The 476,829-nt window shown below is 41.9% G+C and overlaps 71 protein-coding genes and 2 non-coding genes across 95 annotated transcripts; 34 read left to right on the top strand and 39 right to left on the bottom strand.

Moving 5' to 3' along the window:
• Positions 1-1,414: 1,414 nt before the first annotated feature.
• LOC108044044 (octopamine receptor beta-2R) lies at positions 1,415-49,456 on the top strand. The gene is made up of 7 exons (XM_044456837.1): positions 1,415-2,391; positions 34,968-37,815; positions 41,480-41,578; positions 44,225-44,323; positions 44,387-44,745; positions 46,735-46,912; positions 48,379-49,456. The coding sequence occupies exons 2-7, from the start codon at positions 37,253-37,255 to the stop codon at positions 48,698-48,700; spliced, it is 1,620 nt and encodes a 539-aa protein (XP_044312772.1). The 5' UTR covers positions 1,415-2,391; positions 34,968-37,252; the 3' UTR covers positions 48,701-49,456.
• Positions 49,457-53,454: 3,998 nt separating this feature from the next.
• On the top strand, positions 53,455-106,314 carry LOC108044616 (octopamine receptor beta-3R). 4 transcript variants are annotated; one of them, XM_044456844.1, is made up of 9 exons: positions 53,455-54,345; positions 94,336-95,256; positions 96,830-97,030; positions 98,135-98,410; positions 98,486-98,663; positions 99,419-101,258; positions 102,296-102,736; positions 104,934-105,042; positions 105,135-106,314. In XM_044456844.1, exons 2-9 carry the CDS (start codon positions 94,691-94,693, stop codon positions 105,343-105,345), a joined length of 3,822 nt encoding a protein of 1,273 aa, XP_044312779.1. In that variant the 5' UTR covers positions 53,455-54,345; positions 94,336-94,690; the 3' UTR covers positions 105,346-106,314. The 4 variants fall into 4 exon arrangements, with proteins under 4 accessions (XP_044312779.1, XP_044312777.1, XP_044312776.1 ...); XM_044456842.1 differs by lacking the exon at positions 102,296-102,736; XM_044456841.1 differs by lacking the exons at positions 104,934-105,042; positions 105,135-106,314 and having other exon boundaries at positions 102,296-102,948.
• On the bottom strand, positions 77,774-90,570 carry LOC108038697 (protein hugin). 2 transcript variants are annotated; one of them, XM_044456846.1, is made up of 3 exons: positions 90,354-90,570; positions 78,918-79,203; positions 77,774-78,247 (listed from the first exon to the last, which is right to left on the bottom strand). In XM_044456846.1, exons 1-3 carry the CDS (start codon positions 90,438-90,440, stop codon positions 78,036-78,038), a joined length of 585 nt encoding a protein of 194 aa, XP_044312781.1. In that variant the 5' UTR covers positions 90,441-90,570; the 3' UTR covers positions 77,774-78,035. The 2 variants fall into 2 exon arrangements, with proteins under 2 accessions (XP_044312781.1, XP_044312782.1); XM_044456847.1 differs by lacking the exon at positions 90,354-90,570 and adding an exon at positions 81,895-82,004.
• Positions 106,315-107,407: 1,093 nt separating the features above from the next.
• LOC108044620 (major heat shock 70 kDa protein Ba) lies at positions 107,408-109,734 on the bottom strand. The gene has a single exon (XM_044456845.1). The coding sequence runs from the start codon at positions 109,499-109,501 to the stop codon at positions 107,570-107,572; it is 1,932 nt and encodes a 643-aa protein (XP_044312780.1). The 5' UTR covers positions 109,502-109,734; the 3' UTR covers positions 107,408-107,569.
• Positions 109,735-111,417: 1,683 nt separating this feature from the next.
• Positions 111,418-113,753, top strand: LOC108044583 (major heat shock 70 kDa protein Ba). The gene has a single exon (XM_017123636.2). It carries the CDS (start codon positions 111,652-111,654, stop codon positions 113,581-113,583), a length of 1,932 nt encoding a protein of 643 aa, XP_016979125.2. The 5' UTR covers positions 111,418-111,651; the 3' UTR covers positions 113,584-113,753.
• Positions 113,754-114,295: 542 nt separating this feature from the next.
• Positions 114,296-117,354, top strand: LOC108044617 (protein VAC14 homolog). 2 transcript variants are annotated; one of them, XM_017123678.2, is made up of 9 exons: positions 114,296-114,559; positions 114,628-114,778; positions 114,835-115,065; positions 115,306-115,771; positions 115,826-116,152; positions 116,259-116,367; positions 116,424-116,720; positions 116,781-117,023; positions 117,078-117,354. In XM_017123678.2, the coding sequence occupies exons 1-9, from the start codon at positions 114,462-114,464 to the stop codon at positions 117,217-117,219; spliced, it is 2,064 nt and encodes a 687-aa protein (XP_016979167.1). In that variant the 5' UTR covers positions 114,296-114,461; the 3' UTR covers positions 117,220-117,354. The 2 variants fall into 2 exon arrangements, with proteins under 2 accessions (XP_016979167.1, XP_016979168.1); XM_017123679.2 differs by lacking the exon at positions 114,628-114,778 and having other exon boundaries at positions 114,457-114,559.
• Positions 117,355-117,498: 144 nt separating this feature from the next.
• On the bottom strand, positions 117,499-119,958 carry LOC108044584 (DNA-directed RNA polymerase III subunit RPC3). 2 transcript variants are annotated; one of them, XM_017123637.2, is made up of 8 exons: positions 119,883-119,958; positions 119,728-119,825; positions 119,388-119,680; positions 118,542-119,043; positions 118,384-118,489; positions 117,973-118,322; positions 117,743-117,910; positions 117,499-117,685 (listed from the first exon to the last, which is right to left on the bottom strand). In XM_017123637.2, the coding sequence occupies exons 3-8, from the start codon at positions 119,660-119,662 to the stop codon at positions 117,518-117,520; spliced, it is 1,569 nt and encodes a 522-aa protein (XP_016979126.2). In that variant the 5' UTR covers positions 119,663-119,680; positions 119,728-119,825; positions 119,883-119,958; the 3' UTR covers positions 117,499-117,517. The 2 variants fall into 2 exon arrangements, with proteins under 2 accessions (XP_016979126.2, XP_016979127.2); XM_017123638.2 differs by lacking the exon at positions 119,883-119,958 and having other exon boundaries at positions 119,732-119,796.
• Positions 119,959-120,007: 49 nt separating this feature from the next.
• On the top strand, positions 120,008-121,810 carry LOC108044586 (F-box only protein 9). The gene is made up of 3 exons (XM_017123641.2): positions 120,008-120,236; positions 120,300-121,009; positions 121,105-121,810. Exons 2-3 carry the CDS (start codon positions 120,318-120,320, stop codon positions 121,742-121,744), a joined length of 1,332 nt encoding a protein of 443 aa, XP_016979130.1. The 5' UTR covers positions 120,008-120,236; positions 120,300-120,317; the 3' UTR covers positions 121,745-121,810.
• LOC108044585 (programmed cell death protein 2-like) lies at positions 121,799-123,687 on the bottom strand. The gene is made up of 3 exons (XM_017123640.2): positions 123,508-123,687; positions 122,350-123,443; positions 121,799-122,290 (listed from the first exon to the last, which is right to left on the bottom strand). The coding sequence occupies exons 1-3, from the start codon at positions 123,613-123,615 to the stop codon at positions 122,035-122,037; spliced, it is 1,458 nt and encodes a 485-aa protein (XP_016979129.1). The 5' UTR covers positions 123,616-123,687; the 3' UTR covers positions 121,799-122,034.
• Positions 123,688-124,061: 374 nt separating this feature from the next.
• On the bottom strand, positions 124,062-132,691 carry LOC108044604 (UNC93-like protein MFSD11). Its single transcript, XM_017123664.2, has 4 exons — positions 132,285-132,691; positions 126,186-126,355; positions 125,667-126,124; positions 124,062-125,055 (listed from the first exon to the last, which is right to left on the bottom strand). Exons 1-4 carry the CDS (start codon positions 132,369-132,371, stop codon positions 124,460-124,462), a joined length of 1,311 nt encoding a protein of 436 aa, XP_016979153.1. The 5' UTR covers positions 132,372-132,691; the 3' UTR covers positions 124,062-124,459.
• On the bottom strand, positions 128,086-128,755 carry LOC108044605. Its single transcript, XM_044457078.1, has one exon. It carries the CDS (start codon positions 128,587-128,589, stop codon positions 128,152-128,154), a length of 438 nt encoding a protein of 145 aa, XP_044313013.1. The 5' UTR covers positions 128,590-128,755; the 3' UTR covers positions 128,086-128,151.
• A 495-nt stretch (positions 132,692-133,186) lies between the features above and the next one.
• LOC108044587 lies at positions 133,187-135,289 on the bottom strand. 2 transcript variants are annotated; one of them, XM_017123643.2, is made up of 3 exons: positions 135,215-135,289; positions 134,906-135,130; positions 133,187-134,758 (listed from the first exon to the last, which is right to left on the bottom strand). In XM_017123643.2, the coding sequence occupies exons 1-3, from the start codon at positions 135,239-135,241 to the stop codon at positions 133,412-133,414; spliced, it is 1,599 nt and encodes a 532-aa protein (XP_016979132.2). In that variant the 5' UTR covers positions 135,242-135,289; the 3' UTR covers positions 133,187-133,411. The 2 variants fall into 2 exon arrangements, with proteins under 2 accessions (XP_016979132.2, XP_016979131.2); XM_017123642.2 differs by having other exon boundaries at positions 134,906-135,263.
• A 160-nt stretch (positions 135,290-135,449) lies between these two features.
• LOC108044589 (acyl-CoA Delta-9 desaturase-like) lies at positions 135,450-141,597 on the bottom strand. Its single transcript, XM_017123644.2, has 5 exons — positions 141,430-141,597; positions 137,838-138,157; positions 136,658-136,994; positions 136,407-136,592; positions 135,450-136,337 (listed from the first exon to the last, which is right to left on the bottom strand). The coding sequence occupies exons 2-5, from the start codon at positions 138,145-138,147 to the stop codon at positions 136,019-136,021; spliced, it is 1,152 nt and encodes a 383-aa protein (XP_016979133.1). The 5' UTR covers positions 138,148-138,157; positions 141,430-141,597; the 3' UTR covers positions 135,450-136,018.
• Positions 141,598-144,207: 2,610 nt separating this feature from the next.
• On the top strand, positions 144,208-145,358 carry LOC123036935. Its single transcript, XM_044457089.1, has 2 exons — positions 144,208-144,235; positions 144,610-145,358. Exons 1-2 carry the CDS (start codon positions 144,208-144,210, stop codon positions 145,356-145,358), a joined length of 777 nt encoding a protein of 258 aa, XP_044313024.1.
• Positions 145,359-145,391: 33 nt separating this feature from the next.
• LOC108044591 lies at positions 145,392-145,846 on the top strand. Its single transcript, XM_017123647.2, has one exon. The coding sequence runs from the start codon at positions 145,392-145,394 to the stop codon at positions 145,668-145,670; it is 279 nt and encodes a 92-aa protein (XP_016979136.2). The 3' UTR covers positions 145,671-145,846.
• A 990-nt stretch (positions 145,847-146,836) lies between these two features.
• LOC108044590 (probable enoyl-CoA hydratase echA8) lies at positions 146,837-148,676 on the bottom strand. Of its 2 annotated transcripts, XM_044457005.1 has the most exons (5): positions 148,585-148,676; positions 148,424-148,526; positions 147,559-148,347; positions 147,268-147,500; positions 146,837-146,984 (listed from the first exon to the last, which is right to left on the bottom strand). In XM_044457005.1, the coding sequence occupies exons 2-5, from the start codon at positions 148,521-148,523 to the stop codon at positions 146,970-146,972; spliced, it is 1,137 nt and encodes a 378-aa protein (XP_044312940.1). In that variant the 5' UTR covers positions 148,524-148,526; positions 148,585-148,676; the 3' UTR covers positions 146,837-146,969. The 2 variants fall into 2 exon arrangements, with proteins under 2 accessions (XP_044312940.1, XP_016979135.2); XM_017123646.2 differs by lacking the exon at positions 146,837-146,984 and having other exon boundaries at positions 147,120-147,500.
• Positions 148,677-148,972: 296 nt separating this feature from the next.
• On the top strand, positions 148,973-150,390 carry LOC108044607 (SUMO-activating enzyme subunit 1). Its single transcript, XM_017123669.2, has 3 exons — positions 148,973-149,199; positions 149,258-149,686; positions 149,861-150,390. The coding sequence occupies exons 1-3, from the start codon at positions 149,093-149,095 to the stop codon at positions 150,336-150,338; spliced, it is 1,014 nt and encodes a 337-aa protein (XP_016979158.1). The 5' UTR covers positions 148,973-149,092; the 3' UTR covers positions 150,339-150,390.
• Positions 150,374-151,573, bottom strand: LOC108044608 (proteasome subunit alpha type-2). Its single transcript, XM_017123670.1, has 5 exons — positions 151,416-151,573; positions 151,244-151,320; positions 150,929-151,184; positions 150,711-150,866; positions 150,374-150,645 (listed from the first exon to the last, which is right to left on the bottom strand). The coding sequence occupies exons 1-5, from the start codon at positions 151,454-151,456 to the stop codon at positions 150,471-150,473; spliced, it is 705 nt and encodes a 234-aa protein (XP_016979159.1). The 5' UTR covers positions 151,457-151,573; the 3' UTR covers positions 150,374-150,470.
• Positions 151,574-152,018: 445 nt separating this feature from the next.
• LOC108044596 (interleukin enhancer-binding factor 2 homolog) lies at positions 152,019-153,522 on the top strand. Its single transcript, XM_017123654.2, is given in 4 exon segments — positions 152,019-152,224; positions 152,227-152,267; positions 152,326-152,454; positions 152,511-153,522. Coding segments are annotated over 4 exon segments (1,188 nt in total). The 5' UTR covers positions 152,019-152,103; the 3' UTR covers positions 153,408-153,522.
• LOC108044597 (sialic acid synthase) lies at positions 153,418-154,981 on the bottom strand. Its single transcript, XM_017123655.2, has 2 exons — positions 154,583-154,981; positions 153,418-154,261 (listed from the first exon to the last, which is right to left on the bottom strand). The coding sequence occupies exons 1-2, from the start codon at positions 154,916-154,918 to the stop codon at positions 153,479-153,481; spliced, it is 1,119 nt and encodes a 372-aa protein (XP_016979144.2). The 5' UTR covers positions 154,919-154,981; the 3' UTR covers positions 153,418-153,478.
• A 207-nt stretch (positions 154,982-155,188) lies between these two features.
• On the top strand, positions 155,189-157,321 carry LOC108044598 (serine/threonine-protein phosphatase alpha-2 isoform). Its single transcript, XM_017123656.2, has 2 exons — positions 155,189-156,439; positions 156,534-157,321. The coding sequence occupies exon 1, from the start codon at positions 155,385-155,387 to the stop codon at positions 156,291-156,293; it is 909 nt and encodes a 302-aa protein (XP_016979145.1). The 5' UTR covers positions 155,189-155,384; the 3' UTR covers positions 156,294-156,439; positions 156,534-157,321.
• LOC108044599 (c-Myc-binding protein homolog) lies at positions 157,322-158,116 on the bottom strand. The gene is made up of 2 exons (XM_017123657.2): positions 158,020-158,116; positions 157,322-157,960 (listed from the first exon to the last, which is right to left on the bottom strand). The coding sequence occupies exons 1-2, from the start codon at positions 158,029-158,031 to the stop codon at positions 157,448-157,450; spliced, it is 525 nt and encodes a 174-aa protein (XP_016979146.1). The 5' UTR covers positions 158,032-158,116; the 3' UTR covers positions 157,322-157,447.
• A 1,242-nt stretch (positions 158,117-159,358) lies between these two features.
• LOC108044595 lies at positions 159,359-160,573 on the top strand. Its single transcript, XM_017123653.2, has one exon. It carries the CDS (start codon positions 159,371-159,373, stop codon positions 160,568-160,570), a length of 1,200 nt encoding a protein of 399 aa, XP_016979142.1. The 5' UTR covers positions 159,359-159,370; the 3' UTR covers positions 160,571-160,573.
• A 49-nt stretch (positions 160,574-160,622) lies between these two features.
• Positions 160,623-168,083, bottom strand: LOC108044592 (death-inducer obliterator 1). 3 transcript variants are annotated; one of them, XM_017123648.2, is made up of 12 exons: positions 167,597-168,083; positions 167,134-167,538; positions 165,274-167,015; positions 164,745-165,217; positions 164,485-164,659; positions 163,892-164,425; positions 163,687-163,827; positions 161,849-163,636; positions 161,639-161,774; positions 161,384-161,580; positions 161,155-161,317; positions 160,623-161,101 (listed from the first exon to the last, which is right to left on the bottom strand). In XM_017123648.2, exons 1-12 carry the CDS (start codon positions 167,724-167,726, stop codon positions 160,938-160,940), a joined length of 6,048 nt encoding a protein of 2,015 aa, XP_016979137.2. In that variant the 5' UTR covers positions 167,727-168,083; the 3' UTR covers positions 160,623-160,937. The 3 variants fall into 3 exon arrangements, with proteins under 3 accessions (XP_016979137.2, XP_016979139.2, XP_016979138.2); XM_017123650.2 differs by having other exon boundaries at positions 160,623-161,098; XM_017123649.2 differs by having other exon boundaries at positions 161,849-163,633.
• A 280-nt stretch (positions 168,084-168,363) lies between these two features.
• Positions 168,364-170,287, top strand: LOC108044593 (xaa-Pro dipeptidase). The gene is made up of 2 exons (XM_017123651.2): positions 168,364-169,361; positions 169,482-170,287. The coding sequence occupies exons 1-2, from the start codon at positions 168,584-168,586 to the stop codon at positions 170,162-170,164; spliced, it is 1,461 nt and encodes a 486-aa protein (XP_016979140.1). The 5' UTR covers positions 168,364-168,583; the 3' UTR covers positions 170,165-170,287.
• A 158-nt stretch (positions 170,288-170,445) lies between these two features.
• Positions 170,446-173,996, bottom strand: LOC108044594 (palmitoyltransferase ZDHHC6). Its single transcript, XM_017123652.2, has 5 exons — positions 173,835-173,996; positions 172,859-173,043; positions 171,991-172,072; positions 171,063-171,583; positions 170,446-171,008 (listed from the first exon to the last, which is right to left on the bottom strand). Exons 1-5 carry the CDS (start codon positions 173,893-173,895, stop codon positions 170,586-170,588), a joined length of 1,272 nt encoding a protein of 423 aa, XP_016979141.1. The 5' UTR covers positions 173,896-173,996; the 3' UTR covers positions 170,446-170,585.
• An 833-nt stretch (positions 173,997-174,829) lies between these two features.
• LOC108044602 (saccharopine dehydrogenase-like oxidoreductase) lies at positions 174,830-176,594 on the bottom strand. Its single transcript, XM_017123662.2, has one exon. The coding sequence runs from the start codon at positions 176,173-176,175 to the stop codon at positions 174,880-174,882; it is 1,296 nt and encodes a 431-aa protein (XP_016979151.1). The 5' UTR covers positions 176,176-176,594; the 3' UTR covers positions 174,830-174,879.
• Positions 176,595-176,706: 112 nt separating this feature from the next.
• On the bottom strand, positions 176,707-199,541 carry LOC108044603 (suppressor of lurcher protein 1). The gene is made up of 7 exons (XM_044457317.1): positions 199,388-199,541; positions 198,090-198,258; positions 195,166-195,389; positions 194,045-194,632; positions 177,863-178,282; positions 177,243-177,444; positions 176,707-177,177 (listed from the first exon to the last, which is right to left on the bottom strand). The coding sequence occupies exons 1-7, from the start codon at positions 199,539-199,541 to the stop codon at positions 176,853-176,855; spliced, it is 2,082 nt and encodes a 693-aa protein (XP_044313252.1). The 3' UTR covers positions 176,707-176,852.
• On the top strand, positions 178,255-187,988 carry LOC108044581. Its single transcript, XM_017123633.2, has 13 exons — positions 178,255-178,677; positions 178,793-179,585; positions 179,637-180,797; positions 180,857-180,962; positions 181,387-181,637; positions 182,988-183,507; positions 183,589-184,246; positions 184,311-184,422; positions 185,733-185,845; positions 185,914-186,026; positions 186,209-186,719; positions 186,975-187,683; positions 187,742-187,988. The coding sequence occupies exons 1-13, from the start codon at positions 178,326-178,328 to the stop codon at positions 187,830-187,832; spliced, it is 5,490 nt and encodes a 1,829-aa protein (XP_016979122.2). The 5' UTR covers positions 178,255-178,325; the 3' UTR covers positions 187,833-187,988.
• On the top strand, positions 181,397-184,603 carry LOC108044606 (probable cytochrome P450 9f2). The gene is made up of 4 exons (XM_017123668.2): positions 181,397-181,637; positions 182,988-183,507; positions 183,589-184,246; positions 184,311-184,603. Exons 1-4 carry the CDS (start codon positions 181,432-181,434, stop codon positions 184,475-184,477), a joined length of 1,551 nt encoding a protein of 516 aa, XP_016979157.2. The 5' UTR covers positions 181,397-181,431; the 3' UTR covers positions 184,478-184,603.
• Positions 188,824-193,073, top strand: LOC108044580 (fatty acyl-CoA reductase wat). Its single transcript, XM_044457319.1, has 5 exons — positions 188,824-188,996; positions 190,667-190,779; positions 191,271-191,781; positions 191,840-192,548; positions 192,897-193,073. The coding sequence occupies exons 1-5, from the start codon at positions 188,921-188,923 to the stop codon at positions 192,994-192,996; spliced, it is 1,509 nt and encodes a 502-aa protein (XP_044313254.1). The 5' UTR covers positions 188,824-188,920; the 3' UTR covers positions 192,997-193,073.
• On the bottom strand, positions 195,600-197,636 carry LOC108038951 (calmodulin). 3 transcript variants are annotated; one of them, XM_044457322.1, is made up of 6 exons: positions 197,490-197,636; positions 197,154-197,201; positions 197,001-197,099; positions 196,724-196,936; positions 196,411-196,667; positions 195,600-196,346 (listed from the first exon to the last, which is right to left on the bottom strand). In XM_044457322.1, the coding sequence occupies exons 3-6, from the start codon at positions 197,040-197,042 to the stop codon at positions 196,175-196,177; spliced, it is 684 nt and encodes a 227-aa protein (XP_044313257.1). In that variant the 5' UTR covers positions 197,043-197,099; positions 197,154-197,201; positions 197,490-197,636; the 3' UTR covers positions 195,600-196,174. The 3 variants fall into 3 exon arrangements, with proteins under 3 accessions (XP_044313257.1, XP_044313255.1, XP_044313256.1); XM_044457320.1 differs by having other exon boundaries at positions 197,001-197,201; XM_044457321.1 differs by lacking the exon at positions 197,154-197,201.
• Positions 199,542-200,387: 846 nt separating the features above from the next.
• On the bottom strand, positions 200,388-204,041 carry LOC108036996 (glutathione S-transferase D7). 2 transcript variants are annotated; one of them, XM_044456987.1, is made up of 4 exons: positions 203,255-204,041; positions 202,162-202,374; positions 201,971-202,112; positions 200,388-200,729 (listed from the first exon to the last, which is right to left on the bottom strand). In XM_044456987.1, the coding sequence occupies exons 2-4, from the start codon at positions 202,362-202,364 to the stop codon at positions 200,403-200,405; spliced, it is 672 nt and encodes a 223-aa protein (XP_044312922.1). In that variant the 5' UTR covers positions 202,365-202,374; positions 203,255-204,041; the 3' UTR covers positions 200,388-200,402. The 2 variants fall into 2 exon arrangements, with proteins under 2 accessions (XP_044312922.1, XP_044312921.1); XM_044456986.1 differs by lacking the exon at positions 203,255-204,041 and having other exon boundaries at positions 202,162-202,427.
• A 120-nt stretch (positions 204,042-204,161) lies between these two features.
• Positions 204,162-205,458, top strand: LOC108036994. The gene is made up of 2 exons (XM_044456985.1): positions 204,162-204,442; positions 204,741-205,458. The coding sequence occupies exons 1-2, from the start codon at positions 204,206-204,208 to the stop codon at positions 205,368-205,370; spliced, it is 867 nt and encodes a 288-aa protein (XP_044312920.1). The 5' UTR covers positions 204,162-204,205; the 3' UTR covers positions 205,371-205,458.
• Positions 205,459-206,214: 756 nt separating this feature from the next.
• Positions 206,215-207,013, bottom strand: LOC108036995 (glutathione S-transferase 1-1). The gene has a single exon (XM_017113425.2). It carries the CDS (start codon positions 206,994-206,996, stop codon positions 206,352-206,354), a length of 645 nt encoding a protein of 214 aa, XP_016968914.1. The 5' UTR covers positions 206,997-207,013; the 3' UTR covers positions 206,215-206,351.
• A 1,647-nt stretch (positions 207,014-208,660) lies between these two features.
• Positions 208,661-211,258, bottom strand: LOC108044327 (glutathione S-transferase D7-like). Its single transcript, XM_044457012.1, has 2 exons — positions 210,594-211,258; positions 208,661-209,396 (listed from the first exon to the last, which is right to left on the bottom strand). The coding sequence occupies exons 1-2, from the start codon at positions 211,229-211,231 to the stop codon at positions 208,727-208,729; spliced, it is 1,308 nt and encodes a 435-aa protein (XP_044312947.1). The 5' UTR covers positions 211,232-211,258; the 3' UTR covers positions 208,661-208,726.
• Positions 211,259-213,130: 1,872 nt separating this feature from the next.
• LOC108036981 (glutathione S-transferase D6-like) lies at positions 213,131-215,108 on the bottom strand. Its single transcript, XM_044457435.1, has 2 exons — positions 214,466-215,108; positions 213,131-213,807 (listed from the first exon to the last, which is right to left on the bottom strand). Exons 1-2 carry the CDS (start codon positions 215,091-215,093, stop codon positions 213,149-213,151), a joined length of 1,287 nt encoding a protein of 428 aa, XP_044313370.1. The 5' UTR covers positions 215,094-215,108; the 3' UTR covers positions 213,131-213,148.
• A 461-nt stretch (positions 215,109-215,569) lies between these two features.
• Positions 215,570-217,412, bottom strand: LOC108036992. Its single transcript, XM_017113423.2, has 2 exons — positions 216,654-217,412; positions 215,570-216,246 (listed from the first exon to the last, which is right to left on the bottom strand). Exons 1-2 carry the CDS (start codon positions 217,284-217,286, stop codon positions 215,578-215,580), a joined length of 1,302 nt encoding a protein of 433 aa, XP_016968912.2. The 5' UTR covers positions 217,287-217,412; the 3' UTR covers positions 215,570-215,577.
• A 202-nt stretch (positions 217,413-217,614) lies between these two features.
• LOC108036991 lies at positions 217,615-221,801 on the bottom strand. The gene is made up of 2 exons (XM_017113422.2): positions 220,140-221,801; positions 217,615-218,546 (listed from the first exon to the last, which is right to left on the bottom strand). Exons 1-2 carry the CDS (start codon positions 220,765-220,767, stop codon positions 217,891-217,893), a joined length of 1,284 nt encoding a protein of 427 aa, XP_016968911.1. The 5' UTR covers positions 220,768-221,801; the 3' UTR covers positions 217,615-217,890.
• A 1,953-nt stretch (positions 221,802-223,754) lies between these two features.
• On the top strand, positions 223,755-225,178 carry LOC108036990 (glutathione S-transferase 1-1). Its single transcript, XM_017113421.2, has 2 exons — positions 223,755-223,866; positions 224,414-225,178. Exon 2 carries the CDS (start codon positions 224,418-224,420, stop codon positions 225,045-225,047), a length of 630 nt encoding a protein of 209 aa, XP_016968910.1. The 5' UTR covers positions 223,755-223,866; positions 224,414-224,417; the 3' UTR covers positions 225,048-225,178.
• Positions 225,179-225,353: 175 nt separating this feature from the next.
• LOC108036988 (glutathione S-transferase 1) lies at positions 225,354-226,835 on the top strand. Of its 4 annotated transcripts, none has more exons than XM_017113416.1 (2): positions 225,354-225,448; positions 226,060-226,835. In XM_017113416.1, exon 2 carries the CDS (start codon positions 226,074-226,076, stop codon positions 226,728-226,730), a length of 657 nt encoding a protein of 218 aa, XP_016968905.1. In that variant the 5' UTR covers positions 225,354-225,448; positions 226,060-226,073; the 3' UTR covers positions 226,731-226,835. The 4 variants fall into 4 exon arrangements, with proteins under 4 accessions (XP_016968905.1, XP_016968906.1, XP_016968907.1 ...); XM_017113417.2 differs by having other exon boundaries at positions 225,380-225,557; XM_017113418.2 differs by having other exon boundaries at positions 225,388-225,471.
• Positions 226,836-226,926: 91 nt separating this feature from the next.
• On the top strand, positions 226,927-228,315 carry LOC108036989 (glutathione S-transferase 1-1). The gene is made up of 2 exons (XM_017113420.2): positions 226,927-227,373; positions 227,543-228,315. The coding sequence occupies exon 2, from the start codon at positions 227,561-227,563 to the stop codon at positions 228,191-228,193; it is 633 nt and encodes a 210-aa protein (XP_016968909.1). The 5' UTR covers positions 226,927-227,373; positions 227,543-227,560; the 3' UTR covers positions 228,194-228,315.
• A 146-nt stretch (positions 228,316-228,461) lies between these two features.
• Positions 228,462-229,444, top strand: LOC108036987 (probable mitochondrial import inner membrane translocase subunit Tim17 3). Its single transcript, XM_017113414.2, has one exon. The coding sequence runs from the start codon at positions 228,603-228,605 to the stop codon at positions 229,290-229,292; it is 690 nt and encodes a 229-aa protein (XP_016968903.1). The 5' UTR covers positions 228,462-228,602; the 3' UTR covers positions 229,293-229,444.
• Positions 229,445-230,832: 1,388 nt separating this feature from the next.
• LOC123037208 lies at positions 230,833-234,653 on the bottom strand. Its single transcript, XM_044456936.1, has 3 exons — positions 234,396-234,653; positions 234,179-234,332; positions 230,833-231,513 (listed from the first exon to the last, which is right to left on the bottom strand). The coding sequence occupies exons 1-3, from the start codon at positions 234,539-234,541 to the stop codon at positions 231,151-231,153; spliced, it is 663 nt and encodes a 220-aa protein (XP_044312871.1). The 5' UTR covers positions 234,542-234,653; the 3' UTR covers positions 230,833-231,150.
• A 5,022-nt stretch (positions 234,654-239,675) lies between these two features.
• LOC108043004 lies at positions 239,676-244,091 on the top strand. Its single transcript, XM_017121531.2, has 5 exons — positions 239,676-241,043; positions 241,496-242,149; positions 242,223-242,355; positions 242,412-243,757; positions 243,831-244,091. Exons 1-5 carry the CDS (start codon positions 239,810-239,812, stop codon positions 243,998-244,000), a joined length of 3,537 nt encoding a protein of 1,178 aa, XP_016977020.2. The 5' UTR covers positions 239,676-239,809; the 3' UTR covers positions 244,001-244,091.
• A 278-nt stretch (positions 244,092-244,369) lies between these two features.
• LOC108043003 (granzyme M) lies at positions 244,370-245,735 on the top strand. Its single transcript, XM_017121530.2, is given in 3 exon segments — positions 244,370-245,014; positions 245,488-245,512; positions 245,515-245,735. Coding segments are annotated over 3 exon segments (858 nt in total). The 3' UTR covers positions 245,703-245,735.
• Positions 245,736-246,231: 496 nt separating this feature from the next.
• Positions 246,232-248,508, top strand: LOC108043001 (FAM172 family protein homolog CG10038). Of its 2 annotated transcripts, XM_017121529.2 has the most exons (6): positions 246,232-246,320; positions 246,396-246,481; positions 246,551-246,666; positions 247,237-247,424; positions 247,805-248,063; positions 248,125-248,508. In XM_017121529.2, the coding sequence occupies exons 2-6, from the start codon at positions 246,406-246,408 to the stop codon at positions 248,407-248,409; spliced, it is 924 nt and encodes a 307-aa protein (XP_016977018.1). In that variant the 5' UTR covers positions 246,232-246,320; positions 246,396-246,405; the 3' UTR covers positions 248,410-248,508. The 2 variants fall into 2 exon arrangements, with proteins under 2 accessions (XP_016977018.1, XP_016977017.1); XM_017121528.2 differs by lacking the exon at positions 246,232-246,320 and having other exon boundaries at positions 246,358-246,481.
• Positions 248,509-256,562: 8,054 nt separating this feature from the next.
• On the bottom strand, positions 256,563-257,015 carry LOC108043716. Its single transcript, XM_017122525.2, has one exon. It carries the CDS (start codon positions 257,013-257,015, stop codon positions 256,563-256,565), a length of 453 nt encoding a protein of 150 aa, XP_016978014.2.
• A 37,252-nt stretch (positions 257,016-294,267) lies between these two features.
• LOC108044948 lies at positions 294,268-295,742 on the bottom strand. Its single transcript, XM_017124119.2, has one exon. It carries the CDS (start codon positions 295,657-295,659, stop codon positions 294,268-294,270), a length of 1,392 nt encoding a protein of 463 aa, XP_016979608.2. The 5' UTR covers positions 295,660-295,742.
• A 1,037-nt stretch (positions 295,743-296,779) lies between these two features.
• Trnat-ugu lies at positions 296,780-296,851 on the top strand. The gene has a single exon. It is a non-coding gene; the product is annotated as a tRNA-Thr (tRNA).
• Positions 296,852-307,201: 10,350 nt separating this feature from the next.
• Positions 307,202-308,758, bottom strand: LOC108044949 (cell wall protein DAN4). Its single transcript, XM_017124120.2, has one exon. The coding sequence runs from the start codon at positions 308,756-308,758 to the stop codon at positions 307,202-307,204; it is 1,557 nt and encodes a 518-aa protein (XP_016979609.2).
• A 9,183-nt stretch (positions 308,759-317,941) lies between these two features.
• LOC108044955 (probable serine/threonine-protein kinase DDB_G0277071) lies at positions 317,942-319,511 on the bottom strand. Its single transcript, XM_017124127.2, has one exon. It carries the CDS (start codon positions 319,390-319,392, stop codon positions 318,832-318,834), a length of 561 nt encoding a protein of 186 aa, XP_016979616.1. The 5' UTR covers positions 319,393-319,511; the 3' UTR covers positions 317,942-318,831.
• On the bottom strand, positions 319,439-341,323 carry LOC108044954 (steroid receptor seven-up, isoforms B/C). Of its 2 annotated transcripts, XM_017124126.2 has the most exons (5): positions 340,232-341,315; positions 332,210-332,359; positions 327,965-328,516; positions 320,332-320,489; positions 319,439-319,671 (listed from the first exon to the last, which is right to left on the bottom strand). In XM_017124126.2, exons 1-5 carry the CDS (start codon positions 340,875-340,877, stop codon positions 319,555-319,557), a joined length of 1,623 nt encoding a protein of 540 aa, XP_016979615.1. In that variant the 5' UTR covers positions 340,878-341,315; the 3' UTR covers positions 319,439-319,554. The 2 variants fall into 2 exon arrangements, with proteins under 2 accessions (XP_016979615.1, XP_016979613.2); XM_017124124.2 differs by lacking the exons at positions 319,439-319,671; positions 320,332-320,489 and having other exon boundaries at positions 326,360-328,516; positions 340,232-341,323.
• An 11,324-nt stretch (positions 341,324-352,647) lies between these two features.
• LOC108044952 (keratin-associated protein 19-2) lies at positions 352,648-353,115 on the bottom strand. Its single transcript, XM_017124122.2, has one exon. The coding sequence runs from the start codon at positions 353,049-353,051 to the stop codon at positions 352,695-352,697; it is 357 nt and encodes a 118-aa protein (XP_016979611.1). The 5' UTR covers positions 353,052-353,115; the 3' UTR covers positions 352,648-352,694.
• Positions 353,116-362,006: 8,891 nt separating this feature from the next.
• LOC108044953 lies at positions 362,007-362,619 on the bottom strand. Its single transcript, XM_017124123.2, is given in 1 exon segment — positions 362,007-362,619. A coding segment is annotated over 1 exon segment (336 nt). The 5' UTR covers positions 362,371-362,619; the 3' UTR covers positions 362,007-362,034.
• A 1,191-nt stretch (positions 362,620-363,810) lies between these two features.
• Positions 363,811-363,988, bottom strand: LOC123037312. Its single transcript, XM_044457395.1, is given in 3 exon segments — positions 363,811-363,875; positions 363,878-363,914; positions 363,917-363,988. Coding segments are annotated over 3 exon segments (174 nt in total).
• Positions 363,989-369,515: 5,527 nt separating this feature from the next.
• Positions 369,516-371,889, bottom strand: LOC108044950 (glycerophosphocholine phosphodiesterase GPCPD1). Its single transcript, XM_017124121.2, has one exon. It carries the CDS (start codon positions 371,781-371,783, stop codon positions 369,567-369,569), a length of 2,217 nt encoding a protein of 738 aa, XP_016979610.1. The 5' UTR covers positions 371,784-371,889; the 3' UTR covers positions 369,516-369,566.
• A 16,795-nt stretch (positions 371,890-388,684) lies between these two features.
• LOC108048275 (probable cytochrome P450 313a3) lies at positions 388,685-390,554 on the top strand. 2 transcript variants are annotated; one of them, XM_044456934.1, is made up of 7 exons: positions 388,685-388,841; positions 388,903-389,103; positions 389,160-389,345; positions 389,403-389,475; positions 389,536-389,662; positions 389,716-390,289; positions 390,350-390,554. In XM_044456934.1, exons 1-7 carry the CDS (start codon positions 388,685-388,687, stop codon positions 390,508-390,510), a joined length of 1,479 nt encoding a protein of 492 aa, XP_044312869.1. In that variant the 3' UTR covers positions 390,511-390,554. The 2 variants fall into 2 exon arrangements, with proteins under 2 accessions (XP_044312869.1, XP_044312870.1); XM_044456935.1 differs by having other exon boundaries at positions 389,536-389,666; positions 389,720-390,289.
• Positions 390,555-393,018: 2,464 nt separating this feature from the next.
• On the top strand, positions 393,019-394,826 carry LOC108048268 (probable cytochrome P450 313a3). Its single transcript, XM_044457088.1, has 7 exons — positions 393,019-393,088; positions 393,148-393,348; positions 393,432-393,617; positions 393,719-393,791; positions 393,851-393,977; positions 394,034-394,607; positions 394,666-394,826. The coding sequence occupies exons 1-7, from the start codon at positions 393,019-393,021 to the stop codon at positions 394,824-394,826; spliced, it is 1,392 nt and encodes a 463-aa protein (XP_044313023.1).
• A 585-nt stretch (positions 394,827-395,411) lies between these two features.
• Positions 395,412-396,536, top strand: LOC108048274 (phosphoglycerate mutase 2). Its single transcript, XM_017128810.2, has one exon. The coding sequence runs from the start codon at positions 395,496-395,498 to the stop codon at positions 396,378-396,380; it is 885 nt and encodes a 294-aa protein (XP_016984299.2). The 5' UTR covers positions 395,412-395,495; the 3' UTR covers positions 396,381-396,536.
• Positions 396,537-397,691: 1,155 nt separating this feature from the next.
• On the bottom strand, positions 397,692-399,086 carry LOC108048277 (chymotrypsin-1). Its single transcript, XM_017128814.2, has 2 exons — positions 398,451-399,086; positions 397,692-397,957 (listed from the first exon to the last, which is right to left on the bottom strand). Exons 1-2 carry the CDS (start codon positions 399,084-399,086, stop codon positions 397,790-397,792), a joined length of 804 nt encoding a protein of 267 aa, XP_016984303.2. The 3' UTR covers positions 397,692-397,789.
• A 3,662-nt stretch (positions 399,087-402,748) lies between these two features.
• LOC108048271 (chymotrypsin-1) lies at positions 402,749-403,772 on the top strand. Its single transcript, XM_017128807.2, has 3 exons — positions 402,749-402,839; positions 402,902-403,503; positions 403,563-403,772. The coding sequence occupies exons 1-3, from the start codon at positions 402,749-402,751 to the stop codon at positions 403,716-403,718; spliced, it is 849 nt and encodes a 282-aa protein (XP_016984296.2). The 3' UTR covers positions 403,719-403,772.
• A 345-nt stretch (positions 403,773-404,117) lies between these two features.
• Positions 404,118-405,600, top strand: LOC108037858 (chymotrypsin-1). The gene is made up of 3 exons (XM_044457062.1): positions 404,118-404,184; positions 404,244-404,839; positions 405,439-405,600. Exons 1-3 carry the CDS (start codon positions 404,118-404,120, stop codon positions 405,598-405,600), a joined length of 825 nt encoding a protein of 274 aa, XP_044312997.1.
• LOC108048270 (transcriptional regulatory protein AlgP) lies at positions 405,585-408,954 on the bottom strand. The gene is made up of 4 exons (XM_017128806.2): positions 408,675-408,954; positions 406,555-407,033; positions 406,417-406,497; positions 405,585-406,348 (listed from the first exon to the last, which is right to left on the bottom strand). Exons 1-4 carry the CDS (start codon positions 408,856-408,858, stop codon positions 405,701-405,703), a joined length of 1,392 nt encoding a protein of 463 aa, XP_016984295.2. The 5' UTR covers positions 408,859-408,954; the 3' UTR covers positions 405,585-405,700.
• Positions 408,955-411,445: 2,491 nt separating this feature from the next.
• Positions 411,446-413,419, top strand: LOC108048272 (short-chain specific acyl-CoA dehydrogenase, mitochondrial). The gene is made up of 3 exons (XM_017128808.2): positions 411,446-411,559; positions 411,620-411,859; positions 412,225-413,419. The coding sequence occupies exons 1-3, from the start codon at positions 411,526-411,528 to the stop codon at positions 413,196-413,198; spliced, it is 1,248 nt and encodes a 415-aa protein (XP_016984297.2). The 5' UTR covers positions 411,446-411,525; the 3' UTR covers positions 413,199-413,419.
• An 891-nt stretch (positions 413,420-414,310) lies between these two features.
• LOC108048269 lies at positions 414,311-416,693 on the bottom strand. 2 transcript variants are annotated; one of them, XM_017128804.1, is made up of 4 exons: positions 416,606-416,693; positions 415,860-416,086; positions 414,660-415,526; positions 414,311-414,597 (listed from the first exon to the last, which is right to left on the bottom strand). In XM_017128804.1, exons 2-4 carry the CDS (start codon positions 416,071-416,073, stop codon positions 414,401-414,403), a joined length of 1,278 nt encoding a protein of 425 aa, XP_016984293.1. In that variant the 5' UTR covers positions 416,074-416,086; positions 416,606-416,693; the 3' UTR covers positions 414,311-414,400. The 2 variants fall into 2 exon arrangements, with proteins under 2 accessions (XP_016984293.1, XP_016984294.1); XM_017128805.2 differs by lacking the exon at positions 416,606-416,693 and adding an exon at positions 416,220-416,242.
• Positions 416,694-417,906: 1,213 nt separating this feature from the next.
• LOC108048267 (conserved oligomeric Golgi complex subunit 1) lies at positions 417,907-422,704 on the top strand. Of its 2 annotated transcripts, none has more exons than XM_044457021.1 (5): positions 417,907-418,106; positions 418,170-418,852; positions 419,520-420,577; positions 420,634-421,299; positions 422,375-422,704. In XM_044457021.1, the coding sequence occupies exons 1-5, from the start codon at positions 417,973-417,975 to the stop codon at positions 422,492-422,494; spliced, it is 2,661 nt and encodes an 886-aa protein (XP_044312956.1). In that variant the 5' UTR covers positions 417,907-417,972; the 3' UTR covers positions 422,495-422,704. The 2 variants fall into 2 exon arrangements, with proteins under 2 accessions (XP_044312956.1, XP_044312957.1); XM_044457022.1 differs by lacking the exon at positions 422,375-422,704 and adding an exon at positions 421,635-421,684.
• On the bottom strand, positions 422,680-424,991 carry LOC123037225 (rRNA 2'-O-methyltransferase fibrillarin). 2 transcript variants are annotated; one of them, XM_044457023.1, is made up of 2 exons: positions 423,459-424,991; positions 422,680-422,926 (listed from the first exon to the last, which is right to left on the bottom strand). In XM_044457023.1, the coding sequence occupies exons 1-2, from the start codon at positions 423,678-423,680 to the stop codon at positions 422,774-422,776; spliced, it is 375 nt and encodes a 124-aa protein (XP_044312958.1). In that variant the 5' UTR covers positions 423,681-424,991; the 3' UTR covers positions 422,680-422,773. The 2 variants fall into 2 exon arrangements, with proteins under 2 accessions (XP_044312958.1, XP_044312959.1); XM_044457024.1 differs by having other exon boundaries at positions 423,421-424,988.
• Positions 424,992-427,824: 2,833 nt separating this feature from the next.
• On the top strand, positions 427,825-431,846 carry LOC108048273 (4-coumarate--CoA ligase 1). The gene is made up of 5 exons (XM_017128809.2): positions 427,825-428,031; positions 428,092-428,299; positions 428,935-429,121; positions 429,183-429,299; positions 430,709-431,846. Exons 1-5 carry the CDS (start codon positions 427,891-427,893, stop codon positions 431,658-431,660), a joined length of 1,605 nt encoding a protein of 534 aa, XP_016984298.1. The 5' UTR covers positions 427,825-427,890; the 3' UTR covers positions 431,661-431,846.
• Positions 431,847-434,188: 2,342 nt separating this feature from the next.
• Positions 434,189-434,260, bottom strand: Trnat-ugu. The gene has a single exon. It is a non-coding gene; the product is annotated as a tRNA-Thr (tRNA).
• Positions 434,261-441,407: 7,147 nt separating this feature from the next.
• LOC108048276 (adenosine kinase) lies at positions 441,408-443,147 on the bottom strand. Its single transcript, XM_017128813.2, has 2 exons — positions 442,524-443,147; positions 441,408-442,169 (listed from the first exon to the last, which is right to left on the bottom strand). Exons 1-2 carry the CDS (start codon positions 443,023-443,025, stop codon positions 441,484-441,486), a joined length of 1,188 nt encoding a protein of 395 aa, XP_016984302.1. The 5' UTR covers positions 443,026-443,147; the 3' UTR covers positions 441,408-441,483.
• A 4,673-nt stretch (positions 443,148-447,820) lies between these two features.
• Positions 447,821-450,015, top strand: LOC108048593 (eukaryotic translation initiation factor 3 subunit D-2). The gene is made up of 2 exons (XM_044457080.1): positions 447,821-448,902; positions 449,246-450,015. Exons 1-2 carry the CDS (start codon positions 447,916-447,918, stop codon positions 449,906-449,908), a joined length of 1,650 nt encoding a protein of 549 aa, XP_044313015.1. The 5' UTR covers positions 447,821-447,915; the 3' UTR covers positions 449,909-450,015.
• Positions 450,016-452,820: 2,805 nt separating this feature from the next.
• On the top strand, positions 452,821-453,801 carry LOC123037239 (microfibril-associated glycoprotein 4-like). The gene is made up of 3 exons (XM_044457087.1): positions 452,821-452,948; positions 453,009-453,623; positions 453,675-453,801. Exons 1-3 carry the CDS (start codon positions 452,821-452,823, stop codon positions 453,799-453,801), a joined length of 870 nt encoding a protein of 289 aa, XP_044313022.1.
• Positions 453,802-476,829: the final 23,028 nt, after the last annotated feature.

Genomic DNA, 476,829 nt, shown 5'->3' with positions numbered 1-476,829 from the left:
GCGACTGAGCGGCGGCCCACTTTGAGTGCAACATGCGCGCAGCCGACGGCGACTCTCGGCGACGGCGGACGGAAGCAGCGACGCTGGCAGAGGAGCTCCGTTTGCGTACTCGCATTGGGGCACATTCCGAGCTGGGAACGCAGCCTGTAAGTGTGTCAGTGTGGGCTTCCGAGTTTTCGAGTTTTCGAGTTTCCGAGCTTCGTGCGGCGCTCAGGGAAATTCGGGAGTTCATTCGTCTGTCAGCCAGCCGCAGTCGCAGTTCGCAATCGTAGTCGCAGTCGCAGACAGAAGTCCGCAGTTCGCAGTCCGCTCGCCAATTTGGCCGTTCTGAATATTCGTAAGGCCGCTGGCATTCGCAGTCGCAGTCGCATGCTGAGAGGAAATAGGCGCGCTACAGATTCCGGATACAAGTCCCAGAGAAGGGTGCAAAAAAAGAAAAGAATCGGGGGAAGAAGTAGGCAGCAGCGAATTAATGAATATAGCTGGAGATTACAAACGCATTGATTGCGACGGCAACGGTACGGATGAATTTCGCTCAAAGTCGCGCGCGCGTGCCATTGCGTATACGCAGCGGGGGCCGTCGGTCTGGCCGTCTTGCTGCGTGACATTGTGCGCTCGCTTCCGCTGGGCCGCCAAATGCATTTTGCAGTTAATTTAAGAATATCTTGTGCGAAATTCAAATGAAAACAAAAAAAAAGTGAGCAGCCTCGCGGAAAATATATTTTGAAAATATTGCATCTGCTCTTGTCTCTTGCCCTTGTGTTTTGCGCTTTGGTTGTCGTTTAGTTTTTGGTTTCGTTTCTGTGATTATTTTGTGCAATTAATAAAATGTTGTCGCGCAAATGTAAAACAAACAAATGCCACCCGTCGCACGTTCGTTTAGTTTTACATGCCAAACAGCCAAAGGAGAAATATATGCGAAAAAAAACAAGCTAAGCGAAATGCAGTGAAAAATGCACAAACCCTAATCGCAATCACCAGAGTTATTTGTTATGTGCCCTGTGCAAATGCAACAATCGAGCTCAACAACGCTGGCGGGGGAAATATAACTAGAAGCGGTGGCAATGGCGATAGCGATAACATAAATAAGAACTGCCAAAGCGAATCACCGACGGCAGAGCCACTCATCAGGCCCGAGAACGTTGTCTCTGAGCCAAGTCCCACAGCCGAACACACACTGGTAATGCCAAGTGCCCCGGGCACTGCAATCAAAGTTGGTGAAAAAGGGGGTGAGGGGTATAAAATACACATAAAAAAATATCATCATCGATGATCGATGGTCCATTAATATTTTCAAAGAAAACTTGATCTTAGATTTTAATGATTTATATAAATAAAAATATAAATAAAGTTGTTCATTCAAATTCATATTTTTCATATTAATAAACTTGTCCAATCAAATTAATATTTTGCACATTAATACTGTAGTGGTATTCCTGTTTTTACTCTCAATTTTTTATAAATTAAATTTTAGTTCTTCACTTTTGGCTACTTCATATCTTACATCGTTAATGTGTATACATAAATGCTCAATTTAAAAATATTTGCCCCCAGGAAATTACAATTTGAACCGCTAAATATTAATTAAAAAGTCATTTAAATGCGTCTACCGGAACATACCTGTAAAATATGTATAGTTTTGTAATAATTATAATAATGATAATAAGTACTCATAATAACTATGATGTATATCAGGTATTATACGGTGATTTAATGGTATTTTCAATGTTGTCACTAATTTTTTAGACGGAATTAAACATATTAATGCACATATAGCTTGATAAAAAGCCTTAACATTCGGATAATGTGTATTTTTTAGTGTATTTCAAAGGGAAGTGTTGATATTGCCGCTGCTCAGCCGCAGTCGCAGCTCAGTCGCAAGTGAGTCGGTATAGAAATCGTCATCTCATAACGACTTAAGCTGCTCGGCACGCAACATGACCGGGCTGAGCAGCATAGTCAGCATTTCTGCACCTCCCAGAATCCAGAAACCAGCACCCAGCCACCCCCTTTTCCACCCACTGCCAATGCCCCTGGGGTCACACACACTTAAAGCCACAACAAACGCATCCGCAGAATCTTGGGGGGCGACGACGATGATGATGATGACAATGGGCGGATGATGGCAAAGTCATTCCTTTAAAGGCTGCCTCTCAGTCGTTCTGTGTGCTCTGAGTGATTTTGTTTGCCAGTGCCGTCTATTTATTTTCTATTTATTCGATTTGCATTTCCACTCTTCGGAGCCGAAAACTCTCAAGATTTCAAATGCAAATTCAGTTTCCCCTAAGTCATTCCGAATATCTCTGTGTATTTTGTTCGGCTGTTGACTTGGCTTTTTGCCCCTTGACAGCTCTTTGGCAACGAGAATCTGCGACATCCAATCCCTAAATGGTGAGTATCAAACTAAATAATATTTGATATTAATTAACAATGAATTGAGTATTTGTCGTACTTCGAATGTGTACTGTTTGCCCCATTGGTTTGCTATGTGCCAGACAAAACGGGCCCAGTGTTTGCTCAATAATCTCGCAATCAGCTTATACTAAAACCAATCTACAGCCTCCATAAATTAAATACAGTACGCTTCACTGATAAAAGACAGTTTATGTCCAGAGCTCAGCAAACGTAAAGATTTAAGCTGATTCAATAAGGCGGTTTTCCGACTTGAGTTAGTTTAACAGAGGGTTATTATATTCCAATCTGATTGATTGCGGAGTAGAGTCATTAGCGGTATTGAAGGTGATAACCAATCGTTAATTATAGCTTACATGTGGCAATCATCTTTATCTCGAATTAATTACATGATCTAAAGTCCGTTTAAGTACTTTAAATCAAACTTTAACTACTCGAAGTTTTCTCTTTAACAGGAAAACATTAAGATTTTCTAACCAGTTAGCTAAATTTGAAATATGAATAGCGTTATTGAACAATATGAACCATTTAACAATGTTTAGTGCGAACAAGTTCCATAAATCAATATAATTAAAATGTAATTTAACCTTTGTTGGAAATAAAATCAGGTAGTTCTTTAGTACTGTCTTAAAAAATTCAATTTAATATGCGAGACAGTCACTGTACTTCAAATCGAATGCCAATTTCATATTATTTTTGTTTATAATCAGTACTGCTTATCAAAACGAATGTTTCGAATGGCCTTTTATATTGCAGGCAGTCATAATGAACCTCATTCAACAGAAATGCTATCACTGCGAATTAAGACCCAAATTCGCATTCAACTTCAATGGCCAAAAACGGAAGTGCAAAATGGCGGGCTAAAGTGCGTCAAATGCAGGCATTAATGCAATTGTAATTTTGCTGGCGGCCCCGTTGAAAACGCATTTTAAATGAGATTACACATTGGCGAGCGGCCACGCCTAGTTCTGTGGTGCAGGGTGGGCGTTGGTGGGTGGGCTTGGCTCATTAATTATGATACTTTGAGCTTCAAGTGGCGAGGCTGGCTTGCGGCATGTATCGGAAATACACGTTAAATCGGCAAATAACCGCAGGCGGATCGAACATACAGCCGCCCTCACCGCGCATACTTAATGACACGGGGGATGACAGAGAGAGTTGACGACAGGTGTTTAAAACTTTTCCTTAAATCGACTCCTCGGGGGAAAAGCGGAGATGCTTAGCTATGTGTTTGCCCGGCAACGAATCTGAGGCGTTGTCGGCATTTTCCTGCTCAATCAACTTCAATCAAGCAGGAATTTTCAATGTAATTTGTGGTTTCAAAAGCGCTGCCACGCCGAAGATGTTCGTGGCTGTGTCAAAGGCGGCCCTTGAGTGTGTAGAAAAGCAGAAAATTATCGACAAGGCCCACAGCATTCACAATACAAAGACCTACGAACTGGAGAGCTTACAGTCTATCGACTGGGAGATACCTAGTAGCCAATGCACAGAAATTAATTATTACGTTAAGCTTTATACTCAGTTTAATACATATATTAACGGAATGAAAATTCCCTCACAAAATATAGCTAATGATCATTGTATACAATGACATTTTATTCAGGGAAATAACTTTGAATGGTCATAGTTTAATAAAAATACTTTGTACACTTACGAAATCCATCGAAAACACTTTTCTTTTATTTATGGTCTCCAACATCAGCTTCTTAGACACCTTTGGCTATAAAAAGCTCAACTATTTGTACATACACGTTTTATGGATTTCCCAACACGCATATACCCTTAAGTTCTAGGAGTAAGAGGTACACAGAACACCCGCACCAATACGCACACAAAGAGCAATGAAAGTTGGCGCCGTGGAACAAATGAAGCAGTGTGAAAATCTTGTGTTGGGACCGCTCTCCTTCCGCTTGATTTGATGGCCTCTGGGCTGCTTCTCGTTTTCCCAACTTCGAATTACAGCGAAAAGGAACGGCACCCGAGGAGCAGAAGGGCAGAAACAAAGACGGCCGAGAAAGGAAGGAAATGCCCGCCGTCTGTCCGCTTGATTAGAAAAGCTGCAAGCGATAAGGAGGCGCTGAAAGAAAAGCGCAAAAATAAAATAGAATTCTAATTGAATTTTATATACACAGATTCATGTTCTCCCTCGGCCGTTTTCCCTTTTTTAATTCGCACTTGGACTGGACTGGACTGGATTGGACTACTCTCCACTGCACTGCCCGCAGCAAAGTGTCCGTTTGATGTCCTTCCCAAGTCGCCGAGTCCTGATTTATTGGCCTGCACAGGCGAAGGCGCTGCGCTTTTAGGGCTCCGACTTGTCCAGCGTTTTTAATTGCCTGTCAGTCGTCGTCGCCCGTTCTGTTCAGCATATCAGAGAGCAGCAACAGCGGTCCAAGAATTAAAACTCCGTCCAGACAGCGGCTTAAACAGACACTTTGGCACAGTGTGTGGGAAACATGTAAAGCATTTGGTTAGAAAGTGTCCAAACTTGGCAGAGACAGTGGTGTGTTCTCTACAGCCACAGCAGAAAGCAGTCAGCCATTTAAATATATAGCATGGAATTTAAAATAATAGAATCCCAAGCCCAAACTTTGAATCTCCTAGCAGATTTATTATTCCCATTGCAGCTAATATTTTTTAACATATTTGGCCAACGATTTTTCATTTATTTTGGTTTTGTTGAGGCATAATTGCACACTTTTTTATGTCAGAGCAATACAACGATAGTTTTAGCAAGGCTTTAATGTGCACTTTAAGAATTAAAATCAGATTTTGTTTAAACCTCAAGATACATATTGAACACCACAAATGAATGGTATTATTTCCTGAGCAGTATTAAACCCTCGTCTAACTTTTGCCGAAAACTAAATACCCTCTGCAGGGGTGTAAAAATAAATAAATATATTTTTACTTGTGGTGAGAGCATCAAAGTTTGAAGTGTCGAGCACTGAGGCAACCACAACAACCGTATCCGAAACATGCCCCGTAAAACCGAAAGGCAAGAAAGTGGGAAAAACTTGACACAGTTGTCGCTCACCCACACACCACCACCGGCAGTCTTTTCTGAAGAGCAAAAAAAAAGGAAAAATTAACGAGACAAAACAAATCAAATATTTAAAGCTCAGTGAAGCGCAAGCTTTGACACATGTTAATCGCATGACGGGGCTGGAAGGCAGGAAACTTTGATCGCAAGAAGATAAACGGCGAGGGCCCTAGTTGCAGCGACTAACTAACATTATCTGATGACCACATTCAGATCCAGTTACCCACCCGCCGCTGCGGTTGGGGCCCAGTCAAGATAACCCTTTGTTCTGGTCTTGGCCTCGGCTCTGTGGTTTCCCCATTGCGCGACGCAATTAATGGCCCACTGTGGCACCGAACGCAGAGATCTGTCCGGATAGGATAGTGGGCAGAGGGGGGATTGGGGGATTGGGTGGTGGTACTGCCAATATTTCACTCACGCTGTGTGCGCCTGTACTTGAGGGCTGAACTGTCTGCTTAATTCGGGCCAGAACCCTTTTTCGGAGGTGGCTGCCTGGCACTCAGCGGGAGATAAGCGAAGAAAGGAAGCAAATGGAAAATAGTTGAAAAAGTATGCAAATGAGGAGGGGACGGAAGAATAACACGACAGGCTCAACACCTGAGCATTGAGCAGTAAATGCGCTTTGCCTCGCCATTCCTTTTGCCTGCCGTCGGCCTGTCAATAAAAATACACAAAAATACACACGGACTGCCTAAAAGCCAAGTTGAATATGCCCTGGCAGAAAGGATTTGGCAATGAAAAGCAAACAAAAAGCGCACAAGCTGGGAAGTGAACTTTTTCCAAAACCAGCTTACAAACAGATAGAGCGGTAAGGCGGGGTGGTGGGGATTTGGGAAAACAGTGCGTATGCGTGATAGATTTTCAGTTCTGCCTCGCTTGACAAAAAAAATAAACACAGAGAGAAGTAAAGGATAACCGGCTTAGCACACTAAGGCAATCCTCCACAAGGGAAGTCAATTAGAGCAGTCCGACTGTCCGTGTCAAAGGTCCGGCTTAAAAAAGTTCATTTCATAATTTATACAGTCTGCAGATTTCAATTTAAAACTCCGCATTCCGGGCCAAGTGAGTGTTATGCTAATGAAAACGAAAATGAAAGCAAACAAATCGCGCTGGAATGGCGCAAGGAAGTGAATTAAAAATTAAAGCCAAAGCTGCAGCAGAAGTCGCAAATGCAAATAAATGGAAATAAAAATGAAAATCAGAATGAAAATAAAGAAGCGATGGGAAAACAAGCAGGCGCTGTCTGCAACTGAAGAAATCGCTCAAGTTTTAATTAGTTTGCCATGCAACCGCATTACTGGCGAGGGGCGGCAAGGCGGTGGGCGTGGCTGGGCCTGTTATAATTTAAGTTTTCGCTGTTTGCATGGTTACATATTTCGCTTAGACCGCGCTGCGCTGTCAAAGTTCAAAAGGCCAAATGGGAAGCTCCAATAATTTTTCCAGCATTGAGCAAACAAGCGAGCAAACTAATCAACGCGGGGTGTTGGGACTCGCAGGAAGATGGGGCACATTTGAATTGCACTAAATTCTTAATTGACTTTGCACAGCAGCCGAGTCAGCATCTGCAACAGCAATAACGAAATCAAATTAATTGAATATTACGCATTCGCCATGTTTGCACTGTAATAATTTCCATTTGCAGCCGGCCGAGTGCCATATAACCACTCATCATCAAGTGCCCGTGCATATATTCACACTTGACTGGCCGGGTTTGAATGCACTATAAATCGAAAGTATTTGTGCAAAAACACATTTGTGTTCCAGTGTGAGGGACTCCACTTAAGCTTATTTTCAAAAGGATTTGCCAAATAGTATATGCGTAATTAATTCATGACCTAATTTGATGCGCGATTCGGCACTTAAATATGAAATAGTAATAATACTGAACAATAACATCTTATGAAGCTCATAAAATCTGTGCACTATATGTGATTTTTTTTCAAAAATGTAGAATGCTTTATTATAAAATGGACTAATTAGGTATAAGCTTGGCCAATTTAAAAAGAACATATAAATTAAAAAGCTGTAAAAATTATTTAAACGAACTTACATTTTGAACGTTGACTCGTACTCTTTTGCATTTAAGGGGGTATATACCTTTTTTTGTCGAAAAAAATAGGAAAGTTTGGTTTTTTTTTTGTATGTAACAATTTTTTTATTTAATGAATGATTATATTTTCTGAAAGTTTAGATTCTTGACAATATTTATGCAAAAATGTGTGAACAAATATTTAATAGTTTTTAAGGGGTGTCTGTTTTTCTTAAACGCCTTTTTTTGGAAGAGCCTTGCGGTGATAATTCCCCAGGACGAACGGGTCAACTTAAACCGTAAAAATAAAAATATTTCATTAGTTTAGAGTAATATGCTGTACTTGAACGAACGGTTTTAAAAATGTTTTTTTTGTTGTGCTTACGGGAACGTTTTATGCAAAAAATTAAGTTTTTGGACGCTAGAATTCCTACAAAAGTATCTATTTCGGCGAAATAAAAATTTGTACATGAAAAATCGATCGTTCAAGTACTCATAAAATTCATTACAAACATTTAAAAAAAATTTGAAGAAAATCGGTTCAGTAGTTTTTCGCCAATCCATATCACCGCAAAGTCATTTTCAAAAAACATCATTTCAAGATATTTGCGTTTAAAGTGTCAAGTTTGGGTTTGGGCGGGGCCGAGGCGCGCGGCTAGGAGCGCTGTAACTTTCTTTCTACTGCTCAAATCTCTATGAAAATTTGGGGAAATGTTTTCAAGAAGTGGTTCTTTAAGATAAAGCAAAAACAATTTTTTTGATTTTTTGAAAATGAAATAAATATGTTAAAAGGTCATAGATAGAGATAACTACCTAAATATTTGAATAGGCAATTTTTCTGAACTATTTCAGAAGTGTTCAGTGCGAGCACGTACAATGTTATGTTTGCACTTAAACTTGTAATAAAACAAATATCTGACCGCCTTCCTGGATGGCCTGCTTTGTCGGCCACTCACTTAGCCAATCAACGTCGGTTTTTGTCACACCCGCATTTGTGATCCCATTCACTTCAGCATTTAACATTCACTTGATTCAGTGTCTTGGAACTTTTCTGGCTTCACAGCCGCTCATCAATCGTTCATTCATACCCAACGCGTATGGCTAATCGTCTTTATTTGTTTCCATTAAGCTGCAATAGAAGCCAGAGTGCCTGTACACAAATCAATTTTTGTGTTTATTAACCCTGTCCATGCCAAATGTCTCGTACATTAGACAAGAGGGCAAAAATAGCAAAACAGATCCATATACGAAATACGACGGCAAACAATATTTTAGTATGCCTGACCAGCGGCGGACACAGATGAATTTTATGGCCAATTATCTATTCTATGGGCCCCCATTAATGGTTGAATCGAATTTTCAATTGGAACGTAGTGCCACGCGGGGCAAGAGGACAGGGTGTTCGCCGCTTTGTTTGTTTACTGTTGTTTACTGGGTGTGAAGTGTTTTGATTTGCTTGCCAGATTATAATAAAATTGGGCTCTCCACTTTGTAATGCCAAGATTATTCGACGGCACGACGGCAGCTTAGTGGGGTTTTAGTGTTCATGGCGTGCGCCACCGCTGTTATGTGTGTTTAGTTATGGTTTGTAATTGCGATTGCACTTGTTGGGTCTCTTTATGGTTTGATGACCAACGTTTTACGACTACGGCATATTACGTTTAATTGACAGATGCCGTAGCCACACGATTTATGGCCACTGTACAAGTATAAGTGAAAACGAAATCCCCCGGGATGCACGACAAATATTGTGTCTTCTGTGACGCTCAATAATAAACATAAAATTAATCATTAATTTCTGTATGCGTATTTTTGCCAGTTTATTTGCGAAGTGCAAACCGCAAACAGTTTTCAGCCGACCGGCTTCATAAATATTAATGCAGCACATTTACCTTATCCGCACGTATCGGATTCGATATACTCTGGGAACAAAGATATGCTAATTGAGGGAATTCTATTGTGGCGAACCCATATGGGCCTGATATCGGATAAGCGCTGTTCTGATCTCATTTGATGATATCACGGTCGCGCTGGCACGGAAATATTAACTATCCATAGGTAATAATGGGAATTTGCTGCGTTCACAGGCATTCGGTATTTGGACAGGGCGTATGCGTTATTTTCAGTTGGACAGCCTTTTTGTAGGACTTACCCCCGGCTGATATGAATGCGATGGCAATTAAGACGTGATGGAATTTTCATTTTCATCAATTAATTTCATTTCATTTACTGGCCCACATGAGTCAGCTGCACATAGCCATAAAACATTTTTTATCCCATACGCGGCTGCTGTCAAAAAGTTGGCTATTAAAATTAAACTCGTTCACTTTTTATTAGCAATAAAATAACTGAAAAAAAGAGTGCTTCGCGGAAATTGCAAGTGTGCGAGTGTATGAGTTATGGCCTTTTATTGAATTGAATTAGCTTGAAGCGCCCGAGGCATCCATCACCGTTGATTTGCCTTTATGATCCGAGAAGCACTAATCCGGACACTTGAATGGGTCAGTGGCAATACTCCAGTAGCTCATTCACTAATTCCCCAGCTTTGCTCAAAGCGGGGTCAACTCTCGACGACCGGAGCAGCCACTTCTCTATTAATAAGTGCATTTGTAATGGTTACGACTGCGACTGCGACTACGTGAGCGACGCCAAACGCGAGCGCCTCATGAGCACGTATTTTAAATTGAAATTCATATCATAGCTGCCTCTGTTCGTCTCAGTCATCGTGGCTCTATAGGGTCCAAATGTCTAATGTCTATATGTCTGGGTGTACTTGTATTGCCGCAATGCTCGAGTGTGTACTTAGAATATTTCTTTTGTGCCCGCTTCATAAACAATTATGCATTAAGTCGGTGGCGTTCCGGCATGTAAAGTGTGAATAAGTACCGCTGGTTCAGGCAAACATCAGAAACTTACAACACACCGACAAAAATGTAGAGCAAACATTAAACAAATATTTCTAGAGACGCATAAGATTGCCATCATATCATTTTGTTGTGTCTCCATATTAAAGGTTTTCCGAAAAAGAGCTAAGATGATATAATGTTAAAAGTTTAAATGTTATAAGAAACATCTTGTTGTCTAGCACACTAACTAACTATTTTATATCTTCTCGTGTGTGTTATTTTGCTTTAAACATTGTACATTACAAAATATGAATTCCGGCATTATAAAAAACCAAATTTGTAAAGGGTATTTTTAAACCGTTTTTTTAATGCTTATAGAAGAACATATTTTTTAAAGGATAGGCTGAAATTAGAACCAATTCATTTTCAAAATTACAATTTCATGCTTCAAAAATGGAATGTTTCTACATCTAATGACTCTTTTATATTTTCTTAACAGCCGTGCCCAAGAAATATCATAAGGTATTATTGCCCTATTTAATCTTTTTTTTTCTGTGCAGTATTTCGTAATACACTCCTACCTCCAGGTGGTTTTCCAGCGGTTCTCCGTTCCACTTTTGGCACTCGATTGAGTGAGTCAACAAGGCCATGCCCTGCCATCCATCGGCGGATTTTCAATGATTTATTTTCATTCAATTTGAGAACACCAGAAACAATCTCTGGCCGGTGGCGTTGTTCGTTTTAAAAATACTTACACATGCTTATATATACACATTTCGGTATTTTTATTTCGTTTAATTGTTGCTGGCCGCGCTGCTCTTGTTAAATGCTTTTATTTCGAATCGTTCAAGTTCACGGCCCCCGAGAGATGTGTATAAAAAGCAGCTTCCTCACTCTGCCCGACTGCAGTGCTCTTTGATATTGCCACTGCTATTGTTATTGCCCATTTGGCTGTTGTTGTTTTTCAATTAACAAAATTGTATTTTTGTCTGGGTCCCACGTTGCCGCACCAGCTGACGAAAACTAATTCCGCTCTAGCCGAATCATTGGGTTTTGGCCTAATGAAATGGCCCGCCGTTAGCTGACAATTGACGCCCGAATCGATGTTCAATCGATGTCCGGACTCATCCCAGTTGCAAGTGCCCCGCAGGTGTGCTGCCTCTGACATTGATGACGGCCCAGAAATGACTGGAGCTGTGCTTTTGACTGGCGATTGTCCGTCCACCCATGTAAATTTAATGTGAGTCCCCGCCAGACCGCCAGAGTGGGCCAAATGCAATGGGCTCCGGCCCCCGGACACGGTTCAATTCAACGCCCACGTGCCAATTCAAAAGTGCTGCTCACTGCTCAGTGTTCAACGGGCAAGGAGAGTGGGTGCAATTGGGTGAAAGTGGGTGGGACTGGGATGGACTGCAATCAGGGCCTTGTCTGGCCCCATCAGTCGAGCAATCAATTAAGCCACTGCAAACAAGTCAACCCCGGCAACAAACATTCACGGCTGCCAGGGCAGAAGCCCCTATTCCCCATTACCCATTCCCCATTACCCATTACCCATCTCCTATTTCCCATCCCCTATTCCTCACCAGATCTCGTCATGCCGGCATGCGAACCTTTTGGCGGGCAGCGGTTTTTACGTCTCCGGTTCTAATTAGACTTAGTCGCAGGTACTCTGGCATTGAGCGTTGATTTATCTGAAATGAGCTTGGTTTTTGTTTGGATTCCCACAGACAATCGACGACAGAGCTGGTTGTAAATTATGGGGTTCGCTTCTTTACTTTTTTTAAGCTTTTCTTAGATTTTAGCTATTGACTTCACGAGTCGGAGACTTCTAGTTTATAAACAAAAACTAACAATAATATTTTTCAACGTTTTTTTGTACCCTAAATATTCGATGGCAGACGACTTTATCATGAGTTTGTAGCATGAATTCAATTTAATCCAACATTAAAATATAAGTACACTTTAAAAAGCATTAATTATTTGAAGAACGTGAATCATTCCTATACGATTTCACACTTCGAAACAACAAAAGGCAATGTTTTATTGAGCATCAAGATTTCCTAATTTAATACCTGTCGCTGTTGATTTATGAACAATAGCGTGCTGAAACGTTTGGCTCCCCATTATGAGATTGAAATCTTTTTGTGTCCATTCATTTTCCCGTTCCCGATATGTGCAATTTTCTCTGTGTACACTATCATATCAACCCAACCAACCAAACGATTGGCTGGCAATGACTAACAGTTTTACCAATTGTTTGTGGGGCAGCCGGCTTGGCTGAGAAATCTTCCGAACACAGCAATGCAATTAGCATACAAATCACGTAGCGCTCTCAGAGTGCAATAATATTCGTATTAATAATTTTAATGTTAGAGCTGTTAGTTATTGCAGTTTCCAGCATTTGATGGTGCTGTTGCCATTAAGCAGAAGCTCAAGTCGAAGGGGCTCCCATCAAGGCCACTTTCATTCATTAGTCGGAGTTGGGATGCAGGCGTTTCAAATGACTCAGCTGGTTTCATAAGCAAATGGTTACACAAATTGAATGTGGCTAATTACCACAACATTCCAGCACTCTGGGTGCAAAAAAAAACCACATCATTATAATAACAAAGGAAGGTGCTATTTCTCAACCCACTTTAAAAGAACTGTCGTGGGAGTTTACTCTGATAAATGAACATATTACACATCCAAGTTAAATAATAATAAGATTCCATTATACGTTTGTCTGATTATAAATAGTTATCATATGGACTATAAATTCCAAATTGAATATTGAGCCATAGTTTATAATATCTTTGGAAATAATACTGTAAGCTCTGGGTATCATTTGAGTATTTTTAATTAAATAAAAAAATCAAATTTAAACAAAATGATATAGCATTGCGCTACCATTAAGCCAGATGTTCCTCCTGTGACAGGGTAAAGACTTTAATTGCTGGCGGGATTTGTCTGGAGATGACGAGTTGCTCCCTGGAAAATCCGCTCACTTTACGGGTGTTTAGCGAAAGGTTTACACAAATTCCAGGGGTCTAACGAGCTGTGGCTCTTCTTATCAACCCTCGACACGAGAAACTCATTAAGATGCGACCCCCTTAAAGCTGAGAAGATGAATGCGAACGTAAATTTTCAAATTTGTCTAGATGTAACAACTAATAAATGTTTGGCCCTACCGGCTGACGACTTGTGGGTGACGTGGCCACCACCCACCCTATCCCCCCCGCCCAAGCGACCTTGGCAGACGCCCCACAAAACCCACAAGCAGCTGTTTGTGTGTGTGTCGGTAATCAAATTAAAGTTTCGTGTGACCGCATCCGACCCTCGTTGATGCTGCAATTAGTTTGATGGGCAAAGATTGCAGGAGCCATTGGCAAGTGGAAAATTGAAATTGAATTATGCCACGCTCGTGCTGAAACTGATGTGCAAAATGAGTTAAACGAATGGCAACGAGCAGCCAGCATTAATTAGTTGCATTCCAGTTCTAATGGAAAGTTAAACGAATTCCGTAGGGCTTTGAATAAGTGCCATTAGCACACCTCGCATCGGTGACAAGTCTCTCATTTCGATTTTCATCCCGGCATCCAAAGCACTAAATCTGCTAATTGCTGCAAACAAGTCAAACCGCAGAGGTAAACAAAAATAGTGCAAAACGGCAAAGCCTCCGGGTAAAATGCAAACAATTCGGACCGAGAGCAAAGGAATGCTGCAGTTTATGTTGGCCAGCTGAATGTCAACAATGTCTACGCCAGAGACCAAAGCAAATAGGAACCGGGGTCAAAGGAGCTCCGTGGTTTATGTTGGGTGACAAGTTTCCCATGCAGTCGATACGATACACACATCCCTGCACAAACAGAGGAATCAAAAGAGTCCGCCCACACCTGGCGTCCTCTAATCAGAGGAACACATGTTACATGTGTAAGCCGAAAGGCTGAAAGATCAATAAATAAGCCATTCGCCAGAATGAGCCAAAAGTTTTATTTAAAGATAGCTAAAATTAAAACCGCACATAATTTATTGCGATGCCAACCCGTTGATGCCCCGCCTGCGGGTGGCACACAAATATGGGAACGGGAGCTAATTTTTGCAATTACAAATTGAAAATATTATGTATGTCAACAGATAACCAAATGCGCAGGGTGCATTAAACAAAAATGAATAATTTAAACTAGTAGCAAGTCAAAATGTTTTTTTTTAACACACCATACGTATGAGTTGAATATTTTATTATGAATATTCGTAGCGAGCTGCAAATAATTCACACTTAGCATATGTCTTTTGTTATTAAAAATGTATATATATATATATATATAGCTTGTGTTTTATATTTTTGAAATACCTGAAATATAGCTGCATTTAATACCTATATTTATTCTTTGTGGAGAACTTTTTAATTTTAAATCCCAAGCACATTTCCGCATGGACATCCATCACATCCATTTCACCGACCAGGCAAAAGCTAATATATTCGATCATTTTACATTTGGCTTCGGTTATTTGGCTGCCATTTAATTAGTGCCAGCATTTTTTGGACCGTTGCAATTTGGCAGGCGATTTTCACATTTCCCTTGATCGCATCAACAATTTTTTGACATTTTTGTCGGTTGGCTGCCAGTCGGGCGCAACTGCGTGCGAAAATTGTGTCGCGCTGTCAGCATTCATCAGCTTGATATATTGTTTGTTGCTGTGTCCGTCTCTGCCGCCTTTGCCTTGGCTACACAAGAAAATTAATATTTTCCTATTGATTTTAACAGTTTTGTAAACTAAATTTCGTCATACATTTATTTGCCAATTTTCCACTTTGTGATATTGAGAATTATGATCGGCAGTATACGAAAAATGTATATGGATTTGGTGTAAACTATGATGACGAAACCAAAAAATCATTTTGGTTTCTTTTAAGAAATGTATTATTCAGGGGAAACTTATTTAAGTTCTCAATCTTCCAGTCGGCATTTCAGATTTAAAAGTCGCATCGACATCAAAATATCCACATATTTCTGGATCAAACAAGACCAATGCCAACGAAATTATTATTTCAAAGTGCCCTAAATTTTGCCGTGTACAATCGCTTTGGCTCTGCCCCCAACGGTTAGCTGTCTATATGCAATAATTTTAAGCATTCTAGCAGTCTAGCAACTATATAAGTCGAGCCAAGTTGGCAGCGTTATAATCACCTGCCGCCGCCGCACTTAACGCCATAAAGCAAAGCCGGGACGAGTGTCGAGTTGAGTTGCGTTGAGTTTGGATGGCTGTGGTGCGGTGGGGTGGCCAAATCCGAAGAGGAAAAGTCAGGAAGACAAAGGCTGGGGTAGACTGCTCCTTTATGTGCATTATCTGCGGACGGCTCGTCGCTTGTTTATTTTTATCCCCGACACCATCGCACCGCGAAAGTGAGTGCGAGTTAGAGGGTCCTTGCTGGGCCGTTAACTTACTAAATTTCGCGTGGGAAGAATGAACTGCCTGCCACTTGCTACTTGCCACTTGCCAGCGGAGCAACCGAACCACCCCGTTTAAAGGGCTTTTTATTTCAACTTCAACCGAGAGCCGCGGTAGGCTCTCATCTGGAAGCACTTCCGCCCGCAGCCCACGAAAATGTATAAATTTTATATTTGCATGCAAATGACACTCTCGACAAGAGTCTTCCTGATTTGATTGCAGTGCCCGCGGCCCATAAAGTGAGGCTGACCGAAAAGACGACGATGACAGTGGCGACAAAGGGGCGCAATTAAGCTGAAAGCCTGGCCAAGGACCAACGTTTGATTTGTCCGTTTGGCCCCTAAACTGTGGCCAACGCTCTTGCCGGAAATTGATTTCGTATGAAATCTGTTAAAACTAACTTTTTCCTTAGCTATTCGCCTTTGCTTCGGTTGCCAAACCACAGTAATTTAATTTACGGGAATGCCTTTGCCTTGGAGGTCCTTTTTCAAGCAGCTTAAGAGGCATTTTCATGGAAAGTAATTTAATGCCGAGTCAGGAAGAATCCTTTAAATTCAACTGGGGCCAGCCGCAAGCATTCGCCAGCAATCTCAGGTGGCGACGGCATTCTAAAGGCCCTCCCTGAATGGCCGACTCGCAATTCAATGTAAGTACAACGCTTTTCACTGCAAAATGAAAGCCCCACCTGCTGCCATCCTTGTCTAGCTCGCAGCGAAGAGGGCTGGTCGTCGCCCCTTGTTGTGCATAAATTGCAGGACTAACTGCAAAACTGTAAAATATGAACGCACATGAATGTATCTCGTCGCATCTCGGTTCTCGCATCTCGGTTCTCGCATCTCGGTGTGTATCTCGTCGACCAGGTGTTGCTGAATCCAGAGTGTAGCCACTGCCACCCAGTTTTTCACAGCACCTTTTTGTGTGCGACACGCCACGCCCGTGCTCTCGACAGCGTTTTATGCGCTGCACTGCACCCGGCTGCCCCACCTGCCCCACCTGGCCCATCTGCCTAGCCTGACCCACCTGGCTTTCCCCTTTTTCCAGTGCACTCTTCGAAATTGCATCGCCCGAAATGAATTCTGCTTGGTATTACAAAATCGTTAAACGACATAATTGAATTCATGCCAAGAAAAGGTTTAGTTTGTTGCTTGTTATACTATATTCAGATTCCTTTACAGTCCCAAATAATGTAATAAATGTCTTCATTACGAAAGAGTCTATATGGTATTATTATATGTTACTTAAACACCCTTAAATTTCTTATAAAAATATTCAAGCTTAGTGAAGCCACATGTTCGGAATGCCTAACCCAAAATTTCTAGGATAGCAGCAAGCTACATATTTCTATATGAGGAATGTTTTATTGAGCTTTTATTAATAACATTTACCATTCTCCAAAAGTAAGCGATTGTAAGTTAGGCCTTCTCACATAGAAGAGCAACCAGAATATTGTACGTGACCAATTGTGACCAAGGTTTTATAATGGTGCACCTTTTATTAAATAATGATTAATCAAAAATAATATTATGAAATTTTATCGTATTTACATATACCTATAGAATATTATCTGAGGATGTTTTTGTTTAAATTTTGGTATTATTCTACCATTACTAAAATAAACATTCTTTAAAACATTTTTTATCACCACCTAATTATTGAACCTTTTTGAATATTTAAACAGCTTGAAGTAGTTAATATGTTGCATTTAATGTAACTCAAAACAAAAATAATTGTTTTCTTTTTAAAGGTACCGCATCTCTTATTTAAAATAAAAGATTTTAGTTTATGAAAAATAGTAAATCTAGTTTTTTTAAGTTATTATAAAGAGCTAAATTTCTTTCATTTGGTACATAATTAAAAATATAAAAAAAATAGAAGTTGATTTTTAAATTTTTTATAAAATGTATTTTCTGTACACATTGCTACATTTGTGCCACATTTTAGCACCGAAAATGTATTTGAGTGTACGCAGAAAGCCCATCAAAAAGCAGGCAACTCCGCCGAGGGCTCATATTCATAACTATGCGTATGATACTAGGCACACGATGTAGCAGCTATAGCTGCATTGTCGGCACTTTCGCATTGGGTTGAGTCTCGTTAGGGTCTAATTAAAATTAAAATTTGTTGCTTTAATGAAAAACTTTTGTGAGTAGGCCTCGGTTGCTCGTTAAATTAGTCGGACCGCGGCGGCGGTGCTTTGTGGTGTCTGCGCAGGAAGTGCAACTAATGGTCAGCCGGTGGTGCTGCTGGTGTCGGTGGTTCCGGTGGTTCAGGGGGCTAAGGTGGTGCTCGTAACAAAGTCACGTTGTCCCAGTGTGAGATCAACACCCGGGGATTTGAGGATTCAAGCGCCAGCCATTCGTGTCACGTAGCGATGGATCCGATATTCAAATATGTGTATCCATTCAAATTTAGTTGTTTGCGGCAGGAGATTCGCTTTAAGGGCGGCGAATCTGGGGGAAACTTTAATGTTTCCTTCGTGTCACGTGCGGATGCAACAAATACTGTGCAGATAATCTGGCTAGGTATTAAATCACCGTTGCCGTTACGTGCATTCCAAGCCATTTGCCTTTTTGCCTCGCTCCTACTAGTAACCATTTTGTCCCGTCTACGTGTCAAAATGTGGCAATATTTTCTATTTGCCCCCCATCACCTGCGCTGGAAATTAAATTAAGATTCGCCAGCTCGTTGCTGGATTGTCAGCATGTCGTGTCCTTTCCTTCTGCCAAATATGAGCGCAAGGATAGCGGTGAATGGCGAACGGCAAGGGTTTCCTCAATAAATTCAGCGCACAGGCCCAAAAAGCTGGCAGTTGGAGAACCGACAGGCGACAGCCATAACGGTGACAGCGATAAATTAAATGGTAATTTGAATTTACCGTTAAGTGACACGAACAGGCAGCACACACACACATGCACACACATAAACCCCATATAGACACAATGTCCTGACGACTGATGGAACAATAAAAAGTAACAAACAAACTGCCAGAGCCAATGAAACATGTAAAACCAAAAGCGAAACCGAAACTGAAACGGAGGCCTAAACCAAAGCGAAAGTAAAACTTTATGCACGAAAATTGCTGTTAACGTGACAATAAACGGAGAAAATAGAAGCGACAGAAGATACAAAAACAGATATAGAAAGATACTACAAGCACATTCGCCATAAAAACAATCAAAAAAGGCCAGACAAGCGAATTAAAGTTGGTGACTTTAAATTTCTTTGTTAATGCCGGCAGACTTCCGTTTTCCCCAGGGGCCGACCCGCAAACTTTTGTACATATTTCCATGGCGAGACCAACAATTTATTGCCAAAGTTGGGCCCAAGAACATGCTCGGTTTGGTTGGGTTTTTCTCAGGGACCGAGGCCCTTGCAAATGCTAAATGTCTTGTTAGCGTTACACTGACCGCATTCCAATGGCCCAAAAGGCTCCGCATATTTGTCAACGAGGTCTGCCTTTGATAAACCGGAAGTGATACCGCCCTCACACATTAACGAACCAAGTCAAGGCTGGGGGCCGGGGCCCAGGCCCTTTAGCGATCGGATCATAAAACCTGCAGAAGTGCCCCCGATTGCCTTGGCAGCCGAAGGAGAAACTTTTCACTTTTCAGCCCATGTAATAAATGCGAAATGCGAAGGTTCGCCGACAAGAACAACAACCCGTTCGTTCAATGAGCATAAGCTGAAGTTTTGGCCATGTTTGGAGTCGAGTTGGCCCTCTGTGATTTCAGTAGCCTGTTGTAGAGATTGTTTTTTGTTCGCTGCCATTTTGTTTTTTTCCGCTGTAACTTTCCTTGATCCACTTTTCTGCCTTTTGCCGGGCTCGACAGTCGACGTTCCAACTCAGCAGTCAAATGGGCCGTCGACGGGTCGGCCTATATACATACAAATACCATATATCTGGGTATGCGCACACCCACCAAAGTTGATGTGGAATGATGTGAAAATACGGTTTGGCTGCTGCAAAAGTCGAATGGGGAACAGTGGGCCCCACAGAGCGAATGGAATCCGAGGACTCAACCTTTTGATTTATGTAATTGTGGGCAGGTCTGAAATTTATACTCCGCAAAAAGCAATGCGAGATTGGCAAAAGGGGGCTGATCGAATATTCAACGCAATATTCCATTCAGATACCCGGAAAATTCTGCTAACAGTATAGCATTTTCGAAACAACCGCCATCGAAATTTGATATTCCATGTCAGTGTGAAGGCGGCGGAACTAGAACTGGCAGGAGGTTTTGGCAAATGGAATCCCCTTAAAGCTTTAATGTTATGCAAACTGAATTTGGCCAGCGTTGCGGAGGGAGCTCAGTGCTCCAAAGCCCAGAACCGAGCCCGTTGCATATTTGATTGTTGGCTTAAACAATGGGAGCTTTTCGGGATTTCGAGGGCCAGCAAATGGAATTAGTCGAGTGGGATCGCATCTCCCCGAGCTGCCATCAGTCAGGCAAACAAATACGGATAGAAAAGACCGCCCACCAGCGCACCGGTTGAGATTGAGCCATCTGGAGATAGGAGCGTGTCCAACTGTCAGGACCTCCACAGGACCTCCTCCTTCGGTCTGCGCATTTCTGAGTGAGGCATTCAACTTTCCGTCAAGTGGCGTCGCCCCAACTTCAGTTCCAGAAGGGCTCCTAGGCCCGTGTAACGCATGATATATGGTAATGGCCCCGTTCGTGTGCGTATCCTGCGCACTATGTGTGCCACTTGGCACCCATACATATGCAGGAGCAAAGAAGGAGCAGAAGAAGGTGCTGCCGACACTTTAAGTGCCACGTTTAGCTCCCACACGCACACACACAGTTTCCCCAGTAAAAGAGCTGGCATAAATAGGGAACACCACAAGCCATTCTGCAAAAGGACAGAGAGAGAAAACACAGTAAGGAAACTTTTGCAATTCCAAGTATTATTGAGTGATATGACAATCGAAAATTAAAATATGTGTACGCTATTAGAATCTCAGTTTAATACTTTCAAATAAGAGGCACTTAAAATTAGGATATATCTTAACAATAACTTTTACTAGATTACCATAAGAAAGATTATTGTTTAGGCATCTTACATCGTCCGTAAAATAAGTAAACCATTTGTGATTTATTATTATGAATCAAGTATTGTTTTTGATTAATTTTTTTAATTATCATTTAAATACAATTATTAATAAACAAGACAATATTCATTGCTTCATTGACCAATGGAAAATAATAATATAATACTTTCCTTTTATTCAGTTACAGTTAAGTTATGTTATTTGCAATTGCTAACAAAGAACCAAGGCAGCTTTACCTGTTACCTTCAAAGTTTATATATGCAAATACATCGTTTTAAGGTTGCAGGAGTTCTTTCTTTGCTTTTATTGTAAATTTAGCTGAATGGCTTGAATGTTATACTTTAGAATATACTGTTGGAAGCCACACAAAGTTAAATAACCAAGAATAGAAAGTACAATTATTGTTACTAGTTTTTCTGTCTGTGCACTCGTCCACTCTAGGATAGTATTGACATTTTCTTACCGGTTGACCGGAGCCCAGAGCCCCTGGCCATTCATCTGGTGCAAAAACACCTCGGAGACAACTTGGTGCGGCGGCCTGAAGTGTCCATCGTTTGGTGAGCAATTATTTATGTATGAGGGGAGCAGAGGTAATAGTTGGCCAAATTAAATACGACTATTTGCAAATCGCTGACAACCGGTGAGGTCCGTCCGTGTGTGGGTGTCGTAATGAATGCACATATTTAATTGGGAATTAAATAACATTAATTACAGGCAGCTAACGAGCAGGCCAGACACCGGGACTAAGCCGAGCCAGACAGTTAAGCAGTTTTCATAATTAAGCGAGCGTTTATCGCAATGTCCCAGAAGTGGGACCCGGCCACATCGATAGGGCGCACCGCAGCCGTACTTAACATGTGTAAGGACCCCCAGCCTCTTTCCTGCAGTGGGTTCCTGCATGTTCGAGTGTTGTCTTGCGGCTGCACCACCCGTCCTGCAGGTGTTGACTGCCACTGCCATCCTTCCAGCTGGTGGCCACCACCAGCATTCAGCCACAAGACGTCGCCCCGGGCCATGGGGTTTATTGATTATACTACGCCCAATGCGCCCGAAGTGCGCAATTAATGTGCCAGTTTGCCAGCCTCACTTGAGCTTAAATTCAGCTTCATCATGGGCCAAAGGATCTGTTCTCCACACCTACAACAAGGCTTCGAGAAAGGAATTTGCTTATTGCTTTTAGCCAGATGCCAACCGTTTCAACGAATTCATTACTAGGAAAGAAAATTATTAGCGAAATTGGTGTTTTAGGTAGATTTGTTTTTGTGGAAATCAATTAAAACTATTATATTTATGGGTTGAGGAGCAGCAGGTATTATTAATAATTACTCCCACATTTTCTTTTTACCACAAAGTATAAGGAAATGAGCTTTTAAATGAGTTTAAATTATTTGGTCTGAAGCTACCAGACGGCAGTTACAATAGCTTAACTTACTAATCTGCATTTGGTTTTTAACACAGAGTTGGTAAAACAACGCATAAACTTGAGTGGCTTGTTAAAAATCCACTTTTAAATACTATGCGTTTTTAAAGCTAGATGAATTAAGTCGGAAAAAAGGAATAAAATAAAAACATTCATTTTTCCCAGTAGAGTCTTTCTTATCTTCACTTGCCTTTTTCAAGAGTTATTTGTGGCTTTGATAATCTGCCTTTAAAGCCACAGTAAAGTCTTCAATGTGGCTCACTGAAAATCCGTTTTACGACTCCACCACTGACCTCGTGCACTTGCAGCACATTTGTCTGGGCCCTTGTCATGTCGCAACGAAGATGGAAGGCCACCGTCACGGGAAATGCCAACGCCATAGTCACTTCCACGGTTGTCGGAGAAAAGCGCTAAACCAAAACCGGGAAAAGTCCAACGACAACGCAAAAATCTCTCGCGGAAAATGTGCGGAGGGTGGACAAGTGTGTCAGGGCTCCGATGAAGTAGTCGCATAAACATTTATGATCTGCTCCGGCTTTCAGGCGGCGACCACTTTCACTTTATTAGCACACATTTGTGCTGGCCATAAACCGGCTGCCAAGGCATGTTAACAAACATAAAGGGCACGGCTCCTACACTCGCTCACTCTTAATTCGATGCCTTCATTATGCTCAGGCATTCGGCATTCTGATGGGCGGGACAACAATCATATTGAATTTGTGGTTGTGGGTGCTGGCATTGAGGGATAAACAGGGAGCTGGAATTCAGAGTCTGGAGATGCCAAGGACTTCCAAGAATAGGACGTATCTTTAATATTTTTGCGGGCGGAAAGGGAATAATAGGGATAGGAGATTCTAAAAAATATTCCTGGAAAAGTCATTCAAGAAAAATGTATATGTAATTAAGATAACACTGTAAAAGTGCTCAAAAGCTGTTGAAGTATAATCAAATTGTATGTTTTAAAAATCGGAGTTTCGAAAGCCAATTGTTTAAGCAATGATCTTAGAAAAAACATGTTTTGACAATTTATTTTGATTCAAAGTTATGCAAAAATGAGTATAAGAAAATAAGTAGAGGGAAAACACATTAAATACAAATCGTATTTAAAGATATCTTATAGGTAAAACTTTTGCTTAGCAAATAACGATTGCTTAGAAAACTCCAAATAATCTTAGACCATCAAGCCAGCTGCCACATGCTCATTTGTAAAATTCTCCTTTGTAAGCGGTTTTCATCATCCCTGGCCAGGACGAGGTTCATGACTTTTCTCCGCTCCTCAGTCCTCAGTCCTCAGTCCTAGCTCCTTGCCTCTGATCAACTTATCCGCAATGTCCTCATAAAAAACCAGGCACATAGGCCTTCCCAAGTGGACTGCAGGACAGTTGGAAAGGCAGCCAAATTGAATAAACACATAACGAGCCCGGTGCACAAGGAACGAAGCGGTAATAAAACTTTTAGCCAAAGAGCAAACAGAGACCGCCAGGAGTAGAGGAGTTGACCTCAGTTCGTTATTCAGTCGCCCCATCATCGCATATGGATGTGGATAGGGATGTGGATGTGGATGTGGATGTGGATGTGGATGTGGATGTGGATGTGGATGTGGATGTGGATGTGGATGTGGATGTGGATGTGGATGTGGATGTGGATGTGGATGAGGCTGCGGATAAGCATGTGGGCTGGCTCCTGCTGCTGTTCGTGGATTGTCCTGGGTCCTGAGTGGATGTGTTCGCCGCTTCCTGTCCTATTTTGCTGTGCGAGCAATAAACATTATTTTCTTTTTTGGCAAACAACAAGGTAAATTGCGCTCGTAAGTATGCTACAGTTTTTCCGCTCCCCAAAAACTCGTGTGCGTGGCTTATCCATTGTTAGCCGTGCGTTTCCGTTGTTTTTGAAACTGTTTCGGTTCCGCCAAATGAATTTGGAAGTGCTGACATCGCACAGCAGCCCAATTGCGACGGCGACTTTTCAATATAACAGCTCTTTTATTCCGGAGCTCCGTTTCTGATTGCTCCCCCAAGCCAAATTCATTTCTCCCAGCTTCCCGTTCGACTAAATTGCATTGGGATGATTGGAGCTCACCTGATGCCGGCGGTTATGGGTTGGCCTTTATGACCGTTTGTTCGATCGCTCGTTCGGTTGGCACATAAAAATTATGCTGATTATGCAAGTGGCACCAGCCATGACTTTAATGGATTTCCAATGAGCCTCTAATCAGTGCTTTCGTTTTGCTTTCTGCCTCACTACCCCCGGCACTGGCAATTGATGTCAACTAGCGAACAAACGGGTCGAACTTTGAGCCTTGATTGCTTTTCCAGCGTCTGATGTTCCTTCCCCGAGATTCGGCTGCCAATTAGTGAAGTAAGCCGGGCTAAACCGACGACGAAAGGCCACAGGATCCGGCTTTCAATGTGCAACTACTACTCCGTGGCATTGGCTGCTGGCCGTGGCACTTCCTTTTGGCACATATCCAAAAGGATTTTCACCCCATAAGCCGCCATTTCACCGCCATCAACAGCAGAATGAGCCAATGGATTGTTCGGAAAAGAGTTGCATTTTCATTTTCATTCAAATTTCCAAGCGCTGTAATTTGGTGCATTTGTTTCTGGCCTTGTGAGAGTTTTCATTTCATTAATGTGCAACAGGAAAATATCGGAGAATTAATGCTCCAAGAGACTCAACTGTGAGATACCCCTTACTTTGTATTTAATCTACAAGACTAGTTTTAATTGCACTTTCGCATTTTCTAGTTATACCCGTTACTCGTAGAGTAAAAGGGTATATTGTATTCGTGCAAAAGTATGTAACAGCTTGAAGGAAGCGTTTCCGACCCTATAAAGTATATATATTCTTGATCAGGGTCACTAGCCGAGTCGATCTAGCCATGTCCGTCTGTCCGTCTGTCCGTCTGTCCGTCTGTCTGTCCGTCTGTCTGTCTGTCTGTCTGTCCGTATGAACGCTGAGATCTCGGAAACTATAAAAGCTAGAAGATTGGCATTTTGCATGCAGATTCTAGGAGTTCCTACGCAGCGCAAGTTTGTTTCAAAAAGGTGCCACGCCCCCTTTAACGCCCACAATCGCTTAAATACGATTTTAAAAATTTAAATATTTCGGAAAAGTAAAAATGCAGTTTTATTGTGTTTATCAATACCTATCGAAATGTAGAAGAAATTTTTCAAATCGGACCATTCGTTAAAAAGTTATGCGTGATCAAATTTCTATCTCCATCTCCCTCGCACTCCCTTTACTTGAGTAACGGGTATCTGATAGTCGGGGCACCCGACTATAGCGTTCTCTCTTGTTTTATTTTATTTTTCTTAAATTTAATTAATTGTTTTGGTATCCCAGCGCACAAGAACTTACTTATTTTTTTACTGTGCTAGTCACATTAAAACAATAACATCGAGAACAGCAAAAATGTTGTAGTACATTTTTTAACTATAAATAATAACTATAAATTAATATTAATAATTATAATTTAATATTTTAAAAGGTAAATTTGAAACACCTGTTTTTGTATACTCAAAGATGTAATCATATTTTTCTGGCTATTTTAATAACTTGGTCGATTCGTACCGTTCCCAATGCTGTTCGTATACCGATTAAGTCTACAAATGCTGGGTTTATTAAAACAAAATCCTTGGCAAGGAGAAGTACTATGTACACAAAATCACTGTTCGACCATGTTTGTTGCTTTAGAGCAAGCTTTTGGGACACATTATTACAGAAAAATGGGGCACGGCGGAAAAGTTGGGTAACTGTGGAGTAGTACACTCAGAAGTGGAACCTGTTGTTGGGTGAACTGTTAACAAATTTGAGACCATTGGTGCTCCAGTTCCCATTCAATCTTCAACGAGCAGGGCAACAAGCTGCCTGGCTGGATTTCGAGTCGATGAAGTTTTCGTTTCCCAAAGCAAACGAAAAGTTTCCATCTCAAAAGCGCTGCCAGCCATCGGGGCACCGCCCCCCTCTCACATCCCATTGCATTTTGTTGAAATGCTTTTAAAATTATTTGCCTGTCGACAACATCTGGGTGTGGGTGGTGTGTAGTTTTTCTGTAATTGCATTGCCTTTTTGTGTCAGCCGGGTGGACATCCTGCAGGGCTATTGTGTTTCGTGTTTGGCCGCTTGCCCCGAATACGAACCAAACTAATTTTGCGGCATGTCTGTTTAAGTAATTGTTTAAGCTTTTAATTCACCGACCGCCACACAGTCCCTGCTATATACACTCGCCAAGTGGACGCACATGCAACAAGATTTTGAGGCCATTTGTGTGCTAAATTTAATATCCATCAAAGTTCATCTCTGACCCATCGCTCATCGCTCCACTTGGGTTCCAAATTGGTGGGCGGCCTTGGTCGGTCCTGCGGTCTCCTATTTTATGCAGCAGCTTTTGCGGTCTGCTCGACTAACTCGAAAGCCATAATGGTATTTATGTGCAAAAATTAAAATTTTGCCAAGCATAGAAAACGGATTTTCCTAATTGCTCATACGCTTTTGTTCTCTCTGTTTCTGCGTGTGGTTTCCATAAAATCCGCTTTCATTTAACTACATCTGCTCCAGATATACATATGTGTGCTCGCACAGCCCTGAACAGAACTCCCCAAGCCTTGTGCGTTGGCAGCTGGCCCACACATATCGCACCCACAGTCGGTAAGCTGCTTAAAATTCAAAGTTTCCGATGATTTGGATCACTCAACCGAACCGGAGACAGGCACAGGCCATTAGCAGAGGATTTGATTGGACCAGGTCTGATGTAAGAGGCGGCCAAACGCTTTTAAGATCCTGGGTCATAATGCCAACGATTCGGTCTCAACTGGCATTTGCATCTAATTGTCATGCATTTTGAGGGCACCGAACGAAGTACCCAGATTGGCAGTGGTCCGAGTCTTTCATAAATATTTATTCCCATTTCAATGCATAATTGCGAGACTCGTTTTCGCATCGCCAGCGAGCAGAGAGTTAAGTAAACTCGCCTTCTGCCAATGTTTTCATGCCCTTTGCGGTCCAGATCCGCGGTGTTCAGTGGTTTTCATTCTTGTGGCCTGTTAAATTGCCAGTCGAACTGGGCATCTTTTGAAAATTGAATAGGGGTAGAAAGTTAAATTTAAGCCTGGTAGTTCGTAGTGTAAATTGAGCTTCATTATTGCTTATCAGCTACATGTAGTTTAATTATGAAATCCTATTTTTGTTTAACTAAGAATATTAAAATATACAGAGATGAACATTTTGTAAAAACTGTATCTTGATCTTATCATTATTCATAAATTTCCGTTTTCATACCCGTTACTCGTAGAGTAAAAGGGTATATTGTATTCGTGCAAAAGTATGTAACAGGTAGAAGGAAGCGTTTCCGACCCTATAAAGTATATATATTCTTGTTCAGGATCACTAGCCGAGTCGATCTAGCCATGTCCGTCTGTCTGTCCGTATGAACGCTGAGATCTCGGAAACTATAAAAGCTAGAAGATTAGCATTTTGCATGTAGATTTTAGGAGTTCCTACGCAGCGCAAGTTGGTTTCAAAATGGTGCCACGCGCCCTCTGACGCCCACAAGCCACAAGCTGTGGCCACAGTTTTGATGCTATTATGAAAATTTTAATTTATATGTATTTGTTTCGTCAATACCTATCGATTGGCCTAATAAAAGTTGGCCACGCCCACACGCCCAAAAACTCAATAAACGCTTAAGCCTGGGTAGCGCCTACATTTCCGCAATACAATAGCGCCATCTAACGGATGACTTTGGAATAGCTGGCCCAGGTGCTCAACAGAGTCAACGTTAATTCTCAATAAGGATTTCTATTAAAAGAAAATGGTTTTCATTTGTCAATACCGAACTATATCCCAAGAACTATGCAAATCAAATAAAGTTAGCCAAATTGGAGTTCTGAGTCAAACAAAGGCGTATGTGTGTATGCTGGTGCTTTGTCCTGCCTGCGCTAAAGCAGCGTGCTGTATAGCTACCAGCTCTAAGAGATCGCATAATTCAAATTGATAATTTGAACTTTTTGTCCTTTTTTCCCTATGGTCACTCTAATTCACATTATGTTAATGCAAAATCTAAAGTTGTTTAGCTGAGTAACTATCTAATAGTATCTAATAGTCGAGGCACTCGACTACAGCGTTCTCTCTTGTTTTTAAATTTAAATAACCTATTTAGGTGTAATAACATTTAAACGATATTTTCCCACCTTTCACGTTTTAATCTAATTTCACAAAAACTAAATTTGTACGCTGTGCTCAAGTGGAAAAGTTTTGAAGAAATATGCTTATCGTAAAAGTTCACTCTTCCAAAACCCCGATTTTGCAGTTTTATCTCCGAGTAAGCCATAAAAAGACGAAGCCATGGATGAAAGGATTTTAGTCACGGATTTGCTTTGGCAACCAGTTTATTTGAATTTGTCAACACGGCAACGCAGAAGAGCGGACAAGGCTATCCGGATCCGAGTACTTCATTCTTGTTCGAAGCCGGAAAGCTGGAAAGCAAGTGAAAAGCGACTAGCACACGACCCAATGAACGCAATGAAAATGCCGGCGCACACAAATTTTTTAATAATCAAAACGCAGAGTGGCGAAAATCGCTGGCCACGCGTGGAATGTGAAAAGCCAGCGGCAGCGTGGAAATTCGTGTGTGGCTGTGCGACGGCCTTCGTCGACTGTCTCGTAGATTTAGCGGAATACGCGCCATAAATTATAATATAAAGAATATAAATTCATTGCTTTTGATTATTTCGGGCAAACATACAGACGCATTTGACGACTTGTGTGTGCCGCATTTTCTTTATTTCACTGTTTGGCTTTTTATTGCCTGGATTATGCGAGGCTCAAAAGTTGTTTTAGTTTTTTGGGACCTCCGGATGCCGTCGGTAATGGCCGCAGTCGTAAAGTTGAGACGCCCCAGCAGCCGTGGCAGTAGTATTGCCAAAAAAATACTTTGCATACTTCCAGGCGACCCCAATTTCCCAATTTCCCAATTGTACGACATTGGAGCCGCTCCATGTTCATCTGGCACATTCCTCGCATTCGTGGGGCGTCGACCGACGACGGCTGAATTATTTGATAACCTTATTTACCCGGCCTGACTTGGCCCATAACTTGATGCCATCAAGTTCGAGCACTTCATGACGAGCGGCCCCAAGAATGCCAAGAAGCTCGACGATGTTTCATATTTGGGGTTTAATTTCCCATGTAAGTCGAGGCCAGTCCTTCTCCTGTTCACTGTCTGTTAGCCAAATTCCCAAGGATGTTGGGTGGTTGGGCTGCAGGCGCTTGTCATATGCATTTTCACTTTCCGACTGCTTGGCATTTTGCTCAACTAGCAAAACTTTGCAATTCGCATGTGCGAAGCTCGAGAAGTGAATGTGGAATTGGAGCAGACAGCAGGCAGAGGCCTGGGGCTCTTGCCTTGGGTGAGCATCGAGAAATCGAATCGAAATTGTTTCAATTTTCGTTAAATGGCGTTGAACTCGAGCGGTCCATGAGTCATTTATAAAGCCGGTTGCCAGGCACGATTTGCGGTTGTTAGATGGTGGAACGGAAACGGAACTCTCGCCCGCATGAATATGCATGAGCCAGGGATCCTCTGCGAAAATGCCATGGCTGTCTCCTGCAGCTGCAGGTGCCATTAGGCACAGCTGGGGAAATACCCCAGTTTTCCGGGGAAACGAGAGGGCTTTTCCCTGCCAATAAAACACGGCAAGTTTAAGCTGTTTTCGGTTGCCGTCTCCTCGGTCTCTGGCATTCTCCCCCCAAAAGGGTCTATTAATTTGCAGCACATAGCTGGGTTTTTTTTCGACATTTGGTTGCAGCGGAAGCGAACATCATCAATTTGCTGATATCTGCAAGTAAACACTCCCGCTTAAGGACTTTGTCTTCCTTCTTTGCTGGTCCACCTGATGGACTGACAAATGGCCTGGTCAGATTAATGACCAGATTTATGGGTCACTGGCAACGAAACTTTATGCTCTCGTAAACCTGAAACTTTATTTTAGACACCTAGGGTTCATCAACAGTGATTAGAAAATGAAAATGGAGCTTAAGATAAATTAATACTTATTATGCAATGATAAAATGATAACGAAATCAATTTAGTAAGAAAAATTCTATATAGTTAGAAAGCCTTAAAATCATTCACAAATCGATACTAAATTTTGTTTAACTTTGATATAAATTTGTACTCATAATCTAATGATGTAAAAAACAAACTAAAGGACTTGGCGAATAAAGTCTGACTGAAGACCAAGCTGATGGGGCAATAGACAGATTTAGGCCAGCTGCCTGCAACAATATGTATTTGACTGACAAGCGTGAGGCATCAGTTTCGGGATCCATCTAGCAAACGCGAAGCGTATCGAGTGAAGGGGCCGCCAAGGATAAGTCGAGGACTCAAAGCCACTTAGGCAGACTGTCAATGCTAGACAAGCGCTCATTAAGCCCTGACCCCTGGCATTGAAATGATAAGGAGTCAGACACATTGAGTCGTCATCCTAGAAGGACCAGCAGGGAATAGCGAAAGTCGCTGGGTGGGGTGGCAAAAGAGTACTACACACCCGAACGTTCGTCAATCAGCGCAACGCTCGCCGAACTTCTGACAGTTTGCTGTCAGAGGCAGCACAAGCTGGAAATGACAAACGGAAGCGAGGCAAGCGGCAGTCCTTCCTGGAGCAAAAATACATCCTGGCATTGTCAAGACTCTGCCAGCTGCCAGCTGCCAAGGATGGGAATCCGTGGAGCCGGAGAAGCTGTGACGCCTCTTGACTTTAACTGCTTCTGTTTCCCTGTTCTAATCAATTAGTAGTCTTCGGTCAGAGGGGCGAAATGACGGGCAACTCTTTCGAGAACAATGCGACACTCAAATGTTTCTCTAAACAATTTAATGCCAGTGAGACAATAATGCTTATTAAGCAATTTTCATTAATCGCTGCGCCACTCGACGTTCGACGCTATAATCTCAAGAGACTATAAAACCCAGACAGCGAAGGGGAAAGAGAATCTTTAATGCTCTACACGGAGAAAATTTATTCTTAAATTGTTCAAACAATTTTAATCGTTTTTAATTTTTTTTTCGTGAGTTATAAAAGCATAAAAAATATACATAATATAATAAAATTCTAATCATTTTAAGTAAAGAAAAACGCAAATTAATTTTAGTCATTTCTTAACTTTCTGTATAATTTCATTATTCTTTTTCGAGAGAAATTAAATAAATTGTAGAAAATATAAAACGAAGAAATATAATATTTTTCCTGGTATTGTCTACACCCATGGTCAAATTTGCTTGGAAATATTGGGCTGTTCTCCATGGTGACTTCCACACAATTATGTTTCCTTCGATGTTTTCCTTGGTGTAATCTCTTTCCCAATTTCCATCGTGCTAGGAGAATAGAGCACGTTGGAGTTGAAGTGGCCTGCCTGGTCATGAAATATCAAGGCAATCGATCTATATATTCCCACGCACCACACCCCCATTTGCCCCTTTTCATTGTATCGAAGCTGCAGCTTAAGTGTGTGCGAAGGGGAAAATTGGGAGAAGGGAGGCGAAGAAGGGATTCTATTTGTGTTTGCTTTGGTTTGGGTGTTGACTTTGACATTTGTTTTGTGTGGCTTATCCTTCAGATTCGCACAGGGCCCCAGTCCACATGCCCACATCCCCATCCACATCCATTTGTCCCCCCAATCCCGTTCGCTCCTTTCAAGCCACCACAATGGGGCATCAATCGGCGCGCATTTTTTGCCGTCTATTTAGCCAAGTTTCGTTTTTCATTGTGTGGACTTTGTGGATGTAGCTACAATGGCTTTTAAATGGCCGCTCGTGTTTCGCTCAGCGCCCAGCGCTTTGGGCCTGGACCCGGATCCAGGCCCAGATCTCGACTACTCCTATTTCATGGCCGCCTACTTTACGGCCAATAAAATCGCAACGCCTTGGGCGTCCCTCGTTGTGCTTATATCTCCGACTCGGGCCCCATCCTAAATCGCTTACAGTTGGCAGCCTGGCATATTTATCTATGGAACTCGAAATTGAAAAGATTTTCCCTCCGTGCGAGTGTGTGTGTGAGCGTCTGTGTGGCGGATTTGCAGCGGAGAAAGCGAAAATTAAATATGTAAAAGTAGAGCCAATGCACACAACGAGAAATGGGACACAGAACCGGGGACTAGGGGCTTTATTCGTGTGATTTATTTGCAGGCTGCGTGACAAAATTGGACTGGGATTCCATTAACAGTTCAAGTGTGTCACTGCATTGATGGAGATGCTGTTGCGCTGATTATAATGTTCATTATGATGTATCAATCCATCAGGGTAAGTCGTCTTTAATCGGCCCACAATTTGTATGCATTAAAAGAGACTGCGGACAATCCACTCTGGCACTTCAATGTTGATTTCCCCGGTGCTCTGTTGTTTTTCTATGGCGACTTTTGATGGGGTATTTTGTCAGTCAAGCACCTTGTCAACACAAACGAACTCGCCAGATACAAAATTAACATAAAAGGGGCCAGACCCACGGGCGGTATAAAAAATTTTAATAAAATTAAAATTGTTTTCGTTGAGCCAATGAAAAAACAGAAACATCATTGGCGCTTCTCCATATGTGTGTATGTCCAGTGAAGTGACGCAGGCAATTAAATAAAATGGATTTTATTTTCAAATATAAATTCCCTCTATACGATTTCAATGAACGAAAATACTTTTGAATTGTGCGCTGAATTAATTTAAGCATTTTTACAGACATATTGTGACTCGAATTTGGGGTTTTGAATTAGAAGCCTTGACCGATTAAGTACTTTAAACTAAAAACTTTTGAATGCCAGTTAAAATATGTTCACTTTAAAAGAAATAATATTCTTGATTTATAATCGTTTTAATGATTTTAAACATTTTGGTGCTGAAAATAAAATTATTAGTTAGTTTTATAATATGTTTGCCAAAAATGTTTTGCATTGCTTTTCGAATATGGGACCCATTCTTTGATTTGGATTTGTTTGTTTATGTGAGTTAAGAGAACTATTTATTTTTGGATACTAGGATTGTATTTAATAACAAAATATATTAACATTTTTGACAAATATAATACAAGAGATTGTGGTAACAATCCATAAATGTGATTTTTAAATAAAGCCATTTTAAGAAAAAAAATTTTTTTTAATAGTAATAATTTAATTTGATTATAAAAATAATCCTTAGATATTTTATAAATTTTTAAAGCTCTTTATTTAAAGTTTCGCAAATTCCTTAGCCCCGAAAGCATATTACGTTTCATTTGAAGATCTAATATTTAATTTGCATCTTTGTATAATTCTTTATACATATTTTCAAATAAGAAATCTGATGGCATCCTAAAAACTCGTTAAAGTCGGTGAATTTAAAAATTCATTTTTAATTTGTGGGGCCGCAGAAAGTACGAAGTCTTCAGACAGAAAGGAAAAAGAAAACAAACGAAAACCATTCGGTGCAGCTCAGGTGTGTGGTGATGATGGGCAGGTGGGGGAAAGTGGGGCGGGCGGGGCAGGTGTAATTTTGGGGGAGTGGCAAATTGCCAAGAGCAAATAAAAGGCGACACACTCGCCAGGAGGGAGATGGAGAAAAGAGAAATTCGTGACTGCTTGTTAAACGAAAAGTTTTGTTTATTAAATAAAAATAAATGCAAGTTAATTAATTAAAACTTAAAACAAGATAGAGCATGCGCGAAACTTTTACTTCCTCATATGGGCAGAGCAAGTTTTGGAAAGTGTGTTAAGCTTGATTAACAGGGCCCAAAATCCCGAATCTGGAGGAGTATCTTTGAGCACAAGGTATATTGATATTTCCCTACATACACTTACATTGCACACTTTTTTGCCGCGAAATTTGGCAACAATTTGGCCGCACAACCCAGAAACTAAACAGTCGAGGCCGTCCAATGCCAAGAGCAAACACGGCGTAGTCTAGAACAGGCGCAGCTATATGTACAATGTATATTTAAAGAGTACGTAGAGCCAAATTAAATTTAAAAAATGATTTTCATGACATTAACATTGGCATTTGGCTGCCGCTAATGTTCCCGTGTATTGCGTATGTGTCAGGCGTTAACTGCACGTTGGAAACATGGCATAGATGTAGATATAGGGGCGGGCACAGATACAGAGATACAGATACATCTGCAGATACGCGGATACAAGACAGCTGCGTCCGGCGCATTTGGGGGCTCCATAGCTAGTGCTTCCGTTCCCGGGACACTGTCATCGCTTGTCACTCATCCGTTAACCTTCTGCGTTGGCCATAGAGATTCCGTGTTTGCTGACAAATTCGCTGGGGGAATACAAACTTGAATATGTGTCTGATTTTCGAATCTCCGCCCTTCACTCCCGATGCTCGGTACTTGGAGAGTCCATTAATTAAATCAACTTTTAATCTATTTATACATAAAACTGAAGGAAATTCATTTTGCCACAAAATTAATTATACGCCCACGCGCCTTCAAGCCAGAGTGCTGCCGCCGCCCAGTGCAAAATTATAAATTTAAAAATTATTTAAAAAAAAACAACATTCAAAACAACAACGAACGCCTCTGCGGCAGCACTTTGATGAGCTGGGCATTCATAAAAAGAAATTGTTGTATTTTATTTATAAAATAAATATGCCGAGCAAAATGTTTTCCAATGTTTGTTTGTGTTGTTCGCCAATATTTATGTATGCTTAAATAATATTTTACGTATAACGTATTCACTTTTCCCCCTTCTCCCCCTCCGATTCTTTGCAGTTGCTCAACTTGGAAAAGCACCAGGGCGTGGCAGGAAAATCAACAATCCTTCGCCATGTGGCTTGTCTCACTGCGGCAACTTCAGCGTGTGGACAGTTTCATTTCCCTAATTAAACGTCTGCAATACGAGAAACTCAAACCGAAAAATACAAAGCCAAAACGCAAAAATCAACTCGGAAAATTGTCGTAGAAATTGTGCAATAAATAAAAAAAATGGAAACCCCTACGCGAGTGACCAACGTATAATTTAGAGCTCGTGGCCACCACAACTCGAGTGGACAATTTGTTGTACGCCATTCGGCAACAACCACAGCTGCCACCAGCAACATCAAACAGTCGGCCAAGATGCGAGCGTTGAAAGCGTGTGCGAGCATGAAAATAAAACATCATCATCAGGAAATAAATTCGGGAAAAAATAAATATAAATATACATCGAAATGAATAAATATAAATATATAGACTAGCATATAGCCAAAGCCATATTCTATATTCTAAATGAGTGCGCTATATCCCGACGAGGGGCGGCAAAAAATGGCTTAGGACATTTTACCATTTTCCCATTTTTCCACCACTTTGTCGGGGGGCACAGGGCCGTAGACACCGACCACAGCGGAATATACTCATCGAGATATAGATGTAGATATGGCGGCTGTATGCTAAAAGGCATTTGAAGCGAGTGACATTCTTTCGCCCAGCTGTTGTCATATAAATCATTGCTTTTATACAGGGTGTGCTATTGAACTTGGAGCAGTTAAGATTCGAGTTAAAGATAGTTAACTTTTGTGAAGATGACATCATTTAGGAAGTCATTTGATATTTGAATTCGGCGGTGAATACTGTGAGAAAAAATGATTTGTAAAATTTCTTACTTTTAAAAACTCTTAAAAATATACCTATTTAAAATGATACCACTGAAGTTTAAAAACCTCTTAGTTAATTTCTATATTCGGTTAAAACGCTAAGGAAAGAAAAATGTTGAATATCAAATTATTGCATTAAGAAGGTAAAATTTGAAATATTTATTGTTACCATTGTTCTAAAAGTCAAACCAATAAATAAATATTTTTTTTAATTGTCTGAAATAAGTTCCGATAAAATTAATATATAGTTAACTCATGATTATACCTTTAATAAAGGTATTTAATATTTCCCGATCATATTAAAGTATAATTACTCACTTTGGCACTGACTCTTTGTTTTCCGTAATCCTATTAAATTATAATCTGTGATTTATCTTAGAAAAACACACCCTGTCCAATTCGCATAAAAGTCCGCCAGCACGCACAACATCAACAACTCAACTTCTGCGTCAGTAAATAAACAAATATTGACTCGAATCAATACAAATGCCAGCGGCAACAACTAGATAATGTACAAAAGTGATTATAATCGGGGCAACAAAAAGAAAATCGAGCCCATGTTTTTCCATGCTCTTAATATTCGTTTTTTTTATTTTCTTTTTCCGATCCACCATTTATGGCACAGTTCCAGGAGGCATAACATCGAATAACAATATCTGAATTAGTGGGCGCTGAGCTAAAAAACCGACCACTTGGCCGAAACAAACTAAAAATAATTTGAAGCCCAAGAAATGTTAAAAATAAAACCAAAAGAAATCAACGAATTTTCGACGGCTACACAAGACGGCGTCAACCGCAGCAGCCGCGGCAGCAAAAAATATGAACAGAATTAAAAAGCAGCCGCTTGGAGCTAGGGAAAAACCCAATCAGCGAGCCGCAGCCAAAGATTTACAAAAAAATAGAAAAATAGAAGCCGCACACAGTAAATAGCCAGAAATTGTCGTCCAGCGAAAAGGTGGTAGTAGTAGCCTCCATCAGCAGAAGCAGCAGCACAGCAGCAGCACAGCAGCAGCGCAGCAGCAGCAGCAGCAGCGGCGGCGGAAAAGCTACGGAAAATCAACGGGAAAGCGAGGCCATCGAGAGCGTGTGGGCGGCGTTGGCTGGCAAGGACAGCCGCTGGTCGTTGACGTTGGCAGCGGCTGAAACTGAGGCTGAGGCTGAGGCTGAGGCAGCGGCGACGTTGTCGTGGCCACACGGTGCTGGCCACTTTCGCGAATCAATTTCCGTTGCGGTGGCCGTTTCAGTTTTGGTTTCAACGTCGCCGGCGCTACGCGTGTCGTGAATTTCCAATGGCGGTTCTAGTGGGTGTTGTTCCAATTTAGAAGTGCGAAAGTAATACAACAACCAGAAACAGTGTTAAGTAGCGAGCTACCAAAGCCAAAGAAAGAGTATACAAAAATTAAACCAGACCACCACTCACCACTCATGTTGTTGTGCCCCGAACTTGGCCCAGAGCCACCGCGGCAGAGGCATCGCACCAGTGCCGCCAGGATACGCAAAAGACCGAAATGCTGCTGCGGCAGCGAGGAGGAGGAGCAGTCAGGAGTGTTACAGAGACAGACACAGGCACAGGCACAGCCAGCCAGCCCCAGCTATGGCCATCGCCAAAGTCTGACCCTGGCGCGGGTTACCGCGGCCGCCCTGACCGCGGCGGCCATGCTGCACACAACGAGCGCCCTGGCCACCAGTGCATCCTCCTCCGCCGACCCCGCCGCATCCTCCGCCGGATCTGCACTGCCATTGCCGGGCACTGCCACGCCCGCTTCGCACGAACTGAATGCCACGCTGCTGAGCAGCACGGCGGCGGGCCTGATCTTCAACGAGAGTGGACACAAGGAGCCGGGCCTGGGTGGCCTTCATCCCGACGAGGACTGGCTGGACAACATCTTCTGGGTGTTCAAGGCCTTCGTCATGCTGCTCATCATCATTGCGGCCATCTGCGGCAATCTGCTTGTTATTATTTCTGTGATGCGTGTTAGAAAATTAAGGTGCGTATACGTGATATTTAAGCTGCCTCAGCGTTTCTAGCCATAATTAGCTGTGAAAAAGCAATTAGAACTGCTCGCGCTCCGTGTAATTCTTTCGTAATTTCGTAATTTGCATAAAACTGTTTCATGCCAGCGGCATTGTCCTCGGGCTGGCTTGATTGCCAATTTGCAGCGTTACCTCTTGGCGGACTTACGAAAAAATTACAAAGCGCTTCGCTTTCTATGCGCGATTTTCGTCAACTTTGCATAAAATTCATGCACGTCCGCACCTTCATTCCCCTGTCCAAACACCCCTTAAAACGTGCTGCAGGACCTCTTTTTGTGCTCGCTTTGCTCTGTCATTGCTCGTCCTCCGCTCGTATTTTATACAGACTCCTTGTCCCTTATTTACCCAGCTCATAATTGAGCATCTCAGTTCTGTCGTATCCTTCGTTTCGACATGAGACTGCAGTATTTTCTTCCTCCATTTGGCTGAGGAGGCGGCCACAACAAAGGAACGGAGATGCATTATTTTAATGACAAATTAACTTTCATGACTTTATTCATGAATCCAATTTGCATATTAAGAGATTCTTAATTGGACTCTTGGGTAATGATTTAATTTGGCAAAATTCATTGTCCATCAACCTTAGGTCTGAATTTATCTGTAGAATTTAAATGGAAATTTAACTAGCCATAAATTTCTGTTTAGCCAATCAAAACATTTACCAGTGCTTTGGTTTAAGGTCACCAACCAATATCTGGATTTGATGACTAATAAGCAAATTAAATTTTATATTCAAAATTTCATATCCATTTATATCCAAAAACACACACCACAAATTGTCAATATCTCGGGCGACCTCGTTAGCTAATGTTGGGCGAGCCCTTTGGGGCTGCGTCCTTCGACGAAAATCACATTATCATAAAAAAAAACTTTCCTAGTGATAAATGATGAGACGTCAGCTGGCCCGGCTTCGTTAATATTTTAGTTATGCCTTAATAACGGGCAGGCAAATCAATTTAGCGCTTCATAAAGCCGACGCAATCAAAAGTTGTTTTCTGGCTGACAAACGCTCAGTTATTTTTCCTCCATTTTTTCGCTGCTAAGCCCTCTACGCAGAATTTTTTTACCCAGCAAAAGAAAAACTTTAAATGCTCTTAGCCAAAGTTGGCGAAGGGCAATGAAGCCAAAAGGCGAAACAAACAAACTTTGCTAGATGGCACAGAAAAACGAGACTGAAAAAATTATAATGAAAAAAAAAGGGAAAGGCGAAGCATAATTAAGGTTTAACCCCTCTTAATTTCTCTTTTTGCCTTTGCTGCTAATGAGAAGCGCTTTATTTTTTAAGTGACTTGCGTGCTGCTGGATTCAGGTGCTGCAAGACAGGCCCAACTAATGATGACGCCGATGGATGATCATCAAGATACTTTTGTTGCACTGATAATAAAGTTGAAAAAAATAGGGATTCCCGGCCCTCTGGCCAAATGATTAACTTGCTGTTTAAAAAGTTTAAATAGGAAATATCACAGAAAGTTGGTTTGTTGGAATAATTTGTTTGTGCACCAGCACATTGCTTGCAAAAATATATAAACAAATCCCGCATTATATTAAACATATACTCGTGTAAGAATCAATTCCAATCTTATTATAAGGGCTGCTGAGCTAAAACTATTCCAAAAGTTCAAACAAATTCTCTTGTGGTACATTGAAAAAATGATTAAAATAGTTATGGGGTAAATTAATACAACGAAAAACCGAATGTTAAAACTTCTTCTACATGGTCAGCTTACGGCAAAAAATCTATTGTTCTGAGCGGCAAATAATACGCATACGTAGCGTGAAACAAGGCAATGGAAATAAAAACACAAAAAAGGCACACACCCAGCTAGAAAAGAAATGACAATTAAACACTGCGAGCGTGTAGCTCAAAGAGAAATGGAACAAAAACAAAATGCATGCTGAACACGAGAGTGGGAGGTGGTGGGTTGTGGGTTGTGGTAGGGTGAGGAAAGAGGGTAGGGGAGGCCGCGGGAACGAGAACAAGTACAAAAACAACACACAGACAGCGGCTACAACTTTGGCAATTAAGGCAGCTTATGGTTTTTATGACAGCATAAATTTAAAATGTTCTATGCCAAACAATAAAATTCCGCTTTCTTCCCACCGCCAAATTATTTGGCCGAGATGAGCCGCAGCGAAGAGCGTTCTAGCTAGAGAGTGTATAAGCAGATATATCCAGAATCTAGATATATGTGTGTGCTTTAATTTGCCATTACAGCGAGTGGGGGAAAGACGGGGACGAGGCTCATTAACGCAGCGCCTTCACTTGAATGATGCTCGGCAACTGCTTCCGCCTTCACTTTACCCTGCACAAAAAGCGAGCTTCTTTTGCTATTTTTCTTAAATTTAAATGGCAGTCAAATTATCTGCAGTTCAACTCCATGGGAGAGGAGGGGAGGGAAGAGCAGCTAAGTAATGGCGAAACATTTTCAGAATGGCGTCGATTTGCTGCAATTAACGTCTAAGATGCTGAAAGTTATTTAAGTAGTAGCCTGGAGCAAAACAGATTACCATGCCCAGTCTGCCAACTTGAAACTAAGTACAATAGCCTCGGAAGACGAGAATAATGTAACTTAATAGTAATAATGGATGAAATGAATAAGAATTTACAGTCTATCAATCGTAAAGAACAAAACGCTTGTACATATAGCACACAGAAAAAGCAATACAGGGCTCTTAAGGATATTAATAACTTATTTAAACATTTATTTAGCAGACAAAGTTCTTGATTAAAAATTTGCTTTGTTCTTGCTTTCGAAAAACAATTTAATTTAGTAGGATATTGCATTTAATTAAGGTCTAGGGTATAATAAAATCATTATTTTGCGTTTGTTTGGCTTCGTTGGGAATACACCCCTCAAAAGCTTCGTTCCCGTTCGCTTAATAAAAGAATGCCGTGCTTAATAAACAAATAACTAATATTTTAACTATATACCCATTTTTAAATGCCATTCCTAAGGATGTTTGCCATAACCCAAAACGAAAATATATAATTCAATTTTGCGTGCCCGCATATTAACATAATTGACCAAAAGTTTTCGAGTGCAGTAAACGCTCAGTTTTGATTTCAAACTTTGACTTAGTGAGAATGGCAAAATGAAAGGCGGCAGCCTGGAGTTCAATGAGGTAGCTGCACTTATCCGATTAAAGAGTCCTTCGGCCAGCAACTAGTCCAAAACTCTAATTGGCAAAAGCATTTGCCAGCACTCGGCTTTGAATTCAATTTAAATAACAAAATAGGTATAAGCTGGCAAATGTTTGCCCAGTGGATTGCGGTTGCCCCCCTCTGTTTCTCGATTTTTACCCGTATATATCTGATTTTCATTGGGAATCGGCTGGGCCCTGTGGGGGAAATCGTGTTCGACATCATTCTCGATTCTTGGCTGGCTTTTCAATTATACCCCCGCTGTTGCCAAATGCACCCAGCCAATCCGCTCGAGGGGTCCGAGCTGTCATCTCGTACAAAAGAATTCCCGTCCCATCCACCGCACTCACGCATTCACTCATACGATATATCCTGATTAGCCCCCACGGGGGGTACGAAGGACCCCCTTTCTATGTATTGTTGGATATTGTCCCCTGATTACTAACATCTCGTTTTCTCCCTCCTTCTCTTTGCAGAGTTATAACGAATTACTTTGTAGTTTCCTTAGCCATGGCTGATATAATGGTCGCTATTATGGCCATGACATTTAACTTTAGTGTGCAAGTAACTGGGCGGTAAGTACAACAACAAACAGCAAAAAAAAAAGAAATACCCCACACACACACAGCCACACACAAAGCCTAAGCAGAGCAACAAAAGCGGGCAGAACTGTTGCAAAAATTACAGCTGCAACCAAAGGCAAGACCAAACAAAATGCCAGCCCAGTCATCCAAGGTGGGTGGGTGGTTGGGCGGGTGTGGGCGTGGCAGTTGCAGAACAAACAACCAAAAACAAAAATCCCTGAAAAATGAAAGCAACGTTTATTTATGCTCCTGTGAATGTCTCTGTCTGTGTGCATATATAGGTATACACCAACTTTTTCGTATGTATTTACGTGGTTGTGCGAGGGAAATGCAAATGCAGAAAGTCATCTCTCTGTGCTCATGTGCGTGCATTTGTGTTCAAGAATTAAAATGTGAAAAATAGAACAAGCAGAAAGGCATTCGTTTAAGAATACGGTTTCAGGATACCTATTTCACTTTGCGAAATCTGCAGACTCACAGAGTCTAGAGAAATTTAAAAACATGAAGTTACAGCTGATTTAATCTTTAAAACTAGAGTACAAAAATAGAAATTGGAACTCTTAAGGCAGAATTCTGAAATATTAACTTGATTTCAGTTAAGGTCCTAGCTCATGTTAAAATAACTTTAAATAATTACAAATTAAAAGAAAAATAGTTAAATCAAAAAATATGTATGTTAAAAAGTTTCTTATCGGATTATTATTTTTTTAAAATTGTAATAAAACACGATAAATAAAATTAAAAGGCAAGTTACAAATAGAAGATAAAATGTATTCGCCATAGGTTAAGCTTTAGTAGCAGATGGTGGATCGACCTATAGAAGTTCGACTATCTTTCGAAAAACTATATTATGGATTACACACTTTTTAGAAGAAGTAAAATTAAAAACCAGAGCAATTTAATATTTGTAAGGCCTGAAATACCCTATTGAAACACATCCAAGTACGAAGTACCGACTGAGAGGGAAACGACAAGTTTGAAAAGCTATTCCAAAGGACAAAAACCGTCAGAGTGTGACATGGTCACATCCTTCACGCCGAACGTCCGTCGCGACTGTCCGACTCCGTCTTCAGTATGTTGGTAACGCGATATGTGGACGCGGGCGAGTGCCAGGAGCAGTCGACTGAGCCCAGTTAATTATGCACGGCGGAGGCTGGCTTAAAGGCCGCGCTTTAAGCTCGACTTGGGCGTCGAGGGACAGGGACCAATGCAAATGTTTGCAATGCCACTGCCACTGATGGCGATAATGGTGACGATGAAGTGGGATCCTGGGGTAGGCAATTCAAGTCACATAATGTGCACTTACTGCCAGGCCAAAAAACTTCAGCCGCGAGAGTTGCATATAAATTGGCATCGGCTGCCATCGCGTCGTCCTGGTTTTCTGGCAGCAGCCACCTCCACTTGGCATTCATTAGCCATTTCACCTTCACAGTTGCCAGTTGCATAATTGCAGCCAGCAGCAAGTGTTGTCGCCATTTCATGGCCTAGGCTTCAAAGCCGTGGCGCCTCGAAGGAATGGTGTGGTAACCCCAAAAACGCCAACGACCAGCCTCGTTGGATAGTCGAAAAGTTTTTGAAACTGATGCCAAACGGGGGGCCCGATAATAAATTCCACTGCCTCCTGGCCAAAAGGCTGGGGTGCCGCCTCCGACAACGCCTCCGCCAAACGGCCAAAACGGAGTGGCAACCAAGGGCGACGGCGACAGCAACAGCGACGCAAGTTTTAATGAGTTTTTCATGCAGCCCAGTTCCCGCCCCTTTCCTCGTCCTGGCCCTCCCCCTCGTCATCCTCCTTCGCCCCGAGCCTTATGGCCTATTTTCTGGTCTCACAGTGCATCTAAGCTTTTAATTTGGCCCTCTACAGAGGCAGTTCAGGGGCAATGTCACCTGGCAACCGAAACTAAGATGAAATCGATAAACACATAAATCAGGCGGGCTGATAATGAAGTGGGTTAGGGGAGAGTGGATTGTCTGGGCCGCTTGACTTTTTTACTGGCCTACATTTTGGAATTGGCAGTAAAATGCCGTTAAAATGCAGACCTACTTTATTCCATTTATGTTTTGCCTTTTTATGATCCACACTGACTGTGTTTTTAGTTTCAAATTGAAATATGCATTAAAGCTAACTTAAATTCTATTGATTTTTTATTATAGTTTAAAATTGTCATAAACATAAGCATTTGGCTTACATCGTTAAAAGTAAGCACAAAAATGTTTGTTTATAACCTTAGGTATTGCCTTAGAGGTTTTTTATGGCATGCAATTATTTTACTATTTATTTAATAACTAACTTTATTGGCCACTTTTTACCAAACTATAAAAAACGGTAGTTTCCTGGAGCTTTAAGAAATTGTACTTGGCAGTAAATGTCCATTCAAAATATGATAATAAAACTTAATTTTTTCATACCCAAAAAACTGGAAGTCCGTTTTATTGCGATGACTTCATGAATGTATTTAGCGAGCCATTTTAAAAGTCAGGCAAAAACACAGAAATGACTCATCAGAAATATAAACTGCGAACTCATGCATACGATAATCAGATACAATGACTTCAAAAGTTAAAACCCAAAGTTTAGTGCATCGTTATTGGGTAATCATCGCGATATTGATGCCTCCATTGATTGGACTCTTGCAGCTGGCTCTTCAGCCCCTTCCTGTGCGATTTGTGGAACAGCCTCGATGTCTACTTCTCAACAGCGAGTATTTTGCATTTATGCTGCATATCTGTGGATAGGTAAGAGGTATTTTAGAGCCAACATGTGGAGCACCAATAACGTGGCATTTCGCGTTTTTGCAGATACTATGCGATTGTTAAGCCGCTCAAGTATCCGATTAGCATGACGAAACGCGTGGTCGGCATTATGCTGCTGAACACCTGGATATCGCCGGCGCTGCTCTCGTTCTTGCCCATCTTCATCGGCTGGTACACCACCGACGAGCACAAGGTGGACGTCATCGAGCATCCGGACCGGTGCGCCTTCGTGGTGAACAAGTACTACGCCGTCATCTCGAGCTCCATTTCGTTCTGGATCCCATGCACCATCATGATATTCACCTACCTGGCCATCTTCCGCGAGGCCAATCGCCAGGAGAAGCAGCTGATGATGCGCCACGGCAACGCGATGCTCATGCACCGCCCCTCCATGCAGCCCTCAGGTGAGTCTCAGTACAGAGTGGTTGACCCCATTTCGGGATGGAGTGCAATGTGCCTGAGAACTTAGTTAGCCAAGGTGAAAATTATAACTGGGATCAAACACAAGTGCCCTTTAAGATCTTAAATAAAACCTGCTGTAAAATAGGCAAATTAAATTTAATTAAATATTCGCCAGTTTTTTGACAGTTGCGTTGTTATGTAACAACAAACAAGAAAGAAAAGCTAACTTCGGGCGGAGCCGAAGTTGATATACCCTTGCAGAATATTCTGTAAATTATATTCTCCAAAATTATTCATATGATGCAATCTTAATACTCATAAAAAATCCCAACTTCCTAACTTTAAAAACACCAAAGTTATGGCATTTCCAATCGTTCAGTTATATGGCAGCTATAGGATATAGTCGGCCGATCCTTATGAAATTTGATAGGTTGGATTGATTGGTTAAAAATAGAACCCATAGAAAATCCCAACTTCCTAACTTAACAAAAACCAAAGTTGTGGCATTTCCGATCAATCAGTTATATGGTGGCTATAGGATATAGTCGGCCGATCCTTATGAAATTTGGTAGTTCGGATTGATAGGCCAAATATAACACCCATAGAAAATCCCAACTTCCTAACTTCACAAACACCAAAGTTATGGCATTTCCGATCAATCAGTTATATGGCAGCTATAGGATATAGTCGGCCGATCTTTATGAAATTTGGTAGGTCGGATTGATTGGCCAAATATAAAACCCATATAAAATTTCAACTTCCTAACTTAACAAACAGCAGAGTTATGGCATTTCCGATCAATCAGTTATATGGCAGCTATAGGATATAGTCGGCCGATCCCGGCCGTTCCGACTTATATACTGCGTGCAAAGGAAAGAAGGGTGTGTGCAAAGTTTCAATTCGATATCTTTAAAACTGAGAGACTAGTTCGCGTAGAAACAGACAGACGGACAGACAGACGGACAGACGGACAGACGGACAGACGGACATGGCTATATCAACTCAGGAGGTGATCCTGATCAAGAATATATATACTTTATAGGGTCGGAGATGTCTCCTTCACTGCGTTGCACACTTTTGACCAAAATTATAATACCCTCTGCAAGGGTATAAAAATGGGTTTCAGCTTTGATCTCGACAAAGTTTAAGAATTTGTAAGTTAGTGTTATTGATCAGCTAAGTCCACAAATGGAAGTCCTTTATATCTACATATACATACGTTTTTGAAGTTTTTGCTAAAAACCAATTAAATCACATCCAATTTATTAAGTATGAAAACAGTTTAAGACCTTTACCACGAAGTCTAATTGCTGTTGAACTTAACTTCTCCTTCCTTGTTTTTTTTTTTTAAGTGACTTCTCATCCTTTGTTTTGTATAAAAGTGACCAATTAATCACGCGTTTAAGGACTAAAAAAACGGTTTTGAAAGTATGTTTTTTTTTATTAAGGTTATTAAAATATTAAATTTTTAAAATAATACAATTTTATTAAACGTTTTTTGGTATGCCTATAAATAAAATGCAATAAAAATGTTTTTGTTTTATGATTAACAAGCAATTTTGATCCTAATGAGAGCAACATTTCCTTCTTAATATAATTCAGACATAAAGGAATGGAAAAGCTCTATTTAGAAAAAGGTTTCCAAAGTATGTTAAGGTTTATTAAAATATATATAGTATTTGGTACAATACCTAAAGTTTCAAAATATTTGGCGTACCAAAAACCGTAATTTCGCATATATAAAAAAATATATTTAAAAAAAAATAAGATATTACGGAATTTGGTACTCCAAATAATTTGAAACTATAGGAATTGTACAAAATAATTTTTATATTTTTTGTGACCATGTACTTTTGATCCTACTGTTAGGATTGTGAGACTTAGGTGATTGATACGTAGCCCAGCAAGTGATGCAGTGGCAGTGCACAAAGTTCTGTGGCCTATCTCATGGCGGGACATTTATCAAATCTCCACTCTATCTCCTCCGGCAGGCGAGGCGCTGAGCGGCTCCGGCTCGTCGAAAACATTGACGCTGCACGAGGTCGAGCAGGAGCACACCCCCACTAAGGACAAGCACTTAATCAAAATGAAGCGGGAGCACAAGGCCGCACGCACGCTGGGCATCATCATGGGCACCTTCATCCTCTGCTGGCTGCCATTCTTTCTGTGGTGAGTACCGTCGAACGGCTACGCATCCCGCTGGCATGGGATTTGAGGCATAATTTATCTAATGTCACGCATGCATAATTAAATATTACTCATACGGCCCGTGCGCCGTCGTTTCGGCGGTTGTTGTTTTTCGCACCGCCCCAAATATAATCTCATTTATGCAAAGCCCAGACCCACTCATGCATCTGGAAATGATGTGTATACATCCGAAATTGATGCCATACACAGACGAAATCTGATGGCAAGAGATTTTAAACGGTGGTCAAATGACTAATACTTTGTTTGAAAACAACACGAAATCTTAAATCGTTTCGATATGAATTAACACAGAGATATTTTCATATTTATATTTTGCTACTTTAGAAAAACCCCGATTATTTGTCATGCCATTGTTAAAAGAATTAAACGAGTATGGTATATAAATATTTTATAATAGGATCATAAAACAATGTATACAAAAATACAAAAAATTTATTAAGAAACCTATATAAAAATTTAATTATCATCATCAGATGAGTTTGCCGCAGAATATCGCTGTTATTTTTATACCCTTGCAGAGGGTATTATAATTTTGGTCAAAAGTGTGCAACGCAGTGAAGGAGACATCTCCGACCCTATAAAGTATATATATTCTTGATCAGGATCACCTCCTGAGTTGATATAGCCATGTCCGTCTGTCCGTCTGTCCGTCTGTCCGTCTGTCCGTCTGTCCGTCTGTCCGTCTGTCCGTCTGTCCGTCTGTCTGTCCGTCTGTCTGTTTCTACGCGAACTAGTCTCTCAGTTTTAAAGATATCGAATTGAAACTTTGCACACACCCTTCTTTCCTTTGCACGCAGTATATAAGTCGGAACGGCCGGGATCGGCCGACTATATCCTATAGCTGCCATATAACTGATTGATCGGAAATGCCATAACTCTGCTGTTTGTTAAGTTAGGAAGTTGGGATTTTCTATGGGTTATATATTTGACCAATTAATCCGACCTACCAAATTTCATAAGGATCGGACGACTATATCCTATAGCTGCCATATAACTGATTGATCGGAAATGCCATAACTTTGGTGTTTGTAGAGTTAGGAAGCTGGGATTTTCTATGGGTTTTATATTTGGCCAATCAATCCGACCTACCAAATGTCATAAGGATCGGCCGACTATATCCTATAGCCGCCATATAACTGATGAATCGAAAATGCCATAACTTTGGTGTTTGTAAAGTTAGGAAGTTGGGATTTTTTATGAGTATTAAGAATGCATCATATGAATAATTTTGGAGAATATAATGTACATAATATTCTGCAAGGGTATATCAACTTCGGCTCCGCCCGAAGTTAGCTTTCCTTTCTTGTTTCTTTACAGTTTAGGAATGTTATTTTAAACAAACGAAAGGGTTCGAAAATTGAATTTTTAATTAGACAGATTTGATATTTGATGAAGTTAAAGCTAATGATTTGGGTCTTTTTTTCCAGGTACACGCTCTCCATGACCTGCGAGCCGTGCCAAGTGCCGGATATAGTCGTATCGATCCTGTTCTGGATTGGCTACTTCAACTCGACGCTCAACCCGCTGATCTACGCGTACTTCAACCGGGACTTCCGGGAGGCGTTCCGCAACACGCTGCTCTGCCTGTTCTGCAACTGGTGGAAGGACCGTCATCTGCCGCTGGACATCGACATCCGGCGCTCCAGCCTGCGCTACGACCAGCGGGCGAAGAGCGTCTACTCGGAGAGCTACCTCAACTCGACGACGCCCTCGCACCGCCGCCAGTCGCAGATGGTGGACAACTTATAATACAGGGACGAGGCGCTGCTGACCCCTATCGCCCAGCAGCAGCAGCGGCTGGCGGCGGGCGGATCCCGCCTGGGCGGACAACTGGCAGCTGCCGCCGACAGGGACAACAAGGCCAGGTCCCACGCCGACCGCCTGGCGGGCGACGATGTGCAGGAGATCCAGATCGAAATACCCATGGAGTACATCAACAAATGGAACAAGAACAACAATGCCGCCGCCTCGACGGCCTCGAGCCATGTGTAAATGTAGAGTGCTCGCTGGGGCGACGAATCAATCGATGGCAGGATGACAGACTGGCAGAATGGCAGAATGGCAGATTGCCGGCCGGGGAGGAATCAATTTAATGCAATTAAAATGTTCCATTAATTTGTAAAATTAATATGCCGGCTCATGCGTCGGCTGATTTACTCGTAATGTTGACATTAATCAATCATGCTTTGGAGCGTGCCATTTCATTTGCCCGCCACTGTGCACCCGTCGATTGCTTTTTGTTTAAATCTTCTTAATTTTTTCAATTTTCGTTGCCGGGTCCCTTGAAGCACAGATCGGGGCTATCATAGGATAAATTATTTATTTATGTTTTCGTGTCGTTTGAATCTTGTTGTAAATACTGAGTATTTTTGTACGACTAAATTAAGCACAGGTTGTAAACTCATTTCTATATGTACGCCAATCGGAAAACTGTAAGCCCCAAAGCATTTTGCTCACTCAAAAGAAAAACCAAAAATAAATTAATTAACATGGCAATCACTGCAACTCACTGAGCTATGCGTGTACATAGGGATTCGAAAAAACAAAGAGCTAAAGCTAAACTGTGCCAATTAAGAGACCGCAAATTATAGACAACTATGAGAGAAGTCCTGCAAAAAAAAATGAGATTTTCCCCGCGCGAAAAATCAACCACACCCCAACGCAATTAAAATCAAAGAAATTAGGAAGCCCAATAAAGCTACGGAAGCTAAAGCAAAGCTAAATCCAATTGTTATTTGAACGACAATCGCATGAATTGAAAATGCTCAAAACCTAAAGTAAACCTTAAAACGTATATCAAGTAAACATAGCGAGAATATATAGTCACATCAATATAGGATCCAGGTGTTCGGAGAAACCAAAGCTAAAGCCCAAATAAATTAACCAACATATAGTGAATCGATATCAGACTAACCAAATTACGTGTGTGTGTGTAGTGCGGAAAACGAACCGATTCCCAAAAACCGTTTCCGTTTCAAGTGTTTAGTGTCGAATTCCCTGGAATTGTGTGCAGTGCGTCGGAGGAAAGGCAATTGCGTTGCAGTTCCTGGAATTAAGTTGACTGTGTAGCCTGTGAGGGCAAGGCTTGAGTACTGCTTCAGAAGTCAGCAACTTGATTCCAGCAATTGCGGCCCAATATTCCGCAACAAAGAAAGCCCGTTAAAACCCAAGGAAAATCGGGAATTACACTGAATTTCTACTAGGAAAAGCAATGCTAATGCTAATAAGGCGAATAAAGCAAACAAGCAGACAAAGAGTTTTGTGTACTTTGTATAAATAACTAAAGACTCCATAAAATGTTAGCAGCCGTTACCGATTTATGAGTTTCCATTAATCCGCAAGCCAAGCAGAAAGTCAAGAGTATTTGTCAAGTAAATAAAATTATAAAAACATGCGGCAACTTTTATGCTGCTTTCCCAAGCTAGTCTGAAACAAAAATATATAATAGTACCATTGTGTCGAGTGGAAAACAAGGATTAAGAGCCAAAGCTCAGTATGTATCATATAAAGAGTGTAAAAATAGATGTCTAAATAAATGTTATATTTATAGTAAGTATTTATTAAATGACTTTCCTTAAAAAGATTAAATAAATCGTCAGAGAAGACCGCAAACCAAATCTCCAAAGAACTTGTTATATTTTTATAAACAGCAGCCCCCAAACTAATATTGTATGTGTAATTTGTATTTGTATATTGACAAGTCTGTGTAAATGTGCGTGTGAGTTATTTATTATTATTATTACTGACAACTGAACTTTTTCGTTGCATTGTTTTCTGTTTTGCTGTGCAATTTTCCATGCAAAACAAAATAGGATCCTAACATTAAGCCAAGCCGACAAGCAAATTTAGCCTCGAGTGGGGAGACAAGTAAATGGCAAACTAAGCTACTAACTAAGTGAATACGAAATTCAGATGTATTATAAAGCAACATAACAAACTTCGAGTTGGAAAACAAGCAGAAAAGCAAAATAAATTTAAAAACTATAAATATAACAAAACGAACTTGTTTCATTCAACCCAGCTGCTGATTACCAAGGGCAAAGTTGTGGACAAGCTGAAAAGTAAATAAAGTCGGGGACCCAAATTACTCAGTCCGCATCGAAGTACATTAACAGCATATTATCAGGACAAAAGTAAAGCTGATTACTGCCGGCGACAGTTGTAAACTTCTAATAACTGTCATGTCTCGACTTGGGCTGACAAATTACAAATTTGTTGGAAAGCCCCGTGGCAACGTGGGCGCCTTGGCACACGCGTCGAATGAGTGATTTTTATTTGGCAAATGCGTGTGTAATTTAACCGGCGCCATGGCAATGATAGCATACACCTCCATTACTTTGGCAAAGTAATATATCATAGCACCCGCTCCCTAAAAGGACAGATCAGTTGGCACGCTTTAAATACCTGAGCAAACGGTCCCCTGCTCCTGTACGCCAAAGTTTTCACCATTCTGTAGAGCTTTATGTATTAAATTTATTTAGCAAGAGGTGACACACACCGCATCGGAAAGTTGCCCTGCGCAAGTTAAAACTCCACACCTTACTTTATAGCCCAGCAGTAACTTTTTCAGCATTTAAAAACTCATAAGGAAAAAAAGATGCCATCTCTGCGGGACTATGAGTTTGTTTATATGCTGAACATGGTGATACAAATTTGCACACCAAAAAAATTATTATAAATGATGATCGATTCGCTTTTTAATCCATCCAATTAAATAAAATCGCTTTTAATTTGTTTTAAAGAAAAAAAATGAACTTCTACTAGATTAAAAAAAGACATAAGCTTTTTATGACTTTAAGCATGTTTACCCTTTAAAAGGGTATTTTAATTTTTTTTTCAACAAATTTATATAGATTTTGAAAAGTATTATTTAAACAAACTTCACACCTTATCGTTCGAAAAATGTTTATTTGGAAATGGTTGCTCGTTTAATAAACAGTTAATATTTTTAATGTCTACCTTTAAATTACGTTCAAGTGAGTGTATACAAACATTGGTATTCCGAAATAACCCTTCTCGGTCAAATAAAAACTATACCAGCATTTTAATACCATATATTTTAACCAGTTAATTTTTTTCATTTTATTTTTTTTTTATATTCATCAATGGCAAACATAAAGTTCAAATATTTTCTGTGAAATAATAATAAACATTGGCGGGTGAATTAATTCCGCTTTGGTGGCGAGTCAAATTAAATAAATTTACTTAAAATTTTTTTGGTCGATTGCAATGCATCAATCAATTAAAGTGTTGACCGTAGAGATGAAATATTTTGATTACATAATTTCAAGACCTGCAAAAAGACAGAATTTATTTTTTAAATTAGGCTCTTTGAACCGCACTGGGAGGTGCATAATAAATGCGCGTCAAATCAAACTCCATTCATCAAAGTCAGCCATGGCTCCTAGATTGCACCCATACTCCCGTTCTTTCCGGCTGCTAAGTGAGTGATTCACGATGGCATCGGGGCAATCATCGCTCATAAGGCCCGCCAATTTGGCCTCGACAAGTGATAGACACGCGCTTCTTGGCCCGGAGTAGAGGGCACCCAATGATGGGTGCCTTATTGCTCATCAACATTTCAATATTTAAAAGAGACAACAGACCGAGGAACCTGCTCCTTATCAGACAGTCCGTCACTCGGGGCGTCACTTAAACAGCAAACACACAACTGTCAGTGACACAACAAGCGTTAAATCAAATTCCCTCGCCCCTGTATATATATTTTTTATGAAATTTTAATAACTTTGACATGTGCAGAGACAAGCTTCAAGCCGGCATATTGCCATCGTCAGCTGTTGTTGCTGTCGCCTTTCGTCCTGCTATTGATGTTGCTGTTGTGTGCATGTTGTCCTGGCCCGCCTCTTTGTTGTTGTTCTTGTTGTTGTTGTTGCTGTCTGATTTGCACGACATGAACACGCGCTGAAAAAACAAATCTTTTTTAGATTTACGCACGCGTTTTGGCTGGGTGGCATCAAAATATTTTTATTACAAATGCAAATATTGACGCCCTGCAATGGGGTGGTACTATATAGTTGTCCTGACTTGAGCGCCTTGAGCGTTTTTTTTTTATTTTTTGTGCGGCAAATTCGGCACTTGAGGGTGGTTGGGATTTTCAAAGGGGTGTGAGATTAATGGTGTTAAGGGGGCTGCATCAGCTGTTCTGGGGGTGGCTACTCACAGGGTTGCTCAAAAGGTACTATTAGAGGGTAGCTTTTTAATAGGGAAATAACTAACTACGATTTGCCCTTTTAAGTATGCTATAAAATATTAATCTTTACCATTAAGCCTCTGTTATTTGAAATAAATAAGTCTTAAGTTTTTAAGTTTTTTCACACTACCTTTCCTTGCAACTCTGTTGAAGGTTCGAAATGTCCTTTTCCCGCCAAAATGGACTGCGCAGAAGCGCTCTTCCTCGAATTCGCCGCATCCTGTGTTGATTTGCCGCCAAAGGACTTGGCACGCCGTCTTGGCCAAACTCAGTCAGTGGCCAGTTACCAGAGCAGGCGCTCATCGGCACGCATTGCCGCCAAAGGGCTTCAAAAAGGGGCCCAGAAGGCCTGCCAGCCAGCAATAAACACAAAAACCACAACGAAAGCCAATTGAAACCTGTGGCCACTTGTCACACACGTAACCGAAAGTGCCAGTGACAGTTGTTGTTATATTCTTGGCGTCTGTCTCGAGTGGTACAACAAAAAAAAAAAACAAATTAATTTATATACAAGGAAATACCGGCTGGACAGCGGAGTTCGCGTGTGCGTGTTTCGATTTTGCGGCACTACAAAAACCGATACGAAACTCCATTTATGACCGCCGTAAGTCGTAAGCCGTGAGTTGTGGGTCGTCTTGTACGTGTTTACGCTATACTTTATATATATACAAAAAAAAAAGAAGCAAGAAAAAGAATGAGAAACGTGCGGCAAATTGCGGGAAACTTCTTCTTGGAGTGGGTATAGAAATCAAAAAGAAATTCCATTTTAACAAATCGATTTTGGGATGTTTTTTTATATTCGAATGCGGACAGCAATATAAATAGAACCGCGTTCGGGACTAATGACAAATTAAATTGTTGGCACACACCCAAAAAAAAAAGGTAGCCGAAAAAAGAATATCACAACATCGCAGGCATTAAAAAATTACGAACCGCGCGTGTTAAAAGTTTGAGCTGTTATCAACCAAAACAACAACAACAACAAGTTTAAAAGCATTAACAATAAACTGCGATAAAAGCAACAGAAAAACGGGAAAAGTTTCATTATTTTTGTGAGGCAGTGCCGCCAAAGCGTCAGGAGGCAAATCAGGAAGGACAATGAAGGCGTCGCGGCTCGCGGGCTCATCCTGCCGCCATTCCACCGCTCATCATCAACGGCGGACGTTGGGCGCGTGTTGAGCAAGTAAGCAAACAATAAAAACTTCTTCTTCATACCGCTGCACGTGAAATGGTAAAAACGTGAAAAACACATAGAGAGAAACAGGAAAAGCGCACACAAACACAAGTAGGCACACACTCAAACATAAGGAACGGGGAACAGGGAAACAGGGAACACGGCAAACGGAAAACGGAAAGCACATTGAGCGCCATTTTTAGTGGTTACGTAAACTGGAAACTGCTGTCTAGTTAAGCGGCAGGACAGGCTCTGGGGTCACCACCCAATGCCACCGCCGTCTGCTGCCTTTTTAATAAAGTTGAGATCCTTAGTTGGCCGACACTTTAAATACGAACATTTCCCGCCGTCGGCCTGGCCAACAACTCCTCTTCCAGTCCGCCGCCAGCAGCCCACAATGTCCTGGCTTGTCTGGGGCTCCTAATGATACAAATCGCACAATGAACAATGAACAGTGGTTAAAAATTCACTAGGCCATTCTGTATTCTAAGCAATTTATTTTATTAGCTTAAAGTCTGCAGTCTCGGCTCTGGCGATTAAGATAAACGTAAGAGACTTTGGTTTCAACAAAGCCAACTAAGGTAATCTCGTTTTGGGATTAGGTCTGTGAGCCAAGGACGTACTGAAATTTCGTAGACAATCTTGATGTGTGATGATTAGAAATAAAACTAAAATTAATTACATTTTCATTTCATTTTAAATTTATTAGCTTTGAAATGAATGAATAATAACAAAGCCGGAGACTATCTACAAACATTTTATTACTGTTATTGTAAATTAACATTAATATGTTTACTTTTGCTTTTTTTATGTTACAATATTGTCACAATAGACCAACATTTTACCTGGAAGCGCAAAATCATTTTAAATTATTACTAAAATTAGTACAAAATTAATGTTTTATTGTTCAAATAGGAAACGCTCAAATGAAAATCTCTTTAAAAATGAAAGCATTTGTTAGCGAGAACAACATTTTATTTTAATTTATTTGTTGCATCACATTTTTATACCCTTGCAGAGGGTATTATAATTTTGGTCAAAAGTGTGCAACGCAGTGAAGGAGACGTCTCCGACCCTATAAAGTATATATATTCTTGATCAGGATCACCTCCTGAGTTGATATAGCCATGTCCGTCTGTCCGTCTGTCTGTTTCTACGCAAACTAGTCTCTCAGTTTTAAAGCTATCGAGTTGAAACTTTGCACACACCCTTCTTTCCTTTGCACGCAGTATATAAGTCGGAACGGCCGGGATCGGCCGACTATATCCTATAGCTGCCATATAACTGATTGATCGGAAATGCCATAACTCTGCTGTTTGTTAAGTTAGGAAGTTGGGACTTTCTGTGGGTTCTATATTTGGCCAATCAATCCGACGTACCAAATTTCATAAGGATCGGCCGACTATATCCTATAGATGCTATATAACTGATTGATCGGAAATGCCATAACTTTGGTGTTTGTAAAGTTAGGAAGTTGGAATTTTCTATGGGTTTTATATTTGGCCAATCAATCCGACCTACCAAATTTCATAAGGATCGGCCGACTATATCTTATAGCTGCCATATAACTGATTGATCGGAAATGCCATAACTTTGGTGTTTGTAAAGTTAGGAAGTTGGGATTTTCTATGGGTTTTATTTTTGCCCAATCAATTCGACATATTAAATTTCATAAGGATCGGCCGACTATATCCTATAGCTGCCATATAACTGATTGATCGGAAATGAAATAACTTTGGTGTTTTTAAAGTTAGGAACGTGGGATTTTTTATGAGTATTAAAAATGCATCATATGAATAATTTTGGAGAATATAATTTGCAGAATATTCTGCAAGGGTATTTCAACTTCGGCTCCGCCCGAAGTTAGCTTTCCTTTCTTGTTTTTTTATAATATTTTAAGATATTACTTTTCTATACTTTTCTAATTCAATATGTGACAAACGTTTCTCTATTTGATTCAGTTTGGACTTAAATCTATTAAAATACGGTAGAATTCTCAATTAGATATAAATAGTTTATAAAGATTTCCTGATTTTAGATGTGTCATAGAATTCCAATTCTTTTCGCTCCATTTATGTTATTTGAAACCCATTTATTGCTCTAATTTGAAACGTAGGAACACTTTGTTCACGTACACAACATCGTTCTCCCCGACTTGATGCGCTTCATATCAAGTTTTTTCGCAACTGACAAATATCCGTGCCCGTTTCACTGCTTCGCAATAATTTTTCATTGCATTTCTGAAACACAATTTCCTCTCGTTAGTTTTCCCATTCCCGTATCACAGTGCACGCCATTTGCCGCCAGTCGAGTTCATCCACTGACTTGGCTGCTGTTCCAGTTACTGCTCCCACTTTTGCTCATGCTCATGCCGCTGGGTCAGGTCAGGATGCCATTTGGCATTTGCCACTTGATTCGCTATGCCGGCGGCCTGGCCCATTCCCATTCCCCTGCCCCTGGGACTCACCTTTGGCCGCCAGCCTTTGGCCTTTTTCGCATTCGTGAATGGGCTGGCTGACTTGCTGGCTGCCTCTGCCTCTGCGAAGGCGACTAGCAGGCCACCTGAGTCTGGCCATCGATTTTCTCGACTTGCGATTTGCACCTACGGGTGCACATGCATTTAATTGAAATTCGGCCAGGTTGCCGTTCAAATCAAATTTAGCAAAAGCCCCAAGTTCTCAGCCGATTGCTTGAAAACTCGGTTCATTCTGTGAGTTGCAGAAACTTTTTTACTCAGCTTCTAAACTTATTGCAGATGGAAAAACATTTTTTTTAAATGAAGAACAAAAATGTTCATGAATTTGTTGTTGGGTATTCAAAGAAATCTCAAGCGATTGGTTAGAAAAATGTTACAGAAGTCTATCGGCTTCAAAGAATTTAAAGAATTGGTTCGGTATTTTAGAGTACATTCTCTTAAATATTTAATAACACATAATTAAATCTGAGCATTTTTCAACAAAGAAAACTATACATGTGATTTTCCTTGAAAAGCAACTAAATTAAAACATTTTCTTACAATTCTATAAATTATTAGCATATACATCCTAACATAATATACTATTATGTAGATAAAGAGATTATTGATCTTCTTATTATTATTTTTGGTTACTTAAATATGACACGGAATTAAAAAAATATATATTAAGTAAGTGAGATTATTTAAAGAATCAAAGTCAAGAAAATCGTACAGTTAATTTGAAAGTCCTCTCAAACGTCTTAAATGGCTTTCATTCATTTTTGCTAGGGCTTTTCTCCCAGTGCAGCAGTAAACTAAAAAGACATACGGTCCAACCCACACGTACAAGCGCCGACAGATAGACAGTTGGATAGAGACAGAGGACTACTGACAGACCATCAGACAGACGGAGATTGTCATGCACAAATTGAAACTTTTCAAGTTACGCTCGAAAAAGTTTGAATTCAACTAATACAGTCGAGTTTCAGATTGTTTAGTCATACATGCGTTCGTGTATGGATGTTTTATTTGCTGGAAACTTTCGAATGGTTTCGAGTTCAGTGGGATTCTGTGCACAGACCGTTACCCATACCGAATGTAAGACAATATGCCCCGCCCGATACGGCTAATGCCCTTAAAGCCGGCAAATATTTGCGCATAAATGTTTTAAATGTAAATGCCTCCATTTATTCTGGCAATATCTCATCAGTCCCGCCCCGAACCTCGGGCAGCAGCTCGAATGTCTTTCGATAAATGGCTGGATAAATGATAAATAGAATGAATGTCTTTAGGCATTTTCGCATGCCGTTGTTGTTCTTGCTGGCGTTCCGATTATCGTGTCTGTTTGGATTTAGCCATAAGCTAATCAAATTCATAGCCGGCGTAATGATGCGATTTGTACTCGATTTGAATGCTGACGAACACTTTTGTCTGCTGAGATTGAAAATTTAATTAAAGAACGTTGTCAATCTACCAGAAAAAGCACTCGTTGTATTGACAAAAATCATTGCCCGACACTTTCTATTTGAATTCCAATTATCAACATTCTGTTCGAGATTGCTTTTAATGGTTTTTATTAACCGCAAATTGTTCGCACTTTGTTGCAAGTTTTGCTTAACGAATTCGTCTGGGATGACCACAAATCTTGTATTTCATGTTGCACACCATTTGCTGCCCAATCAACGAAAAGTTTAATAAAAACATGTCAATTGCACAAACCATGAGCAGACACAGCATCGGAAAGGATCAGAATGCAAGAATAAAGCAACCACAAAAAGCAATCTGAACAGCAACAAAGACTTAATTCGAAAAAGTGTTTCTCGACTCTCCTCTGTGCAATCAGTTAAGCAAATATTTACAACCGAAGCCGGAAATACGCTTAAGAAAGCATTTAAATCAGTTTCGCATTTTCCCCGAGCACTCGACTGGAAATGGAAATGGAAATTCCTCGTCCTTTTCTGCGTATTTTATTGCCCACTAAATGCCTTTGACTTAACTCTCGCAGTGCCACAACAAAAGTTGCAAATTAATAATATTAGTGCCAGGGATTCCAGCTCCCTCCTCACTTGTGCCTTTTGTGGTTCTTCGTGAGCAAGAAGGACATTGGCGGATTGGCGGCTCAACGCTTTTCTCATTAGGACAACTTCCGCCGGAGCTCCGGCTAAAATGGGCTGGTCCCGAGGTCCTCAAGATGCCCAAGATGCCACAACCCCAGATGCCACAACTCACGGGCCAACGGCCATTGCCAGTGTTTATGTCATTAAGTGGCGCTCGACATCCCGGGACATCTGTGTGAGTCGGAGGAGTGTGTCAAAGTGCCTCGTCGCCCTCCTGGCATCCCAGGAATTGTTCCATTTGTGTTTGGTCCTTTGGAACGGATTATTGTTTATAATATTGTAATGTGGCAAAGCCAAATAAAGTGGTGTGCTGGCAATGGAGAACGGGGGTCAGTGAAAAAGTTCTCTTTGGATTGGGAATACAAGAGTCTAGGATTACTGAAAATTTAATAACATTATTATATACCCATTCCTACCCACTCTAGCATTAAACAAAATAAACCTCACCGTTTTATTTCCAGAAACAACTTATTTTACCAAATTAAAATTTCCGATTTATTTTTAATTTTATCATTATTTAATAATAATGTTCTAATATTTTGGTGTGACAATTTAATATTCACCTTTTTGTCTTGATTGAACACTATGAATCTGAACTACGTTTGATGATAAGGGATGTTGAAAAGTTATTGGAAGGCTAAAATAAATCTTAATAGTATCCATCAACTGAAAACTGTAACGTTAAAATCTTAAGCGAACAAATCAAAATTGTTGCACCTCCTTATCTTTGAAAAACGACCTTCAAGTCAAGAAAGTACTTTTCCGTAAGAGGATTCTGTGCATATTAAGGACTAGGGAAAACAAATCGCTGAAAAATAGCCCACAACCAGTTCAAAGTCACTCTACAAACGAGTACCCTCAGCAGTGAGTCAACTTTTCGGGCGACCCTCTTTCTAGAGCTGCTTAAGTATCCTTCATTCGACATGTTTACTTTGCACTCGCCCTACTCCCCATAAGCTAACCCCTCACAGCATTGCAGGAGCTCTCACTTTACTGTACTCTACACTTAAAGAAGAAACCAATGGAAATAAATCTGGAAGACATAAGGATGATGTACATATTGTAAAAATTTACAACGATTTTAAGCTTATTTGACTTTATTTAAATCTATATGGCATATGTTAGTACATACTTGATCATCTCTTATAGCTAGTTTAAATGTTTTTAATTGTAAATTGCATAAAATCTCGTATTTTGGCACAAAGTTTGATAACACACAAGGATTTGCCATATATTGATAAAAATCTTTAAGGTTTTTACGTCCACACGGTAAGCCAAAAGTAGATTTTAAGCTGAGATAAATTAATTAATTACCCCTAGATAGGCAACAGTTTTAAAAACATTTGTTTATGAAGTGAGAAAAAGATTATTTTCGGTGTACAGGGTTTTTTGTCTTGCCACTGGTTGGCCTGCAACTTTAGAAACCGTTGAGAAAGCCTTTTGTGTGTTAGTTAAAGGTTCAGCGTGGCCCTGTTCATGCTTACCCCCTGCCCTGGATTCTCCCCAATTTTTTTCGGTTTAGCTTTCGTTTTTGTGTTGTGTCAGGCATGTGTTGGGGAGGACTCCCTCTGCCCGGGTCCTTCGACGGCCCATGGGCCTTGCCTTGTCGGCCTAGGCCTTTGTCTCCCAGGCGTTCCTTTTTTCGCCTGCCCCACAAAACTCTACACGTATATTATTTATGCTATTATTGATTTTATATGTGGGTTCAATAGAGTCGACTCTGTGCCCGGGACTCGCCCTTTGGGAGCCAGTCGCTGCAGATTAACGTGTCGCCATTGCCGGGCACAAAATGAAATCATTCTTCAACGAAATTTATGACCAACTTCGCGAGCTCATCAACTTTCCTTTGAGCCGTGCCATTTGTACGTCTCGGCCCAAAAAGAAACGAAAATAATGAAAAACGCTAGACTGAGTGAGAGCGAAAGTTATTGGCTTGCTTTTGTTTCAATTTATATTGTAACACGCGGCGGATACGCAACTTCAACTTAGTTGCGGTCTGCGAGGGAGTCAACACGACAAAAAAAAAACAAGCCTCAATGCGGTCAACACACTTTTTCCTCGACTTTTTGCCTTATTTTAATTTCGACTTTTTAACAAAGTTAACCAAATGTTCGGAATTGAATTTGGGACAAGGCCCAAATCATAAATGGTCACTCAGGCGAGCTGCTCCTAAGTACACAGCATCTCGCGAGGATTGGGGACTCCTCCCGGGCCCCCAGTTTATTTACATTGCTAACGCCTAAATTAAATTTTAAGCTGTTGATTTGCATTTTCAGCCAAGAAGTTCATAGAACCTGGCAACACTCTCAGCGGGGGCTGTGTTTATTGAACCCTGATTATGTTTAACGGCGATGAAGCGACGAAGAGCAGCCGAAGGAATCAACATCAAAATCAGAATCTGAATCAGGCTCAGGCTCATTAGACTGGAGGGGATGGGTGTGGTTGAGTGCTGCCAGTGAAAATGGCTTCTAATTAAGGAGCCCTCACACACACACACTCCGGCGGACCCATAAAAAAGGTTAAAGTTAAATAAAGCGCAGAGAAAGTTAAAAATGAGCCGGGTTGCTACTTGTTTTTCTTTTTTGGCACATTCTTTTGTCTCCGCCAGAAATCTGTTAAACATTTGGTTTTTTCTTTCCCTTTTTGCACCGTTTTTAATGAAATTAGGCCTGCCACATCACTCAGTATTAGAATTTCCGAGAGGCGGTGGAGCGGGTACAAGTGCGAGGTCGAGGTCTGACAAAATGAAATTAGCCGCGTTCAACAAAACCGAAATCAAATTTTGTACTACAAAGAAGATGAAAAATACACATACATTTGCCGCGAACGCGAGTGTTCGTGGTGGAATGTCAACAGGCGGGAAAAAAGGGAGATGGGCCACCTAATTTACGCAGCGAAGTAATTTGAAATGAAGGCAGCCAGGCGGCCAGGATATGCCAGGACATGCCAGCGACAGAAGGAGACGCTGCTGCTGCCAATGCGAAGGACATGGTTCGAAGAATTCAGCTGGTGAAACCAATTTGCAAACAAGTCAACAATGGTTGGAATGGCTGCTAGCTGCGCGTAGGCAATAAGCCGAAGTGCAGTCCCACTTTTCCGCCCTTTTCCCGTTTCGTCCTTGCTCCAGTTATGCAAAGTACTGGGACCCGAACCCGAAGCTAGTTAGCTAACTGGGAACACTCTGCAAATAGACCGTCATAATGAAGCCACTATTGATTGCCAGCAGCGCTGTTGTTTGCCCCGATCTCTGAAGGAGAAAAATAAGCTGAGCTAAGTCCTTGGAGTTGACGCAGCAACCTTAGCTGTCACACTGATGCAGTTTCCCCATAAAGTTTGTAGTATAAAGTGTAAAATCCCTGCTACGACACGGGCACTTTAATTAATCAGCCTAATTAAGTTTTCCCTCAACCAATCGCATTGTCTGCAATACATGCATTTAAACACTGAGTGCGAATTCAAAATGTGCATACCAAATGGAATGCAATTTACGCCAGACGGCAAATAAAGTTTCCCGGAGAACATTCTATTTGAGCACTTCTGGAAATTACATTCAGCGCACTTTCTCAATGATACAATGTTTTCGTGCAAATCTGTGTTACAGTGCTAAGAAAGCTTTTCAAAGCCTTAAAATTGTTTAATTTGATCCCTTCGTTTTAGTAAAATAATATGAAAAAGAATGCCAGGTATATTTCAAACCATATCAGCATAAACAAACACTTTAAAATATAAAAGTATGCCAATAAATGGTGTATATTACTATCCATGTCATACGGATATGGATAAAATATAATTTTGACATTTTTCGACATATCAATTTTATTTTAATGAGATTTTAATCTGTTGCAAATCTACATAGACATTTATTCATCAGATATAAAATGGATACCTTTATTATATTCAGTACTTAGTAGCCAAGTCAAATAGGGTTTGAAATTTGTTAGGGTATGATTCCTTGTAGCAGTTTACGGAGTTCTCTGTACCTCACAGCCAAGCCACTATATCGTTCATACCTGTTTTCCTCAGGCAAATACATTTCATTTCGAAACAAAAAAACTTAATAAAATAAAACAATTTCCTCCCATGTGCTTGAGCCACCGTCGAAAATTGCTTTGCCAAGGCAAGGAATAATAAAGGCAAATCCTTCAGATGGCTGTGAAAACATGCAAAGCCCACAAGTGGTAATCCGCGTATATGTTGCTTCTTGTTAGTGATTGCTGTTACTGCCGCAATTGTTTGCGCAAATCGTTAAAACGTTAATCAAACAGCAAAGAGAGCAAGCGACACGCCGTCTGTGCCCAGCGTGTTTACCCCGGCCTACGCCGCCAAACAATGCGATCCTGCCACGCCCACTACCACCCAGTTCGCCCACCTGGCCAAGAGCACCTGGGCCTGGTTCTGAGCCAATACCGAGTTGTGTGTGCCCCGCTGGTTAAGTGAATCCATCCGGCAGTGGGCACAAAGCCACAACAGCAGGCGGGGCACTGCAAATACAGTAACTCAGTAACTGCGGACGGGCAAAGATGCCAACGACATTTGCGGCGGGATTTCATTCAGTTTTGGCGCGCTTTCCGTCTTTCTGCCCAAGTACTGCCCCGGCGAACAATGTCCCATGGCAACCGATGCCAGTGTGGACAAACCAGCCTTTTTTCAGCCATCAGACATTTCAACAGGCTTATTTTTCTGCTCTTTATTGGGGATACCACACAAATGGGATTGACCGAAGATCATTCATTTCTCTGACTCAAGTTTCGTTTTCTTTGATACAAGTATTCCAAAACCATTGCATTTGTGTACTTTTGTAAGTTTAGATCGTAAACAAAACTTATACTTTAAAATAACTAAACGGTAATAAAAATAATTCTTAATTCTTAAAAATCAAACAGTTTCTAAAAATAATCCAATTAAAAGAAAATGTACACCTGTATGTTAAAGTCTAGTAAAATTCTTTAAATTCTTAAAAATCTTAAAAAATCCATCTCAATAAAGTTGTTTGCTAATTATCTTATGATTGCGAAATTACATGTAAGACAAAATGTGGAAACTGTTTTAAGCGACTTAAGCCAAATTAATAGCCACAAGCAATTTGGAAAATAATTTCGCGAGCTTTTAAGAAAACGGCTATGGTCTATAAAATTCCCCTTTCTCTACTTAACTTAAACCGTAGTTGCTTTTTTACCATTAAAGCTTGGACATTGTTGTATACATTTTTATTTGCCTATCCAATCGTGGTCAGCACTGGCGTTGGCCACTACAACGACCGCAACAGCACTAACAATAGCGAGTGGTCCGCTCGGGGGTAAAGTCGTACATGCAAAGTCACTCAATTGATTTTCAGAAGCTCGTTGTCAATTATCTGCAGTGGCTTGGACTTTTGTCTTCCTCCCCATTCAGCCGGGACATGGGACAAGGGACATGGCTGCGCCCGGGGATGGCGATGGCGATGGGGATGAGGATGGGGATGGAGATGAGGACGTCGTCCGTTCTCTTATGGCCAGGTCCTAATGGCATTGCCTTGCCGCTGCCACTGGCAGTGGCCTTCGCACACACAGAGAAATGCACAATGAGACACTTGGTGCACTTGTCGAGCGTACTTGAACAGTTTCAAGGACACCAATCGCTGCCAACACACACGCACACACTGTTGGCTCACAAATATAAATCAGCTGTTGGCCATGATTCATTGAGTAAAACGCTGCCTCTCTCTCTTCTGGCCCTTTTGGCGTGTGCAGGGAGCTGTGTTAATATGCGTGCAATTCTCTCTCTGTTGGCCATTGTAGTACCCATGTCCGTGCCCGTTGCCGCTATTCAATACCATTAGGCCACGTCACAGACCCACTTTTCCTCCCATGGAACAGGCGGCGGAGCACCTTGGCACGTTGCCAGTTGTTGTAGTTGCAACTTACTTGTTTTTCCTCCCTGTTTTTTTGGCCAGTTGAGTGTGAGCATTCCACATGCGAAATTCCTCTCTATTTCACCGAAAAATTCACTGCGCGCTGAGTTAACTACTATGCATAAATTTGCAAGCGCAAAATTAATTTTAGTCACGGCGATCTAGTAATTAGTGTACGGACCTTACTTTTAAATAAGCCACCCGACACGAATAAATTACTCTTTCAATGGAATGTTGCAAATATTTACTTATTAAAAAATATACAAGTTCAGCAACATTCATGAATAATTTTATTTCAAATGCATATCAGATTTTACTCTAATAGAATAATGATTAAATAGTGTATATATTTTCTTTCTATATCAAACAGTTTATTTATGTTTGGTGTTGGTAATAAACATTTTAGGGAAAAGGCTTTTAATATCTGTTGGAAATAAACTAAACTAAAAAAATATTTAACAAGAAAGGAAAGCTAACTTCGGGCGGAGCCGAAGTTGAAATACCCTTGCAGAATATTCTGCAAATTATATTCTCCAAAATTATTCATATGATGCATTTTTAATACTCATAAAAAATCCCACCTTCCTAACTTTAAAAACACCAAAGTTATTTCATTTCCGATCAATCAGTTATATGGCAGCTATAGGATATAGTCGGCCGATCCTTATGAAATTTAATATGTCGAATTGATTGGGCAAAAATAAAACCCATAGAAAATCCCAACTTCCTAACTTTACAAACACCAAAGTTATGGCATTTCCGATCAATCAGTTATATGGCAGCTATAAGATATAGTCGGCCGATCCTTATGAAATTTGGTAGGTCGGATTGATTGGCCAAATATAAAACCCATAGAAAATTCCAACTTCCTAACTTTACAAACACCAAAGTTATGGCATTTCCGATCAATCAGTTATATAGCATCTATAGGATATAGTCGGCCGATCCTTATGAAATTTGGTACGTCGGATTGATTGGCCAAATATAGAACCCACAGAAAGTCCCAACTTCCTAACTTAACAAACAGCAGAGTTATGGCATTTCCGATCAATCAGTTATATGGCAGCTATAGGATATAGTCGGCCGATCCCGGCCGTTCCGACTTATATACTGCGTGCAAAGGAAAGAAGGGTGTGTGCAAAGTTTCAACTCGATAGCTTTAAAACTGAGAGACTAGTTTGCGTAGAAACAGACAGACGGACAGACGGACAGACGGACAGACGGACATGGCTATATCAACTCAGGAGGTGATCCTGATCAAGAATATATATACTTTATAGGGTCGGAGACGTCTCCTTCACTGCGTTGCACACTTTTGACCAAAATTATAATACCCTCTGCAAGGGTATAAAAAGCATTATCAAAAAGAATAAATAAATCAACTAATAGAAGCAATTTACTTGGTATTTTGGAGGAAATATATTTTCTTAAGCCTGTAAACTGGCCTAACCTTCTAGCACCTGCATAAATCAGCAATCCCAAAATTAATTTCTTTCGTTTTAGCCAAGTAATAAGTGTGCGGATTTAATTTCTAGTGAACTCACGCATTAACATTAAGCCAGAATTACAAACGGGAAAATTAGTTGCCCTCCGGTGATATATTCGAGCATCTTACAAATAGCGACTCGAAGGATACTGGCAGACTGCACATTAAGGCCGACTGGCGATCCAATTAAAGGCCGTTTCGCCGCTCGTCAGCTGACCCACATAAATAATGCATAAGCCATAATCTACGACATAATGCGTTGCCCAATTGCCCCGGGCATCAGCGAGCGGCACTTGGCCGCTCTTGTCTACATTTTTTATAAGCCTCCGTAGAGGCGTTCGCCTGGCAACAACGGCAGGGACTGGAAAAATAAAAATCAGCTCGGAAAAGGAAAACAGATTAAAAAGCAACCAGTCCCAGTAGCCACCGAACAAGTCATTGCCGGATGGCCGAAGGCGGTTGGGTTAGGTGAAATAGATGGCACGGGGGTCAAAGGTTCGCGCAAATTACTTTACAGTCAAAGCTCTCTAGTCCAATTTTCTATGTTTCGCAAAATATTTAATGCCCCAAAAGCAGAGCTTATTATTGGGACAAATTATTATGTTGACTTATTTTGTAATATTGAAAAAGGTTATTTTGTTTTCCTTTTTAAATTTGAAAATTTGTTAATTTTTATTATCAAATGATTATTTTAATTTAACCCTGTTTATGTTAAAAATTGTTATGTGCTTTTTTTAATCCTGAAGGATTTTATAGCCTATACAACTTATAGGCAGTAGTAAGCACTTGCTAAACATAAAATCTGAAATAAAAACTAATCTGGTGAATTGAAATCATCAAAAATATGACAAAGTTTTCAATTCCCTACTTTCCCTTAAGTGAAAGTCGAAGACCAGTTTTGTGCAGCACACTTACAAACTTATTTTGAAGAGCTTTCAAATCACATGAGATCCAATAACTATAAGTGTTTGCGAGGCAGATGGTGGTTTGATTTATGAAATACATCCCGTACGGGAAAGTTTAAAGCCCATTTTTTTCCCGGTCCCGAGCTCTGATTTTGCTACATTGGCCAGGACGTAAAATGTCCGCCTACGCGGTGAGCACGTGACATTTTGTGGCTCAGCCATTTATGGCCTTCATATTTATTGCAATAGTTGTCGGCCAGCGACAATGTGGGGGTGGCAGTGGCTGTGGGCGGGGTCGTGAGTGAAAGTTAAATGAAGCTGGCCAAGGACCCACCCTCGATCTCGAACACGGCCTTGTCTGTCACCGTTAACGCTTCGATGATTCTCCCATATTGACTTTTCCATTTCCCTTGTCCCTTATCCTTTTGGAGTGGCCACTGCCAACACTTTAGCCAAATGGAACTTGAATGAAAACCGAGCTTTTTCAAACCCTTTATAGTGGTCATTGCTGGGCCCATTTTTGGTTAGAACATCTAATTGCTTTCTATTTATAATAATGAGTCAGCCGCGGCCCGCCTTGAATCACAGGACATGGAGTAAAGTTTAAGGTCATAAAAATTAATTAAAAACAAGAAAGGAAAGCTAACTTCGGACGGAGCCGAAGTTGATATACCCTTGCAGAATATTCTGTAAATTATATTCTTCAAAATTATTCATATATTCATATATTCTTAATACTCATAAAAAGTCCTAACTTCCTAACTTTAAAAACACCAAAGTTATGGCATTTCCAATCGTTCAGTTATATGGCAGCTATAGGATATAGTCGGCCGATCCTTATGAAATTTGGTAGGTCGGATTGATTGGCCAAAAATAAAACCCATAGAAAATCCCAACTTGATAACTTTACAAACACCAAAGTTATGGCATTTCCGATCAATTAATTATATGGCGGCTATAGGATATAGTCGTCCGATCCTTATGAAATTCGGTAGGTCGGATTAATTGGCCAAAAATAAAACTCATAGAAAATCCCAACTTCCTAACTTTAAAAACACCAAAGTTATGGCATTTCCGATCGTTCAGTTATATGGCAGCTATATGATATAGTGGCCCGATCCGGCTCGTTCCGACTTATATACTACCTGCAATAGAAAGACAACTTTTGGGAAAGTTTCAAGCAGATAGCTTTAAAACTGAGGGACTAGTTTGCGTAGAAACGGACGGACGGACAGACGGACAGACGGACGGACAGACGGACAGACGGACGGACAGACGGACATGGCTAGATCGACTCTCCTGGTGATGCTGATCAAGAATATATATACTTTATAGGGTCGGAAATGTCTCCTTCACTGCGTTGCAAACTTTTGACTGAAATTATAATACCCTCTGCAAGGGTATAACAATTTGCCGGCTAGGAGCACGTACCAAGCGGCGTATGAGTAATATGCGCTGGCAAACACTACCCCTGCCGCTCGCTTTTCAACATTCCCCTTTGTTTTCATAGTTTTTTGTTTGGTTATTTCTTTTAATTAGCGCGTGCGGTCTTGATGCGTGCCGCCACCGCAGCAATTTCCACACCAAACGCTTCAAACAATTCCCAGAGCACGCTTTTTTGCACAGTGCACGAAATTGCTTCACAAGCGTATTATGCTAATGTTTTTTGTCTTCCCCGTCGCATTACAAACGCAGAAAATGAGAATATATGAACATTATATGCAGAAGGGATCGTTAATATCAAAGGAGCGGCAAGTGAATGGGCGTACGCTGTTTAAATTCGTTGGTCAACATTTTTGTGGCACAAAATGTGAATAACAAAATGGAATAATGAAAAACACCGAGCAAACAGCGACGGCAGAGGAAAAAAACAAACTACAGCAGCCTTGGCTCGGGTGAATGCAAATTTTTGGCGGCGTTTTCAGGGTCTCTCGGTCGCCATTGTTTGTTGATGTTGGGGCCATAAATTCGAGCCATGTAAAAGGAAAAGTTTGCAACAACAAATCAATAAAACAGCCATCAAGTGCCAGCAATGAAAACTAGCCCCAAAGCCACTTTCCCAACTCGGCAGCCAGTTGGTTTTAAGTTCCCCCACTTATCTTCTTTTCACATTGCGTATATTTATGCATATATTTATGTTGTAGGAGGTACGATTACTATATAATAAACTTTAGCTAAAGCCGAATGAAACAAAGCTAAATACAAAACATTTCTCGGAGGTAAAATTTATGTTCCCTCGAAAGGGACAGGAAAATAATTCCATTCGAAAAGTTACATTTAGAGCGTAGTTAAGGCAGTAGTAAATACAAATAAATTACTGAAGATACACAGAGATATTTAAATTCATTTGTTGTGTATCTGTTCAAATAAAGTTTGATACAAACTACGATAACAACTCTATAATAAAGTTAATAAAAATGAAGAATAAACCAATTTACTACAGCTTAAAAAATATATTATTGACATGAATTCTAGTTTCCAAGTTTTACTCGAAAAGTCATTAAAGTTGTAACACAAAGTTAAAACTATCAAAGATCAAACTTCGATGATAACTACTTAAAAGTTCATAAGACAAATGACTCCAAGGCTAAGTTGCAAAATGAAATTAAATTGCTATAGGAATTTGAAAAAAATTTCAGAAATTTAATGAAGTCATCATCTTTGACTTGAGAAATTTTTCATAAATTAACAACAATTCAAAGGCTAATGAAGTAATTATTCTGCAAGACTGTGCAAAATATATGTACATAATCACGCTAATCCAGTTAGCTGTCGTTTTATTTTTCTTTAGAGATTTCGCTCCCTTTTTTCCTTCATTTGCCTCATCAGCGTCGTCTGTGTGTTTGCCCTGGCCTTATAAATAATTTCGGGGCAGCAAAAAAAAAGGAGAGTAGAACATCAGAAACAGTTCATTTAACTTAAATTGCTCGGTAATTGTGCTCAAATGTTTTGTAAATTTGCTCATTAAGTGCAACAAATTTGGTCCGTAGTTTATTCCGGACGTTGAGTGCAATTAGCTGAGCGTTTTAAAGTTGACACTTTAAGCGCTTTCTGTTGGGTGTCGCTCATTTCCCCCCCACTTTGCAGCTGTCAATATTCAACCGAAATGGCCAACCGTAGCGGTCATAATGCTCCGCCTACCGCCCACCGGCCACCGGCCACCGGCCACACCCACATGCAGGTGGGGCGGTCGGAAGTGACCCATCGACTCGCACAAGAGCAATTAAAAGTCACAGAACGACCCCAGGGCCAGGAGGCCAACGCGTCGAATGCTCATTTGCATGTGGCCAACGTCATAATCACGCCATAATTGCCATGCATCACCACGACCTTTGCAAGGGGTGAAGCTTCAAAGGAAGGTATGACAACCAAAAAATTTCAACCAAAACCTGGCCGAAATCAGCTAAAAAGTTAATTACCAACGGGAGCGTGTGTGTTTTCCAAACAACCACTACTGAGCCCACAATCTGCTCCTGTCACTTTTCCCGAGTGGGAATATTCGCTGGCCATTTATTATAATTATTTCTAAACGAGCCTTCAACTGGCGGACTGGTGGACCGGAAACGAGCAATAGGCTGCCAATTATAAATGTCCGTTAACAAAGCCCGCCTGAATGGCAGGGTCATCTATCAATAAATCCATGATCGACCCTCAAAACAGAAGTTCAGTGCCAAGTGCCGAGACGGGGTGGTGCCATGGAATTTAACAATGACACGCAATCCGGTCAAGTGCTCCATGCACTTTTCCATGCAATTTTCATTCACTGAATTTTCCACATCAGCTGCACTTGAATTATATATTTTCAGTCGATTTATTTTTAAATCACTTGTCGATCCAGACTGTTTTGTAACATTTTACTGACATCAATGAGATAACAATGCGGATTTAAATATTGATTTCAAAAATGGTTGAAGTTGCAAGCAGAATACACAGAAACAACTTTCTAGGTAAATTTAAAAGTGATTGACTTACCACTGACTTGATTTTGAGAAGTCTATCTATTTGAACAGTACGCTATAGCCAGTTGAGAATTATAAATGCACAAATTGGAGAACTATAAAGTTAGCAAAACCATAAATATTTAATAAGTTAAAGAAAACATCAACCAAATACAAAGGTAATACTCCAAATTAAATTCAACCGTTAATACCGTACAACATGTGAACAGAATATACACGGTATTATAATTTTACCGTAAACTTACTGTTAAACTTCGTTGATTAAACCATTTAAAAATTTTTTTGTGGACCCTAAAGAAACTATAGTTAGGCTTGAAATTGAAAAAAATGTCAAATTGTTATTTTTATGTTCATATTAATTTTAAAATCAAAAATGTACTTTGTGAATTTAAAACAAGAAAGGAAAGCTAACTTCGGGCGAAGCCGAAGTTGATATACCCTTGCAGAATACTCTGTAAATTATATTCTCCAAAATTATTCATATGATGCATTCTTAATACTCATAAAAAATCACAACTTTCTTACTTTAAAAACACCAAAATTATGGCATTTCCAATCGTTCAGTTATACGGCAGCTATAGGATATAGTCGGCTGATCCTTATGAAATTTGATAGGTCGGATTGATTGGCCAAAAATAAAGCCCATAGAAAATCCCAACTTCCTAACATAACAAACACCAAAGTTATGACATTTCCGATCAATCAGTTATATGGCAGCTAAAGGATATAGTCGGCCGATCCTTATGAAATTTGGTAGGTCGGATTGATTGGTCAAATATAAAACCCATAGGAAGTCCCAGGTTCCTAGCTTTGCAAACACCAAAGTTATGGCATTTCCAATCGTTCAGTTATATGGCAGATATAGGATATAGTCGGCCGATCCTTATGAAATTTTGTAGGTCGGATTGATTGGCCAAATATAAAACCCATAGGAACTGGGACTTCCTATGGGTTTTATATGACATTTCCGATCAATCAGTTATATGGCAGCTAAAGGATATAGTCGGCCGATCCTTATGAAATTTGGTAGGTCGGATTGATTGGTCAAATATAAAACCCATAGGAAGTCCCAGGTTCCTAACTTTACAAACACCAAAGTTATGGCATTTCCGATCAATCAGTTATATGGCAGCTATAGGATATAGTCGGCCGATCCCGTCCGTTCCGTCTTATATACTGCGTGCAAAGGAAAGAAGGGTGTGTGCAAAGTTTCAGTTCGATAGCTTAAGAACTGAGAGACTAGTTTGCGTAGAAACAGACAGACGGACAGACGGACAGACAGACGGACAGACAGACGGACAGACGGACAGACGGACATGGCTATATCAACTCAGGAGGTGATCCTGATCAAGAATATATATACTTTATAGGGTCGGAGATGTCTCCTTCACTGCGTTGCACACTTTTGACCAAAATTATAATACCCTCTGCAAGGGTATAAATATCTTATTTCTAAAGATATATATAGATCCTGTAGGTATCACTTCACTGGATCTGTTTCTCAAACCAACTTGAACTACACACTTGACGGGTTTTTCAAAAATTTATATCTTTAATTCATTAGCCGGACTTTAAGCAAACACACGGCCATGCAGCCGCTTTGCGTGCTGCTTCATTTAATTTTTTCATTACCTGTCACGGGCAAGCAGCCTGGAGCAACAAACTTGGCACGCCACGGGCTCCCAGGGGGAAATGTGGGGCAGGGAAACTCTGCGCGATGCATGAATTCACGATACAATTAATGGTCCTCGGGAGGCCGCATTTGATTTGTATTTATATTAAGCAGGCGGCGCACGAAACAGATTTCCGCCGGGGAACGGGCTGGCTGGCCAAATGAAATCGAACAAACATTTATAGCCCAGCCCGCCTGTCAGTCTGTCACTCCCACGTGGCAGCAGCTCCAAAAGTGGCCGTGGCATTGGCAGTGGCAGTGGCAGTGGCAGTGGCAGGAAAAGTCACGGCAGGATGGCCACCGGGTAAACTGGCGTAATTGAAAGCGACTTCCTTGCGAGCTCTTGCTCCTCAAGGACACCGTCGCATCCTTGTGGCGCCAGTTTATTGGAATCGGTCTGTGGCCGGTCGATTATCTGATTGCTGGCGCGGCACTATGTACATTTAAGTCGGCCAACCGACCATCCTGATGTGGCATGTAATTTGATTATATGCAGGCCTCCGTCCAGTCCATCGCCACAATGTTTGTCTAATTGACAGTAATTAAACGAAAACGAACGTCCCTGCCAACCGAAGGTCAGAGTGGCGGCAAATTTGCCACATCAGCCTGGATGTCATAGGCAAATTGATGGATGATGACTGGGGTTGCAAAGGAGCAACTAAGCAACAGCTCAGTCATGCGTGCCGGCGTGGATTGTTGGGGCTGGTCATGCCAGTAATCCTGCCGAGTCACTCGCATATTAAATAAAAATCAACAGAACAAAGTGTTGCATTCTGACACAGCAACCTGCAGATACAGTCGATCTTCTTTAAGTCAAACTTCCCGTAAGTACAACTAAATTGTATGGAAGTTTAACGGAGAAACTTTGTTGAATACCAACAACTTTGAACTTCCATAACTCAAATGGTTCTAATGCGTAAATGAAGTTTTTAGTGCAAAATGACTTAGCCAGGGATTCAAAAGGAAACTTTACGGAATACATAGTTGCAGATAGTTACGTGTGGAAAATTCAACAAGCTACTTAGTTGTCTAATTGTTAATAATTTCTAATAACAACTCAGAACCATGAGTTTTATTTTAAAGTTATATCAAAAACAAAAACTAAATCATATACATATACATTGTTTCTCACTCAGCTTTTGTTTGGTCTGAATGCCATCTCACATTCGAAATGACACATTCAGTTGCTTTCAGTTACAGTTCTATCCAAGTTTTACAAATGTTTAACTTTCAAAATCAGTTTCTGTTGAAAATATAGGATATGTATGTACTTTGTATGTCTAACTTTTCGAAACAATAATCGATTTTTGAGTCATTTGTAACTGACATATTAAGACACATTTCCATTGAAACTATAGCAATTTTGGCATTTAATTTCGACAATGTTGGAAATAGGTAAATAAAGATTTTGATAAACAACTTCACATGTCACACATCCACAGTGAACTACTACGGCACATTGTAATAGTTTGGATTAGGAAAGACCGACTGCAGAGTAATGCTGGCAGGGATTAGGGCGTGGCAGGGCAGGGGTTTTCAAATGCCAATGTCAGTGCCACCGTCAGCGGCCACGTCAAAGCCACTGCCACTGCCATTGCCAAAGGGACCCTGACGCGTATTGCCAAAACTGGATTTTCGATTGCTTTTCGGTCGCTTTTATGCTCCCTGGGTGACCTCGTCCTCCTCGGAAGGCCTCAATTGCAGCAGCAGGAGCATTGTGTGGAAATTGCTGTTCGGCGCTGGGTGTGCGAGTGTGTGTGTGGTAATGTGGCTGCTGCATTTGCAATTTCTAAATTCCCGATGCCATGCAAGGGCAGCAAAAATTGCAGTGGCAACAAGAACAAGTGCATGGAAATGCCCCAAAAAAGTTGCAGCTTTAGTTTGCTGCAAACTAGCGGAGGCGTCGCCCACCTGTCCGTCACCGGATTTATAGCCAAGAGCTCTTCGTGCCCCCCACTCTGGCATAGCTGCATTTGGGCAGGGGGATTTTGCCCCGATCCATTCGGAACTTTTGGTATTTGGCTGCGGGTCAGAGCCGAGGACTATGTGTACTTTGGAAGTCTAGAAATAGCAAGAACCGTATGAAAAGTTTAGCAGCCCGAAACGAAATAGTTGGCAGTGGACGGAAGACTTCCGAAATCCCATAAATGTTGGACAAATATTTTTAAATTTCCAACTGAGAAAGAACTTAAACAGGAAAATTGTAAGGATTTCTTTGCTAAACAAAGATTATACGAAAAGTTTATAATTACTTTTTGTTGGCTGCGTGGATACTTGACGATAATGATGATATTTTACTTTCACAACTCGTTGCTTTAACTGCAGCCTTGAGAAATTAGATACATTTGAATGGCAGCCTGACTAACTAAGGCTTACAATCAAATGTGGTTTTAACCAATTGCCTGTCAATTTCCGTTGCCAGCTCAAAGTCAGAGTAAGTTCCGTCCAAGCCATAGGTCACTCGAGAAAGCCGATAATCAGGAGTTATCAATCACTTCGACAGGTCGGTAGTCCCCACTAATTAATATTTGATGCCGGAGCTGCGATAGAGTAACTGCCATTATGCAGGTGTGCTCAACATCAAAGTGCCCGCAAACACAATACCAGGCACATAAATAATCTTGCCCACTTTTGTGGTCCAAATTCACACAAAGCCAATTTGAAGGCTTTTTCGGCTTGGCTGAAATTTGATTAAGTGAGTGCCACACCCGCAGAAGGGGCGAATGGGCCATCAATTTAAATCAGTCGGTTGCCTCTCCATAAATAAGGGTTGCAGTCGAAGCTGCGAACTGCGAGACGGCCGCCATATTAGCAGACATTTTTAACAATTCACCTTAATGGCGCAGATCGCTTTTGGCCAAGGTGAGTGAGCCGGGCAGACGGACAGACAGACATCCCGCAGCCAAGCAAACGAATGTTTGAACCGGAATGGCGTCGTTTAATCAGGCAAAGTGATTTCGCCTTGCACGCACACGCGCGTACTTAGCCACAATCAACTTATCATTTTGCACATATGCATACACATATATTTAAACCAGATAGGGCAGGAACTTGGAAGAAGAGGAGGGAGCAGGACCAGGGGAGTGCCACGCCCTCTCAGACAGGAAGCCAGCTGATGTTAAGGTAGTTTAACCTTACGCAACGACCCGACTGTAAATCTACGCCCGCTATCATGCCAAGTTCCTGCCGATTCCCGGTCCTCTACACATTAAAAAAATTAATGAAAATGATGAACCTCTTTTCACTACTTAAATATTCAATTTGCCAGAACTGGATCCAAATAAATTCTCAAAAATTAATGATAATAAACGGATTACAAAAACCATAATTAAATATCACAGGCAAAATTAATAATGATTTTACCACATAAAAATATAATTTTATTTAAACTGTGGAATAAGTTCCATATGGCTACTATAATGTATGTATGTACGTGATCGAGAACAAAAGGATGCATAAATTATGATATCAATAAGTTGAATGAAAAGTTCGTATTCTCTATTCTGTATATAATTGCAATTGTAATTTCAGAATAAAATTACTAAATTTCTTTTTTTGCTTATCAAAATAATAATACTTTATTTTTTAAAGTGCATGCCTTCATGTGCGTGTCTGGCTCGCGACCTCCTGCTCGATGTTCTTTTTTGGTTCATTTTCCCCAAGAGGTGGAGATAAATTTATTACCATTTTGCAGTTATAATATTTCAATATCTCCTTCGGGGAGCGGAGGTCGGAGGCCTGGCCTGTGTGCCCATTATCGCAATTTAAGCACGATTCAGGCAGAAATATATCCACAGTTTAGCTACTCCTTAGATTGCCGGCTACGTGATGTATAATCCATTCCAGAATGCATGCGACCCAAAATCTTTCGGCTTAGGTTAACTTGGGTAACTTCCTCAACCACCTGGGGTCAATTATTGGAGATGGCGGAAACTAGGATTGTGGATCACGGCTACTGGAGCGAATGGACCACGCCTGGTTAAACCATCTAATTGGCATGTGGCAAGTTTCTAATGAGTTGCGGAAACTTCCATCTGCTGAGGCTGTAAAAACAGCTGCGTCACTGCAAGAGTTAGGTATGGAAATTGAATTAAGTGACTTGTCGTTTTAATTTATTATAGGATTTGAGCATTAAACATCTGAAAAGATAAGCGGAAAAAATAAAATAAATCATAAAAATTTGATATTTAATAAAGGCCTTTAAAACAGACTGCATTTGTTTGTAAATTATATTGATTTCCGGGGAACCTTTGTTTTTTGAATCACATTTCAACTGAATTAATTACTACATCAGCAGAAGTATATTTCAGAAATTAATTGAAATTCTCTAGAAAAGTAATAACATTAACCCTAAGAACTTTAAAACGAATAAACACATAAGAACACGCATCGCGAATGTATTAAAATGTCTGATATTCCCATTAAGCGCAGCAGGAAGTAACTTTTTACAAATACAAAGCTTTCAATGGAAATTTTAAATCACTAGTAGGTACTTTAAATTAATGTTTTCAATAGAGAACACATTCATGGAATGGATACCATGTCTGCATTCATTGCAAGCGCCGCAAAATATTTTTATGCTTCATCAGGCCGAATAAAACCAGCAGCTTTTGGCTGGCCAAAAGTGTGGCACCGGATTTTGGGGAAGAGTCGGGAACTGAGATATTTTATCATTCAACACTCACAAACTGCAGTTGCCATGGCCAACGCTCATGGATGATTTTGTGGCAACGGATGCACTACCAGCCGCACTTTTCCAATTTACGCGCCCTATCACTGGTTATGAATTTTTCATTAATTTAGCCAGGGAATGGAAGCACAATATATTGTAAAAATATATACTTGGTAAACGCGAGCGGTCATCAGCGAAGGACTCGTAAATGAAATTACCATGTTTATTTAATTCCCGGCTCATTTGGGATGCAAATTCGTCGCGTTGCGAGTAAACAAAACTTTTGGGGGCTGCACTTTATTCAAATTAATAATAAATAGATAGACTATATATACACATCATTAGTTCCTCTCAAAAACAGGGTTATAGCGCTGGTAACTAGTCATTCACTATGCATATGTGGATTATTTTTGCGTCGCGTCGAATTCAGCTGGCCATTAAGGGGGTTAAGTTAGCTCGAGGGCCAGTCGCCTGGCCTCAACCTTGTCCTGGGATCGTCCTCCGTCCGGTTTCCGTGCCATGTCCTCGCGTCCTTGTCGTGACTCAATCGCCGCCGCACACTTGAGCACGTTTGCCCAGGCGGGGCTTGAACGGCACCGATTTCTTTATCATGCGCTGCATGAACTGCCCGCCAGTGGCCTCCTCGCTGCCCCCCATTCCCGCCGCTCCCTCGGCGTCCAGGAGCCGCTGAAAGTCAATGCTGCGGCCAAGGCGTGGCGTCCGCACGCGATAAGCGGGCTCGCCACTACTCTGCACTGTTGAAACGAAGAGAGGAATTGTAGCAAAACGCGGTCAAAAATTGATTGGTTTTCAATACAAGGTAATTTAGAATTGTACTTTTAAACTTGGAACACCTATTAAAGAGCTACAGTACATAAAATATAACGATGCCATAAACTTCTCAAAGATAGTTTTCAAGTATTTTGTATATTAGAAAAATTTAACTAAAATTTCAAAATTGATTCATTCTTAAAATGCTCATATTGCAACGGTAATGAGTATGTTAGGATAAAACTGAAGTTTAAATTGAAATTTCGGTATAAAACCTTTTTCGGTATAAAACCTACTTTAAACCACCTAAGATTTCTTTGAAAGCTTCTGCGGAAGAACCCATAATATATATGAATAGCTTGATTTTATGTCAAATGAATAATTCAGAATATTTTGATAGAATGAAAAATAATGAGGGCAATTGACATGCATACTAAATGGCAATTGGATTTTCATATTAAGTTTTTCTCTCTGCAAAAAATAAGGAAAGCTTATGGATAAAGTATGCCCAAGTAATGGAGATGGTGACGTGAGTGTGAACGTGCTTCGGGAACCAATTATAAGGGTTCCGGATATTTCGTTTTTCACATTTCAGCACGCGTCCATCTCCAGCTGGCGTTGCGTATACGCGGCGTGTTCCAGGTGTCGACTTACACTGTCGCAGCTTCTGCAGCAGCAGGTAGTAGGTCAGTGGCGGCATGCTATCCAAATCGAACTCCTGGCCCTGCGGCGGCACGGCGGCCACCGGGATTGTGGCACTCGCCTTCTGGGCCAGGCTATTCTCCTCCAGCTCGTCAATGATGTCAGTCAGCTCTTTATACTCGCCCATGGCGCGTTTCTGGCGGGCTTCACTCATGGCCGCCACCGCTGAAGTTGATGATGATGATCCTCTGGCAGAGCCTGCGCTGATGTGATTTGCCAAATCCAGTTTGCTCGTGCCCTGCACAAATAAAGTGCCACAAAGCAGAGCACAAAAAAAAGCACACAAGAGGTATGAAAAAAGGAGCTAAATATTTGAGATATTTCCTTGGAGGCTAGTTTTTTTTAGGGGAGACCCAGGCCACCAAACTGTCGACACGTGTTAAGTTATTTTTATGCCGCCTATTTATGCCCATACTCGTACGTGTGCTGCACACTCAAAGGCGTCTTACCAACCCGCTTTTAGGTGTGTGTGGGTGGGTGCGAATGTGCGAGTCAAGCACTTTATTGTTTCAATTTACAGCCTGGCTGGCAGCGTGTGCCGCTTGATTAGACAACTCAATGTAGATTGAAATGCCAACACCTGAAATCGGCTTGTAAGTCGCACTTCGCCCATAAACGCTCACTCTAAGCGGCTGCGCGTGGGCGTATACTTGATATTAAACCTTCATTTGGCAGAGCGTTTAAGATTACACACAAATAAATTCCATTTGTCGAAATAATTGATTATTATCAATTCATGTGGACTTAAAAGATACAGATTCTTTTAACAATCTCCTCAGATAAGAAATATATTTGTTGTGGTGTCACTTTAAAAGGACTAATATCTATTTGACATTTTCTTCATAAGCCTTTAGTTGGAAAAAATCCTATAGTATCTTTGACTGGATAACACTAATGATTTCTAAAATTATTTTTGACTTCAAAAAAAAATGTCATGTAAAAACATCTTTTAAATTCTAAGTGAGCGGTTGCTTGATAATAATCCTAAATTTTGTCAAGTTATAGCAATACCTCAAACTCCGAATGGCTATAAACTGTGATAGGCATGATGATTAGTGTGTTTTGGATTTTACCTCATTTCCATTGCAAACACATAGACATAGTTATTTTAATTGGTGGTGAGAATGAGCTACGTAATACGTATACGCACTGTGGCTGCCACTGCACACAAAATGTTAATTTGTAACGAACCGCTACACTTATTAATACAAATCAGGCTGGATGTTGTCTCGAGATACCATCGCACGCGAAAAAATATATCCGGCTCTGGCTCTTCGGCTATGGGTGTGATGGTCTTGCTGATACCTCGGAATGCCTTCCCTAATAATAACTAGATACTCGCGTGCATCACCAAACTGAAACCGGGTTAGAGAAACACACACATTAAATCATCACTTTAAATTCCCTACTTTCCCATTTTGGCTGACTTCTCTTTTTCGCCTCCCTGGATGTTGTGGAGGTCCTGGTCTTGCCCACCCTACCAATGGTCGCTCATATCCTCAGCGCTTAACAGCCTGAGCGACCCCTTTAACAAGTGCTAGTCTACATTATAAGACAACGCTAGCTGCGGCCACTTTTCAATTTAGCAAAACATTATATAATTTTATTAATAGCTAGATATATAAACCATTTCTTAAATTAAACCGTAAAAAGACATGCATAAAATAAATAAATAAATATAAACGTTAAATATATATATATATATGTTAAAATATGGCAAATAATGGGTATGTAAGGCAATTAAAAAAACTTGTTGGTTGATGCCAACATGGTTAACTGAGGCATGGGGATCATATCACTCGAGAGAAAAATCTTCATATTTTATTTAATTTGTTTCTAATCCAATTTTGACTTTAACTTTATTTTTACCATTTAAACTGAAGGATGCATCACGATATTCATAATCAGCTTTTAGTTCAATCTGAATTCAATCTAATTTACTTTACTTTTTTTTCTGAGTGTAGCAATTTTTTTTTGTTTCTTTATTTCTCCATATTCGTTTTTTTTTCTTTTAGGTTAGCATTATAGATTTTAAGTTATTTCTTTTGACTTTTCTTATAAGATTTTGTATAGATTTTCTTTTTAAAAACTCACCACACTTATGTCCATCCACCGACGAAAGCGCTTTCCTCGTTGACGATGGCTAAATAAGGTTGAATAAGGGAAACACACTCACAGAGACATATATATTTTTTAAATCAGGAATTAAATAAAAAGCGGAATGTACAGCCCGTGAAGACCTTCTGATGGCATCAGCACTACCTTCTCTGGGATATGAATAGGAATTTATCCCCAAACCACACTTTCACCGAACAAAATAAAATTAAATTTTTTTTCTCTACTTTTGACGAACGAACACTTATTACATGACTTAAACCGAATTTTAAACCTAAACTTCCCGCTTTTCCGTGGCGAGTACTCCGATAACCCTTCCGACCGGGATTTGGCCGAAACGGCGAGGATTTTCTTGGCCTAAATATGGTCTTTCTAACTCCCCGAGAATTACTTTTAAAAGCACAGACCGTAGCCGCGACGTCGCATGCGCACTCCGAGCAAAGAGAAACTGATAAATCGGTTCGATCGAACCTGTGTTTAGTTCGCCTCGATTAAACGGCTCGATGGTCAGACGGCGCCTAGCTCACTTTTCTGGCTTATGAAATTTGGGGCTGACACACCGGATAATGGGGATAATTAAAGATGGAAATATGAATAGACACTTTGTTTCGCCCTTCCTTGTGCGCTGTTGTTCCGAGTTGAATATCTGGCGTGGAGGTTGCTCGCTCGTTATGTGAACTGCGCGGGCGCCCGTTCGTCTCGATCGAACTCGCCTTTATTTTACTTTGCGGCCTTCGAACATCAATCCAACGGTGGCCTATAAAACCCCCAAAAATAATCACCTGCCTATAAACTCGCTTGTTTTTCATCTCACCCTTTTTATGCGGCTCAAAGCCAAGTTGTTTAACTCCTTCCCTTCGGCACTAAAGTGAGATCACTCGCGTGTACTTTCGAATTTTAATTTAGTCACTGCGAACTCTCGACTTCACTCTGCTGCTGCCAAACGGAAAAGAAAGAACACGCCGCCGGAAAAGTGGCGGTAACCCCAGATCGAATTCAGGGTGAAAGCGGAGACAGTTGACACTTGCCACTGTTGCTCTCTCGCGGCTATCCTACCGATATCTACTAGTCTCTTATCAACTCTAGTGGCAACGCAATACCTTCTCTCCAACATCCAACAGATGGCGCTAGAAAAGTATCTTTTTTCCGAGCAAGCGCTACAAAAATACCCCCCCATCAAGATCAGACTTGGGGCAAATACTCCAAGGCTGAGAACACCACAGCTTGCGAGGCTACTGTTTAATATCCTTTGCATGGAACCTGCCCACATCATGTCCCTGTAGGTCCTCGAGATCATAATAAGCTTGCCCAATCCTTTTCTTTACTCTTGCTTTCACGAAAGCTGGACCCAATTTCGCATTATAACCAGCTGCGAAATTGCTCTGTTTGAAGTTTCTTCGATAGACCTCTTGACCTTCCCTAAAAGATACTTCTCTTGACCGCAAATTATACCTATTCTCATTCTTTTCAAACTGTTTTTTCATCACCTCTAACGCTTTACTGCGGACAAGTTCTAGCGAATCTTCCTTTGAGAATGCCAACGATCTATCTTCGAGCAAATTGAGAGCTCTTAGCAACTTATACGTGGCACCAGTTGAAATGAAATTTTGTCCAAAAATCATATAGTAAGGTGAAGTCCCTAAACTCGAGTGAACTGCTGACCTGAGAGCACAGCAAATGCTGCTTAGCTGCTCATCCCAATCCTTTTGGTCGCTACGCACATACGATCGTATGGCAGCAATCACTGATCGATTTACCCGCTCCGATGCATTAGCTTGGGGCGAGTAAACAGCAGTGCGAGTATGAGATATCTGGTACTCTCTTAAGAGTTTCTGGAAGGCCTCCGACTTAAATTGTGACCCATTATCTGAAATTACAGTCTCGGGGACCCCAAAAGTATGGAATAGGTCTTGCTGCATATATTTAACTACTACGTCAGCTGTTAGTTTTTTCACTGCCTTCAGAAACACAAACTTGCTGTAGTGATCTAGCACAATAAATATTCCTATGTTTCCGCTCCTTGATCGGGGATACGGACCCAAAAAGTCGACGTATAATTTCTGAAAAGGCCTTGCAGACTCTGGAGCTTTTCCCATTGGTGGTCTTAATATACGATTTGGAGCCTTAGTCATTTTACATGTCTCGCACGCCTGAATATACTCCTTCACGTCCTTCACCAGTCGTGGCCAATAGTAATACCTTCTTATCCTCTCCAATGTTTTATGAACACCCCCATGTGAAGCTAAAGGATCATCATGTGCATTTTTGAGGACGTCGGGCACCAGTCCCATAGGAATCCACAACTTCCAACAAAAGTTATCGTGAATCGGATCCCCAGACAAGTGTTCCGTTTTTCTATATATAAATCCATCCGCTACTTTTAAATCGGGCAGACTGCTCGCGTTGGCTCCAATTTTCTCAGCTAGATCGATATAGTCGGGATCGCTAAAGTGCTTGGATTCGAGATCAACCAATAATCCATGACTGGCATCTACGGCAGCTATCTCTTCTTCATTGACCCGGGACAAGGCGTCAGGAACTACATTGAGCTTACCGCTTCTATGCTCAATTTTAAAATTGAAACCCTGGAGTTTCAATGCCCACCGAGCAAGCCTAGAATGCAGATCTGTCTGCGACATTAGCCACTTGAGAGACGCGTGGTCCGTGATGACTGTGAAATCATGACCCTCAACATAAGCCCGAAACCGTTTTATGCATATTATTGCAGCCAAACACTCTTTTTCGCTGACCGTGTAAGACTTCTGCGCTTTGTTTAATTTTTTCGAGACAAATGCTATCGGACATTCTTCGCCACTCTCCGATTTCTGCACTAAAACCCCTCCTACTCCGGAATTACTGGCATCGCAATGAATATAAAATGGCTGGCTAAAATCTGGGCTACGCAAAACTGGGGCCGAACACAGCATTTCCTTTAATTTCTTAAATGCTTCCTCACCTTCAGGAGTCATTATAAATTTCTGCCTGGGCTTCAAAAGATCCGTCAAGGGTGCTGACACGGCTGCAAAATTGCTGATGAATTTTCGGTACCACCCGACCATTCCAAGAAATCTTCTCAATGATTTTAGCGTCCTAGGCAATGGAAAATCCGTCATTGCCGATATTTTATCTGGGTCCGTCCGCACTACCCCTTCTCCTACAATGTGGCCCAAATACCTGACGCTTTTAACACAAAATTTGCTTTTCTCCACGTTCAACGTTAACCCAGCAGCCTTTATATGGCTAGCAACGGAACTCAAAACGCTTAAATGACTCTCAAAACTATCTGAGACAATGAGCAAATCATCAAGATATACAAAAACTTCGTTCCTGAGTTCAGCCGGTATCACCTTGTCCATTAATCTAGTCATCGTCTGGGAAGCGTTCGTAAGGCCGAAAGGCATGACTTTAAATTGGTATAGTGGCTTCCCCGGGATTGTAAAGGCAGTTTTATCGCGCGATGACGGATCTAAAGGGATTTGCCAATAGGCATCTTTGAGGTCGAGACTAGAAATGAAGTTAGCTTTGGGAAGACGACTAAGTATTGCATCTATTTGTGGTAAAGGATATGCGTCCCTTTTTGTAACGGCGTTCACTTTTCTACTATCGAGGCAAAGGCGCACCTTTCCTGGCTTCTGCACCAACACAACCGGCGAAGACCAAGGACTATCAGACTCCTCAATCACACCGAGCTTAATCATTCGGTTAACTTCTTCGTAGAGCAACTTCTCCACAGCTGGCGAAACCGGAAAGTGCCTTTGTTTTACGGGCTTGGCGTCTCCGACATCGATAGAGTGAGACAGAATGCTGGTTTTTCCTAATCCCAAATCCGCAAAAGAAGGAAATCTACCAACGACTGCTTGCAAATCGGCTTGTTGAGTACTAGACAGGATATGAGCATCACAGATAAGCTCATCGAAATTCATCTCGGGTGGCAAAAGCTCAAAAACGGTCCAGAAGTCTATTCCTAAATACAAATCCTGGCTCAATGAGGGGATAATATATAATTCTAACTCTTTAACCTTTCCCTCATACTGAACGGGTGTCTTAAAACGTCCTATGACTTTTTGTTTTTGACCGTCGGCTGTATTTGCTGTGGTTGCCACTCTCTTAAACGGTACTCTCTGTCTGAGAATTTGTTGGGCCAAACTCCCTCCCACGGCACTCATTGATGCACCTGTATCTAAAAGACCAAGTACAACTCTATCTAACATCCGAATCTCAGCGTACGGGCGTCTATCCTGATTCTTATATCTAATAGCATTAATAGCTTTAGCCGCTTGCCAAAAATCTCTAATTCTTCTCGCATTCCGAGAGATAGTTCTAAATGGGTTTGCTGTAAAATTTGATGATGATTTATTTTTTATTAGCTGTGGCCAGAAGGTTTGAGATCTCCCCTCTCTGCCTGACTCGGGTGCGCTTAAAGCTACTTCTGATTGACAACGGAATCCGCTGGCCTTTCTCGGAGAACACACGGCTGTTGCCGGGGTCGTGTGTTCAACCTCGGGTTTTTTTGACACCTTTGGCAAGCATCCTTGTAGGTATCAGCAAGGCCGCATCCAAAGCAAAATACCCTTTTTTTCATCTTGCATTGCTGATACCGATGACCCTCTTGCTTACAATTCCAGCACACCAACCCGAAAGCCTCTACTCGTGGTACCTGATTCGCTTCCGAAAATTCCGAAGCGTCCTCACAATCTTGTACTAACTCAGATACTTGCGTCCGATATGGAGCTGGCTTTTGGTAACCATAAGTACGCTTCACGTCCTCAAGAAAACCTTCCCTACGCCGACAAATATCCCTTAGCTTCTGCACAGATTCTATGTTGACATTCAAAAGCTCGTGCCTGATTTCCGGTCGTAAGTTTCTGCGAAGCGTTTCGATTAGATCCTTTTCTGGCATGGGTACTTCCAGGCAGTCCGTGATTTGCACAATGGCATCGTAGAACGAGTCGAAACTTTCCCTATCTTTCTGCTTTCTATCTCGTATTGACTCTCTCAGATCCACATCATTACGCGTATCTCGATACTGTTTGTGTAAAGCTTCAGTAAGCAAATCCCACCTTGAGCTATCCGATGTTTTATGAAAGCGCCAATAAAATTCGCGAGCCTTTCCCTCGAACAGTACACTGGCGTTGCCGCATAGCAAGTCAAACCTTGAATTAAGCGTTTGGCGTGTTAACGCCTCCACCCGATATAGAAACTTATCCACACTTAACCCTTCTTTGTCTCCGTTGAAACGCAACTTCCAACTACTAATGATCTGTCCGACCTTATCGGGACGACTGCTCAAATCAGAGCTTGTAAAAGCTGAAATGGGCCTCTCCGGCATTTCGATCTCCCCCATATCCGACGGTGCTCTGAAATTATGGACTGCTTCTTGTCTTGACGGCTCTTGAATATGGGCAGATAAAGTTGCCTGAATTATTGGTGCCATCCGATCAGTTAATTGGATTAGCAGTTCATTTTGCATCGCTTTCAGCTGCTGCGCCACAATGATACTGATAGCCTCAGAGTCCGCTGCACTGGTTGCTTGTTTACTAGTTGATCCTTTTTGCTTACTGCTTTCTCCTTTGGGATGGCAACCAGGGCAACTGCCCTTAGCCTTTATTTGAATTTCTAAACAATCCTTGTGGAACTCGTGGCCGCATTTGGCACGGGCTATTTGGTCCGCCGACAACAATTTGTCGCAAATCACACATTTTGACGGCCCTGAAGCGTCTAAATCCATTATCTCTTAGCGACCTTTTATTTAAATTACCAAAACGAAGTAAAAATATGGTGAGAGAGCGAGAGTTTAAAACGACTCGAACCAAGATACCAGGAATGAGAAAGATATAAATTCCTAGATATAAATACATGAAAATTTATCCAAGTTCCGATCCACCAGATCTACTTAGTTCGAACAAGTTTGATCAAACCGGTCGCTTGATCATCAAACTTGGACTTAAAAATGTTGATTTTTTCTTTAGGTTGTATGCTTTTTATGTTCAACAGTTTAATAAATAATTTCTGATCTGAAGTTGTTCACTAGATACGATAAATAAAGGTAAAGATAAATATATAAAAACGATAAAACAATAACGAAAATCAATATCAAAACTCTGGCCAGCAAGCATAGCTAGTTGCTTGCAATAATAATGCACTTTTATACAACCAAAAGGTTTCGATCAGCACAAAAAGGAATTGGGAAAAAAAATTTGGCGAGCATTGCTTATCGCTAATCAGCAGCGCGAAGAGTCCGCCGTGGTCAAACAAAATTCTGTCTGCGGTCCATGCGGCTGACACTTCTACTCTTCCGTTTATGTTGGGCATATGTCTTCCGCTATTATCCGTGGCCTGAGTGTCTCTTTTGAAAGATTAAAGCTCAGTGTGTCCTATGCGAATATTAACCGGAAACTATGTCCCATCTATGAAAATGGTCGTGCCCCTTTGTCTATGCATATCATCCGTGGTCAGCTGCTTCGCTTATGAAAGCAAATGCACCTGCTAGTCCTATGCGTTTGATGTGCTTGACTCGGGTTGCACTGTGTAGGGTATACACACGTCTGTATGCTTCCTACCTCGATGTTGTCGTCTGCGGTCGGCTAGGCAATTCAATCTGATCCCTCTTCTTTTCAACTTCTGTTCCGTTTTCCTATGCTTCCGAACAACTCCGAGTGGAAACCAACATATGTTTTTCTAGCAGCTGGGGCAACCTTGGGTAAATGACTGAACGTAAACACTGACTGGTATTAGCCCACCCCCTGACTGATAGAAAATTTTGAACAGCGATTATGTAATATGTGTGTGTGTGAGTCACTTATAATCCTATATGTGGCCAACACGTTAGGGCGCCAATCTTTTTATTATTATTATTTATTTTATAATTCATAACTGTAACGAACCGCTACACTTATTAATACAAATCAGGCTGGATGTTGTCTCGAGATACCATCGCACGCGAAAAAATATATCCGGCTCTGGCTCTTCGGCTATGGGTGTGATGGTCTTGCTGATACCTCGGAATGCCTTCCCTAATAATAACTAGATACTCGCGTGCATCACCAAACTGAAACCGGGTTAGAGAAACACACACATTAAATCATCACTTTAAATTCCCTACTTTCCCATTTTGGCTGACTTCTCTTTTTCGCCTCCCTGGATGTTGTGGAGGTCCTGGTCTTGCCCACCCTACCAATGGTCGCTCATATCCTCAGCGCTTAACAGCCTGAGCGACCCCTTTAACAAGTGCTAGTCTACATTATAAGACAACGCTAGCTGCGGCCACTTTTCAATTTAGCAAAACATTATATAATTTTATTAATAGCTAGATATATAAACCATTTCTTAAATTAAACCGTAAAAAGACATGCATAAAATAAATAAATAAATATAAACGTTAAATATATATATATATATGTTAAAATATGGCAAATAATGGGTATGTAAGGCAATTAAAAAAACTTGTTGGTTGATGCCAACATGGTTAACTGAGGCATGGGGATCATATCACTCGAGAGAAAAATCTTCATATTTTATTTAATTTGTTTCTAATCCAATTTTGACTTTAACTTTATTTTTACCATTTAAACTGAAGGATGCATCACGATATTCATAATCAGCTTTTAGTTCAATCTGAATTCAATCTAATTTACTTTACTTTTTTTTTCTGAGTGTAGCAATTTTTTTTTTTTGTTTCTTTATTTCTCCATATTCGTTTTTTCTCTTTTAGGTTAGCATTATAGATTTTAAGTTATTTCTTTTGACTTTTCTTATAAGATTTTGTATAGATTTTCTTTTTAAAAACTCACCACACTTATGTCCATCCACCGACGAAAGCGCTTTCCTCGTTGACGATGGCTAAATAAGGTTGAATAAGGGAAACACACTCACAGAGACATATATATTTTTTAAATCAGGAATTAAATAAAAAGCGGAATGTACAGCCCGTGAAGACCTTCTGATGGCATCAGCACTACCTTCTCTGGGATATGAATAGGAATTTATCCCCAAACCACACTTTCACCGAACAAAATAAAATTAAATTTTTTTCTCTACTTTTGACGAACGAACACTTATTACATGACTTAAACCGAATTTTAAACCTAAACTTCCCGCTTTTCCGTGGCGAGTACTCCGATAACCCTTCCGACCGGGATTTGGCCGAAACGGCGAGGATTTTCTTGGCCTAAATATGGTCTTTCTAACTCCCCGAGAATTACTTTTAAAAGCACAGACCGTAGCCGCGACGTCGCATGCGCACTCCGAGCAAAGAGAAACTGATAAATCGGTTCGATCGAACCTGTGTTTAGTTCGCCTCGATTAAACGGCTCGATGGTCAGACGGCGCCTAGCTCACTTTTCTGGCTTATGAAATTTGGGGCTGACACACCGGATAATGGGGATAATTAAAGATGGAAATATGAATAGACACTTTGTTTCGCCCTTCCTTGTGCGCTGTTGTTCCGAGTTGAATATCTGGCGTGGAGGTTGCTCGCTCGTTATGTGAACTGCGCGGGCGCCCGTTCGTCTCGATCGAACTCGCCTTTATTTTACTTTGCGGCCTTCGAACATCAATCCAACGGTGGCCTATAAAACCCCCAAAAATAATCACCTGCCTATAAACTCGCTTGTTTTTCATCTCACCCTTTTTATGCGGCTCAAAGCCAAGTTGTTTAACTCCTTCCCTTCGGCACTAAAGTGAGATCACTCGCGTGTACTTTCGAATTTTAATTTAGTCACTGCGAACTCTCGACTTCACTCTGCTGCTGCCAAACGGAAAAGAAAGAACACGCCGCCGGAAAAGTGGCGGTAACCCCAGATCGAATTCAGGGTGAAAGCGGAGACAGTTGACACTTGCCACTGTTGCTCTCTCGCGGCTATCCTACCGATATCTACTAGTCTCTTATCAACTCTAGTGGCAACGCAATACCTTCTCTCCAACATCCAACAGATGGCGCTAGAAAAGTATCTTTTTTCCGAGCAAGCGCTACAAATTGGATGCGAATCGATTTCCTGCTGGCAAAAAACTTGCAGAATCTGCAACCTAATTGGTAGCATCTCAAATGCCGTTGACAGAGTGGAAATGAAGCTGCCACAAAATGGTAGCACAAACACATGGCAAAGGAAAAACTTTTCGCCCGAAATTTCCGTTCATAACATCCAAGAGCGTTAGCGCAGCCGTTAGAAATTATCGCTCTAAGCTGGCGAACTTGTGCCTGGGCAAATAACACTAATTAAGTGGCGCTTGTTTGCCCACCACCCACCAGGATAAACGAGGCGGGACGGGACTCACCTGCAAGGCCTTGGCCTCACTGCAGACCACGAGGACGTAGCAGGAAGCCGCGATTAGCAGCAGAGTGCAATAACTGGGACCACACATAACGAGGGCGTGGGACGATCTGGGCTTGGCCGTTTACGAGCAAGTGGTCTCCCAGGACAGGAAACTCCGGAAGCAGGACACTCTGGACCCTTTAACTGTAGTCGGTGATGGGACCGCGTTGCGCTTTGAGGCTTTCGGGCAACTGATGCCAGCAGCGTGGCGATCGCCAAGTTTTATAGCCAAATGCGAACGGCCCCATGTGAGCTTGATTAGGTCCCTGATGGACGGGCGCTAAGTGATTTGTTATGCACTCTAATGCCGGCAACAGGCTGCCCGCTGGTCAGCGTAAACAAGCGAATCAAGCGGCAAATCCCAAACGGAAGCGTCACCAATTTGTCGCACACAGAGCGAGTGTTAAGCGGGATACAGCGACTGGGATTCAAATTGGGAAGCTAATTGTGGGAGAAGCTTGCAGTGGGAGAAAAAATAGCACAACCATCGACTATCTGCATATATTTTTCTTCATATCATTTTGACATTTTGCCAATATTTAAATACCAGATTTTCAATCAGCTTTCCAATTCGTAATGACTGAAAAAGCGACGATAAACCTTGAAATGTTTTATTATGGTGGCTTTATAAAAAATAGTTAGTGCTTGCATTCTGATAAGTGACATATTGTTTCACAGCCAGAGCTGCAGATTTAAAAAACCATGGTTAAGTTGTCAAAAGTATTGCGCGAATGAATATATTAAAGATCTTTATCGTTACACACAACTGAGTTAATCCGATTATCTTTGAATAGTTAATTTTAAAAATTTTATGGCATTGACGATTGTGGCTTAAAATATTATAAATATTTTAATAGCTTTTCTTATTTTCATGAATGATTAAATAACAACTATAAAAATAGCTCGTTTTATTTTCAGAAAACTTTCTTTAAGGTTAACGTCGATGATTATATAACAAATACAATGTTTAAATGGCACTTAGGTATAAGATAATAATGGAATAACAAATTAAAAGAGATTTCTTTGACAAATAAGTTTCACTTCGATTGAAAATGGCGTAGACAAGCAAAGAGAGTCTACTAATCTTTTTCGCTGTGCACCCCAGCAGAACCGTGGGGCATCCAGTTTAATGGAAATCAAAGAGCGTGTAAAGTCCGACACGCCCCAGAAGGCGAGAGCATTAGGGCCAACGCCCACGACGGGGCAATGTCAATGCCGTTGACGCTGCCAATCGATCAATCTTATTTAAATGTTGACAGTTGTCTTCACAATGTATCCCGGCTTGGGGCCTGTTTGCGGATGGGAAAAGGCTTGGTTTCGTCCCTGCTCCGCAGCTGGCTTATTTAAATGCCATCCGTGAGCCGCATTAGGTTCAATTTGTTGGCCAAACAGCTTGCACACCTGGGTTGACAAGAAGCCTGTCAGCAGGCATTTAAAATCAGATTCATTCGGCTCCGATTGCCGACTGTCAACCAAGAATGGGTCAACAAGGCAGTCAAATCGAATTCCTTATACGCCCCGGAAGATACAAGCTGCGCACACTTGGTCGAGTTTCAATAGCAGCAGGCTGCAAATCACCAGGATTTTCAATTAACTAAACTCGGCCCCTGTTCAGACATCAACCATCCATCAATCGAGTGTTTTTCTGGATGCCAGTCCGTGCATCTGTTGCAGCTGCCGGTCGAGTGTTTATTTGAGCCACTAATTTACACAAACATGACCCGGACACGACCAGAGACGAACTCGACCGGACGACCCCCAGCTGGCATTTATTTATTTAGTAACTCAATGTGGGGCGACCTCTTTTCCAGCCAGAGCTCTGAAGGATTTATCTATTTGCCAACTGCTGAAAATGTATCCTTGAAAAAAAGACACAACCATAAAGTTGCGAAAAATGTAATTTAACACAACCAAAACTGAGGGGATTACCTTACACAGCAGTTTCACTGCAATCTATCAACAGATTATATGGAGTAACTAATTGGACAGTCAGCTGCAAGTCGTTTTGATCTGATATTTCATTTTCACCTGCCAATTTTTTGTTCAAAGCTTAGAGTTTATCTTGCGGTTAGACACAAAAAAAAAAAAACCTAGAAATATAAATTGGCATTTCTCATCACTTTGGCTATTAGTAAACTACTACTCTTCGGAAAAACTAATTGGAATTGTGTTTATCCCCAGTAGATTACAATGTTCTACATTTAATTAATTCGGCACAAAAAACGTACATTAATTTAGAACAGAAATTATTTCGGCATACATGTTATGTAATCCATGTGGTAAATATTTCGTTTGGTTCCAATTTAAGCCCTCAGGGATTAAAAATAAATAATTTCGTATTGAATGAAACTGAGTTCTCGTTCATTTATAATTTTGATATCTCATTTTCATCCATCAATTTCAGCTAATGCCCAGTCTAACCCGATTGTCCAGTTATCAATTTGCCAAGAGGCCAGAGGGACTTTTCATAAGCAGCTGACTTCAGTGTTTGCCTTTCGAATTTGCCAGTGGATCAATTATTTGCTCTTGCTCGCTTTATCAGTTTGCTAATGCTCCGGAGGAGTTAAGCCCTCAAATGGCGCGGCAGCTAATGCCCCTCGACGCCCACCGTATGTCCTTGGGCCAGGCTCAGGCTGGCGAAGGGATTTAATTGAATTAGTCGTGTCCTGGGCGTGCGGCACTTTGAAGTTTGCACTTTGCGCCCCCGCCCACTCGACCTGGCCACGGACGCGGAGGAGTCCTGTGGGCAGGACTCGGCGCACTTGCCGTTGACCCACACGGAGTGGGCTCTGTTGACGTTTGCGCTTAGGCGGAACCCGAGTGCCGGAAGGGCAGCGGCTTTGTAAACTTTACGCGATGGCAATAATTAAGCCAAATAGAGTGTGAGCGGGCGTAAGGGCTTTACCACTCAAGCGACCAATAAATAATGGCTCGCGAAATTTATAAGCCAAAGACGATAGAGAGCACTGATGTGGTTTTTATCCTGCTCGAGCCCGAGCATTAAAGCATTTAGTTGCCAATCTTGAAAGAGGAAATGAATCGATGTTCTGTCTGTGCTTGGACTGGGTAAACAAGTCGAGTCGACAGCCCAAGGACAATGCAAGGAGCTGCGATGCAATCGACTCGGCAAGGTTATGTGTAAATATATAAATCCTTAAAAATATTGAAATCCAAACTACGAGGGATTGGGGAAGCAGCAACTACTCTCTACACAAGTGGGATAAAAACTTGTAGCCAGCAATTTATGTGACTGCCAAGGACGATTCTGCTTCAATTCAATGTGCGGGCTTAAGAGAAAGCTCGTTTTTAGCTCTAACTGATGATGTGCCAGCTTTTTTACGGCCGAATTGAGTAGCAAAAAGCTTGAAACAATATAAACGTACAGATTACCCCGGATTATGGACAATCTTTTGTTTTACTTATAACCAGCGGAAAGCATAGTTTGAGTTTCCATTCTGCGAGGCGTGAGTCACAATAAAAACTTTCCCACTAGCTGCGGAGATAATCTGGCTTTAATCTCGCTTTTAAAGCAACAACTTGTCTATATGGCATTCCCCACAAGTGTCAGCACTTGACAACCCCGCAGTCGTCGTCTGTCGCTGGGGATATAGAAATGCAGATGCATGCCAAGCGCTCGCACTGCGTATACGCAATATATTTCTGTTATTTTAATGTTGTGGAGAAAAGTTGAAGTGCCATCCAACGGACGGACATCTGACAGGGCTCCGGGGGAAGGGGAAAGCGTAGCTTTTGTGTTGCCCCGGCAAATCAATATGTCCTTCAATGGGAAACGGGCCATAGGGTATATGGCCCCTGAATTTTGTATGTGCGCATAAAAACTCCCCGGCGGCAACAGTTCGCATTCTCATTTCGCCAATTTCATGCAGTTTCACAGCCTCACACTGTCCGATTATTTCATAAATTATTTATTTATTCATTTGCAGTTCCCGTGTCGCCGACTGTTGCGCGCTTGAGTGTTGAATCGAAGCACGGTCTCGACTTTTTGCCATTGCCAACAACGACTGCGAGGAGATCCGGAAGGAAAAGCGACCTGCGGAGGATTGGGAAATGGAGTGGAGCCCGGTCGGAGCTTTGAGCAAACACTTGAAACACAGAGCAGCAGAGGCAACCAGGATGACGGCGAACTTCGGCGGCCTTGTTTGCATTGCAGATTGCAATTACTCGCGTTTTAAATTACGCACAGCAACCAGGGCAAAGATAAACCACGAGAACAGCGGAAAACCATTTGGGAAGGAACTTGAATGAGCTGCGTTTCAATCTCCGTGTGAAATCGAAGAGATGTCCGGGGTTAACGTCGCTGACATTTTGGCCACGACAATGACATTGCCCATGACAGCCACATCAGCAACATCCACGGCGGCAACATCCAGTAGGCTGAGCAAATCGATTGCAGAGTTCGTTGCAGGTGGTGCAGCAACAGCAACATCAGCGACAAACAGTAACAGCAGCCACTCGAAACTTGCAACATTATCGAGCCACATTTCCACAACAGCAACGGCTGCAGTGGCAGCAACATCAACAACGACGACGACGACCAGTTTGCCTATAACATCGCAATTTGTGAATGCCTCGTTGACTTCGCTATCATTAACAGCCACATCGTCTGGCTCGTTTTCGTCCTTTCCGTCCTCGGAGTCCCCGTTCGAGTTCCTCGCAACAGTTGGGCCAAACATTACGGCCAATGCCAGCGACATTGTCGTGGAGAGCCAGGAGGAGCTGGAGGAGAGCTGGCTGGATCTATCGCTGCTGCTGCTGAAAGGCTTTATCTTCTCGTCAATTATCCTGGCCGCAGTCCTGGGAAATGCGTTGGTCATCATTTCAGTGCAGCGCAATCGAAAGCTGCGGTAAGTCTTTATATCCAATTACTTTTGTTCCCGCCTCCGTATTTACCTGGGTTTAATTGACGGTCATATTGCCGCAAGGATCGCACGACAATAAAAACGGCAAACATAGAGGGTCGCAGGGCGAAACCTCTTTGCCAGCGTAATAACTGTAATTTAAATGAGCGACAAGTGGAATAATAAAGCACAAAACGAAGTTAAATGCGCGACACAGGCGAATCGCTGCCATGACAGCGACGCGATGACAGGACGCCCTAGAGTGCAGTGCAAATAAGTGTTGCATACCATTGAGCGCAGGGCTTGAATTCCGCCTCCCGTGTCCACGCCCCCTGCTCCACCCACGACACCCATTTTATGTTGCGCAACGTTTATGCCTTCTGCAGCGCGGTTAGATGTTGATTAAAGAGTTTATTATCCTACTAAAGCAGCTTAAAGTGCTCAGATTATCGTTTATTAGCTTATTATAGAACGTAACCGGTTCGCAGTATAGGATCTCGTTAAGATATTAAAAAAAACACATTACTTATAGAAAACAAAGGAAGACATGAGTGGAACTTCAAGAAAATAAACCCATTTTACGTTTATTTTTGCAGCATTCGGCTTTTTTACACTTTTAAGTGCTTTAACGTACTTAATTTTTTATCATTTTCCGCCAATTTACTTCCGAACAAACTTTCACTACATGCAATCATTTCTGAGAAATAATAAAATTGTTTAACTGTGGCTAATGAGGACTATCAGAAATATTACAAATAATCGTGCTCACGCTACTCAGAAAAAATTATCTCTAAATTGAATTAAGATCTTCATTATTTATGGATAAATTTCTTTTCGTTTCTTAAATATATTTTCTATTTACGCTTGAATTAAGAACAACCTCAGAATGCTTGTCATTTTCTAATTGAAATTTAAGCATAGCAGACTATATAAAACAAAAATGATATAAAATTATTTAAATATTATACTTTTATTTATGAGCTGCCCAAAAATGTATTTTTATAACATAGCAAGCAAAGCTAGACTTTCGAGGATTTGAAAAATTGTAAGGTTTTATTTTTTAAATATGTTATATATATTCTTTTCGAAATACAGATTTATTGGCCAGCGAATAATCGAACAATCAATAAGTTAAAAACAAATTAAGAACTTCTTATATTTATATTGCAAAACGATAGGTAAATACACATTAGGGCTGTAACCTTCGCATACACCTTCATTTGCGTTGGAGACAAGATTATAACTTCACATGGCAGTGGCTTCCAGCTGAAGGTGGCAGCTGCCTAGTGAGTCGGATGACTTATGACAGCCAAGGAAATTGCTGCATACCGGTGGCCTGGGGCCTCGGAGGACGGAAACGGAAATGGAAAGCAGTGCAATGTCTAGCCAGCGGAACGGAAGGGCAGCCAAAGCCAAAGTCAAAGTGCTAAGACCACCGGACTCAGCACGTATGATGCATGCCATATGCCATTCGTTTGGCGTGGTTGCTCTGTGATGAGTGGTTAGAAGTCCGGAATCCGGGAAAATCCCACTCACTAGCCAGCACTCACCAATTCCTGAACTTTTGTTTCGTTCACAGGGTGATAACCAATTACTTTGTTGTGTCGCTGGCGATGGCCGACATGTTGGTGGCCCTCTGTGCGATGACATTCAACGCCTCCGTGGAACTGTCCGGCGGAAGGTGGATGTTCGGACCGTTCATGTGCAACGTGTACAACAGCCTGGATGTTTACTTTTCCACGGCGAGCATACTGCATCTCTGCTGCATATCGGTGGACAGGTGAGTGCCCAATTATGTCACTATGTATATTTAACGGCTTAAGCTGAGCCACGGGGAGCGGTTTAAAGCGACCAGATCCATTAATCTCGCCCAGATGCCAGGCGCCCAAATCACTTTCAATACCAAGCCAAGCAAAGCATTGCCGAGGAGAAACAATTAATTACTGTGAAAGGCGCGCACATCAAAAGCAAACATTAGGCCCCGCCCGTATGATGAATGCGGCCCAAATGATTTGCAGCTGGCCGAAGAGGCGTCGGCGTAGGCGTTCTCCATATTCCATATTCCACCCAAAATCCACCTCACCCCCATCCTCGATCCCGCCAAGCCGTTAATTGCCGCCATCCCCACTTGGAAGGCTCCAACAGCTGCGATTCTCGGGCTGACCAGCAACAATGGCCGTGGAGGATGGACAGTGGCATGGGCCCTTTGTCTGTTTTAATTAATTTGTGTTTCGCTCACCTTTCGATGGGCCACAAAACATACCGAATACAAAGGAAGATACAACCAGACCCCAATCGAAATTAGAAAATTAATGATAGCCGCTGTGGGAAATATTGCCTAAATAATAAATCTGTCATATTCACATTCATTTATATAGTATTCATCTTAAATTCAAGTTATTCTCTTATACGTTTCAAGTATTATTAACTATAATTAAAATAATAAAGTAAGTCCAAACTTTTTTGGCTTAAAATTCATAAATGTGTTCTATGTTTTAAGGCTTTAAACCAAAATGAAGTACACAATTTTATTGGCTTACTGTTTTTAAACACTCATATTTTTTAACGAGTCAGTTTTTAGACACAATCTGTAATGTCTGCTTTGGCATGGAATCAAGTGATTAATAATTATAGTAAATAACTAAGAGTAGTTCTGTTAAAAAGCATTTAACCACATATTAAATGCAACGACTTTTTGATTGTTTTATAAATCGATTCCTCAGCATGGCAACCTGAGTACCGAAACACAATTATCCAGCCAGCCAAAGAGCGATAATCAATTATTGTGCTAAAAGGATGGCTGAAAGCCACCTGGCCCCTTTCATCGAGGGGTCCCGTCTGCAATCCATTTCCATTAATAAAGATGACCCCCTCTGTTTAACAGATACTACGCCATAGTGCGTCCGCTGGAGTACCCATTGAATATGACACACAAAACGGTTTGCTTCATGCTCGCCAACGTGTGGATCCTGCCCGCCCTCATATCCTTCACGCCCATCTTCCTGGGCTGGTACACAACGGACGAGCATCTGCGGGAGGTGTCGCTGCATCCGGACCAGTGCTCATTTGTGGTCAACAAGGCCTACGCCCTCATCTCCAGCTCCGTGAGCTTCTGGATACCCGGCATCGTGATGCTGGTGATGTACTGGCGCATCTTTAAGTGAGTTGGCTGGGTTGGTTCCCTGGGAAGTTGATGGGTGGCTAAATTGCTTCTATGTCCTTTGCGGTTTTCCAGGGAGGCGATACGCCAGCGCAAGGCCCTCAGCCGCACCAGCTCCAACATCCTGCTGAACAGCGTCCACATGGGCCACACCCAGCAGCCCACCAACCTGAGCTATCTGCATCCCAGCGACTGCGATCTGAATGTGGCATCTGCTCGTGAGGAGACGCACAGTGCTCTGAGCAACTTGGAGGTGAGTTTAGAAGTGCAAAGGTGGTGTTTATCTTTGGAAATCAGTGTTGCCAGTTTACGACAGCTAATATGTGCTGTGTTTCTATACTAAATTGACATTAAAAAGGTTACAGAAACAACAATAAACAAAATGCTATTTCAGATTGAATTATTAAAATGGGACAATTACACTCGTAATTTAAATGACCTATGATTAGAACTGCTTAGATTTAATTTATGTGGATATTATAATAACATTTTTGAAAGTCCTCATTTTGTTATAGGATTGCATTCAACAGGTCTTAGCAATTTTCAATAAACATTCAAAATTTATAAAGTTTGCTAAAAGCAAAGGAGTAATTTAAACTGACTTAAAATACCAGAAGTAGCATTTATTTTAAAATTGAATTAATTAGAAAATACTTTTTTGCGTCCTTGCTTGCGTTCTAAACCTTGGCATTCAATTAATAATTTTGAAAATTTTGTTGATAAGTGTAAGAAACAAATTATTGCCTATTCCTTTTGAAATTAGGTAACATATAGGTATTTTAGTTAGGGCCAAGCGATACTATAAGCTTTAAGCGACAGCAACATGCAACCCAAGATGGCAGCACTGGCATCCAGCATCAAAGCATTTTTTCCATCCGCAATAGACGAATGAAAAGCTATTAGATTAGATTAGGCGCTAGAGGGGAGCACTCTGCTCGGCAGCTTTCCTTTGTGGTCCTGCGTAATTGATGCGCCAACTGTCGTGTGTGTTGTGTCCCTTGCCCACAGGACATGCTGCAGCCTGCCACCGACGAGGACGACGACAGGGACGAGTGCGATGAACTGCGAGTGCCGTCGCCTCCGCCGCGCCGCCTCAGCCGCAGCAGCATCGACCTGCGCGACCTGGAGCAGGAGCGGTACGAGAAGGTCACCCACACGGACAGCGCCCCCTCGATGATGGCCCTGCAGCAGCAGCAGCCGTCGCACAACCAGCTGCAGCCACCGGCGCCAGTGTTCAACCCGCAGATATGGACGGAGGGCAAGATGCTGCCGTCGAAGGAGCTGGAGAAGGAGCAGCCGCATCCCACCGCTCCGCAGCAGCAGCTCAGCCTGACCAGCGGCAGTGGGAACAGCGAACCGGAGCCGGAGTCCACGGCCTACCGGGTCTTCGGTCTCAACAGCGACGAGAGCGAGGGCAACGACCTGTACGACACCCACCTGCCGCTGGCCGAGGACAACAAGGAGCTGAAGCGCCTGATCGAGGACAACTACCTGTACTTCAAGCGGCAGACGGGCGGCACCATCATCAGCGGTCCGGGGGGCGGCAAGTACGCCGCCCTCAGCGAAACGGACTTCATCCGCCTGAAGGCGGGAGCAGCGGCCTGCGGGCGGAAGGCCATCGCCGCCAGCGATTCCGAGTTCCTGCGCACCATCAGCGAGTCGAGGGCCGCGCCGGAGCAGCCGCTGCCTGGGAAGGAGAAGGGCTTCAACATCCTCTCGCTGCTGGCCAAGACCAAGCGCTCGAGCACCGAGTGCTTCGCGCTGGAGAAGAAGCGCCACCAGGCCAACTCCGAGGGGTCCAGCTTCTTCCGGCGCGCCCGAAACCGGAAGTTGTCGCACAGCTACAACGGATGCGGCGGCGGCAAGGAACGCAAACTTGAGCGACGCCAGCGGCAGCACAGCGATACGGACTCCACGCCCAACAAGCCGGACATCCTGCTGGACATCAATGTACTCAGCGAGCAGACCGGCGCCAGCGTGATCCAGCACTTCAGCGATGGAGTGCAGCTGATTGACTTCAGCGAGATCAAGACTCCGGAGAGGATTCGCAGCGACGACGAGCTGGCCCAGCTGGCCGACTGCTTCGGGGAATCCCCACAGCAGCCGGCCACGCCGCCGCCGTCGTTGTCGCCGCCGGAACTGCCGGAACCGAGTGGCCTGCTGATCGCCAGCAGCTCCGAGCTGGCCGAGATCTTTCGATCGCTGAGCTTTCCGCTGGGCCGCCCGGCCGGAGCTCCCCAGCGCCTGAGCACGCTGAGCGACCAGGTGTGCGCCAACTATCTGATGTCCCCACCGAACACACCGGCTCCACCGGCCATCTCCGTGCCCAACGGAGCTGTCATGGACTCCTCCTCCTCCAACGCGCAGTCGGCGTCCATCAATGTGTACTTCCTGTCGCCGCCGCCGCATGCCGCCGGACCTGGCTACACGCCCAGTGACGCCTCGACCGTGTCCCTGGATGTGGTGACCACCCTGCCAATGCCCGTGCCCGTGCCCAATCCGCAACTGCCCTCGCAGCCCAACATATCGCCCAAGCCGGAGATCATACTCGATTCCACGCTGTCGCCCGTCGAAGGATGTGGCGATGAGCACCGCGATGTCACGTCGCCGCTGTTCAAGCGCAAAGATAGCGCCGGCGATGCGGACGTGAGCGTTTCCGGGGGGCTGGGAGTTGGTGGTGGCCGCCAAGGACGCTGCAGCATCCTGGCCGGCTACGATGGCATCCAGACCGTGCGCAAGCGACAGGCGTCCGTGGTGACCTACGACGTGAATGTCATAAACTTCTCGCAGGATAACAGCGACAGTCGCAGCTACATCCCCATGGGCCGCGTTTCCACCAGTTCAGCAAGTGAGTAGTCCGGTTATTGTGTAGACTGTTGCAGTTCGTGCCTGGATTAAGTGTCTCTTTTAAGACAATTTGTTTCTGCCTTCTTGAAACTCGCTCTGTTTTTGTCAATTTACTGTCAAAAGTAGAAATCTTTGAAGCGTTTAACTTTAACCATTTCTCAATTTGTTTGTGTTTTATAGTAAGCCTAACAATATTACTGAATAATACTTAAAATACTTTCACTTTTTGTCACAACTTGACTAATGGACATAAGATTTTAAGTATATTTACATAATAACTTAGAAATGTTTAAATTTTAAATTATGGTGAAAATTATGTTTTATTCATAAAGCGTTTCTTAAATAAAGTCAATTTCCTTAAAATTTAATTATACCTACATGAGTTGTAAAATAATTGCAGAGTTGTACAAAGTCAATACACGAGTATTGTGCAGAAAAACGATTGGGGGTATATTGGAATTCAATTTTAAGGATTGGTATAAAAAACACCCAAAAAATAGAGCGAATTTCTAAAATACAGACTAGCTATGGAGCTTTAATTGGAGAACTTAATATACAATGCTTCAAAAAGTATGTCTATCTTAGTTGACTAGCTTTATATAGAATAGTGCCAGCTTTTAGTTAGTTGCACCTGCAAACGAAGACAGAAAGGGACCACCTACTTCTAGAGATAGGATCCCAACAACAGTGTTCTGAATCCCCTCCTTTCCGATCCCGATCCTTTGCGTTTGCCGGTGCATGGCACGCACGTGCATGTGATCTGAAGGGCATCCGAGGAGTGTGCCCGAAACTGGTGTCCTGTCCTGTGAATTTCCTATTGTACATTGTCTCTATCTGTCTCTCTTTCTCTCTCTATCTATATCTCTCTTCCACGCCATTTCGTTGTGTGTTGTATGTGTATATATGTAAAATCAAATTCACCAAATTATGTCCAACCAAAAACAAACTTCTACTCCAAAAACCAACTCCAACTAAACCCAAAAATGCGGTGGCCAAATTAAAAACAATACAAAAATAAAACCAACCAACTGCAAGCAGAGCACGAATTTTCCAATAAATCCTCGCTGATCCGACGCGGCGGCATCTGCATCTTTGTGGATGAGGAGGAGGCGGAGACCACTGAGCAGCGGCCCCGCGGCATCACCTTCGCCGCGGTGCCCAGTCCGCTGCCCAAGTGTCCGCTCTGCGGCGCCGACATCAGCAGCACCACCGCGAACGCAAACGCAAACGCCAACGCCGGCACCACAATCGACACCACTGAAACCACCAATGCAAGTGCAAGTGCAACTGCAAGTGCTAGTAGTAAACGTAGTAGTCACGAACCAACCCCCGATCTTGGCCAGGGGCCCAGGTCCAGGTCCGGGGCCAGTTCCACCCGCTTCTGGCACAAGCGAACGGCGGCGGTCACAGCATGTTGGCGGCAGAGCAAGAACCGGAAGCGCCGCTTCAAGACCGGATGCAGTCACTGTGGTGCAACCGGTGAGTCTTGTCGTATCCCCTCCTCTCCTCCCCGCTCTTTCTTCCTCTCTCGCTCTCTCTCTCTCTCTGTCTTATTGCCTGTCTCAGCTTCAGCACCCGTCTCATTCCCTCACGCTTTTACCAACTATTAATGTCAATCACTCGACTTCCCACAGTCCAGTTTTCATGCGAACACTTTTCATAAATCACAGTACTGACATCAGAAACTTTAGTCCTTTTTATACATGGAAACTCCATCCCAGGATCACCTTATTTGAATTCGAATGCATTCTCGTTGTCCACCACAGGATCACTCTAGCTAAGCTCTTTATTCGTTTAATTATAGAACTCACATCGATACCCCATCAATCATTCTACCAGGATTAATTTATTGAATTATATTTTGAGTTTGATTATAATGTCTTAATCAGTTAAATCTATTTAAAATCGAAATTTGTTAATAAATATTTAAGGGGGTGGTAAAAAAAACTTTTTTATCAAATTCGGTTGAAATTTGAATAAACGTACGTTTATTTCAACTAAATTTGGTTGTATGAGCTTTTCTGTTTTCTGTTTTTTTTCTGTTTTAAAAAACCAAGGCTCATAATGACATCTTCAAAGCTCAGTTCAAGTGCAAAAATTTAACTAAAACTTTTTTATACAGATTCAATTAGTATTTATTCCAAAGATAATCTCGTTATTTTTCGGTGTAATATTTTTATATCAATTCAGAATTGAAACCGAGAAGCTAAATCCGTTTTTTTAAACGCTCACCACAAGATCCAGCCTGACTGGCAAATCCCCACAGAAATGCTGGTTTTTGTCACCTTCTTATCTGGATACCCTGCTAACCAGCTTAGGCGCCCAAATCCGAAGGGTCATACGCACCACCCAACAACCAGCACCCACCTGGCTCATGCTTTCTCCTCCCCTCGCTGCCCTCATGCTGTACATAATTGCTTCCGTTTGCACGTGCGTTTGCTTTGCTTTATTGCGTCCCCACACTGCCTTTCGTTTTGCATTATGATTTTACCTGGTCCAGGCCACCTCCATCTGGCGTTCATCATGGGATGGTGACCAAGCGGTTGGGCGAATAGGAGGATGGTCCGCCGCTTCCTGTTGCTCACTGTTGTCTGTCCGATTTGTTTTTCCTCCTGGCCACCGCCCCGCTCTTCCATCTGCCAGTGATGTTTATGTTTGGGCGGGTGGATTGGATGGATGCGGGTGATTGTATGTCTTTGTGATAACAAGTGTCCTGTGTAAATATTTTCAATTGTTTGCCTCGTTTTTATTACATTTCCCGCACACACACACACGCAAGAGCACCATGATACAACACATGTTGGCCTTTCCAGCAGTTTAATGACAGTTACTTGCAAGGTGGGCGAAGGTGGAGGGGCGGGTGGAAAAATGCCATCGATACTCAACAACATACAACAGCAAAAGTATTACTAATGTCAAAGTTAAACATGCCAGGACACGACCCGTCACACAAGGCGTATACGCAACATGCCGGCATCCTCTTTCTCTCACAATAAAACTAACAAAACCGTTTTTTTTCTTAACTTGCACTTAGAAAAAATGCTTTAAAAAAAGACTATTTTCCATCATTTTAACGTTTATTTTGATATTGTGTACTATGTCAAATATTGTATTTTAGTTTAGCTAAGCTTAGAGTAAATTAATATTTGAGCAATATTTTCTGGGTTATCTTTGTGAATTTTATGGCCATCCTCGATAATTTTGCACAATGTCAGTCTAAGCATAGAGCCACTCAATTTTAATTAGCTTACGTTCAAGTTAAAAAAGTATTAATAAAATTTTCATAAAATTAATTAATTAATTATAATATGGAAATATAAAAAAATCACTCATTTTACTACTCAGAAATTAGATAAGATTCTAACTTTAATAAAATATGTTAAAGCATATCAAATAAAAAATTTAGGAACCATCAACAAAATCAAACTTTTAAATTGCTCAAAGAGGAAAATGATTTTTTCTGACTGTACCCACACACACATAGAACTGAACCAGAAAACTGTCAATTGCAATGGCTTAACCAGAACTTGACTCTGGTCAAAGTCCCAAAGACTGGGTCGCACCGAGGCGAATCGAGTCGAAACGATTTAAAACGAATCGAATCGAATCGAATTGAACTTAATCAGCCAATTGCCTTCTTTCATTTCGGTCCTAAACTCTTTATCTGCCCTCACAGGCGGTTCCGTGCGCCCGGCCAAAGGATGGAAGGCCGAACACAAGGCCGCCCGCACTCTGGGCATCATCATGGGCGTCTTTCTGCTCTGCTGGCTGCCCTTCTTTCTGTGGTGAGTAAACTGTAGGCCGTAATCCGTAATCGGTAGGCCGACGTATTCTGGCGGCTCATCCTCATGTGATTCTCACTCTTCTGCCCACCCAGGTATGTCATCACATCGCTCTGCGGACCAGCGTGCCCATGTCCCGATGTGCTCGTCGTCGTGCTTTTCTGGATCGGTTACTTCAACTCCACGCTGAATCCGCTTATATACGCCTACTTTAATCGCGATTTCCGCGAGGCATTCCGCAATACGCTGGAGTGTGTGCTACCCTGTTTGGAGAAACGAAATCCGTACAACGCCTACTACGTCTAGACCGGATAGCGTCTGCACCCCCTTCGATACGGAACAATGCCCCTATAAGTGATATTTAATACTTGAGTGAATTGTTATACCAAAGGAGGAAAAACAAAGGAAGGAAAAACACGAGGAATGGCGAAAACAGAAGCATTCGTGCAAGGATCTGTGTAGTTTGCAAAATCCTTGGAGCTAAGCAATACTCAATGTGTGTTTATGTATACGTGTACATTTTCATTTAAGCAACGATAGGGAATTTAAATTAAAGTTGTGTTCTAAGCCCGCCAAGCAGCGGTTGCAGGGACAATGCTGCCCCGGAACTATACTATCCATATATAAGTGTTGTTGTCCAACTAAACAGGAGATATACGTAAAAAATATACATATGGAAGAGTTAAAACCAATTAGAAAACGCGCGACTATGCATAGAAAAATTCCAATTTCAAATGAAATGTTGTCAAATGAATCGTAAGAAACATGTAAGGTCACTTCGGCTTGTCGGAGATAAGACACTTTTTCCATAGATCGTTTGAGTACTACGCAGTCTAAAATTGGCTAATACATTTTATTGAGAAGGTTACAACACCATCTTAGCTTTTGAATTGCCGACTTTCTTTATATATTTATATTAATATCAGTTAAAAAAGCAATAGTTTTTATTGGTGTACAAATTAGATAAAGATATGTGGAAAAGCTCATGCTGACCAAGTTTATTTGGTAATTTACAATGTAACAATAATTATTTTCAATAGCAAACTGCATTATGTTTAACTCGTTCTTAAAAAACGTTGGCGCTGAAATTCCGAGAGCTTTTCTAAAAACTCAGTATCATGGAAAGAGTGCAATGCCATAATCTTACCTATAACATTAAGTATCATATGTAACCTAGAACATTAGCAAACCAAATCTACATAATCCAGTTAAAAGAAATTAAAAATTATAAATTACGCAATCGAAATTATGTATAGAAAAATATAGAATGAAAGGGAATTGTGTTATGGGACGTTATGAATTTCAAGCAGAAAGACAATCTACAAATGAGTAAAAAAGAATTAACTTGGAGCAACCAAAATTGGCAAGCTGTAGGAAATTTCTATATTCGCTGCAAAATCGATTCACTTATTTCAATTTAGTTAGTTGGATTCCCCTCTCTCCTGAGTTGCGACGACTTTTGTGATAGTAAAAGAAATTGATTGTATTTCTAGTCGAATTGCTTTGCGTTGAATAAGTAATGCATCCCGTCTATGTAACTGTACGACATATGTGTCTAAGTATGTAAGGCCATGAATCGCTATGTATTTCAATGTACTTGCTGAACTAAACTATTGCAAATTAAAGTGTGAAATTAACGTGTTTTAAAAGCAGTTAAAATTATTTGCTATAGACATACCTCGCTTATTGTATGTGTTGATGTCGGGACTGGAAGCTATTGGTAAAGGGGTTTAATATTTTATTTTCTTTACCATTCTCAAATAGCTTCAAACAATTAAATATGAAGAAACTGACATCAACTAAATATTTAAAAAACATAAAGTGAAACCACTAGAGCTTAGGTACCCCTTTCCGGTTTTTATACCCTTGCAGAGGGTATTATAATTTCAGTCAAAAGTTTGCAACGCAGTGAAGGAGACATTTGCGACCCTAAAAAGTATATATATTCTTGATCAGCTTAACCAGAAGAGTTGATCTGGACAACAATATAGAAATCGAAATGTAGTCGTTTTGTAATAACTGCCAGGGTATATAAACTTTGGCTTGCCGAAGTTTGCTTCCTTTCTTGTTAAATTTCTTTCTAAAATGCATTCCAAGTTTGTTTGTTTCGTTTTCTTGATTCCTAAATGCAAATATAATTTATAATTTATAAGAGTTTAAAAAAATTTCCGTCGGTTTAACCACTTATCTATAAATGCTGTAAAATCACTTTTCTACCAGTAACCTCGCATAAAATATCTTGAAATCTTTTGGAAAGAAATTTTTAAGTGCAACACATTTGCAACACATTTATTAAAGTTTAGAGGTGGTCAACAAAGTTCCGAAAGTTCGGAAAATTTATAAACAAATAATACACAAGATTAATAAGTATATTTTTTAAATAATAATTTATTTTATTGTTGCTGCTTAAGGCTAATTGTTTGCTAACTTAATACTGAAGTATTTTATTTAAAACTAAGATTTAAATCGAGTATGGCAGTCATAATTCTTGTATATAACTCTAAATCACGTATACTAAGGTGAAATGGCTTTAGTCGACCTCCTCGACCGTGGGTCCTGAGTAGCCGCCAAATCCTCCGGCCTGCTGGCCGCAGTTGGCTCCTGGACCACCAGCTGCTCCCGCTCCCGCTGCCTGCTGATGCATCTTGGTCATGATGGGTGAGCAGTGGCGGGTTAACTCCTCCAGCTTGTGATCGAATTCCTCCTTCTCAGCGGTGGTGTTGCTGTCCAGCCACCGGATAATTTCGTTGCACTTTTCCAGGACAGAGCTCTTGTCGGCCTCGTCTAGTTTGCCAGCGGCTGCCTGCTCCACCGCCTGCTTTACGTTGAAGACGTAGCTCTCCAGGGCATTTCGAGAGGTTATGCGTTGGCGCTGCTTTTCGTCCTCGTCGGCGTACTTCTCAGCCTCGTTCACCATTCGGTCGATCTCGGCCTGTGATAGGCGTCCTTTGTCATTCTTGATGGTGATATTCTTGGCCTTGCCCGTGCTCATCTCCTTGGCGGTGACGTTCAGAATTCCATTGGCGTCCATGTCGAAGGTGACCTCTATCTGGGGCACACCCCTTGGCGCTGGTGGAATGCCGGACAGATCGAAGGTGCCCAGTGCATTGTTGTCCTTCGTCATCGCCCGTTCGCCCTCATACACCTGTATGGAGACTCCGGGCTGGTTGTCGGAGTACGTGGAGAACGTCTTGGTCTGCTTGCACGGGATACGGCAGTTTCGTTCGATCAGCTTGGTCATCACACCGCCTGCGGTCTCGATTCCGAGCGAAAGGGGAGCCACGTCCACCAGCAGCACGTCTTGGATCTTGCCGCTCTGGTCTCCGCTGAGAATCGCAGCCTGGACCGCCGCTCCGTAGGCCACCGCCTCGTCCGGGTTGATGGAGAGGTTGAGGCTCTTGCCGTGGAAGAACTGCTGCAGCAGGCTCTGCACCTTGGGAATGCGTGTGGATCCGCCGACGAGCACGATGTCGTGGATCTGGCCCTTGTCCATCCTGGCGTCGGTGAGGGCCTTCTCCACGGGTTGCAGGGTGTTGCGGAAGAGGTCCGCGCACAGCTCCTCGAACCTGGCGCGGCTCACTTTGGTATAGAAGTCGTGGCCCTCGAAGAGGGCGTCAATCTCGATGGTTGCTTCCGTGCTGGAGGAGAGCGTGCGCTTGGCTCGCTCGGCCGCTGTCCTTAGGCGTCGTAGGGCGCGCGGGTTGGAACGCAGGTCCTTTTTGAATTTGCGCTTGAACTCCTCAGCCAGGTGGGTGACCAGCCGGTTGTCGAAGTCTTCACCGCCCAGATGGGTGTCTCCGGCAGTAGAACGGACCTCGAATAGCGATCCCTCGTCGATGGTTAGTATGGAGACATCAAAGGTACCGCCTCCCAGGTCGAAGATGAGTACGTTCCGCTCCCCCTTAAGGTTTTTGTCCAAGCCGTAGGCCAATGCCGCCGCCGTGGGCTCGTTGATGATACGGAGCACGTTCAGGCCGGCAATGTGGCCGGCGTCTTTAGTGGCCTGGCGCTGGGAGTCGTTGAAGTAGGCAGGGACTGTGATCACGGCGTCCGTGATGCTCTCGCCAAGATATACCTCCGCTGTCTCTTTCATCTTGGTCAGCACCATCGAGCTGATTTCCTCGGGGGCGAACCGCTTGGCCTCGCCCCTGAATTCAACCCCGATCTTGGGCTTTCCGCCATCGCTCACCACCTTGAATGGCCAGTGCTTCATGTCCTCGACGATCTTAGGGTCATCGTACTTGCGACCGATGAGACGTTTGGCGTCGAACACCGTGTTCCTGGGATTCATGGCCACCTGATTTTTTGCGGGATCGCCGATGAGGCGCTCCGAGTCTGTGAAGGCCACGTAGGACGGGGTGGTGCGGTTGCCTTGGTCGTTGGCGATGATTTCCACCTTGCCATGTTGGTAGACACCCACGCAGGAGTACGTGGTGCCCAAATCGATTCCAATAGCTGGCATTGTGTGTGTTTGATCCTTACTTGGTAATGGGTAAATGGTAACTTGGAGTTTTCAGCTTGTTCCTGTTTTCAGTAATAACAGCTTCGGTAGATACTTGTACTTAATTCACTTTCAATTTGCAATTGGTTGCAGTTAAGTTTAGCTTTATCAGCTGCGTTTGTTTTGGTTTGCTCAGCTTCTGCTTAGCGATGTTTTCACTTTGCTTGTTTGAATTGAATTGGCGTTAAGAGCGGCGACCGGCCCTATTTATACGCCATCGCTCTCTTCGCGAACATTCGATACGTGCTCTCTCGAAGCGTCGAGAACTGAGCGATATGGCATGCTGCTACAAACAGTGTGAGTAGAGCACTGCCGTGCTCCCTGACAGTAATTTAAGAGAGGGTGAGCGGCAATTGTTGTTGCACTCGAAATTTCTCGACTTTTCTTCAAATAAATGACCTACCGCAACTACTGCTTTGCTTTTGGAGTTCTGGAAAATTCACTTTGCTTTGTTTATTTGTTTATATTAATGACTGGGTAAATAACTTGGTTTAAAAATAGCAAGGCTATATTTGGCGTTCGGGACACTTGAATTAAAAAAAAATAAATCTTGGCTGTCCTTATTTATGCATATTTATTATTGAATAATTTGTTTTCAACGTATGAGGGAGCAGTTTAAAAACATATTTTGCCTCTTTTACTTAAATTATTACCAATGTATTTCAACTTATCTAAACATTCAGTCAAAATATTAATATTTGAAGGGGCTTGATACAAAATTGAGCAAGTATTTGTATTTATTATTGAATACTTTGTTTCGAACTTACCTGTTTTATTAGTTACACTCAGATCATGTTTTCACTCAAATACTAGCTCAATTTTGTATCAATCCCCTAATAATATTAATATTTTAACTGAAACTTCAAAAAGGTTAAAGACATTGGTAGATAAGGAAAGAAATGTTTTTAAATTACTCCCTTACACAGATTTTAACGCCCAATTGATGGTACTTATTTATGCATGTTTCTCACTGAATAATTTGTTTCCTTACCTGTTTCATTAGCTACAATTAAGATCATGTTTTAACATATACTAACTCAATTTTGGGTTAAGCCCCTTAAAATATTGATATTCTAACTGAATTTTTAGATAAGTTTAGAAACAATGGTAAAAAATAAATGTTAAAATACTTCCTTATACAAATTTGTAATCCCACATTAATGGTAGGATTAATATTAATATTTTAAAGGGTTTGTTAAATTCAAAATTGAGCTAGTATTTGAGTCAAAACATAATCATACATATCATTCATAAATAAATATGCATAAATATTATCATCAATGTGGGCTTAAAAATCGGTATAAGGGAGTATTTACAAAAAATGTTTTCCCACTTTTACTTAAATTATTACCAATGCATTTAAACTTGTCTGAACTCTAAATTCAAATATTTATATTCGAAGGGATTTGATACAAAATTGAGCTAGTATTTATTTGAGTAAAGACATAATCATAAACAAATTATGCAATAATAAATACATACATATGTATGTGCATACATATGTTAAAAAAAGAAACGAACAAATTAATTCATTCACGTGCCAAAAATAGCGCCGTGCAAATATACCGTTGCTATTTTTAAACCAAGTTATTTACCCAGTCATTAATATAAACAACTAAACAAAGCAAAGTGAATTTTCCAGAACTCCAAAAGCAAAGCAGTAGTTGCGGTAGGTCATTTATTTGAAGAAAAGTCGAGAAATTTCGAGTGCAACAACAATTGCCGCTCACCCTCTCTTAAATTACTGTCAGGGAGCACGGCAGTGCTCTACTCACACTGTTTGTAGCAGCATGCCATATCGCTCAGTTCTCGACGCTTCGAGAGAGCACGTATCGAATGTTCGCGAAGAGAGCGATGGCGTATAAATAGGGCCGGTCGCCGCTCTTAACGCCAATTCAATTCAAACAAGCAAAGTGAAAACATCGCTAAGCAGAAGCTGAGCAAACCAAAACAAACGCAGCTGATAAAGCTAAACTTAACTGCAACCAATTGCAAATTGAAAGTGAATTAAGTACAAGTATCTACCGAAGCTGTTATTACTGAAAACAGGAACAAGCTGAAAACTCCAAGTTACCATTTACCCATTACCAAGTAAGGATCAAACACACACAATGCCAGCTATTGGAATCGATTTGGGCACCACGTACTCCTGCGTGGGTGTCTACCAACATGGCAAGGTGGAAATCATCGCCAACGACCAAGGCAACCGCACCACCCCGTCCTACGTGGCCTTCACAGACTCGGAGCGCCTCATCGGCGATCCCGCAAAAAATCAGGTGGCCATGAATCCCAGGAACACGGTGTTCGACGCCAAACGTCTCATCGGTCGCAAGTACGATGACCCTAAGATCGTCGAGGACATGAAGCACTGGCCATTCAAGGTGGTGAGCGATGGCGGAAAGCCCAAGATCGGGGTTGAATTCAGGGGCGAGGCCAAGCGGTTCGCCCCCGAGGAAATCAGCTCGATGGTGCTGACCAAGATGAAAGAGACAGCGGAGGCATATCTTGGCGAGAGCATCACGGACGCCGTGATCACAGTCCCTGCCTACTTCAACGACTCCCAGCGCCAGGCCACTAAAGACGCCGGCCACATTGCCGGCCTGAACGTGCTCCGTATCATCAACGAGCCCACGGCGGCGGCATTGGCCTACGGCTTGGACAAAAACCTTAAGGGGGAGCGGAACGTACTCATCTTCGACCTGGGAGGCGGTACCTTTGATGTCTCCATACTAACCATCGACGAGGGATCGCTATTCGAGGTCCGTTCTACTGCCGGAGACACCCATCTGGGCGGTGAAGACTTCGACAACCGGCTGGTCACCCACCTGGCTGAGGAGTTCAAGCGCAAGTGCAAAAAGGACCTGCGTTCCAACCCGCGCGCCCTACGACGCCTAAGGACAGCGGCCGAGCGAGCCAAGCGCACGCTCTCCTCCAGCACGGAAGCAACCATCGAGATTGACGCCCTCTTCGAGGGCCACGACTTCTATACCAAAGTGAGCCGCGCCAGGTTCGAGGAGCTGTGCGCGGACCTCTTCCGCAACACCCTGCAACCCGTGGAGAAGGCCCTCACCGACGCCAGGATGGACAAGGGCCAGATCCACGACATCGTGCTCGTCGGCGGATCCACACGCATTCCCAAGGTGCAGAGCCTGCTGCAGCAGTTCTTCCACGGCAAGAGCCTCAACCTCTCCATCAACCCGGACGAGGCGGTGGCCTACGGAGCGGCGGTCCAGGCTGCGATCCTCAGCGGAGACCAGAGCGGCAAGATCCAAGACGTGCTGCTGGTGGACGTGGCTCCCCTTTCGCTCGGAATCGAGACCGCAGGCGGTGTGATGACCAAGCTGATCGAACGAAACTGCCGTATCCCGTGCAAGCAGACCAAGACGTTCTCCACGTACTCCGACAACCAGCCCGGAGTCTCCATACAGGTGTATGAGGGCGAACGGGCGATGACGAAGGACAACAATGCACTGGGCACCTTCGATCTGTCCGGCATTCCACCAGCGCCAAGGGGTGTGCCCCAGATAGAGGTCACCTTCGACATGGACGCCAATGGAATTCTGAACGTCACCGCCAAGGAGATGAGCACGGGCAAGGCCAAGAATATCACCATCAAGAATGACAAAGGACGCCTATCACAGGCCGAGATCGACCGAATGGTGAACGAGGCTGAGAAGTACGCCGACGAGGACGAAAAGCAGCGCCAACGCATAACCTCTCGAAATGCCCTGGAGAGCTACGTCTTCAACGTAAAGCAGGCGGTGGAGCAGGCAGCCGCTGGCAAACTAGACGAGGCCGACAAGAGCTCTGTCCTGGAAAAGTGCAACGAAATTATCCGGTGGCTGGACAGCAACACCACCGCTGAGAAGGAGGAGTTCGATCACAAGCTGGAGGAGCTAACCCGCCACTGCTCACCCATTATGACCAAGATGCATCAGCAGGCAGCGGGAGCGGGAGCAGCTGGTGGTCCAGGAGCCAATTGCGGCCAGCAGGCCGGAGGATTTGGCGGCTACTCAGGACCCAAGGTCGAGGAGGTCGATTAAAGCCAAAGAATCTAATCTATGTGCATCATTCATTCCTATTTTACTTAAGTTTTTAAGACTGAAACGAAATATTTATTTGAATAGTTGTAATTCTTTACAACTTACTATTGTTGTATTATACGCTTAATTAGAAATGAAAAATAAATAGTTTATTTTACTTTTTAAAGATATACTTCTGCCTTTTTATTTCAAAAAGATTATACAAATTTTTAAAAATTTAAAAAAGTTTAATACATTTTATTTTAAATGGTCCCTTTACATAATGTCTTAAAAGCTTAATGTTTAAGACACCATAATAATTCTAGAACATAGACTTACTCTAGAATAGAGGACACCATAATAATTCTTTACATTGAATATAGGTTTAACAAATAGTAGCTGATATAAAGGTATATCATAAATAACTAGAAAGGTTTGAATTCAAAAACAATTATTGGCACTTAAAAAGTTAACAATGATTTTTTGCAACATACTATTGACTTATTCTTCAGTAGAGCTGACATAATTGCGTATGTCCACATTTGTTTTTGTTAAAATGTAGCTTTAAATATGTTTATATATGGGATGTTGAATTAAAGGACTTTTGGTTTTATATTTTTCACGATATATATATACATATACTAACATGGTAAATTACTTAAAATGAGAAATTGACCATTGTTATATATTTTTTTAGAAAATACTTCAGGGTTAATTAAAGTTTTGGTGGAATCCCTTCTATTTAAATGTAACGGAAAATTCTGTTCTCAACAGTACACTTGGCACACTTTGGAGACCGAGTTGGCAGCCCCATCAATCAGCTGTTTGCAGAGAGATGCAGAGCAATCCGTAAACCCGCCTACAAGTATTGTTATTTTGATTAGAACACGGATTACAGAATGGAGCCGCCTTACGCCCCGCTTAGTGAGTCCTGCGCCAAGGCGCTGGGCGACAAGGTTTACGAGAAAAGGAAACTGGCCTCGCAGGAAATCGAGAAGTGAGTACCGAATCCTATGGCACCCAACAGATTCGTCATCCCAATTGGGAAATTCGACTCTCCGCCAGAATGGTCACGGAATTCAACAACAAGAACAACTCGGCCCAGATCCGTAAGCTGATCGAGGTGCTATCCACCGACTATGCAACATCACGAGATGCCAATCGGCGGAAAGGGGCGCTTATCGGTCTCGCAGCCACGGGATTAGGGCTGGGCAAGGTAACCATTAGTCATCGGACTCGTATCCATCTAACTAGCAACTGCTGATTTTCCAGGATTCCGACAAGTATGTGCAGGGCCTTGTGACGCCCATCATGACCTGCCTTTCGGATCCGGATCTGCGAGTGCGCTACTTCGCCTGCGAGTCCTTGTACAACGTCGTCAAGGTGGCTCGATCCGCAATCATTCCCTTCTTCCCGGAACTTTTTGCCGCACTATCACGACTCGTCACCGATTCCGATCAGATGGTGAAGGACGGAAGCGAACTTTTGGATCGCCTACTCAAGGTAGTTCAATTTCATGTTAAGATGCCCAAAAATGTATTCAGGAATAACTTTAACTTAACTTGACTTGATTTAACTTTAACTTTAACTTAAACTTGATTTTAACAATGATTTTTCCTAAATATCTGTTTAAAAACTTTTGTTTACCTTAATAAAATTGAGAGATATAGATCATAATTGTAATTACCAAATGTATCATTTATACTCATAACAATACTTAAATATTACCTGTACTTTTTATAGGACATTGTCACGGAATCATCGCAGACCTTTAATCTACAAGCATTCATTCCATTGCTGAGGGAGCACATCTATGTGAAGGATGCATTTGCCCGTCAGTATGTGATCTCATGGATATCGATTCTAAACGCTGTGCCCGACATCAATATGGTCAACTACTTGACTGAGATTCTGGACGGATTGTTCGTCATGCTCGAGGATAACACGCCCGAGATCCAGCGCATGTGTGAGACGACGATCAGTCAGTTCCTAAAGTCGATAAGGAGCGACTCTTCCTCGGTGCGAATGGAGGACACCATTAATACGTTAATAACCCACGCACAATCACCCAATGAGCTAATCAAATCTATTGCGATCACCTGGATCCGAGAGTTTGTGCAAATTTTTGGCCCTAATGTGCTGCCCTATGCTAGTGGAATATTTACGGCGATATTGCCATGCCTTGAATACAATGTGGAGTCAAAAAGGAGTAAGATAATACCCTACGATACAAATAAGATTATTAATAAATTGAACTTTTTAGGCATTAAAGAGTGCGCCGTGTCCGTTAACAACTCGATGATGACGCTGGTTTCGTCCAAGGAGCAGAAAACGCAGACGGTGGCCAAGATTGATTTGCGTTCAATTATGGACGTTCTTTCGCAGTACCTCACGCAAAACTCTATGCACACAAAGATCGCTGTGCTCAAGTGGATCCACCATCTTTTTACCAATTTTCCATCTGAAATGTCTGTGCACGCCAGTAACTTAAATAATAATCTATTATCCACGCTGGCCGACAACTCGGATGAGGTAGTACTTCAAAGCCTATCGGTTTTGGCGGAAATCGTTAACTCTCAGGATAACAAGGGTAATAAGATTATTTTAATTCAATTCTAAGACCATTGAATCTGGATACCGCTTTAAATTTGATAGTTTAGATTTTCGAACGTTTCTATAGTATTATTTCTTTGCAGAGTTAACCGACTTCAACAAATCGCACTATCGTAAGTTTTTACTTAGCCTGTTGAACCTTTTCAGCGAGGAGAATATGATGTTGGAGAACCGAGCTAGCCTTATTATAAGGTAATTTTATAAACCCTTTGCTTAACAAAAATTCTAACATAATACGATGCTTTTAGAAAACTATGCGTGTTGCTTAATGCTGAATATATTTACCGAACTTTTGCCGAAATAATATCGGAGATGGTGAACAACTTAAAGTTTGCATCAACGGTTGTGCGCCTGCTGAACATCATTCTTCTCACCTCGACGGAGCTTTTCGAGTTGCGTACCAGCCTGCGAAATATTTCCAACGAAAAGTCTGCAGATCTCTTTCAATGCCTTTACAAGAGTTGGGCCCACTGTCCAGTATCCACGCTTTCCTTATGCCTACTGGCGCAGAGCTATCAGCATGTATCGCATTTGGTTACACTATTGTAAGTTATTCAAACAAAAAATATATATATTTTTTTGTTAATCGAGTACATACCCAACAGTGCTGATGTTGAAATCACTTTGGAGCTGCTTACTGAATTGGACAAACTGGTTCAGTTAATAGAGTCTCCCATCTTCGCTCCTTTACGTCTCACGCTTGTCTCCAAAGCGAACAATTGCGCAGATGCTCAGTACTTGGCTCACGCCCTGTTTGGCATCCTGATGTTGCTACCGCAGACAGAGGCCTTTGATACTCTTCGGAATCGTCTGCAATGCGTCCCCAACTACTGGGGCCATGATCCCGTGTAAGAAATTTTTTATTGACTAACGACTTTTCAAATAAAATTTGTAATTTTCAGAGATGAGCGAAACTCGCTGGAGTACAAAAGTGGCATAGATTTCGATGCCCTGGAGCAGCATTTCATGAAATTACAAAAGGCGCACCGCGAGCAGCGAATTGTTCACCGAAAACGGAGTGTAATTACTCCAGAAAGTAACTAACCATATAAAGCATACCTTATTTATATAGCCTGTGATTAAGCGTGCAGTCATTTTATTCGCGTATGTGTGTTTTATTAAACTTGAATCTGATAAATTTTGTTATAATTTGGCAACAATGCTATTATAGCTTAAAAATAATAGTTTTGTATATTAATATTTGAGCTAAATTTTCTAAATAAAAATCAGATGTTGCTGCCACGTACCATTCAAAAACGAACCAAAAATCTCTGTAAAATATTTACAAATATCTGCATCACCTTTGAATAAATAAGACAATCCTTTGCCCTAAAAATAACTTTTATTTAAATTTCCGAATACCCGTTGGCAGCGATGTGCAATGATGCTGATACATTTGCAAAAGGAAGATAGTATCATCCAGGGTCAGCTCAGCCTTCGATAAGGTCTTTATCCGATTTTTTACTTTGTTAAGTATCTCACACTCGGGTGGCGTAAAAGTTTCCACAATCTAAAATGTAATTGGTCGAATAAATATAGTTTTATTTTATACCTAAGTTATTATTACCTCGGCGATATATTCATCGGTTTCGCCGCGTTCCTTCATGGTTTCAACTATACTGTCCAGCCTTTGGGATTTTTCAATGAGCCCCTTGTGCTCATTTTTCTCAAAGTTGGATCGCTCGATGGTGTTATAAAGGGACTTGTAGCTGGCATCCAGCAACATTCTGACCGTCTAAAATAAAAAGATAGATTAGATTGGAAAAATCCAGCGGATTTGTAACCAGCGATACTTACATCCTTTTCCTTGACCTGGAAGAGGTAAAACGCCTTTGCGGGACCATTGCTGCCTCCGCCAGGCTTCTTAATTATCTTCACATGTATAAACTGTTCTTGGAACAAATTATAGGCTAGCGATTTTGCCTCTTTAGAGGGGATCATAGCCTCCTTCTGCAAGTCCTCCTGCTCTATGTATTTCTTGCATCGAATGACTCGAAAAATGCGGGCTGCCTTTGAGCCAAAGCGCTCCGTTATCACAGACTCGACACAAACAAAGGCAAGCGACTCAAAGGCATGTTCCATATCCACAACGTACACTCCGCCACCCATGTCGCCAACTCTCCGGAAAAATCCCAGTGAGTCGTCAGCTTTAAACGTATTAAGAATTAATAAATGGAGTATTTATACTTTTAAGCGGACCTAACTTACTCAACAAACTTATGTACTGGTCCAAGTACTTCATAAGATCCAGGTTGTTTGATTTTCTTTCGATCGCCTGTTTAATTTCCACAAAAGTTATTTGGTTGGAAAGTTTCTGTAAAAAGATAGTGTTTATGCTTTCCTTAGGCTACAAATATGTAACATACTCTCTGCCATGGATCAGTTGTATTGTACATAATTTTTAGAATGAATCGAAAGCACTCAGCAGCATTTTCGCCCAACTTTCGTTCGATGGCGTCTACCATGATGGTGTCCCGAAAGTCCTGATGGAAACGATCGCAGTTCAGGTTCCACACCATAGTGTTGTCCTTGGCATCCGCCAGTGTTGCATCACCCTTTCGAATTTTGGCAACCAGCTGTAGATCAATGTGGGGATGCCTGAAGAAGTCACATTCGTTACTTTCGAATTTTGGCACACTCTCATCTTGGTCGTCGCCCACCAAAAGCTCTGGTCTTTTTATGATATAATGATCCGTAATCATTTGAAGAAAAGTGTTGCGATATGATTCCGGACTTTCCGCCTTATTCTCGCCCTCTGTCAGGCACTTGATCAGAATCCCGCTGGCAGTATCCGATCCAGAATTGATCAGTTCCTCGGCGATGGAAGCACCCACGTTTCCGTATTTTGTTTGCACCAGATGAATGTAGCTGAAATAAGATATTGCATACACCTTATCAGGAGTTAAATAAATCTCTGTGGGTTTTTGGCAAGGTTAGTATGAAAAACACTTGTCTTAAGATTTTATAATTTGAAAAAAACCCTTACCAGATGCAAAGCAATGGAACAATTAAATAAAATTTTTTTATATCTGCCCAGTTTCTAATATCATATACATACATGGTTAAGAAAGCTTAATTGATAAAAACGTTTTTAAGTTCGAATTAAAAATAATAATTCGACTTTCGATTGGACAGATTTCTGTGTCGCAGAATATGAAAGTTAGAACATATTGAGTTGATACTCTACTCGAGGGTATCCCATGCCAACTCACCGTGGGTAACGCAGAAGGCAGAGCACATCCTCGCGCCGGAGGGCGTACTCCGCCAGGAAGGGATTCTGTTTGGAGGCGACGAAGTCCACCAGTCGGTACTTCACTAGCACCGCCAGTGCCAGTGCCACCTCCTTGCGCGAGAACTTGGTGGCACTGGTGATCTGACCCAGGGTCCGCGTGGTGGCCGAGAAAAGGCAGTCAGACACCGCCTGCACCACCTTGCCGAAGCACTGCTCCAGGATGGCGGAACTGAGGTGCGAGTAGTCCGCGGACATGGTTTCTTCCGGTACAAACTGAAATTCTATATTAATATAACTCTTTAATTGTTAGCACTTTTTACCTGCTGATAATGCGGCTCAAACAAACGAGAAACCAAAACAAAACACAACCGCGTTGAAGTCAGCTGTTTGTAAAAACTAATCGATAAGATATCGAGTTCTAAATTGGTGAAATTAATTTATTTAGGCATTGAAGATCCAAAGCAATATTTCTTACATTTTCAGCATAAAACTAGACTTACAATTTCAAATAAAAGATTTAAGTTCCTAAATTTGTTAAAAATAGATGTAGTGTGACCCTCTTTGCTCTTCAGATATTCCTTCAATATCTCTTTGTGCACACTGAAAACTATAACTTTACACAGGTAGAAGTGTTCCCGTTTGCGTATCTGAATAAACTTAATCTTTGGGGTCTTACCAATGGCCACATGTTGCTCCCAGTTGCGTACGACTTCAAAATTCTGGGGTGAAGCCCGCGGCCAAAATCAGCAGTACGCGCGGCCCTTTATTATAAGTTATATTTTGGCTCGAATTTCCCCATCTTCCAACGCCGAATACTAAGACCTTTCAGGTTAGAAATTGCGTCAGATAAAAGCGGGTGAATCTATTTTTACGATTTGTTTGGCATTGGCAGACTAGTTTTACGATAGCCATGTCGGATGTGGACTCGGATGGCGAGGCGCCTGGCCAGGAAACGGGCACCAGTGCACTGGATGAGTTCCGGGAGAGCTGGCAGCGTGAGCTTCAAGGTCATCTAACCACAGAATCCAGAAACCGATCTGAGTCTGGAGATCGCCTCAAGGCGGCCAATTCCAATCTCAGCGAGGCAGATCTCCTTCAGGCCAAGGCGGAGAGTCTCTATCGGACCGCCGTTCAGTTGGAGCAGCGTGGCAAGGTGTACGACGCACTTCCCTTTTACCGGAAGGCCACGCAGATCGTTCCGGATATTGAGTTCAAGTTTTACGAGCAGCAAAAGCTCAGCAGCGATGTCAACAAAAAGTATCACAGTTTGGCCAGCGATCTGGCTAAGCAGCTGGATCTGGGACAGCCCGAGACTTCGGTAGGCGGCGAGGAGGCAGTAGACAACCTGTACGATAAGTTCCAAATGGACCTGCGACAGGACAGCATCTACAATGGCAAGATGATCGCGTCCAGCCGCGATGCCAGTGTCCTGACCACTGGTCTACACTTTTCCGACCTGCCGCCCGAGATTGTGATGCGGATCCTGCGCTGGGTGGTGTCCGCCCAGCTAGACATGCGCTCGCTGGAGCAGTGCGCCGCCGTGTCCAAGGGCTTCTATGTCTACGCCCGGGATGAGGAGCTATGGAGGCTGGCCTGCGTCAAGTAAGGATGATTTTTAAATGGATCTGAATGATCTGCACCACACAACGATCCATTTAGATCAATTATTGTTATTGTTTCTCTTGTTTAATTATTAGAGTATGGGGCCACAACGTTGGCACCTTGGAGGCTCAGGATTCGGACATCAGCAACGTCTATTACTCCTGGCGCGACATGTTCATCCGTCGGGAGCGAGTGCTTTTCAATGGATGCTATATCAGCAAGACCACGTACCTGCGAATGGGCGAGAACAGCTTTCAGGATCAGTTCTACCGGCCAGTGCAGCTGGTGGAGTACTATCGTTACATCCGTTTCATGCCCGATGGCAAGGTGCTGATGATGACAAGCGCCGATGAGCCGGCACAGGGTGTATCCAAGCTGAAGCATCTGCATAACGTACGGCCCGAAATGCTCAGGGGACGCTACCGGCTCTTTGGAAGCACAGTCACCTTGGTGCTGCAGAAGTCGCAGGCACGGGGACCGGGACACATGCGACAGAGGCGAGGCAGTATCATGCCCTTAGAGGAGGACTCGTCGCAGTTCCTGATCGAGCTGCGCATCACAAGCTCAACCAAGCGACGCTGCACCCAGCTGGTTTGGTCACATTACACGCTTGTGCAGAAGCGCAACAAAGTAGACACTAGTTCCGAGTTTGATCTGACGGAGGCCAAATATCCGCCGCTGAGGTTCTCCACCGTGAAGAGCTACCACCTCGATGCCGATGCACCTCTAGCCTAGAAATAAAACACTAAGATTTAAAACACTTTTAGAGAGGGAAATAAAACGCTCTGATTTGAAACCCTATTAAAGGGGGAGTGGAAATAACGAGATATAATTAGCAACTATCCTTTTTGGAGTGTCTAAAAGCTTACAACGTTCTTAACAACTAGAGCATAAAATCTTCCTAGGACAATAGAGAAGCTTAGCTTTCCTCTGCAGTTTGCGTTTAAAATTCGTTGCACCAGTCTGCAACCCTAGCAGCTACAGCGAATGGGTTCTATGGCTTTGGAAAATGGCCGGACGCAGCTCTAAGATTCGGACTGCACCACTATATGCTCGTAGCGCATCAGGTCGGGCGTGTCCCAGCAGCTTTTGAGGCAGGTAAAGACCAGCACATTGCCATACTCTATTGGTGCATTGCAGTCATTCAGCTGAAACCGCAGCTTGGGAATAAGTGTGGGCAGTAACTGCACCTCGCAGATGGTTTCCCCTTTGCAATTGGGACACTTGGGTAAAGGTTCTGTCAGCGGAGCCACCAGCAACGGTAGCGCATCACGGGAATACCTAAAGCGGAACAGTTTAAGTAGAGAGAAAACCGAGGTGGTTAAATAGAAAAAAATTACCGTAACACTTGTCCCGGATTCTGCTGGATAGTAGTGATAAAGTTGTGAAAAACTATGTCGCCATGGGCGGGCAGGGCTTTCTCGTAGGACTCGTGATCTTCACCCGAGTCGCCAGATCCGCAAGCCCCGCCCGTTGGTGAATGGGCCGCATCTTCATCCCGCAGCTTGTACTCCTGGTAAAGATCACGTATGTGGTCCATGGAGAGAGCGCCACCATAGTTTTCGTATTCCTCGACCTGTGTCTTGCTCTCCACATCCACGGCGATGTAGTAGGATTTAAGTGTAAGGTCCTTTATCTGCGACACCGAAAGCGAGGTGTGCTTCAGGAGGGCAATCAGGTCGCGTTCGGGCTTCTTGGGTGTATCAACCAGCACCACATCCGTTTCAGGACCCTCGATCTCGGCGCAAATGGACGCAGAGGCGGCACTCGCTCCGGCCACATCTAAACTGGGAGCAGCGGCTGCTGCACAATTGGCATTTGGATCGTCGTCGGCGTTCTGAGCCGAGATCATATCCATTTGATGAAACCCTGAGATCAGATCGTTCTCCAGCGAAGTGCTCTCATCCTCGTCGTCGTCCTCATCACCACCAATCTTGACCTGCTCGAGCTTTGCTGGTTCCCCCAATTGTACATCACCCTTGGCGTACTGGAGGGCATTGGGTCGCACGTTGCCATTGCGCTCGTTCTGTTCGTCATCAGCTGTTATATCCATGGCCTCGTCCAAAGCCACCGAATTGGTTTTCGCCAGCTCGATGGCTCCTCCTCCGCTGTCACCCCAGTCGTCTGCTCCACTGCACCAGTTGACCGCCTGCAAAGCGCTGGACTTGCCCTTCTTCTTGGAGTGCTGCTTGCCGGTGGCCGCAGCCTTCGGCGACTGCTCGCTGATGACCTCGAACTGGTGGTCCAGGTGCTGGGTGCGCACACAAGTCCAGCTCTTAGAGTTCTGCGAGCAGGCGGGGCTCACGCATCCGAAGACATACAGGCTGCGATGGAACTGGGAGCGGTCTAGCGGAGCGTACATCTGCACGATCAGCGGACGTACTGCACCGCACAGCGGGCACGTCGGAACGGTCACCTCGTGTCTGGGCCAATCCTGTTGGTAAAAATCAATTTCAATTATCAGCTGTCTCTTTCGAAGTCCGTGCAATGTTCCTTACTGGTGTGCCTCCGATTTTGTTGGTGCAGCTGGTCAGGAACTGCTCTTGCTTAGGCGTAATTTCCTCATCCTCGTAGCCCAGGTACACCGTCGACTTATTCTTTGCCATTTTTCATGTTTTCATCCAACTTTTCAGATATTCCGAATGGTTTGTTTTAGTGATGGACGAAATGAGTGCACCTTGTTGGCAAATCGATATTTACTCAAGGCCCTATTGACTTACGTCAATATCGAATGCATTATAATCGAGTATAAATTGTCAACCGCCAAAGTCAAGAATTTCAAAATTTAGAATCCGTTTGAAAAATATATTATGATTTAAGTAAGTTAAATTAATATTGGCAAAAATAGTAGAAAAACTTTATATTTTCTAATAACTGGTGGATAATATTCATGCTTAAGGGAACTCTGAGGACAGGTTCCCAATAAACTAAATAGACGAAAAATTCCCTAAAATAAATTTAAGTGTTTAAGAAGACTTTATTCCATTTTACCATTTTTGAGAAATTCCCACACCTTCATATATTTACCAAAATAATCAACGCCCAAGTCAAATGTTTTCTTAAAATTCGTCATATATTTGCACGGTTGTGCATTTCTTGCACGCCGCCCATTTCTCTTATAATACTTCGAACCTGCTGTTTAATTAATTTACAGTTGCACAAACGCTGCTTAAAATAAATAAACGCACGTATACAATACACACATATAAAAACATAGACAACTAGATTACAATTACGTTTTGGAATGCCAACATTAAAATACGTACATATAGCAACCAACAGTAGCGCGCAAAAACACTTATCAGTTATTGTCTAGGAAGACGACGCAGTCGAACGGATTCAACGCACTCCGAGGAATTCAACAAACGCGGACAAATGGCCATAGCCCTATAGCCCTAACGGTAACCTGCAGCTAATACTCTAGATCCTAGGATTTCAGGCCAGGCGGGTTTACTTCTCCAGGGCCTCCTGCTCGCGGTGATGCCTCTTGAAGCCCCACTCGACAAAGACGAAGGCGATGGTGCCAATGGTTCCCATGACGACCAGGATGCCCAGCTGTACGTACAGCCCGAAGTGCGAGGAGTAGAAGAAGCTGATGGCCGCCGCCACCGACTGGGTGAACTTGAACAGAGCAAAAGCTCCAACGGCATTGTTCACATACTCCCCGCCAAGCATCGAGTAGATCTGGGTGTTGAAGCAGGCATCGCCCAGGCCCAAAAGAAAGGCGCAGATCAGGGCAATGCTGGCTCTGGGCGGATCCAGGTAGGATATATCGGTGGTATCTTTAAACGGTGCGCTATTCGGCAGGTTGATGAAGATCATGAAGAACGCCGCCATGTGCATCAAGTAGCCGACAATCACGATGGGGTCGCGTCCATATCGCGTCGTCTTGTTGCCCAGTATGCCAAAGAGTCCTCCTCCGAAGACCTCGCCGGCTCCAATGCAAATGCCCACCAGGCCAACGATCTCCTTCGGGGTTTCAGCTATTTTCGTGGTGAATCCAATCGCGGAGCCAAAGACGCCACTGAAAAAGGAAAGCTCCAACCCTGCAAAAGTCAAGGCATAGGAATTAAAATCTTAGCAAAATAAAAACAAGAGAGAACGCTATAGTCGGGTGCCCCGACTATCAGATACCCGTTACTCAGGTAAAGGGAGTGCGAGGGAGATGGAGATAGAAACTTTGATCACGCATAACTTTTTAACGAATGGTCCGATTTGAAAAATTTCTTCTGCACTTCAATAGGTATTGAAGTACACAATAAAACTGCATTTTTACTTTTCTAAAATATTTAAATTTTTAAAATCGTATATTAACGATTGTGGGCGTTAAAGAGGGCGTGGCACCTTTTTGAAACAAACTTGCGCTGCGTAGGAACTCCTAGAATCTGCATGCAAAATGCCAATCTTCTAGCTTTTATAGTTTCCGAGATCTCAGCGTTCATACGGACAGACAGACGGACAGACAGACGGACAGACGGACAGACGGACATGGCTATATCGACTCGGCTAGTGACCCTGATCAAGAATATATATACTTTATAGGGTCGGAAACGCTTCCTTCTAGCTGTTACATACTTTTGCACGAATACAATATACCCTTTTACTCTACGAGTAACGGGTATAATGATTTTGCTACCATTTTATACTGCTCACGCACCTGTATAAAAGAAAGCCAAACTAAGGAGCAGCATCTTCTTGGTAAGGAACAATTGTCCAGCCGATTTAAGTGCGTACATGGCCTGTCCGCAGCCCGTGTGCTTTTGCTCCAGTTCATTGTCGTGCTCGGCATTGTCGGCCATGAATCTTAAGGCAGCCAGGAAGACAATGCCCAGTATTGCAATTATTGTGAGCACGCCGATGACCAGGTTCCGTGTCTCCTTGTCGATGCGAGTCTTGTCCTGGAATTGATAGTACACGAACAGATTGCCGATGAACATGCTGCACTGCAGCAGGGCCCAGAAGACGCCCGAGTTGCGGGATATGGTGGTGGATTCACTGCAGCGTGCCAGGTATGTTCCCTGGCCCGTCCAGGTGATCGAGGCACCCAGTCCCAGCACTGCGCTGCCCACGTACAGCAGCACCGTGGATGGGAACATAAACGTGATCATGAAGGCCCTGCAAGTGGGGAAATGTCAGATACCAAACTTTATAAATTATACAAAGGGGATCTACTCACGTATAGGTCAGTGCCCCGACGACCATGGCCACTCGGGGTCCCGTGAACGAAATGAACGACGGTGCCAGCCAGTTGGAGAGCGAGAAGAACAGATAGATGATGGCCAGACTAGTGTAACCCTCGCCTTTGAAACTATCATCCTCCTGGGAAATGCTGTCCAGTATGGTTTTCTGTCGGATAGGTCAGATCGAAAAGTGAAACGATTAGCATTTTGGAAACGTGCCAGACACATTTTGACGGCTGCATGCCAATGAACCGGCAGCAACGCATTTGTTTATTGTTTTTCTTTAAATGTTATACGGTAAACGTGTTCTCGGTTCAAGTACACATCATACAGGTATTTCCTGTCCGGATACGTTTTGGTTTTTGCCCCCAACATCTCCCTAAACCAAATCTCTGAAAACGACAGTATACAATTTAAAAAAAGTTGGTTTGAAATTTTATCACATTCGTTGAGTACAAATATAAAACAGGTTTTGCGGTTTGTAATTTAATACTTTTTCTACAGTTTAAAGCGGATAAACTCTAGTAGTTTTATAATAAGTAAATTACAAATTACAATTACAAATCTGGAATATTAAATTGAAACCGATTTAAAAAATTAAATAATATAGATATAATATATTAAAATTAATATATATTTTTCTTAAAATTCTTTTGTAACTTTAGAAAAAAAGGTAAAATGTATAAGAAAATTGTTATTAATAAGATAACTTTATATTTTTATCTCAAAGTTGCATTTAAATGTCTTAATTTGCATAACATACGGCAGACTTCTTAGTGCGTTAAAATAGCCGCAGCTGTTCCAAACGAATTAATCCGATTCTGGGCGCGCCTTGGATCAGAGCCAAGTGCAACTTTACAATTCTTGCGGCTAGCAATGGAAAATTACAAGCTGCACATATGAAACATGTTTGCGGTTGAGTTTAAAAATTTTCCATTCCAAAGGACGCATCTCGGTAAACGAGCAAGTGATATCGTTATCGCAGCGAAAAATTCTGACTCTGACACGATTTCGATTTCTATTTGCATCAATTACGCTGCGAATCTGGTTCGGTCCTCGTGCCCATTTTTAAGTCCAACTTGAGAGGTTGCAATTACTGATAATGCTTTAAAATCGCTCTACCGAGAGATACAGGGGCTACAGTAAGTGAAAGTCAAGAATTTAATTGTCTGCATACGATAAGCGGAACTGCTTTGTGAGTTTGAAGTAGTTATGTGTCGATTGCCCTTGAGAATGCAGGAACTATTTATAAATCTATCTAGGGAAAGTGGCTAAAGGGGATTTTACAAATGTATTGACTGGCATTTCCACTTCCTACGTACATTAAAATCTTGCCAAATAATGTTTATGGCACACTGTTGTACTGAATAATAAAAAGCTGTGTTATAGTCGACGGTGCTGATAAGAAATCTCGAGTTTCAAGTGCAAGTCAGCGTTATCACTAATCAATGGAGCTCAATGAACATTTGTTTATACTCCATTATTGGATTGACGGACATAAATACCCAACCAGGGATTTGGGTCAAGTTTTGTGCAAGCAACAATCGAAAGAAAGTCGAATGCAATAAAGAAAGTAAAGTGCGTACGCGGAATTGTAGGAGAATGTGCTGAACAACTTATTAATTCGATCGTCACTCTACTTTGTTTATTTATTACGCAAAACAAACTGGCACAACGACTCACGAAAAACTTTAAAAATGCAGAAACGAGTTTGGTTTGTTTTTCCTTGCAGAAGGTATTCAGACTTTTACTTGAAGTTTGCACGCATCAAAAGTAACGCATACTTAATATTTTTTGTGTAAAAGTCGGTTTTTTGAAGTTGTACGTAGCTATTTAATTTTGAATGCAACCCATATAGTTAACATTCTTAATTACCGATTTAAATGGCACACAAAATTAAATCCTGGCGTTTATTATTACCCGCTGCAGTAGACAAAATAAAAAATGAAATTGAAATACAAGTTATTTAGAGAACTTTATGTTCATTTGGCGACAGTATGCCTTTATTTCTTCTAGAGTCTGCTGTGCTGGATCATTTAGGTCCAGATTTATATCTGATTTCACGGGATGATAGATGTCACTGAGTTTCTGGCCCCGAGTAATGGTAAACTCGGCTTTATCAAACAGTTTCCGTTTCATCTCAAAGGTCATCTTATCTACTGGCACCGATTCCAAAAAAAACGATTCTCTTCGGTATCCTTCCTCACTTTCATTAGTAATTGAGATATTTTGGTGCATAGTCTGCAACCTTTCCGAAAGGGTTGAAGCATCGAGTTTCTTTTGGGGCATGGGGATTGGAGTATCCGACCTGAGTGTCTTCATTAAACCATAACTGAGAGTTTGGTTTGGTAGCATCCGATCTTGTTTGATCTCAATATCCTTTTTCAAATATTTTGCCATTTTGTTGTTGTGGAATAAATATATGTATGTTATGAGTTAGATAGTATTTGTTTACTGACTTTATTGTCTTGTTGATGTATGATCTTCAGGCTTTCTAGATCGTATTATTTTTAGCATGGACCTAAAAGGTAAATTTGAATTCACTCAATAAAAAAAAGGAAACGTAAATTAAATACCAGCCGAATCATTTGGAAAACTTAATGTTCATCCTCTGACAGTATGCCTCGATTTCCTTAAGAGTCTGCTTTGCAGGATCATTAAAGCTTATTTTTACTTCTGATTCGCCGGGATGAACTAAATCACTGAGTTTCTGACCTCGTGTTATGGTGAACTCGGCTTCATCAAAAAGCTTCCGTTTCATTTCAAAGGTCATTTCGTTTGATGCTGTGGAAACAGACGGAGTCTGCTCTTCAATTGATAAATCATCGCTTTCACTATTTGTCGTGATATTTCCGTGCATACTGGTCAACCGTTCGATCAGTGATGTGGGAGAGAGATTCTTTTTTGCCAAGGGGATGGGAGTATCCGACCTAATGGTCTTCATAAACCCATAGGTGCGATCACTGAGCAGATCCTCTTGGCGTTCAACATGAAAATCAGTATCCTTTCTCGAATAATTGGCCATTTTTCCGGAGTATAAATATGGGTTATCCTCAAATATATATGCTTGTTTCGTTTCGTTTTGTTCATATATATTTCTAAAGCTTACTAGATTGAACACAACTTTATTAATTTAAATTTCTTCTCTTCATGGGAATCTAAAAGTAGATTTTAAGCTGAGAATTGTGTTTGGTTGGTTTGGTTGTTAACTTGTTAACTTTTTTATTTTGATCAAAAAGCTTTAAAAATGTTTTTTATCTAAAAAAAAGTTTAGACTCACAAAATATGTCTGCTTAATTATATATATAAAAATTTACATGAACGGATTTAAAAAAACCGTAAAAGAATAATTGTCATAGAATAAATATGTTTTATTTGTATATATTATTAACATATAAAATAAAATTATTAATAATACAATGTAGTCCCAATCACAAACTGTAATCATGTTTATTCGATTATTTAACTCAATTTTTGAAAATGTTACAACACCAATGGGGAATTCAGAGACTGGTAAATTTCCATTTTCGTTGGGGCCATGGTGTCTTTATAGGGTGTTCAATACACTCGGTCTGGCCAGGCTAGACTTGATTTTCCGCTCTTTTGGCCAGACATTGCTGCACTCGACTGGTGGTGGATCAGGAGGGTTGGGGGTTCAGATGGTGTTCAGGGGGGTACGGTGGCTCGGGCAGTGAGTGGTGGGCTCGTCGGCGCACACCCACTTTTCGCTTTGTTGTTGTGCAACCGGCTGTTGGCTATGCATTTTAGCTGGGCGCAGGCGCTCCGCCCGTCGCCACCCCCTCCGCCAACAGCCCACCGTCTTGGCCAAATTGATGTGTGCATACATATGTATGTTGGTCAACCTGGCTTACTTTATTTCTGACGTGGCCTTGAGCCTGACGACTGACACCAGTGTGTGTGTGTGCATAGTGTGTTTGTAGCGACAGCGAACTTGCAATTGCAATGACATTGAAAGACCAGCCGTTTGACGCGTTTTGCGTTGGGCGTTTGTTTCTGATTGCGCAATCAGGTGGAAAGGAAAGCGGTCTCTAAAAGTGTTCTGTGCCACTCCAACGATTGCAACATATGAGCCAAGGCCTCGCTTGAAAATTGCTCTCTAATAGCCACGAAATACGGGCCAAATACTGGCCGATCAATCGATTGTTGCTAACTACACTCAAAAAAATCTGGTTCACTGGATATCTGCTGGTGAAATTATACAAAAATAGCCTGCCTTTTTCCTGAAGACAAAGTTTCACTTCGCGAACATCCTTAACTATACTTCTCTTTACAGATGAGATGTACTCGAGTTAACGTCATATCTCTATAAATATTATATTGCCTGAAGAAAAGTTAAGTATTTCCTATAAACAAAATTTAATTAACTAAGTATTGATAACCCCTTAAGATCCTAATTTTTTCCTGTGTGGTATATAAGTTTGGCTAACTACGCCAAAGCACGCCCTGATTGGAATTCCAAGTCACTTTTGCTTTTGCTGCTACTGCCGTTATAAATTGTTTATAAAGAGAAACAATAACTGGAGGGCAGGCACAAAGGCAGATAAAATATATTGCGCATGCGCCGCTTGCCGCGCTGAAAGGCCAAAATAAAAGCATAAAGCAAACCAGAAAAAGTAACATCAAAGGGACAAATTACATAGCTTCACTCGGTTCAAAACAATTTCGCGGTTTTTATCAGAAGGCACTTATACAGTCCATTGAACCATAACAAAATGGTTCAAAAAATGAGCTGTTTGCAAAACAATGACAAAGACCCATTTGATGGTCAGTTTGGGCAGCAAAAACGAGTCGCATACGTAATAAGACGAGATAAATTTGAAAAAGAACGTTTTTTTTCGCATACCCGACAATCCAGTTGCTTAATGAATCCACAACACTCACAATCTGTGTGCGAATTAATATGGTTTGTATATAGTATAAAAATAGGTAAGACTGTTTTCTGGTTTTGTTTTTGCGTGGCCTTGATCTTACGGCTTTTATTACTGACAATAAATAATCAACGATATAAGCCGTTATAAGGCAACTAGTCAATGAACGCGTCCATGGAGTTATCTCTGCCCATCATTACCAATAAGTACATACATAAGTGGTAGTTGTATTCCAATGTGGTTATTTGCAAATATTAATTAGGTAATCGCTATCACTTGATTATAGCGAAAGATTGGAGGTGCTCCCCTAAATTTTCTATGAATGGAATCCTCACCAGCTGGTTCTTGGAAATAATAATAACTGAAAAAAAGCGGAACTTGATTAACTCTGAACTACATACATATATCAGCTAGAGACCACTAGGCATAAATAAATTCACCTTAATGCTTAATTTCATTATCATCTTTGCTAATTCCAGAGTATTTAAATCACATATAACGCTATCGAGTTTTTTTTATTCTGCGGGATGTAAAAATTTGGGTCATCGGAATGAATCTTGAATATATTGTATATATAATATATTATATACTCAACAATTTTGTTAAATTATAACTCTAAATTTCCGATGAGCAATCGTAATTTACAAGTTATACAGCACTTTTAACCCATGAAAGTGTGGGTTTCGGGCAAATAATTGTAAGAATGTTACGAGTGCACCCCTTATTAGGGTCAACTTTTCTGGCTCCAGATGACTTCTACGGCTTTATAAACGATAACTGTTCTTTAAGGCATATGTCTAATTTCCTTATTGGGGTCAACTTTTTATTCTCCATTTGCATTACTAACGATAACTGCTCTATGGCGGCTGATGACGAGTTTTTCAGTGCTTACACTTCTTATCAATTGAAGCCCCCAGATGTGTTTTACACAGCGAACAATGGCTCTGAATGACTGCTGACCTTTGGAGCAGTTCATTAAATCGTTATTACAAGCAACTCCTTGCCACTTTACACCGCCACAAATCACGGGGTAATTTACGACACAGCAATTGCGGGTTGAATGGCGGCAACGTCGCCACATCCTGTGACTGTGTGGGTGGCAAGGGCACTACGTTGTCTATTGGCAAGGACAAGGACGAACGTCCAATGGCAAGGATGTCAACAACAACGCCCACGCATACATACACGTTAAGAGAGAGAACGTACCTCGATGTTGCACATGGTCTGGAATGCCGTGAAGACGAACATGAAGCCGAAGCCCAGAATGAGAATCATCAGGAATTTTCTATCCATCCTGTGGCCGCTAAAGGTATCTTTTCCCGCCGCTAGTCGAGTGTAATCAAATCGAATTCAATTAACTTGCCGCCGCGCACTGCATTTGCATTCAACGACGTCACAAGAGAGGGGCGTGAACTTTGGTTGTCTCTCAATTATTAGTGAAAATCGCACGAAAGGCAGAATAAACTGGCCACATCTACATACATATGCATTTAACACTTCTCGAAAGCAATATAACACAATGCAAATACTTAAAATACAACAAATAAATCACGTGTAAACTCAAAGCAAAACACTGAGCACGAATGTTAAATGCAATGTTTACGCGTCGAGGACCGAGAGTTGAATGAAAAAAGACTTCGGGAGGCAGCGCGCTAATAAAAGAATCTACGAACCTCCAGCACAGCGACTTTTGTATGCACTTACGGTCGCTAATCCTATATACATTGACATTTTGATTTGAATTACTCTAATGACTTATACGAGTAACGGAAGATTGAATAATAGAAGATCGCGCATTGTTTTGCAACAGATTTCAACAACTAAAACATTTGTATTCAATTTCTATTTATTGCTTGTAAACGTAATTTTAGAGACTTAGTAGTTGGGCTTAAAAGGCAATCCTCACTTGAAATGTATGAAAGCGTATTTAATAAAGCTTATATTTAAATAAAACAAATTATTTAAAAAAATAATTTTATTGTTTCAGGTCCATAATTAATTTGGACGTTCCACCTATATGCTGTTTCGAAAACATTTTAAAGTATATCAAATAAAGACATACAACTTGAATTTATAAAAAATACCTTTTGAAGTAAAATGCAAACCAATTTTGAAATAAAAATTTACAATGTTCTTTTATATAATTCAATGGACACTTCATGCGCAAGAGTAAAAGAGTACGAAAAAGGAATTTGAGAGAGTATGAAAGAAAAAACACCCACACACATCCAATTACAAAGTCGTGAGCCAGATGTCAGATAATAATCACGCGAGGCAACTATCGATGACTCGATTTCCACGCGGGTGCTCGATAATTATTTTGAATTTTCAAATCATTTATAAAAGTCAAATTTGGATGCGCTCGAGCGCTGGTTTTGATTTAAAGACGATTGTACTTCTTTGTCGGTAGAAATGTTGTCCTTTGGAAAGGTTAAATCACGGTTTTCTTGGGAAATAGAAGTCAGAATTTCCTGAGAAATGGATCCTATCACTTGCCAAGAGTTTGAAAGCAGTGCATTTTCAGATACTGATCCTTGAACTTCCAAGGATGCCGCAGAAGGTGATCCTTCAGCATCTGAGCTAAGCACATCTTGAGATTTAAGGATTTGTTTTTGAGAAATTGAATTTTGCGCTTTCTCGGGGATCTTATTTGGTTCCTCCTCGGGTAATTGCACTTTTCGGGAATTTAAATATTGGACATCCTGAGGCAATAAGTAACTTGATTCTTGAGAGATTGAATTTACCACCTCAGTGATCTTAATTGATTCCTCCTGGGGTAATACAGATTGCATTTCTCCGGATATGGAATTTTGCACATTTTGAATAATAAAGCCGTGTGATATAGCAGCTCCTTGAGGCAATAAATTATTTGATTCTCGAGAGATGGAATTCACCTCCTCATGAGATATGGCCCTATACTCTGTAAAGATGATGCCCTTTGGTGCTCCTCGAAAAACTAATAATTGAACTTCTTGGCCAACTGAACTATGGGATGAATTCGTATTAATCGTAAGACTCTTGTCGACTATATCCTGATGTGGGAGCTGACGCTCCACCTGCACGAAGAAGGGACTGCCGCAGAGTGCAATCTTTGAAGCATTTTCCACATCGGATTCCCCTCCAGACGTATACCCAGTGGGCCTGATATTCAAGCCGATAGGACTGGCGCAATTAATTGATACTTCTACTACATCCTCATCCTCATCTAGATCCATTATGTTATCCATCACCGTCGTGTTGACGCAGGACGTATGTAATGAGGAAACCGCATGACAGCTATCGTCGCAAACGTCTCCTTGCAAGTTTTGAGGAATCCGCGGTTTCGTAATTTCAGATGGCAATGTCGTACCAGGAATAACAAGGATATTTGTATCGAGATTGGGGTGGGTCCATCCTATAGAGCCGAACGATGGTTGTGGATCCCTGATTGCTTTCTCCGTCGATTCGCTCGCCGACAGGATTCCTAAATCATTCTCAGGCTTGACCTTCCGAACACTTGCAGGCGGTTTTGGTCCCTGATTTGGAAAGGTAATTACTGGTTTCTTCTTCACAATGCGCTTGGTGTTGCTGCGCATCCTCTTTCGCGCCTTGTCCATCTCATTTCCAGATAGGGAGTCTTCACTCAAGACCTTGGTGGCCGGCTTCCATGGATTCAAGTTTCCGAGGCTGCGCTTGCGGCGCTAAAAAATGCAGTTTGATAAGTACATAAATTAGAAAATTACAAAAAACTGGCATTTTTTCCTTAACTATTGAAAAAAGTTTATAACGAAAAAAGGAATTATGCCCAGTATGATCTTTATTACCATAGATAGGACATCCATACTTACAGCATTCTGCACAATGCGTCGTTGTGGTGTAGCGGGAATACCCGGCACATTTGTATTGGGATTGGGCAGAGCCCTTCCCACACGACCGAAAACAGGACTGCTAATCGCATAACTCGTCGATTTGAAACGCGTCAGTAAGCCCAAGTTTGTCAGGTTGCACAGAGACTCTTTGATGACTTCGTCGACGTTGGCGACCGGTTTGGAGTTGCGCATTTGGACCTTTACCTGATGGGTTATATCATCAATGGAGATGTAATCGGTGCGAGACGATTGAAGGATGCCGAGAGCCTTGACAACATTGCGGTTCACCTTTTTGGGAACATTAAAAGCATCCATTTTTAAATAAAAAAACGATAATTTGAATTATGTGTTTGTGGTTCTATTACGTTCCAAACGTCTGATGGAAATAAATGGTATACCCTGGGATGGACTTTTTGACATTTTCAAGTTATGGAAAAGTCTACTGGGATTCGTATCCCAGAGGCGTTTTTCAATTTTATTTGATAACATTTAAAGAAATATCATATGTATAGGTGAAAGAGCCTTTTAGTTTTCTAACATCGATCGTTTATTATATATTTAATATATTAGTTTCTTGATAATTCTTTTTGTGTTTTTGGCTTACGCTAAATACTAAAATCTTTCATTTGCAGGTATTTCTTTTTCTTTGAAACGGAAAGTTTTCCTCCATTATTTGTATAATTTTTTATATCTTTGAACTGAAAATTTCTCTCAAATTACAAAGTGACCTCGAGATAACAGTGAATGAAAAGCTCCAATTGCCGTCTATTGTACATCGATATCCAGGTTTTAAGCAATTATATGCATGTATAAATACAAAGTTAGTTTGCGTCTCTCTTAAAAAGCAATTCCAGAGCGAAATAAAAACATTTCCAGAGCTGGTTTAACACAGACGGTATAAAGTTTTCGAGATACAACAAACAGTTATCATCAACGTTTTATCTTAGAATTAATTAAATGGGCTTCATCTGCTCTTTTAGGAAATTTGTTCCGCGGACATGTGCTAAATGGAAAATTATGTTACTTGGTTTTATTTGGATTTGATTGATTTTCTGGTAAACCCTCCCTTGATAAGCCATAAGCTCAACCTGCCTATTCGCTCTTTTTGTGTGTAATGACGGCATCCTCAATCTCCTCCTTGGGCTGGTCTACGTCGCCCCATCCCCACGTGGCGTGGGTTCCGTCACCGGTGCGCTTCACACGCTTCTTGATGATGTCCGTGGACACGGTCTTGAGGTCGTAGGCCCAGCCGATCTTGGCGAAGAAGTCGATGAAAGCGGTGGTGAAGTTCAGCGAGTATTTGCCGAACTCGGCCGTCTTGTAGTCCCAGGGGAACACGTGATGGTAGTTATGCCATCCTTCGCCGAAGGCCAGGATAGCTACCGAGATGTTCTCCGAGGGGTTGATGAATCTGCAAATAGTTTTTTTTTTTTTAATTGTAAGTACCCATTAAAAATGTTGGCTTATTTTTAACACTCACTTGTCGTAGGGGCGGCCACCGAACTTGTGGGCAGCACTGTTCACCAGCCAGGTTACGTTTAGGATGAAACACCAGCGGAACATGGTGGCCACGAACCAGGCATTCATAAACGATTCACCCCAGAAGTACATAGGCACCGCGGTCGGAATGATGAAGCAGGCAATAGGCATCAACAGCATGTAGTATCTACGCAATAGTTAAAATTATATTAGACTTTTCCTCCATTTAAATGGTTCCAGTTTAAAACATACTTCTTCTGAAACATGAGGATGGGATCGGCACGAAGATCGGATAGATCAACTCCCTTGCCCTTGGCCTTCACCTCCGGGTGCTTCTTGCACAGCAACCAGCCGACGTGCGAGAAAAAGAATCCACGGGTGGCGTTGTGCGGATCGGCGTCGGTCTCAGAGTATTTGTGGTGGACACGATGGTCACGAGCCCAATGGTAGGCGGCATCTTGGAAAGCGACCGTGTTGAAAATGACCAGAAGCAAACGCAGAGGCCACTTGGCCTTGTAGGAGCGATGCGCCCACAAACGATGGGCACCGGCAGTAATGCCCAGACCAGAAACTACATATAGTAGATAGGCTGGAATCATAAAAACGAGTAATTCTAATTAGTAAGTGAAAATATAATCGAAAATGATATGAAAATTAATGCAAGGAATTTTAATTTTATGATTTAATTTAAAGCTTTATCACAATATATCAAAAATTGGGTCCAATTTTTGGTTTAACTATATCTATAAGCTATATCTAAGAGACAGATGTATTAGCATCAGGCATTTAAATTTCCGACGAAAACAAATATCAGCACGTAAAGGTAATCGCGTTTAAGGAAAGCCTGATCAGCAGTCTGTCGCATGATTTGTCCGGAGACCCATAAATACGACTTAGTAAGGGTTATCAGGGCCAAAGCCATAGATAACCCATAAATATTCGCGAGTCCGGCACGCGTCAAGAAGATGACATAGTTGCTAAGTCTTACTCAATTTATTTAGCAAAATGCATTTAACAATTAAGAACGGTTTTTGTAAGAAATAGGCTTGCTTTTGAAAGATCAAACTAGTTTTATATGAGCAATGCTCTTCTAGAAAAATGTTTTTATAATTGAGAAATTAATTTTTTTATTAATTCAACCTTGCCTTTAGCAATTACGTTTTAGTAAAATTTCTTGTTGTCAAAACAAAGTTCATTATAATGACCATTTTTACACTACGCTTTTATTTTTAAATTAGTCTAATCCTAAAAAACCATTTACCATTTTTTTCATAATAATTTTATTTTAAGTTTTACTTTACGGATATGATATCGGCTAATAGGGCTTGTAATTTTACACTAAAACACTCAACTCAATATTTTTTAAATTTAAGTTTTTAAAGTCCGCTAAAAATGTTTTGGATACCCGCGATAAAGATTTAGTTAGACTCACCGAAGACGACGGTTTGCCACTTGGCGGAGGCAACCATTAGGTAGGCGCCGTAGAGGGCCGCGAGATGGAGGTATCCGAAGGCGATGATGTTGCGCCAGACAAGCTTCAGGCGGCGCTTCTCGGCCTTTTTCATCACGGTGATGTCCTTGACAAGGCCACCGTCGGTGGTCTCCACATCGCACTCAAAGAGCACTCCGGTGGAGTCCTCCTGCAGCTTGGTGGGGCTCTGCCCCGAATCGGCGGCGGCACTAGCCGCGGCGAGCAGCGAGTCCGTGATGGACTGGGCACCGGCTTGGGCGTTGGGCGGCATCTTGCATTAACTGTCGGTGGGAAAAAAGAAAAAAAAAAAGTTAGCAACGAAATAAACAAAATAGCAATTAGTGTGTGCCAACTTGGTGGCTTGGGCAATTAGCTTGTTGAACTTGACACGCTTTGGGGAGGTGATTCGAGCAGCTCTTTATGGCCAGACCCCGAGGTGTCGTCGAGTCAAGACGAGTACCCGAACCTTTGATACTAAATTCTTGCCAAATACGAATTTTTAATCGGCTAATGGCTTATGGAGGAAAAAAATCAATAATCGCTGGCCACGTCCTTGTGTCAGGATTCGCACAGCATGAATAATGAAAAAGCCGGTGTGTGGGAAAAAGCACCAGGTGGTGAATATGCGGAACATGTGTTTTGTGGGTCACTAGGAACTAGGAACCTTGGATCAAGGTTATGGGGCAAAACGCTTCGTGGAAAATTCCTTGTTCAATCAACTTTAGCATGCTTTGTTATACAGACACACACATACGCACTTCCAAATTAACAAGAATTGCAAACTATTCAGCAATAAGTGAACCGCAAACACTTGTCCACGTTCGACGAATTGCACTTGAGACACCCATTTTGTTGTACCTGGTTTACACCCAAAAAATATGTTTTATTTCTGCCTCAGCACAAATTAACGACAAGCCGCTTTGGTTAACTTGGGTTTTAAAACTGCTGTGTGGAAGTTTCTGTCGTATGAAGAAGAAAAGTCGCGGCAGCTGCCAAAAAGCTCGCTCCCAAGCTCTAGATTAGTCGCTGGAAAGCTTTTGCAGGTGTGAGTGGTATGCTTCTATTTGAAGATTAGATGTTGGCCGGTGGGTAAATTCGCCTATTGCTAAGGTCAGGGTTATATTTGATATGTCTAGACGCGGCGACTTTGGCCTAATCGGTTGGTGGCCCTTATCAACCTGTCGTGTGATGGCTGCGTGGCTCTATCTATATCTCAATCTTGATTCAAACACCTGTGAATAAGTAGATTTTACAAAACTGGACAGTCAGGTGTACTTCGAACCCTGGACGGAAACACAACCCAATTAAACACGTGAACCTGCGGTCAGGCAAGAGCTTAAAAATCATGCGATGCTTATGGGAATAGACACCAAAAAGGTGATTAGAAGAGAGTGTCGAACAGGGGCGTTACCAGTGGGTTCTAGGCGAATTGGTCCCCGAAAATTAATGATTAGATGACTTTGCTTTCTCTTCGATAGCTTTACGTATGTATTTTTATGGTTATTGTTTAAAATTTTAATTTAATCTAGAAATTTACTTCTGCAATTTTCCATCAGTATTTTAAACAATTGCTTTTGGTATTCTTTTTGAATTTATCTTAACATTTTAAATAGTTGCCTTATTAAAGATTTAAAAATTAGACACTACAAAATTAAATTGCAACTAAAGAAATCTTGATTTTTTCCTGACGTACTTTGTAATCCTTGAAGTAAAATATGTAATTATAAAATATTTAACAAATTTTCGCAAAACGCTTTTCGTCGAAAATAACAGTTTTAAGTGATCTGCTTTCCGTCGTTCTACCTTTTCCTATACCCCTCTGTAAAATGTTTTATCTACTGCCCTGTATATCGAGAGATAGGGTGGAAAGAACAACAATTCCGCATACTTAGGTATGTGCATATATGTATTTGTAATGCAAGAACAGCAGATCACAAGCGAAAGCTTTTAACATAGCAAAAGAAAGGGTACGAGATAGTAAGAGAAGGTGAGAAAAAAGCTAATGCCGTCAGCATGTCAACAAAACAACCGTTTGTCTCTGGAGCCAAGGGAGAGCGATATAAGTACATATGTGAATACATACTTAAATGTGTCCAAAAACCGGCAAAAAGCAGCCGTGGTCAGCAAACATTGTCCATTTATCAAAAACACGCATTGAACTTGAAATTTGCAGCTGCGTGGCCTGTTGCCAATTTCTTGCTTTTTTTTGAAGGGAGCTGAAAACGTGGGAGCTTAAACGAGAGAGTGAGCGAGCAAGAATAAAACAGAATCAGAGAGCAAGATGAGCGAAAGGGGGGAAGAGGGAGAGTAGTTTTCTATTGTTGTTGCTGTGGCGCGTTATCACGTTGCAAGAGCGTGATGATTCACTGCGATATAATACGTAAAAAATGTATTCCAAAATTTCTATCCAAACAAAAAAATTAAATGTTTTAACAAGGAAACTGTCACAAAATATCCTTTTACATCTACAGAATTATTCTTTTCTAGAAGATTATTTACCGAAGTAAGTTTTACAAGCGAAAAAAAGTGACTACCCATTGACCATACTCTTAATGTTCTTCTAAGAACATGTTGGGTTTTTTTTGGAAGGAGGTCAAAGATTGACTATTTATTAGTACATTAAGAAAACTTTACAAATTTGTTTACCAATTTAATTCTTCTCTTTAAAAACAATGTGTATAAACAAGTAATTCTTTAAAGTATTTTTTCAAGTCCATATTTTGTTAAACGTGTTATTTATCTGTTATATCTGACAATTGAATATTAGCTCTTTATCTAATTTGACAAATAGACTTTAACTGTAACACTAGTTTGCCTGACATGCGGACTGCAGTGCGAAAGAGTGACAATTCATTTTTCACAAACTCGAAACAATTTGCAATTTAAGCGGTAAATTACACTTCGTATCCATGTATAATTACAGTCAAAGTTCATTCACCGTAAAAAAAAGAGAAAATGCTCAGCTTAGTTAAAATGCGAAAACGAAAGAATTAATTCATTTCATACGATAAATCGAGTAGAACACGAAAAAGCGAGTGCGTCGGGTACGGAACTTTTGATTGCCCTTGCAAATGTGATTGGATGTTAATTTATCTTTATAGTACAAAAAGCGAATAAATAGTACATTTCTTATGTTTTAGGCGATCCACAAAATTCTAAGCATGTTTGGATTTAGTTTGGGGAATAGCAAGACTTTTTTTTCTACGCTGCTAACTCATGGAATAAATTAACTGACCACAAGGGTATTTAAAGAAACCAAGACCTAACCTTCCGATATGAACAGCTACTGTTCAACTAAAACCTTGACAAATGAAGAGTGAACGCTACATAAACTTGAGCCAAGATCGTAGAGCCAGAGGGCTTCAAAATGAAATTCACAAGTGTATAGAGTTGGTTAGGCAAATTGAAAGCTACGAAAAACTCTTACATGAAGTGGCTTTTCTTGATTTTCTACTATTGGGGCTGGCTTTACGTAAACACTGATCCGGGGAAAATATAAATCCTGTTGCAATGACTCAACAAGTCGCCACTGCAGTCCAGATGGAAAACCAACCTGTTTGCTCCTCCAAAAAAGGCACTCTTAAAACTTCTTAAACTCGCACTTTCCTCTTCGCACAGTCGGTTGTCCAAAAACTGTGGGTCTCTTTGAGATTTCAATCTATTTGCACTATTTCAGTGGAGCAGTGCCAGAGCACACGTCCATTCACTAGACGACTTCGGATTGAACTGACAAACCGTTCGCACACTTGCCAAAACGAAAACAAATCGATTAGGCAAAGCGGTGAGACAACGTCAGAGCTTTTCTCCGCCGTCGTGTGCATTTTGTGGCTATTTCCCCCGAGTTCCCCAGATTAGCGGCATGCACGTAGCCCAATCTCCCGTCCTAATCTCCGCGAAATTGTAAACATCTGCGAAATAACACCCACTATGTGTGTGTGCACCGCCCAGCTCCTAAGTGATTAGTTGAATTTGAAATAAAACGGTGGAGTTTTTGGGCTAGTAAACAATGCAATTATCTTAAGGTAAAAATAGGTCCAGCACATCACCGGAAAGGTTAGCCTTCGCACTTTAGAACCAGCTGCAACTTTTCCAAATCTAATCGATCGGTTTTTGGTTTGCCGGTATTTTGATGATAATGGTTTAGCCGTGAAAACACCATGCCTCTCATAATCTGTTTCTATTTAACTTTACGGTTGTCGTACTTTGGCCGGTCCAAACCTGTTAGTAAGATAAACCTTCTCGAGCTTTAGACCAATAACTTTACATATTTCACTAAAGACAAACATACAAAACAAGGCAGATGCTTTGCATATTTTTTGTTTTTTAAATTTCAGAAGATGAGGTTAAGTGACACGCGAATTTTTTCTACAACTTCCAAACGCTTAGTTTCATACTAATTGAATATTTATTTCATCGTCTAAAATTATGAAATGCACATCTGAATGGCTTGCGCCAAAGGAAAATGTACCGAAGAGCTTAATATTAAGATTAACTACCGCTTACAACCTTGAGTTCTGCTAACAATATTTAAGAATCCGGTATAGAGTTCTATGGGAACTAAATATTTTTATATACAAGGAGGTCATGCATATGTGATATGTGATGTAATATATGCGTATTAATGATCATCCATATATTTATACTTATGTACATACATTTATCGAACCACAATGTGCTGCATAGAGCGCAGTTAAAGCTCCTCATCTTCAAAACCGTACAAAATGTGTGCATTTGCCTCACACTTTCTCATAGTTTCAATTAAATTAATCACGAAGCAATTATAATTTTCTTAACCTGATCACCAGAGGTGCTAGCTTACGTGGTAGTTTTTCAGACGTCCATTGAAAAACAAACTATAGTTTTTATATATTTGTTATACCCTACCAGCGATGTTTTATAAAAAGTTATAAGTACAAATTATTTTAAAGCTAACAGTAAGATCGAAATGACTAACAGAAATTAAAAATGATTAAATCCACAATTTTTGTTTTTTTTACTTTCCAATTTTTTGAAGGAATTCAAAATTTGTTTGAGATTTCAAAATTATTGCACAAGCAATAATATTAATTATATTATCTTTTATTGATAAATACACTGGCCAGTCTATTAAAAACAGGAAATAAGAAAGTTTTTAACTCTCATTTCAAATATCTCAAAAGAATGAGTAATGAGTTTTAATGCTTATTTAAATTTGCAAATTTCAGAAAAAATAAAGCAGCTTCAGCAAGGGTATTAAATAATTTTTTCAAATCAGATTCTGATTGAAGCTGGGAATGCGTAGTTCTGAATGCCTTTGAAAGGGTTATATCAGTTGGGGACTAGGTGCATGAGGAATGACGTCACCGGGGCGTGCGCGCGCTAAGGTCAGATGTAAACAACTTTCGGTGCAATGCACTGCTTACTGAACTATATTCTATTAAATAAATTTCCATTACTTGATAATCGTCGAATTTTCTAATCAGCACCACGCAATTCAATAAAATAGACGCCGGCCAGAAGCCAGATTTGCGATAACGTGTATGTCAACAATCGCTCAATGTAATACTTTATATTAATGGTGCGGTTGGCACTGTGATATTACTTACCCAAATTTTATTTAAGTTCCGAGGATTACTATACTTTTATGATTTTATGGCCAACTTTATTCCAAAAACCTCCTGTTTTAGTGATGACAAAGCAGACCACGTAGTAATGAGCAAGATATGTATCGATAATTTCAATAACGATTTCTTATCGATATTATCTAGCCTTTTAATGGTTGTATTTATGTCTTTTATAACGATCTAAGATAAAGTATATTAATTACAACCAAATTCAATCAACTGGATTTTGTTTGCCATAATTTATTTTGACTGAATTATTTCACACATTATATAGATAATAATTAACATATTATTTATATGTTCTTCTGCGCATTCTTCGAAAAAGAGGGAACTCAGTCATTCTGGTTGGCGTTTATATATGTACCCCCGTATAATTTTGTATTATGTTAGGAGTAATTTTCGACTCTATGTATATGTATATACACATTTTTGAACAGAGTACATATCTCGGTTTTGTAGTTACATATACATATGTATGTGTTTTGAGTAAAACTTTCAACATAAGAATTTCTTTATTTTTTTCTAGGACGTAGGAGAAAATTTTAAATAAGAAATTAAAATGTTATGTTTCGTTAGGGCTCTAAATCAAACAAGTCCCTTAGCTGAATACCATATATTCAAATACACTAAGATAGATCCTAAATAATTTGGTCATTAAAATTGGACACCTCCATTGAGATATCCTCCATGTTCACCACGAGAAAGTAACAAGTGATGCTAGTTCCTTAATGTGCATCGCGCTGATCAGCAATTATCGTACGATATTTGTAAGTCGAGAAACCACTAGGTCCCAATACCAACATACATATGTACATACGTACACCGTATACCGTAAACTGGAATATTTGGAGTCCTTGAAAAAAAAATACTTTTTAATTATATATACATACATACATATATATGTGTATATGAAATTTGTTGTCAAAACTCAGTAGTCGTGGCATTTCTTACTGATTTAAAAATCAGTTTCGTAGCTAGATACCTATTTATCATAAAAAATAATTAATCATTAGATGTTAGCTTTTCTTCCTCTTTTACATAGTTACTTTTCTTAACAAGGTATCCCAGATAAACAGTTTAAAAATTAAGTTAAGTTGCGCATATTAAGTTAATATTATAATCGCAATCAGAATTAGAGATATTATTTGTCAAGTCGCTAAGAACAATGGACCCTCTTATCCTTGAAGTTTACCAGAACCGAGCGATGAAGCTTTTGTTGACCACTTTGGCAAGGTGTCTTATAGTGTCCAACTTCTTGGCAGAAGCCTTGTATATCAGCCAAAATTGGTTCCTGCTGCGGAGTATCCTGAGCATGAGGTGGCACTGTGGCTATTGGGTAGCCGGAGTCTATATCAGCCTCCAGGTGACGACGCAACTTACTGGGTCCCTGCTGCTCGTGGTCCAAAGGGAGAGATTCTGGGCCACGGGAATACTGTGGATGGCGGCCCACATGCGCCTGGCCGCCAATCCGACGCTGTGGAGCCTGACCAGGTACATGGAGCTCTGTGGACCGATCAGCGCCCTCCTCCTAATGATGCTGAATTCCAGAAGACAGGCTGTTGTCTCCTTTCTGCTGATTACCTACCTTAACTTCAAGGATCTGGAGTGCTTGTTGTGGCACATCATCTATAAGTACGTCCTAAAGGTCCTGCTGGCCCTCGTAATGGTGGGCTTCCGGTTGAAGATTTCAGCCGGACTACTGGTCCTTCTAATGGCCATTCACTGCCTGGACACCCATATTTGGTGGGATGCGTCCTTCGAAGGGAACTCATTGGCCACGAGGGATCTGAGGCGCTTCCACTTCTGGAACAAGGTCTCCGTTGCCGGGGGACTGATCCTGACTGCCGTTACTACCCGATATAACTATCACATGTTTTAAGTTGTCAACCCAGCCAACAATCAGACGAAAACAATGTCGCAAGGAACCGAGCCGGACGAAGATCCGGGATTAAAGCCAATGGCTCAGACAACCACTGGTAGTTTTCTTTGCCTCCACACATCGCCGCCGCTGCACATAGCCCTGCATGGAATGTCGGCCCTGATCCACACCCGTTTGTCCAAAACGGCCTTCGACCTTTGCCTTGAGCTCCTGGAGGCGGGGGTCAATGCCCAGGAGCTGGCCAAGGTCGTGCTCCATGTGCTGGACGTCAAGGAGAAATCGCAAGCACCTAAAGAAGTCACGACGTCATAAAATTAAAACTTTCCTACAGACACGCCGATTACTCTTATCGCATCCGACCTCCTCAGCTCGACCCTCAACCCTGGACGTGATCACCACGAAGAAATCCCTTCAGCTATTCGATAAGCAATATCAGTTATAATTGGCACAGACTATAAACACTATCATAAATCGTTGATAATTTGGTAGCTAAACTGTTCTTTTTATACTGGTTAGGTTTTTATCTGGGCGATTTCTAAAAATGTTGGTTTATAAGAAAACTTATTTGTACATATATGCGTAGGTAAATTAAATCGAAATTTTATCAATTCTGAGAATTAAAGAAAAAGGTTGAAATGCTTAAAAAAAATTTGACTAATTCAAATTCTAATTCTATCCTAATCTTTTTTTCAGACTTAAGGGGTTATGCGGGTCTTGACACTTAAAAAAATCATTTTTTTCAAACTTTTTTAAATAATAGTACAAAGTGTCAGGAATGTTGTCCGAAAATTTCAAGTCGAGCGAAGAAAAATGCGTCGAGCAGATGCGTCACTTTAAACGCGTTTTTCTCAAAACCACTTTTTGGAAGTCGCGTTTTCTCAAAAACTATTGCACCGATCGACTTCTGCTTTTGCACACTTCTTTTAGACATGTTTTTAAGGGGTCGTTGATGAAAGGATTTTTTTATCTTCAATTACAACTCATTTTATGAGATAAAATATGGCCAACATTTACTTAAAAATGATATTTTTTATGAAAAGCTGTAAAAAAAAATAATCTTTCGTAAAAGACTAGCCAGACACATACACTATCAGAAAAATCTTGGCTTTTTGATTTCAGATAAAAATTGATGGAGATATTATGCCTACCGCAAGGACACGATTTTTGGTGTGCTCAAGTTCAAGCCTGCCTCAACGGATCAATTTTTAAAATTTTTGGTTTAAATTTTTACACAATGTTGGTCAAACCTTAAACATTAGTGTACAATAAATTAAATTTGTGAAATTGTCGTAAGATCTTTTAAAAAAATTCACGAAAATATGATTTTTTGGTGCTTCAAGACCCAGATCAAGACACCTTAAGGGATCAAAGGAACCCATTAGAATGGAAATATTTCAAAAATAAAAGCTATATCAGCCAATCAAATAGTGACGAATTTAAAGTTAAAATATTATGACCATTAACTCTCAATCAGATGGTTTCGTTTAAGTAATGTATTTGAATAACTTAGCAAAGTCGAATGGAACAGTTTGGAACTGCTGATGAGTGCGTTATATACAAAATTATATTAAATGATTTGGAACAGTTAATTTTTGTTTAGATAAGGCGTCACTACTTTTCATTTGCCTTGTCAAGACACCTTAAGGGATCAAAGGAACCCATTAGAATGGAAATATTTCAAAAATAAAAGCTATATCAGCCAATCAAATAGTGACGAATTTAAAGTTAAAATATTATGACCATTAACTCTCAATCAGATGGTTTCGTTTAAGTAATGTATTTGAATAACTTAGCAAAGTCGAATGGAACAGTTTGGAACTGCTGATGAGTGCGTTATATACAAAATTATATTAAATGATTTGGAACAGTTAATTTTTGTTTAGATAAGGCGTCACTACTTTTCATTTGCCTTGTCTTTCGGATCTTTACTATCTGCGCTTTCAGCAGGCTTTTCTTCAGCTTTCTTTGACTTTTTCTGGGACTTTTCGGCCTGCTTTTGTTTTTCAGCCTCGGCCAGTGCAGCCTCCTGTTCCTTTTTTAGTTTCTCCTTTTGCGCAGCAGCCTCAGCCACTTCCTCATCGTCCCAGTCGGCCATGGAGCGATCCCGCTTTAACCAAGAATGCGTGGTGTCCGGTTTGAAGGCTATAGGAAGTTGCATGTATAAGAATAAGAAAACACCGAATGAACTGAAAGAACTTACTCTGGTTAAACCACTTGATGCCGTTCTGCATGTCCTCGATAATTTCTCGCGAAGTGAACATCACCTCGTTTTGCACCGCTTGATGGAACGTAGATGTTTCAAAAGTGCTCGAGTAGACTGAGTTGCGATCGTGAATAAGGGCACGTTGCGGGAACTTTGCGATGCATGTGGCCAGCTCCAGGGCATTGCCTAGAGCAGTGCCAGTGGGCACTATTCGGTTGACCAGGCCAATATCGTGTGCTTCCTGTGAGCCCACCGGACGTCCTGTGAGTATCAGATCCAAAGCACGGGACAGGCCAATCATGGCAGGCAGACGAATAGTGCCAGCATCGAGCATTGGCACACCGAAACGACGATTGAAGAATCCTAAAACAGCGGACTCCTCCATGACGCGCAGATCACACATCAGGGCAAGTTCCAGGCCATTTGCTATGCAGTACCCATTGATGCCACACACGACTGGTTTCTTGATTTGGCGGCGTGTGGGTCCCACGGAGCCCTCCGGCCGCATCAGAATGTCCACACTGATTTCCTCCTTCTCGTCAGTGCTGATTTCAAGGATGTCGAAGCCGGAGCAGAAGGATCCGCCAACGCCGTACAGCACTGCCACCGGGGAGTTGTCGTCCGCCTCGAAATTGGCGAAGGCGTCACAGAGCTGCGAGGCAGTGAGGGAATCGATGGCATTGCGCTGCTGCGGTCGATTGATTCCGATCAGCGTGATGTTCTTGTCTTTCTCTACCAGAATGTTCTTGGGTGGACCGGACTCCGCTGCCTCCTGGAGCGCTGGATCTGGAATGGTTTAGGTGTCACGGTTAATATATTCCCACATTATGTCACCGGCTTTTCCGCCAACTTATGTACGTACCTTTACGCAGCGCTTTTGTTGAGGAAAATTTTCGGTAGGCTGTGAAACGTGCTTGCTGACCCACCTGCTGGCCCACCAGTCTGCATAAATTTCGCAACATGTTCTTATGCAAAAACAATCAATTATTTTCAATTACAGAGTAAGAAAGCAGAAATGCTTACCGGAAAATTAAATGTTCGTCAAGTATCGTAAAAACAGTTCAGTAGTAAATGTGTTTCATGGTTGCCACCATCCGATTGCTTATGTGTACTATCTATCTCTTTTCCGTCAAATCCAGCTAGTTTACAGATTTGTGTCTGTGAGAAACGCAATTTAATAGCCACATGAGTTTCTATCCTGTTGCTATAAAATTTGCAACAAAAAATTTTTAGACAATCAAACATTTTTCCTGTTAAACTCCATCAATTAGAACATATTTATTACCAAAAAAAAATGGTTATTCACCTACAAATAATTGAGTTCTATTAAAAAATCTGTTTAGCTTGATTTAACAACATTTGTAGCTAGTATATTGTCCCGTAGCTCGTCAATAGTGGCTGCACTGATACCGTGAATGTCATTCTGGTGGTTTGAAAACGCGTTAGTGCTTACAACTGGCGTCCCCGAATTCTAGTTGCGAAAAAATTGGCTTTGAGCAAATAAAAAGAGTTTAACTATTAGAAATCAATTATGGGCGTGGAAATGGACACCAAGGAGGCGGCAGTGGAGCTCACGGAGGCGGAGAACGAGCTGTACGACAGACAAATTCGCCTGTGGGGTCTGGAGTCGCAAAAGCGGTGAGTGTGAGAAAGCCGGCTTTTTGCAATGGCGCTCTAACAAGTTGCGAATTTCCAGCCTGCGCACGGCCAAGATCCTTATCGCCGGACTTTGTGGCCTTGGTGCGGAAATAACCAAGAATATCATTCTGTCTGGAGTTAACTCCGTAAAGCTGTTGGATAATAAACCCGTCACTGAAGCGGACTTTTGCTCGCAATTCCTGGCCGCACGTGAATCCCTGAACACCAACCGCGCCGAGGCCTCCTTGGTGCGGGCACGTGCTCTTAATCCGATGGTGGACATCTCCGCCGACAGAGAACCGCTAAAGGAGAAGACAGCCGAGTTCTTCGACCAGTTTGACGTTGTGGTTGTTAATGGCGAGACAAACGAGGAACTGCTGCGCATCGACACCATTTGCCGGGAGCTGGGAGTCAAGTTCATTGCCACCGACGTCTGGGGCACATTCGGCTTCTACTTTGCCAGTCTTCAAAAGCACAGCTATGTCGAGTATGTTTTTGCATGTTGTATCTTTTAAATGTTTAGATTCTGCCTCTGGTAGACCTTAAAACCCCTGAGAGAAGTCATTAATAGTCTTAGAATATGCTAACCAAGACCTACTTCCATAATGACTTAGTATATTGTGATAAAAAAATCATATTAATGAATGTGTACTTTTCCCAGGGATGTAATCAAACACAAGATCGTATCGAACCCAGATAAGAAAAAGAAGTACGAAACTGTGTCCATTCCAACACAACGCGAAGTGGATTATCCTGCGTATTCGGTCTGGCTAGATTTCGATATAACAGCGCCTAGTTATTTGCGCAAGCTTAAACGTAATGGACCAGGCGTTTTGCTGCTGAGTGTTCTACAAAAGTTCCGGAGCACCCACCAGCGAGATCCCAACTACAAGACCCGAGCGGCGGATCTGAAACTGCTTCGCGGGATTCGCGACGAACTTCTGCCAAATTCAGCCCTGAGTGACGAAGCTTTAGGAACAATCTTTGCCCAGATTTCTCCAGCTGTGGCAGTAGTGGGCGGCGTAGTGGCTCAAGAGGTCATCAAGGTTGTTACCAAAATGGAAGCACCGCACCGTAATCTCTTTGTATTCGACCCCGAGACTTGCGCGGGATATTTTGAGACCATTGAAGCTAAGTGAACCGGTCTACCTACGGCTTCCATTAAAAAACTGTATTTCAAATAACACCAAAGTTAGAAATTTTATATTTTTAATGTCCCGTACTTATCAAAAAAGCTTAGCTTGGGTTAATCTTAGCGGGGCGCTTAACGTTTAGGGGATGCTGGCCAAATAGTCTTTGATGGAGGCGGGGTCCAAACGCTGGAATCCATTCTGATCGCAAATCCCGATCTCAATGTTATCGGCAGTCATTTTTCCCTCAAAGCCTTCTTTCAGAGTAAGGATGGCGGTATGGACAGCGTCGTCAAGCTCCAGATCTTCGCTGTAACTGCATGTGGAAGATTTATTAGGGATTGTGTTTATTTGGAGAGTTTGATTGGTACTAGTACTTACCGCTTCTCCAGGAAGGTTTTGCCGTTGACTGCATTCTTGCCCATGGCAGTGGCCTTCCAGGCGAAGTACGCGCCCGAAGGATCCGATTGGTAAAGATACGGACGGCCGTTGTCCCAGCCGCAGATCAGCAGGGAAACACCGAAAGGACGCACACCACTGGAGAAAGGATTGGGATCTGTTATCAGGGAATACAACTCGGAGAGCTGATTTTGTCTTACCCAGACTGAGTGTACTCCTGCATGAGAGTGGCCACGCGCTGCACCAACTGAGACACTGGAATCGGCTCCTTGTAGGTCAGGTAGTACGTCTGGGCGATCTTGCGGGCCTGCTTGACCAGCAGGCGGTAGTCCGGACCCATTCCCGAGTAGACCATGCCTATGTGCTTGTAGATCATCTCCACGCGGTGCACACTGTGCTCTTCATAGAGCGGAGACTTATGTTTATTCTCTGTGGCAATGACTACGCCGTTGGAAGCTGCATCCAAAGGAGGAGTATATATTAAATGAACAATGCAGATATCTGGGGATACTCACCCATGATTCCCACGGAGGGAGCTCCGCCGGATACGGCCGCCAATGCATACTCCAGTTGGACAAGCTTTCCAGAGGGACTGCAAAATTGCGAGAACTGTAGTTATGCCCAGTCATGGCGGCAGGTTAAGTTCCATTTGGAAATGGGATGCATCGGTTAACCCGGTTTTCTCACCTGAACGTGGTCAACGAAAAGCTGTAGCGCTCAGTAGCCATATTTCCTAGGCTTTAGCAGCAGTAATTTGATGTTTAAAATAAAAAAGCCGACTTACTTCGCACAGAAACAAAAATGACACAGCAATTGGGCGGCAGTGTGACCAAATCCGGAATGCTAGAAAAGGAACACTGCTTCAAAAATAGCACTCTGAATTTTTGGCCACACACTTTAACGTTTTATAAAGTATACCGTCCTTTCTGTGTTATTTTGGACCAAATACAATTATTAAAAAATATATAACTATAAAGTCCTTAATCTTTTATGTTACTAATTTTATTGTTTGGGATATCATCAAATCATTGCAACATTTTTTTACGGTCGTTTTTTTATTTTACAACGTTATCTTTTTACAAATAACGTTATTTTTTTTAAATTTTCAAATTTTGAGAAGGGCACTGTCCTGTTTCTTTTTCCACGGCTTGTATACCATTTCACTTCAACTCCACTCTGTGTGAACGTTTATACATTTATTCTACATCAGCAGCAGAAACTATCTACTTGGTTTATTTTGGTCTTTTGACATACAATTCATAGCACTCATGGTGTTTTTTGCCGGCTTAACTCCGGGCACACTGTTCTCATCCCTCAAGTAAAACAGAACGCTCCGGCGTCGCGAAAATAAGTTAAAATTCATCCTCACAGGAATATGGTTCGCGGAGCTCTCCGAGGTGGGCGCCCCATGCGCGGAGGCATCCGGCCGCCGTTCAAGAAAACCTTTGTGCCCCGCCATCCGTTCGATTTGACCCTGGCGGAGGTCTTTTTCCCAAAGTCCCACTCGCCGGTTCAGTGGACGATTCGGCTCTGACTGCGGTAAATCAATAAACGCACATGCGTGGCGGATTAAATTTAATCATAATATTCTCGGCAGGCTTTGCTGAAGCGCAACCAGGACTTGAGCCCCACGCCCAGCGAGCAGACGGCCATCGGGAACCTGGTGACCAAGGTGCAGGCTGTTCTGGACAATCTGGTAGTGGCTCCCGGCGATCTGACTACTTGTGTGAGTATATTACGATATCTAGCCAGACATAAAATCTCAATGTCATCCATGAACAGCAACTGGAGGAAGTGCGTCAAGTGGGCTCTTTCAAGAAAGGCACCATTCTAACCGGCAACAATGTGGCCGATGTGGTGGTCATCCTGAAGACGTTGCCTACCAAAGAGTCGGTCGATGCCCTGGCCAAGAAGGTGGAGGCCGACCTAAAGGCCAGCATGAAGACTGAGGTTCTGACTAAGGGCGACCAGCATACCGTCCAGATTCACGAGCGCGGCTTTGACATCGCCAACGTCCATGCCAAGGTGCGCATCCTTATCGCAACCTTACCGCAGAACCTGCGCAAGCTAGAGCCGGAGATTCATTTGGATCACAAGCTGATGCAGAGCCATCTAGCCGCTATACGGCACACGCGTTGGTTTGAGGAGAACGCCCACCACTCCTCGATCAAGGTGCTCATTCGCATTCTCAAGGATCTCACCAGGCGCTTCGACGCCTTCGCGCCCTTGTCGGCCTGGATGCTGGACCTGATTGCCCACTTGGCCATCATGAACAACCCTTCGCGCCAGGCGCTGCCTATCAATCTAGCCTTTCGTCGCGTCTTTCAGCTGCTCTCCGCGGGACTCTTTTTGCCCGGCTCGGCCGGCATCACGGATCCCACAGAACCGGGCCACATCCGGGTGCACACTGCCATGACGCTAGAGCAGCAGGACGTGTGCTGCTACACGTCGCAGACGCTGCTCCGCGTCCTGGCCCACGGCGGGTACAAACACATCCTGGGACTGGAGGGCAACACCAGCATCGTGCGCGAAATGTCCGTCTGGAACGGCGTGTGCGTCTCTCCCCTAACCGCTGTCTACGAGAAGCCCACGGACAAGAAGGAGGGCGACCTCGAGGAGGACATCGAAATGATCGAGAATGAGAACGAGGATGACGGCAGCGACGATGGGGCAGAGTAAAACATCTCAGTCTATTTATTTTACAACTGTATTTCATGTTGCACTTCATGTATTTTTCCAAAGCTCTTGACCTAAAGAATTATACTACTCCCAAATATGGGTTCATCCTCACCAAGATTGTCTGTTACTTCCTTGCCGATTATGGTCATGTATGATTCCGCTGTTAGGCCGCTGGGTTCGCTGACTTTGATAGCGATGTCCGTCAACTGCAGTCTGTGCCCTTTATTGATAGTCCTAGCTGCAACGATGGATTTGCCCAGTTTATTTCGACAGAGTAACTCGCAAGGTAAAATTGTTTTGCACTGAGCGTCCTGAAGAGCTTCCTCCAGTTCTTGACCGCCGTTTAGTTTTTGTAAGATTTCTTTAGGAGGCAGCGGAATTGCCGACAGGTTAAAGTTAGTAATAGCTCTGGTTAGGGTTCCCAATTCTTGGGGTTCGAGGGAGCATTGATGGTCGGAGCCCTTCTGACCTTTATCCAGCGTGAAATGGCGCTCCACTATGCGTGCTCCTAGCAAGACAGCTGCTTGACTAATGACCACTCCCAGTTCATGCCCCGAATAACCAATAGGAACATCAGGAAAGCGCCTCTTCAGCATGGAAATCAGTTGCAATTTGGAATCTTTAGGGGCCGTTGGGTAAGATGAAACGCAGTGCATTAGAGCGTAGTCCCGTTTTCCAGCATCCTCCATTGTTTGCACAATCCTCTCGATCGTTTCCATGGTCTGCATTCCGGTGGAGATTACCAAGGGCAAATCCAACCGGGACGCTTTTTTCAGAAGAGGAAAGTTGTTTGCATCTCCGGAGCCAATTTTAATGAACGGCACGTTCAGTTCGACCAGAAAGTCCAGAGAGCACTGTTTATAAATAAATGAGATATCAAAAATCATAAGTATAAGTTATAATGGGATGAGGTTAGAAAATCGAAAAATTCAAACTGATCTCGAAATTAATTAAAATTTTTTTTAATTTATCCAGATTATTTCAGTGGATCAGAATTTGAGTATTCTATGATGTTTTAACTTAAGTTGTAGATGGAAAACCGTAACTTTATTTACTTCTGTAGGTTATCTTTTAATATTTGTATATCAACAGGAATTAATATTGGAGCTTTCAGAAAATAGATTTTGATTGTATTAAAGAAAATATATCAGTCAAGATTAATTACTAGATACTACCTCATCCATTGCGGAAGCTGTAAAGTCTACATTTATTTCCTCGCTGTAGGCCTGCAGTTTGAGGTACTGATCTTTGGAAAACTCTAGGTACTCCTTGTGCTCTCCGTAAGTCCTTCCCCAGGCGTGATCACTGATGTATTCCCGATCCAAAGCGGGTTGCGTGAACTTTGCGGGCAAATTGGATTTCTGGAACTTAACGCAATGGCACCCGGATTTTTTGGCCTCGTAAATCATCTTTTTGGCCGTTTCCAGGCAGCCCTGGTGGTTCTGGCCAATTTCCGCAATAATATATACGGCGTCATCTACTTTTCCGCTAATAATATCGTTCAGAAGCATTTTTTACGGATTTGAACCCGCCTAATTTAACAGTTAATTGGATGATAGACGGGCGTAGACGGATAGCTTATCGAGTGCCCTATCGATAATTAATCGAATAGACAAAATGGCGTCGTTAATTTGGCCAGACAGCGTTTTCCCCGATGTGGCAGCACTACCTAGGTGCACACTTGCCAGCCCGCTCGCACCCGTTACAAGCGTACGACGCAGAAGACCAGCGAGAAAGCGAGAAAGGGACAGCCATGCGCACCTGAGCATGACTAACTGCCTGTTTCATTCCTTCCTGCTGCTCGGGCAATGTGGACACACTGGAGAAATTTTCATACTAGTTAGCTGTGAAAAGTATTTAGCAGAAATAGATTTGGGAAATTACAGATTTCGAGGCTATTTCGGCGCTACCAACCATCGTTCGCGGCATCCTCGACACCAGCAGTAGCAGCAGTGCACCAGAGATCAAGCAGCAAACATGGGCGACGTGATGAATATCGACAGCATAATATCACGACTTCTGGAAGTGCGTGGGGCACGGCCAGGCAAGAACGTACAGCTCTCGGAAAGCGAGATCCGGGGCCTATGCCTCAAGTCGCGCGAGATCTTCCTCTCGCAGCCCATTCTCCTCGAGCTGGAGGCTCCGCTGAAGATCTGCGGCGACATCCACGGCCAGTACTACGACCTGCTGCGCCTGTTCGAGTACGGCGGCTTCCCGCCGGAGTCGAACTACCTGTTCCTGGGCGACTACGTCGATCGCGGCAAGCAGTCGCTGGAGACCATCTGCCTGCTGCTCGCCTACAAGATCAAATACTCGGAGAACTTCTTCCTGCTGCGCGGCAACCACGAGTGCGCCAGCATCAATCGTATCTACGGGTTCTACGACGAGTGCAAGCGTCGCTACAGCATCAAGTTGTGGAAGACCTTCACCGACTGCTTCAACTGCCTGCCGGTGGCGGCCATCGTCGATGAGAAGATCTTCTGCTGCCACGGCGGCCTCAGTCCCGATCTGACCTCCATGGAGCAAATCCGGCGCATCATGCGCCCCACCGATGTGCCCGACCAGGGACTGCTGTGTGATCTGCTCTGGTCCGATCCGGACAAGGACACCATGGGCTGGGGCGAGAACGACCGCGGCGTCAGCTTCACCTTCGGCGCCGAGGTGGTGGCCAAGTTCTTGCAGAAACACGAGTTCGATCTCATCTGCCGAGCCCATCAGGTTGTCGAGGATGGGTACGAGTTCTTTGCCAAGCGTCAGCTGGTCACCCTCTTCTCGGCGCCAAACTACTGCGGCGAGTTCGACAATGCTGGCGCCATGATGTCCGTGGACGACACGCTGATGTGCTCGTTCCAGATCCTCAAGCCGGCTGACAAGCGTAAAAAGTAATATCACACACTCACAGCACCAAGAGCAGTCTTTTTCTATATAAAACAAAAAAACAAGAAAACGAAAACAACCAAGAAACAAACAAAAACACACCAACAACCAGAAATAAAATGCTTCGAAACCACACATCAGATCATGGATGAAACGTAAGTGTGGGCTGCTAAGGCAGAGTAACCTAGTGCCTAGTGAATCACTCACCTCAACCTTATCTCTGTTTTTGGTCAATTTTATCATCGGCAGCCGGGGCGAGTCAAAATCAACAAAAAAAACCCTCAACAACGCGAACAGTCAGCGAATGCATGGAGGAGCAGAACCTCGACCGAAGGACTTCCTGGGTCCTTACCAGAAGATTATAGTTTTTCCCTCATGAGATTTTATTCGCAATTACAAACACATTGACAAATACCATGATTAAAGCCACATATTTATTTTTAAAAGCCCCCGCATATATACATATATCTACCGACCAACACTCCACCCATACACACACCTGCGATTATAGGTTTTGTCCAAATTTTAAACACTAGGTAAACAGGTCCGTACGAGCAGAGCACCCAGCATAATATTGGATTAGACGTACGGAGAGTGACTGGACCTCGTCGGTCACAAAGCATATATAGAAAGGGGGCCCTGTAGCGCTCTTTGGCCTTAAGAGTATAAAGCAAAACAAAAAATCGAAGACGGGAAATCGTTGAACAGAGGAGAACGCTTGCCAAGAAGTGAAATATAAACACTAAGTTTCGACCTTGAATCAGTTTTTGTTCGTCCACATTGCAGTCCGATCAAATGGACCCAGAAATACCTGCACCCAAATCAAAGAAATTTATTATTTTGCATTCAACTCTTTTCCGCCTTTCCGTTCGTCATTAATCAATCGATCCCCAACCCGTCATTTTTAAGATGTGTTTTTTTAAAAATTAACTATTATTAATATGTATTATCAATAATCCTTTGTATTAATAAACAAATGATATAAAAAGTGTATGAATTATGAAACTGATTTCAATAAACATTTGAAAAATCCATAATTCGCAGACCTGCATATTTTGTATTTCGCTTTATTTACATTTACGTTTAGGAAAATACTTTACACTTGTTCTAAATGGATGCGTTCTGATGGGATGTTTTTGGTGTGAGCTGCTGGCTCCTGAGATCTACTCGTTGGCGCTACTGGCCTCGGCTTGGACGGATGGATTGGGATGAACTTGGACGGCAGCCACCTCGTTGGAAGCGACCGCTTTCTCCTCAATCTGGCAGGCCTCCACAGCAGCTGTTACCTCCGCAACTGCTGCTGAACTTTCTCCAGGTTTCTCTGGATTGGCCTCTACGTTCTCCTCCGCAACTGGAGTTGGCTCTGCCACGACATCTTGAATCTCTGGGGCCGCCTCACTGGGGGCCACGGGCTGATGGCCCTGCAGCACATCCGGATTGATGCTGTTGATAATGCCACGCAGCCGCTGGATCTCCTCGTTAGCCAGCTGCAGGTCCTGCTGCAGGCGCTCGTACTTGTCGTGTTGGTGACGCACCACTCCGATGTGGTTACGGATGTACTCCATCGGATTCTCCGGGCGCTCCTTAATTACGCGTATGAAGATCTTGGTCAGTGAGTCCAGGACGCTGCCGCGCTCCAAATAGCGCCGGATCTCGTCACGCTTCGGATCAATTGGCTGTTTATTGTGGGCAGTTGGTGGTTAGTCAGGACTTAAGATTTTGGGCAAAAGCTCACCTTAAAGGACATCTTGAAAAATGGAGACAGGCGGTATGACCGTAACTACAACTTCGAAATACACCAAAGTCAAGCCCTTTTCACATGCCATTTTCTACAGGGCTGCGATATTTTATTTCGGAACTGGTTCCGTTCAAATTGTTTCTTTTATTTTTTTTTCAAACACTGCCTTAAAAAAATTATAGACTAAGAATAAAAAGCGTTTAATATTATTTATATTTTTAAAAAATACCACTTACTTTTAAAATGAATTTAAACGAAACAAACTAGTAAACACTATTGGTAAACTATAAACGATAGCTTCAAATTTGAATTAATCAAATCAAATTAATTTATAATCATGTAATTATAGTCAAAAAACAAGAAAGGAAAGCTAACTTCGGGCGGAGCCGAAGTTGATATACCCTTGCAGAATATTTTATAAATTATATTGTTTAAAATTATTCATATGATGTATTCTTAATACTCATAAAATGTCCCAACTTCCTAACTTTAAAAACACCAAAGTTATGTCATTTCCAATCGTTCAGTTATATGGCAGCTATAGGATATAGTCGGCCGATCCTTATGAAATTTGATATGTCGAATTGATTCGGCAAAAATAAAACCCATAGAAAATCCCAACTTTCTAACTTAACAAACACCAAAGTTATGGCATATCCGATCAATCAGTTATATGGCGGCTATAGGATATAGTCGTCCGATCCTTATGAAATTTGGTAGGTCGGATTAATTGGCCAAAAATAAAACTTATAAAAAATCCCAACTTCCTAACTTTAAAAACACCAACGTTATGGCTTTTCCGATCGTTCAGTTATATGGCAGCTATATGATATAGTGGCCCGATCCGGCTCGTTCCGACTTATACACTACCTGCAATAGAAATACAACTTTTGGGAAAGTTTCAAGCAGATAGCTTTAAAACTGAGGGACTAGTTTGCGTAGAAACGGACGGACAGACGGACATGGCTAGATCGACTCTCCTGGTGATGCTGATCAAGAATATATATACTTTATAGGGTCGGAAATGTCTCCTTCACTGCGTTGCAAACTTTTGACTGAAATTATAATACCCTCTGCAAGGGTATAAAGATACTTCCAAAATGTCACATCCGTTTAGGTTTTGCTTTAACTAAACTAATTTAATTTCTTAAAAGTTATACATCTTAAAAATAGTATTGAGAAGTGTAATTTATAAAACAAATTTGTAAATTAGATATTTAACAAATTATGTGCCATACATTTTTTTTAAATTCTGAAATTTATTTCAAGTTTATACAAATATTAGAAAAATGTATTATGCAAAGATTATTATTTATTTTCTTATTTTTATTTCTAAAAAGTCTCCCGAATGCAGATAGTATTCAAAACTGGCGGATTGAGATATCTGCGCATGTCAGAAAATTGTATTCCTCACATGTACATGCACTATTTTTGTAGCCACTGGATACAGACGGTTTTTCGAGAGAAGCACAGAATATATTCTGAACCAATGATGAACACGTTTGAGAACACCTTTATTAGAGGTCCTTCACCGTCCTACTCCGACGATGCCAACTCGGAGAACGCGCTGTCCGTCACCTTGCCTATCGGAGCAGCGGTGCCGGAACTGGATTTCTGCCGGGACGACTCGAAGACGGATACTGGAGACTACTTCGACGAGAAGTACAACAGCGACAGCTGCTCCCGCCTTCATCCAGGCCATCAAGGACGCAACACTTTTGCCTTCTGGACCATTGTAATTCTCCTTCTGGTCCTAACCGTGGGCAATCTCATCCTGACTCTCACTATTGTGGGAGTGTTGCGTTTGGGAAAGGGAGTCCAGGGGATGGAGGTGATTCCCGAGGAGGATGTGGTCAAGTTCTACGGCTCCACGGACTTGGAGCGGGTGCAGACAAACTCGATTGGCCAGATACACGGCTTCTCGGATGTACCAGTGACCATCAGCAGTGATGCCGGCGACGGAGAGGCCGGCGTCCATGTGCGGGTATTCCGCAATGCCAACGGGGCCAGCAACGAACGCGATAGGATAGTCCTGAACAAGGAGGGCATCCTTATCCAGGCTACTAATCTGTTCGAGGTCAAGGACCCAGTCGACAAGCAGCCCATTTTTACCACCCACCGTCCGCAATACAACATTCCCGGTGGAGTAGAGGCCTTGTACGCCAAGGTGGTGAGCGCTAGCGCCATCGCAAGCCCCATCGACGATTCTCTGGTCATGGAGAGTGATGGACGTATGGCCATTAGGGGCTCCGAGGGCATCTACTTCGATGGAGCCAGCGTGGACATGCAGGCCGAGCACCACGTCTCTATCAACTCCACGCAGGGTGCCACCATTTTGGAGGCTGGCACGGGCATCTTCCTCGACATGAGCCGCATCCCAATTGTCAGCTCGGAGATGGGACTCCGCACCGGCAGTGTCCAGTACAAGATCTGTGCGTGCATGCCACATGGCGCACTATTTCGGATCGCCATTCCAAGGGTGCACAACGGTCCCAAGATCACGTGCGCCCACTTTAGCGGCAAGGACGATCCCTGTGAGGTCAACTAAGTTCTGTCAGAAATAAAGAATCGTTACGATTATCGTATCCCTAAAACAAATGTTACGTAGCACTTTTTATTTTCGAGGAAATGTACAGGATTTAATAGAGTATAATGCGAAAAACCGATTCTTAACTTGCATTGCAACGCGAAAAAAGATCCTGTTAAAGTGCGAGGGCTGGGTTAGGAGGGCTGAAAACTAAATAGTTCCGATTGGCCAGATATAATACAGAGATGGTATTGAATTCGCTGGATGAGAATGTACACAATGAGAGGCGAGGGAGAATTTCAAATCAAGTGTCGTGAATTTCATTCAGAAACTAATAACGATTAAAGGATTAGCGCGCGGGTTAGGCCTACTTCCAGGTGGGCGACCCCTAGACACCCGGAGGTGGTGGCGGTGGCGGAAGCGGCGGCGGAGGTTGCTGGTGGCGGCTTTTCGACGAGGTGGGAATCACGCCAGCCAGATTGTCCGGAACCATGCTAAGAAGCTCAGCTTCACTTAGATGCGCCAAACGACCTTTGCTCTTCGGCTTTGCTGCTGCAAGAGCGCTTTTATAAAATTCGGATTTCAATAGCAATCAGCTGACTCACCAAATGAACTTGACGTGGTGATTGCGTCCTCGGGATTGTATTCGTCAGCCCCGTCGCCGGGATTGGCAGACAGATCCGTCTTGTCCTTGATGCTGGCCAAGATCTTTGAAAGATTTGGCGGAATTGATATGCCGGCTAGAACTTTCGACGAGGACGCGGATCCCTGTTAGAGGCGAGAAGTGGAATGAACAATTGAAAAAAGCCTTGGTATTGAAAATCCAGAACTTACCGTAGGCTCCACTTTAAGAAGACCGGCAATTTCCATCTGTTGCGCGGCAATTTGCTTGTTGATTTCATTAACCTGCCGCTCAAGATCGTTTGGAATTCTTGGTTCAGCCGGTACCAGTTCGTCGTCAGAGCCGCCAGGCGAGTAGGGCTCATCGGCATCGTTATTAACCGGTGGCACGGGCACCGTTTTTGGTAACGCTGAGAGTGGTTAGCATTAAGGAAAGCCATTTTTAAACAAATTATTGCGTATACATACCCTTCTGCAGCTTTGCAATTGGCGCCTTGATGATGGCATCAATATCGAACTCATCATCCTTGGAGCTTGTGGAGTGTGTGCTGGCCTTACGTTTGGGGCTGATTTGCGGTGTCAACAAGTTGGTGCTGCGAGATTTCTGCAAGATGAACAGCATTTCACATTTTAAATTTGTATCATTGCAAATCATTTTAAAAGTTCAAAACTGCTTACCTTTGCCACCTTGCTGCTAGCAGCGGGAACCGGAGAAGGCACTGATGGAGGCGTGGACTGAGCTTCCAGAGGTCGTTTGCTCAGACAGCGCACGATGATCCCCAGCAGGGTGTTCGGTCTCTGGGTGTCCTCGTAAAAGGGCACTCGCTCCGAGGTCTGAAGTGCAGGTGGCAACTCATCGCCGGTACCCAACGGAAATATGTAAAAGTCCCTGATCTGATCCGAATCCACTCCCATGACGCCCAACCGCTCTCGCGAGTCGAGGTAGTCGAAGAAAAGATCGAACTTGAACGTGTCGTTGGGCGATGCAGGGAATATATTTACGATGACAACTTCCTTTGTAGGACTCTTTTTCAGCTTCTTGATGTACTCCCAGACATTTACGCGGGTAATGCGACCGATTACGTCCAGCTGGTTTGGCATTAGCTTGCCCATCTGGTGGCAGTTACCCTGAACAGGGTACATCGTCATCTCGAACTCGGTCACATCAATCATCTTAAGGGGTCCAGACCACAGCGGGCTCGTGGTTTGTCCATGCACATAGCGCGAGTAGTTATCCATCGGCTCGGGGGCTTTTGAGGAACTTGGAAGCGTTGGAAGTGGCTTGGGTGACGGCTTAGCTTGTCCCAGATTCGCTGCCTGCTCAACCGTTTTCTCAGATTCCAGAATTTGATCAATCAGGTTGTAGGCACTCGCCTCTGTTTTTCTTTCTGGAATCTTTTTGGGGAGCGGCGACAGATCATTTTCGTCTCTCATTTTGGGTAAAGGCGACGGAACAGTCTCGTCCTTTTCTCTACTCTGTTTCTCACGGGACCGATGCTCGCGCTCCCCTCCACCGGAACCAGTCCCCGACTCTCCCTCGTTGTGGTGCCTCCGATGGCGCTTCTCGACGTTCCGACCTCGACTATTGGAACGACTGCGACTCCGCTTGCGGTGATGATGTTTGTGGTTCTTGTGACGCTTCTCTTTGGATGTCCCCGACTTGTCCCTGGATATGGAACGTTCAAGTGTGGAGGTATCTGGTTCACTGACCAGCGAGGTCTGTTTTCTATCAACCGTTGACGGTTCGTTGATGTCCTCTTCGGGCAGGGTCACATCCACCTTGGTGGCAATCACCTCCTCCCCCTTGTGGGTTTTCACCACATAGTTTTGGGCACATGACAGCATGTCCAGCTCGGATTTCTTGATCATGTCCAACTGATGTCGGTTCTCTTCCTCTCGCCACTTGGCCAGCTCTTGGCTAGCTAACTGTTCCGGAGTCATCCGCACCAGCTGCTTGGGTTCCACCTGTTTGGCACAAATCTTCTCGAACAGGGTCCGGTTCTTGCGATCCTTGATGTTAAACATAAGCGAGCGATACTTGGCCTTATACTTGGCTCCCACGTCTCTTCCGAACGAGTTAAACATTTCCAATTCCACGCTCTTGACAAACTGGTCCACCTCATTTAATGTCAGCCACTGGCTTGTGGTCTGCTTGGATGCCTGCTCCTCAGCCTGGGCTTCCTTGATGCGCGCCAGCAATTGCTCCCTGAGGGACCGCCGGATGCCGATTCGAACAGGCTCGGGTTTTCCATCGCTTCGACCGGGAGTTGCCACCTGTGCTGGAGGCTTCTCTTTCTCCTTATCCTTCTTGGGCAGGGGACGCGCCGGGGAGATGCCTAGTGTGTTGACTTGAACTCCGATGGGTTGGGAAAGTTTCGTCGCAGCTTCAAGCGGCTTTTTTGGAACTGCAGGGCCTCCCAATTCGTCGGCGGAGGATACTTCTGGTGCCCTTTTTAGCTGACGCTTCTAGCAATACATTTTATGAATTATTTTTCAATTGAACAAAATCGACTTACCTCTGTGTCGGTTGACTGAAGGGTTCCCGAGGGCAGCACCTCGAAAGTGGGATTCTCCTGAAGCCATTTTCGGAATTGATGTGCGGTGGGTGCCAAGTGGCCAGTGATTACTCGTCCACTTCTTCGTTCAAATACATTTATCTAAAACGTATTTTATTAAAAAATAAGTTAAATATCTGAAGTTAAAATACAGTCTTATGCTTACCCGTTCAACTTTCGACACAGAGTCCGCTTGTCGCAACACGTCCTCAAACAGATCCTTCTTCTTGTTTTTCTTGGCCTCCAGGGAGTTGTTTAGTGGCGATTGAGTGCTGACGTTATGTGGCAATGGACTATCTGGACCCTTGGTCGGTGAGTGTGCTTGAAGGGCGCTTTGTGCATACTTGCGTATACACTCCTCACCACAGTAAACGGAATGAGAGCTGGCTGCTCGCTTGCACACCACGCATATCGATTCCGAAACGCGGTTAGCAGGAGATGGACCCAATTTTATGAAGTTTAGCTTCTGCTGTTGGGGAGGGATAGTACCGGATGGGAATTTCTTGAGCGGCTTCATCATGGGAATTCGTATGGGAGAACTGGCCACAGTAACACCAACCGGGAGAGTTCTCCTGGGCGTCAAAGGAGTCGTAACCTGGACCAAATCCGCTGACAACGTTAGTACTTTGGTTTCTTTTGGTTTCTCCTCGGCTTGTGCGGATGTTTTGGTAACCAACATTTCCGTTATCCTTGGTTGGCTCTTTAAAATAAGGCAATCAATCATATTATATTGACTCGAAATCATTTATGTCACATTACCTTTTCCTCCTGCTTTTTAAGGCATTTGGGACACTTCCAGTCGACGCCCTTTTGTTCCATCTCTGTGCCCATTGCTTTGGTCACCCCCACACAAGTTCCATGGAACCAATCGGCACACAAATCGCAGCAGATCATAAAACGATTGTTGTGCGGCTGACGACAAACACACCAGAGCCTAAAAGAAAATTATACAAAATTATAAATTCTCATAGAAATTTGTTATAAAACTAAATTTCTGGGGCTTATAACCGATCGCTTACTTGTTGGGATCATCGTCATCTTCCTGAGATTCTGAAGCATCGGGATCATTGCTCTGACTCGTGTTAGGCTTCTTTGATCTTCTGGGCACCGTTGAACGCCTGGCCAGCGATGGCTCTCTTGGATTTGGTCGTTTAGGCCCAATTCCCGACTGGCTATCATTGCTGAGGCTGCTACTATTGGCTAGCTGATTAACGCTTGTCTCCAGCGTCGTTTCACCAAAAGAAAGGTTGCCCAGATCCCCCGTACTAGTCGTATTCATTCCCGAGTCCGGAGGAAATTGCGCCCGCCGCTTGGCCCGTGTAGTAGGCGCCTCTATAGGAGGAAGGTAAATGACCCGTCCGTTGTTACGCACTACTTTCGCCGAGGTTGAAAGAGGGTTTACCAAACTCCTCGAAGGTGTACTGCAGGCAATGGGCAATGAGGTCATCGCAGGTTCAGCAAGAACTGCCTGAGAGAGCAGATTCAGTTGTTGCTGAAAATATAGTGAGAGTTAAGCTTAAATCAATAAGCTGAAAGCTTTAAACTAACCTGAACAATTGGCGCTTGTGTCAAGGTAGGTAAAGCAGGTAAAGAAACGATGGAATCCAGGGATCCTGGTTCGGTGCTGGCCAGCACTTGCTTCACCACCTCCGCCTCAAACTGTTTGTCCTCCTCGATGAGACCTACCACGTGTTGAAGGAAGTCTGCCGTTATCTCATCCTCGTCAGCCGTCTCCATAATGTCGATGGGATCCACTAAACCAGAATTGTTGACTCCCTGAATCTCTGAATTGTTAAAGTTCTGGGTGGGCATGGACACTGTTGCTTGATCTAGGCCTGCCGCTGTACTCTCCAGCATCTTCACAAGTTTTGGTATATCCTCGTCCGCATTCACTGCCGGCTGGTCTACCAGCGTTGACTTTAACAGCTCATCCTGCACAATCGAGTTGATCAGATCAAGCTGCTTGTCATTTTCCGCCGCCAGTTCGGAGGAACTCTGATGGGTCTCGATCACAATTTGGGCGGGCAGCTTATGCGACTGAGCCGTGTCCACACCGATGGGCATAAACCCCTTAGACGGGTTAGGAGCTTGAGCAGGAACAGGAACCACAATTGGCGCCAGCTGGTGGCTGTAGCTCGATCTTGGGGTGCTGGGCGACATTACGGCCCGATGGCGGAGAGGATCTGGTGAAGATTTGATGGTTGCATTGTTGTTTTCGCCCAGCAGGCTGTTGAGGTTGGTAAACACGCCCTTGGGACTGGCCATGTTCTTGTTTATTATAATCTCCTTGACTCCTTCCGGTGGCGGAGTAGTAAAAACCCCGGGAGTGGCCGAGTTTATTATTCTCCCCAAGTGCACGACAGGCATACGGCGAACTTTGGTATTTGCGGTTGTCGTTGGCAGTGGAGGCTTTTTGACGGGCAGCGTCTGATGTGTGGGTCGGATCTTGAGGAACGATGTGCTCGGAAGACCTCTTCCTAGGGCAATTACTGTGGGCGGCGCCTTTGGAGGTAACTGAATAATTTGGCCGATCTGCGGAGCCTTTTGTTCCACGAGTTCCTTTCGTTTTTTCAGCTCGGGGAAGTGTTGGGGCGTTGGTGGAGGCGCGGGCATCGGCTTCGCAGGCTTAGTTTGCACTGGCCTGACCACCTTTCTCACCCTCTTCCTTTTGTTCGGGTTGCGGCCGCCGCTGCGCCTCATGTTGAAGTCCATGTCGCTGTCTCTGTCGTTGTCAGAGTCCTGGAAGTCTTCGCTATCCTCGCTCATTTCCTCCGTGTCATAGGACTTATCGGCATTTTCCTCGTCAGCGGGATCCGAGCTTTGGGCGTCGTCGTCGTCTTCGATGTAGTCCTGCACAGGAGCAATAACCTTGACGGGAGCGCGGGTTGGTCTCGGCCTGACACTTGCCATGGGACTCACGATAATCTCTGGTTTCTGTCTTGGCAGTGGCTGTTGGATCGTCTTTCGGATCAGCTGCACTTTAGGTTGCAGATGCGGAGGCTGCTGAACAGGGGTGGGCTTCATGGGCAGTCTCTGGACCTTTACCTGCAGCGGACTGAAGGGAATGGTCTGGACCCGCTTTTTGGCATTGATTAACTTCACACTTCCCGGTGCCTGCATAATGATCTTGCGGCTTTGGGCCTGCATTTCCATTGCAATCTTTTCGGCCCGCTTGTGATTCTTCAGTTGCTCCGGAGAGGTAAATGGTGTGTAGTTGTGGTCGTTACGAATCACTTCTAGCAGTGCGTCTGTCTCCGCAGTCCTCTTGTAGATGGAAACTCCGGCCAGCTCTGTAAATTGAATGGAATTATGTTAATAAGATGCCGAAGGGGTTTGCTTATAGTTGTGGTCTGAATAATACGGTTTCTTTGGTCTATCATTTTGACCACAGCTATGTACGTTATTTACTCAGGGCATTTTTCACAACCATATCGGCCGTCCCGTCCGCATAGAATTGCTCCACCCGCAGACCCACGATTTGCGGTCTCTCCTTGGGTTTGCGACGTTTCTTTTTTTTTATGGCCTTGGGCTTACGACCGGCACGCCTACGTGTGCGCGGGGCATCGGTTTCCGTCTCGGTGGAATCACCGTTGTTCTCCTCGCCGGTGTTTTGATTCTCCTCATCCTGGGCGCTTACATCGCTGGCATCTTCGCCGCCACTTTGGCTACCATTGTCACTGTCCATTTCAGAGTCCGTGGCCGCATCTAGGAAGCTTGCCAGCTCCTCCAGCCGCTCGGCCTCCTCCTGATCCACCATGCTGGGCGTGGGCGATGTGAGACGCACTACGCTGATAGTGGAAATCGATTTTTCCTCTACAGAAAAACAAAAATCAGTTAAGGAGCGAAGAAATATTTTAGGCACAATACTTACCCATGATGTTTCCAATGGCGCGCTCGTCGAAGGAGACTCCATTCTTGCTGTAGACCACCACCAGATTTGAATCGCCGTCTGCCGACTCCGGCCGGGCGCTAGGCGCCTCCGTAAACACCGAACTGGACATGGCCCCGACTGGTCCTAATCCCTGCTAGCGGTGCATTGGAGTCCGCAGCCCACACAGCTTGCACTTTATTGGTTCAGAACAATTAGACTCATTTGTTGTTGCATCCGCCGCGTTGTGACGCCGACATTGGATATCGGATGGAAACGGGTCACTGGGATTTGATGGCCGATACGTAATACTGGTGATGCTCCACTATCCGCTCTGACAAGTTGGCTGTTCTGAAGATAATATTAGGGCGCAGAGACCGCCTCTTTTCCGCTTTAAAATGCAAATTCTCCCGAATTATAGAAATAAAATTTGCAATAAAAGTTTTTCATGTGTGACCAGACTCGGAAATGCTGAAGTTGTCGTACCCTATCGATAGTTGTTGTGCGTCGCTGTAAAGAACCAGTTCGGAGTTCAAAACCAATTTATATTTCAAAAACAAAAGGAAGTTAAATGTGACTCTGTTTTTATTAAGTACTTAGTTGAAATTTTTCAATGTTTGTGTTTAAGTAATTAAAACCAATTATTATGTTATTAAATCTCGGGAGAATGAGGAAAGCTGAAAAAGAAGAATACACTTGTATTGGAAATTTTATAAAACAAATTATTTTTTATTAATTTAAAATTTTAGGAATAATTTTTCATTTTTCGAATTCAATTTTTAGAAAAACTAAAAAACTGGATTAAGAGGGTCACCAAACACCGATCATAAAAGTCGTTTTATTTTGGCGTTTGTTACTCGGTCATACTGCAAAAACATAAAAACACTGATAAAAACAAATAATTTACTGCCTTTGTCAGCTAATCTTACTGGGTTGAGTGCTCAGTATTGTCCAGCAGGCCAGTTAAACTTTGCCCTCCATCGATTCACCATGGCAGCCTACCAAATGGGATCGGGTCATGCTGTGCCCATGAGCCTTTTCCGAGGCAACAGGGATCGCGCTGTCAAGGCCATCCTCCAAGAGCTGCTCCCGGGGCTTAAGTTCGATTCGGGAAACCTGCTGGTGCTCCTCGAGGGCGGCAAGGACAAGAGCTTGTACAACACCGACGTGGACTACGTTTTCCGGCAGGAGTCGTACTTTCAGTACCTATTCGGGGTCAAGGAGCCGGGGTGCTACGGCATTCTCACTATCGACGTGAAGACGGGCGACCAAAGGAGCGTTTTATTTGTGCCACGCTTTCCGGACGAGTACGGCACATGGATGGGTGAACTGCTCCTCCCACAGGACTTTAAAGATATGTACGAGGTGGACGAGGCTCTCTATGCCGACGAACTCAACGTCTATCTGGAGGGGGCGTCGCCCAAGTTGATACTCACGCTAAGCGGCACTAATAGTGATAGCGGACTTACCCTTCAGCCGCCTGAGTTCGAAGGCAAGGAGAAGTACGTGACCGACTGCGATTTGCTCTATCCCATCCTGTCTGAGTGCCGGGTGATCAAGTCGCCCGAAGAGATCGAAGTGCTGCGTTACGTGGCTAAGGTCTCGTCCGACGCTCACATTAGGGTGATGAAGTTCATGCGTCCGGGCCGCATGGAGTTTGAGGGCGAGTCCCTGTTCCTGCACCACGCCTACTCTGTCGGTGGCTGTCGTCACGCCTCTTACACCTGCATATGCGGTAGCGGGACGAACTCATCGATCCTGCACTACGGTGAGTTATTTTATACCATTGCAGAAGGTATTGTAATTTCAGTCAAAAGACGAAATTTTTTAAATTCTCCTTGTTTTAACACCTTGTTATTTTATTTTAATGATGGCACGATAAAAATAGGCCACGCCGGAGCTCCCAACAGCCGACCCGTCCAGGATGGCGATCTCTGTCTTTTCGACATGGGAGCCAACTATTGCGGCTACGCAGCAGACATCACCTGTACGTTCCCAGCCAACGGAAAATTCACCGAGGACCAGAAGTTCATCTACAACGCCGTGCTGGATGCACGCAATGCAGTTACAGAGGCGGCAAGAGATGGAGTGTCCTGGGTGGACATGCACAAGCTGGCGGGCCGTGTGATGTTGCAGCGCCTCAAGGAGGGCGGCATGCTCAACGGAGATGTGGAGGAGATGCTTGAGGCAGGTGTTTCCGGCGTGTTCCAGCCCCACGGGCTGGGTCATTTGATTGGTCTAGATGTGCATGACGTGGGTGGCTACCTGCCCGCCGAGCCAAAGCGCCCCAGCGAGCCGTGGCTGAGCAAGTTGCGCTTTGCCCGCATTCTCAGAGCCGGTATGTATGTGACCATTGAGCCGGGCTGCTACTTCATCAATTGGCTGATGGACCGCGCCCTGGCCGATCCAAACATCGCTAAATACATCAATGTGGAGATGTTCAACCGCTTCCGGAGATTTGGAGGCGTGCGCATCGAAGATGATGTACTAATCACTAAAACTGGCGTCGAGAACTTTGCAATTGTGCCACGGACAGTCGAGGAAATCGAGGCAGCCATGAGCTCGGCATAAACATGACCTGCGGCTCACTTCTGAGGTAATATTTTGTACACTTATGCATATGTAATATACTTGTAACATAATCAAATTATGGAATAATCGACAAATAAATGTTTTGAGGTCTGATAAATACTATTTGAATTGAATCTTGTTGCTATCTGGATTTTATTATTATTCCCATTTAATATAAGTGAAGTGAATTATGATGCAACGATTATCTGTAAAAAAGCTAACGATAATGCTGACCATCTGCTGATATACAACTGATTAGCTTCGATCAACAAAAACTGATATCAACTTTCGTGTGATTTTATTGGTCGACAGTGTTAACAGAGTAAACAAGACGGCGGCCTGTATAAGCGTGATCAAGTCAAGTTTTGAAGCGGTATCTTATTCTATTTACAAGCCGGAAGAAGTGGCATAGATTCGCGGGCTACATGTACTTTTTGGCGTGTCCGTTTCGTTGTTGCTGCTTCAGGTGGCTGTGAGAGTTGCCGTTCTGGGTCGGCTGGGGCTCGAGATTTCTGTCGCACTCCTGGACCGCCTCGATGACCTCAACGGCACTGCCCCGCGGAAACCAGCCGCGGATGTGACCTTTCCGCTGGCGCTTCTGGTCTCCGGCCTGCTCCTGCTCGGAGAGCACCCGCTCGCCAAAGAGCCAGTGGTTGCGGAAGCGAGTGACCTTAACCACGTCGTCGGGTCGCAGGCGGATCCGCGGTTCATCGGAGCAGGGAGCGGCTACACAAACCCGCCATCCCTGCGAGAAAATCGGCAGCCAGCGACCCGTGACAGGTCTGATGCACCTGAAGGTTCGGGTTCGAGCCCGTTTCTCCTCCTTTTGCGCCAGCTGCTCTCGCTGAAAAGGGTAAAGGTAATTTTCAAACCCTAAAGTACCATTTCACATGCTCACCGTTAATGTATACTGATCGCAACCCTCCACCACGGGCCACTCGATGCCATCGCCTCTCTTTTGGCACTCGTCATTAAACACTAACCTCAGATTTTGGCGCCAGCCCAAATCGTAGGGGTAGAGGAAGTCGTCGTCGCTGTCGGAATTCCTATAACGACGGTATATGGCCTTCTCCACTATCCAGATCTCTATGCCCGTCTGGTTGGTGACAATCGTCTTCAGCTGAATGAAGAGCAGCATGCTCAAGCCAATAACGACGCCGATGGCCAGTCCCATGCCTAGGATGCACATGATGATGCTGGTCAGTGTGAACTGGACGTTGGCGAGGTACGCCAGTCCATGGGTGAGATAGTAGTACCGGTATATGCCACGCCAAAAGGAGCAGCTTAACACCACGGTGCCATGCAGGCTACCCAGGATGGAGAACAGCAGGAAGTAGGTGAAGTACGCGTGGTTGGCCCAGCCTACGCAGTGATTGATCCACGGGCAGTGGTGGTCCATCTTCTTGACGCAGCGATCACCTGTGTATATAATGTTTAAAAAGTACAAGAGTTGTGAAAAAAAATTTGCAAACCTTCTTATTTACAAGAAATCACACTTTGAATGACATAATTTAGAATAATTAGACTTTTATATGGCAGGCTAAATTGAAACTTTTTTTATTGTGTGTTCTGAACACCTTAATATACAAGTCTTTATATCTTAAATGCTTTTTGTTTTGAAGTCAACCAAAGAGATTATTTATTTTTCTGTACTTTTCAACTATTGACTTCTATAAATTGTCAAAACATAATAATATTGTAAAACTAAATTATACTTAAAATTTGTTGAATTATATATTATAAATCAGGGCTATATGTTACGCAAATTATTTATAGGTGTTTTATAATATGTATATATGTATGTATAAGCGACAATGTGGACTTACACTTGCGACAGTGATGGGAGCGGGGGGCCTTGTACCCCTCGCACTTCTTGCAGTACTGCAGGAACTCTGCGTCCTTGGGCTCCTGCCGAAATTTAAATTCATTAAAATACAGAAAATGGGCATATTATTCGTGATTTATGCGCGCCTCCCGCGAAACCGCCAGGTACAACAAAACCTAACGACGCACAGCTCATTAAGTGACCGGCTCCCATTACCCATGGTCCACCCAACTAACCCATTTAGCCCGCCCCTCTTGCGTCTGGACTCGCCTACAAAACATTTATGCAAATTCGGGTAATTGCATTACGGACTTTGGGGCCCGTAGAATGCGTTCGCGTGCAGGGCTCGGCCGTAATGTGAGGAGTCGCCGCTAATAAATTATATTTGGGTCGCACCACGGCCGTACAAAATGAATTAGACTCTAAAAACGTTACAGGCGGTGGTGACCCTTGCACGGCATCTTTCTGATTCCCCGGAGGCTCCGGATTCTTTAAAATAAATTGCAGCGTTTAATTGGCGCGGATTATGCGATAAGCAGTCACACACGCCAATGGGCCGGGTTGGCCCATTTGTCTGGGCTGAAACTCGGACAAAAAAACCCCCCAGAGGCTCTAAGCCTACAGAGCTCTCACCACTTTCTATTTGGACGCTAAACAATCGCTTCCGCTTTGGAATGACGATGCACAAAGGGATTGAAACCACCCTTGGACAAAGTACTTTGGCAGTTCGTGACGGGTCACCAGTTTTTCGGGCCAATGGAAGGCATTATCAATGTAACAGGTGTCTCTAACGAATGGGGGTGGGCAAGTCATTGTGTCGCAACAATTGCTTCTCCTCCATTCCGCTTCCCATGGCGTTCTCCGGATACCTTCGGCTGCCACTGTTTTGGCATCAGTCCGGGACCTGTCAACGTGGCCATGACGTAATTGAATGTGGCCAGCGTGGAGAGCAGCAGGAACAGGGCCTGGTGGGCGAACCCGGCGAATGATTCATTCGGCGGCCACCACATCGAGTTCATATAGAGGGTCGTCAGTGTTATGCACTTGATGATACCTGAAAGAGAAGAGGTAGATAAACATTAGAGTGATTCATGTCCAAAATTTAATAAACACGGTTTGAGGGAACTGGCCCTCTTTTCGCTTGAATGGGGTGGCTTTGGTGGCCATGCTCGCTTGGCAATTGCGTGCAGAGGAAATAAGGCTCATTTATTTAGTTTATTGTCGCTTTTCGAGTTGATTAGCCGGCACCCCGGTCTAGTAATAAGTCATTTTGGCTTTTCTCTGACTGATTCTGGAATCCTTTTCAGGAGCAGCAACAAGCGGCCGGCGTCCAATAAAGCCATTATGCCAGGAACAATTGTATATCAGTTCAATATCGTGGAGGCCCGGAAGTCTTATGGCGTCTGCCCTGCCAGCGACCAAACGGGCAAATCGCACGCCATGTTCGAGAACTCCGTGAAATTCCCGATAGGCTCCAAGGACCAACGACCAAAGGACTGGGGAAAAGGCAATAAAAGGGCATACGACACACAACTAAAACGCAATTAGCGCGGCACATTAAGCGAATTAAAAGTCCCTGGTGGGTTGACAACCGATTGGGGCTCCGAGCGACGGATGTGTGGCGTGCGGTGGCATATGAAACACGATATGGCGCAGACACAAAACAAGACGGGAATGGGGCGCGGCTGCAGCCAGTACCGCCCACCTAATGGCCCTTGTTATTTGGGCCCATCCTGCGAGCGGTTCATTCACATTCACACGAACTCTACTTTCACTCATTTGCAAATTGGATCCTTTCCAGACTGATACCGCTTATAAGGTCCAATTAGCCCGGTCACTACTTACTCAGGGCTGTAATTGGGCCCCAATGCAGGAACCGTCGAAAACCGGACATTTCAGCACTCATATTAATAAATTATATATTTTCGCGTTGGCGTCCAAAATGGTAATGAGCAAAAGGTAAACAACAAAGAGGTATCCCAAAGGCGATAGTGGTGGCCAAACAAAGCCATTCGCTATCGGTGTGACCGTGCGTTAAAATCCCCTCCAAAACTGAACGGAACTAGTGAAGAACCACTTCTTTCGATTGATATTAGAAGGCAGAGGGATTCTGTAATACCCTTGCAGAGGGTATAATATTTTAGTTCGCGGTAAAGGAGACAATCCCGACCCCATAAAATATTTTCAGAAATATTGATCAGCATAAAAAGGCTCAGTGTAAAAGCTTGGACTTAAATCATTCGTAATTGTCCTTTTGTATGTTTACGCAGATTAAGTTTAAAAACGCCGCTCACTAAACGTCTATATAAACCATCGGAAAAAAATAGTTAAGTTTGCTGTTTTCGAATAAATTTGCTATTTCTTTCTGTTTTTGTTCAGTTTTCGTACCAAAATTTTTTTTTTTATCAAAACTTTATCTCTATCAAGACTTTATTCTATAGCTCTGGAAGTACGGTTTTATGTACATAGTTTATTCGTGCGGTTTAAAAGCTATCAACATATGTATATCTTTTCAAATTGTTGTTTTTTGCTGTCTCTTTTCTGTCACACTTAGTGTATGCAGTATATTTGCGTAAATGATCCTAGGCAAACTTACTGATCAATTTTCGGTAAGATATTACATAACTATTTACTGTTAAGAAAGCCTTCTTATCGGAGTGCTAAATTCGCTATTTCACCCATTTTAAAAAAAGTCTAGTTTTTAAATGACTTAAAAAACGTATTTTCGAAAAATAAGTTCTTATAATTTAAAACACATTAAAATAATACTAAAATTGTTTATAAAAAAAAATTAAAATCGTCATGTTTAAGTTTAGGAAAAACGCTAATCAAAATTTAAATATATGATATAATTTTCTTTTTTATTGGTTTTTGTGTACATTTTTGGGCACTACTTGTTGGCCACGATCTCGAACTTTATGCCGTGCTCGTGCTTCTCCAGTTCGGTAATTAGACTGGTTCCGCGGAAGGCGGCTCCCGGGGACAGGACTCCTCCCGTGCCAGGCATTTTATCGTTTTCGTTAAGGATGGTCTTGGCTGTGGAAAGCAGAGCCACACAGGTGGATCCGTAACCTGGATTGGGACCCGTGATTCTTACTGTCAATGTCTTTGTTGGCGGTGAGCTGTACTGATCTGTGCTTTCGGCCAGCTGCTCAGATTTGGGCCACCCGGTGCCCTTCATGGTCATCCTGAAGAAGGAACGCTCCATTCGGGCCTCGCTGGGACCCTCCCGGGACGCCATGCCACCGGAGAAGACGCCGGGATACTTGATCAGCAGCTGGCGGCCAAAGGAGAACTTGGCCAGAATACCGATTACAGAAGCAAAAAGCACAACAACGCTGGCCGCGAACCAAGAGGGATAAGTCATGTAGGCCTGCATCTGGATGGGACGCTTCTTCTCCTGCTCGTAAAGGAAGCGCTGCGAGCGCATTACCACCGAACGGTCTGTTTCGGGGAACGGCAGGATAACCTTGTTGTCCACCTCGGCGGCACGGGAAAGCGGAGCTCGTGCCTTCAGATCCGGCTGGAACTTGGGCAGGCGCTCGGGAAACAGCTTCCGGCGGATGGCCACCGACTCACTCCGGTTGGCGATGGCGTGAATGGCGCTCTCCCAGGTGCCAGTGTTCAGGGCAGCAGCACCCGTTCCTTTGGTTCCACCCTTGACACCCATGTGGACGAAGTTCTCTACCGAGTTGACCACTCCGTCGAAGTTCTTCTCCAGAAAGGTAACGCCCATGTCGGCGGGAATGGAATCGAATCCGCAGGCGCTTATTACGTACACGCCACGCTCCTTGGCGAGATCATTGTAGCGGAGCTGCATCGTCTCCATGTACTGGGGCTCGCCGCTGACATCGACGTGGTGGGTGCCCGCCTCTAGACAGGCCTTGACCACTTTCTCGCCGAAGAATCTGTACGGTCCCGCCGTATTGACCACAATCCGGCAGCGCTTTGCCATCTCCAGTAGCGACGCCTCATTGTTCACGTCTGCAATGACGATGGGCGTTTGGGAGAGGTCTGTCTTGGACTTTGCACCCATTTCCCGAAGCACCGACTGCAGCTTCTCTTGGTTGCGACCGGCGATGCCCCATTGGAGACCCTTAAGCACGCTCACCGCCTCGAGCACCGTGTACTTTCCGGTAAACCCGGTCGCACCGAAGATGATGGCATCCAGTTTTTTTGTCGCCATTCCAGAGGTCACAATTATGCGCTTATATTTTTTGACTAGAACTGCGTTATCAGCTCCAGAGCCTGAGGTAATTCGGCTGCTTCGGCCGACTGTTAAAATGTTAATAGTGCTAATCGCACAGAATAACAGCTGTATTTATTGCAGATAGTAGCGTCGTGACTCTACAAAACTCAAAAACACAATCTTACAGGTGATGTCCGATTGCAGATAGTAACAAGTGGTTCGTTTACACGTTTGCTATTATTCTAAACTCTTATGAAATTATTGTTCAAAGTAATTATATAGAGGTAGGTTACTCTAAAATTTGATTTTCAAAGGCTTTAAACCCCTATATATTTTCAAATCTTTAAGCTTTTAGTTAATAATAATTCTTTTATTCCGAACTGTCTGGTTTTTAAAGTCTTGCCTACTAACGAATCGATATAATCGATTACTTTTATATCGATTATTTTTGTGTCTTAAGATGTTTATTTGCGCAACTTCAAAATTTTGAATTTTCTAAATTAACTGTGGATGCAATTCTTTCCAAAATAAGATGTAACGATTGGTAACTTTATTTTTAATTCTTATTAAATTAAGCCAGTAATGAAAATATATTCAGTTAAACAGATCTATCGCAAACATCTGAATGTTTTTATGGCAGATATAATACTATGGTTGAGTGTTATTCTTATGTTTTATAAATGCATATACAAAATACAAAAGATAATCTTCGATAAGTTGATAACCGGAAGCGATGGAGCCAGTGAAACGAAGCTTTGCATAGAGGCATTATCTCTCAGATCAACGATGGAGTTATTTACGGGAATGGCTTCGAAAGTGTACAGGGCGCGAAATCCAATAGCTACAAAACGATCATTTGAATGCAAAGTGACGCGAAAAAAACGTCCATCCGAACGCATTTCGAAATCCTGAAGCTTTCCGCAGTATCTGCTGTACTTTCGATCTGTGCTCATGAAATTAGAAAACTCAATGAAGTCGCTGGCGGTCTGGTGGTCACAACTGGATGGTTAATATATAAATACAATAACATAAATATAATAGTGTTGATATACCAAAGATCTTACGTTCCAATGCCTTCGATATCAAAATAGGTGAAGTGCAGTACTACCTTCTCGTCAGTGGCTCCGTAGAAATAATAATTGCACACTACATTTTCCAGATAGTAGCCAGGAAAATTTGGAGAGTGAAAGAGGCCACTTATACGCTCGCTGCTATTGAAGACGAAAGAACAGTCCTCTTGTTGAACGCCGGACATAATTCCATAGTCTTTCAAAATAATATAAATAATATTATATATAAAATCTTTTTTTGCTTTGTTTTGGAGAAAATGAAAATTTATAAAAAAGAATAAAAAATAAATTGTTTAATTATATAGGTCAACTGAAACATTGGTTATAGATAATTACTACTTCTCAATTATAATAGACATTAAAATAAATGTGTTCACTCCTTGATATAGTAAAATAACTTTTTTACAATATATAAACGGGCTTCTAATGCCAGCGGATCTAAGCATATATTTTACAAAAGTAAAAAAGACCTGTCGACGACTATATTTCATTTAATTGCTTTTTTTCTAATACAAATTTCACAAATGTGAAGAAAGTGTAAATTCAGCAAAGCGTGATATGATATATGAGGGTGGAAATAGGATATAACTATAAAAATCAGTGGAAAAACTTACTGGTAAGGAAGCGGTACTCTGCCCGAAATCCGTAGTACTGAACCTTGTTGGTCATGGCGGGTGGATACTTTCCGACAAACTGCAGTTGCAACCGCGGTCCGTTCGACATCAGTGGCTTGGGGAGGAAGGCGCCGCACAGGAGTTCCTGGGTCTCGTAGCGTCCACGCACTTCGGAGACCACATGAAGTGCATCCCCCGGCTGGCACCCCGTAGAATTCTCGTGCTCCGTAGGCACGTTAAAGTCGTGGAATCGAATCTGTACCCGTTCCGGCGGATGGGCTTCGAATTCGTAACGGCATTGGAGGACTCTCGAGCCACCAATTAAAACGCCGCCGAGAGCGTGTTTTGCTAGCAACAGCTGATTCGAGTCGAATGTGCCCGATTTGTTTACTCGTGAGTCAAAGGTCTGCTTGCATTGTTCTGTGAAATAGAAAATGACTTTTAATTCGTAGTGAGTGTGCGTATGTCATTGCCCAAGTTATCGTGGCAGGCCAGATTCCTAACTCGTCTCCTCAGCACAAACATGGTTAGCAAGCGGATGCACAATGAGGACAACAAGTTGGACACCTTCCGTCGGATTTGTGATGAAATAGCCGGCGAGCCAAGCTACCTGAAGAAAGCCGAGAACTTGCAGCGATTCTTCGAACGTGGCAGCAGTGGCAAGGGATTCGAGGGCGACACCCTACTCTGGGTGCAGTTCCTCATCCCGGCGGCCAACCAGCGTGTCTATAATCTGCAAAACAAAGCGCTGATAAAGCTGTTCTCGCGAATTTTCAACGCCAGCCAGCAGCAAATGCATCTGGATTTGGAGCAGGGCAAGTTAGAGTCCTTACCATGTATAATAATTCTTAAACATTGGGGGAATTCGTTCTGTGCCTGTGCCCAAAAAACCATTTTAAAAAACATTAGCTAATTTTTGGTTGCTTGTAGATGGAGACGTTTCGGAAACGCTGCGCAAGCACTTTGCTGCTTCCAGGAAACTGAAGCCCCAAGCGGAAAGCAAACTCTACCTGCAGGAGGTGGAGCAGCTGCTTCTCAAGTTGGTGGAGCGCACCAAGGAGGATGAGCAGATCGAGTTACTGCAAGAGCTATGCACGAAGGCCACCGACCTGGATCTGCGCACATTTATCCGATTGGTGAAGCACGACCTTCGGATCAATGCGCGAGCCAGACACATTCTGGATGCCTTTGGTTCTGAAGCCTATCCCGCTTATCAATCTTCCCGCGATTTGGTGGCAATTGTGCAACAGTTCGCCGGCAAGGAGAACAAAAAGAACGCAATCAGCACGGTTAAGAAGGCTAAGAAAACAAACTTGAGCGGAATTCAGGTAATGACTCCTATATCGCCTATGCTGGCCAGTGCCTGCAAATCCGTTGAAGAAGCCTTTAAGAAGAGCCCCGCCGGACTGTATAGCGAAATCAAATACGACGGAGAGCGAGTTCAAATCCACAAGCAGGGAGACGATTTCAAGTTCTTCAGCCGCAATCTGAAGCCAGTTGTGGAGCATAAGATAAGAGCTCTAAAAGAATACATACCACGAGCCTTTCCAGGAGGCGGGGAAATGATTCTGGACTCGGAGATCATACTGGTCGACACTGACACGGGAGCACTGCTGCCCTTTGGCTCATTGGGTGCCCATAAGAAACAAACTTTTGCCAATGCTGCAGTGTGCCTTTTCGTCTTTGATTGCATTCTATACGATGGCGAGGATTTAACTCAGCTGTGAGTAGTAGCCACATTGCCTGTTTTCTAAAATTATCGTTTATCTTCTAGGCCATTCCGAAAGCGCCGTGAGATCCTCGAGCAGAATATTAAGCCCATTAAGTCGCACGTACAGCTTTCCGAGTCGGAATTTCTCAAGACCAAGAAGGAACTGGCTATGATGACGGCCAAAGTATTGCACGCCAATCTAGAGGGAGTGGTGCTGAAGAGTCCAAGCAGCACCTATCAGCCCGGCAAGCGAAACTGGTTGAAGGTCAAGAAGGATTACCTTTTCGAAGGCAAGATGGCTGATACAGCGGACTTGGTTGTCCTGGGTGCATGGTACGGATCTGGAAAAAAGGGTGGCGTGCTCAGTATTTTTCTCATGGGCTGCTACGATGCAATGGGTCGTATGTGGAAGACAGTGACCAAAGTGCATTCTGGCTTGGACGATGCCACCAACTCGGAAGTACACGAATCCCTTATCAAGCTAACCGAACGTGTCGATGCTAACGATATTCCTAATTGGCTTCTATGCAGTAAGTCCTTAGTGCCAGATGTTTTAGCAAAAGATCCGCTAAAAATGCCTGTGTGGGAGATTACGGGCGCGGAGTTCACCAAGTCCGAGGCTCATTCGGCATCTGGCATCTCGATTCGGTTCCCCAGGATTACCCGTCTGCGCAGCGATAAGACGGCGAAAGAGGCAAATGATCTGGCTCATTTGGAAGATCTGTTTGATGCCTCAAAGAAGAATGTGAACGTCGATCTGCTCTTGGCCAATTGTGGAAATGAAGAAGAAGCGCTGAATGTTGAAAAGACGCCACAAAAAGAGAAAAAATTAAGTGACAGTAGAACAAGTAGCATTAAGAAATTAAAAAGGTCAAAAACAGGTTCGGATGATGAGGCAGTTCCGCCGGTGAGCAAACGCAAGGAGCAAAAAGTGGATCGGAGCTTGTCGCCATCTCAAAAGGGGATGAAGGAGTTTTTCAAGCCCATTAAAGAGCTGAAATCAGAAGTTAAAAAGGAAACCAAAATGGAGGAAAAAATGTTAAATCCATTAAGTTCAAAAATCAAGTTATTCGCAGGGTTAATAGCTCACTTTACAACGGAAAAAGATTTAAGCAAACTAAGGGAACAATTTGCGCAGTATGGAGGAACTTGTACAACGGATACCCGAAAAGCTAATCTGGTGTTTTATAATAATAATGGGGAATTGGACCTGGAGAAGCTTAGGTAAAGTTTAATAATTTTTGAAATTTATATATTTTATTAAATTGCTTTAATTTTTTTAGACCTCTCTATCGACGCGGCGTCCGCCATTTAAATGTTACCTGGCTTCAAACATCTATTGAGACTCAGAGTCTGCAGCCTTTTCCTCTTCATGCCTTGATTTTAAAATGATGAGCCCCTGCCTCAGATATTTATACTCCTAAATGTTTGATTATACTGATTATACATATTCAAATAAAAAACAATTATATTATCATGTGCGGTATACTACGCGGCAAAGCGAATACAAGTTGTTTGTTGATATTTTTTTCAGAGCGCGCTATCTATCCAAACATCTCTCTGAGACCCAGAGTCGGCAGCCTAATCCAATAAATGCCATGATTTTGAAATGCTGCGCTTGTCTAAACCATTTATAGTCAAAAGAACATACTTGATTAAACCGAGTATACATATATATGTATATTATAGACAACAAGTATTTTATCAAATGCCGCTTACATACATCTGTATCTAGCGGCAGAACCTAAAGCTTTAAACGAAAGCTCTGCGTAGTGAAAACAAAACGCTCCCAGTTTATTTTTGGCGTATTTAGTTAACTTCTGGACGCTGGGATCGCCAAACGAATCGCTCCTCCATCATGCTGTGGGAATTTCTGGCACTCTTTGCGATCGGCTTGGTCCTATTCTATCGCTGGGCGACCGCGAACAATGGCTTCTTCAAGGATCGGGACATTCCCTACGAGAAGCCGCTCTTGTATTTTGGCAACATGGTCGATATGTTTTTAAAAAGGAAATCCATGTTTGACATAGTCTGCGGTCTATACGAAAAAGGCGGCAGTAGCAAGTGAGTTGATTTCATTGAAACGAATTAAAAACATTAAGTGCATTAAGTAGTTTACTATTTTAAACTCGTTTCACTATGGAGGTACAACATTCCATTGACAACCGTAGTTGTGAAGGTCACGCAATCGGTGATCTATACATATGTACTTACGTATATGGTGGGTGCGGCTGCGTTTGAGTAATTATTGAATATCAAATTGTCAAACCCTCTCCAACCAATTGTGTAATTGAATATTCATCTCAAACATATGCGAATATTGCTATCATTTTATCCTTTGATTACTGTTGCGAATTGCTTTGTTATGTTTATCTGTAGAGTTTATTTTAATCTTATCGATTATACGACAGCTTTAAATGTTGTTTGTTACGGAGGGCACTCGCTGTGCCCATATTTAGATAGGACAAATACATAATTGATAAGGCGCCACTCTAAACGACTGCTTTGATGATAACGCAATTATCTTTTTACCATTTTTATATAAAAGTTATTATACCCGTTATTCGTAGAGTATTATTATTATTATTATTCGTGCAAAAGTATGTAACAGGTAGAAGGAAGCGTTTCCGACCCTATAAAGTATATATATTCTTGTTCAGGATCACTAGCCGAGTCGATCTAGCCATGTCCGTCTGTCCGTCTGTCTATCTGTCCGTATGAACGCTGAGATCTCGGAAACTATAAAAGCTAGAAGATTGGCATTTTGCACGTAGATTTTCGGAGTTCCTACGCAGCGCAAGTTTGTTTCAAAATGGTGCCACGCCCCCTCTGACGCCCACAAGCCACAAGCTGTGGCCACAGTTTTGATGCTATTATGAAAATTTAAATTGATATGTATATGTCAATACCTATCGATTGGCCTAATAAAAGTTTGCCACGCCCACTCTAACGCCCAAAAACCCATTAAACGCTTAAGCCTGTCTAGCGCCTACATTTCCGCCTTTCATGACCCATGGTACCAATGTCTTGGGGTAGATGGCGCAATACAAAAGCGCCATCAACGGCCTCCACGTGGTGTTCCCTGGGTACCGTTTTAACATAAAAATCGGGAGCTAATTCGAGCGGCGAAAAACATACAAGAAGGCATATTTATATTAAGTTGTTTAGCTGAGTAACGGGTATCTAATAGTCGAGGCACTCGACTATAGCGTTACCTCTTGTTTTTAAAGTTATTTTATGTATTTTATTCAAGGCTTGCTTTACATTGTAAAAACAAATTTATTTTTTCGGCTATCGTTTAATTTGTGTTATCTTTCTCTAATCTTTTTTAATGCAAAAATTCTTTCTAGATTTATAATTCACTGACTCACTAAATGCTTATCGGTCATTAACATATATTTCATTTATTTTTAGATTTTTTGGTATCTTTGAGCAGCGACAACCACTATTGATGGTACGCGACCCAGATCTTATTAAGCAGATAGCCATAAAGGACTTTGACCACTTTATTAATCATCGAAACGTGTTCGCCACCAGCAGCGATGATGATCCGCATGACATGAGCAATCTCTTTGGAAGCTCCTTGTTCTCCATGCGAGATGCCCGGTGGAAGGATATGCGAAGCACTCTCAGCCCGGCCTTTACTGGCAGCAAGATGCGTCAGATGTTCCAGCTGATGAACCAGGTGGCTAAGGAGGCCGTGGACTGTCTTAAGAAAGAGCAGTCGTCTGTTCAGGAGTCAGATCTGGACATGAAGGACTACTGTACACGATTCACGAACGATGTTATCGCCTCGACGGCCTTTGGGTTGAATGTTAATTCTTTCAAGGATCGGGAGAATACCTTTTATCAGATGGGCAAAAAGTTGACAACATTTTCTTTCCTTCAGAACCTAAAGTTCCTGTTGTTTTTCGCATTGAAGAGTTTGAACAAGGTTGGTGAAATGTTTTGATCTATCCGAAGATATTGATCAAAAGGGGGATACATATCTTATTATATGTTTACTTCTATTCAGATCGTGAAAGTTGAAATCTTTGATAAAAAGAGCACTCAATATTTCGTGCGTCTGGTGCTTGATGCCATGAAGTACCGACAGGAGCACAACATCATCCGTCCCGACATGATCAACATGCTGATGGAGGCCCGCGGTCTGCTCCAGACGGAGAAGGCCAAGACGTCAGCCGTTCGCGAGTGGAGCGATCGCGACATTGTCGCCCAGTGCTTTGTGTTTTTCTTTGCTGGATTCGAGACTTCAGCTGTGCTGATGTGCTTCACCGCACACGAATTGATGGAGAACCAGGATGTGCAGCAGAAGCTGTACGAGGAGGTGCAACAAGTGGACTCGGAGTTGGAGGGCAAGGAGCTGACCTATGAGGTCATCATGGGTATGAAGTATCTGGATCAGGTCGTTTCAGAGGTCCTGCGAAAATGGCCGCCAGCAATTGCCGTTGACCGAGAGTGCAACAAGGATATAACTTATGAAGCGGATGGCCAGAAAGTGGAAATTAAAAAGGGAGATGTCCTCTGGCTGCCCACTTGTGGCTTCCATCGTGACCCCAAATATTTTGAGAATCCCAAGAAGTTTGATCCGGAACGTTTCAGCGAAGAGAACAAGGATACAATTCAACCATTTACATATTTTCCCTTTGGACTGGGTCAACGAAACTGCATCGGTAATATGATCTACTGGTTAATATTGCCAAACCTTGCTTGACAATAAAACATCTGTTTTTTTAGCTTCCCGATTCGCTCTTCTCGAGGCAAAAGCTGTCATCTACTATCTTCTGAAGAACTTCCGCTTTGCTCCCGCTCCAAAATCCTGCATTCCACTAGAGCTTGCCAGTTCCGGGTTTCAATTGGCGCCAAAATCAGGATTTTGGATCAAATTCATTCAGCGAAACTAATCTTAAACAGATAAGAAAATGTATTTATTTATTTTGTTAACTGTTTTGTATTACATGATTTGACATTATTATCATTTAAAAATATTTGTAATTGCTTTTCTTAAATTAAAAATCCTTTAGCCTACAGCTTTTTATCGAACTATTAAATGGCTTTAAGGGCCTTGAGTTCATTCAATATTTAATATGAAGAGCTCTTAAAGGCTTAAATATTGTCATCATTATACCCTTGCAGAGGGTATTATAATTTTGGTCAAAAGTGTGCAACGCAGTAATGGAGACATCTCCTACCCTATAAAGTATATATATTCTTGATCAGGATCACGTCCTGAGTTGATATAAGCATGTCCGTCTGTCTGTCCGTCTGTCTGTCCGTCTGTCTGTCCGTCTGCCTGTCCGTCTGTCTGTCCGTCTGTCTGTCCGTCTGTCTGTCCGTCTGTCTGTCCGTCTGTCTGTCCGTCTGTCTGTCCGTCTGTCTGTCCGTCTGTCTGTCCGTCTGTCTGTCCGTCTGTCTGTCCGTCTGTCTGTCCGTCTGTCTGTCCGTCTGCCTGTCCGTCTGTCTGTCCGTCTGTCTGTTTCTACGCAAACTAGTCTCTCAGTTTTAAAGATATCGAATAGAAACTTTGCACACACCCTTCTTTCCTTTGCACGCAGTATATAAGTCGGAACGGACGATGGAATGGAAATTGTCAGGTCATAAATTCATTTTATTTATAATGCCGGAATACATACAACTTATGTTTGACCATTTATTTTGTATCGCAACACTAAAGTTATTATATACTAAAAACATTACTAAGAAAGGCTAAAGGGTTTCTCAAAACCAGGTTTTAAATCATACGATTAAAAAGCTAATAGTTCAGATAATAGCAAAAGTTAAGAAATTTTAAAGGGCTATTACGTGGCGTTTGTTTTAAAAGTTTTGTTTTAATATTACTTAATGGCAAACACAAAAGAAAGTCGTTTAAAAATGCAATTCCCTATGTATGTAATTTTAAATCATTTATTGACACTATAGAACGGGACTTCGGCAAACAAACACTAATTTTAATTGCAAGTTAATTAATTAAAAACAAATACGTGGCTTACGTTTGGCTGCAGTTATCGAGGCTCCCTGTACGTAAAGTATTCAATTTACAAAGAAATTTATTCTATTTTCTGGTCCCTTTGCATATCGTTGCACTGTTACATAATATGTGGGTTGGTATAAAATGGTATAAATACATATGAATGGAAAAGGGCTACTTATTTGAAAAAGTAAGTCCGACGAGCCAGTGTCATTTTCGAAGCACAAAATGGAGAGTGAAATTTTAAGTTTTTATAAGGACAAAACAGTTTTCATAACCGGAGGCACAGGATTTCTAGGCAAAGGTTCGCCACATATCAAAAATCATTGTCAACAAAAGGATAATAGCAATGTTTTGTCCCACAAATTACAGTGATCATAGAAAAGCTATTGCGGGTAACCGATGTGGAACGTATATATTTCCTGGTTAGAACTAAGCGAGGAGAGGGAGTGAAAGAACGATTTGAGACTTGGAAAAAGGATCAGGTGAGTGCAAGTGAAGGCTTTGTTCCATGTCTTATAATATCGAGCTGAAAAATGTAATCTGGAATAAAACTTTTTTTAATCGAGTAAGAAATTCTTAATGAATCTGTCCGAAAATCGTAGAGTTTGGCAGCAACTTGAATTACAGCAACTGAAGGCAACACTACTTAAATTTGTCTGTGCAGATCTTTAAGGTACTGCTCGAGGACAGGCCGCAGGCAATGGAGCATGTTACTCCCATTGCGGGGGACTGCAGTGAGGTGGACTTGGGCATCAGCGAGGGGGATCGGAGGATCCTCACCACGGAGGTTCAGGTGATCATTCATGGAGCCGCTTCAGTTAGATTCATGGAGCCACTGCAGGATGCGTTGAACATCAACACGCGGTCAGTGCGTCTGATGGTCCAGCTGGCAAAGGAAATGCGTCGCCTGGAGGCCTTTCTCCACATTTCCACGGCGTTCTCCAACTGTGTGGTTACCCACACCCAAGAGCGTTTCTATCCGGAGCACTTGACCTGTTCCTCAGACAAGGTTCTCGAGCTGAACGAATCCCTCAGCACCGAGTTGGTCAACAAGATGGCACCAGCCTTACTTGGTCGATTCCCAAACACCTACACCTACACCAAGGCTCTGGGAGAGCAGGTGATTCAGGAGGAGGCGGCTGACCTTCCAGTCGGTATTTTCCGACCAGCCATTAGTACGTACCTATGTCATTGCTTTTGTGAAAACTTACTTATTCTACAGTTGAAATGAATTGTATTTTACGAAGTCTAAATTAGGATATTCAACATGATTGAAGAAATCCGTCTCACCAGTCTTAATCTGAGTATTACCGATCTCAAAAATAACATTCTTTTCGGTATTAAGAACTCCCGTTCATAAACAAATCATTAGTTTTTTAGTCATCATTTTTAGTAGGACATTTTTTAAACCCGACCTTTTTAACTTGCAGTTTTTTCCATCTTCAAGGAGCCATTGCCAGGTTGGGTTGATGGATTGCAGGGGATAGGAGGCATGATTTATGGATCTGCGTACGGAATTCTGCATTTGGTACTTATTAATGGTAAAGCAAACGCTTCAATAGTTCCGGCCGACTACTGCGTCAACGTGGCCATCGCTACACCTGTTCAGATAGCAAAGAAAGCCAGTCAAGCTAAAAAGAGCGTTCCTCCCATTTTCACTTTCGCACCCTGCCAATCGAATGAAATTACCTATAACGAAATTATAGAACAATGCTACATAAATGCAATGCCCGTACCAAATACCAAGATGATTTGGTACCCATTTACCCATAGGACCAATTGTCCCTGGCTCTTTAGCGTTGGGATTTACCTCTACCACATGCTGCCCGCCCTCCTGCTCGATACGGTCCTACGACTGAAAGGTAAAAAACCAGTCATGATAAAAACCTATCACAAGGTCCACGAAGGTGTGAGACTTTTGTATCACTTTAGCAAACAATCCTTTACCATGGAGACGAATAATACCGACCAGCTGTGGCAGTCGATGACGCCAACGGATAAGAAAATCTTTCACTTCGATATGGTCAACCTAAGCTGGGTTGATTATTTCTCGGCCAGCATGTACGGAATGCGACTCTATTTGTTCAAGGATCTCCCGACGCCAGAATCCGTGGCCAAGGGAAAGCGGATTCTCAATAGGTAAGTGGCAATGAATAACCTTCAATATGCTTATTGTAAGACACTTCGGCTTTTGCAGGTATTACCTATGGGACAGAACCATTAAATTCGTACTTTTTGTCCTATTGGGGACCTTTATTTGGTATTTGTTAAAACTAGCATTTAATTAAGGGCTTTACTTTAAATAGAAACGTTGAAAAAGAGATAAATTGTGACCTTTAAACTTTGTAGAAGAAAGTCTTCCTTTAAAAATGAAAAGTGAATATATAAAGTTGTGCTCTAAGTGAATATAAAAAGGAATAAAGCTTACATGTAAAACCAGAAAACCTTTTTTTTTGGGGCCAAGGTTTTGGAAAGGGCAAGTATGCTTAGAAGAAAAGGTTAAAGTCTGCTAATTATGATTAGCGAAATCCTGATTATTTTCGTTTGCTTGTACTGCCGACAATCGCAATATAAATATTCAGGTTTAGGCAACAACAGTGACACTGTTTAATTGTAATCGAAGGGCTTTTTGTTTGTGCATGTATTACGTAATCTTCTACTATATGATTACGTTGTAATGAATATAATTAACTCGTCTGCATTCCGATTTCCTGTATAAATTAGGCAGTCACACGGCCACTCATTATCTGAACACATTCATTAGACTTGGACAGCACTCACTGTCCAAACACTCACCCCATGGGTGCGGACACTCGGTTTAAATTACGTATACCTATTCTGACCAACTACCGAGTTTCACACTTTCCCTGAGTTGCACTTTACCTCTGGCATTCCCGGTAAGAGGCCAAAGCAACAGCGTTTTCCAATTAGCCAAATGGATGGATCACAGGGCGCCACGCCACTTGACACATGGGCAGAAATCCTCTGCACCACAAGGTTCCAATTTCAGTATAGGAAAGGCAGAGCTAATTGTTTACAAAGCAGGTCAGTCACAATGCTCATGCTTTAATGGACCATGCTTAAATCGGCGTATACGTAATACTCGAATGCAGCAACTTGGGGAATACAGCTTTTACGGGAAAGTAAATTTTTACGACGCGAAATTTACGATTCCATCTATCTTCGGATCTGTGCAAATGATTTTTTGCGATTAGTGTTCGGGTATAAATAACGGCTAAAAGCACAGAACAACTCTCGTATTTAATCATCAGTCGCGTCGTCGCCGTTCTACGTCGGTCATCTAATATCGGATAAGTGAACCAGGATTTCCAGTATATATGTGTTCAATAAGATTCGAGACATAAGCCCACCGAAAATGGCAACGGAAGTGCAATCATTTTACAAAGACAAAATAGTCTTTCTAACAGGCGGCAGTGGATTCCTGGGAAAAGGTATTCCGAGTTACATTTGCTGACTATAAATAAAAAGTTTTTCAAGTTTATTCCCAATGCATTATGAACCACGAACCAAAAATAATCGGCATTGGATTTGGATTGGATTGGATTTTGGGGTTTAAAGTGGTTGTTATTTTTAAAGCCAGTGGCGTGCTTGGTTTTATTAAGAGATGTTCAAAATAATTCCATGATTTTTATGTTACTAAGACTTTAGTTATTTCTCTGATCTGTCCGTATGATTCTGTAGTATGGGTCTCTCGCCTGGAGTCCCAATAAGCAATACATATTGACCGCATTGAATCAGTTAAAAACAAGAAAGGAAAGCTAACTTCGGGCGGAGCCGAAGTTGATATACCCTTGCAGAATACTCTGTAAATTATATTCTCCAAAATTATTCATATGATGCATTCTTAATACTCATAAAAAATCCCAACTTTCTAACTTTAAAAACACAAAAGTTATGGCATTTCCGATCAATCAGTTATATGGCAGCTATAGAATATAGTCGGCCGATCCTTATGAAATTCGGTAGGTCGGATTGATTGGCCAAATATAAAACCCATAGGAAATCCCAGCTTCCTAACTTTACAAACACCAAAGTTATGGCATTTCCGATCAATCAGTTATATGGCAGCTATAGAATATAGTCGGCCGATCCTTATGAAATTTGGTAGGTCGGATTGATTGGCCAAATATAAAACTCATAGGAAATCCCAGCTTCCTAACTTTGCAAACACAAAAGTTATGGCATTTCCGATCAATCAGTTATATGGCAGCTATAGGATATAGTCGGCCGATCCTTATGAAATTTGGTAGGTCGGATTGATTGGCCAAATATAAAACCCATAGTAAATCCCAGCTTCCTAACTTTACAAACACCAAAGTAATGGCATTTCCGATTAATCAGTTATATGGCAGCTATAGGATATAGTCGGCCGATCCCGGCCGTTCCGACTTATATACTGCGTGCAAAGGAAAGAAGGGTGTGTGCAAAGTTTCAATTCGATAGCTTTAAAACTGAGAGACTAGTTTGCGTAGAAACAGACAGACGGACAGACGGACAGACGGACAGACAGACGGACAGACGGACAGACGGACAGACGGACAGACGGACAGACGGACATGGCTATATCAACTCAGGAGGTGATCCTGATCAAGAATATATATACTTTATATGGTCGGAGATGTCTCCTTCACTGCGTTGCACACTTTTGACCAAAATTATAATACCCTCTGCAAGGGTATAAAAAAGGCCGATCTCTTTTTTTTTAACGGCACCTAAACTGGGATGCAAGTCTTATCTTACCTTCTTATTCTAATAGAGTAGTGTTAATTAATTTACCCTCCCTAGCCAACCGTAAAACTATGCTTGTTACTTGTTATATTCGTCCAAATTAATTCTTAAAATGACTTGCATGATACTTTCAGAGTATTATTATCTGACTACAATTTATATATTTTCTATAATCTCATATCTCTGCCGCTCTTAAAAAGAATATTAACTACTTATTAGGACTAAATTAGGCCATGCCTTTTTCTCCGGACTTTTACATATATTTTCATATCTCGCGTCTATCTTCATATATAACATGGATTTGCTTAACCGGCTGCCACGGTTATATATTAGTTCAAGTTCGAAATTAAGTTCAAGTTCATTGCCTTTTCAGTGACCATTGAGAAGCTACTCCGCACCACGGAGGTGAGGCGCATCTATGTGCTGCTCCGCTCCAAGCGCGGCCAGGAAATGCAGGAGCGATGCGCCGCCTGGGAAAAAGAGCCTGTGAGTGATTTTTATTTCGCCAAACATAAAGGTTTTAATTCAAGAATTGGCCTTCTTCGAATTTTAAACATTAATTAAAGTTTGTAGAGATTTTTCGGAGCATTGCTTTTAAAAACGGTAAAACAAGTTACATTTTGATTTAGCAGATCAATTTTTATACTCGTTTTACAATTTATGTTCCTTATATCAGTTTCTATTGCTTTCAAATGTTGATTTTATTTAAATTCTTTGACAGCCGTTTTAGAAAAAAATACAAATGTTGTCTAATAAAAGGTATGGGATCTGAGCTATTGGTATTCTTTCTTCTATAACTTCGTTAAATCAAATCTTTAAATTGCTTGGAAACAGAGGCCAAGTAGTTGCACTTTGCCATGTTGATAAAGAATTTTGGAAACTAGAATCCGTTCGCCTGACTTTAAAGTTCAAAAATGATCAAAAATGACATTTTCGCACTTGGAGGTTCCTAATTGATTAAAATTTAACCATGACAGGTCTTTGTTAACCTAATGAAAATAAATCCAGACGCGTTGAAGCGGGTGGTGCCCCTTGGCGGCGACTGTCAGGAACCGGATCTTGGGCTGAGCATTCCCGATCGCCAGGTATTGGTGGATGAGGTGCAGATTGTGCTCCACAGTGCAGCCACGGTGCGGTTTGTGGAGCCGTTGCACATCGCTTTGGACGTCAATACACGGGCCACTCGGCTCATGATTCAACTGGCGAAGGAGATGCCCCGCCTGGAGGCCTTTGTCCATGTGTCCACCGCGTTCTCCAACTGCGTGCTGGAGCACATCAGCGAGCGCTTCTATCCGGAGAACTTGACCTGCCCCGCCAACAAGGTCCTGGAGTTGCACGACAGCATTTCTCCAGAGCTTTTGGACAAAATGACACCGGCATTGCTGGGCAGGTTCCCTAATACCTACACCTACACCAAGGCTCTGGCCGAGCAGCTGGTGCAGCAGGAGTCGGGCGATCTGCCGCTCTGCATCTTTCGTCCTGGCGTCAGTAGGTGAAGGTCGTTTGGGTCGTCGGGGCTCCACTAATCCGTGTGCATATCCCCCAGTAATTGCCAGCTACAGGGAGCCCATGAACGGCTGGATCGACAACCTGTACGGACCCATTGCCGTTCTCTACGGGGCAGCCATCGGCGTACTGCGCATCACGCGGCTGAACTTGAAGGCCGACGCCGGAATCGTTCCGGTGGACTACTGCGTCAACATGTTGATCGCCTGCGCGTGGCACACGGCCCGGGAAAGCAGGATTAAACTGCCCCCGGAGCCACCCATCTACAACTTTACGCCCCCCAAGGACAACTTGATCACCTGGGGCGGATTCCGGGACAAGGCGGCGCTGCTGAGGTACAACTTCCCACTGACCCAGATGATGTGGATTCCCTTCCTGCACTGCACCACCACGCCCTGGGTGTTTCGGTTCCTGGCCTGCTTCTACCACCTGCTGCCCGGCTATGCCATCGACCTGGTGCTCCGTCTGCGAGGTCGCAAGCCGCGGATGATCAAGCTGTACGACAAGATACACAAAAATATCGACATTCTGGTCCCCTTTGTGGACACGTCCTGGCAGTTCGACACGCATAACACCCACCAGCTGTGGAGCCGTATGTCTGCCGAGGATCAGAAGCTCTACGACTTTGACTTGGGCAGTGTCGACTGGGACGATTACTTCCTGCAGGCACTGGGCGGAGTTCGTCTTTACCTCGGCAAGGAGAAACCGGGACCTGAGAGTTTGAAAAGGGGCCGAAAGATCTACAGAAGGTGAGTTGGAGACTTTATAGTTTTCAATATATTTATATCACGTCCTTCTGCTATAAATCTACTTGCTTGAAACCATATTCTTTAGCTTAAAGAGGAACGATAGCTTCGTTCTTTTTGTCACTACTTAAAGAAGCTATTCATTTATTTATAATTAAGTGGTGTGATTATAAACTATACCTTTTTGAGGTATTTTCATTTTTAAAAACTATATATTATATATATAGAAGATAAATAATTTTCATTATTGATTAAACTCGGAAAAAAAAGTATAGTGGCAAAGGGTATACACACTTCGGTTTACTGAAGGCTTATTGTTTCTCGATGGAATTCTATAGTTATATTTCACAGGTTTCAACTTCTCCATCGGATCCTGAAGTTGGCTCTTTGCAGCGGTGCTGCTGCCCTTCTGTGGTCCATATTTAAACGCCTCTTCAGCCTGTTTATATAAGCGAACTCACACGGGCACACACAAGGGAAGTACGTTGATTGTTTGTAGTTTAATAAATATTTTGGCTAATGTGAAAAGCGCTAGACTCACTGGTGGGCAAAGGGGAACAGGATGCCGCCGATTGGTGGACGTAAAGACACCAGAGACTAAGTTTAATGAAGACCGATGCGAAGACCGCCATTTGAACGGGACAACAGTTGGCAGCAGACTGAGCCATACCCGAGGCATTAAACCATTTACATGGCCGAATACTCAGGCCCGGGCCCTGTGAATTGGCCACATCCGTTTCCGCCTCGGAATCCGGACCAAGCGAGACCAAGGCAGACGGAAGCTGTCGAGCGTCGCTCCGCGCGAGAAACTAGTTCTGCTGCCATTTTCCATCGATTAACTTAATTTGATTGGGTCGTGGGCCTTTCAAAAGGGGCAGGATTGAGGGAGGGCACTAACAAAAATTATTATGAATGGTTCATTATGAAGAGCAAAATTGTCGAGTGAAATGTCGATTAAATGTATATATTTTTAATAATTTATATAATAATAAAATGTAGTCTTTTAGTCAAATTCTAGTCTTTTCATAAATTTTCAAAAATGTATAATTATAAATACATATTATTATAAAGATATACATTTAATCGATAATTTACTCCTGAGATGAACAACACTTTGAATTTCATTTGTGGTACCATTTCTTTAAAGTTAAAATTAAGTTTCTTGTGCTCTAGTGAAACAATTTCGGTCATGAAGGGCTTATTTTACTGGTAATGAGGGCTCTTCACCTTTCCCATACATATGGTAAATAAATACATTTTCTTAGTTAGTTTTTGGATTTAAATGATAGATCATAAAATGTTGAGAACGGAGAGGCATTATGTTCAATGACTTTGCAATTGAATACACTGATTTAACATTTTTAACCATATACTTTAGTTAGATAACTAAAGGCTCTGGTATACAAATGTTTAGCCCAATTTCTCTTAGTGCATGGCGAAGAGTGAGCCATGGAATTAAGTCGCTGAATCTAAGGCTAATTTATGGGGCGCCAACTCACCAAATGAACGTGCGGGCTTCGACAGCTCCGCTTCCGTCGGCAGACTGTTGGCCTTGGCGGCGAGGGGCAGCTGCTGCTGGAGCTTCTCCGGCCTAACCGCCACACTGGCTGCCTCCAAAACGGCCGAAGGAGGGGGCGGGGGTGAGGTTTCCGGCAGTACCAGCTCATTCTGCACGAACTTGTACTTGCCCCGGAATCCTTTGGCCGTGCGATTGGAGCTGGCGTTGAACTCGAGCAGCAGATCGGGGCCACTGCTCACCAGCCGGCGGGTGGGACGGGTCGAGCAGAGCACGTCGATGACTGAGCTCATGTGGGCGGACTCGGCGTCGAACAGAGTAAGTGCATCCAACTGGCATCCGCCGCTGGCCACCGGCGGCAGCTCCAGTTCCTCGAACAGGATCTCCACGTGGGTGTCCGGCCGACCGATGAACTTGTAGGCACACTTGATGTGCGCCGGATAGTGGGCGGGGAACTGGGGCGAGTGGAAGTAGCCTTGGCCCACGCTGCCCTCCTCGCCGGACAAACTGGCGAAGAAGTAGAAGTCGCAGAAGCTGTGCGGCACCAAGCGCCCATCGGTGCGAAAGTTTTCTAAGGCGAATTTGATCATTAAATTATTATCATTAAGTCATATGTATTTTATTAAATTAATGCAATATTTGAGTGCTCAGAATGTAAAATGTTTTCTAAAGAAATGAGCGCAAACATAAAGTTATTTCATACATGTCCTTCTTAAAAATGTTTTAATTTTCTAATAAAGCATTTTGAAAACTTTGTAAAGCCGAATTGTATTCCTCTTAAAAAACATTAGAGAGTTATATTCTCTTTAAATGCTGAATTTGGGTTTTGTCTTGACCATAATTAAAAATACAAAACTAAGCTCAACATTTTTTATTAATTATAATTCACACCATGTATATTTAAGTCTCATTTATAAGTTTTATTTTTGGCATATGAATCACTGGCGATTGAAAATACATTTGAGTTTGAATTTAAATTTGGTTTTTTTAATTAATTTAAAATATTGTAATATTAAAAGAACAACTTGAAGACTATTACAAGACTAGTAGGATGGAAAACTTAAAATCTAACGATTTTTTTGTTGTGCAATAAAGTGAACTCACCCCGCTTCAGAAATCGATAGCTGGCGGTTAGGGTCAAGTTCCAGCTGGCCAAGTCGGTGGGCGGCTGCTGGAAGCGGAGGCGCAGCCCGAGCAATCGACCCGCGCTATAAATAGGCGTGGCACTGCGGTTCCGGCTGTGCTGGCAGAAGGTGTCCGCCGCCAGCGTCGCGTTCTCGATGACGGGCTCCCGCAAAAAGGGAAAGACGTCCACGCTGTCCAAGCAGCTGTCACGAAATTGCATTTGATGAGGTAAAAACGGAACAGAGAGAGGAATTTCGCAGGCCGCCTGCATTGGCCAGGCCAGATGCGTAATGATGTCTAAAATTTATTGGCCGATACTTTTGGGGCTGGCTCGTTGGTCAGCCAGCTAGCCGGCCTATAAATATCCGCTCGCCAACCAGCAATTGGCCATTAAGAAATAATTCCCAACGCTCTGTTGGTTCTTCACGATTTATTTTGATAAAAAGTCGAACAAAAGTTGGCGTTAAGGCTAATACAGTTGCCAATAGCTAAGAAGCTTTAAGTAATTTGCAACAAATTAACAAGGAGCCTATCAATTTAAAAACTTAAATACAAATTAATTAAAATAAAATGTACGCCAAAGGTTAGCCTCTGAAATGCAACAAAATAAAAACAATATATATAGCCAATAAACTAAAGTTTGGATACAACTTGAAAAATTTACCCGCAGACTAATTACGTATAAATATACAAATTTCTTTAAATAAATTAAAAAGCCATTTTTTTGTTAAATAACTAAGTAAGAAAGTACTGTGAATTAAGAAACCCCAAAGGAGTATTATTATAACATTTAATGGGATAATAATTTCTACAGGAATAAATAATGTTTTTTTTCGTTTTCAGGGAAACAAGCTTTCAGTTCATTGGCTAAGGGTAGTTAATTTACAAATACCTCATTTAAAGTAAACGCTTTTATAAATTTCAAGTTTTTAAATTTAACGAAAATATATAAAAATTCCTTCAACCAATTTAGTGTACTCCACGTCAGTTATTCCCCTTTTCGCTTGCGCATTCCGCTTAGCATGCGACAGAAGGCCGGATAATCAATCATAGGCGGCTCCTCCAAGGACTTGGGTTTGGCCATCGGCGCATGGCTAAGGGCCTCCTTGGCCTCGTTAAGGGTCATTTTGTCGCCATAGTTGGTCAGCTCTTCATAGATTCTGGGAAGTGTTGGTATAAAGTGGTCAATGGTTGTTCTAGCCATGTTTTTCGAGTGGCACCCACTTGCGTTCTTCGATCATGCCCGTGCCGTGGTCATCCCACTTGCTCCATGCCTCGAGCAGCACATCCTCGGGATCCAGTTCCTGGGTACGTCGGCTCATCAGCCGCACAAAGGCCTCGTAGTCGAGCGGTTCCTTGGCCTCCTGCATCATCTGCTCCATCAGCTGCTCGTTTGGCTCGTTTCCCAAGGCTGTGTATGTGAACCGCAGATCCTCCTTCGAGATCAGTCCATCGCAATCCGTGTCGAAGAGTGAGAAGACCTTCGGATATGCCACGGAGGAATCAATCTCTGCCAGTCAACACTCTATACACTTACTTCTTTCAGCTCCGCCAGTTTGGCAATGTCCAGTTCATGGGGCGCCACATGGTCATCGGCACTCATCTCCTCCGGCAACGTGTAATGGCCACTGGACTCCGGCAGCTTCAGCGTGGGATTGAAAATCTCATTGATCACGGCCATGGCCTCCGAATCCGCCAGGTGCGAAGGTGGTTGTGACTGCTTGCGGGCGGAACTGGTGCGACGTCGACGCTGGATTGGAAATCAGGTTGCTCTCATTTACGGACAGTTTTTCACAAAAACATTTTTCACTCACACGCTCCAGATCCTCTAAGGAAACCGATGGATCCATGGACATTTTGAACGCGTTTTGGTTTAGATTCGTCACAAACCTGCTTTGCAGGCGTTACACCAACTTTGATAAAATTAATTAGTTTTATTAGTTCTCTCTCTCACTCAGAGAAAATACCTTATTTATACTATTTCAAAAATTCACATATTTTAGTTTCTGCGAATCCTTTGCCATCAGAATTTAAAAATTTAAAAAAGGTAATTCTTAGGCTTAAGCTACCCTTAATCCATTTTTTATTTTGGTTTAATAAAATTTTTAATTTAGAAAAGAAAATCTGAGATTTTGCTAGAATTTTGATTTCTCCTTTAAAATAATAAGGTAAAAGTATCTAATTTATTTAAATTTTTTGAATTTATGAAAAAATGGTTATTTTAAGTGATATTTTCTCTGAATTTGATCAAATGTTCTCCGGCGATTTAAGCGCGATTTTCGAGCGGTTGAAGAGCGATTTACCAGCGGTTCAACTGCGGTTTCTTTCCGACTTCGAACACTGACACTTTAAACCACCGACTAGGACGATCGAATTGCGTGCGATTTCCCAACGACTCGTACGCGTTTTCCCAGCGACTGATCCACCCTAAATATTACTCATACGTTCGGCGGCACACTCGGTCCAAGCTCCACTGAAATGTGCTTGGCCAGTGCTCTCCAATTTTATTGACAAATCGATTCCGAAATATTGTGTGCGTTATTTTTATGGCGCAAATGTGGATGCATACAATTTTGCATAAATTGACACAAATTTGCGGGATTTATATAAATAACCAGGCGTGCCGGCGACCACGGCTCCACCAAAACGGACCGCCCACATGGCCTTCGCAAGGTATTTTAATTACATTGCCGTTGCGGTGGGGATTTGGCTTCAGCCCCATTCCCCTTTTGGCCACGGCATTTCCTCGACGGACGCCAGCCTTATCCATCGACGGATTCGATTTTGATGGCTGTCGCAGGCAGCTGTCCGCCGATTCGAGATCCAATCGGCCCCAGTCCCCGTTTCCCGTCCCCCACACCGATCACGGATCCCGGAATTTCGCCGGAAGCATGGCCACTCACCCGGGGCGCAGCTGCAACTGCTCGAGCCGAAAGGCCACCAGCTCGTCATCCATGCCGGCAATGAAGATCATCAGGCAGTTGTTCTTGGCGCCCAGCGCCTGGCTGGCATTAATGGCCAACCTGCCCCATTGAGTGGCATTCCGCTCGTTAAAATGTAGGCAGGAACAATCTGAAAAGAAAGGAATAATTCATGATAAAATAATTTAACCTTTTCAATTTAAATTTATTTAAAATCAAGATGGAAAAAGAGAATGTTCAATACTTATCAATTAGTATAAAAAGAAGTGTATTAAAACTTAAAGAAAATTTACTTGAAAAAAAAGCTGACACTTAAATTAAACAAGTATTTCAATTTTTAAAAGTTTTAACATAAAATGGATTGTAATATTAGATATAAAATAAATATAAATATAATCTTCATAAAATATAAAATAATATTTATTTATTCCAAATAAGTAATACGTTTCTTAATGTATTAAAGAACAAGAAAGGAAAGCTAACTTCGGGCGGAGCCGAAGTTGATATACCCTTGCAGAATATTCTATAAATTATATTCTCCAAAATTATTCATATGATGCATTCTTAATACTTAAAAAAAGTCCCAACTTCCTAACTTTAAAAACAACAAAGTTATGTAATTTCCAATCGTTCAGTTATATGGCAGCTATAAGATATAGTCGGCCGATCCTTATGAAATTTGGTAGGTCGGATTGATTAACCAAATATAAAATCCATAGAAGATCCCAGCCTCCTAACTTTACAAACACCAATGTTATGGCATTTCCGATCAATCAGTTATATGGCAGCTATAAGATATAGTCGGCCGATCCTTATGAAATTTGGTAGGTCGGATTGATTAACCAAATATAAAATCCATAGAAGATCCCAACTTCCTAACTTTAAAAACACCAAAGATATGGCATTTCCGATCGTTCAGTTATATGGCAGCTATATGATATAGTGGCCCGATCCGGCTCGTTCCGACTTATATACTACCTGCAATAGAAAGACAACTTTTGGGAAAGTTTCAAGCAGATAGCTTTAAAACTGAGGGACTAGTTTGCGTAGAAACGGACGGACAGACGGACAGACGGACAGACGGACGGAGAGACGGACATGGCTAGATCGACTCTCCTGGTGATGCTGATCAAGAATATATATACTTTATAGGGTCGGAAATGTCTCCTTCACTGCGTTGCAAACTTTTGACTGAAATTATAATACCCTCTGCAAGGGTATAAAAATAATAATGATATCAAAAAAACTATGTAAATTGCACCGGACTTCTTAAAACTCACCAAGCCAGAGTTGCGACTGCTTGCTGGTGGCCACTTGCTGATGCAGTTGCCCATTTCCGGCAGCCATCAGGGCCACGGACACGGCTAATCCCAAAGCCAAAGTTGCGGCCGCCATTGTGAGCGGCCAAAGTGAGACTGTGAAGCCGGATTCCATTATCCTGCCGTCTAGCTGCGGGCTCCGATGTCCGGTTTAAAAATAGCCCGCTCCTCTCATAGAACTGTGCTCCTCCGCCTTTTTTGCTGTCGGGCCATTAAATTTCAGTTGAGGTTTACAGGTGCCGCCATCAGCATCCGCTAGTTTGCTGCCACCTAGTTCCCGCCCTTTTGACCACGTCCAAACACACAAGTTAATACTGTTATTTGCCTGCAGCCATTTGGAGCAGCGTCCTTTGGACTCTGTTTTTGGGTGGCGGTATTTTTAAAATGTGTGTCATGTCGTCTTTTTGTGGGCGACCGGTCGCCAGTTAACAGCTCATTTCGGCCCACTTGAAACCAGTCAATTCATCTAGATTGTCACACTTCGGGGACTGAAACTCAATTAAGTTAACTGCCAATTCAGATGAAAATTGCATTTGAACATCGTTTTGGCACGGCTGAAGGATACTTATTAATATGATACTATTAACGGCAGTGCGGGGAAGATTGAAGGATACCGTATATAAAACACGATGTATAAAATAATATACGAGTATTTTATCTAGGAATTCAGAGGAAAAAATTTTGGTGGTTTTTTTTACCACTAATGTAAAATTAATGTCCTCCGCAGTGGTCGGAAAAAGAATTCAAACTGTATTAAAACCATTTTTTAATTTAATAAATAACCAAAATGAATTCAACAAATTTGAAAAATAGACAAAGACTGGAAAAGACTTGACTTGTAAAATACGTATCATACTGTTATTTTTGGATTATTTGATGGTCAAGGTCAAGAAATGTGGCGCGACTCACAGAACAACACATTTATTCAATACAACACTTACAAAACTGATTTTTTTTAAGACTGTTTATACGAGACTTATGAGGCGGCAGATTGGTTCATCTTGGCCTTAAACATATCGGCCAGCAGATTGGCCTTGTTGGCATTCAACTCCTCGTAGTCAAACGGCGCCATGTGCTCCTTGCAGCGATCGAGCCACTGGCGAATATGTTTGTAGGGTCTCAGTTCGAATTCGAAGGCCTCCAGCTGGGAAACGGTCACCAAAAGCGTAAGATCTGCAATGGTGAAGTGCTCGGCGGCTGCATACTGTCTTCCCTCCAAAATCGTGTTCAGCCAGCCCACAGCTTCAGCCAGTTTGGCCCGCTTTCCTTCGTCCAACGGGGCTCCAATAAACATTGTGGGGAACTAGAAACAAAAACGTATCCCGGTTAAAAAAAAATGTAAAAAAATTATTTATTTGATCTAATGCTGAAACTAGATAAAACAAGAAAGGAAAGCTAACTTCGGGCGGAGCCGAAGTTGATATACCCTTGCAGAATATTCTATAAATTATATTCTCCAAAATTATTCATATGATGCATTCTTAATACTCATAAAAAGTCCCAACTTCCTAACTTTAAAAACACCAAAGTTATGTCATTTCCAATCGTTCAGTTATATGGCAGATATAAGATATAGTCGGCCGATCCTTATAAAATTTGGTAGGTCGGATTGATTGGCCAAAAATAAAACCCATAGAAAATCCCAACTTCCTAACTTTACAAACACCAAAGCTATGGCATTTCCGATCAATCAGTTATAAGGCGGCTATAGGATATAGTCGTCCGATCCTTATGAAATTTGGCAGGTCGGATTGATTATCCAAAAATAAAACCCATAGCAAATCCCAACTTCCTAACTTTAAAAACACCAAAGTTATGGCTTTTCCGATCGTTCAGTTATATGGCAGCTATATGATATAGTGGCCCGATCCGGCTCGTTCCGACTTATATACTACCTGCAATAGAAAGACAACTTTTGGGAAAGTTTCAAGCAGATAGCTTTAAAACTGAGGGACTAGTTTGCGTAGAAACGGACGGACAGACGGACAGACGGACGGACAGACGGACATGGCTAGATCGACTCTCCTGGTGATGCTGATCAAGAATATATATACTTTATAGGGTCGGAAATGTCTCCTTCACTGCGTTGCAAACTTTTGACTGAAATTATAATACCCTCTGCAAGGGTATAAAAATACGTTACGTTACGTTATTAGGGTGACCCCAAAACAAACTTCTCCTATGGTTTAATGTGGTAGATATTAGTGTGCAGAAAATGTGCTCGAAAATAAAAAAAACTATTTTAAGTTCTAGTTTCCGTATAAATTGTTCATACACCACGTTATGTAAGTTAAAATAAATTTTTAGAAAAGGGCAACGTTACGTGATAAAATTGAGATATAATGCGCAGTTCCTAAAACGCTTTTTATTCAATAAAAGTCTTTCTGGTTTGCCTTAAATGCGCAATACTGATAGTATGTGGGGGTGATAGTGGAAGCTTAAAATATTCATAAGACTTTTCACCGCCCTAATGTACATATCGCGTTTCTAAAGTGTTCCATTAATGTTTTATTTTTGATAAAGGCTATGCCACATTGCACTTACATAGTAGTCCGTGAGTCGCATGTATAGGGTGCCCAGATCGAAGTGGAGCCGCTGGTCAACCAAGGCCCTCACGCGGATGTCCGTGGGATACAGTTCGTCACTCTTGCCGTAGGCTGCCACCAGATAGGAGAGGATCGCTCGACTGCAAGGTAGGGGTGTTGAAGGTGCGTCAGGAAGGGGGCACAACTCACCTCTCCCACAACACCAGGCCCTCGTCGTTCATGGTCGGCACACAGTGCTGCGGGTTCATGGCCACGAAGTCCGGCTTCAGCTGCTCCCCCTCCAGGATGTTGACGATCTTCAGCTCGAAGTCAAGGTCGAGCATCTTGGCCAGCAGGAGGATGCTGCGGCAGGGCGGGCTGGGCGGCAGGTAGTACAGCACGGGCGGAGACATCTTGCCACCTCTGAGGAGCAGGCAATAAACGAATTCGGTTACAATACGCTTCGTGTCGCTCATTGGCCGAAACTGGAATGCCAAGTTGGCCGACACCAGTCGGTCACTTTGGCACACGCAGCCCCGAAAAACTTGGTGGTCAACGAAAAATAATCAATGCATCGATTTTATTTCTCTAGTTAATTAATGCCAATTGTTATTTGCATGGGTCCTAAGCTTTTTTAGAATTCGGGTATGTAAAGTCTGGTTTGCTATTTTTAAACGTTTTCTAAAGAATACTTCTCCCTGTATTCTTTAACTTTTAAAATATGTATACATTTTATATATATATTTTTTTAAAACTGATTGGTACAAAAACGAAGAAATTCTCAATATGCTACTGAATAAAATACAAAAATTAAACAATTGTTTTCGACCATAAATAAAATGAATTGAATTGAATGAATGAAGTGCAGAATAAAAACTATAAGCAAAAAAATTAAGAATTTGGTACCATAAACGTTTAAAAGTCAAATTAAAACATTAATTTATTTTTGGGTTGTGTTCCAAATTTGTGTTTCATTTGACAGTCTGACTGCCTAAAAGTATGCAGTGAGTTTTATTAAAAAAATGCATGTAAAATGATAGCGTGTAAAATCTAATTTTATCGAACAACTGAGATAAAATAGTGTCTAAGCTACTACTAAATAAAATGTTCAATTTATTTTTTTAATTTTGAAAATTCTTTCGTTAAATCTTAGAGGGAATGTGAGCCGTCCAAACACATTCCCAGAGGAATGCCATCTAAAATGGAAATCGCTGTGCTGTGGCCCGCACTTAATTGCACTCACTTATTTATTCATTATGGAATATGCACAGAAGGCGTTGGAACGGACCGGTTGGCTACTCACACAATTCTGTGCACCAGCTTGTGCTGCACCACGGCCACCGAGTCGATGTCTATACAGTTCCCCAGTATGCCGTCGAGTGTCGCCGAGACCGAGTCCGAGTCCGCGTTCGCCGGAGCTGTGGCAAGGACTGTTGGGGACTAACAAGGACTCCTACAACCGGCGCCGATGATGCTGAAGGAGGAGGTGCGTGGGATCCTGTCCTATCCCAGCGATGGAATCTGCCTCGGCTGTCCCAACTTGCCGACGTCGCTGTTCACGGATGTATCCGCTGTCTGACTTCTCCAATTTTCAGAGCATGTTGTCTCGCTGTCTTTGGACGCATTTGTTTTCGTTTAGTTTTCATAACGAACGTTGCCAGGGACGACAGACCGCCCGAGTGTTCACCTGTTTCGACCAAAGGGAGGTGGGGGCGTGGCTGGGGGTGTGGGCGGTCCCGAAACTCGGTCAAAATGCTCGTGTCTAAAATTATATGTCTACATAATATCCCAAGCTATGCCTTTCCTTTTACCTTTTTATTGATTGCTAACAGATTTTCCGATTCAGAGCACCTGATAAAGGTGGTTGGGGGCTTGATTGGCATCACTTGAAACTCAACGTGTTTACATCAAACATTTTTCGACAGTCACGACTTCATCGCGTGCTTGACATTTCTTAGGGTCCCTCAAGGACATGGCCGGTACAGTGGTAATTAGCCGGCACATAAATGTTCCAGGTGACGAGGTCCTACGGTGTCGGCATCTTCTACCTGTTATTTTCCTAGCAGGTAAGATAGGGAAAATGCTTTGTGTGAAGGATTAGGAGAAAGGGACCTTCGACAGGCTAACGATTCCCGGAAAATGTGACATAAATTGCAAAATAATATTGGAAAATGGCCGATCCCAGCGATGCTATAAAAAGAACTGATCGGTCCATAGCCAGGATCAGTTGTTTGTTTATTACCAAGTGAAGAAGATGTTCCTGAAAAAGTGCAGATCGTATTTGCTGTTGCTCCTGGTGTTGATGATCCGCGGATCGCTATGTGTGCCAGCCCTGGATGTCGCTCCTCCGGCTGCCACGCCCAACACCATCGAAGAGTCGGACAAGCTGCTCGAGGGGAGTGGCGAGACGGGTACTGCCCCCCAGGATGGAGCTCCCACAATCAGCAATGAAACGATCCCCCCAGCCACAGAAAACTCGGAGACAGCGGTGGTGAGTACAGCAAAGATTAATGATTAATATTTATTAAAAAAAAATTAAGTTAAATAACTTTTAAAGAACATTCTTAAAGATATGATCAAACTTGTTGTACACTCTTTAAAGAGAATTTTCATTCAGAATCTATTCAAGGTTAATATCCGACTTCAGTTACATTTTTGAGATAAGTCTCAGTAGAATCTTTTAAATATACACAATTTTAAAGTTTTTTGTAAATTTAGATTGTATCTTTAAGTAAAAGGGAAAAACAAAGACTATTAAATTTCTAATATACTTATTTTTCACTCCACAGCCTGACAATGTGGCCAGTGGGAGCAGCATTGATGCCACCACCGTTTACGGCGGCGGAATCCTCACTCCCGAGGCCTTCCAGCACTATCTGAGTCAGTACGCAGCCTATGCTCCGTTGGCGGGCTCTTATCCAGCTCCTGTTGCGGGAGCACCACCTGGCATCTATCCGTTTCCGGGTCCCATTGTGATGCAGTCGGGCTACGAGGGATTTCTGATGCCCGCCAACGTTGCCGGGCAATCGGACGGCACCACTGTGGTGGCTACCCAGCCGAACTCCTCCCCATCCTCCAATCCACTGCTGGCCTTCGCTTCCAATCTGCTGCCCTCGATCCTGATGTCCACTCTCTTCCGCATCGCCGCCGTGGTCCTGTCTGCCGTGGGGGTCATCCTCTTTGGCGGCGCCATCACCAGCGCCTTGTGCCGGATCACCCCCATCTGCGAAATACCCGCCCGGGCTGTGAATATCCTGCGCACCGGTGGAGCCCAGGATGTGGGTCGCATGCTGGCCGAGGAGATGACCCCGGAACGGGTGCGTCGGGCCACGGAGTTCGTGCGGAACGCCATTCGGAAGTACCGCCAGCTACAGAAGCTAGTGGAGGCTTCGGAGGCGGTGACCGAGCTGTCCAACTAGGGATGGCGTAATGGAATTTAGGTTTAGTGCTGGCTCGTAAATTAGGTGGAATGCAAAATATATACTTTTAATGACGCTATAAAAACAATTTCACATGGGTTTCTTTATCGGTTGTAAATATAGAATTTGAATGGGAATATTTGGGTTTCGTCTAAAATCTTATTAATAACCAAAAATATATTATTTCATTGCATAGTGAAATAAAAATTTGTGGTCTGGTGAAAAGTAAATGGTCAACACAAGATAAATTGCTCAATTCTTATTTGTAGACAGAATTTTTTGCTTTATAAAAATGGATTTATTATAGGAATCATTTTACTTGTTAAATCATATATTAAAACAGACCATCAGTGAATAGAAATTTTAGAACTTCTCTGACATCCCTCTCAAGGTTTCTATGGCACAGTGAGCAATGTTAAATATGTGAGCATTTGCATATGTAATTTTTACTTCTTCAATGACTTTAGCAGCACGTTTATTAGGTAACTAATCCCGCGACTATTTTAATGACTATTATAATAGTCTGTCGGTCAATGGCCCCCCTATTCGTAGTTCACTGGGGGGAAATGGGGTCCCAGTGTGCTAATATGCCAGTGAAATCATCGCGTGCATTCAACTGCAGTAAGGGAATGTGTCGTAGAATTTAACACAATCGCATTTTTATGATCCATGACAGAGATTGGAATTTGTAATTACGATAGAGGATGATTTAGGTAACCGATTCATAACTCGATTTGTAATTCTCTACACATTAATTAACGGTCAAGGGAATAAATAAAGTAATAGAACGTTTTTTGACTGAGGGCGGTCTTTATATAACGTATTTAAACAGTAAAGTATACTCTTATTCTCACAGTTAGTTCACAAATCAAGCAAATAAACAATCATTGAATTTATTCGTGTTAATACAGCATAACGATATATGGCAACAATGTGCTGAGGTATAATTTGGTGTAGATATACATATATATATTAATGAAATCAATCTTTCTGGCTGTTTTCCTGGACGAACTTTTTGATCAACTGGACACCCTCCCAGTTCTCTTCCCATCCGGGAGTGACCTCCTTGGCATTCTCGTACCATCTGGCCACGTTCGGGTATTGGCCAATATCGAAGTCGACCACCTCGAAGGTCGAGACTGAGGCCAACAGCGCAATGTCAGCCACGGTGAGGCAGTCGCCAGCCACATAGTCCTGGCCCTCCAGGAAGGTGTCCAGGTGCCCGAAGGCGCTGTCCACCTTCTGCATGGCCTCCGGATCGGCTGGCTTTTTGTTCCTGAACTGCGGGTAGATGGCCTGTATGAAACTGTGGAACAGGGTGCCCATATCGAAGTAGAGCCGCTGATTAACCACTGCCTTCTTCTCGGGATCGCTCGGATATAGAGAGTCATCCTGGCCGTACTTCTCCACCAGGTAAATCAATATAGCGCGGGACTCCCAGATGGAGAATCCATTGTCCACCAGGGTTGGGATGGTGTGCTGCGGATTGAGTTTCACAAACTCCGGCTTCAGTTGCTCCCCGTCCATGACTTTCACTAGCTTCATATTCAGCTCAACACCCAGGGCCTTGGCTGTCATCATAACGGAGCGGCAAGGAGCCGAGCAAGGATGGTAGTAGAAGTCCATGATGAAAGGTTCTGCAGTAGTTGCCCTTAACTGACCGCAGCGAAATAATTCCAACGGCTTTTATAGCCAGAGAAAACGACGCCCGAAATCAAATCGATTTCCATATATAGTCATCCAGTGTCGTGCGACTTTCCCGAGTGGTATTGCTATCGGTGATAACGATTCAGTGTAATTAGAAGTGTTTAGCTAATGGCCAGGCAATGAACAGAAATATACTTTTAGGGGTACAAGGGTACCAAAGTTACGGCTACCAATTTGAATTTACTTTTAAATTTGATTTATTTTTAATGCAGTAATTACAAGTTAATGACAGGTCGTTAGAGTTGTACGACGGAATAGAATGTCACGAAGAGAAAGGTCAATGTTAGAGGGGTCAAGGAAAATGATGTTTAACGATAGTAAAATTACATTAAATAGGCGGACAGAAAAACGGCTTATAAAACTGTACCTTCTATTTTTTTTACCTTTGAGAAGGTATTATAATTTTGGTCACAAGTGAAGGAGGAAAAGAGTACATATCCTGGATCAGTATTGAAATACCCATATCCGTATGCTTATTATATATACCGATTTCGAATTCAGTATAAAAGGTAGATACTTTAAACTTTTTGAATCGTCTTATCTGAATAATCTTTTCTTTTTACTCTAGCCAAGTTCACTCACTCATTTTCGCTATGGCTGCAATGGTATTAAAACTTCAACTTGCATTTTCGTTTTCAAATAAAGAAATCTTTATTGGCAAATAATCCCTGATAAGACCATAATCGGTATGCCAGTCTATTTTTAAATCGACTGATTTTAAGTTTACCAAGAAAGGAAGCAAATTTCGGCAAGCCGAAGTTTTTATACCCTAGCAGTTATTACAAAACGACATTACGATTTATATGCCTATATTACTAAAAACAACAAATCTTTCTCGATTTTGCGCTGCATATAATATATCTCAAAGAAATATTTTGATAAATAGAAAAAAAAGTAAAATAAATCTTTTATTTTCAATTTTTTTTTTTTAATTTTTTGATTTTGTGTGGGAGCCCGATTTTAAGTTTAATTAAACCGTAATTCCATAGTATCTAAATATTTCCAAATACCACAGAACAACAAAAAAATTAAAAACAACAAAGTTTTAATTTTAAAATTTTTTTTCTGATTGTTCCAATGAGAGCTAAATGATATAGTCGCCTGATCCGGTTCGTTCCGACTTATATACTACCTGCAATAGAAAGACATCTTTTGTTAAAGTTGAAAGGACTGAGGGACTAGTTTGCGTAGAAACGGACGGACGGACATGTCTAGATCGACTCTTGTGGTGATGCTGATCAAGAATATATATACTTTATAGGGTCGGAAAAGTCTCCTTCACAGCGTTGCAAACTTTTGACTGAAATTATAATACTTTCTGCAAGGGTAAAAAAATGACTCAAAATACCGGCACAAATAGTGGCTTCCCTGTCCTTGAACAGAAGGTAATGAATTATTCTTATCAGGTACCCGAGGTCTTATGGAAAAATATTGTTTGATTTGCGGTTATCAATTATTTCGAACAATTAAACATCAAACCCTTACCTGATAGGAAATACATCACCCGCGGAGGTGTATTAGAATTCCCATTCTTAAGTCTGATGTGATAGCATGACCTTAAGTCAGCATGAAAAAGCAAAAAATTAAAACCAATAGCTTTTACAAACTACATGCAATCATTACATTTTATTTATACTCATTTATACAGCTTACTTCTTTTCCGCTAATTTCTCCTCCAGGAACTTCTTAGCATTCTTGAGGCTCTCCAAGTTTTCGTCCCAGCCTGGAGCTACTTTTGGGGCATTCTTGTACCACCTCTCCACGTTCGGGAACTTTTGAATGTCAAACGGAATCATTTCGATGGTGGAGACGGTGGCCAGGATAACGAGGTCAGCCACGGTCAGTTCGCTGCCGGTCACGAAATCCTGTCCCTCCAGGAAGGTGTTGAGGAATCCGAAGGCGGTATTAACTTTGTCCAATGCCTCCTGATCTCCAAGTTTGCCAGTGCGGAAGAGCGGGAAGAAGTATTTGGCCTGGGCGTCATAGAGGGTGCCCATGTCGAAGTACAGCCGCTGGTTGATCAGAGCCCGCTTCTTGGGATCCTTGGGATAGAGTGGGGAATCGGCCTTGCCGTACTTCTCCACCAGATAAACAGCGATGGCACGCGACTCCCAGATGGCGAATCCATCGTCGACCAGGGTGGGAATGGTGTGCTGTGGGTTGATTTTCACGAACTCCGGCTTCAGTTGATCTCCCTCCATTGTGTTCATGAACTTGGAGTTCAGTTCGACGCCCACGGCCTTGGCGATCATTTGAATGGCACGGCTGGCCGGAGCACCGGGCATGTTGTAGAAGTCCATGTTGGGCATTGCGAATCTACTGGAGGCGCTGGAGTGGAAAAATAAACTGATTTAGCTCCAGCTGCAAGCCCTCTTATATAGCTACGAAATTATCAGTCATTGCCAAGATTATATTCGAATAGCGTTTGTCATTCTTAGATCACACTTTTAATGTATTTCGTTTGGGCAAACACAAATTAGTTGTGTCGAAATGAGCTACAATTCAATAAGGAAACATTAACGTGGACAAAATCATATGGATAAAATAAAACAAACAAGTATAAGTATTAATAAGTATTAATACATATTGAAGAGACGACTGAACTATGATTTATTTGTATACCCCTGTTTTTCTATATAAAGGGATAAATTAGTAAATAGTAAATATTCATAGTGACTTTTGAAAAAACTTAGAATTTCGGATTGCATTTTATTTATATACGATCGAATAATTTCTTCCTTTCACGTATGTTATAAATAAGCCGGAACGGGCCGGATCGGGCGACTATATTATATAGCTCCCATTGGACGAAAGGAAAATTTATAATTTTGTTGTTTTTCAAAATAAAGAATATACTAATAGTAAAAATATATAGTAACTTTTGAAAAAAATAGAATTTCGGATTGAAGTTTGTAAACATCGGACAACTATATCATATAGCTGCCATAATAACGATCGAACAGGCATAAGCCTGAAATCGAAATATAGAGCAAGGAAGAAAGTAATAATTAACTGTTACGATTATGAGTGGTATAGTTTCATAAAAGAGGTACATGGCTTATTTACTTTAAACTTATTCTAGTTGCATTATGTACATTAAATGTACAGAAATGTGTTATTTTGAATTATTGGGAACTGAATGGGGTTAGCTCAGAAAAAAAATGATTAATGTTCAAAGACTTTAAGTTCTAATTTTTTTCTGCCTGTATGAATTATCAAAACAATAAAATTCCGTGAAATGCTTTAGCTATATAAGCATGAGCTTTATAAATCTCTGTCACTTGACACACTTGTTCAGAATGTAAATCGTGACAAAAAAATATATTTCCAAAATATATTAAAGCAATCTCGCACTCCAAGGTGCTTACTTTTGGTCTAGATATACCTACCCTACAATCTTCTAACTTTGAAAAAAACAAAAATTTTCAAACAATTGAACGACAATAATTTTATTTTACATAGATTTTTATTAATAATTTAAATTAATTAATTTAAATTTACTTCTTTTCCGCCAACTTTGCCAGCTGGCTCTGGAGCTGCTTAATGCTCTCCAAGTTCTCGGCCCAACCAGGAGCGACCTTCTCGGCGTTTTTGTACCACCTCTCCACGTTAGGGAACTTCTGCAAGTCAAACGTGATCATTTCGATGGTGGAGACTGTGGCCAGGATGACGATGTCGGCCACAGAGAATTCACTGCCTGCCAGGTAATCCTGGCCCTCCAGGAAGGTGTTGAGGAGCTCGAAGGCAGCATTGAACTTATCCAAAGCCTCCTGGCCTCCCACCTGGCCCGTGCGGAAGATGGGGAATATGTACTTGGACAGGGCGTCATAGAGGGTTCCCATGTCGAAGTACAGCCGCTGGTTGATCAGAGCTCGCTTCTTGGGATCCTTGGGGAAGAGTGGGGAATCGGTCTTGCCGTACTTCTCCACCAGGTAAACCACGATGGCACGGGACTCCCAGACGACGAATCCGTTGTCCACCAGGGTGGGAATGGTGTGCTGTGGGTTGATTTTCACGAACTCCGGCTTCAGTTGATCTCCCGCCATTGTGTTTATGAACTTGGTGTTCAGTTCAAGGCCCAAGGCCTTGGCAGTCATCTGGATGGCACGGCTGGCCGGAGCACCGGGCATGTTGTAGAGATCCATGTTGGTCATTGCTAATGTATCGTGAATTTCGCTGGAGTGCAAATAGTAAACTAATGTGACGCTATCTGAGGGCCCCGTATATATAGCAGAATAGCAACTGCGTTATCGCTCATTGCCAAGATAATACGAATAGTATTTGTCATTGTGAGAACTCAATTTTTATGTTTATACCCGTTACTCGTAGAGTAAAAGGGTATATTGTATTCGTGCAAAAGTATGTAACAGCTAGAAGGAAGCGTTTCCGACCCTATAAAGTATATATATTCTTGATCAGGGTCACTAGCCGAGTCGATATAGCCATGTCCGTCTGTCCGTCTGTCCGTCTGTCTGTCCGTCTGTCTGTCCGTCTGTCTGTCTGTCTGTCCGTATGAACGCTGAGATCTCGGAAACTATAAAAGCTAGAAGATTGGCATTTTGCATGCAGATTCTAGGAGTTCCTACGCAGCGCAAGTTTGTTTCAAAAAGGTGCCACGCCCCCTTTAACGCCCACAATCGCTTATATACGATTTTAAAAATTTAAATATTTCGGAAAAGTAAAAATGCAGTTTTATTGTGTTTATCAATACCTATCGAAATGTAGAAGAAATTTTTCAAATCGGACCATTAGTTAAAAAGTTATGCGTGATCAAAGTTTCTATCTCCATCTCCCTCGCACTCCCTTTACCTGAGTAACGGGTATCTGATAGTCGGGGCACCCGACTATAACGTTCTCTCTTGTTTTAATTTTTTTTAACTAACAGTAGTAGCTTTGACCAAATGAGCTGGAACTAATTATCGAATAATGATAAGGTTCGAAAGCTTAAGAAAGACATCAACCCATATTAACATATGACTCACAGTCCCATCAACAGATTACTGAAACACAAAGAGCCAATGAAGGTGTCATTTTGATTTCAATGTATATATAGTTTATGCATTCTTATATATAAATTAGCCACTATTGACTTCTATGCTGATAAAATTTTGAGTTAATAATTATAAATGAGAATGTTTTCTAATTTAATAATTCCGGCTGCTAATAAACAAATAATACAACTATCTGTCATGGCAACTAACAAAGCAAAATCTTTCTCAACACCAGTCAGTTTGTCATCATATTTCACCAAACATTTATGCCTTGTCATAGACTATCAAAAATTAGCTTTTATGATAACAATGAACGGGTGCCCTTATCATGCTTCCAAATATTTCCAGAAACATCTGTGTTGACAAAAGGAACTAACAAAACTTTAAGTTTGGTTTGAGCCAGTTTAATCAAACATTACTATAATTTATCCTGTGCAAGGATCCCAAGACACTAGCGTCGGTTCTTCGATGTAGAACCCCTCTATGACTCTATGTCCAGCTGGTACTTCTCCCTCTTCCGCACTGGAAAACTGCAAGCTCCGAAAGCTTTGTATAATAGCAAGGGTATCTTTAAGTTCCTCAATACCTTCCCTGAAAACAGGACGACAGGAAGTTGCCTGACCTTGGCTAATATCGTAATTTTGGCCAATTAGTCCCCGACCGAAATTTCCGATTTTGGAGAGGTGGATCAAGAATTTCCAGAAGTAAACTTCTAGACGGCGCAAAATACATTAAAAAACCCTCTGAAATAATAATAATGTTGCTCCTAAGCTTCTATTGTCTATCATAACAACGATGTCATAAGTCTGTTACAAAACCTTGTCTATTTACCTAGATCCAAGTCAGCAAGAATCAAAACAATGCTATTCAAATACGTTTATTATTTCCATTTGGGCATTATTGACATGCTGTGACGATAACTAATATAATTAGCAGAATAATTTTACTTTTTCAAACTTGTAAGTGTCGTAGAGAATTTTTTCTTTATTTGTATAATTAAAGTTAAAAAAAGCCTTAATATAAAATAAAATGCTTAATAAAATGCCTTTTAGAACAAAAAAAAATTTGTAGTAAAAACCTTTATAACTTTTCTATTAGGTTTTCGGCTAGGAATTTTTTGGCATTTTGAATCCTTTTTATGTTTTCGTCCCAACCGGGAGTAACCTTCTGGGCATTCTTGTACCATCTGTCCACGTTCGGAAATTTATTTAATTCGAAGTCAACCATTTCGATTGTAGAAACGGTGGCCAAGATGACGATATCGGCCACGGACAGTTGGTTTCCGGTCAAGTAATCGTGTCCCTCCAGGAAAGTGTTCAGGAGATCAAAGGCAGCATTGAGTTTCTCCAAGTTCTCCTGGCTTCCTGGTTTGCCAGTACGCAGAAGAGGAAAAAAGTACTTGGCAATGGCTTCGTACAGAGTGCCCATATCAAAGTAGAGCAGCCGGTTGATCAGAGCTTGCTTTTGAGGATCCTTGGGGTACAGAGAATCATCCTTCCCGTACTGCTCCACCAGATAAACAACAATGGCACGGGACTCCCAGATTACGAATCCATGGTCCACCAGGGTGGGAATGGTGTGCTGGGGGTTTATCTTCACAAACTCTGGCTTTAGTTGCTCCCCCACAAAGGTATTGACATTTATCGAGTTCAGCTCGACTCCCACAGCTTTGGCGGTCATTATAATAGCTCGGGTGCTCGGAGAACCGGCCATGTTGTAGAGATCCATGCTAAGAATAGCTTTTATTATGACTGACCCGCTGGAATGGAGAAAACAAACTAATTTGCCTCTCGGCGAAATTACCGCTTATATAGCAAACATGTTATGAGCCGATTAAAATTATCTGTATATATGTATAAAAAACCTTGTCTATTTCTTATGATTGGGAAATAAAAACCTCATGTGATTTGTTTTAACACTCTCACTCGCCGAAAAAGTTTGAAATCGTTTTTAAAAATTATATTAATACTTTTTATTACTGAAATAGAATAAAATGTTTGTTCGAAATCAAAATAATAATAATAATTTTAGACAACAAAACAACTAAACGTAATACAAATCTGATGGTGATATCCATCTCCATTTAGTTTGTTAAATTTGCATCCTCGTTAAGATTATTTTCGGGCGTAATCTAATTATATTCTAATTCTAAACTACTTCCACCAGTATTTATTTATAGCCCGCTTCATTTTGGGGAAACTGTTATCAGTTTTCAGAAAACCCAATTTGAAGCATTAAAGATAAAATTGCGGTATTTGCTTTTCAAGATCTAACGTAACATATAGTATCGAAAGTCGTCAACATATCTAAGCGAATTCTTATTTTATATTTATTATACCAACTTCACATAAGTTAAATTAAAATGTCTCCATATCTTTTACTTAGCTGCCCCATGGCGGGCCTCAAAGACTGCCTTCAGTTCCAGAAGACCACTCCAGTTCTCGTCCCATCCGGGAGTCACCTTCTTCGCATTGGCGTACCACCTGGCCACATTTGGGTACTTGCTGAGGTCGAAATCGAAGATCTCGAAAGTGGAAACTGTGGACACGATGGCAATGTCGGCCACGGTGAACTGGTTAGCGGCCACGTAGTCCTGGCCCTCCAGGAAAGTGTTCAGGTACTCGAAGGAGGTCTCGATCTTCTTGAAGTCCTCGGCAGTGCCGGGCTTGCCAGTTCGGAAAAGAGGATAGTAGTACTTGGCAAAGCTGTCATACAGCGTTCCCATGTCAAAGTAAAGACGCTGATTGACCTCGGCCTGTTTCTGGGGATCCTTCGGGAAGAGGGAATCATCCTTGCCGTATTTCTCTACCAAATAAACGGCGATGGCGCGGGATTCCCAAACAGAGAAGCCATTATCCACCAGGGTGGGAATGGTGTGCTGGGGATTCAGCTTCACGAATTCTGGCTTCAGCTGATCGCCGTCCAAAGTGCTCACTAGCTTCTTGTTTAGCTCCAGTCCAAGAGCCTTCGCCACCATAATGACTGTGCGACATCCACTTCCGCGAGGCGAGTAATAAAAATCCATTTTGTAAAACTTTGTGTTATTCGCTGGAGAGCAAGATCAGAATTAATTGTGACCAGCATTGGCTCTCGTTTTTATAGCAACACGGTTGTGAAATAACATATCTCGCACATACTGATAATAATTGTTTGCTCGACGGTTCTTCAGTGGGGTCTATCATATAAGCCTTAAACGTTTTTATGATTGAATGTGGTTGTGAAATTACCTCTCTGTATTCGCTTATCTTCGATGCGCCCGATTGTCAACAAATTACACTATTAGTATACAAATAAAACCGGTTTTGTATATTATTTTGTATTTATTCTTTCGTTATTAAAGTGACCAAAAACACTTAAAAGTTGTTTTAGTATTGTACATAGCTCAATGAAATTGATAGTACCAATAATTACTGCAAGGAAAGATATTTATCCTTGCTTTCAAAATGCTAATAAATAATCATATAAATTTACAGGTGTTTTTAAATTTTTTTTTTTTTAATTTAAATTATTTAGGATTTATTTGTTGTGCTGCATTTTTTCTTTTCAATTACCTTCTTTAACTCCATGGCACCTTCCCAGTTTTCTTCCCAACCAGGAGTAATCTTTTTTGCATTCGTATACCACTTGGCAACATTGGGATATTTGTTTACGTCGAATTCGAGGGCATCGAAAGTGGAAACACTGCCGAGGATGGCAATATCAGCCACCGTGAGGTGATCACCAGCTACGTAGTCCTGGCACTCTAAAAAGGTATTCAACAACTCGAAGCTGTCTTCCACTTTTTTGAATTGCTCAGCAGTGCCGAAATGGCCGGTGGCAAAAACTTTATAATAATAATCGGCTAAAGCCACGTACAAAGTTCCCATGTCAAAATAAAGACGCTGGTTAATAACAGCTTGTATCTTGGGATCCTTTGGGAAAAGGGTGTCGTCTTTTCCATATTGTTCCACCAAATAGACTGCGACAGCACGAGATTCCCAAAAAGAATATCCATGATCGACTAGTGTGGGAATGGTGTGTTGGGGGTTGATTTTCAGAAACTCAGGCTTAAGGTGTTCCATCTTTGAGGTATCCAAATGCTTCCTATCCAGATCAACTCCTACGGCCTTCGCTACCATAACAACAATGCGACATCCACTGCCTAGAGGCGTATAGTAGAAATCCATATCTGCGTGGTGCTACCCGCTGGAGGGACAAACAAGAACTAAGAAAAAACACTAGAAAAATGATTATTCTTTAGAAATCTTATCACTCTTTATTATTTTGTTTATTTAGCTGATTGTGAGCTGACTGTGTTCATAATAGGGAACAGGTTGTTGCCTTGATGTTTGTTAATTAAACACTTTCATTTCTGTGTATATGAAATACTAAGATTTCTGTGCAACCCAAGAGAATAGTTCTCAATTTCAATGGATTATTACGAAAAAGGGAATACTCTTAGCATTAAATCTATTAATTAAATATTAATAATCATTTTCTCATTAAATAAATATTTATTTATGTGTAAATATACAAGTTTGTCAAGCCTTAAGCTTTAAATAAAATAGTCAAATAAATATTAAACATAGTTTTATTTTGCTGCGGCCTTTCGGTCCTCGAATATTGTCTTCATTGGCAGCATTTTCTCCCAGTTTTCTTCCCATCCGGGAGTGAATTTCTTTGCATTGGCGTACCACCTGGCTACGTTGGGGTACTTGGCAATGTCAAACTCAACGATTTCGAAAGTGGAAACGGTGGCCAGGATGGCAATGTCGGCTACAGTGAACTGGTTGCAAGCCACGTAATCCTGACCCTCGAGAAAAATGTTAAGGAACTCAAAGGCAGCTTCGACCTTCTTGAAGTCTTCGGCAGTTCCATACTGACCATTACGGATGAAGGGGTAATAGTATTTGAAGAAGGAATCGAACAGGGTTCCCAAATCAAAGTACAGGCGCTGATTGATCAAGGCCCGCTTCTGAGGATCCTTGGGATAGAGGGAGTCGTCCTTGCCGTATTTCTCCACCAGATAAACGGCGATGGCGCGCGACTCCCAAATGGAGAATCCGTTGTCCACCAGAGTGGGGACGGTGTGTTGGGGATTGAGCTTCAGGAACTCTGGCTTAAGGTGCTCGCCCTCTGAGAGTCGCAACTGCTTCTTGTTCAGCTCCAAACCGAGAGCTTTGGCCACCATTATAATTGAGCGGCATCCAGACCCACGACCCGAGTAGTAGAAATCCATTTTGGGCGTGCGCTTAGTGTGTGCTATTCGCCGAAGAGCAAAAACGGAACTGATTGCGACCAGCAATGGTTCTCTCTTATATAGAGAAATGGTTATAATTGATTTTGTATATGCTCTCCGATGTGTTTTGGAAATTGCTAGTCATCATTGTTATTGTCAAAATTGGCATACCTACCAATGAGGTAGGCTTAACAAACATATTAAATTTCAAATTATATCAAATTACGCCTTTCAGAGTTTGTGCTCACCAATTTGTGACTATAATCATCACGATGGGTTCACATTTTTTGACTTTATCTATTTTGTAAAAAAAATATGGTAGATTTGCTTATGTTTTATGAGTTGATTATAATTTATTTTTCAGAAATGGGATTCTCATTGATTAAATTTTTTTATATTTAGCTTCTTGAACACTTAGAATAGGAATAGTTTAAAATATTTGCTAATTTAAATATTCATACTTTATTTATATTTTCCAGCAGCTATACAATTATATTCAAACATTTCTAACCACTCAGGCTGGACAGTATTTTATAAAACTGAAAATTTATAGGCAAATAAAAATTGCATAAGAACTTAAAAATATTACACATTTATGTCTAAATTATTTCGCTGCATTCTTTTTCTCATCGACCACTTTCTTTACATCCTGCGCGCCTGCCCAGTTTTCCTCCCAGCCAGGAGTAATCTTCTTGGCATTGGCATACCACTTGGCCACATTCGGGTACTTGCTGAGGTCGAATTCGAGAGCATCGAAGGTGGATACACTGGCGAGGATGGCAATGTCGGCCACGGTGTACTGGTCACCAGCCACGAACTCCTGACCCTCCAGGAAGGTGTTCAGGAAATCAAAGGCGTCTTGGACCTTCTTGAACTCCTCTTCGCTGCCGTACTGTCCGGTGATAAACACCTTGTAATAGTAGTTGGCCAGCGAGGGATACATTGAGCCCATGTCGAAATAAAGGCGCTGATTGATCACGGCTTGTTTCTTAGGATCCTTGGGGTACAGCGAATCGTCCTTGCCGTACTGCTCTATCAAGTACACGGCGACGGCACGCGACTCCCAGATGGTGAATCCATTGTCTACCAGAGTGGGGATGGTGTGCTGGGGATTGATCTTGATGAAATCCGGGTTAAGCTGCTCTCCTTTCAGGGTGTTCAGCAGCTTCTTGTTCAGGTCAAGGTTCAGGGCCTTGGCTACCATGAGAACGGAGCGACATGCGCTGACCAGAGGCAGGTAGTATAGATCCATGTTGGAGACTGCGATCGTTTCGTGCTACTCGTTCGAGTGGAAAAAGAGAACTGTTCGGGACCCCACGGGTTTCTACCTATAAAGCTTTTTTCATATAATTTCATGGCGAAAATAGCTCTCTTTCTCTATGTTATGCCATGTTAATTGATTGTATTCGTGATAGTGTATGTTTCTCATGTATGGGTAGGCAGAAAATTATATCAATTTCTTCGTTATTACGTTCTATGTAAAATCAGCTTCTAGAATTTCTGGAAAACATTGTACATACAAATATATGTTCATATGACCATTTGTCGCCAAATAAATATATAAAAGACTCGTTGGTATTAAATTTTAGTTCGCGGAAAATTGCAATTTAAGTGATAAGTAAATACTCTCTTAGAATTACCCACTTATAAAAGATGTTCGTAAATATAAGAGGATTATTATGTATTTTCTGTTTTAGATGAATTTATAGGCAAGTTAAATCTTATCAATAAGATATGTAAGAAAATAAGATAAGTAATAAAATAAAATATGTAAGAAAATTAAAAAGACAAACAAAAACACATCTCATGGAAGAGACAATGTCTCTAATATACTTTTGATTTAAGATCGGTTGGGCCGTTCTTAAGGGTTGTTGGTTATCGTAAAGGAAATGGAACGATTTAAAGAAATCAGCTTCTATGAATAAAAAAATATGTGAGTTATGTATGTCAGCCGGACACTTTGAAATAATTTTGAAGTAGTTAAGATAACATTATACTAATTTATATATGTATATTTTGCATAAAATATATTTTTAGTATATAAAAATTCCCCTTTTTTTACATTTTGCTGTCCGAATTTCCTACCGACTTGTGCGACAGCAAATTGACGGCATCATAACTTTCCCAGATAACACACCTTAATCATGAATTTAATTGATTACTCGGTAAAAACGTTTATTTTTTTAGATCACAAAAACAAAACTTTGTATTACGAACGAAATATAGTTAGATAGTTAGTATCACGAACGAAATATATATTAGATATTATGTACGAGGGTCTTTTCAATGGGCATCTAAACTAATTTATTTATATTTCGGATATTTTTACTTAAGTATGTATATTAAAGGAGTTAAAAAAAAACTTTACTATAACCGTCTATTAGGGTGGATTTAACGTGCCACAAACTATTTCACGAAGTGTATCAGTACATTTTAAAAAACATCGGTGAACAATTTTGGCTGAAATTATTATACTCTCTGCAGGGGTATAACAATGGTATGCCTAACGGCATTAAAGTTTTATCAAAGGCAACAGTACGTATACCTAATAAACCTTCAAGCCATTATGCAGACCTTGAAAGGCATATGTGTAAAAATTAAAGAAAATTGTGATCAATTGTGTTTATATTCATTTAGCTTAGGGTTATTCCAAAAGCAATGCTCCCAAAAATCTTTCCAGTTTTTAAAGACTCGCTTGTAATTCTAAAATATTAATATTATTATTTTTAAATATGCCCTTAAGTAAAGCGCTGTTTAATATGTATACATTTAAGTCTCTTTTATTTCAATTTATAAGAAGTAACACAAAAATCGTGAATTATCTAAGTATCATTTACTGTGCAAGTGCAGCACGGGACTCGAAGAATTCCTTCATCTGCTGCAGGCCCTCCCAGTTCTCAGCCCATCCGGGAGTCACCTTCTTGGCATTGGCGTACCACCTGACCACATTGGAGTACTTGCTGAAGTCGAACTCAACAACATCATAGGTAGAGACATTGGCCAGGATGGCAAAATCGGCAACAGTGAGCTGGTCTCCGGCCACGTAGTCCTTTCCTTCTAGGAAGGTGTCAAGGAAACCGAAGACGGTTTCGATTTTCTTCAAGTCCTCTTCAGTGCCCAGCTTTCCAGTGCGGAAATAGGGATAGTAGTATTTCGCAAAGGAGTCGCTCAGGCTGCCCATGTCGAAGTACAGGCGCTGGTTGACCACGGCTTGTTTCTTGGGGTCCTTGGGATAGAGGGAGTCGTCCTTGCCGTATTTCTCTACCAGGTAAACGGCGATGGCGCGGGACTCCCAAATGGAGAATCCATTATCCACCAGGGTGGGAATGGTGTGCTGGGGATTGAGCTTCAGGAACTCCGGCTTCAGCTGATCGCCCTCCATTGTGTTTACCAGCTTCTTGTTCAGCTCGAGTCCAAGTGCCTTAGCCACCATAATTACTGTGCGGCATCCAGCGCTACCGGGCATATAGTAGAAATCCATGTTGAACGTTGATGTGTTGTTACCTCCGGGCGAGAATGAGAACTGACTACAACAAGCAATGGCTGGTACTTATATAGCCAAATTTGGTAGCCCAATACTTATGTGTTCTTCGCGTTTTCATATTTTGGGTGCTTATTATCAGGTCTGTTCTGATTTTAGCTTTCAAGACATTTAGACCTTATACTTAAGTTGTGTTTTAAACACTTAGACTTAGGCACAGTACAATACCATTTACAATTATATAAATATGAAAATGAGTTGTTTTTTTTTATGTATTTAAACAGCCTTTTATATTGCAATTCGTGCAAAACGAACAAGTATTAAATGTTGAAAAGGGGAAACCGGAACACTACCGTTTATTCGGTTTGGACACACGTCAATGATAATTTCAGGTGCATACTGGTTGAGCTGTTATGTTATCATATGTACATATATGAATGGGACTGATTTAAAAGGGTTAGCTGTTATGAGTCATCTATTAAGTGAGTGATAACGGGCAGAAGGTGTTGTCTATTTAAAATAGATTAATGTTAGGTGCAGCTGTGATAAAACTTTAAACATTTCTTCGATAATTTGCTTTTCCCTATATGATTCATTATCAAGGGAATATAAACTAAATCAAGACTTTAGCCCAATATTTATGACTAAGCCTTAATATTTATAAATGCAACAGCATACATACGTATGTATGTACATATGTGCATGGCATTGATTAATTCGACTGCTAAATAGTTTGCACCTATGATTGGAGTTGCTTTGGGTTATCTGTACCGTTAATTAAAAAGATAATGTGATTGATGTATGTATGTACAATGCACATACGTGTGGAAACATTGATATTCACATAATTAGGTACATTTTTAATTTAATAAGCAAAAACCAAAACAAAAATTTAAATTTTTAAGCTGTTTGTCTGTGAATAGGAAAACAATACACTTTTTTAATACAAAGCAAAGCAAATAATTTAATACGTAGAGTGACAGAGCTTTTCAATCATTCCATTGAATATAAGCAAACAGTTATTTGTCTTTTCTCGAGCCGAGATCAGTGAAAGACTAAAGCTAAAGTCAACGCAGCTGTACACAAAATAAGAATCGCCGGCAAGTGGAATCCAAAAGTAAATATGTGTACATATATCAGGGAATAGGTATGTTTGTATGGCAGATCGACAGACTTTTCGATGATGTGAAAATAAGAGACCGGCTCTTCGCCCCATCAACTCTCTTTGGCCATCTACACATGAATATCTCTTAGTCTCTGCTCTTTGGCTAGTGTTGTTTTCTGCCTTTTTGTTTGTGACGCATACTTAGCCAATGCCGTCTAACTGGTTCTCTTGATCTGCAGCGGCAAACACAGTGACCTTTCTCTACATTTTGGACCGACTTTTAGAGAATTAACCTAACCAGTTATTGGCGAACTTATTGTGTTTACGATCTCGTGTTTCCCATGATTCAGTGGATTTCGGCATTATGTTCAAATGAGTAATTCTCGAAGTCTGTATTTTGAGCTTTTCTGATTTCACAAGCGAGTTTTGGATTGTTCTGGACTTAAGAGAAAGCAATTTAAACGCGTCAGCCTCAAAAATGCTCTTTCATTATTTTCCAACTTGTTATTGTTATTTAAGTATTTTTTCCTTGTCATGCTGATAGTTGCTATTGTGAAATTGATAAAAATTAATTGTTTTTTTGGGGAAAAAAGCAACCCCACGCGAATTGAGCAGGAATTTCTGAGTGCATTGCTACGATTGTATCGAATACTTCCAAAGAAATAAAATTTAAGTTTGGATCCATTTTCCTTTTCATGTAATGTGGCCATAACAATTATTTCTAACCGCCCAAGACCGTCAAAACGCAAACAATCCATTTCAATAGATTTATTGCTGGTGGTCATAAAGATAATTACATTGGAAATGAGGACTTTTAATGTGAGATGTCCCTTGACGCATAAATTACTAAGGGTTTGGTATTTATCTATGTACATATCATACGGTTAACATCACTCATATTGGGTTTAACCCATATTGAGTCAGAACTTATGGAAATATTTCTGCATTTCCTAGGGCTCATCGCGTGGTTATATTTTTGTGGACTTATTAGTTAGCAAGTACAGTATCTCGCGATTTGTTTATACAAAAGTATGTACAATTCAGTTGGGAATTCTCGCCAACTGTTGCTGTTTGTTTGCCTGATATGAATGTTTGCCGGCCGGCTTGAGTTGTTATCTGGTTTCTGTTTGCCAGCATTTATATTTTTCATTTTTTCCACATTGAAAGAATAATTTATTTTTAAGCTCACACATGTTCATTAGAAATGCAAAAATGTGTATCCGAGCAAATTGAGTGCACCAAATGTGAACGAGCAAAGCAAAGTCGAAGTTGTTTTACTCTCAAAGTTTTAAGGAAAGTCAAACATGTATTTTGTCATGATCGTGCTTTTAGCAGCTATTGGATACACACAGTTATTCGTTAATTAGATTTTGCAAATCTTATATCCGTTCTAAATATTACCTATCGGAGCATAAAAAATACTATTTTAAATGTAGTATTTTGTACCATATTTTACCTTGACGGAATAAATCGCATAGAAAAAGGTGACTCTTTCGGTACGGACTGAAATTTAAATATAATTAAAATGCCCTCTGCATAATCATAACAAATATAAAAAAATAAAAAACATACATATACACAAAAATGTGTTCTAAAGAGAAAAAGGCGGCGTTCCAATGAAGGATTATTAGAAAGTTGCAGCTTTCTTTTGGGGAGTATTGGGGGGCAGTGTGCAACAACCACTAGATCCACATGCTCGTATTAATCACGCTGCTAACGTCACATTTTTGCCTGATATTACTGGTATGTGTGGGCAAGCAAAAAAAGACAAAAACCCAGACACAAAAACAACTAGCGGCCTCTCTTAATGGTGACTCCCCCGTCACGCCCCCTGCCCGCAGCCGCCCCTCGTATCGTCAAACAACAACTTTTGTTTGCCGGCATTATGGCGACCGCCAGCTATTGCTATAAAAGCCGTCCCGCTCTCCGAATTCCGTTCAGTGCTGCTTCTCATTTGGTACAGTGTACATCGCGAGATTTCAACAAACAAAACTGTAAGTTTTCGACCCTTTATAGTTGTGTGATTGTGTTTGTTTCTGGGCAAAAAATAAAGGAAAAATGTGTACAAAAGAAATATGCATGGAAAATTACCAAAACGCAATTGGTTTGATAGAAACAGGCAGAATGATGTCATCCATTCTAGGGGAATCTGTTTGCCAAGTGAATTTTTGTAATGACGGCCCAATTAAAGTCGGCTTTTGTCTCAACTCGTAATTATAGAGCGCGTCTAATTACGGCATATCTTTTCTGAAAAAGTTTAAAACAGAGACACAAAAAGACATGAAGAACAGAAATTAAAAATGTCGGAATGAGGTGCTTTAAGTAATCTGAAAAAGTTTTTTTTAGTTTTAAATACATTTATTTTTGTAAAATCGTTAAAATAAATATAACACACCTCTTAGTCAGCTTTTTCAATGCAATTCAAAATTGCGAATTTATTTTTCAAACTGAATTTTTAAAATGTTCCATTTAATGTGTTTCCAAATTAATTACAGTGATCACTTTATTAACCTGCTATATCTCAATATTTTCTCTCTGCAGTAAAATGGCTGACTTCTACTACCTGCCCGGCTCCGCTCCTTGCCGCTCCGTGATCATGACCGCCAAGGCCGTGGGCGTCGAGCTGAACAAGAAGCTGCTCAACCTGCAGGCCGGTGAGCATCTGAAGCCGGAGTTCCTGAAGCTCAACCCCCAGCACACCATCCCCACCCTGGTGGACAACGGATTCTCCCTGTGGGAGTCGCGTGCCATCCAGGTTTACCTGGTGGAGAAGTACGGCAAGACCGACTCTCTGTACCCCAAGTGCCCCAAGAAGCGCGCCGTGATCAACCAGCGCCTGTACTTCGACATGGGAACCCTGTACCAGAGCTTGTCCAACTACTACTACCCCCAGGTGTTCGCCAAGGCCCCCGCCGATCCCGAGGCCTACAAGAAGATCGAGGCCGCCTTCGAGTTTCTGAACACCTTCCTGGAGGGACAGGAGTTCGCCGCCGGAGACTCCCTCACCGTCGCCGACATCGCCCTGATCGCCTCCGTCTCCACCTTCGAGGTGGCCGGATTCGATTTCAGCAAGTACGCCAACGTCAACAAGTGGTACGAGAACACCAAGAAGGTCGTTCCCGGATGGGAGGATAACTGGGCCGGATGCCTGGAGTTCAAGAAGTACTTCGACTAAGCCTGATATTACCGTATTTAATACCCGTACATTTGAGTAATATTTATATTCACGTTCACACAACAATTCCAAATTAGACCGTCTCCAAAGACAATAAATAAGTGTTCGCTTTTTTGAATGCACAAAATGAATACGTTTTTTAAATATCTATACTATATACCATATAGTGGGTGTGGGCAGCAACAATTGGATAATAGTGCTCTTCTGGCGCGTTTTTCGCTCTTCAGCGAAAATAGGGTGATTCGGAAAGAGTATGCAAAACCGTAAGTTCCCTTAAACTATCTCTTTCGAGACAAAAAGCAATAAAAGCTCCGCTATTTGCCGGCGGTTCGTCAGTTCAAATTGGTGAAGGGAGATTGTCGGAAACCACGACGGAGAAGCACAGAAATCATTTGAAAAGGGTGTAAAACAAACCAAGTTAAATGTATTATATCGGGAACTCAACTTTTTGTCAAATGTGATATCCATTTTTAAACAATATATTTTTTATTAAAGCACCCTTAATTTTCTGTGAGCAAAATATACCTGAACGAACCTTACAATTGAGCGGTTTTTTTTTTTGTATTTAATAAACTAATATTAAATGATGATGTTTCTATAAAAAAGTTTATCGCATTAGATTTATATGATTGCGTCAATGCTTAGAAAATACAATGTAATATTAATCTTATCATGTTGATAGAGTATGTGATTATATATCATTATTTTATCATATACATTACTGAAGCAAAGTAACAATTTCCATTAGCACAAAAACCAATAGGTTGACGACAAGTCCACCAAACATATTACTTGTTTACACTGTATAACTTACGTTTTGTAATACTAATCGTGTTTGCGAACTGATATTGGCATATAAAACCTGTAACTTCTTGGAATCTGTATACGTAAAATACAAATAATTTTAGAGAAAGAAATCTAAAGCAAATCAAGTGTTCGCTGAATTGAGTTTCATTTTTAGTGTTGTCTCTAATGAATTGTATAAAAATATTAACTCAGTTCGATTTTACAGCTTGCTGAAGAATCATGTTGGACTTCTACTATATGCTGTACTCGGCACCCTGCCGTTCAATCTTGATGACTGCCCATGCCTTGGGATTGGAGCTGAACAAGAAGGAGGTCGATCTGGATGCCGGTGATCATCTGAAGCCCGAGTTCGTCAAGATCAACCCCCAGCACTCGATTCCCACTCTGGTGGATGGAGATTTTTCCGTCTGGGAGTCGAGGGCCATTCTAATTTATCTGGCTGAAAAATACGCGAAGGATGACTCACTGTATCCCAAGGATCCCCAGCAGAGGGCCGTGGTTAATCAACGTTTGTTCTTCGATCTGGGCACCCTCTACCAGAGCTATGTCTACTACTACTATCCCCAGTTGTTTGAGGACGTAAAGAAGCCGGCTGATCCCGAGAATCTGAAGAAGATCGATGCAGCCTTCGCTATGTTCAACACCCTTTTGGAAGGTCAGCAGTACGCCGCCCTAAACAAGTTGACTCTAGCCGACTTTAGCCTCCTGGCCACTGTATCCACTTTTGAAATCTCAGAGTACGACTTTGGAAAGTATCCGAATGTGGTCAGGTGGTACGATAATGCCAAGAAAGTCATTCCCGGCTGGGAGGAGAACTGGGAGGGCTGCGAGTACTACAAGAAATTGTATCTGGGCGGCATTTTGAACAAACAATGACTTGGCTCTAATTAACAATCTTCAATGTACATCATGACGAATTTAAAGCACTATTTCAATAAAGAGTGTACTTGGTCGCATTATTAAGAGAATAATGGTCAAAGAGTCGTTGACTTTTGGATTCTGATAAGACAGGGGGGCCAAGCTCTTGTGAAATACGTTGGGGTACGACACCTCAAACATTTTTCAGTGCGATAAGATTATGATACGTGCCAGTTTGCGCTAATATAAGCTGATGAGAGTTTGCTGATAGCAAAAACAATTAAGATATAGCAATTTTAAGAAAACAGCTGAACTTATTACAGGCTTCCATAAAGTAAATTTTACCTGAGACCTAATTAAAATATGTAAAAGGCTAATAACTAATCAAAATAAAATCAAAAACACCCAGCTTTGACTACTTTATCGCTCTTATACTGGCATAGTTCTCTATTTCTAGAAACATCTCACGTATCTACCAAAAAAAATATTTGCCAATTATCACCTGCACTTAATTGATCTATCAGCCCACAAAATATTGTATATGCGGTTATCTTCAGGTTTTTTGGTTGTGTCTATAAAACACGAATAACCTGCAGAGCATTGTTCAGTTGTTTCCCGTGCTTCGACTTCTGCAGAGCAACCGTGTATTTTTACTTATCTCGTAAGTTCGACCACCGCACAAACTTGTATTATTATTTTTGTCGATTTGTTATGGAGATTGCGTACCCAAATTTACTGGGTGCGTTTAATGAAAGTGATTAGCCAGCCATTCGGTGTATTATTCATCTACTGTGACACCTTCTGATCTTGATGAATTGCTGTTTTTGCAGAGATTCCTGAACCGTGAAATGGACTTCTACTACAGACCCGGATCTGCTCCCTGCCGTTCTGTTCTGATGACAGCCAAGGCCCTGGGTGTGGACTTCGATAAGAAGACAATTATAGACACTCGTGCTAGAGAGCAATTCAAGCCGGAATACCTGAAGATCAATCCCCAGCACACGATCCCCACTCTGAACGATAATGGCTTGGCTTTGTGGGAATCGCGTGCAATTATGGTTTATCTGGTGGAGAAGTACGGCAAGGACGACAAGCTTTTTCCCAAGGATATTCAGAAGCAGGCTTTGATAAACCAGCGCTTGTACTTCGATATGGGAACCCTTTATAAAAGCTTCTCCGAGTACTATTATCCCCAGATTTTCCTGAAGTTGCCTGCCAATGAGGAGAACTACAAGAAGATCGAAGTCGCCTTCAACTTCCTGAACACCTTCCTGGAAGGACAGACCTTCACCGCTGGCGAAGACTATAGCCTGGCCGACGTCGCCTTCCTGGCCTCCGTTTCCACCTTCGATGTGGCCGGATTCGATTTCAAGCGGTATGCCAACGTGGCCCGCTGGTATGAGCAGGCCAAGAAACTCACTCCCGGCTGGGAGGAAAACTGGGCTGGTTGCCAGGAGTTCCGGAAATACTTCGACAACTGATCATTTTAATCTCGACTTTTTTCCCTTGGTTCTTATCAATAAACATTTAACCTAAGCTGACTAACTAAAGATTCAACTAAGTTTCTGCCTACACTAAATGTTAATAAGTAAAATTCGATTGTGCTTATTTGTGTTTTAAATAAATAGCTAAAGAAAGAATTAAGTTAGGAAACTCAACCATTTCATGGGTATACATTTGTATTACTATTATCAAGAATGGCTTGATATAAGCAACCCCAAATTAATTCCAATTTATCGAATAGAAATGATTCAAATGTCACACGCCTACACTCTCCACATAATGAATACTCAAAAATCAAATCCAAAATACACATTTTCGATAAGAAGTCAAGAAAATAGCAAGGACCGCACTATCAAGTTTTAGAGTTAGGCACAAGGAACAGTGATCATGGAATACAATCGCCAGCCGTGTCCCATCAGGATTGTGGAGGATTGTGGATGCGCCTTCATGATGGGCACCATTGGAGGATCGCTGTTCGAGTTCATCAAGGGTTTCCGCAATGCTCCTTCCGGCTTAAGGCGCGGACTGTACGGCGGCTTTGATTCGGTGAAGATGAGGACTCCGTCCATTGCCGGCAGCTTTGCCATTTGGGGTGCCACCTTCAGCACGTTCGACTGCGTCATGGTCTCCTATCGCCAGCGGGAGGATGCCTGGAACTCGATTATCAGTGGAGCAGCCACGGGCGGGATTTTGGCTGCCCGCAATGGCATTCGAGCCATGGCCAACAGTGCCTTCGTGGGCTGTCTGGTCTTGGCCATGATTGAAGGAGCCGGAGCAGCAGTGGCCACCATCAATGCAGCCGACGGACAGGCAGTGATAACCTTCGATGTCCAGCATCCACAACGGGCCCAGTGGGAGTCTTCAATGGAGGCTCTGGATCCGAAAGATCCCTCTTTCTCGCAAGACTACGCCGTGGCGGAGTTCGAGCGCGTGCTGGACAAATGTCGGGCATACAGAGCCCGTAATAATATCCTGCAGGACCTTTCTTCGAGTGCAGTCGATGGTCAGGAACGGAACCCAATAGAGAAGCCAGCACACTCTCTTTTGGATCTGGTCAAATTGGCCGGTATTTTCTAAGATCCCCCTATTGTCGTCAAAGAGTTTTTATGTTTATTCAATCATTCGTTTTCGAGGTCGCTCAACCAAATTATTTGCATGTCTTAATATTGTCCCTTGTTTTGTTGATCGTATAAAAATTAAGAAAATCGGCTAAAGTCGAGTATCCCCTGAATTATAAAATAAGGTATTTAATTCGTTAAAATCATTGCATAGTTTTGGGCAACTAAATTTGCAGTATGCCACCTAATAGTTTGCTGCATAGTTACAGGCGATCAGTTAAATTCTACTTCATTTTTCAAACTTCATTCTGGCCTGACAAAAAATCATAATTCTGGCTAGTTAATCGCATGGGCTATGTTCAAAATGTTTTCCTTGACATTTTTAAACCTTCCGTAAAACAAATTTTATTTTAATTAATGTAGTGTTAAACTGTATTCAAACAGAAGCACTGATAAACTCTACAACCAAGACAAGACAACCAGAGGAATGGCATTTTAAATATTGGCTAAGCACTTTTAATCAAACGTTTTTGTAATTTTGAAGATTTAAATTGAAGAGAAGTGAAATTTGTACGTAACGTATTCAGTTTAAAAATTTCAAGTTAGAGAAGCCGAATCCCTTAGTTTCGTTACTCTACTATTCATATTGTACTGTGTCACTGTTATTAAATGCTCTGTCTGATATTTTGTCTGGTCATATAAAAAGAAGGAAGTCTTGCAAGTATAATCGGAAAAAAATTCAAAAAAAATATAACTTTGTTATGGAATTACGGTTTTAATTAAATTAAAATCGGACAAAAATATCATATAGCTGCCATAGAAACGATGGCAAAATGCAGCGCAAAGATGACACAGCTTCATTGTTTTTAGTAATATAGCATATAAATCGAAATGTAGTAGATTTGTAATAACTGCAAGGGTATATAAACTTCGGCTTGCCGAAGTTTGCTTCCTTGTTCATTTTGCTCTCGCCTGATTATTAGAGGGTATTGGGAAACATTTTAGGATAATGCGCAGCCGCTTGCAGTTTCTACTTATAAGTAGTTTATATTAGTGTAAAGTGAAAAAAAATTTATAAAATAGTCTGTTATCATTACTCAAACACTTTTCTAACTATCTTTGCTCCTCTCTTCTCTAATATACTTTCCCAATTCTCAGAATTGACAAATATTCAGCTAACATTTCTCTTATCAGCTAACAAGTAAGGATGGGATTAGCTCTTATTATATAAGGCATAAATAAAATGTCTACAAATTGGTTTATGTTTACGAACCTTCTATTGGTAATACGAAGTGAAACCAACACCACAACGAAAATATCATATTGGACACGCATAGACGTATTTTTTTAGACATCTATTAGAATAGATAATAATCATAAGCGTTTCAAAAGTTTCCAAAAGCTGAGCAGAACCAACATGAATAAAATTGTACTGGCAGAATAGCACGTCTTAGATTTTATTCCATTCGAATCCAAATCTACTACACCTAGAGTTGACTTAACAACTCACTAAACTTTTAATATCATTTGTAAGAATATACAAGCAATAAGACAACAGATTTCTTTTGAAAGTCGTTTCGAATGTTTTATTATAATTAAAGAAATCATAAATTAATACAAAATTAAAAATTAAACTAGTTGATGAGACAGAATAGAGCACAGAGAATTTGAAGGTTGTTACCAGGAAAAGGATCATATGTCATGCAGCAATTTAGCCAGAAAACTGTTCGCTTTTATAGACAATCGGAGGGCAGCTAGCAAACTTCGATCATCGTTCACCGCTGTCGTTTAAGAGAATATCATTTTTGGTTTTAGTTGGCGAGTCGCTGGTCCTTCCGCCAGCCCTCGTCCTCATCCTCATCCTCATCCCAATCCACTTAGATGCGCAGATTGGGGTTCGTGTAGCGCACGTACTTCAGCAGGGCGTCGTTCTCCTCGCAAACAAACGATTTCTTGTGATGGCAGGCAACGTCGTGCCAGTTGACTCCGTCGTTGTAGAACTGGTTCAGCAGGGCCACACAGCTCTCCACCGCACCGTTCTGCTTGAACTCGCGGTTATCCGGCTGGGGCAGGCCGATTCCGCCGGTGGGCGACCAGTCGCCCTGGGAGCGCTCCGTGGTGGGGGCCAGTTTCTGCAGGGTGGCGGTCCAGAACCAGCCGTTAATGTTCGTGGGCTGCAGGTCGGGGCGGTCGCAGCCCTTGAAGTCGCACACGCGGCCGCTGGTCCAGATGTATTTCACCTAAAAAGTTAAGAAGAGGGCTCTGATGTTAAAAGGATTTGAAAATATCAAAATACATTTGAGATTTAATTTGGATTCCGAATTTAATTCATGTGAAAATAGATAGATGATAAAACAAGTTTTGTTCGAGGACCCCAAAAATGTATGCCAACTGCTTTTATTATATTATAACACTTTTTAGGAGCAAGTAATCGTATTTCTGACAATTGCACTAAAACCAAAAAAAAAGTAATTTAAAAATGCAAAGTAAATACATGGGTCAATATTTTAAAAAACTATTTTACTAAATTTTTGGCACCCAGGACCATACTATCATTCCAAAATCCAGTTTTGGTCGTACAGTTTAATTAGTTGTAAAAGCATGTTTGCTAGCATAAAAACTACAATGTGTTGAAAGTGTATTCAGTTTTAAGGAAGCCGAATCAATAAAGTTTCTCATGGTTCATTGCCCCTTGCGGATACCTAAAAAGAAATAGATTTCCCCAATCAATTGCGCCTACGCAAGAAAATGCAGCGCTGTTGGCATCAAAAAAGTGGTAGAAATTTCATGCAGTAACTCTTATGGGCCTGTCACGCCCAAACAACTATTATTATCGCTGAAAGCGAACCCATTCCCAATCCGAGTCCGCGCCCTTTTGGAGCTGGCGCACCCGATACTGTCAACATTTCAGGTGAGCAGAAGCAGCGCAGCGCAGCCGCAGCTTAGCGATCATCAGTCACTTTCACCCGATGGGCCATAAAAATTGTTTTGTAAAAGAGGCCCACGAACAAAGGCCCAGACGGCTCGGTTGGGCTGTCTGCCCTTTTGGAAAACTCCAATGAGCGTAAAGTTGAAACAAATTTATGGACATTGAGTTCGGTTTTGTCGGTGGCGGTTTTGGCGTTTCATTGGCGGTGGAAGTGGGCTTTGTAATTGCTTAAAACTCGGACTATGTATGCATTTGCTCCATGGCGGAAGCCCCAGTGGATTGTGCTTGTGCACCTGTCGGTTACATGCTTTTGGGGGGCGATGTAAAAGTGAACTCCACTTGTTGATAAGGGGCCTTTCATTAGGAAGACGCCTTTAATGGCATGAAAAGTGGAGCGTCATTCCACAATAAAAATAAGTCATAAATCAGCTTACTGGTCAATTCTTAAACTTCAAAATAGAGTTGCCTAAAACTAATCCACTCAAAATAGAATTTATAAAGAAACCACTTTCATATTGGTACTTTAAAATGAAAACATTAAAAAAAAATTGTATTGAGGGATTTCATACCCTTTAAAATAAATAGCAGGTATTATTTTATAAAACTCAAGGTTTTTTCAAAAAACATTTTAAAATGTAATGAAGCCATTTATAAACATCACCTCATCACAATTAAGCCAAATAAGTACAAATTCATAATTTTCTTTTTTCTCTAAGTTTTTGGCTCAAGTTTTTGGTTTGTGTTTAATTTCCTCTTTGATTTTACGCAAAATTCGCTAGCATTAAATCCGTTTGCGTGTTCAGAGTTTGCTAATTTGTTAAGTAATTTTGTTCAGTAGCTTTTCCGGCAAGGCTTTCCCACCACACACATGAACTTTCGATTTCAATTTGGCCAACATCACTTTCTCATGCCACAAAAACAAAGAGGTGAGCAATGAGTTGGAAGATGGCATGCAAGATGCGCCTGCCTGACCACATCTCTAAACTTGACACTTGTCCATCTCAAGAGTGTTGCGTAAGAGCAGCTCCATTCGGCTCCATTTGTGTGCGAAATTACAGAGGCAACAACTTGTATTTTTATGATTCGTATTTTGTCTTTTCATTCAGTTTTTATGTGTAATTTCACATTGAACTTTGTAGAGCGATGTTAATGTCAGGTTTCGCCATTAATTTTGTCTGCCGCAGCATCCTCAAAATTAAGGTCAGTTTTTTGTTGAGCGTCGTCTGAGCTGTCAAACAAAACGCGCTAAATGCTTCACACGCGGCTAAACGGACGTTATTTAACTTACCAAACAAATTAAAAAGGTGACATAATGTCATGCAAAATAGGTGAAAAATAGTAAAGACAAAAATTGATAAATGCAGACATAATAAATTATTGGCAAGCTTTTGTGACTGTCTCCCACTTCTCCATCAAGGTGTAAAAGGAAACTATGATAGGGTCTAAATAAATACATGTGTTTTATTGTGCATTTAAAATAGCTTTCGCCGAAAACATTTATATATAGTCAATGAGTTGCATATTTCGGTGTATTATTGCGATCATTTGTTTGATCTATTTATCAAAGCTTACCTGTTGATCAAACAGGTGCAGTGAACGAAAGCCAAATTTATTTGCTTGGGTTTGGTTTTATTTCCCGACTGAATGGGGCTTATATAAGGCTTTTTTGGGGTGGGGATAATCGATTTATTGACTTAACATTTTTATGAAATACTGTAAACAGTTAAGAAAGCTGACATATGTGGGCCAGATTGGACAAACCTAAAATTTGTTCAGTTCTCAGTTTGTTGCTTAAGTCTTTTGATTTCTTTACTAGATTTTAGCTTATCTTCAAAGCAGGTTTTGTTGTTTTATTTTTCGATTCTAATTTACCTCGAACTCCACTTCATAATTAAAATTATTCCCTCAATATGTTCCAAAAAATGTTAACCAAAGTTCATAATTTTAGATAGCTCTTCATTGGAATTGGTACTTACATTCTCGCGCACGACGAACTGCTTGATCCACTCATTCTCCAGGCTGGTCTCCAGGGAAACGGAGTCCATGCACCGCCTGCGGCAATAGTTCCTGGCCGTCAGCCAATCCTCCTCCACGCCCTTCAGCTGAGGATCGCGCCACGAGAAGAAGTAACTGAGGGGAAAAACAAACAACTGTGAGGAAACCGTATTTTTGTGGCGAATCCTGCAGACTCACCCCTTGCCGTCGGGAGTCTTCTCGTGAATGACACGCTGGGCACAGAGTTGCGGGTTTGGTGGTTCCAGGCGTCCGTTCTGAAACTGAGCAGATCCCAGACTCAGCACGCTCAACACACACACCCCGGCGATAATGAAAGCTTTCATTTTTGTTTTTCTTTACAGTCTATGCACTGGCACACTGGCACTTTCTGTATGTTCGATTTTTTCGGCTCGCGACGCGCTTCTTTTTTTCTACCGACCGATCGGCTGGCACTGATCAACTGGAATGTCAAAAACATTGGGGAACCCCGCCTTATATACGACCACGGAGCCACGCCGATCCACTCAATTCCATGAGAGAGACAGAGGCGAAAGAGAGACCAAGTGGGGAGACTGTTTTTATACCCTTGCAGAGGGTATTATAATTTTGGTCAAAAGTGTGCAACGCAGTGAAGGAGACATCTCCGACCCTATAAAGTATATATATTATTGATCAGGATCACCTCCTGAGTTGATATAAGCATGTCCGTCTGTCCGTCTGTCTGTCCGTCTGTCTGTCCGTCTGTCTGTTTCTACGCGAACTAGTCTCTCAGTTTTAAAGATATCGAATTCAAACTTTACACACACCTTTCTTTCCTTTGCACGCAGTATATAAGTCGGAACGGCCGGGATCGGCCGACTATATCCTATAGCTGCCATATAACTGATTGATCGGAAATGCCATAACTCTGCTGTTTGTTAAGTTAGGAAGTTGGGACTTTCTATGGGTTTTATATTTGGCCAATCAATCCGACGTACCAAATTTCATAAGGATCGGCCGGCTATATCTTATAGCTGCCATATAACTGATTGATCGGAAATGAAATAACTTTGGTGTTTGTAAAGTTAGAAAGTTGGGATTTCCTACGGGTTTTATTTTTGGCCAATTAATCCGACCTACCAAATTTCATATGGATCGGCCGACTATATCCTGTAGCTGCCATATAACTGAACGATTGGAAATGCCATAACTTTGGTGTTTTTAAAGTTAGGAAGGTGGGATTTTTTATGAGTATTAAGACTGCATCATATAAATAATTTTGGAGAATATAGTTTGCAGAATATTCTGCAAGGGTATTTCAACGTCGGCTCCGCCCGAAGTTATCTTTCCTTTCTTGTTTTTGTTTGGTGTCAGTTCTACACTCAAAAAAGGTTTATTCAATAAGCAGTGGTGTTTTAAAAGGGTCTTTCTTTTTAAAATGAAAAACAAATTGTATATATTTTTAAGGAGTCACTATGAGAAGTAGTAAGATGCGAACGGAAGACAATTTTAGAAAGCCGAAAATGGTTTTCCCTATTTAAATTTATTGTTAATAATAATAACAAAGTCAAACGTATCTTTTTAAGATGTTATTATTATAATCTACTATAAAGTGTTGAAATATTTGAAATAATGTAAAAAGTTTTTGTTGGAAAAATTTAGCAAACAGAAACCACCCAAATAGTTATCTGAATTGCTAAGAAAACATTTAAAACTGCGTGACACAAACATGTGAATTTAAAATAAACAAACTTAAAAATAGCTACGACATTATGAGATGACACGATGATGTGAGAATGGGTTCGAGAAGATTTTCTTACTATTTTTGAGAGGAGTTTGAAGCGTAAATTTTAGCACGTGAAAAATGGAGTGTTCGACTGCGCCCTGCTTAACATGCAATCATGAATGTTAAGTGGCCAAAGTGGTGCATGAAAGGGGAGCAGGTGGTGATGGGTGATGCCTCTTAAGCTTGCCCATCATTTTGCACCATTTTTGCGTTGAATGGTCGTCGAATGGATTGGCCTAACTCCCATCTAATTAGCTTCACAAACACGCCGCAACTTGAGCCAAAATCTTTTTGGCACGGAAATTTCGTTTTTTTTGTGGTGCGTCTTCTGTCTCTTTGCATAAATAAATGCATTTTGCGCTATTGTTTGCTTTGTTTCGGAAATATGTATTTGTCAGTGCTTTTGTCGTTTCAGTTATTGCATAATCTAAACTGAATTGTTGACCAACAGTTTATGTCGATTGAATTCCGCAAGTGACATATATATTGGATAATTTTATTTTAGGAAAGTTCTTCGAATATACTTAAAATCTTACGAATGGTTTTGCCTTTGTAATGGGGCGGGAATTTAACAGCTTACAGAGTTGTCAAACATTACGTAATGGCCCATAAATAGCCAGAAGAAATATACAAACACACTTGTCATTGCATAAGCATAAGAAATGATGCGAGCCCATCTGCATTATTTTCTCCACAGCTTGGGACCCAGATCAAGGTCAGCCGCGATGAGTACGAAAATTTCACCAGTTGAAAGTGAAGAGTAAGTCCGTAAACCCCAAAAACCCAAACCCAAACCCAAGCCCAGTTCACGCATTTCAACATGATCGCCTCGATAAGTTTTGTCTCCTCTTCTCCTTTACATCTCCGCCTCACGTGCAGTCGAGCATGTCGACCCTACAAAGCCAAAAAAATCATGGGGAAAAAATAAAGGTTTCTGCCGCCGTTAAATCGTACTTTACGGCAATCGGTAAAACGGCAAAAGTTACACGAAGGCAGGTGCCGCTCATTACCTGACATATGTATCTCGTGGGACACTTCGTGGTTTATGCTGAGAGCTAAGTCATGCCACGCCCATGCAGCGAAATATTTTTTGAGGAATTTCAATTTTTTGTGCACAGCGTTCACAGAAATTGATTTTGGGTGATATTGTTATAACAGTAATCCATCGATTGTGATGTATAATATATTGATTGCAATAGGAAAAATGTAAAACACTGCCTAATATATTTTAACGGAAATGACAGTCTGTCAAGCTATTTTATGTTTACAATTGCAGTCTGGGAAACTCCAAATGTTTTACATTGAGAAATTCCAGATATTAAATTTCAAATTTAAAGTGCGCTGTCTACAATAGCTAGTGACAAAGACCAATAAAAATTATAAAAAATTAGGCAACCCATTTACATGGTCAACACGTATTTATTTTGGCCATGTTTTGGGCAAGCATAATTTATTTAATTTGTATGAGCTTTCTGCGTTACATGATTTCCCGTGGGCACTCTCTGAAAATTATCATCAGCGTTTAATGATCAGTTTTTGGTAATATTTATGTGATAAGGAGCGGGAACTTGGCTCAACTGTCAAGAGTCGCGAGGCCTATTCGCAATTACCGCATCGCATACCCACATATTTACGCAATGAGTTCCCAGACGGGATCGGGGAAGGGGTTCGCGGATGGTACTGGAACCGAGATGAGGCTGGGGCATGGGCCTGGCCAATTTGTCGATGAGTTGGGTAAATATTAAAGGAGAAAGTGCCGCCGTCAGTTGGGCCAAGAGTTTTGTACTGGAGCTGTTTTTTCATTTTTGAAATATTTTTGCACAAGTTACATATTGTTTAATTATTTGCACAAAAAGAGAGTGAGTTCAGGTGCAGTCGTCCCAATTTCCTCAAGTGTCGATAATTTATGCAAATATGTTCACTAATAGTTATGCAAACGGATATTTAGTTGTGTTTACTTATTTGGATTTCCCCTCGAGTGGCCCCTATCAATGTCAGTTTTGGGCTGCCCAAAATTAAAAACTAAATTATTCGGCCTAGCAACGCAATTATTCAAGTTATTTAATATTTATGTCAGCTGCATATGACAATAAAAACATTTTATAATTAAAGTTTGCTTTATGCTCCAACCGTGATTTGATTTCAAATATTAGCATTCCGCTGGATCAAAGTCAACACTATTTGATATTGGCTCCGTGTGAATTTCGCAAACACTTTCAAGATCTAGGTGAACATATTGACCCAGAGACCTTGTTTATAGGACAGAATTTAGAATCAACAGGAAGTAATGTTACCCGCTATTTTATGAGTGATTTGTAATCATTGTTTCCTCATTGAGTTTAAAATTCAAAAAGCTAAAATAAAATGATATAAAGTGAATATAAACAGTATGTTTTTTTTAGACTTAACAAATTTGAAAAATTGGGAAGCCATTTTTAACTTTGAAGGCCAAGGTTCTCCAAACTTTGACCGATTTGTTGGTTTTTTTTTGGCTGATGACCAAGCCGCTGGCGCCACAAATGTTGACTGTGGTATGTTGTTTCTTGCATGCTAATGACTAGGAGACAATTTTTAATTACAAACTACCACAAACGTATATTTCAGCAACTCACATTGAATGCTCCTCCTTAAACTTTGGAAACAAGTGTTGAAACACAGTTCCAGAAGTATTTTCGAATGGGCGATTTCGTATTTCTTTCGGTTATTGGTTTTTTTTGCAAGGTGTCTGCCTTTTGGCGATCGTGGTGACATGTAAGCCCATAGGCGTACATTAATTGCATTTCAAATAGGTTTTCGATGGCCTTGGGAACCTGGCTTACCGGCACGTGATCCTTATTTTGCCGAACTGGTAAATTTATGGGACGCTCACTTTCCTGAGATGCATTAACACACCGATTAATTTAAATAATGCACCGGATATTTTCAAAGTATTACGTTAACAAAAGGATGAAGTCTGGAGATCTCTTTAATGTCAGGTTAAAAGTAAAACAAAAGTAAAATAATTGTAAATGTAAATCTGATTTCTGGACGCCTGTAAATTACTAGAACTAGGAAGAATAAAAAAGTGCTGCCAATCACAAAAACGTGCTATAAAGCGCAAAACATGGTAGCTTTAAATAAATCAGATAAAGAGACTCCTAGTCCTCTTTTTGTTCTGACTTCTAAAAAACTGTCCTTTAATCGCGGATAAAAAGAAGATTGCTGTTTTTACGTGAGCATAGTAAAGTAAAGTAGGTTTTAAATTTCCAAATTTAAAAATTACTTTTAGCTTAACGGCCTAAGCATGGTCTTCGCTGTTAGTGTTAACACTCTCTCAAAGGCTCAAGAAACCATAACAATTGAAACCTTGTCATATGTTGTTGAAAACTATTGCATATTTGACCATCCGAATTGTAGCTACATAAAATATTTATAATTACTGAACTTTCTTAAATAAATTTTTTAACTATTTTTCCGTTCAGTTTTCGTCCTGCTGTTTAAAGGATTCAACTTATTAATTGAAACAGAATATTAAATCTCATCAAGCTGGAGACAGGCTTTTGTACTTACTAATTAACTAAATAAAAGCTAGAACTTATTTTCTATATATTTCCCGTGCAAATTGACTAATCTGGCTACAATATAGCTGAATAATCAACACTTTAAGCGATAGTCGAAATAAAAATATCGATAGCACCATTGGGCAGCATTGCTTGGCTGCTCGAATGGTCACACTTTTTTTATTGTGCTGTGTTTTTGCTGGGCAAATATCGCGTCGGTTTTTATTTCGTCACAGGAAAATAACGAAGAATCCTAATAGGCGATATAACTAAGTTGTATTTTGTGACTAACGGAAGAATATAACGCAATGGGTCGCCGCTGCTGCGTGGCCAACTGTCCGTCGACGTCGCGTCTGCTGGAGCACCACGGCGTGACGTACCACTCCTTTCCCCTGGATCCAATCATCCGGGCCATTTGGATAAAGAACTCTCGCATAAGCCTGGAGCGCCAGATCACCAAGAGTGTCCTCGTCTGCTCGCGCCACTTTCGTCGCCTGGACTTCAACACTATTCGCAATGGCAAGTACCTGCTCAAGCCGCGCGTCTTTCCCACCGTGTTCCCGTGGGGTAAGATGGACTCCACGGAGATCGAGGCGGACCACCGGGCACTGCAGCACGCCAGCGTGGAGGGCACCTCAGGAGCACCGGGAACTGCTCAATCATCAGCCAACGAGGATGTGATCAAGGCTACCGTTGACCAAATAGTGGCACAAATCCTGGCGGAAACGGCGGAACGAAATGCCTCGGATGCCGCGGAGGAGACCAAAACAGACAAGGAGGATGATTCTGCAAAACCAACTCCCGAACCCAGCGAAGATGCAGCCAAGGCAGCTGTGGAGGAATCACCTGCTGCTCCTGGACCCTCAATCAGTGATTCTGCAGCGCCGGCTGTCGAAACTGCCTCCAACTGTAACTCCCCGCTTCCCGGCTCACCGGCCAAGTACAGCAATCCACACAACCTGACCATCGGAGCCCGTCTGGAGGCCCTAAGCGTAGAGGGCAACTGGTTGCCCGCCCGCATCGTCGAAGTCAACGAGACGGAGCAGACTCTCCTCGTGCGTTTTGAGCGCAATCACAAGTTGAAGGTGTCGCCCTCGACAAGCGGCAGCTTTCAGGAGTGGATGGCCATCAAGTCGGAGCGGCTAAGACAGCGCCTCAGCACCCGCGTCCTGCCGGTCTTCGAGCTGGAAGAGAAGTGCATGGCCCGCTGGTCGGGGCCGCGCAAGTTCCCCGGTACCATCCGAAAACTGCTGGGAAACGACACCTACGAGGTACTTTTTGACGACGGGTACATCAAGAACGTGCGCGCCGTGCACATGAACAAGCTGCCCAAGCAGCTGCCAGCTGTCCAAGCACCGGATGGTGGAGCTTCCAAGGTGCCCACTCCTGTTGGAACCCCAGTTGGCGCCGTTTCTCTGGCTCCCAAGAGGGCCAGCACGGGCAGCGGGAGTGGAGGCAGCGGATTCTCGAGCAGCAAGAAGAGCAAGAGCACGCCACAGCGCAGGGATTGGCCGCTGCTGGACATGGCCAGTCTGGATATAGGCAAGTTGGGCAAAGGCAGTAGGGGCGATATAAGCTTGGCGTTTAGATCTTGTAAAGTAGTTTTTTTTGGTCTGAAGCAATCCAGTATTAATTTTTAAAAAATGCAGTTGAATCAAGTAATTGACCTTAAAAAAATAATGATAAGTATATTTAAATAATAATGCAGTATACCAAACTGAAAAGTCAATAAATAAAAAATAGTTTTTATTGACATATTCAGTAGAATTTGCATTTAGCACTTTAGTTTTATGTGTAAAAAATGGAATCAGAGTTTAAAATAGGTAATTAAATATACATTTTAATTAATTTTGATTGTGATAAGGATAGGGTAAATTAAAAATGTATTATAAATCTTTGGCTTCTAAATTAACTTCCGTTATTCTTAAAATCTATAAAAAAAAAGTTTTTTAATTATAAACATTGGTTAACTTCTTGCATTCTATATCCAACAGCATCTCTAGGCCTCCCAGAGATTCCGCACGACGGTGAGTGGACGTGCCACTGGGTGAACGACCAGCCAATTGGGACAGAGGGCTTCCTGATCGTGGGCGAGCACCAGAAGCCGACTGTTATCGTGCAAGACTGGCGCCTGCCGCCGGGCTGGATTAAGCACATGTATCAACGCTCTAATGTGCTCGGAAAGTGGGATGTCATTTTGGTTTCGCCCAGTGGCAAGCGTTTCCGCTCCAAGTCCGACCTGAAATTGTTCCTTGAGTCGCAAGACCTAGTCTACAATCCGGATGTGTATGACTTTAGCATTCACCGTCGCCGGGCCAAGGACATCAACGCCTATGTCTACACCCACGACTACAATCCGCAGCCACCGCCCAAGCCCAAGTCCATGGATGTGTCGTTGGACTCCACGCTGGACCAAAGCAACACAACGCAACCTTCGTTGCCATCTACCCCGATGCCGGTAAAAGAAAGTCAGTACATGGAGGCCCCGGTTGCCTCGCTAATGCCCCCCGCAGAACTAATGTCGCCGCAAGCTCAGCTTACTGATGAGGCAAAGGCCAAGACAAACCCAGAACCAGTAGTTGTGGCCATTGACGGGGGTCACGCTCAGGTTCAGCAAGGAGATCCTCCTCTGGTAGAAAATGGCTTTGGTAAGTAGAAATATAAGAACGTATGCACTTTGTTTAATATTTGTATTATACCAATTATTTTTCTGTCCTTTAGCTTTTATTGGCGGTCTAAAGGTACAAATTCAGGATAATCTGTATGTATGTCCGCGGGAAGGCTGCGGCAAGACATATCGGAAGGAGGACTTTCTGCTTATCCATATACGCCATTACCACAAAGAGTTCGCCGAGTAAGTTCCTTTTATACAAATTAATTGAAAATTTTTAACTTACTTTAACTTCGTAGATACGTGAGCCACTGCCCCAAGATGCAGGAACTGGCAGTCAAGCGTACACATCCCTCATCCATCGAACAGGTAGATCAGGTACCCAAGAACCAAATACCAAACCAGCAATTCTTTGCCAAGTTGCACCAGCAGGATTTACAGCAATCGCGGTCATTTAAACGTCAATCGGTCCCAACTACGGTCACATCCCCCGGAACACCAGGAACCCCACCTGGAATATCGCCTGCTAAAGGACTTTTATCTCCAAAGATGGAGCCACCAGGCACGATGACGCCAACTGTTGAAAGTGGGGTTAATCCGGAAGATGTTTCTCTGGAGGCTGGAGCTACCTTCTCGTTGAATCCCTCACTAAACCGCTCCTGCAAGCGGGCACGCTTATCGCCAACGAAGCGCCCCTCTGGTTCGAGAAAGAGCAACCGCCAGCGCTCTCAACGTCGCGGCAATTTGACTGACAGCCCGGCTAGTCATTCCTTGAACGAACAAGATGCAGAGGAGACGCGCCAATCCTTTAACACGCCCACTCCGGATGTACGCAGCGACTCAAAGAAACGCCGGGTTGGTACGGCAGCCACTCCAATCAGCTCGATTGACTCACCAGCCACAGCTGACTCGATATCCACTCCGTCCTCTAATGACCAGGCGGACATTAATGCCGCTCTGGCGCCTCCACCAGCGGATATTCACAATAAAGCTCCGCAGTACATCAAGGAAAACGGGGAGCTAATTCGAATCGTCCGCATGAGGCAGGAGGAGATCATCAACTGCATCTGCGAGTATGGCGAAGAGGACGGTCTGATGATCCAGTGCGAGTTGTGTCTGTGCTGGCAGCATGGCGCATGCAACGGGATTGTAAAGGAGTCGGATGTGCCGGACAAGTATGTGTGCTACATCTGTCGTAACCCGCAAAGGGGCCGCGATTCCATGAGGTTTAAGCATGACCAGGATTGGCTGTTTGAAGGCAAGTTGCCGGTGGCCGCGTACCACAGCGCAAATCCACAGGCCAGCAAACAATTTGAGTTACTGAAGCGGTCGCACACTCTAACCGGAAACTTACTGGACGCCAAACGATCGATGCACTCGCTGTTGGTAAAGATCAACATCGCACGCAACCGCTGTCATCCTAAGCTGTATCTGTGGGCTAAAAAGTGGGACGAGGACAACGTGGATGCTTCTGCTTTGACGCCGGTGAAGCGTCCAAAGATGGAGACTCCTGACCTTCCAAACGTTCCGCAACCAGAGGCCGCCATCGATCCAGAGGAGTGTCAGTACCGCTTAATAGAGCATGTAAAAGTGCAGCAGGCGTTGGTCACCAGTCGGCTCAACGACATCGAGGCAGAAATGGATGGTTAGTACGATTATTACAGTATTGACAGGCTTACATTGAAAATAAAAATATATTATAATTTAATTTCTTTTAGAACTTGAAAAAGAAGACAGCCTGGAGGATTTAAAAGATGGGGATATCTCCTCCACCAAAGAGGCCCTAGCAACGTTTATTAAGGAGCTTGAGATGATGAAGCGCCTTGCCAAGCTTAACCAGGTGGCCAATCTAAAGCAGAGCCTTAAAGACTCTGCCACTAATCAATAACCTTTTTATTCAAAATATTAAAAAGTAATGAAAGCAAATCCATTACAATTATGGAATTCAAGGAATTAAAATGATAATTAGAATTTTTAAATGATGGTTTTCTTATCGCTTTAATCAAAAGTATATCCATTGCAAAATTATTCGTAAATAAGATAATTCTGAAACAAAATATTACTCTACTCTGTGAAGTCCCAAAATATAATGGAGTTTAAATTTTGAGTGAAAAATACTACTTATTTTCACTTCATCAATGTTAAAACTGGCAGAACCTTTTTAATTTCATGGCTTGTTAGAGTTTTGCTGTTCGTTGGGGGAAGTTGCACCTCAAGATGTAGCCATGTTATTCAAACCGGGACGTGGTCGGCCGATATGTGTCGTTGGAGTTATCTGTGCATGATGGCTCTGTTTATCGTTATGTCAGACGAAGAGGAGACTGCTTCCATCAACCCACAGATAAGCACATCTTCGATAACGAAGAAGCCAATAGTTTACCGCTCCCGATATCCTTATGTTGTCTCTATTGGTGAGAACGTTAAAGGATACTACAAGCACCTCTGTGTGGGTGTGATAATTTCGGAAGAGTTTGTGCTCAGTGCTGCCCACTGCATCAAAACGAAAAAGAACCCCCCGACAAGAATGTATGTTGCTGGTGGTGCCGATATGCTCAATAGCCGGAAGCAGATTCGCTTTTTCGTAGTCGAAGTTAGGTGGCATCCCAAGTTTAAGATGCTCGGTGGTCACGACATTGGGCTGTTGAGGGTCTACCCGAAATTCCAGCTGGACGACATCCGATTCCGGAGTATTAGCTACAAAGACAAGCCGCAAAAGGATAGTGGCGTGAGGACTACTCTAGTTGGCTGGGGACGAGTAAAGACCAGCAAGAAAGTTAAGATTCAGGAGTTGCCTTTCAAGACGATCGAAAATGATATGTGTATGAAGAAGCATCGATTCGTGTTTCTCACTAGAACGGACATTTGTGCAATACACCTGAGAGGACCTAAAGGCCCCTGCGACGTAAGTGGAGCTTATTCAGATATACACAGAAAAAATATTCGTAGATCAATCTGACATATTTAAAGACTTTCGGGGATATTTTAGAAATCACTTCCAAAGAAACTCAACGGTTTTTAAATCTAACCGAATTGTAGATAGCCTAAAACAGCTCGATTACCTTACAAAAAATGTTTAATTCTGTTTTGAATTGAATTTAATTTAATTTTTTAGGGTTCGAATTAGGGTTGTACACTGAAATCTTTGTAGAACTTGGATCGCTGAGGTGTTTGGTTTCAAGCTTAAAAATTATTTAAATTTTAACAATAAAGTTTCTTTAGGACGGGATTTCTGTAATATTGAGCGATACTTAACGTAGTAAAGAAAATATTTCTTGAGATGGTACCACATTCTTTGGTGGATAATAAATAAGATCAGATTGATTATCATCTAGTAATGTTGCCATTTTTGACCTCCAATAAAAATTGGTTCTTTAGGGAGACTCAGGAGCCCCGTTGGTGAGTGATGTAAAAAGAACCTCTATGGTTTACTTTCATACGGAAGAAAAGCGTGCACACCATTGAAGCCCTATGCTTTCACCCGTGTTAGCGTATACTCGACTTGGATAAAGAAAACTATGGATCAAATGAAAGTGCATATCATTAAGGTTAATCGAACTGTATGGAGAGACTGGAAAAACAACGCTCTTTGAAATTGTAAATAAAATAGAGTCTCCTAAAATAAAACAGCTTGACGTATTGTTATTTTTATAGGATCTAAATTGCTTAGATCCGTATGTATTTTACCTAAAAGTAAGATCCTTTAAATACCTGTGCATACTAAAAGAAAACTATAGATTAAACTTTGTTAAATTTTTAATAAAAGAAATCCTTTTTATTTTTTTTATGGTTCATTGTACGCCACAGAAATGATTGCATCAAATATATTGAATCGTTTATTGTTAAATTATTATTGGGAATTATATTTGGAAATTTCTCGGTGGAATGAAGTTTAAGGTTGCCGAAGTTAGCTTGAGTTCTCGTTTTAAATATGATTATTTGTTAGAATATGGAAATATCGGACAGTGGAAACCGGCTATTATAGTAAAACGGGAGGAGTTCATTCGACGATGTTTTGTCGCTGATGCATCTGGGTGTGAGTCGCCTTTAACTCGTGCCGATAAATATCGCCATGTTATCAATGTGAGCTTTTTGGCCTGTAGATGGCGCCGGTATTCCATCCCTAGTTTAGCTTTTATCAAGAAATCAAAACAAAACGCGAGCAACAATTGTGTATAAAATAAACCTTTCTGCATCCGCATTGTTATTCAGTAAGTGACCGTTCGTGTAGACCACCGCCCTATTGAAATGTGGTCAAGGATTTACAAATTATTTCGCCCTCGCAGGAACTTAAAAATGCCAGACTCACCAGTCACCAATTGTGAGCAGGCTCTGATCCAGCTGAAGAACTTTGGGTACGCCTTTGACGAAGGTAAGTGAGATCCCAGATATAGTAGAGATTTCCATCAGGATGATCATAAATTCGCATCTTCTCCTGCAGCCGGAATCCTGCGCAAAATCGATCCCGCCACTGGAGAGCCGGGCACGGAACAATTTTCCTATAACGTCAGCGACGACGGCAACGAAAACGAGAAGCACTACCAGAACCTGGCCAACGTATGTACCGTGTTTTATTAGGGTTAAACTGGAAGATGCTTCCTTCAGATCATTTAGCCTGACGTTTATTAAACACGCGTTTCTTGACACGACTTTTTTGAAACCGGCTCTATCTCAAAAAGTTGTTTACAAATGTTATTCAAATTTGGTCCATACATTTAAGATGACAACATTTACAGATTATGCGAATATGTACATATATAACACATTTTTAAAATTAAGAAATAAACATTTTAATTTTTATTATAAAGTGTGACAAAAGGATAAATCCCTGACTAGTTATGATATCCAGCAGGTGTTTTTTTTTTTTTGCCTAAAAGATCTACGTTAGAGAAATTAAAAAATGTTCAATCATAATTCTGTAAATTCCGAAAATTGTATTTTTTATTTGTGAGGTATAATTGAATATTCACCATCATTATTGTTACAAACATTTAAGGTATTCCGCTATTTATTAGACATTATTTATAAATTTGTTGGTCCACCTTTAAATGTGATCCAATAAGCGAGTCCTACAACATGGTAGATTTATTATTTATTTTTATTGTGTAATATTTTTATTGTTCTTAGCAAATCCCGGAAATTGTCTACGCTCTGCTGGAGAAAAACGGTCTCAGTCGCACCTATATTCCACTTCACAAGGATCCACAGCGATCGTCCTTTATATATTCCCAACCAGCAAAGCTGTCGCAGTCCAAGAAGTTGCTTGTCCTCATTCATGGCAGTGGACTTGTTAAGGCCGGACAATGGGCCAGAAGGTTTGTATGCTACCACATTATGTATTTGGCGCCTTCACGCGAATCAAAACAAAATATCTGATCAAATGGGAAATAGTTAAGTAAATTTCTTCAAATTATTAAAATTGTAAATTATGGTTTTTTTTTTATTAACCATCGGTTTCAGTTTTAGACATTATTCTTAAGAGTTCGTGAGGAAATTGATAACGACACTTGCTAAACTTATAAATGAATAGCTTATCAGATTTGTTTTGGGTGGTTCTTGAAGTCAATTAAAGTCACAATAAGTAAATAGGTCATTTGGGAACAGTTTGCGATTTTTAAATTGCTGTACTTTTTTTTTACATTTATTCCAATTTATAAAAGCTCATATTTATTTATTTATAATTTTGCATTTATAGTTTAATCATTAACAACTCGCTGGACCACGGCTCTCAGCTGCCTTATGTGCGACAAGCCCAGAAGCTGGGATACGATTTGCTTATCACCAATACCAATGATTGTAGCCGATTCTACAATGGAAAGGAAAATATTATCGAGGGCGTTGAAACTCCTCTAAAGCATACCAAGTATGTGTGGAAAAATATCGTGTTGCCTTCGAAACCGGAGAGTGTGGCCATTGTGGCCCACAGCTATGGTGGATGTCTAACATTAGATCTAGTGAGGAATAATGTCAAAAATAAATTTAAATATCGTATTAACATTTTTCATCTCTATGTAGGTGGAACATTTTTTGGATTTTTTCAAAGAATCTGTTTTTGCGATTGCCTTCACCGATTCGGTTATGGGTAGTCCCCAGTCGAAGTACAGGGACTACCTGTGTAATGTGACCTGCGATTGGGTCGCCAGCAATACACCTTTAGACACACCCATCTCGCAGTCAAAGAACAGCATTCGAAGGGTCTCTGCTGGCCACACCAAACATGAGTGGACCTCTTACTCGGCCATAGATTCCATATTCAAGTTTATTGAGGAAAAGTATGAGCAGCGCACGAATAAGAAATGACAGCTCTACATCTACTTTCTTAAGAATTTTTGTACTTCCCATGTATAGAATATATCTTGGAGATGTGAATATAAATTATATTTTTACCGCCTGCACGCATTTGACACTGATCCCTTTTCTCTAAGGACAAACGCAAACTATCGATTTGCAATGCATAAATCAAGCGATGGACACTGTCTGAATGTGTCACTAACACTTACATCAGGGCAATTTAATTTGATTTTCGGCACTTTGGCACATTCCGTGTGAGTTAATCATATTGATGGCTGATGTATTGCCTCCGATAAAACAAAAGTCTCCCGCTCGGCCCATCAGCTCGGTAAAAAAACGGCGTCCGAGACCAAAACAAATCCCTCAACGAAGGGCGGATAAGGAAGGGCTGTCAACTTGGAAGCTGCATCAAATTCCTTGGGGTTGTCTCTGAAGACCACTTTCCATGAGCTTTGGTTACCCCTGCTTTTCCCTGGTCCATATCGCTTAACTAAATGTGTCATAAAAAGTGACCGGTCTGGCTTTTTCCTTGTCTCCATGTCGATAAACATTAAGAAATGCAATGAGCTCAATAATATTATTATTTTTGTTCAAAATGCTTTAAAAGACTTTATTTTGATACTAAAAAGTCAATGTTTTTAAGGGGGAGTATAGTTAATTCGGTGCAAAATCGGTCATTTATTAAGAATTTTTATTGGTCTCAGCTCAATTTTGGATGTGATAGGGCAACATTTAAACAACATGTGTGAATTTTTTCATCCAAAATTATTAAAAATTGAGAGAGATACAGGCAATCTCCGGCGGCTCCTCGAAGAAAACACGTTTTGCGGTGTACACGATAACTGGTTACAGAATCATATGAAATGAAAAAATCAAATTGCATTAGTTAAAGGGCAAGATTCCTCAGGTAACGCTGTCATTATTTTTTTTTTCGATTTTTTAAGGCACTTGAAAGTTAAAAACCTCGATTTTCGCCCAAACCGTCGAGATATTTGTTGCTCTAAAAATAATAAATTAAAAAAAAAGCTTGACAGTGTTACCTGAGGAATTCAGTAGAGAAATACTGTGCAAAATCTCAAAACGATCCGTTTGATAGATTTTGGAGGATCGTGTACACCGACTTTAAAATAGCAACTTTTCAGGAGAGCGTTTTAAAGTTTGGGACACCCAAAAATTGAATATAAAACGCGCTTACTTACCTACGTTCAACTGCCCATAAGTTCAGAAGTTTTACTCGGATCAATCTAAAATTTTAACACAATATTCTCAATAAAAAAAAAAATAAATACTATACTTAGTCGCATTTTAAATACTTACATAAAAGGTATATTGAAACAGATTCCTATTTTTAAAACCAAATATATAATTTGTATGTATTTTGTTATAGTAAAGTATATAGTATAGCCCATTAAAATATTTAACTTTTGAGTTGCCACTTCTTGTGAGATGAGAGTTATATAAAATCTTATTTTAAAGCTAAAAGTTAATGTGGTAATGGCAGAATGCCAGCTGATTAATTATGTGGGAACAATCATAATCCCCTTTGTGCAACTTTAAAGACTTTGCCTCACCTTCAGCCGTACGGGTTTCGTTTGGCAGGCGCACAAAAAGTGCAACCCGGCTATAAGTGAAAGAGATGGAGAAAGTTACGAGGAAAGAGACGGAGACGTTTGTCTTTAGCCTCAAAACGAACTTAATACCCACAAAGTAAACCAGGACCCAAACTCAAATAGCGAGAAGGCCCGAGAACGTTGGAAAGTGGGAGGCCAGTGGGTGGGAAGGGGGAGGCCATGTGGGTGGGATGTGGATGAGTCCTGGCAACCCTACAACTTCGCCGGGACCCTCCACCTCGCCCCCGGGATGCGGATGCGGATCCCGCCCCACTCCCGTATACATTATCGCTGTCATGGCCGCAGTCATGGCTTCTGCTCCACCTTAGACATTTTTATATGTATTCAACATCGTTGTCGTCGTCGTCCTATGGCAGCTTGCTATCTACACTTTGACTCCACGGCACCCTACACACACAGCCGACAAGGATGGCATCATGTGGCTTAGAGCGAGAAGGACGAGGCTCGTGGCGCCGTCGCCAGCAAAAAGCTTTGCACGAGTTCAGGAATGGGTCATGCGCCTGGAGCCCGTATCTAACATATATAACTCGGAGATATACACGCAGATAATACATACGGAGGGCAGTAAATAAGCCGAGGCTGCCTATGTAATCGTGCATTGGTTAAGTAAATAAAAACAAATGCCTCAGCTTTGCTGATATTTTACTTTAAAGTCGAACCCAATTTCCTCACAAACCACCCCATGCCGTAAGGTCCTCCCCGTGTCCTTAACATCCCACTAAACAATGTCTAGCAATTACTTAAAATAATCCTTTTTGCATGTGGTTATTTGATCAAATCTTAAACGGCAACGCATCCCTTACATGCCAAGATTGCCAAGGACTTGAACTCCGTAATCCCAAACCCTTTAACTATCGGGATTCTTGCACATCAATTGCTTGGAATTAAGTTGCTTAAGATTTTCATTTTAGATTGCATCGACATTTATTTAGCATTTCTTTTTTTGCTCGACTTTCCCTTTGTTTTATATGCGTTTATATGTTACAATATTTTTACGTACCTTTCTCTTATATTTCTATCTATTTTAATTATAGTTTTATTTAAATTAATTTATAGCTAAAGCTGAAGTCACAAATAAAAATGTTGATTGTCCAAGAAATACAAAATTCACATTTTTAAGAAAATGGACTTGTTTTAAAATAATATTGAATGTATTTTTTAACTGCTTATCAAAGCATTCATCATATTTTCACAAAATAAAGACAAGCACACTGTTATTAATATTATTCCCCCTGGTTGTAAATCAAGTTAAATATTTTACTCAATTCCGATCAACCAAACTAATGAATATCTTCATAAATCAAAACTCAAAATTGTTCTTTTTTTGAGATATTTTAGAAAAAAATTGCGTTTGCTATTTCCGCTATAAGGAAATATTATTGTTCGTTACTTTATTGCTTGAAAAGTTCAAGCGATGTCATTCAAAAAGCCATAAATAATAATGTTTTCCAATAAATGTTCACATGTGAGTGGGCACAACAGGCGGGTGAGCTGGTGGGTGTGGGTTAAAGCATTCAGGACGAGGACACACACATGCCAGGATCCCAATCCATTCGATGCCTCGCAGGAATGACCGTCCATCGTTAAGCCTTGGGTTCACTTCTCCCAGGATTTTTGTCAGACCAACTGTTAAGTCCGGCCCCCCACAGGTCTCATAACTTACAAGGTCATTTCATTGCACGCAACCATTAAGAATTTTTTCCGTTTTTTTTTTCAGCCGAGATATTCTGGCTTTTTTCGTTGTATAATTTAATTCTCGTGTGTGACGAATTTTTATGGCTGACAAATGATTGATGCGATTCTGCCACTTCCTGTAAATATCATTAAAAGTGCCCTTCAAGGCAAAGGGTCCCGTACAGCTTACGCTGCGGAAGTTTAAAGTTTCGTCTCCTTGTTAAGGACAACAATTGTCTGGCTATTGTAAAATGGGAAAGTGCTGAAATGCAGGTTTAACGCAGAAATAATACCAAATAAGATTAGATAGCATTGTGTCTTCAAGCAATGTCCTTTTAGCGGTGGGGCATTGGTGGGGGAGGCCCAAAAAGAAAAACAAATAATGTTACAAATTGCAGCATTTGCACCCCTTTAGCTAGACAATCTCAAAAAAGCCGTGGTATAATGTTTTTCTGCCTTGAAGAATTCCAATTGGTTTACAATTTTTCCTGTTGTTTTAAGATTTTTTTTTTAATTTGTTTGGTGTCTTAATTTGAATTAACTTTTATTTTGGGATATTACATTTTTATGATTCTATTAAATAAATCCAGACTACACGTAAAAGGATATTTTCACTATATGTATGTATGTATGTTACTTAAAAAATTGATTTTTTTTTCAATCGCCTATTTTTTTAATATGACTTATTGTTTTTTATTCTTCTATTTTTTTCTGTATATGTACGAGCCTAATCATTTAAATTGGTTTGGGGTTAAATTTAATTAATGCTTTTTAACTAGACCTCTTTAAAATGTATTTATTGCTAAAAAATAAAGAATAATATTAATAACAGCGAATCAAATATACTTTAACCTTTTCTCTACGTTTTGCTTCACTGTGCATTGGAGGTGGCGAAAAAATTGTAAAATTCAAACTCTTCCGCCGCCCCGAGAAAACACAAATCACAGGGAAATGCAATAACAAAGGGAACCCTCTGGCCGCAGAGTGTTCAAGTTATTTGCGGTTTATGTCCTTGTTGCTGCTCCTTTATTCATGTCGCTGAGGCGACAAAAAGGACCTTAAAGCCAATAAAACGATTTTTTCGTCTCTATCTATGAATTGTAAATGCCTTGCCGAAAAAGGACAATTGAAGTGGCCGCGTCCGCTGACAGCTTCGCATGGGTCTCAGCTCCTTTCCCTTCGCGATTTAAGATAATAGTATCATCAACACCACTTCAGTACACCCCAACCCAATTTTCAAAGGCGGACACGGAGGGCAGGATTTGTCTGGGTCCGGGGTCCAAGGACTTACTTTGGCGTAGGCGTTGCTTGGGTCCTGGCCAATGGCTTCGGGATTTGGGTTCGGGCTTCGATGATAACAACTTTGGCGGCTAATTTGCATGATACAGTGGCGGGGGTCGCAAAGAAAACTTTAAGCGTTTTCAAGTTCTTTTGCATCGAGTGACAGATTTTTCACGCACATTTAAAAAACATTTAAAAAACCATTAAATGTTTTTGCCACTTTTTTCTGTTTTTTTATTTGTCTGCATCACACCCCCCATTTTTCGGGAATTCCTCCTTTTTATTTTTTATTTGTTTTGTGGGCTTTTCACAGTGTTTCATTGTTGTTGTGGTGCCAGTTGCTGCCTTGGCGGTGCTCTCTAATCTTTGCGCCATTTATTTACACTTGATTAACACGCGACTGACATTTGTTTGACTTTCGCTTCTCCCTGTTGAAATTAAAATGCGAAACCCGCTTCGCACAAAAAATATGAATCGAAGTACGGAGTACCAAACTTTTAAACACCCTTTTTTATTTGAACATTTTTTCAATATAATAATATATAAAATTACTATTAATATTATTATATAAGTTAAGCTAAGATTAGACAGACAACAAATTTTACTTCTTTTTTCTAAATTATTTTTTTAAAATAAGTAAAATATGGGAATAAGTGATACAATTTGGGTCTGAACTTCTATAAATGCAATATGTGTGTGCTAACTCATAGCCCCATTATTAAAATGATATTCCTCGTGTATATTGGCTTACAAAATTCATCTAAAACCTTTAGTACCCAGCTAACTGAGTGTGTATAAAAGTAAGTCCCTTGTGTGACACATTTTCTGTGGGTCTGCCTTTTTGGCTTCTGCCTTACATTTTCTGTTGTACGAAAATTATTCATTTGTGGAAAATTGTGACGTTGGTCGGTCCATGGCCGCAGGCCAAACTGATTAATAAACCAAACGTCAAATGCGCACAATGGCCACGCATCACCGGAGTCAAAGTTTGAGCCGGAGCAAGAGCCACCACTCCGTGGCATCCGGACCAGGAACAGGACCCCATGGCCAGGATAACGGCGACCGCAGCTGTCAACTGTGTGTCACACACAAATGTGGCCGAAAAGGGGACGACTGAGATATTCATAAAACGAGGCGGAACTTTCTTACAAGTGCAAGTAGGCATTCGCATTGTTCTCGACTTGACTTTTTGCAGATCCCGGCGACTCGCATTCCTTCTTGGTTCCGTTCGAGGGCGTTGGCAGTGTCATTGTCATCTGCCGGGTCACAGTTGGTTGCTATTTGGCCAGCAAATTATTTACATATTAAAAAAATCTCTAACAATGGACATTTGATTTTCTTTGTGGGACATTTTAAGAGGGAAATGGGAAAAATATGGCTTGCAGTTCAAGGTCAACACTTGTTTAAAGCAAGCTTTAAAAACGTATATTGAATAATATTGTACATATCATTTTTTAATTTCTTCAATTCATGGTATTTGATTCTTAAAAAGAATTTCAAACACATAGTTATATTAATTTTCTTAAATATACCATTACTGTTCGATAGGGCAGCCCCACCACTTCCTCGAAGGTCCCAAGGGCACGAAAATCGAGTTCTGATTTATAAACATGAAGATTTATACCATTACGCCCACATACTCAAGGCAACCATAAAGATGATAAAAAACAGTGTACTGCGTATTTTGTGTGTGCTTTCTTTTTGATTTTGACTTGGGAAATTCCCTCCACTAATGGGGCCACGTTTAATGGTTTTGTTTATGGAGTGTTTAGTGATTTTCCTCACTCAGAAACAATACAGAAAAAGCTTAAATGACTGCTGAACCGAATTTCCTGCAGGCTAGTTTGCTGGTCAAACATTTCAAAGCCATGACGAATTGACTACTTTCCTGTGATATGATGAGGCAGAACGATTGAAGGATCATTTATCATTTTAATAGCTACATTTTTTGGGAGGGTAAAAAATGGTTCTTAAAGATTACCAAAATAAATATTATTCTTTATTCCTTGCCCAAGTAAAATTATTTAAAAATATTGCTCAATTTTCAAATTCAATTTGTCAATCATAAATTTCACGCTCTCTTAAAATAAATTTGCTGGCAATTGAAAAATTTCAAGTGGCTGTGTCAAACAAGGTTTTCCTCTCAATGTGTTGAAACATTTTGGTTTTTTTGCAACAATTTATGAGCAAACTTTTCGGGGTTTGGTCTGTCAGAGTTAAGCATCGGCCTCTGCTCTGACACATGACTTGAATGTCAATGGGCAAAGGACACACACCCCAGTAGGGTAAAAAATAAGGGGAGGGTCCAAACTGAGAGTCCTGCGTCCCAGACAATGTCGCGTTAAATTTGCACAACTTGACGGAAATTTTGCTACTTTGTCTGCTGCAAATTCTAAACTTCTGTTTCGTTTATTTTAGTTTGCCGAGGGGGCTACGCTTTTCACAACATTTTCCACCCACACACCCTATTCACCACATAAATAACAAAATTTAAGGACAAAATATCAATATCCACTTTGCGGGACGGCAACTGCATGCGAATGAGTTTATTTTTGGCAGTGGGAAAGTGTCTGCATCTGAATCGGACACCGCCTGAGCCAAAATTTCGCATTGCTAATGAAATTCTGTTTCTATTTCTTACTTTTGTTTCCCATTTTTTCTTCTTTGTTATTTTTGCATAATTTGATTTCACTCCTGGCGACAACATATTGCAAAGAACTTGGCATGTTGCAAAATTCGACGCGTTTAAGTTTTCTGAATGCAAAACTTTCGCAGCTAAATTTGAATGAATTGTCAGGAAAAGTTTTAAAAGCTGAACAACGTTCTAAATGTATTTTGATTAACTTTGAATACCTCTAAATTTCTAGTCGTATTGCTGAAACAGAATTTTTATAAACTTAAATTTTTTATAAAAGAAAAACATAAAAATATATATTTTATTTAGGAAAATGTTATAATGCATATTATACATTTTAAATATCTTGTACACTTTTTTTAAGCAACAGTAAAACCTTGCTGATGTCGACATAAAAGCTGAAAACCATAATATTTGAATGCCTTTTATTTTTGGAGCTGCTGGCTAGCCAGGTCCATAAGCCAAATTTAATTTGTTCTTCTATGACATTTACGGCCATATTCAAATAACTTCGTTTGTCATACTTCACTGGCTTTGATGTCCTTTTGAACAGGGGTTGAAGTTTGTAGCAAAATGGAAAAGGTTTCGCTAGATTAATTTGGGGTCATGCATATAATATAATTTTTATGGTGGGAGTGTGGATGGGAAGGGGGGTTCTTCTAAACCGCAATCAAGTGGCATAAAGGAGGTTTTTCATATGAGCAAATTATTTATGGCTAAAAATCTCTTCAATGTGTCTCGAAGCTTTAAATCCCTTGCGGTACGGTGGAAAATGATTTAATTTATTGCCATGTTTCTGGGAACATCTGTTCTAACAAAGTTTTCCTAATTAGGGGTAATAGATCTTAATAACTATGTAAAATTGTTTGATAAGGGTAAAGGAAACATATGTGTAAATGCAAATGCAAAGTAAAAAATAACTAATTAATTTGGCTTTAATTTCACATAATATTATATTGCTCAGGTTCATTTTTCACTACGTGCGTTTCTGTTGGATTACGGTTTTTTTTTAATATGAAAAGGAGTTTCGGTTCACTTTTATGATTATATGAGCTTAGGATATTAAGAAACCGCTTGAAAAATCCTTCCATTCGTTGATTTTCTGGTTCCTGACTTGGCTTTTGCTCAACATTTTTTATATTGATAATCCGCAATAGCCAGTTTTCAGATTTAATTTCATTTTTAATTGGGTTGGGGAGTGGTCTTCTTGGTATTTCGTGGACGTTATAAAAGTTCCTATGCTGATCACTCAAATGTGGCTCCTCGAAAATAGTATCCTTATTCCGCGCTGGACATGAATTATGGTCATGTTGGCTTTCTAAAAGCCTGTAGTTAGAGCTCAAACTCATACTACATAGTAGCAATACGATCCCGAAATGACGACGCGTTGACATTTTCACGTTCGAAAGTGAACTGTTGGAGTTGCATGATTCGATTCAAATATTTATTGCTTAAAATGTTTATTAAGCCCTGAACTTGGAACCGGCTAAACAAACTTCAAGGTAACAGCTGGCCACGCTTAAATGAGTTTCTTGAAAAACATTTACCTTTAATGCAGTATTTACATCAGTACATATATGAAGAAATATTTTTGTATCGTACAGTCTTGTTGTTTTGCCCAATTCTTTCGACCCAGCTTGGAACCAGACCACGTAGCCGCCATTTGTGGTGGATAGGTTGTCTTTCCTTCCTCAACATTTCCCTCGGGAATCCCAATCCCAGTGAATCACTGTAAGTGACACGCGTGCCCCTCCGCACAATCACCCACCGCCAATTTGTGAATTTCGTTACCTCATGAAACCGAAACTGACATGAATTCGAAAAGCGTTTCGGGGCGAACATTAACACATTTATTTTTCATTCCGGAGGTTGTCCCCTGTCGCTGAATAATTTTTTAAGTGACTTCTTTTATTTGCATTTAGAAGCGTTTAAAAAAAGTCAACTGGGATTTGCGGGTGCGTTTATGTGAATACATTAACCAATTTCTGGAAGTTGTGGGGAGCTCTTATGGTGGTGGATATATGGAGTACCTTTTCCAAATAAAAGCTTGGTGAAATTGTGCTACAATCCCTGTTAAGAGTATTATTTTGGCCTAAATTTTTCATATTTCCTCTTTAATTTACTGTAGACGGGTCAATACTGAATATTCGATTTAGTATATCCTTTCCCTGAAATACAAAAAAATCGGTTAATATAAAAGTTTATTGACTGAACATATTTCAAAATAGTTTTGATATTTAAGAATTCACATATACTTAGTTTCTTCCTAATCTTTAGAATTGCTTAGGTAAACTCTTTCATATGTTTCCATTCCCCACTTCTAAGAAACAGCAGCTTCATAAAAAGTATTCGAATCTGCCATTTCAGGAAGAAGGCTACATGAGTCTTTTCCATTACCCACTTAGGTGAAATTGTTTCGTGTGCATTGAACATGATTTATTATGACACATAAACAACAGCTTAACTTCCGGGTAACTTACACATATGTCCGCAGCACTGTGAGGGTGCTAAAAAATGAAGAAAAATTGCGAAATGCCTGAGATATTGACTAAAAGCCCTGGCATCAGTAGTGGCAATAGAGGCAAAAGCAACCACATCAATGGCACTTACCTTTTCCGCTTAAACACCCTCAACCTGGGCATAATGGTGACCTCCCTCCAGCCACATTTTCAGTATCCCCTGCGATGCATTTGAAACAGGTTTGTCCCCGGGTTTCCTGCCCTTCCTCTTTTTATTAGCCAGCAACTTGTTCCTTGGCCGTAACGCTGTTTTTTATGCAATGGAATGGCCCGTGGTCACCCGTGCGTCCAGTGGTCATCATTTCTCTTGTCCCACCCCGCCGGTCACCGCCCCCCGGTGTCCTTACAATGAGTAGTGCCATGTCCGAGTCCTCCTTTTTGCTGGCCCTTTGGCTGCAAAGGGGAAATTTATTGTTTTCGCCAGCAGTTTGAGTCAAACGTCCCGAGTGCCTCAGCCTTCAGGTGCGCCGGACAAAGGCCAAAAAGCTGGGGCGAGGGTGTCACTTTTGACATTTAAGATGCCGCACAATGGCCTCTCGATGGTCTCTAATTTATACGCATCGCCTGCATGTGACACCGCCAACAAGTTTGAGGGCGCATTTGTCGTCCCCAAAAGTTTTAGCCATTTTTTCGCTCTTCATGTCCATGTCCATTTGCAATTCCAATGATTTTTATGGCCATGCGAATGGACTGCCTCCCCCGATTGCCCGGAAAAAAGAGCAGAAAAAACTGTTGCATTGACAAATCTAATAAACAAATGACAGCCAGACAACCGGACAACCGGACAACCTATGTGCAATTGATCGGCTAAGGCTAAATTGCAAGCACATGTTGTGGTGACGAGGCGGTATCTAATTTTGATTTCATTAAATGGATGGGAAATGGCCAGCATCTGGAAGTGGTAAGTAAAAGCGAGAAAATGTGTTAACAAGTAATACCTAATGGCAAGAAAAGATTCGCCACTTGTTCGTTGTTTTTGATTTAATTGAATTAGAAGTTTAATTGAATTAGAAGTTCTAATTAATTATCTAAATTATTTTTAGTTGCGAAAATAGTAAGTTTATGTATCTTAACATTTTTAATCTTATAAATCCACGTTGAATATTAAGATCATAAATATCAACAGCTTTGGTATCCACCTGAATTTAAGTTTTTAATTTAAATTAATTTTTTAAGCCGTATCAATTTCCCATTTTTTCTGGGTTAATAAACGTTTACTATATCAATTACGGAGTCAAGCTCTTGCTTTTCACTCTTTATTCTTTGCATAAGGAAGTCATTTTTCCTTGCCTCGTCTTGCCATCATCTTTTTATGGCCTTTATGGCTTTTATGATGCCTTTGCTGGCTTGGCTGGTTTCTTGGTTAATTGCTTGCTGCACATTGTTCAATTGTTTTATGGTTCATATGCATCTCTCCCACCGACACTCACTTTGTCTAATTGGGTCGCTCATTATATAAAGGGTTTTGGGGAAGGGACTGGGGCTGTCAGCCGAGTTCAGTCTTTGGCAGCACCGTGCAACGCTCCAGTTTCTGAGCTTCCCTTTTTCAGACGACATGCCACTTTTTCGATGAGGTTTGAAACTCATTGAAGAAAATAAAAAAAAGGCTTATTAGCTACCAATTACCTCAGTTAAATTGAAATGGTAATTGAGTTACTAACCTACGAAAAAGAAAGAAACTTAAAAAAGTATTTTATTTTTTCTAACCAACCACAGTTTCCCAATTTGTATATGTTTTGAGGATATTTTGATTACATGGTCTATAAGGGTATTCTAAGCTTCGTTCTCCAAGTACACACTTTTCATCTTGTTCGTTTGGTTGGGGCTGACAAGAAAAGACAACCATTTGACAGCTCCTTCTATGACGCTTAACTGCTTGAGGTTTTTTGGTTAAATGCACCACCTTCCCCGTCTTAGGCATAAGCCATTAGGGCTAAGTGATTTGTTGTTGTTCCCAGGCTGCGCTTAGCACCTTGCAAATTGCCATCGGAAAAGCGGGGGAATGGGTTGAGTCGGCCTGGCATGAAACAAACTAATTGTGCGGAAGCGCAGGACATTTTCCCTCGCCTGAATGAAGAAGTCTGCTCCAGTTTTGGTCCTTTCCGTGCTTTACGAGGGAATATATATGTTAGCACCTTGCCTACATTGTTCGATGTGTTTGACGATGCCCAAGTTTGAGGCTGGAGAAGCCAAAGTGTCAAAGTTTATGAATATTCTGTGCATTCTGCATTGTGGTCGTGGTCGAAAGTTTGCACAAAGTAGGCAAAACTTTGCCTACTCAGATAACAAGTTTTCATTGAAAAGTTTAGTGTCTGCCAAAAGTGAGTGTGTCAGATGGATATATCACATGTAGCATAAATGTATGGACATATCTGACCATTGTTGGCAGTCTGACACACTTGACATTCGTCTGATGAGAGCGAAACCAGAAGGAAAACTGAATGTCGGGAAATTGTGACTCTGATCCGAACACGAACTCGTTTTTTGGTGGTTAATAACTGAAGGGTTGCTCCATTTCACTAAAGAGTTTGCCTTACTTAAAGAACTTTATTACATAATAATATTTAAAATTGATTTATTATTTAATTATATCCAATCGGTATTATTTTTTGTATAATTAGTTAGCACCCAAACGGGTATTTTTGGAAGTGCAGCTTAAAACCATTAGATTATAAGTACTAATTGTATTCCTGTAAAGTATATACTTTACATATGTCAGTGTGGTGTCAAATTAATAATATATATTATAACTAGTTCCGAGTACCATTATACCATAATTTCTATTCCCTTTTTGTGTAAACTTATTAACCTATCAAAGGCCGCACCTCCTTACCCACAAATTTAGCTGAGGTCGCTTCACCCACCATAAAACTAATTGCTAGTTGTGACCTCAACTAGCGGATCATGTTCGCCCATCCACCACCGCAGCCACAAAAGTCAAAATGCAAATACTGAATCTTTTCCAGCTATCCCCCGACAACTTTTCCTAATCATATGCAAACGTAAGAATTAATCAATGATTTACAAGAACAATACGTGAGCACATGTCGCAGAGTGGGCAGAGTGCCGCGGGGCAGGGCGTTCCAGAGTCACTCCCAGTGGAAAAGCAGGACCCAGAAACCCAATCTGAATCCGAATCACAACACCCGCTTGTTAGAGGTTGCCCAATGCTGGGCCACCCACTGCCCAAGGGCCCTGGTTTTTTGGCAGAGACAGGTCAACGGGAGGGCAGGGGATCGGAATGGGAATCGGATTCAGAATCGGAGTCGGGGTCCGGTGCAATGAGCAAGAACACAAATAAGGCGTCGGCACTGATCCTTGTCAACCACCGAACAACAATAATTTCAGAGAACGAGCCAGGGATCCAGACATCCAGACATTCGGGCAGCCCAATATCCCAACTCCGGCTAAGGCCGCTAATAATTCAATTAGTTGCAAACTCTGGTGGTTGCAGCCACAATCCGCACAGAAGTTTTCCCCAGCTTGCAGTGGAATCAGGTCTGCGGTTCGGGTTCGGTTCAATAATCAAAATGCCGCCGGCCAAATATCGCAGCAGTGCATAAATTTGCCAGGCTGCACAAAGTGTAAATGCGCTGGAACTGGTCGGTTTGGGTTTTCGGACCTGGTGGCTGCGCCTGGCATGGGGTCCTCCGATTTGGGACAATGTGTTGTGTGTGCTTTATATAATTGCTCTCGGCTTATTGTGCAGTAAACACAATTGAAATGGGCCACAGAGGGCCAACCAAATGTGCGAATTGAACGAACACGCAAACAGATCGGAAAGAGTTTCATTTAACTGCAATCACAGAGATTGTATGAAAAAGTATTGTATAAATCGTAAACAGTTTGGTCTTTTTTTATAGTTCATTTTCGGAGCCATTAACTTTAATTTATGAATTTTCTTGGTTTTAAGTTTTTAAAATGATCAAAGTTAAACCCATAACTGAGTTCAACAAACTTCAAAATTTTAATTTAAATTGTAATTAAACATATCAAAAGCATTTGTATAATAACCGATTTTGATTAGGAAAAAGTTTGGTTATTTATTATGTTTTTTTTTAATTCTATAAACATATAATTGCAATGGGAAAAGGTCATTCAAATAGAAAATTCTCCATATTAATAAATAATCAATTGTGGTAAGATTCCAGCAATTCCAGTACAAAACTTATATTTTATCTTATTTTTTGCTATTACCTCTGGCAACCCATTGGTAGTGTCAAAAAGCACATAATTTTAAATGCAACCGATTTCCAATCTATCCCATAATCCCAAGCACAAACATCTTCTAAGATAAATTCATGCCTCCACCTTTTAACTTTTGGTAAACAGTTTACCCGCCACTAAACAACACGGCAAATCCTCAAGTTAAAGGCGAGTAATTGTGATATAAATAAAAGTGGAGGAGAGCCGGGAAGAATCAACATATCAAGATACAAGGCGAAGGATGTTGCCGCTTGTACGACATCAGGGGGCGTGGTGAGGGGGAGGAGCCGGGAGTTGGCACATGTAAATTGTGAAATTGTAAATAATCGTAAATAACGCAAATATCGCCCCAGACCATTTCGTCCGAGGCGGCGACAAAAGGTAAGCCAAGTCTTGATGTGATTCGAGGTGGATCGCTTGCGAGCGGTGTGAGTTATTTATCCACTCACACTTGGTGTAATCCCATAAGCCGGCGATGGATTCACTCGCAGGCAGCAAATCAGTAGCTGGGAAATGACTGAGCTGCCGCGGGCTGTATTACCAAGACTTCCCCCGACTTCAGAAGCTTGTAGTCGTTAGACTCTAACAGATTTATAGAGCACAACACCGTTGCCTTCGCAGCCAAGTCAACGTGCTCTCCACTCGACTCTGCAGCATGCAAAGTGAATTTATTGAGTTAAAATGCAAATTTACCAACCATCAGTGGGAAGACAGTGGTAGAAACGGGGGGGAGTGGGCTCAGCGGAAAATAAAAAACGATTTAGCAAAAATTTTCAGAATAACACGATGCGTATTTCAGTTTCGTGCTCTGACAGATTGCCCTCTGAAGCAGATTGAGGCGCGTACTATTTATTTAAGCTGTCTGCACAAGTGTCTCGGCAATTTGTTGAAGATTAAATGCCATCTTATATGTTGACAATTTGTTATTCTTGTGTGCGATGGGGGGATTTTATAATTTGAAAGGTACTCCTGACGTTTCTTCGACAGATAAAGGATAGTGTTAGAACCGAAAGTGTTAATCTAAATTAGGTATTTTATTGAGGCACACTAGTATATTATATTTTTCGAAGTCTAAACAATTTTATCTCTTAATTAAAATATATTTATAACACTTTTCTAATCAAAAATTTGAAATTTGTGACTAGTGCAGGTAAATGTACTGAGAAAAGCTTAATATGTCTGCATGAGTTTAAAGAAGTTAAGCTGGCTTCACCTTCATCTGACCCCGAACCATCGGGAAAAACTGTAGACTTTCCTGGCGGGCAGGAAAACCAACGAAATAATTCAAACCGAGGCGCGCTTATCTCACGCTTTATCCGCAAACAACTGGGAAAACTTTACACTTTCATGGGGCAAACACGAACAAAATAAACAGCAACCAAAAGAGCAGCATGCGAGTTGTTTAGTGGCAAAGTAACCTTTATTTGTTTTGTGGCAAGCAACCTTCCAAGGATATCCGCCGCTGATAAGCCAAGCGCCAAAAAAGCCATTAAAAATCCCCATTGTCTTTAGCTTGATTTCGAGGATCGGGGTGCTGGCTAAAACGATGTAAACAAGTGCCATGAATGCGGCCAAGAAATTAAGCGTGTCAACATTGTGGTCGCGGCTTGCCAAAAACGCCGAACTTTGTTTGGCTGTACAATGTGTGGCGGGTAATAAAGCAGAAGCCGCAAATTATAATTTTAACCTTTTTGGCGCCCGAACAGAGACTTTCGGGAGTGGGTGGTGCTCACACACATGGCGGTGTGCGGTAGCCACGATAAGCGGCCTTGTCTCACGTCCTCGGCCTTCTAATAGAATTAAAATCCGAGAGCGGAAGTGCTCCCAGCCAAAGGTCGTGCTGGCTTTTTAATGGTTACAGCTCAACCCTCGTCCTCTGGCCCCTGGCACTCCCCATATGAGTGAAAATAATAATAACAGTAATTTGAATGCCCAACTAGAGGCGTAAAGGTTGAAAATTCATATGCAAATGATTCGGAAACATTTCCGGATGGGAAAAAGTGGGTGGAAAGGCTTACGAAGAAGGCGGAAAACCCAAGAGCCCTTCTAATTGTTCGCATTGCGAGCTGTTGGCCATAAATTGAAAATAAACCATTAAGCATCTTTACTACTGCCAAAAATAATATTTCAGGATTAGTCGCAACCCGTTCACCCTTCCCCTCGTTTTCACACATTGCACCAAGGTTAATTACGACACTCGACCAGGTCGCTGTAGCCAGGAGATAACGTAACCGTTTCCCCAACAATATTTGGAATTAGTTGGGTTACTGAGATGGGAAAAAGCGAACAATTTGATAGGAAGCTATTTCAGAATTGTATTTCCCAAGGTTTAGAAATGGTGTTTCATATAACTTTATATTAGATGTTGCTCATAAAGATCATAAGATATACATATTTAAAATGAGGTCTAAAAGTATCTATCTTTCTTTGCTTCAATCTATTTTCAGATAGTTCCTTCTTCCTTTTTGAAACGTCTTTCCCGGAGTATTAAGGTATCCAAAAGTTTATTTAATTTTTTCGAAGAGCAAAGTACATTCACTGGAAACTGCTAAAATTTTTTTCAATGAGAAAAAAAATCGTTCCATTTGCAAAAAGAATTTTTGGAATGTTGAATGTTAAACTCCCAAAGCTATTTTTTACCGACTGGCATTCAAATTAGAAGAATTTTTTATTTTTCTTATTTACGTGTGTATATACTTACGCCAAGATTTTATTGAGCTAGTTAATCTTTAGGCTCAGATAAAAATCCAATCTGCTATCGCAGCACTTAAAAAATATAATTGTGCGTTTAAATTAATTTACATTTAGTGTCAGTTGCACTCAGATGCTGTTTTCTGTCTGAATCCGAAAGTAAATTCTTTCTAAATAAAAGTGCCAAGCTTGCTCATATTGGTTGAAAGTGATTTCTGGTACATCTTGGTGTTTGAAGTCACACATTATACAGCCAATATATTATATAAAGATCCAACGCGTTATCTGACGATAAACTTTGACAGTAAGACCCTTATTGTTGAGTCGAAATAAAGCTACACTCATACCAAAATTAACCCTAAAAACAAGAAACTCGCCTTATTATACCCGTTACTCGTAGAGTAAAAGGGTAAATTGTATTCGTGCAAAAGTATGTAACAGGTAGAAGAAGCGTTTCCGACCCTATAAAGTATATATATTCTTGTTCAGGATCACTAGCCGAGTCGATCTAGCCATGTCCGTCTGTCCGTCTGTCTGTCCGTCCGTATGAACGCTGAGATCTCGGAAACTATAAAAGCTAAAAGATTGGCATTTTGCATGTAGATTTTAGGGGTTCCTACGCAGCGCAAGTTTGTTTCAAAATGGTGCCACGCCCCCTCTGACGCCCACAAGCCACAAGCTGTGGCCACAGTTTTGATGAAATTATGAAAATTTTAATTGATATGTATTTGTTTCGTCAATAAATATCGATTGGCCTAATAAAAGTTTGACACGCCCACTCTAACGCCCAAAAACCCATTAAACGCTTAAGCCTGGCTAGCGCCTACATTTCCGCCTTTTATGGCGCCATCTAACGGATGACTTTGGAACAGCTGGCCAAGGTGCTCAACAGAGTCAACGTTAATTCTCGATAAGGATTTCTATTAAAGGAAATTGCGATGGTTTTCATTTGTCAATACCGAACTATATCCCAAGAACTATGCAAATCAAATCTAGTTAGCCAAATTGGAGGTCTGAGTCAAACAATGGCGAATGTGTGTATGTATATAAGCATATACATATGTATGTATTTACAATGTACACAGTCGCAATCGCCCGGCAAAGATAACTCCTTTCAAAGAAAGCTATTCGCTATACCCGTTACTCGTGTTGTGCAAACATTTAGAATTTAATATACATAATACTGTTTAAGAATGTATGTGTTTAGCCCATATAAGTATGTATGTTTAATATTTCTAGTCAATTTATTGCACTTAAAAACATAAACATAAACACAGCTGCTGGTGCAGGACAAAAGCTGCCTGCGCTAAAGCAGCGCTGGTGCTGATGCTCGTGCTGTAAAGCTGCCAGCACTCAGAGATCGCCGAATTCAAATTGATAATTTGAACTTTTTGTCCTGTTTTCCTGTGGGCACTATAATTCACATTATGTTAAAAAAAAATAAACAAAAAAAAAACACAAGAAGGCATATTTATATTAAGTTGTTTAGCTGAGTAACGGGTATCTAATAGTCTAGGCACTCGACTACAGCGTTCTCTCTTGTTTTTGTCTTCAAAGGCATCCCACCCTAAATGTTAGGGTAAATTAAAGTGAGGCGAATATTCACATTCGATTTCCACTGTTAAAAAGTTAACAACATTGTCTGAAAAGCTCTTACAAATCTCTTTTATCTCATAAGCTTCAAACTTGTTATCTGGGTCATAATTATACAAAACATAACCTCTTTTATATATTACGTTGCGTAATTTGATGTGTCCAAAGCATATAATATTTTCTACATTTGTAAAAACTTGTTTTATATCGTTGAAATATATTGAATTTTGTGCAGAGCATTTGGTTTCGCTAAATAGTATTTTTTGTTTTATGGAATTATGGAATTTAATGACTTCCTTTAAAACTTTTAAATTATTATGAGAATATTCGCTTAAAGTAATTACATCTAATAATTTCATTTAATTTTTTACGAATTGCCAAACGTTGTCGTCGGGGAAAACACAATCTCCTATCATTAATAGGAAATATGTAGCAAAAGTAAGGAGTTCCCTTGCAGTTGCTTTAATGTTTAATTTTTTTAAATGGGTAATTTGCTAATTCCGAAAGATATTTTCAAATTTTTGAAACTCCATAAGGAATGTTCAACATTTCCAAATCAAAATTTCCTTTTCTCAAATAATATAGTATAATTTGACATAAGTCATAGTTTAAAATGCCCTCGAAAACGTCATGTAGTAGATCCACAGAGAAATTATTCACCACAGTGAAATGTTTAAGGTGATTGAATATGCAATCTGTAAGCAGTGTATGATGATGAATGATGTGATTAACATGTCTATAGCTATTTCTAAGTTATATCAATTAAGTACCAACATCCACATTTATTTACTAATCCCGCTGTTCCGATTTGATGTAAAACTAAGTTAAACTAATATTGCTAAAGCTAAGGATAAAGTGAAGATCAGAGAACGGTCACATTAAGATGAAAAGAGAAAACATAGAGACATTGTAAAAAGCACGCTGACAAAGAAAATTAAAATAAAGTAAAATAAAACAAGAGTAAAACTACGATAACAAATCTGACATTATTCCACTCGCTGTCGGATCCAATAATTCCAAATCTTTTTTATAATTATATTCATTTCTAAGGGATTCTATGGGAGCTTCATAAGAGTGATAACAATCAACTTTTGTCATTTTACAAAAACGACCGAATATTGTTGCGGAGAAAGAGGTTGTGAACCCTAAAATATGATTTAGTCCCAAATTATCTCCTAATATAAGAGTAAGAACTAAATGAATTCTTTCTTCTTTTCCGTTAATATTTAAAAGGAGTCCGTCATCTTCCAAGACTTTTAATGATTCAACCAATTGAAAAAGACATTTTGAGTTACCAAGTAATTTTATGTCTGCTGATTTCAAGATGGCAGCAGTAAATATATAATTATACTGAACTGGTGATGTCGGAAACGTCCTAGTGGATTATTGACTTCAAAGTCGTCCACATATAAAAAGAAGGGTATTATTGTTTTCATAGAATTTTCGTTCAGCCAACGTAATTTTTTTCCAAAGATTTCCATTCACAAAATTAATTATATTTTCGTGCTCTTCTAACAACTTTAATGTTTGTATAAAACTGGAAAATACATTTGGTAGCTCAAAAAACTTTCACAATTGAAACCCCAAAGGAAAGAAGGACCCTTTACATTTTTTTGAAGCCAATACTATCTTATTAGATTTTCTAACGGTCGAAACAGAGTCGTCAACGCTCTTTATATAAATCAAGAAGTTTTAGTTTTTTAATTAACTTATATTCGTTCGAAAAACCTTTGAATGAGTCTTCACAATAAGTTTTAAGGTTTTTTATGTAATTTTCAACTTCTGAAAATCCTCCTGCATCTTTTAGATTTCAATATATTTTTTCTAGTTTTTTTAAAAGGCTCAGTTATATGGTTCTGTATTGGTTTTGTGATCTTAAATGTCGTTATTCGAAGAAGTTTTAAATCTGACACTATATCTAAATTTAACTTTAGTGATTCGTTTACTGATCTATTGTTTTTTAATTTGTTGTGTTTAGGTATTTCCCTTAAAGTGTTCTCGTTTTCATTACTTAAGTAATTTGTGGAACAATGGTTTTGAGTAGATCCGAATGGACTTTCATCTGCATATACTAAAGCTAAAGAAGATTTTAGGGCTTCTCTTCTCGTGTGCGCAGCCAAACTTTTAAAACTAGAAAAACTTTGAAGACAATTTGGAAAGGAGCAGGGTAAACTTAGACATAGATCACGAGTGTGATTTTTCTTAATATGGAACAGAAAGTTATCAATGTTGTCAAAGAATAAAAAGCAAATTTTATATGAAATCATTTTTTTTTATTACTTTGTAGTTTTTTTTTTAAATTAAGGAAATATACAAAAAAATTAATTTAATTAAGATTAGAAAAAAATGAAAAAGAAATAACCGAAAAAGATAATGTGGAATTCAAATTAAATTTACGCAATATTAAAATGGAAAACAAAAACAAAAATATGTAAAAATGTAAAAAAGTTATGTTTTAAATTAAAATTAATAAGTATTTAATGTGGAAATGTGAAAAATGAAAAAAAATAACAAAAAGAAAAAAATATAAAATTGTAAAAATGTTATGTTTTAAAATGAAATTATGAAGTATTTAACTTTTCAGCTGGCATATTTTTTTTAATCGTTAATCAGCTTGCAAAGTATCCTATTTTATAAATCTGTTTTTCGGAAAATTTAAAAAAAATATTGTTGGATAAATGTCCACACCACCAGGCTACATTCATCTGGGTACTTCAAATTTAAAATATTTTTAGACACACTGATACGCTACTTAACATATCAGGCAATTCGTAAAAAACTCCTGAAACATAAACAAAATGCTTTTGTATGCAAAATGGGCTTGACCCAATACAACAAATTAATGGTTGCAAAGTTTTGTTTGTTTTGTAGCTTTCATCAGTTTTGGTTTTCAAGTACGATTTGAGTTCTCCAACGTTGTTTTTGTAAATAATGAAGCTATCTCGGGAGTCTTGAATGGTAAACTTTACTTTTAAACTACCCGAAGAGCCTCGTTTCCCTCTCCTGGTGGGGTTAAGAATGGCGTGGATAACGTGGAATAGCAATGCGTCCTTTTTATCTGTGGAAAATGCGATAATAACAAATCTGTATTATTTGACATAAAAAATATTGAACATAAGGCACAGTTTGTTCGGATCCAGATTTTCGTCTTAAAGAAGAAATAGTTCGTTAAAGGATACAAAATACCAAAGCGATAGTACCTGCAGAAACATTTTTGTATGGCAGTTGAAAAATTTTAACCGATCATTAAGGATATAAAGAAATAAATTCCAAAATAATTTAAATAATTTAAAGCTTAAATAAAAAATTACATTTAATTAATAAATTTAAAATATTAAATAAATAATAAATAAATAAAATTTTTCATTTGCCAACTTCAAAATTTAAAGAGTTTCTGCAAAAATATCAAATTATTTAATATAATTTCCTTTTACCTGTAAGTATTTTCAATATTTAAAGAGGTGCTCAATTTAGCAGCAGAGATCTTTTTTGCCTTGGCTTTTAAGTTATAGATTTTACTGTAAAGAAGACCTCCAGGCTTCTTGCCAATGTTGTGCATAAAATATGTTTCCTATAAAAATATATTGAATTATTCCCAAATTTAAATTGTTATGTAGATATTTTAATACCTTAATTTCAGATTCAAATAGCATCTGTATATCCTCGGCTATAGAAGACAATACATATTGCTTCGGCTTAATATCATTAAAAATAAAATATTCAGCTATAATGCTACTCAATATTTTGCGAAGCTCGTTAGATAAAGTTTTGGTTTCTCTATAATAGTAAAATATAGGCGCTGCTCGGTTGCTGTGGGCCAAAATTCTTGGTAAATCAATCTAAGAATACAAACAAAAGTTGGACAAACAAGAAAGGAAAGCTAACTTCGGGCGGAGCCGAAGTTGATATACCCTTGCAGAATACTCTGTAAATTATATTCTCCAAAATTATTCATATGATGCATTCTTAATACTCATAAAAAATCCCAACTTCCTAACTTTAAAAACACCAAAGTTATGGCATTTCCAATCGTTCAGTTATATGGCAGCTATAGGATATAGTCGGCCGATCCTTATGAAATTTGGTAGGTCGGATTGGCTGGCCAAATATAATACCCATAGAAAATCCCAACTTCCTAACTTTACAAACACCAAAGTTATGGCATTTCCGATCAATCAGTTATATGGCAGCTATAGGATATAGTCGGCCGATCCTTATGAAATTTGGTATGTCGGATTGATTGGCCAAATATAAAACCCATAGAAAATCCCAACTTCCTAACTTGACAAACACCAAAGTTATGGCATTTCCGATCAATCAGTTATATGGCAGCTATAGGATATAGCAAGCCGATCCCGGCCGTTCCGACTTATATACTGCGTGCAAAGGAAAGAAGGGTGTGTGCAAAGTTTCAATTCGATATCTTTAAAACTGAGAGACTAGTTCGCGTAGAAACAGACAGACGGACAGACGGACAGACAGACGGACAGACGGACAGACGGACATGGCTAAGTTAACAAGTTAACATAAGCTGACAGAAGTCAATGACATAAGCATTGATTTCTGTCCCTTATCCAACTCCGGCCGAAATTGCTGATGTTGCATTTGGGCCGGACGCTCGTGCACAGACGGCAAACACTGCATATTTGCGTGGCCGCTGTGAGTCTTTTGTTAGCTCTAAGTTTCATTCTTAAGTTCAGTTCATAATTGTCATTCAATAAAGCAAGAGCACAAGCTCATATGAATCTCCGACACTTAGTCGTTAAATCACTTATTAATTATTACACTGACTGAGTCCCTAGGCCAGCAGTATTGAAGGGAAGTCAACCTTCCAACCTAACCTTCCTATCTCAGCATTGGAGGTACCAGGCCAACCGGCCGCACACGGAGTAACCAGCTAACATCCATTGGAGACAGCAGCGAGGGAATTCTGATAATTCATCTCCTGCACCCCCTATACTTTCTAATTGGCGCCCAACTTTAAGATACCCACTCGACAGGCCCTCTTGACCCGAACTGGAAATAATTAAATGACAGTAAAAAACATGTAAGTGGACACTGATGGTCAAACTTTTTGTTGGGTCTGTAAATTAAAAAACTTAAATTGAAAAAAATTGCTACCAGCAAAAACTGAATCAAGTGTTAAGTTTGAGTATTCCTTGAGAATTTGAATTTTAGGAATTTGGTTTCAAATAAAAGTGGTACAAAATAAATAAATATTACATATGAATATTAACAACGAATACGTTTTGTGAGAATATTTTTCGTGTGTTAGCTTCGCATCTCTATGACTGCTGTTTAACCCCCCACTCCGCTAAAAAAAATTTTTTTTTTGTTGCGGCGGCACATACATTTGCGACGCAGCGTTATATTACTTGCATCTGTATTTGAACCAGCGGAGAAGCAAGTCTACCCGCAACCCGCCAACCACTGGCCACTACATTCATAGTGTTGTGCCTTTATTCTACTTAACGACAGTGCAGGTCCCCCCCCCACTATCTAATAAATAAATATTATAATATTATCGCACATTATTTTCCCTGCGAAAAATTTGAATTATCATATATAATGATATATGACTTGTGAGGCGCATAAAAAATTCTTTTATCACTCATAATTTCCGCCCTGTGTCACGGCGCATCGTTATTTCGCCAAGCAGCTCAAGTTATTTCTCGCTGTGTACTCAACATACATTTTATGCAGCGGTGCATACATCGCCACCCTGCAGACACCGTTGTTGGTTTTGTTGCTCCGCTTATCGCAAGGAAATACGACCCCCAAGCTTTTTGCCTTCGTCTTTGTTGTGTATAGCTTTTGCTTATGCGCACGAATTTCGGTGCAGTTAAATCCGGGTGCCCATGAGTAATCCGTTTCTCGAATATAGAAAAAATAAGCAATACTCGAGCGACTCAGAGTCTGAGAGTGAGGGACAGCTCCACACCTCAACCCCAACACTCGGGTCCCCAGCCCCCCCTACAGAAATGGATCCCGAGCAGCTCCGAGTCGTTATACAGGCCGCCGTTACTAATGCCCTTGCAGAACAGGCCGCCCAAAACGAACTGAGGGAGCAAGCGCTTAGGCAGCGAATTGAGGAATTGGCCGGGCGGGTAGCGACAGTCGGAATCGCGTCAGCTCCAGCCCAGACCCCCAAATAAATACATATAAAACCATAGAGATAAACGACGCCGTTCCATGCAACGAACCGCTGGACGCGGTAAAGTGCTTGCCAGAATTCGCGGGAGCACAAGAAACATACGTCTCCTGGCGGCAGGCGGCTGTAGCAGCCTATCACATTTTTAAACGATTCGATGGCAGCTCTCGCCACTACCAAGCTGTAATAATCATCAGAAGCAAGGTTAGGGGACCCGCCGACGCAGTACTGTCGTCATTCGGAACAGTACTCAACTTCGATGCGATCATAAGTCGCCTCGATTTTACATATAGCGATAAACGCCCGATGCATGTCATAGAGCAGGAGATGGGCACCCTCAGACAGGGAAATCTCTCCCTGCTGCAGTATTACGATGAGGTCGAAAAAAAACTAACCTTGTTGACAAACAAAGTCAATATGTCACACGAGCCGTCAGAGGCTAAAACCTTGTGCGATAAATTCCGTGAAGACGCCTTGCGCGTATTCATTTCCGGTCTCAAGCGCAGCCTTACGGATGTGCTATTCGCGGCAAAGCCGAGAGACATGCCATCGGCTCTGGCCCTGGCACAAGAAGTGGAATCAAACCACGAAAGGTACATTTTCGCAACTACGTTTGCTAAAAGCCAAGAGGAAAAAGATCGTAGGCAAACTCCAAAGCCACAAGATCGTCAACAAGACAAATCCTCTTCCCAGGCAAATCAGCAGTTCGGTGCCAGTAAAAACCCGCACTTTAGCAAACAGCACAGGGCACAGGTACATCCTGTACCGCAGGGTAATACCCAGGAACCGATGGATGTTGACCCATCCCTTTCCAGGATGAAACAACCTACCCAGGCACAGGCTTACCAAAATGGGAAGCCGGCCACATCCGGTCGTTCAGGCCCTCACAAAAGACAAAGGGTTAATCATATCGCTCAGAGCGTAGATCAGGCCGATGATACATACGCAGCCGCAGCTTCCAGCGCGGCGGCCAAAGTCGACGATGACGCCATCTCCGAATACGATTCGGACATGATTAATTTTTTAGGGAAAATCCCTGCTGCCCGTCATCAGACGAAGAGTAGCGGGGAAAGAAATGAGATTCCTCATCGACACGGGTGCGGCGAAAAATTTTATCCGACCTCACAAAGGCTTAGAAGGCGTTCGCCCCGTCGATTCCCCTTTCACCATTCACTCACTCCATGGCGTTACAACAATCACCAAGAAATGCTTTGTATCATTATTTAATTTGAAGAGCACGTTCTTCCTATTACCGGACTTATCCTCCTTTGATGGAATAATCGGCCTTGACCTATTAAAACAGGCAGGGGCAACACTATGCCTAGCTTCCGGTAGCCTAAATTGGGGCACCGAGGTAGAGCAAATCGATTTCCATACGTGCGCTGATGTAAACTTCACCAACGTGAGTTGCCCAGATGCACCGCCATTGGCAAAAAACGCGTTCCTAAAAATGCTAAAGACCAGGAAAAGGCCTTTGCAAACCCTAATGAGGCGTTACCTTACAACACATCGGTGGTAGCTACCATCAGAACAGTTAGTGAGGAGCCCATATACGCGAAGTTATACCCGTACCCCATGGGGGCAGCGGATTTCGTCAACAAAGAGATTGAAGATCTGCTTAAAAACGGGATAATTCAGAAATCGGTATCCCCTTACAACAACCCGATATGGGTTGTGGATAAAAAAGGGACCGACGAGCTTGGGAACCGAAAAATGCGACTAGTTATTGACTTTCGCAAATTAAACGAAAGAACTGTGTCCGACAAGTATCCTATGCCAAATATAAACATGATATTAGGCAACCTAGGTAATGCTAAATATTTCTCTACGCTAGACCTCAAGTCTGGCTATCACCAAATCATACTCGCAGAACGCGACAGAGAAAAAACTTCCTTCTCAGTAAATGGGGGGAAATACGAATTCCGCAGACTACCGTTTGGCCTCAAAAATGCAGGCAGCATTTTTCAGAGGACCATCGACGACATCCTACGGGAACAAATCGGCAAGTTCTGCTATGTTTACGTTGACGACGTAATCATTTTTCGGAAGACGAAGACTCTCACATCAAGCACGTAGATTGGGTTCTTAAGAGCCTGTACGATGCAAACATGAGAGTATCAATAGAAAAATCCAGCTTTTTTAAGAAAAGTGTGAGCTTCCTTGGGTTTGTAGTCACTTGTAACGGTGCTACAACAGACCCAGACAAGGTAAAGGCCATAAAAGAATTTCCGGAACCCAAAAATGTTTTTGAGGTACGATCATTTCTAGGCCTAGCCAGCTACTATCGATGTTTCATTAAGGACTTCGCAGCAATAGCGAGGCCTATATCGGACATCCTGAAAGGGGAAAACGGAACAGTTAGTAGACACAGGTCACGAAACATTCCGGTTCAGTTCTCTGAGGCGCAGCAACAAGCGTTCCAGAAACTACGAAATATCTTAGCGTCCGACGACGTAATGCTAAGGTACCCCGACTATAAAAAGGCATTTGATCTAACGACAGATGCCTCGGCCTATGGCATCGGCGCAGTATTGTCCCAAGAGGGACGACCAATAACAATGATCTCAAGGACATTGAAAGACAGGGAGGTTAACTATGCCACCAATGAGAGGGAACTCTTAGCCATAATCTGGGCACTGGCTAAGTTACGACATTATTTGTACGCGGTGAAAGATATCAACATCTTTACCGACCACCAGCCGTTAACCTTTGCAGTGTCGGAATCCAATCCGAATGCAAAGATTAAAAGGTGGAAAGCGCGCATTGATGAGTCAGGAGCGCGGATTTTCTACAAACCCGGCAAGGAAAATCTTGTTGCCGATGCACTGTCACGGCAACAACTTAACGTCATGGAGGGACAAGAAGCTGAATCGTGCGCAGCCACCATTCACAGCGAGCTCTCCTTGACACACACAATTGAAACAACGGATAAGCCCTTGAATTGTTTCCAGAACCAGATAACTCTGGAGGAGGCACGCTTTCCGTTAAAACGCAAATTCGTCCTCTTTGGTAACAAAAGGCCAGCTGATGTTGTACAGACGAACTCGGAGGACTTACAAATTAAAATCCGAGAGAAAATAAAAAACGCCCAGGACGCGTTAAGAAGCCGAGAAAACGCATCCCGGCAGAATAGAGTCTTCGAGGTTGGGGAAAAGGTATTGGTAAAATCCAACAGAAGGCTAGGAAATAAACTCACACCCTTATGTGAGGAGAGAGCCGTAGAAGCGGACCTGGGGACCACGGTCCTCATTAAGGGGGGGTGGTCCACAAGGACAATCTTAAATGATACGACCAACGATGTCCTTTAAGTTTTTTACTTACCTTTTATTATTTTTATACTTTTTCTTCTCTTAGCCACTTGGCAAGTTATTTACTTACATAGGCCTCAGTGCCATACCTGGTTTAAGTTAGATTAATTTTGGTGGAGGAAAATTTAAACATCTTCGGAACTATACGTAGACGAGATTCATAGAGATGCAGCTGACTAACGCAAATAATAGACAGGTAGCAATCAACACTAAAGTTCAAGATAAAATTAATGAATTAACCACTACAGTAAATCAAATTCTTAAAACTTCTAAAGACTCACAAGTCGACACTGGCCATCTATATGAAACACTCCTGGCCAGGAATAGAATGTTGATGATGGAATTGCAAAACTTGATGCTTGCCATTACACTTGCTAAAGCTAATATTGTCAGCCCCAATATACTCGATCACACAGACCTGAAGTCAGTTTGGCTTGAGGAACCCACTAATACCCCCATAGGGGACCTTATGTCCGTAGCGTCCGTAAAAATTTTACAATCTACCAATGCCCTTCACTTTATAATTAAATTTCCAAAGATTAAAAACGTTTGCAAAAAGGTCACTATATTCCCTGTCACTCACCGTAATGTTATGCTGCGAATAATGGACAACGTGGTGGCCATGTGTGGTGGAGAAGTCCATACGATTAGGAACTGTGCCGTATCGCCGGGAGCCACGTTCTGTCAAACGTCATCAGACAGTTCATGCGCTAGAGAACTCCATGCAGGCGTACTGGCACACTGCGCAACCCAGCCAAGTGACCTACATCCCGTCACTCGAGTTGATGAAGGAATCCTCATCATCAATGACCAAACAGCTAAGGTCAGAGTAGACAACGGTACTGAAGTCTGGGTACACGGTACGCACCTCGTTACCTTCGAGAGTCATGTCTTCATCAACGAAACCCTCTACGTCAACCACGATAAGGCCCACACGAGAACTCCAGGGGTAGCAAGATCATCATTGCTCAACATCACATTCAATCAAGATGTGCTCAGCCTCCCTTACCTTCAACGATTAAACGAACGTAACGTGGAGCTTATTAAGGAGTTCGACAAAAACATCGACACCAACCGGACGTACCGCATATCACTGATCGTGGGCGTATTCTGTTGTGCGATGATCTGTGTCGGTATGGTCTATCTGCATTTCTTCAAGGCCAGAAGATCGGCAACCCAACTGAAGGAAGTCATTGCCGAGATAGCGCCGGCCGAGGGCGGCCTTAATCCAGAGGGGGAGTAGTTAACAAGTTAACATAAGCTGACAGAAGTCAATGACATAAGCATTGATTTCTGTCCCTTATCCAACTCCGGCCGAAATTGCTGATGTTGCATTTGGGCCGGACGCTCGTGCACAGACGGCAAACACTGCATATTTGCGTGGCCGCTGTGAGTCTTTTGTTAGCTCTAAGTTTCATTCTTAAGTTCAGTTCATAATTGTCATTCAATAAAGCAAGAGCACAAGCTCATATGAATCTCCGACACTTAGTCGTTAAATCACTTATTAATTATTACACTGACTGAGTCCCTAGGCCAGCAGTATTGAAGGGAAGTCAACCTTCCAACCTAACCTTCCTATCTCAGCATTGGAGGTACCAGGCCAACCGGCCGCACACGGAGTAACCAGCTAACATCCATTGGAGACAGCAGCGAGGGAATTCTGATAATTCATCTCCTGCACCCCCTATACTTTCTAATTGCTATATCAACTGAGGAGGTGATCCTGATCAAGAATATATATACTTTATAGGGTCGGAGATGTCTCCTTCACTGCGTTGCACACTTTTGACCAAAATTATAATACCCTCTGCAAGGGTATAAAAAGCTAAGCAGAAATTATAAATAATTCTTACATCACTGCCACTTGTTCCAGGTGCGTTGCTTTCAAAATCGGTGTGATTTTTCTGATTTAAAATAATAAATAATTCATTATATATCAAAAGATTTTAAGAAATATAATAGTCTTTAATTATTTTATTGACTGTATTCATTCAATGTAAGCAAAACAAAAATCGTTAATTTATTTTTGTAGAGATGTTCAGGAAACGATCGATTAAAAAAAAATTAAACAGAAAGTTTCAGAGTTGCTTTTGCGCATTGGTGTATTTATGTATGTATGTATGTATGCACAAAATTTGTTTGTCTTCTGCCACAAGTTGCATTCAATCGATCCATACAAGTTTGTATGTATGTAAAAATGTATGGCTATGACGCAGTAAGAAACTCCCCCAGGCCTTTACAACTGGATGATATGCTTACATTGACATTTTCTACAATAAATTCTTAGCATTTTCAATTTTGGCATTTACTCACTTGGCGTTTCCAAAATTGAAGATTTGAGAAAAAAACTATTCCTTTCCCTACTAGTTCTTTCGGAATTTCCATCCTCAACTGCTCCCACGTTAACGACATTAAGGTTTCTTCTTCAAATTTAAGATCTATCATGCATTCACAATTAAATTTAATTTAATTGTAATTTTTATTGACTTACCAGCAAATATCGAAGAAAATGCTTCTCCGTCTAATTTTTTCAGCAAGGAATCCATTTACACTTGTCAAATCCACTTCAAATATCAAAAACTTCCACAAAAAGAACGTTGGCTCTGCCTTAGAGATGGAAGACGCATATGTTATTGCGATAAACGTTTACTTACGCGTGCAGTTATCGATAACATTAATGACTCTATCCATGTTTTGCTATCGAACCATTTTGGTTTGCAGCCAAAAGTTTTATATCATGTAAAAATAACATTACTTAATCTTTATTTTAAAAAATTATGTTTATAAATATTATTTGCTCCCGACATTTAAATAACTTTCATAAGGCCAACCCTTAATGCGATATATCGATACCAAGACAGCTTTTGGCTTTTTGTTAAAAACAGTTCACGGGTTATAAACAGTGTTGGGAAAGGTACTGTTTTTTTTTTACCTAGGTAAGGTAAAAGGTATTGGACAAAAATAAATACCTAGGTAAGGTAAAGGTACTTCAATTTCCCAGTACCTAGGTAAAGGTAAACGGTAAAAATATTGTTTTCTAAATTTTTATAATTTTTTTGTTTATTTATTTGTTTTTTTTTTTTGTATTATTACATTGGGGAATCAAGAACTTAAATAAAGACTAGGTTTCAATTTTTAGTCATCTTAAAAATATGTAACATTATCTTTTCATTTCATTTCAATCTCAATTTAAATGTTATCTTTTTTTTTTTACATAAGCAATGTTTCAAAAAACTCGTCCCCCAGCCTGTTTCGTTTTGGGGTTAGGATTTGACCTCCACAACTAAACAATCTTTCGACTGGCGCAGAGCTGGGCAGAACTGTATTATATTTTAGGAAAACATCAAAAATGCATTTATATTTATGTAAAGCTGATAAATTTTTGTCATGATCACTTAAGTATGCCAAAACCTCTAATTCGAATTTGCAATGCTCCATATCTTTTTCATCTCTTGACTTTACTTGAATACTGGAATTGTAAAATTCTTCAGAATCGTTAGTGACAATACTTTCATTAATTAAATTTCCTTCGTGTTCTTTACATTCCTCAATAAGCCACCCTTTAAAAAGTTTTAACTTTTTTTTATCACGCAATGGAACCAATTTAAGTTTAAATTTTGGGATTGTCATTGCTGACAATACAAAGGGTTTTGACTCTTCAGCAGTCAAATTATTTATAAAAGCAAATCTTTTATAAATACCCGCTTTTAGGGCATCTGCAAGTGCTTCGCAAAACTCCAATTCATTAAATTGTTCTAGCTTGTGAATGATCCCTTGTAATGTGGGCAACAAATATCCAAGATAACATCTATTTTCACCCTGTAATAGATCTATAGCTTTTGCAAAGATATCAGTAACGGAATTCATTTCCTCCAAAAAATGTAGCTCTGTTACTGTAAAATGTGGCTTTTTTAATGCGGAGCATATATTTTTCAAGTGATTTTTCACTTCTAAAATACGTTCGTGAAACGAGTTCCACCTAGTAGCGCATGGAGCTATAAGCTTGAGATGACAAATTTGTTCTACTTCATCTGCAGCAACCGTTGACCTGCTTACATAGTTCCACAAAGACGTAGCTTTTGCAAGAGATGACTGGTACAACCGTTTAAATTGGATGTCCTCAAGAGCCTTCTCTGCATCTTTAGTAACTACTAAGTTTAGAGTGTGGGAGGCGCATCTAAAATGCTTTGGGAGAACTATTTCACCGGCCTCACATACATAGATCTCTATAGCATCGACCTCTGAATCCTCTAAAAATTCAGGATGGACGGAATTCGATCCCACAAATTTATCAAAACTGTATACTTTGAATGCTTTGCTGAAGTTTGAAGTGTTGTCGGTAACAGTGCCGCATATTTGCGAATCTTTTAACCCATATTGAGAATGTATATCTGCCAATGTTTTTCCAATCAATTCATGTGTATGAGAAAAACGTACTCTTTTACATGCCAGAACAACCGAATGCCTCTCTAAATTCGAATCGATGTAGTGCCCGGTGACACCAAAATAACTTTTGTTGCTGGCGCTCCATATATCAGCTGTTGTACAAACGAAAGGGATATCTTTAAGAATATTATTAATATCTAGTCGATATTCCACTCTGCGTTTATCGAACATCGACTTAATAGTTTTTCGGCACGGTATATTAACAGGACGTCCACCAATTGTAGATAGAAGCTCCTTGAAAGATTTTTTCTCGACGTGAGATATCGGTAGCATCTCCGCCACGATGTAGTCGCACACTTTCTGATTGATCTGCAAATAAATAATAAAAAATAAATAAATAAATGAACACATATTATTATATATTGACTTATTCAATTTTGTCATTAATTTAATTACCTGGGCTGAACTCAGGGAACCAAAAAACGATTTTAAATTATCCTTAGTAACTTCCATATTCGTCTTGGCTTTCTTAGCTTTCATGGCCTCGTAGTCCGTGTAACAGGTTGGATGAACCCTCTAAATTTGTTGAAATTAAATCCAATTATTTAAAAATATAAGCTTAAATAATTTTATGAATATATTTTTAAAACACACGGCATGAATGTGAATAAGGATAAAATCGCAGTTTTATTTTATATAATTTTGTGCCCGTATGTATGCACGTATCACTACATTAATGTATTTATGAAACCCTCATGTACATATTTGGCGCGCAAAATTTTCGTATGTAGAAACTATATATTGTGCATATGTATATGCCGTATGTTTACGTACTTACGGCATTTTTCCGCGCCAAATACACTTTTTTCTCAATATGTACAAGATGAAAGTGTATTTGGCGCGCAAAAATTCCGTATGTAGAAACATTTTACTATATATTGTGCATATGTATATGCCGTTTGTTTACGTACATACATACGGCATTTTTGCGCGCCAAATACACTTGGGTTTCATAAATACATTGATGTAGTGATGCGTACATACATACGGGCACAAAATTATATAAAATACAACTGCGATTTTATCCTTATTCACATTTTCATTCTCAAATATGTACATAAGTAATGTATACATATGTATGTACATATCTTACACATAAAAAAACGCATAGGCTTACCTTGAGGTGTTTGTGCAGATTTCCTGTCGATTTATCATCGAATTTTATTGTTTTATTAACATACAACACGCACTTGCCATCCGGGTTAAAAAATTTGCCATTTAATATTAGTGGCAACACTTTCTCATTTGCATTTTCTTTTTCGGCCATGTCTGTCGCGCAGAGTTAAATTGTTTTGTGCATATGTGAAAATTGCAATGCAAAGGTTACATCACAAAACAAACATGAGAATGGCTAAGTTCCCTTGACTTTTAATACTGCGTTCCGACTATTACAATTTCGAAACGAAATTGACGTGTAGATGTGGTGGATTTTGCTTATTTCAATGTCGCAGTGAGATTTGGCTATTTTAAATCAAAGCATTGTTTAATACCTATACCAGTACCTTAATAATTCGGAAGGTATATCAAAATCTGTAACTAGGTAAGGTAAAAGGTACCCAATTATTTGTATACCTAGGCAAGGTAAAAGGTACCACTAAATTGTACCTATATACGTACCTAGGTAAAAATATCTAGGTATGTCCCAACACTGGTTATAAATGATATTCAAATTTGTATCCTAAATTTCTAGTTTACAGTATTATTACTATGGGCAATCAATTACCTGTACCTCATACAAAAACATTTTTAATTGGTTATTATTTTCATATTTAAACAAAAATTTCTATATTTTAGAAAATATTTCTATATTGTCGGATTAATTTCTATTTTTTAGAAAATATTTCTATACTTAAGAAAATATTTCTATATTTAAGAAAGCGTTTCTATTTTTTAGGGTTATCGAATTTTTAAGGTTAATTTGAAAAAATTTTTCTTTTTTTAGGGTAAATAATTTTTTAGGGCAGAATTTCTAATTTGAAGAAAAAAATTTCTAAAACCAAGTACCATTTTTACTAAAATATAGAAATTTTTCTTGGATTTAGGGTGAGTTTAGTTTATGGCGACAATTTCTATATTTGAGAAACACTTTCTTGATTTAAGAAAAGTTTTCTTGTTTTGAGAAAAAAATTCCTTGAAAATAGAAATCTTTTCTTGGATTTAGAAAAAATAAAGTTTTAAGGCGAATTTCTAAAAATTTAGGGTTAATTTTGCTATGAGTGTAGTTATCTTTTTCGATGGCTTGATTCTATAAAAGACGTGTTTCCCTCTACAATTTAACTCAGTTGAAGTCGTATTTTCTTCCCAAAAATGGCTCATAATGACCCAGAATTTTTCTATAATGGCAATCTTAAAACCTGAAGCGGAGCCCCAATGACGGACTGCTTTCATCCTCAGCTGTCCATTGGTGAGATCATCTTTCACGAGATGCGAAGGCATCCTCCACCCTGAGGGGTGGTTCCACTCCGCGGACCTCGGGTACATGGATAAGGATGGCTTTTTGTACATTGTGGATCGCAAGAACGACATGATAAGGTACCAAAGCATAATGTACTATCCCAGCGAGATTGAGGCTATCATCGCCGAGATGCCAGGCGTGTCTGAGGTCTGTGTATTTGGGGTATATAATCAGATTAATGGGGATGAGGACGCTGTCCAAGATGTGGTGGATTACGTAAAAGAGCGCACCGACTTTAAGTACAATCAGTTAAATGGAGGAGTGCTTATTGTGGCCGACCTAGTGCGTAGTGCCAATGGAAAAACAAATAGGAGGTCGAATAAAGTTCACTTCCTGAAGGTCAATGGTATTAAAAAAAATTATCTTGAAAAGGGTTGTATTGCTAGGTAAATATGTTTTAATAGCTCAAGTATACAATTAAGGAGGCCCCCTCCTAATCTAAAAAATAATAGTAGTGGCAATCTGAGCTGAGAACAACACTGATGTTGAACAACGCCCACAACATCTACCCACTATGTTGTTCACTCATTAGCACCTTCTTTGACTTGTAAACATTTTGGAGCAAGCTCAATCAAATTAAATGCAAATTTTGCAACTTTTAAATTGTACGCAATCAGTTGCGACACCAACGTTGACAAACAAACTCAGCTGCAACAGCAACAGCAACATCTGTTGCAACTGCAGCAGACACATTTACTTTGCCTGGTTGCTGGTGGTTTCATTCGGCCAACAATCAGCGACTGCATTCACACCAGGCCAATAACGAAATTCTGTGCTGGCTAACCGAGATCTATCCAATGTCTAGTCCCATCCCATATAGACATTTCCCTTGTACCGCTTTCTGTTGGTACTTCCAAATGGTTTTTGCTGGCACCGCAAATTATTGTCGGAAGCATTCTTTGAATGAAACCAACAATCCAGCAAAACAACAAACAAACAGACGAAATATGAGGATAGACAATCGCTACCACAAGCGCAAATAAAAAAGTTTCAAGACAGAACCAGAAAAATGAAATGGTCACACGACATAGGTAAAAAACGGTGGCAGTTATGCGGTTGCTACTGTTTTCGTAACTGCTAATGAAATGTGGCGCCAAAGTAATTGGAAATATTTTTTATATTCAGCTTTAATTTTATAAGCATTATTATTTATATTAATAAAATTTATTGATTTTATCAAACAAATCTGAAAGCTGTAAGTACATATTATGTTAGAAATGTTAGACTTTAATAACGAATCACTTCAGAGGAACAGCTAAAAACAAACGGATTTCTTTGGAGTTTCAGTAATATTAATAGAGTTATCCCATACCAATGGCACAAACAAAATGTTCACTAATTAATGCGCGTGGAAAGTGTCTCCCTTGAAACACAAATTTTAAATAATATCAATGACTCGTGAACAGAAACCGCACAAAGAGCAAAAATTATTCACGCTACATAATTAAGACAAGACGCTGCAAAAAGCGAGTCGAGGGTAAAGGGTTGTGTCCTGGCAACCTCAAAGTAACCGCAGACCATCCTCATCCCTCATCCCCCCAAACAACAAACAACCAACACCCTCACCAGAACTCCAGCTCCAGCTGTCTGTCTACAAAGTGTTGTCATTTGTTTTACAGAGTTGGATTTAATTACACACAATTACCGGGTTTCACAGGACGATCCATTTACCCAACAGCGCGCTGCTCGGCGGCTTTGGAATCGATGTAGAAGGCCGGGCAACAGGTAAGCCCCCTTTATTCCCAACTCCTGCCCAATCCACCCACTAAAATTCGACTCCCGCTTATTAACGCCATCTTCTGTGTGGACTTTGCCAACAAATTTTATGCAAATTGTAAGCGGAAACTCTTTCAAAGAGAGCAAAGCCCAAGGTACAAGGGAAATGGCAGCGAGTGCTGCAATCGTAAACCAAAACCGTTCCCCTGGGTGTGAGTCCTCCTATTTGGCAACTCTTCCCTGATGTTCCTTGTTAGTTGAGTTATTATTATTGTAAATTAATTTCTGTTCATTAGATTTTATAATGTCACAAAGTTTTCAGTCGCGCAGCTGGGATGAAGTGCTTTCTTTGGGATACAGATGGGGATATCAAGCGATGTTTAAAGAAATACTCTCGAGAATGAGAAAGGATTTAAAAATGTGTAAATGTAAGGAAAGCAAAAAATGATGTAAATTTAATGTGTCATTAAAACGGTAGTTAGATATGTAATACATTTATAAAGTTCTAAAATATTTAAATTTATAAATTCTGTGCAGCTTAATTTCAGTAAATTACAAAAAACCTGAAAGAGCATGAGCATATATATTTTGTATAATATTTTAATGAAACGACTTATTTGATATTAAATATAAATTCTGTTATTATAATCCAATCGCACGTGACAACTAACTTAGTGAAGCCGAGGCATATCCTTTACATCCCTACATTTACGCACAGGACAGCGGTAAATAATCCTTTCTGAAATGGCGCACAAAACCAAATTAATTAATGTGCCACACAGCCGGAATTTATGGCTTGAATAGACACCGACCCAGCGGCACAGGGCACACAGATGTTACAGGTGATTGTGTCGGGGGTGGGGATGTGGCATCCACTGCAGAGGGGGATGTGGACTCGTTGAGCTCATAATTACAGCCCACAAAGACAGCACACTGCCATATCGCCATACACAAATCGATGAGATTGAAACTTTCAGCATGCGAACAATGTTTTTGCATATTTTAGTTGGTAAGTTACGGCCCGGAGTTGGCTTCTAATTGAAAGTACACACAGATAGATGGAAAATAAATGGGGAGATGGGCCATTATGAACTCGAACTCATTGATTCCGCAGCGATAAAAGTGTGGAAATTTCGAAAATGAAAATGTTTATTATTATCATTGGCGCACACGGGATCCTGTCGACCGAGATGACAAAGCATAATAAATTGCCCGATTTGGCTCCGGTCTGGCCTGGCTTTTGCTCTCTTTCAATTCCCCGGTCCTGGCCCATGGCCACAGTGCAGTGTTTTAATGAATTTTTAATTAGTAGCAATTAATATGGTAATTTGTTCAAGTTCCAATCGCTGAATGTCACGAATACGACTTGGCCATTTCGTTTTTGCGATTTTAATGCGCGCGCTAGCTGTTTTGAGTTTTGGTATAGCCTAGGCATTTTGAAAATTAATTACCATAGTTCTTAATATTTTATAAAGTTGGAGAACAGTGTGCTCATCAATATTGAGATATCTTCATAGTAAAGATGAGATTCAAATATGAAACTATTCTTAAAGATCTTCCATTAATATGTATTATTAACACTTTCAACATTCTTTAACGTTTAATTTTATTTTCCAGTTAAGATTTAGTTGAAATTGTGAAACTACCTATCTAGTTGTTAAACTGTAGATTAAACTTAACCAAGAAACAATATATTATTCATAAGGTTTATAAATATAATTAAAATACTTTTATGCTGAACAGTACATTGCTTATGCTGTAAATAAATATGTTCAATTTACATTCAAGTTGTTCAGATAAAAATACTTTTAAGATACCATTTTTAATTTAGTGCTAATAAAATTCTGACCAAATATGTAATGGTAAACAAACAGTAATATGGATAATTTTTCTTTCGGTGATATACAATAAGCAATTACTTTATCCTCATGCACAAGTACATGGGCGGGCTTGTCTTGTTTCTGTATGTCTTTCTTTATAGGCTTAATGAATTTCTTGATTAGCAATAATCTCAACTTAATCTTAACCATTTATTTACACTCATTCCCCGAACGGGGAATACAAGTGCGCCCCCAAACAACTCCATCAACTGCAGCCAAAGGAGTCAACTGCTGCGTACCGAGTCGGGAATTCAGCCAGCAGATTAATTGCATTAATTAATCGCCTAAAAAGGAACACAAAAAATGGATGGCAAGTACTAAAGTAAACAGATCTCCAGACAGACTCGTCCCAGTACAGATGAAATAACACGCAATGGGACTTGGGCAAAGGAGGGGAGCAGATGAAGTTGGAAGGCAAGTGGATTTCCGGTTTTCATTAAGCTCAGAACTGTCGAAATCATTACGTTCGCAATGCAAAACATTCTTTGATATAGCTGCAGAATGATTTGTTTGCCAGCAACCCAGAGTCCAGCCAGCAATTTCATAATTAACATTGGGCTTCTCTACAATTATAGTGGAACTGGAAACTGACCGAGCTCATTCAGCCGGAATGGCATGAAATTTCGCCGTTTTCCTCGGACTTGATTGATCATTCCCAGCGGGCGAGCCGGTGCCCTGCCACCCGTCGAACTTGTAATGTATCCTGTAATCGAGTGTAATCCTGTAAGACCTGCACAAAAGTCGCCCAGCTGGAGGTCGTTCCTTTGTTCGCGCATCCTTGCTGGACCCCTCTAAAAACGGTCTCATAATCATCGTCGTCTCGGTGAGTGTTCACATTGTGCAGATGGCATTAGCTTTTGACGGTTTTATTGGTCAATTGAAGAATCTTCGTTTATTGACATTGACTTTGACTTTCGTCATAATTCAAGTAATTATTTTCTTTTTGATTGGTACTCTTTGTTTGAACTTTTTAATCAAATTGGATTCATTCATATATCCTTTTTAATTACTCTTTATGTGTTTAGATTGTTAGCCACTAAAGCAATATATTTGTTAGTGCGTATTACTGAATATAAATGCTGAATAGATTTAAAACTTATTCTTAATATTTGTATTAGAGTGTTAGACTGTTTACAGTAAAAGTCTCAATAAAAACTAACAAAATGTATTACATTTGAGTTTATGAAATGAAATAGTTATTCTTAAAAGTTAAATTCTTATAAAATAAGGTATAATAGATTAAAAAAAAATTGATTGGGTAATAACAAGGTTTAATTAACACAACTTATCTATTATTTCCAAATAATGAGTCAATATAAATTCTTAAAAACTACATAAAATCGCAGTTTTTAATTCCGATTACCAATTTTTGACTACTTATCCGTTGACATGAAAAGTCATCAAGTCCTGTAACATTCAACTGTATCTGCCAGTGCTCGTGCACTTTCCTCCCTCTTTCCTCCCCCTTTCCAGCGAAAGTCCTCTGTCCCATGAGTCGAAAAAAATCAAAATCAAATGCCATAGCAAAGTGGATTTTCCACCCCTTTTATTAGCAATTCCTCACCGACCAGGCGCATACGCGTCGGTGGTGCGGCCTCCTGTTCCGGGTTTCCGCAGAGGGAGGAGGTGGGTTGGATGGTGGGTTTACGAGGCTTGGGCTTGGGTTTGGGCTTGGGTTTGGGTTTGGGTTGTGCGGTAATCCCACAATGAGCTACCATAATAGATGGCAAGCAAATTGAAGAGCTTTGTGGCCTGGTTGCGGTTGTCACCGTGGGTTTGGCTTCTGGGTGGGTTGCGGAATTGACTTGTGTGTTGCGTTTAACATTTGCGGTTTCGCACTTTTGCAACAATCCGAACGCGACGACGGGCGGACGGCCGTCGTGTGGCGTCCACATCGGCGGGGGAGATCCATCCGCATCCGTCCGGGTTTTCGGTGTCCTGCCATTGATTGTACGCAACAGGGTGGAAAGTTGAAGTGCATCCGGGAGTGGTCAGCTGCGTCTGTTGTTTGCTCTTCACCGAAGTCTGCCGGCCAAATTACTGGCGGACTGGCAGGGGGACATGGGACGAGAACGAGAACGAGATGTTCTGTCATTATGCGAATTATGAGTGGGATAAAAGGCATTAAACAGTTCATTTTTTCCTCCCATTTTTAGTCACTGGGGTTTTAGGCTAATTGAAAAACGGCTGATGGGGGGTGTTTGTTACCAGGTGTATTTGTAATTTGCAAATGAAGGCTTTTCGGGGTGTTAGTTGAGTGTTTCTGGTTGTCCGGCCCAAAAGTATGCCACACGAATTTCTGATTTTTTACAGCCTCTAGGACATCTAAAACCCACTCTTTTCTATTCAAACCTATTTGTTCCTTATCAGTTCTTCATGCTTGACATATTTCAACATGCATACGCATATGAATTATCGGGAATTCTTTTCTGTACATGTCAAATTTTGTGACATTTTTTGGAATTTCATTTTTGACAGTTGATGAGCCGTTTCACGGGGGAGTGTTCCAGAAAGGGATGGGATTGGGGGAGTCACCTGAATTTATGGGCAGCTTTAAGCTCTGGAACACACATCTGATGGCTCCTCCCAGCTGATGTAATTAAATTTGTGGCTGTGACAATTTCATTTGCCCCCTCTCCGCTCCCTTGAGTCATGACCAACCCTTTTGCTGTTTGAAAAACCCCCACTACCTTTTATATATTCCACTTTTTTTTTTTGCCTTGCCAAGAGGTTGAGTGTTGTTACATTATCATCGACATCGGAAAGGGCGGGCCCAGCTTTCGAGTGCGTGTCCTGCGAATTTCCCGACTCCTGCACATCTCCGCGGCAACTGTTTTGTAGTCATATTATGTGTCATTTGCTCTGGAAGTGGTTTCAAATGTGCTCTTCTCATGGTTTTAAGTGATTTAATGGATTTTGCATACATGAGCAGCCCGGCAAGTTGTTAATTGCTGGAGGCGACTTCAATTAGTGGCGAAGCAATGATAGGGGAAATGTCACATAGCATTTCGAGTGTCCTTAAAAATGCAGTCAGCCGGAAGTGACTTCTTGGCGAGCTGAAAACTTGACAAATGCCTGTTAATGGCAATTCTAAAAACAGATTATGAATAAGGATTTTTTACTATTATTTTCAATGGCTACTAAAAGTATGCTATATGCACTGCATTTGATTCGCCTACATAAAATGAAATTGGAAAATCTTTCGAAGCTCATTCACAGAATTAATCCCTTTTCAGTTGTGCACTTTGTTTTTTTCTCTTGCGGGCAAACCGTTTAATTAAAGAATAACAAAAGTCTGCCAAATCGACAATTGGCAGCCAGGGAATCATTCCATCAAACTGTCAATAAGCAATTCATTTGCAAATGCGTTCGCCGTCAAGGGGAGTTACAAAAGCGAGTTGAGATAAAGAAAAAAGGTAAGCAAAGAAATGTCTCCGCAATTGTAGGTGAGTCGGTCCATGTCATTGTTTGTCAAAAAGCCATTTGCAAGTGTATCGAATTTCGAGAGAAAAAGTTTTGTCAAATGGTCGTAAACTGAAAGATAAAACGAATTGGGAATACTCTATAGATTTTGAATTAAGCTCTAAGCTTTGAAAAACAGTATTTATTACCTGTTTTCTTACAATATTTATAAAGAAAACCTATATTTAGTTTATCATTGTTGTACAATTCAATATAAATATGAAGAAGCTTTATTTTGCATGTTGTATCGCTTACAAAGTCTAAGTTTGAGAAATTATACACCATTTTATAATAACAGTATTTTTATCATATAAACAATATTATATAAAAATAGTGATTAGTCCAATCGAGACAGAAAACTACTAATATTATTTATATAACAAATTTAAGAAATTCAAGAGAAATTTTAAAAATTAACCAATTAAAAAATATTCATTTGGTATGTAAATCCAACAATATTTGGAGTATCTAAGCATTCTGTTAGTAAATTATTAAATAGAAAATATAAATGTAAGTTTTAGTGAATTGTGTAAGCCACATTTCTGTAAACCAATAATTTGCAATTAACATTTTCTAAGATTTTATTAATTTATGTTTTTAATGGCTTAGTTATAGATTTTCCGCGTGGATAGAACTTTGGCCCAAAATAAGAGCATTCGACTTCCGCGTTCTCCTCAACCAGCTCCCGTGGGACTCGGATGTCGATGCGATTTGCCAGGGGGTGAAGGTGGCGCTCCGCCGCTGACTCGACTGGGTTGTATTCCTCGACGGTGGCAATGGCAACCTATCGAGGTATCGTGGCGCCCCCATCTAACCGAAGAGCCCTGACATTTGCGCCTCCTCACTTCATGCACAATCAACGACTCGATTTAATGGAAAAAATGAATTTCACTCTTCTGCGCCGGCTCTCTCTGCGGTTCCGCCATTGTTCCTGGGACAAAAGACCGACGGCGAACGAGTGAAACGAATGTGTTTGAATGCTAACCAAAAAGGGAAAAAGATAGCTCGGTTTGGCCATAAGAAGAGCGTTTAATGAACGCTTCCCTCCTGTTCATTGGCACTGGGTTTCCGAATCCTCTTTCTCGCACAACAAATCGAAAATCGTAATTGAAGCTTTGCACTGCCAATGTGAAACTTTTTCCGAAAAGACTAGAAAAAAAAGTGTCAATGAATTTTTTTGCTGTCAAGAGCGTTTGCCTTGATTAATTGTGGTTTGAGGTTTTGTGTACAACATATGCGGTGAGAGAAAACAGTTTAGATATCCGCTGGGCCAACACTTGATTTAAATTTAAAATTCCGCCGGCATGAGCTTTGCGGAAAATTGTCAACTTTTTTTTTCGTCGAATTTGGAGCACAATGCAACTGCGATAAGCAGAGTGAAGCGTATAGGAAATTAAATTTTTTCCAATCAAAAACATTTCAATGGCAGTTCACACTCCCAGCTCGCAGGGAGGGAGGAAATCTGGAAAAGTGAGGAGGGAGTTGGGATGGGAAACAGAGATGTGCAATCAGCACTCACTGTGGCCCGCAGTCGGGGATTTATTTGCTCGCAATTGTGTCAATAAACTGGCAAAAATGTATGGCCACATATATGTAATGTATAGCTCGATGCTCAAAAATGATAAGCGAAAAAGTTTCCATTGAAAATCAATTTTAATGAATCCTTTCGATTGGAAAATCTAATAGTTTAAAAGTGTAGCAAAGATGTTTTAAAGGTTATATTTAAAGAGCAGCTTGCTAACTGTATCATAAAATTTGAATAAATACAAAATATTTTATACAAAAAATAATCATGTAAAAGAAATGTTCCTTTGTTTTTATTCAATGCTTTCCCTCAAGGGTGCGTGCAGTGAGGGCGGTGGGCAAAACAATAACATTAAATCACTTAAAGTGTCAACATTGCCCTGGTCAATGTACCAAGTGCAAGTCCAGATGGCATCATTCATTATCATAATCTGCAACATCATAAAGCAATTTGGCCCCTCTGGAATGAGTTTGTTTTGCGTCTCGCCACGGATGTGTGCTGGTGGCTCTTGGAAATCTTAATTACTGGCCCCCTCTATTTGGACCAGAACTTGACCCCGTCCAGGACGAGTGTGGAGTGTTAAGAGCTGTCCCTCAGCTGACCATAATGGGGGTTAATTGGTCTGTGGTGCGCGACACGCATACATCTTGGTAATTAACAAGTGGAGCGAGTGAAAGACCAGGTCCGGCCATATGGAATGCCTTTCTAGGGGGACACTCACTTTCACTCTCCCCCACGGACAAATATCCCGGATAGAGATCTGTTAGAGGCTTCTCGAGGCTTCCACTGCATTTCAAAATTAATTTATGGGGCGTTGCGTTAATATTAATTTCGCATGCTTTCTCTAGAAATATTTCTCCCCACTGGCCACCCCAATGTAGGCAATTGTAGAGCAGTGTCATTGGACTTTCTTCAACTAGCGCAATTTATGGCTTCATTATGTTAATTATTGGCAATTGCTGGCTGTGGCGCCCTTAAACGAAAGCAGCGATAACCTCTATGCACTTTCTTAATTTGGAAAGGTTTCTAAGGAGGGAGGTTCGTACTATAGATTCAATCCACAAAAGCATCGCCAACAATGGGGCCCGGACCATTAGGCCTTCTATCCACCTGCCAGCGAATTCTTTCATATCCCAAACTGAAACTCATTGTTGTGGCAGCCAAAATATAAAATACAAAAAATAAACAGCTGAAACCCACTTTGAACAATGCAACAAAGTGCATGTAGGATAATGGACAGGCAATGCATACGTAATGAATAGATTTTTGTTTTCTGCCAGGCAGGACCAACACATCCGAATTAAAGAGAAATTTAAACTGGTGGAAATGAAACTTTAAATCTGTGCCATCGTTAATCAAGTTGCGTCACATCCTCGGACACTTTCACTCCCTCGGATTTTCATTAGCCAACTGTCAGCCGTCAAACTCTGTTAACGATTCCCCTGATCCCGATCCTGATTCCTTTTCCTGCTGGGTGGGCGTTGGAGTGTCCTTTCCTGAGGGTGCTTTACTTGTTGTTTGTTGTTGGCTTGGCCCTAATTGTTATTTGGACAAATTGTTTTTCGTTAACCAGCCAACGATTAATGATGTGGTCAGTCCTATCAAAAGGGGGAGGTAGGCCATAAACCGCATCGGTTGTCGGGAAAATTTATAAGGGTTTCCGCAATTAAATCTGTACTAATTACCAACAATAAGCCAATTAAGAAAATATGCCGTGAATATGACCGCAAGAGTTGAGGAACTTTTAAAAATATCATGGAAAAATCGCAAGAAGGAAAAGGGTTAATGTAAAGTTGGGAAAGAATGTTATGAAATACGAGAGGGTAATTACATAAGGAAATTAAATATTTTGAGAAATGGGAATTATAATTTTTTAATTTTGTGTATAAACTTTAAAACTGTTATGCTTTTTTAGTAACATCTAGTTTAGTAAAAGATTAAAATAACTGACGTTTCTGTTCTTCGAATAAATATTTTTATGTTAAATATTTAATTATTTATAGTTAATACCTAAGTCAAGATACTTTTACTAGTTATAGGTAAGAAATTTATATTGGTTGATATTAATAGCTTTGTCAACATAATAGCTTTTAAGATGGCAAAATAGAATTAAAACAAGAGAGAACGCTATAGTCGGGTGCCCCGACTATCAGATACCCGTTACTCAGGTAAAGGGAGTGCGAGGGAGATGGAGATAGAAACTTTGATCACGCATAACTTTTTAACGAATGGTCCGATTTGAAAAATTTCTTCTACATTTCGATAGGTATTGATAAACACAATAAAACTGCATTTTTACTTTTCCGAAATATTTAAATTTTTAAAATCGTATATAAGCGATTGTGGGCGTTAAAGGGGGCGTGGCACCATTTTGAAACAAACTTGCGCTGCGTAGGAACTCCTAGAATCTGCATGCAAAATGCCAATCCTCTAGCTTTTATAGTTTCCGAGATCTCAGCGTTCATACGGACAGACGGACAGACGGACATGGCTATATCGACTCGGCTAGTGACCCTGATCAAGAATATATATACTTTATAGGGTCGGAAACGCTTCCTTCTAGCTGTTACATACTTTTGCACGAATACAATATACCCTTTTACTCTACGAGTAACGGGTATAAATATCTTTAGAAATTAATCATTTTCGTTCGATATTATGCTTTTTATTTATTGAGTACAGGAAACGCGATTCTTATCCGGCCTGCTTGATGAACTTCTGCTGCCTGGCATAGAACTTCTCGTCTTCCTCGAAGATAATGTAGCTGACACGGGGCTTGTCGAATTTGGAGGGTGGCGGCAGTTTTTCCAGGTTGGCCACCAGGTACTCATTAGCATGCAGCTCGCCGATCAGCTCCGCCATCATCGCGTAGGAGATGCGCAGCTTGCGGCAGCCGTCATCGCGCCACCCCATGATGAACTCGTGGTTTTCGCTCAATTCGTGATCAGTTCCCGAGAAAATATACTTCACGCGGCAGCCGTGAAAACCAGTCAACTGCACATATCGCACGGATTTCGGGGGTATTCCCTCAGTGGTTTTTGGCTTTGGAAGAGAACGATCCATGTCTTCGTCGCCTGATTGTGGATTAGAGTTGCTGCTGCTGGTGTAGTTAAGATGCATCTCGGAGTCACTTTCGCTGCTGGTGTCGGTCTCCATGGGTAGAGCTTGTCCAGACTCCAGTGCTTCGGGAAAGTCCAGCTCGGAGCGCAGAATGTGCAGCTGACGCGTGTCCACGCGCATTTGCAAGAAGTGCATCTGACCATCCGGACGAACGGCCTTGAGGAAGAGGCGCGATTTGTCCGGGCTAATGGGCTCGGCGTCGTGCAGCAGGCGCAGCATCATTTGGGTGGCAGTCACATGGCCGAAGATCTCCTTGAACTCGATCTCGGGGGAGTCCCCGTCCAGCAGCCGCAAGGCATCCGCGTAGAGATGCACGGCCACATCTCTGCCCAAGAACTCGCCCACGCACTGCCTGCAGCGGGAGCACTCCAGTCGACGGCGACCCTGGGTGGTGGCGACCCCGTTGCCCAGCAACTGGGTGCACATCACCAGGTAGTTGAGGCCGAAGAAGAGCTCCTCCTCCCTGGGATACTCCGCGGTCCTGTAGCGGTGGCAGAAGTAGTTCTGCGGCTTCATGGTCGTCAACGGGACCGGCTTGACCTGGAGGAACTGCCTCTGCCCAATAAGCTCATTGGCGCAGTTGCTGCAGTGGAAGGAGTAGGGCGTCAATGGGTCAATACGCAGGGCTAGATTGCCCTGCTGCACGTCAACGGTGAGCTGCTCCAGCACCCGGTGCTTGATGCGCCGGAGTCCAAGGCCGAAGGCCACGTTGTTGTCTTCCACTTCGACAAGGGAATAGGGCGGCTCGCCCTGATCTGTTTTGATTTCAATATCGAAGAACTTGTCCACCATGATGCGGTACTCCAGGTTCTGTTCGGTCCAGCAGATCCCGTTGGGGCTTACCTCGATCCTCTCGCTGCGACTTTCCCCGAGGACCGCCCTATACAGATCCATCGATCTGAGCAGCAGGACATTTATCCAGTTGCGGTTGCGGATGTAGGAAATAACAACTTGGTCCACTGGCATTGTCACGATTTAAGTCTAGCTTTTGAATATTTTAAAGTAGTTTGTTAAATTATTTAATGCTGCGACTGCGTTTTTAAGACTGAATTGATTGCTTGAAATTCCCTTTCTTAAATGCCAAGTAAAAGTCGCTTACTGCAATCGAATTATTAAGAAGTGTTGGAAAGGTTTTATCATAATATCGTTTACCTACTGAAACAGGGTTAAAAAACACATTATATTTTTCGATTCCCTTTCGATTACATTTGAATAAAAGGCCAAAGCTGACCTTCTTTCGATTAAAAGTTAATCCTCTTCTTTCATTCTCTTTAAGGAATTATCCCATAAAATTACCCATTTTATTCGATTGTGCCACATGAACAGATTTGGAGTCCTTTGAAGTTGCGCTAGCTGAGCATTCAGATTACCCAAATTGTTCTGCCCTTGGTCCTGTACAGAGTACACCTTTTAAAGCTCTTTATCGAGCCGGCTTAACTGGGAAAAGTTCCACTTTTGTTTTTTGATTTCCCGTTGAGTGGGTGGTTGGGCGTATGGAGTATCGTTTTTGGCGGATGCCAGTCGAGACCCCTTGGCTCTTTTGGACAGGAGATAAAGCGAACACGTTGCGCTGCGGCCGGGAAAAAGTTTTGCGTCATAATAAATAATTTCAACGCATTCGTCTGGAAGGATTAAGCGGTGCAAAACCTGTTTTGTTTTGCCTAACCATTTTTTCGGCCTTTAAATGGGTGTTTCAGGTTTAATGGAGACACAATTTCAAACTTTCAGTAGTGAAGCTTTTTTTTTTTAAATTTTTTTAAAAATATTTGTTGAAAGAAAAAAATAGAACACAAATTTTAAATAACAATTTTTAGTTTTCATTATTATTTTAAATTATTCAAAAGATACAAATTAACATTTTTTTCAAAACAATCATATTAAGACCAATTACAATAAGTCCATTAAAAAAGTTGTGAAAATTTGATAACACAATACTACTTACTTTTCGACTTGATAAGGTTCGAAAATATTGTTATCTAAACATTGGACCATGCTGTGATAAGATGATAAATTATTAAAAAATGCTGTCTTCAGAAAAGACTTCTGCCATTCACTATTTTGTCATTTTTGTCGACTGTTTATGTGAGCCTCTTTAGCTCAGTGGCAGAGCACTGGTCTTGTAAACCAGGGGTCGTGAGTTCAATCCTCACAGGAGGCAGCGACTGAGTTGTCAATACTTTTTTGTAATAAACAGAGTGATAGAAAAGCTTATTTAATTTTTAGCCAGGAATATTTGCCCCCTTAAAGCGCAAAATCCAAGGGCGAAATGTCAACCACAAATGTGTATTCAATTTAGATATCGCCGACCCGTTGACAAAAGTAAATGTTTTACATTTTTAATTAGAAACTCACACAGACCTAGAGGCAAACCCACCCAGGAGCAATCATGTGTGACATTATCGCCGACAGGACATCGACAATGTTCCTTTGCTACCACCTCTACTGAAAGAGCTTTGCGGTTTGGGTAAACACTGGGAACAAGAGTGGCGCGATACGCCAAGGACTTGCCAAGGAAGCGCCAGCTTAGACTATCAGTTGACATCCTTGTGTCGTGGGTAAATATTGACACAAATGTTTTTGAACAAAAATCGACCCTCTAGTGACTTCACAACTTTGCGTGCTTGTAATTATCTGTTTATGCTAGCTGCGACTTCATTGCCCTCTTATTTGTTTATAATTAAAGCCCTGGCATTTTTCTTTACGCATTTATCTTTGGCATAAATCACTTTAATTTTGATTTTCATTCAACTCCTTAATTAAAAATCAACAAAGCTACCCGCAGCGGCATCACACAATGCGCTTGCCTTGTTGTTAATTAATTTGGCCTTAACTTGTAGGTGGAGGGTATGCAGTGTGTTTTAGCCAATAAATCTCACATAATCTCCACTCACTGCATATTCTTCTTTTATGGCTGACGAGTTGCATTCACATTATCCTTTTATTGTTTGGCTGATTCGAGTTCCGAAACTCTCAGCAGGATAAATTAACAATTGATATTTTAAACGAGAATGAAAGCTAACCATCATTAAAATATATAAAATATATATAATTTTACATGTGTATATATTATTCATAATTATTTGATAAACGGTCAATTCGTTACATTATTTCTTTATTTCTCCATTAAATAAATTATTGTAAAACCATTTTACTATTTATTTTTATGTATACATACGAGTACCAAAATAATATAGTTTGACGGCAATTTTATTGCCATATTCGTAATAACCTTGAAGGCTTTTAAAAATGTCCTGAAACAGATGCCAACTTAATATTTTTCTAGTGGCGAAATCAGAAAATCGCAATGAAATCTAAACATGGGATTACCAATACCTTTTGATCGGACTATTACAGGATATTTTCATTTTTGAGGGTAGTATATATAGACGTAATCTCCTTCATCGCACTCTCGGTGTCCTTTGTCGACGACTAAAGTGATAAAAATGCTGTTCGTATCAAAATCAGACGAAATTGGTCGTAATCAAGTGGCACCCGAAAGTATGCAGCACTTTGCTGACTCAGCCAGAAATTGCGCTAAGAGCCAAGTGATTCTGACCAAGGGGATGACAATTTATCATTTTAGACTGTTGAGCAAGTGTTGACTGATGAGCCCCATGGGCGAAGTGGGTGGTGGGGGCGGAGTGGGTCGGCGTCGCCCCCTTTTAACTTTTGAGCTCAGCGCAACTGACAATTGGCCTTGCTGCTCGGCTGCCTCGCTCCTTTGGTAATTAATTTTGATGGAGGACACATTGCGCTTAGTTGGCTTAGTTCACCCGCAGATGCGACCAGGTAAGGACAACTTTTTTGGGCGACTTTGGGCCGGGAATTAATCTGCATCTGGCCAGCAGCTGCGTCGTCGGAGGACAGCATTTTTGGTGTTTTAATTTTCGCCGGTGTTTACTCGCTGCTGGTCCATCAATGTCTGGCCGAGTCGAGCTGGAAGCCAAAAGCTATTAGGGGAATTAAAAATGCATGAAGCTAAAAATGGGTTTTTGCTCTCAGCTTTTCAGCTGTGACTTCGAGGTGCGTGGCACTTAGTTAATTAGGCAGAGGTGGAAAAGGGGAGGCTGCCACTTGTCTGTGGCATTTTGCTTGACTTAAAATATTTCATAATTCATAGATTCAATTGTTTTCAGCGGAGTTAAATTGCATGTTTCTTTGACTGCAATTACGCGGAGCAGACGATCGCATTTAACTGTTTGTGCACTTTGCCTGCCACGGAGGTGGGCGTGGTCCGACCGGCCACGCCCCCAGTTCAATCTCGCCTCCGCGATCTTCAGCGAGCGGTGCAGCGCCACCCGCACCCTTTTCTAATTTCTTGGGAATTAGAGTTGAGAAATTATGATGAACTGGCAGCCCATGCATTCACCCATTCATTTACTTATTTATTCATCTGGCTTAATTGCCAAAGACAATGATGATCTTGGTGATTATTATGCTGATGATGAAGACGCAAGACAAAACTCTTTTATTTAGCTTCTTTAAAAAGTCAGTTCCGCATGCGCCTGTAGTACCCTTTAGATGATGGTTGTACAATATGTTATAATTTATAAATATTTCCCAAATTCGTAAACCAATTATGAAATCGCAAATAGGAAAGTAACAAAACGACATTATTAAAAGTAGAGTTTTTAATTATTTTGTATAACATTATAACTAACAAATCTTTAAAATTAATTTTTGAACATTTTTAGATTATTTCTTAAATGCCAAATAATTGTTACGGATTTAGTATGTCATGGTTTCTTGACATTCTTGGAATTCAAATTACATCGTTTTATTTTACCGGTTTTCTTATAAAATAGTGCATTCGAAATTCGTATGTCTTATATATAGATTGCCATATTCATCTTCGTCATTTTTTGTTGTCTCCTTCTAAGTTCTCGCTTTGTGGTTGCACTTTGCGGTTTGTGTTTGTTGTGTTCATTAATTGTTCTATTAGTTTTAATTGATGGTGGCACTTGCAAATGTACAAAGTTGAATTGATGTGGGACAGATATGAGATACTTCCCCAAGTTCGAGTGAATAGGAGAAAGGGGCGATTGGTAAAAGGGGAACAGAATTTTTCTTGACAATATTGTTGGTTGTTTTGGTCGCGTCTTGAGGTTTTTCGGTCAACCATCTATAGGTACGACTTATTGATGCTGCTGATCAGATAAGTGTGGCACAGTTGCCGTTGCCGGCTGCTGTGGCTCGTGATTATCGCCTTTGCATGTTGGGTCAGCTGCCGATCCTCCGATGCCTCAGATGCTGAGATGCATCTCGAATGGCTGTGGCTCGCGACAACGATGACGTTGCATGTGGTTGCTTGTGTGACACTTTTGCCGCGACCACGTCGCACTCCTCAAAAGTGCTTCCTCATCCTTGGAATTCCTTGAACTTTCCTGAGTGTTGAGTGGGAATTATGGCGATAAGCGATAAACGATATGCGATAAGCCACCCGCTGGCAGTTCGGCTGTGTCTTCGGCAGGAGAAGAAGTTTTTGCATACTGGTAACTTTCGGCAGCTGGATTGGCCTAAAAACCCACAAATTACGTTTTGACCGGCCAAAACGCCAGCCTGGACAATCCGATTATCCGCTCAGTTGGCTGTCCATTTGAGGTAGAAAGGAAACAGAATCCACCCTCATGTGCCGCAAAACTGTCTGCTAATGTCGCACGCCTCTCAGTTCCAGGTCCTTTGTCCCGGGCGGGGTCATTGTTTCTCTAACAAATTGATTCAGCAAAAACTGGACAAAACGGAACATCTTGCAGCATCTTACAGCCTGCGATCTTGGCTCATAGATTAGCCCGGGTCCAGACGGGTATTGTCATGGAAATGGCGTATTGGTAGCAGCAATTGCAACTGCGGCAGCAGCAACATCAATATCGGAGGCGACTTCGGAGGCCGGGGGCCCAAAACAAACCGAACGCATTGTCCTGTACTGTGTGGCTCGAATTTGTATCGCCTTCTTGAAATCTACTTAGCACACAATGGCGTTGAAATAGTCTTATTGCTTTTTGAGTGCTATTTGCGTAAGATTTATGGTTTGATTCGAGTGCTGGCCATACATATTTTCGGAATCGAACTTTCATAATTCATCCCAGAAGCTCATTATGCGAGAGGTTTCACCGTTGTTTTGCTGGGCTCAATTACCAAGTGCCTGACAGATGGGTTCAACTTCGTGATCTTGCAGATTTTCGAAACTCAATTTAGGCAACAAAACGATATTCAAATGTTGTCAAAGTCGTCGATTATTCCAGGCAGAGCTTAACTACCGTTCCGAGAATGCAGCCGCACAAACAAACACCCACCTTAAGTCAACTCAGCCAACTCAGCCAACTCAGGCAACTCAGCCACCTCGACACCTTGGAAGTTCGGGCCCGGACAGCCACATCCATCCACATCCATCGCACCCACTCCCAACTGGCCCGATAAATTTCACAAATCTCTCAAATCGCCAGCCGCAGTCGCGACTCTTCAAAGCCCCGAACGATGTTTCGCTGGAAAAGCAGAAAGCTGAGAGCTGGAAGCGGGAAACCGAAAACTGAAAACTGAATACTGCAATCTGAAAACAGAAAACTGAAGACAGCGAGGCAGAAATGAAAAGAAAACTGCTCGGCACAGAAGGCGAAGATGCGACCGCTGCCTGTATTTATGGCATTTGCATATATTTTGCATAACGCAATCGATGGCATCGACATGGAAAATATGTTTGGCTCGCCATTGGCCTGGGCCTGGGCCGCGAACTAAGTATTCTCCTATTCTTAATTCGGCTCGGATACAACACACATTTGCATAGAGATGCGCATAGATTTGCTGGAAAATGATTGTGTGTGCAGTTACCACCGTCTAAGCCAAAGATTCGGGCTCAGTTGGCCTGTTTGGCATTTCCCACCGGCGAAAGTTGGCCAAAATGAGCGGCAGCGCGACAGCGGGCCGCCCTCAATAAGCTCGATCCCGAGCTAATGTATTTATGTATTCGCGAAAAATGATAATTAAGTCTACTTGTCGTCTATCTGCAAAATAAAATCTAAACAAGATATTTTTCATGTTCAAAGTAAAACTTTTCCGCTACAACCAAAACGTGCGCGCCCTCAAAAGCAAAGGCAAAACCAAATCCAAATCCAAAGTAAGGCCCAAAGTAAAGTCAAGAGGGGCGGGGCTGTGTCGCCAATTCACCGAGTAACTGGCGGAGATATTAATATTTAAAATTCAGTAGCAAACTTTTGGCACGTTATTGTTCGACTCTGGAGCATTTTTGCTCGAGATTGTTATCAAAACAATTTCTGTTTGCTGTGCTAGCTGCAGATGCAGATAGCGATCCGAAAATAAAATAAAAGATTTTGTTGCCCTCGAATGGGGGATTGGGATTTTCGGTTAAATTCAGTAGCCGGCAGTGGCTTGACCCGGCAACTGAACTCAAATTTATTTTTTTGTTTTTTTTTTCCCCTGGCAAATTGCACTGCAGCCCGGCTGATTGTCTTCAGCAGACTAGCGGCAAAAGGCAATAATCAACGACAGGCGGCTGCGGCAACTGCAACTGCAGCGAGAGCAAATAAAATAAAGTCATGTTGCGGCCGCAACGGCAAGTTTGTTCAATTTGTTAGCCAAACAAAGTAGACATTAATTGAACCCGGAATCTGTGGCCCACAACTAAATGAAGTAATAAAGTGGAGCTGAGGCTGAGGCTTAAGCTTTGAAACAAACGGCAGTTCAGTGCTCCGGAGCGTCTTTATTCCCCCACTTATGTTCTGTTCCTGCCTCACGTTGCAAATGCAATAATTTGCAGCACGTCCAGCTGGCCATCATCCGCGGCAGCGGCATCATCATCTCCTCGGATATCAACATCAAGCCAATGGCAGTGCCAGTGCCAGCGGCAACATGCAAAGGAGGCTGGCGAAGGGGCAGCAATCAACACCTGTCCGCGGTGCAAGCCACCCTTTGCCGTGGCACTCGAACGCATAATTTAAGCCGGCTCTATTACACGTTGGTAATCCGTGACGATCGATTGCCTGGTGATATCCTCGGCCATGCAATTAAGTAATGTGGCTGCTCTGCCAGGCAACGACCACAGAGCTCATCGAGCTCTGCGATGGAGTGGCGAATTCAAATTACATTTATTACGATCTGCTTTAATCTGGTTATTTAGTTCACTTATCGAAATCTGCTGCCAGCAGTCGGGCAAATTTGTTAAAAAGATATTGGCATTTATGTTGTTATTAGGTTTTATTAATGGTTGCGGTTGTGGCGGTGCCAGTTTGCGCTTTTGATAAGCCCTGACACCGCACATCCCCAATCCTGCCAGGGTCATTTTCACGTCGCGCAATCCCAGAATCCCATTTCCAGCTAACAGAGACCCCGGCCCAAGTGCATTTCTGGCTGCAATCAGAGTTAGTGCTGATATCGTGGTTACTACTTATATTTAATATAAGAAGATGTTCAACTTCATTGGCTGAAAAATTCCATACGATTACTCATTTAAAAACCTGATTTAAGCTTATCATAAAGACGAGAAGACGGGACATAGTGTAAAAAGATATATATCATTTCCATCGCTTTGTTATTAAGGGGTATAAAATAAAATATTTAATTTACAATCCTACCATGAAACTTGACAACAAAATGTGTAAGACGTGTAAATTATGCAATTCATCAATTTACAAAAAATGTTGATATTTTGTAAGATACCTTAGACATTTGTATTTAAATGTACTTGAAAATACACTTCATATTAAAAGCACAAAAAATATATTAATGTTAAAATACAAATTATAAATTCATTCTAAATATTTATGTTTTTTAAAGATTTTTTTTTAATTATCTAACATGTCTTCTTCTTTGTAGCAATGCAATTATGGACTTCACAAGCATTTTTAGACACATTGTTGGGTTTACCCACCTAGCATTATCTTAGTGTCTCGTGTCACGACACGCGGCCATATTCGATCGAAAGTTCGGTGGATATCGCTGCGCAGATTTTCTGGGTTCTCGGCTTTCAGCTTTTCAACATTTTCCTTCGGTCTCACACAGCGCGCACAATTGACGCGTGTTGGCGATTGCCATTGCTCGTACCTTTCCATTTAATGGTGTCCATATGATTCACGGCCCTCCGTTCCGGACTCCACTGAAGCCAGCAACAAGAACCACAACAGCAACAACAGCTTCGAAAAATTCGTTAAATACAATTGGATTTTTTTCTGCAGCTTTCCTGCTGCACTGACGACGTGGCTGGGGACGTTGATGATGTGCCTCCACCACCACCTCCTCGGGATTCCTCTGTGGGCCAGGGAATCGTGCAATCGCTGGCACAGGCACTTGGCTTGGGCTTCAGCTTTGGCACTGGGACTGGCACTCCCCCGCGGTGTGGCCTCCTTTCCCTTCCCCTTCCCAGACTGCCCCTCCCTACCCTTTACAAAAACAATTGCAATTTTCAACTAATGCTTATTGCTGGAAATCAGTTTAGGAAAGCCAAAGGAGTCTGCCTCGCCGAATATGTGTGTGCACTCAAAAGAAATTGATCACATTACGGTATTTAAATTCTTGTATTAAGAAAACTTTGAAAAATATTTTAAATTTACAAAAATTGAATTTAAGGTTTCTATAAAAATTTTGCAATTTATTAATATAAATAATTGATTGAAGGAAGTAGTTTAGCAGAAAATATTTAGGGTGCCACAGAAATCACTTGGTTTTTGAAATCTCTTTTAAAAGTGTGCAAAAGTATGCAACAATATATGTTAAGTTCAGGAGTCCGTTAGATTCATTTAGTAACACGACTTTACTTAAGATACATACCTAAGTGATTTTAAAATGCTGGTGATTTCTTTTTTATTGTTTTTGATTATTTGAAATTTATAATTTTATTTTAGAAATTTAAATTTGCATTTAATATTTAAGTAAAGAGAAATCACAGATTTTTAGTTAAAATAGGTATTGATTTATTAGCACAACGTTTTGGTTTAAAATGTATTTATATATCATATTTTTTCCTGAGTGTGCTGCAAGAGGCTGGATTAGGAGTTGGAGCTGGGGTTCGAAGTCATCGACAGAGTCACCGTCACAGTCACCTGGGCTGAACTCTGGGCGAACTCTGTGGCTGCTCGCAGAGCAGAGCACTGTGAAAAGCCGAGTCCAGTCCACTAACAGTCGCCCCTTTGATGAAAACTGTAAATTTACGAACTTTACTTTAATCACCAAACATGAATCGCGCACAGCATGAAGCTGCCGAGGCCCGATTCTGATACCAATCCTGTAGCCCCCAATATCCCCAGCTCTGGGCCACTCTCTTCGGCTTCATAATCATCATCTCCATCGTCTCGGTCTTCTGCCTCCGAGATGTGGTGCTGTTGTGGCTGCGGCTGTTTCTGGTTACTTGGCTTTGGGTGTCGAAATCTCTCGTCAGTCTGTGTGTAAGTTATTTAACTTTTGTTGCTTTATGAAATTTAATAATTTATATTGTGGATTAATTGGGTTTAATTAAGTGGTAACGATGGGGAATCATGAAGTGGGGAAATGAGGCTATTGGCTAAAAGAAACGGGAAAGGGAAATGGACTTTGCATCTAAGACCCAAGGTGGCTGCTTTCTTAATACTAAAGCTCTAGCTCTTGCAAATTCTTAATATTCACTTCCACCAAATCCCCCCTTCAAACTCGTTCACAAACACCAAACACAAGCAGCTCCATAAACTAAGTTGAACAACTTTAGCTGTTTGCATGTTTCAGCTGGCTGAGTGAAAATATTTCTTAGCATTTCGACGCATGTTCAGAGTTTTGTTTGCTGTCGTTGTTACCATGTTTTGATTTGCAACACGCCGGGATCCTTTTGTCCTCTGGCCAGCAGGAGTAGCCGAGGGAAAGGAGCTGGCCAACGCAGCAGCAGCAGGCGATAACAGGGAGCAGGAAGGCGCTCATTGACTTTGCCCTCGAAGTTGTCATTTGGTGCGTCTGCTTCCGATAACCAAGGGCAGAAGGGAGCCACAGACTATACACCTAAAAGAAATATTACCTACTAATGATGGCAAAAAAATCAATGAATTTGGGCCATATTTTAAAACATTTTAGGAGATCATAATATATAATTAGGAATTAGACGTCTTTATTCCCCAGCTAAATATTAATTTACCGAGTATAACTTATAACTAGTTGGCTATAGATCAGAAATATGTAAGAATTCATGATTGGTTGTAATTATTTGTATTTATGTAAACTGGTGTTCAATATATAAATTAATGATAAGATAAGTATCCTCTTGAAGCATTTGCAATGGCTTAATAATATATATAAATATGAATATATTTTAAAAATCTAAATGTAGCATAACATATTTATATGCCTTATTTATCTGATTATGGCCTAAAGGAAAGTGATATTGTTTTGGGTGTAGACCCCATACTCAAGGATCTGGGGCTTCTCTGAGCCATTCCGTGTCGCAGCATGTTGTCAGTGTTTATGTCCATGCTTTTCGGGCATTCTTCTGTTCATGCTGCATTCTGGGCAGCGGCAGGCTCTCGATTTGTTTTGTTTTGCTTCTGATTTTGTTACTGGGCTCGATACTGATTCTGATTCCGATTCTGGTTTTTGTTTTGGTCTTTTGTGTCGTCAATTGGTCGAGTGCGTGCTTTGTTGCCATCTCTGTTGTCCGTCGAGTGTTTATGCCTTTGTTTTGACTTCGGCTTGGACTCGATTTTGTATCTGATAATTTATTGCCCGGCTTGTGCCAAAAAAAGAGGAGAAACAGACAGAAGTTTAACCAAAAGGGAAAAGGATACGTTGTATATGTCGTGTGCCCAGAGAGATGCTCTCGAGCCCGGAGATATGCGGGACTCCCGATTGCGGGTCCTCAGAGGCCAATGGCAACACCTTCGCATCGAGCATCTGTTACTACTTTGGTAGCCTCTGATTTTGGTCACTTTTGCAGCCGATGCTGTTGTTGCTACAACTTTGTTGTGTCCTCTGTTTATGGGCTGCTCCTCTGCCAGAGAACCCCGACTCCCGAATCCCAAGCCCCGTGAGGGTCCAACAATGGCCACAAATGAAAAATCCACTTCGACTCATTGTGTCGCCTGTCACCTGGAATTAGTAACTACAAGTATGTTAAAAGGTTCATTCATGTTGCGCTTGTTTTGACTTTTGTTTCGCGCCATCCTCCCAGCCTTTTGGAAGACATTTGTAGTTCTCGGTTAGGTCTGGGATTCGTTCTGGGGTCCCCGACATCTCGGTATATCGTGGTATCGGTTTCGCTCAGCAGCTTCACGGTGTTCCCTTGTCTGTAAATTGATAGCCAGCCAAAATAGTCCGCATATTTGCCATGCACAATTTGTGCTTGAGAGCATGAAAACCGTAACAGAAAATGTACTTTACCAGTATTGCACTTTAAACTGTTTTTTATTTGAAAGCTAGAGTGGGAGGGTAAATTGATACATTGCCTTAATTCCTTTAACATTTGATAACTACTTTAAGATTATACAATGCATTTAAATTAAATCGGGGTTTATCTGGTTGACATAATTCGAATTTTATATAAACTTTAGTTTATTGGTAATGTCTTATCCTCGTCACTTGAAATCTGATGAGTAATAGGTTCTGAGCCGATACCGACGTTGTAATTATTGTAGTTATCCAAATCACTAGAATAGCTATTAGGATTATAGTCCGAAGATCCGCAGATGGCCAATGCCAAATCGGTACGTTTTTGTGAAATACTTAGAGCCTGAATGAGATCGTTGATTGCGTTGAAGTTAGTGGGGGCCCAGTCTTTAACTGCGGTTTCCAGGGAGTACAAACTACTTTCTTGAGTTTGGTTAAATACAGCTAATTGGTTACTCAAGGATGATAACTTAATAATAGAAGTTTCGGTAAGATTTGTAATTATTGGAAGGTTCTTCAGCTCAACTAGAGAATTGACTTGCGAAGTATTTAAGTTAGCAAACGATTCTTTTAAATTATTTACTTTTGGCTCGATGTATCCCTTTAGTATTTGGCTAACAAAGTTCAGTTTGTTGTCCAATCCCTTCGATTTGAGCAGGATTTGTCCTTGGGTGACGTCAAGTTTATTCCCAAGGTTTTTAACCCGATCTTGGTTCAGCTTTTGAAATCTTAGCAATTGAGATACGGTGTCGATTGATCGGTTGGCAAATAAGTCTATCTTTTGAATGGAATTGACGACTCCTTGAAGAAGATCGACTTCCCAAGATAGAATCGCTTGCGACGTGTTTTGCAGGAGCTCTTCGGTATTTTCTATGAGGGAAAAAGACTCAGACTGATTATCAAGGTCTGTGCTTATGTTCCAGTTTAAAGTGTTGATGGCATTGAGCAAAGAATCGGACTCGATTAGGGCACCGAAATTTTCAGCCAGGAGGGTGAACAAGATTTCTTCTTCGGTTTGCTGTTCAGTGGTTGAGATAGTTATTGAATCTGTGGTGGAAACAGGTGTTGTAACGTTATCTGTTGTGGAATCAGATGTTGAATCTGTGGTGGAAACGGTAGTTGTAGATTTATTTGTTGTGGAATCAGTTGTAGTTGAAGAAAGTGTAGAGGAATCTGTCGTGGTAGACGTTGAAGATTGAACTGTTGTTGGAGAATCTGTGGTGGAAACAGATGATGTAGATTCAACTGTACTGGAATCACTTGTTATAGAATCGGTTGTGGCTGAAGAAGATGTTGTGGACTCTGTTGGTAAGGTTGTAGAAACCGTGGTAGACACAGCTGTTGTAGAAGTTGTGGTTGTTGAAACTGTGGTGAGAGCAATTGTTGTAGAATCATTCGTTGCAGAACCTTTTGTGGTTCGCACAGTTGAGGAATCTTGTGCGGAATGAGATGTGCTAACATTTAATGATCCGGCTGAGGAAGCAGTTTTGGGAACATTTGTGGTAATGTCTGAAGAAATAGTGGTTCCAGTTATAATTGTGGCTTCCGTTAATCCTCTGGATCCACTTGAAGCCTCTGCTACTGTAACAACGTCGGAATCCGGAGTATCGTCAAAGTCCGGAAAGTCCTCGATGCCTGCCGGCTTATTCAAAGAAGGATCTGCTGCAAAGGCAGCCACCATGAAGAGCAACAGGAGAGTTGCAATCGAAAGAGTCATTTTAAGACCACAAAGTATGCTTGTTAGTATAATAGAACTGGGAGTTCAACTGTCATTCGGTGGCCTTCACCCCAGCTTAAATACGATTTACATTGCTGCCCACATTCACGTTCCATTCTGAGGTGCAGGTGTGCTATCGGTTGCCACTTTCTCATTCTCTGCACTTCTTTCTTGCACCATGCACTTTTTTTTATCGGTTTTATGCTGTGCTTTATGGGTCAGCTTGTTCAGCACGAGTTTGATGTTTGAAGAAGCTACCGATTCTGGTTCATTGTACTTGCAAATGCAGACAAAGAAAGTCAATGTAAAGAGACACATGGCTGATTTCCACGAGCGACAATTGCGGAATATTTATCAATAGGAAAGCTAACTATTAACCACATAGAAGTCAACGCCAGCCACATGGGGGTCACACTCAAAGTCAAATTTTAATGAAAAAGTGATTCATCATTTAAGCGGCTGCATCAATTAATGGCCAACGGGGTGAGCGGGGCGCAGAAGGGCGGGCCTCTCAATAAGCGGGTCAAATTAGAATAAATAGTTACACAAACAAGCAGACCCCTTTGCTCTCTCGTTCGGTGAAGCGGGGTGGGGAATTATTGCAACAAATCAAAAAATTAAAAATAAATAAAAATGAATTGAATAATTTAGGTCACCAATATCTAGCTCTCCCTGAAATGCACAAAGTCTATGAATGAGTCGAGTCAAGATGATGGTGGCTGCCATTTGTGGTTGCATGGGGATTGGGTTAGTTCGGGTTGGTTTAGATATTTCTTATTAATTAATTGCCGCATAATTCATGTATTGCATGCTGGATAAATGTAGTCAGGAAAATGGGTTTGAAATCTGAAATCAGTTTATGTTTTGGAAGTATTTCTTACAATTTGATAAATTATTCTTAAAAAATATATGTTTATATAAATAAATACAATACAAACTATGTATTGTATTCAGCATTTCTATGTTTAATATTGTCTCAAAAGAGACCAACACCTATGAAAAAATCCTTTTATTTTAACTTGCTTAAAATGCTAATAAATACGCATATTTTTTAAAAATGCATTTTATTTATCAACTTTATTTTCCGTTATCCAATTATTTTGTCAGTGTAGAGGAAAAACTTTCGATTCCTATTACATTATTCTATTGGAAAACATGAAAATATTTAGAAAATGGGTCTTCTTTCGGGTCCGTTCTTATGCTGGTTGACATTTAAGCCCATTTCGATCGGGGCACAGTGCAGATCTCATCGGTGGATGGGCGGGGGAGTGCTTGGGAGCATGGCATGCAATTATGCATTCATCAAGATTATGACACGACATGCAAGTTCCTCTTGTGTCTTTAGCAGCAAATGAATTTGTACTTTAGCTGTGGGTGTTGTTCTTGTCGCTGGGTTTTTGCTGAGCTGCTGTGTTTTGATAGAACAATTTTGCCGCGGGCTGCAGGCTGTGGTGGCAGCACACGCGATTTGGAAGCGGCGCGTAATTAATCGTCAAATGAGTTTAATTGTTTATGTCTCTCGCTCGCGTCTGTGAACTGAACGCGGTGTCTTTAGATGCCTTCCAGATACGAGAGCAGTAACAACATACTGGAGCACATCAAAATTCGGCTCACAAGCACTTAACTAAGAGTTTAACTAATGGCCTGAACTCAAAACAAACTGTGCAACGTATAAACCTCAATATTTATTTAATTTATTTATGGATGCAAGGCATTTTGATATTTCTCTGGTATTCTTTAATGATATATTAATTTCTCGCAGAACAAAATATTCTCGTTACAAGCTCTATTAGTACGGGGAAATTATAAATTATGAACCAGCGAAAAGAAAATTAGAAAAACATTTAGAAAAAACAATTTCAGCCCTGGGGGCTGGACCCCTGTATCCTGGTTCCTGACATACGCCGGGGTTCAACATTCATCACCACCCAAGTGCAACCACAGTGGCTTCCCGCTGATTAAAACAAAAACAACAAAATTAACAAAAAATTTGCATTTTAATACAAAAATTTGGGCGCTAGCTAAAAAAATGTCCTTCGCCGCAGTTCCGGTTTTGTCACGGGGGCTGAAACAAAAGCGGAGTTAATAATTTTATCAGCGACAAACAGTTGACAAAATCAGCAAAATTCTTTTTCCAGCCAGGTCCTGCATCCGTTATGCCTGGAAACTTAAATTAACTGTGAAAGAGACCACGCAGCCAAGACATTTGTCTTTTCCCACTCCCGACCCAGGATTTCACTGCGGTTAGTGGGGAGTGTTTGGGAGTCAGAGTCTGTCTTGGAGATTATTAATCATCTTTTGTGCGCATCGCGTCTTTCGACTTTTCGTATGCCTCATTGCAGGGTTTTCCTCTTTTTGAACTTTCTGTCTAAGTCTGAGCTCCCGCCCCCATTCTGGTTTTTTGCCTTTTCGGAGGAAATCCTTTTCTAAGGAAATTATTTTGTTTTTTTTCCTTCAGCGATACTTTGTACTTGTTTTAGATTCTGGCTAATGAATTTCTGTTGATAAAGAACTTCATAAATTTTCAACTTAATTAAGCTGCCCGCCTTGTCAGTTGGCAGCTCGGAACGTGAGAGAGACTTCTGCGTGTATTTCTTTGAAAAGTGGGTGAGCCAGGTAGTTATGATGATATGAGAGTGCTCCAGTGGATTGATTTACAGGTGTAGCAGCTAATTAAGATGGTTATGATGGTGCTTAAAACGTCAGTTATCACCAGCCATTAATCTTCTGATTTTATGCGATACCAAGATGAGAAATCATTACGGGAGAACCATTGAGGAATTCAATTTAAACAAATAATACTTTATTTAAAGCTAAATTTCACTGTTACAATAATAATAATGCGATAAAATCACTAAGCTAAGATACACCTATCTTATCACCTATCAATATTTTTCTCTCAAGAGTTTATTTATACTTTTATTTAGCGAGGAAATGTATATACTTAAATTATTTTCTATCCCCAAGCATTCTTATAAGATGCTGTTTTGTGGGCTTTCATCCGTGGTTCACTTTCTAACCCATGCACTGTAAATAAGTTTTTGTTGCAATATTTAAATTAACTACATTTCCCTCTAGGCAGCGATTTTCCGATTGCTTAAACTCTAGGAAGTGTGCCAAGCCAGCAAATCGACCAAAGTAAACCTCTGTCCCTTCAGCTCTCTTCTTACCTTTAAACTTCGCCTGTTTGGGCTTAAAGCGTTAATTCGTAATTTATGTGTCACACGAATCGAAATTGAATGCCAGGCGAAATTATGGAATATTTATCATTTCACACACACAGCCCAGCCGAAGTGAGCCGAACTTAGCCACCAGGTAAGGCCACTGAGAAAAGGCGACTGGGCCAAGAAACGTTTGTCAATTCGAATTACGAATTACGACAAAGTGCGCTTAAGTTATGTGCGTGTTTCGTCTGGGACGGAGAAAGGAATCGGGCCTTGTATTGCCTGGCCATAAAGTTGGGGTCCCTTTTGGCCGTCTCTCAGGGTGTTGTGGCTGCTAACCGTAAACCGCGCACAAAGAGTGAAATATTTATAACGTTTGCATACACAGTCGAGAAGAAATGAATGCAACCGCCACCGGCCGCTGGCCAATGTCCAATGGCCAATGTCCAATTGCCTGGCAGTCCTTGCAGCGGTGGCAAGTGTTAATTGGAATCAATTTGATAATCTCCTCACCCGATCCGGGGATATGGGCATGTGGGTATGTGGGTATGGGTTCGGACTGCTCTGCTGAGTTCATGATAATTTCGCGGATGTGCGATTTTGATTGAAAATTACGCTGTGGGGGGCTGCCTGGTCTGGCCGAGTGTTTCCCTTTTATCGCACAAAGAACATAATTCAAGGTGAATTAATTTAAATGCCAATTTATTGCCAAAATATTGCAGTCCCTTTTACAGAGTGTGTGTGTGTGTTAAATGGACCAAGCAAGAAAGGGTCAAGAATAACTGTATATGGAAGTGACAGATTGATCATAAATACAGCTTTACGGTTCGCGGATCTGTGGCGATATCCGTTCCTTGATAAATTTGTTTTTAAAATGAGTTTTGTGCCTTGGCCATATTGAACAAAACCAGGGTACGATAGGTAAATTTGTTGAATAAGTTAAAACAATAATTGATGATATAAATATTATATGAAATATATTACATTAGGAAAATATTTTAGAAAATATGAAACAATTATTAATAGGAATATATAGAGTTTTATGCATTACACTATTTAAGTCAATATGGTGGGTTTTTTCACTAAGTGCTTGAACTTACAATTAAAGTTTATATTTTGGAAAAAATTTAAACAATAATAATATTATCTTCGAGAAGTGATAAATTACTATTAAAATATTGGGTTATTAGAACTTAAAATTATTATATAATAAAATCAATCCAAAAATTAATAGACTCTTTTTTTACACCTTAGCAATGAAAAGTGTGGTACACTTTGAAAAATCCTTATTAATTTTTAAGTATTCTAAATAAATGGTTTAATAAATAACGATATGATAAATCGTTTAATTAAATTTGTATGGACTTTGTAACATATATTTCCAAATTACAAAAACCATTATTTTTTTAGATTAGTTTTATCCCCAACAAATACTTTGGCTTTATCTGTGATGGGTGCTCATATGAAAATGGTGTTATATATTTATTTACATGCCTAAATACGCCTGTTTAGCCACAGAAGCATCCTTTCTAAATACAGACTCGCTTCCAGACTGACCCCTTCGTTGCTGAACTTCTAATTAAGCCGGTGGCAAGGGTCCCCACATTCCATCCCGAAATGCCACCCATATCGCTGGCCGAAAACCCACCCGCAGGAGGCAAGGCTGACATGTGGCTGATTAACATATTATGCGACAAAGTGCCACTGGACACACCACACAGATGGATGCAACTGAGGCAATTCAACGCCTGTCACTGGCTGTTTGCGCAGATAATTCACGCCAACGCCAAAACAGAGCCAACCCGTGGGGAGGGGGGCGAGTCGAATCCAGATTCAGATTCGGATTCAGATTCAAATCCAGATCGGAGAGACCACAGAGACCACAGCGAGGTTGCGTCGGTTTTCGGGGTAATTGAAAAAGTTAGCTCGGCTCTGGGCCGACTTTTGTCGTTCTGTCTGGCGAACAAGTATCTCTGGGATATGGCGATGGCTATCGATGTCAGTGATAGGTGAGTGAGAGACCGTCGGGCCGCCTTATGGACCAATTAAGGGTTAAACATTTTGCATATGCAGTCTCCGTGTCTTTGTCTGTGATTTGCATAATTTCGGGTTGGTGGGTTGGTGTATCTGTATCTCCGTACGCCGTATCTGGCATATCTCCTGTGGCCCGGCGATGTTGGTGTCCAATTTCATTAGCAACGTCCAGTCCCCAACAAACCTTTCAATTCGCTGCGTGTTTTGAAATGGAACTTTCAGCCTATCTGTCACCGAAATGTGTGTGCCATATCCCAGCCTTTTTGTCACATTACGAGCATTTACATAAAATGAAATTGAATACGTTGAACATTTTTGGACATGTGGCCCGGACAACCCTCTCGCAGTCTCCTTTTGTCATAATTTAATTAGTAAAGGTAACAAATGAATCGTAACCCCTTCCATCCAGGACATTGTTTGACCCCCCGCTCCTTGAGGGACATAATAAATTTGTGGCCATTTCGCACAAGTCATAAATTAGGCAATTGGAATTTGTTTTCCAATTACACATATTTCACACCGCATGCCAAATAATTTAGCTTCACTGTCAGACACTCGCGAAAAAATGGCAGAGGGAGAATCGAAAGCTATTTCTATTTGATAATTTATAACGCACGGCAGTCGGGCCAACAAGTACAAATTGTCAAAAGTATTTTGCATCTTTGAGAGGCGACCAAGGACCACCCATGGCGGGCCTCCCCCTCTTGGCCCCCTCCCCCTTTCCCCTCCTCCGCCTGCTCCCCTGACCCCAAAGACCGCCACGCGTTCGTAACGAGTCACAAATTCGCATTGCAATTGACCAGACTCGGCGCAGTCTCCCATCATAATTTCTCAGCCAACAACACCTTCCTGGCCTCAGTCCGGTTATTCAGCAATCTGCCATGGGGCAGAAGTGGGGGGAGCAGGGGAGCAGGGGGACGGGCGGGAGGAGTCGCTGCCACCCGCTTGGCCGGGCCTTGGCATTTCGTGCCACCCAACTGGCCGCTTATTTTTGCGTATTAACGCGCGAAATAATATTTTATTTTGACCATCGTCAAAGGATTGAAAAATGCCCGCTAATATCTTAGGGTCTTTGTGACGGCTTTGTATGTTCAGCGGATCGAGGACCATTCACCATGGTCCATGGACACCATGCCACATATAGGTGTTCTCCGGACTGGAGGCTTATATAATTATTCTTTCTTTTCATGCGACTTTTGGCATAGGAAAGATGGAGACAAACGTATTGTAACTGGTCAACTGAAAATATTTCATTTAGCTCCTGTTAGGTACTTTCAATTAGTTTGAAATTTTTAACAATTAAATTTACTTTTCTTGTGTGCTTGCTTGAATAATAATATATTTACAGGCTAAATCTTTATTTTATTGACATTTAAACAAAAATAATTTTAAAAACCTTTTAGAACTGTTTCTAAAATATAAAACGCAAATCTAAAGACTATTTTTCGAGTTTAAGGCAACAAAATTATTAATGCTTCGCCTAGTATCCATTCATAATTGACCCCAGTGTCATGCAGACTTAAAAAATAGTTGTACACAATTTAATCACAAAGGCCAATAGATGTTAAAACAATTTCATGTTAAAACGATTATTTAACTTTTTGGTTAGACTAAAGATTTTCAATATAGATTTAGTAACATGTTAGCTAAAACAAAGGATTGCGCAAGAAAACCATTTCGCCGTTAAGCTGCATTATATTATTCTCAGTTTTGTAATAGCTTGTCCAAATAATTTAATAGCTATTTTCCACAATTTTCCGCCTCATTTTCCATAGCTCATTTACGGCATCCTAAAGACAACAATTTGTGGTACGAAATATAGTTCACGGACACACCTCCTCGCGCGGAAAATTGCAATTCTTCAAGCCAAATTCCCACGTTCCACCACCGCAAGTCGAAACGAGCCGAGTGCGAATGCAAATGCAACTGCAGTGGATCAATCATGTGCCTAGAGCCAAGTACTCGGCTCCGATCAGCACCACTCAAGAGCAAATAAGTGCCGTGGACACCGAGTGTGGAGGAGGACGATGCGGAGGAGATAGTGGCAGCAACCGTTACCTTCTTGGCCAATTGGTCACAAAATCTTAACACCTCGGCCAAGGTTGGGGATGAACCAATGATCGGATGATCGGATGATGATGATCGCAGCCCGCTGATCACTCAGTGGCGGCCATTAAAGTCAAATCATTTTTCACATTTAGATGCCGGCCGTTGAGATACAGTGGAGCTTGGTGCAGCACGGCGGCTTCAATTGATGCCAAAATCCATCTGAAATTGCCCCGATCACGATTCGTGGGGGGAGCGAAATATATTCGATGGCCATTGCGATGACTTCGACATCGGCTGCGGCATCGGCATCGGCATCTGACTGGGATTGCAACTTCGACTGGGACTCCAACTTAGACTGCGACTGGGACTGGGCTTACATAAAAGTAATCAAATCAACACCTTCATCAACTCCTTTGGCTACGCTCCAACCGCAAAGTGCCTTCCTTATTTCGGATCTTGGGCCAATTTGAGTTTGGTAATTTTTCTCTCTCGCAACTTTGGAGCCCGGCAGTGGAGCAGTGGCGATCGGCTGTCGATCAAATTGTTATTTTCGATATCTAATTTGTCATTTGGCAGCGGCAATTTGGCCATTGCCTGGGTCTCTGGGTCTGGGCTTGACTTGACTTGACTTGACTCGAGTTGAGTTGAGTTGTGTTGGCTACACGCTGTCTGCAATGCACGATCCTTGGGACTGGGCTTGGGTTTTACCCGGGGCAAACTAGGGAATCCCGGCGATTATCTTGTCGGCGCGTGAAATTCCCCAGCCCCGAGCTGCGGAGGAATTGACCCGCAATTGATACCAATCCACGGCAATCCATTACAGGGGCTAAGCGCACAAGTTGCATGTCTCATTATTGGCAATTTCAGAGCAGTTCGGGTAATTGCCCTGTGCGGCGAGGTGGGTGCTTCGGCATGACTTGGGCATTTATTCCGGCAACACATGGTATTTGGTTGCATCACGTCCCGCTTAATGCCCAGATATACATATGCTCGCTTTGAGGAAGTTGTCCCGGAAAGTTATGAAAGTTTCCCTAGTTCAGCGGTCATCAGATGAGTGTGTGTGGGTTAAAGATCAGTGTGGGGTGTGTAAATGTTTTCGGATTGGAATTTCAATGCGAACTGGCAGCACTAATATAACTGCAGTCTCATTTTTAAGAGGTATTCTGAAGATACTTCGAGATATCGTGATAATTTACACTTAATTAAAATATAGGAACCCAGACAAAAAAAACGATGGAATAGAAAATATAGTTTAGAACTTAAAATGTCTATAGACACATATTCCACATATGAAGTTGCAATTTTGACTGATTTGTTTTAATCAAAAACTTGTAATTGGTTTTTTTATAATAAATAAGATTTTATTTAACACATACATACATCACTTTATTATCGAAATTATCAAAAAACAAATATTCGTGGGATAGTTAATTACTTAAATGCATTTCAATGAACGCAATAATCGTTTTGTGAACTGCTGATGCTGATATAGATGTCTGTCTATTGTGATGGGTCTATAGTCGGTGATAAGGACACATATTCAAAACAATCCCGCCTACTCACACTCTCGCCGACACTTGCTTTTTAATTACAACTGCATTCATTATTTTATTATCAGTAGATTTACATTATTAAAAACATCGAAATCACTCTTAAAACTGTATTTACACGTGTTTACGTGACGCATTCAATAATCAATCGAATTATTTTAATATTTATTTATACTTAATTTGTATGTATTTATTGTTATTTACAAAAGTTTTGCTCAATTTATTTTTCCTTTACTTGAAATGCTTTCTTAATACGCAAATTGGTTTCAAACAAAGGGGAATTGATTTTGAGTATTTTATGTACAGTTTGGCTGCAGTTGCTTCGAATTGGTGCTCTTACCTATGGGAAAAGATACCGAACAGAAAAATTAAAACACAATAAAGGATTCATTATAAACGCAAATTTTTATTATTACAAAATATAGAAAACTTTTCATACTCTATACACATAAATAAGATAATGCTTATGATTACGAAAAAATCGTTTAAGAACTGAAACTTGCACTGAACATTTTGTGTTTTTACTCGTAATGGTTACTAAATAAAAAATTCGCTAAATTTTGCATTCATATTTCAACGAAATGGGCTTTCCACCTAGGGGCATCTTTGAGATGTACCACAGAGAGAAAACCCGTTCGAGAATCGAATTTAATTTTAAATTTTACTTAAAGTAAAAATAAAATTGCTAAAGCACACATAAAAAATTGCCACACATCAAGTAAACATAGCTTAAAATTTTTGGTATATTTCTGCAAACCACTGGGAGTAGAGTTTCATTTATATATTCATATATGTATATAAGTGTATATGCTACATTACATATATAAATATTTCAACTATCTTTATGTTTTGTCTTTTTAAAGGGAGATGTCTCTTTCCAAGTTGTTTTCTTTTTCCTCAATTTTTCATTAATTTTTGTGGCTTAAAAATTAAGTAGAACTCAGTGCCATTTAAATATTATACACATTCATATATAAAGACGTTATTTGCCGCCGTTTTTTTTGGATTTAACTTTTGAAGTTCTCTGGGATATGTCAGCTGAGATTTGTTGCTCGCAGCTGGGGCGGCCTAGAGAAAAATTTGGATTTTTCTGGTAATTATGTACAAAGTTACAACAAAAACTACAAATGGAAAATTAGTCAATTAAGCTAAGCGGCTCTTCCTTTTTTTTTACATTTTTCATAAAACATTTTTTTTTTTGGGTTTTTGGGTTTTGGGGGCGGGGTATCTACAAGGTTGTTTTATAGCCCCATTTCTAGATGCATAAATAATTACACTACTTGACATCCACAATGAGAGGAACTTCGCTGATATCGATTAAATTTGGCGGCGATTGTTGCTGTTGCTGCTGCTGTTGCTGCTGATGTTGCTGCGGGGCCACTGCGGTTGTTGCTATTGCTGTTGCTGTTGCTGTTGGCGTCGATGAGGCAGATGACAGCGAGCCGGCCGAGGACGAAGAGGGAATTGCCGCTGTGCTATTGCTGTTGCTACCGCTGTTGCTGCCCGCCACCCGCAACATGCGCTGGTGATGTTGCTGCAGGCATTGATTTGCATTGACTGCAGCAGCGGCCATCATCATGGTCGCGGCATCGCAGTAATTAGACAGCATCGTCGTGGTGTTCACTGTGGATGTTGCTGCTGTCGCGGGTGTCGCATAAGTGGTAGTCGGCGTGGCCATATAATCGGTATGGCTGGTATTGTTGCTGCCGAAGAAACTGCCTGCACTCATATGATTGCTGCTGCTGCCGTTGTTATTGCTGTAGTTGTTGATCTGCTGATTGCAAATGTTGCCGCCGCTGCCGTTGTTACCGTTGTGGCTGCCGTATGTTGGCTCCATGACAGCAACATTGGCGAGCTGGTCATGACTGGCAGCAACAACGTTGTGGCTGCCACAGCCCGCGACACCTCCGCCGCCTCCGCCGGGATTGATGTTGAGCGTTGCAGCCGCCACAGCTGCGGCCGATGATCAAGTTGTTGTCAATTGGCGCCACATCGTGTGTCACATCGAAGGCAGATAGGGCCAGGAGAAACTGTTGCCGCTCAGGAGCATGTCGCGTATCAGCGTTTCAATTGGCGTTTTTCCGACTAGACGCACAAAAAACAATTGCTCAATGACCTAGGCAAAAAAAAGCAGAAGGAAGAAAAGAAAAGATTCAAATTAGGGGAAGAACTATTAAATTTTTCAGAGATCCTAGTCAATTCCTTAAAAAAATTTTGATTGAAAATAGGTTAAACCAACTTTTAAGGTTTCTTACTACTAAAAAAACAAATTGCCCTGTTTATTTGTCCTTGATTAGGTTTAATCTTTAAACAAAATTATTTAGCTCGTATTATTTTATGTTACATGTATACAATAAAAAAATATTGCAAATGAAAACAAAATTTAGTAAACTAATTTAATGGTTTGTAAGATTTTTAACGCCTCCCGCCATTTTATGAAAGCAGAAACTAATTAAATCTATGTTAGCTTAAGGGGCTAATTGAAAAACCAGTGTCAATCTAGACTTCTTTCAGTACAGGTTTAACATTTTATTATGCAATTTAAATTATTTTTTCCGAATTCATTTTAGTTTTATAAATCTATTTTAAAAAAATGATCAGCTTGGGCTTTTTATATTTTCTGTACAATTTAGTATAATAAACATTTTTTAGTTCTAATTTTTTTTATCTTGAATACTCAGCTTTACTATAACAAATGAAAGGTACCCTTTGTTTCATAATAATTTAAGCCCATAATTTATTTTTAGACTAATGATTAACCTTTAAATAAACTTACTTGTGAGGAGACAGTTCGCAGCGATGGTAATCTGAGCAGCAGCTTGCCGAATCTCGTGGGCTGGTTGGGATACTGGGTCCGGCAGTACTCCTCGAGGGCGCACTGCGACTTCTCTTGCAGGGATTCAATGTGCGTCACGTCGGACAGGCCACAGGCATCTGAAAGACAGGCAAAGCAAGGAAACCATCAGTTGTCTGCGGATTCACAGTTATGGATGCAAATGCTGTACATGGTCGATACTCTTTGGGGCAGTTCACCTGGCGCCGGCAGAAAATTTCCAACTCTCGAGTGCCTGTCACGTCAAACCAATAACCGAACATGAGCCGCTGCCACGCCCACAACGGCTCAGTTCAATTGAGTTGAGCACACTGAACACCAAAACAACACAGCGGCAGCGGATCGATGACGAAACTGGGAGATTACGTCATGTCTACTTGATTTATGTTCAATTGAAGTAGGTCTACTGAGAACCGAACAACGGCGAGTACAACACTTGGGTTAATTAAATTCGGGAAAATGAAGCCGCAAGACAACGCCCTGTCCCCGCGAAAACGATACGGCCAAGCCAATGAGTTTTCCATCTTGTCAACTAGCCGTGGCATTTAATTACAGCAATGCTGGATTGTTAGATTGCGCATACGCAGCGTGTGCCGTCGAGTGTTAATTGCCAGGCACCAAAAGTTTGCTTATCAATTGCCGCTGTAAAAACATCAACACAGCGCTGCGAGCGGTTCTTCTATTTTTTATACTCATATATATTTTTGTGGTTGACTGTTTGAAATTCAAATTAGACATCAGCACTTGTAAATTTGCATAGCTTTAAAGCATTTTAAATTGTTGTTGCTGTTAAGAATGGCGTTTCGAAATTGCATATGAAATTTTGTTTGCTTAATTAGTCACTCCCCAGCCGAGGACTCCATTACGCAAGGCGTAGCGAAAAGACCTGCAGTCGCTGATATATCATTTAGCAGCCGAGCAGGCCGAGCTAATGATTGGGCCATATGCCAGCCGATATCATCATGATTCCAGCTCATATATCCGATTGCCGAACTCTGGGCAGTGTGATTGCATGGCCAGCTGTCTGCTGGGACTGCATGTCGTTAATGGCTCTCTCGGCCGCATTGGTTGCACGCAACTCCGAATCTGAGCTGGCCATAAAAGACGAGTGTCAGTTGAAAGACAAAACCACGGCTTGTTGTGCAGCCAAGATCTGGCGATGATTGGCTCTGGCAAAACATTCGAGCGCAGTTATCATATAAATTTCCTAGGCATTGCCCCCACACAAAGCGCGTAAATCAAGCTAAATGATTTGTCGCCAGAGGCAACAGGAATTCAATTAGCCATTATTAACCATTCGGTTTCATAAACCACGGTGAACAACGAGCCAGGGGTAATCGTAATAATCGTGAAGCTCTGGCGATACAAATTAGACATGGTCAGTCCGGCAAGCTCAGCGAATCACTTCATTGGCCATGGCCATAATTGTCAATTGACTTTCCATTAGCTCGGACGATCCCCGGGAACCAAATGGGAAATCATAAGCGCGGCCGAAGGAGGAGGTAGAAATTGTGCCAGGCACAAAGTTTTGGTTTCATTGAAATGCAGCGGAGATGACGAGGAGCTGGGATGCGATTTCTCGACGCTGCTCCGCGGAGGAGTTGCATGCTTAAAGTGAAAGACATTCCACTTCCAGGTCGGGCAGCACTGGAGAAATGCACTACCCAGATCGGAGCTTTCTCGAGGGGTTAGCCTTAGCCTCGTCTGGGCTTTGATTTTTTGGCTCCGGCTTTGTTAACTGTTTTCGGCTTGTAGTTATGTACCCTACGACGAGCTTGGCTTCGATTTGTATTTGTATTTGGTTTGGGTTTTCGGTTTTCAGTTTTCAGTTTTCGGTTTTGGCTCGTCGCAGTTACTAACTCAGCGAGGGAGAGATCGTGACCGCGTGTTTTAAATGCATAATGACCGTAAAGTAGTTGGTTGCCCAACCAGCAGACATATCGAAAAAGGAGCGCAAGGAGTAGTCCCCGGAACGAAGGGGGCCAAGCTGTTTAACAAAATTATGAATTGCTGCATTATATTTTATTAGATTTGTGTTCTTTATGGCTCCAGTTCTGGCCGCGCAGTTCGTGCCGCGACCGCCACAAACAGTTATAACTTTATTTACTTTTAATAAGGATCGGGTCGTGTGGGGTCAACTGTGGAGACAGGCTAGGCAGGAGTTCCGCTCTATCGACTGCATCTAAATCTTGGGCAAACACAGCCCCGAATTGGGTAGACTGGCAGACAATCCTAACTCTTAGCCCAAACCTAAACCTAATATCGAAACGCGCCCTTAATGATTCTAATCAACGACGTCTGCCCCGGCCCAAAGTTACTGTTAATTGCCAGATTCGGAGTCCCAGGCCTCGAGGCACGTCGCTGGCAATTTTCAGGGGAAAAGTAGCTCAGGCGATCAATGAGCGCCACAAAACGATTTGAGCGGCTTCGAGACTCCGCTCCGAGCCAGCGCAAAACACACACAGAATGTTGGTCAAAAAGTGTGGCCAAGACATGAAAGCTACAACTCTTAACAACTGCAACAAACGACAGCAATCAGAGGGGCGAAGATGCACCGCGGCAAGGTGAGGCCGTGGCAGCCAGAGGAGCAGACATGTCGTCAATGCGCTGCAGAAGATCTAGTAAGTCTATACCCGGTATTTTACTACCGCGATCGTGTCTCGTCTCCCACAATCTTCGAGTTGGGACCATGGGTACTGGGGATCGGGCTCTGGGGATTGGGGATTGGGGATTGGGGATCGGGGACTGGGGACCGCGCAGCGATTGATCGGCTGCAGTTTATGGACTCATGCAGCCAATTCAAATGCAATTGCAGCTTGCAGTCGGTCCAGGGTCTCAGCCAGCGAGACCACGAACTCCACGCCACACACGCCCCCTCAAGAGTCGGGCTTAGCCGATCTCGGCTTACACGGAGAAAAACTAGGAGAGTGGATGTGACAGTTAATAGTTTAAAATAGTTTCATACAAAATTATTAACCGAAAGCAATCCTGATATGCCTTGTCAAGGGAGTCAATTTCGAAGCCAATCCCCTAGCATAAACATTCCTATAAAATAAAGCTTATTGATTTAAACATTAAATAAACCATGAAAGGTTAGTAAGTGTTTGTCATAAGCTTGGTCAAACGAAATAATAATATGAGGAACCCTTCTTCAACACAGTTTTTTATAACAAGGAAAAATAAAGCTTTCATTCTTAAATGTTCTCCAATTCGTATTTTGCAAAAAGTGTTTGCAAAGCTATCCTTTGGATCAATTTTAATTAAGAGAAAAACACGCAATATTTAAATCTGTTTTTTCCGTGTAGCTTGGCCAAGCGACACACACAGCGTTTTGGAAATGGTAAAATTATTTTCATTGCAAGTTTGGCCAAGGCCTGGACTTGGTCCATTGGTCGACTGGAGTCGGGCTTGTAAGTAAGCGACATAAACGAGTGTTGTATTAATGTTCATAATGTGGTATCTCGACGTCAATAAACGTCGCCACAGAGAGCAGGCGGGGAATGGGATATCTCTGAGCCGGGCTCAGTTCAGATCAGCGGAAAAACAATTGCGACGTGAGGCTGGACAGCTGGTTGACACGACACGAGAAAAGGGGGGAGTTACTAAATCAAAATTTCCGTTTTCCCCCTATCCTAGCCGAACTTAAAATCGCTAACTTACACTTAATCGCAAACTTAGCTTAGGCTAAAGTCAAAGAAAACCTCAGTTCACTCTATTTGCATACAAAGCTTCAATGATTTATTTCGCGTGGAGCCTAATTGTCTAAAAATAAGTATGTATAAGGTTTTAAAATTATTTAAATTATTCGCATATAAACTGGTGTGACTTATTTGTGTGCGTGTGCGTGTGAATGTTTTAGACGTGCATGTGTTTCAGTGTGTGTGTAATCCCAAAGTCCAGAGTTTTGTTGCCACGTGCGGATGAGATTAAATTTTGTTTGTTTTTGTGTGAATAGCTTTTGTTAAAAAATGAAATAAAAATGTGAAAAGATTAGTGTTAAATAAATGGGTGTTTTATGAAACCGAAAACTGTTAAATTTGCTGAAATTATGAAGAAATAAATTCAACAAAATTAAACATTTTCACATGAGCTGAAAAATAAAAAAGTTCCATTACCTTGGGTTAGGGATGTGCCTTATATACAGTGACAAACTTAATTATTGGCACAGCAAGCATGTTAAACTTTGAGGCTATTTTTCTTCTTATAATATGCTGATATTAAAATAAAACAAAATATTTTTAGATAGAATCATTAATTTTTTGTTAAATACAAGTGACTTCATTAATTTATCTTTTATAAATAATTTATTAAAAATAAAAAACCAAAGAATGGACCAAATTTGCCTGAACAAAATTATTGGCACACTTGGGTTTTAATTAACTATTTTATTAAAACTTTATCGATTTGCCCACTTTTTTTTTAATTATCACATTTGCCTCTATAATCTTAATGGTATAATGATTAATTTTATAGCAAACATTGTTTTAGTGCCTTAAAATAAAGGAAAAGTTGTTTGACTTTACAAGGTAAAAATAAAATCAACCGCATGTGTCCAAAAATTAAAATTTAATAAGCAGGATCAATGCAAATCGAAAGTAAACATTGGGGAAAGGATGCCCAGAAGCCATTTTTCCCATTCGGAGTCCTTTGCCGCATTTAAAGGACCCACGCAGTTGCAAAATGCAGGGCACACTGGCTAATCCATGGCTTTGAGAGGCCAGGAAAGCGTAAGGATCGTATAAAAGGACAATGTCAACCCCCAGATCTCCTCAACACGTATCGAAGTTGATGATAAGAAGGACTTTGGTAAGGATATTCACCCAACAGCCTTTTTTCAGGCCCTGCATGATGGTTTCTACAAATGAATTGCTCCTAGAAAAAATCCATCGGCTTGAAAAGGGTTCTAACATAAGCTCTTTGCTTGGGGAAAGGATTATTAAATCATACGAGAAGGTTGAAAGGACCCAAAAGTCGATTGGCATACTCAGATATAAATTTCCCTGCACTAAAAGGTTGTTTTTGACTTTTAAAATCTATTGATTTTTTCTAGGTTCAATTCGTTTGTAGAAACCATCATGCAGGGCCTGAAAAAGGCTGTTGGGTGAATATCCTTACCAAAGTCCTTCTTATCATCAACTTCGATACGTGTTGAGGAGATCTGGGGGTTGACATTGTCCTTTTATACGATCCTTACGCTTTCCTGGCCTCTCAAAGCCATGGATTAGCCAGTGTGCCCTGCATTTTGCAACTGCGTGGGTCCTTTAAATGCGGCAAAGGACTCCGAATGGGAAAAATGGCTTCTGGGCATCCTTTCCCCAATGTTTACTTTCGATTTGCATTGATCCTGCTTATTAAATTTTAATTTTTGGACACATGCGGTTGATTTTATTTTTACCTTGTAAAGTCAAACAACTTTTCCTTTATTTTAAGGCACTAAAACAATGTTTGCTATAAAATTAATCATTATACCATTAAGATTATAGAGGCAAATGTGATAATTAAAAAAAAAAGTGGGCAAATCGATAAAGTTTTAATGAAATAGTTAATTAAAACCCAAGTGTGCCAATAATTTTGTTCAGGCAAATTTGGTCCATTCTTTGGTTTTTTATTTTTAATAAATTATTTATAAAAGATAAATTAATGAAGTCACTTGTATTTAACAAAAAATTAATGATTCTATCTAAAAATATTTTGTTTTATTTTAATATCAGCATATTATAAGAAGAAAAATAGCCTCAAAGTTTAACATGCTTGCTGTGCCAATAATTAAGTTTGTCACTGTACTTAATCAGAATTTGTTCATCATTTCAAGATCTAAGGCATTTCGTTATTAGATTTTTCTCCGTTTAAATGGAATTTACAATTTAAAATGATTTTTAAATATTGGAAAGTAAAGTACATTTAAATTTTAAATACATTTTTATTATTGGACTTTATTTTTTGCAGGATTACATGATAAAATGGATTTAATCTCTTTAAAATATTATATAAAGAAATGAAAACTAATTCATCATTATGTTTCTAACGTTCTTGTAATTAAATGAGATAACAATGATGAAATCGATTAAAATACTTAAAAGAAATAAAATCAAGTTCATCATTGTGTAACATTACGACTTCAATGTAATAGAAAAATACAAATCTAATTGAAAATATTTAATAATTAAAAAACGTTGTATACTTATTTCTTTTGTTTCAAAAAGTTCCAATACAATTTTAATCAACAAATGCTAGTAGAATCTCACTTGGAAACAAATGTAATCTTTGCTGTTTAAGTTTTAAGGGTTAGTTTAGTTAAGGGTTAGTATAATTGTTGTTAGTAAACCAAAACAAACAAATAAATAATACACTAAAAATTAGTCAACAAGCGGTGTAAAGCATTAGTAAGCAATAACAAGTAAAAACACAAGCCAGGATTAGATTTTTGTTTAACAGCAACAGCTTTATATATATTCTTTAAATTCTTTTTCTCTCCTCCCTCATCGAATCTTTGTTTTTTCAAATTTTTTGGCAAAGTTCACTAAACGAGTCTAAGTGATTACGGCTAGAATAAATTATACTTAGTGTAAGGCAATAAATAGGTAGAAACTAGCAGTAGGCACTAAACTAAGTACATGTACAGAGATGGGGCTCTCCTAACGCTATAGATACAAGGGTAAATTTACAGTACAGGGTTCGACTTCTGTGAGATCCTACAACTGCCATCTACTACCGGCCAGGCTATAGGGCGAGTACCTGTAAGTGGGACTGCCGAAGGACGCACTGCCGCTGCCGCCCGAGTGGGCGAGGGCGTGGCCCACGCCCACCCCCACCCCGAAGGGCGTGCTGTGGTGGAACATATCGAAGGCCGAACCGAAGGCGGCGCGCGGAGGCGTCTGATAGTGGAACATGGCGGCCGCCGCTGCCGCGGCCGACGGCGTCTGATAGGCTCCACCACCCATCGGAGCGGATGACACTGGAACGGGGGCGGGCACAGGGAGGTGGGCGGCCGAGGAGGTGGGAACAGGAGCGGAAACGGGAGCGGGAGCGGGAGCGTGAGCGGGCGCGGGAGCAGGAGCGGTTGCCAGCGAAGTACTCAGCGGCGAGGCGGTTAGGTTGCGGGAGGACGAACCGCTTTGCGATTGAGTAGGAAGCGAGGCGCCCAGCCCGCTGCTATTGTTGTGCCCGGAGGCGTCCCCGCCGCTGCTCGGGGGCGTGGCCTGAGCCTGGGCATACAGGCTGGCCAGCAGATCCATCTCGGAACCGGCGGACTTGACCGGGCAGCTGCTGAAGGCGCTGCCGGCGGAGGGAAGCAGAGGGGCAGAGGCGGGGGCAGAGGAGGCCGGAGCCTGGGCCTGCTCCGCCTGCTGCACTGCAGCCTCAACGCCGGCCACGCTCTTCATGAAGGCGGCCAGGTGGAGCGGCGCCTGCTGCGGAGCCTGAGACTCCAGCTCCAGGCGGTTCAGCTCGTCCAGGTGCTCGCGCACCACACCCAGGACATCGTCATTGGACGCCGCCGGGGAACCCTTGCCAATCAGTGCTGAAACCTTGGTGAGCAGCGCCGGCACATCCTTGTAGAGGATGTCCAGCAACTTACCGGTGGTGAAGAGCACGATCGCCTTGAGGCAGGAGTACTCCGCGGAGTCGACGTGCAGGGCCTTCAGCTTCTCCACCTGCTCCTGGAAGATGCGGATGTGGTCCATGAAGGCCACCACGCGGTCGGCGGCCATCGGGGAGGCGTGCAGTCCGGCGGCGGCCAGCAGCGGCGCCACGTGGAGCGGCATGGAGCACTGGCTGGCGTTCAGGACGAACAGCTCCGACCAGACGAGCCGCAGCAGGGCCACCTGGTCGGTCACCTGCAGCTCCGGGAAGAAGGGTATGTTCTTGGCCCACTCGACCGCCGAGAAGAGCAGTCGGGCGGCCAGCTCGCAGATGTTGTCGATGCCCATGATGTTGTTGGGCTGCATGCACTGGCCATATCGGGAGGTGGGATACGGCTCCGCCCGCAGCAGCAGCGAGATGTAGGAACTGAGGTACGAGTGCCCGTTGAACCCGGCGATGCCCATGGGGTCGCCATTGGCGATCTGGTACTGCCCGTGCATGCCGGCTAATCCGGGCTGAGTGGGAGGAACGCGGCCACGTTGGACAGCTGGAAAGAAAAGAGGGAGAGATCAGGATTAGTTTGGTTGAATAACATTTAACATGACTATGAAAGATTATATATAAAGTGTTCCAGAAACCCATGTTTAGTATACATCGATTTTTAAAAAACTAGAATACGAATTTCTATATCTTGTGTTAATATAAGAACTCTTCTCTAACAAATATTAAAGTTAAGGCATTCTGAACCACATCCTTGGAAAGATACAGGCACCCTGCAAAGAAGACTCTTGCTTTTGTTGGGCTTATTTTGACCGCCACATCACACGAAGTACAATGCGGGGCATTCTGCTCTGTTGGCAAAGCTGCCACAACTCACAATGCTCGCTATCTGGATATCTGAATATCTGGCCGACTCGATCTACCTATATAGAACTGCGTTGTTGTTGCCCGTCCTTTGTTGCAGGCCAGGACATCGTCATAAGATACTTTCCTGCCACCCCAGATCCTTTCAACCCCTTTCTGTGTTGTCTCGACTGCTTAGATATGCAAATTGAACTAAATACTTTCAACGCATCCTTCGGATACACACATCTTGCAGATACCGCCGCAGCAGATGTGGGGAGAGTCTTGGCAGATTTTGGGCAAGTACGGCAAAGAAAGGAAATAATGTACAGGTTTTTCTCTTCTTTTTTTGCAACCAGTGAGGCTATATATAAACATTATAATTAACAATGTAAACGCTTAACAACTGAGCAGCTAAATGGAAAGTGAAAGGCCTTTTGAACTTTGGCCGGAAACGACATTTCCCCAGACGTTGACATGGATTGGGATTCGAATTCGTATTCGGATGCGGACAGCGACATGACCATGTAGATATGGATACTTAATATCTGCTGAAAGTTAAGCCACTTGGACACGCTCTCGAGTGTTGGCAGCGAGTGACATGTGAGCGGGAACTTGAGCACGTGCTGGCGGAAGATTCATTCATTAAGCAATCAGCTAAAAGGGCAAGTCGGGCCAGGGCCGTTCGCATTATCTCAAGAAACCCATTCCAAGTCCAATCGCAATCCCTTTGCACTGCTTTCTTGGCTGCTGTAATCTCGACCTGATCTGGGAGCGAAACCACAGGCTTAGGCAGATTCTCCTTTCGGCTCTTTCAGCTTGTTCGCCGTTCTTGCGGTCAGGCAATATTTTCCCAGGCGCATAAATAAGGCGCTGGACACTGGCCGCTCGACCGGTTTGCCGTCATAGATCACCAAGTGCATCTTATAGAGTCCTCGTCCTCGTCCTCGCTCACCCCATCGCACAATTACGCAAATGTATTGTGTAAATAAGTGTCGCTGTCTCGCTTTCTCCCCCGGCGGATGGACAGTGGTCAACTGGTTCGGGTGGTGCAACCCCCGGCTTAATTGCTCCGGCAAGGCAATAAACAAACACCTTCGAGGCCGGGACAAAAAGGGATTTCGGGATATATCCATTGTGCGGACTGACCAAAAACGCTTTCGCTTCCTCCGAGTCCGAAAGACGTTACGTTTTGTGGACCCAGCTTGTCCCAGGTAGAGATCTCCGAATCCAGTTCCAGTTCCACTTCCAGCTGCACCACCATGAGCTTCGATCAATAATAACGTTTGTGCATTTTCGCCAATGCTTTGTTTTAGTGCGGATTCGAATTGGCCTGGCCCAAGGCTCCGATTGCGTTGGCCAGATTGCGAGTGAGCTCTAGGTGTGCCTAGGATGTGTGTGCTGGTGCCGGGCTGCCAAGGTGTGGAGTTTCCATCTGGCCGTGGAGGTGTAGGAAACCTTTTGCTGACCCACTTTCCTAACCAGCCAAGTCTCTCCAACTAACTGCCGAACGATCCCCGGCCATTGTCTGCCCAGAAATGCGTTCGACCAAGCCCCGAATCGAGCGAATGCAGGTGTTGATTGCAAACCAGTGGAATTCCAGTGGTGTGGTCAGAGTTCACGAGCAAGAGTTCAGCATTTTCGAATGGCCAGCCAGTTGGCTTTTTCCTGCGCACCCCACCGAAAATCCCTTTAAAATTTTACAATAAATTCAAAATAATTTAGCATAATTTTGCTACCCCTAAAAACTAGTTTTTGTGCAGGAAAACCTAAGCTATTTGCCGACCAGTTCCTGCGCCGCCCCATCCCACTTCCCTTGACCAATTGACACTGCAATTTAATTAGAGCGACCCGGAACACCGATTTGATGTTGTTTTTTCAGGTTTTGCGAGACTTTTTGTGCGCCAAACCCGTACAATTTCTTGACCCAGGGTCGTTCCAGGCACAACCTTTGTCCCGCTTCGCAGCTAAGTACCCTGCCCCCGCCCCGCGCCCATAAAGAGGGTAAATCCTAAGGAAACCTCCTATGCAGAATTGAGATTTTCTCACGATTTCTCAGCGTTGATAGCGAGGGACTAGTTTTACGCAGAACTTGTCATTAAAGAAATGTGACTCAACCCAACGCAACTCATAAAGCAACCCAGCTCCAGAATGTGGCAAAAGGTGTTGAACTCTTTTGCGTTTTTACGAGCTCTGGGGCAAGTACTGGGGTACTGGGTGGGGAAATATCAGATTTAATGGGCCCAACAGGTAGATCGGACTTGGGCTCCGACTGTGTCATTAGCCAAAAACTTGTCTCGACGCGGCCAGCATTGACTTAGGTAAATTTGAAATGCTTTTTTCACAATCCGTCGGCGGCTAAATAAATGTTTATATTCATTTAATTACAAGTGCATTGAGAGGAGGCTGCTGTAGCTGCATTTTAATTGCCCGTAGTCGCCATAAATTAACGTTTTCGTTCTTAACCCAAATCGATGTGTGTACAGTGTACACTGTTCGTTCAGACATCTGTAGTCGTTGCCGTTTGCCGTTTGCCGTTGCTTTTGTGGCTGCTGGCTATTAGCATTTTGCGAAAAACCTGTCAATATTAGTGCAAATAATAACAGCTTAGCGTCCGCTAACTGCAGTCTGTCTCTATCTTTTGTATCTGCGACTCCCTGACGGACGCTAATTGTTAATGCTGACAAGTGTAACTGGCCATTGGCGGACCGGCAGTACGACAGTCAGCCAATTCAATCAGTCAATCAGTCAATCAGTCACCCAGTCGGCCAGCCAGTCAGCTAGTCAATCAGTCGCTGCAGGAAAACGAGTCTCACCCAAGTATGCCAAATATTTGGCTTGGCCGTGCTTACAAATTAGTTACACATTGGGCTGCATTTGATTAGCTGATAAATTGCATCGCGTTTCGCTCAGTGTGCCTTATGGTTGCACTGTAGTTACGAACAAGCGATTGGACAAGTTTGCATTTGATCTCCGGGGTCAATAGGCCGCAATCGCCTGCCTAATTGTTTTCTCTATCGGGGGCTTGCTGCTACGGCAATTTGTGCGTGGTGGAAAATGGGAAAATATGAAAATGAACACTTGGCCCGATCCCCGCTGATCCGAGCTGATCCGCTCTGGTCGGTGGCCACATTCCCTGGCATAGTTCCTGGCACCCAAATAACTCAACTGATCCGCACCGAACCGAGCCCAATTGTTCGCCGCTGTTCAAATTCCTAGCATGTGACATTTAGTCATCGCGCTGCTCTACTTCCGATCTTCTGCCGTTGATTTAATTTATACTGTTTGCCTCTGGGTTTGACTTTTAATTGACCCACAGCACACAGCAGCAATGCCTGAATTTCTTTGTTCTGAATAACACACTTGTTTTTCTGGCTGAGTAGTGAATGATTCTTACCTTCGCGTCGCATGCCCATTTTGAGGCACTTCTTCAATCGGCAATATTGACATTGATTGCGATGGTGCTGGTCAATGGGGCAGTTTCTGCTGCCGCGGCACGAGTATGTGAGGTTGCGTCGCACCGAGCGTTTGAAGAACGATTTGCAGCCTGCAAGAGAGAAGAAATCGGAGGTTAATAAGATGCAAATGAAATATACAAAAGTAAGGGTTAGGCCCACTCTGGGTGTTTTCTGTCCCTACAAATTCCTTGGCACCCCGGCCTGCCCGAGAACAAAAAGAATTGTTGCCACTTGTACGGCAAAGTGGGTTCGGGCTCCAGCTGCACTCCTTGACAAACTCCGCGGCACCAAGTTCCTGATGCCCATGTCAATGGTCATGTTACACGTTTCATGGCTTAACGCCTCCCATAAAATTACCTTTAATGGCTTTCAATTAACAAAGTGTATCTTGGCCACGGCGAAAAGGGGAAAATAAAAGAAAACTGGCAGCAAGTTCAAGTTCGGCTTGCCACGAATTTACTGTTAAGCTAGACGGCCAGATCAGCCATGGCTCGTTGGGCTTCGGTTTTGGTTTTGGTTTTGGATTTGGGTTTCGTTTTGGCCACAACTCCAGCCTTAACTTCAGCTTTAACTTTGGCTAAGTGCTTTGGGCCACAGTTGGGTGTTGTTGTAGGACAAGCTAGCGACACGGCAAGTTAATGTCGCCGACGCGTATCTAAACATGTGTATCACTTGGCTCTGCGCGACTGCATCAGCGTTTTCTGCATAAAGAGCCTCGCCAGATGGCAGGGGGATATGTCTTACATATACATATATATATATACATACATATATATAGGAGGCATTGTCTGGACCTGGTTTTTTTGCCGTAGACCAACAAAATTTCTCACAATAACTCAAAACAATGGCATATGCTCATAAAATTCGTTTTAAGCTGTAAAATCATCATCAAACAAAATATGTAAGCGCTGAGCGTTTATGCAGACTCGATCCTATCCACTCCTCCTCCTCCTCCACCCCCCTCCGCACTCTATATAGCATGCGATCACAGGCTATAAAAGATCTTTCAATGCTTTTTGCCAATGCGATCGTGTGGCTTCAGCCTCCCACCGAAATGGAAACAAAACGTGGCCAGCAAATTGAAATTGATTGAAAGTCGATCGCTTAATGCACTAAGAAGAAGTTATCATAGTTAAGACTTCGGGTGAAGATCAAATAATTAGGAGTATGCTTAGGGCATTTGGAGTATATCTTAACTGTACCAATAGCGACTTCTTTAATGATCAATGCACTGTTAGTCCCGAAGATTGATTTCATTTCCTATACCAAAGGGCATTCAGTATTCCTCACTTTTGGCTCTTCCATACGAAACTGCTCCACAGACCAACCCGAGAGACAACTACGAACACATCTAGAAATACCCACTCACACACTGCCAGCTTTTACACCATATGATCTACGAATAACGATATTGTACCAAGTCACGATTTCTGCCAAAACGTACCGTTGCCTTTTGCCCCATCCTCTGGCTGCCTCCACCAACTCTGGCTGCGCTTCGCCTGTTCCAGGAGGGGGGGTGGACGAACGGACAACTTGGCCAGAAAGCCAGGCGGAGCAGAGGTAAATAAAAGAACTTGCAACAGAGGCAAACTGCCCATATGCGCCTATCGCAACTCTATCTAGAGCTGCAGCTCCGTCCCGAGTATCTGGGTATCTTAACTTTGGGAGGAGCGGGGTCGATCCCCAGTGGACTTTTGCGATGCGAAAGATGCGCGTCGTTATTGATGAAGATACGAGTACATGGGCCAGATACCGTAAACAAAATCTGAGACGGGGCGGAGTGGATATCGTGTTATATCAATAACCGAAAAAGGGTGGATCGCTCTAGCGCTGAGATACGAGTGTGGGAAGTCAGGGAAGCGAAGCCCTAGAATCCTGGCCTGCCACTGCCATGGTCCCTTCTACGGCTTCGGCTTAAACGATTGGCTTTTTGGCTTAGCCAAGAGCCCAAAGCCGAGAGGTTTGGGCCAACTTTGCGGTAGTTTCAATTACCGCTTCACCTAATTGCCAGCGGGTGGCTGAGGAAGCTGAGGAAGCTAGTTCGCGTGCGCTACGCGCCATAAAGCGTTCAATACAGTTAGAAGTTGGAAGAGGTTCCGAGAACTAAGCTTAGCTAAGCTAAGCGTTTTATTAATTGAACTTCCTGAAAGTGAGCAGAGCTATCTATCTGCACCACACGAGATCCCCTTGCCGCTTGGCTGGGCAATTTAAAGCGTTAAATTAGTTGGCTCTAGCCGGCAATCTCTGGGTATCTGTATCTTTTGGCACATGCACTCGGGTGGCAGATGGCCCAATCAATTGCGGTGGACTACACTTTTCCCATTTCCCATTTCCCATTTGCCATTTTCCAGCCGCGGTCAATGATCGCTTGGCCCAGAGGAAGCGGAACGGCGATGCAAAGTCAAAGTCGCCTTGACTTTGGCTCATTTTCTAATTACTAATGCACACAGTGGTCTGGAAGAGGGGGGAGCAGAAGAGGGTGGAGGAGGGCCATCATTAAGGTGCAATAATTAAATGTTAAGCTTACACGGAGCCACCAGCTAGTCAAAGTAATTAGCACACACAGCAGCAACTGCACAACTGCAACTGGAGTCCAGAGGCGGCTAGACAAAATATCTGGAGTACAACCGAAACATAATTACAGCCCCCGCCGACAGACACGAAACTGCGAGTAACTCGGCTCATGCACTCTGAGTATCTACAAAATGCACTGATTATGAACGGGGCCTCAGGCAAAGGCAAAGGCAAAGGCAACAAAAACAGCAAACAAAAAACAAAAAACTAAAAACCTGGAACGGAACAGGTGCCTGTGCCTGTGATATCCCACCGGGTCCCCGTTTTTATGGCCCAATATGGGTCAACTGTAAATCAAATGCCAATCTGGGAAGCTCCCCGTATCCGGAGTCCCGGGCAGAACTTTCGCGATTGTTTCGCTGGAATCGGAGCAGTCTTAACTCGCTTTTCATTTACATCTTGCATATGTCACGTTGCCGCAGGGAAATGCAAAAGAGCGCAAAGAAACCGCCGCCTCAGATAAGCGATTTGGCTTTGATTTAACTGATGCTATGCGGAGTTATGCGGCAAGTCGGGCTCTCTAAGCCGTGCAAATGCCCTGGTCATGTACGACACATGGCGATAAGCGGCCAAGGGGTTATGGCCAAGGCAGCGACTCTGGGCCCGGGTTCTGGCCAAAGTTGCAGCTCGCAAGTGCAGTTTGGCCCTCGAAGAGGCACACAAAAACGTGCCGGAAAGGCTGCATTTCGCCGGGCCTGATCGATTAGCCGAACTTAGTTGAAAACGAAAATTGCGCATGAAGTGGCAACAGAAACAGAAACTGCAACTGCAACTGCAACTGCATCTGCAGCACAAACTGTGGCCCAAAGCAGCCAGTTGGAGAGCCGGGCCTAACATAATTAATTAAACCGTTACATTATAAAGCGGATCAAGTCGGTAGTTCACGATTTCCTTGCCCCAGAGACTCTCTTTTATTTCGGGGGCCTCTTTCGAAATCGCATCGTGTCAGGATGAATTTTTTGCGCCTCATTTTAAGAGACCTCAGTTTGGGGAGACTGGTCTTCCAGACAGGGCTAGCTGGCTGCCGAGCTTTATTGGCTCGAACATTTCTTCTAAGTACAACGATTTGTAGTACAAGCCAGCTTTTAATGATTACAATGTCTGCCTGCAGTTTGCAGCTCGCAGTTTGCAGTTTGCAGTTGTTTTTGCTCTGGCTGTTACTGTTTGTTTGTTTCTTCTGTCTCGGCAATATCTGTACAATTAACTTTTGTTTTTGGTGATTTTCCTTTGGCCGCCTTTAATGAAGGGTTCAGCTCGGGGCTCATTAATGTTGACACAGAGTTGGGCAATGCTCTCCTACAAGTATGATTACTGTGACAGCGTCGTTAACCCGCCAAATGGCCGGGAATCCGGACGAGTATTCGCCAGTGCAAACATACGAATTTGTCAAAATAAATATCGGGGCCATAAGTTATGCCGCTCGCATGGGGGAAAAGCTACCGCTACCGAGTTGTAAATCAAGAGCCAGCCGCCGCAGACCGCAGACTGCAGACTGCAAATCGCACGGAAGTTATAAATGTTTATCAAAAGGCGATTTATTTGATATATGTTATGGGCATGAAATTGACTTCCAGCCGTCCTGTCCTGCTAAATGCAAATTTTAATACAAGCCTCGAATTTATTTTCCCTCTTGCTAATTAATAAATAAGAAATCCGCTGCCGCGGGCGTTGTGGCCACGCCCACTCCCAAAAAAAAAAAATGCCCAAAAGTGCAGCGTCATAAATTGCAATGCTCGGTGGGCGTTGTTAATTTTGTGCATTCGTATTTACTTTGTTGCTTTTACTTTGCTCTGCGAGGGGCGGAGGGGGTGGAGCAGGTCGTATCACAGACAGCAAATTGATTTATGTTTGGCTTTTGTTAAATGCTCAGAGTGGAATGAATTTCCACAGCGAAACGCGAATTTCAGAAGAGCGCCATTTAACAGATTGTCAAGAGGTGCAAAGTGAAAAGCAAAAATGTGGCTTTTATTAATAAAAAAACACACATTTTGAATACTGCTTTCAACAAAGAAAATTAATGCGAAATAAAGCCTGATTATTATTGGTTATTAAACCATGTATTTTTCTTATTTACTATTTTTAGAAATTTCTTTTTTATGGGTCGTTCAAAAAATTTAATCTTTCCTGCATTTTCTCCTTCTGTATTCTTATTTTTTTCCTTAATGCTATTTGCCCACGTCATAATGAAGTTAATTAAAAAGCCACACATGTTGAATACAATTCTGCACAAAGGAAGAAGACGGAGGAAACAAGATTCTCTTTCCGAAGAGATACAAAGATACACAACAACTGACCAAAGCGTTTCGCGACATTACAAATTTGGGACATTTCCAGCCTAAAATTGTGTGTGGAGTTCTCCTCAAACCTTGGGATTCGAATTGGAAGCCTGGGCTTGGGATTTCGGGCTGAGAGTCTTAATTGCCGATCGTGGGAATCTATTTAAATGAGTTTACAGCAAAGCTCGTTCGCGGAATATGTGGCAAATGGAACAAGTCGAGCCGGGATTATTTATGCTGCCCCCAGAGTTGACAATCTGCGGCTGGCGGCTGCACTTCACACACATTATTTGTGGCAGCTAATGGGCTCGGCTGGCGCTTAACAATTAGTTGTGATGGCAATTTCCTACCACTCCTTACGTTCTCCCCACTCGAGAGTTGCACTCAATTCGGTCCTGCTCTGCTTAGTTGATGTTTGTGTTTGTTTTAATTAATCGCATGCCAGGTACTTAGTAGTGGCGGTAATTTTTCGTAAAATTTATTTGTCATTGTCATGTGCGCCTGCGGCTAAGTTATGCTAATTCACTTCTGACATGGGTGCTGAGATAGTTTTCATGTCAGAATTGGAAATTCAATGGTTTCGCAGAAAATGTGGATTTAATATTTTGTGCAAGCCTTTCCGCCGCACTGATTGATGATGCAGCGCAACTTGGCCACTTGGCAGATACGAGGAACCTCGGCTTTTGGGCCACTAATAGCCATGACAAATAGCCAAATTAATTGGCGATGCGGGGGCTGGAGGGGGAGCGGTGTCTTGCCACATTAGAGCCATGCACTACTCATCATTAATATTATCGAGGCACTTTTATCAGCGCACATTTTTCAGCCGCCACTAAACCGTGACTTTTCGAGTCGGCCAAAGGTTACTGCTGCCGCTGCTGATGAGTGCTAGAGACTTTTGGCCGCCCATCCCCCCAATTCCGCCAACAGCTGGGCGCGAAATCAAACAAGTTGCCACCACAATGGGAGGACATGGGCAGGCAGATCGGCAGGAACAGGAACACGGACAACACGCATAAGCTACAATTAATCTTGCAGCTACGAGTACGTCGACTGGCGGGGTGTCTTGGCATAGGTTCACATACCCAAACCCAAACCCAAACCCATACCGAAACCCAGGCCCTGAACCTGGAAACTGGACAATCGGACAGACATATAGACGGACGGAAGGGACGGCGAGACAGACGGACAAGTGAGCACACACACGAGCTCAGACAGCCGAAACGAGTTGCCGCTGAGGAGTGGAGTATCTTTCTTTTCTAAGAGCCACGAAAAGTATCTGCACCTCGAAGTGAATCAGCTGAAAGGACGCGACTGGGCTGGGGTTCAGCGAAATACAAAAAAACCCTGAAAACGCCGGCAATGATATGGGCTCTATGCGCTTTATTATGATTTTTCCTACGTTTTATTTCGCCAGCATTTGAGTGAAGCTGAAAATGAAGCTGAGGCCGAGACTCAAGCTTTAGCGTCTGGCGATTGCATAGAACAAAATAGATTGCTATCGTGGCAACATCATCAGGCCAACAGGCAACCGAGAGATACCCGTACCCGTACCCATGCACTACATAATACATACCAGGCTGTCAAGGGGAAACGGGGAAACACCTTCAGAATGCAACGAGGCGGTCACAGAGCGCATATCTTCTGATTGTTGCTGTTGTGGGTTGCGCATGCGTACAAAATGCTCGGTGATTAATAATAATAGCAGCGCCCGCGAACAGTGGGAGCCATCGGAGTGCGAAGCGAGGGATGGTCTGTGGGTATCTGGGTATCTGGGAATCTGGGAATCTCTGGCTGGCATCGCGGCCCACTGTGCCTGCCCAGTCACTTCTTGGCTGCTCCAGTGCCAGAACATTTGAAGAGATACGAGTATGACAAGTTCAACTTCAGGCTGCACTAAATGCCACAGCCTATCTCGCTCTATCTGCTGAATGCAGTTGCCCATCCATCCATCTGCCCCGCGGCCTTCTTTCCGGAACTCCGGGCTCGGAATCCCCATCCGAGGGCCAGAGACAATAAGAAGGTGGGCGCTTCATTTAGCGGCCGCCGCACAATTTGCATGTTTGCACAACAATTGTTTGGCTTAGGACAAAGCACGGCCGTATTTTATTTAGATAATAATTTTTATCTGACGATAAGGCGAGGCAGTGGCGGGAGTGCGTGCCTCTGCCACTGCCTGGATCGCAATACACATTTCGAGAGCTCTCGTGCTGCGAGTTGGAGTGTAACGGTATGCTGACCAGAGTATCTGGGGAGGTGACTTGCCCCAAGAGTTCTTGAGCAACGAGTTTAGCCATTTTACAACCACTCAGATGGCTAAATGCAACTTAAAGCTTAAATTGCACAAAAATATATCAACAAAAGACGGCAGTAGGCTATTGCGCAAACATAAATCTCGCTGGATATCTTGGCGATCATAAATGTATTTTTTGCTCGTAAAAGCATCTTTACATGATTTGGGGCCCGATCAACTAACTAGCTTTGGGTACGGACTTGGGTCTATCGATTTCGCTGGCCCACGGACACATTCCAGCTGCATCGCAGCTCCCGCCAAAGATTCGCATGGCCCTGGGAAGAATTCCCGCACACACCCACACCTGGCTGCGGTTTATTGCCAACTCATCAAACTGCCATAATTCACCCAAACTGTCAAAAATCAGCGGCTGGCAGGCACGCTTTTGTGCTCGCTTTCTATTACGTTGGCCATTTCTGTTTGGTCATCCCCGCAGTTCGAACCCGAGTACGGAATCAATTGACCCCCAATTGCACCTCAGAGGTGAGATCGCTACTCAGAAATAAAATTATTTTGATAGGATGATATTTTTGAACATTTCAATTTGACATGAAAATATGCAAAAATATCCAAAAGATATTAATAGAGGTGGCAAAATACAAAAATGTGTGGGACAGTACTGGAAATCGATATTGTTGGCCAATGCTACACTATCTAGTCTTTAACAAATGTATAACTCTTCTTGATTTGATCGTGTTCACATAGCGAAATGATAGAAACATTTGCATTATTTCCCAGCACTTAATAGTTAGTGTTATGTAAGTTCCCGTGTGTCTTTGCCCCTTGACGTTACCCAGAGTTTTTCTCAGTGTACTCACCTTCGCAGGTAAATTGTCCGTAGTGCTTCCCGGAGCTCTTGTCGCCGCACACGACGCACTCGATGTTCTGCTTGCTGTCGATCTGGGATCCGCTGTTGCTGCTCTGCGAGTGGGAGCTGTTGGCCTGAGAGGAGGGCGTGGTGCTGCCGCATCCGGCGGGCTGTCCCTTGATGCTGGTGAGCATGTCCTGGCCGTGGCCCTTGATCAGGGGCAGCATGTCGGAGCCGTGTCCGGAGTTGACATTGGAGCCCGATCCGGAGCCGGAGTGATGGCCGCCGGCGGAGCCGCCGTTAGAGCTGGGCAGGCTGGAGAGGTCCTCCTTGATGCCGGGGTGGTGGCCCGATCCGGCCTGGTTGAGGCTGGGGCAGGAGAGGTCCTGCTTGATCACCGCCGACTGCTGGCTGGCCACGCTGCTCGGCGTCGTGCCGCCGCCGCCAGTGGCCACGCTGCCGGTGGTGGTGCCGGGTCCGGCCGAGGCCGCGTGCAGGTGGCCGCCCAGAGAGGCCGGCGGCTCGTGCCAGGCGCTGTGCGGCGGCACGCCCAGCCCCATCGAGCGGGACAGGCCGAGGTCGAAGGCCGACAGCTCCGCGCCGGACTGGGGGCGCGGGTTGAAGAAGTTGGGAGCCGTGGACGGGGAGGCGCACATGACGCCGCCGCCGTACACGCTCAGGGAATTGTGCGTAATAATTTTGGCGGTCGGGTCGGAACACGTGGGATAGTTGCTGGAATACACTTTGTACGCACTGGTTTCGGTAGAGTCCGAAGCTCTAGCTTTTATTTATCCTTGGCAAATAGGTTTGTCAGCCGCGTTTTGGGTTTTCTTTTTTTTTATTTTGAATAAAAATTAATTTTTATTTATGCTATTATGCTATCAGCATCTCAGCATTTCACTAAAAACACTTTGATTTTTTTCCTTTCGTTTGCTTTCGAATTTCCCGCTCGGCGCACACACGATATACAAGATAACTTAAAGACTTGGAAAATTTTCAGCTTAATTTCAGTATCTTTGCGTCATGCGGAGCAGCGAAATCTCAGCTGTTCTCGTAAGGCCTTTTAGAGCCTGACTGGCACAACATTCGTGGCAAAAGGTACACGACCCGACCCGACTCGACTCGACCGTTTCGACCTAACGACACATCACACAAATCTCTCGCCGCTCCTCTCACTCCACTCAAAGAGGCAGTGGTGCTGATCCGCTCGCTCCTGTGGCTGCCCACATCCCATCCGGTTGAGTGGAATCGCCGCTCTCACTCGCACTCGGCGGTGGGGCAAGACCTTCGACGCGTTTGGCTGATTTGCCACCACCAACCACTCTCACCACTCTCAGCACCACCACCGCCACCACCATTTACCACTCTCTCTCTCTCTATCTCTCTCTCCGAGCGCTTTGCACTCAACGAAGCCAAGTCACTCGTCCAACTAGAACCCGTTTGCTCTTATTAGCTCGCTGCCGGGCGCATCTGTTAGATACTTTTACCGTTAAGGTTCTTTATCGTCGGACTTTTGGGTCCCAACTTTTTACCAATTTGTTTAAAATGAGTCGAGTCTCCACCCCGAAATAAGTTTTTGTGACTGTTTATCTTTGCGCTGCGCTGCGAATCGTTCTTCTCTGGTTGGTTGGCCGCCTTAAAGTGCGTTCTACTTTGTATTTCAGCAATTCCAGAGGCTCTTAAAGTCCGCTTTCTTATCTGGGGGAAGAGTTAGGCGGCCATAATGCCCGTTCGCGGTTAAATGTTTGCTTTAAAGCTTCTTTTCTATTGGTTGCTAGCCATAGGAAAACGAGATAAGCTTAAGGTGTACAAAGAGATAGCGATGATGGATGGCAGGATGAGGTGGCTTATAGAGAGTGGGATATGTAATGAAACTCCAGGATGAAATTTTTGGCTTTACACCTGAAAATCCACAGCATGAAAATATCAAACCAAAAAGTTCCATCTAGAATGTTTCGCACATCTTTATAAAGATATTTGAAACTGTTCGTATTCAGGTTTTTTAGAGTTTTAATATATATATATTTTTTTAACTCTTATTATAAGTATTTTCTATAACTAAAAGTAGTTATTGTGGTATACTGCATTTTGCTACTTTATTACTTTATTGATTTTCATAAGATTGTTATTCAAGAATAAGTAATCTAACTTTTATAGCCTCTTTTTATAGGCTTAAAGAAATCAATAAATATAAAATAAACTTGTTTTGTAATTTATAATGTCGTTAAATTGGATTTACTTATATGTTGACAAGTTCCAATGAAATGTCTATTAAAAGCACGAGTCCTAAGAATGTTTAATAAATTTTCATTACCTTTGTTGATTTAAAGAGTCAATGTTATATAATTGGAACTGAGGCACTTCCAGAATGACCTCTAAAGTCTCGTATCATATCGTATTGTTAACGCTCAATATACTCGGATTGCCCCTAAATAAAACCTTACCAGCCGTGGCCAACTGAAGCCCATTGACTGTCGTAATATAATTATAATAATTTCTCTGGGCTAATTGGATCAGGCACTGGCTCCTCGGCAGCGACTTTTACTTTGTTACTTTGTTGACTTTGTTTACGTGTCTGGAGGAAATGTGGCTGGGGAAGTGCCAAAACATGAAATCATAACGATAATTGAATTCATTCTTAACGAGGACACCTTCCGTAACTTGATATGTCCATTTGCCGACTGTTATTTCTGCGATACATTTGGAATTAGCATTTAACGAGCGACCATTTGCACGCAAGTAACTTGTGGAGAGTGAAAACTTTAAGGGAATCGCTGGATGCCACGCAATACTGTCGGCACTTCATTTTTCAAACCAAGGAGTGGGTGGGAAAGTGGGAAAATAGGAAAATAGGAGATATTGGAAAAGTGTCGCAGGCGGCAGAGTTGCAAAAAGCAAGAGTTGCGGGCCAGTCCAAAGGGCCAAATTGTGGCCACCGCACTTTGCACTCCCCCGCCCCTTTTAGGGGGCCAAAAAGGGGGGCGTAACGGGCCACGGACTCTGGCGCCCTCTGGTGTCGGGGTTTCCAGGAGGGTGGGAAGGCCATGGGAAGGCCAGAGCGAAGTGCAAACGTACAATTGGATGATGAACGATATGCCACCCCAACTTTCCACTCGAATAAGAGAGAGAGCCACCTCCAATTGGACTTGGTTTCACTCACTCGCCAAGTTTCGTCAAGTTTTTGTGGCTCTCTTTCAGAAGTCACGCCCCTTGTATGACTTTGTTACTATCTCTGTCTGAAATAGCTCCATCTCTTTCGCCTCCATGTCTTATCATTAACTGTATCGGAATTTCGCTCGCATTTTTTTTGATTTGCCCCCTTAAAAGCGGCTAAAAAGAAACAAAAAGCATTTTCTGGCTTTTTATTAACACCGCTAGATGTCTCTCTCTGGCAGCCCCGTTTAGACCCCAAATTCAATTGGCAACGTCTCTCTTTCTGGCCATATGACTTATGTGTGGGGTCTCGCAGGCGATGATCTCCCGATCCCCCGAGCATCCTGATGGCTCCTCTTCCTTGAACCAAATCCTGTGCTCTCGCCACCTCTGGTTAGAGCCTCGTATGTTGCGCGTACCACCCACTCCGACCCTCCACCCCCTCCTCTCTGGTGGTTACATGGACTTCTGCGGAGTTCGCGCAGTCAGCCGGCACCTCCAACCCCTGTGGGTTAAATACTGACAACCCCATTTGAGCGCCTTTTTGCACTCGCTGCCACAGAAGCCCCCGTTGCCCCACCTTTCTCCGCCTTGTTGGCCATTTTTTGTGCTCCTTTCTGCTTTGGACAGTTCATTGAAAGTGGGTGGCAGGACGTTGGGAAGAAGTGGAAAATGTGGGCCCAGCTGGGTGGAACTACTGTTAGTGGGACTTCCATACATTCTGGGGTTGGGGTGCAGATTTAAAATATCCATCAATATACAGTCAAAGTTCTATATTTACCCAAGAAATAAATTAAATTTTGAACAATTCTGTAAATCTAGTTTCTAATCTTTAAATTATTTTTAAGTTTTACAATATGAGCACATGAGGTCACGTTCTCAAAAATTGTCAACAGTAAAATAATTTTATATCATTTTTTACATACATTTCCCAGAAAGCTTAAAAATAATATTCAAATAAATATAATCGAAAATGTATTCATATTTAAATTTACTAATATTTCGGTATAATCAATATTGCGCTTGTCATGTGAAAATGAAAAGCGAGCTGACCCTATTTTAAAGATCTTTTCGTAAGTTCTTTGAAACCTTATGAGTAAGATTGTGATGATATTGTCAAATGATATGTTTTTTTGAATAAGGATAATTGAAAAGGATTTTAAAAAATGCAAGAAAGTTGTTTAAATAAGTGAAATGTTTTTTCTTGTTTGTTGATTAACTGAATTAAACATAATAATTGTCAAAGCTTTAGTTAAGAACAAGAAAAGACCAGTAAAATTTGTTTTTCTACCAAATGTGTTTAGAACATAACTTTAAACAGTTCAGTTATGTGCAACATTGTGCTTTGCAGCTTGGCTTGCCACATGTGGATGCACTGCTGCACCCGAATGCATACTGCCCAGTGTTCCAAGGACTTTGGCTGGTTCTTAAGCATATGTACGCACAGAGATATATATTTTTGCTCCTACATGACTCTGCTCCCAATCCCGGACAAAGGGAAAGCTGCTGTGCAGCGCAGCCACTCGCAGTCTGCACCCCCTTTGGACCCCTCTAAAATAGCAAACCAACTGGCATATAATTTACATTGTTGCTTGTTTCCTGCTCCCAGACACCCCGCCCCCTCTAACACCCGACCAACTTTTACATTGATAAATTTTTAGTAATTCCTCTTCTCTCTGGTGTTTTTTGTTTTTTTTATTTTGTGCCTTTTGTCTTCCGTTGCTGGCAAGGACTTTATGAATAAGTGCTAAAATGCCAGAGACCAGGACCGCAATGGACCGGGCCATGTCATGCTGGTTAAACTGACGAACACGCGCCCGCCTTCCCTGCCACTCCCCCTCTTGCCTACACCCCCTCTGCCACTTCCCCTAATCTATACCATCCTCCCAGTTGGTCTGCAGAAAAAGTTCCCTCTGCTGGCTGTTGTTTTTAGCCTGATGATTCATTGTGAAAGTGGAGCTGGTCGTGGCTGGAAAATACTGAAATTGTATTCTCCTGACGGAGTCGCGTATACAAATGTGGAATTTTCCAGCCACAAAAAGAAAAACGGAAAACAGCATATAAAGTTCTTGTTGTTAACAACTTTGTCAACCCAATATGCTTGATGGAGATTCGTCACCAGTTGATGGATCCCTTCCACGACAAAATCAACTGAGAATGTAATTCGTTTGTTGCGAAAAAATATTTAAATTTCAATGAAGACAACAAATTATAAGGATAAGAGTTTTGGTTTTATGAAAATATATATTAAACATTTTTTCGTATTGCCGTTAATGTTTCAAGGCAGAAAAATATTAATATTTAAAATCTGTAAATCTAATAGAAATCTAAATTTAAGCTAACGAAAAATTACAATTTTATTTGCTTAAGAATAAAAAGTATTTTTAAACAAGCATATTAATCCACAAAAAAATCAAAATATTGTAATTTAGGTAAAAGTTAAATGTTATACTTCAGACCTAAGCTAAATATTAACTTGTACAATCTTGCAATCAAATTTAAATGTGTCAGATGTGACTTTAAAAATGTCAATCAAATTTTACAAGCCCTTTTATTTTAAGATTTAATTCTGTGATTTCCTAATATATTTATTTATTTCATATGTTCCTTGCGTGCAACAGCATATAAGTTTATATATTCCTTTGAACCAATTAAAAATGTCGGCAATTATTTAGTCTTGTGTTTGTACATTTGGAATTGCATTTGGGCCGAAACCTTTACAGGGAAACCCCCTTTGACATGCGAGCCACAAAGCTATTAAGGGTTCGTTTGGCCACATAAAGCCAAAGTAGGTGTACCTGGGCACAATCGAATGGATCGGAATTGAGTGGTGGGGAAAGTGGCAGACCCATGTGTTTGTGCTCCACTCGAAATGTATTTCGAGAGCGCATGTCAAAGGTCAGCCACTGCTCACATGTGTCAGGCGCTGTCGATGTGCGAGTACTCGGCCTGGTATCTGTGTATCCGTGTATCCCTGTGTATGTAATTACATGCCGGCCTCCCCCTTTCGGTTTTTTAGTATGAGCCACTATAATGTACGCTCCGCCTTGTTTATGTGTCCGTCCGGGCCGGAGCCATGAATTAAACATTCGCCATAAAAGCCTTTGGCTGGGGGTTTCTGAAACATGTCACAAATCATTAGCACTTATTCAAATCCGACGAAGGGAGGCGTCCCTGGCAAACAAAAACACAAGAAAAGCGGCCAACTGTATGCAAAAGATTAATGCAAAATATTCAAATGGAATATGTACATATTTTTGACCCCAGAAAGTTTGCCTAATTGCGTGAGACAGCCAAAGGTCAGAGGCGGCAGCGTGAACAATGAAAGATCACTGGACCAGATGCCCGGAATTCTTGGCGACGCAGCATCCCAGGTAGCCGTTTGAACTCGAGTTCGAGTGTCCAACAATGGACTTAACCTTTGCCAAGGCGGAGGCATCATCGGTGACAAGCTCGGATCGCTGCATGAGCTACCCCCGAAAGATCCCTGGACATTGTCCAGAGACCCTATGAATTTTCTGCTTGATTTTCCCAAAATTTTACACCGCTTTATGGCAGCGCCAAAAGGGTTCCGCTTGTCCAGTCCGATTACCTGGACATTTCGATTTCGCCCAAGATTCCGTCGAGTTTTTGGGGTTGATTTTGGGTCGTTTTTATACGCATTTCTATTTTAATTCCATCTCCGGCGTCTTGCGTTTTTGCATACGGCCCAAGACGTTCGGGGATTTATAGTCACGGCTGCATCGTGGGAATCGGTGACTGGTCAGCCATCCCGGGGACATTGGTCAGATCAGCTGTGTGTCCTTCGGCAGGACTCCCTTTCGCCGAACAATAATCCGATTTAAATGAAGCGCAACGCTTGCGGTCGTGATCGCATTTCGTTCAGCCGAAAGAAAAACGCAATTTTGGCTTAGGTCAGTCACTCACAATGGGGGTTTCATCTGAGCTTAGGCAAGGACTTACCATTTTTAAACATTTAATATTTGGGATATTGATCACAAAATTACATTATATTCTCAAAAAAACTTTATTTAAAATCTATTACTTATCGTGTATTAATGTTAATGCCATAACAAAAACTGAAGCTCCAACAGGTTTAAAAATTAACTATAGCATATTGTTTTTATAAAAATTCGAACTATTTTATGAGATGTACATTGTTAAAATATTTATAATTATTTATTAATATCCTTTTATTATTAATAAGTTTTTCTTTATTTACTTTGGGAGTTTTTTTAAAAGGAAAGTAATATGAGAGATTAGGAATCTTTAATGGAACGATTGCAACTGAATTCGATTATTACGGAAGTGGCATTCAATTTTATTGCACCATCCTCTCTAAATGTGAATCATTTAACAACCTTATCCCCATGCCAACACTTTCTCGAGGCTCCATGCGGGTCCTCACGATCCGTCTGCACCCGCGGACCCATCAAAGTGATAATTGAGCAGTCAAACCGAAATGAACCCATGCCAAAAAGACCACAGAAAAAGAAGACTCTCCTCCAACTCCGAAATGCTTTTGTCCGAACTGCAGCCCGCAACAATGGCAACTCATTTCACTCAGGTTACGGCTGTGATGAATGATCTCATCAGCGAGGTGTCGACCAGAGATTGGCCCCAGCTTTTACGGCGGAACAGCTCCCAGAATAGCCCCCGATGAAAGGAACATCGTTTGTGGCCAAGTGTAAAATTTAAAATTTAATAATTAACAATTGTTTTTTAATTTCCCAGCGGCAAATCAGCGGCACTGCGATCTAAGCTGGCAGTCCAAATTACTTTCCCCCTTTCTGGGCTGTCAATCGGGCTGCCCGAGATCTCTTTGTTAGGGCCATGATTAATGATGCAAAATTATGAACTCGCTTGTTCTGAGCCACGGACTGGATGGCCGGCCGGCCGGTTGTAAGTAGTTTTGTAAATCGGTTAAAGAAAAATGACTTCATTAAATTCATTAGCGCCCATGTGTGAAATTCGTTCAATTGGTTTCCGATGGCTGGGTTTCTTTGTGGCGGCTAGTGGAGCGGAGTCCTAAACGGAGGGCACTTCTCCTATAATAACTCCATTTAAGGAGGGCGAATCGAACCCGCCTAATGACACCTTACAGATATCTCTTACCCGCTGATTTTTGCCTGGCCGCAAACCAAATCGGCGGACTTTTCCTCGATGCCCGTGGCTATTTGTTCGGCCTGGGAAAATCAATAGCCAAACGAGACCAGCAATTGCTTGGCGGGGCGAGGGAGTCGGGAAAGTCGAGATAATCAAGCCGAGCTGCAGTCAAATGTGCCACATAGATGGATGGATTTGCCAGGTCCGCTGGCTCGACTCATGTGAGCCTCGGTCTGCGACTCCGGCCATAAGTCATCGGCATTGATAGCCATCAATCGCGGACCGCTTTCCACGTTGCCACGACCACAAAGCTCCCCAAAGTGGCGCGAAATCTAAGTACAATTAGTCGGGGGCTGGGTCTGGAGCTGACGCTGAAGCTGAATCTAAGGCTGAAGACTTGCCTCCGGGACTGGGCTATGGAAATCCATCTGCAGTTCGGTTCGTTACCGACTATTACTCCAACGCATTTTCCAAGCCTGGCCATTTTTCTTGGCGGCGGCTGCCCCGGCAACCGCAGTCCCAGTTCCCCAATCTGGCTTGTGGTCAGTCACTTTGTCAGTTGAAAGAGCCAAAAGTCTTGGGCCCGCTCGCCCATTCGTCCATTCGCTCGTCGGCCGATGGCTCGTTGAACCTTTTTAACCGTTGCTTGGTCAAGAGTTGTTAACCATATTAAAGTGTTCAATGATTAATTACACGCGTCCAAGATTAATTGAAATCAATCAAAGCTGAAGTTAACTAATGGCAACACGTTTGTAATCCCCCAGCGCAAGTCCATTCTCATCTGCGGCTCTGTCTGTTTCTGTTTCTGGTATCTGGAATGTCTGCACCCTGGACTCGAACTCCTACTCCTTCTCCTATTTCCACTACCATTCTCGTAGGTCCATCTCCACCAGCCGAGCTCCACGGCTGAAACTCTAGACCCATAGTAATTTTATTGGCCACATTATTCGGTTATTCGGTTTCAGTTTCCCAAATTCTACTGTTGCGCATCTTTTGTTTATTCCCATGCTTAATTACAATTAGGGAATTTGTGGGCCAAACGCATTAGTTGATGGATGTGTAGTTTGAGAAAAGCAAGAGTCTTGGTTTGGATAAAGAGATGATAGTGTTTGACTTTTGCCCACGAGCTTAATAGCAGAGTACCCTCTGAACAAAGATCGATAAAACATACAGCCTCGATATATTTAGTGAATCTTTATTGGTAGCAAAAGCTTAGTCAGAGTTTCAGAACCTGAAGAAGCCGTAGTAAGGACGCCCACGGTCTCCGAAGTAGGGATTTCCATAGTAATATGAATTGGGCCAATAATATCCACCGTAAGGCCGAACGAAAGGTCCACCGAAAGGACCACCGTAACCAAGACCACGTTTGACTCGCACTTCAGGCTTCACAGTTGTACCAACATGTTTCCTTATTGATGGTAAGTTTTTTCCGGAATTCTCATGGGCGAATACCAGGCTAAGTCCCAGGAAGGATAATAGACCAAATAATATTACGAAACGCATTTTAACTTCGGATGCTGGAACTTCCAATAGATAGGAACTTTCGTTGTGACTGCTATACAGCGAGTTCTTGAAAGAGCTTTTATACTCGGTATGTGAAATAATGAGTTTCACGTGTAATATAGGTATAGCTAATTGGGTAACCTGTTATAAAAGGATGACCCTATAAAAACAACAGCAAATATTTTTTGTTTTGGGCAAAACCGCAATAATGCAAGTTCGAATTTGTTTAAATTATCTGTTGACCCCTTGATAATTGTAACCTGTTATAAGTCCATTTGACTAATCTATTAATATTACAATTCATTTTTACTTAAGGGGTTATCCGGGTCTTGGAGCACGAAAAAAAGCCTATTTTCGTAAATTTTTTTTAAAGATCTTATGACAATTTCACAAATTTTATTTATTGTACATTAATGTTTATGGTTTGAACAACATTGTGTAAAAATTTGAACCAAATATTTTTAAAATTGAGCCGTTGAGGCAGGCTTGAACTTGACCTTATAAAAAATTGTGTCCTTGCGGTAGGCAAAATATCTCCGCCAATTTTTGTCTGAAATCAAAAAACCAAAATTATTGTGATAGTTTATGTGTCTCGCTTGTCCTCTACGAGCCATTTTTTTTAAAAATTAAAAATTGAATTTTTTGTAGCGCTTTTCATAAAAAGTGTCATATTTTACGTAAATTTTGGCCATATTTTGGCTTATAAAATGAGTTGTAATTAAAAATTAAAAAAATCCCTCCGTTAAGGACAAGAGAATTATGTCTAAAAAAAGTGTGCAAAAGCAGAAGTTGATCGGTGCAATAGTTTTTGAGAAATCGTGACTACCGACTTAAAAAAAGTGGTTTTGAGAAAAACGCGTTTAAAGTGCCGCATCTGTCCGACGCCAGAGCCCGAATGGCCCGTTGTGACGTTCGACGCGCTGGGCTTTAAATTTCTCCCATTCCTACAGTTTTGCTTCGATCGACTTGAAATTTTCAGACAACATTCCTGAAACTTTGTACTATTATATAAAAAAGTTTGAAAAAAAATGAATTTTTTGAAGTGTCAAGACCCGGATAATCCCTTAAATACATAAAAGACAAGTAAATTAAATACATTTAAAAAGCATAACCAAACCCTACTAATTTTATTTGCAATCCCAGTTTTATTCCTTTGATACCTAAACCCAGAAGGTGGGCAGTTCTAATTAAAATGAAAATATTCCGTTTTTAATTACGAGGTGACTCGGCTTGGAAGTTGTATCAATTGCCTGACAGTCGGCTAAGTTATGGATTATGCCCCTGGGGCAGAGGTAGGGGGTTTCCCTCAGATCGCTTACAGAGTTACACACGTGACACTAACGGGAGGAAGTAACTTTAACCGCCTCGCCTTTTGTCAAAAAGCGGAAGCAGTCAAAGGACATGCTAAACCGCTTCCCCCGACATACACACACACACACATGTGGTTAATTATAATTACGCAATTTTAATATCAAAACAAGCCAGCCAAAGAGGAGAGTGGGAAGCATGTCCAAGTCCTGCTCGGTTCCGTGGAGGGTTGGTCGCTATGAAAAGGCGAAAAGTGATGAATGAAATGCGATGATTTCCAGCCAGCGAGCAACCCCCAACAGACAGGTTGAGGTTGCCCTCCCCACACCTCCCACCGCCCGGTCCAAACCTCCACCCCCGTCCCCACACTTTGAGCTTTGATTGAGCATATCCGGTGGGATTAGAGCGAGGGGTTGGCCCAGGTTTGTTGTCAGTTGCGGCTCGTCCAGCCAACCGAGAGTTATTAGCTTTTATGATATTGATAGAAGCCGATGTCTATTGACAATTAAACAATGACAGCACCACCCAGTCCCATTCCACTGCTAAATCCTCAATCGAGGGCGTTCTATGTTTTGGGGTAAGTCACCGAGATGGGCGTTTTGTTTGCGCGAACCCCTCGAACCCTCGATAAGAATCTATTGGTGGTTTTGGCCGCAAATTAATATGCATCGGCGGAGTGAGGATAATTTCCGTGGCTTTCATGTTGATTAGAAGGGGATTAGTACATCATTGCGGTGAGCCAATAAAACTCCATGGGATATTTAACGCATATGCTGCAAATTTGATTAGCTGACTGCTAAATGTCTAATTGTTAACTTGATTAATGGTTGAAGACTAGCAGAAAAGTAAGTACCGAAAGAACGTCTGACATCCCTCAAATATTTACTTTTTTACTTTCCTTGAAGCAACTCACAGATGCTTCTGCAGAGCAAAGACATACAGACAGAGATTGGCCCGCAGGTCCAGCTAATAAAATCCAAATGATAATTATGACAATCGTACGTGATAATTGCTGCAAGCCCCGACAAACTCCCACACATGCCGCGTAATCTGGAGGAGGAGCTGCAAAGTGCCCGAAAAGAAAGCAAACAGATCGTGACAGCTCGTGGAACATAAACAAACACACCCTCCTGGACTTATAATTAGCATGGCTCAGGAGCAAGACCTACAAACGAGCGAACTAATAAATAAATGGAGATTTTCTGTTATTTATTTTTAAAATATTCCCCATCCCCCAGGTTCTCGGTCTCGATCACGTCTTCGCTTTGGGTCACACACATTCATTTGTATGAGGTCAAGTTGCGAGATAATTTGGGACTCTGTAGATCCCCTGCATAAGGAAAAACACACACTATGTAAGTCTTCAGTCTTCGTTTATTGGTGCACAATATTTAGTCGTAGATTTATCCGATGAAAGGACCTCCAAAGCCTCCAAATCCTCCGAAGGGGCCACCAAAGCCTCTGTGGTGTCCGAAGTGACGACCATAGCCTCCGTAGCCTCCATAGCCTCCGTAGCCTCCGAAGGGACTACCGTAGCCTCCGTAGCCTCCATAGAAAGGGCTTCCATAGCCTCCACCGTATCCTCCAAATGGTATGCCAAATCCTAACTGACGCTTAGCTCGCACCTCGGACTCCACAGCTTGGCCAATATCCTTTTCCACAGCCGATAGATCGTTGGACTGACTGTCGGAATCCTCGAGAGCCAAAACCAGGCTAAAAGCCAGGCAGACAATGAGGCCAAACAGAATCACTGAACGCATTTTCACTTTCGATACTACAACTTCCAATAGCGATGAAATTTCGGGGTTAACTGATTAAAGCCAACACTTGAGAACAGCTTTTATACTCGACTTGGAACGCAGATTCGAGCATTTATCGTCTCTATATTAATGAGATTCAAGAACAATCTAAACAAAATGCGATGCCCAAATGTGGAACCCGTTCTACCCAGGTGACTAAATACAAACATCAGCTAAGAATCCCCACCGGCTTTTGCGGTTTTCTTTTGTTGATTTTGAAAAAATATTCCCAAATTTGATGACGAAATAAACAAATCTATAAACAGGTTCGAGCAGTGTCGCCAATTAATGCAAATTTCTGTTCGGCAATACTTTCATAAAAAGTTTACATTTTCTAAAAGGGGATTCCTTTCATTTGAAAGAAATAATTATTTATTTATTTATAATAATTTAACTAATAAAGCATGTATCTAGCACAATCTTTAAGCCTAATTTTTACCAGTCATTCAACAAACTAGTTTGCACGCAAAATGCGAGGTGTGAAGCGTTTGTAAACAAATATTGTTTTTCGGGCAAATCCACAGTGATGAGGAAGCCGGGAGGAGTGGAAGCTGCTAGGCTGATAGAATCATCTCGATTCTTAAGTGGGTAAACAACAACAAGTCACTTTTTATAATGACTGGAAATACCCCAGTGTGGTCACACGATCAGTGATCAGTGATCGATGATCAGGGACTAGCACAAGCATATAAAATTTCCAGGGCATAAAGCTCTGCAGACAGTCTGATTTGCTTTGATCAGCTTCTGCTTGGGCTGTCTGATCTGTCTGCCGTTTGCATTGCCATAAATCAGTGGGTCTGCCAAGGGGAAGCGTCGATCGATCGGCTCGGTATCAGTATCATTGTCCGCCTCCCAGTTCCAGTTGCAGACCCACTGATTCCCATCCCAGTTCCCCACATGTGCTGCCCAGACATTGTCATCGCATTTGCTCTTCGATTCTCGATCTGTGCCGATCCGTGTTGTTGTCATGTGATTTAAGGGTTCCGTAAATCACGCTTCTTGTCTAATTTTGTCTCGCTCGAGATTCCCGGCATAGTTGCCAACTCAATGGAATTATTTCTTCGTGTCAAGTGCTCCCAAGAGGCGAAATGGCAGTCCCCCGAAAAAAGGAACACGAAAAGAGGCATTTCGCACATGATCGCGCCACTTCGATCGCTGGCAGCGGCACAATTGCAACTGTATCTGCAACTGCATCTCCATCTCCATCTCCATCGTCATCACCATTCGAATCTGCATCTGTATCTGAATCTGCCATTTCATGTTAACTCACTTGGGGATTGCGGATAGGGGATCCTCGGTCGAGCATAACATTTACAGACCTCATTGAGTTGTCTTCGCCACTTACGGAAAAGGCTCTGCCACATCGTATCTGGAGTTGTCTGGGCAAAGTCGTAGACTTGTCAATTTGCATGCCAAAACTAGTTTGCAGTCTAGGTTGGGCCAAGGTATCTCTTTCGCTTGGTGGGAGGCAAGCCTCTATTAAGCCCAACCCGAACCCGTAATTAATTTACATATAATTGCCACAATCAGATTTCCCCATCAAATGACATAACGCTGTCCCCCGATGACGAGCTGTAAATTTGTGATTATTGCCGCGCAGCGGGGCATGCCACATATATAGAGCGCATATAGTAGTAAGCGCCACCTGACACGCCCTCGTCATGAGGTAGAGGCAGGGGGCAGGGGAAGGGGCAAATAATTGTGTGTTCAGGTTGCTGTCCATTCGGCTGACAGGTGAAATGGTCTCCGAAACAGAAACCATTTGGCGTGTCATCAAAACAATGGCCGTGGCAATCACCACGCAATGAAGTTGCCGCCCCACGACTTTTGTTTGCGGCTCTTTCTAATTTGGGAATGTCACCGAGTTGACTGACGTCCAATATGATTTAACTAACTTTTATGACACCAATTATCGTGTTGGACTATTTTGGCCACTCGATTTGGACAGGTGATGTCAGCGCAAGTTTACTGGATTTTGTTCGAATTTCCGCCTGAGCATCTCCCCTCCATGGTCCAACAAACTTTAATTTACTTTTAGACAAGAGATTTATGAATATTCAAGAAAGAGAAAACGTGGAAAAATTTGCACATTTCGATACGCAAATAAACATTTGAATTTTCCCCTCCTGCTCCGCTTTTCCTTTGTCCGGCCAAGTTTAATTTCGGGTCTTTCCCTGGGATTATGGGGTAGATTTTCGCACTCGCATTTGTTCGCTCCAGTTTGCACAAAAGATCTGTCCCAATCGTGATCGTGACGTGGGTCTCCCAAGCAGCTGGATATTCCCGAGATCGGTGGTTGCATTCTGGATATTTTCTCGGCTTTGTCTTCGGTGCGTTTTTCTGGGTGAAAATTTACCTAAGATTTCCGTTGATTGCATGTGAATATTTGATGATCGGTTTTGCTGTATGCAAAACATGTTTGCAAATTTTTTAAGTGTTATTTTTTCTCTGAGGCCCCGCTGGGGTGGTAAAAAAATTTGCTCTTTTTTTTATTGTTCTTTGTTCGCATAGTCATAATAAGGCGGAACGTGTTGTAAGGCTGTTTACTCGGGAAGAAATTGATGGTCTAGGGAGCTGGGATGAAAGTGACCTTAATTAGGAGATGGTGACCTCATTCTTTGGGAGATTCTTAGGAAAACTTATGAGTTATGCAAATAATCTAGAAAGTTCGTAGCATTGAGTGTTTCTTTGCCTAAAGAGCTATAAGATAAAATTTAAATAAATATTGCATTAACGCGATGAAAACAATAGTTTATTCAACTAAAATAAAGTTAGCACTTATAAATTAATATAATTATAACTTTTATAACTATTATTAACATATAACTTAACTATGAGGTAATAAAATATAATATCTTTATAGGCTCTAGGTTTTACTTTAGCTCCTACTTTAGAATATAATAGAACTCTTCTAGCAATTTATTTAATTTAAAAATTCTCAGCATTTCCTTTGATTATTTTATACCTAATTCTTTCCCGCCAAAAAGAAGTAACTGCATTCTGTCAACCCAAGGTAAGACTCTTATTCAAATCCCGAACTTCACGCCTAATCAGCGAACTGGACAATGGACAAATGCAAATGCTGCATACATTTTTCAAAAACGAAATCAGAGCATTAACACAGGAAAAGTAGAGAAATTCTTTAGAAAAACCTCCCTCCCGTCCCGCTCGCTTCCCCCTTCCCCCATCCAGCGTTGATCTTTTGACCTTTACGCTTGAGTTCCCTAACTCGCCAGACATGCAAAATAATGCATATGAGATTGCATATTCGGTTGGGACTCTTGGGCGACACTTTTAAGGGTGGCAACCGCCTGAAAGGCGCGTCCAGCAGAGAATGAAAAATGGCACTACTACACTATACTGACCTTTGGTTTTCAGTACAGTCCTATTTAAAACTTTAATTTAATCCCAAATGTAATGTTAAAGTTTTTTCAGCTGTTTCGGACATAAATGTCATATTAATTACGATTTTCCATCAAACGATCATAAAACTTGAGATATCAGAATTGGTGATTTGAAAAACCATTCGAAATGAATTGTTTCCATCCAATTTAGGCAATATAGCCAGCTCAGGTGCCACATCCCCACTTGGGCACTATCAAATTTACGAGCCCGAGGCATGAACCCTTTTAGTTTTAGGGCAATTTCACTTGAACAATTCATTCGGGGAGGTGATAGAGCAGAGAACCTCCTTTCGGGATGGGGTGGCATCGGAATTGTCAGCACCAGACTCAAGTGGAGATCGCTTACCAATGCCTATCCGCTGTGTTGACAGAATACTTTCGAAGATGTGGGTGCAGTCGGTCCGCGGAGCACGCGCCAACTTCAAACTGCAGGCCGGGCCATAACTCCTCCGGTTGTCAGGCGTTTAGCTACTTAAACACTTAAGACGGCATGCGGGACGCCCTGCCGACTGGTTCTCTAGATGATTTGGCTGCCTTAATTGCATTTCTTCGATTCCACGCATGCCACTCAGTCAACTACTTGGCGCTCCATTTCATTTTCGGCGACATGGGCATGAGCATGGGCCCTCCTACCCCGCGGCGTGTATTAGTAAATTTATTTGGTTTTTGGCAGAGATTTCGTCTCTGGGAAATTTATTAGCACATTAAGATAAAATGAAGTCGTTTGTGCCTCCACGCTCCACTCGATCCACTCGCGGCTCCCTCGTCTGGCATTAAATTTTATTGCCTTTTTTGCCCATCGCCATCGTATTATCGCGCTGTCCAACTGCTCGCTCCAGCTTGCATCCAACTCCTCCCTCCGCCAGGCATTTCGGGAATTCGGTAGTTTTGGTATTTTGAATAATGTCAAGCATCTTTATGGTAGATTTATTCCGGCTAAGCATCGCTCAGCCATTCTCCGTGCCGCAGAGTGGTGTGGCAGCAGGTGCGGTTTGGTTTTGGGGCATTAAGTATGATTAACAAATGATACAATGATGAGCGTGTACGAAATGGGGATAAAACAGATGGATTACATCCCGATAAATAGGTCTTCGTGTGCCAATAACGAAGTGGGTGTTGGTTGATCCCAATTCATCCGAACTATTGGTTCAATAAATCATTTTTTATTACTTCCAACGCTCGTAAAATCGAAACTCAATGCAGCCACTGTTCTGATCTAAATGGAAAACCTTTTGTTATATTTCCAATTAAATATAAAAAATATGTTTTACAAGAGTTATTTTATTTAACAACTTTCAATTTTCCACTTAATTGTAATAAAATAAGCAATGATACTTAAAATTTCTGTAAGAGTAATGTTTTGTTTTGGATTCGTGAAGTTGGTATAAACTTATTGCTTAACCAGGAATATCAGCAGAATCAAATATCGAAAACTATTTTTTATTGCTCACCCACAGTTCGTTTCTAACTCAATTTAAGATTATCCTTTTATTGATTTAACATGTTTTTGTTAATGGCATTTAAAAGTATCGATTTGTATAAAAGCCAAAAAATCAATGAGGTCGACTGTTTTGAAATTTTAGTAGTTAATGTAAGAAATTCGTGACTGCGAAAAATAAGTCTGTTTTTTTTTCCTTTAAACATTACAAATATTCAAAGATGTAACAGCCTTAAAGATAAACATTCGGTGCCTTTTAAAATTCCTCTCCCTCCTAAAAAAACATAAAATGCATTTATCTCTAAATTTAGTTCCCACTAAACTTTACTCCACTTAAAGTTGTTATCACTGCTGTACCAATCTATTCCCAAACGAAGTATCAATTAAAGGGTTCCAGTCACAGCACGCAACTAACTGCGTCAATTAGGAGCTGCCAGCATAAACCACAAAGAACCAGCCACTGATTACAAACTTAGGTCCTTTGGTCCTGCTGCAGTTGCCACCCCGCGAGTCCTGGCATTCCCATGGAAGGATAGTGCAGCCAGTTCCGCTTAGGAAGTCCGACTTCCTGGGGGGAACGGGAACGGAACTAAAAACTGCACTTCATCGAGGGGGAGGGCATCACAGAAAGTCGCAGGGGGTGAACTGCTCCTGTTGTCCTGGCCACTCCGGAATGTCCTGCCACTGATTGAGTGCATGACTGACCAAGTTGACGGACTCTTGTTGACTGACTGACAATTAAATGACACACCACACAGCGGAAAATGCGCTGCATGCAACTTCAAAGCGGCTGCAGTTGTCAAATCGGAGGCGGTCGGCGTGTGAAACGCTGACTGGGAGATTTCCTTGCCAAACAGGAAGTTGATGTTGCCACAGGAAATGTGATTTGTAGTTTTTCCTCTACTTTGCTCTTTTTTATTTTGATTAAAACTTGTTTGTCCTGCGACAGGTGAGGCGGCAAAGCACTCGAGCATCGCCAGCCGCAGCTGACTTTTCCACATCGATTTCCGAGCAGCTTTTTAAAGTCCTTGCCGGGCCAGACGCCATTTTGGTGGCAGCCAGCCAAGTCAGCGATCCTGCCCCAACTCCCCTGGCTCCTTTTCCGCTGGCTGCCGCCTTTATTTGACAACTCGTTCCAAATAGCACAAAAGCCAAGCTGACATGGATACACATGAAAGTTGCGAGTCGCGAATGGATTTTTATTTCATTTTTCCCTGCTTCTCTCATTTCCTCAGCGGCTTTCATTTCGTTTTTTGTGTTTTTTATTATTTTTGGCGCATGTCCTTTGGCGGCTGCGACTCAAAGGCGGAAGCAGCGGTCTCATGTGTCCCACTGTCCCGTTTTGCTGCTACACTTAAAAAATAATTGTCTGTAAGGACACTGCAAATAAATTAAATGTAAAAAAAAGAATTTAATGAATTCTCTTTTTCTTCAGATAATTTTTTAGACAACTATTTTATAATTAAGCAAAAAGTATTTTTAATTTTATGTGAATGATTAATTGTTGGTTAAGTAAAGTCTCGTAATCTAAATAAAAACAAGAGAGAACGCTATAGTCGGGTGCCCCGATTATCAGATACCCGTTACTCAGGTAAAGGGAGTGCGAGGGAGATGGAGATAGAAACTTTGATCACGCATAACTTTTTAACGAATGGTCCGATTTGAAAAATTTCTTCTACATTTCGATAGGTATTGATAAACACAATAAAACTGCATTTTTACTTTTCCGAAATATTTAAATTTATCGTATATAAGCGATTGTGGGCCTTTTTGAAACAAACTTGCGCTGCGTAGGAACTCCTAGAATCTGCATGCAAAATGCCAATCTTCTAGCTTTTATAGTTTCCGAGATCTCAGCGTTTATACGGACGGACAGACAGACGGACAGACGGACAGACGGACATGGCTAGATCGACTCGGCTAGTGATCCTGAACAAGAATATATATACTTTATAGGGTCGGAAACGCTTCCTTCTAGCTGTTACATACTTTTGCACGAATACAATATACCCTTTTACTCTACGAGTAACGGGTATAAATATTTATACAAAAAGATTAGACAATTATACCGAGAGTATTAACTTTTTTATAAGGAAAGAAATTTCTTTAGGCAAAAAAAATTTAAAGAATAGGATTTGTAGTGTGACAAATTATGTAAATGATTTTTTGGCAGTGTTTTGCTGCTACTGTTACTGTGGTTTTTCTTCGCTTGCTGTAATCAACATTTTTGCAATGCTTCTGTCTGCTGTCTGTTTGTTTATCAAAAGAGTCAACTGTGGCAACCTGGTGGCAGCCTTCCTGCCCGCCCCGCCCCTTTTTTTGTCTCCCCCCACCGCCTACCTTTGCTTGTGTTGAAATTTTCAATTTAATTTTCCCCGCTGCCATTTCACTCTGTTTGCTTTGACTTCGTTCCTTTCTGGCTTTCAACTTCCTTTCATTTCTCCTTTTTTGATGCATGACAAGACGCATTTGACAGACGACGGCTGCACCTACACAAACCAATCCAAAACAGGACAGAACAGATATACCCACACCTCCTGCCAGGATATTCGCATGTAACGCAATGAGGAAACACACGCGCTGCTCATTTGTCTCGTGTTTTGCGAGCAGAAGAAATTGAAGTGTCAAAAATTTTGACACCTCCGATTGTGCCCCATGACGGATCGAGGCTAAGAAGGATGGCATTAGTAGGCATATGGCAGGGATTAGCTCATCCCGACTCACTTGGAGCCCATTAATGGGATACCATCGCAGATCAATTGCTTTGCCACCGTAAGTCAAAAATAAAATAATAATTCTAATTCCATTAAGTAAAATCAATGCAGTTCTCCCGATGATTGCAAAATGATAAATATTTTCCCTTCAAATATCCTGCATTTTGGTTTTAGAATAGTTCAGTTAAACTCTTTTCTTCGATTCGCTGCCATTTAAGGGAAAGTCGAAGCCGAGCGAGGATATCCCTAAACCGGGCAAGGGTTTCCCTCGGGTTGGTGCGAAGAAAAATTATGATTTTATGCAGATTCTGGGTGTGCGAGTGTTATGTTGTGTAAGGGAGCGACAAAGATTCATTCCGTGTCATCAGTCAACTTGATGGTGTAATTATATAGCATTACAAAAACACAATAAGAGGAACAACCCGAGCCACGGCCGAACGAAGTTCAAGTGGCGAGTCCGTGGCCGTGGAAAGTGTTAATAATACTGATGATGATGATGCTGCTGCCGATGTGGAAACTGGATGCTGGAAACAGGATATTTTCGGCCGAATAATTGACTGCAGTTACGCGCCTGTTACGGCCCAAACTCGCTGGCAGTTTATTAATTTAAATGTCACCGTTCCCGCAGACGCTGCTTCGCTGGGAAGTTACATCGAGTACATCCCGCACCGATGTCAAAAGGTGAAATTTCAAACCCAAACTGTTTTCCATTCGCCCAGCCCAGATAGATTGTTCTTGGTTTTGGTTAATAAAAACTAACCGCGATTTATCTTCATTAAATTGGGAATTTTAACGAGCTCGAAATCCTCCGGAAGTGCGTTACCTTTGGATTTAGAGAGTGAACTCTAGTCGGCTTAGTTCAAAGTTTAGCCCTGTCTAGAAAGAAGTGACATCTTCAGATTGGTCTTATGATCTGGATCCGCAACACCAACAAAGCCGAAATTGAGCTGCAGGTGTCAACAAACCAACTAAGGTGGCCTGGTCAAGTGGAGGCCATTAAAAGAGCGTTGGGCCAGCAGTTAAAGAACCATTAAAAGACGGAAAAAATTCACGTGTAAAGGCGATTTTGTCCCAAAGCATAATACCGTTTAAATAAAATCATAAACAATTTTTAATGGTCCACACGAGTCAACGGACAAAGTTCACTCGAAGAGTTTATTTCGTCAGAGAGAAAATACCTCCACACCGGATATCATAATTACTTTTTTGGAACTTTCGACACTTTTTATGAGTTCTTCCTTAGTATTGAAACATTTTTCTGTTCGGATATAAACATACCTTTATGTTTCTGTCAGCTGACTGAATTATTCGGGACAGATAAGTTATTGTTTTTAAAAGCTTACCACAAACTACTCGACAAACTTTTATTGAAAACCGTTTTCCTTCATTTAGATACATTTCATTCGGTTGGTCCTTGCTACAAAATGGCCTCCCATTCCAGGACTCAACACATGCGCCCTGAACATCAACATCAACGGTTGCCCCTTCGAATTGACCCCTTTGTCGAGGCCACCGAACAACGAGTTGGCAGTATTGAAAGCAAAAAAGCGAACAGGGGACATTGGCCATTTTGGATGGGATTCGCACTCAGCTTGACCGATGGGCGACGGGCCAATCCTGCCGTCAGCAGGATATGCGTCCTGCTATTTACTGGACACTCCCTTGGGTGCTGGAGGAACTGCCCAAACTGGTTGGAGCAATCCGCATTTGAATACAAAAATCATTAAAATTCAACGTGAAAACGTCTTAAGTTTCCTGCTGCTCGGACTGTGAGAAGAAACGGGCAAAAGTACGGTGGTGACCTCTGAACTCTGCCTATCCCGTTGCGAGTCGTCGTCCCGAAGGGGTAATGCCAAAATTACGTGCGTGACTGACCAATGCGCTGACCACTGTCCAGTTTGTAAGTCCTCGACCGCACGCACTCGCATCCTTTAAGGAAATCCCAACACAACCCAACCCCTTTTTCAAATCGCACCCGTTGTCCTTCAACCGTCTTGGATATCCCGTCTCGAAAGCTGTCTCCTTAATCATTAATAAAGTCTAATTTATGAAAATAATCTGTTTGCTCTGCGCAGTCTTCGGTCCAGAGGCCCAAGTCCAGGTGTAATCCGAATCCATTCTGGGCGCTCAGACAATCGGTTTTGCATGGCTATGGCGCAACTGACAAACACGAACAATGCGCCCATCAATCAACAGATTTTCGAGTTCAACAAGAGGTTTGCGTTTCAATCTTTTGGATAAGTAAATTCACAAATGTTTGCGTAATTAGCCTAATGGACAATTTGCGTAGCAGCGAAAGTTGAAATTTAGCTTTAGATTACCAAGCTTTCAGCTGTGAATACTGTTTGAAATGTGCCAAAAATAGTTTGATGAGCAACAATCTATTGACGGCTTTTGAATAAAAGGTTGGAAAATTAAATTGTTTAGTTATATATTCATTAATATTTTATCCATTTCATAGAAACATTTTCCGTTTGGTTCATTATCATCATCTAATTGATTTCATTCATTCACCTATACCTGCCACAGATCATTCCAATCCTTCGGCACGTGCAGTAACCCAGTGATGAGAGTGCAGAAGTCAAACCAAATAAAGGGCAGTCCTTAAACAGCATTCGACTGTCCCAGATCAAGATAGCCCTGCTTGCAGATATACAAATAAATAAATCACATCAGTGGTAAAGGGATCCTCGCCATAAAAAACAAGATCAACAAGATCAACCCTTCGACGCAAACATTTTGATCTTCGGCATTAAGAAGGAAAAGGGCAAACAAAGCATCCGAAAAAAGGATAAAAGGCGAACAAAGGCCAGTGGAAGCTGAGTGGCCTAATTTGTCGAGTTTCAGTTGCGAGTTGCGAGTTGCGAATGCCAAGCCCCGACACAAATGGGCCAAACACCCGACGAACCGCACTCACTAAATGGTCCACAAAGGAATTTCTGCGGAGGCTGCACGCGTAGGTTCCAAAGGTCGAATCCTGAATGCGGCAAGGGTTTCGTCCCGTTTCCTCATGATCGGCTTAAGTGGCGCATTGAAAGGATTACGGAGTTCGCGATCTCGGAATCTGTATCTGTATCGCCTGTTTGTTTTTCAGTAGCTTCTTTAGCCCTTTGTCGCAGAACCCTTGGCACTTGAATGTTCATTGAGTTTTACGCATCTGACGATTAGCATGGGCAATCCGCTTTTGGAGATGAGAGGATCTCCAGATCTGCAACAATTGTTTGGACCCATTGTGCTTTAACACTTTTATCCCGTGTGTGTGTGTGTGTGGGAAACCAGGGGTTGTTCGAGGGTGTTGTCAAGGTGGGCGTGTACTGACAAGTGACGACGATTTTCCCACATTAAGTGCGCTCAAAAAGCGGCTCAGCGGGATTCCCCTTTTTGCACTATCTGGAACTGTTTCAGAGGGCCATTGAAAAGGCGTTCAAGCGAGCAATTTCGCATGTTATTTTCGCTAAATTGCGCTAATCGCTTAAACTTTTCAGCGACCACTCGTCGAGGGTGGGGCAAATGGCCTTAAAACCGCATTGTTTACAGCCTAAGTCCCATTTAATATGTTGTCATGGCGAAAAAGGTTTATGGCGCCTTTGAATTAGGCCTTTATTCGACGAAGGCTTTGACACAAGTCACTGATGAGCTGGGAAACTTACCACTTAATTTTGATTCTTTTCATATTTCACCCACACCCCTAAGAAGCTCGTCAATGGCCACTTGAGGCTTTTTGTCGCATCCTTCTATTCAAATCCGGTCGAAATTACATATTCATGTGCGGAGAGGCTCTCTGAGATGGGTCTCAAGTGCTCGTTTCAATTATCCTTTCATGGCTTTCAGCGGGATATGTGAAAAGCTGACGACATCTATTCATACCCTGCTCGGATTTGGCCAGAATCTGTCCAATCAACAGCTTCCAGTGAAAATGCAGTCCCCAACTAAATCCTTTTAGACCGTTGACGCTGCACATTTGAGGCCCTAAACCCTTGAATTTAAGGCCTGACATGAATTGCGGAAGGAAGCAGTTAGGCAGCGGGAAATTCAATCGATTATGCGGACTTGGTCAGCGACACTTTGTGGTCAAACAAAGCCGGGTGCATAAAGTGACAAGAGTTATGGGCCAGAAAACCCGAAAAAGCAGGAAGAATAGAAGGGATTTCAATGAGAATAGGCAGCCGGCCAGTATCCTTTGAGTGACTCCCTCCGGATAAGATCTAAGAAATAGTCAAGCTGTGTGCGAGCGCCTCATTAAACGGTATTTTTGTGGCCATTCGTATCTCACAGTTGCATCTTGTTATCTTGTCAAGAGATTCCAGTGAGTGTGTGAGTGTGAGTGTGAGTGTGCGTGGGTAAACTCTCTGCTTGGCGACAATTTTGCGTCATTTGCGGTTGGCCAAGAGCGGAGGAGGGAGACCTGAACCCATCCATCCATCCAACCATCCAACCATATAAAAGAGCCAACAAAAGGCGCCTTTGTTTGGATCCTAAGCAGCGGCAGCATCAGCGGCAGCCGTCGTCGCTTGAAGTACTGTATCTCGAAGAACGTGTATCTGCGTCTTGGGCTGCAGCCTGCATGTGTCGCTGCTCCTGTGAGTGGGCACCCTAATGCGCTTCTAATGGCTGCGACAGACCGCATGAGTGTCCCTCCATTGTCCCTCGCCAAAGTGCCAATGGGCAGCCTTTGTCTTGCGAAGCGTGGGACACGAATGCGACTGACTAACCGCTTTGCCAGCAGCGTGAATTACGCAAATACACACTGGCGATTGCAAAACAATTGCATTATCAGAAACTCATGAAACTACTTGCAGTGCGTTAATCTCAATCGCGGTTCAACGTGAACCTAATTGAAATTGTTCACCCTAAAAATTGATGTCGCCAAAGATCAGGGAATGCGGCTGTTGTCGCAGGACAAAAGTTCAGTGGGCAGCTGAATTAATCGCAGAGCTCTCGCCTCTGTGGACACCACTTCGCATCCTCAGCGGACTGATAACAGCCTCGGAGACGTACTGTATCTGTGCTGGGTGTATATTTAGAGCCACTTATTTGTTGATTATAAGCGTGTGGAACTTTTTAATATTTTTCTATGCTCGGTTTGTTTACTTTTTCGGCTTGAAAATTGACAGCCTGCAACGGAACGAAAACAAAGACGGACACTCGACTGATAGATTAGCGAGGCTGCTTTTTGGGTTGGCGGAGGGTCGGGGCCGGGGGCTGGCAATCTCGAAAAGCGCTTTTTGATGAACAGACGTGCACAAGTCTCTGCTTAAAAGCAGGTCAATTGACCTCGCCTCAGTCGCTCTTTTAAATGGCGCTTATCAGGCACTCGTAGCATTAAAATGCTCCTTATCAACAACTGTCTGCAACGACACTGGGTCTCTGAGTGGAAACATCAAGAAGAAATCGGTTTGTAGAACGAAAAAGAAGCCGAAGATTCTTCCCCCAGATTCGTTGGAATTGATATTCCTTTGCTGAAAACATTTCTTTGTGCCAGCGAACGATCGTTTTGTACATATATGGGAAAAACATATTATTTCATGTTTTATTGTTTGGCTTTTATTAAAACAAAATAATTGATTTTTTTTATAACTATAGGAATCGTAAAAAAATAGAACAATTGTAAAATTCAAAAATGTAATGCCTTAAAAATATTCTAGATAAGTATATATTTAGTTCTTAGCAGGGACCGCAATCATGGCACCAGGTTACAACAAACAGATGCTTAATCTTGTTTTACAAATTTTCTTCCAATTTCCAGCTTGTTGCCAAAAAAGCACTTTAAAGAAATCTTTACACAGAAACCGAACAAAGAAGACAAATTAATCGGTGACACCTCATACACCGCTCATAGTCACAGAGGCTTCATAGTAGAGTTGACATATAATCATCCACAGGGATCTCATTCCATGTTTATAGATGGATGGACCTCAAAGTTAAAAAATTATGATTTTAATAATTTTTAAGCTTTAATGACAATGGAAGATTTAATGTTCTTAAAGTTCTTTAACAACACGTACAGTTGCCTTGCTATCAGATATTTTTTATAAACAATTTTCAGATTTTACTTACGGAGTTATTTTCCTCATTATCTTTAAAAGTTTAATTTGAAGAAATACAAATACATTAATAATAATTATTTGAACTCGTCTTTATGTACTTCTTTGCGAACTTCTTTTATTGGAAACCAAATTTTTTCTTGCAAAATGACTACTAATTAAAAGTTTCAGTGCAATGCATTGCTAAAGATCAGAACATAACACAATGTATTTCATCGCACTTTGTTTTGCGATGTCTATTTCATTAAATTGTATCACCTTAAATAGTTAATTTATGAATATAGAACAATTCAGCAATAAATAGGCCGTTTGTAATTGTCAACTGAACCAGTTCAGTTTGAATCAAAGGTCCTGTCCCCCTAAATGCCATCGATTAGTTGGTCAAAAACCAGAAACAGTTACCAGGCAAATACCGTTGAATCGGATACATCATTAATTATTTCCCTAATCCATCAGCATCCGTCAACAACTTGGGCCTCTCACCTCGCCCAGTCTCACCTTTGCCTCCAACTTTCTCACACTCGGCCGGAGCTCGATATTAATTAACCATGCCAAAATAGCGAAACTGACCATTAACACCGAAAAGGTTGAGAAGCCGGCCAACGGACTTGGAATGCCAGAAACTATTATCTCTCTAATGGGCGAAAACACACGCGCTGTGTCCTGTAAGGGGATACTTTCCCGGCTCGTCAGATTCCGGCACGGACATTTCATAACTTCCACTGACCGCTGTCCAGTTCGGGCAGGAGCAACCCCTTGGCCCAGCTTGAGACTTTGCAATCCTTTCTTCTCTTTGCTTAAGCCTTTGTTTTTCTCGGCATTGTCCTGGCACCGGGCACTTTGCATAATCAATAATCCTTGTCGCTGGCCCGCCATTGTCGCGCTGACCAACACGTCTGAAAAGATAAATTATGGTTTGTAGTCAAATTGAAGGCAAACAATCCCGGACAAAGACCAGACCGAGGGAATGCAATGGGTTGGAAGCGACCGGGATGGGGTGGTCATCCGATCGCCCTGAAGACAGCTGCCGTGTGCTGGAACCGGACAATGTCAGGCAAGTGAAGAGATTCCTGAACTGCAAAAGTTTGTTTTTAATATTTTGGGATTTATGATTTAATTAGATTACATTCTTAGAGATAGACTTTTTGGTACTCTTAAATGGTGATGAAATTAAAGATATCTAGATAAAGGCAAGCCATCAAACTCACTTAACATACTCAGAAAAAACAGAAAATGTATCAACTAATATACATTTTTATGGGGCGACAAAAAAAGTTATTTATATGTAAAACCAAGGAATAAACATGCTCAAAAGTACAACAAAAGTATTTAAAAAGTAGAAGTAAAACAAAAATTTTATTGAAGAAATTTACTTTTCAAAATTTGTTGAGTTAGTTTTGGTACATTTATTTTTTCTTTTTTTCTGTGCATAGTAAAAATAAAGAGTGCCACTTCCAAAGCTTATATTGATCAGATTTGTTGAAATTTTGGGATAAAGATCCAAGCATATTTAACTTGCTTAAACAAAAAAGAACTCAATTTCGCTAGACCCATGGAACCCTTTGGTCAGCTGTCGGAAATATATTAACATAACAATAATACCCATTTGCCATCAATAAAATCGTCGATAAGCACCCTCAATCACTGCGTAAAATCCTTTATAAATATTTGGTGTTATACCTATACTATCCTAAATATATACATTTTTAATCATACTCAATTCAATTCAAAGAGAGAGAATCAAAGATATCGCTCGGATGTGACCCAAACCCTAGCAAGGTAAACATAATTACACATTTATTTAAATTGCAAACAGCATTGGATGGACGAAAAGAAAGCGGATAGTTGACCTTTTCCACTCGCTGCAATGGCCAAAAGTCCTAAGACAAACGGCCAGCTGTGCAAATGTCAAGACGTAAGTGTCAAAATGCTCATTAATAACGTCATCCTTAACGGCCGCAGGACGATGGCTATGAGATCGGAAGCGCAGGGAAGTGAGGTCCTTCCTGGACAAACACACATAGACGGCTATGGCGAAAGATGGAATCGATGAGAATGCAAAAAAGCAAAGGAACGGCTGGCTAAGCCATCATCAAAGCGAATTCTGGACAATGGGCAAAGTTCGTCAAAGGATGTTTGCGCAAGTAAACATTGGAAACTATCGGGAAGGACAGGAAGAAGGATACGAGCTACGGTGTCTTTCTCCCGGGATGCGTGTCCCGAGTGTATGGCAGTGTTAAATTGAAAAATTATGATAAATAGCATAATGGGACGGGGGGAAGTTGCACAACAACAAGCAAACCCACATCCCACCGAGAGAACGTCTTCGTCCCGGTGTGAGTGATATGCAAAAGGATATTAATACCCGTGCAGGACGCGGAAGGGGTTGGGCCCAAGACGAGCGACCAGCCTTGAGTGAGTGTTGCTAAAGTGTGCACTGGCCTATAAAAGAAACCCATTCGCCACGGGATATCATTTACGATGCAGTGTCGTTTGACCGCCCAACGGGACTTTGGACCGCACCGCCCTAACCTCTCCCCCCTCCCCCTCCCCACAGGACAGCAGCTTCCGGGTCCTTTGTTTATCTACCCGGCAATAGTTCACATGAGCTTATCATCCGCAGCGCGAGTGTTTGCGAAAAGAGTTTGCCAATTCGCGGGGGGTGGATGAAGACGAAGACGAAGGGGTTAGCTCTGGTCGCTCTGTTGACAATTGTCGTAACTTTGGCTTTGGTCTGGTGGGATATTCTCGGCTTAGTCCTGTAATGCCCTTTGTCTTTATGGTCTGCCTTGGACGTTGACTGGTGATTACAGGACCGGGATTTGAACGGTTATCACAGGACACATTACTTTCGATATTTTACTAAAGAGGGGGAATCAATCCATATATATGTTTTTTTCTACGTATATGGTCTCTGGCTTGTAGCCACACTTTTGGCGCCACTCCTCCAGCTCCGTCTCGCGAATCACTCGTCTTGTGGTCACCGAATCGATGGTGCAGATGGTGTTCCCTTCCAGCTCCTCGCCCATTTGGTCCAGCTGGTCCAGCCGGTCATAGATGATTCCCAGCACCCCGTGGCGTCTTAGCTTGTTGCGAATCTCCAGGTCCGTGGTGGGACTTCCATACGCGAAGGCCTCCAGATTCATTTGATGCAGGAATGCCATAGTCGCGAACTTGTTCAGCAGCGAATTGGCGTGCAGGGTCAGTCCCAAAAACTCGAGGGAGTGACCCATCGCCACGGCGTTTTCCAGCACGCTTACTCTCTGGTCAGCGTACTGGACCTGGGAATTCGGATCCTCGAGGAGAAGAGTGACAGGATATAAGTTCTGCTTATACCGAACCATAACACAGATATCGGCATCAAAGCTGCAGAAGACAATGCGCCGCGTTCCGGCGTTCTTCAAGACAATCTCCAGAATTGTGTCCACATAGAAATTTCGGTCAAAGGTGGGCTTGAAGCTCCCGCTCTCCCAACGCCGCGAATTGGTCATCTGGGGCCACTTGATCTCGATGAGAAAGCCCATTCCAACGGGCAGAACATCCGGATCCATGAGGTCCAAGAGGAGAGGAAATGGACGCTGCTCCGCCTGCATTCGATCGCAGGACTTGTCGCAGCCCTTGCTGCCCGTGAATCGCAGGACCCTAACTTCCTTCAGCTGTTCGTAGGTGAATGCCTCCAGTGGAACGGCAATATGGTCCTTTCCCTTGCACCCTCCCATGGAAAGCAGCATCAGCTTGTTCAGTTTCTCGTAGGCGAATACCAGCAGGTCCTGGTTCTCCAGCAGATCCTCGTAACTGGGCATCCGTTGCAGCAGGAATCGCAGCACAAAGTCGTGGTACACCACCACCTGGGCATCCTGCGTGAGCTGGACATCCATCTCCACCATGTCCGCATTGGCCAGGGCGGCCTGCTTGAAGCCATACAAGGTGTTCTCCCTGACCAAATCGCAGCCTATCCGGTAGGTGTTTCCCGATCCCTTGTGCCCGATGCTCATGCACATGCGATTCTTGCGCCAGTAACGCTCGTAACTGCGACTCAAATCGCAGTGGACGTTCTCCAAGGGGCGAATGATGAGGTACTGCACGCACATCTCTATCAGTGGGCGGTGGGTGGAGGCGCAGGTGACCTTTACCCGGGCGAAGCCCTCGGTGCCCAGGAGCTGATTCGGCATCAGGAAGCCGTAGCCGTAGTGGTAGGGTGGTTCGTCGGCAGCCGCCTTGTGGGCGTAGGTGTACAGATCCAGGCGGTAGAGCGTCTCCGCCGGAAAGGCGATGGAACAGTGGAACAACTGCAAGTCCTCGGGTCCGCACCGCACTCCGAACTCCGACTGAAAGGCCAGCGACTTGGAGGCGCGCAGGTTAACCACCTCGACCAGGGCCAGTCGCAGATCAAGGGTTTCGTTTCGGCTTTGGCGTGCTTCAATGTAACGCGACAAGCGCGTGAGGGAGGATCCCACCTTGATGGGATGACTCGCCCCGGAGCAAGGATCTTCGGGGACCTCGTACATCGTCTGCACATGGACATACAGAAGCCGTTGCTTTTGCCGCTGCCACATAAAGGGAGCATTGAAGAGCTTCAGGTGCACAATGGTCTCCGTGGTGGCCCATCCACGGTCCACCTGGTTGTCCTCGTCGTCGTCGTGCGGCAGTCCAAAGGTGTCGCACCGCTTCAGCATGTTCTGGCAGGTGCGAATGACCCTGGGCTTGAGCTGCGACTCCCAGAAGCGGACATAAACTTCTTCCGCCTCGGGATCGTACACCACCACGCAGTAGCGGTAGTGGATGTCGATGTTGCGAGGTATATCTAGGGTCGCCTCGAACTGGTGGCACTTGCACACGCAGTCAGGGCACTCGTTCTTCTCCAGGATGTACACCTTCTTGGGATCACAGTTGCCCAGTGAGTCGCAGTTGCCACTTATGGCCACGTACTCGTTGGCGAGGAGAGAACGATGGAACTTCACGCAGAAGGGCCACTCGGTGGTGGGCACTGGTTGTGGAGTAGACGCCTCTTCCGCATCCTGACCCGACCCTGACCCTTCCTCGGGCTTGGGCTCACACTCCTCCCGCTCGTTGGCAAAAAACCAGCGATGCATGGTTAATGTCTTTATCAAATGCAAGGAGAATTTCGTAAGGTCGCTCCAACTAATAGTGTACAAAAATGCAATTTGGATGAAAATATTTCAGTTTTGTGTGTCTATGTGACAGATCTGCTTGATCATTGTGTATGTGAATTTACAAAAACGTAGATACAAAATAGGAACAATCTTAATTATTTAAAATATGTTGTTTATAAAAATAATTTAAGTAAGGAACTGAAATTATTATTTTGTTTTCTTTATATAAATATTAGATTTTCTATAGTGAAACCTCTAACTAAAGATTTGACTTTTTGAACTCCATTTCTCAATGTCTATTCCTACAGCCCAATTTAATCTAGAAATTCCCAGAGTATAGCGATCCCCACGTAAAAATTCCAAGTTGTGTCTGTTACATGACAAAACATATCATTAGCTAGCCACAAAAAACCAGGACTTCATTTGGGGAATTTTCGAAAACGTAATGAAACTTTCCCACCGAAGTCAACTAAGCATCCTGTCATATTTTCCGCAGGAAGTGATCTTTTGATCCGGAAACTATAAAATTGGTATACCAAGCCCGGAGAAATCTCTGTGTCGCGGAAAAGACACGCAAGCCCTCGCTCCCCCGAAAAACTGAAAACACTGAAACGAGCCACCTGCGACAGGATCGAGATCGAGGGAACAGAAACAAGGATCGAAGCAGGGACATGCCAGGAACTTGAACAGGGGGTTGTACTCTTGCACTCCTGCTCAAATAGGGAAATTAGGCATAGTTATAGTCAGGGGAAACAACATAATTAGTGTTGCCTTTAAAATTAAGTTTTAATTGTAGCCTCTCCAAAACTGCTGGTAAACTGTGGGAATTTTTCGGTTTCCGAACTGATTCCAAATATAGAAATGTCAGTCTGAATGTTTACGTTGGAGCGGTGACAGTTGTCAATGAAACCATTTCGGGCACTTCCCAATTTGAGTATCTCACCTTACCCCGAATCAGGGCAACACTTCGCTGGCTTCCAACTTGGGGCTTTCTCGAATTTCTCCTGTGCCTAATCCGCTTGTTTACTAAACAAATCAGCCGAAAAGGGGTGTCGAATACTTGGATGGAGGGTGAGTAAGAGGGGTCTCCAAGGATGGATCGAAATTTATGCCCGTCAACAGCGATTAAACAGCAAACGAGGCAATCAAGAAGATCCAGCCACATGCCAGAAGACTCAACCCCAACCGCAGATGCTGCAACTCGTTAACATTTTGTTTTCCTTATTCCTCTTCCCAACAAAGAAAACAAACACCCCTTGATATTTCATAATAAAAATGTATGAAGATAGTTCTGTTTACATATTTAATTGCAGAAAATTCTTTTCGTTCCTAAAAATTAAAAAACTAAGTTCATTTTTTAATTTGTCAACTCAAAATATGTTTGAATATGTTTGAATATAATTTAGTTTTTCATCGTTTTTAAAATACCTACATAAAAAACGTATTCCGTAATTTAACAAAAAATGTAATTTTAAAAAATGTAGAACAAATTCTCAAGGATTTTTTTGTTATCAATAATATTTTTGTATAATCATTATTTTAGCTCCATTAAAAACTTATTTAATTTAAAAGGACAAAATAACAGACATAAAAAGTATTCTCAAACGAACATGTAAGATTGAATCTAACTTGGATTTTCAACGTATTCTTTCTTGTTATTTGTTCATAATATTTTGAAAAAATCATGTATTTTACCTCAACAGTGATTAACTAATATTTGTTTTAACCTTCTGGAACCCCTTTAGTGGGCACAACGACCTCAAGTTGGTCGCAAGCGGGATCTCGTTCTGGTTTAATCACCCTGCGCTGACACTGCACAAAATGTAGACACATGTCCGCTAGACCGCAGAACGAGTGCCAAAAGTGCTGTCCACCGGCCAAGTCCGTTTTCCTCTCCATGTCCTTTTTCCTGACCTCTCGTCCTGTGTCCACATCCACACATTGGCAGCTGGAAGTGAAATCGAAACCGAAGCCGCCGCGCCTGCGCCTCGAAAAGCAGGTAGGTGTCCTTCGGATCTTTCCGTTTGCGGGTTTCTGCACTTGACTCTGTTTGTTTGGAACTCTGCGGTTGAGATTTTTATGGGTGTGGTGCAGTTGCAAGTGCAATTAAACAGCAAACAAAGCGAAACCGCAGCTTGTGCCCAGGTAGAGCAGAGATCAACTGTCAACTGGCTGCCGCAATTGCTTGGAGCACTTCCTGGAAACACAATACGAAATCCTAATTAAGCATAAAGAGACTAATTTCACCGCTGCCCCTGCGCACCATTGTGTGGGAAAATCTAATTGGAAATCTGTGAACTAAGTCGCCTTTCTCGCGGTCTTCAAATTACGTTCATTGCAGCGAGGCCTGTGCGCAGGCGCTCTGAAAACACGGGCATGGGGGATTACTGAGGAAAATTCGGATTTTCCGCTTTGTTTTCGTGTAGTTGAATATCCTTGGGAAACTCACCGATCGGGATTTCCTCAGTGTTTTCCCCTGGCAGTGTGTGAGCGGTAAGTAAATAATATTTTGTACACTATTTACGTGATTTTGGAGCAGTCCGATTTCCTGGTGGATGTCCTTAGGCAAATACGGATGCAGGATATGCTTACAGGTTGGGCAGGATATCCACAGGGCATTCACTAGATAAACAGGTGTACAGAGGTATTTTCCCAGGGAAAAACTGGGATCAATCCCAAAAGTAAGAGTGATTATTCCCCTTTTGGAACGGTAAACATGTCAATAAATCATCCCAGCACTTTTATGTCATCCATCCACTCAATGGAAATCAATAGCCGGAAAATAGTTTTCCAAGGCAAGCGTAAAACAAATCCAACACCGAAAACACCAGAAATCACAAATTAGCTACACGACAACAACAGTGTGAGAACAAACCCGACAGCCAGCGCATTTAAATACGGGAAAAAATTATTGACACATGGAGTCCTCGGTCTCCCCGTCGAAATCAACTGCAACCTTATAGCAACATCTGGACAAGTATTAAAAAAACAATAACAGACCCTTAAGTGACATCCACTGCGCCAGGATCTTCAACGGCAACTCGCCTGTGAAAGATTACAATTTATGGCTGAGGCTGATTCTACAAATATTTAACCAGAAGTTGGGGCACAACGTGCATTTCTGAAACCCATTGGAATTTGTTACACTGCCGAGGAGATGAAAAAAAAGAGCAGGAAAAAGTGGAGAAAGATTTCCGTGAGAAGCGATACAGGATGTGGGCTCATGTAAATGAGAGTGGGGCGAAGCTAGACTATTTTAATTGGACTGGGGGGAAATCTTAGCAGCAAGTTCGACCAACAAACTTAAAAATCCTTTTCTCATTCCTACTGCTGATTTATTTATGATTTTTACGAGCCGTGATCTGAAATCCGAAGCTGGACTATCTCCTCGGCCTGTTCCAGTTCTAATTCTCTCCCTGCGATAAGCCTTTATCGCCGAATAGAACAACATTGAAAATTGAGCAGTTCGAATGTTATTTATGAGCGCACTGGGGTCTAAGATAAGCCAGTGAGATTACACGGGATCACAAATGCCAGAACCAACTCAAATTTCACATCTAACGAAAGGGCCAAGGAGCCCATATTATGGCTCAATAATACTTTCAATATTTATATCAATTGTTATTAAATATTATTGGTCAGCAGAACAACCCTTAGCCTCAACCCTTTCGATCCCTCCTGGAAATTGGAAACCGCCAGGAGCAATCAAAGTCAGCGGCGAATGTGAGAATTATTGGGTTTCGCCAATTTAGTTTCAGGCAAAACGGGGGTGAATATACCCAAGTGTTGGGTGTCAGGGTTCCGGTGAAGTTGAGCTTCTGTTTCTGTCGCAGATCGGCCCAAGTGGTCAGTCGGTCCTTAAAGGTAATTAACCGGCTGAGCTGAAGGAAATCGTATATCACGGAACATAAGCGATCCCGGATGTGTCGAATGAAATTAGCATAGGGCGTGGAGGTGGGACATGCAAAGCGAAGCCACAGATGTTTCCACATCGGAACCACTCTTATCAGGCCCCAGACTTCCGCTCTGCCCACCTCCCAAGAACCCAGAGATCTGAACTAGTGCCAGGGTTTCTAGGTTCCCACACAGTCTGCTCACCTGCAGATCTGGGAGACAAACTATCTCGAGCACGACCCGACCCAGATGCAATGTATTCATCACTATTATCATGGCAAACATTTGCCCCCAGATAAACTGAGTTTGCATACGGTTCCGAGAGCCATTCTATTCATTAGTTTGAGTTTAGTTGCCTTGTTGACTTGTTACTGCATTACGCATACTCGCACTTCCTTCGGCCCTCGACTGAGTTGGTTCATTCATAAAATTAGACTCCGCCGGGCGTCTGCTGCAATCCGAATGGCATCCCACAGATCCGGCACTATCTCCGAGATATTCGGAATGCCAACAAATGTTGCCGCTAAGTGTAAATAAGTTTCGGGCAAATTCGTTTGTTTGCCCGCCGTTATCTGCGCCTTCTGATGATAAAAGTTTTCTGAAATGCGGTAAGCAGCTGGCTAAATTCGAGCACCTTTCCCACAGAGCGCATAAACATGTACACGAATTATTCTAGCATAGACTGGAAATATTGGCCCGTTCTGGATTTTCGGGCTAAGTTCAAAGGTCATGCTCAAAAAGTAAGTACAAAAAACCGAGCAGAAATTGGTAGTAAAACTCGTTTTTCCGTGTCCGAAATCGAGTTGGTTCCCGATTTATTTTTAAGCGCACCGAGCTGACCCATGAGAAGTTTTCGTCCATTTTGACCTTTGACACTGTCCGACCCGAAAGCACTCACCCCTAAGCAAATCCCGCCAAACGGGATAGTTTGAAACTAAACCGAACGAAAACTGCGAATGAAACTAGAGCCCTCAGGCAGTTCCGTTTCCATCATTTGATTATGAATTAAAGACACTATCGTCCGGATTCTGCGATCAGAGTTCAATTGCTCAATTAGCCGATCGAAACTCCTGTGCTGGAAGTTGTGAATGGATGGGATCGCTCATAATTTGCCCACTGAATGAGTTTTCCACGCCATTACAATGTGGAGACATCATGCGGAGTGGCCCACACAAAACAAAGTGGGACTGGGGCACTTAATCATGTTAATGGCATTAAGCAGCTTAATCGACGGCAAAGATCTAAGCCCTCGCGTCGATAATCAGCCACGGAGCGGAGACCACCCAGCCAGAGTTCGACTCCTACTCCGCATCCGAATCCGAGTCCGACTCCCAATCGTCTAATTAAAAACAAAAGTCCGCCGCCTTGTAAATGTCAAGCGATTGCCACAGATCACGAACTTCTGCTTCTGCTGCCGCTTGCAGTTGCAAAATCAAAATGCATTAAGCAAAAAGCAAAAAGCAGCCACAATTAGCCGGCAGTTCGAAGTCGGCAAATGACAAACAAATGAGCAGGGCAACCGAGTAAGTTGAGCCGAGGGAAAAAACCGGAGGAGAATCATAATAAAATAATTGACGGAACTGGGGAACTGGACCCCTTGTATTGACATTTGCCACCGGGGTCTGACACGTTTGTCCGCCTGACATTTTAATACGACTGCTTGCGAAAGCCGAGTTTCTTCTCGTGTTTTTGTCAAACGATTTCATAAAAGTATAAGGAATTGAGAGGGGTCAGGCGGTCTGGCGATCCCAGCCCCGCAGACTTGGACTTGGGGCAGGGTTGGGGCCAGGGGTCCGGCTCATGTAAATATTTATGTAAAATTGTACCGAAATAGTTGGGTTTCCCCTCGTAAATCTTTGGACCCCCCTATCAACACCTTTTTGTGCCCCGTTCCCACACTCACGGAGCATCTGCTCGGGATGAAGACAATGAGGCCAAGTAAGAACGCCCACAAAATGACCATGAAATTGCTTACGGAAGGAAGTTCGGGTGCCACAAAAACACGGCCTAAAACAATTGCTTAGACATTTAGCACGCGGCACGGGAGGCGGGAGTGCAGGCACTAAACTAAAATAGTTGTCCCCGAATGGGAAACCAATGAATGAGCCCGGAATGACCAAAGGGAAGTGTGCCGACATGAAGACATAAAAGGCTAAAATGTCCATAAATATGGTCAATTATTTTGGTAGCCGGACAAACACCGGACCCAGAATGGGTTCGCTGTGTAGGAGGTGGCCTCAGGTCCTTTCGTCAGCCCGTAAATCACGGCTGGCAAAAGACAGGGAAACCGGAGCGAGACAATGGCACTCGGGTAGGTGTGTCACCTTGCCCAACAATGGGCAACACCTTCTGGCCAAGACAAAGACATCAGGCTGACTGAGTGACTGACCAGGGTTTTAAACTATTTCCTATTCGATCCACACCCACGGCAGATGTGTGTCCTCAGAAGTCGATGCTGATGCGGCTAATGCGGTAATTAGATAATACCTGAGCCCATAAAGGCACGCGGCACTTCCCCTTTTCGCCGACTTTGATTGCCTCGAGGCTGACAAATACGGGTTAACAGATTGCAATCGGCTGGGTAATGCGATACTCGGGGCAAAAAGAAACAAACAGAGAAACTCCGCAATTGTCGCGGCTCAACCTCAACTCGTTGCCACAGTTGCAACCCCTTGGCCGGAGATCCTGCCCAGGATCTGTATCAATTTCGGTGACTTCGGGGCATCCCTCAGCGAGCATCCTTTGAAATCAAAACCACAAGCATTAGTAAACCCATTTTTTGCGCTCTCTTGTTCGGCAGCCGCAATTGTAATTTTATAACCCAATTTGCGATGATTTTGCCCAGCCAGAGGCAATTAAAAACGGCTATTGGATTGCCCAACTCAATTGAAATCGCGGCCAGAGTAGCACGATATTTGATACTTTCCGCTAGATGTTTTGATTAGGCTTTAATTCAGTGGGAGCGGGAATATCTAAAAGTACTTCATCCATGGCGATTTCCGTTAGAGACTTTCAGCATCCCCGACAGCATCATTAGGGCTAACCCTTTTCCGTAATAATTCACTGAACTCTGAGCGGGTCAACCCTTTGGCAACCCAGATGACCAGTGGTCAAATGTTAGTTTTCGGTGATCTCACTGCGACAAGGGCAGCTGGTGATCTTTTCTCAAGATGCTGCTGCTGCATCCCTGCCTCCAATCTTCAGTCAACCCCCGGGGTTAACATCTTGTTTCGCAACTTTGTCAAACACAATTAAAAAACACACACGATATAATAATGGAATTTTGATTGAAGTGCCAGCGAAATGTCAATCAAAACAATATGAGGATGTTTTCCAAGGATCAGAATTCGCAAAATGGTATTGTAATATTAATTAAGTAGAGTAAGGCAGGGGGAATACAAATCTAACGGATCACTAGGCATTGGCTAGTCCTTTTTGAAAACCCCTGAGAAAGCTGAAAATTTCAGTAAAAAATCCCTCGTTTTCACCCAAAAATATCTAGTTTTTATTTTGAGGAAAATTGTACAACTCATGCACCCAAAGAAACCGAACAAAACTCCTTGAAACTCAGGATGTATGCAAATGCAGAAGCCGTTGCGGGGTCAACGGGGTCATCTTGTCCAAGCCGAAGGGTTGCTCGACTATTTGTCCAGGTGTGTCCCAAGGAAGATCGCTCGCTGATGTGATTTTTCATTAGAAATCCATAAAACTGAAATCGCAAATTGCGTTGCTGGACAGCTTATTATGCGTGACAGCATTAACGGGCATGACAATCGTATCACCATTGGCATATCTTGAGGGACTTGAGATAGTCCAATGGATTCCGCATTCGAGGCAGCTGTCCCTCAATCAGATACTTGCCCGGATTCAATTAGCTGCAGATTGAAGGAGTTTGAGAGGGAGGAGGAGATGTCTTTGGGTATGTTTTTATGGGGCCTATCAAATGGACCATGTACAAAGGAACCTTCTATTGGGCAGCCCTCAATTAGTTTGGCATTTTAAACAAAAATCTAACTTTATTAGAGTGCGATAAATTTTTTCTTGCGACTCAGCGATTTGAAGTGAAATAAATTGGATTGGATTATTCACGTCCCAAGAGTTTTGGCGGGATTTCTGTAATTTTTTCACCCAGATTCTGCCATCAAAATTCGATCAACAATAAATCCAGTTTCTTCTATTCATTTATTTTGGTGTATAAGAACCTTTGTAAAGGTGCCAAAAATGTAGCATAATCTTAATGAAAATTTGGCGAAAATCTCCTTGGTCGGCACTCGATTAAAACAAATCCAAAACAGTCCATTGTGTGCGGCGGATTCCGATCTGAGCTGTCAATAAATATTTATGAATATAATAAAGTCAACTCCAGACGAAGAACAAAAAAACTGATGCCACGCGGCTTTTCTTTTTCCCTTCGCGAGGGAAAACAAATTTGTTTGCTTTGAATGCTGCTGAAAGATTCAAAGGAATCAAGACGGCGGCTCATGCATATGCAAAAGGTAAGCAAAAATATTTGCAGAGCCCAAGGAACTGGGTCAAAGGTTACTGCACACGCACACACAAGCCAACACACACACACCCAACTTCCGATGCAGGAGATTTTTTCCGGGGTGTGATTTTCTATGCCAACACATATGCAAAAACCGCGCTACCTCCCCTCGCATTTTGTCCCCTTCCCGATACTGCCTCCTCTCACCACGTTCCGCTTGACAATTATTTTTCGCACATTTTCAATGGATTTTTCGTTAATTTCCGTTTGATTTTTGAATTGTATGCGCTGCTTTTTTCACCAATTTTTTTTGCCCGGGGAATTGGAAAAGCGAAAATTTCATAGTTACTGTTCCGTGGCCAGTATCATTAATTATCATTTTCAATTTGATGTGTCGCCGGGACTAATTCGATTTTTATGTTCTGCTTGTGATTTGCCGAAAAAGTCGGTTTCATTTTTGCAGGCATAATGCCATGGTGATTTTAAACCAAGTTTTTCAACCATTGGATGACCACATAAAATATTTTGGGACCTGATTTTATATCAGATGAATAAAGGTGACATAATTATACCCTTGCAGAGGGTATTATAATTTTGGTCAAAAGTGTGCAACGCAGTGAAGGAGACATCTCCGACCCTATAAAGTATATATATTCTTGATCAGGATCACCTCCTGAGTTGATATAGCCATGTCCGTCTGTCCGTCTGTCCGTCTGTCCGTCTGTCCGTCTGTCCGTCTGTCTGTCCGTCTGTCTGTTTCTACGCGAACTAGTCTCTCAGTTTTAAAGCTATCGAATTGAAACTTTGCACACACCCTTCTTTCCTTTGCACGCAGTATATAAGTCGGAACGGCCGAGATCGGCCGACTATATCCTATAGCTGCCATATAACTGATTGATCGGAAATGCCATAACTTTGGTGTTTGTAAAGTTAGGAAGCTGGGATTTTCTATGGGTTTTATATTTGGTTATTCAATCCGACCTACCAAATTTCATAAGGATCGGCTGACTATATCCTATAGCCGCCATATAACTGATTGATCGGAAATGCCATAACTTGGGTGTTTGTAAAGTTAGGAAGTTGGGACTTTTTATGAGTATTAAGAATGCATCATATAAATAATTTTCGAGAATATAATGTACATAATATTCTGCAAGGGTATATCAACTTCGGCTCCGCCCGAAGTTAGCTTTCCTTTCTTGTTTTTCCTTGAGAACGTGCAACAATCCCAAAGTTTCCCATGGAAATCTACGTTTTGCTCCAGTTCTAACGGTCAAATGTCCATCAGATGCCAGCAGTTCAGTTGTTTAACTGGACCAAAACAGCTTGTCACCTCTGAACCCCGCCCCATGTCAGCAGCAATTAATAAAGAAAGTTCAAAATTTTACCCTAAAAAAAGGAGAGAAATGATCACACTTCTTGATTTTTCTCCTTTTTTGAGCAGAGTCAGCGCTAAAAGGCCGAGCATCTTTGATCTTCCGAAGATCGCCCTATGAACCCCTGCCCAGCATCATCCCTTTACCCACTTTTTACCCTCTCCTTTCCTTTTTGTTTGCCTTTGTCGAACTCTTTAAAAGAAATTAATTTTTTTCGGCTATTTTGCACCCAAAAATTGCCGAAGAAAAAAGGGGAACTAAGCATCTTTTGATGAGGCAGCATCTTGGTTAAACGGGTTCAAGGATCTCGAGGTTTAAAGGGTAAGAGGGGTGAGCGGTGCGGTCGTCACTTTATTGGCAAAACAGTCATTTATTAATTGCGCCTATTTGGGCTTCGGGGCAGCTAAAAATAACAAGATTTGAATTTCTTAATCAAAATTGTTTTATTTTTTCGAATTATCTCAATTTTGATTAGGTCACTCTCTATATTTGTTCGCAACTATACTTTATAGTCAATTTTTATATGCGTCGCTGATAAGGATTTCCGGAATCGGGCAACACTAATGAAAATTAACAATCCAAACAGTGATAAGCGACCAAGAAATCGGCCTGATAAGCCGCACTATATTCGAGAGGAGCGTTTAAAAGAGGAATAATCAGCCGTATCCGTTGGATGCCATCGATGCTTTTTGGATGCCGCGTGCGCTCCACTTTACTGCTGCCTTTGTGGTCGCCAACTGGGAAAATCTCTTGTTTCGCCGGTTTCCTTTACAAATTTTCCAATTTTCACCCCCCACCCCCATAACGTTATCTGCCATCTCGCTCAAGCGCTGGCAAATTGGAGGGGGAAGTTCGGGGAGCTCTGTATTTGATTAACAAATAAAAAAGAGCTCTGCTCCGCTCTCAGACCCACAATTACACGTACAAACATACACTCAGTTGCTCAAAGGGGCGTGGCCAAACATTGAGTGATTCTGCTTTGAGTGAAATCGAGTTTCGTTAAGAACGCTTCTTATTGCGCCCCGTCAGTGGGTAGTTTTCCAGTTGGCTTATCTAACAGCAGCCGCTAGCTGTTAGTTAACAGACTTCTGTTTACAGAATTCGGTTTATAGGACCGAGGAATATAGTTTATAGCATCCGATCGGAAGTGATAACTAAGGATTTTTTTTAGTTACAGATATTAACAAGTTTTCAATTAATAATATTGTCATCTTATTAAAATTAATTGTATTTAATATAATAAGATTATAAGATTTAAATTGTAGCACTAGGCGCTGATTAATTAAAAAAATAATACTAAAAAACCAAGGTGTAACAACAAACTAAAAAAAGCAATAACAAAATTGACAAAAAAATATATTTTCAGGCGAATTTACGTTTGTTAAATAACTGCTAAAGATTGAACATACGTTGCATGCAATGTAAAAAATTTAGAACTGAAATTTATGATTTTTTTAAATTTCTGTATAAATATGTAATGTAATAAAAAATAGAACAATATTTAAAAAGATACATTAGTTTAACACTAATTGTTAGCTTTAGATAAATAAATAAAAATAAATATTATTAATATTTGATTATCGCCTACAGCTAAAGCATTTAAAAATAAAAAATCTTTTCTGATTTACTTAGATTATAATTCTTCAACGCTTTTATCAATTGCATTCCAACCTTTGTGGCTTATTTTTACAGCCTTACTTACTTCATCAATCAATAAGAACTGGTGTCGATCAGCATTCCCGTTAAACTAATATAGAAATCGACGGGCAGTGGAAAATGTAAAATTGCGAAATTCTTTGACGAAAATTTCTATCAATTAACAACCTTTTGAAGGCAGTCCGCTGGCAGTCGAATCCGAGCTTCATCCACTCCCAAGATAGCTCGCAGCTTGTGCCTGAAATAATTAATGATGTGGCGCACTGTGCCTCAACTTTGCGCCGTTGCTGTGCAAATATTAGCAAATTATTTTAGTTTTAGAAAATCTCGCTCTGCCTGGCTCTCCGTCCCCTGGCTGTTTGCATTGCGCCAGCCGTTTTCGTTTGCCAGCAAATGTCAATTTTCTCAAATACCAGGCCCAGGACTCCTTCTTCGTCTTCGTCTTCGAGTCTCTCGTTTCTCTTTGAAGGACGAAAAGTCGCATCCCCTGCCCTCAACGTGGGGCCACTAATGATGTTCTGGTCCTGTGTGGGTTACATTCACTCTCTCACACTCACCCTTCTGCCCGGATTCGTTCGGAGGACTCTGACAATATTTGCACTTTTCCATTTGGCTAAATGCTGTCCTGAGCTGTCCCAGTTGAACCTTAATTGTTCCTTTGTCAACTACTCGGAGTAATTAAAAACACCTTTCAACTGTCGAGCGCTGGAAACTCCAAGTGAAAGATGTCTTGCCAGCTATCTGTTTGATTAGCAAATTTGTCGAATTTGTGGCGAAAATCCATTTATCAATCTGCTAATGATTTTCTCCGCTTGCGCATCTCAAACTGAGAGAAATCTACAGCTGTACTTGGGGACCGACTTTCCAAGATTTCCATAATTTACATATGTGTGTAGTTGCGGTAAACAAAAAAATTAATTAAAACCGCAGAAGGAGCAGCCACAACAGCAGCAATTAATTTTCAATTTGAGTCGCATAAACATTTTAATTGTTTGTCTGCAATTTAGCTGCCACAACACGAGTGAACAAGCAAACATATGTTAGATTCGGGAAGGGGATTTGGCCATAACCATATAAGCCCATATGTATTCTGATTCAGATTAACGCTTCGGGCACGCTCCAGGCTCCGAGATTGGGGGTTTGCTCCATGAATTTCAATTCGCCCTGCCTCTCCCCCACATCCCCAGATCTCGCTGGGCTCATTTATGCCACAAAGCGTAAGCAAACTTTCAAGGCGGCAATAAAATCGCAAGACGCCATGTTTAACTGCCGCACAGCTTCCGAAACCACTAAATTCACATGGCGCACATCCTGCTCACACATTTAGCATGCCATTTGCATATGCGCCTGCCTGAAGGATGGAGCGCGGCTTCCCTGTCATATTTCCATTAGCATTTGCCTTCCAACTCATCATGTGGGTGCGTGTGGCGGCGGATAAGTGTATCATCTTGCCTTGGCGCATTTATTACCCATATTCGAGCATCCGGCTTTTATCCTTTCGTCCCGACGCGCTCAGTAATTGCTGCCTCTGGCGCTTCCTCCATTGTCATGGATGGGCTGCACCGCCGCACACTTGCCAAACTTTGTTATTGCCATTGTTTGGCGGAGTCGCTGGCTGGCGGGGCGTATGGGTAATAGCTGCTAAGTGACAAATTTGCGATATTGGGATCCCAGTTCGAAATTTATATCCCTCATCCTGTGGCAACAAATGAAAATGTACCATCTTCCAAAGCATAAACTTTGCGGAGTATTTCTATTTTATGTTTAGTTGCAGGTACTACAACTTTCTCCGTAAACAAATATTTCTCTAAATAAAAACTAAATGCGGTAATATAAAAAATATCAGAAAATAAAACAGAATTTATCTTAATATTACAAGATTATTGCACAAAATAAATAATAATAATAAGTAATAAATATATAACTTTTTAAGATTTACAAATTAAATTTTAAAAAAAAATATAAAAAAAATTTTTAGACACAATTTTTCCCTTTTTAGAGGCCTGAAAATAAGAATTTGGATTTGACTAGTTGCCATATACCATCTTAATATTAAAAATCCTTTAGGCTGATTTTAAATAAGCTATACAGCTTTAACACCCCGTTCACTTATCACCGAAAATAACTTAACCTCGAAGCCGAGCGAAGTAAACGCAGCCAATGGAGCAGCTTCTGATTGTTGAACTCTTGAACTGTATCGGGACTTAATAGAAACGCAATCAAATAATTGCGCAAAGTGTGCCACAATCAAATATAGCAACAAATTAACCAAACGCCAACACCACCAACAACATTCGAACTGCAAATCGATAAAGGCAGGCGAGGCGGGAAAGGGGAAGAGGAAACCGCAGAGAAAATATTATAGAATTATCCAGTTGGTGGATGGATCGGCAGACGGAAAAGCGATAAGTTTACAATTGCTTATGACTTCAATTAATCTGTGAAAGCGCCTACGCAGGCAGGCCTCCGAAGAGAGGAGGGTCCGAGTGCGAGGCATTCGATGTTTGGATGTCGGTGAGTCCGCAGCACGAAAATGCGAAAAACAAAAAAAAAACCAATCGAACGGGGCAAGAACTGGCTGCGGTCTAAGTCTGGTTCTGGTTATGGTTCTGGGTTGTGGGTCCCAGGTTCGGGCTTGGAGTTCGAATCCCAGACCGCAAGACACAAACACCCAAACGCAGCCGCCGCAAGACAATTGACCTGAAATTTCATTGAAGATGTGCCCGGGGTCTGGCCTCTGAAATCTATACCCGAAACGGCTTAGAAACGGTAAATTGCTTAGTCATCTCCCATCGGTGATTGTGATCACGATCATTATAATTATTTGGCTGTGCCATTATTATCAAAATGGAATCGCATGCATGTCCATGTCCACGTCGCTCCGTGGGTGGGGACCTCGGAAGTTGGAGCTTGAACCCGCACGCATCCCACAGAGCTGGAGCTTAGCCCTATTTCACACACCCTCGAAATCCCGAGGGTTAGCCCCTGGCATCCATGGGAGCGGGCTTGACTTAAGTTTCAAATATTTCTCTGCCATTACTTTGGTAGTCCGATTTACTCTGCTATAATTTTGCAGGTGTTTGAATCCTTTTTCCGCTTCATTTTCAATTTACGCAAATGGACTTCGATTCGCGGCGCTGGGGAAAACGGAAAATGATCTCTGAAAGTGCACACATGAGGCAGCCAGGTGCTCAAATTGCCGCAGGTACAATCCGAAATTCAGCTTCGGCAGGAAGGGGTTAGGCGAGCAAAGTTCATGGCCAGCGGACGTGTGTGCTCACCCGATGCATCTTCATCTCGATTGCAGTTGCAGTTGCATCGCACATGTGTGTGCAGCTGTGCAGTAGCCACAACTCCCTGGAGATTCAGTGGAGCCGCTGGATTATTTGGCCAGCCACTGGCGATGTACGGATGTCATTTGGGCCACCTTTGAACTCCTCACGCGCCTCCTGAAAATGATGAAAGCGCCGCATCTAATAGGAAAAATGGTAAGACACTTTTTGCTTTTCATTTGTTTGCTTAAGGAAAATTGAAAAGTTGATTAAGTTCGGGGATTCAAGTTGAAAGTGCATTGAAAGTTGCCTTTGATCGAAAACTATGACCCATGAAATTAAATTATCTCAGTATTAATCATAACGAAAACTAAAATGTGGCTAAATATTAACTCGATTGGAAACTCATCAATGTAATAAATAAACACACAGAGTTATATGTTCTTGTCATACAAATTCAAAATCATTTACTTTAAATGATTTATAATATTAACAAAATTTAATTTGTGTGAATTATCCTGGACTAATAAGCTTCCAAAAAGTATTCAAATAGTAAGTTACAATGCCTAAGTTCTTATACTGTCTGACTTAAAAATAAATAAACATTTTTATTCTTTTTTCCAGGATCAATTACCATTAGCAAAAGACCAAATACAGCGATATAATAAGCCAATTTTATTTGTTTTTATATGACTACTTTAATATCTTTATTATGGCATTTTTAAAAATGATGTAAAAATGTATGTAAAATAAGGACTGTAATCCGAAAGTCAAACTTAGAGCCTAGTTGCCAAAAGTATCTTCCAGAGTCCAGTCCACGCTCTCATCTCATGCAAGTAAATCATTTAAAAACCATAAAACAGCGGCGAAAACGCAACGAAAATGAAAACATGTCATTTCGAGCGGGCAAAGTGGAGCTAAAACATAAAATTAAAGATTTGTGCCCGGCGAGCGGCTTCCATCCCGGTTGTATACAAAAAATTCTGTTGCCGAGAACCTGTGACCAGGGGCCAGAGCACAGAAGCAGCCATAAAGAAGCTTTTACGGCCACTGGACTGGAGGCGAAACCGAAGCCCGAGTCGAGATGATAAATTGTCTACCACGGCCAGTTGGCTTGTTGGACGTTTGTCGATTATTTGCCTGGATTTCCCCTCTCTTCGTTTGCATTTACCATATTTTGCCAGTGCAGGTCGACAACTTTTCACTGCCGACGACACTAACGGCTACCATAGATCAGTTCCGACCTGGCCGAGGACTTCGACCATGTCCTCCTCTGGGCTCCGAGCTGGGCATTAGATTAGACAATTTGTTGGGGCTGCGGCGAACAGTTTGTGCCTGCAAGCGCCAGGGTCGAGGCTCTGAGGAATTTATCACCGCTCCCCCCTCGAGTTTCCCCTGCGTGTTAATTGAAAATTGTACGGTAATGTTGCTTATCGCGCGCCTATCAGACGTCTTCCCCAGACTCTGGGACCCCAATACTCTCGACCCCCTCCCCCTGGTGCATTTCTGTGGGGCTTGCGTGCGCCGAGTCCATGTTCGTGGGCAGCCTGCCACACCTTGAGACACCTTGGAACACCTTGGGACACCACCACGCATCGATTTTGTGTGTGGCTTGCGGTGAAAATTTCTAACACTTTTTGACAACTTTTCGGGGAACGCACTTAAAAAATAATTTATCGCCGCTGACATTTTTTGTGACTTTAATTGCCGCTCCGATAGCGGTTGCCCGTTGCGGTCCAGCAGCTTCTTGTCTATAGATTTTGGGCTTAGCCGGGTAAGCTTCACCTTAGACTCGTAAGCGGTTGACGCGATTCGAGCGTAATAGCTTTTTCACCCAATGTGGATGATGGATCGCACAGCGATTGAGGGGAGCATAGGGCTTGGGAGCTCCGAATAGAGTGTATACTTTTGAAATCCGGAAGTAAGCTAACCGCAAACTACTCGCTTTTGACCTAATCAGAATCTTCGTTTTAATGCCTACCAAGAGGACAAAGTCGAACATGGGGCTTCGGTTTATGAGTTCAAGGTGAGCTTACATTTTAGTAACTAAGCACATCTTAATATGTATTTAATTGGTTGGAATCACTTAAAAGACAAGCCTTTTTATATAAAACTCTGGCGATGCCGAGAGCCAAATCAGTGTACAAAACAACTCTAGGCAGCTCGTTACTTCAAGATCGAAACAGAATTTTCACCATGCTTACATTCGGATTGCTCCTGACCGTTGGAGTATTCTTTTGGATATATTTTCTATGGAGTCGACGAAGTCTTTACATGATGCATTCTAAGCTGCCCGGACCCTTGGGACTTCCAATTTTGGGCATCGCTTTAGAGTACCTTATCCTCAATAAACGTAAACTCTGTTATTAAAAAAGCAATTAGCTAAGAAATCTCTAAAATTCCTTTAACCACAGGTAAAATGATCACACGAACCAAGTATTTGGATATGTATGGGTCAACCATTCTGGTCTGGATTGGCCCAGAGCCCTTTGTAGTCACACGGGATCCAAAGATTGCCGAGGAAGTCCTTTTGTCGTCGGAATGCATCAACAGGAGTTCGCATGCGGCTGATCCGATTGCTCTTAGTGTTGGAGATGGGTTGTTCACATTAAAAGGTACTGAAGTTCAAACACTTTCTTCACCTGTCATTGCCATTTTGAAATGTTATTAGGAAACAAATGGATTACGCGTCGCAAGCAGATGAATCCCACATTCAAGCACAATATCCTGCTCAGTTTCCTTCCCATTTTCAATGCCGAGACGAACACTTTGGTCAATTTGCTGGACACATACGCCGGTGATGGCGAAAAACAGATCCTTAGTGATATAGTCAGGTGGTCGTTTAGAATATCCACTCGTAAGTCACAGAGCGAAACTGTATTTATAATTTATATTCACTAATATTTGTCGACAGAAACCACTGTGGGAACTGATGTAAAGCATGAAGAAAACTTTAAGAACGATACAGTCTTAAGAAGTTATCAGTCGTAAGTGAATCACAAGCCCCACAAGTGAATCTCTAATCTTAAGTAATTTACATATTCTAGGTTATTGGAACTGATAACAATGAATGTTTTAATGCCCTTCACTCGAAACAAAGTAATTTCCACGCTGTGTGGATTTGAAGATCAGAGAGCGAGGGCCGCTTTAAATATTAAAAAAATGATATCCAAAGTGGGTTTGATCTGTCTGCATAAAGTTTCCATTCTAATATCTTATCCTTACAGATAGTCGACAAAAAACTAAGCTCAAAGCCAGAAGGTAGCTCCAAGCCCGAAGTTAACTCTGTGATTAATAGAGCTATTGAAATGTTTCGAAATGGTGAAATGTCAATTGAGCATGTGCAGGGGGAATGTAGTAGTATAGTGGTGGCTGCCTTCGAGACAACTGGTCTGACGGTGTGTCACACACTCACCCTGCTGGCCATGTTCCCCGAGTACCAGGATACGGTCTTCGAAGAGCTTAAGGATCTCTTCCCAACGGCCGGAGACTTCGAAGTGACCTATGAGGATCTGCAGAAAATGGTTTACTTGGAGCAAGTGTTGAATGAGGCTTTGCGACTGATACCATCCGTACCATTTGCGCCGAGAGAAACAACGCAGGACTTCCGACTTTCGAATGGAGCTCTCATTCCCAAAGGAGTAACCATTGGCATCGACATATTCAACACTCACCGCAACCCGGATATCTGGGGTCCAGAAGCAGCGAAGTTCAATCCCGATAACTTCCTGCCGGACAACGTCCGCGATAGACATCCTTACGCCTTCCTTCCGTTTTCAAAGGGAAAACGAAATTGCATAGGTCAGTTGGATTTCCAATTGGTTAACTACATTATTAATACCTTGTTTTCGTTTTAACTAGGCTGGAAGTATGGACTGATGTCTTCTAAGCTCGCCTTAGCCAAGATCCTCAGGAACTTTAAGATACGCACTTCTTTCCGCTATGAGGATCTCGTTTTCGTTGACAACATTGGCATGAAGCTGGCCGAGTCACCAGGAATAGATTTTCAACGTCGGACTTAGGGCTCTGTTTGTTCTTTTTTTATGAGCCAAATGATGCTGACCAAAAAAAAATTCACATGAGGTCGAACCCCTTTAATCATATACGAACTATAAATTCGTCACTATGGACGGCAGTACACGTAGTGACGACTCGCGCTTTCAGACTGTGAGGAAGAGAATAATAATATATAGCCACAGGATTGAAATTCTGCCGTAATGGTTCGATATACCGATCGAAAAGTATCACTTAAAGGGGATTGCATATCAAGACTTTATGAAAAATCAATTGTTTTTGGAGAAATAGCGGTGAATGTGTAAAAATACCAAATTAAAAAGCTCGTTTTTAGGCTTTGCTTTATTTTTCAAAATTGCTATGTTTACGATGCTCCGTTCTAAAGGTATTGAAAAAAAAGGATTTTTGGTATTTTTCAATATGAAAAAAAGTATAGTAGTTATGCATCCAAACGAGCTTTTGGAAACATTTTAACTTTGTTAAATAGCAGATATAAAACATCATTTGTTCCACGACTCTTTGAAAAACCCGCTAGCTTAGTTTAAGATTGTAAATGCCTGTATATTGTAAACGCCTACGTTGTTTTTGCGTTAAGAAGATTTTTTTGTTAAACATTTACAAAATTAAAGCCAAAAGTTAGTTTCCATTTTCATTTCATTTTATTTCGAAAACATCCCTTAACGAGGTAAAAAGTCGTGAAGATCGCATTTTCAACATACAAAACTTTTGATATTTTTGATTTATCACCCGACTAAATAAATACACCTTATCACATTTTCCTATGCGGCACAATGCAATAAAAACAAGAGAGAACGCTATAGTCGGGTGCCCCGACTATCAGATACCCGTTACTCAGGTAAAGGGAGTGCGAGGGAGATGGAGATATAAACTTTGATCACGCATAACTTTTTAACGAATGGTCCGATTTGAAAAATTTCTTCTACATTTCGATAGGTATTGATAAACACAATAAAACTGCATTTTTACTTTTCCGAAATATTTAAATTTTTAAAATCGTATATAAGCGATTGTGGGCGTTAAAGGGGGCGTGACACCTTTTTGAAACAAACTTGCGCTGCGTAGGAACTCCTAGAATCTGCATGCCAATCCTCTAGCTTTTATAGTTTCCGAGATCTCAGCGTTCATACGGACAGACAGACGGACAGACGGACATGGCTATATCGACTCGGCTAGTGACCCTGATCAAGAATATATATACTTTATAGGGTCGGAAACGCTTCCTTCTAGCTGTTACATACTTTTGCACGAATACAATATACCCTTTTACTCTACGAGTAACGGGTATAAATATCTGTGTAGACAAAAAGCTTCAATTTAGTCGAGTGACTTTTTTACATTTTTTGTTTACACTTACACCTGAATATTATTTTTTTTTGGGTCCATTTGTTGTGCGATGGTAGCGAGAATTGTTGATTTATGAAATTATAGTTCTGAAAACTATTCGTATATTCCTATATTCTTTGATATTACATTTAGAATTGGATTTAGGACGTAAAACTTTAAAAAAGGAGAGAAAAAGGGATGAACAAACTAGAATAAATTGGTAATTGTAGTCCAAGAAACCAAGCTACGTGGTAGCCATAAATATGTGAATAAAGTTAAATTATAAAAGCTCAACCTGAAGACACCAAATTGGAGTACTCACCTAACATGTACATTTCATTTTTGATCGCCTAGAGTTAACATTGGTTGTACAGTTTTCTATGAAGACGAAGCCAATTCTAGTATAAACCGCACATAGATTTCATTCTTTGTTAAAGAAGCTGCGGTTATATAATATCATTCAATAAAGAACATAATGTATCTTATCGACAAGAAAAGTGCGTTTACGAAACTTAAATGACGGACTAATTTGACCGTAAAAGATCCCAAGAAGTTTTCAATTTCAGTCTTGTGTTTCCAATATACTTGATTTTTAATAATTTATATATTCTAAGACAATTAAATCTTCTCAAATGCACTTTCTTTCAGAAAAAATCACTCTCTTTTAGAGGATTTAAGTACTTCTAATATTTTTTAGTTTTTTTTCTTTTATCTATGTTGAACTGCCTAAAGAAAGATTTATACCTTTCGACCTCCATTGCCTCGGTAAACACTATTGGACAAAACTACAATCTCATCTGCAGGAGAAATCATCATTTCATTACAGTTAAATATGGCTGATCTGAGTTTCTAAAGTTAACAGATTTAATAGGCTAATAAATTAGATATACTGCTCCCAAAAACATTTTGTAAGTCAAGGGCCAATCTATAATCACAGTATTTAAAACGCAATTAGCCTAAATAATTACCCACTTTTAACTAGGGTATCGCCACCTACATAAATCTTGACCTCAACTCACTAAATGACAATCCCCAGCTGAGATATATATTCTGCCACACGTTCCGTACTAGCACAATATTTTGGTAAAATGCTTGCAGTACACTTCTTGATTGTCGCGGGGATATTTTTGTGGATCCGTTTTCTATGGAGTCGCCGTAGATTTTATATGCTAATGTGGCAGTTGCCCGGACCAATGGGACTTCCACTGCTTGGCGTAGCTGTCAATATTATTATGAATAAACGTAAGGAGTGATCCCGGCAATTTGTAATTAAGACCCAGGAATAACTCCTTCATCTGCAGGTAAAATGAGCCTACGAGGCCAATATATGGACCACTATGGCTCGACCATTTTTTCCTGGCTCGGACCGGTGCCAATTTTGGTTACTAGGGATCCAAAAATAATAAAGGATATCTTAACATCTTCCGACTGCCTCAACAAGTCCTTGTCCATGGTTAATGCTATGGGTAATTGTATTGGATTCGGATTGGTGACTTTGCGAGGTATGGAAATATAATGTGCATGAGAACAATTAAAAAAACCGAGATTATTAGTTATTTAAATTATTTATTTCAACATTGTGTAGAACCTAAATGGGATGTTCGTCGCAAGCAGATTAATCCCGCATTCAAACACAGTGCCATGCTCAGCTTTATTCCCGTTTTCAATGATGAGTCAAAGACATTAGTTACCTTTATGGATACTTTTGTGGGTCAAGGGGAAAAGGATGTGCTTCCAGATATGCTCCGATGGTCCTTTAGAACAGCCATAAGTAAGTATTGTTAAAAATAGTATAATCAGTAACTATCACATCACTAATCATGATATTTAATTTTTTATTATTTTATAACACCACACTTTATATGATTGCAGAAACGACAATTGGATCTGATATGCAAGAAGATGAAAACTTCAAGGATGATAAACTATTGCAAAGCTATCAATCGTAAGGAAAATAAAAGCATTATAGTCTTATCTTACCTTATTAATGGTTTAATTTTAAAGAATTATAGGTCTGATTACGATCAACGTAATCATGCCCCTGGTTCAAAACAAATTTATCGCAAAACTCTGTGGTTTTGAGAAGAAGAGATTGAAGCATGTCTTGATGATTAATAAAACCCTTCAAAACGTAGGTATATAGGTCAATGTAAAATAGTCATTGGCTAATTCTTCCTATTTTTTTAGATTATTGATAAAAAACTAAAATGCAAGGAAGAAAATAATACAGCAAGCATTTCTAACACTGTGATCAACCGAGCAATTGACCTGTTTCGAAATGGCGATGTCAGCTACGAAGAAGTGAAAAGTGAATGCAGTAATATGGTTTTAGCTGCATTCGAGACTACAGGCCTTACAGTTTGGCACACTATGATTTTGCTGGCCATGTTCCCCGACTGCCAGGATATAGCATTTGAAGAACTTAAGAAGGTCTTCCCAACAAACGGCGACTTTGAAGTGACCGACGAAGACCTACATAAATTGGAGTACTTGGACCGCGTATTGAGTGAGACCTTGCGGTTGATACCACCTATTCCCGTTGCCCCAAGGGAAACTTCCGGAGATCTCCACCTTTCTAATGGAGTTACCATTCCCAAGGAAGTCGTAATAGCCATCGACATTTTTAGTACTCACCGCAACCCGGATATTTGGGGCTCAGAAGCAGAAAGATTCAACCCAGATAACTTTCTGCAGGAAAACATCCTCGAAAGACATCCCTACGCCTACATTCCATTCTCAAGAGGAAAAAGAAATTGCATAGGTTAACTTACTTCTTTTTTTAAACCAACAAATTTGCGAATTCTCATATTCTGTTACAGGTTGGAAATATGCACTGATGTCAGTCAAGCTCGCATTAGCCAAGATACTCAGGAACTACAAGATAAGCACTTCTTTCCGATATGAGGATCTTGTTTTCGTTGACAATACGGCCATGAAGTTGGCACAGTCTCCAAAATTGCAGTTTGAAAGACGGAACTAATTTGTTGTTTGTCCATCTTATTATAAAGTTATACAAATAAAAACTTTAAGGGGATCGTTATACTCAATAATTTATGCCTAATACTTGATAACAAAACAATGTATTCCGAACTTTATTGGGCTGATTAAATTAAATGTACTTGGATCATGTATTGCATATTGATATTAATGTTCACGAGGGATTAACTCTGATGATAAATATTTTTATCTTTTAGTGCAATAGGAACTTCTGGCGTGCAAGGACTGCGGTGTGTAATCCCTATAACTTTCTGATAAGCTTTTCCATAACTTTATAAATATAATAATATTTAATATTTTATATTTGGCACGGATATCTGCAAATATAATTCTGGCTTTTGGTATTAAGTCCTCGAATTCGTAGACAATGCTATTATAAAGATAAATCAAAACAATCATTATTAGAGGTGCTATTCAAAATGTACATAGATACTTGTAACATTTTGACTTTAATAAATTATTAATTTTATATGAATCTAAGCGTTATAGCAAGAGCAATAACAAAATCTAAAAGCTCTAAGCATCAAAGTAAGCAAGGCATGACCGATCTTCCCTACTGCCAAATGGTCGACCATCCAGTCTTGTTGAGAAACACACTCGAAATGAACACAATCTAGACATTCCCCTTCCTCCAAATTTTAAGTGTCCCAAAATGTTGGCTCTGGCCAGGAACTCGTGGTGTGGCCAAATGCTGAGTCGCCTGGCGAACATCGACGCCCGCGCCCAAAGACCGTACTCGAAGTCGTCCTCCGGCGGGAAGCAGTCCGTCCAGCAGGGGAAGTACCGGATTGTGATGGTGCGGCACGGGGAGTCCGAGTGGAACCAGAAGAACCTGTTCTGCGGCTGGTTCGATGCCAAGCTGACGGAGAAGGGGCAGCAGGAGGCCTGCACCGCCGGCCGCGCCCTCAAGGAGGCCAAGATGGAGTTCGACGTGGCCCACACCTCGGTGCTGTCCAGAGCCCAAGACACACTCTCGGACGTCCTGAAGTCCGCCGAGCACCAGAAGATCCCGGTGTGCACCTCCTGGCGCCTCAACGAGCGCCACTACGGCGGACTGACGGGACTGAACAAGGCCGAGACCGCCAAGAAGTTCGGCGAGGAGAAGGTCCAGATCTGGCGGCGCAGCTACGACACCCCGCCGCCGCCCATGGAGAAGGACCACGAGTACTACGCCTGCATCGTGGAGGACCCGCGCTACCAGGGCCAGCTGAGTGCGGAGGAGTTCCCCAAGTCCGAGTCCCTCAAGCTGACCATCGAGCGCACGTTGCCCTACTGGGAGGAGGTGATAGTGCCGCAGATCAAGGAGGGCCTCCGCCTCCTGGTGGCCGCCCACGGCAACAGCCTGCGGGGCGTGGTCAAGCACCTGGAGTGCATCTCCGACGAGGACATCATGGCCCTCAACCTGCCCACCGGCATTCCCTTCGTCTACGAACTGGACGAGCACCTCAAGCCCCTGGCCCCCCTGAAGTTCCTCGGCGATCCGGAGACGGTGAAGAAGGCCATGGAGACGGTGGCCAACCAGGGAAAAGCCAAGTGATCCCTGATTTCGGGTGTCCCAACTGCCCGATGGAGAAGGTCAGGGCAATCAGCTCAATGCACTTGCTGGCCAAACAAAAACAGAGGATCGAAAGTGGCTGCGAGGGAACTGTGGCAAGGCGAATGTCAAGCAGCAAATAAATTTATTTGATTTTAATTGACAATGAAAAGTCAACAGCGTTGGACTGGGCATTGGTCTCTTGCTCTGGGTCCCAGGCTGCCAGAGTAGCAGGGTCCCAGGGTCTGGATCTGGGTCTGGGTCTGAGCCAAAGTCCAGCCGTATTTATATGTGTTTCCATTGCGCTCGTTTAAGAAATCAGGGAACCGAGTGTGTCGCGTCAATTTTAATTGCTGCGGGATGAGTCCGCGCAGCCTCTGGCATTCCGAATGGGTCGAACTTTAATTTGTTTAAATGAAATACTCATTTAGGGCTTATTGACAAACAAATTGAATTGATTGATCTAAATGAATTTATATGCTGAGCAGTGAGCAGTGAGCAGTGAGCAGTGCGCAGGCGACTGGCATTCACCGCTCAGATTGCCTCGTGATGAGAAGAGTGGTGGTAGTGGATGGGTTGGGATGGGATGGGTGGTTTAGTCTTCTGCGCATTTGACCCGCTATTAGCTGTCTATATGGGAGTTCAGTCGAGGCCAGATTTTCCATGTTAGAAACGCAGAGCGTGGCGAGCTTTGATCCAGTAAATTGGGAGCGTGAAACGAGCTAGGAAACGGCCACTCCGCAGGAAGATGCTCCTTCGAGACTGTCTGGGCCGAAGAGGCGTGAGCTCCACATTATTTGGACTTAATTACACAGCCGCAGCCGCAGAGCAGTCGAGCCGAGACCGAAGTTAAGACCAAAGTCAAAGACGGAGTCAAAGTCGGCGCCCCGTTAAATCGTTTCCACTACACATACCAATCGCGGCATAGAAACGGCGGGAACATAAAAATGTTTGCACTTCGTATTTGTCGCGCATAAAATCTAATATCGAATTACAAGGCCCGGTCTTTGGTCTTCGGTGTTCGGTGTTCGGTGTTCGGAGAGGAGTCCGCAGCAGTGTGCGTGTCAGCGAAACTTTGTGGCATGGAGCCTGCCCGTCCCGCTGCCATAAAGAAACTGAATTGAGTTAAATGCGCGATAAATTGCTTTTTGCATTTACCATGGTCGCCCTGGCAGGCGGCAGCCGAAGTTTTCGCTGGAGTGGAGCCAAGCCTAGACCATGGAGATGGAGAGGCGACTGCGGACTCCACCCAGACTCCTCCGCCTTCCATTCCCGGCTGTGGCGAATATTGAACAAGATTTTTAATTAGTCGCCAAAAAGAAGCGGAGGGGGAGAGCCAAGAACACAAGACTGCCAGGAATTTAGTCAAGTTCAGTTGAACCAAGGTTTATTTATGCGCTGCCGGACTGTATTTATTGGGCCAGATCCTGGTTGATCACCTGGCTGATGTAGGCCAAAAAACTGGACACTCGTGTGTAGACATCGGGCCTGCCCTGGGCACAGGTGGATGAGCCGTACGACACAATGCCCACCAGTTGAGGTTGGGGGCCGGTCTTGATCAGAGGTCCGCCAGAGTCGCCCTGGAATGAAGACATTACAATTTGGCCCGGTCAGCAACTTATTTCTCACTTTCGTATTTACTACCATTTTTCCTTATTTTTAAGACAAATAAATGTATATCAATGGTTTAAATAACAACTGTCAAATAATTACATTCGATACTGAACAATTGAATTAGCTAGTAATTGCAAAATTAATTTGTAACTCTATGTATTGTAATATTTGTAAAATTGCATTGTTATCAACTAGGCGCTTTAATAAAGGAAATTCTTTTATATTTACAAAATTAAGACTTCCAAATAACAAAAAATTGTAATATTTCTGAGCCATATTTTTGTAAAAATGAGAACATACCCTTGCACAATCTACTAGAAAAGTGTAGTTAAAATTGATTAAATATAATTTCATTATTGATGTTGACTGATGACATATAATTTCATACTTTTTATACATTCTTGCACTCTATTTAGACCGGATCTGAGACTAAAGAGGATGTTATGTATCTTAGCTTACCACACATGCCCCTTGACCATGGACAGCCAGGGCGCAGATCTCGTTCCGAGTCACCCGGAATCCCTTTTGGTTGCACTCCTCGTTCGAGATGGTGCGATAGTTCAGCGCCTGCAGGTGATCCGGCAGAGTGGCCGAGGAGGTGGACGGAGAGGTGGATCCCCAGCCGGTCAGGCGGACGGGAACCTTTTCACCAATGCGATCGGAGCCACCGATGAGGATGGTGCTGATGTTGGATCGCTCCAGACGGAAGGGGGGAGTGACCTTGACAAGGGCGATGTCATTGATGATCCGCGGACTCATCGAGTACTGGGGATGGACGTGCTTGGTCACCGCCCGGTGGCGCAGGCCTCCTGCCTTCCAGTTGAGTGTCCCAACCACCACGCTAACGTCCTCCACCTTCATCTTCTCCATGCAGTGGGCTGCCGTAAGGACATGTTGACTGCTGACAATGGAACCACCGCAGAAGTGCTGCCAACGACCACGGCGCTGAAGTTGCAACGACACTTGGAAGGGGACCGTCTCGTTTACTAGCTGGCCACCATTAATCCGAGTGGGTGGTTCGATAGTCGGGGTCACCACTTCCGTCATCCCTTGGTGAAGGATCAGGATAAGAGAGAAAAGCTTCAGGATTACCATCTCCGAATATGATATCACGTGTGCACTGTTGTAAATGACTGGTATGTGACTGCAACCCATGCTTTTTATACATCTCCACGTCGAGCTTATCATTTATTTGGCGATGCAAACATGTAAATACTTGTGATCTTGAAATAATGCAATGTGGGTTGAGTTTGGGTTACCTTAACCAAGTATCGCCTATAAGTAACAGTATTGGTTTTATGTACACTGTACAAAAAAATCATTAATAAAACATCAAAGGAAGAAGCAGAAATGGGTATCTTCTGTACGTATAATAAAGTCATATAATGCTGAACCTCCTTTTTTAATTAGTGATTTGATTAAATCAACTAAACAATAAAACGGCTTTCACTAGCCTTATTATATACAACTGGGAGTACCCTTAATTTAACAAAATAAAAGACAACCAATTTTTTTGTAATTTGAATAAATAAAGTCTATAATATAAATTTACGTTGTTCGCTAATATAGTTTATTAGCGATTCTTTTCCTCTTGGCGACTACTTGAAACTTTGTTTTGTGTGAGAGAAGGGATTACATTTACAGGCCAAACAGTAGTTGATTTCGATCTCCTGCTGGTCAGGTCCTGTTCAGGTGCTGTTCAGTTGTCCCCTTGCGTGCCTGGTTATCATAAGCTAGCAGGGATGCGATCCGAAGATCCCATCATAAAACTGGGCTTGACAGAAGCGCCTACCTGTTGTCATCAATTAGGTAACACGCTCACGCGACCGATAAATATTAAGCCAGCTCTAGCCCGATTCGGTATCTGTTTATCTGGGCAAACGCGAATTCGTATCTGGTCGCTGCTCCGTGGCCTGATCTCTTATCTGATCTGCAAATAAAAATCTGTTTAATTTGCCCAATGCTCGGGCCAGAGCCAATGCCAGATCGCTGCATGTGTTGGGGTCCAGAGTCATAATTTATAAGACCGGTGGGGGGGTGCGAGGAGAATTCGCATATGCACGACGGCCACTGAGGTGCACCTCGTGGTGCGATCCTGAGCAAATTAAGTACTAAAATAAACGACCAATTTACTGATTATGCAAAACACGCAATTAATTTCCCACTTGGAAACGAGTGCGAAATTAATTGGCTGCGAAGCGGAAAACTCATTCGGCTAGCCAAGCTGATCCCGTTTGTTTATGTTGGCATCAGTCATAATAATTTGCATACGGATCCATACCAGAGCAACAGTTTTTCTCACCTGTTTCCTCTGATTCTCCTGATTGACCCTCGAATCAAAACGGTTAGTACAACTCTTCCGAGTGGCTACTGGACTTAAAACCAGGTATATAAAATGCCACTTCTCCCACTCCAGACAGATCATAAAACCAGCGGCTCTGCTTTAAGAAGTCAGCCAATAAATCAAGCTGAAGACGTCGGCGGCAAAGAGACAAGCAAGAAAACAAATCCCGAATACAAAAAACCCATAAAAATTGCACCGGGAATGAGTGCTCACTTCGGTTCTGGCCCGTTCTTCTGGGCCACACGCACAGTTCTACAGAAGCTGGCCTGCGAACATGGCCATGAATGAGGGCATCCGCGGGGCAGGCAATCAAACAAAATGTCATAATAATGATGGCGTCCCGTCGGAGCGGACAGGCAGGATGCTTATCTTGTTAACACCGAACCGATCCTCAAGCCCTTGGTCGGGAGGATATGGTCGCGAACACCGCTGATGAAATGATTAAAGTGCGTTTTATTAGTGAGAATTTCGACCATCATCTGCGGAATCGCAAAGGTTTTCAACTGGGATTAGGGCGATGACTTGTCTACAATTAAGTTTCCTTATATAATATATTATATTTGGATGTAAATCAGATTTCTTTTAATTTTTGGACGAAACGAAAAAAAAGATGCATCCCGAATGTACTATATTTTTTAAACAGGGGACAGCAATTAACAATTACATTACATTTATATCTTCTGAACATTTTTTTAAAGTTGCTTAGGAAGAAAAATATTTCAGATTTATATTTACATATAAAACATTAATATAGTTTTTTAAAACCTCTAACATTGATGCTGATTTTGCTCTTAGCTTCCATTACCACTTAATGTTTTGTTTTATTAAATATGTTATCACATTTTTCGGGGTTGCATTCACAGAAATTATGAAGAGGATGCTACAATATGTTTTCTGTATTAAAAAATGTTTTCTATCTCCAATACCTGTTCTTAATAAACTAAACAAGTTGTTTGCTTCAATGGTAATTCTCTCAGACGTGCCTTTCATTGATTAAATTTCCTTTGCTAGAACAAAGCTTAATGAGTTAACACAAGGATTAACCCGTCAAGTCGAAGAAGTCGCAGACGCACCGAGCTCACATGCAAATTAGACGCAGGATAGGCATTAAGCATACGCTTCGCAGATAAGTCATGCCTTGACAGGGTGGTCCAATTAACAAACGGCGGCAGGAGGCAACACGACAGGCGCCAGAGTCGACTCAGATCCCCAGATGCCCAGATCCGCAGACACATCCTGTGGGTGGGGTTGGCTTGCTGGCGATATAATAAAGCCATTTCGGGTTCAAATCGGTTCGTTGGCTCGCAGCTTCGTGGCGCTGCATCGCGGCCCAGGACAATTAACACAGAAGTCCAGAGATCAAGACCTTAACAGCAGCCAGGACGCAAACGGAGGAGTCGCCACGAAACCGAGAGGTGTGCATAATCAATTCGCGCCAGTGCGCCACACACAGCTGAAGACTCTGTCCAGGTCCAGGTACACCCAAAATGATTCATTAGCTGGATGCAATCAGGCCCGGAACTGACACATCTGACTCCGAATGTGGACCAGATAGCACTTACAGCGCCCGCCCATGAAAGAAGGAATGGAATTGAGGCAGAACTCGAGGCTGCAGCGGAGGCTGATTTGCATCGAACATGTGGATAGCCTTCACGTGGAGCTCCTTCTGCAGCTCTTGTCTGGACCAGAGAGCAAAACCGAAGCCAAAACCGAAACTGAAGCTGCCTCCGAGGTGTCCGAGGTGCTGATTGCCAGCGGCAGGTCTCCTTGTCCGCACAATGAATTAAAAGAAATGTCCGCTGCCGTCGCAGGGGCTTGTTTAATCGGAATATTTAAATTATTCGCTGATTAAAACTCTGAGACAGATCGGTCGGCAAGGAGTTGGTTCTGTTTGGCAGACAGACTCTGATTCTGATTATTTCAGTGACTCCTCAGTGAACCTTTGCGTAGGTGTGGTTCCAGGTAATCGCGGAAGCTGACTCTTCGCCGATCTCTTAGGATTCCAATACGCTGACAGGCTCAGTAAATTGATGTATTGATTCAAGAAAGAACAGGAATGAAGGTCTATATTTCGGCATTTAAATACACTATTTTATTTCCGCAGTCAAGTTAATAAAGTATGATTATTACTTCCTCGTTTAAGCCACGAATTAAAATCAAATCAATTCAGTTGGCTATCACCACGACCATTCCCATTTGTCTCTCCTTGCCAACTGCCAGTTCCTATCGTCTAGTCCACTGCTATCGTTGCCCAGCGACCTTATAACCCATTACATGAGGTGGGACGACCGCCCACAGCTGCACTCGATAAAATTCAAATGAATCGAGCAGAACGAAAAACCCCAATTAATTGGGGCTCAGCGAGGCGTATATAAACCTCGGATGCACAGCTAGTTTCAAGCTCAGTCCTACCATGAACGCAGTAACTTCTTTTGTGCTGTTTGTGACAGCTTTGTCGGCTCTGGACGTGGTCCTTAGTAAGCCCATGGGTAACGTCATCGACTGTAAGTGATATTGATAGCTAAACCAATGAGTACTCTGTACCTGAGTCTCCGATTCCCCCCAGTGGACAAGTATTTCGAGGAGGCAGACACCAATTCCCAGGAGCGTGTGGTCGGCGGCTACGATGTGCCCCTGGATGAGTATGTGCCCTACCAGGTGTCCATGCAGTTCCTCACTCGCAGTGGCAAACAACGTCATTTTTGTGGTGGATCCCTGATTGCCCCAAATCGCGTCCTCACCGCCGCCCACTGCGTCAACGGCCAGAATGCCAGTCGAATTAGCGTTGTGGCCGGAATCAGGGATCTGGAGGACACCTCCGGCTTCCGATCGCAAGTACAGTCCTACGAAATGAACGAGAACTACCAGGAACTAGTGACCAGCGATATTGCCATCCTCAAAATCGAGCCACCGTTCGAACTGGATGAGAAGCGAGTATCCACCGTCGATGTCAGTGGTTCGGATCTGGTGGGACCTGACCAGGAGGTTCTCCTCACGGGATGGGGCTCCGTCTTCCACTTCGGCACTGGTCCCTTCGCCAAATACCCCACTGTGCTGCAGAAGCTCAACTACAAGACCCTGAGCAATTCCAGGTGCAAGGAGACCATGACCCAACTGACGGACACCGAGATCTGCGCCTTGGAGAGATTCGGCAAGGGAGCTTGTAATGTGAGTTGAGTCTTTAATTTACCTTTTCTATCTTGTAATACATTTCAATTCGTTCCTAGGGCGATTCTGGAGGTCCTTTGGTGATGAAGAGCGGAGAGACCTATAAGCAGGTGGGCGTCGTCTCCTATGGCACCGCTTTTTGTGCCTCCAACAGCCCCGATGTCTACACCCGAGTTTCAATGTTCGATGGTTGGATAAAGGAAAGAATGGCTTAGATCAGTAATACAAATTGAAGTGTAATTTCCCATTTAATAAAAATATTTAAGCCAGAAGAATATAAAAATTTGTGGGCCTGTTTTGAATCACCTTTTAATCATTTTTAACATGAGCAGAACAAGATAGCAAAACCTTTTCTTGGTAAAGAACTACACTTACATATCGGTCTTTGCTGTAAACCCCCACATTCGATATTTGCAAACCAGTTAACTGGGTCACTTTACCAGCAGAACTCCTCATTATAATTTCAATTTCAAGATCAAATTTAATGGCATAACCAAGTATTCAAAGTGCCCCAGATATTTGCGATACATATGCAAATTCCTTCTCTAATGGGGGCCAAGTTTTAGTTTAAGTACCGTGGCATATGCAAAGCCAGAAGCATTAACCTACCAACGATGGGTCTACCTGAGTTACTCTTCATCGGCGCTTTAACTTTGGGATGTGTCTTCGCAAGGCTGAATTGTGAGTTTCATTTGGAATTATTTAGGGGTCTTCTGTAAATAATAGTTACATTCTGGCAGCTCGTCAGCCCAGTGGCTATACACCGCATCGAATTGTGGGAGGTGCTGATGTCCCACCGGGTGAACATGTACCCTATCAGGTTTCCCTGCAGTACAAAGCCCGCGCAGGTCAGATGCACTTCTGCGGTGGATCCATAGTTGCCCCCAATCGTATCCTAACTGCCGCCCACTGCTGCCAGGGCTTGAATGTGAGTCGCATGTCCGTGGTAGCAGGAATTCGTGGCCTAAACGAGAGGGGTTCCCGCTCCCAAGTACTGACCTACACTATTCATCCCAAGTACCAAGAATTAGTGACCAGCGATCTTGCAGTGCTGTCCATTGACCCTGCTCTAAAGCTCAACAACGTCAGCATCACCTCCATTGAGTACCAATCTAAGAAAAAGGAGTTTGTCGGAGGTGGAGTTCCTGTGACGCTTACGGGCTGGGGGCTCCGTTTGCCAGTTCCTTTTCCTTTCCTGGACGAAGTCAACTATCCAAACGTACTTCAGCGGATGAGTTACCACACGATCTCAAACACGGAATGCAAGAATGCGGGAATGGAGAGCGTCACGGACACGGAAATCTGCGCAAGAGGACCTTTCAGGGGAGCCTGTTCGGTGAGTCTGGGGATTATTTAATATCAATTTTAATCTGTACGCGATTGAACAGACATTCAGAATAGACTTATTTAGAGCATATTGGAATCAATTTTCCTGCAACTCTCTTAGCTTATTAAAGTCTAGCTCTTCTAAAACGTTATAATTCACGAATGGTTTTAGCTGAAAGGGGAATTTTAACATAAAATTAAATAATCAGCAATCTTCGACAAGCCAAAGTTTATATACCATTGCAGCTAATACAAAAATTAAATATTATATATTTCGATTTCCATGTTTAAAAACCATGAAGCTAGGTCAATTTACTGATACATTTTTCGATCGTTCCTATGGGAGCTGAACAATATCGTCGTCCGATTTTTATAACAGTAAAACCGTAATTCTAAAATCAGGATAATATGGGTATATGTTTGGAAACTACGAAGTTATAATTTTTAATATATATAATATACACTACCTGCAGCAGACTGAAAAATCCTTTTGCAAAGATTCATCAGCACAGCTTTAAAAGTAAGGGACTAGTTTGCGAAGAAACGGATAGACGGACGGACAATCGAGCATATAATTTAAATATAAAAAAAATTGCTTTTATTTTTTAGGGCGACTCAGGCGGACCTCTGGTTATGCAAACGGAAAACGGTCCAAGGCAAGTTGGCATTGTGTCCTACGGTCTGGTTGTTTGTGGACTTTACATATCTCCGGATGTCTACACCCGAGTGTCAACCTTCAGCGAGTGGATAGGAAGTCAACTGGAATCGTAAAGGGGCAGAAGATTCCTCCCCCTTAAGATCGGTTTATTCACTTGCTGGATAAATCAATTTAACAACTAAGGGAAAACTAATAAAGATAGTGTTGTTCAATCTACTCAGCTTCGACTTCAGCAGGCGCTTCTTCAGCAGGAGGTTCGGCCTCCTCCGCCGGGGCACGTTCCTCGGCGGGAGGTGGTGGTGGAGCAGCTTCTTCGGCGGGTGGTGCCTCTTCTGCGGGTGGTGGTGCAGCCTCTTCAACGGGAGGTGGTGCAGCCTCTTCGACCACTGCAGGTGGTGCCTCCTCCACCGCAGCCTCTGCCGGCGCTGGTTGAGCTTCGGCAGCCTGAACTTCTGGTTCTGCCAAACCGGTTGCCGAGGGTCTGGCCGTTCCCGGAGCAGTTCCCGGCGCAGTTCCCGGCGCAGTTCCCGGCGCAGTTCCCGGCGCAGTTCCAGGGGCAGTTCCCGGCGCAGTTCCAGGGGCAGTTCCTGGAGCAGTTCCTGGCGCAGTTCCTGGAGCAGTTCCTGGAGCAGTTCCCGGCGCAGTTCCCGGAACAGTTCCCGGCGCAGTTCCCGGCGCAGTTCCCGGCGCAGTACCCGGCGCAGTTCCCGGGGCAGTTCCTGCTGCAGTTGTCACTGCTGTCGACGTGACAGTCACATCATCAGAGCCAATCCCTGTGGTGTCCGGCAAAGAAGTCACCGTAACATCGGTTGGCTCCGTGGGCTCAGCACAAGGATCTGCAATAGGCTTGGTGGCAACACGCTGCAAATTGCATAAAGGTTAGGATATGTAATGATTTTGTGAAACTTTCTGTAGATCTTGTAGCCTACCAGCATGACCTTGCGGAAGAATCGCTGAAGGATGCTCGCTGCCTCCTGCCTGCGCCTCTCCTCCTCGTCGTCCTCCTTCTCCTAATGGACAAATGTGAAGATTGACATCAGAGTACAAGCGAAGATCGATGAACTCACCGCCGCGCAGACGCAGACGCACACTTCATGGGGGAACTGGAGACGGACCCAATAGCCACGCCAAGCCGACTGGATTGTGATGGCCGCCTGTTGACGCATCGCCTCGTTGATGCGCTTCAGCTCCCGATCGCGGAAGTACTGGTAGAGCAGCTCGGTGCCATCAGCACCACGTTCCGCGGACATGTAGGCGTCCACGAAGCGCTTGTAGGCACTCTCGATGGCCGGTCGCGACATGATCAGCTCCTGGTCGGAGAACTTGCACTTCAGCAGCAGCTCCTCCAGGATGTCCACGTCCTCGAAGTTTATGGTCTGCTTTCCGCGCCGCATCTCGCAGCGCCGCTTCTCGAGGAAGTTGCGGAAGCAGTCCTCCAGCACCTGGCCCATCAGCTCGGACTTTTCCTTGGACAGGTCGCAGACGCACAGGTCGGATATGATGTTGTCCACCTCCCGAAGAGCCCTGTCCAAAATGGACTTGGCCACTAAAACAAACGGTAGTGACGATAAGTGTAAACAAGAAAGGAAGAAAAGTTCGGCAAGCCGAAGCTTAAATACCCTTGCAGTTATTTCAAAACGACTACATTTCGATTTCTATGCCTATATTACTAAAAACAAGAAAGGAAAGCTAACTTCGGGCGGAGCCGAAGTTGATATGCCCTTGCAGAATATTATGTACATTATAGTCTCCAAAATTATTCATATGATGCATTCTTAATACTCATAAAAAATCCCAACTTCCTAACTTTAAAAACACCAAAGTTATGGCATTTCCAATCGTTCAGTTAAATGGCAGCTATAGGATATAGTCGGCCGATCCTTATGAAATTTGGTAGGTCGGATTGATTAACCAAATATAAAACCCATAGAAAATCCCAGCTTCCTAACTTTACAAACACCAAAGTTATGGTATTTCCAATCGTTCAGTTAAATGGCAGCTATAGGATATAGTCGGCCGATCCTTATGAAATTTGGTAGGTCGGATTGATTAACCAAATATAAAACCCATAGAAAATCCCAGCTTCCTAACTTTACAAACACCAAAGTTATGGCATTTCCGATCAATCAGTTATATGGCAGCTATAGGATATAGTCGGCCGATCCTTATGAAATTTGGTAGGTCAGATTGATTGGCCAAATATAACACGCATAGAAAATCCCTAAATTCCTAACTTTACAAACAGCAAAGTTATGGCATTTCCGATCAATCAGTTATATGGCAGCTATAGGATATAGTCGGCCGATCCCGGCCGTTCCGACTTATATACTGCGTGCAAAGGAAAGAAGGGTGTGTGCAAAGTTTCAATCCGATAGCTTTAAAACTGAGAGACTAGTTTGCGTAGAAACAGACAGACGGACAGACGGACATGGCTATATCAACTCAGGAGGTGATCCTGATCAAGAATATATATACTTTATAGGGTCGGAGATGTCTCCTTCACTGCGTTGCACACTTTTGACCAAAATTATAATACCCTCTGCAAGGGTATAACAATGAAGTTATGTCGATTTTGGCCTGAATTTTTCTATCGTTTCTATGGCAGCTATATGATATTGTGGCCGATTTTAATTTAATTAAAATCGTAATTCAATAATATTTTAATAAAGCCAAATCTCAAAGAACAAATAAAAAAACTTAAAAACAACAAACTAATATTTTTTTTAAAATTATTTTTGCCCGATTGTTCCTATGGGAGCTATATGATATAGTCGCCCGATCCGGCTCGTTCCGACTTATATACTACCCACAATAGAAAAATAACTTTTGGGAAGTTTCAAACAGATAGCTTTAAAACTGAGGGACTAGTTTACGTAGAAACGGACGGACGGACGGACAGACGGACATGGCTAGATCGACTATCAAGAATAAATATAGTTTATAGGGTCGGAAATGTCTCCTTCACTACGTTGCAAACTTTTGACTGAAATTATAAAACCCTCCGCCAGGGTATAAAAACGAAGAAACACAGCTATAAACTAAAATAGGTCATTCTCAATAAATTAATATGTTTTTACACTTTTGGATTTATATGCCGCATTTATCCACTAGCCAAAATACTTCTGCATAATGTCCAGTTTTAACCGATCCCTGGTTATCAACACTCCTGCATCCCACAAATACTCACCCAGCGCCTTCTCCCTGGTCACGATCACCGAGTGCAGATAGTCGATGATGAACTGGCAGAGACACTCCTTCTTCGGCTGGCATCGCAGAACCTCCCGCGTAATATCCGACAGAAGTTCCGGCAGACCCTCCGGCACATTTATCGCCTGTTGGCGCATCTTTCCGCGTTGAATCAGGTAATTCATATCGATATTTTCAGAAATATAAAGCAACAAATTCTATAATTTTGAACAGTCACCGCCTTAATGCGGGGAATATGAGAATAATATTTAAAGACAGCTACCGTGTTATATGACCTACTAGGTTGAGAATAAATAAAAACGTATGGCAGCTATATAGATTACAATATTAGTTTTAAAAATTATCCTAATATGTAATTAATTATAACGTCTTCCATCAAGTAGAAACACCTGCCGTGATTCCTTCAATGTTTGGCCGATTGGCCGGCGCGGAACATCCACCTGTGCGCGCAGAAGCGGCATGACAAAGTATTTGAGCCTCAAAAGGTCCAAAATATTAAAAACACTAGAATGTCAACTGAAGCACTAATTTGAAAAACGGCGCCAAACTGTATGACCACCTTGGAAAAAACGCAGAAAGTCTCGTTACGCCTTGCAAAAGTGGCCAGAAAGCACCAACATTTGCGGTAAACCCAAAGGTGGTCACACTGACCGGACTGACCTCAAGAGTGCCAGCGTTGCCCCCCTCAAGACCCACCTCATCCCGGCGCTACCATTTTTGGGTTGTGAACAGCGCTCTGCTACGTTTTCTACACGGAAAAATAGAAAACTACGACTACTCATGTAGAAATGTATACTTTGATTTACTGACACAAGATGGCGCTAGACAAGGTGGTGAAAAAATATTATACGTATATTTAATGTTATAATATAAGTAAAATAAAGAGTAGAAGTAAAATTGACGAATAAAAATTTTGTCGGTCTGGCAGAACTGTATTTTCCAAACGGGTAACACGCGCAACGGGAAAACTCCTGCATTCGAGCACTTTCCACTGAAAACCAATCGGTGCGATCTACCCCATCGAGAGCAATTTTCAGAAGCGGAAAATGCGGCGGAACGGAAAATTTCGAAACACAGATTTCAAGTTGGGGCAGAGTTACCACCTTTGGCGTTAAGGGACTTTCTCCGTCTTTTCCAATGCATTCAAGCCATTTTGTCGCTTTTTTGAAAGCCATTTTCAAATTTGACTTTCGAAAATAAATATTACTATTAAATGGTTAATCTTATTTTTTTTCCGCTTGTTAATTAAAAAACAAAAAATTTTTGTTTTTTAATCATCTTAGAAACCTGTTTTTTATTAGATATGAAATAAAGACACTTTAACATGAGGATTATATGTATGTTTTTTCTTTTAAAGTTATAATATAAAAGGTAAGTGTTTTCAAAACAAAGCCTTACGTTTTAACTTCTCACCCATTGAGGTAAAAAATTCGTTGCTATATTTAAAATTGTAGAGTTTAGTTGAACGTGATTATAAGTTTAGTCCTGAAACAATATTTTTTTTGCGAATAGTATTCGAAGAGCTCTCTAAAACACTGAAAACCCTGATCATCTATCGTAATGAAGCTGAAAGACTAACTAAATAGTAAATGAGCTTTACTTAATCACAACTACCGAAACAATATAAACATTTTCTTAATTTGAGAGTAGATTTATACACAACTTATTCCTAATTTTTGACAATAATGGATGGTTATTTAAACATACGTGGAATTGTGTCTTAAGACACGTGCCTCTGTCAATTCCAAAAGTCCACTCTTGTTTTGTTATGTAAAAGGCAAAAATGTTTAATCGTACTCGCAATTTGTGTAGGAAATTCTTAGGACTTTGTGCCTGTCATCGAAAGTGGGTGTGTATCGCGAATTTGTAATGCTTAATTTCGTATTCAGCTGGTATCGGAAACAACAAGCTTCTTGATGGATTCTCATTTTCAAAAAACAACGAACCGCTTTCCATTTATTTTCTTACCAGCTGACCTTTGCACCGTCCACTCGGTAATTCTACAAAGAAAAAGCTATACAACTTTTGTTTCAGGAAAGTGACAATATATAGTATAAAATAATATATATATAACAACAAAGAAATCAAACATCGGCAAGCCAAAGCTTATATACCCTTGAGGCTGTTGAAGTTGTTTGAAAATTATCTCAGAGTATACCCATACATATTAAAAACCAACAAAGTTTTAATTACATTTCTCTTCGTATCCCGATTGTTACTATGTGAGCTGTACGACCGATCCGGTCTGTTCCGGCTTATATACAACCTGCAATAGAAAAAACACTTTTTGGAAAGCTTAGCTTTAAAATGAGAGACTAGTTTCCGTAGAAACGGACGGACAGAGAGACGGACATGCCTAGTTCGACTCACCTGATGATGCTGATCAATAATATTCATATAACTTTTCCACTGCGTTGTAAACTTTTGACTAAAATTACAATACCCTCTGCAAGGGTATAGAAAGCAGTGGCGCACCCAAGTGGAATTGTTTTTTGGGATTATTATTTTTTTGTGGAACACTTAAACAAAACACTTGCGAATAAAAACTGTATATATATTTTTTTTTACTTATAAAGAGTACCATAATTTGTTAAGTATTATTATACAAAAATAGATATTTTAAAATATTGAATCCTAATATTTAACGAAGTGAGTCCCCTTATCCCAAAAGAAGGCGCTCCTGTCTTTTCTGTCGCAGCTTTCTGCGTATAAAAGCTGTTTTCCTCGGGTCTATTTCGATCGGCTGGCTGACGAAAGTAAGACCAGTGCAAAAAGCTCCGGCAGCCGCGATCGCAGCTGGAACTACGGGCTTGGGCTAGTTGGACGCCGGAATGCAGCAGCTGATCAGGGCGGCGCGGACGTTGGGTGAGGAATTGGGTGATTCACCAGGTGCCGGGTGATCGATTTGCCGCCTCCCATTCGCAGGTCAACGCTCGAGCGGCGTGTGGAGCGTGCGGGGAGTCGGAGGCGGGGACAGGGGAATCGCCTGCCTGGCCGCGCTCCCCGAAACCCACCAGATTCTGCAGAAGACTTGCCGGGAGTTCGCCAACGCGGAACTGGCGCCTAAGGCCCGCCACCACGACCGGGAGGAGCTCTACCCGGCGGAGCAGGTCCGCAGGTTGGGGGAACTCGGCCTGATGGCGGTGGTGGTGCGAGAGGAGTACGGTGAGTACTGGATCAGATGGGACCGATTTTTGATGGCTTTTTATTCCCTTATTAAATTTATATAAAATTCATTTGCGGAGGTTAAATATTTAACTTGATAGAAACTGTACAACAACATTACCTCCAATACCATTTAATCACTTTTCCTTATTTCTATGTTGCATTTTTACGTAACTACATACATAATTGAAATGTTGGTGCAAAATAAAATGCCACAGTACTAAATTTTTATGCATTGACCATATTGGAGTCATATTGTATTGTTCATATTCAATGCTGTTTTTCCAATGTAAACCATTTAATTTCTGATCCAAAATTTGTATTATTTGTTATGCTATATATAAATGAATTATTATTCCCCACAGGTGGATCCGGACTGGACTACCAGGCTTACGCAATTGGCATGGAGGAGGTGGCTCGCGGGGACGCAGCCGTTTCGATCGTGATGGGCGTGAACAACCTCTACCTGGGTGCAGTGCAGCAGCTCGGAACCGAGGAGCAGAAGCGGGATTTCCTGGTGCCGTACACCCAGGGTGCCCACATCGCCTTCTACGCTCTGTCGGAGCCGGGGAACGGATCGGATGCAGGGGCTGCCAGCACGACGGCCAAGTTGGACGGGGACGGCTACCTGCTTAACGGCACCAAGGCCTGGATATCAAACTCCAAGGAGGCCAGCGGGGGAATCGTGTTCGCCACCGTGGACAAGGCCCTGAAGCACAAGGGAATCACCGCCTTCCTCACGCCCAAAGATGCCCCAGGGCTTTCCATAGCCAAGAAGGAGAGCAAGATGGGCATGCGGGCCACCTCCACCTGCCAGCTGGTGCTGGAGGATGTCCCGGTGCCGCGAGCACGGGTCCTCGGAGCTCCCGGCGATGGCTTCAAGATCGCCATGCAGTCCCTGGACTGCGGACGGATCGGGATCGCCGCCCAGGCCACGGGCATCGCCCAAGCTGCTCTGGAACTGGCCGTGGACTATTCGCAGAAGAGGGTGGCCTTCGGCAAGCAGCTGGCGCGGATGCAGCTCATCCAGCAGAAGCTGGCCGACATGGCCACTCGCGTCGAGACCGCCAGACTGCTCACTTGGCGCGCCGCCTGGCTGAAGGACAACGGACTGCCCATTACAAAGGAGGCGGCCATGGCCAAGCTGCACGCTTCCGAGGCGGCCACCTTCTGTGCCCACCAGTGCATCCAGGTGCTGGGCGGGATGGGCTACACCACCGATCTGCCCGCGGAGCTGTACTACCGGAATGCCCGCGTCACGGAGATCTACGAGGGAACCTCGGAGATCCAAAGGATCGTAGTCGCCAACGCGGTGCTCCGGGAACTGGGCAGGGAGTGATTTCACAGCGGATGGGTCTCAATATTTGTTCAATTTATTTATACTGCCCTGCGACTAGAAAGGCATTTACTTTTACTTAACCCTGTTATGTTGTTCAACAACAAACAGTATTCTTAATACCAGTTATACATACATTCACGCCAGATAATTGCATTTACTAAGGTTAATTAAAAACTCATTGTTAAATAAAAATGTAAAAATAAAAATAATTCACTTTATTATTTTGTTGACCACAAGACTCATAACTGATTGGGGCCAGTTATTACTTTTCAGTCGTCGTGAAGACCCCAAGAAGACTGGGCGGAAATGATGCCACATCGATATTATGGTTTATGGTATTTCGACTAAGGTATGATAAACCTAGCTTCTATATCAGTGTGTTTAGCACGTTTTACAACAACCCATGTCAAGCCATTCCAGCAAATGATTCTAAAATCAAACAATATAAATGTTTACCTCATTTGCATCGCTAATTTCCATCACATCACAAAGGTCGTCCATCTGAAACCGACGTGCATGAGAATTATTTGCGTATTTCTATTTATACTGACCGACTGCCGAGGGCAATTAAAACCCCATTATGACGCAGAAACCTAGTAATATTTCACTCAATGCCATCAGTTTGGGTGTCTTAACTTATAAAATGTTTTTTACTGATCAAATGAGCAGTTACCAGATGAAAGCCAATAACAATCTCCAAAAAAAGTGTGGTTTTAAGGGCCGAGTTACCAGTAAAAACTGGGAATCATTTTAGTTAATTGCTTTCCCATTTTCAAAGTGAATTTCCGCTTGTTAATTGAAACCCGTTGCATTAATTGATAAGTGAAACCTTTGTTAAGTGATAGCTCAACTAATAAAACTGCGAATTGCTGTTGACATATACTATTTGACATATCACTGGTTTCTGATGTTGACACCCACAAATTCGTATAGACTTTTATACACTTTAATAGACTACTGCTCGCAACAATCGTTTTCTCTTTCGACTCAATAAAAAAGCCCCAAGTTCATCACACGCGTATCACTTTTTAGCCAGTCATGATGATGGTTTCAAACGACTAGTTACTGTTCAAAGTTCAAGCCAGCGATTTTTAAATTGAAGCTGGCAAAAATATGTTTAAATTCTTATTTATTGTTTGCTCTTATGATATGTGATATCACAAATAAAACTGGCTACACTGTAATTTGGCTTCGTAATGAACCTATAAGGACTTTAGAAGCCCCTTGTTTTCGAAAAACGGTAATAGCACCTCCATGGCCTTGGCGTAGTACGGATTGATAAAGGTCCTGTAACGGACGGCATCGGCCTCGGGTCCTGGGGCCATCATCATTTTCATGTTAGCGTCCTTGTCGGTGGGCATAAGTGTGGCCGGCATTACACCAAGGGCTGTCAATGGGCCTACAAAACATATACACTAGTAAGTGTATCTAAATAAATATTAAGCCTTAAAGTAAACCCACCCCAGAATCCGTACTTCAGCATCATGATGTGCAGGTCCGTGAGCGTGGGAATTGGTTTCGAGTACTTCAGCCGCCTCAGGCATTCGACCAGTCGCTCGTGATAGATCTGGATGAAGTGGTCGAACTCCTTGATCTTGATGGCCAGCGAGGCAGATGTCGTGATCAGGTACCAGAGGTCCTGGGCCGGACTGCCCCACTTCCCGATCTGCAGGTCCACGAACAAGGTCCTGTCAATCTCCCCGTTGTCCTTGTAGTTGAACATGATGTTGTTGGACCAGCAGTCTCCGTGGTTCAGCACATTGAACTCACTCTCGTCGACCCGGTTGACCTGCAGTGCCGCATCGAAAACCTCCACGGGGCTCCACATCTGGGAGATGTACTTGTCGGCATCCTCCAGGTCCCACTGGCGCATCGCCTTGTAGAACTGCGGCTGCCGTATCTTTCCCAGGGTCTCGAAAAGATTGCGACTCTGCTCGTTGTACATCGAAATGGAATAAAGCGAGTCGTAGGGCCCATTTAATTCCCTGGCCACGACGGATGCGGCATGGAGTTCGGCCAGTTTCCGGAGCACATGACGCATGTGCAGCAGATCAAAGCCCTTGAGTCGATCGAAATTCTTGAAGTTCTGCCGGCTCAGATCCTCGAACACTAGGGTAATCAGTTTGTCTGTGGCCTCCACATGGAGGCATTTGGGCGCCAACTCAATGTCCATGCCCGCCTCCTTGTAAAGCTTCACGAACTGAGGGATGTGGACCTCGTACATTTTCCTTTCCTTCGGAAACAGTCCCATGCCGTCGATAACATCCGCTCCACTGTCCGCTTCCAGCATCGTTTTCAGAATATACGAGATTTTCTGCTCATTCCCATCTGTTAGAAATAAATAGATTATACGTTTAATGCATTTCACTGTATCACTTTATGTAAAAGTATATAATATTGAATTTTGCAATACAGCTTTTTGTAGTAAGCGATTGTAAACTTTAAAAAGGGTCTAACAGAAAACTAAAAGCTAAAAATTTTAGTCTGAGCATAGTATCAATAAATAAAAATTTAAAACTAATGGAGCATAAATTTAGCAAGAGACCTGCATATAAAAAATGTTGCTTAGCCATATTCAAATATTTATAAGTGCCATGATTTTATTTCGTTAAAGCTAAAACATCAAAAAACGCATTTTTAAAGTTATTTTTATTAACTTACCCTTTAGCAGAATATCCACAATGACCCTAATCATAATGGAAGTGTAATTCTCCCCGGGAGCGGTGGCCGCCACGGGCGTAAATTTCACGATTTTGTCGAAGTTTTCAACATCCTTTTCGAGAATTGGCAGGAAATAATCCTCATTCACCCATTTCGGAATGTGCAGGAGCTCGTTGGGATTGAATGGCTTCTCCGAGTTGTTGTTCGGAGACATTATGGCGCTGATGCTGTAATTGTTTGATCAATTAATTCACTATCGGCGGAAACGATCAGCACTTCAAGATCAAATCAATTAAAAACTTTAATTGATTTTCCATTAATCTTAATAACAGTTATCTAAATAGAATGCATATTACGTACAAATCGTAATAGTGTCAAGTATTTAAATGAGCAAGGTCCAAATTTGCTTATATTCAAATTTATTTACTTTTTCTTTAATCAAGATAACACTTTTAGTTGAAACCTTTTAATAATTTTAATGGCCTTAGATATTTAGTTGTTAATTATTCTTCCTTTTCTTATCACATCTTTTACATTCAAAACCTTTGATACAATTTATGGGTGAGTTCGTTTCCTTAAAATATATTGTGTTCTTATTATTGTTTTTATAAATTGTTGTCAACTGATTGATAAGTTTACTCAAGCCCGGAAACGAAAAGAATTTCGACGAATTTCTACAAAAGATTGTTTCCGCGATAAAAATTTCCGTCCCAAGAAATTTGTTTCAATTGTTATTTATTACTGACCGACTTTGTGGATATCTAATTTGAATTTAAATTCCCGCTCAGAGAAGAAACTGCGGCCGTGTCCGACGGTTTCTAACGACAAACAAACACTGAATCCGAGTTATTTATTTTATACTAAGAGACCTCACGACAAGTGTAGCGGTTTATGCACATATATCTATGTATATGTCTGGGCAGAGGTGATAGCACTAACTTGTTTTCGGTTGTGATATTCGGTACGTCGTTGTAAAACAATGGTAACAATAGAACCATGTAATCGGTTTCCATATCTCTGGACAGCAGTTAGCTTAATAGACATCATCGTTGGCCACAAACAAATCAATTTGTAGTATTATCTGTGAGCTGCGTTATAGTTATTTATTTAGTGTTTGTCTTAATATAACTTTTATCTTATGATGTTTTTAAATGTATTTGTATTTCCCACTTTGCCATCCCAAATTTAAGCCAGACTAAATTCTACTTAATTTTGGGGAGTACCTTGAAGCATTGCCAACATATGGACTCAGGTATCTATTGTTTAGTTGATTAGCCATTATTATTGGCAATTAATTAATTTAGAGTCGTGCATCGTGTTCGTGTGACATGGATCTTTCTATTTTTAAATCCCTAATTAAGGTCATTATGGTGAATTATTATGTGTTATCTTCGTATACTCCAGTGGCTGTTAAGTATGGCTGTGCGGGCAGATCTGCATTTGATAACCAATAACCTCAGTAATATTGACTCCAAGAGCCATAGTTGAAAACAGCCATAATTAGAATTCGGTATAGTAGTTCAAAGAAAAGCTTGAGGCACTCCACTAAGGGATCGTGATTAATATAAATGAACAAGACGATGTTGACATAGCTTTCAAGCGGTTACAAAAATTAAATATTCCAGATTTCGATACTTTAAAACCATAAAGCTAGGTCGATTTTCCGACAAATTCCATTGGTCTTATGGTAAAAGCACAGAAAAGTATATTTGAAACAGCTAAAGTCAAAAGTCCCTTTAAAAAATTGTAAGGCACGTCACTATTGACTGGACTGTGGGACTAGACATTCCTTTTAAGTTCTACCAAATTTTTTAAATTTCTATTCTTGTAGAAAATGTTTGTCAAATATAAGTTAGGATGATTAATTTTTCTATTCCTAACTTTTTAGCATTCAATTTACTTTGTCGAAAACGATTGAAAATCAAAAAGCCCTCTATGTTCCATATTTCAGGGTTCCATTTTTGTCACTAACCGACCGTCGGTATATTTTTTGTACTTTTCTATGGCCACACTTGCTCCAAGGTATATTTGCACAACCCAGCCGCGGTCACACTTTTACGCTGCTAGTAATTAGTACACTGTTATTGTTTTGAAAAACATATTTTCCAGTTAAATGACAGCGAATCTATTGAATCTAAATGTGGACACGCTGTTCGAGCAGCACAGCGTGTCCGAGATCGATGCGGTGCACAAGAAGATCCAGTCGGTGGTGGAGAACAAGCGCGAGGAGCTGCGCACCCATGTCGGGTGAGTGATGTGGCACCTCCAGAGGAGTGAACACTTTATTAAATCCACCATGTTATCCTTCAGGGAACGGTACCGGGACCTCCTGCAGGCCGCGGACACCATTGCGGCGATGCAGACTTCGGCGGGCACGCTGATGGAGCAAGTTCGTCACGTGCAGGCCAACTGCCGCAGCCTCAACGAGCAGCAGCTCCTGGGCTTCCAGTCCACCACAAATCCGATTCCCAAAGAGGCGGGACTGCAGCAAAAAAATGCCGGAAGAAAGCTGCAGACCTACTATGGGACCATGGCCCAGATCAAGCTGCTAACCGCCCTGCCGGAACTGATCTGGACGCACCTGGACAACGACCGGTTCTACGCCGCCACCGAGCTCTTCATCTTCAGCCGGCACATTAGCACGGGCTTGCAGCTGGACGGGCAGAGTGCCCTGATGCAGAAACTACCGGTGGCCCGCAAGCAGTGGGAGATCCTGCGTCCCTTCCATGTGACCATCAAACAGGCGGTGCTAGCCGCGCTGGAGAGGGAGGAACTGCTTCCTGAAATGGCCGTGCACTGCCTGCAAAGCCTCCTCCTGCTGGACAAGAGTGATCTAAGTGCTGTGTTGAAAACCTTCCTCGGTCTGCGATCCTCCGCTTTTCTTAACTGCCTGCAGAGCAGACCATCGGAGCCACGTCGCGTGAAGGAACGCATCCTGGCCAGCTTGAGCGTGCTGAACAGCACAGTGGAGCTGTTGGACAAGTGTCTGCTGGGTGAGCTACTATTTATTGACGAAATCTGTTGAACAGGCACACAAGCAATGAGACGAACAGGATTATCAGGAGACACTCCCATTGAAACAGGCCGCTGGCAGAGGAAGTAATTAAATTTTGAGTGTTTTGTACTGCCCTGTAATGCATAACAGTAACCACTGGCTGAGGACTGGACCACTTTGCACCACACGCCTCCAGCAGATCGTCGGTGTAAGTCGATCGGTGCTGCGTACATGTGACGAAGGCGGCTTTCCCCAGACTAACCAACGTGGAATTCTTCTCGATACCATCGAAACACTGGAATTCGGTCCCATTTGTAGGCCAGAGGGTGTGGCAGTGGCTCGTCGCGCGGTTGTGGAAGAGCACAATGTAGACACTTGGCTGTTTGTCCAGGAAGTAAATACCATAGAAATCGCCTCGCTCTATGCGACTGTCGTGGGATTTCTCCTTCAACTTATCCGTGTATTTTCCCGCGCAAAGGAGCCGCAGGGCTCCTTTCAATTCGACGCCGCATCGCCTGGCTAGCTTTAGAGACGAATCCGACATTGTTAGACTCAAAAAGTATTAGGACTCATCGGAAGCTTTAAATATTTGTTTTGTGCCTACTAATTGTATTTCAGAAGTGTGTTATGAGTTACGTTAAAGATTTATCTATTATATCCTATAGGTGAAAGCCTCCTCTTCACACGCCTGGCAGACTGCGCTTCTTCCACGTGCCCACCCAGTATCAGCCGGATGGAAAGCAGTGAGCGACAGCTGTCTCACCTTCTGCCCGAAATTATCGCCGGATTTAGGCCGCAGTTTGAGGTCCGTCAACTAACACCAGAGGAACTCGGCGCATCACTCCAACAGTGGCTAGATAAGATGAACGCTCTGGCTGCGGCTCACCTGCAGCAGGTCTTTGCGCTAGTCAGCAACATGCAGACCATCCAGGACATCAAGTCGGCGGCCAGAGCTAATGGTCGGCCAGATTTTGTACGCTTAGAACAGCAGCTGCATTTAAAGCACAGCCAGTTGGACTTCTACGTCCGAAAGTACGTGCCGCTAATCAACGCCAGAGTGCGGGAGATCATTCGCAGTAGCTGGGCGGCAGCCATGAAGCAGACCTACGAGCAGGTGCTCTCGCTCATTGAGGCCGGTCAGCCGCAATCGCCGCAACAAATTTGGCGCGAGCAGAGTGACGATTTGCCTTTAAGCTTGGCGGCGGCTCTCAGCAATAAACCAAAGCGGCTGGCCAATCGGACAAAGGGTTATGATGGCGCAACCATGGATCTGTGCAAACATTTTGACTCTCACCTTGCCGATATTGTTCAGGAGCTGAATGTGATGCTACAGGAGCAAACGACGCGGTCGGAGGATAAAATTTCGCTAATTCAGTTTCTGCGCGAAACTGCCGAGGAACAGCTGACGGAGTATTTAACCAACCTGAGGAGCCTACAGCTTAAAGAGCGCCCTGCTTTGCTTTTGGCATTGCGCAATAGCCTTGCCTTGGTGGAACTGTGCCCCAATTTGAAACTCTGCTTCTGTCAGCCCTCAAGTTGGCGGCAGTGGACTGGCAACACGGCAGGAGTGGGAATCGAGCACTGGCAGCGCATGTGCGGGCTGATTGAGGAGGAGATGCTAACCTTTTGGTTACTCATCGTTGACGACGTGCTGGCCGGACACAATTGCGAGGAGAAGTTGCCGAAGGTCATTAATCATGAAGTGGTTCTGAGCGATTTCGCGGTAATTAAATCAATAAATTTTTTTTGAAAAATTCAAATTTGTAATTTCCTCTCTAGCTCTGGCAGACCTTGACTTTGGAGCAACGTGATGAGGACCAGGAGCAGAGTGTTCAATCAACTATTCGCATTCCCAGTCAGCCGCGCCTTTCTCTACAGACGTATCTCCATCAATTAATTCACGCCTTAAACCACGCTGTTCCGCAAACACTGCCGCCCAAAGTATTGCAAGGGTTCATCCAGCGACTTTTGGGAACACTGCTTACCCATTATGAGGGATTAGGCAATGCCGAGTGCACAAAATCAAGCCAAAACATTGCCCTGCAGTTGTACTTTGACCTAAAGTTCCTGGAGCGCGTCTTCGTCATCTCCCGCGAGGAACGGGTTCTGTACGATCAGATCCACTCCCAGCAGAACAAGCTACGCGACTGCATTGATCCGTTTGACTTTGAGCTATTTGCCGAACACATCACCGCGCATGTGACTAGAGCTTCAAGCCGTCTTCAGGGCGAACTGGGAGTGCTTACTCCGACGACTGTGTCACCAAGTCAAGGCCCAACGGCAGCCAGTACTTTGGCCCATGAAGCCGATCCAAATGTGCTGTGCCTCAGCTCATCCGGATCCACGTCGCTATGGTTCCCCCTGCTGCCCATTGTGATGCCCCAAGCTGGCGGAAGAGTTGCTGGCGTTGAAAGAAAATCCCTAGCCCAAGAGCCTGCGGAGAAAGTGAGTAAACAGCTGATGATGTACGGGGCTGTCGGGTTTTAATTAAAAATAATTGGTTTAATTTTGATTTGCCTACTTGTTCTGTTTTTTTTTAACTTTAAAGTTTGAAATCATATTATTTCGTTATCGAATAATAGTCGGTTCCATTTTTCTAATTTATATGGCTAGGTCTATAGCCATCATTGATTGAACTCCTGAACAACTAGCAAGCAAATCGAAAATTGTATCTGTATTTACAAAATAGGAACAAAGAGCCCACAGCCCCAATATATCTCTTCTTTTAGCTCCGTATAAACTTTATCAAGTTATTGTCTGTTCCTATGTTTCTTTCCTAGGATTTCTTTCGATTGCAATCCTAAGTCAATAGTTTCAACATTTGCTCTCGTTGGGTAGGAATGGTATTTGATAGTTGATATTTTGTTATCATTCCTCGTTTGCATGCTGCATGATTATAATTGTTTAACCAATATTCTGAGTGAGCAGAAATTCGCCCTTTGCTCTTATTAGATACTTCATTTGCGAATTTGAAAACCTCTTCAAACTGAAGCAGCAGTTTAATTAAACTAATTTGGTCCATCCAGCAATAAATAAACCAGAATGCCGCAAGACAAATTTTAATTAGGTGCAACTTTCCGCCCGTCCTCTGCTGCTGCTTCTCCACTTCGCCCGCAAGTGCTTGGCAAAAGTTTCGCCTGAAACCCAAACCGAAATTTCCAAGTGGATGGCCAGAACATCGGCAAAATGATTGTGTATATATTATAACCGCGTGTGCGAGTGCCTTAGATGCTAATTAATGAATCGCTGCAATTATTGAAATCAAATCGCTGGGCAAATGTTAATTTATGGCCGCGGCTACTTGGCCGTTACTCGCATGTTTTGTAATTAGCTGCGATCTCCTCCGGTATAAATCGTTCTCTAATTATGTATGTCTGCTTTCGGTTTGCCGTTTGTTGTTCGCCATAAATCTGAGAGTCCAACCGCAAATTAACAGATTAATCAGACAAACTACCAATTAATAGTCCTAATTAATTAATAACATTTCTCTTTATCCCTCTATCTCTGCTTTCACCCCAAGATGACGACAACGACACCGACGAGGAAGTCGGGAGGCAATGGAGCCCGCAAGGGAGATAGTAGCAAATCCAAATCGAGCGCAGCTTCCTTCTTCGGGATGTCCCAGGAGTGGTTTCGCTAGAGGAGACAGATCAAGTGGGCTGTGAAGTGCAACCGAGTGGAATGCGGAATACGGAATACGGAACTGAACACGGAACCCTCTATGCACTGTTCCATTGTTAAGCTGAGCATTCGAAATGTTTAACCTTTATCCAAATAGATTTGTAAAATGGGCGGGCACCGCCAAATAATTGTAAGAGAGTCACATACATTATAGATACATATTCCCTGATATCAGTTTTAATTTCACCTTAACTCTAAATTTGTAATTTTTTAATGCGCTTTGATGTTGCCACCGTTGCTATTTCTTGCCTCCTTTCTTGCCACCGCCTGCGGCTGCCTTTTGGTCTTGTCCTTTCTTGGCTCCGCCTTTGTCGCCACCGCCTCCGTCGCCGCCTTTGTTTTTATTTCCGGATCCACCTCCGCCTCCTCCGCCACCGCCGCCGCCCTTTTTCTGTGGGCAAAGAAACAAGGAAGGATTTCTCTTTGAGCTGGGACTGAGCAAATAATGAGCCACGGTTGTTTAAAGTTGCGGAGCAAAGTCAGTAAATGAGAAAAAGGTTAGTTGCGCCAGAATTGCAATGACGGTTATTCCAAAGGGTTAGAATTTTCCTAATTACATAAAAAAGTTGAAGGAAATAAATTAATTATTCTGTCCATAATCTATCCATAAGAATTTAATTAACTCTCTAGCAGTCAGTCAACTACAAATACTTTCGTTTAGATTAAATATTGATTACAAATTTAATTTGAAAATTAAATTCATTCAGATTCAACACAAACAAATTAGGCACTAATTTCAAAAATTTGTGTAATATACTCATGTGTGAAAATGGTTAGGTCTGGTTAATATTATGAAGTTTTCAATTTGTCACTTAGAAGCTTTATTTTCTGTTATGACTAAACCAAATAAGCAATAAGATGAAGATTATAAGTAGTTAGACTCACAATTAGTACGCAAGTTGCATAACACAAATATTGCTTACATTGCCGCCGCCACCGCCTCCTCCTCCCCCCGCCACCCCCTCCTCCACCGCCGCCGCCGCCTTTATTTTTACCCATTCTATCAACTTCGCAGGACAGCAATTATTAAATTTATTTGGTTTAGTTTCTGGGGCTTGCTGTTGGTTTTCAGCACGAGCAAACTTTGGCCGCAGCTGGCAAATTGCAACTAATAAGCATCGCCATTGTCGCAAAGCGAAATGCATGAAATTAAATCATTGGCCAGGAAAAGAAGGCCAAAATAAACGTTGAGAGCAAAACACAAAATGGGCAACAGCCGATGGCGGAAAGCGGCAGGGAAGGCGCCAATGCTTTTCGGGCTGGCTTTGCGAGGTGAGGATGGGACGGGATGGGCAGGGGGATTTGGCCCCGGGTCGAGCACAACTGCCTGCAGTGGCCAATGGCTCTTAACTGATTTAATCATCGCCCTGGCACCTCTCTCTGCGGCCGGAAGAAATGGGAAGTGGTTCTCTCGCGGCGACTGTTGGATTATTTTGTAGTGCTTCCCTTCCTCTTTTTGGCACTTTCGTTTCGCCTCTGTTTCGGCTTCTGCATTTGCATTTGCCCATATCCGCCCCGCTCCGCCCACCTGTCCCCAAGGCCACGGCATTGACATTGGCCACCTCCCGCGTTTCTGGTTTTTGTGGCCAATGGAAGGCAATACGTATCCGTCGATAATCCCACGGCTCAGTCGCGAATCCCACGGATACGAGCAGTGCAACAAGGCGGTATTTATAGATGCAATGAGAATCGAGAAGATAGCCGGGGCTAAGAGAGATTTTAGGATTTCGATGGGAAAGAAATGGTCAAAGGGGCGATTGAAAGCGTTTATACATGCAGAAAGATTTAGCAAGGCAGAAATGGTTAGATTATGTGGATATACTAGCGGATAACTAAATTGATTTTACGATCAATATGCACAGGTGGGAATTCATGAATGAATTTCAAATAACAGCCATGGAATAAAACTACTATTTTTAGACGGATTATTTTGTTTGGACTCAATATAAAAGCTATCGACAGAAAACTTCACAAACCATTTTTGTACGTGTACGCATATCAAATAAAACATAAATATCTACAAACTTCTGTGTAGGTTATAAATGTCTTATTTGCGATGCTTGCAATCAATATAATAACTAGAATTAAAGTTAACCATTTTGTGTATTAGTCACAATCTTAGAAGTTATTATTGTAAAACAGATACTGCAAAATCCAACATAAATTAAATATTTGCATCCTTTAAACACTATTCGTTAATTACTACACCAGTTTACCAAGACGATTCCGACGATTAAAGTTTCAGCTCCCACTAACCGCAGAATTTAAAAGTTATCGACAGAAATCTTTGCCAATCTATTTTTTCACTGTACTTTGTTTTGTATGTGTATGCATATAAAATTTAAATATTTATCTCCTAAACTATTTGAATGGTAATAAATGTCAAATAACACATTTTTAACACACACACTAAGGATGCATTCAAAACAATAACTAGATAACTAGAAGTTCCCCATTATGTGTTAGATTTATTATTATTTTGTAAAGTTTTTACTGCAAATAAACTTGAACATAAATTTAATAAGTTAAATCCTCAAAGCATACTGTGCATATTTCCTTTTAGTCTTTTCTTTAATTACTACACCAGTTCGCCAGGTTGATCCCTAATTGGAATGGAATACATTTAACGAATTTCCACCTGCCTGCGTCGCAAAGAAAACTGACCGAGTCTGATTTTCTTCATATGCTAATTACAGTTATCAAAAAGTTTCTCTGTCTCTGCCACTGGACACTGGAAACTCAATGCATACATAATGAGACCTTCTACTTTTCCTGCAGCTCTTCCTCCGGTTTCCCTGTGTTTCTCCACCAGATGTTGGGTTCAGCGAGCAACAGAGAGAAAGATAAAAATACAGGATGTCAGCTAATTAAATTAGATGTTTCATATGGCGAGCCGTAAGTGAAACCGATATCACCCGATGAAACTGAAAGCCCCGAGGAGAACTCAACAAGTCGAAATCTGCACATGGCAGCGAGCATTAGACCAAATTAGAAGTGAAAAGTATGAAATAAGCTCATAAAATTACGCTCACACATGCTCCGGGCGGCGTTTCGAGGATTCTGGGGGAGAATGACCTCCACCCGGAGGCGAGGCCAACAAAGTCGCAAGTCCGGACATTTGCTGCAGGTGCGGCAGGCGAAACTTGCACCTGAAAGATAAACCCGCAGGACCAGGGGGTCGGGGGGAGTTGGGAGTTGGACGGACACTTTGAATTTAAACGAAATGGGCGGACTTTCTGGGACTGGCTGAGTACATACGGAAAAGCGAGATAGCGACAGATAGCCGGGATAAGTAAGGAGTTGGCTCTGTAAAAGTGCGGAACTTTAATTAAGTTTTGGTTCTCCCAGCTGACTGACATCTTGAATTACAAATGAAAAACTTGTGTGCAGCAGCAGAAGGAAAAGCAGCCAAAGGAAACGGGCCAAAAATAAGCGACGTAGAAAAGGGCAGCAAAAAAATGTAAGGGAATAGGAATAGGAAAAACCAGTGCATAATAACACACTGAGCTGCAAGAGGTGGAGCTGCAGCAAAAAGTAGTTCCTGCAACAGAATGCGAATAAGTTGCACAGCCAGCAGTTCACGGAAGGAAAATAAAGAAAAGCCCCGACGGATGGCCACCAGCGCGGAATCACTGGGCGGGAAACCCAAACAACTACCTTAGCCAGTTAGCTAGTTAGCCGCCATAAGAATACCCAACTCACTGGGACCGCGAATATCTTCCGACTGGCCGGCCCTTAAAGTACGGGTGTCCCGAAAATCGAACAAGAGCGCAGCTACAAAAAATAGTTTCATTCATTCCCAGCAAAGGAAGCTCTGCCGCCAATGTCTGGCTACGAAATACCCTAAGATAACCCCTTCCCGATTATCAAATTCCATTTCCTCTCACTTTAGGTAATTCCCACCTACTATGACGTCTGCAAATGATAGTTTCTGCTTGGAAAAACTAATTCCGTACTTATAATTATAAACCGATAAGATTAGTTCAATCAAATCAAAGTGCAGCGCCTGTAATGTCCAGTACATAAGTCGCCGGCGAAACCTTATCAAACGTCTATTAAGCTATCACCATTAAGCCCGAACTGAAAGCATGGGCTTAGTAGCTAAATGTAATTATTTTCTAAAAAAACCCATTCGAACAATTCTGTAAACATGCTTTGGTTTGAATGAGATTAGATGGTCTATTCAAAAATATTTAATCATTAAACGATTAATAATTTGGTAATAAAGAATTCCGCAGTTTAGTAGTGTGTATTCTGCCATATCAGATACATTTATATTTACCCAGGTAAAAAACATTTATGCTGAAGAGCAACCGCAGGTCTGCTGTAACCGGAACTTCATCCACAACCGAACTTCATCATCGGCAGCCTTGCCACAGAATTTGGTTTTAGTTCACGTGCCACCGGGAACGGAAAGTTGATTTTCTCTGCCGACTGCCATAGCTGGAAAATCAGGAAACAGATGTTTGCAAATATCTTGCGAGAGAACTTTTTCGCCAAGGTATTTAAATAACGTTTTCGCTGCACCAACTTTTTGTCAGCCGCAGCGCAGAAAAGGGAAAATAAAAGCCAAAATGTAAAGAAAGCACTGAGATCTGGTCGAAAGAAAACCCATTCAATTGCACTGAATTGGTTAGATTTCGTTTGGAGGGAATTTCCTGAATTATCATGGTGCTGTTGAATGGAATATCATGTTGTATTCATATCGAAAAGAAGGCCAAATATATCTTGAAGTAGCCCCAAAGTAAACACTTTATGAGCGCGTGTCAATACCGATAATCCACTGGTGACTAATTAAAATGTTGGAAAAAAATCCTCAAACTTTCCATTCCGTTCCCGGTATCACACATTTGGAAGTCATGAGGTATTTCTGGTTCAAGGTCCAAAGTTCGTTTACCGAACTTAAGATACCCCTTCAAAGAGTTCCAAGAGTCTTCATACTTTTGTAAATATGCACCTAGCGCCACAGGGTCTTTCCTTATAATACTGTCTTTTATAATCCACAACCCGGAATGAAAGATATAACGCCTAAGCAATTAGGGTCGTTGCCATTGACTGGCTATTGCCAAATTTTAATAACTCTTATCACGACTAAGGACACCCTTCAATTAAAGAACCCAGCGCACGCTATCTGATAAGTGTCAATAAGTATATGCATAAATCCGACTCTGGTGGTCAACTTTGGCCAATACCTTTTATCTTTCATTGATACCTTGCACTTACCCTAGGCCATGCTTATCGGTTCCAGATAAGCCCCTTGGGGATCCGTGTCTTTATAAGTAGCCCCCCGAGTGAATAGCTCCACAGATAGCGGCCGATCTTTCGGGTGTGCATTCAGACTTTATTGCAGCGACAATGTCCAAGTTACCTTGCAGTTACGATGCGGAGAACAAGATCTGGAAGGGTATTCCGCAGAACAACCCCTTCAAGCCTGAGGTTTCCTTGGGTCGCATCATCTTTAAGAACATGAGGAACTGGCCCAAGAATGTGTGCCAGGTGAGTGAACTAGGATCCGTAATGCTCCCCAGACATCCTTAATCGATAGTGGATCCTCAGATTTCGGACACCGAGGGCGTTGAGGTCACCTTCCAGCAGGCCCTCACCTGGGCCATCCGCATCGCCCAGCACCTGAAGAGCCGTGGTCTTGACCACAAGGATATCATCGGCATCTCCGCCAGGAACACCACCTACATAATGCCAACGGCCGTGGCCTGTTTCTTCCATGGCACTCCCTTCCAGTCGGCGAACCCTATTCTCGAAGAATGTACGTATTTACTAGCTTAATATTTTTTGGATTTTAGACTTTAGTTCAGAGTGTATTACAATTTTAAACAGAAACTTACAACCCAGTTGATAAGATATTATCGTATATATAAAGTATGTGTATTCTTGATCAGTATCATCAGCCGAGTTGATCTATACATGTCCGTGTGTCCGTATGTTAGTTCTTCGAAAACTAGTCTCTCAGTTTCCTTTTATTAAATTAAGTAAGTATTTTGGAATGATCTGAAAGGTAATATTAAAATTGGCATAACTTTATTGTTTCTAAGACACGCATGGAACTCAAGATAGTAACAGTTTACGGTTTCAAAAATTACGTTTTGGTTTCATAAAAATCGGAAATAATTAGGTTTTAATAAAGGTAAAATGCAGACCTTTGGTTAATTAAAAATGAGGTTATAGTATTCTTCCTTATCATATCTGGTGTGATATTAAAGAATAGTATTAAACAATTTTATGACGTGAAATAGGTATAGGATTACCGAAGCAGCTTCCTTTGACGTTTTTTTTAGTTTTAAACTATTAACATATGTACAAGAAAATAATTGTATACATAACTCTACTTTTGGAATACCTTCATTAAATATTTACAAATTATTTGCTTATTCTTTCTTCCAGCCACCCTTAAGCACTTGTATAATATCTCCAGGCCAAAGATCATCTTTACCGATGCTGATCATTATGAGAAACTATACTCGGCTACTAGCGAATTCAAGCCAGAGATTATTTTAACCACCGGAACTAAGGATGGTGTGCTCAGCATTCAGGATCTGCTTCATCCGACCAAGACGGAGTTCTTCTATCAGTGAGTTTGGAATACAGAAAAGTTTGTAGGATATAGGATATTTATTTTCCATATTTGTTAGACCAACGCCGCTGAAGGAGGGACCCAAGCAGACAGTGGCGATCCTCACCTCTTCGGGAACCACTGGAATGCCCAAGGCCGTGTGCATCTCCAATGATATTCTAAGCCAAGAGACAATGTAAGTTCCCTAAATTTCCATATTTATTATACGATATTACTAGAACAAAAACTTTAATCATAGCTAATCATGATTATGATTTTTAATACCTACAATGGAAAAAGCAAATGGCAATATGCCATCGGTTTTTATACCCTTGCAGAGGGTATTATAATTTTGGTCAAGAGTGTGCAACGCAGTGAAGGAGACATCTCCGACCCTATAAAGTATATATATTCTTGATCAGGATCACCTCCTGAGTTGATATAGCCATGTCCGTCTGTCCGTCTGTCTGTTTCTACGCAAACTAGTCTCTCAGTTTTAAAGATATCGAATTGAAACTTTGCATACACACCCTTCTTTCCTTTGCACGCAGTATATAAGTCGGAACGGCCGGGATCGGCCGACTATATCCTATAGCTGCCATATAACTGATTGATCGGAAATACCATAACTTTGGTGTTTGTAAAGTTAGAAAGTTGGAATTTTCTATAGGTTTTATTTTTGGCCAATCAATCCGACTGACCAAATTTCATAAGGATCGGACTGAACGATCGGAAATGCTATAACTTTGGTGTTTTTAAAGTTAGGAAGTTGGGATTTTTTATGAGTATTACGAATGCATCATATGAATAATTTTGAAGAATATAATTTACAGAGTATTCTGCAAGGGTATATCAACTTCGGCTCCGCCCGAAGTTAGCTTTCCTTTCTTGTTTATAATATAATAATGTGTAACGATTTACCAAAGAATCGTTACACATTATTTAATTTTCACCATAAAGCTATACCTTCCCTTTGCTGGTGAAAGTGATTCCTGTAATAAGGAAAAACCACCTTCACATATGAGTTCTGTATAAAAACTGATTTAATTTTACAAAGTCTTCGCTTACGTAACTAACATGAAATTCTTGTAATATACGTATGTATCTATGGTCTACGCAGAGACCACATCTGTTTGCCTAAGCGGGAGCCCTATTAACGGTCTCCCGCGAGGCGACCCTTTGTACAGTGTGAGAATTATATTTATGGTCAGGCTCAAATGGCCTGTACTTAAGATTACAATTGTTCGGTAGGTTTTAAGTCACAGATTGTTATTTACGGCTCTAGATAGATTTACATATTGACAGAACCACAGCTCGTAAAATCTTATATTTATGACAATTAGTGTTCTTCTTGAACAGCTGGTAAGAGCTGTAGTAAATGATATTTTTATGAATCTATACAGAAAGATGTCTACTTATCTTTACCTCAAAAAGTCTTGGCTTTGGCGGTGTTTTTATAAATAAAAGATATTTTGCCAAAGATAAGCCACTGCTTTTTATCACTCTCATTCCTTTTTTGTAGTGGCCAAATGAAAGAGCACCTTAAGTATTATTATTATTTGTTTTTGCGTGCCAAACTAAATGAGTTATTATGGTTTCCTACAGATTTGTCAATGGCTACGACACCATCTTCATTTCGGCCAGTTTGGACTGGATCACTGGGCTGTGGGCCACCATCTTCAGCACGGTGAACGGGTGCACCCGCATCATCAGCAGCAAGCCCTTCTCCGCCGAATACTTTGTGTACCTGGTGAGCAAGTACGGCATTACCTATGCCCTGATTCCGCCGGAGCACTGCTGCTCGCTGCTGGACTGCCCCACCGCCACTCCGGACAAGATGGTCAGCCTGACCAAGCTGAACTTCGGAGGCGGACGGATGACACAGGCCACGGTGGAGCGAATCAAGAAGCTCGCCCCCAACGGAGTGCTCAACTCCTCGTACGGCATGACCGAGGTTGGCTTCATTGTGTTCAACCACGGACACTTGAAGCTCACTGCTGCTGGCAACCCTCTGCCTGGCATCAAGATCAAGATCTTGGACGACGACGGCAACCAACTGGGGGTCAACCAGACGGGCGAGATCGTCGTGCACAACGGCTTCAACTGGAACGGGTACTTCGCGGATCCCGTGGCCACGAAGGAGATGCAAGACGAGGAGGGCTGGTTCCACACCGGCGACATGGGCTACTTCGACGAGGACGACTATCTGTACATGACGGACCGCAAGAAGGAGGTGCTCAAGTGGAAGGGTCTGCAGATGTGGCCCGCTGAGGTGGAGGCGGTTATCGACGAGCTGCCGGAGGTGAAGCGGGTGTGCGTGATCGGGGTCTACGACGAGACCCAGGGCGATGTGCCCGGTGCCCTTGTCGTCCGGGAGGACAATGCCACCCTCACCGCCCAGCAGGTGATCGACCATGTGGCGAAGCGACTGCCCGACATCCAGAAACAGATGCGCGCCGGCGTCCAGTTCGCGGACGAGATTCCCCAGAACCACAATGGCAAGGCGGTCCGCCGTTACGCCCGCGATCTGTTCGTCGCCCTGTCCAAGAAGAACTGAGAACTGCCCGAGCTTTAATTTGGAATAATCTAGCCTTGTTTAAGTTTGTTTAGTTAGGGTAACTTTCTGTTTTGTTGGCTTTGATTTGCCCTTCGAAAGCTTCTCGAAAGTCGCCCACAACCTCCGCTTCTCAGAATACTGTCGATGTGCACTTATCAAATAAAGTAAAATGCTGAAGTAGTAAAACGTTCAATATTTCTGTACTGAAGTACATTACAGATAAATAGTATGCTAATATGTTGACTTGATTTATTTGTTAGCTAATAAACCAATTATTATGTTTCATTTAAAAATATAAAAAAATTTGTTGTCATGTCAAGGAAAAGAGAATGATGGTTTAAGTGCTTAGATTTGGAGTCATTTTTGTCCCAGGGAAATAAACTTTAAGTTTTTGTGTTTTTTTGTATTCCTTTAATTGCCTTATATAATGATTTATGGGCATTCATGAAATAAAGAAAATGCTAATGTATATAAACATGGAGTAAATGATTGGTATGCCAAATTTATGAGTTTTTGATTATAGAGCAAGTCTATCATTTGGGTTTTAAAAAAAATTTCGATTGATTTATTTTTCAGCAATGAATAATATTTTATTTGTAATTTTCCTTTGCAAATATTTCAAAGATTTCTGTCAATTTAAGAGGCAGAGTGATTGATAGCCTCGAATTGAATTGAATTTTACTTTTATGAAACAAATCACTTGTAGTTATTTTGTTCATCCGCCTTGTACATATCTAACCGGGGTCAAGGGCATGTCACAAATCTCTTCGAAATATCCCCAGCCCAAGTAACATTCAAAAAACAATTGCCGTCAACATTTGATTAGCGTTGCCATCCCATCAATTTGGTTATAAAAATATTGTGTGAGTTTGGGCGGGAATTTGGGCCATAACTCAACTGGAATTGTGTCGCTGCTTCTTTATGGCTAAACACTTTCATTGGGTAAACAAAGAATTGCCATTTTGCGTCAAGGGCCGTGACTCCTCCCACGGAATGAAAAATCATTTTATTTAGTCATAAAAATCGCACGCATGGAATTGGCAAGGGGAGTGGCATCTGGAGGGTTACGGGTGCCAAATCACGGGGGCCGCACAAAAAGAAGCTTTTCACGAAATTAAAGGTAAATAAAATGTTTATGAGTGGAGAGCGCTCATATGATTTCACATTCGATTGAATAACATTTACACACGCAAGCGAGCACCACGAAGGAATCGCAATCTGCACCCGGATCTCCATCCTCCGGTCCCCGCATCCGTGGAGTCCGGGAATCCGGAAATCCGGGAAGGGATAGCAGGCACCGGCACCCAAAGACGGGCAATAAATTCAAACATGTGCACATAAATTTTTATTTCGATTTGCTGAGCCGCTGTCAGTGCCGTTCCTCCCCCCCCCCCCCGCCCCCGCCCCCGCCCCCACAGCCCCTCGCCCACCATTCGGTTTTATGAACTGTGAATATGCGCATGATGAAGTTGCCAAAGGATCTCGGCGGAAGTGAATCGTTCGGCATGCGGTTCAGTCACTGTGCGTGTGTCTGTGGGCGCCCGTCAAAAGGAGGGGTTGCAGGAGTGAAATGTCAACGGCATCACAAATTATTGCATCTCGGTGTGTCGGGAATCAGGCGATGGACAAAATGCTCGATTTATCGTCAAAAAAGGGAATCCACCTTAAGTTATTTAACCCTGATTTCTTATATATGTATATATATATATTTTTTACATAATCTTAATAAATCTAAAATTGTGCAAGCATGTCTTTGATTTTCGTCGATTTATTTAGATCCCTTAAGCAATCAAATCAATTAGTTTGTCAGTTAAGTCAATTTGTCTATGCAATTTCTAAAAATATAAAGCATCATGATATTCAGATCTTGTCCATAAAATTCAAACGTTTTTTTACTCTAATCATTGCAGACAAAAATGAAAGATCTTTAATTTGTCATTTCGATAGCACATATCGCTATCGAATTTATTTCTTAGAAACACACAGTGTTAGTTGGTGTTTTCATGAAAAGCTTAAAGTGAGTTAAACTGAGAAATCGTAGAAACTTACCATGAGTCGAGAATTGTGGGGCTTCTCAGGAACACATATTTGCTTTATAAGTATATTTTATTTTAAAGAAAATAAAATTCAGCTATCATCTTTAAATTTAGCTTAACGTAAATACAGAAATGGGGACCCCTTTTTTATTTGAATATATTTTCCAGATACCTTAAATTGCATAGTTTTATTTAATGTCCTCAAAATCAACCGTTTCGTCCACTGTTAGAACAGCGAAATCAGTGGGAGCAGTGACACGGGGAGAAATCGAAGCCGTCAGTCAATTGACTTGGCTAAGCGAGGGGATGGGAATGAGGAAGTCGGCAAACGATCCCCCCGCCTGCATAAGTCAAATATCGAAAATGTCAACTCCTGATTGAAGACCCCCAAAAGCCGAGCTGCAGCAGTTCAATCAAGCTTGAAATATGCAGAAATCAGGAAATGGTTTAGGGCGACACAAAAAAAATATGCAAAAAAGTCCAGATGACCTTTGCCTCTTGTGAGAATTGAACTCACGGCCCCTGGTTTACAAGACCAGTGCTCTGCCACTGAGCTAAAGAGGCTCACATTTGGCAGGCGGGGAAAAAGCCAATTTAAGAGACCTTTTAAGATGTGCTCTAAGCAAAACAGTTGTCTCCCCCCAAAAACGAACAATAAACATGTGTTTAAACAGTTGTCAACTGATAACTGCTCCAGTTCGGAGTGACACCGAAAGGTACACAAGTATCCATTCATTTGGGCAATCACTCAGTTGCGTTGGCTAATTAAAACCCCAATTAGCAGCTGCCCGAGATGCAGTTTTCAATTTTCCCAACTGTCTGTCTTGCGTCTCGTTGTGACGGTAATTGAAAGACTGGCGCACTGAGGCAAATACAGCACTCGCTCGCTCGGGTTCGTTTATTTGGCAATTTGGCAAATCAATCGCCTGAACTGAATAAGCTGCCACACTTCGGCAGCGTCATCACCTGAGATGTATCTGCGATTGGGCGCTTGTCGCGTTTCATCAGACATATCTCCGAATGCCAGACACCGCAAAAGTAATTGGCGCAATCAATGAAATTAATTGCACGCATCGAAATCTTGTGTGATCTTTGTCAAACTCATTTGCGGTAACAGCTGGGGAGAAATTGCAACCACAGGCTAAACTCGAAAGGAAACACTGTGGCTTATGCCACAACAAAACTGACCGATTTGGTTTCTCTACAGTACACTATTATTTTTCCATTGGTTGTTGCTTAAACACATTCAGCTTAAATATTTAGATGTGTGCCCAACAGCCCTGCATTATTCCTAGAGCACTCACTTAGCCTGGGGTCATAATTCACCAGAGTGGCTCAGCCTTAAGAATAAAGCAAACACTCTCGAGTGCAAGAGGCAATGGAAGGAGGGGCAGAACAATTTCAAAGCCAGTTGGAGCAACTTATAAAGTGCAGAAACACGTATACGCACCGTTGCATCAGCAGATTATCTGGCTGCAACAGCAGCATACTTAACAACTATTTATCGAGTTTTTCAATATTTTTAATGCCACTTTAAATACTTGACGCGATTATTTTCCACCGATTTTGCTTTGCATACATACAAATACCCATATATATATATAAATTTGTATATATATATAGACCCGTTTCCCCTTCAGCCAGCACTTTTTGATCCCGCGAAAGTAAAGTTTCAAGTGCCAAACACACGCAAACTTTTTGCTCTGTTGCAGCAGCATGCAAGTTTGCTGCCACCGAGAGACATAAAACTTTTATAGAAGTTATTAAAAGTGCGACGAAATGAAGGAGGGGCTGGACTGGTGGAAGGCGGGATGCAGCAGATCTGGTAGCAGGCTTCAGCGCCAAAGAGTTGAGAGAAAGAGTGAGAAATGATTCATTTGCCATTCAATAAATCTTCGCTTTACTTTACTACACCGGCCAGATGGCTGGCAGTTCTCCCTTTCCCACACTCAAAATAATCTAACTGCCAAGCACAGAAAATATACCTAAGCACTTAATAATAATAACTTAGTGATTTTATCTTTTTAATTAGATGTTTGGTATCTTCAATCCAGTAAAACAAAATATTTCTTCTGAAAGATTGGTTTCTTGGTTTATCCTATGCGGCTCATGGAAAATTATTTTTGATACAAATTTTAATAATACCTGTATACTTTTATAGTTTGTCATTTACAAAAGCTGGTAATAGTTCTCATCTTCCATCAAATAGTTATTGACTTTTAGTTTATTTAATATCAATAATTTATAATTCATAATTAATTAATAAGAATAATTTTTTCTTTGAGTTCATTCGCTGTTCTCGGTTTTCGTGATGCTGCATCGGACGGACGCTTTAAGTAATGACCATCAACGGCTGGACGCCGACGGCGCCAGTTTGTACATTGTTATCTGCTAAGGACTGCGGGACTTTACGCCGAGACCAAGGTGCAAGGACCAACCCAACCCTTTCCGAACTCTACATCCATATCCCCTGTCCCTTCCCGCTCCCATTCATTATTCAAACGCATTAACAGAAGTTGTCCGGCTCGCCTCGGCTGGAGCAGGACAATTTTCGTGATATCCTTGACTTGGCATAACTTTGTCCGAGGAGCCCAGGGCTGGTCGGATCCGGCTGTTCCTGCCCTCCTGCCAGGCACTCCGCCTGCTCCTGGTCCTGCAAAAAGTTTCCCTGCTGCACTCGAACAATAACAGAGCCAAGTATTTAAATGCAAATTAGCCCCAAATGATGCAATCATAATGCAAGTGGCTCCAGGACAAGACCTAAGGGTTCGAGGGAACTGGGTCTGAGGAGGAGGGAAATAGGAAGCGATGGGGATAAAACGGTTAGGAGACTGTTCCTGTACTATGTTCGCTTTTAATTTCCACTTGCCTGGGCTCATTTAGCACAATTTGGCAGCCACTCATAATTTCCACTTCTTTTTCTTGCGCTCAAATTAATTTCCACCTCTGTTTTATCCCACCCAGTTGCTATACTGAGTTTGCAGGGGCTCGTTATGGGTGCGGAAGATAAATGCATTCCAACACATGTTGTTGAAAGTTAATTTCCGAAAACGTTGCTCATTTATTGTTAAATGTACATTTAGTTTTCTTTCGTCGCTTCGCCTCCTTTTTTACGTTCCGACTGTGGTAATGCCTTTTTGATGGTTGGACTCAGGCATTTCTTGCCTGATGCAGTTTAAATGAGCTGAGCGCTCGAGTTGGTCAAGCCTTTGAAGTGGCCCAGACCGGAATTATTCAAATGCGTTCTCGCATTCCCACGGAATTGCCAGAGTTCAAATCTTTAGCCCACAGCAAACTATTTCCAGCTGCTGCAAAAATGGCCAAAACTTGGCAATCGAATGCCCGTCTCGGCCACAAACACAATCAGCTGGCTCCTGAAATGAGCAACTTGAGAATTGAACTCGATGCCAGAACAAAGAGCACACAATCCGGGTGGGAAGGAGCAACTTTTGGTGTTATAATCTCTACCAAATTTAAGTGCTCTTGATATTGCTAATTAACACACAGCCATTCACACATGCATGGAAGCCATTTACGAAATTGGAAAAACAAAGACAACGGGCCACCGAAGACTTTTTGCGCTCTGGTCGTAGAGTGTAATTGTGATTGGGTTGGTGTTGGCTGGCAGTTCATTATTTGGCCAGCTGCTTCTGGATCAGATCCTTCGTGGGATTCGGGGCTGCACTTGGATGTGTTCCAACGAGTTCCGTTCGTTTTTGGTTCAGTAAGGCACTGCGACGGGGAGTATGCGTGATATGTGCGACAACAATGCAAGCCGAGAAATTTCGAAGAAACTTTTTAGACATCCAGTGTCTGTCTTTGGGGTGGAATCTGGCAATGAACGCTTGAGAACACACTTTAAAGTCCATTAGCGTTGAGTGGCCGCAAAGGCAGCAGCTCCAAGAACCCAATCAAACAATTGCAAGACGCATTGCATATTTATTTATGTATATTCGAATGTATTACAGAGGTATATTTAGCAGAATTTATTCAATTGACAAACTTCCAGTCTGCGACATTTGGTAGATGAAAATATGGCCACACAAAGAACGAAAATTTGTCTATTATTTGTGTTACTTTGCGGTTGTCAAAATATTGATTCCTCTATAAAGCAAAGGAAAAATCCTTTTTCGCTTTTTATTGCTGGTACTTTATTGAAGTTTTGTGGCAGAGAAGAAGCCAAGAGATATTCCATGAAATATTGTAACTGCTGCAAATTATCGTTCTTCGTTGCTAACATAAAACTTTTACCACCACCAGCCAGTCAGCCAGTCCACCCTCCACAAAACCCTGGAATAACTCTATGCAAATGACTCAGACATTTTGCAATTGATGCTGCTCGGGGGAATGGAAATGCAAGACTAGAGAAGAAGCTTAAACTTCTTTAAAATACGCAACAATTTAATGAATTGCAGCACAATTGTTCTGCTCATAAAGTTACCAATTAATATTGGCCATGTGGCGGCGACATGTAATGAAAACGCTCTCAGCTTAATTCCATCGAATCGGGCTTGGAAAGTCATTGGTCGCAGCCAAAATCATGTCTGGCATTAGCAGGAAAAACGACTGGCCTTATTCCGAAAATCTCCGATAATTTTATATAATCTACAAGCTCATACTTATATGTAGTATATTCCCCACAGACAACAAACAGAGCAGAACAGTACGCACTATGGCATTGACAATCTGCACTTGAGACGAGGTACTGAAAAAAATCATTACATATAAGGAAACGGGTGCTGTAAATGGAACCATAAATTCTTTATGAAATACAAATGAACTAATGTTTTTTTACAAATTAACTTTAATTAATAATTTAATTATGTAGAAAAACATGGGCATTTAAGCCTGTTCAATTTTATAGATTTGCATTTATATAAAATCCAAACTGATTTTTATATCCGACTAGACCACGATATTTCTAGCTTATAAAATGCCATGAGTAAATAAAAGTCCATGTTGATATCAGAATAATACCTTTCGGTAGTATTTTTTGCTGTGCAGTAGAGCTTATTGTGAGATTGTGGCTTTGGAACAATGTCTCACTGACTCAGTGACTGACTGAGAAAATGAGTGGGAAACTAGCTGGTGCAGGGTGAGGGTCGATGGGAAAGGGTTCATGACGAGACATTGGCATTGGCCGACAGTTGGCTGGGTACAAAGTATAAAACACAGAAAAAGAAACTTTTGCCATTCCCAGCACAAACACGGTGTGGGGAACTTTCAACATTTACTGCTTGGTGGCTGTTGTAACAAAGTTACAAGTAGCATTTGAAACTTGTCCTGCGAGCAGGGAGCTTCCTATTGCCGCTGTCCCCCATTGCGTATGAGTGATTTTTATGAGCATCTCTGCACGTCATGCGTGTTTGTTTGTTGTCTGCCCTGAGTTGTCCCCCCATTCCCTGTCTAGTGTTCTTTGGTGAGCCCGAGGGCAGACGCAATTATACGAACATGACAAGTGCAATTTGCCGGCGGCTCTTTTGCCCCTCAAGTTTTATCCTCTCTACCTCAGTTGTTCTCTCGATTTGGCTTCTAATTCCTGCCTTTTGTCTGTCTTTTGTTGTGTTCAGCCTAATCAAATTAAATCACTTAATTGCATAAATTAGCCCTCAGTCCGTAGTAGATGGAAAAATGTGAAAAATATAAACTTTTCACTTGAAAATACACTAGCATCTGTGACTTCGAGCGCAACATCCTTAAAAGGTCCCGATTTACCAAGAATTTTTTGATATTTGAGCTTTCATTGTTCACTGAACCGAGACTTCACCAATAAATTATGTTGGTATTTGCCCCTCACAAAGGTTTTAATAAAATTCTGGCTCAGTTAATTAAAATCCCGCCCGGAGCCGAGTGCAAAATCCGGGTCCTGACTGCCGTAATTAAGCTGTCTGCTCTGATTCCGACTGAGGAGATCTCACCTAAGTCATAACTCATAACTCATGTGGCCCTCGGGTCGAGGAGCCATGTGTCAGAATATTAGCTTTGAGATGTGCATATGACAAATCCGAAAACTTTCCATCCCAGATTTGTGCTCGTTTCGAGGCGTTCCGCTTCCTTCGCCAGCCGCAAAAGTTTGCGGATGCAGCATGCAAAGTAATCGAGGGCCTTAACCAGAGTTTCAGCTTTAAGTTGTTTGACTTTGGACAAAGGAAATCTTTTCACTCGCTGTTTGCTGCTCATTTTTCCCTCAGCTAATTGCGCGGTGTCCCAGAACGGAGCAGTGGAAAAGAAGAGCTGAGCCACTGGGCACACAGCGCAGCGGAACATCGGGCTGGGGCTGTGTAGGGGCAGGGGCAGGGGCATGAGCAGGGGCTGAGGGGGGATAATGTCATAAATCACCATGGATATATGCATAAATTATCGCTTGAGCTCTTCCAGCGACCAGAGGCCGAAGTCGATTCCGAGGAAAGGCGGACGCTGCGAAAGTTAAAAAACAAAGCTCACGATAAACGAAGCGACATTTAAGGATTTAACGAGAAAAAATCGCTGTCACGAGGACGCATCGTTTTAATCAGTGGAAGACAGTCACTGTACCGCCCCGTCCTTCGCTTTATTCAGCACCAGCCGTTGCACAGTGGTTTAATTCGTAATGTTTTATTTATAAGTCTCTTGTTTCATTACGGCTTTAATGATTCAACCAAGTATGTGATTTAAATTATTGGTATAATCAGAGCACTGATCGGTTATCAGAACAGGGCGGTAGTCCTTTTTAAATAATCATAATAGCTCAGCTCAACTTAGGTTCCGGTTCTGAGAGATTCCCCATCATTAATGACTGTACAGCACTCCAAAAATATATTTATATTAACTTCCCGATATTTAAAAAGACAATAAATTACAAGCTCCAGCAATTAAAAAACTTCTTAAAACAGAAAACTACCTTAAACTTAAATAAAACCATTTTTGTTCCCTTACATAAGTAATATTCAGTATTTAAGTAAGCTGGTATATGCAGTATTCGCATTATATGCAGACCTAATTCTTCCCGTATCAGTAACAAATAAATAAACTTAGCTTGTGAATACCTGATTAAGTCTAAGTGAACGGTAAGTGCATTACAAAGGTGTCTTGGAATTAAATTAATTACAATTATTCGGTAATTGTATGATTCGGCACACTGTCGTGCGGCACGTGCTCATGTCCAGCTGCCCAGGCTTCCCTTCGCCGAACGCGTTGTCTGCGTCTTCGACTCTGGAATGGTAGCAATATTTTGTCAGGCCAAAGTCAACAGCCGGCAGGCAGCAGACGCCAGGACCCGAAAGACAAAGCTCCTCCCGGCGGAACGGGGGGGAATTTACATTGGCGTTGCAAAGTATGCAACGCATATTTTTACATCACTTCTGTTTGCCTTTCTCCCAGAGCCACAGCTCGGCGGCCGGAGCACCCGAGAAGGGGGTTTTATACATTTAAATGTATTTATTTTTCCCGGAGCCAAAGGCAGACCGAGAGCCGCAGGACTCTCGAAGGCATGAATATGCCGGGAAAGGTTCGGGCAAAGGAAGTGCCGGAGGACTGGCGAACGGGGTGGTCGGTACCTTAAATTATTATATTGATAGCCCATGGAGGGAAAGAGCTAATCTGATAATCAAGTTAAGAATTTATTAGACTTAACACATTTGTGTTGAGTGTCAGGGAGACTTACTTTAAAGATACCATAATGCTTATAGTTATTATTTAATCGAAAGGAATGAATGCTTGGTACTACCAAATATAGACTTTAAAATTTATTTGGGGTCTTGATGGAATTTCTTGCATGATTAGATAGTAAGGCTACAAAGAATCCCGATTTATATGCACTTTTCGCTAAACTTCGGCAGTTGTCCGATCTGGACCCCAACCACATTTAGAATCTGCTGCGAGGCGAATATCCCGGTACGGATGCAATAGTCTAAGGGCATCCTCTGGACGAACATGGCCAGGAATCCACCGACGAAGGCGTCGCCGCAACCGTTGGTGTCGAAAACCGGGCCCCTGGTCACCTTGGGAACGGGGTACTCCAGAACGCGGTCGTTGTCCTGAAAGACGAGCACCGGACATACGGCATCCGTGATCATTACGAGGCGCGGGCGGACGTTCCCTTTGGGCATTTTCTGCAGCCGAGAGCCAATTTCGAAGATGTTCTTCGTCTTCCAATCGTTGGAGTCCGCAAATGCGATGGCCTCTTCCTTGTTGCAGATTATGATGTCCACATACTGGATAAGATTGGCCACTGCGTCGCGGTGCATCTGGAGCACGAACACAGCGCTGAAGTTGAGGATCGCAATTCGTTTGGACTCGCAGCACATTATCGCCACTCGTTCCACAACAGGACCGCAGACGGCCAGGAAAAAGCCCGTGAAGTAGAAGTACTTGGCGCGTTCCAGGGCGCAGGTGTTCTCCTCGTCATCTATCCAATCCTCTGTGAAGAGGGAGGCCGCACCCAAGTTGGCCACCAAGGAGCGGTTCTGGCCGTTAATGATTACCGCACAAGAGCCTGAGGAAGAGTTAGGGCATATAGACGTCGGAAGTCTGATTTATCGGAACAAATATTGTTGTTCTAGTTGGTTTAAATTCTATATTCCTCTATTTTGTTTGGCAGTTTATCTAAACAGTTTTATAAGGTGGAATGATATTTTACCTAAATATAATTAAGATTAAGTGCAACTGCTGAAAAAAGTTTTAGCGAAGATAGGCAAATGGTACTTTGGTCAATTAAATATATCTAATTTTTTTAAGTTCCAAGTCCGACCGCCGATATTCCTATCTCGCGCGCATAATAACTCTGCCGACATATGCACGAAGCAAATCACTCTCTCATTGTGTGTTATGTAATATATTGAGATCTTACCCGTTGGCAGTTCCTCCTTCACCTGGTAAAGTGCTAGCAGGCCATCGGCTCTGGCTCTCTTTTCGATGCGGTCGCCCAGTTTATCCTTGCCCACGCAGCCGCTGAAGACGGCTCGGAATGGAGTCTGCACGATCCACTGGAAGATCCGCATCGAGTTCTGACAGGCTCCGCCCGCCGAGTAGATGACGTTCTCCATGTTCATCAGTTCGTCGAACAGGGCGTCGTGCTTCTCCTCGGCTATGATCGCTGCATTGGCTTCCAGGCCGTACCTCTCCAGGATCACGTTATCCTCGACGGTGCAGGTGATGTCCAGCAGGGGATTGCCAAAGCCCATTAGAACTCCCTCCGGCAGTTCCATTTTCGCCGGTTTTTTGCAATCGCATAAACTCCTTAAAGAAGTCCGAAATCTCTGACCTAAATGTGCCTGTAGAAATGGAGTGATCGGGGCTTTTTGCAACAACGGAAACGATATTAGGCTTATGCTTAATATCCGTTTGGACATCCCTAAAACTAGCCCCGCGTCGATTCTTGAGAAGGCATAAATCCAAGGGATTTCACTCCACACCTATCTTTTGTTCATGCTGTTTAACTATTTTGTACTGCTTTTGTTTTGATTGATGTAACGAAATTTATGAGTGGAAGAGAACAGCCAGCCCCATCTCCACTCAGCTTGTTGAGGAGGGGCGAAATTTATTTCCCTTAGTGGCTTAAAATGTTAATTACCTGCATAAATCAATCAGGACAATTAATATTGTTGTGGCCCAATTTAATGTGCTATTAATTACGTATCCATCTTGTGGATGGAAGTATGTGTAATTGCTCTGCAATTACGATGGCCTGGCTGCGCCGAAAAGGGGGCGGCTTTGCCTGGCTTTTATTTTCATTTTTCTGCCGGAGATGAATGAATTGAATGTAAGTGGGCTTGACAAGCTGGCTGTGGGGCATAAGGGGGTGAATGCAGCCACCCAGAACGTGAATGTCCTTCCGCCGCCAAAAAAACATCACCAGTGGCGGCAGCAGAGGAGTGGGGGTTGAAAAACAATAGCATTTGCAGTGCTTTGCACAAGTTGCCTGGCATAAATTTTAATTTTTATGCAACACAAAAGCTGCAGAAGCAGCCCGAGCTTCCGACGCGCATTGAAGCCGCACAGGATGAGAAAGGAAAAATTAAGAAGTGAATGACGAATACCCTAGACAAAATAATGAAGGGCACTACATGTAAATCGTAACATTTAATGTAAAAGGCAGAATTTGAAATCAAAATACGCAAGCAATCATCTTTGCTTTGATCTAAAAGGATCTTCATCTTTTTATTCTTATATAACTTATGTTTTAGATTGGCCAAAAATAGCATTATAAATTATAATTTTTAAATTTTTCATTAATACATTTAATTTAATAGTCATCAGAAATTAGCAAAATATGAAAGCAATCATAATTCATCTTTGCTTTCACGTAAGTCAGCAAAAGTAAGTTTCTTTATGGCATTATTCTTATATAACTTATGTTGTAGAATAGAACATTCAAAACTAATTTTTAATAATTGAAGTAAAAATAAATATTAAAGACAATAAGAAAAAGTGTTAATAAAATGAAGATATTAAAAATGAAATTACTGTAATTGAGTTATATTTTATATAAAATACTATATATAGAAAGTGAAGTCTTTTCACATCGGATAGATATTAGTAGAAATCACCTTCGTTTTTTTGATATATTTATTTGGATATTTGTCGCCATAAAACTGTGAAATACCATCAACCCTGTACATTAATTCGTAGTAATTTTGAAAATAAATTGTGCTGGGAAAATGTGTTTTTAATTTCGCTTTCAGTTGGATGGCACACAGTATAGCATACTCTTTTGGGCAGGAAGAGCTGTGTGGTGGGTGGCGATGGCGAGGCGATGGCGATGGCGTCGTTTATCGCTCGCGAGCTCCGCAAAGTATGCAAGCGGTTTTTCACTTTGCTTCTGCTGTTGTTGTTTTTGTTGGCAGCACATAGCAGTAGTAGTTGTTGTTCTTATTGCTTTTGTTCGCTGGGTAAGTACTTACTTATGTGCCAGGGCATTATTCTTGGCTGTGTTCCTTTTGCTAAACCGCTGCCGCTTTTTCCTACAAGACCGGCAGTAGAAAAGCTTCAGCAGCAGTAGCGATGGCAGATGAGATGAAGATGAGAGGTGCGAGGTGCGATGGAGGATGTGGATCCGGAGGCGGAGGCGGAGGGGGAAACCGCAGCGGTGACGTGGCAATGCAGCTGCATAATGTGGCATGCGGTTTGCATTAAAAATGATATTGCAACACGAGCCGCACATCTGCAGCTGTGTGCAGCTAGGCGCCGCCTGCAGTCACTGACAGCCGCATGGCAATTATAATCCACACTCACATACACACTCAAGCCCACACTGCCGCAAGCATGCTCATCCCCGGCTTAAGTCAACACTGGAAAAAATACAACAAATTATCATAATATAATAATAACAACGAGGGCAATACAACAAGAAATATCACACTGTACATAACGATTATAATTCCATTTGACGAAATCAGAATTGGTAAATATATAAATTTATTCATTTAAGTCATATTGAATCCTATTTGGTACACCGAAAACAAATAGTTATACATAAAAGAGAGATTGCTGGGTAAAAAAGTATCAGAATTAATATTAATATTTGCAAGAAATCCAACTGATTATTTGATATCCTTGTTTGGTTGCCGTTATACCTGTTTTGATATGTAATGCATGTATACTTCTAAACTTATTTTCTCTGTGTATTAACAGCAGTGCGAGGGAATCTGGAGCTGGGCCATGTAAGCAGCAGCTGCCACTGACACACACATCAACATGACACCCTGTCGCTTGACAAAGCTTAGCTCAGAATCTGGAAGCTGGAAGCTGGGAGACGGCACCGCAAACCCAGACTGGTATACCCCTCCTCCCCATATCATTTTCCACACATCCAGGCACATTCACACGCTCGACATGTTGCTTTTTGGGGATGAGCCGAGGCGCAGGATGTCCGCTTCCTTTTTCGCCGCCTCTCACGTTGTTATCTAACAAGCTTTTTATGTGATTACCTTTAGCCTTCTGTTAGTTTTACTATAATTTGGCCTTTACGCTTAACGAGATTGTTGTGAGGTGCTGCTAGCCAAGAATAAGGAAACCGACCCGGAGAGAAGGGAGGGCAGCTGACCAGGTCCTGCATACAGGACACTCGCTCCATTGTAGTGCACTGTGCTGTTGTTCCTTTGCTTTCCTGGTACTCGGACCCAAACAATGGCACTCAAAGGGAGTAATGCGAATGGCGCCATGTCAATATGAGCCGTGGTGCGTTGTTAAGTGATAATCCCGTCCAGTGCCTCCGCTTCCTGTACCATTTCCACAGCTCAACAAACATTTATTCGTGCGTCTTGTGAACGCTTTTTTTAAAAATATAATAAGAAACATGAATTTGTCGACTCGAAGGGGATCTGGATCTACTGCACCCATCTTGGATCAGCTCACTATGCGCAGGGCAAGAACAAAAGTGGCCAAGGACAGCAGCAGGAGGTTGATGGAGAACCGAAAGATGAACAGGCAATTACACATGACTTCATTGCTGTTGTCCGACGAGGGGCCTCATCTATGTGTGTTTGGCGAGGGCAGCGCGTCCTCTTCCGATTCATTCTTTCGGCGTCTTGAACGGCATAACCGGCAGGTAAAATTGTTTCTAGTATGATTTGTATTTCAAAAACACCCAAGTCGCTACACAAAAAAACTAGATTGGTTTGACAGGTTAAGGATCGCTATCTCATAAAGATTTGTATATGTTGACAAGTAAGTAACTGGTAGATAGAAGCGGTAGAAGATGTACAGTGGCTCACAGCTTATTTGACCCACACCTAATTTTCAACATTAAACAGGTATAACTCCTGAACCATAAGAGATACCCATTAAAATAAAACGCAGAAAGGTTAACTGTTGTTTTAACTTCAAAAATATGTTTTAATTTATTAATTTTGCGAAGGAACTTCTTAATTAAACAATAAAAACTAAAAATACTGCCTTTTTCAACGTCACAGCTTATTTGACTCAGTTCATCAAATTAATTATAAAAAATTACAAAAAAAATATTTTTTTAACTTTTAGTATTTGGTATGTCCGCCCTTTTGGTCCACAACCGACTTCAGTCGATTGGGAATAGATTCGACCAATTTTGTTGTGGTTCCTGGGGTATTTTAGCCCATTCTTCGAGCAAAGCCGTCTTCAAGTCATTTTTATTGGAAATATTGCGCTCCCGAATTTTTGAGTCTCGCAAAGCCCACAAATTCTCAATAACATTAATATCGGGTGACTGAGCTGGCGATTTCAATATATGGTGATAATTATAACCCAGCCAATATTGAACTATAACCGACTTTTGCTTTGGGTCATTGTCTTGGTAAAACCGAAAACCCTGTTTTATTCCCAATTTCTCAGCACTTTGGAGTAAATTATCCTTAAGGATATTAAGATAAACATTTTTATTCATTTTGCTTTCAATAAATTTTAGGTTTCCGACTCCGGCTGCGAACTTACAGGCCCAAACCATAACGTGTCCGCCGTCATGCTTAACGGTGGGTTTTAGATGTTTGTCCTGCATCTCTGTATTGGCTTTACGCCATACGTAAGAACATCATTTGGACCCAAAAATATTACGTCATTTTCGCTGATGAGTCAAAATTAAATATTTTTGGTTCGAGGACGTTCTTAGCTATGGCGTAAAGCCAATACAGTCGGTGTCAAGATTTCAAGCGTCACGCATGCACAGAAGTTTAAGTTTTGTTTGTTAACTCATTAAAGTTAAAACCACAATATTTGTAATCGGATACCAAATAATAATAATCAATAAACATTATAATAATACATCACTTCGTCGTCTCAAGAGTTGTTTGCATCACTGCGGAATTCCTGGGTCCACATATATATTCGAGATATCTGTGCAGATTCTAGTTCTAGAGCCATATTTTGAAATTGGTTAACTGAATAACGACTATAGAGTTTACGGTAACACGAAATCGTAATGAGACCCTTCTCAGAAGCATACATTTAAATATTCCATTTGTTATTCAAATATAATTTAAGGTTTAGGACCGAAAAAAATGAAGGTCTTTTTAAAATTAAAATTGTAAAGTTAACTGCAACAAATTAAAAAGATTTTGTTCCTTTAACTTCAAAGGTTTTAAAATATTTTTGGGAAATAGAAGCCTTTTCAACGATTTTCATTGCCTACCCAAACTGTCAGAACTGACATTCTCACCCAATAATCAAAATTAGCTCAGTGTAACTTTTGCCTTGTGGTACACTGATCGGCAGTTGAAAATCACAAAAATTTATTTACTTTTTCAGTTATTTAAATCTACTTTTCTGGCATGTCCAACTACGCTCCGTTTATAAAACCGTACGTCCAGTACAACGAGCACGGCTGGGGTCCGTGCGAAGTGCCCGATTTGGACGTGCCCTACCAGCCGTTCTGCAAGAGTGATCGTCTGGGCAAGATCTGCGACTGGACGGTGGCGGTGCAGGAGAAAAAGTTCCCCAACAAGTATGCCTCGACCTTTGGCAACAACAGCCAGTATGCGTACTTCCACGAGGACGACGATGCCACCTTCCATTTGGTGGATAGCACCGGATCGAGGGCCTTCAAGCCCTTTCAGCGCGGTCGCTACCGCCCCAACATTCGCAACAATGTGCGGGTCAGGGGTCGCACGGGGCGTGGCAACGCCCTGCTGGGCCTGGCCGGAGGACATACGGCCGGGGGCGGGATGGGTAACAGCCCCAAGTACGGAAAGGGGCGCGAAACACGCCGGAATGTGGGTCGCAGGTTCGCCCGCAATGCGCCCACCAGACTCCGCGAAAGTTCCGCGATGGTGCGCTCCAATTGGGTTTCGGTCGAGGAGATCGACTTTCCACGCCTACTCAAGCTCACACTTCCGAACATCAAAGAGGGCCAGAACATTGTCACTTGCGGCTCCCTGGAATACTACGACAAGATGTACGATCGAGTCAACCTGCGGAATGAAAAGCCACTGCACAAGATGGACCGCATTGTGCACACCGTGACAACCACGGATGACCCCATCATCCGTCGCCTCTCCAAGACCATGGGCAATGTCTTCGCCACCGACGAGATCCTGGCCACCATTATGTGCTGCACTCGCTCGAACTACTCCTGGGATGTGGTCATCGAGAAGCTGGGAGTCAAGGTGTTCTTGGATAAAAGGGATAATGCCCAGTTCGATCTGCTCACCGTGAACGAGACTTCGCTGGAGCCGCCGATGGACGAGGCGGGTTCCATCAACTCGGCCCATAGCTTGGCCATGGAGGCCACATTCATCAACCACAATTTCAGTCAACAGGTAATTATAAACTGAAGTTACAGCGGGGGTTAGCGGCCATAGCTACTATGGCTTTATTTTATTTTAAGGTTCATATTAGCTTGACGGATATTTCAGGTTTTGTATTGATTGTATTATTAATGGATAAGTATTCTATTATTATAGTATGTGGCTTATATAAGTTTTTTTTAATGGAATTTGGGGTGGAAAGGAGGTGGATAATGTTCATAAATTAATAGTTAAAAATTTATTAAACTTTAGAAAAAAAAATTTTCCCTATCCGAATGCTTTAGAGCTTTAAAGTTGTACCGAACTGTGCATAGTACAAGTTTTCATACAATTATTTTTATATTTTCTTGTTCAGGTGCTTCGCATTGGTGACCAGGAGCCGCGCTACAAGTTCGAGGAGCCCAATCCTTTCGAAGAGCCGGGTGCGGATTTGGCCTCCGTGGGCTACCGCTACCGCAAGTGGGATCTGGGCAACGATATAGTGCTGATCGCCCGCTGCAAGCATAACGGGGTCATCCAGGGACCCAACGGGGAGCTGCAGTTCCTCTCGATCAAGGCGCTGAACGAGTGGGACTCGAAGGCGACGAATAGTGTGGAGTGGCGCCAGAAACTGGACACTCAGCGCGGTGCAGTCTTGGCCTCCGAGCTGCGCAACAATGCTTGCAAGCTGGCTCGCTGGACGGTGGAGGCTGTACTGGCTGGATCGGATCAGCTGAAACTGGGCTATGTGTCCAGGGTCAGTCCGCGGGATCACCTGCGCCACGTGATCCTGGGCACGCAGCAGTTCAAGCCGCAGGAGTTCGCCACGCAGATAAACCTGAACATGGACAACGCCTGGGGCATCCTGCGCTGCCTCATCGACATCGTGATGAAGCAGCCGGACGGAAAGTTCCTGCTCATGAAGGATCCCAACAAGCCGATGGTCCGGCTGTACGACATACCCGAAAACGCCTTCGACTCGGAAGTGGACGAGGAGGACGACTCCAGCGAGCCCTTCGGCAACTCTATCGATAACTAATGCTTACACAAATTCATTTAACTAATAGTTGTTCGAATAAAGGGGTCCGTTGACAGGCGACACATGCCGCACTGACAGATGCGCTGTGAACACAAATGCAATTTAAATTGAGTTTTTGACCGAGCCCGAACACATATGAGCGGAGCCATCACATGTCAGGGAACACGAGTTCGGGGCGAGTGCAGTCACAGTTATTTGAGGATAACATGGCCACATCAATCACTGCGGTTCCAAGAAATACAAAATGAAACCCGGCTAAATAAATATGCATTGCGCAGAGCATCCCCCGCCATTACCGACTGACAATCACAATAATTGAACGGGGGCGTCGCTGAGGGGCTAAGGGGCTGCGGGGGGGATTGTTTGGCTGACAAACCTCAGGTTCAATAAATCACCGAATACGGCATCAATCAATGCAAATTCTGCTGCTGTGGTGCTGCGCGTGTGACAATTTAAGCAAAATGTTTTCGTATTCAACAGCATTTAATTAAATTCATATATATGCTCAAAATTCATATGCATCCAACCTTTTTGTTATTCGGCAATTCAATTTGGGCATTCACTGAGCACAAAAGTGCAGAAATTATTCCCTAGCGGAAGTGCAAATCGTTCAACTAAATTACCAAAATGTTTTGCAAATTTCTGTTTTTGTTTTCAGTCGGCCAATTTCTTTTTGTTGTCCGCCAAATTGAGACCTATTCAATTTGCATGAAAAAGTTCGCACATCCTGGCCGAGAGGATGAGTAACCGAGTGAATGTGAACAAATTGTGTGAAAATATTTAGCAAATTCTCGTTAATGAAAATTGGTGCAGATTATTTTTAATTCCCTGCCCCTGGCGGTATTGCGGTGGGTAAATTTGATTGATAAAGTCAGGCTCATTAATAATTTATTTAACCGAGCACTTCACAGACTAACAATGCAGTACGTGAACCGACACATCAAGTATACGCACAGTTGGACAGTGAAGCACTTGAACTCGCCAGTAAGCAGCAGTGAAACACCAAAGTGTTATTCAATTAAAACATTTTGTTTGCTAAATCAACATGTGAGAGTCTGCACTCGGGTTGCAGGACCAACTTACGGAATGACTTTTGCGGAATGGTTTTTTAAAGCGTTTGCCGCAGAAAAGTTAGCTCCGGCTGGTTAGCTGCTCGAGTGGCTTCAGCAACCAACTACCATTCTCCAGCTACCAAAACGAGCTACCATCCACCAGCTTTAGCTACCAGCTTCAGCTTCTGGCCAGGACTGGTTGTATGGTTGTGTGTGCGGCATTTCAAGGTCTGCGCTTGGCTAACCACGCCGTTGAAAGGCGTTTAACAAACTGGCAGGCCAGGCTAGGGCACTTGCCAGCGGCAACAACTCCGAGCCCAGCTCAAGTGGGGCCTTAACGCAAAACTTTGTACATTTTATCGCATATGCAGGGCTGCGGGCCATTCCAGGGGAATAGGTGAGGCGGGTGGGGGGTGGAGGGAATGGTGGATGGTGGATGGCCAAGGCATTTGCATATGCAGCCACAAACACCGCCCGAGTGAAAAGTTAAGCGTTGAATGAGGGCGACAAATTGCAAATTAAACTCTTTTGCATTTTCCCAGCCCATCACATGAGGAATAGTTGTAAATAAAACTGCCACACCCGCGTCAACTTTTTCCACACCCCACCACCCGCTCCTGCGACCACGGGCCAAATTCAATTTCATTTCAATTTGCCCCACGCGCTTTTTCTGGGGAGGGAGCGTGGGGAAGCCGTCTGAGCCGCATTAGGAAAGCAAATGCGACTTAAAGTTGCCGCCAAAGCATTTGGCTTCGGGCCCTCTAGCCGTTTAAGCAACGGATTTGCCATCTTTGGACATTAGTTGGGGTCACGGGGGCCGGGATTTCGGGGCGGAGTGAAGAGTTTAGGAATGTTTGTAAGCCAAAAGTTTTGTGTTCTTTTGGCCGGCTCGGATTTCGCCTTTGCCTTTTGGCATATTTAATTTGCCGACTTGTGCCAGTTTTTCTTTTCTTTTCGAGGATCCTGTCAATTTTGTGACATTTGCTTTGGGCACCATTCACATTCACCGTTAACTTTTCAAATGCAGCTCATTTAAATATCATTTGTCAGGGGAAAAGTTTGCCCTGAGTCAGTTAATCGAGGATAAAGCTCCGGGCTCAAATAAGGTTTTATTTTTACAAACTCGGTTGGATAAATCTTGAAAAACTGTTTCTAACCCCAAGCTAATTCATGTTTTCTGCAAGTCTTTTGCTTTGCTTAAATATGTTAACTTTAGCTGTATTTTTATACCATTGCAGAGGGTATTATAATTTTGGTCAAAAAGGAAGGAGACATTTCCGACCCTATATAGTATATATATTCTTGATCAGGATCGCGTCCTGAGTTGATATAAGCATGTCCGTCTGTCCGTCTGTCTGTTTCTACGCGGACTAGTCTCTCAGTTCTAAAGATATCGAATTGAAACTTTGCACACACCCTTCGTTTTTTTGCACGTAGTATATAAGTCGGGACGGCCAGGATCAGCCGACTATATCCTATAGCCGCCATATAACTGATTGATCGGAAATGCTATAACTTTGGTGTTTGTTAAGTTAGGAAGTTGTGATTTTGTATGGGTTTTATTTTTGACCAATCAATCCGACCTACCAAAGGATTCATAAGGATCGGCCGACTTTATCCTATAGCTGCCATATAACTGAACGATTGAAAATGCCATAATTTTGGTGTTTTTAAAATTAGGAAGTTGGGATTTTTTATGAGTATGAAGAATTATTCATATGATTAATTTTGGAAAATATATTTTTCAGGACATTTTGCAAGGGTATATCAACTTCGGCTCCGCCCGAAGTTAGCTTTCCTTTCTTGTTATAAAAACATATCGACTCAGTCTTAAATCATCAATTGCTCTCTACAGTCGCCATGCGCTCCAATCTATTTTCAATTCTTATCATCAATATATTAATCTTTATAAATGCTGAAAAAGTGTGTGAGCTATCATCGATTTGCGGCAATGCGGCATCCATAAGATCTCAGATGATTGCAGTGCGGTTGGAACTTTTCATTGATAAATATATTGTAAATGAATTACCTGACTAATATTATTTTAGTGTGGAGCAGGAGAGACATGGAGAGCTTTTGGATGACTTAACCCAAAAACTGGACAGTTGCATATCAAAAATTGGGGTGGACACAAAACTGTACGGAAAGAGTTGCGCCGAACCTTCGGCGCTCACTCAGCACAGTGAAATTAATGTGATCGTGGTTCCCGAGTACAGTAAGTTCCCCTTTGTGGTGGCCTGCGATCAGTTGAGTCTTGGTGGCGGATGGACCGTCATTTTACGTCGTACGGATGGAAGTGAGGATTTCTACCGAGACTGGAACGACTATAAAAACGGTTTTGGAAAGTTGGAGAATGAGTTTTTCCTGGGACTTGATAAGCTCCATGCCATAACTTCTTCGCAGACCCAGGAACTATTGGTTTTGCTCGAGGATAATGAGGGAGACCGGCGATACCAGACATACGATAACTTCAGAATCGGCTCGGAACAGGATGGTTTCGCCCTTGAATCGTTGGGTAATACTTCGGGTAACGCTGGCGATGCCATGGCATTACATTTGGGTTCAAAGTTCAGCACCAAAGATCGCGACAACGACAACTATGGTACAATGCACTGTGCCACAACATACAGCGGTGCTTGGTGGTACAATGCCTGTCACGACAGGTAAAGATTTGTATATATGTTTTATAAATTTAACTTATACTTTTTCTCTAGCCACTTGACTGGCAAATATGGCGATAACAGCTATGCAAAGGGCATCAACTGGGTTCAGTTTAAGGGTCACAACTACTCGCTAAAACGTGCACAAATGTTGATAAGGCCGAAGAAGCAATGCCATTAAAAATTATACGAAATATATGTCAAACCAAATTAAAAACATCTTGATAAGTTTATTTTCTAGACTTCAACAGCGTACAATTTGTTGATTGTTATACAAATACCAATTAGCCTACCTAAACTAATTAGACGTTGTAGTCTATAAAGAAAAACGGAAAACTCAGATAACGAGACATCTGGTGTACACTCGTATATAATATTGATTAGCGCCATCAGACGGATCGAGTTTATATGTCTTTCTTGAATTTTATAATACCCTTGCAGAGGGAATTATCATTTCGGTCAAAAGTGTGCAACGCCGTGAAGGACCCTAAAAAGTATATATAATATGTTCTTAATCAGGATCGCGCCCTGAGTTGATATAAGCATGTCCCTCTGTCCGTCTGTCTGTTTCTACGCGAACTAGTCTCTCAGTTATCGAATTCAAACTTTGCACACACCCTTCGTTCCTTTGCACACAGTTCCTACTTAGGAACGGCCATATAACTGATTGATCGGAAATGCCATAACTTTGGTGTTTGTAAAGTTAGGAAGCCAATCAATGCGACCTACCAAATTTCATAAGGATCGGCCGACTATATCCTATAGCTGCTATATAACTGAACAATTGGAAATGCCTTAATTTTGGTGTTCTTAAAGTCAGGAAGTTGGGATTTTTTACATAATTTACAGAATATTCTGCAAGGGTATATCAACTTCGGCTCAGCCCGAAGTTAGCTCTCCTTTCTTGTTAGAACATATCATATCAATGTCATATCAAGCATTTAATCCTAAAGATAATTTTTAAACTATATAAGATTTTAATCTGTTTGAATTTCAAGCCTTTAATATAATTTACTTTTTCATTTAAAGATTACATTTTTAAAAATTGTCCCCTTCTCAGCAGCACTGATTGATGGCCTTGGTCTACTTTTACTAAGGCAAGTTCGTGAAACTTTTTTAGTCGAGTTTTCCCAATTTAATATACTTAAATTACCTTTTCTGTATTGTATACGCACGACTAGACAGAGACGAGCGGATACTGTTGTGACCAACGAAATGAGAATTGTTATCAATGCCACAAACACCTCCATCAAAAACAAGAGACCCAAAAGCAACGAAAACAAATTTCAGCGTCTCCCAACAAATCTGCAACAATAGTGATAATTTTTTCCACTTCTTCGGCTCGTTTCGCAACGAGTTCTGTTCGGGCAGAAGTTTGTGCAAACATTTTGACAAAGTTATTTTTTCTCGCCATTTGAGCTAAAACTTTTTCAGTGGTGAGAAAGAGAATAATGTCTAAAATTATGTAGATGCAATGAGGGGTAACTGGAGCCCGGGAATGTGCACATAATTCGATGAAATGAATTGGTTGCAGTTGCAGTGCCAGCTGCGAGTTAACTGACAATCCGCCCAATGATTGCATAAAAAGTTCTCGGATCCCGCAGAATTATCACCCCACCCGGCCCAGGCCGGAAATCATTTTCCCCTTCCGGCCAGGCGAGGGATTCAGTTCAGGGTTCAGTTCCCGATTCCCATCCTGCAAAAAAGCCGCAAAAAAGGGGAATATTTTTCACGTCTCACTTGCTGCTCCAGCCTTCTCCGCTCCTTAGCCCTAGCTCCTGACCAAATGCGACTGAGGAGCAACTTCTGTTTTACACATTTCTAATTCGTTTCCTGCCTGCGAACGAACGCCTGGCTGGGAGAAGTCTGGCTGCCGGGGTTACAAATCTCGAATGAAATTCATTGAATACTTGTCAAAAATATTCCAGTATCCAGCGTAATTGGATTCTTTCTTGCCGTTGTCACCCCAGTTGGGCACATGTGCACTCTTGCACTCTTGAATATTTTAGAGCAGATTGGAAATTCGAATGCCTCGGGTATATGCATTTTACCTGGAATTCAGATTTAATAGTGGTAAAGAAATCACTGAATAATTTGATCCATTTGGTTGTCATAACATCAATCTGACTTCTTTTGTGGGCTTGCAAATTTTATAAAAGAAAGTGTGAAATCAAATTTTATAAATTTAATTTTTGTGAAATTGTAAGTCATTTTTCCACTAAGGAAATACAAATAATGGCCATTACAGATGTCTGATTTGGTGAAAGCTGGCAGAGTTTGTGGAATTAAAGTAATAATTTTAATGGTATTAAATAACTTTTTTAAAGGACGTCCTGTTTTCCAAGCTAAAATGTTCAATAAAGCCCTGCACGAAGGTGGATTTTACGCTATGCAAATCAACGAAAAGATCAAAAGCAAAACACGATCTTGAAACATGATTATTCCAGGCAGGTCTCACTTTAAATGGCAAGAAGGAGAGGAAACACTGATGTGGTTTAACTTTGGCCCCGGAAAGTGGGGCGAAAAGTAAATCAACAAGTTGGATAAACTTGGCTGTCAGACAACGATGGAATATTTTAAGCACGACGAGCTCTTAACTGCTTTAAGTTTTCAACATAAATATCAAGTATACGCACCGGATACCCACATACCCACACACACGCACTTGGCATAAGAATAAGGTGGAGGCGAAACCCAAATCCAGCTGCCAAGGGAAAAAACATAAGAATGAAAACAAACGAAACAGACAACAAAGTTGGTTCACTTTTGGGTTCGTTTCAGTTCTTTTGTACATTTTGCCACAAGCATGAAAATCGATTACCTGTTTGAAATGGAAAATATTCTTATATATATATAGATTTATCTTTGAGTGGGTAAGCTGATTGTCTGACTCCCCCGTTTGCCCGCAGCCGGGCAGACTTTGCATAAACGAATTGTAAACACAACAGTGGGGAGGAAAGCACTAAAATTATGCCAAATGCGTTTTCCAGTTTCTAATTTCGCATCGATCATCGATTGCGAAGTGAAATGCAACCCGCAGCAGACGTTGATTCCTATTGCTCGGACACCAGCAGACGTCGAGTAGCAATTTGCAATGAATTTGCTCAATTGCACCAGCTTCTGCTCCTGCTGATGGTGCAACAAGAGGAGCTCCTTGTGTCCATTTGCTTGCCTGCATTGTTTTTTATTTTATTTGCAACAAATTGGGATTTATCATCTGCCCAATGTCGATGTTGAGGGACAGCTGATCCAGCGGCGATGACAACCATGTCCTTCTGTACGAGCTGCCCAAGTTTCGCACAAAATTAAATTCCGTTTCGACCCCTACCAGTGAACTGGCATTGTTGGATGGGCATCCTCGAATTTTTCATCACTCACCCCTCGGCCAGAGTCCAAACAAAAAAGGGAAAATTGAAGATGAGGCGCTGGGCCCCCTTTTTCTTGGCCCTTGGCTCAGTTGCACATACTCAATCACAATCTGAGTGCGGTGGCAAGTGGCAAGAAAAAGATCAAGTGCCACACTTGTTGGCGTCGCAAAAAGGAGAGTGATTATTCGGAGGGGGCTAGAGAGAATCGAAAAGTTGTCGATGGTCAGGAATTTCCTATGATACAATCGTGCAAATTTTATTAAAAAATAAAAATCAATAACAATAAACGAGAAACCGTTACCTATAATTTTATTTAACTACTTTAAAAACAAACCAACCAAAAATTAACGAAGACAACATGAGTTTATGCAACCGGTTTTTATGCAAATCAAATTAACTACAATTTTTTGTTTATAATTTATTTATCCTTGACATATTTATTGGAAAAAAGGCGAATGGAAAATGAAATTAATTGAATGAAAGGAGCAAAATTTAAATCTCGTTATGCCAACCTTTCGCTATCAATAATAGCCAAAGTATTGTTAGCTCATAAATTTCCAAAATTGGCTTAGATAAAAAAGTCACAAGCAAAGAGCTTATCGATAATGATCTTTCGAGATTCTTAAGGCCAGCAATAAAAAATTAGCTTTGCTAGGGACAATCAAAATTTTCGCATGAGCAAGAAAAACAACGAAAATATAAAAAATTATAATAAACGGAAGAAACTGACTTATTGACCGTTGTAAAGATTCTTTTGGGTGGCCGTATCTGTTCCCTTAAAGCCATAAAATATATCTCATGTTCTGACTGCCATCTCTCTAATATATCATATTTAATGTGTCTGACTTTCACGTTGTTTGTTCGTTGTGGTTTTTTGGGAGCTGCATTTTTAGTTTCATTTACTGTGTACTTTTTTGGTGCTTGGTCCTTTATGCGCCACTTACTTCCGCTCTTTAATGTGGCTCCATAAACTCTCCTTTATGATGGTTCCCCTCACCCAAAAACAAAATGTTTTTCGTGCCGCCGACTCCAATTTGTTGGTCCTCCTTTAATAGCTGCTCCCATTGCAGGATGTGTGTATCGGTGTCGAGTGCGGTAGGCCTTTAATGAGCTGATTTCAGTTAAGTTTTATGTGGTTAAGCGCATTACGAGGGAACGAACTCATTTCAAGAGTCCAACACGAATGGGGTCAACTCCCACATCCCATTTTTCCAGGTTTTCCCCGCAAACTGCGTGTTCGTCACTTGACACACATTCACTTCAAGATGTTCCACTCCCACCAACCTCTGCTGCTAATCAGTGCCACAGATTTTACTTCGTTTATTTCTTTCTTGTCACCAGAACTGAACATGGCATTCGCCTAATTTGAATTTAAATACCTTTTCGAACAAAGGCGGCTAGAAAAAGTGTATAAATCTGGGGCACAAGCAGGAGGTCAAACCCGGACGAGGGAGAAAATCATGCGAAAATAGCCGAGCAAACAACAAAACAGGGACTGGTCGTAGCAGGGGTTCCTTCGTGGCGCCTATCACCTGGTGGCTCTCTAAATAAGAAATTATTATGAGCATGCAGCGCCAGTTGCCGCAGGAGTCCTTGTCGTAATCACACACACCTCACTCCCACCCCCCACCGACCACCACACAGCAATGCCCCCAGCCTTGTTTAACTTCCGCTGAAATTCACTCACACAAACATGGATGAACAGGAAACGCGCACACACACATCCGAACACATCATGTTGGTCAACTTTCATAAACAGCCAAAAACACGAGTTGGGGACGCGTACGCGAGGGTAGACTCGTAAATGACCCTTAACTTAACAGATTAATCAAATTAATTCTAGGCTTCTCCGAAAAAATAATCTTTGTTTTCTGTTTCAATTTTTACGAAATATTTGAATGAAAATACACGATCTATATCAGAAGATGTCACAGCTCCCATTAATACAGAAAAAAATGTTTTTAATATTTTTCCTATCATTCCTATTAACTAAAAATACAAACTTTTTAATGGCATTAAATTGCATTTATTAATCTGATAAAAAATGTAAAACTATGCATGTATATTTGATGTTATTGACTTGTAATCTGTGTAGATTGCAAGATTTCAGCTTTATATACCGATGTCACCGATTCTGTGGCAAATATATTTAGCACGATTGCATTTCCAATTTGATATTTTCGTTATCCTATTGGGGACCTTTGAGCACATTTTAGATATGTTGAGACAATCCGAGATTTTTTTCCTTATTAATGTTGGTAGGTACTTAAGCGCCCGATATAAACATTGCAAAAAATAATATTATATAAATAAAATAAATTAAAACTATTTATAATTTTAAATATTTAAGTAGAGTATTTAATAATTTTTTTGGCGAGCACGACTTGTCAGCTACTCCCCCTCCATACCCTAGGAATCACTCACCCCGAAAAAACTTTAGCGTGCCAAAACACGAAAAGGGAAGTTGACCGCTCGCTCCATATGGCCGCCTGTCTGTCTGTGTGAGCCGGCCACGCCCCCTTTGGCCCCCGTGTTTGTGTTATTTAATGTATCCTGGATTTATTGTGCTGTTTCCTTGTAGCCTGCTGCCGTGCATTAAATGTACATAAACTTTTTGCCCAGGCCTCTTTTTCTATACATATATATTTTTTCGAAGTCACTGCTGTTGCTGCTGCTGCTTCTGTTGGTTGGTTACTGCAGCTTGTCAGGGTCTGAGTTTGGCTTCCGTTTGGTCTTGAAACGTGCAACAAAAACGAGGAAAAGAAAATGTGCACATGTGCATATCCTCTGGCTGCATTTTTGCAATTTACGGCAGGAAAAAGACGTCGCCCATCGCTGACATTATTATGCGGCGACGACGAGCAGCGGCGACTTTTGCCCTTTGGCCATCGTGTCGCATGCGTTTCCGGAAAATGCCCCTCCCCCCTTCATCCGCAGTATTTTGCCTGAAGCTACCTAGAAGTGACACAAAGAGCCTTAAACTTTGTTCCCCCTATTCCCGCAGTGCCCCGCCCACCAAGTGCATCTGTGTCTGATTGTGTTTTGTAATACAAAACTTTTTACACAACCGAACAATGCAAACATGGGGTCAGGGGTCGTGGGGCAGGAGACAGGGGACAGGAAGAGGAAGACAGATCGGGCCATAGGAATGGCTGTGTCATACGGGGCGGCTGATTGCTCATGTTCCCCAGCACACTTGTTTCGCATTTACAAAGTAATAAACAAGCGGCGAAAGCCATTGAAAGCGTGTTTTCGCAGGCAGTTTATGAATTCGATTTCAAAAGGGCAGCAGGTTCATTTGGACCGCTGAAAATCCGCACCAAGTCTGGAAATCAATGCGAACTATTCGAGTATTTTATTGCAATTTCAACTGCAAGTGGAATGGCTGGCCTTTCATTGGTCGAAATAGTTAAACGAATCATTCTATCGCATAAGCGGCCACATTACACGCTGCATTGAGGACCGGCTAAATGACCGCAATGAAACACATACCTACCCACCCGAAGGGGCTGCAAAGTACACCCAAGTACCCCCATTATCCCACACCGCCCACCTCCCACCGCCCCTGCGTTCTTGGCTTGGCAACATTCAGAGCAATTTGTGTGCGAGCATGTGTGTGCGAGTAGAAGTCTGCAGGAAAGCAAAGTTTACTTTCGCTTTAAGTAGTAAGGCGACTGAGGCGCAGCAGGGGTGGGGATTTCGAAGGGGGTGGGCTGGGGTGCAGCAGTCGAGGGGCAGCAATGACCATGCCATGGCATCTCGACAAAGGCATCCCAAATGCACACACAGGCATCCAAGTGCAAGTGCACCCACCCACATTCCGACCCGCGAACCTTGTTTCCGATTCCTGTAAGCCGAGGAACTGGACTGCCCGAAACAAATAGGAATACTTTTTCAGGCCCCAGCAGAATTTCAATAAGCCTTGGAAAAAATGTTTTGTCTACTTTGTATCTAAAAACACATCAAAAACAAATGGTTAAACCAAGTGCCCGTACATTGAAATATTTACCCGAAACGCACTGCCCTGTTACAAAATATGCTGCATACCCGACAGGCGTTTGCGTTGCTTTGCATCCAAAAGAACTACATATATGGGACATATTAAAAATGGTCCTCCATTTTTTCCCCAAAAAAACTTGTCTCTACCATCAAAAAATGTGGGAGAGCGTGTGTAAAATATAACATTTTTTTGCTTACAGAAGTCTTTGTAGCAAATTACGGAGGACGAAAGGACAGACAGGTCTAGTTTCAAGCTATTAATAATAATAAACAATATACAATCCAATATACAATATAAGGGTAAGAAAAAAATGTGACCTTTTTATTAATTTTAATTAATTTTTATGAATTGTATTTCGCCAAAACAATAGCCTTAGGCTTGTTTACAAAAGGACAGTTGTATCTGAGTTTTTTCTATTTGTTTATTTAACACTATTTCAATATAAAACCACGTTTTTCTTATTGCTGAGCTTAGCTAGAAAATAAAATGCTATAGCGTCTTAAAATGCTAAAATTTTAAAACTAGCAGCTATATTCCTCTAGAAACTTAAAAATCATGATTTTTACCACCGTTTTCCTGCCACTGTGCCCCAACCGGATGCAGCTCGCTTGATGGGCACTCCAACTGTTTGCATTATGAGGCACGGAGCTTGAGCTTTCCGTCCAGCATCGGTAGCATCGGCAACATCGCCAGCAGGAATCGGGAGCGGCATCAGCCGCAGTCGAGCGGCCTCAGCAGTGGCTCGATCATCAGTTGGCCCCCTGGCAAATACAAGCAAATTGAGATGGTGGCACCACCCACTTACGACCCACCACCACCCACCTCCCACTGTCAGCCATCTATTCCGCTGCCGCTGCGTGTGTGCAACTGTCAATACTGGCAATGAGTGAAATGGAATTTGTCTTGCTTGCTGGCGACGGCTTCGAGTGGCGCTCGGCAATTTGTTGCATTCGACCTGCGACCCCGTGCCCCATCTGCTCATCAATTGTTGCCGTCTTTGGGTAATAGTTTCGAATCACTTTTGAATCGAATCGAATTCTGCCCTCTTTTTGGTAACACAGGACTACCAGTCTGCACGAGTACCTGCCTGACTTTTAACGAGACGTTACTGTACCAACCGCTCTCATTAGAGGTAGCAAAATATCCGGTGTGTATTTACATCCGCTTTTTTTATGTACATTAAACTTTGTGTTGTGGCTTCAGTTGTGCGGTTATTATCCAAACTATGTTTGGAGCGCTATTATGCCGAATAAATTTCAACCCTTTTCCAGCTTGCTGAGTGTGAGTAATTAAGTTTATTTTGTTGATACACGCGCACATGTAATTCAGGCTGAATTTTAATTAAGCAGTTTGATTAGTTTGGATGGGAATGCTGAGCGGTTGGCCACTAGCGCCATGAAAGTGATGAATAATTTGTGGAGAAACCGATTCGCCACGGTTTCACATAAATATTTTGCTGACCCCAGTGGGAGTTTTCCGCTTTTTGGAATTTATGCAGCGTTATTGGAAATATCATATCGCTTTCAGATCCCCACTTGTCCGGCTGGGGACGCCGTCGGATCTTGACATTGATGCGCATATCAAATCAGAGAAGTGTAAACAAAGAGCCGAAATGCACGACTTTTCGTCAATTCATTTGCATTTATTACAGCTTCAGTTTTCCGAAAGAGAGAGCTGACGCCAAATGTGTGTGGGAAAAAGGTAGAAAAAAGACAGTCGTAGACCAAACCGGAATCGCACGCTGAATTATTCATATTTTTGCAACGGCCAAACTTTATGGAGATGCGAAGGGCGGGGCGGGAATCTGATGGGGCTGAGTGGGGGAGGTGGGTTTTTGGCAAATCAGCTTAGCAAATGAAAAATCGAAATTGGGCAAAGGAAGCAAGGCAGGCAGAAAAGCAAAAGTTGCACTCATTTGTAACAATTTATTTGATTTCCAGCATAGAAATTTTCTCAGTCGGGCTCCCATTTGTTGGCCTTTTTCCTCCTCCTATGGCAGTGCTCGATGCAAAAGCGCTTTTTATTCAATTTTCTGCTCACGTAATATTGACAAATTATTAGCGGGGATTTTTGATGGTAGTGTGGGTCAAAGGGCGGGCGGAAACAGCTGGCGAGGCGATGGGAAATTTTTTATTGTTCCTTCGGACGAAAGGTGCAGCTGGCAGAGGATTTTCCGGAGACCAAAATGACTTTGTTTTGCATTTTTTATTGGGATCCGACAAAAACAAAACAGAATGGTAGGCATTTTTAAATTGATTATGCCTCCGCAGCCACAACCCCTAAATGAGATTTGGCCGCCCCTCATCGATGCGAATTTCGCAGCCCCAAGCAAGCAAATTGTTGCACAAATATTTGCTATTAATTTCCATAGACAACATTTAGTACAACGAAACGAGCAGCCAAAGATTTGGGGAGTGGAGCGTGCCCCACCCACTCAAGAAATACCAATTTAATTTCAATGTACTAATTGACATAAATTAGCTTCGGCTATCACCATTTAGTTAGGCCATTTGACAAGTTGCCACCTTTAGGCCTTTTATTGCACTGGAAAGCGAGAAACTCGTTAAATTTACTCCTTCAGCAGTTGAATGGCTAACAGAGAGGATAACAGCATCCTTACAGTCACCGAGAGCACTCGAGCAAGGAGCAGCGCCTGCGCTCTGATTTCTCTCAGCCGAAGGACCTCTCGCTCTTTATGATTTATGAATCTCCTGACTGCTCTCTTCCTTAGACCTAAATGGCGGAGGCAGGGGCAGAAGTCGTATCTGATATTGGCCTGTTGACATATATTTTCTAATTGGCATTTCCGCTGCGTTCCAGGCGTGTTCGCCCACCTTTAGATAGCTCACTGAACCTCCTGGCGACGTGAGGATTAAATCGAGGGTTCAGTGGTAAGCGGTTGGTTAAATGGTAAGGAACAAATATTGGTTTAGTTTTGAACCCCCCTTACTTGGATTTATTAATTTTCGAACCCAGTTTTGCATTCAATTTGTCAAATTAAGATGGGTTAAGTACTACTGAACAACAAAGTATACACATTAAATCAAAACTTTAATGCGACTATTAAATAGAAATTATTTTTATAAAAGACTTATTAATGCGATTGTACATTAATAAAATTGGTTTGATTTGTATATTTCAGTAAAAGTTAGTAAAAATAATAAATTATGATGCACTCGAAAAGTCTGTACTAAAGCTGTTTTAAGAGGATCGGCTGATTATTGACTAGAACGCAAAGAATGTTTTATTATAATTCATATAAAACCCAATCATATATACATTTTAAGAGCTTAACTATGCTACTCGAGCTTTTAATTATGTTTCTGAAGCTGTTTTGCTAGTATTGCCTAATAATTTAATTTTAAACAAACACCAAAGAACCCTCACAATTAGTTTCCTGAGATTTCCGCAATCAAGTTGAATGAGCAATCGAACTACCTATTAAATTTGGGTCAAGTATTTTTGAGCTTAGCCCTTTGGCTATCAAAAGCCACAAAATGTGCAATTTGATGGAAATCTTTTATCGAACTATCAAGCGAACAAAGCGGAAAGGAGGAAAATTAGCGAGTCAAGTATTCCGACCAGGACACGTGCCAAGTTTTTGGTCCAAGTGTTTTGCCTTGCTAGTTACGAATGAATGCACACGGATGGCCCGGCAACTGGCTAATGCACTAAGACATACACACACACAGGCTCCCCACACACACACATCGTAAATCTTTGTGCATTAACAACAAAAGGGTCGCCAAAGGTTTGGGGCAAGGCTGGAGCCAATATTCTAATTAACTCATGCATAAACGAATAATAACAAACAAAAGTGCTATAAATTTCCACTTGACTTGATTGATGGCCTCTAAATTGTACATACGTGTATACCCTAACGAATGGATTGGCACATTGTGTGTGTGCCTACGAATGATTGTGTGTGCGTGGATTTGACCTTTTCACATTTGACATTTCCGCGGCAATGTGTTTGCCTAATGGCAAACTTGAATCTAAATTAATATTCGTTAATGAAACTTTAAAATTATATCAATTGCCGGATTGTTTATTTTACTTACATTTTCATAAAAACCTAATATATGCAAAATTTTAATATAAATTTAATTAAAATTCATTAATATGATAATATACATTAGAAGGGGGTAAAAAGAAGTAGTTTTTTCTGAACTATTTATTTTTAAAATGTAGAATGCAAAAGGAAATAAAGGTTAAAAGTTTGACTTTACAGGTATCACTTCGTTTCGAATTTTTACGAAGAGAGAACTAGAAAAAGTTATAGGTCAAAAAGTGGTGCAAAACATTCGAAAAGTAATTAGCTTCATAGAATATTTTTAAATATTCTGATCGCTTTTTCTTGTGCTTCACCTAAAACATTTCTAAGATTTTTTTCTATTTTTTTGGAGTGACAGTTCAACTTCAACCGACTTTGCTTGGAGCAGTTTCTGTGACCCCGATTAATTCAGTTTTACTAATGAGACTCGATAGTTTAAAGTTTTGCCTTACCAAATATCCCCTTTATGCAATCCAGAAAGTAGTAATATAGCTTAGAAAAGAGTATTCAAAACCGCTTGAATTAAGAACCGGACAATTTTCAAACAGGTAAGAAAAGTTTTTCGGCCTTCGGTCAACACGTTCTTCATTGTCTGGGTACTAAATCACAATTTATGTTGTTCTCACGTAAAGCCCATTAGGGGGACATCAAAAAATTATTACTATAGCACTTTATTTACGATTATTTGATCAAATATGGCGACCGTGTCTGAATGCCATTTGCGGTGCCCTCCCCACACCAACAACAAAGCGGGCACCAACCCACCCACATCCAAGTGGGCGTATAATGTTATGTGTTAAGGGTCATAAAGTTAATGCAAGCCAAACACTAGCAACAAGAGCAAATATCAAACAAAAGCGTAAAAAAGGACGAAGGATGCGAGGCTGTCTGGCTGGCTCGGCACGTTCCAAAGGTAGCTAGAAATGCAAAATTGAGGAAAATTCAAGTGAAATACATATTTAAGACTTTAAAACGGCGATAGAAACTTCGTAATTCAGAATGAAAAACTTGGATTTATAGTCCAACTTTGTGCTATTAATTTAAATTTCAATAATACTTAGTTTGGATTTTCATAAACGAAATGAGCATTTCGGTATTTGATTAAACAAAACAAACCGAGCTGCATGATAGAGATGCATTAGATCCTTAAGACATCATTTGAAGAGAGACCCGGGCCAAACCGATCCAAACTAAGCCTTACTAAGGCATCAGGTGTGTGCATTTGGGTTGCTGCTGAATGTAAACACGTTTTAATTAAAATACTAAGACAACAATAATGGCAGAGGCTCATTCGGGTCCAGGAAGGATGTCAAAGTCAGCAGCTGGCCAGGAGCAGCAAACTGAACTGAGGCCGGTTTAAATGAATTTGTGGTGAGCAGGGAGCAGCTTGGAACAAGGAGCAAATCTAATCGCAGTCAACGAATGGATTTTGTTTGCATGTGCAGGACATAAACAACCGAAAGCTGTTTGGGATGGACTGCTTGTAAAGCACTGAAAGAAAGCATATGGAATCATAGTTTAACATGGCTACTGAATGACAAATGCAAAACACTTCGAGTTGTTTTAGAGGCAATTAATTATGGTATATAGTAAGGCTTGTCATATATTTGTTTTCGCACACTCACCACCCGTTTCTCTCAGTACTCGTACGTGCGTGATACGTGTGTGCCGGGGGCACAGGAAGGAAGTCAGTTATGTGCGAGTGTTCGGGACTTAAACACAGTCTCTGGCAGACAACTGCCTAATGGCTGCGGCTAATGAATGATGACAGCATTTAATGTCTCTCCCACTATTTCCTTGACCAGCATCATTAATAACTGGCCCGACCGAAAATGGAAGCAGTCAGACCATCAGCAACACCTTGACCAATAAAACCAAATTAAAGCCAACAGCAGAACAGTGACCCCAGCATTGAGGGTCGAGCAAATTATAATTGCTGAGCTAGGAGTCACCCGCAAATGGATGGCCAAAATGTTGACCACAGCCCATTAAAAACTGATGCCCATCGATACCAGTTAGACGTGCTAACAATGGACCCATCACCGAAGCAACGCACGTCGAACTGGGTAGCCGTTTGTAATGTATCCTCGGATGCGCGACTGTCGGCAGAGTTGCGATCTCCATCCGCCTGCTGCATCCTGTCACTGTGAGCTTAGTCCAGGGCGTATACTTAATTACTCCTGCCTCGTCCACAGCAAATTAATGATGCTTAAAAGCAGCGGGAGAGCAGCGTCGCTGGATGAGGAGCGACGTTCGAGAGTGGCATTGTGCGTGCGGTGATGTGTGACCACAGCTGACTGCATTACTCATACGCACCGTTGCACAATTAACTCAGTTACCCCGTACCGCCGCTGAAATCGTTGGGGAAATAATTGAAGGAGAGTTATGCGAAGTGAAAAATTAAGAGACAGATATTGGGGTGAATTATGAGGCTTATTTTTATTTTAAGGCATCGTTGAGTGGTGAAAGATAATAAATTTGAATAAAATATTAAATGAATTGTTAATAAAACTTTCATTGAAATTTTTTCGACGAAAAAACACGAGACTAGACGTAACTTTTTAATTAAAGACTCCAAACCATAAAAAGTAAATAATAATAAATGTATTTAAAATGTTGTATCTATACAAAAAGGACTACAGAAATTGCGGGGTTAAATCTGATGTTAAAGACTATAAAATACCCGCTGTCAGTAGCCTCTCAGAAAAAAAGACAAATCGACCAATATGGAATTTAAAAGTTATTGCTAAAGTTGGCTTGCTTGCTCCCATTACACACAGCTTAAACGATGCAATAAAACATTAAAAATGTTTAATTTTGGTGTTTTATAATTACCATTTAAAAGAAAACTAAAATAGTTTGGTGACATTGGCGCTGGCCGCCCCTGCTGACCCAGAAACCCCCGCAGAAGGTTCGATAACCGGTGGAATATTGGGGGACTGTCGCCATTATAGCGTCCGATGTGTTGCGCTGATGTTGGCTTAGTTGCGGAGCGGGCCAAAGCCAAATGGCAAACATCGGATGCAATGGCCCAGCCAAAAGCTCGGCCAAGGCAAACAAAGTGCTGCAATCTGCACCATGTGCCCCCCATCAAAGTGGGTTTGCCGGACTCTAAATGGCTTACCCGAAACGGGGGCGCTACACTAAATATAATTGTAACATTCAAGTGGCAAATCGCTGGCCATTCGTGATTATTATTGTTTGTTGTAGCCGCATTAGAACTTTTGCAAATTGGTTTCGCTTTACCAGCCCGCTCATATGCCAAGTATCGTGTTTTCACACACTGCATATGGGCAGCAGTGCCGCCTGGCCATGGTAAATAATTATGCAGGACGCTGGCCGAGCTCCAAAAAATGGTTCAAATATTTCATTTATTTAGGGGAATACATAAATACCGAAAGCGGAGCAGACCAAACAGAAAAATATACCATATGCAGGGTCGAACACATGCATAGATTTGCATTCGGAATCGCATCGCTCAGGGACCTTTGTGTTGATGATTGCTATAACATGGAATTATATTGTTGGGCACGGAGATTTCAAAATTATTCGAGCTTATGTAGGTGCCTGCTAAGCGGCTCAGCTGTATGGTTATGAATATGAATTCCACTTATAAGAAGTAATAGATGTCGGCATGGTGAGTCTGAATTTGGCCTTAAAATTGCTTTGCGAATGAAAGGGTTTTTTTTATTGAAAACCACTTGTCAGTTGAGGAATATTAATAAATCTGGTCGAAATATCAGTATTCAGTGACCCCGGACATCTTAAGCCCACTGAGCTCTTCGCAATCAGAGCTTAAGCGGACTTTTCCAGCTTTAAGATATCTTCAGCAGTCACTGAGGCATTTCCTGATGCTGATGTCAATGTCGGCATCGACTTGGCCAATGTGCGAGTGCTGCGGCTCCGACATATGCAATAAAATTGGGAATCTCTCGACTCGACATTTTTCCATTTTATGGCACAGTTCGCTGACAACGGTCTGGATTCTCCCGCGTTATCGAGTTTATTGTGGGTAAGTGCGCAGAGAAAAAAATCAACAATAAATGCACACAGATGCAATGTATTTAAAATGTATACGTACTAGTATATGTATCCAAAAGTGGATGTATGGCTGCGTGCAACACGCAGCCCTGATTATTTGGTAAATATGGTAAATTTACGTAACCAGGGAAACTGGTAAATGATCATTCGAAGGGATTGAAAGGGGTTATTGAAGATGAAAATAAAGTGTCGGAAAAGGATTTGCTTGAAGAAATTGGTTAATAATTAAAATCAATATAAAAACCTTCAAAATTACAATTATTGCTTCAGCCCATTAATAACATTCCTTGTGGATTTTGGTGTTTTTATAATTTAATTCATTAATAATTTTAAATGTTTAAAACTCGATTTTTTGTGAGTTTTATTCATTTTTTTGTCTGGACATGAACACATCTTATCCCCAATGATGTGTTTTCTATTTTATAAAAGAAAGTTTCATCATGGAGTTGAACCTTGAAAATAAGACCATTTTTTTTATTTATGTGGATATTATAATTTATAATGAGGATTGGAATTGTGTTGATTCATGCATCTTTTTTCTCGCAATAATTATTGGGAAGTACATATATGAAAATTAAAGCACATGCAATTAATAATTTACAGTTCAAGCTATAAACACACAATAAAGGACAAATATTATTTCGATTTGTACGCTAATTATATTATTTTTATTGGAAAATATAAGACAAGAAAGGAAGCAAACCTCGACAAGACGAAGCTTATATACCCCTGCTTTAAGAAAAAAATATTGTCATTATATGAATATTAATAAAGCCACGTCGATTTTCTAAAACTTTTCGCTTGTTCCTATGGTAGTTTATAACATTAAAAATGTAGTTTGGTAATTGTATTTAGTTATATGCGTTTAAATAAATTTGCAATAAGTTTGCCAAACTGTTCAATCATTATTGCTAATTTAAAAAAGGTTTGACAAGATTATTAAGAAAATGCAATCGTAAATTGAAATCTGGTCTAGCAGGCGTTATCCTTTTATTTCCTAGTACTTACATCGTAAAAACAGTTTCCCTATATCCATACGTTTAGCCCAAAATACAAAATGGGCAAAGAAGTTTTGGCAGCTTCATACACAAACGATCGACGGCCACGCTGCAATGCAGGCAAAGGGTTCCGCCCGTGAGGTTAGATAATAGCCACCGGCATAAGAGGTTTTCGGGGTTTTGCGAGGAGGGGCTGGGGAAGGGCTGGGGAAGGGGGTCAGTTCCACCTCAGAGCCATGCCAAAAAACCCGCTCGGCAGCCGTAATCAGTGCAGCCAATGCAAAAATTGTTCACAAAATGAAAACTAATCGATGGCGGCGTGCGGGATGGGTGAAAAACCGCAAGGAACGGGGGCGGTGGGTGGTCTGTTGCCCAAAGTGGGCGTGCCGGGCTTGATGGCGTTCCTCTAGGTTTAGGTGTTTTACACGCTGGACGTGCATAAAATTGTGCGCAACCCGGCGTACGTGGCAGGAGGCAAAACCAAACGCAGGAACGGAGACGGAAAAAAGGGGAGACGGCGCCTTCGTTGGATTCCCATCACGTATCGCAATTTAAATTAACACTTTGATATTTTTTGCTAAACGTGTCGCGGTTTTTATGCGCCATTCTTAGTACGTTTGCAGAAGAGCAAGAGAGAGCTAAGAGGGCACAGGACTTTTGCCGCCGTATAGTAGAGCATTTATTATTTTAATTAAGCGTTTAGTGCCGCACAGATGGGTCGTGTGAAATATACCCGTATTTGAGAGCCAAACTGTAATCAGTCAGGCAGATTGCCAGTCTCGTTTATTTATGCATTCCCCCACGTTCTTCCATTTATTAAAATGTACTCTTTCCCCATTTCCATGTGGGATTTTCATGTATCGCCTGTCTGGAGAATTACTTCTGACACAGATTTAAAAAAAAGTGGGAGGAACTCCAATCTGCGGGTGCTTTGCTTGGTCCAACAAATTAGTTGCTTGTTTGTGAATCGCCGTGTCATTTCAGCTCCACAACAAACACCCATCGCGAATAAGAAGAGATGACGTGAAACAAAATGGTCAGAATGGGGCAAAGGAATGCATAATTATGGACAAAGTTCTCATTTATTTTCGCGCTGAATTAATTAAAAGTTCACTTATGCACGGAATTTGCATAAAAATTACATTTTAATTGCGCTTCATTTGCGAAGAGGACGCCAAGTCGTCTTCGTCAGTGCCTTCGCCCCGGCGTTATGAGAAATTCCCTACGTCTGCTCCGGCAAACGTTCGGGAAAGGCTTGGGTGCCAAAGGAAGGATCCGGTGCCAGAGCGTCAGAGAAGTGCACTCCAGCCAGACAAGAACACTCCGAGACCCACTACAAAGCGCACTTGCCAGTCGTAATGAAAAAACACATCTTCCTGTTAAGACAGCCTGGTCGGGACTGGTAAGGGGGTAAGAGGGGTAAGAGGGCTAGGGAGGTGAGCAAATATAAATATTTATTAGGATTTCAAGACTATTTTCCATGGTGTTACTTCTGTTGATTTTCATTTGTGGAAAAGTTCATTCTTCTAATGGAAGTCTGTGATATCGATAACAAAATGGTAAGTAGGTTAAAGAAAACGGATGGCTAAGATAGTAACATAATTTATAATTTATATGCCCTTGTTTTAATTAATATTGTTTTGTGATAAAGACAATATTCGAGCTTACAAAATTCGTATTTATGTTCTTAATTATAATATTAGCTTGTTAAAATCAATTGAAAATAAATCTTAATTTTTTTATTTTTTTCGTGCTATAATTTCGAACAAAACAATCGATTCCTCTGAGATTGAAAATAAAATTAATGTTTATTCACAGTGCCAGGCATAATCAATTGCAATCCATTGACTTTTTATATCTTTTAGTTTAATGTTGATTGCTCATGCGTGTATGCAACGGGCATAATTGATATAATTAAGCTCATACGTAAATGACAACTATTTCAAATATTAATATATTTGCATTTTTAAAAGCCTGTCCAAAGTATTAAATGCATTGGGTATAGATGTAATCACAACGATGAGGTAAACACCCACATCTTGAGTTTTAATAAAAGTGAAAACGATTAAATGTTCAAAGCCTGATGTCCCAAATAGGGTTTGTAATCCGGGAAGGTGTGCATGAGGTACTGCCGTTTTAGTTTGGGGAGCGTGAAATAAGAAATTCAGCATTACTCAGCTTGCAACGGTTGTGCAAATCTCGTGTGACAGTGATTTTCAGTTCATCGCATTAAATGTGCCCCTATTAGCTTAACAAGTACCTGACAAATAAGTTAATTCCCCTTCGTAAGCATCAGCGAACATTAACGCCTTTGCCCCAGCCCCGCCCTCCGAAGAATCGTGGTGGGTGTGAAGAACTCGACTCGGAGTTAATGGGAACCGCCCCCACACCCACGCCCTTCGAGAGGGAAAGCTGCCAGACAACACCCCTCGGCATTTCATCAACTTGGTCCAATGCACAGAGAAAAGTTGGGGGGAAAGCAGAGGGAAAACAAAAAAGTTGGCCAAAATATGCTCAAGTTTCGGCTGGATTTGGATTGTTCTTGGTTTTTTTTGCTCATTTCCGAATACGGGCAACCTGAGGTTTGTTTTAATTTGCCGCTTTTCTATGAGGACCTCGGTCTCCTCCATTCCGTTCAGAGCATTGTCTTACCGACCGAAGCAAAACTTTTGCATTTTCTCATTTTCGGAAAATGTGCAAAGGGATTTGTTTTCATGTCTGCCACTGGTACTCCTGCTGTTCCCGTTTCTGGTCCTGTTCCACGCATTTGTGTGTTTACGTTGTTGCCTGATATGATTTCTGCCTTTGTCCTCCAAAAATGTGTGTGTGTGCTTGTGTGTGAGGGGTCCTTTGAGATTATTTTTGTGATGCGGTGGCACAAAAGACAACAAGCGGAGACCAATGCGGCGACCCCCCTCGCCCAGACTGAAAATAAATAAAGCCAAATACATCTGTTTTCCCATAAATTGTATGAGCATCTGTATATGAGTGTGCTGCGTGGGGTGAGTACTTTTATGAACAAGTACGAGCCACGAAATGATATCTTGCTTTCGGTTTGTCGTGCCACAAAGTTTTCCGTTTGCTCCTGCGGTTTTTTTGGCGATAATCTCGAATTATCTTCTGTGTACTCAATTCGGGGGCCCATTCTTCGGTCACAGCATGGATTACAATAATGCTAAGCTGTTTACAGCGGAAATATTTTCATATACGGATAATTACCCGAGGTTCTCTACGAAATCCAACGATTCTGTTAGTTTTTTCAAGCATTTGCTTGTATTCTATTTTGTGGCTCCACAACTTTAGTCCGATTCCGCAGATAAATTTGGGAGCAGTAGTAACCGTTTTTGGAACGTGTATATACGGCGAGCTTCCTTTGTTGTCGAACATTTCCTTGTGTGCCACCAGCAGGGGGCATTTGCCTATTAGGCCACGTTCTCGGCTTCCTGTGGTAAATTACATTGTTTTATTTGAATTACGATTTGTCCCGGCCAGAACGTAGTCCTGCCTCGCTCGCTCTCTAGCCAGCGGCATGTCCTAGACATGAAAGCTGCTTTGGTCTAATTTAATTTGTCCCACTTCGGGGGAAATGCGTGTTTATGTGATTGTCTTGGGTGGAGGTCCTGTAATGGGAGCCGGGATGGCCAGGGATGACACTTGGCGCCTGCTCTCCTCCTTACGAGATTACGTACTTCAATTCGTAATTCGAATTGCATTATTCACGCGTGCCGAAAGTCAGGGCATGTCAAGACCCTCATTATAATTGAATAAATCAGGGCAGCGCGTAAAAACCCATCGCATTACCGCATCGTACGTGCGTCGCTCGCGAATCAATTAACCCTCGAAAGCGGAAGAACTTTGCAATCCCCGAGCTCAACCGGACTCCGACTCCAGAATGCAGTTCCGGCGTACTTCCCCCGACTCAATTGGGTTGAACTCTTTCTTGGCTCGTTTATTTCGCCCGTGGACATGCTAAAAAGGTTCCGTCGACAGGAAGGAAATCTCTTCCAGCCAACGCTCCGTGCTTCGTGCTACGTGGAATGTGGCACGTGGCGAATCTTTCGTGGCGCGAAACAAGTGTAAATACCGGTGGAACGGCTCACTCACTTTCTAACTACGGTAGTAAATGGTCAAGGATTGTCATCGTCCCCGTTGCTTGGTTACCCGCTTCTTGGCTGCCCGCAAAATGTGTCCGGATGTTTACCACTTTGAAAACCATAATCTCTTTATGGACAATTTCAGCAGTAAAATAAGCTTGCAACTATTATTATTTTTAACGTTTGGAAGATTGTTTTTCAAAAATATAACATCCTTAGCTTAAAACTGATACAATTTTTATAATTTTGAACTTTAAACACGATTATCCATATGAAAAGTAGCTATTCGAAATTTTGTAAGAATATTTTTACCAACATATTTACAGACCATTACAAAAAGTACCTAATAAACCGTTTTTTACAATCTTCAGTTAAAAAATATCGTAAAAAGACAGTAAAACCTGTGAGCGAAAATAGCCAAAAACCATGCCAGCACATTATTGATCTACTTAGTTGAGCAAAACTAACAAAGTCAACAAAGTTTTCTCCCAATGACTAAAAAGTAAAAATTCCCTTAAATAATCAAATAAAAAAGGGAAAGATGTGGGGAGGTCAGGGGCGAGCAGCGAAGGGGATTACATGTAGAGCTGGACACTGGCAAGACATTAGCACTGCAGGAAAATTCCGATGCCAAGCAGGTGGAAAAACCCAACTAAAAACTTGTGCGAACGGAAAAAAGGAGCGACACTCACGTGTGAATGTGTCTATCTGCTTTGTTGGAAGACATATGCTTGGCACTTAGGTGCCCTGCTTCCATTCTGTTCCGTTGAGTTCAGGTATACTCAACGTTTTTCGAGCTCTTGGGCAAAAGCAAACGCTTTTCCAGCATTAGTTTTTGCCCAACTCCCGGCGCTTTCGCAGCTTTCGGCTTTCAGCTTTCTTGCTCCTTCCGGCATTTTACATCACCCATCCCGTCCTGCGGACCGGTTCTGCCCCACGTACGTGAATGGTTTTGTGGTAAATGTTTTTCAATTCCTTTCGAGGCAAGCGTTTTCAGGCAGGGCACCGCAGCCGCCGAAAAGTACACAAATTTAGCGTTTTATTTGCACCTGCTTCGGCCGCCTCTCAATGCGGTGCTAAGGTGTGTGTAAGTGCTGGCAATTCGGCGTGGAGGAGCGGAAATAGAGCTTATTATGTGACCCACTCCACTCACACGCTTTTGGCCAAGTCAAAGGCGAAGCAGGGCCAGTCCGATTCGCTCTTTTCGCCTTTTCGCAGTTCACAGCTGGCTTTGAATCGAGATTGAATGGAATTGGAGGAAGTGCCATAGAATTCCCATAGAATTTAGCCTGAATGGGGACCTCGTTTACCACATATTCTCGACAGTCATTTGCTCCCAACCCTCCTTCGCCTTGATTGGGCGGGCCCTGAACATTCTGGTCCATTTGTGGCTTCTATTTATGAGTGTCAGTGGGGGAGACCTCCCAAAAGAGAGAGAAATTTAGGGCCTAAATAGTCTACCGATAAGAAAATTCGATTACCATATGCTGCATTACCTTAACACTGACAAATCATTCGCTAGTCCCTGCAAAATATTATTGTTTCTCGGAATGAAAATCCCCCTACAATACTTTGAATCAATTGTTAGCAACCTAACCGGATCAAATTTCATAGCTGCAATGGTTCATAAACGTCATAAACTTAAAATGTATTTTCCACAGAATCTCCATAATAAATACAAAATATATAAAATTCAAATAAATACATGTAAAGTACTCTTTATATTTTATGACAAATTAATTATTTGCTTTCCGTGAAGAGCGAGCCATAATAATTGGCTGATTGCGTATGTAAATGCCAGTGAAGCGAAACAATCTGTGGAAGAAAGCAAATATAAATGGTAAATAAAAAGAGTGCACATCAATGCATTCAATAAAAACCAAATTGATTTTGAATAGAAAACGCAGGAGTCGAAACGGAAGTGCAGCAGGTGAGCTTTCAGTGGGGCGTGGAAAATGCTTCTGTGCACCCTTAAAAATGGGAAATTCAGGGTCAGCTGGGAAATCCAATACCAATTTAATAAACTTGAAATATTTTAAATATTTTTGTACGTTTCTTGCAGAATCTGGCATTGCATCGAAGCATATTTCAAGACCAATCAAAATCATAAACAGCATTAAAAAAAAGCTAAAAGTATTTGTTAGCCAATCAAGTGGAAGAACATTGTTTTGCGAAAATATTGTTGCCTAACTAACCGCAGAGTTGGATACCAAGTCAAAGTACATACTCCCTAAGACAAAGGCTTGTGAAACAATTCAAATTATGATGTGAACAATGCGGAAATGCTGCAATGGAGCCGTTTGCTGTGCACATTTGTTGGTCGGTCAAACGAGCATTTCTGTTAAATTAAAACCTCAAACGGAGAGTGGAGTTGGACAAGAAACATGTTGCCAGCCCGGCTGAGTGAAAAGTTCATAAATTGTGTATGTGCGTGCTGCTAAAATTGTCTGAACTTTTGTCAAGCCCCCCCCCGAATGGAAAGGGTGAATGCGAATAGGGTTATCTGAGGGGATAATTTCTTGTTCGAGGACGACATGTCCTGAGTGCCCACAGCCGGGCTGAGTTGCTGCCTCGCCAGCTCACCAAATGTCACTCGGCGCTGAATGGAAACCGGGCTAGAACCCTGCTCCACAATGATATTTCAAATTTCAGCA

The sequence above is a fragment of the Drosophila rhopaloa genome, unplaced genomic scaffold (genome assembly GCF_018152115.1).
Source record: "Drosophila rhopaloa isolate 14029-0021.01 unplaced genomic scaffold, ASM1815211v1 contig_155, whole genome shotgun sequence".
Taxonomy (NCBI): Eukaryota; Metazoa; Arthropoda; class Insecta; order Diptera; family Drosophilidae; genus Drosophila; species Drosophila rhopaloa.
Note: the sequence above shows the minus strand (reverse complement) of the source record. Positions and strands in the feature narration are given on the sequence as shown.

Bases quoted from the DNA above. Each gene is read 5' to 3' on its own strand.
- LOC108044044 (XM_044456837.1), top strand. From the start codon at position 37,253: ATGTTGTTGTGCCCCGAACTTGGCCCAGAGCCACCGCGGCAGAGGCAT. The intron at 37,816-41,479 runs GTGCGTATACGT...TTCTCTTTGCAG, and splicing joins ATGCGTGTTAGAAAATTAAG to AGTTATAACGAATTACTTTG. The intron at 44,324-44,386 runs GTAAGAGGTATT...GCGTTTTTGCAG, and splicing joins TGCTGCATATCTGTGGATAG to ATACTATGCGATTGTTAAGC.
- LOC108038697 (XM_044456846.1), bottom strand. From the start codon at position 90,440: ATGTGTGGTCCCAGTTATTGCACTCTGCTGCTAATCGCGGCTTCCTGC. The intron at 79,204-90,353 runs GTGAGTCCCGTC...TTATTTGTGCAG, and splicing joins GTGAGGCCAAGGCCTTGCAG to GGCACGAGCAAACTGGATTT. The intron at 78,248-78,917 runs GTAAGTCGACAC...TCGTTTCAACAG, and splicing joins GCTGCAGAAGCTGCGACAGT to TGCAGAGTAGTGGCGAGCCC.
- LOC108044616 (XM_044456844.1), top strand. From the start codon at position 94,691: ATGTCCGGGGTTAACGTCGCTGACATTTTGGCCACGACAATGACATTG. The intron at 98,664-99,418 runs GTGAGTTTAGAA...CCTTGCCCACAG, and splicing joins GTGCTCTGAGCAACTTGGAG to GACATGCTGCAGCCTGCCAC. The intron at 102,737-104,933 runs GTGAGTCTTGTC...CTGCCCTCACAG, and splicing joins CAGTCACTGTGGTGCAACCG to GCGGTTCCGTGCGCCCGGCC.
- LOC108044620 (XM_044456845.1), bottom strand. From the start codon at position 109,501: ATGCCAGCTATTGGAATCGATTTGGGCACCACGTACTCCTGCGTGGGT.
- LOC108044583 (XM_017123636.2), top strand. From the start codon at position 111,652: ATGCCAGCTATTGGAATCGATTTGGGCACCACGTACTCCTGCGTGGGT.
- LOC108044617 (XM_017123678.2), top strand. From the start codon at position 114,462: ATGGAGCCGCCTTACGCCCCGCTTAGTGAGTCCTGCGCCAAGGCGCTG. The intron at 114,560-114,627 runs GTGAGTACCGAA...ACTCTCCGCCAG, and splicing joins GCCTCGCAGGAAATCGAGAA to AATGGTCACGGAATTCAACA. The intron at 116,153-116,258 runs GTAATAAGATTA...ATTTCTTTGCAG, and splicing joins TAACTCTCAGGATAACAAGG to AGTTAACCGACTTCAACAAA.
- LOC108044584 (XM_017123637.2), bottom strand. From the start codon at position 119,662: ATGTCCGCGGACTACTCGCACCTCAGTTCCGCCATCCTGGAGCAGTGC. The intron at 117,911-117,972 runs GTAAGTATCGCT...TTTTTATTTTAG, and splicing joins TCCAGGTCAAGGAAAAGGAT to ACGGTCAGAATGTTGCTGGA. The intron at 117,686-117,742 runs GTAATAATAACT...ATTACATTTTAG, and splicing joins CCGATGAATATATCGCCGAG to ATTGTGGAAACTTTTACGCC.
- LOC108044586 (XM_017123641.2), top strand. From the start codon at position 120,318: ATGTCGGATGTGGACTCGGATGGCGAGGCGCCTGGCCAGGAAACGGGC. The intron at 121,010-121,104 runs GTAAGGATGATT...TTTAATTATTAG, and splicing joins TGGAGGCTGGCCTGCGTCAA to AGTATGGGGCCACAACGTTG.
- LOC108044585 (XM_017123640.2), bottom strand. From the start codon at position 123,615: ATGGCAAAGAATAAGTCGACGGTGTACCTGGGCTACGAGGATGAGGAA. The intron at 123,444-123,507 runs GTAAGGAACATT...TTTTACCAACAG, and splicing joins ACAAAATCGGAGGCACACCA to GATTGGCCCAGACACGAGGT. The intron at 122,291-122,349 runs GTAATTTTTTTC...GTTCCGCTTTAG, and splicing joins AATCCGGGACAAGTGTTACG to GTATTCCCGTGATGCGCTAC.
- LOC108044605 (XM_044457078.1), bottom strand. From the start codon at position 128,589: ATGGCAAAATATTTGAAAAAGGATATTGAGATCAAACAAGATCGGATG.
- LOC108044604 (XM_017123664.2), bottom strand. From the start codon at position 132,371: ATGGATAGAAAATTCCTGATGATTCTCATTCTGGGCTTCGGCTTCATG. The intron at 126,125-126,185 runs GTGAGTAGATCC...CCCCACTTGCAG, and splicing joins GTCGGGGCACTGACCTATAC to GGCCTTCATGATCACGTTTA. The intron at 125,056-125,666 runs GTGCGTGAGCAG...TGACTTTTGCAG, and splicing joins TTTGGCTTTCTTTTATACAG to GGTTGGAGCTTTCCTTTTTC.
- LOC108044587 (XM_017123642.2), bottom strand. From the start codon at position 135,241: ATGGATGCTTTTAATGTTCCCAAAAAGGTGAACCGCAATGTTGTCAAG. The intron at 134,759-134,905 runs GTAAGTATGGAT...TGCATTTTTTAG, and splicing joins GACGCATTGTGCAGAATGCT to CGCCGCAAGCGCAGCCTCGG.
- LOC108044589 (XM_017123644.2), bottom strand. From the start codon at position 138,147: ATGCCGCCCAACGCCCAAGCCGGTGCCCAGTCCATCACGGACTCGCTG. The intron at 136,593-136,657 runs GTATGTTTTAAA...ACTATTGCGTAG, and splicing joins ATCCTCATGTTTCAGAAGAA to ATACTACATGCTGTTGATGC. The intron at 136,338-136,406 runs GTGAGTGTTAAA...AACTATTTGCAG, and splicing joins GGTGGCCGCCCCTACGACAA to ATTCATCAACCCCTCGGAGA.
- LOC123036935 (XM_044457089.1), top strand. From the start codon at position 144,208: ATGTGCATCGCGCTGATCAGCAATTATC. The intron at 144,236-144,609 runs GTACGATATTTG...AATCGCAATCAG, and splicing joins CGCGCTGATCAGCAATTATC to AATTAGAGATATTATTTGTC.
- LOC108044591 (XM_017123647.2), top strand. From the start codon at position 145,392: ATGTCGCAAGGAACCGAGCCGGACGAAGATCCGGGATTAAAGCCAATG.
- LOC108044590 (XM_044457005.1), bottom strand. From the start codon at position 148,523: ATGTTGCGAAATTTATGCAGACTGGTGGGCCAGCAGGTGGGTCAGCAA. The intron at 148,348-148,423 runs GTACGTACATAA...AAACCATTCCAG, and splicing joins AACAAAAGCGCTGCGTAAAG to ATCCAGCGCTCCAGGAGGCA. The intron at 147,501-147,558 runs GTAAGTTCTTTC...AACTTCCTATAG, and splicing joins CATCAAGTGGTTTAACCAGA to CCTTCAAACCGGACACCACG.
- LOC108044607 (XM_017123669.2), top strand. From the start codon at position 149,093: ATGGGCGTGGAAATGGACACCAAGGAGGCGGCAGTGGAGCTCACGGAG. The intron at 149,200-149,257 runs GTGAGTGTGAGA...GCGAATTTCCAG, and splicing joins GGTCTGGAGTCGCAAAAGCG to CCTGCGCACGGCCAAGATCC. The intron at 149,687-149,860 runs GTATGTTTTTGC...TACTTTTCCCAG, and splicing joins CAAAAGCACAGCTATGTCGA to GGATGTAATCAAACACAAGA.
- LOC108044608 (XM_017123670.1), bottom strand. From the start codon at position 151,456: ATGGCTACTGAGCGCTACAGCTTTTCGTTGACCACGTTCAG. The intron at 151,185-151,243 runs GTGAGTATCCCC...CTTTGGATGCAG, and splicing joins TCCCTCCGTGGGAATCATGG to CTTCCAACGGCGTAGTCATT. The intron at 150,646-150,710 runs GTAAGTACTAGT...TTCCACATGCAG, and splicing joins AAAACCTTCCTGGAGAAGCG to TTACAGCGAAGATCTGGAGC.
- LOC108044597 (XM_017123655.2), bottom strand. From the start codon at position 154,918: ATGCTTCTGAACGATATTATTAGCGGAAAAGTAGATGACGCCGTATAT. The intron at 154,262-154,582 runs GTAGTATCTAGT...ATTTATAAACAG, and splicing joins CAGCTTCCGCAATGGATGAG to TGCTCTCTGGACTTTCTGGT.
- LOC108044598 (XM_017123656.2), top strand. From the start codon at position 155,385: ATGGGCGACGTGATGAATATCGACAGCATAATATCACGACTTCTGGAA.
- LOC108044595 (XM_017123653.2), top strand. From the start codon at position 159,371: ATGCAGATAGTATTCAAAACTGGCGGATTGAGATATCTGCGCATGTCA.
- LOC108044592 (XM_017123648.2), bottom strand. From the start codon at position 167,726: ATGTCCAGTTCGGTGTTTACGGAGGCGCCTAGCGCCCGGCCGGAGTCG. The intron at 164,660-164,744 runs GTAAGCGATCGG...ATTTTCTTTTAG, and splicing joins GATGACGATGATCCCAACAA to GCTCTGGTGTGTTTGTCGTC. The intron at 161,581-161,638 runs GTATGTATACGC...AACCACTCTCAG, and splicing joins AATTGCAAAGCTGCAGAAGG to CGTTACCAAAAACGGTGCCC.
- LOC108044593 (XM_017123651.2), top strand. From the start codon at position 168,584: ATGGCAGCCTACCAAATGGGATCGGGTCATGCTGTGCCCATGAGCCTT. The intron at 169,362-169,481 runs GTGAGTTATTTT...CGATAAAAATAG, and splicing joins CTCATCGATCCTGCACTACG to GCCACGCCGGAGCTCCCAAC.
- LOC108044594 (XM_017123652.2), bottom strand. From the start codon at position 173,895: ATGAGTGCTGAAATGTCCGGTTTTCGACGGTTCCTGCATTGGGGCCCA. The intron at 173,044-173,834 runs GTAAGTAGTGAC...CTTCTCTTTCAG, and splicing joins GGGCCCAATTACAGCCCTGA to GTATCATCAAGTGCATAACA. The intron at 172,073-172,858 runs GTATCCGGAGAA...AAATTTCGGCAG, and splicing joins CAAAACAGTGGCAGCCGAAG to GAGCCCAAGGACGCAGAGTT.
- LOC108044602 (XM_017123662.2), bottom strand. From the start codon at position 176,175: ATGGCGACAAAAAAACTGGATGCCATCATCTTCGGTGCGACCGGGTTT.
- LOC108044581 (XM_017123633.2), top strand. From the start codon at position 178,326: ATGTCATTGCCCAAGTTATCGTGGCAGGCCAGATTCCTAACTCGTCTC. The intron at 180,798-180,856 runs GTAAAGTTTAAT...TAATTTTTTTAG, and splicing joins TTGGACCTGGAGAAGCTTAG to ACCTCTCTATCGACGCGGCG. The intron at 184,423-185,732 runs GTTTCAATTGGC...TATTTGAAAAAG, and splicing joins CTAGAGCTTGCCAGTTCCGG to TAAGTCCGACGAGCCAGTGT.
- LOC108044606 (XM_017123668.2), top strand. From the start codon at position 181,432: ATGCTGTGGGAATTTCTGGCACTCTTTGCGATCGGCTTGGTCCTATTC. The intron at 181,638-182,987 runs GTGAGTTGATTT...ATTTATTTTTAG, and splicing joins GAAAAAGGCGGCAGTAGCAA to ATTTTTTGGTATCTTTGAGC. The intron at 183,508-183,588 runs GTTGGTGAAATG...ACTTCTATTCAG, and splicing joins CATTGAAGAGTTTGAACAAG to ATCGTGAAAGTTGAAATCTT.
- LOC108044580 (XM_044457319.1), top strand. From the start codon at position 188,921: ATGGCAACGGAAGTGCAATCATTTTACAAAGACAAAATAGTCTTTCTA. The intron at 188,997-190,666 runs GTATTCCGAGTT...TTGCCTTTTCAG, and splicing joins CAGTGGATTCCTGGGAAAAG to TGACCATTGAGAAGCTACTC. The intron at 191,782-191,839 runs GTAGGTGAAGGT...CATATCCCCCAG, and splicing joins CATCTTTCGTCCTGGCGTCA to TAATTGCCAGCTACAGGGAG.
- LOC108038951 (XM_044457320.1), bottom strand. From the start codon at position 197,042: ATGTCCATGGATCCATCGGTTTCCTTAGAGGATCTGGAGCGT. The intron at 196,937-197,000 runs GTGAGTGAAAAA...TTTCCAATCCAG, and splicing joins CCTTAGAGGATCTGGAGCGT to CGTCGACGTCGCACCAGTTC. The intron at 196,668-196,723 runs GTAAGTGTATAG...GCATATCCGAAG, and splicing joins AACTGGCGGAGCTGAAAGAA to GTCTTCTCACTCTTCGACAC.
- LOC108044603 (XM_044457317.1), bottom strand. From the start codon at position 199,541: ATGGAATCCGGCTTCACAGTCTCACTTTGGCCGCTCACAATGGCGGCC. The intron at 178,283-194,044 runs GTGAGTTGGCGC...TCTATTTCACAG, and splicing joins GAAGCCCGCACGTTCATTTG to AACAATGCAAGCAGACCTTT. The intron at 177,445-177,862 runs GTAAGTTTTTCC...TTATTTTGAAAG, and splicing joins AGAGTACCGCTTCCTTACCA to ACTATGGAATTATGTCCGGC.
- LOC108036996 (XM_044456986.1), bottom strand. From the start codon at position 202,427: ATGAGCGACACGAAGCGTATTGTAACCGAATTCGTTTATTGCCTGCTC. The intron at 202,113-202,161 runs GTGAGTTGTGCC...CCTACCTTGCAG, and splicing joins GGCCTGGTGTTGTGGGAGAG to TCGAGCGATCCTCTCCTATC. The intron at 200,730-201,970 runs GTAAGTGCAATG...TTTTGTTTCTAG, and splicing joins TGCGACTCACGGACTACTAT to TTCCCCACAATGTTTATTGG.
- LOC108036994 (XM_044456985.1), top strand. From the start codon at position 204,206: ATGTTCCTGAAAAAGTGCAGATCGTATTTGCTGTTGCTCCTGGTGTTG. The intron at 204,443-204,740 runs GTGAGTACAGCA...TTCACTCCACAG, and splicing joins AAAACTCGGAGACAGCGGTG to CCTGACAATGTGGCCAGTGG.
- LOC108036995 (XM_017113425.2), bottom strand. From the start codon at position 206,996: ATGGACTTCTACTACCATCCTTGCTCGGCTCCTTGCCGCTCCGTTATG.
- LOC108044327 (XM_044457012.1), bottom strand. From the start codon at position 211,231: ATGACCAACATGGATCTCTACAACATGCCCGGTGCTCCGGCCAGCCGT. The intron at 209,397-210,593 runs GTTGGCGGAAAA...CAGCGCCTCCAG, and splicing joins CTCCAGAGCCAGCTGGCAAA to TAGATTCGCAATGCCCAACA.
- LOC108036981 (XM_044457435.1), bottom strand. From the start codon at position 215,093: ATGGATTTTTATTACTCGCCTCGCGGAAGTGGATGTCGCACAGTCATT. The intron at 213,808-214,465 runs GCCATGGGGCAG...TCATAATAAAAG, and splicing joins GAAGGCAGTCTTTGAGGCCC to CTATTCTTAGCATGGATCTC.
- LOC108036992 (XM_017113423.2), bottom strand. From the start codon at position 217,286: ATGGATTTCTACTACTCGGGTCGTGGGTCTGGATGCCGCTCAATTATA. The intron at 216,247-216,653 runs GCCGCAGCAAAA...TCCAGCGGGTAG, and splicing joins CAATATTCGAGGACCGAAAG to CACCACGCAGATATGGATTT.
- LOC108036991 (XM_017113422.2), bottom strand. From the start codon at position 220,767: ATGGATTTCTACTATATGCCCGGTAGCGCTGGATGCCGCACAGTAATT. The intron at 218,547-220,139 runs GTGCTGCACTTG...AAACGATCGCAG, and splicing joins GAAGGAATTCTTCGAGTCCC to TCTCCAACATGGATCTATAC.
- LOC108036990 (XM_017113421.2), top strand. From the start codon at position 224,418: ATGGCTGACTTCTACTACCTGCCCGGCTCCGCTCCTTGCCGCTCCGTG.
- LOC108036988 (XM_017113416.1), top strand. From the start codon at position 226,074: ATGTTGGACTTCTACTATATGCTGTACTCGGCACCCTGCCGTTCAATC.
- LOC108036989 (XM_017113420.2), top strand. From the start codon at position 227,561: ATGGACTTCTACTACAGACCCGGATCTGCTCCCTGCCGTTCTGTTCTG.
- LOC108036987 (XM_017113414.2), top strand. From the start codon at position 228,603: ATGGAATACAATCGCCAGCCGTGTCCCATCAGGATTGTGGAGGATTGT.
- LOC123037208 (XM_044456936.1), bottom strand. From the start codon at position 234,541: ATGAAAGCTTTCATTATCGCCGGGGTGTGTGTGTTGAGCGTGCTGAGT. The intron at 234,333-234,395 runs GTGAGTCTGCAG...TTTTCCCCTCAG, and splicing joins AAGACTCCCGACGGCAAGGG to TTACTTCTTCTCGTGGCGCG. The intron at 231,514-234,178 runs GTAAGTACCAAT...TTAACTTTTTAG, and splicing joins AGTTCGTCGTGCGCGAGAAT to GTGAAATACATCTGGACCAG.
- LOC108043004 (XM_017121531.2), top strand. From the start codon at position 239,810: ATGGGTCGCCGCTGCTGCGTGGCCAACTGTCCGTCGACGTCGCGTCTG. The intron at 241,044-241,495 runs GCAAGTTGGGCA...TATATCCAACAG, and splicing joins CATGGCCAGTCTGGATATAG to CATCTCTAGGCCTCCCAGAG. The intron at 243,758-243,830 runs GTTAGTACGATT...AATTTCTTTTAG, and splicing joins CATCGAGGCAGAAATGGATG to AACTTGAAAAAGAAGACAGC.
- LOC108043001 (XM_017121528.2), top strand. From the start codon at position 246,358: ATGTGGTCAAGGATTTACAAATTATTTCGCCCTCGCAGGAACTTAAAA. The intron at 246,482-246,550 runs GTAAGTGAGATC...CTTCTCCTGCAG, and splicing joins TGGGTACGCCTTTGACGAAG to CCGGAATCCTGCGCAAAATC. The intron at 247,425-247,804 runs GTTTGTATGCTA...TTGCATTTATAG, and splicing joins GCCGGACAATGGGCCAGAAG to TTTAATCATTAACAACTCGC.
- LOC108043716 (XM_017122525.2), bottom strand. From the start codon at position 257,015: ATGTCAACGCGTCGTCATTTCGGGATCGTATTGCTACTATGTAGTATG.
- LOC108044948 (XM_017124119.2), bottom strand. From the start codon at position 295,659: ATGCCAGTGGACCAAGTTGTTATTTCCTACATCCGCAACCGCAACTGG.
- LOC108044949 (XM_017124120.2), bottom strand. From the start codon at position 308,758: ATGACTCTTTCGATTGCAACTCTCCTGTTGCTCTTCATGGTGGCTGCC.
- LOC108044955 (XM_017124127.2), bottom strand. From the start codon at position 319,392: ATGGAGCCAACATACGGCAGCCACAACGGTAACAACGGCAGCGGCGGC.
- LOC108044954 (XM_017124124.2), bottom strand. From the start codon at position 340,877: ATGTGCGCCTCCCCGTCCACGGCTCCCAACTTCTTCAACCCGCGCCCC. The intron at 332,360-340,231 runs GTGAGTACACTG...TCTCTCTTGCAG, and splicing joins CGGACAATTTACCTGCGAAG to GCTGCAAATCGTTCTTCAAA. The intron at 328,517-332,209 runs GTAAGAATCATT...TTTTCTTTCCAG, and splicing joins AATGGGCATGCGACGCGAAG to CTGTCCAACGTGGCCGCGTT.
- LOC108044952 (XM_017124122.2), bottom strand. From the start codon at position 353,051: ATGCGTTCAGTGATTCTGTTTGGCCTCATTGTCTGCCTGGCTTTTAGC.
- LOC108044950 (XM_017124121.2), bottom strand. From the start codon at position 371,783: ATGCATCGCTGGTTTTTTGCCAACGAGCGGGAGGAGTGTGAGCCCAAG.
- LOC108048275 (XM_044456934.1), top strand. From the start codon at position 388,685: ATGCTTACATTCGGATTGCTCCTGACCGTTGGAGTATTCTTTTGGATA. The intron at 389,476-389,535 runs GTAAGTGAATCA...TACATATTCTAG, and splicing joins GTCTTAAGAAGTTATCAGTC to GTTATTGGAACTGATAACAA. The intron at 389,663-389,715 runs GTGGGTTTGATC...TTATCCTTACAG, and splicing joins TTAAAAAAATGATATCCAAA to ATAGTCGACAAAAAACTAAG.
- LOC108048268 (XM_044457088.1), top strand. From the start codon at position 393,019: ATGTGGCAGTTGCCCGGACCAATGGGACTTCCACTGCTTGGCGTAGCT. The intron at 393,792-393,850 runs GTAAGGAAAATA...TTAATTTTAAAG, and splicing joins CTATTGCAAAGCTATCAATC to AATTATAGGTCTGATTACGA. The intron at 394,608-394,665 runs GTTAACTTACTT...ATTCTGTTACAG, and splicing joins AGGAAAAAGAAATTGCATAG to GTTGGAAATATGCACTGATG.
- LOC108048274 (XM_017128810.2), top strand. From the start codon at position 395,496: ATGTTGGCTCTGGCCAGGAACTCGTGGTGTGGCCAAATGCTGAGTCGC.
- LOC108048277 (XM_017128814.2), bottom strand. From the start codon at position 399,086: ATGGTAATCCTGAAGCTTTTCTCTCTTATCCTGATCCTTCACCAAGGG. The intron at 397,958-398,450 runs GTAAGCTAAGAT...TCTTCATTCCAG, and splicing joins ATGGTCAAGGGGCATGTGTG to GGCGACTCTGGCGGACCTCT.
- LOC108048271 (XM_017128807.2), top strand. From the start codon at position 402,749: ATGAACGCAGTAACTTCTTTTGTGCTGTTTGTGACAGCTTTGTCGGCT. The intron at 402,840-402,901 runs GTAAGTGATATT...GATTCCCCCCAG, and splicing joins CATGGGTAACGTCATCGACT to TGGACAAGTATTTCGAGGAG. The intron at 403,504-403,562 runs GTGAGTTGAGTC...ATTCGTTCCTAG, and splicing joins TCGGCAAGGGAGCTTGTAAT to GGCGATTCTGGAGGTCCTTT.
- LOC108037858 (XM_044457062.1), top strand. From the start codon at position 404,118: ATGGGTCTACCTGAGTTACTCTTCATCGGCGCTTTAACTTTGGGATGT. The intron at 404,185-404,243 runs GTGAGTTTCATT...ACATTCTGGCAG, and splicing joins TGTCTTCGCAAGGCTGAATT to CTCGTCAGCCCAGTGGCTAT. The intron at 404,840-405,438 runs GTGAGTCTGGGG...TTTATTTTTTAG, and splicing joins CTTTCAGGGGAGCCTGTTCG to GGCGACTCAGGCGGACCTCT.
- LOC108048270 (XM_017128806.2), bottom strand. From the start codon at position 408,858: ATGAATTACCTGATTCAACGCGGAAAGATGCGCCAACAGGCGATAAAT. The intron at 406,498-406,554 runs GTGAGTTCATCG...TTTGTCCATTAG, and splicing joins GCGTCTGCGTCTGCGCGGCG to GAGAAGGAGGACGACGAGGA. The intron at 406,349-406,416 runs GTAGGCTACAAG...TGCAATTTGCAG, and splicing joins TCTTCCGCAAGGTCATGCTG to CGTGTTGCCACCAAGCCTAT.
- LOC108048272 (XM_017128808.2), top strand. From the start codon at position 411,526: ATGCAGCAGCTGATCAGGGCGGCGCGGACGTTGG. The intron at 411,560-411,619 runs GTGAGGAATTGG...TCCCATTCGCAG, and splicing joins CAGGGCGGCGCGGACGTTGG to GTCAACGCTCGAGCGGCGTG. The intron at 411,860-412,224 runs GTGAGTACTGGA...TATTCCCCACAG, and splicing joins GGTGGTGCGAGAGGAGTACG to GTGGATCCGGACTGGACTAC.
- LOC108048269 (XM_017128804.1), bottom strand. From the start codon at position 416,073: ATGTCTCCGAACAACAACTCGGAGAAGCCATTCAATCCCAACGAGCTC. The intron at 415,527-415,859 runs GTAAGTTAATAA...TATTTCTAACAG, and splicing joins TGTGGATATTCTGCTAAAGG to ATGGGAATGAGCAGAAAATC. The intron at 414,598-414,659 runs GTGGGTTTACTT...TATGTTTTGTAG, and splicing joins GCTGAAGTACGGATTCTGGG to GCCCATTGACAGCCCTTGGT.
- LOC108048267 (XM_044457021.1), top strand. From the start codon at position 417,973: ATGACAGCGAATCTATTGAATCTAAATGTGGACACGCTGTTCGAGCAG. The intron at 420,578-420,633 runs GTAATTAAATCA...TTTCCTCTCTAG, and splicing joins TGGTTCTGAGCGATTTCGCG to CTCTGGCAGACCTTGACTTT. The intron at 421,300-422,374 runs GTGAGTAAACAG...TTTCACCCCAAG, and splicing joins CCCAAGAGCCTGCGGAGAAA to ATGACGACAACGACACCGAC.
- LOC123037225 (XM_044457023.1), bottom strand. From the start codon at position 423,680: ATGCATTTCGCTTTGCGACAATGGCGATGCTTATTAGTTGCAATTTGC. The intron at 422,927-423,458 runs GTAAGCAATATT...CTTTGCCCACAG, and splicing joins GAGGCGGTGGCGGCGGCAAT to AAAAAGGGCGGCGGCGGTGG.
- LOC108048273 (XM_017128809.2), top strand. From the start codon at position 427,891: ATGTCCAAGTTACCTTGCAGTTACGATGCGGAGAACAAGATCTGGAAG. The intron at 428,032-428,091 runs GTGAGTGAACTA...GTGGATCCTCAG, and splicing joins GGCCCAAGAATGTGTGCCAG to ATTTCGGACACCGAGGGCGT. The intron at 429,122-429,182 runs GTGAGTTTGGAA...CATATTTGTTAG, and splicing joins AAGACGGAGTTCTTCTATCA to ACCAACGCCGCTGAAGGAGG.
- LOC108048276 (XM_017128813.2), bottom strand. From the start codon at position 443,025: ATGTCCAAACGGATATTAAGCATAAGCCTAATATCGTTTCCGTTGTTG. The intron at 442,170-442,523 runs GTAAGATCTCAA...ACTCTTCCTCAG, and splicing joins GAAGGAGGAACTGCCAACGG to GCTCTTGTGCGGTAATCATT.
- LOC108048593 (XM_044457080.1), top strand. From the start codon at position 447,916: ATGTCCAACTACGCTCCGTTTATAAAACCGTACGTCCAGTACAACGAG. The intron at 448,903-449,245 runs GTAATTATAAAC...TTTCTTGTTCAG, and splicing joins ACCACAATTTCAGTCAACAG to GTGCTTCGCATTGGTGACCA.
- LOC123037239 (XM_044457087.1), top strand. From the start codon at position 452,821: ATGCGCTCCAATCTATTTTCAATTCTTATCATCAATATATTAATCTTT. The intron at 452,949-453,008 runs GTTGGAACTTTT...ATATTATTTTAG, and splicing joins TCTCAGATGATTGCAGTGCG to TGTGGAGCAGGAGAGACATG. The intron at 453,624-453,674 runs GTAAAGATTTGT...CTTTTTCTCTAG, and splicing joins TACAATGCCTGTCACGACAG to CCACTTGACTGGCAAATATG.